At 40.1% G+C, this 576716-nt stretch overlaps 7 protein-coding genes and 2 long non-coding RNA genes across 33 annotated transcripts; all 9 read left to right on the top strand.

The window, feature by feature from the left end:
• The first annotated feature begins 139691 nt into the window (after positions 1-139691).
• On the top strand, positions 139692-214583 carry LOC135421329 (uncharacterized). Its single transcript, XR_010433964.1, has 3 exons — positions 139692-140076; positions 204144-204171; positions 214102-214583. It is a non-coding gene; the product is annotated as an uncharacterized LOC135421329 (long non-coding RNA).
• Positions 214584-237480: 22897 nt separating this feature from the next.
• On the top strand, positions 237481-432205 carry ARPP21 (cAMP regulated phosphoprotein 21). 25 transcript variants are annotated; one of them, XM_064669533.1, is made up of 22 exons: positions 237481-237662; positions 266846-266926; positions 328255-328423; positions 330063-330268; positions 331115-331150; positions 332062-332151; positions 336270-336414; positions 337652-337730; positions 339019-339078; positions 339990-340130; positions 355705-355813; positions 357595-357696; positions 364057-364094; positions 366115-366174; positions 368749-368981; positions 378412-378642; positions 382931-383100; positions 384638-384742; positions 387133-387396; positions 395023-395149; positions 430067-430218; positions 431373-432205. In XM_064669533.1, exons 4-22 carry the CDS (start codon positions 330101-330103, stop codon positions 431628-431630), a joined length of 2568 nt encoding a protein of 855 aa, XP_064525603.1. In that variant the 5' UTR covers positions 237481-237662; positions 266846-266926; positions 328255-328423; positions 330063-330100; the 3' UTR covers positions 431631-432205. The 25 variants fall into 25 exon arrangements, with proteins under 25 accessions (XP_064525603.1, XP_064525579.1, XP_064525543.1 ...); XM_064669509.1 differs by lacking the exon at positions 266846-266926 and adding an exon at positions 291250-291393; XM_064669473.1 differs by lacking the exon at positions 266846-266926.
• A 97256-nt stretch (positions 432206-529461) lies between these two features.
• LOC135421342 (uncharacterized) lies at positions 529462-533679 on the top strand. Its single transcript, XR_010433966.1, has 2 exons — positions 529462-529788; positions 531104-533679. It is a non-coding gene; the product is annotated as an uncharacterized LOC135421342 (long non-coding RNA).
• Positions 533680-535590: 1911 nt separating this feature from the next.
• Positions 535591-538300, top strand: LOC135421339 (inositol 1,4,5-trisphosphate receptor-interacting protein-like 1). The gene is made up of 2 exons (XM_064669695.1): positions 535591-535690; positions 536125-538300. Exon 2 carries the CDS (start codon positions 536128-536130, stop codon positions 537055-537057), a length of 930 nt encoding a protein of 309 aa, XP_064525765.1. The 5' UTR covers positions 535591-535690; positions 536125-536127; the 3' UTR covers positions 537058-538300.
• A 5893-nt stretch (positions 538301-544193) lies between these two features.
• Positions 544194-546295, top strand: LOC135421347 (inositol 1,4,5-trisphosphate receptor-interacting protein-like 1). Its single transcript, XM_064669712.1, has 2 exons — positions 544194-544269; positions 544704-546295. The coding sequence occupies exon 2, from the start codon at positions 544707-544709 to the stop codon at positions 545634-545636; it is 930 nt and encodes a 309-aa protein (XP_064525782.1). The 5' UTR covers positions 544194-544269; positions 544704-544706; the 3' UTR covers positions 545637-546295.
• Positions 546296-548488: 2193 nt separating this feature from the next.
• LOC135421354 (inositol 1,4,5-trisphosphate receptor-interacting protein-like 1) lies at positions 548489-551173 on the top strand. The gene is made up of 2 exons (XM_064669723.1): positions 548489-548564; positions 548998-551173. The coding sequence occupies exon 2, from the start codon at positions 549001-549003 to the stop codon at positions 549928-549930; it is 930 nt and encodes a 309-aa protein (XP_064525793.1). The 5' UTR covers positions 548489-548564; positions 548998-549000; the 3' UTR covers positions 549931-551173.
• Positions 551174-552785: 1612 nt separating this feature from the next.
• On the top strand, positions 552786-555471 carry LOC135421359 (inositol 1,4,5-trisphosphate receptor-interacting protein-like 1). Its single transcript, XM_064669738.1, has 2 exons — positions 552786-552861; positions 553296-555471. Exon 2 carries the CDS (start codon positions 553299-553301, stop codon positions 554226-554228), a length of 930 nt encoding a protein of 309 aa, XP_064525808.1. The 5' UTR covers positions 552786-552861; positions 553296-553298; the 3' UTR covers positions 554229-555471.
• Positions 555472-557083: 1612 nt separating this feature from the next.
• On the top strand, positions 557084-559770 carry LOC135421366 (inositol 1,4,5-trisphosphate receptor-interacting protein-like 1). The gene is made up of 2 exons (XM_064669749.1): positions 557084-557159; positions 557594-559770. The coding sequence occupies exon 2, from the start codon at positions 557597-557599 to the stop codon at positions 558524-558526; it is 930 nt and encodes a 309-aa protein (XP_064525819.1). The 5' UTR covers positions 557084-557159; positions 557594-557596; the 3' UTR covers positions 558527-559770.
• Positions 559771-561382: 1612 nt separating this feature from the next.
• LOC135421373 (inositol 1,4,5-trisphosphate receptor-interacting protein-like 1) lies at positions 561383-564020 on the top strand. Its single transcript, XM_064669759.1, has 2 exons — positions 561383-561458; positions 561893-564020. Exon 2 carries the CDS (start codon positions 561896-561898, stop codon positions 562823-562825), a length of 930 nt encoding a protein of 309 aa, XP_064525829.1. The 5' UTR covers positions 561383-561458; positions 561893-561895; the 3' UTR covers positions 562826-564020.
• The last annotated feature ends 12696 nt before the right edge of the window (positions 564021-576716 follow it).

Here is a 576716-nt window from a genome sequence, read left to right on the forward strand (position 1 = left end):
ATTCTGGGCAAAAAATAATGCAGCATGTTCATTAACTACCTCTGTTTTTTGTGCCTTGTTTGCAGAGCAGGGGCCAGGGAGAGGTGGGATTTTGGTTCATGCTGATCCAGTTGTACAAATCAAGTAGAAACTTTGACTAAAGATCTAAGCTCTATGCTTTTATTCCTTTGCTGCTTAAACCTTTAACATCAATAGAGGCTGTACCTGAGCACTGATGGTGGTTTACCCAGTCCTAAATACTACACTGTTCCTGTAAATGTGTTTTTAAGTGAGTTGAGTAGGTGGAACACATTTATTGGCATATAGTTTCGGAGTCTATGTTATTTTAATATATTGGAGATGAGTCTGGCTGCATAAGTGGTTATTGGAAGGACGGGAGGTCTTGAAAGATGCAGGCGTGTGTGAGGCTGATGTCTTCCTTCTTGGCTGTAAAGTGCCTGAGAATTTCTTCTGCCCGGTGGTTATTAGCATCTGCTGATCAGTCTCATTTGTGTTTGCTGGGCTTGCATCTCAGCTTTCTTTGCTGACTGGTGTATACAGCTGTTGGATTTATTTATGTATCAGCCTTGTCTAAGCAAATGTAGTCATACAAAGTTTATTTTGTCGGTACTAATTTTTTTGACAAAATTTTGCCTGTGTTAATAACGACTTTGAAAAAAAAAATAAATTGAATTTGAAACTTCCCAAATAAAAATTGATGAACTCCTGAAACACTAATTTTTAATTTTTTTTAAAATATATTGTTTTCTCTGCTGCTATAGGTATGGGAACATTATTTTACATGCTTTTGTGTCAAACAATTTAATAGAAAAAGTAAATTGAGATTCTCCAAATAGTACTAATTACAAATTGGCCCAGAGGATGTTGAAAATAATGGGATATCCATATACTGACATCAATAATAGTTACTACATCAATAATAGTTACAATACTTTATAATATAATTATACAGTACCACTTTTTTTTTGTGAAATAATGAGAATCCCTGCCAAATGTGGAAGAAATAACTAGAGGTTTTAAAAGTTCATTATGGTTTTCTGTTCAGAACTGTTACTTCATGCATTCACAGGAATGAAAACTTTTCTGTTTATTTTGAAATTTCACACAAAGCAGAAATTCAGAATTTCAGTCTGCTTTCATATTCTGATAGTTAAAACAACCTTTTATCAAACAGGAAAGCTATTCATATTCTGTTTATTCTTGTGTTTGGATTATTAGACTGCTTGATAACACAACCAAGGATTTGAAGGATCTTTTATTCCCACAGTATATATAGCTACCAGCTAGCACTGAAATTCTCTGACTGTATTGGTAGGGTGTTCATTCACTCTTTATTTTTTTGCCATTAGAGTTTAGACTGACTCAGGTATCTATCCACAACTGTGTTTAAAAATAAAAGAGAGATACTGAGGTGTGACTACCTGATAGAATTCAGGAACTGCACCTGGATTATAATTAAATAATAAAATAAAGATAAGTATTTACTAAATCTTGCAGAGAATCAAGAAAAACGCCAATCCATATCTCCCACAGCTCCCCTGCTTTTTAGTTGTTCACCTTATAAATTGTCTGTAGGGGCTGTGCAGTAAGTACCCATTTCTCCTAGCTTGTATGTTATGGTGGTTTTTTTAACTGCAGGCATTTACAATGTCACCAGCTCTGTAAGCTTGGTCAAGTAAAATATCTTGAATGCTCAAAGTCTGTATGCAGATTTGACTATTACTAGTCAGCTGCAATGATACACATCACATCAAATGAAAGGAATAATTCTGCAACTTTATCCCTCACCCTAAGGCCAAAGCCAAGTAGCCAAAGCTATCAAAGACCAGCATGCCAACTGTAATAATTTCATATATGGATTGGTAATACCAGTTATTCATCTTGATAATATTGATAATAAACTGGAATGTCAATTTATGGTATTGCAGACCTTGTTTATGAAATTCTACTCACCATTAAAATAAATAGGTACTGAGAGGAATTGATGAATGTCAGAAAGCTCAGATGAATTTGGAACACATTGTGATGATACAGTATCATCCAAACTATTTTACTAATCTTGTTACTCATCAACATGTCAGTCATGTTCACAATGGATACACATTTCTGTTGGCACTCCTGTCACCCCACTGCAGGTATTGAGAGTAAGAGATGGCTGTGTCACACAACCATAGCGTTATAGATAACTGTGTCAGCCTGAGCTGAGTAAGGACATGATACATGCAAAAAACCAAACTATTAAACTAGCTTTGGATTGCAACAGTTCCTATTGTTCTTTGTTTGCCCCTGCAGCAGAGTTGGGAATAAACAGAACTGGCCCAAGACAAAGTGTTGTAGCTTGGGATACTGAACATGGAAGCTGAGAAAAATAAGGTCTTGATAAAGCAGTACAGGATTCCCAATACCAGTGTCTAGGAACTGTGGTGTGCTTCAGGACCCAATGGGCTCTCTGGTAGAGTTTCTATCTCTTTACAGCTCTGAGAAAGTTTAAGGTCTTAAACTGTCTAGGCCCCTCTACTGTTGGACTAAACCAATCAATCATGTTCAGTCATGGGTATGAACTGATCTCAACTACTTAGTCTGTAATAATAAATTAATTAAATTAATGCCTGCTGTGTTTTGAGAGCTACTTCCTTTCCCTCTTCCCCTTCCCCTACAAGATATTTGCATTCCATTCTCTTGTGATGTCCTAAGATTTAGCCACTGGGAATCAAAGTAAATTAACATAACGCAGAGGAATGGAGTGCTGCAGTTTTAGAAAGAGTATCATACCATAGGAACTCAAAAGCACTCAAATTACAGCTCTCAAAAATGCCTTGAGTTTTTTCATAGCTTATCTGAACTTGACCCTTTTAATGAGACAATATTCCAGCAGTACTTTTTGTTGGGTCATGTTTCTTGTCCAGTCTCTCCTGCTAGTCCTTCTTGCAAATCTTTGCTTGTGATGTTGACTAATTTTCCTAGTCAGAACAAAATGTTGCTCTTAAACACAGGCTGAATTACTACTTAAAGTGAGAAACTTCAAAACTGCCACCATAGTTTTTTTTCCACCCATGTCCCTTTCAGATTCTTGTGCTACGTATTGCATGATGTGAGTCAGGGTCTGAGATGCAGTCAAAATTCCAGATTTGCAGCCTTGATGGCTGTCAGACTGACTTTTAATCAGGTGTCTGAAAAATAGGCAGCTGCCTGGAGTGCTGTGTAGCAGGAAATCCTTAGAGCTAGTGTTCAGTGCAAAGAGCAAAGTAGAACATATAATTTTATATAAATTCCACGCTCCCTTCCTGCCCTATGCAAAGGACACAGTACAGTCTCTCTTGTGTTGCTTAGTGTTCCTCCGTAGGATGCCTGACAACAGCCCTCTGCATCTTTACTGCCCAGCAGCTTGTTATGTCTTCTAAGAAGCTATGTGTGTGTGTATCACTAGGCATCACTTTGTGAAATTGCTTTCAGAACTGTCATCTAAAAGCTGAAGTTTTAAGTACTGCTTTTAACTGTTCTTATTTCACAGCTATAAATGCCTTCATGGAAACCAAAAGTTACTGTATTAAAAATAAATTTTCTTCCAAAGAAAGGGGAATTGAGATGCCATCTGTACTTCTTCTGGCTCCCATTCAGCTCCTTCAAATGAATGCCAAATTAACAGCAGCACTTCTTCCTCCCTGCTTCCTTCTCATCCCATAGTTCTCTTTCTGAGGTTCATCCAGATTCCTTGAGAAAGTAGGGAGTATCACCTCTGCAAAAACTTTAGTGGGAATTTTTAATTTATTTTGTGTTTATTCTCAGTGGCTGTTACAGCCCTGCTGTTGCTTTCCTGTGGTCTGACTTCCCTTCCCTACAGGGAGGTCACTGCTTATGTGGGAAGGTTGGACTGAACATTGTGTCAGTTTCTATCATGATGCTGCTTGCAGTTACAGGTCTTGGGCACCATTGCCCAAGGTTCATTGGCATCCCTGATATTGGTCCCCACATTTCCTTCATTTTCAGGATCTTCCCTCTTTGCCCTAGACCTTTCCCTGGGTCAGGATCTTCACCTTTCTGGACCATCTTCTGTTTTCCAAGACCACGCCTTCCTTTCAGGATGCCGTGTTTTGGCATGAGATTTTTTTTCTGGAAACCAAGCTCCCAGTTAGTGTAGTGTAAATAGAGTATGTGCAGAAGCACAGCAGAGGATCAGCCTCTTCATTTATGGGTAAATTTAATATTTCTTTATTAGCAACCCATACTGGTAGCAGCTAGAAAGTATCAGGCTTCTGCTTGAGAGTTCAGGTGTTCAGTTTTGAGCATTCACCCATGCACTTACACACAGTTTTCTGTGGGCTGTTTGCGTTCACAATTTCAACTCATTTTTTCAATGATTGCAGCTGTCTAACTCTCCGTGCCCTCTCAGATGCACTTCCATTCTTGGACTGGGCACCAAAAGGAACAGACCTTATTTTAAAGGTATATTTTTTAATGTTTAATAATTTTGGTTATGTATGTGAGTTTGGCATAGAACAGAAGAGGTTTTTGAGGTGGAGATGGAGTTGCCTGTGTAGCATGTATTATTTCTGCTGAGGTAGGCTGTCTTTGCTTTGAAGAGGAAATTTAGTTACAGTGTGTTTGTTTCACGAATCTAGTTATTGGAGCAGTGTTTTTCAAACTGCAGTTTGCAAGGCTGACACAAAGCTAGCTGCTAGTGCATAACATACAATCCTGGCTAGCTCAGATTGCTGCCTGTACCTATTTTATAACAATAGCATTAACTAAAACTCTTCTGAATACTTTAAAAATTCTCTGCTCTTCTCCCCTTTGAATAAAAACACTTTCCATTTTTTGCTAATTAATTTGGGGATAGGGTAGGGAAAATATTTTTATGTGACTGGGGAGGGCTGTTGATGCTTGTGCCACTGCTTAGGTGGGAGGCTATTTTTTTTCCCAGTCTTTTTTTTTTCTTTTGGAAAAGGCTAAATTGCTTCCAAGGAGAGTGGAGTAAAGCTTTGAATTCTCCTGTGGACTCTTATTTCGTAGCCAGATTCCTATGACAGAAAATGTGTTGCCCCAGCTCTCATGAAGCTTGGTCTGGGCTTTGTGATCAGCATTGTCCCACAGAAGCATGACTGTTTAGGAAATTTATAGATAGCAATTTGGTCTCCAGTGTAGCAGAGGCTCATCTGTTAATTGCTTTGAAGATTAAAGTCAAGACCTTGAACTGGCATCTGAAACTGACTTTAGAGATAAGCCCCAGCTGTGAACTTCCGTCATCTCCTTCCCAAAGCCTTTGGTATTTAGAGGATAATAGATAAGCAGGATATCGAGGACAGCATCTAACTGATGTTAAAGATTTGTATTATTGAGACCTAAATTGTTATGAGGGCAAAGCTAGTTCTCTCCAGTTCTGTTATCCAGGGACCTCTCCAGAGAAGATGTCAGCAAAGAAAAAATGCGTACACGTTAGGCTGGGTAGCCACAATGAAGTGACAAGTCACTCAAGTGTTGATAGCATCCACTACATAAATAACAGCCACTCCAGTTTGCTGATTGAATTGATATGAGGATTTTTCTTTTAAATTACAAATAATCTAAAGGAACATTTTCTAACATTTCCTCTTTCTCTCTCTTGATACTGCACCACTCTGTTCACTCCCCCCAACCTCCCCATCCCCAACCCAATTTGGATTGAGTTGAAATCCTTTGCCTACTGAGGTGAAACATTTTATTCTGTGGTTGTTTAACTGTTTTTCATAACCTCTTTTTTTCAAGGCAGCTTCATTTCAAAATGTTTGGGGTTTTTCCGTGTTAAAAATGTTGAAGATAAATGCTTCTGGCAGGTTAAACAATTTGTTTAGATATGTTTAGAAATAACTGCGTTCCCTGGTAGTTTTGGTTCCATCACTCAAAATGTCATTCTTCATCAAAAGCAGCAACCATTAGTCAAGTATGATGCAAGCAAATAGAGATGTTTTCTCAGAGATACTCTATTGTCAGCATATTAAAGGTTGTTTTGAATACAACGCTTGTTAAATGAGCCCCATGTATGGCATTTGTTTTTATGGTGTTGGAGAGCAGTGCCTAAGGAACAGTTGTTACACTTGGCCAACTAAAAGGGCAAAGTTGCAGACGCTTCATGCACTGCAGAGCTTATGGTGTGTTACCACAAGACCTTTTGAGGAAGATAGTGATAACAGATTTAATTATGAGTGGATACATTTCAGAAGAAAAGAACATAAACCATTAAACAGTGAGGGAGACGGAGGTGAGCAGTAAAGAATGAGCAAGTAATTGGTGAAATCTAAACCAGAAATGAATTAAGATGCTGCATGGTTGGTAGAGAGAGACTGAACAAATAATCATCAGTGAGAAGTCTGATGAAAACATAAGAAATATGTTTTTTAAAAAAAACCCAAACCAAATAATGAAAAAACAATCAGCCAAAAAACCCAACCAAACCAACCAAAACAAAATCAAAAACCCCAAGTCTATTTTGGCTATTTCTACTTCTATCTGGTTCCTCCCTAGATTTGTTTTCCTAGGATTGCCTTACTTCATTTTTCCTGTTAATGCTGGTGAGGTAGTCCAGTATGGGGTATGATTTGCCTGTATCATGGGCTTGGGTGATAGAATCTGTCCTCTTTGCACTGCCTGGCCTGCGACACCAAACAGTGGAGTTGTCCTTTATGGGGCTTTCCTACTTGATTTTATGTCAAGGGAGGTTGTAGATGGATGACTAATGTAACTAGCAGCATTGCCCATCTTGGAGAAGTGCAGGAGCCCAAGGGAAAACACTTCAGACAACCGCAGGTCCTTTCAATCTGTAGCCAAGAGCGAGGGTATTAAGGAGGTGTGGAAATAGGTGTGGGTCCTGAGTTCTGTTTCAGGAGGTTGTTAGGGCAGCTGGTGAGGGAAGAAAAGAGCATTTCCACCCTCTCATTTTATAGGAGGGAAAGAAATGGGGGAGTAAGAAAAAGAAAGGACTTGAGTTTCAGGGCTCTTGGTCAGCTGCTGGGGAGCTTTCTGAATATGATGCTGGGAAAGATAAGTGTTCCCCATTTGCTCAATGAGCAAAACCCTCTGTTCTTTCTCTCTTTTCCCTGTTCCCTGCCTCCTCATTCCCACTGTTTATTATGCTGTATAAAGTGGATATAGTTCTCTCTGCTACATCTTAGCCCTGCAGATGGTGATCTATTTTGAGAATCAAGATGGTGAAAAGAGGATCCTATGATTTTGGTTCAGTTTGCATGCCCTCTTACCAGCTCAGCTGGGGTTCTCCAACTCAGGGGGTTCTCCAAATCAGGAATGTGGCCTTCCTTTTTCTTTTTTTGTTAGTTTATTTGTGGGGGTGTAAATAATTTTTTTTTAATTTTTATTAGACATAAACATACTGATCCTATAGGTAGTGGCTATCCTATGACATATGAACCAAGCACAAATGGAATTCCTGTTTAACTTCAGGAAGCTGCAGATAACAATGGTTTTTATTTGTTTTCTTTGGAGCAAAGACTGGCTACCAAGTAGTTGTACAAATTGTTTGTGTGAAGAGGAATACAAGGCAACCTTATAGAGCATGGTATTGTTTCTTTGCTCAGTTTTTATCATAAGAGCATCTTAAAAGTTCAGCTTCAATAAACATTGCTCGCATGTAGCAGAGGTGCGTCAGTGGTCTTTCGCACAGGGATCTGTTATATATGTTAAAATTGTGTTTTCTGCAGAACTAATTGGCAATCTCTGATTTATTGACAAAAATAAGTCTCATCAGCTTTAGAGGAAGATGGACATGGGTAACTGCTGGTTTATGTCATGAACTAATGGCCCAATAAGAGAGATAGACTCAAGGATGTCTTAGTTACTGTGCTACTAGTGTTTATCTTAGTATTTATTTTAATACTAATTTATCTGGTTATTGAAAAGTAAAATGAGCTTTTTTTGCACACGTGAAGAAAATAATGTTTCCACCTGATCCCTTGCACAAAATGCGCCTGAAAAATCATATTTGTTTTTATCTCCATGCAAAATGAGACACTAGAGATCCTGAATTCTACAGTTAAAAATGGTACATAGCATACTGTTACAATAACCTCCACATAAGATCTCTAAAAGCAAGGCATCCTAAAGCAATTGCACTTAATATGGTAGCCTCACTGCATTCTAGATACACATGAATAAGGAAAATCTTTGTAGATGCTGTGACTAGTGTTCTACAATGAATACATAGGTATCATTAGCAAATTTGTTATAGAAGTCAGATGCTGAAGAAAATTTTCAAATATTTCAGAAAATGACAGCTTTAAGGAAACATAAGCAGCATAATGGGTTTTTTTTGAGGGGTGGGATGGGTGTCTGAGCTAAATTTGGACCATAGCAGTTTATGGATAGTACTAATTCAAGTGATACTTTTACAGAATCACTTCCCTTTCACCTTTGAAAGTTGCAGCTTCAAGCTTTAGTACATGTTGTCTTGTCATGATTTCTGTAGTGCAAAAGTAACTGTGAGAATGAGGAAAGTCTTACATTTCTCTTACGGGAAAAAACTTCGTGACTTCTTTTAATTAAAAGTGTTGTATTTCAAAAATTTAAATTGAATACTAGTTAATGATTGGGTAGGTGCTAAAAGGATTGACTGGAATCTGTTTTTCTATCATTGATCATCCATTGATCTATGAGGTACCCAAATCAAAAAATTCTTTCTACTTTGTGCAAAACCATGATGCCAGTTGAATTTTTCCCTGAGTACGGGCTGTGATCTTTTAACCACATACTGAGGATTCTTTTTTGGGCCAGGTCTTGGCTTGGTTTTGGCATCTGCAGTTCTCACTGACCTACAAGAGATCAGTAGGTAATACAGTAGCCTGTGTTTCAGCCTCTTGGAACAGAACACAGTTTAGTGAATATCCTTTGAAATCCCATTTGAAGGCAGCTGTTATTTAGAAGGCTTAAAATACTTGTTATAGATAGCTTGTGACATTCCCATCCATCTTGTCTGCCATCAAAATAAATTAAGAACTGTAAACAAAGCAGGAGCATTCAAAGATAATAACCCAATAATACTGTACTGATTTATTTCTTTTATTCCTTTCTGTCTTCAGGCTATAAAACTGAAATTTACTTAAAATTGCATACAACTTTAAAAATTAAATAAATTTTAACAGAAGAAAAATATTTCTGTTTTGGTAACAACAATGGCAACATATTTGTAGGGGAGGAAAATTTTATTCTTCACTGATTAGAGAGAACATCATGCTTATCCCAATCTGTATAAATTCTAGAGGTTAATTGTAGGTGTCAATTTTGCATTGATTCTGCCCTCCCCAGTGATGCTTGAAACTGTGATTCTAATGCTTATCTACAATCTTGGGCCAGTTTCTCCCAAGATAAATTTGTATAGATGCATTGATTATAGTAGTGTCATCAACAAAGAATGTAGGCCATTATGAATGATATGGCTAGGACACAGATTATCTATTAACAACTTAATAACAACTATATCCTAAATAATAAATTACTCATTATTTAATCAAAGCAAAGAAAAAGGATCATCTGTCTCTACTTGCTAGAAATTTGCAATGGGACAGTCACCTAAGTCAACACCCAACTTTCTCATGTTGGTAACCAAATGTTTGGGTGCTCTCCAAACATTGTTGGAAGTTTTTTGATCTGCATTGTTGAACTGGAAGATCTGAATCTTAAAACACTGTTTCTGTTTTTGGGTGTTGAGACTAAGCATTAAAATGAGAAGGTAAAAACGCGAATATCAAAGGCAAGAGAAGTTTGATGCTCTCAGATATCAAATAAGCTGTTGCTGGGTTAGAATTTGAGTGAGCTTTTGTCTGAAGGAGCAGATCAGATCTAACAAAGAGTTGCTTTAAGTAATTTCTGAGTTGGTGACATTAGGCTGTTTTGGAGGAGAGATGATGAGAATACTGATAATTGGTAGCTTGCCTAAAAATTGGACCATAGCAATTCATACTAGAAATTCTAGTGAACACTAATTTGCCAACTACCACCAGATGTTTAAAGATTTACCTATTATCTGTTACCTTTTCCTATAATGTTGATCCCTATTTAACGCTACTTCTTTAAGCAGTTGCTTTTGATAGCTCCTTAAGATATTTTAAAGTTTTGATTATCACTGATTTCAGGTGAAATTTTTTATTCTCTCTCTCCCCAGAAGTTAGACCTAGACTGTTTCACTCAGTAGTCAGAATGCCCTCTTTGAAAATCTACATTGTGCTATTTGCATAAAGGTGAAGAGTAGTTACGATGAACTGCCTTGTCAACATCCGTCCTAGTAGGTTCAGATTAATTTTTGAGGATGATTTTTAAATATAATTTAGGACCTTTCGTGAGAACAAGAAAAAGGCTCAAACTGAGTTTTCGCAGATCAAATCATGCAGCGCTCTGGCTACCTAACAAGGCAACCAGCTCTGGAGATGACAAGTCCTCAAGAGATCAGCAGTGTGGTGACTGTAGTACTTAAACATAAGCAGCATGACATAACCTGAGTGTACAGCTGCAGTGGGAGAGGAAGAGTTTCTCTTTTTTATAGCTTAGACTTTTCATGTCCCCATCCATTTGTTCAGTGCTTTGGGTGGGTTGATAAGTAAGGCTTTTCCTATGTTTCTTTCATTTTGGCTTGGAGAAAACTCCACGCCTTTGAAAGAACCTGAAAAGGACCAACTAGGTATCTGTGAGGAAAAGAGGCATTTTTTAACAAAACTCTTTGGAGATACCAACTGATTAAAGGGCGATTTGACAGATGAGAAGGGGACATAACTGAAACACTTTTTTTTTGCTGTGTGAATTGTCACAGTTCATCACGTGTAGCTGCCAAATTTCTCCTTAATTTAATGACCCAGTAAAATTAAGTTCTTGCTCAATGTTTCACTCAGCTCTGGGTTAGAGATCCTTGACATTCAGAGCTGTGATTGTCATTTACCCCCTAAATTGTAGCTGGTGCAGCATGCTTTACTTTGCCCTTTTTGAGGTTGGCTTTAATTTCCTGAATAATAAAGTTCTTCCACGAATGGAGACGTAATAATAAATCAAAAAATTGTCACAATATATCTGACTTTCTTGAACTTACTAAAGGCATTAATAAAGATGAAGAAGACTAAATGCAAATATAAAACTGAAATTACTATTCTCTTGCAATGTTAAAAAAGTAATTTGATTTTCCCTTTCAGACCATGAGGGAAATGACCATGGGAACAAACTGTCCAATAAATGTAGATGAGGAGGGAGTTACAGGAAGAGATCAAGGGAGTTGAGATTTGGTTGGTTTTTGGTTACTTTTGTTTGTTTGCTACCAGGGTTTGTTTGTTTTTTTTTCTTTGATAAACCTTTTGAACACAGTACTTAGAAGTATTTGGACTTCCTTCAGTTAGTTTTGTTATATATAATTTCATTTCCCCTTTCATGATGAAAAGAATAAAAGTCTTTCCATATTTACTTGCAATAAAGGCATACCATTTCCTGTCATCATCCTCTGTTTACAGGAGAGAACCTATGTGTGGCTTCTCAGCATGGCTTTGTTTACCATTGCAGTGTCTTCTTGGAGGTTCTGTGACATTTTAGTAAGAGTACAGTTGATTTGTGCTCCCTACTTCTTCCTTTTTTTGTTTGTTTTCTGTATGTATTGTAATTCTTTCCCAGTGCCCAAGCATATCAGCTTAAATCTTATCAAAAGAAAGTAAACTTGGGCTACTTCTCTCTTTTGATATGTTCAACATATGTTAAACATTCCCAGTTTTTTTAATATCTTTGTTCTTTAAATCAAGCATATTTAATTTATTCCCTGTTAGGCACTTTACCCTAATTGCCTGGAAAATTTGGCCTGATGTACATTTGGCTTGTGGTTGCCCTTCCTGAATCTCATCATGAATTCTATTCTGAAAATGAGAAGCCCTCAATCTTATCTATATTTCCATGAGAAGATTTCCTTTAATTTCTCAAATTCTGGGAATAATTCAACTTGTGTTTTATTCCCAGTCTCCTGTTGCGATCCGAAGGGGGGATGGGGCTGTGGCACAGCAAGGGTTCAGGAGACAAGGTAGGGTGCAAGTAGAATGTTTTATTGAAGCGTGCATGCGACCTTTTATCAGCTCAGGAGGGCAAAGGGCCAGAACATGGGGTGGAGCATGAGACAGACAAGCGGGGGAACAAATTAGGATAGGGACACAGCAAAAGGGGGAGGAGCGTAGGAGGAACCGGGGAAGGAAAGGGCGAATGGAGGCTGTCTCCTCTCTGCAGCTTCTCCGGCCAATCAACAGGGAAGGAGGGAAGTGAACAAGCCTGGACGTGCCCGGGAGATACAAATTCTGGGGAAACATACAATGTATATATACGTAATAACTGTAAAGTCTGCATCATAAAATCCTTTCAATCGCTGTACATATTTTTCCACTTCTAAAATCGTTCCCATTCTGATTCTTGGTCCTCGACAGTCTCCTACACCATTAATTAAATTACCTGTGAGAATATTGTGCTTTGGTTCTTGGGGGGATGGGGAAAATGAAGTTGGAATATCTGAGCTGTTTGTTTTTGGCTTTGTCTTTTTTTCTCAAATAACCACAGTCTGGAATCTGTCTTAAAACGTGTTTTCCAGAAAGCTTGTGAGTGTTTTTTAAGCCTCCATAAAATGACTTGTGATTTAGATGATAATAAAACATCCTGCTCTTATCAGAGATTAGATATTTATCTTCTTATTCTTTTTGGTTTGGATGTAAACTAATGTTGCCTACTTTAGTTTTCAAATTTCTAGGGACAGTCACAGACTGCATTCTAGCAGCCATGCAGTACAATGAATGTTATCCATATATGTATGTCACCATGTGACCATTTTGTCTAAATAACAGCCTACTCTTATACGTTGTTTTCTTTTCTCATATTTTTTAGCATTAAATAAAACCACCATTGGATTTAGTATCTGTTCATATTTGACCTGGATGAACTGTGAAGTTCTAGCTATCATCCTGAGCTTGTAAATTCTTTCCTGCATGTATAAAATTAGAAATTTGGAAGAGAGAGTTCTTACATAGTGACAACCAGGAACAGAGATAATGAGTCAAAGTAATGAGCAGAATTTTCAGTTCTGAAAAGGTCTGGACACAGAGGTTTGTGCAGCATTTACCCAAAATGTCAGCCCTATATATTGAACAGATTCTTCTTTTCACCTGGCCAGTGGAGCCAGCTGGACACAACAATGAGAGGACAGCAAGTAAGATGACGTGTGGCTCTTTTCAGCCTTCCTCATCTCTTCCTCCCCTTCTAGAATCCTGAAAACTAGAGAAGAGGCCTACCAGAAAAATGAAAGGCCACTCTGAAGAACTGTGAACTATGAAACATGTCCAGAGCTTCCTCTAGTTCTGTTTTTTCTACAAAATTTCCGATGCTGTTGTACCTCTTGAGATTGCATTTGAAGGCCCTTGCAAAAATGCTGCCATTTCCCAGCAAGCACAACAGTTTGTAGACTTCCCAGGATATGGGATTTGAAAGAGAGATAAAATGTTGAATCCAAAATACTGCTCTTACTGGAGCTGGAAATGTTGCTGATACGTCATTCAAACCTTTTATTTTCTATCATATAAGAAGAGTATTTCCTAAAAATGAATGACCAAGCTAACCTTGACACAGAATGCCTATTTAAAATTAATCTTTGGGATCTGATATAACTGTGTCCAGATGTTTCCTTCTTTTTCTAGTAAGTGTCTTTTTATAGTGGTATATAACATTCAAATTGACTTACGTTGAGCTGAGGGAAATTTTGAGCACTAATTGAAACAGTCTGAAAGCAAAATTGGATAATTCTCTGAGAAATTCAAAGCAGAAAGAGTTGTTAAATTATTAAATGGGGAAAATATAAAACTCTTTTTCTCTCTCGGAAATCTTGCTCTAACCTGAATTTTTTTAGTTTTGTAGATTTTTTTTTTTTCTGTAACCTTGCTTTAACAAGGAAGAAAGTTTCATTTTTAACTGAAAATGCTTAAATACTAACAATGCTTCACTGGCTTACAAAACTGGAAAAAAAATGCTGTTATAGAGGACTAATATTTTTCCTTTATTTTGTGTGTGTGTGTGTGAAGAAATATTTTGGTTTGGGGTGTGCATGTTTCCAGAACTGACACTTACTGGCTGGCAGAATATTTGATGGCTGTAGGTACAACCTTCAAATTATTATAAAAGTGACTTAAAATACAGGAATGGTGAACATAATTTGCAAATTGATCAGTGTTTCTTGTTTCTTTATGACTGTACAAAGACTGTGCAGTACATGATGCTTTTGAAATACAGTCCCTGTTTCCTGCCTTTATGTCCACAGAGCTCACAATCAGAGCCCGCACCTGAGTCTTCTCTGTGAATGTGTAGCATATCAGTTGTATCAGCTAAGAGCAACCTACATTATTCTACCAAAGCCAGGTACACCTCAGTTGTGCTTACTGACCTCTTGAGCAACCTCTTCTTAGGCTATGAAAAATTTGATCTGTTTTAGGAATATACAACCTTGGGAGGAGGGACGGGCTCTAAGGATGGAGATACTCTGGCTTTTGCAGCAGGTTATGCCAAGGAAAGGAAAGGCAGCTGTGTTAGCACTGGCTGCATGACATGTAGACAGAGCATAAGTATTGTCATGGTGATCCTGCTGTCCCTTACACAGTGCTCTCATTAAGTGCAATGAGGCTCATCTAAAAGTCTTAATAATCTTTCAATATATTATTAAATCCTAATTATTTATGAACAATGCTAGTGTATGCGAGGTCAACATAGCATGCAAGTGATTTAATTAGTGTATCATGTCCAGTTGTAATCACTTATATTGTTTTAATTAGAATTGTAATTGAGAATTGAGTATGTATGTTTTTTCTTGCAGCTGCAGTGCCTAAACCTATTTGTTGCTGCTGTAATTGCTCCTTGTCCTAAATCTTCTACTGTCCCCCATTTATTTATTTATTGTTAAATTAAGAATATTTGAAGGGGAAATACAGCTGTTGCACAAAACTTGTTCCGGTCTTACTAGATCACGTAATAATGTAACTGAATGATCATCAGAGATGACTGAAAGATCAAGTCTTACCTATAATCTTCATTCCTTCTCTGTCATGTTGGAGCTTTGGTCCCAATTAACCTATGCAAAACCACTGCAAAAGCAAGGAGATGCCTTTAGTGTCTTTCAGTCACTTTGTATGATTTTTCTGACACTCAGTGCATCATGTCACCATGTACTCTAAATACTAGCTGTGATCTTGTCAACTGCGTTAGCTGCAGTATCTTGGAGAGTTTTGCCATTCCTAAGTTGGCTCGAATGTTCTGAGAGAGAAACAGGAATGGAGAATAAAAATGCAATTTTTATTGGTCAGGTTGGCAAATGGCTTCAATCTGACTTGGAGTTTGCGTTTAACATTTGAGTGCATAAGAGCTAATAATAATTTCTGTTGCAGTGGAACATCTGTTAGTTAATCAGAACTTGAATTAATGGAGAACTGAAAGCAATTAGCTAAAGGTTACAAACTAATTAGTACAATAATATTATTAAGCTAGCCCTTCCATAGCTAAAATTGCAGCTATATTCTATAATTTAAAAAAACTTTATTTTGAGGGACCCCAAAATCTTGGTTTGGAGAATAAAATTAATCAATGGAAAACGTTTCTGCAGAGTTTGAGAATTTGTGTAGAATTGGTCTAGGAATATACTCCAAATTAAATTTGAATTAAAACTAAACAAAGCCCTTTTCATTTTGGATTTTAATCTTTTTTGGTCTCACATAAGGTCAAAGCTGGTTTGTTTCCATTCTTTGTACCACTCATATAGTGAAATCTCCTTGGAAACAAATGCAGCAGCTTTAATTGAACAAGGTTCATTATAACTGAAATAAGTTTGTTAATTTTGTTGTGAATAATGTTGAGGAAGATCAGCTTATTTCCTTGACTTCACAGGCTGTTACTGACATGTTTCTGCTTTCATTCATGTAGAAGGATGTTTTGAAAATTTTTTGCTATTTGAGAATATCGTGTGGCAACTGATTTCAAAAGGGGACAGTTTGTCTTGGTTTTTTGGAAGATGATCAGTATGTAGATACTGGTTGAAAATTCAGAAGCCTATTTGAGAGCTGAGGGATTTTGGCAGGTGGGTGGGAATGTGATGGGCTTGTTGACAAGCTTCTTCACAGTTATAAGGATCTTGCTCCCTCAAGGGCTGTGCTACCTGGAAATAAACCGTTCTCTCATAGATTGAACTAAAAAATTCAAATTTCTTGTGGATTTCTTTTTTTTTGGGTTGTGGTTGGAGTCTCTGTAGTCTAACAGAAAGTGAACTTGTGGCTTTCCCGCGGCTAGGTGACTCGTAATCTTTGTTGTGAGAATTCTCTAGTGGCGAACAAGTTGAGCTCACTCTTCAGTCTTCCCTTGGGCAAGGGCAGTAATAATGCTTCTCAATTATCTGCTTGCTTGTTTTCGAAAAGTGTGAAGAAACTCAATATCTTTGAGACAATTACTGCTTTATTAAAAATAAAGGGGTCCCACAGTCAGTGACAAAGGGAAGGAAGAGGCTGTGTATAGTACATGTGTCGCTTGATTGAATAAGCATGGTTTCCTTAAAAGCACACTAAAAGCCTCAGTGTTACATTGCCAATAAGAACTAATACAGCTCTTCCTTGAACTGCTGTATTAACATCCTGTATTGTTAGATTCATTGCTCTTGAGTTCAGTGCCGGTGGATGCATGTGGTTTAGTAAGGAATAAGCTCATCTTCTCCTAACAGGAGTTGCAAGGTCCCGGTAAAAGTCGACTTTTGGTTTTGTGTATTTAAAACAGATAAAGCATATTTTTAATGAATAAAAAATTTAATAATGATTTACAAGAGTTTTGAAATAGAAATACCCAGTGTTGTCTTTCAGCAGGTTTTGCTGTACATGTTGATTGTTTTTTTTTTTGTTGTTGTTTTGTTTTTAATTTTTCTTTTTTTGGAGAGACCTCTAAGAATACTTTCACACTGTTAAGGAAACACATGTAAGAAAATGGACAACTGTACTTCATGCACAGTGTTATATTTATTTCTTTTTCATCAAATTTCATTCCTTCATCTGTCTTCCTCCCAAACCGGTGGCCGTACGTGGCAGGCTTGTGCTAAGTGCAAATCTCTCATTGGTCACTTTGCAAGGTTATTTGATATAGACCATAGAACTGACTGGATTGTTTGATTAATCAGCTTTTGAAATATCTGAGAAGTCTCCATCCAGAACTTCTAAATAGCTTATTTAGTTTGTCTGAGAAAATAAAAAGCAAGCAAACTGAACAGAATAGTTTTGGCACCTCTGTAGAGAGTAATATGTTTTATTAATAGTCTCCCCTTTTTTTTGTTTGTTTGTTTGTTTGTTTGTTTGTTTTCCATGCAGGACTGTCCTGGTCTCATTTGTGCAGCAGTTACTACTGCATTAGTTCTTTCACTTCTAACAAAACTGTGTTACATCATTAGCATCCAAAGAGGACACACCCCCTTGAAAAGGGAGAAAAATCAGGATACTTTCATAAGCTTTCTTACAAAGTGAAACAGAAAGTCATTTGTGATGTAGCTTGTTGGACACTTGGAGGCATTTTCCCACCTTTTCAGCAAGAACCCTTTTTTTTTTCAGTGGACGTTGCTAATTCATTATTTAGGTGCAGGTAGAAGTTCTTCAAGATCAAGGCTGATGCACGCTGGTGTTAATGGCTTTGGTTACACCTCTCCTGTCACCAGGCATCCCACCCTGTGACATGGACCACCTCTTCAGCTGGACTTTGCCTTCCCTTTGTGGAGTGACAGAGCTGCTTGGTACTGGGAGCAGTCATTCTGGCATATATTGTACACACAAAAAGTAGTTCAAAGCAATTTTGAAATCAGTAGAAAATTGTTGCAGCATTACTGTTTAGAGCGCTTCATTACCCATGCAATGCTCACATGCGCACCGCGTTTTGCATTTTCTCACTGCCCCAGGCCCCCCATATGTGTTTGCTGCCTGCCTCACTGACACTTCATGTGAGTCAGCAGTCCGGGGGGGAAGGACAGGCATCACAGCCATTTTTCTTGCTCCTCTTCAGAAAAGAAGTCTGCTGCTGTGACACAGAGAATAAAGCTGCATTCCCCAGCCCTTTCTAAAATATACACATTGCACTCAGTGTGATATTTGCTTCTTATTGGCACTATTCAGTGTTTTGTTCCAGTGCCCTTCCAATTATTACTGTATATTAATTTTGATTAGACAGGAGGCTGCTTTGTGAGTCTTGACTTCCTGCCAGTACAATCAAGTGTGAGCCATGGGAATGAAAAGCAAATGTTGGTTTCAAAACCTTGTGAAAAATGTATTACTTATAATTCACAGTACATATATATAATTTTAAAAAGAATACATGTGTTTATTGGCAGACCAGGAATTGAGATAGGGCACGTATCCTACCCTGAAAGGGGGAAGAATATATGAAAATAGATAGAGTATCTGTAAAAACTATTTTGTTTATTTGTGTATTTTCAATACTCAACCTTTGTATCTTTTCAATTTTTAATCAGCTGTTCCTTTAATGTATCAACAACTACTTTATAAATTAGATGTGTAGAACCCACGTTAGGTAGAAAAAATAGGAATGGCATAGGTTCCTAAACACCGTATTGCAAAATATACTACAAAGAATTCAGTCAGGAATGCTTGTTCAGCCTAGTTCTGTTGTTTGTGCAATTGAGAATGGGTGAGCATAGTGTCATCCCTCTCCTGTTGCCCTTCTCCCTTGCCCCCAGTTTGATCTGTGAGTCTATGAATTCTGCAAATTTAACTCTCAGAGTTCACAAAAAGGGAATTGCAGTACTTGCACAGAGCTTTTGGGGGTGGAGTCTGGTCCGAAAAAGGACTTTTGAATTTTTTCCTTTCTTTTTTCTTGCTCTGCTTATTTTTCTGGCTGAATTAATTGTCCTTCTTAGTCCCCTTGCTCATTTCACTCCCTTCTTTGGCTGGTGACTACTGAGATGTCATCATACATTACTTACCGTTGAGAGGATAACTCCTATGGTCCTGCTGTACGTAGCTCAGTCAGCAGCAGGTGCTGAAGGAGCAAAGCATGTCAATATTTCCTGCATTTAACATCAAACACATTGACTCACATATGGTTGCTCCAAGGAGCATTATATGTAAGTATGCTTTCTTTATGTAGGTGTGCTAAACTGCTATCCCTAATGTACCTTCAGGCTGGCAATATAAATGTGATTGCAAGTAAGGAGTATGATAAAGAAATATGATGTATCTTATGAAATTAAGTACGTGCAAATTACAAAAGAGCAGATTTGTGGTTGGGGACTGAACAGCGGATTTGTATTAATCCATTCCTATGACAGGAAAATAACTTGTAATCATGGAATTACAGAACAGGTCATAAGGGGTGCACTCAAAGGGGGAAAAGGTTTAGTATGGACACCTCCTATTTGTTTACTCCTGATTTTACAGCTGCAATATTACTTTAACTTAGCATTTTGTATATAATTTAATTCCACTGGGGTTAGAACTTCATACACTTTTTTTTTTTTTTTTTTTCATTTTTCACTACTTAGTCATTCCCATTTTCTTGAAATCTTCCTTTAGAAGATGAGCTTGAGCTCTGAATTTTTGGTATTACAGCATGGGATCTCCAAGAGTTGAGCTACAGAAGTATCTAATTCTGCAGGGTGAGAAGGCTTGCAGGTTAGATGGGGGGTTGGCTATGTTTAATCATGGAAGAGCAGCTGAGATGTCTAGTTGCATTCTTCCATATGTTGCACGCATTTTAAGTACAGTGCTCTCCTCTCTAGATCTGCCAACACAGGCCTTGGCTTAGCAGATTCATGTAACTTTGTTGTTCTTTAACTTGCTAATGGAAAGAGGACCACTCAAATGAAAATGAAAAAATAATTTTTATTAGTCTGCCTCACTTGCCAAAACAAAAACCCAAAGGGGTGTCTCTGGCTAATGACTTCCACATTTTCAAGTTTTCTGCATTAGAACTTAACCAAACAACAAAAAACCCACCTTATATGAGACCTTGGGCTGACTGCTTAGAAGCTTCGTGTTTAGGAAAATTTAACACCTTTTGCAAAAAGGAAACATACTCCCCAAAAAACAACCAACCAAACAAAAAACCAACAAACTACCACCACCAAGAAGAAAAATCACCAAAAACAAAAGAACCAAAAAGCCTTCTGTATTAATCATGCAGCAAAGATTAGACTGTTGTGAAAAAAAGAAACTAGACTTTGGAACTTACAGTTTTTAGTTTTTAATTCTGTTACTGTGGGGCTGAGAAAAGCTTCTTTTGATTACTGAAGAAATCTGTAAATGTTTAGCTACCCTGGGGAGAAATCAAAGCATAGTGCATTGACATTTTTGTCCTCGAATTATTGTAGCTGATTCTTTGTACCATTGATGGACATGTAATTGAGATTTAACTATCTACTGAGCATGGTGGTGATAGTGCAGAGTACGAGGAAAGGGAAACAAGTGGAAATGTATGCAAATCTCTTCTCCATGAAGGTAAATTCACTATATGATTTTATTTTTCCTGGCTGGAATTTTACTTTGGTGTTTCTGTGTTTATACTGATGGAAAAGAATCAAATTTTATTTCCTATTTAATGGGGAGGATAGGTTATTTTTTTTTTAATAAAAAAAAAAGAACTCCCACTTTGTTTTTAAGCTACCATATAGCAATGGTATTTCCTACATGCAATCTGGAATAGGTTTTTTTTAATTGTCATTTCCACACTATCTCTTACAAAACTGCTGAAATCTTGAAATGGTCTTGCTTAGAAAATAACTCTGCCAGTTAATGTTGCAGTTGTAAAGTAAAAGATATATCAAGTCTGACATTTTTTGATATATTTTTTGAATTTTTTTACAAATTTTGAACAAAATTACATACTTTTCTCATACTTTCCCCCTCTTCCCATTCCCTCTTTTGATGCCTGCCTGGCTTCAGGAGGTTTGGCAGTCTGAATACTTATCCTCAGGGACACTTATTGCTATATAAATCATGTTGATGCTGTTGAAACAAAATGCCTCTGCTTTGATTATATTGCAAAACTACAGAAGACAGAAACAGAAGCCAGGTAATTCTCTGTGTTATGGATTGAGAGAAGGCAGCAAAAACTAGACACGGTTCATTTTTGTCTGTTTTCTATTTATTATGTTAATTTGCAAAGCAATAGAGGCTTTATTAGAATGATGTGCTTTTAGAAAGATTTTTAAAGGTCTATTTTAAGGAATTTTATTTATCTCGACTCTCCTCTGTTTCCTGAACAATGGGTGTCAGTGTTATCTCTGCCTAGATATACTGTCACGTGAAAGCTCCCATCTGTAGATCCCGCCCCATTTCAAAACCTACAAACGTATTTAGTCTCATCCTTTCACAGAACCAGGAAACATCAGCGCTCTGTCAACAGCCTGCTCTTGACTTTTGAAAGAGATCTATTTTACCACCATGGATAGTAGCAGTGGGTCTGATGTTAGATGTTTGCAGGTATATTGAACAAACTCTGCAGCACGTAAAATTTTCTTTTAATTTCCTCTAAGTAACAAGTAGCTGTGTAGAGGGAATAAGCAATTAAATGCCTGACTTTGTTGCTAATCCTTTGTTTTATTAGCAGTTGCCCAGGAGTAGCAAGGATTCCCTTTTTCCTACAAGCCCCCATGCCTTTTGCTAACTTGCTGACTTGTGGTCTTCTAATTTATAAGCAGGGTTTTCAAAAGTAAACACTTGACATACAGTTGGGAGCTGTTTGTTCAACTGTGTGTACGTTTTCCTACATGCAGAGACCCAGGAATTTAATGTGTGTATTTTTATATGCAACAGTATTGATCCCAGGACTTCCACAACTACCTGTTCAGCTTTGGCTGCAGGAATAAATCTCTCAGAAAATTAACAAGTAGGTAATAAATAAGTAAATAATTTACAATGTAGGTGGAGTGACAGATTATGGGCCTGACCTGCATTGTGCTCATTCACTGCACTTAGATTTTGTCTTCCTTGGGGCAAAACGCTGATTCTTCTTATCATTAAGTGATTGTCTTCTCTGCAAAACAAGCAACAAACCCAAAACCTGACTAAAATCTTTACACTAATAAGACAGATATTGTAATCCCACTGTAGCTTTCTGAGACCAAACCTAAGTAACCATTTGTTTCTTGGGGTTGACTAGTGGAAAGCTAACAGCATGTTTCTGGTTGTATTTCAATGGAAATTTTCAACTATATTTGTCTAAAACAGTTGAGGTAACCTAACAGAATGATAAATTCCTTTTGACCATTGACTGTGTTCACCGAGACCACATACTCTGGAAGAAAAAATATATTCTGAAGTTTTGTCAAGCACTAGGGAGGTACTGCTGGTGGTAACTGGTTTTTCAGATGTCTGCTGGCTTCAAGGTGCCCCTAGCAGGCTACACTTAGACTGAAACTCTGGTGAAGACCAACTTCTAAGATACCTCCTTCTCAATACCATGTCACAGTAACTGCTTTAAATGGATTTGCAGGAGCAAGTTCTGAATACTAACCCTTCAAAACAAAATTCAGTTTTCATCTAAGGATGCTGAACTGCTTCAAAACAATCTCAAATACTAAAATTAGATTTTCACTAAGTAAGAGTGCTCCATGGATGTTTCTTGCATTGACCTAAAGCTGCTTCAGATATTCCAGTGTGGCAATCTTTCTGAGACAGGCTGGTGTTTCATGCATTGCATAATCTAAGGTTACAACTTTCCCTCGTGTTTCTGCTGAAAGGTTAGAAGCTATGATGCTGTTCTTCTGTGCATATATAGTCCGTTGAGACTCCATTTCATCATGTCCCTAAAAGTAAAGAATATTTTAATCAGAATTGGTAACTGCTCAGCACAAGGGAGCATAAGTAAATCTTTAATGAAAATTACAAATGGTTTGCTTTACCAGTGGATATGAATTTTCTCACTGAAGGATTCACTGAAAGCTATTTGAAAACCTCTGATTAAATGAGAAAGGAAGACCTTTAGAACAATTTAAAATTAATTTAACAAACAGCCTAGAGCTTGATCTCATTTGACAGCCAGTCTCATCCAAAACACTGACCTTCTGACTTCCAGTCACAGTCTGTTTCTTTCTGCTGCCACCAACTCCCTTCCAGAAGGTGGATGCCTTTCTAAGAAGTGGTCTCAGACTAACCAGCTGGGATTCTGTTAAGCTTGAAATCTGCACCTAGCCATCAGCTCACTTCTCTGAAATTCGTATGTTGACTTTCTCTTCTGCTTCATTTAAGAGGTTTAGTTTTAATTCTTTCAGTGTCCTACACACCAGCATTTTCTCAGCATGCCTGTGTGCTATGCAAGTGAGAGAGTCACGCAGAAGCGCCTGAGATGGATTGAGCTGAAGTAGCAAAGTTCCTGTGGATCCATGTAGTGATCTGCCAGATTCCAAAGTGGTCCTGAAATAGGTATATCTGTGTTTTCATGTTGGTACCTTTAAGCAGTGCTTCTTTCCTTGCAAATTGCATTGTTTTAGGAACTAGAGGGGTCTGAACTAGCTCCAGTGTCCATGCTGTGATCTCAATTTGCATTTTAAGTGTGCTCTGTTGTCGGGATAAAACCTTCTGTTCATGGCAGAACTATGGGCTACTCCTCTCAATCATACTTTAAAAGGAATAGTGTTAAACTTAAGCCCTGATTTCTCATAAACTTCCACACTTGAATCTACAACTACCCATGACCATGCATGCAAACAGGTGTATGGGGAACATTTTTCAAGTCCCTTCTAAAAATCAGGATTTACTGGGGCAACACTGTGGCTGTGAACTATGGGACAGGCCAGGGATCAGGCTGTTCTTCTGTGGTGCTGTTGCTCTGGCTGCTGGGTGCATGAGGACCGATCTCATTTTTGGCTCTCAGAATACTTCAATGAAAAGTTTATCCTCAAAATGACAGCTCCCTAAAATATTAAAATCCTTGTATGTTCCCTGCTGTCCTCAGCTCACCCAGCCAGCTGGCAGAGAAGAGCTGAAGGAAAATTTTTAGAGACTCTTCCTCTTCAATAACGAAGGCTTTATGTAAGTGGATATTGGCACATATTCATGTATGAGAACATATACAAGGACTTGCTGAAAATACATTTGCGTATTAGTTGATAGAAGCTCTTGGGAGTTTAGGTTTGTTTTTCTGTCTCTATACGAATATTAGAAATATCATCTTTTCAGTACTACAGTTAGGTGTCTGTAAGGTTATCCTTTTGAGTGCTACCACACTTAGCTCTAAAAGATTCACTAATTTCATTTTTTAACAAAAGGCGATCGAAGCAAGGACTATAAATTGCTTAGAAAAGCAGCCAGATTTTTTTCTTTTTACGGATACTGAAAATGTTCAGGAAGTCTGTGTTATTCAGTATCATGCTCCACAGCTCTGACTACTTGTGAAAGTATTACACTGCTTGCAGTAGTGTGATTAGCATGCACACTTAAAATATTTCATAGATCTCAAGTCTTGTTTTCAAACTTTTATTAGATGCACAGGGTGCTTAATCTTATGGTTTTTCATGAGATGTGGATCCTTAAGTTAGTGATAGTACAACAAAATATGAACAAAAAAATGTTTATTTGGGAGTAGGAGGGATGAGGGGAATACAGAGCTGGGAATCCTAATCTGGAAAGGAGGAGTGAATTTGGGGAGGGAATTGGAAAGTGTCGGGCACTCCACGTGACACCTGCACTCGTGACTGCACAAGGTATGACAGGACACTGTAGAATATGCTGTGTAAGGACAGGACAGATGTGATGTAGAGAGAGATGAAATTGTTGCACTGAAGAAAAATATGGTGAAGTATATAATTAAATCTGAGATTAGGAAAGAGTGAAGAAAAAAATAAAATTGTTAAAAGTCCTCCAAGGCAGCACAGTAAATTCTGCTTTACACAATGGTTTAAAGGAATGGGGTTGCATTCAGAAATAGGAATTGAGAACAGATTTTTAAAAGTCTTGACCAGATTTCATGTAAGAAATTCAGAGAAGTTATCTAAGGATAGGGTGCCATGTTCACACTTACAGTTACTACAGATCACGGTTATTGAAAACAAGGAGGTATTTGGAATATGTGTATGTATAATATTTTTATTATTTATTCTTACAAATTTTAGTTTTACTTTGTGCCTCATATTGATTATACTGTCTATTGATAACACAATGGTGAGTTTTCTACTTTTTGAAGGATTCTGTGAGGAAACTTTTCCCTAGATGCATGTACATTATTTCACTGTTACTCTTGGTCTTTCTCCTGTCCGTGTGAAGAATATTCTCTTCCACATGGGTTAGAACCTTTCTTTCTATAAGTTTCAGTATCATTTCTTTGTCATACCTTCTGGCAAATTTAAAGAGGCAAATTGGATATAACAGAGATTGAGCTCTTTTTATAACCTCTTAAATAATTAAGTTCCCTCTACATCTGCACTGTCCATGAAAGCCTAATCCTCTCCCTCAATTAATGAACCTTATCATTTCCCAATGTGCCAAGTATTCCTTCAAGAATTTTTCCTCATAACAGTTTTGGCAATAGACTTGTAATCTTTTCTGAATTATGTTTTCATAGGTTATACCAAGTGAGTGTCTAATTAGTAAAATTTAAGATAGCACAGTGAGAGATTTGTTTGAATTTTTCTTTCCTTAGAAATGATGCACCCAGAAATATCTTTCCTTGTTTGCTTATTTTGAATCATGTAGAAAAAAATCAGTTTTAATTACAGACTTTATTTCAATGGCATAAAATAAATATGTTTAGCTGCTGACCATTGAAATGGTTATTGGATGTCAGGGACAAAAAATCAGTCAGATATTTTAGTAGGATCCACAGGAGACAACCTTCAATATATTTGAATTATGTATTTCAAATATTACTTTTTCACATGGGACATTATTGCAGCATGAATCTTTTTTATTAAAATATAAAATGTAGTCTTTATAAAAGCATAACAGTTTTTAAGACTTCAAAAATAGTGAGACTCCTTGAGTAGGTGACAGCATTTATAGCAAGGAAGGCAGACGTAATTCATGTATGAAAGCTAGCTGTGAAAACAGAGAGTTTTATCCAAGGTCTTATTATAAGTAAGGGGGACTTCTTTACAAGTCTTATAACATAGAAAGGAAAGTATTAAGCTGGAGAGAAGTCATTTATCAGGGCATGGCACATGCAATTCTGCTTTCCCCAAAGTACTTTCTGGTGAAAATGATCATGTGTCATTCCTTTCTAGGGGGTGCTAGAGAAAGAAGTCAGCAGAGTGCTCAACTTTTGCACTTGATTTAATATAAAATATGCCAAGGGTTTTACTAGTTCATTATTAAAAATTATCTTGGCTCTATTAGGTTTTCTTCTATTTTTCTGATTGAGTTGAGCATGGAAATAGCATTGATGGACATTTTATATTATCATTTTTCTTTGAGGATATGGGTGATATTTTGTGTGTGTCTGTTAGGCTTTCATCAGGCTTAATAGAGAACAAATAGTTCAGCTAGATTACTGTGACACTGAGATTTCCAGTGCAGTGAGGGGCTGTTCTGTCCCAAGATCCCAGGTATTTGCTGAATTTGGTCTTATACCATGCAGAAAACTCTGCAGTTCTGTTTCTGATAAACATAGGCTGTAGAAGGCAATTATCTAGTGGGAAGGCAAAATTGTCTTTGCAGTTGTAAAGAAATAAATAGGTGATAGACAATAAGTAATACCAAGGGAAAAAAATTACAAGGGTGAGCTGGAAAAGACATAGTGCTTTGCTTACAACAGCAATTTACAAATGGAGGCAGGGGACAGTGAGGAGGAAGGAACCTGTTTTCAAGATTTTCAATGAAGAGAAAGGAACCTGTCTTTGAATTCCTCAGAGCTGTGAGATAAAAAAAAGCATTTCAAGTCAAAAAAGAGGGCATTATGACTGGAAAAAGGTGAATGTTCCTCCCATCTTGAGCGAAGGCAAGAATGACAACAGTACAGTTGGCCTCACTTCTATGCCAGGAAATGTTATGTCCTTAGAGAAGCCACCTGTGGGTGCATGATGGACCAACTGACTGGGAACAGCTAGCATAGATGTAATAAGGGAAAACTATACTTGAATAACATGATTGCTTTCTGTCGGGATTGGACTGTCTCTGCAAACGAGACAAGAACAATGGAAGTTGTATACCATAGCCTTAGCAAGACTTTTGTCCTGCTTCCTCACAGTATTCTTGTAGACAAACTGAGGAGGCATGGGTTGTAAGTGTGGACTACAAGGAGGCTGAGAAACTGGCTGATTCATCAGCTCCAAAGTGGAGTGGTAGTGTTTCAAAGCCTAGCTGGTGGTCAGTTATGAGTAGCATTCCTGAAGAGCTGATACTGATACTGATATTTTCAGTAGCAGCCTGGGCATGAGCTAGAAGATGCTTCAACAGGTGAATTCAAGATGGGGATTGTGACCAACATAATCACAGGGCAGGGCTGCCCTTCAGAAACACCTTGACAGGGAACAGAAACAGGAGAACAGGAATCTTGTGAAGTTCAGCAAAGGTAAATGCATTTCTTCATGTGGGATGTGATAACTTCCCACAGCAGCACAGTGACTGACAAGCAGCATTGCAGAAAAGGACTGAGTCACGGTGAACATGAATCTACAGCACTTTTTTGCAAGGTGACAGGTAACTGTATGCTAGTCTTGGTGAAAGTGACTGATTTTTTTCCCTTTTGCCATTTTGTGTTGGTTGGACCTGGCTCTCTTGCCAAGTCCAAGCTGTCTCCTCCCCCCTCCCGCCCTCTCAAGCAAGGGAAAAAAAACGAACCACAGAAAATCCGAAGGAAGTCTGAACGAAAATGGGATTATATAAAAAATATATATTTACATATATTTACAATTATATACACAATTTAAATGTATTATACACACAGTAGGGAACTCCCGAGGGAAAAGAAAGGGAAAAAGGAGGGGGAAACAGGGATAAAAAACCTAAAAACAAATACCCTCCAAATAAACACCGCTAATAGAGAGCTAGTGAACCAACAAATAAAAAGAATGAATTAAATACTTCCCTGAATGAGACGGCAGAGCCGTGCGAAGCACTAACTAACTCCCCGTGCCTCCTGAAGGGACTGGAGACAACGGCAGGTCTGAGCAGGCAGGCCCTGGCCTATACAAGCAAAGACCGTCTGCGGAGAGACCTGTCGCCTTCAGCCACCGGAAGAGAGAAGAGAGCGAGCTCTCTCATCTCTGCCTTATTTATATGTTGTGTTACACTAAAGGATGATATGGAATACTTCCTTAGATTCCTGCCCCCTGTTGCTAAGGAAGGCCTAAAAAATCCAAAAGCCAACCCACTACACATTTACAAAATAGTATCTGGAGAATTGTCCAATTCTTCCCAGCCCAGTACAAGACAGGTGTTGATAAACTGATACAAGTTCAGTGAAGGATCACCCAGGTGACTAGTACTGGAATATATGAAGGAATGCTGAATGAGTTCAACTTGTTCAGTCAGGACAGAAGACTAAGGGAGATCTTATTGTTCTCTACAATTATCCAAATTTAGACTGAAGAGAAGGTGGAATCACTCTTTTGAGCAATGTGTGATGGAAGTCTAAGCCAGACATAACAATCACAAGTCTCAGTAGGAGAAACTGTGACTGGATTAAAAAGATAATAATTTGCCATTAGTTTGGCTAAGGACTGGAGCAGGGCTCAGAGAGATTGTGCAATCTTCATACTTGGAGTTTTGACAAAACTTGACTAGACAATGTCCTGAGCAACCCAGTCTAACCTTGAAGCTGGACTTGCTTTGAGCAGAAGGCCGAGTTGAATGTCTCTCAGATGTCTCCTCCAATCTAAAATTGTTCTGTGATTCTCTGAGTTGTTTTGTTATAGTACTTTCAGCAGTTACCAAAAAAAAGCCTGATTGTTGAGTTTGTCATGCCCATTTGCTGCACATATCACTCTGAATTCACCAGGAAAACAATATTAGATGCAGGTAATCACTTCAACATTCAATATGCATGGTGAACAGCTTATCATTATCAGTAACTGCATCATTAAATATGTAAAAGGCTTTGCTAATCACTGACCATTGTTAAAGATTCATATAGTCTAAATACTTTGCCAGAATTTTAACAACCTGCCTCTTCAATTAAAATAAATGCATCAGAGCACAGAGAGAATGATCAAATGCAGAAAAGTATGGTTGAAAAGGGACCTTCTTACTTGATTGAAAAAGTCATCTAATCAATGGGATCATTGAAGTAATGTGTAATCAAGTAGCAGGGAGTGTTCAACAGCTGACAGTTGTGAATAGAATTTAATTGTTCCTGGACCGACATCTTTTCTTGAGATCTAAGTGTTTCTTTAATAATGTTCTTTAACCACCTTGACTTATATTTCAGTGACACCATTGTAAGAACTCTGAATTACTACCAATCAGCCTAAGGAAAAATTTGCTGAAGCCTTCAGCAAGAAGAACTTCAATAGAGAAATCTTCAGGAAGAAAACAAGAGGTGGGTTTCATATGTGTATATAAAGTTACTCTTTTTCAGAGCTAGAAAAGCTTCTGAAGAACTAAAGGGTAGCACTTAAAGCTATCCAACCCAGAAATATGAGCTGAGGAAATACATTGATGAATATTTAGTCTTTGTGCTGGATCACTGCAGTATTTAAAAGCCCCATAAGGAAATTTTAATGGAGAGTATCTTCTGTTGAAACCCATTAAGTTTTGGTTCAGTGAAGGCCCTCTTGATAAATGCTGCTGCCCCTACTCAATGTCTCTGGTGCTACCTTTGTAGATAATTTTATGATATAATGGATTATATATTCATTTATGTCACACTGAATCTTTTTCTCAGACCAAACTCTCTGGAACCAATTCTACGGATGTTTTCCATAATGCTCCCCCTGACTTACATAGGACTTTTGGATCCACATTAAATATAGGATTGGTACCAAAGAGAGCTTATGTTCTTTCTCTAAAGCACTCTTTTCTGTAATTGTTAGAGGAGATAGCAGAAACACTACAGTTATATATGTTGGGCTAAGCAACAGAGGTTTGTTTTGATTTTGCTTTGTGGTTGTTGTATTTATAAGGTTCTCTGTTTTTCCAGCATTGAGGTAAGAAAAACTTAACAGTAGCATCAGTGGATGTTCAATCTATGAAGCCCTACTGATTGTCAGGTGTAAGCATTCTGATAGCTGTGAAATGAATGGATGCTGTGGTGCTGAGGAATGAAGGGTTTGGAACTGCAGGAGGTCTAGGACAAGGAGTGTGCTTTTTACTACTTTTTTGTTGAAAGTGGCAGATGTGGTCATGAGTGAAGATTACTATTATTGCAGTGTACCTACCCTGAAGTCTGTCACTATATACAGGAGGCATTTGTAAGGAAAGGATTGATGTGTACAATAGGTAAGGCTCTGAGAGAAAACCATATTATAAAAAGGAGTTAGCAAGCTTGTGCCTGTCTGCCTTTTTCAAAGTAGTTATCAGAGCTTCTAGAAGAGAGATTTTCAGATATGGACATGGAACTGGATATTAGGAGTGTGTACAGCTTGGCAATAGGAGATACCTCTTTGCCTCTGACAGACAAATTTCAGTGAGGTTTTAACTTTGTCATACCTTGTCTTTATTGTAAAATTATCTAGCAGATATTAACACTGTACTCACAGTTTCTTTGGTCAAAACGTTTCTCATCAATATTGGAAGTATGAGTGGACGTAGATAGATGGTTCAGTACTCATTTCTGATTTTGAAAAGTAAACTGCAGCAGTCTCAGTCTCTAGTGAGAAAGCTCTGAAAGGCAGAGAAGCTTCTCTTTTTATGTAAAAGAAGATATTGTTTTTTTGGCTATTGTGATTAGATTGTTATGGAAAAGCATCATAAAATATAATGAATCTTGTAAAATGCTAAAGCACTTTTAAAATGCCACCAAAAAGTTGTATCTATTTTTTTTCCACATTAAAAGTTATTAGTCTACAGTTTTACTTTGTTTGTGGAGTAAATTCCTCGGAACCTTATTTGTTACTTTCTATTAAATTCATCTAGACTCTTCCATAGCATAAACGACAGATGACCCAAAGGGGCCTGAACTTACTTTGACTGCTATTTTTACCCTGTCGTAGACTTTTTGAGTGAAGTTGTGTCGTGTACTGAGAATGAAATCTGTCAAACAGTTTAGAAAAATGTGGCTAATTTAGTAGTGTTAGATAAAACAACTCCTTTCGTTTTTTCCTCTGAGAGTAATAGCCTCTATTTTCAGCAGAATTGGCCTTTGGCAACTGTTGGTTACATGGGAAAGTATTTTTGGAAAAGGAAGGAAATAAAAAAAGATTAAACCATGGGGAATTGCAAAGGAGAGAGAATGCTGAAGAACAGAACTGCTAAGAAAGAAATAGTTTTATAGCAAGTACCTGGACTTTGTTATATCTTCCTTATATGGGTTCAAAATAGGTCAGACACAGAAATGCACACTTTATCTTACCATTGTGGTTTAACCCCAGCCGGCAACTAAGTACTATGCAGTCATTTGCTCGCTCCCCAGACCTGTCACCCCACCCTTCCTTGGGATGTGGAAGAGAATCAAAAAAACATAAAACCTGTGGATTCAGATAAGAATAGTTTTATAATTGAGGAAAAAAAAGTAAACTATAATAATAATAATGATTATTATTTTAATGAAAAGGAGAGGGAGTGAGATGAATAAAACCCAAGAAAAATGACGCATAATACACCCATCACCACGCACTGATGGGTGTCCAGCCTGTGCCACAGCAGAGATTGGCCCCTCTCAGCTAATTCTGCCCAGTTTATATGCTGAGCAGACATTTTACGCTATGGAATATCTTTCTGACTAATACAGGTCAGCTGTCCTGCCCGTGCTCACTCCAAGCTTCTTGTGTACCTGCTCACTGGCAGAGTATGACAAACTAAAAAGTCTTTGACTTAGGGTAAGCACTGCTCAGCAATGACTAAACCATCAATGTGTTATCATCATTATTCTCATCCTAAATCCAGCTACTAAGAAAAAAAGTTAACTCTATCCTAGACAAAACCACAACAGCATCCACCCCCTATTTCATACCATTTGTATCATGCCAGGTTCCAACTTTCTAGTACACAATCACCTTTCCTGTCCTTTGATATATATACACACAGATATCATTCCCTTATTCTATGGACCACCCCTATAAAAGTGCATTGAGTTCCTTTAGTCCATAACTTCATGCTCCATCTGTTATGAACATCGCTCAGGGCAGGAAAGGTGGTGCATAGTGTTGGGTTGTTACATGCTGAAGGCAGTTCTGATTCCATCACTGTTGTGCTTGTCAGTTTCATCACAGTTCATTCTTTATTAATGTGGTGATTGGAAAGGAATCGGGTTCAGATCCCCAAATCCGGAGTGGCAGAGACAGGTACCATGAGGTACCCAGTGCAATGATGGGCATATAGCCACCATAAGAGTGATAGAATATAGTATTATATAGGAACTAGTATAATATAATTTAATTATGGTCATTCTCAACCAAAGTCAAATCCCCTTGAGCCACACACCGGACTTCCCCATCGTCCCCCATTACCCACAAAATGCACCAAGGTCCTTGAGAAAAAACAACCCCACAGATGTGTTTACCTTTGCCTGATGCAGGAATAACCCAGAATATTTTACAGAGAGGGTTATCAGGCATTGGAACGGCCTACCCAGAGAGGTGGTGGATTCACCATCCCTGGAGGTTTTTAAAAAGAGATTGGACGTGGCCCTTAGTATCATGATGTAGTAATTGGAGTTGGATCAGGGGTTGGACTTGATGATCTTGGAGGTCTTTTCCAACCCAGTCTATTCTATGATTCTATGATTCTATGATTTTTATGTGCGCTACAGAAATTTTTCCCTTTCTACAGTATGTAAAAATCTTGATTGACTGGGGCCAGCCGGATTTGCAGATCCTCTAGTGTTGACTAACCAAGTGGCTTTTATTAAATGTGTATCCCAATGTGTCCCACCATCCATTGTTCTCAGTGTCAACTTTAACAGCCCATTGTATTATTAGCTCTTCCTGGAGGATGGTGCATGATAGGGGATGTGATACACCTACTCCATGCCATGTTCTTTGGCCCAGGTGTCTATCAAATTGTCTTAGAAATGAGTCCTATTGTCTTACTCAGTTTTTTTCTGGAGTATCACATTGCTGTAAGTCTTGGTTTTCAAGGTGCAGAATAATGTTCTGAGCAGTTGCATGGGGCACAGAATATATGTCCAGCCATCCAGTACCTGCTTCCACCATTGTAAGCACATGGCATATGGCCTTGGTAGGTTTGTAGGAGTGTGCTGTATTCAATCTGCCAGGCTGCCCCATATTTATGTTTCAGCCATCATCCTTTGTACCAGAGAGACTTTAACTGCTTGGCCTGCTTAATTGCAGCACATTTCACATTCCTGAATAACCTTTGTGATAGTGTCCATGGTCAAGTCCACCCCTTGGTCACGAGCCTATCTACAGATTGCATCTCTTTCTTGATGGCCCGAGGTGTCCTAAGCCCACCGAGCTAGGAATAATTCACTCTTGTGATCCACCTGAGCCACTACAATTTTATCAGCCTTATCTATCTGTTGGCTAACCTGATGTTCTTCAGTAGCCCAACTCTTGGTACACAAGCATCCATGTGATGTACCAGGTTCTCCACCCAGGGAGCAGTATAGTGCCACAATCATAGAATCACAGAGGTTGGAAAAGACCTGAGTCTTTTCTGAGTCCAACCTTTGACTGAACACCAGCATGTCAACGCGAGTATAACACTAAGTGCCATATTGAGCAGTTTCTTGAAAATTTCCAGGGATGATGAGTCCACTACTTCCCTAGGCAGCCTGTTCCAATGCCTGATCTGATCCCTGGATTAAAGGCACGTATGACAGGAAACTGATTAATCTTTTAACAGTAGGTGTTTCATTGTTAGGCTTCAGTATTGTGAGTGGAGATGCCTTGTAAACCCAAATTTAAGTATGCCATTGCAGGGTAATGACGTGAATCTTGTGTCGGTCATATCCTAATTGTGTTTTACTACACAGGTACATCTCAAAGATACTTTTACTGCTTTAGTTGGTACCATCTTCGTAAGTACATAGTGATGCTCATGGCAAAATCTGTCCAAATGTTAATTATGGTAATCTCCCAACCAAAAGTAAATCTGTTTCACTATTTTTTTTCTGTAAATTATAATAAAAAACATGTAGATTTGTCACTTAAGAACATGATTTAATGGCAGACTTGGCAGTGCAAGGTTTACAGTTGGACTCTGACCTTATGGGTCTTTTCCAACTTGAATGATTCTATGATTATATCATTTTAAAAAGGAAGGACCTGCATCTTTTTCCCCTTTTTATTTCCCCTTGACAGATATTCCAATCATAAAGCAGATGTCAGAGACTTAGGTAATGCAGGTTTGTTGCTGGTTTTTTCCACTCAACTTTGAAGTTCATCACAGTGCAGCCTTCATGTGGAACTTGAACAAAGAGGAAACATATTAGAAAACAAAGAAATAAAGAGAAAGGAACTAGTCTTTTCATTATTGTGGAGTATGCAACTAGGACTACAGTTATGAACTTCTGGCATAATTCATTTTTTGTATATGTTTCTTGATCTTCAAAAATACGGATAATCTGGTTTAATAAGATTAAACCTATTAATATTTGAACAGAATGTTAATGAAGAATTAAAGTGCTCTCTCAGTTCTACCAACATGAGTCCAAAATAACCCTCTTGATTTCTTAGAATATTTGTTCAATAATCCAGTAGTACAAAAAATTGAAGGTAAATTATGGTGCACTGCTTTTGAGCTGTTCAAAGTACTTTCTTGCAAGATTAGATTATTTTCTTATTATCTTCCTAAATAGTTATTAACTGCCCTTCAGTTTAAGCTAAAGTTTTTCCATGAACAATGAATAGATTGAACTTCCAGCCACAGTGGGCTTTCCTAGTTCCATACCCAGTAACTGTGACTGAATTTGGAAATTAGCCCAAGTCTGCAGAATGGCAATTTAGAGATGTATCTACTGAGATATTCTTTCTGTTTCCACGCAGAAAAAAGAATCTGAATTGCACACTACATGTAAAGCTGGTCTGGTGCCAGATAAGCTTGGATCCTTCAAAGTACTTTCATATTAGTATTAAATTGCCCTTAGGCTTTTATAAGAGTAATAAGGGTTTTCCACAAAAGAAACCCCAAAACAACGAAAAGCCATGGGGAGACCTCTTTTTCTGGGCTTTTGCTTTTCATTTTTCTTTTATTCATTATCAGGAGCAAGGCATCCTACTTCATTAGTCAATAGCACCTGAGTGTTTCCAAGTGTTGTAAGCTGCTCTGGAGTTCCACTGATTAGTTTCCTGCCATCTTGATTTACTGATAGGACTCAGGCCTTTTTCTTTAATGGTACACATTCTGCAAGGTTCAGTTATGGCATTGGTTGGAGTTGAAAAACTACAAGAGTGAGTTACAAGCAAATGACTTGGTAGTGTTGGGCCTGTTTTCAAAGTAAGAAAATGAACCTGCCTGGCAGGCCAGTGCTGACAGCTCTGAGAAACACGGGCTTTTTGCACATTCCCTGTTGGCTGACCTCTGTGTCAACTAAGGTTAACAATGTTAATGACTGACTTTCAGTCAGTATTGTAGAGTTTGGGAAATTTCTGTCTTACTCTACAAGTTGAGAATTATATGCCCTTACAAAAATAGTGTGCATTCACAGGTTATTCTATAGCATTTGCACAATTGGCCACTCATCTTCATTGTGGATCAAAAGTATTTTTACAATGTAAATATTGAATACATTATGGCAGTAAAGAATTCCATAGCTTAGGCAAACTAAAAAATGTGAACTGAATTTTTATTACAATGAGTGATTGCCAACTCTTGAAGTCAGACAAGATCATCATGACTTAGACCAGACTACTCTGTTTCATGATTAGAGGCAGAATTATTGTGACAGAGAAAAATGTTAAGTATCATTATTGCAGAGCTGGTTTTCAGTAAGAAATCCTAGTGTAGTGAAGTGAAGTGGTACCTGCATATGACATTCACTAAAAACTGCTGACAAAGTCACCTGCTGTTTCTAGCATTTTAAATAGATTCAAAATAAGTATAAATATGAATTGTAACATTTTTCCAATGTGTTCTACTATCTGCCATAATTATGTGATAGATGGAAATGCACTGATCTCTGACCCGGTCTCTGTGCTACTCCCTGAGCCAGATTTTGAAACTGGGTGATGGCAAAGTTTCTCTTGATTAGAAGAAGTAAATTTAATCCCCAAAATAGCCCATAAACTGGTTTTTGCAGCTTATTAGATATTGTCCTAGTAGTTAACTTCCCGGGGCTTTGCCTGAGGCTGAAGTGGTTTCTAACAATCCATCATTAACTTCTATGACAACCACAGGTAGGCTGTGATTGTCAGAATTAGTCATGACATAGAGTAGGCCTCCTACTGTCATTCTAAAAAATGCACTTACCATTCTAAATGGTGCAGTTACCAGATTCTGCACCATTGCACTGGGTACAAGAATGAATGTGAAACGAGTTTATTTTACATATTCTTGCAGGCAACTCTATGCTGTATTTGCTTGAGCACCTCCTTAATGTCTTAAATGTCTGCTACTGGAATAATCCATTCTTAAGTATCGATGTCACATTGTCTTGTGTGCATCACAAGTGCTCCGGCTTTTAACAACAGCCATGTGCAAATCCTTAGAAGAGAATCAGAATCTGCAAATAAACCCGATGAACTGGAAATAGTTGTAAGTATATTGTGAACTCTTAGAGCACTTATTGAGAAGAAAATACAGATATGCAACTTTAGCTTCTGGAAGTTAAAATCCATTTTTAAGCATGTACTTCTAATAATATATTTCCTATAAATTGTTCCAGATGCTAGTAACATATGCATTTATTGTGTTATGTGTTACAACCAGGACAGAGGGTTAGCATTACAGACCTGAGAACTTCCTTCTCTACTCTGGAATGAGTTAGTAAAAAAATGACAGTGCCCTCCCATTAGTATCTCCCGCAAATCCCAAACACAATTAATACATCTGGTAATCCAGATGTTTGGATACCAATAGATAACTACATCTCCAATGCAACAAATCATATCATGTCACATCAAAAAGATCTGATGTCAATTATTTGAATGGGAATCTTGCCTGAGAAAATGTCTTCATAACTCTATTTATGCTGTGAAATATACTATATTGTTAACTCTCTATTGTGTAGGAAGAAAACATGTACTTTTCTATACTGACTTCTTTATTAAATATGCACATTCACACATAATTTGAAGAAAAAGAATTTTAATTTCTTTGAATAAATGTTGATACTTAAACTTTTTATTAAAGTCGAGAATTTCCTTGGGGCAGAAAACTTACTAGTTCTGTTTCTACATGTAGTCATGATTGACAGGAAGATGATGCTTTTCTATTCAGCTGGGATGCAAAAACTTTGTAGTTACTCACTTGTTTGGGCCTGTCATGTATGCTAAATTGAAAATACCTGAATGATAAAGAAGCTCTGGTATGATAAACTGAAGAACAAAGCATGCATTTGAGGAAAAGAGAACACTTCAAGGGCAAACTGAAATACAATTTCAAGTGATGTGCAGCTGATGAAATTAACTGGAAATTTGGGAGAGCAAACAGATCAGAATGCTATACAGCACCATAACTCAGAATGGCTATTTCTGGGAAGACATGGTGAGTGAGTCCAGGTGTAAAGAGATGACCTTGAAGACAGCCAAAAATCCAACAGACATAATTTTCCTGTGTACGTAGCAAGTGCTGAAAAATCAACTGCTTATCCACTAGAATTTTTAGCTGCACTACTAACTGCAGTGCATGAAACTGTCAGTTGTGACTCACCTTAAACTTCAAAAAGCAACACAACAAAAATGTAAGGAATCAAAGGACTGAAAGAACTTTAAAATGTCATCAAACCAATCCCTTTGTCCCCAAAGACAATCAAGACAATTGGAAATCATTCCTGAACGAAGTTTATCTCATATTTTTTTCAAGCCCCAAACCTGTACAGCTAGAGATTCCTTAATAATTTAAGTAATCTGTAAAATATGCAACAATCCTCATCCTTACTGCTAAAAAGTCTTTTTTCTTTCCACCTTCCTCTTCACTGTAACTTAAATTCTCCACTTTATCTGAAGTTGGGACAAGGAGACCATTTTATTTTCATTCCTTTCAGCTGTACTTATTATATTATCCCTCTTCTCAGCCTTCTCTTGTTTAGATTATGTAACTACTCTTCCTTCCCCTTTTCTATATAGACCATATTTTGCAGACCTTTCACTTTCTCATTGATCTCTTCTGGACTTTGTCCAACTGGAACATGTAATACTCAGCCAAGATCGTACCAGCTTCACAATGAGCAAGAGGATTACTGTGTATGACTTGCCAGCAATAGTTTTATTTATGCATCTCAAGATAATATTTGTCCTTTTTTTTAAAGCACAACATTCTTGTTTATGCTAGCTTGTAATCCATAATCATTGACATCCTCTCTATTTCTTCTGCAAAACAGTTAATAAAACACTTTTCCTATGTTTGCAGGGTTCAGTTATTTTTGTAAGAAGTTGTCTTTATTGATTAGTGTCTTGTATTTTTAAATAACTTGTCCAGCTTTGCAGTATTTCTGAACTGCAACAACGGTTCAAACATGCTTAAATCACCTCTACACATTTGCATGTTTAATGAGCATACATCTTATTGCATCATACAAATATGATTAGTTGTAATCTTCAGTGGCATGGGAAGAAGATTAAGTATTTTGTGGAGTTTCATCTTGTTATACTTTCTGTTTTAATGCTGAGCCATTGATAAGTATTCAGAGCATGATTTTCTGTCAGATATATATATATTTATATATATATGGTTATAACAGTTTCTTTAACCTTTACTTTTTTTAGCCACATAATATAAAAATGGTATATGAGAAAGTGCCAGAAATCCTGCTAACAGCCAAATGATGTTTGCTAGTTCTTCCCATCTTTCCCTATATTCAGACATTTCTCTCTACATGTGCATATACAAGAAGATAGTATTATGCATTTATATAGCAATAGCATAAAATGGGGAAGGTGTTATTCCAAGCAGAGTTTTCTGATCAAAGGAGACTTCTGGAATTGTTTTGTTGGTGGCAAAAGGAGTTTTGATAGCGTATTAGGAAAGCTGGTTTATTTTTCCAAGAAGTAAGGTGAGTTAGATGAAGTTCTCATCATACTGCTGTATGAAAGGGACCAGCAATCAAATAAATACCAGCAGTGCCGTTTTATTTGGCTTTCTGTGTGTATTTGGAACTCCTGATTGAATAAAAGAATGAAAAGTTATGGATTACCTCTAGAAACAATAACCTTTCTCATAAGCACAGCTGAAGATACATAAATGACAAAAGAGCTAAAAGCTTTCCTTTTAAAATTTTTGAACAGTTTTTAACAAATATGAAGTTGTGCACAAAGAAAATGTCTGAGAGGTACAGTATGGTGAGTTAGAGATTGCTCACTTTTGCATCTTTCAAACAATAGAACAGCTTGAACCCTGCACATACTGACTCCATAGTGTCACAGGCTTCAAACAGCACTGGATAGATGTAGAATTGTAGAATCGTAAAATCCTTTAGGTTGGAAAGGATCTCTAAGATCATCAAGTCCCACAGTTAACCCAGACTGCCAAGTCCACCACTAAACCATATCCCTAATCACTACATCTATGGGACTTTGAAATACCTTCAAGGGTAGTGACTCAACCCCTTCTCTAGGCAACCTGTTCCAATGCTTGACAACCCTTTCCATGAAGACATTTTTCCTTATATCTAATCTAAACTTCTCCTGGTGCAACTTGGGACTATTTCATCTTGTCTTATCACTGGGAGGGAGATACCTGGGAGAAGAAACCGACACCCACCTGGCTACAACCCCTTTTCGGGTAGTTGTAGAGAGTGGTAGTGCTGCATGGTCACACGTGTGCAGCTTCTCAGAAGTGGCCCCAGGGTGGGGACATTTGACAATATTTGCTTTCTGTTCATGGCTGCTGACCCACTCAGGGGTTCCTTACTCTCTACAAGTGCATGTATTTACTATTTGTCTGCACCCTAAAGTCTGATCTTGGTCCAGGAGCCTCTACCAATCCCCCCTGAAAAGTCTATAAAATCTTTATAATATTGTTCTGAAATATACAGTGATGTTATTTGCAATAGAAAACTACAGTTATGAAATCAATGGATTTCATATTATCCATTTTCATTCAAGAAGTACTTAAGCAGGCACCAAATATTTATGATTTTTTTCTAGTCTAGTGCTTTTGGAGTCACAAATACTGCAATGATCTTTCAATTTGAATGTCATAGCAGGAAATTGCTTCAATGATCAATATTTATTTGGGAGAAATTGTTCCAAAAGAGCAAAATTACTTTCATAACTACTCTAAGCAAGATAAGAGTGCCCTTGCTTTTACGGTGTTATCTAATTGTAAAAATTAAATACAAGAATTATAAAACCTAAGCCTTTCTAGACGAAGAATATTGTTTTGCTACTGTTGGAAAGTGCTGTAGCAAAGGCGGTAACATCAGCTAAGTTCTCTGCCAGTAGCAGTGTTATGTAGGTAATATAAATAATGGATTATTATCTGGCTTCATGTCATATCCAGTTGGGTAAACCAGGTTTTTTATAAGGTAGATTTTACACAGAGATACATTTCTCTCTGTGCTGTGGACAGGAACAAAACTTGGTAGAAGTAACTTGGCTGTACTGAGTGATGGGTAGTAGTGTGATGGGAGGATTTTCCTGAGGTTGCATTGAGATGACATTGGACAAATCTGCTGCTGTTTCTTTCCATTAGCACTCTCTTTCTGAAGAGAAAGTTATCTGTGAGCACGTGGATTGTACGTTTAAAGGGTATGTGTGATTTTTCACTTTTTCTAGTCACGTGAGCTTGTCTCACAGATGTCATGTGGGCTTTACTTGTTTTAGATTTGATGTATAACAAACTGTAGGGAAATTCAGCATGGCACTTTGAGCTGTCTAATGTCATCCAGGAAAAAGTGAAGTTGTAGGATAGGATCATATCTCTGAAACAGGTAATATAGCTGAAGGGGTTACTGTGAGGTTAAACACTGCAATTAAACGCTAATGTTGAGAGAAGGAAGTGATTCTGTTTGCCTGTGGCTCTTGGAGACTCCACCTAAAATACCTGAGTGCAGAATCCCTCGTGTGAGTGTACCTAGTCTTTGTTATTATTGATTATAATTTGTTTTTTCATTTCAAGAAGTAAAATTTCTTTCCATGCTAGAGCAAAATCCAGTTTTGAGAACTCAACACTTCTTTCAAAGTAGAATTGAGTTTGAATTTCCCACTGCACAATTGGCTATGAAATTGCAGAGGGACTTCTATATGGTAGGAACCAGCCTTTACATGATGTTTAAAAGAAAGCTTTTTTTGCCTTTGATCTATGTCTGTATTCCCCTGACTCATCCACAAGGGGGACATAGTTCTAAACAAATACACATCGTGGTTGTTTTTGAATATGCACATTTCTAACCCTTCTTATTTTAAATGATTCACTTGGAATGCCTTGGGACAACGTCAAAACTGTGCAGTCACTAAGGAAACTCTTTGACAGGAATGCAGAAAAATGCACTGGGCTTGTATTTTTATCTTTGTTATTTTTATTTTGGTAATCTTTCTTTTTTGTTTAGAGATGGAGATGTAAGTCCTGGGGGAAAATACTTCACTCACCGGCGTGTCATCACTGGCTTCAGATTACTCACGTTTTGAAGAGAGCATTATGTTTTGTTGTTTTCTATAGAATTACTTTTGGCCTTCTTGAGTATGGATTGACATTTCTCCACTTGCTTCAGGGATAGCTGGAGCTATCTGGTAATTAATCTAGAGGATGTGGTAAAGAGCATTGCCCCCTTCCTATGTCTGTCTTCTTTCCTAATAATTAGTGCCGTGTGAAACAAAGATTTGAATTAGACAAAAACAATACATGGGTTTATATAACAACTTGGCTTGACTTTGGAACTCCAGAAATAGAGTTTTCAGTTTGTATTACAACTATGTTCTAGGGCTTCTAGAAAAATGAGATGTATGATTGAGGCTGAGTTCACTGCGGGGTCCAAGATTTTTTCTAAGCCTCTAGTGGTTAGAAAATACAATCCTACAATAAAAAATACAATCCTACATGCAAGCAGACCCTCCTGAAAAGGAGGGAAGGCAATCTAAGAATGAAATCTCATTTTATGACCAGTTTTGAGTGGACTCCTTCACTTCCTATTGTCTGGCTAAGGTGGAATTTTGGAAAGGGAATTTGGTATTTGGCTGAGCAGAGCTGCCCTGAGTACTGACTAAAGGAAGGAAACTCACTGTGGCCTCTTTCTTCAGTCACTAGCAAGCACTGACTTTTCTTACATGATATTAATACAAAATATCTTTTTTATGCTTTGTATTTAAAGCATAATTCTGCTTATAGAGATACCCAGTATCAGAAACAAAAAATAAGATATCATCTCTCTTTTTACTCAGCTGTAAATATTATATTGATGAACATTATTTTCCAGAATAAATTGTTGTGAGTTTACCTAAAATTACTCCCCAGTCCCACTCAGATGACTCATATCATCCACAGGAGACCAAATTAGATTGTCATAAATAATGTGCTTCACATTTATGTTTATTTTGCAGCATCTTATTTGAAATTGTTCTTGTGAATGAGTGACATTTTTCCTATGTACGTTTGAAGCTAGCTTTATTAGTTCATTTTCTACTTAAAAATCCCGAATGTCTAAATACTGATTTTTTTCCATCATCACAGCAGGAAAAAGATGGTTTTTAGAGATTTCCAGCCATGTGAGATTTTTGGAATCTTCTTGAAGTTCTGGAAGTACCAATTGTGTTTAAAATTGGCACCACTTTGGCAAAGGTTTGTTAAGCCTATTCCCAAAATCCCTATAGGTAAATATTTGTAGAGCCATGAGTATCTTTTTTAATCCTTTGTAATCTTTGCAGTTAAAAATCTTTTTCAGTAGCTAACCTAAGCCGTATCTGCTTGAAATTTAGCTAATCTTTTGTTGCCCTTTCTCCCCACTAGACAGGTGAATGTCTGGTTACCTTTCTCTTCAAAGCAACTCTTTACATGCTGTAGTCATATCTCTTTTCCTGTGATCCTCTTTGGTTTCTTTTTTTTCCTCACAGATATTTTATTTCATGTAGCTTCCCTCTGCTCTCTCATTTGGCTTCATTTTTCTCAAATCTGGACGCAACACTGCAACTGAAATCTCAACAGTACTGAACAGAATAAATAATTACCATCCTTATCCTGCATAGGGTATTTCTTTTAAGGCATCTCAAAGTGATAGCTGCTTTTATGTATCATCCTAGAAAAGAGTCAATGGTCTGTGTTCCTCTAATGCTTTAAATCCTTTTCTTCAGAATAGTTGTCTACCCTGGTTTCTCAGTTTTGCACTTGATTTAGCCTTAACAAATGCAGTACTTTGCATTTGTCCTTACAAATTTTTTTTCCTTGGTGACATTGGATTATCTTTTTCTTTCTTTCACTGTAATAGCAAACCATTCCAGCCTCCTGTCATCTGTATGTTTTGTGTGTGCCTTCTACTCCATGACCTCACTTCCATGAAAATAATTAATAGAACTGGGCTTCTGCAGGGTCTAAGATGAAACATTCTCCATGTTTGACACAGAACTGCTCACTGTGTGTTTTAATTTTGGCCCTTTATTACCAACCGTAAGTGTTCTGCAGCATAAAAAATTTCAAGCTGGCAACAAAAAATGTTCAGTTTATGTAATCTCTAACATCTAGTGCAATCTTTCAAGACAGTGTTGTGCATGAAAGTACATTTTATAGTCAAACAGGTTGACTTGATCAAAATCTCCATCATCAATGGGTTGTTTGCTTTGAAAAAGTGTCATTGGCAATCCAAAGACACTAAGTCAGCCTAGATATTCCTCAAGGGATTATGTGACTGCCACGTCTGTGTAAAATGACGATCTGCCTTATTCATATGCTTCTCCTATCCCATGTTCTAAAGAGATTTCCACCACTTCTGTTTTCTTAGCGCAATGCTGGAGCCAGTAACAACAAGAAGAAATTAAGAATAGCTGTGCTATTCTTATAAGTCATAAGTCCTGACAAATGTGTCCCTTTACTGAATCATGCTGTCTCCAAGAGTGGTCAGTAGCAGTGCTTCAGTAAAATCATAAGTACAAAAGCAAGCATACAGTAATGGTTGTTCCTCCTCATCTCTTTTCCCCAGGTAATCTCTCAGCTTCCAATGGTCTACAGCCTCAAGAGCTTTCCTAAGCAGAGACAATACTGTTTTATAGAAAACTATTCCTGCTTTTGTGCAGAGGATTTGACTGATTCATATCCACAATCTCACATTTGTCTGGATTAATCTTTGCTCATTTTGCTTCTGTGCTAGACTGATCAGAACAGAAGGGAGGATGCAGGAGTTTGACATTTTCAAAGTAGGCAGGATCAAAAATCTTCCCTCCCTGCGACTCTTTGCTCTATGGACTATATACTGCAGTCTCAAACTCTGCCTATTGATCTGACCTGGGTTGTTTAATCTGAGTACAAGGACAGCAATGTTGATGAGAATAATGTAAAATATTTGCCCTGTTTATGGCAGCTGCACCATTAATTACACTCCTTTTCATCAAAATATGTCTGAATACTGTCACTGTAAATCCTCATTCATTGTCAAATGATTTCCTTGTTACTGTTGCTGCTTTCCTCCCACCTTTTAGCAACAGCTGTAAAGGGAGTGGTTTTTTAATTGGATTAATTTTGGACACTACTTTGAACTTGTTTTTTTCTTGGTTCCAGACCTTTTTGTATAGCACATCATGCAATCTTGAACTATGCGAAGAATTTGTTTGTTTGGGGGGTGTGTGTTTTGGGTTTTTTGTTTTGGTTTTGGGTTTGGGTTTTTTTTTTTGTTTGGTTTGGTTTTCTATGCTTATTTATTCCCTGGGGAATTAGCAGTGAGACAGGGTGGCAAAGGCTTGTCTCTAGCTGCTTCCACCATTACAACCACATGGGCAGAGCTACATTCTTGCAGAGCTACCACCTAGTCAAAGGGAAGCAGACTGTTCTAGCACAGCTGTATGGCATCTCTGACTGATGTAGCCTAACTAAATCCTAAAATGTTGCAGGTATTGCTTTACTGGTGGAGATGAGGGCCTTGGTTTTGTTTTTTTTTCTTCCCTTGCTTTTTTTACCTGCAGGCTTGTAGATCAAAAACCTACCCTAGCAGAAGTTTATTTAAGGATCTGATATAAAACTCCCCATGATGACTACAAAATTACTTTCAGGTTATTGCATCTTATCACTTTTTTTTTTTCTTGTTAGTTTTCTGCTGGATTAACTAATTGAACAGGCCCACTGAGGGATCAAAGAAGTGTAGAGCCAGAACAAAAGGAAGGGAAGGAAAGTGTGACAGGGGAGAATGGGAGGGAGCTGCTTGCTCCTGTACCTGCTTTGGTAGCAGTAAAACTATGTGGGCTTTGCAATCTTGTCAAACTACACCCTAAAATATGCTGATTTACATGTTCGTTTTCCCAGTCACTGGAAATAACGATCTTCCAGGGAGTATTAAGCCACAGTGAACTTTAAGCCAATTTATTTCTGAATGGGAGCATTCCCATAGGTATATAACGTGCTTTAGTTTCTGCACACTAATTTCATGCCTTTAGATTCCTAACTTCTCAGCGCTCCCCCACGTAGATCTGTCCTAACTATGTTATTGTTTTCATTAATTTGAATTTAAAAATAAAGGCAAATCTGGAAAATGCAAATATAGGTAAAAAAGTGCTTGAAAAGTTTGTGACTCTTACACATCTTGTCTTCCCCAGCATCTAGGCACTGTGTCTAAACCGAACTCTTAACGCTTCAGTGTCAGATCTCTGCCATCACTCTTTTTTAGGCAGTTGTATGTTTCTGCTCAGCACAGATACACATTACAGCAACTACATAGGCTATTTTGACTTGGTGCCATGCACCCTCTTTTACAGTAGCATTCCAAGGCAAGTTAATCTTAGCATAACATGACAACAGCACTCCAAAGGCGGTGTGCTCACTGAAGGTGGGTATTGTGCTCCTACTCTGCTTCTCTGCAGTGCACTCGAGCGGAAGGGGGTTGGGGTGGGGGCAGTGGCAGTGGGTACTGAACCTTGGTGACAGCTTTGACAGCTGCAGAAGCAAGAAGCTTAGGCTTTGAGACAAAGCTCTGCATCCTGGCCATCTGGGAGGCAGCTCCTTTCCCTTGGCTCTGCCGGTGGGTGTTGCCACTCCGACTGCTAGGGCATGGTCTGCTGCCTGTGAGAGTGTGCAGGCTCTTCATCTGCTATTAGGTTGTGAGTATCTGCTTGCTACCATATGGCTGCATTGAAAAGAGAGTGAGAGGAGAATAAGCTGTAAAGCAACTGTAAAAATTCTGTTCAATGCTATTTCATGGTGAGAGGGCTGCTGGCTCACCCTCCTCTTCCCCCAAGTCATTAGAGTTACTGGTTTAAATAGATACACCTGCATCCGTTCAGCCCATATAATTTCCCCACTGAACTGCTCCAAGTAAAGACACCCTTTTCCACTTATATAATTCAGGATGCTCTTACCCTCTTCTATTGGGAACAGGAGGCTAAGAGTGGAATTGAGATGGGGTTCACTTTGATGGAGATGTTTTGGAAAAGTTGTCAAGCTTGCTGGATTATCTGGTGAGGAAGTGGGAGCTCTTCTGTCTTCTGCAAGAGACTAATTCCTTGACACAATAGCAGAGAATCATGTAGTTGAATCACCAGCAACAGAAAGAAGATATTTTGCCATATAATAATTGTCTATATGGCTGAAGAAGAACAAATGCTTTCCTGGCTCCCCATGGAAATAATAAAGAAAGGCAAGTTGAGGAGTCTAGCATAATTATTTAGTAATCTTAAATATTTATGAGCTACAGAATGTGCTACATGCAATTTAAGAGGGACTTGACAATTGCAGCATACATCATCTTGTTTCACAGGGGCTAAAAATACTTAATCTTACTCCTTTAAAATAAAAGCATTAATCCTAAATACATCTTAAGCTAAGAACGAAGCTGTAAACTTGAAAGGAAGGAAAAGAAGGGGTTTTTTATCATTGCAAAGGTGCAATTTGGGGAAAACACTGCAGGAATAAAAGTTTTGTTGGGAGAATTTTATGTGAGCTTTCTGGGAATGGTGGTAGGGGGTGTGTAATTCTTGATATTAAACAATTTTCCATTGGCTTCACCAAGATCTGGGGAATTTTGTTCTGTTTAGTAGGCCGGAAAAGAGATAGACTTTCCAACTTTGTTTTGGTGACAATAAAATCATTGCTGCAAATCCAAAGAAGCAGTTACAGTTGGATGACTCTTCCCATGCCATCACTTTACAGTACTCTGGAGCCACAAATCCATAACACAAAGTCTCTCCTCTCACTTTCCCTGGCTTTCACATGGGATTCTGTTCCATGTGTAATTTGCTGATGCATAGTCAGTAGTGGAAAAATTCACGTTGAAGTACAGATTCCATTGGTCATGGAATTCAGACATAGTAAACCTCAAGTTTTCTAGAACATATTGCTTTATTTTAGGCAGTAAAAGTGCTTGAACAGACTTTCTGAATTTGGGATGCCATAATTTCTGCTTGCATCTGAACTCCAAATTAGTAACAGTAGTAATAACAAAACCTTGGTTATGTGGTCTTACAGGTAGGTAGAATACTTTGTTCAGTTCATTTGGTGAGAGCAACACTGATGTGGAAGAGACCTATAAAGTGTTTATTTCTGATTTCCTCCCAATTTACACAGTAGACAAGTTTTTAAGCATGAATAGATTTGGTCTTATGTACTATTCCCTGTTTGCAACTGTCCATACAATCAGTATGCTTGCAAATGTTTCAGTAATGCTGAATTTGGCAGCCTACTTAAATTTTGGGTCTTAATTTTGGCAGTTGTCTTTATCTGTTTTGATAGTTCAAGAGTGGCCAAGTTTAGAGCTACCAGGCATTTGGGTTTCCTCAGACGTATCCTACTTTTCTGCCAGGATATTTTGTCTAGGAGGAATTTGAATGCCTTGGCATTAGGATAGGATGCATCTCCATGTGTGCACCCAGAGTAAATCCACTTGCTTTATGATACATGGGATTTCGTGTGCACATGCATATCAAAGGTACAGAGGCATGTCCAGGAAACCAAATGCTTAGAGACCAAAATTGCTGAACAGATGTGCATTTGCTGCCCAGTGCTACAGGACACGTGCACGCCGTGTGTGCAGCACGAGCGCTGAGGAGCTGCTTGGTACTAGAATTCCCTGTTTGACTACACATAGTCACCACATGCACTGATTTATGCTCAGAAATCCATGGTCATGTTCTGAAGACAGTCTCTGCATTGCATCAGCTATGACTTACACATATTGAACAATCTGTGCTGGAAATGATCAAGGAGAACACATGTCCTCCCTAGCATCTAAAATACTTGATATCTTTCATGCATAATGTCAAGTGTCGTGTGCTAATGCAGAAATGTAAGGGTTTTAATTTATTGTAATGAAAATATAGACAGTGTCCTATAAAGTGAAAGGCATCGATTTTGATCCAGTGTAAATCGTATAGGTAGGATGAACGTACTGAAGATTGAACATCTCAGAGCAGGGAGCCCAGGAAGTTGCTTGTGTTGCAGCTCACTTTTCGTTGCTGCAAAGCAGAGGGTTTCAAACAGGACACTTGCTTGAGCTTATGCCTGCTGCATGCCATTGTACATGCTCATGTCTTTCTGGTTCAGTGGCAGCAGCAATAGTGGAATCTGGAGCTTGCTGCAAAAAAAGAGAGACAAAAAAGACGAGAGAGAGGAAAGCGTGCTTTCCAATTAGATAATGGCAAATATCATACTTGTGCTTGTGGAAGGTCAGAAATGTAACAGCTGAAGGAGTCAAATAATAGACAAATTGATGATGGTAACTAAGAAAATATAAAAGGGACTCAGTCTCTCTCACACTGATAAAGCTGTTTGAGGTGCAGTAGATCAATTTAGCCATGGCTGTTGTTAGGAAATTGCGCTTGTTTGATGTTCCATAAGTAGATCATGCAGTTTCCTAGGAAACATCTTTTTCCACTTAAAATCTAATTTTCTTACATTGCTAGAACTGATGAGTCACCCTGCCTGACTTTTGCTTACTTCCCCTTACCTATTAAAATGTACTCACCAGGTGGAAATCCAGGGATTTATTAGACCTTATCACCTGGCTGTTTGATTAACTCTTCTTGTTCCTCCCTGTTATCAGACAGTGTGCTTGATACAACAAGACAAAGTCATAGGTTAGAAGACAATCAAAATTTGAAATAAATCTCTTAATGACATGTGCTTTCTAAACTCGGGAGAATTCCCATAATGTTTCTGTTATGACCTACTGTGAAATGGTCTGTGTTCCTTTGACAGTATCATGCCATCATATTTTCATTACCGTTTTGTTAAATATTACCTATTTCAGCTTATTTATAAATGAATTTAAATTTAGCAATGACAATTATACCCAGTTACTGCCAGAAAATAGATAGTTTTTCTTACATATTACAAACCGTGGTTAAAATCTAAAAGCCTCACTTCTTGGTTGTGATGCTGAATTTTAGGTTCATGTAATGAATGGTACTTATACTGAATGGAAAGTTGCCAGAGAAAGAGGCAAGGCTTATTCACGGCTGTGGTCAAAGGAACAGAGGTCAAAGGACAGGCTGGCAGCCTGAGTTTTCAGTGACTGGTGAAATTAACTCCAGTTGCCTGATAAAAAGGAAAATGTTATAATTTACAGTTACTGGTTGTTTGAGTTATATATAAAATCCTTGTAGTTTGCAGATGCCTAATGAGCCCCTGTGGCTACATCATTAATAAAAGGTTGGTCCAGCAGAATATAGCTTCCATAAAAGTTCTCTCTGGGCTAGAATTCTTATTCTTTTTCCATATGCAGTTGTGCCAGAATCACAGCAGTACTTCTGCTGCTTCCCAGTGTCTCTGATGCCTCAGTTGTCAGTACACTACTGATATGCCAAACACTAGATACTAATGCTGTGAAGCTTCAGCTGCTGACAAATGGCTTTCTGTTCAAAGGGCAGTATCTCTGCAAGAGTAAGGCTCAATGTGACTCTACATCCCAAGAAGAAGGACAGATAAAATAATTCCCCATCCTAACTTTATTTTAAAACTTATAAAACTTTTAAGATTTTGGTGTATTTATTCATCACTGGATTACCCACTTGTATCTTGTTGTATATCTATTTGTCTCTCCTAGCACATGGCCTGTTCAGCTGCAGCTGGTGAGTGGGTGGCCTTATCATATAAAGCTATGCAAAATGCTTACAAAATTTGGTAGGCTTTTCACTTGCATTGGCTTGCACTTGTTTTTGTTTATACTTCCTAAATATTAAAAGTAAGAAGGAATGACCATTGTTTTCAAACAGCAGTTTCAAACTATGGTTTGAAAGCAGTTTCTCTAAAGAGTCTTGTAGACTCTTAAAATGTTTGCCTTTTTCTTAATTAAAAGCTTTGATTTCTGATGATGAGTTCAATTAAAATAGACCTTTCAAGCTAAATTTCAAGCTGTTGATAGTTTTGAGGATATAAGGGACTAGAAGACTGAGTTTCAGCAGGGCATAGGCTACAGAACTTCACCTGACACAAATAGCAGCAAGGTTCAAGCCATAAACTTCTAGTTTGACTTCTGTGTTTGTACCTAAAAGACACATGCAATATCGACAGAAAGATATTATGTGACCTAGACTTCAGTGAGTGTAAGTTGTTTTGGTATAAAAAAATTGTATAGATTACACGTTTTCTTTGAAACTTGCAGACGTGAGAGATGACCTTCATTCACAGTCTGGACTCTTGCAAAATTTTGTGTGGAAATGTGTTGGTGGCTTTGATGATTTTTTTTTTTTTTAAATGAATTACTGGAAAGGAGAGACCAGAGAGGCAGGGGAATAATAAAAAGGACATGCTTTAATGTTGTCATTGTTAAATGAAATATTTGCCAAACATAAATATTCACCCAGGTTCTAGGACTCATCCTTGATGAGGCAAATACATTTAACCATATTCAAGCCACTGATTGCAGGCAGTTGCTGAGGTCATTTCCCATAAATTAGCTTTCAGCGCTGTTTTACAATAAACTTAGTATAACTTTCCCACTTTTCTGAACAAGAAAACAGGTCAGATCAAAACTCTGGCAACAGAATCCACTGCTCCCTCGAATGATGAAACTACTGGGAATTTAGAAGGAACTGGCTGCCACACTCCCCTTGTATTCTGTAAATGCATTTGTATCTTTTCATTCCTGTCTCTAGCCCTCTGTCTCCTCCTTGATGAATAATTCTGGTATACTACTGTGTGCTGCCTATGTGGCATCTGATTCAGGTGTCTGTTGCTTCAGGTTCTGGTTGCATCTGGGTACAACATAAAATGCCAGTCGGATGTCTTTTATCCCGCTCAGTGGCTCTTCATAGTCTAAAAGAGAAGGGAGTTAAATTATAGTTTTATTTACTTGTTGCTGGAAATACACTGAAGGGCTCAATAAAACATTCCTAGGAGAGAACAAAGGCTTTTTACTGACCTGTGGGTCACCAAAGTAATTCACAGTCAAATCCACTGATCCACTATAGAAGCTCAGTCCCCAGATCACAATTTGTTATCAAGAAGAAGAGAACAAAAAAGAGGCTAATTTAACTTGTGCAAAACTCAGCACTTCTTGGTTCTCCAGTTCATGTAACCTTTTTTCTTGTTTCGATTCACATGAGTTATCCTTGCATGCTAAGATCAAAATGAAACTGTTGATTTTCTCTTGGTGCCTAAGAGAAAAATAATTCTTCGTTTGCTTCATTTCTTATTAAATCATTTTATGAGCTTCACATTTAGTGTTGTAAGACATGCAAAAGCCCCCAGCTCTGCAGGTTTGAGGATATTCATGCAGTCGTTGACTGATAGCACACCTTGAATATGTGGGTGTAATTTATATGTATAGAACATCTAAATCCTGTTAAGCCAACACAGTCTATTGAGGAAAATTCTCACTGTTCATTCTTGTCTCTTTGTCTACCCTGTTGGCAGGAAATCATTTAACATAACACTAGTGTAGCTCATGCCCTCTCTGTATAATCTTTACCTATCTCACATTTGTGTAGGGAGAAGTGATTTTTGTCCAGAGATACTCTGAGATTCTTGAAGTAAAGCTAGACTTTGCTCTTATGTATGTGGTATTGGTCTTGGAGAAAAGTGGAACTATGCTCACTTTGCTAATGACATAATTATGGGATCTCTCTTACAGGAGTAGAAGGAAGATATTAGTTATCATAATGTGCATGAGCTTGGACTTCCATGCAAAATTTATAAAGAAGATGCAAATGGATTATTTCTACTCAATAGGGTAGGTCTAGGTGAATAATAGCATGCAAAAATACGCTCAATAAATATAATCTTTACAGTCATGGAAATGCTTGGGTGCTTTTTTTGATCTATGTGTGGAATTTTTTGGTTTTGTTTGGCATTGTTTTGTTTTGTGAGGTTTTTTGTGTGTGGTTTTTTGATTGGTTGGTTGTGGTTTTTTTACTTTTTTTTTTGTCAAGTCTTTTGCTGTAATGGTGATTTTAAGTATTTGAAAAACAGTTATTGAAATTTGATCTCTCGCTAGGGATAGTGACAAATCACATACTGTTATTTCTAATTCCTGACTATATTATCAGAATTCTTGTAATCAGTGAGATACCTTCATAATGCTACTGGGAATTTTAATCTAGCCTCTGGGATAACAGAAAAAACAGATATTTTTTAAAAAATTGTCAACCAGTTTGTCAGTCCTGAGTGGCCAGACCTTTCCTGAAGCATGCACATTGAACATTTTATTTCCTTTCTTATATATTGGTTGCACACAGAGTTTAAAATTTACCTTGTCATTGTATTTGCACAAAAACATTACATAAGCAAGTGTGGTCCTAATTGAGATAGATCTTTTTCTACCTTTTTAATTAGTTCTATAAAGGTCTTTAAAGGGGTTTACAAACTTAGATTATGCAGTGTCCCAGTTGCATAAAATCTATTGCTTGCCTTTTATTCATATGCATGCTTAAGAGTACTTGTCTTTGTGTGCACATGAGAATAGGTATTGATTCATTGACAGACCATGTTAAGCAAACAGAAACCCAAAGGAAATAAGTTTTCAAGCCTTTGTGACAAGTTCTGCTGTGTTTAGAGACTAAAGATTTGAGATGAAATGGAGGAACCTCAAAGAATTAGTGAGATATAAGTTTGAGCCAAGGTGAAAAAGTTCAGGTATTTTTCTAGATTTGTCCTGGAAGCAACTATTATGAGCCTGCATAACTGAATGACAAATTATCTAGTTTAAAATGGCTATGCTCTAAACTTTCTACTTTTGGGATAAAGCGACAATATAGATCAACATTAGTCTTCAAAATTTTGTGCTTTTTTCCCCCCACCTTTCTTCCTTCCCCAATAGATGTAAGGTAGGGTGAAATATGATTTCACAGGAACAACATGCACAGTCACCATACACAGATAATGTTACCATAATGGTACAATGAGGTTGGTATGTTAAAACAACTTTGAGAATTGGAAATTACCAAAATTGAGGATTTTCTAAATTGACTTACAGGACTGACTTTTTTAACCTAAATAATGCTATTTTAGTAGAGTCCTTCTTACTTAAGAGGTGGTTTTAAGCTGCTTAGAACAGCAATCAATTCTCTTCCCTCATTTTGTGTCCTATACCATCATACCAACAGCTACAAAAGTCATCAAGAGAAATAGGCTCTTCAGGCTGATAGCTCCAAAGCCTGGTACCAGAACAAAGGGGTGCAGTGTCAGGTAATCATTCCCTGTGTGAACAAGTACCCAAAAGAGGAATGAAGTACCCTCCGGTGTGTAGACATCTGCTGATGGCTTACAGTGGTGAGCCTCAGGGCTCTTTTCTGTGATCCAAGCCCAGGAGGAACACCTGCTGGGTTCTGCTCATTTTCTCTAGATAATAATTCCATTATCTCTTGTTCTTCTGGGTTGTCTGAATTGTTTTTATTTTTGATCACAGAATCATAAATTATTTGATTGGAAGGAATCCAAAAGATTGTCTAGTTCCAACCTCCTGCCATGGGCAAGGATACCTTCTTCCACACTAAACCAGTGGATGGTGATCAAAACTTCATACAACCTGACCCTGAACACTTCCAAGAATGGGACCTCCACAACTTCTCTGGGCAACCTATTCCAGTGCTGCACTACCATCACAGGAATGAATTTCTTCCTCATGTCTAATTTAAACTTACCTTCTTTCAGTTTAAAGTCTGTCACTACATACCCTTGTAAAAAGTCCCTCTCCAGCCTTCTTGTAGACACCCTATAGGTACTTACGTGATCTAGGGTCTCCACAAAGCTTTTGCTTCTCAAGACTGAACAAACCCAGCTCTCTCAACTGTCTTCATAGGAGAGGTGCTCCAGCCCTCTGATCATCTTTGCGGCCTTCTCTGGACTCACTTCTACAGAATCATGTCTGTCTCAGTTTGGGGACCAAAGAGCTGGATGCAGTACTCTGGGTGGAATCTCATGAGAATGGAGTAGAAGGTGAGAATCAACTCCTTTGACCTGCTGATAACACTTCCTTTGATATACCTTTGGATATGTTTGGCCTAGCTGTGTGCAGGGGACCCACTTTCAGCTCTTCAGTGGACAGTTTTCACTGCTTGATACCTTTCCTTCTAGTCTTGCGATGCTCCTACGAGTCTGGAGGTTTTGCTTCTGATCACCCATGTGGTGTTCCCCATGTCCTTTACCCACTTCCTGCTCCCAGTTCTCTCCACTCTTTCCTCTGGTAAGATGTGACCCTTCCTTGCTACTTCCACTTATCACACTAACCACGTTTCTGATTGCAACCTCCTTCCCTGCTCTCATTCAATGAGTTCTCTCAAGTATGATCACCACTTGTGTTTATGATAAATATTTATTCATCTACCACCTTACATGGCTGGGTCTCATTTTAGTGAACTTGGAGGTGATCAAAATAAAAGCCAAAACTTGAATGAATTATTACACAAAGCTATTTGCTGCTACTAACAAGCTGATTGTAATTTTTATTGTTTGGTTGGGTTTTTTTTTTGTTTGGTTGGTGGAGGTTTTTTTCCCCAGAGTGTTTCTCTGGCTGTATCACTTTCAGATCTAAATTTTATGTGGACACTACTCTTAGGGCCCCCAGTTGTCTTGTCAATAGTTTTGCCTCTCAGCCTAAGGTGAGATATCTAGCAAATGACCTTCCCCTAAGGGTCTTTTCATTTCTGTTGAAAAAGCTAGAGCTGGAATTAGAGTCAACGTAACTGTCAAGGCAATGCTGCACCCAAGTTAACAGTGACCTATTAGGTGATGGGCTTTAATGATATATTTTTTTCTATATTGCATTGCAGTGAATGGATAGTCTCTGCTACAATGTGTTGCAGAGTGTGGACTGTGAAAACTACTTATGTTCACCATTACCTAGCTTTAGGGTGAGTGCAGTAGCTATATACTGAATGTCCAGTATTAACAAATAATTTGTAGCACAGATGAATCACCAACAAAACATCACACATCTCAGGTGCTAACTGTGTGGTAGAGACAAATATAGTCAAAATCTCCAGGGCTTTCTTACTTCCCACCTGCCAACTTCAGAATGTAGAGACCTTATCACATACAGCATGACAATGTTTGTCTTTCCCCTGAGCTTCCTTCCGGGCATTGGGACTTTGGTCATCCTTTTGCTCAGGAGACTTTATAAGCTTGACACCTTCGTTGAAGGCAAAGTACATGGAAATGAGCTGCAGTGCAGTATGTGGTATGAAAATGATTTTAAATTCTGTCATTATCACAGTTTAGCATTGTGGTGGGAGCTTTCCGCTAATTACTCCCTAGAGGAGGTAAACTGCTGATACTAACTAGACTGTGGCCATCTACTAAACCCAAAGACCTTTTTTAATTCTGAAAATTAAATATTTATTGTTCACAGGAGCATTTAGTTAAAAATAAAAAAAAAAAGAAAGAGAGAGAAAGAAAAAAGTTTGTAGGGTTTAGTTCATCACCTCATGGATGTCGGTTGGCAGATATGGAATGTGCATTGCTTCAAGTGGCCAGATTCCCCGTTGGCAACAGCAATCAGAGATCTGACTCCAGAGATGTTGAGAGGGTTTCAGGAGCCAAGCAGCAGTCATTTAAATGCTCATCTATTCTATCTCTCTTTAAAGAGACTGTAATTTTTTAAACCTCAACTGCATAGGACATTTCATGCAAACTCCATAGACTTCAGAGCATTCAATTCTCTCTGAATGTCTTTGTGATAACTTAGGCCAGCATATTCTAGCCTTTATTTTAACATCTGCTTTCACATCTCTTCCTATACAATGATGAAACGTTTTCCTGACTTTTCTATAGTGCTCTGTTCACACCTTCCATTTCTCTATAATGCCCACATACTCTTTTTCTTTGTCTTCTGTAAATGGTAGTGCAATGAATAACTGTCTTAACAAGGTGCATGTACTTTCCAAGTGAGAGCTGTCCTGCTGTCATTAGTGCTTAGGCTAGCAGATGACATTCTAGGAGTGATGAGATCTTAGTATTACTCTTAATTTTGCTTCTAATTGGGTGTACAATTTTGGGCAAGTCTATTCTGCTGGCATCTATTTCCAGTGAAAGGGAAATTCTAATTGACAGGGGTAATTTGTGGATGAGGAATAACCTGGCATAGAGGGCAAGAAGGCCCAACTACAAGAAGGGGTTAAACTAGCTGGAAGCAAGGATGCCAGAGACAGAGCAGATTCTTTGCAAGGGTGGAAAGTGTCCCTTGATGATGAGAGAAGAAACAGCCTCAGCACTGTGTTGTGGCCATCCTGGATTGTGGACACTCAGGGACCACCTTTGAGCAGTAGAGCCAGGACTGGGCTGAGGTGCCCTATGCAATGGCTCTCAGGATTGGTGCTTGTGCAAGAATATATAAGAAATTTCCTTGTAATACATCTTTTCAGGCTCTACCTTAGAACTGCTTATTGTGGTAGGACACTGCCCAATGCATTGTTTTTATATATTTCTTTTATATTTAAGTACAAATGTGTTTTTAATTCACTTCAAGGGATACCATAAAAATTTCTTCACAATTTTCTGATGTCTGTCTCTTCCAAGTATGGTATTTCTTTTTCAGTAAGAAGGAGTCTCTTACCATATGATTTTGATGTGCTTTTATGCAAGGAAAATATGAACTTTTCTGGGGCTTAGTGTCAATGGTTCTGATGGTAAAGGACAACTGAGCAAAACAGACTGAAATAAACAAGATTCACAAGATGAACTCAGTTTTTTGCACATTAAAATAAACTCTCAGTTCAGTTGGCAACTTTTTTCTGAAATTCAAATGTTTCTGCAGATCTTTTTATGCAATATAACGCTTAGCAAGCCCTTGCACGGAGAACAGACTCGCCTCCTATCCCTGTAGACTTTGCCTATGCATCTGTTTTTGGTTTTAGCTTTGCTGTCTGAATAACAAGTCTTATGTAGATAAAACAGTTTTGTTCAAGTTTAGAAAGATTCCAGTTTGGGGATTAACACAAGTGTAGAAAGGGTCAAGCAAAATGAAATTCTCAGAGACTTTGAAGAACTTGTGCTAAAGGGAAGAGGTGCAATGAAAGTAGGGATATCAGCTTTGCCTCCACAAGAAAAGTCTATGATTTATGTAGCTATAGTTACCTTTTGCAAGCTGCAATCCTAAGAAAGATGAAGGTACAAATAATTTTTATGTTGTTAGGCTGTTTCTCAAATCTTTCCTTCAGGGTTTACCTCAAGGTAAGAGATATAGAAAGCACTTTGTATCAAGGCCTTTCTGTAAAAATATAATGTTGTCTTAACTAACCCTAGACTTACTTATTCTAACACTTCCAACAACCAGGGCTTGTGTGCTGGACTTAATAGGTCATTCTGGAAGTAGAGACAGGAAAGCTAAGCTTAATTGCTTCATTTGATTTTCATAAAGCTTGGTAATTTTCAGCGAGTGCCTTTATGCCAGCTCTCAAGCCAATTTTTAATTATTTAGCAAAACATTTAAGCACATGCTTTGATCCACCCCATTCATCAAAGCGCTTTAGAACCTGCTTATGTGCCACTTAAACAAATTGAAAGAGATGCTTAAGTGTCTGATGAATAGGGAATGTTTATTAAGTCAGGACCTTAAGAGGGAGCTGCTGGAATACAGTGATCAGAGATATAGGTACTAAAAAGTACTAAAAAGTGCCCACCTCTATCAACATTGCAAAGACCAGAGAGGAGAGTTGATTACATAGCAATGTAAACTTCCCCCTCCACCTCCCTTCCCCTGCTTTGGGCAGATTTCTCACACAGTCTTCAGATGGTTTTGCTCACAAATTGATTTTTATGTGTGTGTCTGTGTAATTTCAGTGTCACCAGCCTGGCATGCCTCACACTGCAGTCTTTTTCAGAAGCAATAAGCCATGCAGTCTGTTGTCGAAACAAGTCTCCATGGAGTTAATCGGCTTTGGTTTTTTGCTCTGAGCACTTGCTGTTTTTTTTTTTTTTCTTTTGCAGAGATATTGGAGCATTGGGTTAACTCTAGCAGAGCTATTGATTGACAAACTAACGTCATGAAGCTGTCTTACGAGCTATACTAAGGGAGTAGCTTAAATCTTTCTATGTCAAAGAGGTAAAAGACAAACAAGCTCAGTTGGGGTTAGAATAATTTTTAGATTAATCATAGTTTGGCTTTTCAGTGTTTAAACAGTAAATGATTTTAGGAATTCTGGCCCAGGAATTAGGCTGAGGGCATATCTCTGCTTTTGTGTTATGCTGTTAATTATTAACTCAGGCTTAATTTTTTTATGTTGCCCTGGAACACAATGTATGTTTTTATCAAGTCAGTGAGCTGGTTGCAGCAAGTTAAAATAAGCCAGGCTAAGGTGATATACTGAACTTACGTATGCACATTTTCTGTATACAATCCCTGTAGCCAAAGCATATCTCCAGAGAACAGCACAAACTGAAAACATTTATGCTTGTTGCTCTGTCTTTAGCATTTTCTCTTGTTCTTGGGATTTCCTTTGGAGAACCAGTGTTGTCTCTGCATGATGACTTTAGAGAAATGAAGAAACTTTATTAGTCAAAACTTCAACGAGAAAATTCATCTCACTAAGCAAGCCAAGAGGTCAATGGGATTTTGAACATATGTAGTGAATCACATAAGTGCAGGCAGGAGTTGTGGGGTATTTTATGGAGAGACGTGAATATTTTAAAGCACACTGGAGCGCCCATAGAGACTTGATGAAGAATTAATAATAAAACTTACTTTTGACAGCTTTGTTCACAGTAGGACCAAAATCCCTCAAAATCCAAAATAGGGGGAAAGAAAAGAGGAAAATTAAAAAGTATATTTCTAGGATAACAAAGAAGACCTGGCAGTCCATCAGTGGGATAACTACACCAGCTGACAGGCTGAGAGACTGCTCCACAATTCCCAACACACCTGTGTATGTGGAACCACCTGTCATAGGAGTGAAAAAAATATCCTCAATTACAGAACTGCAAACTCAGCAACACTTCTGCAAGAGATCGGAGGAGTAAAAAGGTCCTCATGTTACAGTTTTGTTGCCAGTAGGTTTTTCACCAAGGAAAAAAAACCCACAAACAACACACTCAGAAAGTAATTTTGTCATTTTTTACAGTATTGGGACTGCTAGAAAATATATTACCATAGTAATGAAAAATGTCCACACCTAAATTATTACATATAGTCTATGTATGTAAAGTTGAATATGTTGAGTTAGGTAGAAATATTCTCTCTTGTATACTGCTTTGCATCCAGCTCAGGATGATGAAGGGTGAGCTGCAGGGTGGAGGGAACACAAGACAGGGAAATCAAAGCTTGCAGAGGGACCTAGGAGGATTCATTCCATATCCTGTACCGTGGATGGCAAATGCCTCCTAGCTCGCACACTAATGCCACAGGTGTAATATGCCACAGAAGAGATCAAGGCCATGGTCAAGGGATTGAATCTGCAAGGAAAACCTACTGGGTAAAATTGTCAGACAATTTTAGGAAACTAAGGGTACCCCAATGGGTGTGAAAACAATCCTTATTCATAGAATCATGGAATGGTTTGTGTTGGAAGGGACCTTAAGACCATCAAGTTCCAACCTCTCATTTCGTGGGTAGGGATTATTGATGCAAGTAATCTGACCAGGGGGAAAATTTCTACATAAACTGATTTCTACCTATTTCTTGTACTTATGAATGCCACTGTTTGCCTAAAGGAATTTAGTGTGACTGGCAAGCCAGTTTATGCAGCCCAATGTTTTCTATCTAGCTGTGGCATGCTCCAGTGCTGCAGTGGGAAGTGAAATAAAACCAGCAGAAACTAGTTGTGGAAGGGGGGTGGTTCAGGCAATTGGTAGGAGGTTCAAGCATAATTGCTTGTAATAATGGTGCAAACAAAAGATGATTGAGTCTTCTCTCAGAGGCACTCAATTTATCAGCACACCAGGTTCCAAGGACTCAAATTAAAAGTTTAGTTTTTCATTGCTGGTATTTTGTAAACAGTCCCCACTATAAATTTAGAAATCTCACATCTTCAAATGGCATTGATCCCTTCTCCTGATGACTCTTAGTCATTTCATCACTCCCTGAATGATTGGAAGTTTCCTGTATTCATTTACCTCTAGCATAGTCTAGCTATTAGCCTTCAGTTTACACTGTGCTGTTGTCTTACCTCTTCAGTATATTATTAAGGAAATATTAAGGAAATATCATATAACATTTCAGGCTTTGGATAAACTTGATAATCAGCTCATGTAATTTCATATGAGATGTTTTATTTGATGGTTGTTCCAACAAGCATCTTCTTTACCTGCTCCAGTGTAAATTTACTTTTGTAACCATAGCTGTCCCTAGCAAATGTTCCCAAATAAGTCAATGTCCTAATTCACATACTGTTACTGTATGAAATGTTTCTGTTCTTAAAAGTACTTTGTTTTACAAAAATAACCTAAAACCACAGTAATTCTCTCACAGCTGTTTGCTGTATAAATGCTGGGCAATTCCTTGAAGCCTCCTACTACTGAGTCCAGTCCCAGATTTATATCTTGAAGTATTTATGTTCAGACTTTTGCATTGATTCATCTTTGAGTGGATGAATTTATACTTTGGGCTGTCCAGTCCTACTCCTCCACTCTTGGTCGTGTTGTGTGCTGGAAGGGAAAGGTCTTGTGATCTTGCTCCCTTCCTACTGATGTTTCACAGAAGGGACCTCTCCCATACCTCTGGATGCAAGACGTGGAACCTAGTATTGGAATGAGGAAGATACAGGAATGGGCCATGTTTTATTTATTGAAAGTACCTATCTGAGCTAACTTACACTACTTATGAACTCAAATATACTTTGATTCTATATCCAACAAGCACCCTGAAAAAATATAATTTGAAGAACCAGAATGCTTCATTGAAAAAAACCCCTTACATTTCTATTTTGATTTTAAATATATTTCTTTTGTTTTGAAAAGAGCAATGATTCCCTCAGTCAGACTCATAATGGGGTGATTTGAAAATTTTGACATAACCTCAACATTGCTCTCATTTTCACCATAAAACCATACATTTTTTCCTTTTGGGTAGTCTGTAACCAATCCCAGCCAGCAAGTGAAAAACAATGGTGTTTGTACAGCTTTAGTTGATATTAAACTGTTCCTATTTCTTGCAGTGATAGCTGTGTAGAAGGTTCACAGAAATCTCACCCCTTTTGCCATATGTTTCTTTTTGTAACTCATTCTTTGCTAAGTAGAAATAAATTTCATTCTTTCTTAGAAATTTCCTGATGGGCAGTTTTCCATGGAAACACAAACATTTGTCAGAAACTGTGGAACCACTGAACATAAAATGTCTCCTTCAACTCCTCTCCATTTTTAATCAACACCAGCCAGTGCAAAGGCTGCTTTCTGCATAAGCAACTTATGTTGCTGCACTTGCTGAATATTCTAGGATATTATACTTAATCAGAAAGTCTCGCTTGGAACTGCGATGTAAGCCATGACCAACTGCAAGCTTTTTCTCCTCATTATTTATTTATTTGTTTCTTTGCTGTTAAGGTGCAAAATGGAGAATATTCCTATATTTATAAATTCAAAACCTAAGTGTCTTGATAGTTATAAAGAACAAAAAGCACATGGTAAATATTTTTGTCTGGAACAAAGCAAATCTGGTTTCAGTTCTTGTCTGTAACACTGATTTCCAGTGTGACTTTGGTCAGCTCAGTAAATCATTCTGAGCTTAGTTCCAGTCAGCTGTAATGCCAAGAGAATAGTGTTTCTTTTCTTCCACCTGTTCAGTAATTTATTACAAAGTCTTTGAGGCAGGACCTGGTTTTTTTTCCTTGCCACTTTCTATGACACTTAGCCCAACTTTGTGGAAATCATTAATTCTTCAGTTCACAATCATCCTAAGATGATCCATTTGTATGTGGGTGAAACGAACAACTTTCCCCTCCAAGGTATTTTACTTCATTAAGATGGTAAAAAAGTAAATTTTGGTTGAATGAATTTCAAAGCATTTTTTTTTTCAAATTCAAATTTTATGTTCAAATAAACTGTAAGGAAATATAAACAATAGTTTAATTAAATATAGATATTAGTAAGCCTGAAAGATAAGTTTGAATTAAAATTAGAAGAAAGTTTTCAGAGTAGAGGGAGATTTTCAAGGTTGTTTTTTCTGGCGTGAATATCTAACTGAAACATTAGCATTATGGTTCTATAACAACATTTTTCAGGGGGTGGTTTTGGCTCTAAAATTTGATCCAGCTGTCTCCAGCATTGTAAGTTCCTGATTTTTGAAGGGAACTGGAGATGTTCTGTAGCAGAGATATTGACCTCACCTCTTTTTAAACTCAGCCCTTCCCTGTACAAATGTAATGAGTCTGACCTGCTGATGAGGTAAGGGAGTTCAGAAGCCATTTCTTCAGCCTTTTGGAAAATTGCCCTTAAATTTGCTAGTGATTTCCTGTGTGTATACATGTACATGTCCTGACATGGCTCAAAATCTGCAGTAACAAGGAAATATTGACTTCCACCGAGATGTCTGCTTCAATGAGCAAGTGTTTGTCAATAGATTGATGCAGTATTAGCAAGCATCTGACTCCCTGTTAGGGGAAAACTGCCTGCTGGTAGTGACTTCTCTCTGCAAACTATCAGGCATTTCACTGCAGAAATGTCTTTGGGGTAAAGTAAGGGAGCATACATGATTGTTGAATATCAGGAAGACTTCAATTATTTATAAGACTTTTTAAAAAATAAATAAGTTTTAGCATTTTCATTAATTTTGGTGGATTCTGTGCATGGTCAGTTTAGGATGTGTTGACTTTTAACCTATTAATATATCCCTTTAAGTCAGAAATGCCACAAGCTAGTTTGCACTGTTAATGCCAAAACTATTCAAGGGATGCAAAAGCTAGTATTGCAGTAGTAATGCCTCCTCCACTGGGCTACACAAATTGATGTTCAGTGAAAGACATGACCAAAACACTCAAAGAGTGAATATAAACTCCAATTAAAGTCAAGGGATGGCAGCTCCAGCTGCTCTGAATAAGTGTAATTCCATAAAAGAAAAAAAAGTTGGCATTGTGTCAGTTTATACTTGTTGACCCTACAGGCTTGGCTCAGTTAAAACCTGCAGTTAAAATATGGATGTGGATGCTTTCAGAGAATGACCCTGCAGCTTAGTTGGCAAATGCATAGATAGATAATACCCTGATACAGAAATACTTCTTGGACGTGCTTAAATCCTGTTACTCATGAAACTAACTGCACATTTACACCCATGGAAGTCAACCTCTATCTGGGCCCCCACATTCACTTTTGAGTATGGACCATGGTTTTATTTATCTTAGATTTTATTGCTGATTTCAGGGAGATGTGTTTCAAAATGTATTTTTTCTCTGGTGTTCCTAAGGAGTCTGTTATCTGTGCATGCGTATTCCTTGCTCTGAGATGGCATTTCATGGCCTTGTGTGACTCTTTCCAGTGCATCTGTTAATGGTTGCTGACGTGCTGCAGCCTCACACACTGCTAACGGAATTGTTCAGGGTTTCTGTGCAGAAACATGTTAGAGAGCAGTGCCTGGCTTCTGATGTGTCAAAAAAAACCAAACCACAAACCCTTCAGAAACAGTTCAGTGGTAAAATAACAAGTTAGAATTGTTTATCATCATCAACAGACTGAACTAACAGCTTTTGTCATAAGAAATGTTAAGATGGAATAAGAGTTTAGGGGAGGAAAAGCTTTTGTCATTGGGATTAAGTCTATGCATAGCAAGTGTGTTAAACAGCATTTGTCTTCACATGGTATGACATCCAGGTATGGGGAATATCTAAAAGACTTGTTAATTTCAGTGTTCTGGAGTCTTCAGGAATTGTTATGGTTGGAAGAGAATGCCGATCTTGCTAAAATACAGCACGATCTAAACTTCTTCAGGTTGTTTTAAAAGCAGGGCTCCAATGACATGCAGTCAGTAAAGATTTCTGTCTACCCACTGTAGAAACTGGGTGTGTTAGAGCATCAGTTCTGGAGAAATCTCAACTGGGTCATTGCATTTCTCAAGGCCTTCAGAGTTCTTCCTACCCTTTCATGGGGAAAATCCTCTTTCATTTGTGTATGGGATTTTTTAGGCTCATTTTTGGTCTGTTACATTATGTGGCTGTGTTTTCTTTTGGTATGGACAAATTTGTATAGCTGTGACATGTATAAATTATTTATTATGTGGGTACAGTATCAGAAAAAAAAAGTACCTGAGAAGAAAAAAATCTATTGCAATCCTGTGACTGCATCATTTATCTTTTGCTATTGACTCTAGCTTTTCCGGGATTTATTTCAAAATTTCCTATCCAACTTTCAGGACCAGCCAGTCTTGTAATATACATAATTAAAATTTACCTTCTAGGACTTATATACATATGTATATATCCTTTATTTAAAAGCTCCTGAAGTACAGCTGTACTGTTAGGCATGTGCTCCATAGAGTTTGCACGGTGGTATAGCACATGGCCTGTGGTTAGACTGATTTCACCATTTGTCAGCAGTGAAGCACACCACAACACAGTCAAATGCATGAGCTGTTCAGGAGATAACAGCCCAAATTCTTCCTTTCTGCTTCTTTCCCTGTGCCAGTGTGGGGCTTAAGCATGCCCACACTGTAGCTCCAGCAGAAGTTCTACACTGTGCTGTGGGATCCAGTTTGGCTCCCCTCTGTGAAGGGAGAGGCCTGTGGGAAGACTAGGAGAAGTGACTGGGGTTTTTCCATCTTCAGTTGAAGTACCCTCTGACTTTGCTGTGATGTATGGGCAGCATACATCACAAGAAGGATGGAAGGAACTTAAGGAGGAACTGAACTCCTGTTACCACCTTGGAGAAAATCCTGCCAGACCCTGTTTTTCTTTTTTCAAATTGAGCACACAATTTTTTGGTGTTTGTAGGTGGTTGGAGTTTTCTAAATTATATTTGAGGCCTTATTGTTCCAGGGGGAAGGGACTTGAACCTTGTAGATGGTTCTGATGGACAAAGGCCAAGTATATTTTCAACTCATCCATTTACCAAAATGCAAAGGAGGAAGGAAGCTTAGTGGTGCTTGAACAATGATTACTCTAGACTCAGAACCATAAATCTGTGATGTTGAACTGGTGCTGCCACTTCCTTCTAGCAATGGTTGTCAGATGAAGAGGAACTCTATTAATACTTTGTGTCCTAGTAGATGGAGGGTGTTTTTCTCTCCAGAATAAAAAGTTGGCAAGGCTTAATCTTGTTGAGTACTAAGTAGATGAATTTGCCCATGGAAAGCAGTAAAATGTTTTGCCGTACCCCCCCAACCTACTGGCATCCTCCAGTAACCTGTATAACTTCTGACAGATCCCCTGGTGAAACTTGTTTAACCTCTTAGTGGTTAAAGGGATGTGGATTTATTTGGGAACATATAAGCAGGTTTTAAAGTCAGCTGGCTTCAAAACAGAAATGTTGATGCTGGATGCAGGTTCCTATTAACTTCATGAACAAAAGAAATAACCAGTGTTCAAAAATTTGAGATGCCAAGTGAAACCGTTTGAAACCAGAATAAAAACAAAAACAGCACACATAATGAAATGAAGAGGAATTTGATACACTTCTGGAAAAACAAATCAATACAGTTGCGTCTTGTAGCAGAACATTTATGAAAATTTTTTCTGTTATTATTTTTTCCATGGGATGCCACAGCAATTGCTCTTTCCTTTCTTTAAAAATGAATCCAATAGGCCTCTTTCCTTGTGCCCCATAAAAGCCAAAAGAATGTCTTTGTTGCAAATCCTCTTTGTTACTGCCAGGCAAATTCTTTCTTTAAACTTTACTTAATAGAGCAACTATGATTCTTGCCATAAGCAGAGAAAAGTCCTCCAGGTATATTTTTTTGTGAATCAGTTAAAAGAGAAGCTGAGCCCTGTGGTTGGTCCTTGTCACCATGGGCCACATCCATCTGTGCTGAATGCATCCTCTGAATGAGCATACCCAGGTGTTCCAACTGCACACATGGAATGACTTCCAGACATAAATATCAGGAGCAAGTCAAATAAACAGAGTGAATTTTAAATATAACATGGGATGTCACTACATCTTTTTAGGGCAACAGCATATCCAGCAAAGTTAACAAGAACAAAGTTAAAGTGATTCTGCCAGATAATTTAAGAGCACGTTGGATTTACTTGAAGACTGTGTAGAGGATGACTCTGGATTTTGTATTTAGCTACATTTATGTTTTTTGAAACTTTGTCATCAAAGTCACAGATGCTCTTAATTTTGATGCTATGATGGGACAGAATAGCCAGCAGAGGGAGCAAAGGTTTTTTAGCAATGAACTGTTGACAAGAACTATGTGACCCTATAGAGGGATCAGGAAGGAAGCAAACTTTCTCTGTGCTACTTTCTCTCCCTCAGGAACGAAAGAAGAGGTGAGAGATAGAGAGTTTGCAGACTTAGAAAAGAAATAGAGTTGTGTGTTACTTTCAAACTTGAATTTAAATTTGTTACAAAAAAATTAGAAATCCAGCCCCATAAATAAAATCCTACCTCATTGGGATAAAAAAACAAAACCAAAACAACCAAGCAAAAACAACCAACCAAAACCAAGAACCAATTTTTTTCTATTGGTCCATGCTTTCAGTGCCAAAACCATTTTCATCCAATGGCTGTGGATCATTATGAAATTTATCCTGTGGTTTTGGCCACTGACACAAAGTTCTGTCACAGAGGGCTCTGTAATGACAATTTGCTATCTAAAAGGGCCAGTCATTGTCATTTCAGTATAATATAATTGGTAGGTCTCCATCAGTCACCCTGACCAATCCTAACACTTTGGGAAAAAAATTAAAAAAAGAGGAAGAAAATACTGAGTTTTTCTCCCCTACCTTTTTTTGGTTTTTTTCCCTTCCACTTGCAGTCCTCCTGGTATGCATGTAGATGATGATTGTCCCGTAAATTAAGAAGACAACAATTTCAGATCTGCTAGTCCCTGACCTAAGCCTGCCTCATCATCTCTGGAACAGCTGCAGATTTTTGTTCTGAGAGACTGACCAAACCTATTCAAGATTTCATTTGGTATGCTTACAAAGGGCTAGGCACACTCCTCCCCAGCACAGATAGCTGTGGAAGAGGGTAGAGGCAGAAACATCTCAAGGAAGAAGAAGGCCTGCTGACGTGAATCGGGATTTAATGAGCTGACCACCTGCTCTTGAAATCCTCATCTGCAAGATATTTGAGCCTATGAATTCAGATATGATACTTATAGGCTTTCAGCTAATCTTACTGTCTGACAGCACAGTCAAAAAGAATGTGACCTCAGGAATAGAGAAGATACCTAATGCATATCCTGGCAGAGCATGTTAATACAAATTTTAACATCAGCAGCGCCTGCTCAGCAGTCTGTAGGTTAGGAGGCACGTAATTTTACTTTGTAGCTCTAATATTTATTCTGTTTTGTGAATACCTAAGTTTTGGGGTTTAGGTTTACTTGAATCCTCAGTCTTAGCTGGTAATATGCAGTGTAAGGGAAAAGAGGTATCACAACAACAACATCTGCAGAATTGTGCATGCAAGTACAAGACTAGCTTTCACAAAGAAAGAGAAAGAGCCATCAGCAAGTTTTGACCTTTCTATATCTGTCTTCCTCTAAATCTACCAAAAGTGAATGGCTCTACATCCAAATTAACAGCATGGCACAGGGCCCCCCTCTGGCCTGTTATCAACACTACTTATGGTACCCTCATTCTATACACAATGTATTCTCAATTCAAATAACTTAAGAGAAGCTCTAGCCAAAATCATGTGGCTGTTGTACTTATGGAGCAATGCATCAATTAAACCTTGCTGAAGAAGATTCCTAGGCTTCCTTGTCCCAACAGGAGAGGTAATGCTTCATGCAGAGGGCTTCCCTGTAGCCTGCCACCCACTGTTTTCTGGGTAGAACCCATTGTTATGGAAAGGCTGACTCCATCTGCTTCTTTCTCCTCCTGAAAATGTTATTTTAAAAGTCACCTCCAGACACTTTCTATAACTTCAGACAATCCCAGTTACGTGCCCACGTAGTGATTTTCAGAGCCTCCCAGTCTGCTCTGTAGTCTAACGTTACACAGAAACCCCTCAAACTCCATTTTAGAAAGTGGTTAATTATTTTACCTTCGCTGCTATTTAAAAATCTCATAGCTCGGGGGATTGGACACATTCTTCTAGTCTACAGGCTAAATGCATTTTGGCAATTTTATACCTATGAGTTCTTGCACAAATGTACTTATTTTGATTAATTCTTTTAATTCCCTACTGTCCTTTCTTTCACTCCTTGGTATGTTTATAGGCAGCAATCATATCCCCCTCAACCTTTCTCTGACTAGACTAGGTTAGCCAAGTTTTTTAGTTTCCTTAAAAAAAGGGGTTCCTTGCTCCTCTGATTATGCTAGAAGATGTTCACTGCACCTGTTCTGGTAATAGATTCATCTTTCTAAGCATGGGTGATCAAAGAAGTGTGCAGTATTTCGGGTTTCATAGGTTTTCTGCCAATGATGTTCACCATTTCTCTTGGAAAGCTCTCTCATAATCATATCTCATGCATTTCCTTAAAACAATGCAAATAGTATTTTTATAATTTTTTTATTAGAAATTATCACTGGAACTGCTCCTACTGCATACAAACTTTTGGTGCAGAATGGTTGCTTCAGGCATATCCAGCTTCAGAATAAAACAAGTTTTGTTCAGCTAATGATTTCCCTACCATGCAGTCTGAGTGAAGACTTTCAGGGGAGTGAAATCAGGTAAATAAAAGCTATGTTACAGCACATGCGCACCAGGGAACTTAATTAAATTCTACATTTTTGATTGCTGTGTTTTGCAGACACAACATATTCCTTTCAGTATCATGTAAAATACTGTAGGCTGAGGTAGTGCTGTGCAAATGTTGGCATGCAGTTGGAACATTTGCTTTACTCATGAGTGATGAGCCTATTTACAAAATTAGGCAGTTTATCCACGTGGATGTCAGTGAGGTCTTTAACACTCACCATCATACATTTTAAACACCCCTCTCTGATGTATGTCACTCATTTTGTCGGTCCCACTTAAACGCTTTGGTACTGAAATCTCAATTTTACAGTGGCAGGTTTGCGGAAGACTAAACCCTAAACTTGTTGATGGTAGAGAAGAGAAGAGATCTTGTGTAGAGGGAAGAATAAACAGTTACTCTCATTGAAAAGGAAGGCTGTGTTTTCTGCAGATTTGTCTTTGCTTGTTTATTGTGCTCATTTTAAATGGAAGGTTGTTCATACTGCTCAAAGGCACCCAATTGTAAAAGAAGTCTTGTAACTGAACCTGGCAAGGGACACAAAGGATAACAGGAAGGGCTTCCGTAAGTATGTTAATTAAAAAGAAGAAAGTCAAACAGGGTGTAACCCATGGATAAACAATGCTGGAAAACTCATAGTATGAGGAGAAGGCTGAAGTAGTCAACAACTTTTTTGCCTCAGTCTTCAATGGCAATCTCTCTACCCACAGCTCTCAAGTGGATGGAGAGTAGGATGAGGACTGGGAGAGCCAAGTCCCTCCCCCTGTAAGTAAAGATCAGATTAATGACTACCTGAGGAACCCGCATGTTCATAACTCTATGGGACCTGATGAGATGTGTCCCAGAGTCCTGAGGGAACTGGCGGATAAAGTTGCCAAGCCATTCTCCATGATATTTGAAAAGTCAAGGCATTCAGGTGAAGTCCCAGGTGACTGGAAAAGGGGAAACGTTGTACCCATCTTTACAAAGGGTGTAATGGAGGACCCTGTGGACAACTGACCTGTCAGCCTCACCTCTGGGCCTAGGAATATCATGGAACAACTCCTCCTAGAAGCTGTACTACAGTTATAATTTATCTGGGCTTCTGTAAAGCCTTTAACATGGTCCTCCACAACATCCTTCATTAAATTGGAGAGAAATGGATTTGAGAAGTTGACTGCTGGGTGGATAAGAAAGTGGTTGGATGGTCAGAGGGTAGTGGTCAATATCTCAGAGTCCCGATGGACATCAGTGAAAAGTGGTGTTCCTCAGCAGTCCATACTGGAACCAGTGCTATTTAATATGTTCATTAATGATATAGACAAAGGGTTTGCATGTACCCCTAGCAAATTTGCAGATAACAACAAGCTGAGTGGTGTGGTTGATTCTCCTGAAGGATGGGATTCCATCCAGAGTGACCTAGACAGTAGTGGGCACATGGAAATCTCAAAAAACTTACTTAACCAGACCAAGTGCAAGGTACTGAACCTGGGTTGGGACAACCCCCAGTATCAATACAGGCTGGGGAATGGACTGATCCACAGCAGCCCTGCCGAGAAGAACTTTGGGGTGCTGGTGGATGAGAGGCTGGACATGAGCTAGCAATGTGCCCTTGCAGTCCAGAAAGCCAATTGTGTCCTGAGCTGCATCAAAAGAAGCATTGCCAGCATTGCTATCTGGAAAACTGCATCCAGCTTTTGGGTCCCCAGCACAGGAAGGACATTGGCCTGTTGGAGCAAGTCCAGGTTGTTTAGAGGAAAGGCTGAGAGAATTGTGTTTGCTCAGTATGGAAAATAGAAGGCTTAGGAGTCACCTAATTGCAGTCTTGCAGTACTTGAAGGGAGCCTACAAGAAAGATGGAGAGGGACTTTTTAAAAGACCATGTAGAGACAGGACAAAGGGGAAAGGATTCTAACTAAAAGAGGGTAGGTTTAACTTAGATATTAGGAGAAAATTCTTTACTGTGAGGATGGTGAGGACCTGAAACAGATTGCCCACAGAAGTTGTAGGTGCCCTGTCGCGGGGTATCTATCGTATTGGTTAGGTGTGGTTGATAGAAAAAGCAGACAGACACACACACACACAGAGTTGAGACAAGAGTTGTCTGCCATGCAAGCGCAGCAGCCTGCTTTATTGAGGCAGCTAACCCACATTTTCCCACACGCTTTCTGTAAACATAATTTTTACAAAACACCGGAGTATTAACACCTGCAATTGTGAACACAGCCAACATCCCCGTCCTTGCACATTACATCCTGCTTATCATCTTTCCAGTCAACTCCCGGCTTCTCAAGGCTGCTCTGTTTATGGGGATGGTTAATTAGCTTCTGCTCTCATGGGAACGGCCTTATATCATCCAATACATTATATTCATGAAGTTCCAGGAGCCCAGCGGGCCTGCCGCCTGCCCCCACAGTGCCCTATCCTTAGAAGTGTTCAAGGCCAGGCTGGATGGAGCTCTGAGCAATTTGGTCTGGTGGAAGGTGCCCCTGTCCATAGGAGGGGGGTTGGAAGTAGATCTTTAAGGTCCCTTTCAACCAAAACCATTCTGTGATTCTAAGTTAAATCTGATCATTAACGAAACCTAGAAGAGGCCTTTCAAACACCTTTTCAACTTTAAGACAAACATGGAGAAAAGGGAAGTCAAGCCCTCCTGTTCTCATTTCACATTGCTCATGTGCACCCTAATTCACAGCACAGCAGCCCTCAGGGTAAACTTCCCAACTTCTGCATGCTGGTTAAGCTCAGCTGATAGTGAAACAGTGGTGATTTATATGAGTTAAGGATGTGGCTTCTGGATTTCAGAGGAGCTATTGAAGAACACCAGGTCAAAAAGTGTTTATTGAAGGATTTTTTAATGCTTAAAGCTTATAAAGAGGAGGTTTTCGAGTTCCTTTCCTTGAGAGACTCAGTAAGCAGTGTGTGTCTTGACTTTAGCGTAAATGTGCAAAGATGACAGGTGAGTGTTTATCGATTCCATTTTACTATATATAACAGAGCAGTCATATTGGCAATACCAATCTATGAGTTTGGCTAACGTCATCTTGAGAGGAGAAAAATATTTTAATAGAAGTAAAGTATAACCTAAGCTTTATTAGAGATGTCAAGTCTATTGAAATGTGACACAAAAAATTTTTTGTGGTGTTACAGTATATCCACAATGCATGAAATAAAGACAAAAACAAAGTAAGGCTGTTTTTAGTCCTCTTTGTTTGTCGGATCAGCTAGAAAACTGACTCTTTTTCCAAGAAGAAAGGATACTAAAAGCACTAATATCTTCTTTTATCAAGCGTGTTTAAATTCAGGACATCCATTTGGATGAAATATATTTAAAATGGTGGCTAGTTATTTCTTTTCTTTGTTGTTGTGTATGGGTCTCTTTTTTCTGTTAGTCAAGAAAGCATACTTTTTTTTTTAACATATGTTTGCTTTCATGGGAATACAGAAAGCCTACTGGGTCTTGAGGCAAGGGGCTAGACTTTTAATTTGATTCACAGCTTTAACTGGAGCTAGTCATGAAGCTTAGGTCTGGACTGAGATCCCAAATGTCATGTTTACTTCCAGTAATTTTCCTCCAATTAATGTTTACAATGTTCTATATTTTATCAACCCCGGTGAGTAAAATGCAAAGAATGAGTTATATTTTTGCAGTCTTTTAACACTTTAGGATGTCTGTTCTGCATCTTATCACTGGAACAATTAAGAAGGATATTCTGGCAATATCTAGTTAACTTATCTGGAGTGTAAAATGATCTATTTAATTTCAGAGGAAGAAACTAGGCTTTATACCAGTAATCTTAAAATACATGTCTGCACTGCTGATCCCATGGCATGTTGCGATTGTGTGAGGTGGTTTAATTGGATATGTGGATCTGAGTTCACTGTTTACATGCGCACAGCTATTTGGAAAGGGAGCTTGTTAATGAAAGTAGAAGAGAAACTTTAAGGAAAAAGCACGTTTGGCATTTAACTAGCAAAAGATTTGCTTTCTTCATTAAAGTCATTATAACTGAGCTCAAGAATAGCAGATGCACCAGGGAATTACTTGAATTAAGTTAATAAAGTTGTACTTTATTATGTGTGAGGGGCCTGATTATTCCATTAGCAGTGCAATATAGCCTGAGTTCAGATCTGTGGATTAGAGCAAGCAGGTTATGAGGATGAAGCTGTGAAGCTCCTGACTGTGCTCCTCCTCACCTGGGTAAGAAGAAGGCTTTTCTGTTATGAAATACAACAAAATAAATTGGTGCTGCGCAGGCTAAACCAGTAATCAATAGAGTTTCGTCTTAGGAAATTTAGAGGAAAGCTGTTCAATTACTTGGTAGAAACTACATGCTTCTCAGCTGTCTGTGAACATGTCAGGCCTGGGGAATATACAGCAGGGGTTTGGGGTTACTGTGTGTTCTTTTCAGTGCAATTGGCTTTTGTTTATTTTCTTAGCTACTCAGTTCTTGAAGCGAGATGCAAAAAATAGTATTATCTATACAGATGCAGGCACAGCAGATGCTGGTAATAAGCTTTCAAGCATATTATCTGTAAGGTGAAATGCTAAAGAGTACTAGGTATTTGCAATGTGAATATCTTGTCTGGTAACACTTGGTAAATGGTTAGGTTACTGGTGCATGTTTTTTTTGATCTGGGAAATGCTCTTAAAATATTGCCAGTTTAGGTTAAAACTGATTTGATCAGTCTTGGAGCCTGGTAAACTTTAGTATCACACCACAGTGAAGAAGTTGCCTTAAGTGTTATTGAGTCTAAGTGATGGAACTGGAATCCTCCAAACCCGCTGCATGAAAAGTTTTGAGAATGGACATTTTAAATGGACTTCCATTAAGTGGGTTTTCCTGTTCAGTGACAACAGTAAAAGAGTCCAAAGACAGCCAAGTAGGATTACTAGGAATGCAGCAGAGAGTGAACTGTTTTGGGGTTTTTTTAAGAATCACAGAAAACATGAGAAGGCGACAGGCAGTAATGCACTTTGTGTATTGGCTCCTACTTCTGAATGTACCATAGTAACATCCTGATTTTAAACAAATGCTTCCACTGTCATTTGCCACTAAGAGTGGAACTTACTCTGAGCTGAGCAGATGAGAGCAGGCAGAGAACAGCTCTTGTCTGCTGTGCACTGAGCTGTGCTATTAGACATGTCCTGTTGGCGTTCCATCAGACTTACACTTCCTGAATTGCTTTTTGAAGCATGTGAGTTATACAGAGTCTTTCCAGCTATGTTCACATGATCAATAAAATCAAAGAAAATGTAATATTATTACTATTAGTATATTTTAACATAGCTACTTTTTTCCTAGAGAAGACAAAATCCACTTGCTACTATTCACTACAAAACTGTCATAGTACAAAACATTTTGCTCATAGTGAAGATGAGCATTTTGCCACAACATCGATCCTATGTTCACTACTGAATAGACAAAATGGTTTAGGCTGATGAGTTAAGGAGCCAGCTAAGAAGTTAGCTTATTGGGCAGATTATCTTTTCTAGAATACACCATTCTTTACCAAATATTCACATCTGTAGGCCAGTAAAGAGTTAATAATCAATTGCTACTTTATGAACCTATAATCACCTTATTAAATCAGCATTGAATGTGCAGTTAAGTGTACTCAGAGTATTTTAATTTAAATGTTACCATAAAATCTGCAAGTGGAATTAGTGTAGTGCTTTTGAGATTACATTAGCAGCAAAACAGGGGGTGGATAGTTGTTGTTAATTAAACCATACAGACAACATCCAGTGGAATCCTAACGGTGTGTAGGATGCATCTATTTGTTTAACATCTCGCAGTTTCAAGACTGTCTGCCCTCCAACTGCTTTTTTTTTTTTCCCTACCCTCTCTTCTACTACCAGTGGAAGTTTTTGGACTGATTTTGTTATACTGTAAGACTGATGAGATATTGAAGTGAACCTTCCAGTTTTCTCTGGAATGGGCTTGACAATACCTGGAGGGATGGAACAATATAATTTTACTATGAGTTTGTTTATTAAACTATTTAATGACATTTTTTTAATTCCATCTAACTGGTCTCTGAAGAAAGCATTTTATTTCCTCTAATGAAAATGTCCCTCTTATATTCATGGCCACACGAGTCATGGCATTCTGTATTTTTTGCACTTCCCTGCTTAGGTCAAATACCACAAGAAACCACCTTATTCCCTGGCTATTGTCTTTTCTTTTCCTCCTTTTTAACTGTCTACTCTCACAGTATGTGAAACTGAGAACACAATTTATGAGAGATTTTTTGTTTGAGGGGAATTTTTGTCAGACTCTGTGTCTAATCTGTGCTATATTTCCCTCTGCCTTTTGAAGGAACAAAACTTCTCCTCTCTGTGATTTCCTTCAGTGTTACACACCCCTTTTAGGCTTGTTTTCAATACCTGCTGAGCACTCAGAAAGGGATTAATGCTGCATACCTCTCATTTTTTAGCTGATATATTCCATTGCTTTGGTGAAAGGCTTTGAGTCCCTCAGACCTGCCTCCCTGGATGTTACCTCTGCTGACTGTCATGGGATCAGTGTCTCTGTGCTGGGTAGCCCTTTTGTTTTCTAAAAGGAAGCATCTCACCCAACAAACCTTTAATAATATCATAAACTCTGGTAGATGTAAGGTCATGAAGCTCTTGCATTTTGTGCATGTGATCCTTTACTGCTGTTACCTGGTCCTTGGTGTCCTCTCCTGCTCTCCAGTCCTGAAACTTCTTTAATACCTTGCTGAAACTCGCTTGTTGGTAGTTTCTGCTTTGACTTTTCTTCTTGTTGAGGAATAAATTTAGTGCAGGCAGCTCAGCGTGCAAACTGCAGATTGAGATCTGCATGGCAGTGGCCCCAGCAAGAAGATGTTGCCATCTCTTTGCACAACAAAGGGTACAGGGACCTGTGGCACCTATGGCCAGGTGACCAGACAGTCAGAGACACAGCAGGAGTTGGTGACTCAGAAGGAAGATTCCATACTTTGCATGCATAGACAGCTTGAGCTATCACCATGTTATTGAGCCATGAATAAATTGCTTTATGGATCCAGAGGTCTTAGACTTTGTGAAGGGGAACCTGGGATCCAAGTATCAGTAAGGAAGTGTGGTCTGACTGTGTGAGAGAGGAGTGTGTAGGGAGTCAAGTAGGGCAACCATCAGCTCACTGGAGCTTCCTGATAGGAAGGGACTTCAGTCTTAGAAATTAATGTTTCTGGTGGTGAGAGTGTGACTGCCTGAGTGCTTGCTGAATGATCAGACAATAAAGTTTCCTTAAGAGTCCTTATACGTGAATGCTTCGTCAAAAGGCTTATCATAGAATCATAGCATGGTTTGGGTTGCAAACGACATTAAAGGTCATCTAGTTCCAACCCTTCTGCCATGGGCAGGGACACTCTAACCCTGCTGCTACTTATTATCTGTCATGAATTTCTCCTTGTCCCTTAGGTCGTTTTTCCACAGATAGTTCCTCACCTATTTCTTGTACAAATATCCCTGGCAAACTAATCAGGACAGTACTTATTCCCCTTTATTACTTTCTGAAACACACAAATCTTCTTAAATAACAATATTTGCAAAAGACTTTTTTTAATGCTCTCATCCATTGTGGAGGGTTTAATTTAGACCCTCTACATTACTCAGCAATGTTTTCAGTTCTCTGTAAAGGGCCATGCACTTTCTAGGCACTAGAAGAATATGATACAGTAATGATGAGCATAAGACTATGCTTTGGCTGTTAAACAGGCCTTTTTACCCCCAGCTATACAAACCATGTGGCTATTCTTCATTTTCAAAAAAGCCAGTGAAGCGACTCTTCTAACGAAATCCATTGTATAGTGTGAAATGACCTTTCCTAAACACTTTTAAGACTACAGTACACTTTGAATCATTTGTTGCTTTACTTTAATCACAGTGATCCAATTTCAGGTCTTTTCCTTCTGCAAAATCAGGACTTTACAGCTCTGCTTGCTGAAGGTCATAGCCTGGAAACATGAAAGTTAAGTCAAGTCCCTGACCCCTGTGAAGTCAACAGGATCTCATACCTTATTTGATAATCCTTTCCATTCACCCTCTATGTGTAGAAGAGCATTTGTGTACAGGCCACAAGTAAGGATTTGCAGAATGGGGCCCTCCTTTTGTTTATAATTGAAAACCATTGTTGGAGAAACAATGATTCAATAACCTTTTTTTGAGGATGGCCTAATGTCTTTCTCCAGAGACCATGGTGAGCACAGTGGTAAATTGATTTTAGAAAGAGTACAACTTTTCTAACTCTTTATGCAAGACTGACTATAGTTGCAGGCTTCTACTTAATAGCTCTGGATAATGCAGGGCTTCAAGCATTGATGTGAAGTGTATGTATGTACAGCAGAGGCAGACTGCATTATCATCTTGTTTCTTCAGATTTTTCCTACTGCAAAAGAAAAAAATCAATATTAAGAGGAGTGAACAGACCATTTAAATGAAGAAATAACTGGTAGTTACTTGATTCCCTATTGTACACAGTGGCGACATATGTTGTTTGGAGGCTGTTACCCTTTTAACATCTCTTGAGGGAGTTTTTCTTTCCATTTTCACCTTTCTATTGGGCTGGCCAAAGAGGAAGCTGAACAACCATGGAAAGAACCTAGAAGCTCTAATCTGAGTGGGCAGATGGAAGAGCTTTCCTTCAACTCTGCATGAAAAATGAAGAAAATTTTTCCTTTCTTGAACTGACAGAACTGGCACACTGATTGAAACATACAGCACACTCACATATCCTTTGATCTCAAAATACAAAAAGCCCCTCGATGTACTTTGATGGAATAAGATTTGCTGGAGATGAAACTAGCAAGGATTGTAAAGGCCAACAAAAATTCTCCAGTAAGTCAGTACCAAAAGAAAAGTGAAGGAAAATGTGAGCCTGTTACTCAATGGACCAGGGTACATAATGAAAAAAGACAGGGAAACAGCCAAGAAGCTCAGTCCTTGGCTTGATTTTTTTTCCACTGGTAAGTTCTGTTCTCTGACCTTTAAGTTTCTTGTAGGGAAACCTTAAGTGAAGCCTTATCCACACTACAGGAAGGTAAAGTAAGGAGTGTTTAAACTAGCTGAGCGTAAACAAGTCCGTGGGACCAGACAAGATGCATGTGGGGAACTGACCAATGTCACTTTGAGGCCACCCTCTGATACCTTTGAAAGGCGATGGCAACTGAGAAGGGTTTTAAAAAAATTTAAAAAAGACAGGCCCCACACGTCTTCAAGAAGGGCATTATGCAGGAAAATAAAGGCCAGTGAGCTTTAGCTTACTTCTGTGATGGTCATGGAGCAAATCACTACTGGGAGCCAATTCCAGCTGTGTGAAAGGGAGTAAGGTGACTGGGGATGGCCAGAATGGATTTACAACTACAAATTATACATGACCAACCTGACAGCCTACTGTGACGAGGGAATGGCTCTGTAGATAAAATGAGATTCATGGATGCAGCATACCTTGATTTTAGAAGGTCTTTTAACATGGTCTGCTAATCTCCAAATAGCCAAACTGACGATATATAGAGTAAATAAACAGATAATACGGTGGGTGGAAAATTGGCAGGACTAACAGCAGCAGCGCAAAGTCCCAGCTGGCAGCTTGTTGCCAGTGGTGTACCTCAAAGATCAGAATTGAAGCCAATATTATATAATCTATCTGATGGTAGAGAGTGAACTCTCATCAAGCTGGTGGAGAATATCAGGTTGGTGGGAGCAGTCAGCATTTTGGCAGGGAGAGTTGCTATTCAGGGCAAAGTGGACAGGTTGGATGAAAGAGGTGACATTAATCCCATGAAGTTCAAGATAGGAAAATCCTACACCTGGGACAGAATAATCCCGTGCCACAGTAGAGGCAAAGAGCCAGCTGCAATAGGAAGGAAAAACTGGTTTCTGGTGGGTGAGCTGAACAAGAGCCAGCAGTGCATCTCTTGCAGCCACCAGGGCCTGGCACATACCAGGCTGTATTGGAAAGAGTGCAGCCAGAAGGTTTGGGGAAAGTGATTCCACTCAGTGCAGGTGCAAGTCAGGTACGGTAACAGAACTGGTATAAATCTCATCCATGAGGACTAGCTAAGTCAATTTGGATATCAACATAGATCAGTGCTGTTCAAAATCATAAGTTGTTAAACATAAACAATTTTTTGGGTGGTGGTTTTTTTTTTAATAGAGATTAATTTTACTTTACAATGACTCTTATGTTTCAGAGAAACACCAGATTGTTAATTGCAGGGTCATTCTCTTCCTTTCCATGCCAAAGCTGGATCTGCAGCGTGCAACATAAATTAGTCAACATTGTAAAAGCATAAACAGAAATGTTCTCTCCTGGTGATCATATGATAGTCATGATTGCTAAAGGATGGCAGAAAGACAACATTTTTAAGAACAGACTTATTTTAGATTGATATATATAGTTGGGAAAAACAGATGTACTTTCACATTCAGAAAGCGATCTGATCTGTTTATAGCTATCCCTAATTGAGATGCAAGTTATATTTACAGCTGGTGGGCTGGAATTCACTAAGGACAAACAAAAGAGATGCAATTGTCATCATCTTGGTAACAGGGGAGGCGGGTTGGGGGAGACAACGGTGTAAAGTCAGAAGAAAACCTGAAGAAGCTTAAAAAACTGTCCAATTTATCTGTCTCAGTCAACTGGTACAGCAAAATAGTTTCTCTCTCTTTACAAATCTGACTACTTCGAATAATTATAGAGAAGATGGGTCAGTTGCCAGCTGGCATTGAAAATGTTTTAACTCCATTAACTTTGTGAGGTTAAAGCAGCTCATGCCAGCTGGAGATCTTTTGACCACCACATATATTAAATGTGCCATTGATCAGGCTGGGCTTGCTCCTCTCATGTGGCAACTTCAGTTCAGGCAGAGAATGACTGACAAAGCAAGGAGGGTGAGGACATCCGTCATGTTTAGTGATTGCTATTAGAAGAAAAACACAACCTGTCAGGGAGGTAGGAAGAATGAATGGGTTCAACCCTGACAGGAATTGGTGGGCAGGTGATGGCATCTCTTTGCATTATGTGACTAACAGAGGTCATTTTTAATAGCTTGCAAATCAGCCCATAGCACTTTTCTCTGATATGCCAGGACAATGTGCAAGATACTGATATGTACTTTTCTCTCATTTAGAGTTGTCTAGAAAGCAAATTGACATGCTCTTTTTCTTCTTTTTTCTCCTTTCTTTTTCTCTGTAGGATACATGAGCCATTATATTTAAACTTTTGTAAATACTTGGTACTCAATAGTACATTTTCAACTCCTGGACTAAATTATGATTTGGAAGGTGTAAATTACAGGGGATTATACCACATTTTTTTCTAATAGCCTGCATTCAGTAACAATTTTGTTTGTGTTTTGAAAAAAATCTTCTGCAGCTGATATAGTCTGGTTCAATAAGTCCATTCAGAAGTACTTTCCACTTTGCAAGGGTAATTATCTTTATTAGTTCTGTAGCTTGATAGTGTTTCAGCAGAGCATTTGAGAGTGTCAAATTCTATTAAGCATAAACTAGCTCGCGAAGGAAATAAATTGGAACTGTGTGTAAATGGCGATACCTTAAGAGGTTTAAGTGAGTGTTCTGCTAGGTGGTTTTACCATTTAATAGAAAAAACAAACAAACAATCTAATTTTTATTTGTTTGAGGGGAGGAGGCTTTAAATCTTGGAATGACAACCTTCCCCTCTTAAGTAAATGTGGAAAATTTAGAGCTTCTACATGCAAACAACTGATCACTAAGATAACAGACTCTTACCAATTTTTAATCATCACCATTCAAAAGTATAATTTTGTTGGTATACTAAAGTTTGAGTCATGAAGCAATGCTACATAAACCACGATGTTTTTCTGAAATTTCTCTTTTTTTCCAAGAGCTGAACTGCAGAGATCGGGCAGGAAAAAAGCACAGCCCATATTTGCATGGCTTAGCAAAACAGTAAAAGATGCTTCTAACTTATCCTCTGTCATGTACTGTTTGTGAAAGCTGAAATAACTGTGGAATTTCTGTAGAACTACATCCACATCCACTAAGCAGGTCCCTGGGATGAATTTCGGGATGATTTGTCTCACCTGAGTTGCAAGAGTAACTGTGAGAAAACCAAGGGAAAGTGCTGAGACCCAGGGAAAGGATTTTGACAGTGGTAAACAGGAAAATTAAACTCTAGAGGAAGGCTGTGGTGTTGCAAAGTGTGTCCTGCTTGATTTCCCTAGACAGCTTGATTTTATTGCATGCCATTAGTGCTTGCATTCAGGACTGTGCACGTATTAATCATGCTGGAACTGCTGTCCTCAGCTCTCAGGAGTTTGACTTTCCTCTCTCCATAGAGCCTTTAGCATCTCCAACTTGCTCTTTCTCTCACTTTGTCACTGGTTGATATTTGCCTTGTGGTTAAAGGGGATGGATACGGAAAAGACAAAATCTTTGTAATAGTAGAAAGGACTCCTCAAGTATTATGAGCTGGAAGAGAGTTTTCTTTGCTTAATGTGCCACCTTTCCCACTGCTCCTCTTATGGAGTTCTTGTTCTGTTTTTGGGTATGCAGCAACAATGAGCACAGCGAGATGTCTGTGCTTTACACGCGTTACAGTCATAACCTGTCAGTGGCATGAACAGGTGCATTTGGTGCATGTGACAACCAACTAAAGCAGCTGCTGTATGTGCTGGTGGACCAGGCTGGCATTCAAAGGGACCTCATCAGGCTGCAGGAATGTGTTCTACACATCTACAAATGCAGAGTCCTGCAGTGGAGATGGAATAGCATCCTGCAGCAGCCCAGGCTGGGGGCTGATCAGCTGGCTGAAGAGCTCTGTCACAAATTAGCTGGGGATCTACTTTTGGTCCTGGTGGACCAAAAGTAGACTGTGAGCCAGCAGTGCATCCTGGCAGCAAGGAAAGGTAGATGCCTGCATGCCACACTGCTTCAGCATGGCTATAGCCAGCAGGTTGAAGTGTTAATTCATCTCTATTTAGTGCTTGTGAGACTGTCTCCAGAGCCTCATGTCCAATTCTGGGCTTCCCTCATCCTAAAAAAGACAGTGACAAACTGGTTTTCTAGGTACCTACATTTAAACAGCTGGACCAAATACATGGTGATGTTTCTCTGTGTGCTGAAAACAACTGCATTAATAATTGTTGAAGAAGCTTTTAAAGCTTGATTCTTGCTTTTGTTCTACAACCACTTTATTTTGCTGCAAATTAAGACTCATGACCACTTCTGAGAAGAGAAATGAGCTTGCAAAATGTGAAAGAATGTAGTGGAATATCACATGAGAGGAGGACCAGGAGGAAAACCCCAGAAGGAACTATTTCTGGCTTTAGCCTAGCACTAGTGCTATCTGCCTCAGAGTCAGGCCAAGTGAAACGGTGAGGGGACAAAAAGGCAGATGTTTTTTGGCCACCAGAGAAACCATAAAGAGTCACAGCTGGCACAAGCTCTTGCCCACACTGTGGGAGACAAAAAGACAGAAGGAGAGAAGCAGTTGGAAGAAGGAAGTCTGTCGAGGTTCACTGAAGTGTACATCGTTCGGCTCTATGGTTCATGTTGCCTGCTTTTCTCTGTGCACTATATGGTAGTTTCTTGGACCAACCAGAAACATTCGTGCAACCCTTTGTCTGATTTTATGTCTATTTTTAGCTTATTCTTGCTTGGCTAGGCTGTAGTCTGCCATCCTATTTCACTGGCTCTGGCTGTGTGAAGACTTTATTCCCTCCAGACTCTAGTGATTAACCTCCAGTTACTGCTGCATTCCGTTGGTGAAATTTGATTCAGTCAGGATGACCCTGACTGGAAAAGGCTATTATGCCACAGACTGGTAGGTCTGACAAGATTTCCTGTCCTCTAACATGCATAAGCGATAAGGTAGTCCAGTAGTACAAGGGAGCTGTGCTCTCCTTGACTGAGCACAGCTAGGACAGGACAGGACAAAAATAATGTCAGCATCCTTTGTCTCACCATTTCTTGTCCTTTATCATTTGCTGCCTCAGAAACCTCAGTCTGGTTTTCATTTCATACACTCCTTTAGTGCTGTCTGACTGTGGTGTTCTGGGTCCCATGGGGCTGGTAGAAAGGTTTCTGCCCAAGGATTCTTTAATCTATTTCCTTGTAGGAGGTTTGTGGAAATGTGTCCTAATCTGCTTTGGGCAAAAGCACCTGCACTAACCAAACTGGGAGATTTAAGTGTTTCGGGTAACCGACTAAAGGCTGAATTTGCCTGAAGCAGGCTAAACATCTTTAAAGCAGACATACCCCAATTTCTGTCAGATATCCCACGCTCTCTGGGAGAAGGTAACCTCCAACTGGAGCAAGTACTGCTCTGACAAGCCAGCCTGGGTGTGAAAGGGAACGTCTGCACATGAGCAAACAGATGCAATGTAGATCAGTTTTGAAAGAGAGAGTGTAAGTTCCACTGGTTTGACTGTTTCCATTTAAACGTGTAATGTTATGAAAAGCTATTCATATGTTAATGAAACTGATCCATAATGCCGTAAAGAAACACTTCCTTTACAATGCAATATTGATATTTTCATTTGTCTGATGGCAATTCTATTTTATGCTCCTTTAGACTATCCATTTTGAAAATCCTTTTTTTAATCACCTTATGCTCTTGCTTTATGTAAGCACTTAAAATTGTATCTTTCTTCAGGTATGTGAGCAGTCATAATGAATGTTAGTGGGATTACCATCTTAGTCTATATATTTCAAATCAACTTTTATTGTGCAAGTACAAAGGCTGATTCAGGCAAACCTGAATTTAGAACTTGTCTTCTCTCAGAAGTTAATCCAGGTTAATTGATGTAAATTGGATTAATTAAACCACATTAAAGTCATGCAAGGCCTTTCTCATTTTAGAAAAAAAAAAGGAAAAAAACTACCTTAATTCAGTTTTGTTTGATTCACTTCCAATTCAGGGAAACTATTCTGATCTAAACCCACTTTATATTCATATCAGGAACAGTTTTACACCAGTAGTTCAGTATAGACACTGGGTAGAGAGCCTTTATTTCTGTAGTTTTTATTTCACCTATGTGTTCTTGTGTGTAAGAGAGAGAGAGAATTCCCCGACTCTTGTTTTTTAGTACCTGGAGAGTTACCACATCAGCTTGTCTAGAATTAGATGAGGATCAGTTTGCTGGCTTTTTGAAGTTGAACTATTATGTCATTAACTACCATTTTATATCCTTATAGCTGAAGCTTTCTTGTTGGTACCAGCTTTAGAGGTTGAAAGTAAGGAATATCATAGCTTAGGAATTTAACTCTGGGTCAAAGTCAAAAATTTTTCTTGTCTGGCAATTGCTGAGTGTGTTCCTTTAGTCTGGACCCACTAAACATGGTAGAGTCCTCATGTTCCCACAATCCTTTCCCATGTATAACATCATGAAGAAAAACCCAGTTGTCCCAAATAAGACTGAATGCAGAAGGTAGTAGTGAAATGGGTAGCTTGCTGCAAATCTAATTTGATGCGTAAGTAACGCTGAATGTCAAGAACACTCTAAATATGTTGGGGGTGGTGTGGTGATTTCATGCCTAAGAGTTTGTGGAATGTTCATCACAAAAATGTTCTGAAAGTGCTAGAAAATGCTTTTGGGGAATAGCACAACTATTGTTTACCCTACCTTGGTATAATCCCATTTTTCTATGATTCATCAGTGTTGTTTTATTAGAAATAATTTCTTTAGATAATATAAGAAAAATCACATCTTCCAAATGACTTGATTTGTTTGTCCACCTCTTCATTTCTAATGGTGACAGTAGGAACTGATATAGAAATAGTGGTTCACTATGATTTTTGTAACAGAAGAGATTGTAAATATCAAAAGAAACTTTGGGACTTGTAAAAGTTTATCCTAAATTCTTGATCAGTTTGTGTGACAAGAAAGTTCAAAATAGTTTGAGTGGGAGCAAAATAAAAATCCAGAAGTAAAAAAATTCAGGGTTTAAGTACAAAATTTTCTTTGGTGTATGTTGTCCTGATTCAACAGCTATACTGCTGTAAGTAAATAAAAAAAAGAGGATTTGATAGTGCTTTCCATCTCATAGAGACTGGACTACTACACAATCTACAGACAATTAAGAGAATGGCTTTCTAACTTAAACCAGCATCAAAGTATGTGTTCAAATCCTCAGAAAGTAGAAGAAAGAAATTTTATTATGTGAAAATGTCAGTATTTAATAAAATTTTGGGTCTGTGGACAAGTTTGTCTTTCAGATTCTGTTTACATTCTTAAGTTTTTAAAAAGCTCAAACAATACTGAAATAAATGTTGCACAAAATCTTTAGGAATGTTTCATTTAACATTAACATTCAACGTCAAATTCAGTGTTCAACCTTGTGTGGTGAGTTACCATTCTGCCTCCTGAGAATGTTGTTTCCCATCTCAGGATGAAACTCCATTGCTAGACTACATTTCTTTTATCAGTGAAACACTTCATTGTCTTGGCTATAGCAAAGCAATCTGACCAGTGAATCTGGACTGTAGTTAAGGAAAGAACCTTGAGACTCTGTGACAGCTCATGTCAGTTTGCTTTGATATTTGAATATTTGATTCTTAAAATTAAAATATTTCAGTCAAAGGAAATATTTCCTGGAGAATATGGAAATGAAAAATTGTGAACCTTATTTATTTATTTATTTATTTATTTTTAATAGGAAATTTCTAGTTAAGCTTATGCTTACATATTTGCTTGAACAGAATGACCTTTTTGCATCAGGTTGTAAACCCTCTGCAATTCCCAAGAGTGGCATCATGAACATGATAGATATCTTTAAATGTCTCTGCTACATTGGAAATTACACAATTTTCTTGTCACCTGAGACAGGTAGAAACTTTAAGCTGTTGTATATTTCCCCTTTCCAGTGCTGCTTCTTGCTCTATTGGAGTGCTAACCTATTAGCCCTCTTATCTAGCCTCTTTTCCTTTGACTGGTGCCTTGATGAGTCTTGCAAATATCATATGCCTGGTCTAGATAGGTGTTATAAAGAAGCCCTACTCACCTCCTGATGTTACTCTGTTGGGGTCCAATAAGTGAAAGAAGGAGGTAACACTGCCTAAAATAATTGAAAGCAAATTCCTGTCGAATTTTTTTTTAACTGATTTTGAATGCAGGGTTTGGTGAGGGGGTTGAGGGGTTGGTTTTGCTCTCTCTATTTTTAGCAGCTTTTCAAAAAAAAGAAATATTAATGTCATGTCATGAAGAGCCTTGACAAATTCTCTCTGGAAAAAAAATAGAAAATAGGCAAAGAGCTTTGAGTATCAGAGTTCTCTGAAATGAAAGAGAGGAACAGACCACTAAGATGAGACAAATGCCCAACTATTGTGTATGTAAATATTAAGAGACACCCTTTCCTTTGACTAGTTTGCATATAAACATCATGGCTAAAAGCAGAAAAAGGAATGATTACTATCCTCATTTCACAGATAGAGAACTGGTTTATTATCAGCCATAATTGTACTAGACTTCACATCACAAAACAGTTAAAACCTTGAGCGGACTACTTAAAAACTGTTACAGAAGCAGCAAAGGATAGAAGCATTCAGAGAAGGCACTGATGAAATAAGTGGGGGTTTGTGATTTGGTTAGTTGGTTGGTTGGCTTTTTTTGTGGCTTTTTTTTTTTTAATTTCCTGAAAAGTTGCTATTTATGTGCTTATTAATGCAAATTGTCAAAAACTAATAGAAATGTGAGCCATCGAGGCACGTGTACTTGCTTATGAAAGCTATCTAAGTCCCAAATAAAAAGTTATCCCAGTTTTCTGGAGAAAACTGGCTGTAGTAATTGAGAAGGTACTTTTCACCCAGTCCTCTGCTGCAACAAGGCATTCAGAACATCTCTCAGATGGCTTTTGTTTTACTTTCCTTCTATGGTACCATTCAACTTGCTTTCTCAGTAATAGAGTTAATTGTCTTTTAACATTAAAAAAAATGCTGTAATAGGAACAATTTATAAAATCTGAGAGGAAAAAGATTGATCTTTTCACAGAATTTAGGAAATTATTGCTTTCAAAAGTGGATTATCAAACTTCTTTGATTGAGTGACAGTGGTTCATTGTATGGATGAATCCTTCTGAGCCTTGCAGTTGAAAAAGCTGTTCAGCAGTTAGAATAATCAGCCTCGATCAGAATTTTAAGCAGGTTTTTTTTCAGCTCAACATACAAGCAACCTACTTTTTAAATTTTTAGTGTGTTGCTCTATATAATGCTGTTATAATGCAAAAGGAAGGAAGTGAAGAGAGAGTTCTGTCTCCGTACTGTATTTGCCCTCTATGCGAAAGCAGCTGTAAGGCAATTTCTGTGAAAAATAGCTGTGGTGGTTTTTTAACTTTTTTGCAACATATTGGTTATATTAAAGGGCCAAATTAACTTATCTTATGATGGTTATGAAGATACAATGAGTCAAGAACCTGTATATTGTTATTTTATTATTTTAAAATGCAGTTTTAGATTAAGCTGATAATGAAGAAGGATGAATAATTAATGGATAGATCCTTCTTATGATGACAAAAAAACACCATTCTGAACATGAAGGTTACAGCTAGATTCCTTTTTAACTTTTACCATCCAACCGAGCTGTCCAATATAGGAGTAAAAGGGACCAGTCCCTTCAAACTAGGAGCCAAATTTGAAGTGAATCACCCATAAAAAAGAAAGTGTCCCACTGGTGCTTGTACCTATCTTTCTCAGCTGCAGTGTTGCTGTGCATAGGTTCTTCTTGTTTTAAAGTTTTTAATGAGATTATGCCAAAAAGTCTGAAATGTAGGCTCCAGCATCCTTGATACAGGCTAATTCCCTGATGATGCACCTTGCCTGTCCTCTATTGAAAAAAAGTTGCTTTAGCTTAACAAATGAAAGGTTGACTCAGAGTTGCTCATATTTCACAGAAAAAAAAATCACTTGGGGCCAGGGCTTCTGAAAATTTCATTAAATAATCAAGTATGTCCTAATCAAGTCCTAAAGTAATTATTTGCCCTGGACGTGGCCCTGCTGGGCTACTAGTGTTGCTCAGGGGGAATGGTCAGGGTCTCATGACAGTGTAAACTGTTTCTGTTGCTCATTTTACAAATCTACATTGCTATGACATGGGAGTGGTGCTGAGGGGGTGGGTTGAGGGGGATGGGGTGGGAGGAGAGAGAGAATTTTGGGGGATTTAGAGAAACTGTACCGCTCCATGGCTTCCCTCTCAAAATTTCTTACTTGTCACTATTTTATCACAGGAACAAAATATAGAGCTCTTAATAATGGTCTGTATTACTGATCTCCCCTTTGGGCAGGTTTTCATCCACATAGCTACCCAAAGAAAACATGTGCATGTCCTTGCACCATAAAGTCTAATGAAGGAATGTGTATGCTTATCCAATGTTTCTTTTCACTGCCTCTTCTGGATTACTCACGCTTTCTACTGTAGCAAGCATAATGCAGATATAATAAAAAGCTTAACCCAAACAGACAGAGAAATGAAAAATCAGGATTTCAGACAATATCTGTCCATTTCAAATATCATAATAATAAAAGCTCATTCCAATAGAATAAATATATTTAACCTCCAAAGAGCTACCAGTGCGTTACCTCCCTACCACTTATGAGAAAGACATGCAACTGGCTCATGAGTTATCTGTCTTTTATGCTCATGACAGAAAGATAATCACCCTCAGGGGTGATATATGCGAAATACTGCATAACTATGCCAAACTGGCAGCAGCTGCTCCATTCTTTATAGGACTACCATTTGCTCCCACCCACACCTTACAGTCTCTGGACAGCTACTGCTTTTCCTTCTGAAACCTATTTCACTGTATTTAAAACTGTCATTAAAAGTTCAGCTCCCTGAAGATTTCTGTAAACTGGGCCACTGTTTGTAAACATGGTGTTTCAAAATTAGTTCCTTAATTTCCCTGTGGTCTGCTAGAATGTAGGCTGAGTTTATTTTATTCCCCCACCAATGCACTGAATGGGATTGCATTACAAAACTAGCAGTAGCAAAGGGTCAAGTGAGAGGGGTACCAAATGGGGCCAAGTATGCCAAAGTCCCTTTGATTTCTGCCGCTGTCATTCCTGATGGGCAGTTCTGGGTCTCAGCCTAGAGCCCTAGGGGTTTGCTAGAAGGCTCCCTGAGGGTCTGTGTTTTCCTTTATATGTTGTTAAGCTGCATTAACCGTTGCCAAAGGTGTCATTTAATTTCTCTTTCAGTGTTTATTTTCTGGTAATCTGGGTTGGAGAATGGCACCCTCAGTCATCCTCTTGATTGTCTTAATTAGTAACTTTAAGGTTTTGAAGTGTGTGGCATGTTCTAGTAGAAACTAACCAGCAGTAATCCCACACAGAGCTGAGTATTTGCTTTTAGTTGCCTATTGTGAACAGGCACATGACTGTTTTGGTTTCTTTTTGACAGCTGACTTTTAAGAAAATGTAAGATTATAAATAGTAAAGGAAAGGTACAATGTAAGTGAGGTATAATTATGAGGTTGATTCCTTTCAGGCCATTCTTCAGATTAGCCTATCAATGTGCTACCTTCTCTTAATATATTGAACATATTCACTTATTTCTGGACAAAATCCAGCAAGATTTATCAATGTAGGAATGCATAGAAGTTTTTTAGTTTTACCTCTTTGTTTGTAAACCTAAAGGGTTAAAAAAGTGTTTTTCTGAATACTGATATTTATACGTTTTTAAAAATCCTGAATTTACAAGTAGCAGATGGGCACAATGGACAAGAAAGGAAACAGCTGGAGAGTGTATAGATTTCTAAATGGAAACCTCATCATGAAACTGCTGCAGAGGCACTTTTGAGCTTAGGTGGACTCTAGAAGGAGAGTGGGAAATTGTCTGTCACTCCAATAGCATGATATTCTTTCTCACTTTGAGAGAAGCTGCTCCTTCCTTACAAATACCTGGTAATCTGTGCTGGGAACCCAGAGGTAATCAAATATATGACAGACCATGTGCTAGCTGATAACAGGGTTTGTATTAATCATGTCAGCCTTGCAGGCTACCTGTCTGTGCTTGTGACAACTTTATATAACTTGCATTTTTGTTCTCTTCCTCATTTCCTGTACTTGCCCCACCACGTTGTAAGATATGTTACACTGAATGAGTCAAACTGCTTCACTTTTTTTGTAAGAGAAATTTTTCATTCTTATGATGACCTTTCTTGTCATCCTTCTTCATGCACGTTCCAGTTTGAATTGACTTCTTACATGTGCTTGGCCAGAGCTGTGTTTCACATGATGTTTCAGCAGAACCATAATTATTTCCTTAACTCCCAAGGAGTTGCCTTGTGTCAGGCATCTTACTTAAGATTGCATTTCTCACAGCAGCAATATGTTGGTAGCTTGTAGATCATCCTGAAATAAACTGCTATGTTTCTTTCTTTCATCTTCTTTTCACCTTCATAGGATGAACTCCAAAACCTTAGCTGAAATTATTGATATTTGTCCTGAAATCTGTGACTTTGCACTTAAAAGTAGCTATCCTCAATACATATCTATTTCTCAGTCATCCAGCTTTTCCAAGACAATGCCAGAGTCCTTACCATTTTGATATGTTTCTCAGCATTACATCATCCCTTGGATATTACTTACTATGGCTGAGTTCTTAATGAAAATGTGACATAGGGTTGACCAAAGACCCATTCTCCCTTACTGGTATTCTTGTCTTCTCTAGAAGCTATTTTTATAGGTGTTATAATATTTTTACTACTACCAATTTTCTCTAGTTTAACAATTTCCCATATGTCCTTGGAAGATGCTTTAATTAAGTCCAAATTAATGAGACCTATAGCATTTCCTTCATGTAAAAATCAGATTCATTAGCAAAAAAGAAAATAGTTCAATGCAGTCTAGACCCACATACACATTTCCTTTTTCACTTAGCATATATTTTGTTTTTGCCTTCAGAATTTATTTCAAAGTCTCTTCTATCTTTGTAGTCAGACTAATTGACCAAAACAACTTTTCCCTTATTAACTAAAAAATTCTAAATTTGTTGTTTAACATCTACTGTCACAAATTCAAAGAGATATAAAATACTTGCTGCATGATCTATAATCTAGGTTCTTAATTTCTGTGCAATTATCTGGTCTGTCCGATTTTAAGTGCATTACATATACATTTGACTGCATATGTTGTTTGAATAATTTTCACTCCTATAGAGTTTTCATTTTGCTTAATATTCCTTTTCTTGTCTTCTGATAGTTTTATATTGCTGTAGTCTTGTTTATCCCATTCCTTCTCCATTCACTTCAGCCAAAAAGATTACAAGTCAAACCTCTTCTATTCTTATCACCTCTCCTCTAAGCCTAACACTTTTCTTATCAGTCACACCAGGCTTGATTCCTAAAGGTCAGATATGCCATATAGTCAGGGAAATTATCCATCTGTCAAAAAGGGTCCTGTGCCTATGAATACTTTCTAGGGATTGGACATCTGAAATCTTTCTCCTAATGCCTCATGTTGATCTTGAGCCTCATGTAGATCTTCAGTGTCTTTTCCTATTTCATCCTCCTTTTCTAGGGATAAGTCGTAACTACTGTTAGAAGCTGTTTACTGTGAGTATGATTCTTGTAATACAAATGTGCCGTTGAGTGGAAGAGATTAGTACTTCAGTTTTTTTATTTCCTGTGAAATAAGTAGTCTGGGAATATAGGAGTACTTTCTCTAGAGATAGCTCTTTTATACTCAGAAAATAAGATTGCCACTGAATAGATTTCTTTCAGGTACTTCCCTAAGTATGCCTGAGCATATGCAGTACCAGAATCTGTAATAGTCAAGAGATAACATTTTTTTTTTGAGTCTGACAGACACACACAAACATAAAATTTTAAATTTTTAATATAATAATTGATAGATATAACCTTGCCTCAGTGATAGAAAAAACCCACAGTATTTTTTCAAGTTCCCCAAAAGTTATAGGCATTTACAATAAATGCATTATTTAGTAGGGAAATAGTTGAAAGTAGTGCTTTTCTTGGCTTTTGGAACTGCGTGGTCTATGATGTATTAGAAAGCTGGAGGGCAACTTACATTACAACAGCAGGATCTTGTGGCAGCTAGATAAATCAGAACAACTTATTCAACAAAGTGAGGAGAACCTTGAAATTAGTTCTCTTGCATAGCAAAGACTCAGCTTTACTTACTTTCTCTGGACAGAAAAATACAGAACAAAACACTTCTGATAGGAAAGGTATCTTCAGCTCTGTTATGTTTTATATTATCTTAAGGAGGATGGAATGGTCTTATAAGTGTACCTGTTTCTTCCTTATGACAGTAGGAGGATCCTGCCTGATTAACTTTAAGTAGCTCCCTAACTTTGGGATGGTCATGGGAGATATACTGTACCATGTAAATATCAGTGGAACATGACTTTTTTTCTTTTGTTTGTTTTTGTTTCTGAAAGATGGGTGCAGTAAAGTAAATTAAAATATTTCAGTGTAAAAGTGCCAAAAAGAGATGTGGCATTTGTTGAGGTTGCGGAACACAGTTGTTTGGTCACAAACAAAAGCCTACACAGGTGCAAGAGACAGTTGAGTCTTACATGAAAGAGGAGCATAAACATCACCTGGATCTACAAATTGTCATTTTGAAAATTTCTACAAAAATACTAGCTGTTCTAGCTTAGCATATCATCTCCCATGACTAGGGTTAAATTTAGGAAGAAACTTCCTTAAAATTTTCCAACAAAACTGGTCTCGATTTTCTGACCTATTGAATGTGTGTGATTCAGCTAGGCATCCTAGCAAACGCAGCTAGACCCCAATATCTTGACATTTACTGACCCTATGTCATGCCACTGAGTTCCTCAATGTGATGTCTCTTAAAGCAAATATGTTTCCCTGTTTTTACTGGAGTTCAATGTAGATCATCCTGTTCCACTTCAAAGAAAAATTCAGCCTGGATCTATTGCTATTATGAAACTCCTTGCTTCAGTGGCATTTAGAAAATAAAAGATGCTTTAAATAATAACTACTGAGATTCATTCTCATCTGATATAGCTGAGGCTTCCTAAGTGCAGTTATAGAGATTAGAATTCACAATTGCCTGTCACGTATTATTCCTTTTGCTGTATAAATTGTCAGCAAAGTTATCTATCTTCCAGTTCTTGAAGATACTATGCAATACTTTTAAAACTGGTTAGGGGGGCAGGGGGAGGAGAATGAGGTGATATTTGTTGGTAGTTAATAATTTCAGATAATGGCCCATTAAAGGCCTCATCTCCAGGAAAAGCTTTCTTTGTCTGGAGAAACCGGGGCACTCTCTGTCTAGGGATGTTGAACTGGTGTCATTTACGCTATAGTTACCAGCCCAGAGAAGTAAAATGACACTTAAATGACAATTAAAGCGCTTGAAATGATGAACTTCGAAACAAAAATTAAAACTTAAAATCCTTCTGAACAAAAATCCCCCCAAAAACAGGAGAAAGGTGCTTGGAAAGATTAAATGGCTAAAACTAAAGCAGATGTGAAAAAAACAGTAAGACGGAGAATTTGAGATTCATTTTAAGGTGGAGAGTCTGTGTATGGTGCAGATGAAAATAGGACTGGGATTCTTGGATCAACTAGCTTTAAATAAGCTACCAAAAGATCTGATATCAGTGTGGCTCCACAGCAATGCAGAGCAGATTGCAGATGATGTCAGTGTAGCTGCAGCAGTGTTGTATACATAACCATTTATATATTTTCCCAGTTTTTGAGTGGCTTCTGTAGCCCATGCCGGGCTCATTAATGTTGCAGCATGGGTAAAGCTGAGTTTGTGCTGTTAGCAGAGGAAAAGAAGGTTCTTAGCCACAGTAAAATTTCTCTGAGAAATTGTGGCTGTCGCCAGGGCTTTTCAGTTCTTATTACTTTATGACAGTTGGATGTCTGTTACTGTTCATTGGTAACTGTCAAGGGGTTCTTGAGCATTTGGGTTTTGGTTCCTTCTCCTCCCCAAGACAAAATGACAGAGCTGCTCAGCTGAAGAACCTTCATAAATCTATCCCTTCCTATTTAAGGTTTTAGTGGAGTTTGGGCTACCAGGGTCAAAGAAATGCCACCAAATGTGGATGTCCATCACCTCAGCACTCCTCTTGATTTTCAAAGGGCAAGAATATTTTCATGTCATGTTGTTCTACAATATTGTCCTTATTGGTTTTTTTGGGGGGAGGGGGTTAACTTCTAAAACATGCTAAAAATATGGTTAATATTTCAGACCTTTCTCTCTTGGATCTTGTTTGGTATCTCCCATCAAACACATAAAACGCTTCTACCCAAGCGGGGGCTCCTGGCTTCTGCAGTGTGTCAGCTGTGAAGAAATCAGCACAGGGCAAATGGCTTTCTTCACTGCCCAGGCAGGATTTAAGCCAGTACTGAGAGCAGCTGTCTTGCACGAGGTTCTGCCCTGCCTGCCAGTGCAACAACATGGTAAGGATGAGTTGCTCTTCACGGACTAAGGCAGCAAAAGAAATAAATCCTTTGTGTTGACCCTTGCTGTGCTTCTCAATACAACTAGAACCACTTAATCCATTACCAGAACATCACTCTAGATCTGAGCATTTCCTTTTTTAGTTTAATTCAGCGACATATATGACAAAACCACAGTTTTCCTAGCAAAAAATAATTTAGCTCTGACATGTTGCATTATTAAATTATTATTTTCTCCTCCCAGTTCCTATCAAATACATCAAACAAACTGTTCAGAACAGTTTGTTGGAGACAAGTGATTTCTAACAGGTTGGCGTCAATCACAAGCAGATCATGCAGATTATTCTGTCAGATGCTTGGCGGGATGTGTGCCGACGTCCATCAGAGATGATTCAAGTCCTCCGTGACACATTGCAGAGGTGGTGGAGTGGCAGTGAGTAGCACATGCAGGTACCATTGTTGGGATTCAAGGCTGCAGAAAGATAAATAAACATCTTTTTTTTTTTTCCTTTTTTTTTAGGGACCATGTGCCTGTCAGTTGTTTGTCTCTGCTTACTGTCCAACACTTGAGAAGATCCAGAGTCCACATTTCTCAGAAGTCAGGGCTGGACAGAGCTGAGATTTTGCTCATACTGATGATTCTCTCCCAAGAGGATTGTAACTAGGTGTCAGGGGACCATTTCTACAGATAGTAAAGATTTCTCTGAGAACATGGACTCCCAGTGGAAAAGCAGATCATTAAACTGATTTTTTTTTTTTTTCATACAGGAATGTCCTTACAGTTGCTTCTAAGGAGTTTCTTTTAGATAAAAGTAAGGAGATGGGAAAGTTTTGACTGAAAGGGATAGATGGGAAAGAAAGGAGAAGTCATAGGCATATACATAATAGTCTGCAAGCTTCTCTACATCATGCAAAGAACTATACTGTCACTGGGACAGGAGATTAGAAACACTTTCCTATGTTCCAGGCCAGAGCCAACAGCACTGGACTGTGGAATAATCAGTTCCCCTGGGTATAAATATTCAGTGTTTTCTACAGAGTCAAGACTGACAGAGATCAATCACAGAAGTGTCAACACCCTGGTTTGGGTTTGGTGATGGACTTTGAAGTAAAAACTTCCACTTAGTCACAAGAAAAACAGAGCTCAGGCATATGCCTACATTTTCCCCTGGTTTTCATGACAAACTATGTAAATTGTTTATGATTTCTCTGAGACATGATGAGAACACTTATTTTGTATTTTTTCTTAAATTTCAGTTGTCCTTTTATTTTAACTTTGTCTTGAAAGAGGAGTTTAGAGTTGGTTGTGATATAAGAAAGGAAGGTCACAGTGCAGGAAAAGTGGCAATGTATTGGTCTGCCTCTAGAGAACACTTTTCTTACATTCCAGTGCTTCTGAAATAGAAATTCACATGGAAACACTATGTTCATTTTCTTCTTGTTTTTATGAGAGTAAAAGAGCATACACTTGGGGTTGATTATGACAGTGCACAGTGAGATCAGGATCTTAGTTTTCTGATCAGACATCCATATGATGTAGTTTCTGTAGAAGAAATGTTTCACATAGGTCCAGCCTATCTTTATGGAACATCTTATAAGTTTCTTTTCACATGACTGGGAAGTAAAAATGTATTTTCTCTAAAAGAAACTGAATTTAAAAATAATGATAATATGTATTTGAATATGTAATAATAAATGATTTGAATTTAGAGCAAACTGGATGAACAGTTTATCAAAGAGGGGGCAGTACAGAACTTGTAGGGCTTATGAAGTCTATTTCTCACTCTTCTACACTATCTTCTCTCGTTCCCCATAGCCCCAAAATTATATTGTTACCTTCTGTGCTCATTTTTAATTGTTACTGCCTTCTAGATAGATACTAATGGCTTATAGACACCTGCCTGGGAGTTTTCTCAGACTGCTGTTAATGTAGCCAACATGTTTTTCAGACTGTCAGAACTAATCTTATTATGGAGTGACTCTTCACTTATATTTATAATTATTATGAAACCAAATTTTGCTTCCAGATATGTCCCTGAATTTGCATCCTTGAGGGCCCTTCTACCTAGGCATTAATTTTTCAGAGTCATTCCCAATCTTTCTTCCAACCCCTCACTTGTACTGGTGAGTCAGCAGGATTCACTTCCCTCTCCCAGGAAGATCAGCACTTGCTTAACACAGTGAGTTCACAGGCAAAACCAGCCATCTGTGTCATTATGGATTAACTTCAGAAACAGATTCACTTGTGTTGTACCATAAGTAATTTATTTTCAAGGACAGACTTTTTGTGTGAGCAGGGCACTATCTTCAGCTCCTGGTCACAAGCAGGCTGTGGACATCTTGCTGGGAGGTAGCAGTGACAGCACTGGCTGTGGGATACTGGACAACCATCTCTTCCATGGAGAGATTTAAAGTCTAATGTATGTTCTTTAATACATACAAAAATGGGAGTAGGGCAGAACTGAGCAATGAAGTGAGGGTTCTCTCCTATGTCCTGGAAAATGCTTGCAGTAAAGCCTATATTTTCTGACACTTACATGACTGTGAGTATTGATCCTGCAGTCTTTTTTATTCAAGAATCACTACAGTATGATTTAGCTTGAGCAAACTGTACAAGAGCTCTTTTCAGAGTGGAACTGTTATTACTTTGATGATTAAGTAACCTTTATTTTTTTGGCATTTCAGTCCAGCTAGTTAAGTCTCAAGATCCAATTAGCATTTGGTATTTGATAGCTGAAGAGACTATCAAGAACCTCTAAATTAAATATTTCAGAAACAAAATGTCCTGTCTGAGAATTAAATAAGAATTGTTAAAACAAAACAGTCTTTCTTCTATTTTTCACTATTTACATTCTTGTTTATTTATTAATGTTTAATGCACAGAATGAAAACTTAATGACCCCAGCATGTAGTGTTTCACTTTGTCCTGAACTGCTGTTTGTCTTTTTTTTTTTTTTTCTCTTTTATTTCTTGGGCAAAAGTGTACAGTCAAAAACTGTCCCCCATTTGCCATTGCCTTAAAGCTTTGGGACTGACTGAGCAATAATCCTTGGCAACAAACAGTTTTCTGTCTGACTTAATGTGTGTCACCATAGAGATGATGACCATTGCTCATATATTAGTAGGTACTTTGCTATCTCATGCAATTATTTTATAACAGTGCGAAGAAGTGTAGGTTAATCAATAGGATTCATGTCTTGTGATAAAGCTCATCACCCTCTTCTAATGTCATTTGAGAATTTTGCCTGCATCTGACTACTAAGCCAAAGTGGGTGGCTACTTGTGTACATTATACCTGTCATTTCATAGCAATTTTGTATTTTTAACAATTTAACACTGGTCCTCAGTCAGCAGATGAAAAACTACAGTGAGCTCAGGCTAGTCAAGTCTGAGGTTTTTGTTTAGGACCATTCTATGTTTTATTTCTCACATATAGTGAGAAAAAATCGATAATATTCCAGGTAACAGGAAGCACCTTTTGCATCAGCTTTACAAGAACAGACATGAACCAAAAAGTAGTTACTCATGTATCTCTAATTTTATCTTCATTTTTGGTGGTAGGGCTTAATTCTCTGTATTCAGGTTGTTGGACCATGGTCCTGTGGCTTGTTGCTTGATTAAAAGTGGTGAAAACAGTTTCCTTCTGATTCTATGACAAAGGGAATCTATTCTGTGCAGCTTAGCAGCAGAATCTGAATTATATAAGAGAAAGGGAAGGATGGCTGGTGTTTGTATCTTCATGCAGAAGAACAAATTATTCCTGTGAGACTGGTAACATGTACTAAAAATCCAAACATATTGGTTACTTTTTATACCAGTAGTATGTGGAAGTCCAACACGTGCCTAGGATTTGGTTATGCCATGCCAAATAAAAGCACAGGCACCCAGAAAAATCTATGGTGAGGGCAGTAGAAAATACAGCAATGCAGATGTGTGAAGTCCTCCAAATGACAAAGGAAGTCTGAGATAGAACTGAGAACTGAACATTGTTGTTCAAGCAAAATCTATTGCCATAAACTGAAGATGTTTCATCATTTCTAAGCACTGTCTGAAAAGAATGAGAAGTTAGTAAAACTGAAATAATAACCAGTCTGTCCAAGAAATACTGATACCAAAGTGTTGCTGTGCAGTTCAGACATCCCTGATAACCCATATTCCAAAAGATTTATTTTATAATGAGCTTTTGCAGCCTTTGGATCTATTCACTGGTGAAACAGAACAAAAACACCTCACTGTGTGATAAGGCTCAGGGAAGAAGTGTGGAACAAGTACAGTGAAAGACAGACTTCTTGCATTGTTTTCCTGACTGCTTGTCTGAAAGGGCTCCCCACACTCCTGGTACCTCCACGGTAACTGGTGGAGATGGGGCAAGGAGTATGTTGTGTATGAAGGAAAGAATATGAAGGTATTATATTCAGGTGTGGCTGTTGCTGAGAAGTCACATTGGTTACAGGATTTTACTTTCAGGGTCTCAACACCCATGGATAAAATGTCTCTTTTAACTGCATTGGATCCATCAGTTCAATACAATGGATTATGCCGTACTCCAGTGAGGAACATCTGGTAATGCCTTCTTCCCTATTCTAGTCATTCTATGCACAGCAAAGCTTTTCTCTTCAGCCTTCATCGGAGGCTGGTTTTGACCTTTTTTTTTGCCTAGGATGTCTTTTGAAAAATTGTTATACAGCTTGTTTGGTGATTTCAGTTTGCAAATAGCATGTTGATTTACATTACTTTTCTGCAAAAAAAAAGGGGCATAATTTTCCTGTTGAGAGAGTATATGAATGATAAGTTTTTGATAAGGCAGAAATGATAATGGGTGCTGGAGGAACAGAACCCAATCTTATTTGAGTTCAAACTCAGCATCCATCACTGTTGTGTCTGACTGCCCCTCAAAATTATAAGTGCAGCATCATCTCTTCCTTAAGGAGGGAATTGAGGTTGTTTGATGCTTTTTATTTTTCAGTGAAAATTTAATGAAAAGATTAGGTGAGAAAATGGACTTACACTTTTCTGGGGGTTTCTACACGATATTTTCTAGTGGTAAATTCCACTAAATTCCACTTTAACCATGTATCTTGTTTTTTCTCCTCACCCACATTGCCTTCTTGAGCTTGCATTCACTTCTATCACTTAAGTCAGTGCATCCAACTCCAGATGCAACTCAGCCACATATTTACAAGTAAAAAGGAGCTTTTTTTACCTCACCTTACTTTGGATACTATTAAAAGTAATTCCCCATTCCCTTGTGTTTCCAGTATCAACTCTCAAGAGATATAGGATAAGAAAATGATAACTTTTTAATGCCTCCTTGGCTTGAGAGAGGCTTTTCATATATATGTTTTTATAGACAGCTATGTGGCCACACAGAATTGTTCATTGTTGGCTATTGCTGATACCAGTCACAGCTTTCTCCTGCCTTTTCTGAAACAGTAAGACAATTTTTTATCATTGTGCAATTTATCTACCCAGTTGGCTAATATGTCGTGAAACCTAAGTAGTGTGCTTTTCTAATTTCCCTGCAGATACATGCATACATACCCCACCAACAGTTTTGGAGTGTTTTTTCAGCTTGATGAATACAGATAATTTGAACTTAGTCCAAGAAAATTATGAGAGAAGTACTAGTAACAACAGTACCTGCAAGCATAGCTGAAACAATGCCTGAACTTTTCTAGGTCACAGTTTTTGTTTTTGCTTCCACACTTCAGTCTGAGAAGCAAAAACATAAACCACAGAAAGAAAGGCTGGTACACAGGTGCAATAGTTGCTATTGAACTGAAAACACAGTGTGGTTTTTGTGGTAGTTGCCATAGCAACAAGATCATTTACAGAACATAATCCCATTAGGAGAAAACATTTTTAAACTGAGCTAATTGTACATGAGTTTATATTGCTTCACAACTTGTTTTAGGAAGATTTCATTTTTAGGATACTAATAAAAGACTGATTAAAAGCATTACACATTGTCCTAAATTGCCTACAGAAAGAGAGGAAATGGGAATTATGTAAATTATTGCAGGTATCCTTAGATTGAACCAGTATGATCAAGTAAATTAATTCATGTGCTCATTTTTGTATTAAAAGTCACAAGATAGCAGCTGAACCTATATTATATTATCAGCTTGGTCAAATTCTGGTCCTTCCAAACGCATTCCTCAAATGAGCCTTTGCCTTAGAGACTGTTCATTCCTTTAGATGTCTTCCTGTTTTAGAAATTCTGATAACATTTCCTCTGTGCTGACTTGTGCACTGAGAGATGTAAAAAGCCTGTTGATAATTGACAGAAAGCAAGCTAATGGATTGTAAAAAAGCCGAATGAATAAAACTAAGATTAAATGTTTCACCTGTGGGAAGGCAAAGTTGGATTTAGGAAAAAACCTGAAAGTAAAAAGGAGTGCTGAGATCTGCAGGTGCTATAAGGAACCAGGGATTTCCAGCTAAATAGTCTAAGAAGTCATGTTCAGAAGTCTGTCCTTTGTATTTTAGCCTTGCTCCAGAGAAATGTTGCTGCCACATACCTTTATAAAAGAAATAGAAATGTTGTCAATGGTTAAACAGCAGGATTATATCTATTGAATTATAACTGAGAGGAGTATTCTGCTTAGTAAAGCTTCTTCCCATCAGTCACATTTTCATTCAAGAAGTGATCTGAAAAATTCACTGGCAATGCAAGTCAGGGAGGTCAAGAGCTCAGAAAGTTCCAAAAGGGATTTGGATATCCATATAGCAGTTAAAAATACCTGGAGTTACACAATGTTGGTGATTATGCCTCTGTCTCTTCTCCCTTTCTATGCCATTCTGCTCCATATGCAGCTATCTTCCATTTAGGTCCTATTACACCTGAAGCAGATGAAATCAATGCTGTGGGAGGCATAGTGTGGTCTATAATGACACAAACTCTCATGCAATGCAGCAATCCTATAAATCATTTGAGCAACGAACTCCACAATTCTGGGGGCCAAACTAGGTCTTGGTGTGTGGGTGTACAGCTTATATAAGAATTCTCTGATTTCAATGGGATCTTCTCTAGTTTCCACAGATCCCTAGGAATTTATCTTTTAAAGACATAAGGAAGCTGAAAAATGCATTTGCCTGTAGTGTGGAAAGAGACAGAGAGCTCAGAGTCAAACCCATCTTGGTCAGGGACACATCAGGAACTGTTGTATGGAATTGAAATACCTGTAAGAAGAGACTGTGGAACAAATTGTTGTTGAAGTGAGTGGTGACCTAAAAGTGTAATGGAAGTCATGGATAAAGTAGTAAAATCATGACCTGTGGTATGTGGGCTCTTTTCTAAGAGCCTCTAAAACTGCTGGAGACCTGGAAGGTGGCAAATGTGATATCAGTCTTTTAAGAAATTTTAAGGACTTTTAGAGGGTTCCAGAAGAGACCATGAGAACTACAGGATATTAACTGTGAGAGAGAAATGTAAATCTGTCTATACTAGTCAAAAGAAAAGGAAACAGAATAGGAAACTAATAGAATTAAAAGATCCATGGCTCACTTTGGAGCCATGAACTTGTTTTTTTGTTTAAAATACAAATAATTTAAAAAAGATCCACCTCACAAACCGTCATGTCAACAGCCATGTGAACAGAGAGTTCCAGTTGGCAGACTCCACTTATAACATAATATTTAGATTTCCAAAATATTTTTGTGGGGACCATCACTACTGAAAAAAAAATAAGGAAATTAAGAAGCTGTGAAATAACAAAGAATGTTTTTCTATATATTGCCAAATGTAGGAAACAAAATAGGTGCAAATCACTACATTTTGAGGTAGAGAGGTTACCAATGATGTTCTGTAGGTAACTGTGCTATTGAGCATATAAATGACCCAGAAAAGGTACTGAACAATGTTATGATTAATTTTGCTAATTATACCAAAACAAACAAGGCAGCAAAAAAAGAAAGCTTATTGAGAAGAATTTTAGAAAAGCCTTATGAGGCTCTGTGCTAGATTAAAACAGCAGATGAAATTCAATGTAAGTGTAAAGTCCTGTGTGGAAGAAACGCTGTCCTAGCCTTATATATAAAATTACTTGTTCTGAGATGATCTTTAGAATTCGGAGTGAGATCTTAGTATTAGGTCTGTAGAGGTTAAAAAACTAAACAGTGAAAAAACAGAAATTAGAACCATTAAAGACTCAAAGCTGTAAGAATATTCAGGGAAATATTTACAAGCAAAGACAAGACATGAACCTGTTAGAGCAAGTCCAGAGAGGGGCTACCAAGATGATTAGAGGGATGGAACACCCCTCCTATGAGGAAAGGCTGAGCAAATTGGGATTATTCAGTCTGGAAAAGAGAAGGCTCCAGAGTAACCTAACTGCAGTCTTCCAGTACCTGAAGGGAGCCTACAAGAAGGATGGAGAGAGGCTCTTTACAAGAGCATGTAGTGACAGGACAAGGGGGAATGGCTTTATACTGAAAGAGAGTAGGTTTTTTATTAGATATTAGGAAGAAATTCTTTACTGTGAGAGTGGTAAGATACTGGAACAGATTGTCCAGAGAAGTTGTGGATGCCCCATCCCTGGCAGTGTTCAAAGCCAGGCTGGATGGGGCTTTGAACAACCTGATCTAGCAGAAGGTGTCCCTGTCCATGGCAGGGAGGTTGGAACTAAACGATCTTTAAGGTCCCTTCCAACTCAAACCTGTGTTTGATTCTATGTGCCCTATGCTTTGTAGTCTTTCTTGGGCATCTGTTTGTTGTTGGAGACAGAAAATGACTGAAGAAATGTCCTTGACCTGTTCCCTATAGCCATTATTAATCTAGATGCCCTTTTATCTTGATTTGAAAGTATATGCAAAGATGATATTTACAACGGTCTCATTAATCTCACGTTCCTCTTTAGAATATAAATCCTCTTATGAACAGTTTTCAACTTAGTGAAATAACTTTATGAAGTTTATTGTTCTTTTCTCTTTCCTTCTCACAAAATACCTAGTATACTAATAGGTGGCAGTACACCCACAAATAGCAAAGACAATATTTGTTGTACTGACGGCATTGAAATATTTGTCCTCTCTAAGTGGAAAGCATGAAAAATATAAATTAAGTCAGAAAAACTTTCTTTCTCCACAAGAATGTTAGAAAAGAGGGAGAATAGGTAAGAAATGTGTAATACATCTGAATTTGCAAAAGACTTCAATGAATATAAACAATATGAAGCAAAATTTTTTAAGCAGGCATTAAATGATACAGTATTAATAGAGCCTCAGTGTACTATTTAGAATGTTTTTATGTAGTCAATGTGACATAAACTATTGGGATGACAGGTGTCTTATTTTGTTGTGATCTACTAACGAGTTCCTCAAAAACTATAGTTTTTCTACTTAAAAATTATTTTTTTGCAGCTCAAGTTTACAAAAGAGTAACTAACTCTCTTCTACAAAAATTTTCTTGTTACTTAAAGAAAAAAATAAGTCATTTTTAGATAGCTGAAGTGTCCCACCTGATTGAAAGTGAGATGACAGGTCTATGGAAAGGAAGAAGTAGGAATCTGTAAGATCTTTTACTTTTAAAATTGTCTTACAATAAAACCAAGCAGGTTCACATGTAAACATGTGAAAGTAGCAAAAATAAAATGGTTTTATTGATCCAAAACATAGGAAAAACACTATTAAAAGTTTGGATACCTTCACTCTCCCTCTTCTTTGCAATCTTAAAAATTATCACACTTAAGCCTAACTCTGCTGCTAACCAATACGTATTCTTTTGGACCAAACCGAATGTTTTCATTTCATTGTTCAGTGTACATCATTAATCTTGTTCTTTAAGGTAAAACAATAAGTGACTCTCTCTCTCTCTCTCCTTTTTATTTCTGCTTTTCTAAATCAACTAAAATATCCAAACCTTAAGGGTAGATATTATGCTTTCAGCAGGAAAAATGCATTGCTTGCAAAACAGCTTTGATTCTTGTTTCCATGGGATTTTTTTACTCAGGTTTAACATTTCTGCCAAATCATATAATGCTGACCCATATGATACTCAATTGATTTTACTAAGTCATTTAAAAAAAACTTTAGACAAAATCATTTTAGTTTACAACCTTTCCAGATCATAATGTTCAGTTGTATTCTTGAAAACAGTAACATTTTTTACATAAATAAATCAAAACTCGGGATAGCAGGGTAGTATTAACCCGTGCACTCCATGTTGTTCAGCTCTTAAGAGGACATGTCAGTGAGAGGACGTGTCCATGTCAGGGCAATTTTTAAAGTCCGGTTGGGTCTGCTGTGTCACTATTTAAATCAGACACACAGTAACATACATGTGAGACTGTTGCCCACCTTCCTCAGAAAGTTATGAATTGATGGAGAGAGCCTGGATTTTGTATCCTCAAGTCATCTAACACCTAGATCAGTTTAGTTTACCTAGGGCATTAAACTGCCCAGGCACCAAAATATCCCTCAAGAGGCAGCATAATCTTGTGTGAATTTATTAAAACACTTCAATTTTAACCCTTAGAGCTGTTTTGGAGACTATTTTGTTTCTCCACCAGGCTTGAGTGAAAGTTTACCACTTCAAAGCATTAATGCTGTTTTTTCCCTGTTAAGGGTCTATTTTTTGATTCTTCTAATGACTGATGCTGATTTATCAGAATTTCATTAGGTTTTTTTTATCTGTAGGTAGTTTATGAATTTACAAAGGATCTGAATTTTCCCCACCAGGATTTTATATGGCTCAATAGTATCCTTCTAATGGAATGTATTGCCATTTTAAGTTGTATTGTTCACTATTCATCACAGTATCTCTGCTTTTTTAGGTAAAATACGATCTCTTCCTAAATTATCTGTGTCCTACTTGCAAGAGACTGAAATGGTTAATGACTTAAACCTTGTTAAGATCACCAAAAGATTTTTGTCCACTGTAGCAAATTGTACAAAGAAACAACTGCTCACTGAAGCCCAGCCCTCCCCTAATATGCCTACTAATTTGGACTGTGACAAGAACTTGAGATAAGATAAAGGTGGAACTATTGTCCTATTATCTCAGGACCAGAATATATCCACAAGTATGAGAGACTGGAATGCTAATGGCTCCCACATCATGGTGCAAGCTGATGATGTGCAAAGTAACCACCCAGGTGCTGAGGGCGTGCACACTTGCCACCTCGAGCTATCAGCGGGGTAAGACAAGGAGAGAAGCAAATCCTGAAAGGCAGGGTAGTGTTTCTTTGTTCTTACACACGTGAGTCAGCTGTGGTAACTCCCATCCAGGGAAGCACTGAACATTCACTTGAAGCCTCAAGATATTAATTTCTGCTGATGGGCATGATAGGCCATAACATACTCAACCTTGATATAACAGGGAGCTGTAGTGTCTCGGTGTCAAAGACTCATGAAATGTCCTGTGATCCAGTATGACATCATCCACTGTAAAACTCCCTACCCCAGGGGAGGTATTGAGGCCATGTCTACCCAGGTTAAGCATAATAAAAACCCATGGGCCTTTCTTAACCTCCCTCACCACACAGGCTTTTTTCCTCACCACCCCCGGGCTTCCCTTGACAGATCCACACTGCAACCATTACTTTGACAAGACTGGAACCCCCACCACCAAGAAGGCCACAAGAAGAGGACCGATGGGATACTGTCGGAATCCACAGTCGTGATATTTTTTCTACCTAATCTGTCTCTCTGTCACTCCCTTTGTCTCCCTCCCTCTCTTTTCCCTCCCATATCTTTCTATCTCTCTCTACCTCATTTTTACTGTTAAATAAAAATCCATACTATTGACTTTGCCATATGGTCTCATTTGCACCTTAATTTGGGCAGAAGTATCTCTCTAATAATTTTAAAGAACTTGATCATAACAGTACTAGAGCTGGGAAAAAAGTAGTTTACCTCATGATCCCTGGATTTTTTTTTTTGGCAAAAAACTTGAACCATATATTTTTCAGACTGTGAGATATTCTTTTATATGTTGTCCCCATGCATTTTCCCCTCAGCTTTCTTTTCTTTGATTCAGTTGAGACTGGTAGTAGAAGCCTCATAAACTCAAAAACTCCCTTATAACTTTTCCAGTCCGCTCTACATTTTGAAGCAAAAAGTAAATCTCAAAAGTGAGTGATCTGTAAATGTCCAAACCAAATCCAAGCCCCAAGTCTTATAAGTTTTCCCCATCAGTCTGCTATAGTATATTTTTTATTACATTTATTCAAGCAATTGTAAGTGTATAGCAACTCCGGTTAGGAAGTAGAAATAATTTTCTTATCTGTATTTGGCATTCCTGTTTGCTGCCTCTAAAAATCTACCTTTTGTTCTTTTTTAATGTGGCTTCTTCTCTATGCTGGATTATTTCAGAACTGTGTATCATGCAAAATGCTAGATCTGGATTCTGAGAGTAAATTACATTTTATTCTATTGCCTCCCATTTTGTCATGCTCACAGTGAGAAGAGCAGTCCACAAAAGTGCACAAAGGCTAAGTATGAAGTGACTGCTTGGGTGGTTTGCTTCATTTTGGCTGGGCAACTTCCTTGGAAAACAGCAAAATATACAAACACCACCATCAGGCCACATCTTTCAGAGGGTCCCTGCAAAAAAAACCCTCTTGCAAGCAAGTAGTGCAAGGGTGACGTTATGAAGGGCTGGAAAGGAAGAAACTCCCAGTTGTGAAGAGAGCTTGAAGTGAATAGGAATGTTTTGAAGTATCATCTGAATTTAAATGTGATACCTGTTCCAGTTTTGGATGTTTGTATATAGCCTGATCTAAAGACCAGGGGGAAGAAGGGTACTTAAACTCCAGCAGAGTTCAAATACAAGGATAATAATTTTTTCTGCTTTCTCATGAGTAGAGACAAAAAAAAAGGCCCCTTTTTTTTCACCACTATTCATTAATTTTCATACAAGAACACCTGCTTTGTGTTGATTCTGATGGATTCTGTTATGGTAGCCATCATGATAAACTGCTTTCCAGGGAAGAGAAGCCTACTAGGTAGGTACTACAATATTACAATTAAATAAAGCTTGTGGGATTAATTGTGTAACACTTTGCAGAGAGGAAAAAAGAAAAGCTAAATTTTGAGGCTACTCCTCACATATTCCACTCTAACAGCAAATGTCGCATCCCTTTTCTTGTGAGACACTAAACTGTCTCATTTATTCAAAAGACATCTCCAAGTTATTCCTTGCTGTTTCTAAAACAGTAGTTTTAAAGAAGATATAACTACTGAGTTCTAATATGACTTGCATTACTCCTGCCAAAGGCTGTGATAGGACCCCACCTACAACACTAATGTTTAGGATCCGATGAGACATAATTATCCAATCCCTGTATTGTAAATATGAAACCTCAGCTTCTTTCCTTCTTTTTCTTAAATTATTGAAACGACACAAATGATGGGAAAAAGTCTCTTCTTGTTGCTTTAAGTTTTAAAAGGCCTTCTCTGAGTCCCACATCTCCCTTATTAATGTTTTGAAAAATATAGAAGGAAATAAACTTGTCATTTGAAAGAGATAAAAAGACTCGAAACTGTAAACTGCATTTTACAGAACAAACATCACTCAACAGAACCCACTATATACAATAATAAGCTGTGATATAAAGATACCTGAAAAAATAATCAGTGATGTTCTCATCAAGGTCAAATCTGTCTGACTTTCTCCTTGTATTTTAACAAGGTTCTTGTGGGAGGAATTGGTAATGATTTTGAAAATTCTTAAGGAAGTGCATGTCACAACAGAGAATATCTACTCTAAAGGTACATGTGTTAAACATTGACACTTGTATATAGTTCAGTGAGTAAACTATTACAGTAACAGGACAAAGGTGTTTCGATCCAATAGGTCTTTTCGAAAAGTTCAGTAACCGCTCTTTTCAAGCACAATTTTTGGACTTTTCCGTGTTCAAAAGAAAAAGGTTTTGGAAATCTCCATCTAAGCAAATTTCTTTCTCTTCTGAGTGGTAACCATGTATTTTTCAAGTTGCCTTTAAGAGTCTCAGGCACAGCTGGTGAACTGTAATAACTATGTGGTTTCAATCCAAAGAGAGAAATAGGGAAACAAGTAACCTCTGTATCTAACGGTGTAACCTGAACACTGTAAATAATCAAGCTGGGGGTAAACCAGAAACCCAAATGTGCTTGCTTATGGCAATTTAAAGGAGAGGTTATGTGCCAAAGAGTAATGCACTGGGACTCAGGAGATTGTCAGACAGAATGAAGAATGCTGGGCAAAGGTATTCTTGGAAAAGAAATGAGAGTGTCATTTGAAGCAACATTGAAATAGTCCTCTTTTAGAATGAAAAGGAGCAACACTATGTGAAAACTCAGTTAATCAAACTGTCTATCACTAAATATAAGGCTTAGCTGCCTCTGATCTTTGCAATGTTTCCTCTGGAAATTTTCACTAAAGCTTCTGTTCAATAACGGCTGTGGAGGTTATATCTTCATTTCTTTTTGTTAAGAGAACCAAACCTTTATTCTAATTAAGTAGTCTTACTGGTGGCAGCTAACAAAACATCTGTAACCCTCTGGAAGGAAAACAAGGTGGAAAAGGAAAGGTCTTTGGTGTCTTGCCATAAGGAAGGAGCTTTCACATTTTTTGAAAGATGCTTGAGATCATTATGGTCTCTGAATTTTCCAAACACAGAAAAAAAAAAAGACACTAAATCAATTAACTTATTCAGTTTGTCTACTAATGTTGCTATATTAGTGTATGTTACCCTCAGATCTCATCTCCAGAGGTTGAGAGACTAAAACCAATTATTATTTTCTGATTATGCTGAGGAAATAGCATTCCATAATTTTATTTGTTTCTATATTTTCACCTGCTCATGCATTAGTGTCCAATATCAGAGAATGATCAAGAGAGAACTTTCATCTAACTGAGTATGGCTAGTCTATAAGTTTTGGCTGAAATCAAAACATGCTTCTGAATTTTTATTATTTTTATTTTAACATAGACAGGTTGGTCATAACAGAAAGGAAGAAAATAATATGCTTTTTAATATCCTACCAACAGAAACTGTAAGACTAGACAGTAAAGGAATGGCCAACTGTGTATATCTTTGGATACTCCAATTTTCAAGTGGTTCTGAGGAACTTTCACAATTAATTGGCATTTCTGTGGGTTTCTATGAGATCACATAGCTTTGTAAATGCCATTTTTGTTTGACCTCTTTGATAGTTGTGACAAAAATGTAACAAAACTGTTAAAGAAGAGATTGACACCACACATTAGCCAGTGTATAGAATGTAATTATTTCCTTTTTTCTCTTTCTTAGATGGTAAACAATGAACATAGAATATTTTTCAGACCTCATAAATAATGGTGTCTATTTTATAATGCTTGCTAGACATTCCTAATATGAAATGAATTTGTTAACCACTCCAGAAAATTTCTTGAAAACAACTTAGGACATATGATCCGAAAGTTTGATTCTCTTCTGAAAAGTGACAATACCAAAGTGTCACCTTTCAACTTACCAGATCCGCTCCATCAGAGTTTTATCTGCTGACTTCTGCAGGAAAAATATGTCTCTACTGCTTGTTTTACTCATGTTCATCCTCCAAAAGTGGCACATCTCCATGAAGAGATCTTGATTCTGCTCCTTTCTGTGTATCTTTATCATTAGAAGTGTTTTCTGAGTTTTAATTAAAAGGATACATCAGAGAGCCTCAAGAGACTGTATCCGACTCAGTGATGTTGTGCTGGGTCAATATATACATTGATGGTAGTGGAATTACTAAGATATGATAACAGACCTGATTAGTTCTGCACAAACATTGTTTACTGATGGTCATGTAGCAGAGAGGGAGGGTCTAGGCTGACTTTAAATACACAGTAATTTTTCTGGAATTGTTACTGGGAGAGGAAATGGGAAGCAAATAGCCCTTCTCTACAACAAACACATTTGATCTTAAACTTCAGAGGGACATTAACTTCTGAACTCCACGTTGCCATTTTTTACAGGACTGCTTTTCTTAGAATAATTCTTTGCATTCCCAAGCAGTGGAAAGGGAGCATATTCAAAGAAGGGCAACCAAAGTGGGTGAAGGGTCTAGAGCACAAGTCTGATGAGAAGCAGCTGTGGGAGCTGGGTTGTGCAATCAAAACAGGCAAACCAGGCTCAGCTCTCTGCAACTACTAGAAAGGTGGTTGTAGCCAGGGGGAGATCAGTGCCACAAGTAATAAGTGACAGGACAAAACAAAATGGCCTTTTGGCCAAGGGAAAGTTGTGCCAGGGGAGGTTCAAATTGAATACTGGGAAAAATTGCTTTATGGATGGGGTTGTCAGGTATTTGAACAGGCTGCCCAGGAAAGTGGTAGAGTCACCATCCCTGGAGGTATTTAAAAGATGTGCAGATGTGGCACTCGGGGACATGGTTTAGTGGTGACTTGGAAGTGCTGGTTTAACAATTAGACTCAGTGATCTTAAAGGTCTTTTCCAACATAAATGATTCTAAAATTCCATGGCATTGAGGTCATTTTAAAGTTTGTTGATTTGGGGGGTTTTTTTGGCTCTGTGTACCTGAGAAATGTTTAACAACCCTTTTGTTCAAATTTCTGTTCAGAATTTTGCCAGAATATTATTTTTAGCTTGCTAGTTAGACTGCTTTGTGTGTATGAGTCATATATACCACGCTGATGAGTACTTATATTTATTATTTCTGCAAACATGCATATTCCATGAAATGGACATTCTCTGTCACCTTCATTGATGTCTGAAGCTTTATGGAAAAAAAGGGTAGCTCTCAAAAAAACAGCTCTTTATTTAGGGTGGACATGAGGGGTTCAAAACAAAAGCTTTTTTTTCCTTAGATTCCAGTTGCACCAAATCCCTCGAGTTTTCTTACAGGATGTAACCGAAATTCTGTGATTTAGCATGGATTGATATTTAGATGCTTGCTCTCTATCCAAATATCCTGGCTTGAGCAGAATATAAATTTCTTACTAGGAAAAAATTAAAAACATTTAATCATAAAACCATTATTGTGATGCTCACATGTTTTTAAATTATGGTAATGAATATTGTATAAATATATAGACACAAAGAAAAGCTTGTAATGGGATTAAAATGAAGGAAAAAAAAAACAAACCAGTTCACCTCTTCCCCAAAGCCCTTCAACCTCCCAGGGTAGTATATTTGGATTTTTTAATAAATTAAACAAATAGCAATTACAGTGGAAGGTTCATAGGATTATACTTATGCCATGTTATTATTCAGTTGAATGTAATTTTAGAAATATTACAGGATTTTCATATTTTCTGCTTGTCTTGCCTTTATGAACTATTTAATTGAAAAGTGTTATCTAGTCACTGTTAGTAAAGTTTTCATTTAGAAGAGATCAATACACTTTTGTGGGTAGCTCTAGTCCACTCCCCTGGATGATCACTTATTTTAATGAGAGAAATAAACATAGTGGGAAAGCCTCTAAGAAGAACAGTTTCTCTCTGAAAATACTTTCCTACATTTGTATCATGCTTAATGTAGCAAAACTGAAAAGCCTTTCATAATTGCTGTGATATACAGCTTTTAATAGCCTTGTAAAAGAGAAAAAATAAAATTGAAACGGTAACTCTTGTGACTGAAAGTATAACAGAACAGCAGAGATGGGTGGAGGTGGAGAATCAGGTAAAGCCAGCTCAGTAACTCATAAAGCCAACATAATGTTGGGGAACAATGTGGGTGCGGCACCCACAAAAGAAGTTGTTGTAAATCCTGTTGCTTTAAATCCATTCATCTCTTGGAGGATTACATGCACTGGATGTGACATTTGAATAAAGGAATACTGTGTTATTCTTGGCTTAGCAGACTATTATAAGGCTCATTGCTTCAGGCTGTTGACCAGCTTGTTGATGACATTTTTGTCCACGCATTAGGGAAAGGTGAATCAATATTGTTTATGAACAGTTCTTTTGTTGCTGTGAGCCTCCCTTGCATATGGGATACGAACACAGGATCAGCTATGATGTTCCCAGCTCTGATATTGATTCTACACAAGAAACAGAAATATAAACAGCAGAAATTGTCTTCTGTCTCCTGCTATAAATAAACACAAATCATTTTTAAGGATCTCTTTTAGGTTTATTGGGAAGGATTTTATTCTTCATAATAAAAAAGTCCAACCATGGGCATTGCCACTGCCCTGGAAATGCTCAGTCATCAGAACCTTAAGATGTCTCTGTATTCTGCTTAGATGTTGTCTCTTCTCTTCCAAGAAATATTCTTCTCTTGTCTCCTAAAGGTTACACTCTGGATAATCTGGTCATATTTTCCCCCAGGAGCACGGAATTCATTTTACCATGGGATTAGTATTTAAACCTTAGGTGTTTTGCTAAAAAATGTCTATCTGGGTTTACTGTAGTCAGTGGAGGAGACCTTTCAATAAGCATTTGTAGAAGATGGATGTCTAAGGTACTGAAGATAAACGGTCCTCTTGAACATCCGTTCCCATTCACAACATAAGCGGTCCGGTCAGCTGGCTGTGTGTAGGGACTGACTAAAGAAAGATTAAGTCCATGCTATTTAATACTGTCTTCTGAGATAGCACACAGACCCAGCCAACATTCAAAGTGTAATTAATGGTAAAGCAAAACAAAAAAGTTCGCAACTTAACTATACACTTAAAAAAAATGTATGCCAAAATATACATATTGCATTGGCTCCGATATGTAAAGATAAACATATAATTATTTTCTCTTTCTTTTTTTTTCTTTCTTTTTCTTTCTTTCTTTATTTCTTCCTTTCTTCCTTTCTTTCTTTTTCTTTTTTTTTCCTTCCTTTCTTTCTTTCTTTCTTCCTTTCTTTCTTTCTTTTTACTTTTTCTTTCTTTCTTTCTCTTTTCTTTCTCTCTCTTTCTATCTCTTCCTTTCTCTCTTTCTCTCTCCTGACTTAATATTTAGAAGGAAATTAATCCAAAGGAAATCTGAAAAATTGGTTATATTATTTTTCTCTTTTTTAAATGCAGTGTTGTGTCTTCTACTATATTACCTGAAATGACACATATATTTAATATATATGATTTTAGTCTGAGGGAAGTAAAGGAATATGAGCCCCATTTCACAGCTGATAAAGTGTGACAGGCCAACTAATGCCTGAATTTAGGCTGCTTTCTCATTCTAATTTCACTATTTTTAGATGGTGACAAATAAACTTAGAGGGACTTCTAGTAGGGACTTGAGCTAATTTCCACAATATAACTTCAAACACCAGCTCCCCTCCCTTTTGTTTTTCTTCTATTTATTGTCTGGAAAAGTCTGCTGGCTCATCAGTCTTAGTTTAGAGAAAGCTAATTTTTTCCTTGGAAGGACTGTGATATCCTATTGGACACAGTAACAGCATTTACCTACATCTTGAATGTAACCTGAATAATCATCCAGTTTTGAGAAGAAAAGAGAATATAAATGACTATTTTCGAGAGATGAGGGACGGGGATGTTTTAAAAATTGTATTCTTTCTTCCTCCTGGTTTTTGTTTGGTTTTTTTTTTTTTTTTGGAGGGGGGGAAAAGTTTCCCTGTCTTTTTATTTCTGTCTCCATTTTTCTTCCTTGTGTCTTCTGTTTTCCCTGAAACATAGTACTTTAAGGGTTTGGACAATGTGTTGTTCCTTTGATTGTGTCTTCCTGTTTTGGTACCACCAAATAATTGTGCCAATATATAACTTTTAGTTTAATCCAGTAAGAAACTTAGTGTGCAGAGTATTCTGGTTGTGATTTTTCTCCCAGTTGACTCAGTAGTTTCGAGAGAAACTTTCTCATTTATAGCATCCCACCCTGCTTTTGACCTGACATTATCACAATGGCACACTTAACTAGTTTGAGATGTAGCGAGTCAGATAAAGCTTTGGTTGTCAGTGGAGAGCAGAATTCAGAGCTTAGTGGGGATGAACCATGCTCTGGGGACCCCTCTCTCCTTCTCCCTCCCTGTAGGAGGGATTCCATGCTTTGCTGCCATACCAAGTGTGAGACGTGATTAGTCTGGGCCAATGAGTCTCTAGCCAATTAATTAGATGCTAATGAAGGGTTAACTGCTGCAAAAGTATAGTTTAACAAGTAATTCAGGTGAAATTACCCTTTTTAATAACTTGTGGGGGTCAGCGAGGGGAAAGTACAGGGCATAAAACCACAGATACTGAGAATGCTTTGTTTTCATTCAGACCCCAAGTCAGCACTGGTCTTCCTAAATCTATCTCACTGACACAAGTAAGTGTATCCATTGTGCATGGGATTAATCATGCTTCTAACAACATGATCAGGTGTTTCCCAATAATTTCAGTAAAGCTTGAGTCAAGTTCTGAGTTTTCTTCTTCTTTTGGTAATTAAGAAGCCAAACTTGTTAAGCATTTAATCTGGTTTATCTTCTTCTTTTCTGTTACCCTAGGATTGATGTGGTAGAAAGGAGATGGTTATCTTGTACATCACAAATTGGATAATACCCATGGGTATGTAGAAGCAATCTTGGGACTTCTCAAGATTTTCTGCCAATTTCTGTTAAGATTTTGGATTTACCAGTGGAGTCATGGATCAGGACTGATGGGCAAGTTTCACTCTGCAGTGGTGGCTGGGAAAGAGAGAAGAATCCCCTTTTCCTCTTCATTTCTCAACATTCAGCCCTTGGTAGGCACCAACGGGGGACTTCCAGGAACCCCTAAAAGGTTTTAAATGTATCAGCTCCAGAGACTTTCAGCAAGATCTGCAATCCCCCAAAGACACTGCTAAAAATCTCTCCTGAGTTTCTTTGCTCCTACTGATAGTGGAAGGTTACTGATCTCTTTCGAGGCAGTCCTGTGGTCAGAAAGGTGCTTGCCTCCTCCCTCAGGGATGAATGTCTGTCAACAAGGTGGTTCATTGGCATTCTGCTGTGCAGATGGAAGAAATCTGCCTGTAGCAACACAGCAATGGCAAGGTCGGTGAAACAGAGGGGAGAAAGAAAAGAGTTTGCAAGGCTTTTACTCTCAGTGGGGGAAATTAAAGGTGGCTTGTGTTATAAAATATTAAACAGTGATTTAATCAGCAGTGAGATATGTAAGTGAGCTTAATTAGAAATACATATTATTCTTTGACTTTAAAGCACAAAATGAAAAATTAAAGCAATCTTAGAGGATATGTAATCAGCGAGGAATAATATGTTGGAAAATGAGCCTGATGTTGTAATTGGTGTATGCAATTAAAATTAATTAATTTTAGTTAGCATACATGCATGCAAATATGAAATCAACGAATTTCAGATATTAAACTCATAATTATAGTGATACTATTGCCAGCACTAGTGACAGAGGAATTGACTTTTCAGTGGTAAATACTTGTTCCTCAGATTCGAGGTCTGTTCTCTTTGCTATCGTGTCAAGTTGAAACATAATGATTAAAGCTATTTGATCAGTCATGATTAAAAAAATATTTAGATTCCCCCTCTTTTTGACTTGTGCTGCCTAGTTTCTCAGCTATGTCATTTATACTCACCTATGGAGTAACTGCAAGACATTTTTCGATCAAGTGCAATTTTTCGATCAAAGCAACTTTAAGTTCCCACCCACACACTCACCGGTTGATAGACTTCCCCCCCTCACAGATTGCTCTCCCTATCTCTTTGCTAATATAGTCTTGAGGAGATGTGCTGTAAGCCAACTCATGGAATGATCCAGCTTTGTGAAAAAAATCTACAGATTCTCTAAAAACTATTCACCAAACAAAGTAATTTGCTTTATTTCACCTACAAATAAAAACCTCAATGCCAACAAAAAAACAGACCAGTGTAAGGAAATTGTACAGAGTAGCAGCCCTCTTGGCTCTGGTAAAAATTTGCTCTAAGTCTTTGCAGTTCCTTTCTTTGGAGACTGACATATTGTTATAAAAGGTCCTGCTTTTCTGCAAATCATCCCAGGTAATGTAGGAATAATCTTATCACTGAATGATTATATTGCTACTAAAATGAATAAAAACTCTAAAATGACAGAAATACTCTAAAACTGCAGCTATTATTAAACATTAGATAGAGTACATAATGCTTTAACATTTTTTGATCCAGTTTACCCTAGCAATCATCACCACATTAATCCCCTTCAGATTATATATGCAATCCGAAACAGAAAGCAGATAGATCCCTGTTGGCTCAAAGTGTCATTAAAAGAGAAGTCTTTAAAATGGCTCTAAAGTAAACTTTCCTGTTCTCCCATGGTACAAATGTACCTATAAGGAGAATTCAAGGACATTCTCTAAGAAAGATGGAAAGATGTGCTGATGAGTGAAAAGGAGGGCAGAGCTCCCCTGCTTCAACCGTTGTGTACCTGGCACACTGAACTGCGCTGTGCCTTTGTTATTCATTTACTTCAATGTTCTTTCCTGTTCTGGCAGCAATCTAGTCACTGAAAAGGTGTTTCCTTATTAAAGCCTCCAGCTATTTAAAGCAACCATTTCTCACGTGGAGTATTTGTGAAGGCTAACCCAGGTTACAGGAGTAAGGTGCATGGAGAGGGTGCAGTAATCTCTGAGGGGCAATTAGGCAGGTACCATTGCCTGTACACCTTTGTGCTCAGCTCCTGTCAACTCAGTGAAGAGAGCTGCAGCTGCATTGACTTTGGCTTCCTGTGCCTATTTTAGGTACCTATAGATTTTTATTTCAACATCCTTTCCCCCTCATTTGCACGGTAGCCTATTAGTGTGCAACACTGTATGTTAAATGCAAATTAATGTATTGAAGGAATGATAATTAGGAGATGTAGGTAGTCTGTGCAGAAAGATCATGTTTGTGTAAAAGTGGAACCTGAGCAGAGTTATACAATCACCAGGAAAACAGCTGATTTGTCTAAGCATTACCACTTTTATCCGCTGCACGCAATAGCAACAGGAATCAAAGCAGCTAACTTTCCATCATCTCAGGACAAAGGTGCCTGTTTGATTCAGTTTCAAGGGCCGCATTCACAATCAGACCCCTGGAGATACTAAAAGGCAGGAACCAGAGAGATGCTTCAACAAAGTTCATAGGGAGGAAGCTGCCTGCGTGGAAAGAAAAAGACAGAGAAAGGAAATAAAAAAATGGGATGGGAATGATATGCTCTGAGGTCACAGAAAGGTCTAAAAGGGGAAGAAGATATTCAGAAAGACACTTAGAATCAAAATATGGTTGCTATTAAAACTAAACAGAGACATTACTTAGGTTTAATGAAGCTGAATTTAATCAAGAAGAAATTGAACAAACTGTTTGATGATTGCACATTGTAATGTAACAACACAGTGTGACAAAGCTTTGCAAAATGTTGCAAAGGCTGTCCCTGCCTCCCCAGGGATGGAGGTGAGCAGGCAACCTGTACAGTGGCCCAGCTCCTTTTGATGTCAGGAGGGGTCAAGTCTCCAGGGCCCTCTTTTCCTGGCAAGTGTGAATCTCAGGTGCTGGAACAGCAGGGGAGAGGACTGCCTTGGGCCACTGTGTAGCAGCCAACTAAAAGTGAGAAGAGTCAAACCAGGAGCAGCTGGGTGACTAAATCTCCTTTATTCTCTGGGCCACAGCTTTCTGAAAGGATATTCTGCATGTTTTCTCTGAGATGTACGCCTCGACCGCCCCACTCACATGTTGAATGTCAAGCGTGGTCATCCCAAATTCTTTGTAAAGAACTGAGCCTCTGTGCATGTGCTTGTGCTGCACAATCCCTGTTGGTCTCAGGGGTTTGGAGGAGCAGACATCTAACAGGCTGTGTGACATGCTGGCCACCCTGCTGTCACTTCTCGCACCAGAGTTGCCCTGAGCAAGTGCTTGAAAAGCAGTATACTTATAAAAATAAGTACACAGCCAGAGTTTTCTGGGGTCAAGCCTCTGAGTCTGGAGACTCCTTTGTTTCCCACTAATGATTCTGCAGCTTACTGTATTTATGCTTGCTTTAGCTGCTCCATTTCTAACAGTGTGGTTCCTGGCATGCTGATATAAGGCGTTGAAAAAACTACGCGCATCCATGGTATCCACTCATCCTACTTCCTGCAAGGTTGCAGGAGGGTTGGCACTCACCAATGCAAAGACAGAGCGATTTAAGGGCAGGGGCAATAATTCAACCATGCCGACACTGCGGATCTGGTGCTCTGCCTCTCTGGCTCTGGCTATCTGTCCAGTACTCCATGACAGCTGTGCTCAGCTCTGGCTGGCATGGCACTATGTTTGGCTTTGCCTTTTGCCAGAATAGTGCGTCTCAGAGAGAAACAAGAGTATCTGAGGAGACAATCTACTTGCACTGTATTTCTGTCACAGTAGCTTTTATTTATGCAAACAAGAATAGAGGCTGGTGAGACTCCACAATGTGTGACACAGTGGCCACGAAATTTGAATGAAAGGAAGAAAAGACAAAAGTTTAATTTACTCTTTTTATTTGGGCAACAGGCGTAAAGAAGTTACTGAGTTTGTTGTCTGTGTTGCTATACAGTCATTCTGATTTTCGAAATTTCACTTTCACATGGCAGAAGGTATGAGCACAGCTAGGTTACAGGTTTTGTTTTCTTTTTTTCTGACTGAGTAAGTGAAAACAAACAGACTGGATTCTGCTGCTTTAGGATGCAGATGTATTACTCTCATCAAATTTTACTATCAAGTCTGGAGGCAGAGTTTATGGCAGGCCATTATTCCAGTTTCATGGCCTGGGAACTTTTGCATGGCTCTTTAGGAAGGAATGCTTTTAAAGTCACCTTATTATGCCCCCTTTTCTGTCAACAACTGTTGTTGGTAGTTGCAGTAAAAACAAATTCTGATGTGTGAAAATAACATGCTATGTTTGCTTTTCAACATGGAGAGATTAAAGGAAATAATGTGATAATTATTAATTTTGCTCTTTTAAGTGAAGCTAAACATTTTTCATCTGTCCCTACTCTTCATTTTGCTGCAAAAGATGTTTTCTTTTTATCTTATGTTCACCTAACAGCTATATTTTGAGATTGGAAATTCCCATCCTGTTCCTCCAACCAAAGCATAAAATAAGCGCAAGAGACATAATCCTGAATCCATATTGAATACTGGAGGGAGGAAGTGATGGGTCACTCTGAAACAACTAACATCATAGTCCTTTACGAGAGCAGTACTAAAATTTGATCAAAAGAAATAAACTTTCCTTGTTATTTCCTGAGTCACCTGATCCCTCAGCCAATACCAAAGTTTTTGTCAGGTTTTGGAATTAAAGCTATGAACAGAAACTACTTTATTATTTGCATTACATTGTGTTTTGACTAGTCATTAATTAATTTAATCATCACTTTCTAATACTAGGAAAAAAGATTAAAGGCAGGGCATGGTAGCATCAGTTCAGTGGTATTATAGGAATCTAGCTGCTTTGCCTACTACAGAGATTTTTGGTCTCAGCCTTGTGCTTAGACCCTGTTGCCATAAGTGGAAGTGAGGCTTTGGAGACAATAGAAGATTGCTCCTGGAGCAAACGTGTCTTGCATGCAAAGAATGAGGTATTGGCAAAACAACACGAGGGAAGGTTACGTGGCTTATTGTACACTTATTCTTTGACTAAGTGAGGAAGCCAGATGAAATATGTAAATATAAGAAGGGTTTTGTGTCAGTCAGGAATTGAAACAGGCCAGTATTTGATCACACTGTATTGTTACTTCTCAGAACATGAAACAGATGTAATGACACTTTCCAAGCACATAGGCTGCCGGAAAAATAGGTTTCATTAAGTACTCTTAGATTTTCATTTTGACCCCAGGTAATGGTGTAGAACAATGTTGATCATGGATGTTGAAAAGCCAATCATAACATTTTCAAAAATCTGTTAGGTTAATGTGTTTAAATTCAAACTGAATGGATCATTTAATCTGATGCCTCCAGGAACAAAAAGAAAATGCCAAGTATTGTGTGACAAGCAAAAAAAACTTTAATTCTGAGAGTCTCCAACCTGCATTTACTTAAATCACTGGTGCTGAATTGCCTGTTGGAGAAGGCACTTCCTGAAAGTGATGAGAAGTAGAAGAGAGTTGGAGATGAAGGAACACAGGTGGAAGGTGTATTGTAAAAGAGGTAACTAAGGATTAGCAAGAGAATTGCATTCTTCTTACTGGCTGCCTTTTAGGCCATTTGTGGGCGGGTTAAATAGTCCTATGTCATATCTGTGCCAGGATCCTAAATATTTCAAGTAGTCCTGCTAATGCCACTATTGAGGAAAGGATGCATTTTTTCCTAATAGGTCTACATGCCTAACTTGGAATACTTTCCGGTCCATGCTGCTAGAGATTATGTATGCAACTTCCCCAGGGCAGGACCAATATGAGCCAGAGGGTTACTGGTGTATGAGGAGGTATTCCATCAGCTAAGTGCTTCCAGAGAACCAAGGCCTTTTCTCTGGGGGGGCACCTTCTCATCAGATGAGCTTTGGGGCTGAGAAGATCCTGACACTGTACACAGGACAGCACCTCAGGATGCTGCTGAATGCAGGCAGGTAACAGGAGAGACTCAAAGAACACCTGTAAGCATTTCAATTGGCACAGTGCATCTTAGATCAAAGCTGTAGACATGTAAGGTACATGTAGGGCATTTTCCACTGGTTAAAGCAGTTGCACAAACCAGGTCCTCAGCTGGGCATCTACAGACTGACCTGCCCTAACTTAACTTCACTGCAATCCTTCAGGCTGAAACTTCAAACTGACAATCTCAGACTTCACATACAAGGATCTTTAAAGCCTTGGATTGATTTAATATGCACAAAACATGACTTATACACCTGTGATGGTTTATTTAAAATCTATTATTATCAAACACAAAAGTGGCAACATATCCCTTTTTTTTCAGTTGCTTGTAATTTTATCAAACTTGGGCAAAAACTTTTATCAAACTTATCAAATTTGGGCAAAAATTTTCATGCATTGGTGTTTGCATTAGGCTGATGGCTTGATGATTTTGCTGGTGCTTTGTTTTCTGCTTTATGATATTTTAAGGAGATTTATATACCTCTTTTCAGTCTCAGGATTTAGCATTTCCATTTCTGCTTAAAGCTGATATTTTTTTTTCGACTGTTACTATTTTAGGCAAGAAGAATGGAAGAAAAGTCTTTCATTGTCATTTGAAGGTTAATTGGGGTGTTCTTTGGGACATTCATCTTGGGACAGCAATGCCCAGATAACAAAAGAAAAATGTTCTTCATCCAAGGAATCGACTTGGCAAAACAATGGCCTTTGATTGGGCTGAGAATTCAGTGCAATTTGCCTGCTTCCTTGAAACAAAGGGAGAAGCTTCCAACTGCAATGCAGATTCCTTCTGTGTTAGACCCACCTCAGAGATCACATGCAACTCTGCTCATACCCCTGTGCCCGTTTATCACCACGGATCTGATCACTGCCAGCAGTTGGGGTCTTTAATCTGATAAATCTGACAGGAGATTCTTATGCATACCATTAGGAAGGCAATATTCCATATGCTCTCTAATTGGTTTGAATTTATCCTATTATTTCAGCATTTAAATGTTGCTGAATGTAATTTAGATGTGTCAGGCTCATAAAGTGTAGGCTCTGGTGGGAGTTATTATTGAAAAAAGATGCATCCACCAAGGCTTTTTCTGGCTCTAGGCCCAAATCTTCAGCATTTTGTTTCCCTTACGTGTGGCTTTTGTCTGCTAGCTGTACTCCTACACCCATGCTGAAGTCATCTATGACATATTCTTTTTATCTCTTCCCCTTTAGTATATTTTTTCTCTCATCTCACAGAGTGTGTGTATAATTTGTTGATTTAAGAGAGCAATAGCTCATTCAGAATGTGGAACTGATGTAACGAGAGTAAACAAAACACACTTTTGTGAGGATGCTGGAAAATGTGAACATCATCCTCCGTATTAACAACTGCCTGGCTAATGTAAGGAAACCTGACATTCAATATCTTCTAATCTCTGTGTTATGGCCAGTGTTAGTATCTAGTTATTGAAACAAATGAAAGATGACCTCATTCTTCCCCTCATGGGAATGCATGATCAGTGGACACAGCAAATATTGAGAGCTTTTATTCTTTTATTTTTTTTAGTCCCATTTGATCACTAATGGGACAATTTGGAAGGCAACATAAAGGTCTGTGGCTGCATGGTTTGTGACCTATTTCTGTAAGTGTAGAAGGCTCCCTGAAGAACATATTGAGCATCAAGACAGAAAAGGTGTGAAAGCATACCAGTACCTTTAATGCATAGGCACTCACATGGCACGGTGGGAATTGAATGACTCAAACTTCAAGGAATTTGTTCTCATCATTCATCTCTGTAAGAAATGTTTTTATATGGTTGTCTTACAAATATTATTAAGCAGAATTTAGTCCACTGCTGCACTTTAAGGAGCAAAAATCTTTATACCCACACCACTTTATATAGTCTTCTCCTTTTATACCGTGCAGGCATTCTGTAATGGTTTATGGTCCTGCTTTGATGGTATCCCTAATCTCTCAAAGAGGAACCAGTTTCCCCACAGGCAGATGTCCTGATTTCAGAAGCTTTGTGCAGCTTCTTTAGGACATCATCACGCAGCAGGCTGGCAGTAAGGCCAACAATGCCGTTTAAGGACAAATAAGTAAGAAAAGGTTTATGGTTGGGGTATGACTTTTATTAGACTTGCACCAAAATAAAACAAATAAGCAAACACATGCCTGACAGCTTGTCTTGCTTATGTTGACCATCTGATTTGACTAGAAGACGCCTACAAGAGATGTAGACACCTACAAAACAGTGATCTCTCAGACACATGAATTATGACAAATAGGACTTGCAAGCATGTTTCAGGCCTCACACCTCATACACTTTTGTCACATTTTTCATTGAGTTAAACTTGTGATGTGGGGAGGAAAGAACTCTCTCTGGGTATTGAGAGGGAATATGTAACCTACTTTCTACCTTAACATACACTGTCTTGGTGTCACATTTACAAAGCAAACCACCAATACTACACTCCTTTTAAGTATTACTGAATATGCACTTTGGAGATGGCCCTGAATTTCTTTTCATCACTCTTGATGAAGCTTCTGGTCAAGTACACTAGGCTGAATTTCTTGAGGGTGAGGCAGATAGTGGTATTCTCCATTCTCCAAACTATCTGTCTGCAACAGTTATATATGCATATTGAGTCTGAAAGCCCTTGCTCTCTGGGCAAGGTGGGGCTAGCAAGTAGAAAGAATAGGTGCAAAGCGGGCTTCTTTTAATTAGCATTGTATATATTCATTCATCTAGAGTTAGGAAGCATATAGATCATGAAGTTATAATAATAAAAGCCTTTCTGTATATTTATTCTTTTCTTATTTGGTGCAATATGTAGCCTGTTCACCTCCTTTTCCGGGATGAATTAAGTAAATTCCTTGCTGGACCTTCTTTTTCTTTCTTTTCCCTTTCTCTTACAGCATGACTCACTGTTGTCAATTGATATTCTTGTTGGTAACTTACTCTCTTCTCTGGCTTGAGGCTCTATAACTGTTAAATAACTCATCCTGTGCTTAATAATAGAAAACCATTTTCATATCTAGGTAGACAGATTTTTCCAGACTGGTAACCCAGACAAACCCTTTGAAAAGAAATCTTTAATGCTCACCTGAGCTCTTTTATCATTGCTTGTTCACTCTTATTTGTAATTTGTTTCCAGAGGATTTAACTCTTCCTGTCCTTTAGTTTAATTTCAGCCACAGAGGTGGAACAGTATCACTAGGATTACCACTATATAATTTTCCACCCCAAGTTAGTGTACTTCCTGCAATGTGGGGAGAAGATTTCCTATCAGTCTCCAGTCTCTTGGAGACTTTCTACCAGTCTCCAGAATGTATAAATGTCTTTTGTTTATTTCGTTAATCATAGAATTCATATTCAGCCCTAAACCACATCCCCAGGTGCCACATCTTTTCTTTTTTTTCAGTACTGCCAGGGATGGCGATTCCACCACTTCCCTGGGAAACCTGTTCCAGTGCTTAACAACCCTTTCAGTGAAGAAATTTTTCCTTTTGAAGTTTGTATCACAGAACACCACCACCATCACTATTTGAACGCTGGATTTCTTTCACTGGTTTTCTTTCTTGTGGTTTACTTCGACTTCTAATCAGGTGAGGTTTTTTATTATTATTTTTACTTCTAAGAGTTGGATGCACTGGACAATGCTCACATGTCACCAACTTGATAAGTACTGTCAGTAATCACAAGGAGATAGATGCTGGAACAACTCATATTTTCTTCTCCCTGCATAAGGATTCATCCTAGTAGAGGCCTCTCTATGTGAGTATATGTGAGTAGGACATACAAACAACTGGTCCTGATGTGTGTGGGAAGTGAGTAGTAATACTGAGTGATTTGTAAGTAGTTATATATAGAATTTGAAAATCTATTTACCTGTGCGATATGCTGACTGCTGAAGAATGAAAGGAGTTTTAGCTTGGCCAAGGGGCATGGTGTATGCTGCAGTAAGTGTGAGCTGAATTTGACACAAGGAAATGACTGGAGAAACAGACAACTTCTCTCAATAGCAACAGGTTGATCATAATATTCCAGGCCCAGTAAGGAATTCATAAGTCACTAAGATAATTAGTGGCACTAAATGGGAGAAAAAGACATTTGGATTTACAAGGAACCACAACATATTTTTCAGTTTAAATTAATCACTGCTATTGTTTAAATGTCTCAGTGACATTGGGGAAAAAAATGAACTTTGTCTTTTGAATTTTAATAGCAATTACAAATCTCCATAATAACCATAAACAAAATATGCTATCTTGTCAATCAAACTGACTAATGAGATCAGCAAAAGGGTGTATAGCTGGGGAACAAAACCCACTTGACAGACAGGTGCCTACAAACTCTTTTGAGTATACAGGCAGCACAAAGAAAAATTAAAATATCTTCTAATTTTTTAGGGCAAGGATTGTACGAAATTGGGGTTTTTATTCATAGCAGGATGATGCAAGGGAAGCTTATCTTAAACACTGGAACGTAAGGGAGTTTTTCCCAAGGGCCTCCAGACAGATTTACCTCTTACATATTCCAAAGATGTATTTTTGCACACTAAATCCAGATTCACCCCTGGCAGAAGGGGTAGCCTCCTAAAGATCGCTTTCTTTCCCCATTAGCTTTTCCTGTGAGGTTCAATGGCAGTAAGATTTGTTGAAACATGGGTACAGAGGTGAAATACAAAGGACCATGTAATCTTCTTGAGTGTACTGGCATTCCCAATGCACTGCATGTGTAGCAAAATGCCTTTTCTAAATGTCCTGAAATGGCATTTGGAGCTCTGTGGTCCCACAAGTAGCTGCAAAGCTCTTAGGCAATACTGCATATTGCTGTGCTTGTATCTCTTTCCTGGTATGCTGTTAAACACAGTGAAGCTCACAATGCAGCACGGGAGAGAATTTAACCCAAATAGCAGCTTTATCTCTAAACAGTTTTAAATAAAAGAGGAGACTAAGTATTTGGATTTTGCTTGGTCCAAAAGCAAATAATTTGCACAATTACAGAATTTCCACAAGCAGGACAAATAAACTAGGAGCTGACTGAAGTTTTCCTTGAGATTATTCTAGTTTCCTAAAAACCAAAACCTACAAAAGGTGGCAAATCTGCTATGACTTCTAGGCTTGTAACAGGTGTGTCCTGCAGGGATTGAAAGGTTTAGCTATATGACATAGAGAAAAATCTAGAGTACTTGAGCCATGTGGTTCCAATAAAATACTGGGTTTTTTTCATGCAGCCAGCTGAAAGACCACAAAGTTAGAAACAAACATATGCGGATCATATGTACTGGACCAAATCTGTGAAATGTGTACCTCTGATTACAAGCAAAGAGGTGCACATGAAACACAATGTAACACTATAAGCAGAAAGATTGGATTTAATAATGGTTTGGGTGGTCTTGCCTCTCATATTGTGTACATGCTAGCAGCACATCCATTTGCCACAAATATTCAGTCTGCATACAAAATGTGTGTATAGTCCATCATCTGAATTGGAGCAATGAACAGAACTATGGAGGCGATATTCCCTTTGTTAGATAGCATTTGTGAAATTGCTCCTATTGTTCAATGCCAGGTTAAAAAGTGCAACTCAAATTTCAGTCTATTCGTATGTACAAAGAGAGCAACGAAACTACAACTGCAAGCAAAGCACAAAAAACATGACACCAAAGGTAATTATTCAGGGGTGCAGATTACCAAGAAATTCAGCAGACTCTCCATACTTCAGAAAAAGTTTCATTAAAGTTACAGACATTTATTAAATTTATACCATATTTTAACCATGAAGCATTGGACTTGATTACAGGAATTACTGGATGAAAATCAATGGGATGCAGGAGGTCAGAGAAATGGCTCTCAGTAGTCCCATCTAGTCTTAAAATGTCTGGGCCTAAGGATTTTCTACAGCTGTAGTGTGTGCAAACAGATGTAATGTTATTGATACTGCTTCCTGCATTCCTTTCTGCTGCTCATGAAAAAACATCTCCCTCAGTGAAGATTTCCCAATGCAGACAAATATGAGTTTATTTTCTGAATAAATGCAGATGCGACAGCTACTGTTCGATTCCCATTGAGAAGCTGCAGCCGCCCTCATTCTGCCTGAACTGAGGGCAGAGGGTCCAGCCCAGGGGCTTGCAAGATATCAGCCTGGTGCATGACTAGATTTGTAGCTTCATAGGAGCAGAATAGGGAATTACACAGAACTGGAGAAAAAATATATCTTCGGGAAGTTGTTTCATAGCATAGCTTGGTCTCCTGGGAAGCGTGGGTTGGGAAATGAGCGTTAGTCCTGAGGCAGATGAATTTATAGCCTGTCAAAGATAAAAGAAAGATGCAATATATAACAGTGTTGGGCTTGCTAATTATATAGCAGTGTGATTACTGAATCTCTCCCTTTAACCAGCCATTTGACATGTGTGTACGTACACTACCATACAAGTGCTTAATTTTGTATATATGCTGCTGTGGGGCAGAGTAAACACTGACCTGCATGTCCTTGGCTCACTCTTTTGCATTGCACACTTTTCACCTGAGGACACCTAAGGACATACTATGACACGCAACTTTGGAACATTATCCTGTAAGAGCTGAAATAAAAAGCATACCACGAGTGTGAAATTAATTACCGTGCTGAGGATAACACCAGACTTAATGCTGGCAAGCTAAACTAGGCCAAGGTGAGCTAGGGATGTGATCATGAAGGGTTCACGACTGCTGTTTTACTCAGCAGCAAAACTAATAAGAGTCAAACTGCTGACGCAACTGTCAGTATCCTATTTTCCTAACTGCACAGGAGGAGGATGAAATAGAGAATGAGATGGCTATAAAAGGACTGATGAATTAAATATGGTTCTGGATTGAAATGGGAGTTTTCCTTTCCTGCATGTGTAATTTTTGTTAACAATTTGATATTTCAAAACTGTCAGGGTTTTGATGAAGGAATGCACACTTATTAAGCAGATTTCAAGAGAGTATTTACTGTACTGAGGAAAACTTACTGTTTTGTTACCACCCCCGGGGTCATTTGGAGAACTGAGAGGTAGAGGATTTTGAAGGATTGTTTTGAAGGATTCAATTTCTTTTCTTTTAAAATAATTATTAAATGTATATATATATATGCGTTTATATAGGTTCCCCTTGTGTGCAATCTCTTACATTTCTGAATTGTAGTTCCAAATGATAAAACAGTATTTTTGGAAATAAGTGTTTTCCCTCAAGCTACTGTTTCTAGTTCTTGCCCAGCTCTAGATTTGCAGGATGTCTCTGGGTGAAAGTGAGAATTAGGAGTTGGGAGAAGAGCTTCTGAGAAGTAGGTTATCTAGGAAGGACCATATTGGACTAACTGAGGTGTGGACAAAGACTTCAGCAATAAGGATATTTTTGCATGATGATACAAGATGCCTGTAAACTCAATGAGATCTTAACTAAGTGAAGCCTTTCCTCTGAAGGGACAAAATGTTCCTCTACACTCCTCCCACTCTGTTTAGCAAAACAGTTCAGCTCCTCATTCAAACACTGGATTCAGGTTCCCATCTTTCATGTGTTCACCAACCACTTACAGAGTGGTTTCACTTCCCTACACAGTTGTCATTGCCTTCAGTGAGGGTATGTCCTTGCTTTGTGGTGTTGCTTCTTGTCCTGCACCAATATCACTTATTAAGGCATAAATATATAACTCTTGCCAGAGTAATAACCATAATAACTGATACTGTGAGCTGATTCCTAGAGAACTGTTTTGTTTCTGTTGGTCAGGAAAGGAGGATGGATTGATTACAGTGCATAACAATTTGCTATGTTGCAAAAAGAAATATGATGCAGTACTTCAAAATTGAATGTTTGCTTGGATTACTCCATCATGGAATTAGTTAATGCATAGATATAACATGCCTGGAATGGAAAATAACTGCATTATTGTTAGGAAATGCTTGTTTTTTAGTAGGTAGCTATATAAAAATAAAGCCCAACACAGAATATACTGTGGAACCTCTCTTAATCTAAACATTGCTCCTATCCTGTGAACAGCTCTATGTTGTCATCGGAAAAAATCAGTACATCCTTTTGCTTAAAGTTTGTGAACAAAGACAATACCTGTAGTTTGTGCTCCAGGATGCCCCATCCTTAGAAGGCCAAGTTGAATGGAGCTCCAAGCAGCCTGGTCTAGTGAAAGCGGTCCCTGCCCATGACTGAGGCGTTGGAACTAGATGATCTTAAATGTCCCTTTCACCCAAGCCATTTTATGATTCTATGATTCTATAATTCTATGAAATGCTAATATCTGCTCAGACTTCACTGAGTTTAGAGATGTATGCAGGTAAAGTGCTTGAAACATAAAACACTCAGTACTGGGCTCCCCTAACTGACACAAAAAATCTTAATGCTAGTTAGGCTAGCAATCATAAACTTAATGAAATTTACTTTGCCAAACCAATGCTGAAAGCATTATTTTAAAAAAGCATTGTTTTAAAGAAGTATATTTCTACTCAGCTGGGCCCATTCTTAATTATGTCGATTTGAAGAAATATATTCATTGTACAACACTTGATAACACAGATCTTATATTTCTATATAGGACTGCAAATTAATATAGCTATAGTAGCTTTTCATTTGCATGGATGATGACCAAGGAAAATGGCCATTGCCATGACATTTTAAAATAAGGTCCTTTAAAAAAAAAGAAATGAGGGGAAGAGTAAGAAAAAGAAATGCTGCTGCTCTGTTCGGAGAAATATTCCTTTGTGTCTAATGCATTTTCCCAGAACAATGCAGGATTGCTCTGAAGTTACCAGAGCTGGGCTCGTGGTTCTTGAAGAGTCCTCTACATTTGGCATGAATCCTCTCCTCTCATTCTTTTGCTTGGCAATGTTGGAATTTTTCTAACTCTATAAAACTTGAGCCAGGAATCTCTCCCCCTGCACCACCCCAGTTTTGTCTCTGTGCATCAAATTATCATTTCTTAAAAGGCACTGTGAAGCAAGAAAACATTTTCTTTAGAATGCCATTATATGTGGCATTACCAAGATAGAGTGTAGTGTAAGCTAAAGATTTAAAAGAAAAATTATCTCTAGGATTCATTCTGAGAAAGGGAGATATATAGTTTTGGAATTTTTATTTTTTAAAGAAATCTGAGTCTATACTTCTGACTGTAAAAGAAGTATGAAGTAAATATCTCTGGTTTTAGCCAAAACCTTTTTTTGGTGCAAATTGCACATATGGTGTCAAAGAAATATCAACCAAGTAACTGCTGCTTTCATCAAGTTACAGGGCAAAATCAAGAGGAAGGGAAGGAGGTGCAGAGGGAGGGTTTTTAGGCCATATAAGCAACAGAGTCAAGGGAGGTCCAAATTGTTTCAATGGAATTTATTTTCCACAAGCATAAGCATAGACAAATCATGCTTTCAGTATTACTATTAAACAGGACACTTTAATTTTTCTATGTAGTCATTTCTGTCGCTGTTTATTATGCTTGAATCCAGTGGTGTTTCACAAGGGAATAAGAAGATGTGTTCATCTTACACAATGTGATCTCAAACTCAGTGAGTGCTTTCCAAGCTGAGCACTTCAGCTTTGCCTAAATAAGCACAATTAGCATTAAAAAACCTCATAACCATAAAATTAACCATGATGAACAACTTGGTGCATATGACTAGATGGCTCCACGTTGCATTGTGTTGACACCTGTAACTTGCACCCAGAACGCACTTTCACAATGATGGCTTTGTCAGCAGACACTCACGAGGGTGGATATTTGCACCAACACTTGTGGCTTCTTCTCTGTCAAAGTTTGAGAATAAGCATTTCTTCATGTAGTGTGGAAGCGTGCAGTAAGCAGGGAGGAAAGAGATGAGGAGAATAGTTATCCATATATGGTTATATGTACATGGTTAAAGAAATAATACCATCCATGTTTTTAGCATTCATTCAGTGTGCATTGCAAGGTTTCTCACGAGCAGTTAAAAACTTACTTATCCATTAAAAGCAGTAAGTTTTATTTTTTGCAGTCAGCAGCAACAACAACAACTGAAAAACCTGCAGTACCAGTGTTTGTTTCCCCATGACTTGGCTTGCGTCACTGAAACACAGAGGGGCATATTTCAGCCAGAAAGACAAGCACTTGTAGAGAAGCAACCCTTTCCTGATGACATTGGCTACCTGAAAGCTGGCCAGCTTACGGGGTGAGCAGGAGGTCATGTTGGCTCCCTTCAGGCTGGCTGGGGACAGCTTGGCAGGGATTACCTGGCTGCAGTTATGCTGCCACTTCTGGCCTGAGTGACAATTTGGCAGGGCGCTCAGGTGCAAGAAGTAGAGCAGCAATCTGTTCCCTTCCCCAGCCCTCCTGCCCACAGCAACCTTATTTCTTCTCACTTGAGGCTGGTGCTCCCTCCCTTAATTTGTGTGTGTGAGTGCATGTGCGCCTTTCCCTGCGGTAGTGGCATTTGAAAGACACCAGCGTTCGCTCCATCTGGCTCCTGTATCTATACATATTCTCATGGCAGTGTGAATCCAGGATAGATTTCAACATAAAAAAATGGTGGTCACCACTTTTTCCTTCTGTTTCTTTCTCTGATGCGTATGGGTGGCACCGGGGTCACCGTGCTAGTTCCTTCCCTTGAGACATGTTTGCAAGGATGCGACAGCCCAGCAAAAATTGGTAAGAAGTCTGATCAAAATGTTCCCTGGTTAGACTTCCTGCACCCTTCCACTTCTAGCATCCTCCCAGCCTCTGACAGGGTGTTGAACCTAAAGTTACGTGGGTGCTCATTGCTGTCAGAAAATGCCAGTTTGCCAAAACTGAAACATTTTGCAGAAGTGCAGTTCAACCCTTCACTGGCAAGGTGTTTTAAGCTGCAGAGGGCAGTGAAAGAAGCTTGATGGGGCTGCAGAGAGAGAAAATGATGACAGACAAGAGGGGCTGGTGTCAGGAGATCACATTCCTTCACCTCGCAGTAGCCAGCATGAGATTTTTTTTCAGGCGTGGCAGTGTTTCCTTCAAATCCTTTGTCTGATTTTCAGTAAAATCTAGCATATATGCATTTGGACTGGGAGTAGTGGTGGTTAGGGGTGGGGGACAAGAGGAAGGGGGGGAGGAAGGTATGTGAAACAATGTCTGTTTTTTCACAAATATTTTTGAAAAGTGTCTGTTTTTCTTTTCATCACAGTAAAAAAATTCTGAAGACTTTCTGTATTTCACACCATTTTTTTCACATTGTTTCCCTGTGAGCTATCCTATATTCTAATACTAAATATGACCATTTACATAAGAGATATTGTGAAGAAAGATCTAGCGGTAAGCAGCTAAAACCCATGATGAATAATCAGAAACGAACATCATCAGTCAAACATTTGGAACTGGATATTTTTGGAGTACAGGTTTTGCCATTGATAATAATATAAGAAATGACTGAATGGTGCCCTATTCTTTGATTAGATGTTATGCTGAGATTACATTTTCTAATATAATTTTTATCATTGAAGAGCATTTGAATTAGGGCAGGGAGAGAAAATAATTTGGATTTCTTTGCCCTGAGACTATTACATTCCTACTACTGCTTGATTTCACTGTGATCCAAGCCCTTTGTGCTACACCATTTTCAGAATTAAATTATTCAGGAATGTGCCTGGATTAGACTGCAAAACTGCATTGTGTTACTCATTATGTAATTAATAATTGAAATTTCAGTCTTATTAATATTTTCTGAAATACATTGCAAAGTTAAAATATAATTAACACATTTCCAATCAGTCCTGTCTTCTTTTTTTGTGCACGTCATCAGGAGCATAGTGACACTTCCACTCTAATGACGTATCCAGGAAAAAAATAGGCTTCTAACATTCCAAAAGGACAGACTCTGTAGGTATTAAATAGCTAAGATAATTGGCTAGTGCCATTTTATAGGTTGCATTATGCAGAAGAATGTGCCTTTGAATGGGATTTGCAATCAGACAGAGAAGACGAATACTGAGAAAAAACCCATATAACCCAAAATCCTATGTATTAGAGGATAAAACCTTTTCAGGTCATCTAGGCCATCTGTGAGACTAAGATAGTTCTCTGCTGCACCTCTGTTAATGCCTTCCCTGCTATACCTTAAGTGTCCCAGTGAGGGACTTGTAATATTCTCCCAGGGAATTTATTTTACAACATAATAGACAGCTGGACTGATGTAGGAGATGTGTCCCAGGGGCAAGGGAATCAAGAGACATGCACAGGGACAGACAACTCCATTGGTTAAGAAAGTCACATGGTATCCGGGTATATAGGGAAGCGCCGAATTCAAATAAAGCCTCTTCGTTTACCACCTCAGAAGAGCGTACATCATTCTTTATCATATAAAGGACCCCCACGTTACAGACTTCTAATATACATACTAAATCTTCTGTCTTTTCTTCCATTCAGTGTACTAAAGAGGCCGCGGGGTCGCTCCCGCGGTTCTCGCGCGGCCGCGGGGTCGCTCCCGCGGTTCTCGCGCGGCCGCGGGGTCGCTCCCACGGTTCTCGCGCGGCCGCGGGGTCGCTCCCGCGGTTCTCGGCCGCCCCGGGGTCCCGCGTGGGGCCGCCCCGGGGTCCCGCGCGGGGCCACCCCGGGGTCCCGCGCGGGGCCGCACCCGGTCCCCTCCCCCCCCAGCGGGAAAGGAGAGAGGGAGCTTCGCCGGCGTGACCTTGTGCCCTCGTGAGAAAGGAGTGAGAGGAGAATTGAAGCCTCGGAATACACAGAGGTTTGCCGGTCTGGTTTGGGGAGGGGGGGGTAACAAGGAGGCTGTGGGGGTCCTCGGACTGGAGGGTGGTCAGGTAAGTAGTGCGTGGGAAGATATGAGGAAACACGGTGGGGGGAGGACAAGATCAGAGTGGATAATAGTTTCCTCTGGGGCTTGGAGATCTTGGTCGGGCTGGGGCCTAGAGAGGGCCTCGAGCCCTAGATGGGTACGGTGGCCAGAACAGTTTCGCTCGTTTGTTTGTTTTTGGTTCACCCGTGGCTACTGCCCAGGTTTGGTATGTCCTGGATTTATCTGTTACATCCTGTAAGTTTGGTCAGGACAAAGGGCTGATCCCGGGTGCTTCCCTGGGATTGAATATAGACAGATGGCAGAAAACTAGGTAGTGTAAGACTTGGCCTAATCGTTTTTAATAGTAAGAATGCAACCTGTATACCCCTATGTGGTTGCGAGCTACGCTGGCGATGGTACATGCCTTTGGTAGGGTCGCCCATGCCAGACAGGTCAAAACTATAGGGTCGGATACAATAAATCTGTGGGTAGGATGAGCTCATTAGCCTTCTGGCAGTCATCCTAGGAGAAGGACAACTCTAATCCCAAACCCGGGCAGATGGAACTCGCTTAGCCCTGTAAGGCCATCCATCTAAGAGAAGGTCACTCTAATCAAACCTACATCCTGAGGACCTCACTGCCACCGTCCAAGCTCGCTCGGCCCTGGCAGATGAACCTCAGGACTAAAGGGTGGGTTCAGTTCCACGCATACTGCATCTCACCTAAAAAATCCATTGCGCAGGCTTGAAGGCTTTACCCACATGCAAAAAGTCCTGTAGCGACGGGCGAGGGTCGAAACGGCAGGTGAAAGATGCACTGGGAGCCGCAGACTCAACCCTGCATGCAGGCGGTTCAGGATATTGGTCATTTGAGACTGACCGGAGATGACAGTCTCTTGAGGCAGCACCCTGAACGACCAAGCAGCCTTTCCAAGGACAGCACTGCTTGCTCCACTCGGAGAGGGGCCTAGAAAAGGTGGCCTAAACAAAGCTCATCTCCTCTTTCACCCGGTTGGTTAACCGCAGACCAACGGGCATCTTCCTCCAATGCGGTCGCACAAAGAAAAGTCAAAGGCACGCACCTGCCTCCAAAGGTGTACCTAAATTAACTCTAGCATGTTGGAACATCAGAACCATGTTCGATTCTGCAGATAGCGGACGTCCTGAGTGTCGGTCTGCCCTAATTGCCCATGAGCTGGCTCGTCTCAACATCGACATTGCCGCTCTCAGTGAAGTTCGCCTTCATGAAGAAGGCAGCCTCAGAGAACATGGTGCCGGTTACACACTCTTTTGGTCAGGCAAGCCCAGAACCGAAAAACACCTCTCAGGAGTCGGCTTCATGATCAAAAACTCTATTGTTCCTAAACTCGAAAATCTGCCGACAGGTCACTCTGACCGCATTATCTCCCTACGCCTTCCACTAAACAACAAGCAACATGTTGTCATCTTTAGTATATACGCCCCAACTCTCCAAGCTGACCCTGCTGAAAAAGATAAATTTTACACTGACCTGCGCCTCCTTACCCAAAAGGTCCCTGCAGACGATAAGATCATTATCCTTGGTGATTTCAACGCCAGAGTAGGCAAGAATTTTGAAGCTTGGAAAGGTGTATTAGGCAAGCATGGTGTTGGAAACTGCAATGATAATGGTCGACTTCTGCTAGAATTCTGTGCAGAGCAACAACTCACCATCACTAATACTATCTTTCAGCAGACAGATAGTCTGAAGACAACCTGGATGCACCCCCGTTCTAAGCACTGGCACCTCATCGATTATGTCCTGGTGCGACGGAGAGATGTCCGCGATGTCCACCATACCCGCGTGATGCCCAGCGCAGAATGCCAAACAGACCATCGGCTGGTGCGCTGTAAACTCAATTTCAAGATCAAAATCAAACCAAAAAGGGGCAGCATCCCAAGGAGAAAACTCCAAGTTAACAATCTCCAATCAGCCACAGTAAGAGACAGTTTCCAGGCAAACCTTCAAACTAAGCTCGATAACATTCCCAAAAATTCTGCAGATTCCTCTCCTGAAACAATCTGGCATCATATTAAAAACAGCATCCTGCAATCCTCCGAAGAATCCTTAGGGTTCTCCCTCAAGAAGAACAAGGATTGGTTTGACGAAAACAACCAAGAAATCCAAGACTTGTTGAGGAAGAAGAGAACCGCCCACCAAGCACACCTTGCACTGCCATCCTGTCACGCAAGAAAAGCAGCCTTTCGTCTCGCATGCAGCAAGCTCCAACAGAAACTCCGTGACATCCAGAACAAATGGTGGATTGATCTAGCTGAAAAAACTCAATTATGCGCAGATACAGGTGATCACAAAGGCTTCTATGAGGCCTTGAAAACAGCATACGGGCCTACATACCAGGTACAAAGCCCTCTACTCAGCGCTGATGGTCAAACACTTCTGACAGATAAAACCTCCATTCTGAATCGATGGTCTGAACACTTTCAGACTCTTTTCAGTACCAACCGCACAGTCCAAGACTCAGCAATTCAGTCCATCACACAACAACCAGTAAAGTATGAATTGGATACTGCCCCCACTTTAGGAGAAACCCTCAAGGCCATACAGCAGGTGAAAATTGGCAAGGCAGCTGGGATTGATGGAATTCCACCTGAAATCTGGAAACATGGGGGCCCTGCACTCCACACCAAATTCCATGAGTTCGTGGTGCGCTGTTGGGAACTCGGCGAACTACCATCTGACCTTCGTGATGCAGTCATCATCACCTTGTATAAGAAGAAAGGAATTAAATCTGACTGCTCAAACTATCGTGGTATTACTCTGCTCTCCATTGCTGGCAAAATCCTGGCAAGAATACTCTTGAACAGACTAATACCCACTATAGCAGAAGGTATCCTTCCTGAAAGTCAGTGTGGTTTCAGAGCCAACAGGAGCACCACAGACATGGTATTTGTCCTCAGACAACTGCAAGAGAAGTGTAGGGAACAGAACAAAGGTCTTTATGTAACCTTTGTCGACCTCACTAAGGCTTTTGACACTGTGAGCAGAAAAGGTCTGTGGCAGATTTTGGAACGTTTAGGTTGTCCCCCTAAATTCCTCAAAATGATCATCTCACTCCATGAGGATCAGCATGGCCAAGTCAGATATGGCAACACACTTTCTGAGCCCTTTTTAATTAAGAATGGTGTGAAACAAGGCTGCGTTCTCGCTCCTACCCTATTCACCGTCTTCTTTAGCATGATGCTCCAAAGGGCCACAGCAGACCTCAATGATCAGGACGGTATCTACATTCGATACCGTACTGATGGAAGTCTATTCAATCTAAGGCGACTGAAGGCCCACACTAAGACCTTAAACCATCTTGTCCGGGAGCTGCTTTATGCTGATGACGCCGCCCTTGTTGCCCACACAGAAGCAGCTCTGCAGCGTTTAACATCCTGCTTTGCAGATGCTGCTGAGCTCTTTGGGCTGGAAGTCAGCTTAAAGAAGACAGAGGTCCTCCATCAGCCTGCACCTCAGGATGTCCCCCATCATCCCCACATCACCATTGGTCAATCAGAGCTCAAATCAGTCCAACAGTTTAATTACCTCGGTAGCCTCATCTCCTCAGACGGTAAGATTGACGGAGAGATAGACAACAGATTAGCAAAGGCATATAGTGCTTTTGGAAAACTCCATAAAAGAGTATGGCGTAATAAACACTTGAAGAAAAGCACCAAGATCAGTGTTTACAAAGCCATAGTGTTGTCTACTCTCTTATATGGATCTGAATCATGGGTCATCTACCGCCACCACCTGCGTCTCTTAGAACGCTTCCATCAACGCTGCCTCCGTACAATTCTAAACATCCACTGGTCAGACTATGTCACCAACACATCTGTTCTAGAGCAAGCAGCTATCACAAGTATTGAGGCCATGCTGATGAGAACACAGCTGCGTTGGGCAGGTCATGTCTCCAGGATGAAGGACCACCGCCTCCCTAAGATCTTGCTTTACGGTGAACTTGCCACTGGCTGCCGCATGAGAGGAGCCCCGAAGAAAAGATACAAGGACTCCCTGAAACAACATCTCAGCCTTGGCCATATTGATCACCATAACTGGTCTACTCTGGCCTCAAATCGGGAGGCCTGGAGACACACCATCTATAATGCAGCTGATGCCTTTGAGAAAGCACGCAGGATCACCCTCGAGGAAAAAAGGCAACGCAGAAAGAACCGTGTATTGCAGAATACACCATCTAAGGAGTCTTTCTGCTGTGCCTTTTGCAATCGGATATGTCTGTCACGGATTGGCCTCATAAGTCACCAGCGCGCCTGTAGCAAATGTGGATAGAGCCTTCCCAAATCTTCGTTCGCGAAGCCCAGCCATGATGATGATGATGTACTAAAGAAATAGGGAGGTATGGTCCTGGAGATGTGAGTAATATTTGAAATGGTGGTCTTCCTGAGAAATGATTTATTTTCTCATTGGAATAGTGGACCAAAACATATAAAAATAAGTAATGTGTTCTTTCCATGTTCTTCTCTCTCAAAATTTGCTGATAGTCTCAGAATAGCGATGGTCTGGGAAAAAAGCCATGAGCAATAAAGAAAAAGAGACATCATCCGTATACCATAATTCCTAAAGATATTTGGTAGGGTTTTGTTGCTGCATATTGTTGAAGTTGGATGAAGTTTCAGGGAATAGGACTTCAGCTCCAGGTTTTGCCATAGGGGTTTTTTTTGTATGCTCTTTTGGAGACCTTGTTGGAATATGTAAGAAAGTTTAACATTCCCTCAAGAACAATCTTGCTTTTCTGTGCCATAAACTGAAAGGAAAACCTGCTAATTTCAAGTGTTCTGGGCCCAGAAAAAATATATTCATCATAAAAGTACTGCAGCTAGCTTAAAAAATAATTGGCAGTTAATTTGTTCCCTGCTTTTTGTCATCCTGGTGGAGTTCAGGCAGCTGAGGCCAGATCACAGGCAAGAAATTATCTGTGTGGCTTGACAATGGCAGTGCTGTTCTGATGGGGGCTATATGAGAAACCAAGCACGAATACCCTGTCTGGGGCTCACTTTTTACTAAATAAATTCCACGCAGAGTAGTTATGTGTCTGCCCTGGAAATAAAATGACAGTTGACCTAAGGTGTCAGAAATATGCTTTCAAATGGCTCAGAAACTGCTTTTATTCCTGTCTCACTTCAAATGCCACCTAAATGGCAAAGAAGGTCTATAACTAGATTCAGATAAACTCACTTTAGCAGTCTGAGTGTGCATCTTTCTAGTAACTGATGCCATCTTGTCCGATCAATATGCAGTAGAAGCCTTTTTCTTATTCAATTGCTCATTAGACAAGTCCCACTTTCTTTTACCAGCTCCTTGAGTTGTTTCGAGAATCTACTACATGACCTCTACTTTGGCACTCAACTGCACATGCACAGAGAAAGTAGGGATCTCCCAGACATTTTGAGCCCAGTCTTTCAGTCTTGTTACACAACATGTCACACACCTCATATCTCTCCATCTTATTCCTCATCTTGCTTTCCATAGAGCTTTCTTCTGGAAAACTCATCACCTGGGTACCATAACAATAAAACAAAAAACAACCTTGACCACTTTTAGATTAATCCATTCTTATTCACTTTTTCAGTTAAAAAGTCATCTTGTCTAGCAACATGCTTCAGGTTTCACCAGAATTATCATTCATCATGTCTCACCCTATCTGACATACTCGCTAAGGCTATGAGTTAAATGAGACATGCTTGATTCTATAAATAAGCAAGCTAAACATTGCATCTGATTACCCATTTTGTTTCATAGCTGACCACTTTAGGAAAGGAGGTTGGTAACAGGCATGGTCAGTTCCTTCATTTAGTGTATGGATGAGTGGGCAAAGGTCACCTGTGCTTCTCAATTTATTGCTTCTCATCAGATATGTGGTAAACGGGTATGATCAGTTACTGACCAGTTTCAGAGCAAAACCGGTCTTTTAAACTGATTGCATGTATGCTTTTCATCTGAGCTGTGAAGCAGAATGTCTTCTCTCTTGGTGTAGTTCGCAGCATACTCGTTATTGTGGTTTATGTGTCTCAGCTGGTGAGCAAGGTCTCAACTACTTTCATTTGCACAGGGGCTCTTCCATCTTCCACAGAAAAACTCTGATCTATCCCAGCTGCAGGTAATATTTCTTCTTATATTGTGCAATTTCTTTTGGACTAATTAAAGAAATATATTCATATATCCATACACTTATATGCCTGCATACATTCATATGTAGATGTATAAATTTTAATATGTATATATATAAAGGGTGTTAAGTGAATGTGGTATATGAGAGAAACACATCCTGGATCAGGAACTGGAATACTGTATTTGCTGTGTGCACTATTCTGAGTCTCCCTTGACTAGTCTGTCATATTTCTTTTTTTTTTTTTTCTGTGTGTGAATAAAAGCTTAGTTCTCCTGAATTTGATTGATATATGGAAATTTGACTCTTTTATCTGTAGAAGACATAATGTACAGACAGTAGCATAGCAAGGATCCTTCCAGGGCTTCTTGATTAGGTATGGCATTGGAGCTGTAAGAGGTTAGAATATAAGTTTGGCATTATGGATAAGAAATTCTTATTTCCTCCTCTGACTACTGAGCTTCTTGCAGCTACCTAGTCCTTAAAGAGAAAGGCAGTTTTCAAAGTTAATTCCTTGGTTTGTTATTACCAGCAAAACATACTGGAGACTAAATTGAGACACTTTTAGAGAATGTATGATGATAAGAAATGATAGCACATTGGGCACCCATTTGGGATTAGGATGCCTGACTGCACAGAGCCCAAAAGAAGAGCTCCTACATCTGTTTGTGCAGGTAGGAATGCTGTTTGATGAGGGCACAGGATGATGTTAGCGTCACAGAATTATTGAGTACAGCTTGAACATACTTGGCAGTATCCCATGACCTTCTCTCCTACTCCAAGTTCTCCCTGAGAGCGGAACTGTCTCTGGCCACAGGTTAATTTTTGTGGATGGCTCCTAAAGTTTCTGGATATAGAATATTAATGAAGATGGCTAAAGAAAAAAATAAAATAAATGAATAGTGAGCCCTGAATCACAGGCAGAAAGCTTCAATCTCCTTCCCTACTCCTATGTGGGCCATTTCACCAGGAGCCTGGGGGACTGCTTAAATCTCCTCTTAAATGGTAAAAATGTAAAGCTGATTTCCAATTGACTGGCATATTACGCAGTCACTCACACCAAGATAAAGCAGTTGGAAAGGTGTGGCATTCTGATTTTGTCCAATTTTCATTTGATTTCTACTGGTTTTAATGAAATTATCTAAGGTTTGTGACAGTGGAGAACTGGAAACCGTGTGTCTGACTATGCCCATCACTGCCTGCTACCGAGCACAGTAGGAACATTTTCAAAAATCACCATATCTAACTTTGTTTGCTGTGAATTAAGTTCAGCCAGCAGCAGCAGACTGTTTAGCAACTGGGAGGTGGACATGGAAGCAGGAATATTAAGAATAAACGTTGAAATTTAAAAGATGACCATAAACTACTGCATATTGTCACTAATTGCTTAGCTAAATAAAAATGTTAAAATACCAGAAATTTAAGTGATAAATACTGTTCTGGTGTGACTTAGTGTGCCAAGCTAACAGGAGGTGAGCAGAAGCAGTAAGTTTTTTGAGCTTCCACAGAACTGAAATCTCCAGAGATCACAAGTAGAAGAATATCTAGTTCTATATGTGCATCTATATGGATTTTAAAGTATCTGGAGGAGGCAACTGCAGTAGAAATGAGAGCTGCAAAAGCTGAAAGTCGTCACTTTGGTAGGCAAATGAGGGTTTTTTGTAGCTGTTGATGCTCTTGTTTATTTTATTCATTTATTTAAATGTCAACAACAACAAAGTTTTATTTAGTCTGTTCCTCTATTCTTTGCTGAGGCAAAACCACCAGCAAATTTTCAACATAGGAAGCAGTGGAGCTCTTGTAAAAAAGGCTATATGTTGCTATATGTATCCTCACAATACTCTGATAAAGATAGTCCAAGGAGATCAAATGACAGTTTTATAAAAATAGCTTCTGCCCTCCTTGAATTCCTATGCTAGATTCTGACACCCTTGTCATAAAGAGCCCAGCTGTAAACTCTGTGGTTGTTGATGAAAGAGTCTCTAAGATTTCTCAATATGAAGAGGAAAAGGACAGAAAAATACAGCCTTTATTTTGATCTTATCAGCTGTAAAAACCTGACCTTATTTTGTAGGATAAACTCCCTCTTTTCAGATCTAATCTTGTTTCCATGGTTAAATCAACCCTTTGTAGGGATTTATGAACATTCAGAAATTCCACAAAACCTGGGATTCAGAGAGTCAGGGAGGAGAATTAAAATCCTGGAAAGGCTGTGAATACATAGGCAAGTCACATAGATGGAAGGGAAATAAGTGTTTTATAGAGGATTTCTGTCTGTCTGGGTGCCACGTGGAATAATTTTCAGCAGATGCATTGGGCAATAAGAGAAGGAATGGTCTCTTTGGTTCAGTTTGAGCCCAAATCAGCAATTGTTGCTATTCTGATAGCAGCTAAGTGGTCTGTGGGAAATGATGTGGTCGTCTCACTCCACTCTTATGAATAGTTTTTCATTACATGAAAACACTAATGAGCTGAGCAAAGAAAAAAATGATGGGGGGGGGAGTTGTGGAAACTGAACTCCTTCCACCCTGCATTTCAGGGCTAATATGTACAGGCAGGGTCAGGAGGAGTATAGAAACTGAGTGGCCCAGTGCTACAGCTCTTGTGTGGGTAACAGGTATTGTTGCTGAGGGGACTGACAATTTTTACATCACACGATCATCAGGGTCATGGAATGATGGATGAGGATGGCAAACACTGCTTCAAGCTGATGGTATCTCTGGATCTGGATGTGACCAGCTCCGTGCAAGTCAGGATGGTGCTACCTTGACCACCTGGCCCTTGAGTCCCATACTGCTGCCCATGGCAGGCCAGCAAGCTGGCAGTGGGACATTAGTAGAGTGGGAGTAATGTGGAAGGACCAGGCATCTAAAAAAAGAGTGCAGCTGGGCAAAAACATGGGCAATAAATGCAAATATGGAGGAAGATTATGTGAACCATGATCCCTCTTTCACCTTGTGCTGGCAGCGAACTAACAGCGCTGGTGATTCTGTCAAGATTTTCAGATGCAACAGTGCTAAGGTCAGCTCTGGGGGCACCTTTCTCCCAGCTCATTATGGAGCTTTAGTCTCTTTTTTCAGCTCCTTGCACCTCTGAGAAGGGAGAAGTATGAAAGGTGCCTTGCAGCCGAGAACTGCAGTGCCTCCCAGGGGCAGCAGCAGCAGTGGCTGCTTCCACCTCTGCTCCCCCCATATGAAATATGCTGTGTGTGGTGCCAGTTTCCCTTTCTATAGGGACTCGTCTGTGTTGCTTACATCATATGCTGGATTTAGAAGAACTCCGGTGTTACCATGGCAACAGTTTCTGCTTAAGTATAGGTGAGAATGTAAGTTAATTTTAAATAAGGTGATATGAAGGAGGGGGTGAATAAAGCTCTCAAAGCATTTGAAGTCACACAGATCTATCTGTCTAATCAGTTTTGTAAGAAAGGTTCTAAAGCTAATTTCTCATCACTAAGGTTACATCCTCCTCATTTAAAAAAAAGAAAAGAAAAAGAAAAATAAAAAAGAAAAAGAAAAAAAAAAAAAAAGATGATCCGGGCATATTCCTTTGGACTGCCACCACTCACAGTGGTGGCACACCTGGGAAGCATCTCTGTCTCCTCTCCATGTTCCCCACGTACGCGTTGACAAATACTCTGCATGCAGTGGGGTCGGTAGATGAATATGACTTAGAAACAGCACATCTAGGTGGATGCTCTGAGGTTTCAGGGAGTGTGGGATTAATGCAGTTTTGCTGCTGCTGGTGGTTGTTGTTATGAGGAGAGGCCAATATGCTGTCCATCATTATGTGGCTTGAACTCTACACTCAGTGGTATCCTTAAAACATAAAGACAATACATAAAAATATACTTTATGTATAAATATCTGTATTTGTATTTGTATGTATATCTATTGTGATCTATTATTGGAAATTAAAAAAAATACAGTCACCAAAATCAAAATATTATTTTTATTGTAAAATTATCTGGAGGAAAAAAAAAAGAAATTTGTATTTGATAAAGCACCAGTATGTTGAGTGCTGCTCTCAAAAGCATTATAGGATTGCCCCTTTTTGCTTCCCACCAGCCCAGTTGGAGCACTATTTCTCTCTCAGCTCCATAAATGGCAATTATCATTATTGTGTGTGAGTGTCTAGTCCATTAAATAAATATCAAGGTAATGGCAAGAGATCCAGAAGCCCTCTTAAACATTCTCCTAGTTTGTTAATGCGCTGTGATCCACTTTTTTAAAGAGCTGCCTTCTTAATATACACAATTTACAGCTTAAGAGCGGGTAACTTCAGAAAAAATGAAGGGCATAGGGTGATGCACACCTGTTTGTGACAGTGGTCACACTTAAGCTCGGAGGCACGTTATCTCCTGAGTGACCTGACACCATCAGTGGGGGCTGACTCTTCTCTTCTTAGATCTGAGTAACAAGAGGATGCTATTTAGATTTTTTCATAAACAGTTGCCTAGTAACCAGTTTTTGTAAATCTTTTAGCAGCACCAGTAGTACAAGTACCTGTGCCAAGGTGTTTGTGCCTTCCACTTACTTGGAAGCGACAACTACACAAGCAGAAATAAGAGTGTTACTGCCTACTGGCTTATTCATGGCCCTGAATTTGCAAAGTAGTTAGACACAAGAGAGTGAGGTAAAATTATGATACTCATTAATAAACAGTGCAACCTTTTAAAACTTCCCTTTCTGTGCCCTGATTTTCAGCACTGCTTTTTCACTTCTTATCTTCATTTCATTTGTTTGTTTTGCCATGAGTCACTTCCCTGCTGTTGCTTAGCCCAAGAAAAAACATCTCTTTCCTGGAGTTTGAAAGAGCAAATTTCTAGCACATAAGCTCTACATAGTACGGAGGAGTTGTGTAACGTTATGGGTCACTTGTGAAGATGTTTCCAACTTTCTACTCTGAATTTCTTCAGTTGTATTTGGTGAACTGATTCATGGCTGCATTTGTGTTGGTGATGAGATCCTTAATCTGTATGCAGAAGGCTTAATTAATTAGAGTACCACGGGATGCCAAGCCAGTCACAGTCAAAATCACAAGATAAGAAAGGAGGTGACTGCAGACATAATGGTTATTAGATTTCTAAAACTTTCTGGATTACATGGAGCTTTCATGGAGCCCTGAGTGTGCAGCCTGAATCTGAATTGCTGGTCTGCAGGAGGCAGATAGCTTATTGCATGCCCTAAAAAGAGAGATGTTCCTCAGCATTGCATTGGTATGGTATGTCTTTAAGCAGGTATTTTGCCAGCCTAAGCAGTCAGACAACTGGAATATCAGAAATCTGAACAGAAAAAGGTTCTCTGTGTAGCTAATGTGTTAGAAAATAGGATCTAAAGGAAGGAAAGAAAGTAAAGCAGTGGTGGAATGATTCAAGTAGAGGCTCCAAACACAAAGACTGATGGGAATGGGTAGCTCTGAATGATATGCAGAAAGCAGTAACCATGATATGGTTTTCATGGAAATACAGGGAACTCTGTTATGTGGCACTGACAAAGTGAAGGATGTTGCTGACGCTGCCTGGGATGTGTTTCACCTAAGGACAATAAGAGGACACTTTGTGTAGTGTCCAGAATATTTCCTTCTGCTTATTATATTTCCTTAATTGGTACATCCGGATGCAGGGCTATAGCTACACCTCAACAGATATCCTTTTAATCAGCAAGAGAAGAGGAACTCATCCAAGTGTGATGGAGGCTATCTGAAATGGGCTGATCAGACAATGGGGAAGTTCCCTAAAGGAAGCAATTGGGAGTTTCTTCTTTGCCTGTGCCAAATATGTGGCAGGAGAGAAAGGCATCAGTGAGAGGTTTCAAAGGTGTGAGTGTGGATCTCTGGTGGCATCTGCCAGTTACTTACAACTGTTTGTCATAGGGGGACTAAGAAAACATGAATGACTGTAGACTAAAACTGTACCCAGTTGTCTACAGCTATAACAGAAAATCTGAGTCTACTGATAGCTGCTAGCATCTGCTGTATTTATTGCTAACCCCCAAAAAGACCCCAAGGGGACTTTTTATTACATTAATGATTGCTTACATTTAACAGTGCTTCCACTATTAGTCACCTCTGCCACTTCTTATATACAAAATCTACTACTAAAGGGCCTTAGGTAATTTCTCTCACTGTGTTGGAGTATATCTCTCTTCTAAGCAAAGGCTACATAGACGGAAAGAAGTCAAAGTCATTGATTTTTGATTGCTGTTACTGGTAAATCATGTAATAATACAACATAAACTGAAAGCATATCTTTCTCTCCAAAGATGGCCATCTCCGACCACAAAAAATTAATCTGCCTATGGATTGTATTTGAGAGAGTCTAAAATTAGTGGGAAAACCAAAGTGAACTTGATGGTCCCCAGCCCAGGAAAGGAACATAGACAAGAATGGCGTTTGGGAGAAACAAAGAGCAGCTGTCCTTAAGGGTGAGGGATGAATGTCTCGATTAGGAAAAAAATAGGAATTGAAACTGCCATCTTAAATACTTAGTGGAGAATAGAATGGTTTTGGAATGAAGACCTCATAGGAAAAGGCTTCAGCATTTTTTTTAAGATATATTTCTAGTGCAGGAAGCAATAAAAAAAAAAAAAAAGGAAATTAAAGAAGAACACTAAATCTTCTGAGCAGGCTAGCAGGAAGAGAGAGAAAAAATACCGCAGTTGAAGCTTTGTGCCTCTAATACGTTGTCCTGCTCATGGCAAAGGAAGAGAAGATTTCTTCTGTTAATGTATGTTTTGCTATTTGTTGGAATGAGTTACTCAAAACCATTGCCATAGTGTCAGACTATAAACAGTCTTTGGGGCATGTGGCACTTTTCCTCTGCAGTACCTTATTCCATGTGTAAGATTTTGGAAGGATACAGGAACTTATCAAATAATTTCCACATCACCTGTTTCATTACACTGTGAAGAGATGAAGAGCAGAGATCATCTTGAACCTGTAGGAAGTGTCTGTATGTTAAAACTAGTTGCAGAGTATGTAGCAAAACATCTACTGAAATATTAATGAATTGGGCAAGATATACTTTGCCAAGAAAGTAGATCAACAGGAGCATGTGAAGTTAGGAACTGCAGCTTTCATGAGCAGTATTGTCACCCTTGTGGATGTAAAGTAGAATATTGACCCAAACCAATGGATTTTGTTCTGGTAATTCTAAGGATGTAATGGTAAGAAAAATGTAGGTAAATTCTCATTTGGTGTTCAAAGCAGGACAGGACTAGTGTTTATGCCAAATTACACCATATAGGATTTTCATAACTGAAAGTCCACCTAGAGAAAATGTTTTCCCAAGAAAGAGATCTGTTTAATTTTATAATGCTATTTCATTTTATTCTTGCTGAGCAGTCACAGAGAATCCAGTTTCATCACAGCTTTGTGCTATGTATAAGTCTGATGCCTTAAAAACCCACTTTTATAGAGAGCTTCCCTACCCCTACCCAGGAACACTAATTTGTATCCAGGATTGGAAAGTACTTTTTCCTTTAATTCTTGAATGATAGCCTTCTAAGTGTATTATGCATTTCCTTTCCTGTGGAAGAAATTCATGTCGTACCAGAGAGGCAAAGCAGCTCTCAGACTATTGTAAAAGGTGGTTTGGGAATGGTGGCTGAAGTCTACCCTAGTGATGAGTCCCTGTTGCGTTGGACAGAATGGAATGCCTAGTTCACTGAATGTTCCTGCCCCTCTCAGCTCTAAGCCCATGAGGAAATTGATACATACTACACCAATACTAAGCTAATTTCCATGCATCAATGCAACACTCCCTTGCGCATTTTAGATGCACTTCTTATTAAAGAACCTGTTGCAAGGATGCATGTTGCCTAGGGGACTGCTGACAGAGTTTTAAAAGCCTGGAGTAATTGTAAGCCTCTCTTGCAATATTTCAGTCTGGAGCTCACCTTTCATGCTGATGAAGTTAGAAATTGTCTATGAATTGGCAGAAATTATTCACCAGCTTTAAGTAGGTTTATAATTCTTTCAGACAGAGAGATAAAAGTGCTTGTCCCACTGCATGAAGTCAGAGATCCTGCCTGCCTTGTTCTGTGTTGTTGAGCCATTCTTCTCAGCAGGGTTAATGGTGACTGATCTAGACTTGTTCTACTTTTGTGGAGGAATTGAGTTTCATTTTCTTCTCATTGACTTTCTAGATCATGCATCCCCTCCAAATCAACCTTTCCTTTTACAGTGTACTGCCAACCCCATTACTTCATGCCTTCGCTCTGTTTACTTCTCTAAATCCAAGGTGCAGGGAAAAGGTTTTGATTTTTTTGTGTGTTATTTCCTGGAGCAGTTCAAACTGTATTAATTGCACACTTACTCCCCATGACTCACCTTTAGTTTGCAGTGGTCTGTGAGAGATAGCATTGCTGCCAGTATCATTCTAGCTTTCCTTCAGTATTTGCTGCACACTACCTTATTCAGGCCCCTGAAGATACTTGTCTTTCCAACAGGCAACCTTTTATTTTATATTTTCTTTTGTCTGAGACCCTTCCTGGCTTCAAGGAATATACTTGTATGACCTGGAAAGCAAGAGTGGAGTTGAAGAATAGCTCACCAAATAGAGAGACTGGGAAGGCATTTATTCTCTCTCGCCGCTTGCTGACATTTGAGTCCTGCAGGACCGGGGGCAGGTGCCTTGGACAAGCTCAAATTACTGTCTGAATGATACGGTAGACTGGATACTAAATAAAGCTGGCTCCTTATGCCAGTGGCACCAGTCCTGCCACTCTATCTGCAACAACATACCAAAGTATCTAGTGAAGCAGGTCAGCTTTCTTTTCTCTTGGCCTGTTCCTTCCTTACCAGAGACCAAAAGCAGGGAGGACTTTAAATACCAAAGAACTGACAATAAAATAAAAACCTGAGTAAAAATGCATATGTTCTATTGGAAATTACAGCCATGGGTTGATCAAAGGCTGGCCTCAATGTGAAACCAAAATCAGAAAGTCCGGGTAAGCCTTCAGTGATTCCTTACTCCAGTGTGGTCCCAGCTGCTTTTCATATTCCACTCTGGCCTTTCCTGTCACCATCAGCAAGGATTGCTAGAATGTCAGAAAGAAGTGAAACCTACAGTGCTGCAAAGCCTGCCAAACCTCAGGCACATGGCACTGGGGTTTATGATGTGTGACATGTTTCAGTCGAGGAACTCGAAAACACAGTAAAAAAACCCACACACTGAAAACTGTGTTAAAGAAAATTGAAAAATGATGTGAGGGTCTCTTTCATGCAATAACATATCTGCAGTCTCATTCTAAGAATAAATGAGTGGTAACAGGTCATTTTTATATCCAAATGTATATGAATCCAGTGGTTTTGAACTTGCTTTTGTCTTTTCCCCTTTTAATTCCCAGAGAGAATGAATGTAAAAAGTGGTGAGAAGCTAAAGAAATTAAATTTCAGAAGTAGAGCTGGGTAAGGAGAGGCTTGAGAACAGGGTTTTTCCCTGATTTTGTTTTTCATGTGATTCATCAAATGAAATAGAAGTTGAGATGAAAATTTTGTTTGAAAATGGATAAATAGAACTATGCATTCCCAGAAAGCATCAAAACAAAAATGCCCTGAAAATCAACATGGCTGTGTTTTACATTTAGCTGTCCACAAACTAGCAAATCCTTCTAAAAATAAATAAATTAAATCACAGCTAGTTTTATGATTCCATGAGATTCTCAAACCTGCTGGGTGAATTATCCAGCTGTCGGGTTCATGTATGTGCTCCATCTGCATCAACATTTTGTGTTAGCATGGCACCTTGAGCACAATCCATAACCATTTTCCCTCTCTGGTGCTCTTGCTCCCCAGTTTCCATGGGAGGCGACTAAGACAGATGGATCAGAAGATGGCTAAGGCATGGCAACAGCCAGATCCCTGATGTGATCTGGAGCGCATCTAGACTGCAGTGTAAGAGATGTGACAGCAAGTTCCATACTTCAGTGCTTTTATTATCAGAAGCTGCAAATTTCAAATTATGGTGCTGAGCTGAACACTTAAAATAATGAGGCAACATAAATTTTGGCTGTAAATGAGCACTGTAGCTCAAGATATCCAATTGAAAGAGAAATATTTTTATGCCTTGAGATAGAAGGCAACAGAGCTGGAATGGCATGTCTTCTATACCCAGATGAGACATACATGTCTCCAATCCCCAGTCTCACAGACGGAAAAGCCCACACATACCTTTCTTTTGTCATCATGGGCAAGTAATGTTGGGGATCAGTAGGCTTAAAGTGTATAACTCAAGTTATAACTCAAGCGCTGTCACTCACTAAAGACCTTCCACATCAGAAATCCTCACAAATATCCCTTCAGTTGAGAACTGGGGATTTTTTTAACACAAGCCTAGGCTAAAGCTCTGCAGATCCTGACATATTTATACTCCCCCCCAAATTTGATCTTTTTGTGTGGTCATCTGGTTGCCTTGTGGTGCTCAAGATTTATGTCACATGTATCTGCCTTCACCTTGATCTACGCTAACTGATGTGTATTAACTCAGCAATGAAGACATATCTTTGGAGTTAAAAATTGTAGTGAGGAAAGATCAAACCAGACTACAGAATATACTAGGAGCTAAAACTAACCATTAAGTATTAATTCCAGATGCTTCTAGGTAAAGGCTAAAGATAAAAAGAAATAATGGCAGTTACACTTGTAAATGCGGGAAACTGTAAGAAGGGATGGCTGAGAATGCAGCCAGAGCACGTCTGCCACAGTCTCCACACTTGCTTTCTCTGTGATTTCTTTGCTGACCCTTGGGACATCAAACAGTTGAAATTTCTCCTTCAACTGCTCAGGAAGGCAAATCTGACTGCGGGTCACACCACACATTTCACTGACTAACACAGGTAATTTTAGAGGTAATTTTTTTTTTTTTAGATTCTCCCATGGAATCACCTAACTCCACATCATCAAGCCTCAACTTGTTAGTTAAGCTAAAAATAGTTTAAGATGTAATAGATGACAAAAAGGGGAAACAGAAGTGTCATGCATTTATTGTACAAACAAAATGAAAAATTAACTTCTATATCATATTATTTTTCCCACCTAAATTTTAGATTTTAGATGTCAGAGGGAAGCAAGGGCAAGAGATTAGAGGTTTTCATCAATGGCATTTGCTGTGTTTCCTTTGTTAATATTGAGTGGAATCCTGATCGTATAAAAGCTAATGAAAATTTTCCTCCTGACCTCAATGGAGCCAAGAATTCAGTTCTGAAAACCTGGTGATCTGTTACTCTTTGATTCAATTCTTTCATTGTCCTTGTTATTATTTCTAAATATAATCTGTGCATTATCACTTAGATCTATCAAATTCTGTTTTTCCTGTGGTCCTGATCCTGATGTCCCATATATCAATTTGCATGATATAACCCTCTCTAAAATAAAAATTTCCTTTTAGTTCCATGTTTTGCAACATTGAGACTGGCAACATCCGCTGTGCACATGGTACAACTTCTTGTCTTTTTTGCAAGATAGATGCTCCAGTAGGATCTTCCATGATGATTCAGCTCATTGTTCTGCACTGTTTAAAATACAGTGGGTATTTCAAAAAATGTTGTAGCTAGGAAGCTTTGTGACCTCACTTCTGAGCATTTCATATCAAATTTGTTTGACAGAACCAATTTGACACTGCATCCATTCTAGAGTGCATGGGAATGCAATTATATGCCAAACTTTCTGAAATCTTCAGGGACCTCGGGACAGTCAATATTTGACAGGCATTATACTGTTTGTCCTCCAGATTTTTATCTAGACAGGCAAATCAAGCATTTTCTCAGTTTTCTCTCTGTCAATTAAATGTATTTAGAAATTTTTTATGAGAATTTTTTTATGTAGCTTACTATTCAGAGAAAATCCATTTGAAGACATTTGTCCCTGATAATACAATATGAAATAAAGGATGCAAAAATTATCTTTTAAAAAGATACTGAACGTAACTTTTACAGCTCCCATATATATGACTGAGTTATTTCAGTGAATAAGTTCCATGTAGTATTAAAAGTCCATTATCCTTTTCAAAAATCAAACCTGTTGTTGGGAGAAAGTGTCAGGATATATTTTAAGTGGCTCATTTCACTTGCCTACTTGAAAAACCACAAAACTGTTACAGCAAATGGAGTGGTATTCTTTCCTTAAAAAACATGTTAGTCCTCCAGTCTCCAAAATTCCTTTAGCAAACAAACTCTTTACTTTCACACATTTTCCCAATTAACATTTCATATAAATGCTTGTACTTTCAGAAAACAGATTATTAATCATCCTATAATGGAAAAAGTATAAATGTAATTTCTAAATATATTTCCTATTTGATATAAAAATCCAAGAATTAATTATATATTGAATGATTTTAAACCCAGGGCCTGATAATTTCTCTTTTTTTTTATTGACATTTTATTACATCTCTCTGTCGTTATGCTATATAAAAGCTCTATATCTGAGGCTATATTCTGCTAGGCAGTACCACTCTTCATCCTCAGTGATCTTGTTCTCTAAGCAGGTTTGCCAAAGGACTTCAAGGCTAGAGGGTGGAGGCGGAGATTTCAAGCAACTTTTCTGGGCCTAAGAGTTGAATTCTAACTGATACAGTGCATACAGATAAGAGCTAACTTTCCCTTTGCTTGATTCCTCTACCTATTACTTTTGCAAGGGAATGGCTTACAGAACTGAGTGATATTGCAAATAATTAACACACTGGAATTGCAGTGTGACTCCTTTTTTTTTTTTGTGATTTACTAACTACGCATTTTCATATCAGTTTTGTCTAGAAAAAAGGATGTAGTACAGTCTAGAGACATGCTGAGTGATTTAGGTATCAGTTGCCCAAGCTTAGTTACTAATTTGTAACTGTAATGGCATTTGTAGCTATTCTTTATGCATCTGAGTGTTATCAGTAGACACTGTGGTGCCCTACTGGTCAAAGAACATTGAAATTTCAGGTAATAACAAGAAAATATTTTGTTGTTGTTTTATTTGCAATCTTCAGTATTTTTTAAGACCATTACAGCATGTAATCTTGTTTTTTGGTCAGTGGCAAAGGCACAGAAGCATATCTGTTAGCTCAGGCTACCCATCAAACCATCACTGTTTATGTTTGTTTCCTTCATCATACTCTGGTCCTTTCAAGTGCTGCACACCAACACGGCTACTCTGATTTCAAAGGAGTTATATGGAGCAGCAGTGAAGGAAGGCTTCACCTTATTCTCTATGCTTTCTTTCCCTTTCAGTTTATGGCTTTATTTCTTCTCTCAACTCTCTCAAGAGACAAGAAATCTACATCTGACAGATGGATGCCTTGTTTTCTTTTAATCTTTTTTAAAAATTCCCTTTCATAAGAGGTAAATTACGGTCGTGACACTTGTTTTGCATTGCTGGTTTTGAGCTAAAGAGACCTAATGTAAGTGGTAAGAGGCCATCTTCTGCCTACACACAATCAAAGTCAGCACAAATTCCTAAATTCAAATGTGGATTAGTGTGTTCAGACATACACTTGCTCTCACTGCAATCCATAAAATGTGTTGCTAGCTTCAGTAGGTCCTTTTTAGCGAAAGTGGTTCATTTCAGGGAGATGAGAATCTGGCCCTGATTATTTGATTGCTTCCTGTGCATTGCAGTTTACAGGGAGGCGTGTTATATCGCTTCAGCTTATAACAGAACCTGCACATCTCGCTTTGCTGACAAAGAAATGTCTCCACCTGCCATTTGAAATATGCTGATATTATGGGCTGTTGCAAACCCACTCCACAATTCGGTGTGATTGGCAGCCACTGCTCGGAGGCTGTGAGAATGGGGATACAAGAGGTCAAACAAATCCGTGTTAGTGGAAAGCTGGCACACTCCTTCTTCACTCAGGGAAGGAATTCCCTCCCTTTCCGGGCCTGGGAAGCGGGGAGTGCTACTGAGAAGCGAACAAACAGATGGAGCATTTTCTTAACCTCTGTACTGTTTCACCAGACTCATAAAAGACATTCACCCTTCTACTAAATGAGTGAATGAGAGTTGATTGATGACTCAGAAATGTATTTATTCAAACTTCTACTTAGTCGTAGCTACACAACAGCCTTCTGAACTCACAGGAAATCAAGCAATTCAGTTCCCTTCAGGTACAAAAGTGCAAGATGGCAAGAGACATGCAATATGCTTATCCTCTTTAAAAGTATTAGAAGAGCAGCCTCAAGGTTGAAGTTTCCTTATTGGTGGAGTCTACACTGATTTCCCTCTGGAATGATTTTTGCTTTTCTGTATGAGGGCATGCTGTGGCATGTATTCTCCAACTTGCTATGTCTGTTTTATTTGATTTCTTAATTATTATTTTTTTTTAAGCAAGCAGAGTCACTTTATCCCAACAGCTGTGTCTAAGTGGATTTGGGTTTTGTATCCAACCTGAAAGGAAGGCACAATTCTGCTCAGGTGTTTATTGGGAAAATGTGTATCAACTCACTGAACTGTTTATTTATTTGCTTTACATCAACAACATTCGGTCCTGTTACTTTTCTTGTATTAACTGTGACACGGACATTGATAGATCATTTTAGTTTAAATAGAAGCTTTGCTGTAAATACTGCTGAAATACAGCTGTTTATATGTTACACAGGGCTATGTCTTACACAGAAAATACTATAAACTCTTAGATGGGAAGTTGAGAGGTGTGCCTGTGTTCGTGTGTATGCATACATAGTATGCATTTCTGTTGCCAATTACAGCTGAAGTAAGCATCAGCTGGCATTTACTACTTTATTTCCTGTCATACAAATACCTTTTTTTAGATATATGAGAAATAGTTACAATGGTTTCATATAATTTGTATTTACAGAAATTTTTTTTATATGACTCACAATAGGATCCCACATTAAAAAAAAAAAGTACTTGTGATTTTGTAGTTCTGATAAGCATTTTAATATATGCAGATTGGAGTGGTGGATAGAAATTATTATTTGCAGTTTTTATAAAACAGCCCATCTGCCTTTACTTTGGAGGACACCCCAATGCAGCTGTAGAAGAACCAAAGAGCGGTCATTAGTGTTCTGTGCATTCTCTTTTGCTCACTGTTTCCTTTCTGGCAAGTATGTCTGTGGGTGTTGACTGCTATAATTTTGATTCAGCAGATTATTACAGATGTGTAGAAAGCTATTAATACTTTTTGATTTCATGTGCCTTGACAGCAGTGAGGTTGGATGGCTCACTCTCCTGTAGAGCTAAGTCTGCACCACCATATTTCTCACAGACCTACAAAATGGCACCTTCCTCACAAAGATCTGGCTTTGTTGCTAGTTGGCCCATGATAATCTTGCTACCTTTCTGTTTGCTGTGCAGTCCCAGAATAAATCATTGCTAAATCTATCAGCACCTCTGTAAACATTCTCCCCACATATCTCTTCATGCCAGTATGTGTGATCTCTGTAGGAAAGGATGTCTCTATTTTCTCTTAGCCAGCCAGTGGAGAAAGTCACTGTGAATTTTCCTTCTCTCCCTCTATCTCTTCCTCTGAGAGCTATGCTCATAATTTGATTTGCTTCATTGGTCTGGACTGTAACAGCACCCTCCCATCAAAAAAAGTCACAGGATTGAAACCTGAAATGTGTGAACATGGAAGTATTTTGTGTAAATGAAGTGTTAGTTCCAGGTTATTTATTCCCTTTAGTGCAATCAAATTCTCCTACAATAGGCTAGGAGGGGACTCGTGGTGTAGCTCATGTCACTGTAACACTAGTTCTGTGATACCCGCCCCTAAAGTCCTAGCATACAATTCAGTGCAGCACACCAAAAGTCAATGCAACACCTATGGATGACATTGCAGAGTGATCTCCTTGAAGCTAGTTTGTTCCAGCTTGGTGCTGAACCCATGAGAAAAAGTGGAGTCAAACTAATGGCTTAGAGAGCTAATACACAGTAACATTGGCTCATTTTGGTTTGTAGTGCTTATAATAATATTACCTACAGATTTGTTGCAGTACAAATGCTGTGTGTAAGCAGAGACTTTTTTCCTTCTCAGAGAAAAGACAAGGACAGTTCAACAAGTGATGTGTCATTTCAGATTGATAGAGAAAACATGATCCTATGAGTCAATAGGAGTTTTGTCATGGAATTTAGCAGGATGACGGCTTCAGCACGTGGCAGACCAGTGCTTGCCCAGTTATCTTTCGCCTGACAGGTGAATGAAACAGAATGAGAAGAGAAATCCAAGTACTTAAGAATGTTTGGCTTTTCCTGGCATAAGTTAGTTGATTGCTCAATTAGGTCAATGTCTTCGTCATTCCATTACTAAGTATAGGTTGTTATTCTTTGGTTAAATGAACTAGTTGCTCTTTAATGGGTTCTCATTAACAATTGGAGCTGGAAAGCTGCCCCGTGGAAAAGGATCTGGCATGTTGGTCGACAGCTGGCTGAACATGAGCCAACAATGTGCCCAGGTGGCCAAGAAGGTCAATGACATCCTAGCTTGTATCAGCAATAGTCTGGCAATCAGGACCAGGGCAGTGATCATCCCTCTGTACTCGTCACTGGTGGGGCCACTCCTTAAACACTGTGTTCAGTTTTGGGTCTCTGATTACAAAAAAGACACTGAGGTGCTGAAGCATCCAGAGAAGGGCAACAGAGCTGGTGAATGATCTGGAGCACAAGTTTGATGAGGAGTGGCTGCAGGAACTGAAGAAAATGAAGCTTGTGGGGGACCTTATCACTGTCTACAATTACCTGAAGTAAGGCTGTAGTGAGGTGGGGGTCAGCTTCTTCTACCAGGTGACAAGATAAGAGGAAACAGCCTCAAGTTGTGCCAGAGGAGTTTTAGATTGGATACTAGTAAAAAAATGTCTTCACCAAAAGCTTTGTCAATCATTGGAACAGGCTGTCCAGGGAAGTGGTTAAATCCCATACCTGATGGGATTTAAAAGACATCCAGATGTGGCACTTGGACGCATAGTTTAGTGATAGAGTTGGCAGTGTTAGGTTTGCAGTTGAACTCAATGATCTTAGAGGTCTTTTTCAACCTAAACCATCCCATGATTCTATGTGGGCTTGGTTATCCTTGTGGGTCCCTTACAACTTGGTATATTCTGTAATTCTCTGAAATCACTGTAGGCAGTCTATGTACCAACCTTATCTCTCAGTCTATCTATGAGTATTCAAGATCATCCACAGGTTTCAGTAGGAATGGCATCTTGGAATCCAGGATCTAAAAGCATTCCCAAGGTTCCTCTAAAACTCCTGAAGTACTGGGATCCCATAATGAACCTTTTCATCAGGCTGATCCCCTAATACTCAATAATTATACCCTCATCTGCTTCAGAGCGCTCCATTCAAACTGCTCGCTTCTTCACTAATTCTCTATTTCTCTTATTTCTTTTTTTTTTTTCAAAGTAAGAGGCAAATGAATGGGATAATCTTGTTGTAATCTTTGAGTGGAACATGAATATTTCTTAAATACAGCTCAGCACTTGTCAGCTGTTTCACTATACGGATTCTTCCTATTAGTTTCCATGATTTTAACTCCACTTTTCCCTCTTTGGACAAATGAATCTTTGGAAATACTATAAAAATATGGAGATCCTAAAACTCTATATTTTTTATTTTAAAAACATTTTCCACGGGGGAAATCTTTTTTGTGTTTTTATATGTCTGCCATATCCTGTCTGTCTTCTCTGTATGGGTACTATAGACACTGAGTTAATAAAAATTGTGTAGCACGGAATACATTTGGTGCCAAACTAATATCAGTAGTTTGAAGGTAAACTCCCCCACACTTTGAGATCATAGGTATTTGTTAACTTACTGTGCCATGGAGCCTGAGCACGCTGTGATACAGCCTGCTTATAGCTTCATGGAGTGTCCTCCTTTCAAGTTAAACTGACTTGTAGCTCCAGCTCTTTTAAGAGATGACGTCAGCCTCTAAACAGAGAGCCAAGTTGGCATCAGGCTGTAGGTGCATAACCAATCTGCTTTCCATATTGTTCTCTTGGCTTTCATACAGTCATGAATAATCTGTTTAAGACAGTGTGAAAACCTCAGCACAAGCAGGATGCACCCTAAAGTCACTTTTCACATTTGCATAGGCCTCAAGCCCAGGGAGGAATCTGTATATGTGAGAGGGAGGAAAGAGAGAGATCTCACAGAAAATAGTTCCATGATTTTATTTATTTATTTTATACTTCTTGAAACCATGACTGAAGACTGTGATTTTTCTACTGACATCTACATGCGATTTTTCCTGAGATGCAGGAAACAAATCTGTCAGCCTCCTGATGAGCATTACAGAGAGAAGGACACCCAGGATAATTTAATTAGACCCAGAGAAATAACCCAAACTGAAGGACATTTTCTGGCTGTCAGGAACTAAATTCATCTTTTAACAGGCAAAAGCACCACCGTGATTCAGACACTCCCCTGCTTTCTGATCAGCTCTGAATTGCTTTTCCTCTGTGATGCTTAGAGTTCATTGACCCTTACTAGAGATCTGCTCTAAGATCCTAAGCTCTGTTAGATCCATACTACACCTAAAGGAGTGAGAAAGAAAGTGACCTCGTGCTGTAGTCCTAAGTGCTATAGAGAATGATCCAGATCCAAATAATAATTTAGAGCAGCTTCAAGATGTCTAAATTACCCTGATCTGCATAAATCATTGAGGAACTGATGCAATAATAAATGATGAATAGCTGATTTTCATTTTCTATATAGTTCATAGCTCTGGAAGAAACTTTCATGCTGCTTTGGTGAGTTATGGATTGTTTGCAGATTTTTCTTTTGTTGTTTTGGGAGTTTTGCCTCTCAGAGGAGAGTTTAGTGCAGGGGGAAATGCACAGCAGTCTGTCTTGGACAGAGTTGAGTTGGAGGAAAGGAAAGACGGATGAAGGAATAAAAATGCACAAGTAGAAAGATGTATCTTCCTCCCTTATGACTGAACTGTTATTGTTGCAAGCCAGAAATGATGGCCTGTGACCTTGACAGTTTCATATTATGGCTTGATCCCGCACTGCGTTGCCCAAGCCTGGGCTTGGCTGAGCTCGGGAACACAAGGTCTGCTCTTACTTCTGCTAATGACTCCCACTGTGACCTTTGACAGACTTCTGCTCCATTTAAAGCAGGGCTGTTGTAGAAGGGACAAGGTGGCGTTTGCTACACTTACGTGATTCTTTCTCTACTGAAAGAAACAAGGCCTCTGCTTGCTCAGAGCTGAATTTGCTTAGTACATGAGTTGTGCAACTTGCCGACTCAGAATAATATAGTTACGATTATTAATAAGTATATGTAAATCTGTTCATTAAGCCTCTGTTTTTCAAAAACTAATGTATTAACTAACAAAAAATCATGTTCAATGTCCCATTACCTAAATAAGAATTCACCCTCCATCTGCTCAGAAACATACACCAGACAAGGCACTTAAGTTGTCAAACAATAATGGATCCAAACAATTACGATAGATGCAGGTTTATAAACTGCATTGGTTTATTACCAGTAGTAGAATACTATCAAATAAATGTTGTTAATTTGTGCTGGGAAAACCTGATACACAAAATGTTTCAGATACCGTTCTTCTCATTGTAAGCATCTTTCTGATCCCTGCTGCAATCGATTTAATTTTGTGTTATGTTGGTTCTGTAATATAAAAATTGAAGCTATCTGAATCCTATATTTTCAGGATTGCATTGATGGGACTGGAATTTAGAGATCTAATACCTGGGCGATTGAGATGAAAGTTTTAAAATGTTTGGTATAAATATAGTGTATGGAGAAAGTTAACCTGCACAGTATAAAAATAAATGGCACTCATAATGTAGTAGATGCTCAGTCTTCTATGTGTAGATTCAGAGTTTAATAGAATAGCTTTTGCTCTTTTATATGTGTAAGTTTAATTCAACGTGTTAAACTTGAATTTAGGAAAGCTAGGAGATAGCTTTGAAAGCGGATTTACTGTCAGATTTAGCAATGAACATTTTAAAAAAAATTTATTACATAACATGAAAGGAAGTGTCGGATCTAATTCACTGTTATTTTGTGAAGGAACTGAGCAGTGGTTGGAGAGGATGGAGTGAAATGCATGATAGGTCAAAGCTTACAGTATTTAGCACCATTTTTAAAGCTGGATGCCTTTTATACAGGGTAAAGGGGGGATATGTTTGGGAGGAAAGAGCCCAAAACTAAACTTCTGGTTTGCATCACTAGAGAAAAGAAAATAAGTTATGTTATTTATGTGAGAAATACTATTGGAAATGGAAATAAGAGCGGTTTTCATCTTTTCATATATGCTGTTTTTCAGATTATTTTCAGAGATGTATACTTTCAGTGACTATTAATGTTTATTTAGAGTAAGCAGAAATCTGTTGCATGTTGAATGTAGCATTTAGTAGCTGCAAGGTGACTCCTCAGCAGCTTGCAGGCATTGATGGACCATGGGTTTTAACTTCTTGAGTCAAAATTTTGAAAATGATTGCCATGTGTGAAATTAAGTCAGCAAAAGCTTACAAGCTTGTTGAATCACAGCACAAGCAACAGAAAAATGATCTCCTGTGAGTCTGATGTTTTGACAACAATTAATATCTATTAATATTCTACTGAAATGAGGGAAAAGAAAGGCTTTCTTTCTAAACAAATAAAGCCTAAGCTATACATTAACATCTGAATTAGATCTAGCTCACAGAGCAACCATAAATAAGAAACAAATTAATGTCCTCAAAATTTCATAATTTCTTCCCTCTTGAGAGTTACTACTACCTGTGATGCTGGTGATATTGTAGTTAATATGACACAAAGCAGTTTACCCCTATCTGTGCATACCAGTAATTTGTGGCCAGCACTGATGTATTTCTGAGTCTTACCCATTATATGGACCCATCAAAGAAATATACTGGGTGAGAAGTGAAGGAAATAAAGATGACAGAATTTAGATACAAGTACATGGGTACTTCCAGTAAGCATATGATTTAAATTTTTTAGGTTAAACTTTGGTTCATCAATAGTGAACTGACTAATTCATTCCTTAAACAGGATTATTGTGATTACTTTTAATATAATTTTTATAATAATATTAAAAGAATAAATTTCTATGAACAAAAAGGGAATATGGTAAACACTGGCGAAGATTCTTTATAATTTATTAATTCTGCATGGCTCATCTTATACATATGTGTTTACAATGTAAAAGATGTTGAGTACATCTGTTAAACATATTCAAAAATATAACTTCTATTCTCATGGGTATTTCAGAAGTAGATAAAAATGATTTTTCTTTGAAGAGTTTATTAATGAGTAAAGATTAAGGATACTTTTACCATGGCGATTTCTAGTTATTTATTAAATGGACTTGGATATGTCTAAGGCAGAGACCATATTTCAGGCTAAAAACTTCAGTACAGGACCTCTCCATATAAACAGAAAAGAGAAAAAAAGTAAAAATAGTTCTTTCTCATCTGTAAAGTGTCTTTCAAAAAGGTAGGTGAAGAAAAATTACTTTAAAATGCTGTTTTGAGTAAAGTCAAACTAAACTAACTACTGTTTATTTTAATGAAATTTTCTTTAAATATTTAGTAGTTTTGGAATTGTTCAGCTGCAATCATACTCTTTCCTCCAATTAGCCTTCATAACAAGGAGTTTTCCTCTCTTTGACCCAGCTTTGTTTGCTAACAACTTCAAATTTTAGATATAAAATTGCAGACTTAAAAATGAAGTCTCAAGGAATTCTGCCAGAAAAAAAAAATCTCATTATTTTAAATTGTGGTGGTGCTGAATAGAAACAAAAAAATGTAACCTTGTACGGGACAGGTCTTCCTTAAATACAGGTCTCAGGTTTTGAACACTCTGTAGAATGAAATCAAAAGTGTCTGGCTCATTTAGGTAAAAATGTCCCATGTGTATTTAATGGTAGGTAACTTTCTCCTGTCCTAATTCAGTAAACCAAACATACCCTGGTTTGCACCAAATGCAAATCTAACCTGATGATTTTAATGAATCTAGTTCATCTGTTTCTGGGCATCACCTGCCTACAACACATTTCACTACCTGGGCCAGTCACCACACAGATTTAGAGGTGATTTCATACCCACACCATTGAACTGCTGTGGTTTTGCCTCCATCTTAAAATGTTCTTGTGGTGTCGTTAGAAGTTAGCCAGGGAATTATTTTTCTTCTAAATTTGTGTAGTCATCTCCTTGCAGTGTAAGTGAAACAGAAAACATGTCTATTCTCATACAGAGGAATTTATTTTCATTGATTCTTTTCTTATCTTTGTATGAGAATATTTTATCCTACAGCTTAATTGATAGCTGACCTTTTCTCCATCTGCTCTAAACCAGGGAAGTACAGTGTTTCTCTTGTAATTACATTTCTGCCACAAGGTATTTTTCTTCTTTTAGGAGATCAAAACCACTATTGACAGCAGGATGTAGTCTTTTCAATATTTTAATCAAGAAGCCCACTATGTTTGCCTGATGCTTTAGCCTGCCAACAGGAGTTTAATAGTCTAGTGGAGCATTAACAGCAACTGATCATTGTTCAGAAGACCTAACTAGCCCCAGGTTATATCAACCTGACAGACAGAACATTAGCTGAGGGCAGCAACTCTTCATTAATTGTTTATGCAGATGACCCTCTGGTGGAAAGGTGGGCATTTTCTCATTTGCCTTGGGCAGTGTAAACCAGCCTGAAACAGCCACTGCAATTAGAGGATGTTAATGAGGAAGCAAAGAGAGAGAGGGTGGCATGGAGAGCACTACTGTGAGCACAGCAACACTAAGGGTTTATACTTGTTCCCACTGCAGCCAATGGTCAAATCCCTATTGATTTAAAGAGGGGAAGGAGTTGTACTCCTGGTTGAGATCCAGCATGACAGCTTCCCATATCTCATATAAGCTGCTGTGAGAGCGTGATGGAATGATGTTCTGTCTGGACATAGTGAATGACTGTTCTTTCTCTAATTAGTCTTGCTTCAGACATTTGGGTTGCTAAACATGCAAGGAGAAGTTGAACATTTCTCTGCTCTATAGTCAGAGTCTCAGAGAGCTGAGAACTGAGCATATCAGTTGGTTCATAGGCTGTGAGTTGTGAAGGTTGAGATGGTAATGGGTGGCTTTTTTCACCTGCTGGATGAGATGGCGTACACTATTGTACTTGAAATCCTCTAGTATCCGTAGTTGGAATGGCCAGACATCCTGAAGGGATGAATGGACTGAGGCATCTAAATCTCCCCATCATAGGATTCCTTCAAGGAAGAGTGAGGATTATCAGGAAGAAAGTAGATAGATGAAGAATAAAATCACCTTGGGAGCAGGATGACATCCCTGTTAGCAGAACAGAAAGTAGTGTAAAAACTGCCTTCTTTGTTGTGAAAAATGATTCCTTAATTGCTTTTGTTTCATTTTATAAGATCAGGAAAGCAAAGAGCTACTGTCTGTTTTGAACTGTCTTTTGGGTAAAGGTGACAACAAAGGTTAACTTTTGCTCTGTTAAGTAGTGCAAATCTAACAGTATTCCTTTCTGAAAGCACAATCCAATTTGCTTATGTCAGAGCACATTTTGGCACTGGAAAAATTGGTACCATGGAATTCTGAGAAGATGTTATCAAGAGGCAAATAACTGGTCAGCTTAAATTCATGGCAGGAAGAATCTAGAGAAGGAGAATGCTAACTATGTATTATTTATTTTTAATGTGTAGAGTAATAGAACTGTTCCAGATAACTTCAATTTTTTAATTCTTTTTTTCTGTTACTGAAAGATTTCAGCTTATAGCCACAGTTTCCTAAGAAAATCAAGGTCAACTCCCTGATGTGGTCTTGTCCCAATGCACATTGTACTATGTCCAGAAGGACCACCCATGAGAGAGATTTTTTGCCCTTGCAGTTTTTCCCTTCTATGCAGGACTTGGATCTGCAATGATCTTCATCAATTTATATAGAATCCAAATAGTCAGTCCTGAGCACTTGCATTCCTTCAGTGTGTCAGTTGTCTTGGGTCCCCACAGCACCTGAGTCTACGATCTGGAGGAGGAAACTTCATTTTAGCAATATAATGGGGATTTTACTATGGACAATTTGGTTGTGTTTGGATGAACTGACTTCTAAAATCAAAACTGGGAGTTGAAGTAGTTGCTAAACGTCACCTCTAGTAAATAGTTTGCTTTTCTCAGGAGCCTTTTTACTTATGCTCTGTCTGTAGATGATGAATACTTCCTTGGTCAGAGGGAAATCCATCTTGGCCTGTCCCCTGGCCCTGCCCTGTGCTCTCTGTCATTGCTACTGAAACCAGCTGGCATTCAATGGACAGAACACTGACAGGTAAAAAATAGTATTAAGAAAAAACATAGATAACCAGGAAGAGAGGTACTGAGCACTAGTTCTACAAAGGCTGAAATTGGAGCAAGACAAAGTACTTAATGGGTAAAAAAGGCCTTGCTGATGAGGATGTAATGTAGATAGCTCTTCTCATCCTTCAGAACAGGATGTGTTCCTGATACAAAATGTTTCTTCCCCATTTTCCCTCAAAAGTATCTATTTCTTTGATAAATTCTATTAATTAAAACCAAACATTTGTCTTACACCTGCCTAACAAGACTGGATATCTATGTTACTGAGGCTAGGATAAGACTTTCCTTTTGTTTGCTTTTTGTGATATCCGAAAAACAGCCTGAGAGGGAAGGATAATTCCCTGTGCATAATCCAGAAATACTGAAGTGAATCGTTCAGTGTGTTCAGATCATTCCCTCTGTCAGCACTCAGCTGGAAGCACAGCTAATCTGGCACAGAGTAGGCAAGGGGAGGTGGCTAATAATTGCCAAATAACCTGTATCTTCAGTAAACTACTGTCAGACGAGCAATGAGGAAGCACAGGAGAATGGTGACTCACCCATGTGTGTCTGAATCACAACGCCTCCTGGATCTGCTCTGCCAATGTCATTATAGTGCAGAGTTTTAGGGTTTTGTTTTTTCTAGAAGTTTTTCAAAGCTGTGTCTAGAATCATAGAACAGTTTGGGTTGGAAGGGACCTTATAGATCATCTAGTTTCAACCCCCCTGCCATGGGCAGGGACACCTTCCACTAGACCAGGTTGTTCAGTCTCATCCCACCTGGTCTTGAACACTGCCAGGGATGGGGATCCACAACTTCTCTGGGCAACCTGTTCCAGTGCCTCATCACCCTCATAACAAAGAATTTCTTCCTAATATCTAATATAAACGTACTCTCTTTCAGTTTAAAGTTATTGCCCGTTGTCTTATGTCCTGGTGAAAAGTCCCTCTCCAGTTTTCTTGTAGGCCCCCTTTAGGTCCTAGAAGGCTACTCTAAGGTCTCCCTGGAGTATTCTCTTCTCCAGGCTCTTCTCAACCCCAACTCCCTCATCCTGTTTCCATAGGAGAGGTGCTCCTGTCTTCTGATCATCTTTATGGCCGTCCTCTGAACTTGTACCAGCAGGTTCATGTCCTGCTTATGTTGGGGGCCCCAGAGCTGGATGCTGTACTCCAGGGAGTGTCTTATGAGAGCAGAGGTAGAGAACCTCTTGTTTTGATGCAGCCCAGGATACGATTAGCCTTCTGGGCTGCGAGTAGTATTGCTGAGATATCTCGAGCTTCTCATGCACCAGTACCTCCCAGTTCTCCTTAGGGCTGCTCTCCATCCATTCTCCACCTGTGTTTGTGCTTGGGACTGACCCAACACTAGCTCTAGTGCATTTTTGCCTCCTAATGCTTTCTTTCATCTACTTTACAAATGAGTGAGCTGTGTAAAGCAAGGTGAAGAGGTTTTTCCTTAACATGGCAATACAAATACAATTGATTTATATATGACTGCTCTATACTGTAGGCTGAGGTTAAGTGCAGTTGACTGCTTCAATTGAACATAAATGCAGGAATTAATACAAATAGACATCACAAATTAGACATATCTTAATCTCTAATTGTTATGGAAATGGTATATATGAGACCTATTCTCTGTCACAATGATGTCTAAACTGTGGCCCTTAGAAAGCTGGAAAATGGGCTCAGATTCACAGAACCAAAATTCCAGGTATGCTCTTGTGCCAAGTGTTTATTATTTCCTGTGTTTTAAAGACCTTGAATGAGGCAGTGGGAAATATTGCGCACAGCATACAAGTAGGCTGTAAGCCTATCGGACCTCAACTGTGGTTCTGGCTTTTTTTATTTTCTGGCGGTATTTCTAGCCCAAGCCCTTCTATTCAATGAATTACCCTGGTAGTTATAAAAAGCATCTGGATACAAGAACGTTTCTGCATATCTTTATTCAGTTACAGCAAAAAAAGGGAAAACTATAAATTCTGACAGTGAAACAGTTGAAATACTTGCAAAATTCTTACATTTTCTCTGTTTACACTGCTAACAGAATCATGTGTGGGTGGATAGGATATCTTTTGTTGGGTAGTGAGGTGTTATGGCCCATTTTGTTAGTGCTGACACATCCTTTGACCTTTTGCATGTCCCACCCCCTCCATCATCATTAGTTGTGTACTGGGACAGTGCACTTTCCTGTGACTGCCACATGACTCTATGGCAAATGAAATATGGATTTGAGGATACTAGGAGGGACTGTGTTGCAATCACTTCATACTTCAACTTTGAATCACAACACATAGATATTGAACTCTGTAACATATCTTGAAGACTTGGACAGAGTTAGGGTGAAGAGGAATGTGATTTTTCTTGTCCATGTTCTCAGTTCCCATAACCACAAGTTTTGCATAGGTCCCTCTTTTGGGGTGGGAGGGGTGATGGGATAGTGCCATGATGCTGACAAGGCAGGAATCTAGAACAAAACCCTGATCACCTGATTTCATTTCATGATGTCATTATAAATTCTTTATGTTTTTATTGTCTGGGCTAAGGCAACAGCTTCTGCTGTTGCTTCCTATGTGAGCTTGACTTACATGACTAAACAGGCTGTAAAGCTGGCAACTGTGAGAATAATCTTTCCATTAAACTGATGGTCCTTTATAACGTAGTCAGGTTTTTTTAATGGTAGATGGTATAGCAGTGCAATGGAAAGCAAATTATTTTTCTTCTTAGTTTAATCTTCTTAAGGAAAGCGGTAATCCTCTGCTAATTTCCTCCATCAGAGCAAGCATATGTCTCAATCACATTTGTAGCTGGAGCAGAACAGCACTCAGCACTCAAATTATGCTAATAACCATTTAGATTACTTCTTCTTTGGCATTTATTCATATTGGGGATCCACCAAATAAGTCTTTCCACTATATGAATTTATGTGTTTAATCCACATTACTTTCATTAATACCTTTGCAAGCTTTGGCATGCAACTGTCTGGCTCCCTGCCTTCTTGTCAGGTAAGTGTGAAGCAATGGTGTGGTTCTACCTCAGTGCCTCTGAATACTGAACCCTTGCTTCTTAGCCTTTCCTACTTCGACCCCTGTCAGATAGGTGTAAGAGGGACTGCCAAGTGTCACCTCAAGCAGGGAGCATGTCTAATTAAAAATGTTGTACAGGTAAAAGAGGTTCAAGTCATATGGTTATGGCATTCATGTTATGCCATCCAAATTGTTAAAATGATACTCAAGATGTACTATGCTATGTATATAAATGCATATAGAAAGCCAGAAGAAACCCTGTAAAACATGAGTTATAATCTGTGGTCTATGGTATTGATTCCCATGTATTCTGAATACTAGCATTGGACCATCATGCTCTCATACAATAAAAACTTCTACAATTTAATTTGTTCTGTGTCTATACTGAAAATTTATCTTTTCTGCCTGTTTTCTTATTGTATCAAAGTATGAACACTATTGCATGCAAGTATATATAATAAAATATGTTAAGAATGATTGAGGCTAAGTCAATAGGATTGTCACTCGTGTTGATACATCTTTTCCTTTCTTGTCACTTTTCCCCTCTGAGCAATTCTTGATGTATTTGTTGTGCTGCTGATAAGCACAGCTGAATAGTATCTCTGAGAGTGAAACTAAATACAAATTTCTCTGCAGCATCTCCTTAAGAATGTAGATGAATAGATATCAGTCATTTGTAATTATGTTCTTTGGATGAAAGATTTCCTTTTGCATCAAGGTGCACATGAATTCCTTAATTCATATATGATTGTAAAGAGCAGTTGTCATAATTCAGATATTTTATTTTTTAGACATTGATGGATATTGAAAGACCTGACCTGAGTGTTTTATGCAACTGTGTACACATTAGAAAGGGATGACTGGAATTCAGGGAGACTTTCCTTTACTCAGACTAGGCTTCCCATAGGTACACTGAAGCCAGTTACAAGATCTACGTGGAGTCAGAAGTTCCTCAGTGCAGATCTATGCTTAGAGCTAAATTAGGTCTATCTTTGTCCATGTTACTGCAGACCTTTAGCATTTATGCTTTACAAGAGAAATGGGGTATCTTCTTTAATCAGAAGCTGGAATTTAGCTCTGACCAGAGAAAAACATGCAATAATGATATATCACCACACAAGTTAATAAGAGAGTTTCCTGCGAAAGCAAGAAAAGAATAAATCTTTACAAATACATTTTTTTTACTTCTGTTTACTCTTTATTACCCTTTTTTTATCTTTGTTAGAATCTACAAGCTGAAATCCTAGGTGAATTCTGGACTTTTTCTTCATGCTTAGATTTGAAGTTAATTGAAACAGTTTAAAATAGTTGGGTCATTATTCTGCAAATAGCTTAGCCTTCTGTTTGCCACATATTATTCAAATTTGCCACAAAATTTTTAAAGTCAAATCTTCAGGAATATTAGGAAATATCTTCTTAACTATGCTATGACGAAAGCATTTGGTGTTAGTGTGGCTAAGCTGTGAAACCATTGTGTATTTCCTACCATTTGAGCAAATCTTCCTCTAAGACCCAAGATCAACAAAACATTTAAGCAGCTGCTTATGAGATGAAAACTCATCCCAAGGCAATTTTTTAAATACCACTTTTAATCATCTTCTCTGGGACTCTCCTTTACTGTTTCATTTAGGGTGCTTGAAAATGAAGGAAACAGAGAAAATTTTGTGGCACTGTTTTTCGCAGATGGAAAAAATCCCTTAGCAGAAGAACAACAATAGTTTTCAGCATCATTCCAGTACTGTTTTCCAGTACAGGTTTTAGATAAGTGGATGCTGAAATACAGAGATAATTTACAATACCAATTACTCTGTTAATTTCATTATTTTTTCCAAATCTGCCATTGAGCCAGACTACTAATAGTTTCATCAATGGTGTTCTCTGCCTCTCAGACACAAACCCAATTCTTCAAAAATTTGTTTTTACAATTGAGGAATTTGGATGAGGGGTGCATTGTCAGGACTCATTTACATTTCTTTAGTATTGATTTAGAGTGTTAGATATGCATCAGAAGTCATCTTTCTCTCTTACTTTCATAGTACATAAGGAAGGAATCACCTTCTTGCATTCTTGTGTGTTAACAAATCATATCCATTATATTTATTAATGTCATTATCAAGGTAACAACAGGTTTTGTCTAATGGGAGGAGCAGCGAGAGTTGACTCTTGTTTTTTTAAGATATACTGGCAAGAAGTAGCTAAGGAAGCAAATCAGAGAAATAGCTTATCTAAAATCACAAGTAACTGCCAGAATTCAGGTACCTGACTCATACATAGTGTCTTCTCAGGGCACCATTTATTTCAGACAGACTGTGTATTTGCATCTGCATATATACTCTATGCTAATGTGCAATCCTGTTCTTACAAATTGTTCTCTTTCTGAATATTATAAGGATTATCGCATCCTTAAGACGATGACTGAAATACCCAGTGATCTGTTAGGGGGTGCCAATTAAAGTTTTAATGCTGTAACAGCTGTTGTCTCCTTGTAAATGATTTCTCCTAATTTGGGGATTTTCTGTTAGCACATAAAATGCTTTGTTAATAAATGTGAAAGTCCCCAAGGAATTCTGTGCATTAAACTTTAATCATTGAAGAGTGCAGAGAAATAGCTGAAATAAAAATGACTGCAATATGCAACAACTTTTAATATGTGCCATATCTACTAAAGATATGATATAGCATCTATTTTGATTTGTTTGGGGTTTTTTCTTCTTCTGTAGTCATCAGCTCCCAAGTCCCTGAAACAAGTTAGCCAGGGTAGGTTATTTGGAAACTTAAAGTTCCTCCTAAAATCTCTTTCTAATAGGATATTCTGTTACCTTCCAGTACAGGTCTGCTAGGTTTGGCAAAACTACAGCTATTTACATAATCTGAAAATTATATCATATACTATTCAGCTGGTGTTGTTAGCAGTTTCCTTTCAAGTCTCCTTTTCCCATTTCCTTGAAATCCTCACATCAAGTTGAATTTGACACAGTGCTGGAAAATGCAGCCTAGGCGAGTGAGCAGCCTGTCAATGATATGAAATATCAAACAATCAGGATTACTGGGAGTAAAAAATTTCCATATTGTAATCTAAGAAAAATTGAAAAAGCCAAAATTCACCAATGATTCATATGAACAACTTTTTCTAAAAGTGCTTCCTAAAGTAGACATTTTACCAACTTCGGTATTGGCATGGGCTATAAAGGTATTGATGCAAATGATAATAATAATAACAACAGTAATAATAATAAAAACAATAATGATAATGACTGTTATTGTTACTTTTATTATTGTTATTATTTACAATATATACTACCATAATTATATAACCAAAACAACAACAACAGAAATAATAAGATATTAAAAGAAGTAAAGTAACCAGATGTAATAAACAACATCCTGCATATTCCAGATTGAGGTTTTCTACAGACAACACAGGACTTTTGTGGGGTTGATCACTGTTTTAGCAGACATCAGCCTCATCTGATAATATTGCTGTTTCCTTTGGGTCATACAAGCAAGGCTGGCAGCAATATTTTTATCCTCACAAGTTTGTTCACCTTATATTTCAGAGAAGTTAGCAGCACAGGCTGTTGCCCTAGATCATGCACCTCTGAGTTGCTGCCGAGGGAGCTCAGTATATTGCGTGTTCAGCAGTGGCTGTGGTGTGATTTTAATTTAGGGGAGTCAAACTGATGCATATTTTTTCCACTACAGTAGTCATTTGTATACTGCATCATCTCTGTCTCTACGCTAGTCACATACATTATGCATATTGTACATGCTGTCAAATCACTGCAAGGCCCAGGGGTAACCTCCCTCAGTTTCAATAGCACATTTAAAACTGTCCACAGCTGCATATGAGTGGTTTCTCTGTCAGGATCAGTGACTGAGTGGATCTCCATTTGCAGTCCCTGACAGCTTTGCCCCCAGCAGGGCACTTGGGAGGAGAAGCAGCCTGGGCTTCCCCAATCAGCCGTGGCCATCGCTATTTTCCCCTTCTGCTCCCTCAGCAGAAAGCAGCTAAACAGATCTACTGCTGTATTGCCCAAAGGTGTGGTAAGTGATTGTGCTGAGCTGGGCTGGAGCCAAACACTTTTGTCTTGTTACAGTGGAGGAGCTGCACTGGCAGAGGTCATTTAGAGCAGAGGCTTTCCACAGAAACACACTGGGAATGTCAACCTTTCAGAAGCACATTTTTGGCTTTGTGAAATTCAGTTACATGCAAGGATTCCAATTTTGCATCAGAAGCCCATGTTTAGGAGCATACTTTCTTGGAGGGGCTATGAGAGGAAAAAGAGGTGTCTCTCAGAGTGCAATGCCTTGCAAAGATAGACCAGTCCAAACTGAGTAGACTTTCATATTTTCTTAGCATGATATAGAGGGTATTTTTTTGGGCTGATCACTTCAGTTTGAGTACCAATCCTCCCTTATTTTTCAAATGATATTTAATTGCACTTTTCAAAAGCTCTTATTTTGAAAAAATAATAACTTTATTGATTTTTAAATAATAACTTTATGAAGTAGGATTCATTTGACTTCTTTTTCCATTGTTAGAACAAAAACAAGTCAGCTTAACAGCACAATTACGAGTTAATTATTTTAATAATTTTCACTTTCATTCTTATTTTTAATCTTGATTTCTTTTTCTGTGTTGAAGAACAGAAGAAAATCTAAACAATTAATTAATTCATTACTCTAAGCTCCTTGTTCTCTTACTTGTTCTTTCCACCCTCTCTTTTCAGATCATTAGAACTATGAGATAATCAGAGCAAGATTTAATTTGCTAGCTCCTTCCTTTCTTCCAGCTCCTCCAGTTTTTTCTCCTCCAAATCACATTTTTTTCTGCTCACTTTTATGCACACCTTCTTATCTATATTTAAGTTAAGACCAAGTAGAATAGGAAAAGGTGTAAAAAGACTCTTATCCATTACTAGTTTCTCAGTGGGTGAATTTCTGCAGTTCTTGCCAATTGAAATCAGTGGAGCTCTACTGAAATATTCTTGGGGATCTCCTGTCTCCATTAGAGTCATCAGAGACATTACTGTGCTTTGCCATTTGGATCTGCTGCGTAGACAATACCATGCCGTGTAGTACTGAGTGCAAGAAAATCTATGCCCCCTACAAGGTTCATAATTAGCAGCACTCCTTTTTCCTACCTGCTGTGGCTTTCACCCTCAACTTTCACTCCCTGGAAACAGGGAATTAAATCTGATGATGGAGAGGGAATTATCTGCTGCCTGCAGTTTTGCAGCGCAGGGGTATTCAGACACATCAGATTAAAACTTCTTTCCCAAGAGAGAGCAGTGGAGAATTATTGCTGGTGCTGTGCCAGACTGAGGGGTTCAAGAGGATCTGGAGTAGGAGAGGGTTGCTCTGATGAAGATCTTTCAGTGTAAATAAATCATACTGGTGATGATTGACAGAAGAAAGACCGAAGACTACACTTGCATTGCCTTTTGCAAGCAGACGTAGACATGCTCTGCCTGTGCTACAAGTGGACTAGAAGCTAATATATTTTATATTTCGATGTACTTTTGGTGGTTGCAAAGCTTACTGTAGTTACATATTTCTGTTTTATAAATAACTACAGTCAGGAGCTTGGAGTTGCTTGGGTAGAGCAAACTCATATCTGCCTCCACAGTGGAGACCTGAACATGATAGAGTCTTGAAGATACCTATTTGTCAGCATACCAGCAGTGTCATGGCTAGTGCATGAGCTCTTCTGATCCCCAGTGCAGTCATCTTGGTTTTGCCATGCACATCATAAATACGTACTGATGTATCTCGTCCACTCTTTTGATATGATATTGTCTACTGCTACTTGTACCTCAAGACCACTTGACAAAACACAGGTCATGATCTGTCTACCATCACAATTTCAGAAACTGTTTAACCTGGAACAAGCCACCGTTTCCACTAGAAGAAGATACTCTTTCCTCTCATGACAAATATTCATTCCTGGTTCTGTATTTTTCCCTCCCTACACCTGCAAGTTTATGCAGCAAATTGAGTTAGAGAAAAAATTCACACTAGAAACCATCCGCCAAAAATGGTTAAGTTGACTTCTTTTGTGTAGCAGCACAGAGACCATCTCAAAAGTATGCCTGAAAATATGGTTATAGTTTTTCTAACTAGGATAATTATTAAAGATCAAAAAACTCTCCTGTTTTCTTTTAGTCTGTGCTTTTTGACTGTGACCATTGAAAACACATCTTTCATGTAGTAAGTTATACTTCTTTAAGCTACTTAATATAAGTTGAAGTACCTAATGTCGCAGAAATTCTGAGTCCATTACAATAAAAGGGACTTTTAGCGTTAACTTCAACGAAGCTAGGATTTCACATGGAGTTTCAGTGTTAATGAAAAACAGACGAGAATAATAACTATAAATTCTGCTAGGAAATGGTGAAATCTGGAAATCCTACTCAGTATTTACTGTAATATATATTTTTTTTTGCTGATTATGATTTGCAAGATTTGACTTCAAAGAGAAGTATGTTAGCTTGCAGTGTTGTTCATATATATTCATGGTCTTACAAAACTGTCATTATACAATTCTATTTTTTTACACTCTCTAACTTCTTCTTCCCATCTTTTACATCTTTTCTCTTTGAGCCTATGCAAATATTTTTTTTCTCTTTCTCTCTTCCCTTTTTCTCTCTTCCTTAACCTCACCCTCTCCTTATTCTTCTCCCCTTCCCTCTTGTCCTTCTATTCAGAGAACATGCACACCTGTATGCTAAATCTGCTGCTATTTCCAATACCTGAATAACAGCATTAACTCTTGAGTTGTGTGCTTCTACGCAGTTCTAATGTGTTCTGTGAACAGCCACACCTATACAAATCACACTGTAAATCAAAATGTATTTTTTAAAGATTGGCTGATCAATATCTGCAAAGACTCAAAGACTGCAAAATGCTGAGCATCTCCTCCAAGTTGCTAACATTACATCCTATTTGTGTTGAAGAAGATACTCAGAACATCTCAAAGTCACCCAAAACTTCCTTCCAGTCTAATCAGGGTGATACACGAAATGGCACTCTTATAAACTACAGTAGATCTGTCACATTTAAATTATAACGCGTCTGTAGGTGCCTTTGTATTTTTTACTTTTAAAAATAGTCTTTGAACTTTTGAGTACTCTTTATATGAAATTAAAATGGCAGGTGATTTTTGGATATGTTTGACTTCAGTTTAAAAGTATAATAAGATGTATATTTTCTTCTACATTTCTGCTTTACATTTTTCCAACATACTTCGCTGGCATACTTCTGTTTCCCAATATGGCTTCACGGTGAGTAGACAGAGAGCAATAAACACTGTAAGAGGGCTGTGATTACTGTTTATGCAAGTTACATCCAAACAAAGATTGATTTTAAAGTGAGAAAGAGGCTGCTAAGTTAGAGAAGTATGACTTGACTTCTGAACCCCTGAGTGCTTCTTAGTGCTTTGTGTTAGATTTGAAAGCGAAAAAAAGCTATGAAATGGTGTTGATAGCATCATGGAGACAAGGGGTCAAGGGACTAGGGGTTTCACTTTGTGGGTGAGAAAGGGGACATAGGGACATTGGAATTTCATAGCCAGATTAAAATCATGGAAGGCAAGTCTTAGGATCAAAAACTTTTGTCCACTGCTTGGATAAATTAACAAATTTTTTTAGTGGTCTTCTAAAAAATGTTCTTTTTAGAGAGTCGAAGACGATGACTAAGGATGTTTTGGGTCTTGAATCAGAAAATTATGCACAATAATGCTGAAATTAAACTATTTCATCTGTGTCCTGTCAAATTAAACATAAGGTAATTACTTTTCATCTTTGAATCTTGACAAATTGGTATTTTTGTGGAAGAAAAAATACGTAGCATAATAAATCTCTTTCTAGAGTCTTTGAGCTTATTAAAATAAATGGATATCTAAATTTTGGATGGTTTCAAGCAAATTAAATCAATATTTGTTTCTGAAGTGCCAGTTATATTAGAGCTTAGATTTTCTACTAAAATTAGATTATAAGCCTAGATTTACTGCGGAAAAGAACATGGGTGTCCCAGTAGACACTAAATTAAACATGAACCAGCAATGTTGCATTGAAAAAAAAAAAAAAAAAAAGCAAGTGGTGTCCTGGGCTGCATTAGGAGTGTTGCCATCAGGTTGAGGGATATGATTCTTCCCCTCTATTCGGCACTGATAAGGTCACTCCTGGAATGCTGTGTCCAGTTTTAGACTCCCCAGTACAAGAGAGATATTTGCTGGACTGAAGTCCAGCAACGGGTCACAAAGATGTTTCAGTGTCTGGACCATCTGTCCTGTGAGGAAAGACTGAGAGAGATGGGCCTGTGCAGCCTGGAGAAGAGAAGGCTCAGAGGGACCTCATCAATGTGTATAGGTAACTGAAGGGGAGAGTGCACAGAGGTGGTGACCAGTGGTGACCAGTGACAGGACCAGAGGCGATGGGCACACACTGAAACACAGGTGGTTCCCTCTGAATATTAGGATACACATTTTTACTGAGGGTATCTTCATCTGATATTCAAAAGCCACCTGGACTTGGTCCTGAGCCACTAAAGTCTAGGTGACCTTGCTTAAGCAGAGCGTTGGACAAGGTGACTTTAAAAGTTCCCTCCAAACCCAATCATTCTGTGCTTTTGTATGGATTTCCTGTTGAGTTCAAATAATTGCATTGGACCTTTGCAAGTGAGAGGAGACTGTGGTCTAGTTAAGATATTCATATTCACTTACTCTTATCTGATGCCATGTTTATATTTGGAAGTTTTTGGAGAGAATTACCTAAAACTACAGACTCGCAGATGCTAAACTGAAACACTGTGTAATGTTAGAAATGCTAAGTTGTTCTGCCTTTGTTGCCCTTCTCTCAGTTTTTCAATAATTGTAATGTTGTTATTCTGTATTCTCTTGTTATATCCTATTTGCAGCTCAACTGTTAAAACTTAAAGGCCTATAATGGATCTTTTCTTTTTGCTGATGGGCAGTAGGAACTTTGAGGTGGTCCAACACATCACACTGCACTTGCAGTGGAGAAGCAGCACAGTCATATTTACTGTGAGTGCCACCAATTTTGGTTGAACCTTCTATCTGAATAGGAATGATGTTCTGGTCAAGGTTGAGGGCTTGTTGCATGTCTTCAGCAAGAAAAGGTCTGTTCTATCCTTTACTTCCTGCTTTTTGTGCCACTACAGACAAGTCATTTGGTTTCTGTTCTGCAGGTGACAAGTGAGGAGCATAAGTCTCCCTGCCCCACACGTGGGTCATGAGGATCATAATATGAGACCCTTAGTGATACATAGTGTATATATATATATATGCAATTTAATATTCTGTTTGTATCAAGGAAACCTCTCTGAACTGCAACTGAGATCAGAGTCCCATCCTACTGAACACAACAATCAAGGCAGTCAGTCCTTAGGAACTGAAGCCACGAATCCTGACTCTTAGTCTTAACTCCTGGCTATATTTTGCCTTGGCAAGATTAAAAAAATTGATAGGTTCTTTAACATAAACCAATTCCTCCTGGGATGCCTCTTAATGAAAATTTTTTCATATATATAACTGAAAGGGTCAACCAAACCAACCAGCCAGACAGATCTTCAGAGAAAGGATAGAAAATACATCTTTCTCCTCTCATTTGTATGCTTGCATTGCTTCACTGTAGTGATGCCACCTGGTTCCTTTTAGGTGAATAACAGTATTTTATTTGCAAAGGTTTTTCTTGAATATATTCCAGTTCAGAAAGAACATATTCTTATGCTTCTGGTAAAAAAATCCTCAAACCCAAGACTTTCGTATGGGGACAATCTGTCTGTCAATATGCATCAGATTTGTTGACCATAAAGTTGATTTAGTATTCTGCGCCCATATTTTCTCATGAGGCAGACTAATGAGAAAGGAAAATAGATAAGGGAAATGTCAAGGAGAATTGCAGTGAAAATTTAGATTGTTTTGCAGATAGGTAAATAGAAACAGGGTTAAAAAGCAGGAACTTTCATTCTGCCACAATTGCTTCTGCTGTACAATACCAGACACTTTGAAAAAAAAGAATTTGAGAACTAAAAAAGCCCTTCATTACAGAAGCCTGTCTGCCTGCATCAGATCTGTAGCTAAACATATTCTTACACTATGCCTGGCAGAAGAGGTAATCACAGACATGGCTTGTAGCAAATAAACATTATTATCAAGTATATTCTAGTTCACTCGTGATGGACATCTGTGAGAACTTGCACAGTTTTAAAAATCTATTGTTGAAGCAAAATTCTGTCTTGCTGAAACACTAACACTGTAGGAAATAGTGCTGTCTTCAGTGATGAAAAAAAGAAATGTTACAGGTGCAGGGTCCTGTATGATGACTGATGGTGTACAGCAAAGGAAAGAGACATAAACTGGGATGCAGGAGAACTGGTGTTTATCTTAAGCTCTCCTGCTGATCTAGTGACTGATCTCTACCAAGTCAGATGGCCTTTTTTCCTCTTTTTTGCTGTTTCCAAGTTGATGACAATGATACTGGCCTCCTTCAATAAAATACCTTGATATCTGCTTACTGAAGATATACTTTATGTGAAAGTCACGCATTTCAACAGCTCTGCAAGGCAGATGGTCAGCTCTTGCTGTATTTGAACCCTGTTCCCTCTGGCTTGAGCTTATAAAATTAGATAAAAGTAAGTGACAGTAGCAGATAACCAGTTGCCTTCCTCATGCATAGATACATAGATAATCTCAACCAGATGGGAACAAAGAGCAGATGTTCCCTAAACATATGTGCAAACAAAAAATTGCAAGTGTGAATGTTCATGAGCAATGAATAAAACAGGAGAAGTGAACAAAGTATCACTTCAGGATGCAAACAAGTATTTGTGAGGCCTGATCTGTAAATTTTTAGCTAGCTGTAGAAATGGCACATTCAAGAAAATGAAAAGACTTGAGGGTATTTATTTCTTTTCAACTATGAGACATAAAGACATTCATCTTAGTGTCTTCAGTCTTTTCTGAACGAGAAAGGGGTGTTGTGCCAGGGCATACATCTGTTTGCATTTAGGCTTCTCTCCACATGGTTGAATTTGTGACGTAGACAAAGACTTTGCTTTCATTTCCAGATTCTTTCTGTGCTTAAGCTTAGTTTTTCATGATTCAGTTTCAGTCACCTTACAGCCTTCCAGGACTTCTATTTTGTTGAAGTGAGCACTAAAATGACTTACTGAAAACTCAACTGTTCTACTACTGCTATATTCTCCTTCCTTCAGAAGATCTGGCTACATTTCACTCAAACTTTCTCTTACCCCAATTTTAAATTATTACATCATAATGCAATTAATTTCAGGGCAGATCTACAACATCCCACAGAATAAAATTAGGTTGAAGTCAAGCCTTTAATTGTAAAGATATTTTTCCACTGCCTGACAGGCAACTCATTAGCGATATTACAAATACAAGATAAATTGTTAAGCTTAGATTAAATATCTTAAATCACTACGTTACATCCTTTTGTAATTGAATGGGATGCAAAAACAACTGTGAGCTTTCCTAAGAGATAAAGAAAATATGATACAAATTAGATAATAAGGTTAAAAAAATAATTTTTCTGTAAGCACAGTTATATTTTCAGTGTTAAGATGTTGATCTTGATAATGCTTCTGGAATTTCTGAGATATTACTGTAGTTTTTTTCTAGATATGTAAAAGCATATAGGAAATATGTTGTTTTCTCTCAGTATATACATTTATAAAATGTCAGTTTATACACTTATGACTCTTGTTTTTTAAAAGCTTTTGGGGGCATGTGTGAGATGTTTTAAGATGCATGTAGTTCTTCACACCTCTTCATACTATTATAATTTCTCCATTTGGTTGTAGAAATCCCAGATACCACACCAGGAAGATTTACAAGTGATTTTCTTTGATGTGCTCTGACTTAAAATGTATTTCACCCTTGAGGAAATACCCATACGATGTATTTTGTACACCATCAGTAGCAAACTCATCTTAGTGAAAATTATTGTCTCTACTTAGAAATTTTCCCATTTATGTATGAAAACGGCTTCATAAGGTCAAAGACATGAGTTCTCTTTTTCACACTAACTTGCACAAAGCAAAGGTGAAAGCTGTAAAATATCTCCAAGCTTGCTCGGCACCTGATCAGCTCTAATTTACAAGGGTGTTCATACTGCTGCTATTGAATTAATATATTTGCACTAGCCTGCTTTAATTTAGATGTTTTCCAGATCAGTTAACTGGAAGAACTAAATAGGTGTTTAGCATTTAATAGATATGATTATTGTTTTTATTTAACTTATTGGTAAAGCTGGATAGGAAATGGTTGCCACAGCTTCTGAAGTTTTGGGGATTTAAGGAGAATGTTCCTATGCCACATGAGGAAAATATTATATATTCTCCTGGGTTTTTTCATGTCTGTGTGTGTGTCTGTGCACTCATGTAGTCCTTGTAAGAAAAGATGGTTGCAATATTCTTGCTGTGTAGCCTGCTGGTGAAGGTGCTTAATGAGAAATATAAGCCCAGAGCAAATAAGCTAAATTTAGGTAATTTTTATGTCTGCAATACTAAGTTCTGTGTGTTGGGTTTTTCTCCTGTCTGCTCAGGTTTGCACTGTACCTGAGGGTCTCTACCTGAGAAATTATTAGAAACAGTCTGCTGTGAACAGTTTGAATCTGTTCACAGAATCTGTGAACAGATTCAATTCTGTGAATCAGTGAATCACAGAGAAAACATTTGTTTGAAAAATTCCCAGTCTTTCTATTTAGTCATTCATTTTGATGTTTTCTACTTGTGTCCTCCCCTCCTTATCCTCTCTCTTTTTGGAGCATATTTTTCAAAGACTGTTGCTTTCAGATACATCTGTTGAAATTTTAACAACAGTACTTCTTCAAACATCTGGCACAACATCTGGACTTGGGAGTCCTGAGAATAGCACCCTCCCTCCTGTCCTCCTCATTCATACTTAAAAATCAGAACGAGTATGTAGGGGGTTTTCTGTTACCTCTATTAGTATATAATATAAGAGAGTCTCCACAGGAAAGGAGACCTCCTAGAGAAGATGAGTACACAGCTCTCAAAGGCATAAAGTGAAGTGGGCTTAGCAGGGCCTGGGATATTGGATGTTGCCTCTACCTCTTCAGCAGATCAGTTTTATGCCCTCTCTTGGCTTCCCTCTTGTTCTATCTTGTTCCAGCTGCTTTTTTCTGTCTCCACAATTGCAGTTGGCTCTTGTGTTCATATTCAGATGCCTTCAATTCCTTATAGTGGCTTCAAGCTTCTGTTTCTCTGTGTTTTCTTCCAGCTTCTCGTGCTGTGCAGGTACAGGATGGATAGGAAGGCCTAGGTTGCCAGATGTGTTCAAAGCATATTTTGTCCCAACAGACTTTTTTTTTCTGGCTGAGCTAAACTAGCTATGCTTTTTGTTTCCAGCTGCATCAGCTCTTCTGGCTAGGCAGGGTTTTGCATGGTGTGCTTTAATAAACTCACTGCAAGTTTCAGGCTGGTTCATCATATCTAATTTAGCTACCTTTGCAGTCATCACTCCTCAGTAGAGAGTGCCATGCTGTCCTAAACTGATGATGACTGCTTTTCCAATTTAAACATTCAAAACTACTTGGGCAGACCAAGCAAAATAAACATTTCTAAACAGCTTTATTGTTTAGATTATGTGTTCCAAATAAGATATGTGATTAGGTGAAAGAAAATCCAATATGTTTTCAAAATTTTTGTGGGTAAATTTAGAAATGGAGTATGAGTTTGGTGAGGAGGCAATGAACAGCACAAATAGAGCAAACTCCATTGCTTTCACATACTTGAGTGTTGACCCTTCAGGTTCAATGCACACTCTTCTTCCTAACCTAATCAAGCCATGAATCTCATGAAGCCAACAAATGTTACCAGGAGACACTTGTATACAGCTTGTGCGTTACCAGGTTGTACATCTTAATAGAGAATCACACTTTTTTTTGTGCATTTTTTTGCACTAATGTACATTGGTCATATCTTCAGAAAGGTATTTGGATGCTGAACACCCAGTAGAATCTTGATCATCTTAGTTTCATAGACCACCCTGCTGTAGAAGCTGAAGGCCATTCTGTCAGCTAGCTACCTTCAAACCACCCTTAAATCACATTAAGGCAAAGCTGGTAGAAGTTTGTATTTATTTAGTGGGTGGGGTTTTTTTGGTTATTGTTTGGGGGCTTTTTGTTTGTTGTTTTTTTTAAGAAGAACTCTAACATTTAATCCCACATTCAATTGACAAAACAGTAGATGTTTACAAGCTCTTCATCGAGATTTATTCTCAAGAACCTTTACTGCATTCATGGGAGGGGTACTTGATTTGGGGACACATGCTTGTTTCTGACCTTCTCATTGTTACCCCTTCTCCTTTGTTTGGAAAGGCTAAAGGCAAAGCAAGAGCAATCATGGTGTGCACTTAGCTAAACTATTAGCAAGCAGTACCTTACTGAAGGATAAAGCAGCCTTGTCTTCCTGTTGAAGAAACAGGCAAGTCCCAGTGAGGATCTTTTGCACACCCTGAATTTTTTTATTTCACATGAGTGTGGGAACTGACAGTCAGCTTCTGCGCTTATGTGCAAGGCTAACTCATGGTACCATGACACTGCCCATTTGAAAAATGTGATGATAAACAGTGTCACACATCCTCCATTACACATGAGATGGGCAAAATTAGGAAGTTCTCTATGCAGATCTTTAAAAAAAAAATATTTTGAAAACATCTCAGCTGTGGTGCCAACATAAAAACCTTGGTAGTAGTTAGGCACTGGTATCTTCTGGCCTCTGATTATTTCCGTGCTCGTTGCCCCCTTGTGCTTTCCCCATCTGGTTGACATCTGCTTGAAAATTGTTAGATTTAATGTTACTATTGAAGGGATGGCAGCATTTTCACCGTTGTTTTTTGCACAGTGTGTAGCCACAGAAGGGTTCTAGGTGCTAACCCAGAGATATGTAAGGACACATTTTTTCCTGACACTCCAGATCTAGACAAAGACCTCCATGTATTTTATCATATTCCAGGCCTCTCCTGCTGCTATCTACACTGGAATCAGTGATTTAAAGTTTAAAGATTCCAATGCTTTTTAGACAACTTGCCCCCGCCCCGCCCCCCAGATGCCCCATGTCCCATATTTTTTGAAACCACTTTGTCTCTTTCAGCAACTATGTCATCACTCGGTGGCGTTTTGGTGTGTAGGTTAAACACATTAACATAACATCTGCCATCAATAGCTGACACAACTTGTTGCCCTAGGATGGATTACAGTGTGTAGGGTTGGTATTTATCGCTGAATAAATAGGAGGAGGGAAGGGGATGAATGGAGAGAAAATTGTGAGCTGTCCAGCTCTAAAACCCAGAGGTTTTTAAATTAGTAGTTCTACTGTCTCTCTCTGTCTTCTAAAATGCCTACAGACAACAGCAGCGAAAAGAGTATATAGAGGCTTGTCATTGTTAATAACGTTGCATTAATGCATGTATTATGAAAACAGGTATACGAGTAAAGGAGCTGCCTTAGTTAACACAGCAGAAGTGTGATCAAATGCTGCTCTCTCTTGACCTCCTGTAGTCCCCTTACCGCTGTGCTTTAAATATCCAAGGACCTTTCTGTATTGCACATTGCACTTCATGAAGAAGTAAGCTTTGTATCGGTCTTTGTCAGGCCAAAAGCCACTGCTGGTACCAGGTCCTCTTTGTCAGCCCCACAAGGCTCGTCTTTCTCCTTCTTGGAAGGATCAGAGATGATCTGCAGTGTGTTGTTTATTCTTAGCAATGCCATGCCCACCTTCTCTGCCATCACTCTGTTTGGTGCCACCACATGCTGTAGTGTGGTAGCTTTGCCCTGGGGTTTGGGAGAAGGCTGGGACTATCTCCAGCTGAACACTGCCTGGGGCTGGGGCCAGTTCCTGCCTTGTGGCTCATGTGTTTGGTGGCTGTCAGTGGTATCAGCATGTGCACCTCACAGGTGCATACCTCAGTCATAGGTATAACCTTCATGATCTGTGTCACTGATGCAAGCCAGCTTGCTTCATGCCTCAAAGTATGCAATCCTCTTACCTAATACTCATTCCTAAGTAGTTCTGAGTAGGAAAAGTCATGGACTCCAAAGATGATTCTCCATATACTATTTTCAAGGTCTTTAAGATAAAATAGCAGGCAAAGTGTTGCTTGTTGCTGCTGTTGCTTTTTTAGCCATGTGTTCCTTTAATGCCCTCTAATAGTAATCAATAAGTGCTAGCTATTCCTGGAAGGGAAACAGCATGAAGAAATGGGTGAAAATACCACTGTTTGCTAGCACAAAATTGCTCATCTCTGGAACTGTAAACATGGATTGATTATTTCTCTTTTTGTTTAATGTGAGGCTACTTCAGGTTTTCTAGAAAATAGATTGTGTTTCCTTTCCTATTGGCTGCATACAGTGTGTGCTGGTCTTAAGCATCCTTAAGAAAAACTTATTTTGTTTAGTTTATTGTATCTACCTCATGGAGATGTAGTCACCATGTATGTATTACCAGTTAAAAGGAATACCTAGAGAAATCCCAGGTAACTTAGATATCCCCAAAATATATCTTAACATTTTTTCAATAATGTTCTTCTCAGATCATGTGATTCATAGGTTTAAAAGATATAAGTTGTCTAACAACAGAATAATAATAATAATAATAAAAAAAAATCAAATATTTTACTAAGAAAATCCCAGTATATGATAATCTCTGTTTCAGAGGGACCTGGTCCTAATGATGAGTCCATTAGAATCAGTAGAAATGACTAATGGGTTAGGTCCATATCAGAACAAAGCTGAACATGTGCTAAAACACTTTCCCAAACTAGAGCTGAAATCAGTCACCCTGCACTTTATCTGTGCTTTAGTCACTCACTGCCATCTTGTTGGAGGTTCTGCAAGTCTGAAGAGGAGAGGTTGAGGTGACTGTAAAAGATAAACAGCAGCAAAGAGCAGAAGGAGGTGACAAAGTGAGATGTCAGGTTGGGATGTCAGAAGTAGACTTTCACACACAGCTCTAAAGGGATCTTCAGGCAACTAAACTCAAGTCCATGGCTAAAAGCTTTGCTGAAATATTTTCAAGCCAAGTTAAGCCAGACTGAAGCACTTTCACACATGTTAATTTGGAGTGTAGGGAAGAGTCCTCTTATAAGGACTCCAATTCATGCAACACAGAAAAAGGCAAGTCAGTTTCCACATTATTATTCTATCTTTTTAAAGCTAGTATTGACAATACTGAGTCCCAGATTTTCAGCCATAAGGACTGCCCATGCTGAATTAGAGACCTTCTGTCTTAACAGTCCATGTATGGAACAAATCAGGTAGGAAACAATATGCACATGCTGTTGTTCCATGCTTCTGACAGAAACCAGAGAGTATGTCTTCAAAGTGCAATTAGCACAACATGTATATTGTGCCTTCTGTGGACCACCAAATATTGTATTTCATAAGAGTCAGACCAAACTTATATGCATGCATATATACTATTGTTGTCACAGTTAAAGTGTTCTCTCTCTGTCTGGATATGCTGATGAAATTTGAAGGTTTAGGCATTTTTAGTGCTAGTTTTATCAATGTTTTTTCTTTCAGTAGGATTATAGTTTGATGTTCATATAGCATTTTGTATTCAAATCTGTGGGGAACATCAGACCAGATAGTACCTTAAATTGTGTTTCCCTGGAGTATTTCAGTTTCTGTCTAATGTTGAATTTCATTTCATACAGAGAGCATAACATATATTAACAAGGCATAGCACTATATGGGTGAAAAATCAGTTCTTAGTTTAATTAGGAATTCCTCTGGACATTTAGAAGGCCTTTTAAAAGAGGCTATATCTTTTGGGGTCTTTGATGTCAAGTCCATTCTTTCATGCTATTTTCACCTACAGAGAGGAAATCATCTTGGTTCAAACATTGTAAGGGTATTAGAGGTATTTCCAGGGAAACATTTTGAGAAAGTCAGAGCTGTTGAAAAGAAATCTAAAGAAAATCAGTAACAAAACAGAAGAAAATGGTTCAAAAGGAACAGAGTCAAAAAATGAGAAAGGAGTAGGATAAAAGACAATTTGGAAGATGGCTGAAATACTTTGAAAGACTGAAGAGAAAACAAAAACCAAAAATATAGACGGGAAAATCGCAAAGCATCAGCAACAAAGAGAAATGAGAAAAAATTAAAAAGAAATAAAAATATTACAAGCAGAAAAGAGGAGAGAATGAAAGATGTGAGGGTAAGCATATGAATGGATTGATGGCAAAGGAAAAGATGAAAACAAGAAGTGAATGGATATGTAAATTTATTTGGAGAGAGATTATGTCCTTAACATTGTTGTGTGGGCATTATGTGAGTTTTGCTGACAACTTCAAAGTGAACAAGGTGATAAAAAATGGAAGACAGGTTCTCTACTGTGGACATCAAAGATGTGTGAATATTCATGAGCAGTTGAATCTGGGTGGTTCAGAACCGACAAAATCAGGTTTTGGAAATAGGCTTGTGGGATACTATCTGTGTCAAGTAGAAGACAGATATACTGTGACCAGTGCCATAGCCTGGTTTTTTTGTTTTGATGGAGAGACTACATGTATGCAGTGCTCTACTAATGAGTCAGTGCTTGTAGTCTTAGTTTGGCCTTTCTTTGATAAATTTTATAAAGGGAATGAGGTTCAAAATCAATATTGTTTTTGAGTTTTAGAAGATTTGTATTTCTTCAAAGAGGTATCTTAAGTTTAAGTAACCCAGGCCTTACCTAGACCCATTGAACCCTAAAAATTAGGATGGAAAGAGTCTTTGAAGACTGAGCTCAGTGTACTTAGCAGAAAATTTCCTAACCAGTGTTTCACAAATCATGTGAAAAACTTTACAGTATTTATTTTTAAACAGTTAATTGATATAAAAAACCCATGCTTGTCTGGTAAACAAGAACTGTTATCCCCTTCTAGAAAAGTCAAATTTGGGGTTCTGCTGGTTGGTCGTGGACAAAGGAAGCAAAAATTTTTATTTAAAAAAATGAAGAAAATCCATTTTCCCAAACCCACAAGGAATGGAATAGGGCATATTTCTTTGGCAACATCTTTTAGACATAATTCTGACCAGATGGTACACTTTCAAGGCTGTTCTTCAGAGCTGTACTCCTTTTTCAGTCCATTACCTTCACTTTATCTCTAGTTTGTGTTTTCCTGTGGCTTCTGCTGATCATGTAAGCACCTCTACTAAAAATAATTGACCTAGAACCCATTTGTATATATGCCTGGTATGTACATCTCTGTGGGCCAGAACCTCATGTTTTGGAAGCTCCATGGATATGTTTGTTCCTTTCCAAATGAAAGAACACTTGTTCTTTCAAAAGCAAATCATGACAGTACAGTGAAGATCACTGATATGCATTACTTGGTCATTTTGAAATGGATTCTCTACAAATATTTTTTACCAGTTTTCCAACAGCTTCCTTCTATTAAAAGAATAAGAAAGGAAAGACTGAGCTTTACACTGAAGTACACTGGACCAAGCACTGGTCTGCTGACAAGTAGCATCAGATCAAGAATCATGTTCTATGTGTCTCTAAGCATGTCTCTATGTGTCACTGAATCCTTTCATCCTTAGTTCACAAGATAAAAATGCAATAATTTTCTCCTGTTATTTACATTGGCCTTTTAAAGAGGTTACTCTTTTCTATAAATAGTTGGGCAAGGCAAACACTGGTATATCTTTGGTCATATTTTATCCATATCTAAAAGCATACTTATCACACACATTTCAAGGCCATTCTCTTTGTGTTACTATTATATAAAGTTACAGTAGTTTTCATTTTCTCAAAAAACGTTAGGACAGTGACAGATAAAGTTTGAAAATTACTGAAGTTGAGTGAAGCACAGAGAAGTTTGGGAACAGAGATGAGTCTCCTGAGAATATCTTATCTACCTGCAGTTTACTTAGGAACAGGCTCCCACACTAGCTAATCTCCTGCTTCAGACCTAGGTAGAAAAGCCACAAAACCAACCTGTCTCAAACATGTGGGGATTTCAGTTGTTCATACGGGTTGGGATTCGGTGGAAAAGTTTTGTTCATACAGGTTGGGATTCAGTGGAAAAGTTTAAATGCAATAGAATACTATAGAAGTAGTAAATCACTAGTGTAACTTAATTCAGTGTTCCTCCCTGTACCTGCCTTAAAATACGGTAAATATTTTTCCAGTTAGTGCATTTTAATTAATGTTGGGAATACTTGTTCTGTGAATGTGTACTTCATGGCCATCTAAACTGGAATGCTTTTATGCTTTTACTTCTGTTACAGAGTCACTGTTCTTGTTGAGAAATAGAAAAGAGCTCTATAATATATCTGTGCAAAGTACTTAGCTTGTATGGACTTCAAAATAGTTTTCTCTAAATCTCTACAGCTTTTTAAAAGCCTCCATTTGCTGTTGTACAAGCAAAGTAATTTTTTTTTCCTTAAGGAGACCTTAATAATTCGTCATACTTTTGAATAACAAGTGGTTGATCATGTACCTTAATTACAAGAGCAAACTGAAGGCACTAGAACTATTCATCAAAATAGATCATCACAGCTAGGCTTCGCAAACAAAGATTTGGAAAAGGCTCTATCCACATTTGTTACAAGCATGTTGGTGGCTAATAAGGCCAATATCAAAATAGATCACATACTAGTTAACCAATGAAAAAGTCAACAGACAGAAGAATAATACCACAGCAATGTTAGTAAACATGGGGGCAAAATTCTTAGCTGGTGTAAATCAGCATGGCCTCAATCTCTTTAGCTGGCTTGTGCCGGAAGATACCAGCTAAAGATCTGAAATTTTTAGGTGGTAAATGTGTGAAGAATTATGTGCACTAATATTCTTTTGGGAAATTAGGGGGTAATATTCATTGGTGTTGGATATTTAGATATTGCTTTTTATCTGTCCTTTCAGATAAAACAAAGAATCATGTTGCTCATATAGTGGGAGACTTTGGCTTTTTTCTGGAGAATGTGATTTGCAATTCTCATTTTCTAAGCCAGCTTGATATGCTTATGAACAGAGATTAAATGTCTGGGATCAGAAAGTTCAGTCATTAGGTGAAGTAAAGAGCTGTGATGCTGCAGATGAAGCATTTTGAGATCTAGATAAAACATTAAAGACCAAAGTTATTCTGTGTACAAGAAGAAACAGATTTCACACATGAGGACAATGATTTTCTTTTAGGAGAGGAGTGCAATAGCTGCTCTTAATGCAGTGCTGGCTCACAAAAACCAGAATGTTTTCTCTAAACACTACTCAGGTCTCTTTTTTTTTTTTTTTATTTTGGGGGATTTTGTTACTGATAATCTCTCCTGGTCTGCAGGTGCTTTCCAGATGTACAAAGTTCTCATCCCTCCAAATATCATCAATAAACAGGGGCCAGATGAAGGAAGCAACAACATGGATTTTCTATAGGAATCAATACATTTTGCTATAAAGACAGCAGGGCAGAAAAAGCATTTTGAAGCAGGAAAAAGAACAGAGGGCAGAGGCTGCTTCAAGACAAACCAGTAAAGGTCAGTTGATGCAGAGAGGGACTGCAGAAGAGTGCCACAAGGTGACTTTTCGGGGTTGTGATAGAAGGGCAAGAAAAGTTCAAAAATGGGGCAGAAAAGGGGCAATAGGAAGGGCAAATCTCCTGTTGAAGGGCAGTGTCCCTATGACTTTAAGTCCTTCAGTGCATTTGACTATAAGAGTACTATACCAGTACTTGCTATGAGAGCATTATTTGGAGGGGAAAAAAAAGGCTCAGTGACAGAAAATTATTAAATGTCAGATTTCTGGAAGCTGTGTTGCTTTGAGTCTGTTCCCCTGTGCTGTCATACTGGCTATAGTATAGTGTAAGGGCCCTGTAAAAAAAGGGCAGGGGAGAATCGCATGTAATATTTAAAGAAAGAAACACAAAAGAAAATCATCTTTACATGGAGAAATACAGAATGATGAAAAAGAATTACTTTATGGGTCATTCTAAGGGTTTGTTTGACCCAGGACTCTGTCCCTCATAATAATGTAGAGAATACTCCCTTCCCCAGCATATCTGCATGATAAAGCAGGATGCCTAGATGCCTTTTGTTTTCTTTTTTTTTTTTTTTTAGAGAAGACCTACACAAATGTAGCAACTTTGTAAGAGTTAAGAAGAGGGAAGACTGAGGGAAACAGGGTGAAGTACTTTCTATTCAGCAGTCAGATTCCATATGTATGATCCTGAGTTTAAGCAATGGACTTTGCAAAAGGTATACTTGGTGGCTCTGACCACTTTTTCTCAAGAGCTTCTGATTTCACTGCATGCCATAGTCAGTGACTAGCTTTCAATACCTAGTGGACAACGATTCATGTGATTTGCAGTCTACTAATAGATGACTTGTGAACATACAAAATAGGTGAAAATATAAATTTATTTATGGTGGAAATCATCTATGAAAGAACATGAAATTAAGGTAGCTTACCTTATTAACTCAGCAAAATCACTGACCACGTCTTAAAGATATTTCCTTTGGAGATCTCCTATATGACAAATTATTTTTATGTGTTTGCAAATGACTTTCAAATAGTTTCAAAAATTGTTCCTGAGTGGGTGTCGCATAATCACACAAATTTGAATAGAGGAGAACTAGCACTCATTTAATTATCCTCATCCCCTTGCTTTGTGTATCAGAAGACTAGGCTTTGTTTATACATCACTTTTTCTTTTGCATAAAGGGGAAATGTTTTAGATACTGGCAATAACTGATGTTTGTGTGAAGAATAGCCCCTATGGTGTTTTACTGTCTTGAAAGCTCATTTTGGTTGTAGTGCTTCTCCACTCCTGGAGTAGAAACAATACCCTGTGACTTCAACAATCAATCACACAGCATGAAAATGAGCAATCCTTCAAAGTAACAGTCCCATTTGCATAAACCATTCATTTGGTATATTTGAATATCCACCAAATTAATGAAAATCAAAAGGAATCCATGGATCATTTAAGAACAGGAAGGAGAGTTGAAACCATTGAACAGATGACTTGCTGAAAAAAAATGCATATGGCTCTGTCTTTCTAGAAGGAAAAAGAAGAGGCAGGTTAGAGCAAAAATTACCAGGAGATGAGATTATTCTTGCCCAACGCAACAAGGTTTCTTTCCATGTATTTCCTCTGCATCACCCTATTTTGTCCTATGCCTGTTTTTTTCCAGGCAGTTCAGGGAGGCATCGGGGGGAGGAGAAGGGAGCAGGATGGAAATCTGTGAACACCACTTTGTAACAACATGGGAGAAAAATAGTTAAAAACATGGGTTTAATTGATTTTGTGCAAGTGGAGAACCAGTGGTAAATATTTTCAAAAAATACTGGTTGCCGGAGATGCCTGCACTATTAATTCTTTTTTTAAGGTATGCTACATGTCTGGGAAATCAGTTACATGAGGGTCTCTTTAGAAACCCTCAAAATGGACAGTTTTGGAAGAAACTCAGAAAGATGCTTACTTGAATTTTTTCTTTTCCATTTCTCCTCCTAGTTGTAGAAGGTGCAGACAATCCTCTGTTGTGAGCCTATATCAAATTTCAAGATTGTAAATTCTTCCAGCTGTTACACCTAAAGGCAAAACATAAAATCAGTGAATAGCCTATCAGGAGGTAGTTTTCACTTCTCTGCTCCTGCTACTGCTCAGGCTTCCCATTTCTCAGGAATCTGTTTTTCAGAAAAGAAAAAATCGCAAAGAACATATGCATCATTCAAATGTGGATGCAATTTGTTTTATTAGGAAATTCTGTAATCCAGATGTAGGATGAATTCCATATATGATAGAAGACCAAATGTGTATCTCCATCAACATTTAAATTAAAGAAACATGTCTCTGTCTAGTTACTGATTGTTGCTATCTACAAGAAAAAGCTCCTCCCCTGTTCTTCATACTTTGGCAATATGGCATCAACACAGATTTCATGCATGCCAAAATAATTACCCAAATTCAAATATACATATTTATTGCTTTGATAAATCCCATAAGTAAGGAGAAAATCCAATGTACTTCGAATAAGTCAATCCCTGTCAGATATGGCTCTATGAGGCAGGCTGGTGGTCTATGTATGTGTACAGTTCTTCAGACAGGGCTCTTCCAAAATGTCAATATTTGACACTTTTCATTGCTTAGACCACAGGGTGATATATTCCTTCCAGACAACCCCCTTCTTGCAGAAAAGGAGCTGTTCAGAGTCTTCCAGAGAGACCTTTTAACTTAAGGTATGTGTCAACATCAACCTGACTGTTAAACAACCAACATCCAGCAGTCCCTTTGAAGACACTAAGCCTGACAGTTGACAAAATCTGGGGAACTGCCAGTTCTGCAGGGAATCCAGTTTTTGGGGAGATGGAAAGGGAGAACCTCACTCAGGAAGCAGCTTGATCCCTCCTAAAGCAATCTGATCCTTTTAGATCTTCAGGTCATCTTCATTGCTTCTGGGGTGCTTTTGGCAGTTATTGTGTTGGGTGTTTTTATTAAGGATTGGGGATGGAAATACAACATATCTACTTTCTATAGAGCTTATACTACAGGGTTTGGAGTATGGGCATAATATTAGTTGAATGAAATGACTCTGTCCCTTGGCATGCTCAGAGTAGGGGCCTTATATTCAGAGTTGGCACCAGTCTCCCTGGCTTGTGTGGTTACTATTCTTTTCTATACCTAAATCTATGCAAGGTAAGCCCCTGAAATCATGAACTGCTCTTTCAAAAAAAAAAAAAAAAAAGAATGTGAAAGTCACCTTTTCATATATTTCATGTATAATTTTAGCAATAGCCATCTGATGTAATGTCCAGTTCCAGCAACCAGAAAGGAGATGGCAAAAGATGTACCAATTCTGATTTTCAGCTTGGATAGTATAGACCACTTTTAGTTTCTGTGAAGGCAAACCAAAGGCCCAATAATCTGTCTGTTCCTTCTCTTTTCTTATTTCATTCACATTCAGAGAGCAAAACCTGTGTCATCCAAATACCAAATAATTACAATGGCTTTTTAGCGAAAGGTGTATGTTAAAATTAGTCCTCATGAAAATCAGATTGATAACATTTTAAAAGTAACACAGTCATATATAAAACAAGCTACTCATGGATATAAAGCAAGTGAGTTTCATGACTTAAGTTGCTAGAGGCATGGTTACTTGCATCTGGAGATTTTGTTGTTATACTTTTTATTTGTTAAACTAGATTGCAAATGAGCTATGTATTTGTATTTCTTTGCTGTTTGTTCTGAAAAAAAAAATCTGCTGAGATACCAGCTGTCTATCTGCATCTTATATTACTTTGTTTCTCATACCTGCATTTGTCATGGCTTATTGCATGCCTGACTACTACTTCCTGTTGATTTATTGTGTAGTTTTACACAATAAATTGTTGTTATATTCTTTGTTCTCCCATCTATTTCTCAGTCATCTCAAAGGATATGACTTCTAAGCAGTGCCTCTCTTAATGTTCATGTACTATGCCTCTTATAGCAGAAAGATAGCTTTGTCCACCTTCTGCAGATATGCAGGCATGTCCAAAGCTTTAGGTCACCATAAGTGAGCTGTCATTATCATGTACATTTCTTCTCCTTCTGAAGCAGAGTATTTCATCAGTACATCTTCTCCTGTCCTCCCAGAACTGACAAGAGTTTAAATCAACAAAGCACAAATAAGAACATATAGTAGAAATCAACATGAGAGCTGGAAGAGGAGTACCAGGAAAACAAATAAAGGTAAATGAGTCACCAGGGGAACAGCAGCTCCAGGAAAGATTCCAGCTACCTGAGGTCATACCCCCTTTGTCCTCACAAAGTCTCCCTCCCTACTGCAGAAGATCGGATTCACAGCTCTGCTTTTGTCTTATCTCCGCTAGCTTGATATAGTTGTCCATGGCCTCCTGACCTCCCTCATATTACTGATGCCTATCCAACAGACCTTAACTAATGCTGGTTTTCTTGCCTCTTTAAACTACAAACCCCCTTCTGCCTTTACCTTCTAGGAACCAGAACTTTACTGTCCAAATTTGTTTTCATTTCCTAATATATCCATCTGCTATGCTTCTTGTTTTTCCAGTTACCCCCCATTCCTCAGTGTCTTGTACTAGTTCTGAAGGTCAGGCAAATTCAGCCTCTAACTTTCCTATCAAACCTACCATTAGCTTTTAATGGCAATCCTTCAACACTTGTAACTCGCCTGATTTAACCTTATCGGATTCAATATTCACACTTAAAAAAAATAAAATGCTTCTGATTTTCAAGCTAACGCATTTTAGAGTAATGTACATAGTAAAATACATTGCTACATCGGCTATAGTCTTCAACTTTTAGCTCCCATATGCTCCTCACATTTTAAATCAAGTCCTAAAGATGCATGTTGCTGTGGGAAAGTTTGGTGTCTGTGTGAAAGTTCAAACCTGTACTGGTGATAAGGCTCTGTTGAATAGCACATAGAACCAAAGCATTGGGGCACCAGTGTCATCAAGAAAGGACTATCCTGTTCCTGTAAATCTAGAAAATAAATGGAGTCAGAATAATGTGAAGATTTTTTCAGAAATCCAGAATAATGTGAAGAATTTCAACCCATCTCCAGGTTGCTTTGAGATGGAGCCTGCTCCACACCATGCCTGCCCTTATTCCAACCTTCTGTCTCCTTCTTTTAACCACTTTGGTGCATTTCTCTGTATTCTTGGAAGCTGTACAGGCAATAAAAATCACACAGTTGTATTTGCTCTCTCCCTAGCTAGGTACTTATCCGAATCTTTTACAACCATCTGCTACCTTCTCAGCCATGTAACAGAGCAGAATATCAAAAAAAAAAAAAAAAAAAAAAAAAAAAAAAAAAAAAAAAAATTTCAGTTTTATCCTGAGCTCAATGAGTAGTTTTATAATCCATGATTTTTTTGGTTTAATACCATGAGAGCTGAAGTACTATCATGTAGACTTTGTTCCCCAATAAAAGTAGTAGTACTTCTAAATATTCATGGCATTGTTACACTGTTTATAAAATCCAAAGTTTTTAATTTAGAGCCCAGCTCAGTCATATATCATTTGTAGCCAAAGTATGAGTATTTAGCCAGAGTATTTTGAATCCAAAGTATGCAGAATGGATAGACTGAATTTTAAGCTCCTCTTCTCTTTCCTCCAATTCTTTCATTTGCACTATTTTGTTTTGATTTCTTAAATAGTTTGTGTTTTCGAGCAACCAATCAATACAATTCAACAAGATATAATAGGAAAGCAGTTCTTGACTGTTACTTTCCATTTTTCACATCTATAGTTAGATTCATCACAATAAAATCTCCAGGCTTGAATGAAAGGCCACTTAGGGCATAAGATAGGTACCTACTACTGAAAACATAAACCTGTTCCAGTTTAATCAAGAAAAGCAGTTGTTTGCTTCAATTAGACTACTGCAAGGAAAAAATTAGGCTTAGCCAAAACCAAAGAGAGAAATGTCATTATAGCTTTTTGGCATCCAAACTGTTACATATTCTTGCAACTCTACAGTCCAGATTCAGAGATGGGGATCTACTTTTGTTTCTCTTCTTGTATGCATTTCTTTTTTGTTTCCAAGAAGGTATGGTTACATTGGGTATTTGGTATAGGTGGACAACAGCTGTTGAATGTTGTTATATGAATATAGGCAACCATAGGAGCCCCATGATTGTTTTCCCTAGAACCAAAACAGCAAAGCAGTTATAAGCATCTAGGGGATAGGAATACACTTTTCATGTATTTTGGAGTTCATCTGTCTTCCTTCCAGTTTATTTTTTCCTAAATAGCCTGGAAGTGTGAGAAGTAAGGACTTCCCAAGAAGAAGAAAATGATGGAGCAAGCTGAGAAAGAGTATAACTGAAAGGTGTAATAATCTTGAGGTTTTATTCTCTATTTCACTTTGAGACACAACAGGCGCTCTACTTTCCAGCTATGTTTTTGTAGGTAGAGAAAGGTTAAGAACAGTGTTTTGAGGGGATGTGTGGTTGTGCTGTTATTTGTCCACTTGCCCAATTTTACATCAGTGTCACTTGAATGCCTTCATCTGAAACCAGGTGCTTAAATGAACAGAGCAAAGACTGTCCACTGTTCACTTGTCTAAATGGACAAAGGAGAAAAATGGCATAGGAAAAGATACCATAATCACATCCATATGACAGATAAAGAATTAAAGTATAGCAGTTGCTGAGTTGTGTTGACAAAAGGCCAACCGTGACCTCCAACAACTAAGAAGCAGCAGCCAAAAGAGACATCACATGTAGAACAAAACAGGGGTTAGCAGCTCATAACAGAACTGCTGACCAAGATTGAAATTCCTATAGCACTACCATGTTACAAACATCAAATAAGAGTGTAAAATCAGAAAACTGGGCCCCTGAAAAAGAGCAAAGAGAGGCTGGCTGTTAATTAGGAAGGGGATGAAGGTGGTAAAGGAGAAGAGCTTGGGAGGGAACAAAGGTGTAAAAAGAGAATAGAAGGGGTAGCAAGTCATGTGATCAGATCTGACTGGGATATAATTTTAAGAATTTTAGTGCTATGAATATTAGATATTTGTGATTAGTCAGGTTTTGATGCGATTGGTCACTTATCATTTGTTTCTGTGACAGCAACTGTGGCTATTCTGCAAATACTGACAAGTCTGCATTGTGTCAAATCATCAGTACTGCCTCAGCCTGCTTTTCACCTGGCGAAAATTTATTCCTGAATCCTCTAGGATCTTCTCAAAAAAAGGTTATGCTGTAGCATTTGGATCTCTGTATTATTTTTGAAGGCTTTTACTTTGTATAGGTCCGACTTTAGGAGTTGCAATGGTTTTTATACAGCAGAACAGTTCCAGAAATATTCTTCAGGGTGCCTTGTCCAGTTAGAGAGAGAATGATTCTTTCTGCTACCTCAGCTCCTTTTAGGCTTTCTGAGGTTTAGCATGCATTCTTGATGTTGAGTGTGACCTTTCTTTGACACAGACACTTTGTCTCCACTCTTTAAAGACGATTGCCCATTCTTTTGGAAGTGGCTGCTGTGCAGCACAAAAATGTCTAAAGTCCCTTTACAATCCATTAAGAGATTGGTTTATTTACTGTCTGCTATTGATTATTACTTAATCTTAGACCTCTTCGCTCAAGGAAAAGAAAATAATCTTTGTCGAGTTCCTGGTTTATTCTGTGGCCAGAGAGAAGAAAAAACTCTGCACCACTGATTTATAGTGAATGAGAGCCCTCAGACAGGACAGAAATGTCCTTTTAAGCAGTGGGGAAAGCCTCCCAAAGAACAGTCAGGTTTGCCAACTTTTCCATTCTTTTATACACTAATCCCCATGCTCCTACCCACTGCAGGGGCTCCTTCACATGGCTATGCTCTCTCTTGGTTCACTCTCATGTCCCCTGACCACCCATTGAGCAAGAAGCTGTAGGTATAGGGAACAAAGATGAGAGATGCATAGGCTGCTGAATCACTGAGTAGGTGAACTGCTGGGTGAAGATTGGCAGGTCACACAGAATAGATGATGGTGCAGCTCATGCTGAAGCCCCTTTCCCCCCAGGAAGAACTCATTTGGCTCTCTTCTCAGTCCAGGCAGACATCAATTTGTATGGAACTTTCAGAAACATAATTATTGTTAAGATTTCTGCTTCAAGTTAGCTAAGAGGTCCAAAGGTTCAGAAGAAGAGAATGGACAGATGAACAGACAGAGATTGCTGAAATCTTTGTTTCTTAAAAAACAGGCTTAAAAAAAAGAGAGTAGGGGGGAAACCAAAGTACAGATTTAATTACTGGTAATTTTCTTGTCCAAAATTAATTTCTGGTTGCACTTTTTATTTAATTATGGCAAAGAATTAGTGAAAGGAAATAATTTTCAATATTTAGTGTAGATTTTGTGCACAGTTTGTGATCAAGCCACATATTTTATGTCCTGAAAAAGATAAAACCAAATCTGAACAGTTTGATGCAGTGTTTTAACCTCATAAATATGAAAAACAAATCATTACTCATAATTATGAAGTACAATAAAGAATAACAAAGATTCTCATTTCTATAGTTGGGGTTTTGTTTTTCTTTGTTTTGTGCATTGTGGAGTTTTGTTTTTATTTTTTTTAGATAAGCAATGGTTCTAAAGGATTTTTAATTACATATTGTAATGTACACTAAGAAAGCTGGCAGCTCCCTTGCATCTAGCACCATCCCACATATAGCTGCAAAGTTTTAAAGGAGCTTTGCTCTCCTTCCCTTGTTTTTAAGAGTCAAATTTGGCAGAACTCTCTATCTGACATTTCTGGAGACTGAAATGCTTTATTTCCTGACAGAGGGGCCAATTCTCCCATCTCTTCTTACCTCCATGCCCCAGTTCTCTCCTGGGCAGATGGGAATCGCAGAAGTGCTTAGCACTGTCCCAGCTCTGCTCCCTCCCACGTCTAAGAAGGGTTGCTGGTGGTAAAGGCTGTAGCTGAACTGGACTGTCTTGAAAACCCCATGCCTTATCATCAGCCCTGCATGGAAGGAAGGAGTACAACTTTTCTAATCAGAAGCTCTAACAATATACTATATCAAAACCCATATGGGTAGAGCTCAGAATATTGACCTAATCCCAACTAAGGCTTTAACCTCTTCTGGTTTTATTTCAGTTTTATATCCCTGATGTCACAAGATTTTCCCAGTGGAAAGTAGAGGGAACTGGCCCTATGGCTTTCACTGTGGGACTGAGTGTGTTGATCAAGACATATGAGCACCAAAGATACCCATTTCCCCTGTAACCCACTTATTAGTATTGGATTTTCTTTCAGTATTGAATAATAACAAGCAAAAAGCCTCAAGATATTTGCCTAGGAGAATTCTTCCAACCCCCAAATGTGTTTTTCTCTGCAAGTTATTAAACTTAACTTTCAGCAAAAGATTGATCATGTTTCTTTTGGTCAGAATTTACATCCCCTCTCTATTATCTAGATGTACTGTACCTAGCAGGGTGCTGTGCTTGTGCAGCGTTGGCTAGAACCAGCAGGGCTGTTCTGATATAGCCAGTGAAACCTTCTGCGATGTCATGAATTAAGGGCATATCTGGGAGTCAGGGGCGTATTTACTGCGGTGGAACGAGGAGTTGAAGACAGCTCTTTCCAGTTGGTGTTTTCTGCTGGAGTACATGAACTCCAGATGATGTGCTAGAAAAGGAACCACCTGGCTGCTCAACCCATTCCCTTCTCCCCCTTTCCTCTCACCATTCACAGCACCTGTGCTTCCAGCTGTGCAAGTGAGAAATTGTGCCAGCCAGTCCAGCTAGAATTCTGCATAGGTCAGCATTACCTGTATTGTTATTATATTTCTCTCTCTCTCTTTTTTTTTTCTTTTTTTTAGGGGATGTGGAAAGGGAAGAAGGACTATTTTTTTGTGTACTTACTTTACAACTCCTCACTGTCCTTGCAGCAGAGAAATTTCCGAGACAAATTTCTAACCCAAATCATTTCACTCATTAGTTCAGCAAGACATTTTCATAGTTATCTCTTCTGCAATGGCACCATGAATTCTTGAATGTGCCTGAACTCTCCAAGCCCCTCGTGTTTAATGTGATTGTCCCCAGGCTGTGTCTGTGACCAAGCACTGATTTGGGATGTCCAGCCAGGTTGCAAGATCATAGGGAACTTGATACGGGAGGCAGCCCAAGTGCTTGACAAGTTAAAGCTGGTCCCAGAGGACAGTTGGAGTCATGTGTGCACAGCTGATCTTTTATGAGAAAGGAAGAGCTGGAGGACATTGTGCACCTATCCTAGACTTACAGTCAGGAAATCCTAGAGGAATATGAACACCTACTCTGTGAACCTGGCAGCCAGGTAAATCCCAGTCAAAGATGCTGTGCTATAGCTTATAGCTGATAGCTATAGTTTACACAAATATAGAGGTTAAAGACATGAAACTACTTGTTTCTGTTCTCCCTGTACTCAGCTTTATATTTGGGGTGCTACTTAATATCCATCTGTGCAGTTTATTCTTAGATAACTAATTCACGATGAGTACTGAGCAAGGAGGGAAGAGGGAAAATGTAAATATAGGTGGACTTGTGGACTACCTTAAGATACTTAAAATAACGGTATTGCTTAAGGTATCTTGCCTGGTACAGGTTGCCTTTTGTATCTATGCACTATTTGTGCATGGATGCCTCACAAACATAGAGACGTCTAGAACGATGGTAGATCCTTAAATCTAGACATGTGGATCCCACCGTGGAGGTTTGTATCTCTATTCTGGATCTCACTTCAGTGTTCTAAAGTAACTTACTGTGGGATTGGTGGGCAAGTCTGCATGTCTTGCAAGTCTGCACGGCTTGGACAGGGGCACCCTGTGCTGGGTCAGGAACTGGCTCAAGGGTCGGGCCCAGAGAGTGCTGGTGAACGAGGCTGCATCCAGTTGGCAGCCGGTCACCAGTGGTGTTCCCCAGGGGTCAGTGCTAGGTCCAGTCCTTTTTAACATCTTTATCGATGATTTAGATGAGGGGATTGAGTCCATCATCAGCAAATTTGCAGATGACACCAAGTTGGGAGGGAGTGTTGACCTGCCAGAAGGCAGGAGGGCTCTGCAGAGGGATCTGGATAGACTGGAGAGATGGGCTGACTCCAATGGAATGAAGTTCAACAAGGCCAAGTGCCGGGTCCTGCACTTTGGCCACAACAACCCCATGCAGCGCTACAGGCTGGGGACAGAGTGGCTGGAGAGCAGTCAGGCAGAAAGGGACCTGGGGGTCCTGATCGACAGGAGGCTGAACATGAGCCAGCAGTGTGCCCAGGTGGCCAAGAAGGCCAATGGCATCCTGGCCTGCATCAGGAACAGTGTGGCCAACAGGAGCAGGGAAGTGACCCTTCCCCTGTACTCTGCATTGGTGAGGCCACACCTTGAGTATTGTGTTCAGCTCTGGGCCCCTCAGTTCAGGAAGGATATTGAGGTGCTGGAGCGGGTCCAGAGAAGAGCAACAAGGCTGGTGAAGGGACTTGAGCACAAGTCCTATGAGGAGAGGCTGAGGGAGCTAGGGTTGTTTAGTCTGGAGAAGAGAAGGCTTAGAGGCGACCTCATCACTCTCTTCAACTACCTGAAGGGAGGTTATAGCCAGGCGGGGGTTGGTCTCTTCTCCCAGGCAACCAACAATAGGACAAGGGGACATGGGCTCAAACTCTGTCAGGGGAGGTTTAGGTTGGATGTTAGGAAGAAATTCTTTACAGAGAGGGTTATCAGGCATTGGAACGGCCTACCCAGAGAGGTGGTGGATTCACCATCCCTGGAGGTTTTTAAAAAGAGATTGGACGTGGCCCTTAGTGCCATGATATAGTAATTGGAGTTGGATCAGGGGTTGGACTTGATGATCTTGGAGGTCTTTTCCAACCCAATCTATTCTATGATTCTATGATTCTTTCTTGGATAGAGCCTTCAGTATTAGGTATTACTGTTGCTAATAAGGGCAGGATATCCCTTAAGTTCATCAGGTATACTCCAGAGAAGCCCCTTTTGCTGAACTGATGAAATTTCCCATTTAATAAAAATATCCAAATATTAATCAAAAAGCCCCCACCTGATTTAAATGTCCTGGACTACTACCTCCAGCAGATATTTGCTTCATGATCCCATTTACATCTCTAGTCAACTCTCCTCATTAAAGCTATTTCTGTCATAAGTTTCTCAGAAAAAAAAGGTGTTTGGGGTTTTTTGGCCCCATGGGGATCACTGACCCAAGAGGGTCTGCTGAGTTAGGAAGAGGAATTTCTAACAACCACCATGAGAAGTACAGTGACTAGGCAAGGAAAATTACTCAATGTGCTGGAGAAAGCAGAGTTCAAACAAATGTCGAAGTCTATAGAAAATTAGGGGACGTGATTAACTTTTCTGGATTTTTTTACTTATTCCATATGTGTCAGTGTGATTTATTCAAAATTTGTTTTCTCAAACAGTTTATTTAAGGGTTTGTGAATAACAATAAGTGAATTAGTGGGGTTTATTTAAGTGAATATTTGTAGTGCTGCTTTATTGTGTAGATACTGCTGCATCTAAGCATTACTTTTCAATTGAATTTTAGTATAAATTAGCTTATCTTCTTTCAAGTGGCTTTAAAGCTAATAATCCTAAAAGAATTAAGATTAGAAAGTACTGCTATCAGTGACAAAGCTCATTAATGGGTTTTTATCACTGCAAACTGGTGAACTATAGCCAGGGTGATTGGCATAAATGGAATATACCTATTTTTCAGCCAGGTATCCTTTACTCTACTTTACATTAATTACTTCAAGATTTTGTTCTGGTCAAATAAAATTTGGATGGCTTGTCCACTTCTTTTCTGAAAGGCCGAGCAAATGTCAGGTGTGCTGCTTTGAGAAGTCAAAAAGGGTAAATCTGCAGCAAGCAAGATAAGGGCAGATAGAGAAGGTAAATACAGAGACCAGAATAGTTGCCACTGATGATCATTTTCAGCTGGCTAAAGGGAGATTCAGGTAGTATATTCCCACAGAAAAAGGGACTTGGTTTTGTGGAAGGAAAAGATGCTCAGGTTGGAAATTATACTTGTATTTTACTAGTGGATCAGCTTAGGTTTGCTGTGGGAATACAGATTTTTTTCAAACTCTTTGTAAGAAGTATGTTACTATTTTAAAGATTTTGTAAAGTTCAGTGAAGGCTGGTCTGCTTCAGGCTTCTCTGCGAAAGCACCTAAACAAAACAGATGCTGTTTTGATTATGGACCTCAACAGTCCTTTCCAGAGGGACAGCCTTCTCTAGTAATTCCACATTCAGAAACTAAAGGGTAACACATCACCATGCTTTGAAACCCTTATTAAAATCCTTAAGAGCCCCTCTCAGAGGCCTATAAGCACTAACAAAAGACCCCTGACCTTAAGAAAAAGGAGTATTCATTCAAGTAAGAGATCTCTGGTCTGTCTCTGCTGGGAAATATTATTTCACAGCCCACGGACAGAAGCAGGTTCCTGGACTGCCCCCCTCCCCCCCCCCCGCCACCATGTTTTTCCCACCTGCTTTTGCTGAAATTGCCCCGCTATAGCTCAGCGGGCAGCAAACTTGAATCCATTAGCAGCCACTGTGTTGTCTTTCCTTATGTTATCCATCTTCACAAGGCAAGAAGATCTCATTTCTTTTGTCCAGTTAGTCGAAATGTCTGGTTGTTGATATCTACAACAGGATTGCATTCAAAAGGGAGCAAACCAAAGTGTCAAGATAACCTTTTCTTCCCTCCTCTGCCTCTCCAGTCTTGATTAGTTAAGATGACTGATGGTTCAGTCATCCTCCCTCATGGTTTTGTGCCCCACAGGGCATGCAGGAAGGGTGTTATGGGGTTTAGGCTTTGAAGGCATAAGAATAAATGATCATATACTACTGCTCTGTGGCAAAAAGTAGAAGGAACGAAAATTCAACAGTTTGAAAGACTGGTACAATACACTCACTTTTTCTTCCTTTTGACCCAGTATGAAATAAAGGAAAAATTAAGCTGTGTGAGGGGAAAGAAGAAATTCTGATAAAAGTCTTCTGAAGCAGCACAAACTTTACCTTTCTTCTTCTTCTTTTTATTTCCACATTTTATTTGGAAAAAAAAAGTTTTTGCAGGGATCAGGGCATAGCATCCTCACCCAATTCAGCCGGCTTTTACTTTGAATTCTTGTGGCATTTCTGATGGGGGTCTCTGTCTTCCCTGTCCTACACCTTGCTTACTGAGCAGATCCTACATCTGACAGGCAAATCAATTCTAAAACAACAGATTTCAGGTAGGTCTGATGCCATAATCTATGCATTTTTCAGCAATTCAAATGGAGTGAGCTCTTTTAACCATCCTGAAAGTTTGCTGCATTAGTACAGTACCTCAGTGAGCACTCAAGATGTGCAACTAAATGGAATGAAATAGGTACTTAAAGATTCATATAAAGTATTAACCATTTTTGTAACTTAATTCAGGGCATGATATATACAGCTGACATCCAAAGCCTTTCATAGCTGTTCTTTAATTTCGGTTTCAGTACTGAATATAGATCCAATTAGAAGGGAGCTGATACATGTTAAAAAGAATTAACAATACCCCTAATTTCCATGTTGAAGTAATGACTGCTATTATAGACTTCTTGCTTTTAATCAGATATTCTCAAAAATGACAGCAGATGTGGATTCATAATGCTCAGTTGATGCTACAAGTCACACTCTCTTACACTCCTCGTATTTAAAAAAAAAAGTTAAATCTTACAAGCATGTAACAAAAGCTTCTTCAATGTGCTACATATCTTTTATGGCACATTAATGTTTATCTAAGCAGCCAAGAAGCAGACCACAAACAGTGCATCGCTGACTGGGGAGGTTTGCAGTAGCAGACCCTGAGCAATAACTGTGTGAGACAAAAGTTGAGTCAGGCTTATTGTGAGCCTGTCTGATATGAGCCTCTCTGGGCTGTGTGGCACTGTCTTCAGATCACACCTGAGACTCTTGGTTCAAAGCATTTTGTCTTTCGTGATACTGAAAGGAATGTGGAATAACTCTCATAACTTAATGTCATGATGGTTTACCCAGTTTTATGTCACAATCTACAGTGACTATGGGGGAAAATGCCCCTGAGAATGGACTCTCAGTAAGTGGTAATGTACATCTTTCAGAAATATATGGTGAGCTAAACTGGATGAGAGCCCACCAGTGATACAGGATAGCTTTGCATCCTCTACTTGAGGCTTTGTGCTAGAAGTTGATCTGTCTTCAGGCTTGCTTTAATTTCTATGGCTTGTGCCAGTTTAAGAGAGAAGAAAGAAATTAGTGTAGATGCAATAAACAGGGAATAAATCTACTTTTACAGGTTTTCATCTCATCCATCTATCTTCAAGGTAAAATCTGAGTATGCTTCTTCTGATAATGTCTGTATGACTGTGCTTTACCTGTCCCTTTATATAACCATTAAGATTTGCAGGGAAGCCACACATATAATTGCATGTGCGCCTTTTTCATATGGGCAAAATCTAAGCTTGTGATGTGAGGTCTCTCCAGCTTGACTTACTTTTCTGACATTTTTGAATTGGTCTGTACATCAGCTTCAGTATTCATGGGAGCAGCTGGGATATGCAGCATCTTACGTAGAGACACTGGAGAATATTACATTTTCCAAAGCAATAAAACCAGAGAGTTTAACTGGGCAAATAAATCTATTTGGAGAAATTGAAAGTGTACTGGTTTGTTGTCACTGAAGAAAAATTCCCCAAACAGTCTCACCTTTTAATAAGCACTTGACTGATGTACAAGCTCCAAATGGAAGCTATTGGTAGTGTCTGGCTGCAACATCTGTAAAGCAATATGGGATAAATCTATCCAAATCTGTTTTGAAGGATTCCTTGCATGCAGTTGAGCTGCTAATCTAAGCATATATTAGTCACAGAATTTTAATCAAGTAGCTTGAATTAGAAAATTTCATCAGCAGGGACGCAGTCCTTAAATTGAAAGCGATACTGCGTGCTGCTGAATAGATGTACTTTTGTGTTCAAGTTGGGCTCCATCTACAAATAGTTTTTAGATGTGCTATGTTTATTCCAGTTATGAAGCATATGGGGTTTCTCTCTGGAACGTGCTTGCTTCCTCTAGGCAGTTGTGCCTTATAATTAAAGCTGCCTAGCCCAGTGTTAGTATTCTTCCTTCTTTCTCTTTCCGTGTTGTTGCAGAAGAAACTAAGACAAAGAAGTCTGTGTTTATTATCTGAGACAGTGGAGAAGTGGCCTGGCATGTGTCTGTCAAGAGCCAACCCTGAAACTACATGAAGCACAAGGGTAGTGGAGACGCATGGATATAGAGTCAGCAGAAAACAAAGTTGGGAAGTGGCAGCTGCATTCTGCAGTAGTGTTACGAAAGAAAGTATTAAACCTTTCTGTTTAGTAATACTAATGCATGATGTTACATGTCTGGTACTTAGCAGTGATGACAGAAGCAGCCCTGCAGCGTTTAGCATCCTGCTTTGCAGATGCTGCTGAGCTCTTTGGACTGGAAGTCAGCTTAAAGAAGACAGAGGTCCTCCATCAACCTGCACCTCAGGAAGTCCCCCATCATCCCCACATCACCATTGGCCAATCAGAGCTCAAATCAGTCCAACAGTTTAATTACCTCGGTAGCCTCATCTCCTCAGATGGTAAGATCGACGGAGAGATAGACAACAGATTAGCAAAGGCATATAGTGCTTTTGGAAAACTCCACAAAAGAGTATGGCGTAATAAACACTTGAAGAAAAGCACCAAGATCAGTGTTTACAAAGCCATAGTGTTGTCGACTCTCTTATATGGCTCCAAATCATGGGTCATCTACTGCCACCACCTGCGTCTCTTAGAACGCTTCCATCAACGCTGCCTCCGCACAATTCTAAACATCCACTGGTCAGACTATGTGACCAACACATCTGTTCTAGAGCAAGCAGCTATCACAAGTATTGAGGCCATGTTGATGAGAACACAGCTGCGTTGGGCAGGGCACGTCTCAAGGATGAAGGACCACCGCCTCCCTAAGATCTTGCTTTACGGTGAACTTGCCACTGGCTGCCACATGAGAGGAACCCCGAAGAGAAGATACAAGGACTCCCTGAAACAACATCTCAGCCTTGGCCATATTGATCACCATAACTGGTCCACTCTGGCCTCAAATCGGGAGGCCTGGAGACACACCATCTATAACGCAGCTGTCTCCTTTGAGAACACACGCAGGATCACCCTCGAGGAAAAAAGGCAACGCAGAAAGAACTGTGTCTTGCAGAATGCACCATCTAAGGAGTCTTTCTGCTGTGCCTTTTGCAATCGGATATGTCTGTCTCGTATTGGCCTCATAAGCCACCAGTGTGCCTGTAGCAAATGTGGATAGAGCCTTCCCAAATCTTCGTTCGCGAAGCCTAGCCATGATTTCTATATGTAATATGTTTGCTATACTAGACATATGTAATTTAATCATATGATTAGCTCAGTTGGTTAGAGCATGGTGCTAATAACACCAAGGTTGCAGGTTTGATCCCTGTATCAGCCATTCCCTTTAGAGTTGGACTTGGTGATCCTTGTGGGTCCCTTCCAACTCAGAATATTCCATGATTCTGTATCAGGGGTGGAAGATCTGGTCTTTAGTTCAAATATCTAGTGTTTCTCGAGATGTGTGAGGAGAGAGAAAATATTAAGCTAAGTATTTTTGATGTAAGGTTTGGGTTTTTTCCATACCAAGCAGTGTGAATGTGCTTGAAAGCAAAATTTCTGAGGGAAGATAAATACTTGATATGTGCTGATATGAGCCTGTAATGGAAACTCTTAATTCCTTAATATACGTCCTTCTTCTCTGTTCCTTATTACATGCTGCATTGTGCAAAGCATCAATTCAACTACATTTCAGTAAATTTCTACTTAACCATTTCTTAGGTGTTATGAATTCAAAAATTTGCTTTCTTTCCAGGAGATGTTCTCCAGTTCAAAACTGCTTCATTGTTACTTAAACTACTTGCCTAAAATATATTAAAATTAAATCTAGGTTTGTTTGTTCGTTTTTTTTTTTTTTTTCAAATTCTTTCAAGAAGAATGTTTGAGTATTAATATCTTTGGGGGTTATGTTTGGCTTTCTGGCAAATTCTTTTAATTTGTATTCTGCTATTAATTAAAAAACATGAAAACCAGTACTGTTTTGGAGATGTTTCTTAACGCTAAACAAATATTTGAAAAGAGTTAATAAATTATTAATTCATGCTTAAATGCGTGATAACTTAAACAATGGTTGCTGTTAAAGGTCTGTGTCTCAGGTCTTGCTTATAGCGTGATTTACAAATGTATATTTACATTGCTTGTCAGTGGTCTGTCCTTCCTGATATTGTGGCTGTAATGAGTAGGCAGGTCATCTACTACAGCTATACCAATTATTTAAAAACATGTCATCTGTGTAAGGAGAGACTCTTTAACTACCAAGTTTTAGTAATTGTTCCTGTTCAATACTGGATCTTCCATCCTCACCATAATAATATATTCAGTAACCCAAGTCTGTGGGAGAGAAAAAGAGTAGAAGATGAAAACTCCAAAACTACAGAAGAAAAAGCAGCCTTAAAATCTTAGCTTAGCCAGGAAGGCTGGGAAGACTGAGAAGCCTGGCTGTGGAACTACCAAAATTGGTCTATGCTTGGAAATTAAAAACTTCAATATCTGTTGTTGATCCATTTCATACCCAACCCTCTGGACCTTCCTTTCTTAGGCATGTCTGATAATGTTGGGCTATGATAGTCATTGCTGTGCATTCCTTTTTGTATTCACTGTCTCTCTTGAAATAGCACATCCAAAGTCTGAGGGGCAGAACCTGTGGCCATTATAGTCCTCACTATGGGTCCTTTCTCTGAGAAGACCCCAGTTCAAGAGCCCGCCTTCCCAGATGAGCCCAAGTGTTGTATCATCTGAAGCATCAGCAGATGCACAGTGTACATAGATAGAAGGATCATATTCAGCCTGCTCTCCAAATTCACTTTGCACAAACTCTTTACTTGAAAAAATCTGCAGAAGGAATTTTCTCCAAAAAAAACCCCCAACAAACCCAGATTTGGGGTGCATATAAGTAGTAGAAAAATGTAAATGCACAGACTTTAATAGTTGCATTGGAAACTAAAGTTTAGAAGCTCTAAGTGGCCATTGTGTGTAAACAAATACTGGGATTCAGGTTAACTTTAGGCATTTAACTTCAGGACTCATGTAAGAAGGCTCATTGACCTGACCTCCCTCCAAAGAAAGTGAACTGAGACAAAATTAGATGAGTCTGGACCTACCAGATCTATTCGGTCAATCTATGCTGACCTATTCAACTTGAAAATATCCTGATCGCTGGACTGTTAATATTTCTGAAATTGTTCTGCTGATAATGTTTTTTCTTCCTCATCAGCCATAGAGAAAAGCAAGACCTTTGTCAGAGAAGCTTTCTGATTATTTTCCTTCTTTTTTGTCCTCTGCTCAGCAAATAGAGTGGAGACTGTAGATGGTATTTTTTTTCAGAAGTGTGCTTTCAAAATGATGATACATGGTTTAATTTTACTATTATGCAAGTCTCATTGAATCCCAGGGAGATTAGTCAGGGTAGGGAACTGCAGGACAATAAATTCTTGCAGGATCAGGGGCTGTCTCTGTTCTTTAGTCTGAAGTGTTGTCACTACATTGTGTGTTACTGATGATTGGTCTGTCTCAAAAGTTTTTCTTTCTCCTACTTTTTGTGTATCATGCTTCTATGCAAGAACTATTGCTGTGCTTTTCTCTGTTAATGCATGGGAGTTTAGGACATTAAGTTCTGCTGTACTAAATGCTTTAACCAAGCAAATCTGTATTCTGATCATGGCTCACATTGGTCAATTAAGCCTTGCTGCTGGGCCCAAGCAAGCAGTTCAATTCAAACTTAGCAGGCTTTCCTGGGTATGTGGTTTCCTATGTGTTCTTTCATGGTTTCCCTGTCAGTGCTATGTTGCAAGTTCTCCTCCTCTACCTGCTGGGCTAACTATATCGTTCATGAATGACTGTCGTTGGCTTTCTTGGTCTTTGGCATGTATTGTTTATCTACACGTTGTGTCTTTCTCAATGAAGAAAGACATGATCAGATGGTTTCTAAAGAGGGTAAATATTGCAAATGCCAGTAGGCAATTGATATCAAATGATGATAATCAGCAGGCTGGGAGGTAAAAAGACTGATTTCTTTTGGGCACAGTGATATCACATATTACAGCAGTAATAAGATTTTGGGTTTTACAATGAATAATCTTAGTTTGAAATTCATGCCCTCTCTAAATCGGCTGTGTCTAGCTGCAGATTTACTGCATCAACTCAAATCATAGTAATAAGAATGCAGGTTCTTTGTTTATTTACTTGTACTTTTAAGGGGCGAAATACCTTAGGCAACAATTAGTTCAGAACTCTTGGATTTAGATGACTTTGTGGTTGGTTGGTTTGGGTTTTTCTTAGTAGATTAGTTTTGGAATATGCTTCCCATACTATTAGTGGTACTGTATCTATCGTATATATGGTACAATTATTGAAATGTCCTATAGATAAAACAGAATAATTTCACAGAGCCTGGAAAGCAGTAATTGTTTATGCAGACAAATTGCCAGCTAAGAAGAATTTCTTATGAGTATTTTCAATTTTTAATGTCATGTAAATTATTCCTACATGAACATAAACAGGAAAGCAGGCTATGATTTTCAGACCCTTTTGAGTAACATTTGTTCACATTTTTTTCATTCATTCTGCATTTTTATTGTACCACCAATAACTGTTTCCCTCCCTCTACCACCCTATTCATCCATTAATGACCTCATTGCGTTGCTGCGAAATACACTTATCGCTGGGATTCATTATTCTGTCATGGTAAGGCTATTTTTAGCCCAGACTCCAGCTGGCAACTGAGAAGAAACATAGGAAAGGAAATTGCCTCAGGTGCTATTAGTGCTATCTAGTTGCCTGTAGTGTCTACAGTTTAATGTGAAATGTCCTGGAGTGCATGGCTCCAAAATTAATTTTTTGTTATTCCTTTAGCCTAAGAAGCTAAAAAGCAATATTCCGGTCTGGGAGAAAAAATAAGATAAAATAAAAAATTGAAATGAATACATGTCTTTGAGGGAGAGCACTTCAAAGCTGATCAATGAGGGCAGCTAGAAAAGTATATAGCAGCCAGAGTTGTGATGAAGTTTTTTACTTTTGCATCGTTCACCTTGAGCCTTAGCTGTGCTGGGCAGAAGCTCACCTCATGTTGGCATCTCCACATGGCTGGCAGGTGCATATCTAGAAATTTGTGCTTGGGAGTGACAGATAAATATTACATTTTTGCTTTTGCGCAGTACACAAATTTGGGGGGTTTAAGGATTTACCTGAAAAAAAGACTCCTTTGGATGTTTGCCTGCTGGTTTCACTGAGTTGCTAGTAATTTTAATGTGGTGTCCTACGTGTGGAAAGGAATTTGGAGTAATTTTCCAACTTGTCTCTCTAGACGTAAGGTTTCAAACGGGACCATTTGCCACACTATTTTCCTGACAAAAGATTTCAAAAGATACTCTTTGAGTAGAAAACTTGAGAAGAAAGTGAAACTAGCTGCTCTGTGCCTAGCAGCCTTGCCTTGGAGAATGGGAGTTTAAGGCAACAGTCCAACTCACAATGCACAGATTTATGCATTAAAATTTACTGATTTTGATAGAGGAGCCAAATGAGTGTGAAACACAAACTACACTGGAGAGATCTCCCTTGGATTTAGGCAAATATTTTGGAGTGTGGACAATCTGTCATTGCTCCAGCAGGTAGCCTGGCTCACTACAGTCCAGGGTTTTTTTCTAATTCTATACATTGATAAAAAGTTTGATAAAATTGATTTTGAGACAAATTCAAGAAGTAGTTAATTTTCCCCACATCAATCTGTGATGTATAGTACCTCTGTAAAATACTCATTTAAAAAATCATTATTTTACTACAGTCGAAATACCCTTTATGAAAGCATGCATTAAATGGAAAATACATGCATTAGAAGCCTTTATAGTAAGATTGTGCATATCAAAAATAAGTCCTCTTTTAACACCAGTAGAGCTGAAGGGGTAACAACCCCATCCTGGTCGTCCTCAACACCAGACTGAGATGGTGAGAGGTCCTCTTGAAAACCCACAACACTGCAGTAAGCCTTCATGGAAATTAGCTGTTTGATTCCAGATGAAATTCGCCTCTAGATCTTTTTATTTAGCATAAACAGCTATTGTGCTTCTGTGATCCACATGATTAACTTGATAGATGCGGCTACAACCTGTCATGGGAGTGACGTGCCTCTGGGAAGAAAACTTTATACCAATATAATAAGATTTCAAGGCGTAGTGTTTAATAAAGGAGAAAGATAAGCTTTTACGAAATGCAACTTCATACTGCTGAAAGGCATGGCACCCAAGAAATTAAAAAGTATAGCTACTGTTGGGGGGGAAGGAAAAGGGAACAGCAAGTTGTTTCTGAAAATTTTGATAGCAATGGGGTCCAATTGTAATGGCCATTGCCAACACTTGTATGTTTAGTTGAGTTAAATAGAACTCCATGCTTGGCCTCAGGCATCGTTACTTCCAAATTACTCTAAAATGACTATAATATTCTCCATTATATCCTTAATTAAGCATCACAGGACAAAGAAGCTTTGCAAACAAAGAACATTTCTGTGTGAATTATTTTGAGGAGGGAATTGTTGTGCATGGCATCTTATCATTGTTCTGCTAAAGCACGATGGAAAAAAACCCTTTCATTATTTTTGTAATATGTTTAATCAAATTATGTGTTATGAACCTGTGACTGGATAATGGCTTGACAGTGACTTTTGAACACTAAGGCAATAAGGAAAATAACGAAGTTTAAGAAGATAAATATAAAGCAACCACTATATGTATAAACCTATTATCATTGTTCTAGGGATACTAAATAATTGGATTTAAACAATTGACAATAAGTATTGCTGAACAAACAGTCTGTTTCTGGATTTTAAAGCTACTAGAAATCTCATTTACCAGCAATTGAAGAGGGGCAAAAAAGAATCTTAAAATTTAGAGCATTTAAGAATCACAAAATATTAACTCAGAAAAGAAAACATGAATTAACATGCTGAATAGAAATATTCTGACTGGCTTGGAAAATAATCCTTTTTCTTCAGACACATCCCAATTAATATCTACAAAAATATGTTCATTTCCAAGTAGCTAAAATGCCACTATATTCTCTGTGCTCTTAGAAAGTTCTCCTACAAACGATACTAGCTGCACTTCTGCATCTACATGTATTTGGGTGGTGTCCATGGCAGTAACACCTAGACACACTAGCTGAGTTGGTTCCTTGGTGTGTAAGACAAGAGGCTAAACCCAAAAAGTGAGGCAGCTTGTGCTGAAGAGCTCATGGAATAATGGGACTAGAGAGGCAAGGGACTGAGAAACATATATGAATGCGAGAGAAAGTACAAAGGAAAAGAGGAAACAACAGCAGTTCCTGAACCTGGAATGGATGGAACTCATGTGAAAATGGAAAAAACTTCTCACTTTGTAACTGTGATCATGTGGTCCAAAGGACCCCTAACATAGGAGCTTTTAGGATATTTCTGAAATTACCCAGGAGCTAGCTAAAGAAATAGAGGCTGCTAAAAAACCACTGGAAATTCAGCAAACCCCACAGCAATTCCTATTTCATTTAGAGTTCAAATATTTTTTAGAAACTTAAATAGGAGGGAGAAAAACAGCTGCATAGTGCTTCAGGGATTATATGCTAGTCATTAAGAAAACATCCAATGGTCTTTGCTAATTCAGAGAAGAGATACATTATTGAAAAAATGTGACCAAAAAAAGCAATTGCAGTTAATAGACAGTTATGTTTAACTGTTAAATTTCAACTAGATGAGCAGAATATTACTGATCAAACCCCAACATTTTAGAGGAGTTTCTTTTTCTCAAGGAGTGTTAGAGCTGCTTTACACTATTTCTTTGGTTTAAAGCAGATGAATTGAGATATTTGAAGACTGTGTTTCAGTCTTCACTTGAGGTGAAGGCTGTGTGGCCTTGGGGCACAGCTGGCGAAAGGGGTTATGGGTGAGGGGTACCTGTATTCATCCCAGGCTGCAGAACAACTTTGGGGCTCTTCTAAGAGCTTATGTGAAAGGAAAAACTATCTGGTTTAATTAATGAAAACTGTGGAACAGTTTAAGCTATATGTATATATATTACAAAGTCCAGACTGTTTGCAAATACTGAGATGAAAGTAACAATACAAGAACAATTTTCACTGACTATAACTTCCTATTTTGATCCAAGAATTATACTAGAAACAGTCATAGCTCATTGATGCTTTTACAATAGCACCGTTGGATTTTTTCTGAAACTGTCTTAATTTTCACTAACTTTGATAAACCTATGGATACTCAAAAATATAGTTTCCTAGGTATTGAGTGACACTTGATGACAAGAAAAGAGGAAAGGTCTTATTGGTGTCTAAATAAGGGTCATAAAACCGTTATGCCTGCCACCCACAAGCAAAGTCCAAATCTGATCATAACATGATATATTGATGCCTAATTGTCAGCTGAGGGATGTAGCAACATAGGGATTAGAGGACATGGAGTAGGGAAAGGTGGAAATGGCAGTGTAGCCATGGAGCAGGAGACACGGAAGACAGGTTTGAACTGTTAAGCTAAGTATGGAGCAGCACTGCAAATGTATGGCACAAACCTGTAAGAAAATGAGCATTGTTAATTTCAACGTGTGTAGAATAACTTATTCTGCATCACATTTCTAGCGTTAGTAGCTGGCATCTTTATGACAAAGGAGGTCTTTCACACTGTGATGATCTCTAATTTATATTATGTTGGTTAGCTCTGACTGGACTTGTGTGTCATGTTTTGTTTTTTCTGTCCCAAAACAGAGGAAAATAACTCTTTCACTGTTTGCGAGCTTATTGCAGCATGAGCTTCCTGTGGTGCCTGCTAAAATGCATCCCAATTGAGTTTTCTCCATTGTTTGCTTAAAATGATTAGCAAGCAGGTTTAAGAATTAATATATTTGCTGGCATCACTGAGAAAAACGAATGCAACATGCAGTTCAAATAAACTCCTCTCTCATTTCAGTGACTGCTTTGTGCATGCATATTTTTTCCAAATATTTAGGGTGCTTAATGTAGCTATTGTGATTGTTTAATTTCATCACTTATCAGTTTGTATAGTATGTTAATGTTTCAGAAAACTAGTAACATCACAAAGAATAAATTTTTTTTCCTCCTCTATTTTTCATTTTCTTCCAGTTGATTGAAAAGCTCCTGTATGTGAATCTGCCTGGTTCTTCCTCATTGCAGCAAACATCAAATGAGTAAAACCATTGTCAGTTTTTCTTTGCTGGCATTTCCAGCATTTCCTTTCTTTCCCCTGTTCTGAATGATATCCTGCGATGTATTAACTGAATTTTTAATATCTAATTATTTCCTTTAAAAAGTTGTTCACAACAACCTGCTTTGATTTTGGAATTTATTTAGGCCATTATATTTGAGGACAGGCTAGGATTGAAGGGTCGTAATTGAGCAAAAGTCATGTTGCAAACAGATCTGCTCATTTCAAATAATTTTCAGTACACTTAGGTGTAATTTAGAAGTCTTCTCCCCTTAATAAACCCTCTGCTTTTTTTGGCTTTTTTATTTTGTCTTTTTTTATCTTACTATTGCGTTTCAAATTGCCTGAATTGAAATGGTGATGCAGCATTTACTGAAGGGGCGGAATTTTTGTTTTGGAGTTGTGGTGGTTTTTCGTAGTGACTGGGGGGGGGGGGTGGAGGTGCTACAGGGGTGGTTTCTATTAGAAGCTGCTAGAAGCTTCCCCTCTCTGGTGGAGCCAATGCCAGCCGGCTTCGGGACTTCCTGCTGCTGGCCAAGGCCAAGCCAATTAGAAGTAATAGTAACGCCTCTGTGATAACATATTTAAGAACAAAAGATTGTTGTGCAGAAGAAATTCCAGCCAGGGGAGAGTGGAGGGAGAACATGGGAATAACAAGGTAGAAACCAAGATCAGTGCAGAAGGAGGGGCAGGAGGTGCTCCAGGCGCGGGAGCTGTGGCCCCTGCAGCCCGTGGTGCAGACCATGGTGAAGCAGCTGTGCCCCTGCAGCCCATGGAGGACCATCGGGGTGCAGAGACCCACCTGCAGCCCATGGAGGAGCCCATGCTGGAGCAGGCAGATGCATGAAAAAAGCTGTGACCCCATGGGAGGCCCAGGATGGAGCAGGGTCCTGCTGGAGACCTGCGGCCTGTGGAGAGGGAAGCCCACGCTGGAGCAGGCTTTTTCCGGGTAGGACTTGCGGCCCCTGTGGGGGACCGATGTTGGTATAGCTCATCCATGAAGCACTGCACTCCACAGAGAAGTGACCTACGGGACAGCAGTTTGGGAAGAGCTGCCGTCAGAGGGATGGACTCACTCTGGAGAGGTCCATCAAGGACTGTCTCCCGCATGAGGGACCCCATGGGAGCAGGGAAGGATTCCTCTCTCTGAGCAGCGGCAGAAACAAAACTGACTGTAACCCCCATTCCTCATCCCCCTGCACTGCTGAGAGGGAGGAGGGAGAACATGGAAGGAAGGAGGGGTGGGGGGAAGGTGTTTTTAAGACTGTTTTATTTCTCACTCTTTGGCTTTTATATCTCACTCTTTGGCTTCAGTATTAAATATAAGTGTGATCCCCACTTTGAGTCTTGTTTTGCCTGTGAAGGTAATCAGTCACTGACCTCTCCCAGCGCTTATCTCTACTCATGAATTCTTAGCTGTTTTTTTTCTCTCCTCTGTCCAATTGCAAAGGGGAGTGAGAGAGTGGCTTTAGTGGGTACCTGGTATCTGGCCAGGAGAAACCCACTACAGGAGTTGATTTTTTTTTTAATTTAATCAAGATTATAATATTTGAAAGTACTACCAAAAAATGATTTGAAAAAATACCTACTCCCATAATATTAAATTTTGCAAATCTTTTTGATGAGCGAGGGTACTTATTGTTGTATGCGACTGTGGGATGAGGAGAACTGTCATATCAGTGCCTAATGTACTGAATAATGGGCCTTCTACAGAAAGTGCATTTGCTTTGTTCCTGTAGTGACAGATGCAAGGAATTAATTGCTCTTAGCAAGAAATGTTCATTGAAGATAAGGCCTGAAATGAACACTGACACACAACTGTGAAACGCCCTGAAACTGTTTCTTGGTGACAAATTACTGCTGAGGTATATAGACCCTTCCACAAAAGTGACACCTATTGAATTTATTAGACAGATTATACAGAGAGGACTGAATCATTTTTTGTCCTGTTTGTAGAGCTGACATTTACCAGCTTCTCCTAATGAATTGGATATAGGCTACTGAAAACAAAAGTCAGATGGTTATGAAATCTCTTGCGCTGCCTGCCATGGATCATGCAGCCACCGACAGTGTTTGTGCAGTAGCATTTTTTTTTGTGTGGAGGTGGACAGACCCTGAGTTTCAGGCTTAGGTAATTCATCTTTTCCTGGGAAACTGTGCAAGAGTTACAATCAGAGCTGTGAAGCCTCAGCGAATATAGTGAGGCATGCAAACAGTTTGCACATTGCACAAGCTAAGGCTGGATGTGCTGACTAGCTTGCCCCAAAGGAGGAACCTGAAGTGCTGAAAATCATGCAGTGGAGCTAGCATCAAAAATCAAATTTCCCAATGAAGGAGCCAATGCAGTCAGTGAGGTGTAAGCCCGCATTTCAAAGTCAGCTTTTTGTAGAGGAATATATGCTGCAGTAAATTTATTTTGTGGGTGTTTATCTTTGGAGACTTTTGTTAAAATGCTGTATTTGGTCACCAGTCAGCCTGAATGTGGGCTAATCTTAAATTCTGTCCCTTATTTACACATAGCCAGAGAAGATTTTACATGGCATTTCTTATCAGTACTTTGCAAAATAAATTAATATAATGAACTGCAGTTTACAGAGAGGGAAACCAAGATGCAGGAAAGTGATTGAGGTAATAATTTCCCCCACTCCCCAACTTGACAGAATCAGCAACAAAAGCAAATCTGTTGATCACAACCCTGTATTGCTTTCTACAGTCCAGTTTACACAGCTACGGGTAATTTTAGTGCTGTTACTTTGGGGTTTGAGTCCAGGTTGCTGTAGCATAGGGAGCAAAGGCTGTATCTCCTGTATCAGCAGGTCATCAGTCACTCAAGAATTTAGGAGCATGGCAGGCCATGTGGCTCAGTGTGCAAAGGCACCGGTTCACTGAGTTGGTATGTATTTAATTGTGTACTTAAAATGCAAGTGAACAAGCTTGTAATTAAAAGGCTTTGTTATAATTTGCAAAAGCAGAACCATAGGGAATTTCCCTGTTGCACCTCCATCCAAATTATTATCAACGATCTCTTACAAGGTAAACAGAGAAGTAATCCTTCCTCAAGGTATTCTGGAGGAGAGGAGAATGAAATGTCCTTCAGCAGCTTAGGATCAAAGCATCCATGAGACAGCTTCTCAAAAATAGTCCGTTGTACTGAACATTTACTGTAGGTGAGCGTTGCATGACATGGCTCATGGTAGTTGTTTCACAAGGGTTAAGTCAACCCTTGCCCAGAATGCTGTAGAAACCCAATGCACTGCTTTGATCCTGCTCTCCTCCCTGTTTTGCTGGATGACAATAAATGGCTGACTTTGTCCCAAGGGTAGGCATGGAGAGAGATACAGTGAAAAAAACATTATGAAGAAGTATTAAACAGTACTTTATTTCTTTGTACCTACCACAGACTTCTTAATGAGTTCTCCACAAATGTGTAAATGTAGAAAGCCTATCTGAGTAGCAGATTCCAGATCTGTTTAGTCTGATGTATGTGAAGACAACCCCAGGCTATCCTGTTTCTGTAGTAAAATGTTAAAAGGAATTCTCCATCGTGTTAGCCAAAAAACCCCAAAACCCACAACTCTCATCCCTGTTTTATTGTCCCCAATCCTTCCTCCTTTAACATAGGAATCAGCTAGACATTTGACTCTGCCAGTCATTTCTGTTTTTGCCTACTCTGAAATGTCATCTGCATCAGGGTGTGGCAGAAGCCTTTCTTCATTCAGCTTAAAAACCTTCTCAATACCAGATCCGTCTGCCTCAGAGGACCTACGGTGCTACAATGAGGCTGGCTGATGCAGTTTGTACCATTGCACTTGAGCAAGACTGTGCATGTACAATGAAATGTGAAAAAGAAAATTTCAGCCTAGCAACATCAGCCTTTAAGTGCTTTGAATCTTGGGAAAGACTGTTTTGATATTCTGCTCTATGTGTAATTTTAGTATTTTTTTCTCCCCAGTGATTTAAATTAATTTGAATCAAATCATTAGGCACCAGACTGGTACTGAACATAATGACTCATCCCTAAATTAATATTGTCTATCCTGAACAACTCCTGTCTAAATGACTGGAAGATTCATGTTCCTCACAAAGTCAGCTACATTCAAATGAGTTCTGCAACAGTTCGTTAGATAATGATGTAATTTATAAGTCTGGGTCAGCAAATGTTTTCCTACTTTGACTCAAAATGGACAGTGTGAGTAACTAAACAGGTGTTCTGTAAAAAAAAGAATAACAGGTAGAGCTTGATTTGGGACAAAACACAGCATACGGTACTGCAGATTTCCAGTTCCAAACTCACTTTTTCCTTGTATAGTGTGGCATTATATAATAAACCTGTCTGCCTTTCAGTAAATTCTGTCTTATAAATGATGTACTTGACACCAACACTTGAAAGGGGCAGTGCTAAAGGGATCTGTTAGTATGAAGAATAAATGCACATAATTAGTCTGAGTTCAGTGGTATGTGAAACCTCTGTATAACCGAAGTCAGTCATTCCAGATGTTTGCTATGTGTTGGACCTCTTGCCTCCCTACATCACTGTGCCATTTGTGTTGTATTTCAGTCACAAGAGGAGAGATTGGCAACAGCACAGCAAGAACCTCCCAGAAATGCTTGACTGTGGCTACAGAGCCCACATGCTAAATGGTCTGCAAGTTCTGCGAGCAAATCCTCCCGAAGGAGGATTTAAATAGTATAGCCTCAGTGAAACAAAGGGAGAATTATTATTAACTTGTTTTGCTTCATTTTAATTGTTTGGTGGTTGTTGAGTTTTGGTGGGGTTTTTTTTTAGTGATTATCAACTTTGGACAGTGACTATTTTTATGTATTGCCAAGCCTGCCAGTAAATGAACCTCTTTCCTGTACACCTGTGTTGACAGGGTATGGCATTTCAGATTTAAGTAATCTTGGCCTCCTTAGGGGAGAATCTGTCAGTTGTTCTCTGTAATGAATGATGGGTTTATGGTATGAGGCATTGCCTGTAGTATTAGCGGCAAAGAAAGCATGACTGTCCTAGATTGTATAGTGCTGGCTTCTAGTTATGGTAGCTGCAGTAATGAATGACTAAACGATATGGGTTGACAACTGCTCTGCTTTATAAAATATGGCACTATTTCTGCTTAATTTCTGTGTTTCCATGAACAGCAAGAACTTCCTATCTTCCTCCCACAAATAAGAGAGAAGAAATGGTGATGGAAAAAGAAATAACATAATTATTTCCTTCTCTCTTTCCTTTGCTGGCATAAGGCGATTACCTAGCTATTGAATCCTTGAGCAAAAGTCTCTTTCAAAGCAATCTTGTGGTGAATTTATATGACCAGCCTTGCTGGCATCAGTTACTTTTGTAACCTGAATATGCTGGATGCAGCACATTTATTACATTGTGTTGTTGAGTTCAGAGGAAGTGAAGGAATAATGCTAAAAATGAGTGACTGAGCTGACGGAAATGACATTTGAGATGGCAGTCTGGAGGGGTTTGGAATATTTCAAGTATAATGGATGTGAATTATACTGATATCAGCAGATTTGATATCTAGAAGCCAGTTTACTAAAACTCTTATCGAGTTGCGTCTCTGTAGCTTCTGGGTTGTTGGTGATCGCTCAGTCCCCAGGGCATCTAGGAATGGGCTTATGGACAGCTTTTCATCTGTCTGCTCTTCTCTAACTGCTCACCATCAGTCGTCCTATCTTGCTGCCACCTTTTTCAGGATATTGAAACACAGAAATTTCTTACCATACCAAGGCATAGTCCTGGGGCTATTAGTAACAGTTACTTTTATAATAGATGGAATCTAAAAGATCCTAAATCCTTCAAAAGTATTCAAAGCCATTTTTACACTTTTGATTCTACTTTTTCCTAAAATTTCTTCATTTCCTCCTCGTGTCTGGGCTAAAACGCTCTCTGGGATGGGTCTTGTGGTTTGGTTTTTTTCATAGATCAAATGTATTATAAAACTCAAAATTATCAAGCAAAAACTTAAAAGAACATTTTAAAATATGCAGTAAAAGGTTTCTCTGTGTATTAGGCTTAGGAAATGAGTAATTACTTTTTTTCCATTTCTTCTTTATTTAACAGGAATTTCCAAATTATATGTGGTTGGAGGAATTGTTAAGTATATCAGAATAAAGTCAATTATTACATTTTTAAACAAAACACTGGACTAATTCATTAGTGAAATATTTTATTTTGATTCTATTCAATTGTGTAATTTTCTCCTTTGGCAGATTTTCAAAGTTTTCAAAATATCGATTGTTCTGTAATTTTAGTCTCCACAGCTGTGGCATAGAGTTAATTTCCTTACAAGAGAAGCCAATCTGCATAATCAAGATCTGAAACAATGGCATGTTTTCTGCTTTTCCTGCTGAGTGTTTGCCTAAAGTAATTCTTGTCCTATCATAAACTACTTTCAGGAATATAGGGTATAATGCACAACACAGAAGTTTTACATAACAAATAATGCAGTGAATAATTTAATGTTCCTGCAAACTGATTGTATGCATAAATGTATGTACTTCTAGTGCCACAGGAAGAATAGTTTTTAGCCTTTCCATTTCCCAGAGCACTATTCTTTACACATACACTTCTCTTCTGCTTGAAAACCCATGCACCCTTAATTTCCCACAGATAACTTCCACTTTCCCAGAGATACAGAAAGAATTATATTTATCCAGATGCCCATATAAAGTCTCTCATAGAATATGTCAAAAAAATGACAGGTTAGAGAGCTGACAGGTGCGTACTTGCAGTGAGCCTCTGAGAGGTCTCAAACACCTCAGCTGCTGAAAGCAAAGTAGAAACTGGGCAAGAAAACAATTAAAAGAACTATTGTTGCACGTGTGAGTTTTTTGAGATAGACTTTTTATCTGCTATTTACCTCATGGTCAAAATTGAGATCTGTGCCTATGAGAGGCATTGAACTTAGGAACATTTGAAGACATCTCTTATGCCTTAAAAATAGATGACTAAGCTTCCTCTGGTCTATATGTCTGCCTAGTGTCACACACCTAATGACATCTGCAAGGATGATGGAAGTTACTCGGCTGTGTTCTCAACCACCACTTTGAACTACTTTCCTGTTTTCTCTTTAAATACCAGAGGTACTTAGTGGAAAAGGTATTTGGGTTTCTCTTTCAGGCTGAGATTTCCCTGGCAGTATTTAACAGAATATGTTTGCTGTAACCTGTGTCAGGGGGGCAGCTGCTCTGTGAGGGCCACGTGCCCATCACGCCTTTCAGTGCTGCCCTGGAATGGACAGTTCAGTCTGTGAGAACCTGGTAGCCAGGTGGGTCCTAGTTTTTTAAATAGTCATGAAAAGAGAGGTTCATCACAGGTACCCTTTAACCATGTTTTAAAGGACCTCTAAGACTCGTTCACCCTTAGCTGAATATCAGTATTAAAATTCTAGTTTAGAGAGTGTATTCATAGTGGACACAAAGAAAATATATGTGAGTATGTCTGTATATGCATACATATATTCCTATATGCAAGAAAGCTTTGACAGATGCGAGCAGTAGGTGTAGTAGACACTTGTAGCACATAGAAGAGAGAGCATTACAAGTTGTGATCTGCATTTTGATTCCACAACAAGCCACAGCAGTAAAACTGCCGTCTTCAAAGCTGTGGTTAGAGGAGCAAACTGCATCTAATTTGCACCACACATGGAAAACTGAATCTCCAAAGAAGAGGAGTGAAGAGCTGGTACTTATAAGAGAAAGTTACTGGCTCTTTCAGTGAAAAAAATAATTACTTGAAAAATATGAGTAATCTCTTCTCAAGAAATAGAAGTCTGAGGGAGCTTGCACACTGGTTACCTGAGCAGAAGGTGCTTGAAAACTGAATGAGAGCTCACACTGGTCTTTCAGAATGCAGTGCTATACTCTTCCCACACACAGTTTCCTCTTTGGATAGCAGAAGCTATTTGGATTTAGGAAGTGCTGAGCTTAACATTAAAATAGGTGTTTGTAAGCCTGAACACTTTACAGAATCAAAGTTCTATCTTTCCTACTGTACAGCTGGGGAAATTGAGTCACAAAGAGTATGCCCTTCTTAAGGTGTCATGGAGAGTCTGCGATAGAACCAAGAAAATTCAGGTCCTTCCTTTCATGATCTAGGGTCTATAGCGCAAGTCTGATGAGGAACGTCTGAGTGAGATGGGGCTGTTTAGCCTGGAGAAAAGAAGATTGAAGGGGGACCTTATTACTGTCTACTACTACCTGAAAGAAAACTGTAGTGAGATGAGCGTTGATCTGTTCTCCTAGATAATAAGTAACAGGATGAGAGGAAGTGGCCTGAAGTTGCTCCAGGGGAGCAGATATTAGGAAAATTTTCTTCGCTGAAAGGGTGGTAAGGCATTAGAACAGGCTGCCCAACAAAGTGGTGGAACTACCATCCCTGGAAGTGTTCAAAAGGTGTGTGGATGTGGCACTTGGGGATATGATTTAGTGCTAAACACAGTGGTGCTGGCTTTATGGTTGGACTCAGTGATCTTGGATGTCTTTTCCAACCTTCACGATCCTATGTTTAGATGAAGCTGTACACCCTGGATTGTTACTTCTTCCCAAAACACAAGTAGCTCAGAGTCACCCTGACACCCTGGCCCAGTTTCTTCCCTTTGTTGTTAATTGTTGAATTATTTTAATTAAGAAACAGATATGTTTTAATTTGTTTTTTTCTTTCACAAAGATTGAGATATACTTATTTAACTTAAGAAACCAAGCAAAGCAGCCTTCTAACTATTATTGCCTTTTTAAATAGGCATTAAATCCAAGGATCTCTTTTCAGTTTTTAACTGTGTGTATTTTCCTTAGTTTAACTTCACTACTTAATAACCTATTTACTTTTATGGAAGTTTAGTCCTTTGCTTGATGAAGGTATGAAGCTGTGCTGCTCCCTTTTCAACTTATTTTAATTTATTATTTTAATTATCCAAAATAATTGTTTTGCACATAGCAATACCATTTAGTTGGTTAATTTCTGTGCAGATTTTATAAAAATTTCTATGATAACTAAGACACAGAAGTGACTAGGCAAAACAGTGTTAGTTACAGATGATAAAAGCTGAAGTCTGTCTTCTTTCCAAGACTAATGTGGTTGGAGTACTACTCATTAATTTTAGATTTCTGATTAATTTAAATATTGAGTGTCATCATTTTATCTGTGTCTCATAAGAGCAAGGAGGGCACTGCTGTTCTCACTTTTTCAGTAAGAAATGCCATTTCATGAATTCGTGGCAGGATTCCTGTCTGCTGTGCCAGCTCTCTGACACAGGCACTGGAGTCACGTGACACAATCTTCGTCTTATCTGAAGACACCAATGTCTTCACTGAATGCCTGTATACCTCCTTGTCTTAAAATGTGGTTTCTTAGCTTGGTGTACGCATGAGAAAAGGTTAATTACATATGCAGGCATATTACATTAATACTTAAGGGTGGATTCTTGAAGCCTGTGTGTGCGACTGCAGGGGTGGAGAGGCACAGGCTCCTGCTGGTGTCACCAAGAAGTTTTGCCACTGGAAAAGGTCATGGGAAAAGGTGGTGAACAGTGGTGGCACCCATTGGGTCAACCACAAAAACTGAGTTTAGCTGTGATTCTTAAACCCATATTCATGAGTTTTAGATGCTAAATGGATTTGCTGCTGCACAGGGCATTGCTGATTTAAAAGAAGAGTAAGGCAAAGTTTTAGATGTATCTTGTCTAGCTAATGGTTTACAGTGAGGATTGTTTTTTGGCTTTTTGGTAGTGATGGGCTCCAGATGACTGTGGTGTTTTGCACATCTAAGAAGGAGAGTGCACCAGAGTTGGACACCTGCCCCGTCAGCCCTGGGGCAGGGTTTTATCTTCGAAGTATAACCTCGTAAACTGTGGAGAATCTTAGGCTATGGAGATGAATACAAAAACCTGTTAAATGAGCACTGTACAGTAGGTTGTGGTACCATGTTCTGATCCCTAAACATGAGTCCCTGCATGCAGGTCTCCAGCTCAGAAGCTCATTCCTTGTGAAAGAGCCTGTTCTAGGGCTCATCAAGTCACAGAACTTTCTCCTCCAGCTCTTCCTGGCCCTGCCAACACTGGCCATCCATGGCACCAGGAGGATGCAGCCTGAGAAGGAGACACCAAGCACTACGAGCCCTGCTTCCACTCCGTCCTTACCCCATACTCCAGGCCCAGCACCACTGGGCAGGGTCCACCAACTCCCTGAAGATGAGTATGGGACATGCCAGGGTGTTCTCCTCACCATCATCCACACAGGCCCTCTCCATTTTGCAACACTAGATTCTTTCCCTTTCGTCATTAGTTCTCTGGTCACCGTTTTTGCTTAACCTTTTCTCATAGAGCTTAGGGGTTGGTTAAGAGGGATTGAGACCCTAGAAGGGCCATAGTAATGGATCTGTGCAGATTGCCAACATAAAGCTTTTGGGTCTCATTAAAATCACAGCTAAATCACAGGTGTGCTTTCTGTGAGAGGATGAATTTTTTCTTTTGTGCTTTCCCTGCCTGTGACAAAGGATGCTCTACTCCTGCTTTTCAGTACCACTGTGGAATACTTTCCTTATTCATAGCATTCCCCCTGCCCCACTCCACACATCCCAGGAAGCGTCAGACCACCCCTATACAACTGCAGCTTCGAGTCATGCTGTTTCCCTCATCCTCCACTGCCTGCCTGCCTGTGAAGGCATCCTAACAACTCCCACAGCCTCCAAGTGCAGCTGGATGGGCAGAGCTACTGCTGGAGTTTGCTTTCAGCTCTTGGTCCTGAAGTGCTTGACAGATGTTTGGAGGATTTCTTGTCTCTGGACCAGCGCTTCATCTGTTCCAAGTTATTCAAAACACAAACAGTGGGTTGGCAGGAGTGAAATATGCTCAGAAGGGGGATGTCAAAACAGAAGTATATTTTTAAAAGACAAGTGTCAAAAAAAAAAAAAAAAGAAAAAGAAAAAAGGAAGGTGTTCATGCAGTTTATAGGAAGATGTACTTAAATAGTTGAGATTTTCTTCTTTAACCCCTTGGGCTCCAACCTGACGTGCTATTTCACTGCACCAATAACAGTTTTCTTGCTTTGAATTAAAAAGGGCATTTTGGGTCCTCAGTTCCTGATCTGCTGAGGAATGGATTGGCCGCATTTACAAGGTGTTTAGACTACCAGCTAGCAATATAATTTGGGACTTGACTGTCCTGTTAAGTGTACTATTGGAAAATTGTAGTAAGATCCTACAAATGTGATGAGTGGTACTGTTGAACAGAGGAGTGGAGAGGGCCTTTAGTGAGAAAGAAAATCATTCAAGAAAAAGAAAGAGAAGTAGGGGAGAGATAGGGAGGAGAAGATGGCAGGCTTGAATTTAGAGGAGAAGAGAGGCAGCTCTGCATCTTTCAATTCCTAGTCAGTATAGAAAGGTTTCAGGGCCCTGTAGCAGATACAGCTTGCCTGCAGCCTCCTTTGGCTGCATGTGCATAGTAAGGCACAGGTGGTAGCTGACAGCAAAATGAATCAGCACCAGACCCTCTGAAAAGGGTTGTGCTGCTTTGGTTGAGTTACTGCCAACAGGCTGTGTGTTAGTACAGGTAGAAAAGTATTCCTCTGAAAAAATAATCCTAATAAAATTTGAGAGAAAATATAGGAAACAAGTGTTTAAATAAGAAATGGAAACAAAGTCCAGAACCAGAAGATAAAAGTGAAATTATTTCAATTATGCTTTCTCTTTTTTTCTTTTTTTTTTTTTGACTATGATGATAATTTGAGCAAAAGAGAAAAAAAAGTAAAATAAAATAACATTCCCAGAATGCTGAAAGTTGTCATGTCATACAAAAATGTTATTTGGTCACCGTAAGGACATAATCCCATTATTGCTCTGTACTAATAAATCATCAAAATGATGCTTTGCTGGCTTTTACCAGTTGCAGAAATAATTTTTTCTTCAGCTATTGATGCTGTTCATGTGAGTATCATCCACATTGTTTTCTGTTCTGGATGTAATCCTTTTTCATCAGGACAGAGTCATGCAGTAACGTTACTTGATCTAATGATAATCTTTGATTTGCAAATTAATCTGTTGCTATGCTTTATTTTGAGAACACTTTTGGTGACAGTGGATTCTTGCTGTCTTATGTCTGCTCACTGTCATGACAATGTGCTTGGTAGGAACACTTTGGATTTTTTAGAAGCTTTCTGTTCTCACGGCATATCGTACTGACGCTCTGGCATTCTCCATTTTTGTTGACATCTGATGTGAAACTGAAAGCTCCAAATGTACATGCATGATGAATTTATGAACTCTGGTTTTGAGCTTGCAGCACTTTTATTATCTTTATAACAGTATGGACTGTGACTGAGTGCCTGTTCCTTTCTCTTTCCATGAGATGGATGGCTGTGCAACCAATTAAAAGTGATGGGACTGCTTTTCTTTTTATATTAGTGTAATTCAGCTGACTTCAGTCCATGTGAACTTGACTGATATTAATGTCAATGAAATACCAAGAAAAATCTGCCTGCTTTCCATGGATATTTTACATATTTCTTCTATAAAATCTTTTTTTTTTAAAATATGTTAATGTAAGCAGAATTTGTGAATTCTTATTCATGAAGAGAGCATGTAGCCAGGGAAAGTATTGCATTTTTTCTGAAATGAAAGTGGTGATATTTATCCATGTTAGATTCATAATGAATGCCAGTTTTGATCTGCTTATGTGCATTTGTGGGTGGACAATAACAAAAATTCATTCTTAAAGCATTAAAACACTTTGCAAACTATTGTAGCTGAGGGCAATGCTACACCTACCCATCTAGCACAAGAATCAGTGAGTGGGTGTGAAGAGGGAAAGGACAGAAAAGAAAACAACAACCTGCATGATCTGTATTTCAGAAAATTGAATCCAAACAATGATATGACTTTATTCTCACTAACTCCTGGGTTTAAGGTGTAATTGCTTTCTGTCATTGGAGGCATTTTGGCTTGATGCGTTGTAAATCTGATGGAGAGATGATCTGTGACTGGCTGCATTGCTTGTCTGCTGGGTGGTCCGAGAAACCTTCTGCTGCCTCTGGCTGTTCCTGCTTGTGCTGCTGGACAGTTTTTGAGGCAGATCCAGCAGGCTGAAGCCTTGATCTGAGGCCAAGTATGGAATGTGAACCCATAATGCTGGGCACAGACTTTTAATGCGGGAAGTTACAAGACATGTTGACTGTACAAGGATACTTAGAAGAGCCCAGGAACAGTGTGGCCAACAGGACCAGGGAAGTGATTCTGCCCCTGTACTCAGCACTAGTTAGGCCACACCTTGAGCACTGTTACCAGTTCTGGGCCCCTCAGTTTAGGAATGATGCTGAGGTGCTGGAGAGTGTCCAAAAAAGGGAAGGGGTTGGAGCCCAGGCCATGAGAGGAGCAGCCGAGGGAGCTGGGGCTGTCTAGCCTGGAGAAGAGAAGGCTCAGGGAAGACCTTATTGCTCACTACAACTGCCTGAAAGGAGGTTGGAGCAAGGTGGGGGTTGGTGTCTTCTCCCAGGCAACCAGCAGTAGGACAAGAGGGCACGATCTTAAGCTGTGCCAGAGGAGGTTTAGGTTAGACATTAGAAAGAAATTCTTTATGGAGAGAGTGATCAGACATTGGAATGGGCTGCCCAGGGAGGTGGTGGATGCACTGTCCCTGGAGGTATTTAAGAAGAGACTGGATGTGGCATTCAGTGTCATGGTCTAGTTGACCACGTGGTGTTGGATCATGGGCTGGACTCGATGATCTCTCAGGTCTTTTCCAACCTGGTTGATTCTGTGATTCTGTGAAAACCTCTGCTCTGCATGGAGCTGGAAACTGGGAGTGCTTTTAATTTCTTCCTTGGTGGCCAGCAGTAACCAGCTGAAATGTCACAGCTAACACTTAAAAAGCATTCTGATTTGGGTTTTTGTTTCCTCTTCATTCATCTTTCTTTTAGGAACACTTTATTTTAAATTGATTTTGTTATTAGTGGATCTGCTCAGAGGCAGTGCACCTGTTAAATATATTAAAAACCTGACTCCTGACTTTAGCTGGAACAAGTGACAGTGTTTTAAATTAAGCTGTCCTCTCTGCAACCATCCTTCTTTTCTTTATCTCCCCACCCAGACATAAATAACCAGGCAGCAGAAGGCAGGTAGTGTTATAAATTGTCAGGCTACACAATTGCCTCATGTTCTGCATTCTGTTCTCTTTTCCTACTATCATCCATTTTAAACTAAAAGTACATCCATTTATAGTTCTGCCATGAGAGGATGCCAAATAAATTGATATTGTAGTGTTTAAAAAGTATTAAAGAATACAAATATATATCAATACATTGATGATGCTCAGCAACCAAAACTGTAGTGCTTTATTACTGACATTTAAAGACTGAGGGGAGTAAAGTCCAATATGGGGAAGAGTGATTATCACTCATAGTGTCTAATTTAAAGTGCTGGTTTTGCTTGCCACTAGGCCCACGTTTCCCTTATACAGTAGGTGTTCCTCTAATAAAGAGTTCTTTCTTGTTACTTCTAAAACATCAGTATATCATCCATCCCAGGTCTTCCTGGTGGTTCTGCTAAACAGTTGCTGGCAGGAATTGTAATGAGATATGGTCCTCTTGCTTTCCTAAATGCTCAGCCAGAAATGCAGAGCACAGTGTCGGTCAGGTGGTCGAGGCAGCTGGCAGGGGCAGCAACATTGTCCAGCCCAACTATCTTGCTCTTAGGGGTTTTTTTCAAGACCTTTCAGACTGCCTGATTCTATTCCACTCCCCTGGTGCTTTGCTGCATTTCCAGAGGCACTGTAACAAGTGTAACCTGTTTTGCATTGCAGTTGCTTAAACACAGCTCCACTGTTGAGCAGTGTACATGAATTAGGTCTGAGGGCTGTAAGGTGAGTATGACCTCCCAGGGTCACTACCCCCCCATACTGCTCCAGGCTGCCACATGCACATAAAGAGGGTAGCCCCAGTTCCTCACATCAACCCTAAGTTTTGTCTATTTTTATTAAAACTTGTGAGGGTGTGCTTCAGTTAAACTCACAGACTTGAAAGAAAAAACCAGAAAATTATCTACCCCATCAGAAAACTTTTCAGACTGTCTGGCATGTTTTGTTTATGTCTCAATTAGTGTAAGAAGACAAAAAGGGTTTCAGGATGTGCTGTTGGCCCTAAAGACACAGCATTTTCCTGACACAGCAGATACACAGGTGAGCTAGTTGGTGCGGGGAGGAGATTTAAGGGGAGAAGGTGGGTGGAGTTTGTTTTGTTTCAGTTTTTTTTCTCTCCTTTAATCAGTAGCAGTTTCTAAAATGTCTAGTCATGCGTTAGGAAATAAAACCTTTTTATCTGTGCTGCCAGTTTCCTCACAGATTTGTCTGAATTTTTCCCATTTTGGGTAACCTTCAGTCATTATGCAGAACTCATATACTGTATCCTGCTATCAGTTTTAGAGCTGAACTCCCCTCCCATTGACACTGAAATTTAGATGGAGGGGGGTGGTTTGCATAAAAAGCAATGACACAATATGATCCATGATTTTGTTTTAACAAATCAGGCTGACGTGCCAGATGGGCTTCTACTGTTGAGAGCAGACAATGCAACACTTGTGTCTGATTTTTGGAACTCTGGGGATGGAGACCAAAAAGTGCTGTGATTGAAACTGCTCTAGCACTGGTCGACCTTCCTCTCCTTTTCACTCTTTTGAAAATCTTTAGAACTGAATTTTTGACAGTGAGTATAAAAAAAAATTAAAAAAAAAAAATTGGCATCTACCTACTTCAGCCGATCTTTCAGGATATTCTTTTGTGCAGTGTCGATCTCAAAAAATTATACAGAGCTGTTGAGAAAGACAGCTGTCATACACTGTTGCTGCTCTACAAACTAATAACATCTGAGGGAGAGCATGATCAGTTGGGCAGTAAGACACATTTCATGTTTCTCCTTTTTCTTGTGATTTCAGTGGTGAAATCACAGCCTTCAGAAGGGACTTTCACAGAAATAGTCACTAAGACAAACAGCTTCAGCAGGAGGATGACAATTAACTTTGTTATATTTGTGCTGCCAGCTTCCAGGAGAATACAGGACTATTTAAATAGATGCTCTGATTCCATGTAAGGAATCACTGGCCATGAGATATGAATACCAAAATGACAGCAATGATTTATTCCAGACTGGGGACTAATCAGGAGAATAATATGCTTTTGTCCAGTTTAGTGTTAGTCTTGCAAGTTAAGCTGACTAGTGACAGATATAGATGAGGGTAAGGCAATGATTTTTTATCCACTATAACAAATCAATCTAAAAAAAAACGTGACAGAATAAGCACCATGAGTAGGGGAAACCGATTTTTTTTTGAGAGATAAGGATGTCTTATTTTATCCAAAACTGGAGGCAGTCACGCAGTGGGAGATGATTGTGATAGATCAGAAACAGGGATTGGAATTAGTAATAATCTTTGTTTGCTCTGGTTATTGCTTGAAAGTAGGAAGCTTTCTAAGAGAGGAACTCAGTGGTAAAATGTGAGTTGGCCCCGGTAAGTGATGCTAAGGATGAAATTGGCAACAGAATAGGATGAGCCTCACATAATTTGGGGGTGGAAGGGGAGCTGTGAGTGAAATATAATTATGGCTTGCCTGGTTGGTAATGCTGCCTTGAAGTTGCTCTCCTCCCTGTATTGTGAAGACATTTTCAGTGCAGCTGGAAATGTTGTTGCTAACCAACACAGAAATGTGAACACTACAAATATAAAACCACTGGCATTTTTAAACAGAAAATATAAAGGCTCTTCATCTGGAGGATATTCATACTTGCTAATAGCTTCTGACAGTGATAAACTTGTGGGCAGCAGCATTTCACAAATGAGAGGTTAAAATTCTGCAGGATTCCTCCAAACATGGACTTGTTCATTTCATTGCAGATCTTCCTTTTCTGCTGGTTAGGAATGAGGACTAGAAAAAAGAAAATAAGTAGAAGTGGTTATATTTCAGGAAAATACATCTTTCTTATAAATAGTGGAATTGCTGTACTACCCATAATGATGCATCTAGTAAAAAATCTTTAATAAACTCCTGATGTCCTGCTTCATTTGTGCCAGACTGCAGTTCAAGATAGGCGTTGGAAATTTAAGTTGCCCTTCAGAGCTGGACCTCTAGTGGCTGTCATTTCACCTGCATTTCTGTCAAATGATCGTGATGTGCAGGCATCCACCTCTGCAATGGAACTGTCTTCTTGCTGCTCTGCTAATCTTCAGTGTCACCTCTCTCCTCATGACTTACCAAAACTCATTCCATGTTACCAAAAGAGGAGACTATTGTAGTATATGGATGTCTGAAGAGCTACTGGAGAGATGCATATTCTTTTTTTTAGTGTTTTCCACTCCACGCTCTTTTAAGGTTCCCCCAAATCATCTTTGAAAGCATTCAAACATGCTTTTCTGAGAGGTGAACAATTAAGTATGATTGAACTAGGTTTAGCTTGAAGTATTTTTTAGCTCTGTCTGAATAGCTTTTTTTGCACATGTTCCCTTGTGTCAAGAATACATATACGTAAAAGCAAAAAAATGAGAGATAAGGGTACTCAGATAAAGATGATACAATCTGCTTCCTACCAGGCATGTTTCCAGTTAATCTCTAATCGATAGAGTCTCATCCTTTGACACTTTGGCTTTGCTAGCAGCTTGTATTGGTCAGGTGTTGAGGCCAGAAGCTTGTAATGAACTCATGTATGCACTTGTGCACTCTGCTCACCTCTGCTCCCTCTTCCCTTCCACTTGTGCAATTCAACACACTTTTTCCTCCTTCTGGTAGGATTGCAGCACTCACTAAATCCAGGTCTAAACGACAATCTGGGATAGCATCATGATGCCTGTAGTTAAATCAAGCGGTCTTCCCCAAAATCTCTGCCACAGCAGCCTGCATGCCTATTTGCTGAGTGAGCTGCTTTGTGAGTGGGGCAATGCAGAGCAGGCAGGCTGGAGCACTCCTTGGGCTGCGGTGGGAAGGGGGGTGTGCATGGGAACATCCACTTAGACACCTGCAAGGGGGCTTCTGTGCCCTGATCTCTGCTCATCAGAACTTCTTAATTCTCTCTCTTGCTTCAGCTAGGCTCTTGCATCATTCAGGGGTATTTTTGGTACCTGCTGAATACCAAGCTGCCATCCGATTTTTTTTTTTTAATAATTTTTAATCTTTCTGTTTGGGGTAAAAACAAGCTGTGTTCAAGCACTACTTCATGTCTCTAAAAATAAAAGTTGGCTTTCTAAGTGCACAGCATATTCCCTCTCTTTCTGCCTTTCTGTCTCCCCCCCCCACTTCCCTCTCTCTGCTTCTTTCTGCCAGAGAGACTCAGAGGGGGTCATTCTTGGCAACTACTGAAGATGGATCTTAAGTGGTGCACAAGCACACACATAGCAATTTGGCACACAGCAGGGGCTGGGGGCGGGAGGCATTTTGGATTTGTCAGCTCATCGGCACAGCTAGGTTCTTGTCAAACAGCAGAAGTTGCACAAGTCTCTGGTGGCTGACATGCAATTGATGAAGCTGTGTTGGTTTGGAAAAACAAAGATGTGAGGCCACAGGATCATTTCCCCCCCATGCTGCATTGCAGTTGACAAATCTGGTCACAATCCAGTGTAACCTCCTCAACACCCATTCTCTTGCCTGTCTTGTGTGCCCCAAATTTTATGTCAATTTTGATATTTATTCTATGCCTGCATATCTTCATTTTCTTTTCTTTACATATCAGCAATTCTGTTAATTTGGATTCTGTGATATGAATGTCTAGGAAATTTTAGAGACCTTACTGTGGTCAGTGCAAGTTTATGCCCAGGGAAGATTTTGTCAAGCATAGGGACTTCCAAAAGGTGATACATGTACCATGGGAGTTACAAAGGCTGCTGCAAAGCAATACCCAGTACAGGGCTGAACCCAGAGCTGGCTTTGCCAGTATTGCTGCTGTCACTGACATGGTATTGATGGCCTATCAAGAAGTATATAAAAATTAAAAGTGTATTACGTTCCTAGTCTAGGAGCTGAACATACTGTGCATAGCATGACACAGACTTCCTTTGATGAGATGCCTTACACTTTCCTAAACTTCTTTTCTGAGTTAAATTTTTTTTCTCTTTATTTTTGCATGACTCAGAGATGCTCTATTTGTGCTTGCAAGCAAAAAGCAGTGGGGCTTTTTACATTTGTGCCGTTTGGGAGATGGGCTTTCATCTGCAGGTAAAAATATACACTGCAGTTTTGGATATGCTTATCTTCCTTCCATGACTCTGTCATTTGCTTCAATTCATGGTATTAGAATTTCTTTAAGATGTCTCCATAACAGGCCCACATAACCATGTAATTAGGTTCCTGCCTTGACCTCTGCTGTTGTAATGTTGAGTCCTAATGAAGGGAGTATGTGGATGCTGACAGATCCCTGGTTTTGTGTGTTCACAATCCTACCCCTAGTGCAATATTGCACTTTGCTATAGTGAGGGGCTGCTTCTCTGAGAGTAGATGCAGCAAAGTCCTGAGAAGTTATTTTAGAAACTATTAAGCCAATCTGTCACATAAGGCTTGGCCTGAAATTAATTTTGTGCTAAGCTGATGGTCAATCCACCCTTCCCCAGTGTGGTAGAGATGGCATAATTAGACTTCTGTAGGAATGTCTAGACTTCTTCTAGGATGTTCTGGAAATCTCACTTTGGAAGCAGTTCAGAGGAGCTCAGCCTTATCTCCCAAAACGCAGCCCCGAACATCACACACACCATTTTGCACACTGGATGGAGCACTTTGAGTATTGCTATTTTTCAGATGAACTGATACACTTAAGAAACTGAAGCAGAGCAAAAATGTAATGATTAGTATTCAAAGATGAGATTAGATCTATGTGCATCAAAACATTCAAATTTTTGTTTGGATAATTAAAGGGTGGCTGACAGAGTTCAAAAATAAGCCTCTGGTCTAGTGATTAGGGCATTTTGCCAAGCTAAAGTCCTGTTGTGGAAATATGTGAATATTCCTTTGTATATACAGACTGGCTGGAAACTTTCATATAGCTTTTGTCTTATAAAATTTATGCTACCTATTCTACTGAAATAGCAACAGTAATAAATTGCAGACATCTCCCTCAAAGTGCTTTGTAGCTGCAGCTGGATGGGTGGGGCCTTTTGTTGGGTTCGGTTCCCTTTAGACAGGGAAGGGAACATATTTTTTTCATATACCCTGTCACAGCTCTAACCACCAGGTGTTTTGGAAAAAAGGAAGGAAAAGAAAGAAGAGAGACATAATCTGTTTCTTTGATTGACCAAATCTTCACTGTAAAGTACAGTCCCAGCTGTTTAGTTCTGCTGTGACAAAGTACAGCCAAGTAAACTCAATACAGATATTTGGAACAGTTGTATTGAAAACTAGAGGCATCTCCACAACAAGATGAAGCCATGTGTGTCTTTTGAGCATCCAGCTCTTGTGGATCTGATCATATCTATTTTTGTCCTCTCATACCCTTGGGAGTATATTTCAAGGGGTTGGAGGGGCTGGACTAAAAAATTATTTTCTTTTCATTATTTTAATATTTTAATATTGATTCTTCTGATAGTAGTGCATAGCAAGCTAGGTCAACAACATCACAGGAGACCATACACTCGCTAGAAGATCTATGCTACTATAAAAAAAACCCAACACATATGTGAGAAAATGCAGTAGTAGGGTAAAATCTCTTGTGGGAATTGCATGCAGGCACATCCAGGTCCAACACTAGCCTCCTGCCAGAGCCTGAACAGCTTGTTTCATGTTCTAAGGGCTTGCACAATATTGAGTGATGATACCAGCTGTGCTCAGGTTCTTGAATTACAACTAGATGGTGGCCATCAGGGGACACACCGTGCCTGCAGGAGTGGTTGGCTTGCTGCTAGACCAAAAAGCAGAGGGTTGGAAGCTGAGGCTGAGAAAGAAATAAGTAATTTCCTGAATCAGATGTTTATTTTAACTGTCTTGGAGAATATGGCTTTGCATGCCAAAGTTTTGTTCTGATATGCTTATCTGCTAATGGTATATGCTGGTATATTGTCCCATATATAATAGAAGCTTAAAGCAGATAGTTAAATCCCAATATACTTGGAGGTGACATAGTCTCTTACCTGCAGTCAAACTTTGCAGCTAGATTTGGGTTTCATTTAGCTTGAATTATTTGTGATGAGAATTCTAGCTGAGGACACACATTTCCTGAAATAGATATACAACACATGCCTCAGCCACAAAGATCACTCGCTAAACTGATGTCTGGTCCTTTCCTCTTTTAAGGAAAGCTGTAATTTTCTTCCACAGTAAGCTTAATGCTTTTGACAGAAACCAAACAAAGCAAAAACCAATTTAAGTAATTTGTTTATGTAGGTGGCTGCACATGGTCACTTAACAGATTGTGTCACATGAAGACAAATCAGACTTCCCATGTTCCAGTTTGATATGTATTATAAGGACTGGAAGAAGTGGATCTGAATTCTCATTCCTTAAGAAAAATGCTCCTTTCTCTAGTGGGCTGGATTACATAGCTTTCATCACCTCACACCTTTCCTATGAAAGGCTGTAAAATACAAGGAAAATTTTCCAAATCTACCAGCAATGCTATTTGAAAGATTTAAATGTTATTTTTATTTTTTTTTTTTAAGATTTAGTTTAAAGATCGATGTTCTACTTAAATGGAAATATTTTTATACTGAAAGACTGGAATGATTAGTCAGGGAATGAGTAGAGATTATTTGGCTATTGCAGTCTGGCAAGCCCATCTTGATTTGGTCGTGTAAACAAACAATACATCTAGCAGGGAAGGAGAGAACCTGCCCAAATCTTGGCCTGATTTATATATTACTATCAAAAGAGAGACTTGGCTGTGGAAATTAATCAAGTTTCTTTTCCCCAAGGATCAAAGAGGTTACTCAGAGGATGCAAGGGGAATGTAGGGATTCAGCTGTGTCACATTTTCTCTCTAATTGAGCTGTCTAGGGAGCCTCCCACGTTTTGCAGAAACGGAAACATCCAGTTTCATTTTATCTTTCTCAGACTGCAGCAGCCAAGGTCATGCTACGTTTACTTTTGGTGTTTGTCCCTTTAATTCTCCTACGGTTTCACAAATCCTTCTCATGTATTTTTAAATTTTAGCATATAATCACATTTTTTTTAAAAGGCACCATCTGGTCCCTGACACGGTTTAAAATAACAACCCAGCCAGCACGCAACCAGCAGCAAGACTCTACACCTTTCACAACCAGTATGAGAGTTCCCCCACCTATTTTTCTCCACAGACACTGTCACCATCAGATTCCTCCTTCCAGGTCTTGCAGAAATTAGGGTCTTGCACCCCTGGCTTTCTATCTTTTTCATCTCAAACATAGTCATTTTACGGAAACAAAATAGATGCACCAGAGGAGGTTACAGCTAGGATTGTGGAAGATCTGCTGTAAACAGCTCAGTCAGAGAATTTGGACTTGGAGCTCACGTTTAGTGAGCTGCCCTTTGATGCTTATCACTTCTGCAGTGCATGACTTCATTGTGTCCCCCGGGTGCCTGGAGACCCTGCAATATCCACAGAGCAGAGGGAAGCATGCTCTGCAAAAATTCCTTTAAAAAAAAAAGTTGCCGCATTCTGCAGGTGTTTTATTTTAAGCAGGACATTAACATGCTATGCTATCATTCAGGTTATGCTGGGCAGGAAGGTTTTCTTGATTTTGATTTTTATGAGTCACTTATAGCACTAGTCTATTTTACCTTCTTGCTGCATGTAACAGCATTGTCTGTCATGATGCTTTCCCAGTAGCCACAAATCAAAGCATGCCACTAAGCAGTGTGATTGTGTGACTGTCACCCTCAGCACGGCTGAGGCTCGACCTGGCGTTTCTTTTCTAGCTGTTGGAGGACATGAGGTTATCGATGCAAAGGTAGCAGAGACAGTAAATACAAATACATCCTTTCCTATTTGCAGACAGCAATTTTGAATGGACCAAAACCACTGCTGGAGACAAAAGCAGGCTAATGTGATGAATGGGAAAGGACTGCGCAGGGCTCTGGGAGTTCTGTGTAGGTTATCTGTCTGGTGGGATATTAACTCTTTTTTTTTGCTTTCCTATTAACTAAAGGCCAAGCTGAACAATTATTTCCCTACAAACTGCTCTGCTCCTGGATCATGCTCCCGTCCCCGCTGCTCTCCCTTGGTGCTGGCAGCATGGGTGGTTAATATTAGCTGCACAGCTGATTGTCCTGGTTAGTGCCCTGCAACAGGTGCAGGACGGCCGCCGCACTGGAATCCCGCCCGGACCGATGCCGGCACTGGCACCAGCCTACCCATTATATCAGGAAGGGCCACGTTCCGTCGCCACGATGCCCCGACACCCTGGGCTGGCCCCAGCTGTCTGTGGGACGTGGAGCAGGGTGATAAGTGCCCAGGGAGGCTGCTGTGGAGAGAAGCAAACCGTGACTCCTCTGGAGTGGGAAGACGGGAGGCTCCTGGATGGGACTACTGCTGTGTGGATGCGGTAAGGAGGAGTTCTCGGCAGAGCCCGAGGCTCGTGGTTTTTTGTCATTGTTCTTAGAGGAGGGAAACACACATAGACAAATACTGAAAATCAAGTATCGGCACTGTGAAATGAGCAGACACAGGTTGCATTTGCTCATCATGTTGGCTGTAGTTTCTTTACAGCACAGTATTTGGGGGTTGCACTAGTTTCAATAGGCATTTTAATTTTAGAATGCTCCTGTGAAAGTTACTTTCAATTCCAGTGGTGATTAGATGGTGATGATATGTTTTAATAATAAACATGTGAGAGATATGGAGAAAGAAATCAAATATGCTGGCTGCACTTGTGGGGAGGGGAAGAAGTGCTGTTGTTCTGCTCTAAAATTATCTAATCTGGCTGCTCTGGGGTGATATCTAAGGTCTCCCATTTCCTTTTTTATTTTTCTTTTTTTTTTTCCTCCCCTTTTTTTCTTTTATTTTCTTAAACCATAATAGCATTTTTTGGTAAGAACAACAAAATATCTAGGTGGGATTTGCATAGTATAAATGTTGGAGAGAGGAAGAGGAAATCGAAAGACCTGTAATGTTTCACAGGATCACTTCTAGTGTCCTGTTGCCTTTATGTGACCCCTCTCCACTGACTGTGTGAAGAAAGGCAGGGCTGTCAGGCAGATCAGGAGGAGATCTGTGTGCTGCAGTGTGAACTCTGCTGAACAGTGTGTATGTCTACAGTGCCATGCTTGTGTGCATGCTCAAGGATGGAGAGAGGCAGGTTTGCTTAGGGAGTCGAGCAGGCTCTGCAATGTGGCACCCTCTGTGTGCTGGAAACCAGATACTGCTGCTGCTTCTAAATTAAGGAAAAAAGCAAAAATAAAAAAGAGGTTCATCTCTAAATTCAGTGATTTCTGCTCTGAATTGGCCCACAACCAAGGGCAGTGGGTCAGCCTGAAGTAGTGCTCCTGGAGAGTTAGATTGATGCAAGAGACTGAAATCAGTGCAATCTCTCCCTTGATTATGTTAGGCTTTGGATCAGCACAATCCTTACTATTTCTATTTCTATCTACGTGTAGCTGTGAAACAATTTTTGGGGGAGTTGTGGAATAAATAAGCTCTATCTGGGCCAAATAAATACAACAGGGAACTGACGAGAAAGATCAAACTACATAAGTGCCAGGTGTTTCTAAGCATAGTCTAGGTTTAAGTTCCTTCCAAGAGACTTTTTTGATTGAGGCCATTAAAATTTGGACATAGTCTTGACATGAAAGAAAGAAAATGCCTTTTCTCAGTGGTACTTGTGACTATTGCATGTGGGATTGTGCCTTAAAGCATGGCTCTTTGCTGCAGGAACCATTATGTCTTGGGGGATTGTGAGATCCTTCCTGGGCTAGTGCCTCTGCCTGAGGACATGGTGATACTGTAACACTATTACTGTCCTGCTGCTCCTGACCTCTCCACAGCCAGCACTGTGCTGGGGGCTTGACGTAGTTGTTTGGCAATGAGGACACTATGTAAACTATGATAATCCCTTACATCTCACAGTGCCTTGACTCATGCTTCCAGCCAAACTTTTCTCCAGCTCCCTCTCTGTTTTCCACCATCCGCCCACACTGTCTTCTATTCCTCTTATTTTGATACATGAAGCAGAATTTGCTGTACCTCAAACTAGTGCTTCAGCCATGCCTGAGCAGGAGCTCCCGCACAGGGATGGGCCAGCTGGTGTTTTGCTGGAGGGAGATGTGCCAAGGCAGAGGGAAGATACATGGCTATACCCCCTTGAAAATCATTTATTTGTGACTTTGAAAGGGTCTCTCTAAGGAACTCACAGAGAAGCCATTTGTAAATTTGATGCCAGTTTTTAAATGCGAAACGAAAGTGGATTTCACTGCCACTAAAATCGGTAGCTCCAAGTCCCTCAGGAGAGGTGCAGCAGTCTGTGTCCCTGGAGAGTCAGATGTGTCGCTTCGCAAAAGATCTTGTATCCAGGCAGGAAAGCACAAATGAACATGTGGATCTCCAGCAGTGCTGGGGACAGGAGAGCACATTATTGAAAATTTTATTTATTTATTAAACTGTTATGATAAAATGCTCAGAGTTACAAAAGTTTGAGAAGAATAAAATGTTTATCCCACTTTGTACACAAATCAGTGATCTTGAATAGAAGTTAGAGGGCATATCCAAATAAGTTTTAAAATTAACCTTTCATAACCAAGCAGGTCATGCAATCATCACTCAATCCACACACTTTTTATTTTTTTTTTAATTAAAATTATGTATACTTTTCATAGGAAAATGACATTATGGGTTTATGGGCTCTTGTATTACATTAGGTAGTACATAATACTCCTAAGTTACCCTCCCATCATTCTAATAATTTCTTGGACACTTTGTACGTCATTTCACTACAACATATAACAAGAAAATCCAGTTACATTTTTAAGTAATATGGAACTTCTGTTACTGTAAACACATTACCTCGTCAGAATTATTTTAATTTGCTGTTAAAGAAATAGAAGAATATACTCTAATGATGTATACATCTAGATAGCAAGGAATACAATCCCTTTTATTTTTTAAAAAATAACAAACATCTGCCTTTTCCTATGCCCTAGGAGTATATACACTTGTATGCAATTAAGACTATTATTTCTGTAACATACATAAACCTTGGCTAACTACTCATAAAATTGACCCTTTTATGATCCTGACAGCACTGCTGGTGAAGCTGATGATGGCCAAGCATTCAGTCAAGGTATCTCTTGGTCATTAACAATCTTTCTTCTTCTGGCACAGAAAATGTGATGATGGCCTGTTCCCTCCTCACCAAGGTCTAGGGACAAAGAGCAAGGGAGAAAGGCTGTTTGGCAGAGAGACCGGGAAGAGAAGACCAGGACAGATTTTCTAGCAGATGCTCTCCAGAGCAAAGGCAATATCCAGACAGATTTGTCTACAACTATATTTGTGTATTTTTTAGAAATTCTCACCTCCTAAAAATCAAAAGAGGGAATCAAAGTTACTGGAAACATAGAAAAAGAATGCATGAACAATCTTACTGGGTGCTGAAGAGGTACATCAGTGGAACTACACGACCCGCCCTTCAGGCAGGTCTGAGGAGGACACACCCACGTAGAGCTGAGTCTGTTGCTGTTGAGGTGCCTCCTGTTCTTGCCTCGCTTGTTATTGACAAACTTCACTGGCAAACTAGGGTAATGTTAACATGTTCTCACTATACATGATTACATTTAGACGTCTTTGTCTTGACTCTAGATCTGTTTCAGATCTATCTAATTATAGTTTTCCCTTGTAACTTTTCTGTCAAGTTCAGACAGAACTTGCTCCTCTGCTATGATGGCAACTTCACCTTTGCTTGCACTCTTACCTCTTGCCTTCAGCAATTAAGAAAGGCTAGGTAAAAATCAGTGTATCCCAGTCTTCAGGCTAAAAACATTCGTATGCGTGTGTGTGTAGGACAGGCTGGGAGGCAGGATAATTATTCAAAAGGAAGGAAACCTTCATCCATTTCTCCTTCAAGGAAGGAGGTGAGGTGTTCATAAAGCAGGTGGGTTGGATTCTATGTATTAAGACAATATACTAGGAAAGTATAAAGACAGTGCCTCATTGAACTCTCAGCAACACATTGACTGCTCCAGGCGGGTCAAGTGGTAATGGAAGAATGACGAAATGGAAAACAGCAGCAACCCAGGCCTCTGGAATTCACAATGGTGAATCCCCGTGCAGGGCAAAGGCCCAGAGCAGGAGCAGGGTAGGTGACTACTAGTGATGGATGATGTTGAGACCTCAGAGAGAAATGATATAATAAATGGTTGGTCTGACACAGTAGGAAATGTTTGCGTAGTGAAGTGACGGGTAATAAATAAGATTGTGTTGCTATAGATCCTCCAGGCAGTGCTGGAGCAAAAATACTTTCTGATATTCTTTCTCTAAGGAAAAAAGGTGGAGAGACAAGGACTCTCTTTGGTAATAGCCAGGCATGAAAACTATGTTTGCTGCATACAGTCAGTGTAATCTAAGGCTTGATACAGATCCAAGTCAAGTCCTGCTGCAGCTGTAGGTTCTCAGTTGTCATAGCTAAGGTTACAAAACAACTTCTCTTGCAGTTTGTCTAACGTCACTGTCTGGAGCAGAGGCCCCACTGCTAAATCCACTGGTTAAAACATTGTCTTTTCTTGCACTTGTTATCAGGGCTGCCACGATGATTGGAACAATCAGTTTGCCCCAGGATTGACTAATTATATGTGATACATGGTAATATATAGAGGGATACAGACTCAGCTTCTCCCCTGAAATTTCCAAGTGTTCATGTTTATCATTTACTATAAGTATTTTTCAAGAGGGGAGGGTTGTTGGGGTTTTTTTGGTGGATTGTTTATTTGGGTTTATGGTTTTTTGTTGTTTTGTGTGTAGGGTTTTTTTTTAGTTTGTTTTTTTTTTGTTGTTGTTGTTTGAGGTTTTTTATTGTTTTGTTTGTTTTATATGAATTTTCCTCTCTTGCTTATTTTTATTTTAATCGAATACCAGAAACAGACCTCTGTTGCTGCTGCTGCAATCATTAACTAGGGAAGCTCACCATGCTAGTTTTTGATAGGTAGATAAATGCCTGGATATAGCATTACAAATTAATAACTGCTTTGATTAAGAAACCTATTAATTGCTTTAGCAGTCTGGAAGGGATTACTCAAGAAGCAGGTTAGTATCTCTTGTTAAAAAAAAAAAAAGGGACTATGCTGGCTATATTTTTAACATTTTGAGCTGGTTTTGGAAGTCTTGCCTATAACCAGTCTTGCCCCTTAAACCAGTGAAACAAAGTCCTCTCCTTTCTATTTTTCTTATAAACACCTAAGGAATGTATAAGAAATGTCATACTGAATTTTTTTTTTCAGTATGTATCTGAGGGTTAGTGAGCAACAAGGGAATGAGAGTACTGAAATGGATCTCTTCCTAGCTGCAATGTTTAAGGTCTTGTACAGTGCATTTCAGAATAGAATATTTTCTGTGGGCAATTTTTGGTGGCTTTCTCCCCCTTGAGAATCCTCCTTCATGTAAATGCCAGCTATCCTGCTGTCCATGTTTAAAGGGCAACTATCCTGCAGGAAAAATAACCCCCCTAAAATTTCCCTTTTACACAATTGAGCTCTAGTTTCCAAAGATTATCCTGAAGAAACTGTGAGTTTTTGAGGGCCACTGGTAATTAGGATGGGGGATATTAGTGAATAAGGAAAGACCAGAAGAGCACCCCTTCCAGATGGGGTGCTGGTGTCTACAGTGGGACTGCTAGGACTGTTCAAGTGAGTGAGTGGTTATAAAATCAGCACATAAGTAAATGACATAGTATGTGTGTTTTTTCACACATTTGTAATTTTAGAAGCTTTGTCATTTCAATGTCCTCTTGTGCACCTAATTGCATATCTCCCATTTTTTCTCATCCATGATAAGGGTTTCTGGGACTTATAACTTGGAAGGGAGGTGGAATAGGCAAGGAGGACTATTTTGGAATAGGCAAATAGTGACTTATGATTTGACTTACAATATTAGGCAATGGCCCAACAGTTGCTATATAGACCTACTGAGTACTAGTGTTTAGAAAGTGAAATCTGCAAAACAAAACAAAGCTTTTTTTCCTGACCATACCCCTTAACTATGGTAACTCAATGTGACTGGATAGATTCTTGCTCTTTCCTGTGCTTGGCAGTACACTAAGCCAAACTAACTGGATTTTAGGATTACTTCAGTACAGCATTGGCACCACAGGATTATAGCACAGGACTTACCAGCCACTGGAGTATACAATATTAAATCCTGAAATGTAGTTTCCATAGTATTGCATTACGTTCTCTCCTCATCAACCCAATGTTCCCTAAACCCTGTATTTTCAATGAACAAATAATTGTTCTACTACAGATAACTCTAATAGGGTTAAACCTATTTGGTAAGAAAGACTGCATAGTTTTACATAGGAGAAAAATAGGGGGGGAGGAAATATGTGTGTGGGGAGTTGATAATTATATACAACACAGGTTGGTTCCAACATCATATTTATCTTAATTATTAGAATATGTTCAAGAGATAAAGTTTCCCTAGAAGATAGCTAAGTAATAACAGTGGTTTTCTCTGGTTTGCTATTGCTAGTTTTATTTGTAGATTTTATATGCTTTACAGAGTGGTTGTCAATATGGTTATCCCCACTTTGCAGATGAGGGATCCAATTTCTTGAAGATGAGAAAAAAAGTTGGAGGGTAGCACCAGGTCTGCTGCCGTCCATACTTTGGACTTTCCAAAGAACATTTTACTGCCATCCATAACACTGCTCCCCATTGCAGATCCAAACAGCACACACATATTTGGGGGTTGGATTTCAGCCCCACTGCTCTCCTTTTGCTCACAGTGCAGTAATGAACTGAAACAAAACATTATTCCAAGGGCTGTGTGGACTTTGCTAATGCCAATGAATAAGTAAAGCTTATTTGTCATGACAAGGTGATACTTGTATATTAAGCCAGATCTTAGGCTATTAAACAAGAAAATATTTCCTAATTCTCATTTCACATAGGAAACAAAATTACCGAGAAGGGAAAAAAAAATCAATATTTTCAAACTGGGAATGTATGTTTATCAGCTTTCTGAGAGAGACTGAAGGTAAAATACAAAGCCTCACATAACAATTAAGTTTGAGGAATTTTGCCTTGATATTAGAATCCTTTTGCCTTTTCACACTTGCAGACATTGGGAATATAAAAGCAGTGTCAAGCCAGTAAGGTGCAGAGGGGCAGGGAGCTGAACTGGTTATTACTATTGCAAATGTTTGTCAAGCCCTGAACAACATCCTGAATTCAAAGCCCCATTGGTTGTGAGAGAAGACAACATGTGGAGGGGCAAGAGCTGTTGCTTTGATTGGCACTGGTTGTTTGTGGTGGTGGTGTTGGCAGGAGACAATGTCAAGAGTTTAAGGCCCTCCTCTTGCCGAGATAAGTCAACAGATATGAACACCATCTCTGGCTTCAGCATGACCCAGGCAAATACAATCAGAGTCCCAATGTCCTTTGGTAAACCAGACCGTCAAAGGGTGGAAAGCATAGCTGAAATGATTTTTTAGAGAAGGCCGTATCTGAATAAGCTTATACTAGAAGTTTGTCAGGAAAGCTCAGGAGTCCTCTGTGGAGGTTTGAGCTGTATTTGGTTACAGGAGAGGGTAGGTCTTGGTGTGGACTCTCCTTCTCCTTTGCTAGCCTGGGAGATAAAGAAGGGCCATGAGAAATTTCAATATTTCAACCATGTGCTGTTAGAGCCTGAACTGAAATCACAGGATCATATAGCATATTTTGATTATCAATACTTCTATTACTATTTTTACTTTTGTAGCAGTATTTATATTGGGAGTCCATATGCTTCACAAACTGCAGAAGAGATTGGTATGCCTGTTTTACAGAATGGGGAAACAGCTTCCTTAGGCAGGCTGATCACCAAACCAGTTTTGGTCTGACTTCTCCTCATAAAACCTTTTTCTGCATTGCAAGGAGGCTTCAGCGAACATCACAGCTGAGATGAGAATGGTTTTGGGTAGCAGATTATGGGACAAAATCTTCCAGCCAGAGCTTTCATGAACAGCATTAGTCAGAGTAGACATCTTCATGTTTGGGCCTTGGAAAGGGTGATAAATCAGTCTTAAATGAGCAATTTTATTGATAAATACCTCAGTCTGTGATGTGCGAAAGGATCTGGTGCTTTTCAATGAGTGTAAACTGATCTGTGCCATAGTAGCTAGATGATTCACCAAAGGAAATATCAGAAAACTGAAAATGCCTCATGACAAATGGTCAAATGCAGCTCAGGGCTGATTCTATTGATATCCTGAGTATTCGTCTCCAGATCATTAACTATGGTCAGAGGTGTCTCTGCACTGCTCAGACTCAGAGCCACCAGCTCCACAGCTCATCCCAATTTTTCAGTCTGTTATTCAGAGTGAGGAGATGGGAGACTACCTATTCATCTAACTTGGGATCCTGGGGAACAGTAGGGACCAAATCCTCCTCTCCCTTCTACAGCTCCTTGCCTTCAGGCATTGAGAAGTTTAGGAGGGACTTCCTGAACAGTGTGGCATCCCAACAATCCTGTTTGTTAGCCATGACCCTCATGAATTTGTCTAGTCCCCATGTAGGCTTATTTTATACTTTATGGCCTCTGCAGCATCCTGTGGCAGTGAGTCATAACTTAATTACACCTTGTGTGAATAGGTTCAATGCTGCACTGGAACCAGCAATTAGTGCTTGCAGTGGTGATGCAAAGAGACCTTTTCTCTGTGAAATGTACTTTTCATCAGAGCTACCCCATGAGAGGAGCTGCCTGTTGAAGCTCGCAGGAAATAACAGTTTCAGGGGGAGAAGGGGCCACTGCCAGCCATCATGTTGACGATGAACCAGAGGAGATAGTTAGGTACTGTCAGCGTGGTGTCGCACACCTCTTGCTACCAGCCATTGGAACAATTAAAAAAACCCACATTGCTCACTGAACTCCAACTGCTTATTTGGTTCACTGTGGCCATGGAAACACCTGACCTATTTACACCTTCAGCAGAGTGACTGGTGGTTGGTGGAAGCGAGGTGGGAAAAGCGGAATGCTTTGAATTTGGACACTGGAGACTTTTAATTAAGACGGTGTGTGTGAATGACTGCCTGTGTGCTCTCAAGGGAGAGTTGGAGGAACGTGGCTCCAGCAGGCCAGGGGTTCCTGCACTAGTGCAGCTGCGCCATCGGGTGCTCCTTAAACAGATGTGATTTACCCAGAGCCTCTGCTTTGCATACATAAAATAACACTTTCTTACCCACCATTTCCAAAGGTCTTGTGGGAATTCATTCTCCTGTCACTTTGACAGCAAACTACTTCACACTCTCTCTGCAGCATTCATCCCTGAAAAGTTCCCTGTAGTTGGGAATCAGCTTGTTCTACCCAGGAAGGAACAGAGAGGAGACTCATTCTGCACAAGGCTTGTCTGTGCACCTTACAACACTCGTCTGCTCCTTGCCTATTTCTCAGTACAGCTGGAACGGTGGGAAAGAGCAACATAAAGTCATTTGGACGCATTAAATGGAGCAGGAGATTTCACTTAATTGCAGCTGGGGCATTTACTTAGGCTGCAGATTTCCGTGACAAGATAATGCCATGTAAGTTATCAGACCAGGGGCACAGAATGTATCAGGCTGAGCTTCCAGATTGTGCTCTTCTGAGGGCACATATTAATATAAATGGGCACATTAGGTTCTAGATAGCAGTTACCTGAAATTGACCCTAAAAGGAGATCTGTTGGAGAGGGGAAAATATTAAACTCTAGGTGTAAAGAAGACTTTTGCAGATACAACATAATCACAGTGCGCATTAAGAATGAAAGGAACTTCAAGACTTTAAAGATCTGTTGGGAAATCTTGAGGAAGAAAGGACGTTTGCATTTGATATTAGTGAGAGAGAGTCTTTAATATCCCCAAAGCATCTGATTAATAACCATGGCATCAGACCTCAGGAATGCAAATTTGGTAGCTCTTTAAGATGAAAGCTCCCCCTCCACACGCTTTTTTTTTTTTTTTTAATTTTTTTTTTCGTTGCACATTTCAAAACCATTCATGTTCTGGCAGGTAACAGTTTTTTATCCTGAAAGTAAGGGTTGACCAAGGAACAAACTGTGCAAATTCTGTTCTCAAACACCAAAATTAGAGAGAAAATACCATCTGTCTCCTCTCCAGCCTACTCTTCCTGGTTCCAATAATACCTCCTAGTGGAGAAACAGTCACGAAGCTACCAACACAGTGTACAGCAATGCACCATAATGCAATGGTTTGTGTTTGTGGGGGGACTGCTGCTTCTCCCCAGAAGAAGTAGGTGAAAGCCCTGTTCCCAGCTGGATGGGGAGGATGTTCACACTGCCTTGTGCTGCTGGGCCCCTGCCTGGGCTTGGTGGGACTCCTCTTCCACTGCAAAGGCTTTCAGGTGGCATTCCTGAGAGTTTTCTCCTCGACCTGCTACAGCAATCAAATTGATGGAGCTTTGACAGTAGCTGTGACTCATTTCAGGAAGAAATCCACTTGAGTCCTTGTTATCACTTCAGCATCATTTACATTTTTCCCTGTCAGGGTGAGTATTTTGTCCTGACAGGGCACAGACTGTTTCTTTTGCCCTGGGAAGACCATACAAACAGAATTCCTACCTGGAAGCTAGTGCCAGAAGCTCTTCAGCTGGCTGTCTTTTGTTTCTGATTTCTTTCGTTTCCTCCCTCCTTCTTGTCCTTAATGGCTGTCTGGCTTTTGTAGACTAGTTACACAACACCATTTTTTCCCTCTTCCAGCATCACTGAGCAAATTTCAAGGCTGTGGAGGAGAGAGAGGAGAGCCTGATGCACTGAGCCACCTTTGCCCATCCACTTGTGACTGGGGTATAATAGATACAGTTGATTTGAGACTGCCAAGAGTTTGCTGCCAAATTGAATTTTTCATAAACTGATTACTGCAAAGTGCTCTTGGCAAAGGAAAGTTAACACCTTTGTACCAAGCTCAGCTCAGCATAGCTCATAAGAGGGATACTGTAATAATAATTGTCTTCTGGATCCTTGGTCAGGATTTTGGATTTTCTGAGAAACTGTTTCCATCCCCATTCCCTCACCCATGAGTAAATCCATTTAAGGCTTTTTGCATAGCTGTTATTGGTGCAGACATAGGAGGACTCTGCTGGTGTAAAGTAGCCAACCTCCACTGATTGCAGTTCTCTGAGTTAGTTTAGCACCGAGGGGGTAATAGTATGATTCAGACATGGTTGATAAAGTTATGGTAATCTACCCTTAATAACTTAATCTTAACATTTTTCTCTAAAGAGAGCTATGTAGCCAGGGAAAGGGGCTAGTTGAACCACTCAAACAATTTATCTGACAATGTCTGCCTTGTGTTTTCTGCTTGCAAAATACTCTTCCAGAAAGTTTTTGGTTCATAAGGTGTTTATTCTTCATTTTGTGTCAGTGAGTTACAAAATAGGGAGGTAAATTTGGTTCCTCAAGTTGCAATGCTGTACTTGTTGCTTAATGACTGTCACCCTATAAGCAGAGGGAAACCACTTCCAAGGAAGCAGGATAACCTCCCACCTGCAGGTGAGAGTGCCTTTGCTTATTCAGACATGCTAAGTGGGCAGAGTTCCCCCAAATTTATTTAACTTCCATAAGCATTCAGGAAAAGAAAAACAGAAAACAGATTGTAGTTGAATTAAAGCTGCTATTTGAAATTAACTCAAAAAATACACACCAAGAGCATTATTTTGGACAGACTGCACCCCTTTAGTTTAGCTATGGGAGGGTGTTCTCACTCAGTCACTGTGGAGGACCTGGTTTGCAGTGGTGCCTTGATGTGAACTCCAGTCATATATTCCAGTGTGTGGGCAGGGATCCCACAGTGTGAACATATCTGCTTGGCATACCTGGCATAACAGATGCTGGGTGTAAGTGATGCTTTAAAATAATAATAAAAATCATAATTTCAAATCTCCACCCCTCAGATCACCTTTCTAGCAGGTGCTCCTAGCTTAAAATAAATAATACCTTAACAATAACAACAGGAAGAGAGCATGTTCTTATTTATTATTTTCTTTGCTTTGCTTTTCCTTCATATTTAACGTGGCAGCACTTCACACATGCTACTGACATAGATGCAACAGAAAGCCCTTACTACTCCAAAGAGAAGACATTTATGGAAGTGCCAAGGAGCAGACAACAAAGGCACTTGGCGCCACTGGATCCGTCACCAACATGCCCTTGTGTGGAATAATCTGTACAGTTTACTGGACACACGCAGACCATGTGGTTACAATTTAGGATGAAGCCATCTGTTTAGAAAATCTGAATGGTTTTGATCTTCACCAAAACAAAGAAAAAGAAGTAGGAGTAGTGGGGTTTTGATTCTCTTTGGCGGTGCAAAGAAGCAAGCTGTTTTGAAGTGTTCGAGCAGATCCTCTTCTGCTTGGAAGAGGGGTGACTGTGCTGGTTCATGAAGCAGGCAGGGGAACTGAGGTCACATTTATAAGAATTACAAACTCTCAGATTACAAAAGTTTAGAGTTAATTAAGGTAATGTTGATTTTTATAACTCAATTTTTTTCCACTATAATATTTTACAAATATTGCATCACTTGAATAATTTTGTGGAGCAAAAATCTACAAAAGCTAGGGGAGTGGGGAATGGGGAAACCTGCATGAGGTCAAGACAGAGATTCTTGTTTTCATTTTACTCCAGGAAACTTCTTTTTCTGCTCCCCACTAGCATCTATTTTGAAATGAAAAGTCATTTTGATTTGAAAAATGAACCTTTGCAATTAAAAGTGAATTTCATTCAGGCATTTTAAAGTGTGCTGAACGTTCACTGAAAATTACCTAAACCAATGCCAAAACCTCTCAAAAAATGCTTCATCTAGTGCCTTGATCCAGTGCGTGCCAGCTCTTCTCAGCAGAGACATTATCTATAGCAGTAGGAGTTCTGGTGTTAAAACAGAAAGGGCATATCACGAAAAACTGCCATTTCAGCCAGATAATTCGTAAATATTAAGGAAAATTGTTTGACATGATAAATGATATTGAAAATCACTATGTAGTAGGAGAAAAAAAGTCAGCTGTGAATGTGCTATAGTTAAGTGGCCAAAGAGTTTGATGATAAAAAAGTCATATATTTCTTGTTTTAGTAATAAAAACTATGTTTCATTCTGGTTCTAACATTTCAGACATTGAATAGTGTGCCAGTAAGGAAGAATTTTAAACAAAAAAGAAAGCCAAAGTAATTTTTTTCCTGTTTTTTCTTTTTTAATTAGTTATGGAGGTGAGGGAAAGACAAGCTGCAGTTGCAAAGTTCAACAGTTTCATTAAAAAATAAAATTAAAATTTTTCCTTTCTTCAAAAAATGTACTCCTAAAGAGCAGTATATGAAGCAGACCCACAATAATCAAGCCTTCTCTTGCTTCTTTGCAAAACCACTTGTATCTGCCATGTAGCTTTAGCGAGATGTGTCTGTCCATCTGCCTCTGTTTCTTTTGCTGAGTGCTGAGCCAGAAAGATTATGGCACATTTTGCTTTTTGTCACACCTCTTTGCTAACCCTTGCATGATTATATATATAGTAATTGCATTTCGATTCAGCCTCCAGAAACAGGGTGGTTTTTAAGACACCAATGTCAGGATCTGCCCTGCCTGGCACCTACACACCATGTAGTTCTTGCACTGAAGGAGAGGATAATGTCAAAGACTAAGATGCTCTTTCTCTTCATCCCCAAACCTCCTTGCAATGAGTGCATTGCCAGAGCAGAGGACACCTGGTTTGTGAGAGGGAGTGCAACTGCAGTGATCTCTGTAACCTGTTATTCATCCTCACTGCTTTGTCTCAGCCTTATCCCTGTCCCCCCACTATCTCCCGCAGGAATGGGGACATAGTGCCTGTCTGGAGTCAACCAAGCACAGATCAGGTGAAGCAGGTACCATGACCTTTAGGGTTTTCCCACTCTGCCCCCACTAGGTCTAGAAGAGAAGGCAGAGAGTGATTTGTTTCTTCAGGTTCATTCTAGTAGTCTCACCTTTGTTAACACAGATACCAGATTGGGAGGGGGAGAAGTTTCACATTTATTTCAGAGAAAAAAGCTGAAGTGTTGTTTTGATTCTGAACTGGGAGCTAAAACACTTGACTTTCTCAAGGCACAGAATTCTAAAAATTCACTTAACGTCCTATTTTACTGGCTTTTCAGCTCTGAATTTATTTTCTGTATTTTCCTCCGGTGTGTCAATAGCACACGGTGCCCGTGTTCATCTTTCATTTGGTCTTTTTTGCAATAGCTGAAATACTTATTTTAATTGATTCTTTTTTTAAAGCTTAAGAGCAGCTGCTACTCGGTGTTGACTAACACATCTTAACATTGCTTGTAGATTTCTTTGTCAAACTCTAGCTGAAAGTGTTTTTCACTTTTTGCTCGATCTTTTTTATAGATATCTATTTAGATACCACATGTGAGTGAATTTTACAAAAAATGAAGCAAACTCTCTATTTTAATTTGCATGACATTGTTCTGTTAGACCATATAATCCAGCATCAAACATTTATTTAGACACATGCCTTGCCTAGTTTCATTCAACTTGGAGGCATCAGGCAGAACCCTTGGCAATTTGTTTCCAGTGGAGAGATATTAATGTTTCTGTGTGATAAAGTGTTGTTTTCTTCAGTTTCATCTGTGGCATTGAGACTGTAAAGGCAACAAATGTTGATAAACAAGGCATTTGGAGAGCCAAACAGCCAATCCACACCACTGAAAGCAGAGTGACATGAATTAGAGGCAAAAGTCATCTTTTGATCCATTAATATATACTTTGTGTGCACATATAGGCTGCTGTACAGTGCAATCTCATTTACTTGCTGGCTATATGACAGATGTGGTGCCCTTGTCATCTCTGACCTGTGCTTATGGAAAATGAGCTTTTAAAGCCATGATCTTGTTTATATACTGCCCAGTTTACTTCCAGACAATATTGCATATATGTATGGTATCATCATCTGGTAAACAAATTGTATTTGCAGTTTGGTCAGCATCATTAGTTAATTAGGCCCTGGCTGTTTAGGCACCTGGAACAAGCAGTGGGAATTTAAATTCTTCTGATAAAAGGATTTATTTATAATGAGTCTCACCCCATAATGAGTTCCAGCCGGGGGAGACTGACCATTAGCAGATGACTCACCGCATTACCATAAAGATCAGAGTCACACATTCAATTTTATAAGGCTTACGTACACTCGGATAGAGCACAGATTCTAAAAAACAAATCTTTTGGCTCCAGTGTTTCAGTCGTGTTAAATTTGATACAGTCCTCCTATGCCTGAGAGTAAACAGGCAGGATACAGCAGACTATTTATTTTATTTTGGTTTTTTATTGCTCTTCCTCTCTACAGTTTCAAGAGGAAAAGAAGCTGAGTTTTTAATATTGTGAGAATGCTCAGCCCTTTTCAGCTGGGAGATGTCAGAGGCAGCTGCAGACCTAAATGAAAGGAGCTCATCTCTGAAAATTTGCTATGCTGTAATAAATGCAGGGTTCTGCTGGTGAGCTGCTGATGGCCCTTTAATGTCTTTAGCAGCACTCCAAGGCATTGCGGTTCCTCCCGCTCCCTTCCCCCTACCCCCCGCCCACCCAAGCTCAGGATTTCATCGTGTGAAGGCAAGAGTTCAGGAACAGCAAAGAATATAGTAACAAAAGCTACTGAAGATTTATAGCAGTCTCCATCATTTGACCTGACTCAAGAGGGCATGAGTGAGAACATGCATGGTGAGAGTCCCAGGTGAAGGAATGCTGGCTACAGTAAAAAAGAAGTATCAGGTGACCCAATGGTGATAAAACACATTTCCCTAAGGCAAGTAATGCTCTAGTAACCTCTAACCCTGCAAGTCAGTCCATGCCTGCATGTGAGACCAAGCAACAGCCACTGAAGTCAGAAGTGGTATCTGGAGGAAAGGACATCAGTGGTGAGAAGACTGCCCACAAAGCAGTCTCTACCTTATGGAAGAAGTTATCCTGGTAAAAAGCTCATTTTGTTTTATGAGTTTAGAGCCCTAACGTGAGCTTAGCCAGCACTCAGCTGGTAGGTGTAGTGCTATAAAGAAAAGAATCAGCAATAATCATTATAATGAAACTTCAGTTTTTCCATAACTTGAAATATTGCAGTAAAATACCACCAAAAAGCAAGTTGCTCTGACTGACATGATAAGTGTTAACACTGGGAAATCATTTTCTGTCTAAAATTTCCCTCACATATTTTATTTCAGATGATGCTTTTACATCAGTTTGATTTTTTTTTTTCAGACATAAATAGTCCCTTATATAAGACTTTAACTGTCCCTATTCTTCTAAAGTTGCACATTTGTTCTTCTTCTATTATAGGAAACCTGTTTATAGCTAGGATATGCCAAGAAAATAAAATGGTCCTTTTGCTCCTTTTTCCCAGCATGCTACCCAGCTGTCCCAAAATCTCATTGCTCTTTAATACTGAAGACTTCAAGGCAGAGGGAGATAAATAGAAAGAGACCAAAAGTACCTTTTTATGGGGCAGTTTGCTATTTGGCACGAGCCTCAGTCTGAATCAGTGTTTAATTGTATTTGCTGATCGTAGTTCTGGACATGCTATTTTAAACTACGTATTATCTATTAAAAAAGAAAAAGAGGATAAAATAGAGGGAAATTCATTAAGTTAAATGCAAGTAGAGACTTTGGAGTGCCAGTTTACCAAATATATACAAAATCCAGATGTAATTCATCCCTGATGTTGCAGCCACGATGAATTTATTCCAAGATCTATACAGAAACTCTTAATTCCCTGGTTTGACAAAGACCAGTGATCAGCCAGGTTATATTAGACATGCCAAGCATTAAGGCTGTGGTTACTTTTGGCCTGAAGTTCCCTCAGTGACCTCATTGCTGTCAAGTACTTTCTATGGTATTGGATGCATGAGCACCCAACATTCAGCCTAAAATACCATGAGCACCCAACATTCAGCCTAAAATACCATAGCCGTTAGCTAAAGGTGACAAGTTGGGGGGGGGGGGGCAGAGTTGTTTCTATTTGTTTCCGGGGTTTTTTGTACTCCCTTATCCTGTTATCCTGCAATGTGAAATTCCCCTACTCACCATCTTGTGAGAATGGGGTATATGTCCGTAAACTGGAAAGAGAGCTATTGAAAAAAAATACTTCTGCGATGTCTTTCTCTATATAGTTTATTTAAGGAGTAATGCAGCATTACTCAACCTAGATGGAAAGCTACCTGCGAACCTCAGCAGAGTGCAGAAGAGGCAGGTGTGGAGGCTGATGCTCCCACCTCCACGCTGCCTGGAGAGCAGGCACAACTCTCTCAAAAGTTTGGCAGGCGAAGTGCGGCTCCCAGCAGCCTGAAGTTTCTTACTGGAATGGTTCGTCCTGTCCTCTGTCGGGGGTCCCATGCAGGTGTATCACACTTGATCCAGCTCTCTGCGGCTAAAGCTGCAGTTTCCAGGTGCAGGCAACAAACTTTTTGGCTCCTCATGCTCCACCTTTCCCAGAGCAGCCTACAGAAGCTGTGGCAACACTGTCAAAAAATAATATCAGTTAAGGAAAAAAAAATACAATGGCTGACCCTTTTCATAGCTCATTTTCTTTTAGAATTAATGATTTTTGTAAAAAAATGTAGAAAATTCTCACACCGCACCACACCCCCCAAACCAACTCTGATAACCACTCGGAATATGGCACGGAGTTTGGCATGGTTGTGGAGAAGAAGGGGGGCAGAACATCAAACTCCATGTTGTGTGCCTGTGTTTACCAGGACAGCTTTCCCCTGTGAGAATGATTCCTGGGTTTGTTTTTTTATTTTCAAACTTAGACTTCAAAGGAAGTATGAGAAATACGATAGATCACGTATAAAATACTGAGGCGGAGTGTCGCTGGTTCAGGTCTTTAATCCTTAAATTGTGAAGAACGTAGTGAGTTTCATAAAACCTGGAGGATGCATCTGTGTTCCTCCGGCAGTGCAATAATAAAATCAGTGAAGGCTGATGCTCCTGCTTGGCTACATCGCTCACAATAAACATTTGAAAGGCTCTACAGTAAATGAGGCTGTCAAAGAAGGCCACTTTCCACAGATCATACTAAATTATGTCATGTGAAAAGTACTGCAGATTAGCGGCTCTTAGTTCGTTCAGCGCTTAATGGCTGATCTTGAATGGCAGGCAAGAGGAGGAAAGCTGGTGGTATTCAGCGATGTATTAGCTATGTAAATACAGGGGCACTGTCTTGAACCCAATTCTGCTGCTGTCTGACCCGAACCTTTCAAATGCAAGGGAGCTTCAGCCCGTCTCCGAAGAGGTTGGCAGGAAGTACTGGAGCAGACTCCTGGTGGCTGCGGCACTTTGTGCTACTCACTGCGCTCCCTCTCTGTGGAGGCAGGTTGAGCGTTTTCCTTTTCTCTTTTCTCATTGAAACCATTCAGAATACATACGAAAATGTATATCGTTCTTTGTGTATCAGCGCTACAAGCAGCATCAATGTCTCTTCACTTTTGGTGACTACCAGTAATCCATCCTTGCCTGCCCTGCCTGCCTTTACCCCCTCCCCACTCGGCCACCATCTCTCCTCGCAGCCTTGGTCAAATCAGCTCCTTCTGTCTGCAGCATGGCTGCTCCCAACGCTTGTTTCCATTTTTTATGTGGATCAGATGGATGAAAAGCTCAATAGAAAGGAATTACTAGCATTGGTAGAGTGAATTATTAGTATTTATAGTGCCTCTGGCAAACTCTGCCTTTTTAAAGGAAGTGCCAATAGTTAGTTATGGTGTTTTAATTAAAGAGAGCAATCTATAATTAACAAAGGGGTGCTGTATTTTATATCTGACTTTTATTATTTTTATTAATCAGCAGTATTTAACAAATGTTATATCTTCAGTTTCTTGTAATGCTCTTTTGCATATTTTTTCCCACTTCAAGACAGAAATATTTTTATCATGTTTTAGGACACAGTCAGCCTGACAGGGAGACTCTGTTTATGTCATATTGGAATTTGTGTCGGTGTTGCACAAGTTACTTCAGATGCTCTTCAGAGAATGTAAATTTAAGTTTTTGTGCTTTGAGGTTCAATGTTTTGCTTCCTCTATGGTATAAGTCACCTGCTGAACTTAAAGCATATAGGTTATATAGAAACTTAGTTTACTATCCAATTTCTTCTCCTCACATTAGTGGTCATTTCTATTAACTGAGTGTTTAGGCATCATTGTGCTATATTTAGATAAAAATAATTTGTGTAATTGCCTGTAGAAAAAATATTTTTAGTTGTTCTTTTTATTTCTAAAATTTAGTTTTGTGGTGAACTCAGATATTCAGCCAACTGTATATCCCAAGTGGCCAGTTTGAATGTGAAATATATTTTGTTCTAGTAAATGGTTGTTCTTCCTGCGGTTTTATCTTAGTCTGGATAGCTGAAATTGGTATTGAAACCTAGTAAAGACCCAGGGATGATATCTGAGCAACCTCAAAGAACTTGTATTTTCCTATATTTTGCTTTGGAGATGTATGCATTCAGGTGTAAGTGTCTAGGTCAGAATGACCATTTCCTACAAAATGTGTACAACTATTCATCTGATTGCGCGTTCTTTAGAGACACCAAGAAGCACAGGCTCGAGGATCATATGCTCCTTGCATAGGTTGCTTTGCCGCACAAGCCGGCAGAAAAGTTCCCGAACAGCTTCTCACTATTGGCATTAGCAGTTAACACCTTTCCTATATATGACAGGCCATGTGAAAGAGGTGTACAGCCACCTAAGCTCTCTGTGAAAAGCAGAGTAAAATGGTTCAGAGCTGTCAGTACTACAAGATATATATTCGTTCCTTGCTGTTATGTCCTGCACGCACCGTGCAACCTCTAAGCTGATAGCTCCCAGATCTTAATTTCCAGGCTAAGTCCCTTGAGACTTTTGCAGTCCTCACAGCTTTGGTGCCAGAGCCATTTTCCAAAGTGTAGCCTGATCGAGAGATTGTAACTGCAGATTTAGTCTGAATGTTAATGGATTTGGAATTGATGTAGGAGGGGAGGGGGAGGAAGATATTTTCTTTCCAAACAGAGATGCCTCTAGCCAGGTGAAATTGGTGTGATCCCACCAGGCTCCTGCTTAAAAGGCTCCTGCTGGGCCTGGCAGAAACAGTGACTCGACTTCCGCCTTGGAGAGAGGGGCACACGTACATGCACTGTGTATTTATCCAAGCCTTTAGCTTTTTTCCTCCTGTCTCTCCACCCTCTTCTGCCTTTCCTCCCTCCCACAACTCTACATCTAGTTGTAATTGCTATTGTTTGTTTTGAAATCATTTGGGAAACTTAAAAAAAAAAAAAGAAAGGTTAGCATATTGCTATTTTGTATCATCCTTTATTTCCTTATTTATATTTAAAGATATCTTTTCAAAGAGTAGCCAGGATTTAGGATGTCCAAACCGACTATAAGTTGAACCTTCTTAGACATCCTAGACACCTTCCCTCCTACTTGCCCTCCTACCTAGTGATTCAAAATAAGAGAGACTTTCCTTGAGGGGAGTGCTTACCTGTGCTTAATTAGAGATTTAACTATAGCCTTATACTCTTTCCCAAACAGGAGTCATCAAGTGAATCACAGCCTTGTGAAAATCCCTGGCAGGGAAACGTTAGTTCTGAGGCTTCCAGATGGTTAACCATGCCCTTGTTTTCAACTCTGCTGAATAGTGCACGAAAAGACTCACAGCTAGAAATACTATTTATTTATTTATTTTTGTTTTGGTTGCATTCCCATGCACACAGATTCATGATCCTCTTGAGAGAAAAGTTAGTGAATGTTGGCATTTGCTAAAAAGGAAATGCTTTCTTCTGTCAATGTGTGCATGAGATAATGCAGTTTTCTAGGGTATTGGAAAGAACGTCCTGAAGGTCCCTCTTACTTATTGTTGCTGAAAGAAAGAACTGAAAGGTAGAGGGAAGAGAGCAAAAGATAGAATTAAGAAGCTAATAACTGTAAAAGATCACTGCCCAGGATCTGTCTCTTTCTGCATTTGAATGATTTTTCTATGTAGACAGCTTTGCACGGCACTATTTTTAGAATCTCTTTAATAATTGAGCTGTAGTGATTGTGCTCAGCAGTAAGAACAGGCAGGGAAAATAGCTTCTCAAAGAAAGTGTGCACCAGGGTAATAATTTAAATCAAACCACATTAGAGTGTGCTCCCCGTTCTCCCCTCCCCCGGAGAGGTGAAATGCTGCAGAACACTGAGCACAGGGGGGAAGTGAAGATTGGTCAAGTTTACAGCATGTAATAAAATCCATCAAGAGAGTTTATGTTTTAGAGGTGGAGCACAGGAAGAGGTGATCTGGTCAGCTTTTAATGAATTGCTGTGACTAGGTGGTTTACGAGGGTAGCGCCTCAAGTTCCCACCATCAGCAGTGAATTAGGAGAGAGCAGTGTGCCTCTAACTTGCAAGGAGAGAATTGTCACAGAGGAAGAGCATTTGTCAAACCACACTGAAACAGGCACAAAGCAGTAATCCAGTGAAATGCAGGAAGCTCCAGTGGCACTGTCACTGTTTGATATGTTTGGGTCTTTTCTGGCTGCACAACCAAGTCCCTGGCAGTCACTGGCACAGAGCAGGGTGCCCACTCTGCTCCTATCAGCTGCCTTATACAGGCAGGTTTGCCCATTCCGACTGAAATGTATTGTCCCTAACATCTCTTCTTACAAGCAGCAAACTTGGAGCTCTCACAGGAAAATGACTGAGGTGTGGACAGTAAATCCAAGATTAATGAATCACTGTCTAACATCTCTTGAAAAAGCAGAGACAACAGCTTCTATGGCAATTTGTAGATTAATATCACAGCCTCTGATTTTTTTTTGTGAACTCTATCCATCCTAATACTGTTATTTAAAACACAATTTTGTAATGTTTTTGTTTTTCATTATATTGTGATAATGTTTTTATTAATGATACATCCAGGCCTGATGTTATGGTTACGTCCTCTTTAAGAATTTAAGGCATTAACTTTGCATGTCCATGTTGGTTGCCTTGTCTTAGATTAAAATGTTTCATTACTATACAGACAGAAAACATTTTAAAACCGAAAAAGCTTTGAGACAAAAAAGGATATTAAGTATTATGATTAGCACTAAGTAGTGACTGGCTTTAAAGATATAAAAATAGAAAAATTTCTGTTATCATCTCAGAGTGTAATACTACAACATGCCAATAATTAGAATCCTTTTCTGAATAAACTCATGGGAACTTGTAACGAATTCAGAATTTCAAAAAGGAAATTACAAGCTTCCAGCTTCTATTCTCTAGAATTTTCTTTTAACACAAAAAAATCTATCTCTTAAGAAAGCTGAAATTAAGACATTGAGAATTTCTTAACAACAGAAGAGTCTTAATGTTGACCTGGTCTGCTCAGGTGTCTGAAAACTGTGTTTAAGTTTGAAAATGCACAATGATCCACTGGGAGTGGGAGTAAGGCCTTTACAGATTATAACTGTAAAGAAGCTGAATTTGTGTCTTAGGAAGTTTGATTGTCCCATCAGCACATGAAAGATTCCCCTCAGCATTTCTTATTCAAAGCTTTTACAAATACTGGTTTATTATTTAATATTTCTACACAGATTCTTCTCTTGTGTCACCTTCTTCTCTCACTTCTGTAATAGTTTATATAGAATAATAATATTAACAGTGTGGTATGAGAGATATCCCTATGATAAGCTAGTGTCAAAGTTATTGACTTCTCTTCAAGTTTTGACAACTTGTCTGTCAGGGTAAAAAGACGCTTTTCAAAAGCAATTATAATAGCCTAAGTCATAAAGATCCACAAAAAATATTAGAAATATCATATAGGGCATTAGCCTTCTCTCCTGGTCTGACCTAATTTGGAAAAGATTCCCTTTGAAGTTCAAGAAGGGTATTACAATTAATTTACTTCTATGTGACTTTGTTAGTTGAGCTTTTATTTCCTTTTCTGAAAAAATATTGTGCTTTTTTCACTTTGCTTGTAGTAAGACTGATTTTTAAAGATATTTACTGGCAACTAAATTTAAGCTCAAATTGGACTTGTTCATGACTTGTATACCGACCTGGTTCCCAGAATACTTAGTTTAATCAGGGAGCTGTCAAGCAAAACAAAAAGTAAGGAAGTTTATGTTTCAGAATAAGTTGCTCTTTGGTAAACACATCCAAATTTTTAGCACTGAAGTGTGTATTGCCTGTCTGCAGGCAAACTTTTTTTAAAATTAAAATAAGAATGTCGCATCATAAATAATAAAAGAAATCCTAGCAGGCTTGTGGAAGGGACTGTGTCAAAAACTGGTAGTTTGAAGACCAGGCTGAGACTGTGGTCATTGGATCCAACTAGTGCAGGCTTGCCTGGGCTATCACAGGGTAGAAGAAGGCACAGAAGTAAGGCTGATGAGTACTTTCAGACAGACTATATATTTTCCAGATATCTCTAACTGGTGGCTTCAAGACTGTGATGTGACTGAGGGACTCTTTATTAAGCCCATGATCGGCACTTTTTCTCGTCATCACAAGAAGATTAGCTCGAGAAATCCAGAGTTCTGCACCTTAGTGGTTTCTGGAGGCTGGATGTGAGCAAGACGAGGTGTGGAAAATGCTTAGGACATGTCTGCTGCAGCCTAAAGGATCCACACAGAGAAAGCCCATGAGGGGTGTGGGCTATTCATGACAGATGTCCAAGGGGTCTAATCCCAGGGCTGAGCCCCATGACTGTTGACTGCAGACATGGTGGGACAGTACAGGGGAAAGGCAGAAGTACATGTGGCCAGTACTCTGATCTCCTTCCCGAGAAGAGTTGGGGGTTAGACTATAGCACACCCCATCCTTGCAAAATATGGATTAATTTCTATTTCTTTTAAATTTATTTAAAAGTATTCTATGCTTTCTAACAGCACCCGTACTAACTCAAAAATAGAAAGATTGAGCCTGAAGTGTTCATTATTACAGCAAATTCCTTAGACCCTGAAGAGCAGAATGGCTTTGCTTCGAATTTTGTATTTTATCCTCTGTTTGCTTGCCTCATCCCCAAAGTACCCAGTCTGTCCTCTCCGGTGCTCCCAGCAGGGAAGAAAGAGATGTGTTTGGGGCTAGCTGAGAGTATGTCATGCACAGCTGCTTGGCCACTGAACAACAGACAACTTTTACCTGTGTTTTCCTCAATAAGAGCAGTGGCTTGGGCTCTGCCTACCTGTCCTTATCTATGAAATTTGTAGGATCCTGAAAGCCTGAGAGCTCTGTCCCAGTGGCCAGGAGGAATTTATCAGTTTTGTGGAGAGTAAAGAGAAGAAAGGGAATGTCATTAGACAGCATGAAGGCAACACAATCACATTATCTGACTGGTCTCACAAGCATGCTGAAAGAGAAGTTTGGCCTTCAGTTTTAAAAGAAAATATTTTAGATTTGTTAATGTCATATATAACAGAATATTTATAGCACTATCTAAATGCTAAACAGAAGGAAATATCATTGCTAGTCAGTGGGGATTTATATGAATAAAAAAAGTTGAACATTTATTTGGAGACATCATTTGATAATAAAAAGTTACTGATGGAATAATGGAGGGATAGAGAGATATGAATAGGCAATAAAAAAATTAATTATATTGTTTTCCTTTCAGCCTCATATTTGATTTTATGCTTACTGAATGTTGGCTTCTATTTATTGGGGAGCTTAAGTGTTGGAGTTGTGTCTAAATATAAAATATATATTAAAAAACAGAAGCATGAATTCCTTGGAACAAAAAATTCATTGTTTATGGTTTACAGGTTGGCTGATATGCAAAGAATATGTGTAACATCTCTCTGCAGAAAGGTAGAAATATATATCATTATACTTGCAGGCATTCAGCAGAATGGCAATTTTCAACTTCACAGACTTTTCTAAAGCTCAGCTGCATGAGCCAATTGGACCCATGAAATTGAAAATGAGCTCAGGTTGGTTTGGAGGGATTAGAGCTACAAAGAGCATTCACAGAATGGTGAACCTGGCCTCTCTGAATTATCTGAATCCAACCTCAGAAACTCTAGTTGGAAACTTCATTTGATAGAATTTGCAGCGTGCTGAAGAGAGTCAAGTGGACCTGTGGTCCCAGAGATGGCTTTGTGGCTTAAATGTTGTGAGCTCTCCGCTCAAGCCTGACTTCTCTGAAGCTATTTAGTATTTGAGGGTATTTAGGTGGATTATATGTCAGCTGGAAAGCCCATGAGTCCTAACTGCTCGTGTAAGCTTGTAACTCTTCTTCTGTTCCTCTTAACCTTCTTGTTTTTTTTCCAAATTATGAGTGATGGGAATTAGTATTTAATTCAATAATTTTGCTTTCAGCGGAGGGAGAAAAGAAGTAATTTAAAATTTAATTTCTCCTAACTTTTTTAAAAGAGACAGAGCTAATAGTTAAATATCTGGGAAATCCTTCATGTTTCACCTTGTTAGCATCTCCAGTGTTCTCTGTGTAAATTCAAAGGCATCTTCCACCATACATTACTAAAATAACAACAAGAGTTCCTGCTTTTGCTATATCCCAATGCCCCAGCATGATGGAGATTAAAGTGAAGAAATATTTCCAGTAAGAACTATGGTGGCTGAAATACCTGTACTGGTGACAGAAATAAAAGCTACCTACTGTTGGGAAGGCACCTGTTTCCTTTTATTGCCTGTGACTTTCTCGTCTCTTCAGTGTTCAGCCATTAAGGTATAATGAACTTCTTAATGTGCATTTGTTTACAGAGACAACTGACAGAGGGATCATTTAATTTGGTCTTCAGTGTATTTTTTCAAAAGGGAAAGCCTACAACTCTTCCTACTGAGATCTTTTCTTTGTGGAGGTAGCAAAGGCTGCTGTTCTACAGAGAAAAAGCTTTTATAGATTTTAGGATTATTTGATGCACTGGTAAGTTTTTAAATTGTGACTGTCAGCAATTGTATCAAAGCAGAACTCTAGTCACAGATTCATTGCACCATCTGTGCATTAGATAAAAGATTTGTTCATTTAAGGATATGCTGAAAGGGAGAGAGATGAAGAAATTAAAGACTCCTATATTCACGGACACTAGACTGCAGTACAGTGAATGGTGTCTTTGTACATAGTTTTTTCACTAAGTCTTGTCATCACCAGTTTTATTTTTATAACAAAGATTAAGAATTAACAATAAAATATAGAAAAATCTTTGTCTCATGTAGCTAAATATCTTTCTGCAGAGGCTGATGTTTTGTTATTTGTTTGGGGATTTTTCCCCTCTGGAAGCATGAGAGAAGCTCCTGTTTTCATAATGGCACATTTCTGCCATTGTTTTAAATCAGATTGTCCTTAGCTAACATGCAATCATTATCCTTTATTAAGATACCCATTACAAAATGACAATTACTTTCTATGTCAATCTAGAGAGACTGAAATTACAGTTAGTCGGCTTTTTAGTAGTCTCATAGTGAAAAATAAACCCCTAGAAATGGAGAGTAATGGAAAGAAAATGACCATTTCAAACCAGCTAGGTAGACAAAGCAAAAGACATCTGAGTATTAATTGTAAGGAAATACAAAATCTCTCCATTGTTATGTTATCAAAATCCCTTGGGACAAGGCAACAGGTAATTGTGAGATGTTAAGTTTACTGAAAGATCCATTTCAAATTATATTTTCATTTAGAAACTAATTAACAAATTTACTTGTTAACACATGGAAATATCTATTACGTTCCGAAACATTAAGAGGCTGGACACTGTTCTTCATATGTGGCAATGAAGTTACATTTGGTTCGAAGAGAAAAAGTCAGTTCAAACTTACCAAGAGGACATACATATAATCTATACATATAAATACATATTTGCAGCGTATATATGGATATGCTGGTACTTTATATGTATTCATTCCTCTATTCTAAAATGTTTCCTTGAATTAAGAGTGTTTTATCGGACTACTAAGTAATTTAAGGCTTTGTAGTGCATTTGGGCAAGTATGTTTTTCTTACTAATTTATTTTCATTAGATACTCAGATATATAAATGCACTTAAAGCAAACTTAAATAGCTCTCAGGAAGCAAAAACTGCCTTGTGTTGAAGAAATTTTATGGTACCATTAAGGCTGACCCTAGATAACTGGTTAGGAAGGTTTTATGCTATCACTGCAGCATTCAATATAAAGTGCTAATCCAGCACTGTTACGGCTTCTGAAGTTAAATGGAGTTTCCTGATAGGTCTTTGCAGTTATTTTACAGTTGTTATTCATTGATAAGTAATGGTCAGATCTTGTATGCTTTATTATTGTTATTATAGGTACCTCAAGCAGGAACAAAAATAAGGGATTTAAGAGTACTTTAAACATCCAGTACTGGCATATTACAGTGCTAGTACCCTGTGAGTCAAATTTTCAAAAACATTTGACATTCAGGCTGAATTCTCAAATGAACCTAGATTTCAGTTCTGCGCTTCAGTCAGAGAGCAAAGAAAATCTTGCTCTGGTAGCTATTTTGGGGTGAAAAAACCAGTTAATTTGACTGGACCCAGCATGCCACCCTGGTGCAGTGACCAGCAGCATCCCCTTCCAGCCTGGGGAGGAAGGAGGAGCACACAGTCATGTGGCACAGAGGCTACTGACGTTTCCTCCTTCTGCTAAGATTACAAGCACCTGCTTACAACCCTCAAGGCTGAAGAGCAAGGCTGGATTCCTAAGTATTAAATATCATATTAAGTATTAAGATGCCATTACTTTCTAATTCAGCAAATTCAGGATGTTTGCAGAATATGAGGCTTTGGACCTAACTGGCTTTTTGAAACAAATATCTTTAGACAGTGCTTGAGACAGATCTGTGTATAAACATACGCAGATGCAGATCATGAATAAGGCAGAATGGAAGCAAGACTTGTAGAAAGACTTCTGCATACCTGCACTAGGTTGTTTACACACAAATTCATGGAATATAAAGGGTGAACATTTGTATCATCTTCATCTGATGACAAACAAAAAAAGGTAGCAGAAATCAAATTTCTAATATCTGCAACACCTTCTCTAGTACAACCCTCAGAGCACCAGCATAAAATGGTCACAGTATTTCTTCAGAAACTATATTTCTTGCACCATGTGGTAGGTAACTCTGATAGCTGAGACATGGCCACTGTCATCTACTCAGATACTGCTGTAGGTGGAGCAGGTAGAACAGCCAGACACTACCCTTTCAAAGACAACATCATCTAAATAAAACCCTCTCTTATTTCAGTTATTTATAGATCTGCCTAATCCTCTGCCATTCTCTGGATAGAAATGTTCCAAAGTGTATGTTTTGGGTGAAATTTCATTGAAATTTCATTCAGCCATCCAGCTGTTTTTAAGAATAAATGTAGGCTAAAGCTGTGTCTGTTTTTTTCTTATTAAAGCCAAGCAAGCAGAGGAACCATTCTAACAGACTTTCCTGAAAAGCCCCACTTCCCCCAAAACCTGAATCAGATCTTTGAAAATAGGTGTAGTTTTGGAGATGTGCATTTTTGTTCCTCCCATAAGCATCCATTAAAATTACATGTTTTGTAATTACTCCTCAGATATGTGCAGTAGAGATTTCTTTTAATTCTAGTAGCTAATTGTCCTCATGTTTTCACAACATTCTGTAAGCTAAATTCTCTAAATAATTTAGCTGTCCAAAGCTGTCCAAAGCTGTATAGTGAGTTTTAGCAGCCAGTCTTGGCAGCGCTGTGGATCTGTTAAGGAAATACCAATGGACTATTGATTTTCTGGCCCTTGTAGTGTTTTTTTTTTGGGGGGGGGGGGTGTCATAATATGCTGCACAGAGGTTTTGGCTCTCAATGTTAATATCTGAAACTATCTGACATGCACAGATCATATGTGCCATATTTCTCATGAGGGCCTTTTACAAGTCATGGCTTTCTCAAGAGCATGATATGTGTGTTTTATCAGCTCTTTAGCATGTGGTGCTACCTATAATATATTTAATTATCTGCACAGATTTGCAGTTGGTCTTAATTTTGTTGAAATGGTTCATCAGTCAAGTCGCTGACAAGCAAACAGCTGTGTTCACATCTCTTGGTACTTTGTTTGACCAATTTACTTTGATCCCTCTAACAAAGAAAAAGCCATTTTTATTCTGTTTTTTTTTTTCTCAGAAAAAAAAAAATTTGATATATACAGGCCTCTATCCTAACTAGAGCTCTGTCCTCCAGGCATATTTCAGATTATGAGAAAGGTGGGTCTTGGTCCCCATCTACTAAAGAAGGTGTCAGGGAACCTGGGTGGGACTCTCTGGATCACTAGCAGTGACAGAATGGGAGCCAGTGGGGGTTCAGTCTAGATGATGAGAAATCAGTCTGCAGGCAAAGCTGAAAAAGAGATTAGAATAAAAGGGAAAAGACCAGGAATAACTATAAAAATGGAATTGGTCTGTGTACTTTAAGGTGTGTCAGGATAAGCGCACTAGACTTGAGATTTGATGAAGATTAGGATACTAAGGAAGAGCAATGGATCTATAATAATTCTTGGGTTTGGCAGTTGTGATTAGCTATGCAGAGAGAATGATGATGGGACAGGGTGTCCAACTGGATGAGAAGGAAGTTAGGGCCACAATCAGGAGCTTTCAACACAGCATGACACTTGAATGCATGCAAATGTATTATTTCTAGAACCTGAAGATGTTCTTCAAGGACCTTGGATGCAAGCTTTGCTTTTTGAAACTTCTGTGGAGTTCTTCCTATCCCAGCAAAGTATGTGTTTAATTTCCTTTTAGTTTTGTTGCACCTTAGCAATGCTAACCTATTAGACCTCCACTAGGAAATTACAGAATTAGTTTTGCCTGTGTCACTTTAATTAGCCTCTCCCTGCTCTGCGTGTAAATAATTTACTCTTTGTAAAATAGACTTTAACTGCATGATGAAGTTTTTCCCCCTAGACCCATGCTTCTTCCATTGCAAAGAAAAGTTCTGATACAGCAACAAATGCAAACTGTGCAATTAAGGATGCTGCTTATCTATAGATCCCCTGCTTCACCTGTTATGAAATTAGGGATTGTACAGGGGAACTGCAAATGGAGGAACAAAATAATCATAGTGAAATGCTTTCCTGAAGGCTTTTTTTCCTTGCTCCTGCTGTGTTGTTCTGATACAATATTAAAACAAGAGAAAGGCAGAAAAGCTTTTACAAATCCCATTTGAATAGCTCAACAAACTGTTGCCTTAAAGCAGAAAATGTCCCCTTAATGGAGATATGGTCACTGACCATGTGAAAGTTACAGTACTGTGCCACTGGTTGCTTCTGTAATGGATCCAATGAGTCTTTTCTATATTACACTGAATAAGAGTCACAATGCTCACATGGTCACCTACTCCTTTCCAGCTGAAGGCATAGTAACTTCCATGTAAACTGCAGTAACTGGGAGGTAAGAGGCAGGAAGACTCAAATTCAACTGCAGCAACACCTCACTGAAACCAGTCTTTCAACTGGGAATGAAAAGTTTTAACAGAAATTTGAGGGTCTGATCTCTATGAGCATTTGAGATCTCAGCATCAAGTGAAATCTGCGAGAGATATGCTTTGGACATAAATGATGCCATTGAATGCTAGGTACATTTAAACTCTCTTTAGCCTATATTTTTTTCAAATCTGAGCCTCAGTTCCTGTAATGGAATTACATGGAATGTAGTGGAGTTAGTACCGCTTTTTAATCCCACAGACCTTTGAAAAGAAAAAGTAGTATTTCCAAAACTGCATGAATGCTTTAGTGGTATGTGCCAAAACGTCTATAAGTAAATTGTTATGTTCGGAGCAAGGAGTAAAGTATGAAGCTGAACCACTAGCACTGATGAGAAATTAAATACTGAACAGCTACTCACAAAGGAAGTACCATCCATCTGTGTTGTCGTATGGTTCAAGGAATCTGCAAAGCAGTAGAATGTGACCATGTGTTTAAAATCTCTTGACTAATGTGTTCTCATAAAGGGAGTAAATTGAAGTTGCACAGGCCAAGAAAGCAGGGGGTTAGGAGTAGCCTTGAGAGTGAGGTGATCAATAAAGTGGAGTTGAGCATGCTATATATAACACTATGAAGTTTAACACATGACTGTCATCAGGCAGAATGATCTGTAATTGCAGAAAAGTTTTCCATAAGAACAAGATTATTTCCCTGTAAGAATGACCATGATTTGCCTTGTTTATTGGTTTATCCTAATTGTGACTCTTCATGGAGAGTTTCTAACGTGTTACTTGTCAGCATCACTTGTTTTTTCTAAATGAAATTTACTGTTCTATCTGGAAAAGAAAAAGAAGTAGCACTAACTTACCCTTTCTTTTAAACACGAAGACTAGAACCTGCTCCATCTCTGCTGTAGGTTGCTTTGTAATAAACTGTTTTAATTACAAGTAATCTTGCTGTCCATGATAAAAGTGCATAATCATGCTGCACTGCAAGATGTGACTGATAACTCTGTCTCTTTCTTTCCTTGAGTTTTTCTTTCCCTGAGCTGCACTTTTGGCAAAAATATTATATGCTTGCATTTAGTCACTTGGATGTGCTGAGCATCCAAGAAATAGTTAAGTAGTTTATCCAGGGAATGGGTTTGTTCATGTGATTTTGGAGTTCAGTTTGTGGTGTAACACAAAGGAACATGCAGTATGTGGTGTTAAAGAAAAATTCATGATTTGAAATAAAAGCATAAAACGGAGCAGATGTGCAAAGTTCAGGTTCTCTGTTACCTCCTGTGTCAAGTCAGAGTTAAGGAGACAGTCTTGGAGGGTATGTTATTGGCTGGAGAGCATCACAAAAGATTAATAAATTTATGAAGTGCTTAAGCTTGTGTGCTAGTTTTGGCTGAGGTAGAATTAATATTCTTCAAAGTGGCTAGCAGGGGGGTATGTTTTGGATTTGCGCTGAACACAGGGTTGATAATGCAGAAATATTTTTGTTATTACTGAGCAGTGCTTACACAGAGCCAAGGCCTTTTCTGCTTTATGTACTGCCACTCTAGCAAGGAAGCTGGGGGGCACATGGGAAATTGGGAGCAGATATAGCCAGGACAGATGACCCAAACTGACCAAAAGGATATTCCAGACCATATGACATCATGCTTGGTATATAAAGGGGGCTCAAGAAGGAGGAAGAGTGGGATGTTTGGAGTGATGGTGTTTGTCTTCCCAAGTGATGCTCTTTGTCTTCACGTGATGGGCACCGGCTCTCCTGGTAATGCCTGAACATCTGCCTGCCCATGGGAAGCAATGAACTAATTCCTTGTTTTGCTCTGCTTGTGTGAATGGGTTTTGCTTCACTTATTAAACTTCCTCTATCTCAACCCATGAGTTTTTTGTCTTTTACCCTTCCAATTCTCTCCCTGATCCCACTGGTGTGGGAGTGAGCAAGCAGCTGTGTGGGGCTTGGCTGCTGATTGGGGTTTAACCATGACACCTTGTCACCCAGTCTAAGCTCAAAATCTTGTTTAGCTGCTTGGAACTACAAAGGGCCTTCTACTTTTATTAAACAACAGATAGCTTATTAGTTCTCAGAATGTTGGGTTCTTATAACCACATGTGTCCAGATTACTCAATTTATTGAGTAATCTAAAGTTTTTGGTTTTCCAAGGAAACAGTAATTCAAACACAATATAAATCAGCAAACAAAGTTATTCTGCATTTTCATCTGGAGCTTCTGAATCCTTTCTTCCTTTTACACATTTCTAATTTTTTTGTGGGAATGTGTCAGAACTTGATAAAAAGTCTAGGACAATTACAATTTTGTTTGTAATCTAGGGAGGCAAGCAAAGCAGGGGTTGATATATCAGGAGTGATAATAGCTTGTCCCTTTTAGAGAAACAATCTTGAGTAATATTGTCCTGCAAGTGAGACATAAGTTTGTTTTAATTCCCAGTCAGGATCATTTGAGTATTTTTTGCCACTGGGTCTAGTGATAAGCAGGAAAAAACCCCAGGTCAACAAGAAACAGCAGGCAGTATATAGGTATCACTGGTAAGCCAAAGCTGCTGTTAGGTGGTTCCCCCCCCCCCCCCAATAACTGTCTTTTCTTATGACACAGAAAGCCATCTTTGGTCATATGAAGAATGTTTGAGAAGCCAAGTCAAAGAAAAGCAGAGCCGGGATTTTACAATGCAATTTTTTGACAACTGAAAACACTTAGGAGGAAAAAGAGTTTCACGAGGACTATATATTAAAAAAAAAAAGTAAAATTAAATTGTTTTATTTTCTGTTAGCACCTCTTCTGAGAAACTATTTCTTTGCATAAGACCTGATAGAGCAGAAGGTCCATGTGTCTGACATGCTCTCTGATGGTCTGCTATTGCCTATAGTACAAATATTCATTAATATGGTTACATTTTATTTGTGTTTTTAAAGTTCATTGTAAACACAGGATTATAGAATATCTTGAGTTGGAAAGGACCCGTAAGGAGCACAGAGTCCAACTCCCTTCTTCTCAAAAGACTACCTAAAACTAAACTATATGACTAAGAGCGTCATCCAGATGCTCCTTGAACTCTGTAGTATACATTGACCTTGGGACTAAGGGAGAATGCATGCAAAAGATTTAAAGTGACTAGTTTACAAGATACACTGAACTTTCTTGATTTCTTTCTAGGGAATTTTCATATTTTAATGATATTAACAGTAGTAAAGTAAAAACAACCAAAAATCCCAACAGTTACTTTTCCATTCTAGTTAAATCTCTGAGCAATTTAGACAACAAGTCCTAGTTCCAGTTAATCTGAATTGTTTGACATCATAACAGGATCCAGCATTTATCACCAGGGGGTTGCATAGTTTCACAGCCAAGCCTAGATTGAATATGGTCTTTCAGCCATATGAGAGACTCCACAGTAATTGTAAACAGTGTTTTTTAACAGTGGGAATCATGTAATGCAAAGGATGTAAGCGTATTTGGATTTTCTGTTAAAGATCTTAAAAAATTGGCCTTTAGCAATGAGTCCTTACCACAACCTCAGGATAGTCTAGGAGCTCTCATTTCTCTGACTTCACAGCTGTAGAGGTTGCTGTCAACAGCAGCACACAAAATTTGGCTCATTCCCACTCATTTTGAATTGACCAACTCTTCTCAGTCAGCCCCAGATTAGGTATCTGTTTGGCCCTACTTAGGGCCAATAGCCTATATGGAACACAGCTTTGGCTTCCCTAGTAGTGTGAGATAGAGGGAGCAATTATGATCTATCTCTGAGTTTCTGTAAGCCTTCCTTGGAACTTGCAGATTGTATTTAGGCAGTAAACGGTGTTCTGCAATGATCGGGCCCATTCAGATACACAATTTATGTGAAACCACTTTTTACCCTTTATTTTGTCACAATTCAGATACACTGTAACTTATTTGGACGCTCTCTGACACTTGGCAGTGAAATTTATCTGTAGCAAGTTTGTTTTTTCTCCCCTCTTCTGCTGGAACTGAATTCGGGGAGGCTGTTCTGCTACAGAGCATCTTTAAGGCTTCCTGTCCACTGCTATCAATACTCCTTTCCCTTGGGGCTTACTCTTCTTGGCAAGACTGGTGAGCTACATCAAGTAACCTTTAGATCACCACTCAAAGCACACAGTTTGCTGTTTCTGTCTTTTTCATTGGGGTTTTGAAACCAGCATACATAATTCATGTAGCACTTTCTCACTGTTGTGCTACAATATGGCATGTAGTAATCAGTAAATAAAAAAAAAAAAAGAAAAACACACTGGAAATTAAGAGGCCATGGCGGGAAGTAAAAATATGTGGATATTCTTAGTAGGTAAATGAGAAATGAAATGCTGCAGTTGTATGCTCTTACTGTACTAGTACTGTAGTATTCTCTCTGCTTTATTTTTCCTGTGTATGATGCTTTAAGGGACACTTAAAACAATTAGGATTTTAATTGAAACTGGAAGAATTACGTAATGGAGTTGCAACCTTAAGTTAGTCACAACTGTAAAGATACATTCTTAAAAGTAAAAACAAGTAATTAAAAACACCCATATCACAGCCTAAAATGCTTTTCAGTTGCTCAGGGAGGCGAACCAGTTTTACAGTATTAATTAACATTTTAGGGCACACTATATCTAAATAGCAGGAGACTGTGTGTATGTGTGTGTGGGAGGTGTCATTTTACCACAGAAAGATAGAAATAAATAAAAAGCGGTCATTTTCTGAACAGATATATTTAACTCATGTGGTACAATGGAAAGGTGAAAAACGTGGTTTTTTACTATTAAATGAAGAATTTGGGTATTTTGGCAAATGGTATTAGAAAAGACTAGCTCTAAAACAGCTGAGGGAAAATGTGAGGTATACATGCATCTTGCTCTCTCCTTCTGTTGTTAACTGCCTCTCTGTCTCTGGCAACCAAGCTGTCCCTCCTCCACTTCATATGTATGGAAGATGTCAAGAAAAGTTGCCTGGCCCTTTCCCCCTCACTCCGCAGATACAAATGCATTGGGTCTTCTCCTTCAGAACAGGGAGTTCAGGATTCTCAGTGAAGCCTCCTCCCTCACACAGATCTTTATAGCTTTGTTCACTGCTGGTGTCTTTCATGCCTCACTCCATTGTATCCCAGCTGCATAGCCATGGCTGACAACCTCAGCCCCTCCGAGCTGTGATTCCTCTTTCCAGTGCCTCCCTCAGCATGTGGCACCTACATAATGGCAGGGTTCATACAACTGCTCCACTCTTCCTAGTTTCTTGTTTCATAAGTCTCTTCTGGATGCAACATCTGTTTTCTGAAAAGGTTGTGGATAGATGAAGAGGCATGGAAAAATACTACAGAATCTTTAAAATACTTGATTACCATTCAGTATACAGTTACCAGCTTGCCACATCTTGTATGCATCCTTTTGTGTATGTGTGTGCTTTTGAGTCCTAAACTTGTGTTTCACTGTGCCAGGATAATAATTTCCAAAAAAAATATTTTGTAGGTGTTCCTAATGGAGGGGGTTGATATTTTAGCATCTGGCCATTGTAATGACCCCACCTAGGCAAATAAAAGGAATTTGGCATGAACTGAAAAAAAGCTGTGATTAAGAAAACATCAGTAATAATGAGCAATTGAAAGCAGTGGATTGTAAAGACCAGGAAGGATATTTGTCTTGCTGGAAAAAGGAAAAAAATCATTCTAACTTTCCAAAGAGACTTTGGTAAAAAATAAAACTAAGTGGTGGACTAAAGTACTACATAAAATAGCTAGAGAGAAATCCTGATTTCAGCAAAAAAATTACACATTTTAGTATGTTATTTGTAAGATAATGGAGATGATTAGGACAGGTGTCTGATTTTATATTCTGTTTTAAATTAAGCAATTATTTGATATAATATTGAAACCAGGCAATAACAGAAATTGAAAGACACAACAGCAGTTTTTTGTGTAAGTCTATTCTTTGTGAATCTCTGTGACCAACTCTGTATTGATGCCTATGGTTTTGTTGTTAAGAAATCATCAATCAGGCATTATGATATAACAATGGATGTACTTCAGCCTTACATACTGACTACTGCAGGCCAAAATATTGACAGATTTATTTTCTCAGGTCATGTGTTATAGAAGTTAACTGACAGTTCAATAACTCAGCAGCCTCCTTGAATATAGCTTCTTTATATTATCTTGCTTTCATGAAGCAAAATGAAAAGGGGAAAAACCCAGCTGAGATGCACAGTTTCAGAGAGCTTTTCTGCATTTTTCAGGAAATATCCCAGTGAAGTGTGTTATAAAGTTACACAATTGAATATCTCACCAGATTATCAGTTCTTGGCTCTGCCATTGTTTATGTTAAATTTGGTTACAAAGTAAATTTTCCAGCTTCTCACAATTCTGAAAAAAAAAATAGTTTGAATTTAACTGAAAATGTATGCATACAGCTATCTACTATAGCTGCATTAGACAGCTGTGTACATCTCTGTGTTTGACACATTATGAAAAATCTAAGTTTCAAGTCAGATTGCATCTTTTTAGTCCAGAAATCTGAACACATTTTAATTCTGGAAATACAAGAAATGTATTTGACCAGAGATTGTTTGAAGCCAAAGCAGTTCATTTAAAAGATATGAAAAACTGTTATCAATATCTTTAACATTTCTGATGTGATGGAACTTTTATGACTGATGAAAGCTAAAGCTCTTGTAAAGTTTCACAAATGGTGAATTTTTTCTTTAAAAGATAAATAATAAAAGAGGAGGCTATCAAAAAGCAGGCCCAGAAATACTTCCCATCAGCATGACTCACGCTCCTAAATCTCATTCTATGTCTGATACATCAAGGTTTGCTACCCTACATAAGCCTGTAGCTTACTTTCTATTGAAAGAGGAAATAAGACTTTTAAAGCAGGAGATGGAAGACCAGACTTTTGTGACATGTATGACAAGACCTCCAGCTGATAGTGTTAGCAGAGATTTACTGAGAGTTTAGGAGGAGTGCTGCCCGCCTGTTAGCACCACTAAGTACAGTGTGTTTCATGTCTCAGAGACGACATTGCACAGTCATGTGTTGGAAGCACCAGCCCTGAACAGCAATCCCAGTTCTGTGCTTACTGTGCTCAGGGATCCACAGAACCAGGGCTTCTTTTTGGATGGAAAAGATAATGTCTTTCCCGCATTAGGTACTGTGCTATGCTGTGGTGCCAGAGGGTTGGGTAATGCTGGAATTATATGATTAAGCAAGAAAAGGAGGGGGAACTTCTACCTCATCCTTGTGTCTGTGTTTGCAGGTACATATACCCATGTATATATATATATATATATATATATATATACACATAAGCCTTTCAAAGTGCTCCTGTAAAAAAAGGTTGAAAATCAGAAAGTAAACCAAGATGAACTCCTTTATCTAAAACATAATGAGATTGTTTGAAATACTCTCATTCTGGAGCTCTGAACATCCCTTTAGGAGGCTGCAACCTTCAGACATATCTATAAGCACTCCACTGAGTTGCTAGTTGTGTTAGTAACTGCCTTTGGTGAAGAATATGTTTCAGTAAATCATAAAATGAATAAAATAAATGAGTATAGATTCATGCTAAGTTTTTTCCTAAACTGTTTTACATGTTTCTTCAGCCTTAAATGAAGGTTACATACACACAAGATTTTAAAGTCTCAGTTAGCAATACTTAGTTTTGATGAAACAATTGAAAGCTAGCAGAGTTTTCTCAATAACCCTCTCTGGAGGCAATCAGGTGCTTCACTAGAGCTCAGTCTTTGCTCTGAGTTCATTTTTCTTTCATCTTTTGTTTTACAGAATGAAAAAATTGAAAAATATTGAAAACTGTAATGTGAAAAAGTTACAAAATGAAGAACATTTAGCATACAACCAGATTATAGGAATGGGTGCTAGCTTTATGTTAAGAACGTCACTGATTTCTAATTTTCCGAAACAAACTGTTTTAAGAAAAGGCCATTTTGACTATTTCACTTACAATTATGTTTTGTATGAAGGTCAAACTCAAATCTTACTGCACTATCTGTTTCACCATATTTGATATTAATGCATATACATGGGTATATAGACAAAGAAAACATTGTTTCCAAATATTTAAGTTGAAATTAGGGTATATGCCCCATAACAAAATAGTAGGAGGTCTGTGAAGGAATTGAACAGCTGTTCTTGAAAAAGGAAATTGCATCTTGATCATCTGTTAGTCTTTATCACAGAAGAGAGAGGAAAAGGAAGTCAGAGGGCTTTGCTGGATTCATGGTATGATCCTCCACAGCTGAGCTACTGGTCACTAGGAGACTGTGAAGATCCCAGGGAGAGAATTTGAGCTTTTTTGTGTGGTTTGTGCACATTTTCTCTCTCTCTCTCTCTTTTTTTTTTTTTTTTTTGAAATATTTGAGAACCTTGTTTTGAAGTGGAATGTTGAAATCTTAGCATTTTTTCAAAAAATCTTTTTTGTTTACTAGCCAGCCCTTACAGGATTTTTGCATTAAGAGTAGTAAGATGGTAAAAGGGACATAAGCATGAAGGTCCATTATTATTACTCACGCCATGTACATTTGTGGCTAAAAAGATGTATTAGGAATGTGATGACTTAGGAGTCATTAGGAAGGTGCTTGTGAACAGTAAAGACAAGTGTTGACATGTTGTGACGTGGCTCATAAATACATTTTCACCTGGAGCAACCTGTATAGAACAGGTCACCTTATTTTAGAGAGGATACTGTGGGTTTAGATGGTTTTTCAGAAAAGAACTACAACAATGAATGAAGGCATAGGAAAGCTCTCATAGAAATAAGGACTCAGAGGTGACATAAAAAGATAAAAAGCACTGAATGGTGGAAAACAGGTAGATAAGGAACCTCTATTACAACACTGGTGGAATTTATAAATGAGGATGTTTAACATTAGAAAATAAATACTTTCTGCCATGACAGCTAAGTTGTATGGGGTATTGTTAGCAAAATTCATACACTTGCATCTTGGCCATTTGTATGGATAAGGAAAAATATCTCATGTTTTGTTCTAGGAAAGAGCTTAGAAAGAATTATTTCATTACTTCCTTTGTGCACTTCAGGATCAGAGATAGGATTCTAGTAGGATCAGATCTGCTACCCTGATTTCTACTTGTGCCTATGTATGCACATTTCACATTTCCCCTATAGGAAATATAAGTGCAGTAAAATTAAAAAAATTCCATCCCCCCACCCCTCCCCCACCCTAGCACAGTAAACCCCAGGAGACATCTTATTTTTGTAGGCTTTTATCTAGAGGGAGAAGAAATTTCTCAGGGAACCCACAGCTGGGTTTTGTCCTGGAGGGAAGCAGTTAATTCACTGCAGGATTAAGCCATCTTTTCTGCCAGCCCAGCAGAGAAGGGTCTCCTGGTTTTAGTGGTAGAAATGGAGTATGATTTCTTCTATTTCAAAATACCTTTGGACAGAAGAATTGAAAAAAAAGGAGATGAAAGTTCATGTCAGGCCCTTTGCAAAAATGAACAGTTGGGGGCGGGAACTTTATGGCAACTGATATCACATAATAACAACAAACACCTTCAGGAAGGCCTGAGATGCATGAAGAAAATATTCCATGTCTTCTCAATGAAAATGCATATTATTACATTCCATTAGTATTGTGACCTTCTCAGAACATTAGAAAGGGGAACGTGAGACATGTATGTTTACTTTTTCTGCATAATTACATGGAAAATGCTACGATTTTCCACAAGCTGCAACAACAAAACTTTTTTTTTTGATCTTTGGTACATTAGTTACATGGACTGTTTATATGGTATGCGTGAAATTCCAGCACATTGCTCTTTTTTGTTCTCAAATTGGTTTGTTTTCTCAGCAAAGCTTGGATTGACAACAGTGACTTGTCATTCATCTGAAAGTCCTTTCTAATTTCATGACAGATTTGTTTGCCTTTGATTAAATAATATTTTTAAACATACTTTCCCTTGGACTTCTGTAATTTTTCCAGCTGCCATTTCTTGTTTCACCAGTTTGCTGAGGCTATTTTTTATTGGAAATTAATTCTCTCAACACCTATCACATAGTTAAAAAGCAAAACAAATGAGAATCTAATTTACCTGAGTGAATAATCCTGAAAGAATACCTGCCAAATAATAGTTTAGTAGTACTTCAGAAAAACAGGTAAATGGATTTTATCTGTTCCTGGACTCCTATGTGCAGGACATCACTGGAAAAGCTGGAACTCAAAGCTTCTGATTCCATCAAAAATTGGGTCTTTTTGCAAAACAGACAGTTTTGCTATTGCAAAAATGATATCACCCTCTATTCTACCTGTTGGGTACTGACCTGAAAAAAAATTAGTTATGGTGCCTCCAAACAAACATTTTTATCTCACAGTTCACCTCCATGGACATAGTGTTTTACTGCTGGAATCGAGCAATTGTTTTGGCCTGTGATCCATTGCTTTTCTTTCCTTTATTTTCCCTTCCGGCTCTGGAGGAGGCCAGCAGTAACATCTGTTAGAGTTAAGATACACTGCAACGACTTTTCTGATATGAGAGCCCTGTAGCATATTGGCTATGCAGAAGCAAGGAGATAGGCTTTTCTGTCTACATGATCTATAACACTATGCTGCTAATTCAAGAAGAGTGAACTATTTTTGGAGGTTACCAAATGACTCAGAATAAAGAAGCAATTGTATAACAGATTCAAAACTGAACATTCAGATTATCTGTCCATTAAGAAACTGAAGGAAATCAACCTAATTTCAGTTCAGCTGGAGGGAGTAGGCTTCTTTAACAGCACCCCATGTTACTTTAAAGCATGTTCTTGAATATAAGACCTTTGCTATCATAAGTCACAGGTGCTTTAAAAACCAAACAATCCTTCCCCAATCTTCTGATTACAAATCTAAATTTTAGTGCAAGAGATTTAAGCCACTGTTTGATGTTGACTGCATTGCACCTAGAGTTTTAAATCACGTTATAAAATGCTTATTTTATTAAATGAGGAGTTTAATAGTATACTTGTATAGTTGACAGTCAAAACAAGATCAGTAGTGTTTTCACAGAGTAGGAAAAATGATAAAAATGATGATGACTGAGTATGTCCTAAGTGTCAGCTCTGTCAGGATCATGGGCTTAAGATATAAGTTTTAATATAATATTTCTCAAACCTTATTGACTGCCTCTACTTAAAATTCACAGGTTCCCCTCATAATGCTTCAGGAACACAGCAAGTGTCACTGCAAACTCAACATCTGGAAAGTTTTGCATTTTATTAATAAAAAAAAAAAGACTGCAGTATTTACTCTTAAAAACTGAGACAACCAAACAGCCTTAGTATTTCATCAGTTTTCTATGGCAGTTTATTAGGCGCACTGCATGAGGTTAAGATAGTTCAGAGCAGGAAACAGGCAATTTCAAAACTTAGCCACTGTTGTATAACACTCCTGTAAAGATGGGTGGTAAAAATTAGGCTCAGATGAAATCAGTGGCATGAATTTGCACTGGTTGAGTAGACAGGTAGAAATTTTCCTGCTGTGTTGGATTTTTCAGGTTAATATGGTAGAGCTCCTTACTGCTTCTGTTCTAGAATCTAGGTGTTAGAGAAAGCAAAGCTTGCAGGGCTGTGACAGTTATTAGAGCCGATTTCAGTGTGTGCTTCTCATGTTTGTGATACCTACATACGGAGAAAACTCTGCTCGTGAAGGGGAAACAAATTCAGTTCCACTGTGGCTCTTTTTTTCTATTTGGCTTTCCAACTCTAATGAATGAAAATTCATCTGGAGAAACACTAATTGGGTTTGACACCACAAACACGCAAGTAATGGGAGCAGGTTTCTCAGCTAGGCGATCTGATGATCTAACAAGCTGACTCAATGAGAATAGCTAGTTTAAGGTCTTGTGACATTATTCATTAGTTTTCTAACACTAATCTTTATAGTACACTTCACAATTTGATGTTGTGTCTCCTTCTCTAGCTGTAGGCTCTGTTCTTTTACACACAAGATAATGCTTCTTGCTAATTCATTGACAATGATCCGCAAAAAAATATCACTCCTCGGCACTTCACCCTCCTCACAGTATCTCTGAGGATGTTCGTTGCACATCGATGTTATTGTACCGTCAGTGGCAAGGTGACCAGATGAGTTGATCAAGAAGGTGTCAGTAAGTATTTATAAATGGATATCTGGGAAATTTGTCAATGCTGAAATTAGTTTTGTGCAAGAGAACTGGTCGAATATTATTGTATTTTCAGGAATGGTCAGACTGCAGGAGTGTAACTGTTGATTGCCCAGAGGAAGTATCAAAATCCTCTAATTATGGAGTTCTTTGTTCACACCAGTGCAGGAATTTGAAAAAGACAAGAGGGTGAGAATGTTTGTAGTTCCATGCTGTATACATGTCTGTGGCAAGAAAAGAATAATAGAACAAATGTATGTATCTGCAAATAATACTAGACATGTTTAAGCATCATCAGGATTGTATCTTGTCAGACTTTAAAATCACCTACAATTCTCCTTGTGATTATTCTTACTGCTTTTTGTGATAATTTTTATCAGTGTGAAAAATTCATCTTATTGAAATTAAGTATGCTGCTTTCATGTCAATCTAAAGTAAAACTAATTTGTTATCATATCATAACTGCATTTAACTGAAAGGGCAAATATTAGCTTCAGTTGCAGGGACGCAGGAGATGCAGAGAGAAAATGTACTGTGCCACTCCTTAGCTCATCACAAAATTGTAATTTGGAGGGAAAAGTATTTTCTATGTATAAATAAAAATCAACAAACGCAATGCATCTAACTATTTGTCTCAGCAGTTTCACAGATTTCTTCTTTTATAATGAATCATTACATGAATGTAAATATCGGTTGCCATCTTTCAAAAAGTAGAAAGTTTCAACCACTATGTTTGGTCACTCACTGTGAAAATAAACACTTTGAGTATCATAGGAAAAGCTGTTCATAAATGGAGCATTTCTCAGTTTAGAAATACTTTGTCCTATACTGTTTTATTTAGGCTGTACCTATAAATAGAAATCAGCTGCCAAGAAATGAGTTTACTGTGCTAAATCATACTGTTTTATTTTGCTACACAGCTAATCCTGTCAAGGCTAAAAAATAGTTAATAGGCAGTCTGTAAGATCTTATAAGATGACATTTGGAAATCCTGCAGCCATATTAGTCATTAGCCATGGCAATATTCTGCCATAAGGCAATGAGTCAGACGATTGATTAGAGAACCTCATCATGATATGCCCTCCGGCTTGAATACGGAGAGAGAGAAAGGAAAATGAGGAAGGAGACTGCATGGGACACAGGACAGGAACATGGAGGAATTGAAGGGCAAAGAAAGTCTGAAATAGTTCATTTTCTTGATGTAAAAGGTAATGCAGAAGAGATGAACAGCATAAATCATTAATCTTGAGGACCCACAAGGTATGCTACCTTCATGCTTTGTGAGTAAAGTCCTATATCATTGGGAAATCTATATTTTCTTAAGCTCTTGGCATGGCATCTTGCTTTGGACATGAGGCCGCTGTTGCCTACCTTCCTTAGAGGTGTTTGATAAAAGTCATGGGGGAGACTGGCACTGAAACATTGTCTGCTTTTTAATTCTGATGAACTTCTCAAATGGTTGTGTAGATATTTACGGCTTTACTAGCTATCATCAAGTTTGCTGAGGAGCATCAGCAAAACGAACAAGAGTGCACAGAAGCTGACAAAAGGCCTACAGGGGACACTGGACAAATGCTCACCCTTAAAAAAATTGCTAGGCCCTGCAATTAAAAGGAAAGAGCTCTGCTATTTAGGGGTTTGTGTTGCTTTTACTGGTGGCTGTACTATGACTCCCCTGCTACTGTTTTGCAAATTAGCACAACACTTTTGGCTGTAATGCTCAGATATGCAAGGCTAGGTACCTGCCCCAACCTTGCAGTCAAGCTTAAAAGCTGCCAGCTCCTGGTAGGAGAAAGGCAGTGCACAGGAAATTCAGTTTACTGTACAAAGTATTGTACAAACAGTAAAAATGATAGACACAGCTAAGTACAGCTAAGATTCTACTGCAGCATCTTTTTTTTTTCTTCAAAATTCACATCCCTTATGTATGTTATTCTCCATAGTAGGGTATGATGACTTAAGGTCCTTATTAGCAGTATTTCCAAATGTCTGTGTCTTGATGTGTCCAGAATCAAATTCATCTAGGTCCTCAAGTGCTGTGCAGTTTTATTAAAAATTGATGAGCTTTTTAATTTTACTCCTGTAGATTTAGTACCGTTTGTCCAATATACTTGTATGATAAATAGTCGGAGGCGCTTGTGCCTTTAATGCAGGGGAGTTGATAGTAACATGTTCTCCACGAAGGCACTGTCTCTTAGGGTGTTCACTGGCTTTCTTGGTTTGCAAGGCTCATCTCTTTTCTGAGGCATTTCAGGAAAGAGGTTCCCAGTTTTGTTTATGTTTCTAGAAAAGGTATTACAGTTATAAGACAGAGAAAAGCTGATTTGTTGATTTATTTGGCTTATTTTCTAAGTATTCTGACTTGTATGAAAATACTCTGCCTGTGATAAACACTTACTATAACTACTTTATAAATAAAAATGAATAATTTATTGTTTGTGCTTTTAAAAACTGTGTTAATCAATATGAAGCATTTCAAAAGAATACATACAGATGATATTATTGGCAAACAAGATTGCTGCCAAGATCAATGTGAAATTCCCATCATCTTCAATGAGCCTATTTTCAGACTGGGATGTAGGAGGTTACATTTTTGCAGACTGCCATGACAGAAGTTCATAATGATGAACAGTACTTTCCACAGAATTACAATAGCCAGAAGAAAGATAAGAAGCAGCTGTGAAGAATAAGCAAAGGCACCAGTAGACGGGTTAAATTTCTCAAAATTATCAATTCACTAAAAGATAGAATCAGAATCAGAGCCCCGATATTTGAAGTCAATACCTGGCTTCTGCTTAATGATGTTGCTTCACATGCAGCTTTCTCTGGTGACGTGTGGCTCATCTTTCATGGGCTGTGGAGATCTCATATAGCACTTAACAACAAAATCAATTCTAAGAACAAGCTTCAGCAGATCACTGTCCATCATCACTAATTAATTTTCATAGTGGCATCTCGCCTTTCTTTCTACCCTATCCCCAGGCTTCTGAAGCACTTCCCTTCTCTGTCACTTACTTCTGCAAATCATGAAGCTCTCCTTACTTAGGCACAAAAGACAGGATGGGAAGAAGGCTTCATCTCTCACATGCTTATATAAGCAGTGGATCACAGGGCCATGTAATAGAGTTACAGATTTGAAAGAAGACTTCTGTTTGCCATGCTTGTCTCACTTTCAAATTGTTTCATAAATCTTTTCTACTTCATAAGAAATCTTGGGGGCCCATGTATAACTCATCTTTGGGGGAATATGGTGATATAAACACATTTAATGATCTTAAACAGCTAGAATTTCATGATACAAATATTATAATAAACAAAAATATTGTTGAAAGCTACATAGCAGAGGGATAATGCCATATGTCTTTAAAACATATTTATATTAATTGTCATACTAATCAATTGATCCTGTGGGCTGTAAATTTATCACTAGTTTTGTCTGCACTAAGAATGGACCATAAAATTATCACTTGTGTCACTTAATAGGTACAATTAGGTGTCCTATTAGTCACAGTTACGACATTATTATGAACATTATCCCATTGTTTTATAATCTTTCTATAATTATTAGCTCAACTTTGTTATTATGTTTGTGTCTTACTCTGTGATGTCTCATTTCTTTTGTGTAAGTGCTATTACTAACAGTTAGTGCATGTAGAAGTCCCAGAACTACACCGTTTTCCTTAGAGTTTATTCCTGGGTAACATCGGAAAACTACGAAGGTGTCTAACCCAGAACATGGAAACAGTCATTAAGATTAGTAGCTACTGTGGTTCATTATTTTTTCATATGGTTCAATATATTTTCATATATTTTAAGGAAGATTATCTGCAATATAAACCATCAGCAAATAAAACAGAAGTGAAGGTTGTGGTCCAACATTTCAAGAGCATATAGGACATCTCTTATGCCATTCAAAGGACTTTTTTAGTGCATTCTGAAATTTCTTTATGGGCATGTAAAGGTTGACTGAGGACCATAAGCCTGACACTTTCTGCCCAAAATGTCAGGAGGCTTTGAATATAAAGTTACATATCCTATAGATATCTTAGTCCAGTGCTCTTGACCTCAGAGTCAGCAACAGAAGATGAACTGCAAGAGCCATGGAAAGCAGATGAATCTTGACAAAACTGGATTTTATGAGAACTCTATCTATTTGCGCAGAGCAGCTGTACAATGTCTGAGGACAAATAGTGAATCCCTGAACTACATGTTGATTAAAGCCAGAATAGCCAGAAGTTGTCTTTTTTTCCTGATTGCTAAGTAAAGGAACTTTATTAAAATCAGAAAAGTAATGTTATTCTGAGACCTACTCTCCTTCTGCATCTATGTCTTTCTTCCTCATCTGCCAAGAGCCTGCCTGCTCTCTAAAGCTTGGCTTCTAGCTATGGATTTAAAGAAATAATAGGAGTGTTTTATACTTTTTGCTTCATAATGTACTCCTAAAAATTTTTTGCAACATAACAGAATGCAAGACAACATTAAAGAGAATGGAAGGACTGATTTTTGATTAATCCAAGTTTGGTTTTTGTTTTTAAACTACAGAACATTCTCTGATGTTAGAGAGTTTCATAACTCAAATAAGTGATATTGCTGATGAGCAGCCTTGGAACGAGATCTTAAATGAAGACAGTAGGATGATCATATAGCCTACTCTGTGGACCTTGGATCAAGCCCTGAGAAAATTTCAAGTTATTTGCTGTGTAGGACCACACAGACCAAAGTATCGTTATCGTCCCTCAGAATTTTCACAAGGCTGAAACTACACTGTATCATTGTGTTGCACTGAACTTTCAGGGAATTATTTAATGTAATATGCCTCTGGGGTTTTCCGTGACACTGGAAACTGATTAGACATTTAAAGCATATGATATTAAAAAGAAAACTAACCACATTTGTTTTTTCTCACAACAAAGAAAATTTTCTTATCTGTTCCAGCAGCAGATCAGCAGTAGGAGTTCATACAAAGGCAACACAGAGGTAAATGGCTCTGGCAAATGAACCTTCATCTTTCTAGGTGTCCCATTCTCGGTTTAAAAGAATATGTCATTCATAGCTGGATATCCATCAATTCAGTCATGACAGGATGAGATTTTTGCCCCATTTGGGACTATATTCCTTGCATATATTTGCATTGATACTGACTCCTGCTTTACTAACGGGGGAGAGGCATAAAAAAGGAACTTCCTTGGAATAGCAGGAAATAAATTTTTTATACGCACAGGTTCCCCATTATCATAGGGTCAAGTTTACTAGCCAGCAAATGGGCTAAGAGTAGCCACACTTTTTAATTAACCCATTCTTCCTCCCTGTGACTGTCAGTACATTTACCTTCACCTGCAGGAATCCAGTTTCTGTTGGCAATATAGGCATTGAGACATGTACAGCTTGTGCAGGTTGCAGCCTGTATCAGTGCTTAGCGAGCTCTGAATTTCATTGATAGGCTGCTCAGTGCCCCCACAATGTCTTTCAAAGTCTTCTAGGATCTGGTTTATTGTATTACCTTTGTCAGTCTGAAGTGTAGTAATTTATATTTGTCACAATTGCCCTTCATCTGGTGTGGTGCTGGTGCAACCTTGGGCTTTTTTGTCTTGTCTTTTTTTATCAGTGGAGTCGAGTATTTTGAATAATTAAAACCACATAAATAGTTGATCTTGGTGACACAACATACCACACTAAATGTCTTATGTAAAAAACATGTATTTTTACTTCTACCATCTCATTTGCTTGAACTAGATTAAAAAAATTCTTGTAATGAAAAATTAAAGATGATAAGAATAGCCATTATTATCCTATTTACTACATGCGGCTAATAAGGGGATATTTAGCTTTCTCCTGAGGAATGCTTTGATTTATATTTGTTTTCAATTAAATTTGCATATGCCACTTTAAAGAGAAAGATACTTTATTTATCTCTCTATTTGCTTTCGCTGAAGAGGGAATAAAAGTTCCATACTTCTCCCCCTTTGCTGCATCACTGCAGGAGAGCCCTGTATTGTGCATCATAAAGAGATTGGGAAGCTGGGTAATTAATCATGGGCTTTTATGTAATAGAAAGTTTAAAATTCATTAGCTTTATATCAGAGCGAGTGTTATGAGGGAGAACATGTTGTGAATGAGAGGGAGAGCCTTATAATTACGGAAGTGTGTAAATAATAATGAAAGTCATTAGTGCCATTCAGTTTCTAAGAATGTCATAATGTAATTGGAGCATTAAAGTGAAATTTGCGATGACAAACATTAGCGATACAAAAGAGAGAAAATGTGGTTATCTTTAGTTTGACAGATAATGTCAGCTTTCTTGCAAGGCCCAGATGGTGCACAGGAAAATGTTATGAACAGCTTTATTTTAATATTTTTATGCTGTGATATTTGAGAATACGTCACAAACACAGAATGAGGTTTACATTTGTGAACCAATAGTGCCTTTCAGAGCACAGAGTCCAGTGCTGAGTGACCGAAGCAATATATAGGGAAAGTCTTGTCATTGATGCAAGATGGTTGTTGCAGTAAATGTGAGTTGCAGTGTGGCACGGTATTATGTGGCAGTGAAGTTTTCTGTCTGTCTCTCTCTCTGGATATGCATTTTGAATCTTTCTTTCCTTTAAAAAAAAAAAAAAAGAGAGGGGGAGGGAGAAAAGGAAGAAAATGATTTAACAATTATGCAGGAAATTATATGATGCTAAAATTGTACCATGTTCTGCTCTTTCAATGAAGGGACTTTCTACAGTTATTGCACATTGCAAAGGCTATAATTTTAGGGCGTGAAAAAATGTAGATTCCAAACAAAGGAAAATTTAAATATGTCTAGTGGATAAGGCAAGGCGAAACAAAAAGGAGGCAGCTGGAGAAAATTTGAGGGAACAGTATTATTTTAAGGGCAGTGACATAGAAATAACTATGCTTAAGACTCCAAGATCTGAGAGGTCCAAGACCTCAAAATACTGGAAGCTTAAGCATCTGTCTTTGTATTCTGTCTATGAACTACAGCATTGTGGGATTTCCTACTGCCCCCATCACTTCGTGTTGAATGAACCTAATTTTTACATAAGCAGTCATTTGTTCTTTACTGTCTCTTTTTTGCATTCCAGTAGCCAACATAAAAACTGATTCCAAAATGTTAAAGACGTAACACTGCAAATTGTTAAATTAATGCTAATTAAACTCTTATTTGGTTGAGAATTTTAAATAAAGTAACGTTTGTCCCAAATGAGTCAAAGCGAAGAGTGATAACCTCACTAAAAGTGAAGGTGATAACCTCAGTAGGATTTTAACCCATAGCTCCTCAAAAAAACCTCCAAGACTCCCAGTTGTATGACAAAGGCCACATTTTATCATCATTAACAGAACTTGAGAGGTTTTTCAAATAACTTAGCAGGAATTAGTCTCTGCTTGCTGTAGGGCTGCTGCTACTGTTGGGATCTTTGAGTAGGATGGTTCAAAGTAGAGTCACGCTGACTATGCTAAATTGAGGTTACATCTGTGCATTTTCTGGTCATTTTTACTGAGGATGAACAAAATTAATATGATTATTCATAAGCTGTAAAGAGAGGCTGCCTCCAGTAGTTTGTAAAGGGCAGGTTTTGGAAAAGTGATTTAGCACAGGTTGGAATTTTTGTTTGGTTTGATTTGTTTAGTTTTGTTGAGGGTTTTTTTCCCAGTTTGCTCCTGTTCTTTGGCACATCTGCACACTGTTTTGTACATAAAGCACAACATGGCCTTACAGGGGGCAACTACTTAATCTCACATGTACTGTGAGGGAACTGATCTGCCAGCAAATTATGTTACTCTCTTAGCTCTCTCTTTTGTGGAGGGTGTCCTCACCTCCTCTTGAATAAGGTTTGTGGCCAATGTTTGTTGTTTGTCGCTTCTCCAACTGGATGACTCAAAGAAAGTGGCCAGTGTGAGCCCCAGAGCATACTGCAGTGAAGTAGGGTGGGCAACAGGAAAGCAATACATCTAGGTTACACTGTGGCCAGGATCCTTTCTAGGGATTCTGATGTGAGAAGTTAAATACGATTCTTAAAAATTTTAAAGGAAAACTGAAAAATGGCATCTGGTTGAAGAGTGTCAACATAGTAGTGTAGTATCAAGTTACTTGTGAAAAATACCTTCAAGGTAGTTCTAGGCCTCATGAAAATGGGAGGCTTCTCTTGAACTCTTACATTCAAAAACATGCATTTCAGAGAAGACTAGATGTTCTAGAAGCAAAAGTTAAGAGGACAACATGTTCAGGGGAATTTCAAACAGAAAAGTTGGTAGTTAGTGAGTAGTCAGAGTTACAGGGGCTGATTGGCACAGTAAATCTTTCTTTTTCCACCTCCAAATCATTTTCCAACTTCAGTCTCTAAGTTTTCATATAGTATCCAATCTACAAGTGAGGTGTTAGTCTTCTCTAAAACATACTTGCTTTTGAGTGTTAAACCAAACCTACAACTGCAAAACATATTTTATTGCTATTCCTAATATTGATCTGGCAGGATTTCTTGAAAGTAAGTGGGGAATTCTCTCGAGATTGCTTTTTTCTTCTTTCCCCCACTATGTCATTTCCTCGATCCACTTGCTCACCCATGAAGTTCCCGAGTCCCTTGACTTCCCTTCTTCCAGGTGTAGGTCTAGTGATGTTTCAGCAGTGAGAGAGGCACCATGTACCTGTGTTGAAAGTCACATCTTATTGTGATAGCTGAAAATTGTCACCCAAGCTTGTCTTCTAGACAGGTGTGCTAGGAGGAAAGCTACGCTTTTATACTTTGCTTTAAACAAAGGGTTGCAATAAAGACTTTTCTTGATAAGATCTTGATGGGAAACTGTTTTGTGCTGGTGAACTTGTTTGTGATTCTTATGGCTCCTATGCCAAGGACTGTAACTACACTCCTGCAGATGCTGTGTTTGTCATATGTCTCCTTAGAGTCACTTATACTTCTGAGCCAAGCAGTTCCTGGGCTCTTAGGTGACCCTGAGCCATTGGATTATTAAAGCTCATAAATCCTATCGGAAGACTTCAGAATTTCCTCAGCCTGATTTCTTCCCTACAGTACTCTAATATGTGCAGGTAGTGCACATTCACCACAATGAATCACAGATCTCAAGATAACCAACTCACTGCATTCCCTACCTGGGACTCTCCCTCCTCCTCTTTTTCCCACCATTTTCTCTCTGGCTCATCCTAATACCACAGCTCACAACATTCTTGCTGACTCTCTCTTCTTACTGCTCTTTCTATTACTCACCACTTCATGTTTTGCATTTGTCCTACCGTAGACACCACACATACCTATTATAAAAAATACTGCTATGCTAAGTTTCTATATCAGAGATGTGTTTCTGTTCAGAGCAACAGATTGCTGCCCACTGCCTGCATCTCTCAACCTGTCACAGCTCTATCAGTGTTGTCAGCAATATAACTGAGTCAGAAGGATACCACGCTGAACCCTTTGTGTGGCCTCTGGATTACTTTGGAATATCCCTTTTGGAGCTGCCAGCCACCCTTCAGCCCATGAAAAAGTCTCTCACAGCCTCTCTAACACTGTGACATGAAAGTCCCCCAGTCCTCCTGCCTGTAAATATAAATTAAAGGCCACAATAGGAGAAACCATTTGCACAATTATAGCTGTCAAAGCCAGAGTTCAAATTCCTACTCCTCTTTTTCTGAAAATCAGAGCTGAGCAAGAGCTACAGTTTCTGTCTTAGGGGGGATCAGCCATCTTTTTTTTTTTTTTTTTTTTGTGGGGTGAGGAACTCCACACCGGAATATCCTTTTCAAGATACACAGATATGGCACATCAAACACTTTGGGATTTCTAAAAGAAACTAAGAGGGGATTTCAAGTGTCAAACACAAAGAAATGATGCTTTGCTTTCAGTGGAAAAAAAAGCTTCCTCAGCCCCTCTAGCAACAGATTATATTTTAAAGGGTTGTTCATTGATCTTTCTCCAAAGAGAGAGTCTGAGATTTAGGTACCTGATCTTAATCCTAATGAAATCCATTGCAAAATTCTTACTGAATTCATTGGAAAGAGCATAAAGCTTCGGTTTTTTATCAAATCTGAGCTACCAGTACATGCTTTATGCAAATTGCTTGGTTAATTTTCCATTACTTGAGATGTTGTAGCTGGAAAAATGTTTCAGCTCTTCCTGAGAAGTATGTAAAACTGGAGCAATTTGGCTATATTTACATATTGTAAAGTGCCACTTTAAATAGAAGCACAGTATTTTTAAGTCCATCTGCAAACCATGCATGATTAATTTGTTTGTAACATGTAGGACATAAAAAGGAAGAAAAAGTTTAAAAATAAATTAAAACCCCATAAAACTGATCTCTTTCACAGAAAATTATGATAAAAAACATCAACAGTTAGCTTATACTGTTTGGCCTCAAACTGAACCATTCCATAACTCCAAAACACAATAGACTTTATATGCTAGAGTTTTTTTCACTGAAAAATGACTAGAAGCAGCAGAAATCTGCAACCAGTCGTGCAAGCTTTTATTAATGTATTTAGTAACACTCTATGCCTTCTATCACAAGAATCTTCTGTGACTGCAGAACTGCAAGAAGCTCTGTATGTTTGTCTGACATTTCATACTTCCAATCAGACACTGGTTTTTGAAAGCCCATTAAGATTTTCTTGATTTCTAAGTGAAATTGAGATATCATAGTTAAAAAGTGTGCTCACAGTGAATAAGTAATATAATCTGTTGTCATGCCTTGAAAGTACCTTGAGCTGAAGTGTTTGGTGTTGTCTGTAGGAATTTTGTGTACATATAGCACACATATGCTTCACTGCTACACATGGTTCTATTGTGCAGGGGCACTTGGCAATACCAGAGTCCTAGAAAGCATGTGCTGCTGGTTAATTAATTAAATGCATTACTCAAGAAAGTATTTGTAGAACTAGGTCCTGTGTCTTTTTTTTTTTCCTGATTACCCTCAAAATTTGGCTACTTAAACAGAAAAAGGTGTCAGAGGTCTGAAGAGTTTGTCAAATTCTGCCTCTGCTTAAACACACAGCTTCTGCTGACTTTCATGAGGCTTAAGTGGACAGTTATCCCTGTGCATGCTTACAAATCAGGACAGGCAGCAGCAAATCATTGCTGTAGTTTGCCACCTCTTTAAAATTATGATTGTGCAATGATTGTGATGTTTCTTTTTTGCAAAGAAAAGTCCTGAAGGAGGGGATGTAGGCTGCATATTCTGTCAGGTTAGTATCTGAACAACAAAGTCTGAGCTGACTTCTTAACAAAGGGAGGCAATTTCACTTATTTGCACATGCTGTATTTGATGCTGCTCACTGTTCTGAGTTGAAATACTGCTTACATGATACTGGAGTGATACTGTTTGGTTATTTTCCCCCGATTATTTCCTTTGGTGTTGCTATAGCTGGCATCTTTTAACATTTGGTAGCTCGCCCCAAGCACATCCTGCCACATAGGAGAAGGTAGAGTGAACTGCCAGACTACAGCTTGGATTATTTTTATCTACTTACAGATCTGACAAGTAGGTTTGGCACTCCAGTATCTCAACGGTGGGACACAAGCTGTGGACACGTGGCTGTTGTACAGGTTCATTGCATCTAGTGACTCGAGCAAGGTTCTGAAACATTGACTACCCTCACCCCTTCTCCTCCTGTAGGTGAATTGCAAGCCGTTTGGTGAAGGCACCAACAAGTACTGCTTTTGTGTCCTGTTGCAGTGTGCATTCTCTTGCTTATCTGCTTGGAAGGGAAGGAATGATGTGCAGCAGCTAGGTGAGGTGCTGTGCATTTCAGTGCATGTTCAGAACAGATTTGATAGCCATTTTTGAAAATTAACTTTGGCCTACTGTGGAGATGGCTGAAACATCAAATGACAAAAAGCAAAGAGCTGGTCCTTGCCCTGTCACCAGCTGTAGCAGACTAGTGCCATTTATAGCCTTTCTGTTGGTCTTTTTGCTTTCAGATTGAACTTGTAGCACAGTGTGGCAATATGTTAAAGAATGAATTTAAAAGTAGATGGAGCCACACACGACCATCCCAGGAGGAAGCCACATCAGGAGGTGCATTAGCAGAACAGGTTTTGGTGTGCCTGGCTGAATGCCTCTGATCACTTGAGGCGTGCACCAAGAGCTGGCTAATGCACACCCTGTTGTGGTTCATCGCTCACTGTATTCTTCCAGTCTGATTTCATTCAGTGGTCCCCAGTAAAAGCAGGTGTTTGCTTCTGAGGGGAAAGAGGGATTCCAGGGGTGCCAGGATAATACCTACTAAAGCAAACATTTCCCTCCATCCTCCCCCAGCCTTCTGTATATTTGTCCATATTTACTGGTATGCAAGTTCTACTATGTTCATTAATCGTAGCAAGCTGTCTTTCATAACTAGGACTTTCTGAAAGCACATAATGAAAGGAGTGCATTTTTAACTGCGTATTTTAAATACGAATTGTCTGTCTGTGGGAGTTGGGTTATTTGTATTGCTGTAGACAGAAACGATCGCTATATTTCATAGGACCTTGCTGCTTTGTACTTATTGACTGTTTATTTTTCATCCATAGGATTACTAATTGCAGCTAGTAGCAGACACTTCTGTCTCCTTTCAGGTTATTGTAGTAGAGGGCATTGTACCAGATGCATGGTTATTCACAGACATGCATCTCCAGCAGCTGAATTGCTGGATCTGCTCTAAATGATCTATGGCAATTACATTTGGCATTGTACAGCTCTAATTTTACTGCATATTAATAGCCACCTACCAAAGAGGTAAATGCCCTTTTCTCGGCTGGGTGCGGAATGAATGCCTGGATGTATTCAATTGGGTAAAATGAGGCTCGGGTTTTAAATGGATAGCAGGGGTTTTATGTATTGGAAATGCATGTGCCGTTGAATTGCCTGTTTCCCTCTGTCTTGATGGTGTGCAGCAAGGCTCCAGGAGAAATATCATCAAGCGAGATCCTAGATAGAGTCATGCTGGGCAGGGGAGGGGGAAGGGGATCATGTGCCCCATTTTCAGTGGCTTATCTTCTACTACCCAAAATCTGCTGCAGTCTTTTTTTTTTTTTCCCCCTCCCCTTTCAGCAGCTCGGCTGATGAACGCGGAAGCTGTCAGGTTTCACAAGCAAAAATAATAATTAAAACCGCCCCCCCCAGACCTTCACTAAAGCTGTCCTCTGGAGTCAAGGGCCCATTTCCTTCCCTCTTTTTTTTTGTCTTGGGAGAGTGAGGTGGGGTGTTTGAGCGTGTGTTGGGGGCGACGGGGAGTGGGTGGGAGCAAATAACAAGGAATCGGAGGGGATTAACGAGCTTTCTCCTTATTAGCCCCGCTCGGGTGCTTTGTCTCTGCTCCTGGCTGGGGATGGGCTGACGGGGAGGGTTTGTCTGGTGGTGGCGGGGGGGAGAAGCAGTGTGACTGGAGGGGCCGGCGTGCGGGAAGCCACACGCACACGGGCGGGCAGACACTCAGACACACAGACAGAGCCACCCCACACACAGACAGACACGGAGCCCGGGCGGGCAGCTCCGGGCGCTGCGTGGGGCTCTGGGTGGGGTGAGGGCGGGGAGCGCCATGGCGGCGGGGCCGGCCGCTCCTGTGCGGCGGCCGAGGCAGCGCCAGCCGGGGCGGCGGCGCTGAGCGCAGCGAGCGCGGAGCCGGAGCGGAGCCGGAGCGCGGCGCTGCCTGCGGTCCGGGGCGCACCACGCTGCGTGGGCGGGGAGACAGAGAAAGGGAGAGGGAGAGACTCGCAGACAGACAGTACAGCCGGCGAGCGCGGCAGATAAAGGACGGAGGACAGGCAGAGAGGAGCGAGCCAGACGGGGATCCAGGCGGGCGCCGGGAGAGGACGGGCAGAGGCAGGCGGCGGCGGCGGATCGGGGCGAGGCAGGAGGCGGCCGGCGGGTCGGGCGGCGCCGCCGCGGCCACCGCGCCCGGGCAGCAGCGCGGCGCGGCGGCGGATCTCCTCCCGCGGCGGAGGCGGAGGAAGAGACCATGTCTTTCAGGAAGACACGCACTGTACTGTAACAGCAGCGTATCCGCAGCAAAAATAAACAAACCGGCCAACCAAAAATACCAAACAAACAAAAATAACCCGAGCCGCCAAGACGCTGGGGGCAGATCCCGTTTGCAGGCAAGGTAAAACAAACAAACAAACAAAAACAACAACAAAAAAAAAGGAACGAAAAAAACCCGAAAACAAACCCCAAAGAAGCCAAAGCAGAATCTGTCGACATTTGTGTGGCGTGATGTTCTTTGTTGTTGCGATTTTTTTTGTCTATTTTTTTCCTTTCAGCATGTTTTCTGTCATTTCGTTGGAGTCATTCGCCCCATCCCCCCCACCTTTCCCCGTGATCTTTTAATTTTTTGAGGTCAGGGAGGCTGGAGAATGTGGAGCGGAGGAAGAGGGAAACAGGAGCTGTGTATGCAGCCGGGGCTTGCCTTTATTGCGTGCGATGTGCAATTATTAATAGCGGCTGCAGGATTCCGGCTCTAAGATGCGGTATTTACCAGAGTGGGAGGGAAAAGAAAGGAAAAAAGGGTGTCGTTCATAGTCCGGCGGGGCAGGATGCTATCGGTGCTGGAGCCGGAGCCTTGCACGGGACTGCGGAGCGGCAGCATAGCGGTGGTGACAGCCAGGTAGGGCGGGGAGGGCTCGCTGCGGGTCTCGGCGTGGTCGCGGGGCCGTCTGCCCTGCGGAGGGCGGCGGCTTCCCAAAGTTTCGGCCGCCGGCCGGTCATCGCCAGAGGCGCTGCTGGCCGGAGCTGAGGCGGGTCGGGGTCCGGCGCGGAGGTGAGGTGGCCGCTGTCCGGGAACCTGGGTGGGGAGACGAGCGCCAGGGAGGGGATCTGCGGGGGGGAGGGGGGGAAGGGGAGAGCTCCGTTCTCTCAGCTGTCATTTTAGCTAAAACGGATCAAACTTAAAGGAAAAAATCTCAACTTTTACTCGCTGATTTGTGAACAGCATCCAGGGATCCCCTTTCAAAGCCGTGTTTGCTGGAGGGCAAGCCTGGGCTGCTTGGACTGGCATTGTTCTGAAGGGTGGCGATTTGAGGGCAACAGATTTACTTGGTGCTTCCTTAGCATCTCTTTTTGCATGCAGTGGAGGAGGGTCCCAGTTCGGGAGTTACATGCGTATTATTAGGTGTCCTGTTTTCACAAAAAGCAGTTCATGTTACTCCGCTTGGTGTATTCTGCCTACTTGTCTGTGCGTCTTAAACGATATCGCTTGTAACTCTAACCCAGACGTGCTCATCGAGCGCAGCCATTGCGCAGCCTTGTTTAATTGCTGTTATTTATTTTGCCTTCATTTACCGTGTCAGCCTGCGGGGGGGAACACGCTCAGATTTCGAGTGCATTTTTACGTGCTAGGTGTGTCTCTGCGCTTCCAGGTGTGTGCGGTTTCGCTTAAAACTCATCCCGCCGCCGTGTGACATCGCTGTAAATGTGCCGGGAGGGGAAACAAAGACATTAGAGAGCGACACAAGTGTCTGTGCATCATCTGTTTGACTTCTCTGCCGTTGCAATGCTGAGCCAGATGCATGCCCGGTGCGCCTTCTTCTAAATAGCATATGTACGTTTTAGGCAAGTACAAAGCAATTGAAGCTGAGGGTGATGGGGAGGGGAAAAAAAACCAAACAACCAACCCGTACTGTAAACTGACCTGCAACTTTTCAGTCGTATACTTTAACTGCACGCTGATTTCTGTTTTAGCAGTCTTCGTCACGGATCGAGGCAAGTTTGTGTGCACAATTGGGCTTGCAAATTGCTAATCTCGCACTGACTTTGCCTCTCAGTTCCCAGCTGGGCATGGTTACCTTGAAAGCTGTGGTATCAGCACTGTCAGAGCATGCTCCGGTGGGGAGATCGGGTGTGTTCTATTTTTAATACTATTTAATGAAGATGCTTCTCACTCTGCAATATATGAAGCATAATGGAAGAGCAGAGCGATGATTGGTTATGGATACTGGAAAAGGAAAAATGCAAAGGTAAAAACGGAAATCCCTCAAATATTTCTATTACATTAAAGAAAAGAAATGCAGCTTTACAGAAAGGTGATCGATTAGCTGATTTTAAATTGAACAGTTTTGTGGTGTCTAGGAGGATTTTTTAAAAAATGTTCTTCTAAAAAGTTGCATGAAGCAAACTGTAGGTAGGAGATTATTTCGTGCTGTTGATAAATCTGATTCTGTATGGGTATGCTTAAGTTGAAGAGGAATATTCCATTTTAATTCTTTTTCTTTTAAATATTGAAGTATCTTACAATGGAGGAGCGCTAAAGAACATCTGAAGTTGTTTTTTTTTCCTTCTGATAACCGGTTTTAATAATTAACTATTTTTATTCTTATTAGTAGCGTCCTGAAGCAGAAGTTTTGAGTTTTTATTCCTTGCAGTTAAAAGTTAATTCAGTTGCTATTAAAAATCATCGTTGCATGCAATGGTTACAGAATGCAAGTGGCTGTAAATCTCTTGCTCTTTATGTGCAAAGGAAAATACATATAGATAACTACGGTGTATGCCACTTGGCGAGATGCATGGAGATACTTTTGAAAACTGCCCTGTCTAGTTCAGTGTACTCAGAAATATGTTTGTTAGCTATTTGCAAGAATCCATACACTTAGAATCGTGTAGAGAAACACGCCTTGATTAAAGATGTCTTCTGTGAAACAACTGTATTTTTTCTGTGTTGCCTGCAGTTTTACAGGATGGTGGTCTAAGAAACAACTGAGTACCCCTCCTGCAAAATCCTTTTTCGAGCAATTATTTCTTTTCGCTGTATTCTAGTCCTTTTGAGTACCCTAGGGTTAAGTGTGCAAGTGAGGATTGCTTAGACAAGTGTTGCACCACATCGTACCCATGAAGGAAAAATTACATAAGGGTGGTAGAGGAAATGCAAAGAAATTTTAAACACAGGTGGAATTATAGGTATCAGGGAGAGAACAGCAGTGCAACAGTCACTTTGAAAGTACATTCTGTTGGAGTAAAACTGTGGGCCAGATCATATTTTCCTGATGGTGCTGCTTTTCCTTTGGGCTTTATGGGGGTTATTTGCATGATTACAGTAAACTGGACTTGGCCTGATAAATCACTGTTATTAAACAGAATTTCTGGGATTACATGAAAGAAACCTAAGAAGTTCTAAAATCTGCTGTGCAATTGCCTTCCTCCCAGGAAGTTAACAACTAACTTTAAACTTGGAATTAATAGCAGGGAAAAAGTGCACTAATTCTAGGATGGCTTACTTGTAGTCTCTCTTGTCTCCTGTAGGCATTGGTCTTGCTACAGTCAATGGGAGCTTTAAAATTTGTTCAGTGGTTTTATCAGTGCTAAAAACAGACACAGGGACAAATATTCAGCAGCTGTAAATTGATGTAGTTCCATTGGTTTTAAGAACAGTGTAGATTTACGCCAACTGATGATAACACCTCTCTGCTTACAGCAGAGATCTGTGACTTACATTGAGTGGTATTATCAATTTTGATGACATTAATTTCAGAGTAGGAAAATTAGTTTGGCAGATTGGCAAATCCTTGTTTATAGGGACTGCTCACAAATGAGCGGCTTGATCCAGTGAGTGCTCCCAGCCTAATTTCTTTGCTTAGTTTTAAAGACAATTTGTAGGGTACATGACTATTTAAAGGAAATGCGTTTTGTTAAGTAATGTCATTTCAAAAATATCATTAAAGATTGGCCAGTTGAAAAGTAATGTAACTACCATGCAATAAACTTGCAAAATCCAATGGTCCCCTGCTCATTCATTTATTAGATTTGAAGTGCTGTATTAATGTTCTCAGCAGGTAGTAAGCAAATGGTTCCCTTTTTCTTCTAGAAGATTGAAACATTCATCAAACAAGTAATAAATGGCAAAGACTCTGTATGTTCCAATGGAGAGTACTTGATTCTGGAGGCTTAAAGTATTGTGTATGAATACTTTTGTTTCTGAATGGTAACATGTATTTCTAGGACACATTCTATTTTGATGACAAACTGCAATCCAGGTAAGTTAGATTTTCCCCAATTAAGGCTGGGTAGATGGAATTGCAGATAAATTATGCAAACCATCTGAGGTCATGCATCTAGTTTTTGACAGTCATCAAGTGGGACCTGTTCCAGTCTCCAGCATTATAAGTGGGTCACCCCTGGATGATAAGTCTTCCTGATTAATTGCTGGTGTTTGCTTTGTTTTTTAATTTTTCCACTTTGTACATGCAATACTGACTTTCAGAAACATGTAGATGTAAATAAATTTACATGTTTGTTTGTAACTATTAAAATATTTTTTTTACGTAGTAATTTAATGGTACGCCTTTCTGGTACGCAAGGATTTAACTTCAGAAGAAGTGCAAATAATGACTCATATCTGGTTTGGTTTTGTGTTTTTTTATAAGTAAATTAAACATGCCTATAAATTCATGTAGACATACTGATTACTGTTCATGGACAGGATATATTTTTCTTGGTTCTGTCTTAAGAAAGAGACTTAAACCCAGATCGGTGGAACAGCCACTGTGGTTTGCATGAGTATGCTAGTGTGCACTTATACACGATTTATTAGAGAAATAAAAATGACACCACGCTATAGAACTACAATGCTTTCTGTTTTAATTAAAACTAATTTTTTAATAAATAACATGTATGATGGGTTCTTTACAAGTAAGTAGTTGTTTGTCACTGAAGGTCCAAACTGCTTAGTTATAGGACTTTGCTGTGGCTTAGATGTTTGAGGTAACTCCAGTTTTAGACTCCATGTTCTCTCATACAGTGGTTTTACAGTAGATAAATCGGATGATGCGTTGCCACTGACCCCAATGTAAGAGTGCTCCCTATAAGCTTTGATGTTCTTCCTTAGTTCACCTTCATTTGGAAGAATACGTAAATAATCTATATTAATGCTTAATGTGTGGCACACGCAATCCAAAGTTACGAATTGCATTAATTCCAGGGGAAGAATACTGGAGCTCTGTGTCACTTTAGGGAAAATGCCCCAAGCAAACACTTCCATAATGTCCTGCGACAGCTGCACTCTTCCACCTGTTTATATGTTGCTGATACTTGCTACTTCTTCCTTTTTCACTGTTGTTTCCAGGCTTTCTCGTAATCCAACTTAAGTACACTTCTTTATGGTTCCTTGGAAAAAGATATTGCGGAAAAGGTCTCCTTTCATTCAAATGTATAATTTTTTAGTCATAGGGTGGGATCTTTAAACCATGTTATATCATTCTGGAGTTCTAAATAGGTAATAAGCTGTTACATGAAAACGTTACATCACTTTTTTTTCTTCGCCTCCCCCTTACACTTACATTCCCTGTTACCAAGAGGAAAAAGTGAACTAAATACAGAGAGAAATAGAGAAACAAGGAGTAGACAAAATTGCATTTTACAGGAGTGAGTTCGTGATGACTGTTTAGATTAATTAGTTGCTGCTGTGGTAAACATGGTCAAAAGGAATACTAAGCAAGTTGTTTGGTTAATGCTGAAGAACATATAAAGTGTAAGAGAGTGATAATGTCATATATCATGACTAAGCTGAAATGCAGAAGGCATAGTTAGGCGGTGACAGCTGGGAATTTGAAATTTATGATTTGGATATCCAATGACTTTCTGAAGCAGGGGTTTAGAGTATTTTCTAGCTACTGGCAATGTATGGAGGCAGTAACCATGTAAGGCAGTTTTTAGGGCAGACATTCACATAGCAGATGCTGAAGTATGTAAGGTGAGAAGTACATTTTTATAAGTGAAAGAAAATGTTCACAGGGAAATTGGGACACTTATATGCTTCTTCATCAAGATCAGATGTCTGATCTTGATCTTTTAAGGCCAAGAGTCATAGTTAACAAAGAGTAGTACCATGAGAAAGTAAAGTCCTATAAAAGTGTTTTTGTAATTTAGTGCTTTGTACTATATTCATAATTTAGTCTTAGGCAATACTATGGTTTATTTATGAGCTGTTTATACAGTACCTGTGTTAACATTCTAGGAGCTTAGTTAATCTTCCAACTGATAAAACTACTTTTTTCCTAAATTGGATGCCTTCAATTCAAAGACAAGCTTAAATGGTCAGCTGGATGGTGTTAAAAAAACCTCAGCATTTAAAAAAAAAAAACAAAACAAACAACAAATACCCCCCCAACCTTTCCCCCATGGTTAAATACTCTGCTTTTTATTTCTTGAAATTTTTGTCTTCTGTTTGTAATCGATGCTAAAACATAAAAATCAAATATATATGAATCACCTACTTTCAAGCTTCTGTTTATCTCATTTTTTTACAGCCACAGAGTAGTGATTTTTACTGGATTCATAAAATCATCAGAACCAGTTTTATGTTCTAGGATTTGAATTCTATTATCAAAAGCATGCCTGAACAGCTAATAATTTCATCAGTAATGAATCGTGTTGCAGTATTTGTATTTTTATTGCCTCATGAGCTGAAGTTTTCCTGTGCCTTCAATACCAAAAGTATTTTGTAAATTTTCATTATTAAATATAAGAGCCAGATCGTGCTACTTTTCTTCACAAGGAATGCATGCATCTTGCTTTTGGTGACCTGAAGAGCTTCTCAGGATATAATGCTTTTTTTACTGTGAAGGAAGTTATCACAGTTTGTTCCTAAGTAAAGAGGGATGGCAAGGCTTCTCAGTAGAATGAAGCTAATGAAGATAAACTGTAGTGATTAGAACATTTTATGAATACAATGAAATTGTTATTAATTAGTGTGAAGTGTTTAACTATATATTGAATTAATTGGGAGTTTTACTGGGGAGCAAATATTAGTGGTGTTGATGCTCTCGTAAAATAGGTGCAGCATTATGTGCTTGTGAAGAATGTGCCAACTTTGTGCTTTTTGGGTGTTGGTGCCACTGAAGTTTATTTGGAATGATTTGCCCTCTGTTGCACAAAAGTAAATCATATATTGCGGTGGTTCAAACTATACCTTGAGATTTTTCCATTTTCGAGTGACTGTTCCATTTCTAAATACATTGCCATTGGCGTAACATTTAGAACAGTTTAAATGAGGTTGCTTAATGTGTTATAAAGTGTTTGTCATGGAGTCAGAAATGTTTATGGTGTCATAAAAGCTTTAAGAGAAACACATCAAATAAATTGGTCCACTCTAAAGGCTCACTACAGATTTTAATGTAAGCTCAGGAAATGTCTGATAGCTTTATAATTTGTGTGGTTTATGAGCTGTGAAATCTGAAGTGAGAAGGTCTGACTTTCATGCTTTCAGTTTTCATTCCTTTAGGAAAAAAATCAGTGTTTCTCCTACCAAACAAACAAAAAAAAACGAAAAAAGAAAAAAAAAAAGGAAAATTCTGAATGTGGATCTAAAAGGAAAGCATAATGAGTGACTTAGAGCATCTTAAGGTGCTGTATTTCATAACATGTACTATTGTGAGGAAATGCTAATGAAACTGTGTTTTATTCGGGTGTAATTTTTTGGGAAACTTTAACTCATAGACGTAAATTGGAAAACAAAACAAATTTACCAGCTTTATGTGTCTCAATATGCATTTCCACTGTGGTGTAGCAGTCTGTTCTGCAGCAGCAAAATGGAGTGAACTCTAATGACAAGAGCTAAGTCAAGCAGCATAAGAATCCTGTTAGATACAGAAGACAATGAATTATTACTGAGGCATAATGCAACTTTTGTTTAATCTGTGTACTAGTGAAGATTACTGTATTTGAAAGAAGTCCTTGAATGACCTGCTTCCTAAAGTAACCTTCTCAAAATCTGAGGCTGAGATAAGGTAGTGGTGGGGTAAGAGGCATAGTGGAGGATTGATTAGTGGCAGCAGTACTGCTTGTGATGTGAAATCAGGTTATGGGGCAACAGAAGTAGGAGGGCAGCAAAGGGAAGTAGGACTTTCAGGAGATATTCCCTGAAAATTAGGTAATTGAAATTTTGAATAACCAAGAGAAAATACATAGAGGTGTAGCCTCTTTTCAGTATCATTTGTTTTCTGATTAAAAAATATAAAATTCCTTATGCATGTGATGCGATCCCTATCTTTGCATTGAGGATCAGGGCAAAGTGGCTGCTCCTCTGCAATCACACTTAATCTCCTCAAATCTGAGGTTACAGGGGTTGTAAATGATCTGCATCTTCTGATTTTGCTGTTGCAGAATTGCTCCTCTCTGCCCCCTATCCGGCAGGAGAGAAAGGAAGATAAAATTGTTGCCAAAGTCAGAGGGCAGTTCCACAGTAGTATACACTGAGACTTCTTAGGCAGGGTTAGTTGGTGCAAGAAGCTGGTGGGTGAGTCTTGAGGAGGGACACAAGATCCTGGACTCTCTAGTACGTAGGCAGTTCTTCTATGAAAATAAATTGGTTTGTATCCTTGATAGTTCTTCTCTTGACATGCCAGTACCTCATAAATTAGTCAAGTATTTACTGAAATAGCATGATGTGCCCTCTGACTACATAAATCCACACCTTTCCATAAAGAGCCTTCTATTAATGGAGAAGGATTGGTAAAAAAGAGGAGATTGAGACACAAATATTGATGCAGCGTTTCAGCTGCCTGTGGTTGTGCTACCGGTAACCGTATAGCCATAGTTGTGGGGCTGTGGTTCTGCAGACACCCTGTCCACTCGTTCTTTCGTCGTGATGGTTTCCGCAATGCGGGAGGAAGATGCGGCAAGCACCTACCTCTTTCAAAGCCACATATTTCTTTGATGTGTTTGTTACTCCTCAGGGTTTTTTGGTTTGGTTTTTTTTTTTTTTTTTCAGGAAGTAGAACAGAGAACATAATTTGTACCCATGAAGGCTAATTACAATTTTTCCTCTACAGATCATTTCTTAGAGATCTGTGTGTTCAAAGAATTGCTGCTATTTTCTGCATTACAGTTGTGTTCAGTGTCCAGGCAGTGAGTGTCAAAATGTAGATTCTTTTGGCACCTATTCCTGTTTGTGTTTGTTTGATAACATAGACTTGTGTCATGTCTTTATTAATGTTGTCAGGCACTTCAAAGCCAACTGTATAATAAAACTGCATCAATATAAGAGCATGTCAGAAAACATGACAATAAAATATCAGCACTTCTTAACAAAACATTTTATTGATTAAACAGCACAATTTCAATATGTGGAAAAATGAAATCAGTTCTAATTAGAGAGCAACTGCAGTAACAACCAAGTCTTTGACTTGCCTATAAAATGACAGCAGACTGAGCAATTCCGTTGTGTATTATGAGCGAATTCTATGGCATGGGAATGTGTTTGCTAAGTGTGCATTGACTGTGATCATAACAAAGGAGGAGCGTAAGTGACCCACGTACTTCTGGTGCACAGATAAATGACATGTTCCAGGAGAATATTTATTACCTATGCTCAGTAGTTGGAATGAGGCTGACAGATGATGGTGTAGCATACCAGTGCTCCTCAGAACATCAGCTCTGTGTACAAGCAATTTCAATGTCTGTTCACTGTCAGACAGATTATTTTAATAAAAGGAATTCCAGGGCTCTGTTCTTGACCTTGGACAGTTTACTTTGGGGCCAGTAACTTGAGGTGCTGTTGTTATTAAGCATCATAAAATTGGAAAATGGAGATAATTTCAGGTAGCTTTGCAGCCTCTGCAGAGAAAATAAAAAATATGGAGGGGAGCAAATGTTAAATTCTTTTGGCAACACAAGAATGTGTGAAGTGAAGCACACTGAAGTTAGGAGATTTACTGCATCCTTAGGTGTAATATAAACAAGGATCTTCCTAAAAACTGGTCTGTAGTTTCCTGACTTAAAGTTTACTGAAAGTGCAGGAAGACAAATATTGGAGGAATTCACTGCAGTCCCAATATAAACTCTTTTCTTGTTTTGTTTCTTGATACATGCATTTCATGCAGTCCCTAATGTGGATGTCTCTGCCTCTTTTCTGGCTGTTTCCACACTTGCATCAGTTGTCTCTATTCTGCTCCTTACATCCTCCGACCATTCTTCATACTGGGTCTTTGCTTTTGTAAGTTGTACCCCTTAGGAAAATTTTACTTTGTTAAACTGACCCTTCTGACTTTTCTTGGTTTTTCATCATTCGCTCACATTCTCCAGCTTTTTTTTCTTGCCTTTGTCTAAATCAGTTACTTGCCTCTGTTTGAAAGGGTTGAAACCTTCGATTTATTGACTATATAGTACTGCAATTTTAAAAATGACCTAATTCTGTAGATTTTTGGACAGTTTATAATAAACATGTTATTTAAGCATACTATCATTATTCAAAATATGCCAGTTCCCAGATTTCTTGGACTTTGTTTTGGTATCTTTTAAGGAGGGAGTGCCAAAACTGCTCTGATTGCATCTGTGAAACAAAGGGTTTTGTGCTGAAATCTAGAAGACCTTGTGCTTTTGAACTTTTTCATATATACAGCTCATGTTAATGGATCTGGGTTCTTTTGGGACCTCCATCCAAGTTCAATAGCTCCGTATAATTGGGTGTATGTTTGATGCTTCTGGAAAACCCTAACCCTGTACTCTCCATCTATTTATGTAGATTTTTCTTTTTTTCTGGGATTAGTAATATTTTCAATATATTTAGCATTTGTCAGTTGCTTAGAAAATAAAGTGTACTGAAAATGACACAAACTAAATGCCTTTGACAGTGTGTTTGTTGTCAGAGACTTTTTATGTGTTGGCTCTCTGACCTTTCAGATGGACTGCTGTCTGTGGCGTGAGCAGCACAGCACCTAATGCATTATGTTGGGTGCAGTTTACTGTGTTACTGGACTGTACAATGAAAAGAGGGAAAAATGACTGGAGTTCTTATATGGAGAATTATTTTGTATTTCATGTCTGTACACTTGTTGAGTAAGCTTAGAAACCGCACCAGAAGCTGAAGGTTACATATTCTTCTCGTAACTTTGATTATAATGATTGCACGGCCACAGAGCCTGGTCAAAAGCAGAGGAGACTGATTGATTGTAAAGATAGTTACTGATGAAGGCATCTAGCTGTCCACATTTCAGGACCTATACTAGATAAATAATCCATTTTTGTGAAATGAATATATAGAAGCTCCTTCTAAAGACAGAAGTAAAGGAACTATTGGCTGAAATGTGTCCCTGATGTGTTTGAAGGAGCATGGTTTGCTACCATCACGTGAAAACTGAAATTTATTTTTTCCTGTGGTGGTGGTAGTTGTTTTGGTTTGCTTTGCTTTGGTTTTTTTTTTCCTCATTGCTGAGATGGCAGGAGAAGTGCCTGTATTCAGCTGCCAATTACGGATTTAATTCAGTTATTTGTTTTTCAGTAATCTGATTCCTATTCGTGCCTAGTTCACTAATTGCTCACTGTACTCTGTCAGTTTATTATGAAAGTAACATTCTAAATATTCTGAAACCTAATAAAGAAATGGTGGCAGTAGTCTGAACAGATGATGTATAGTAGTTATGAACTGATTTTTTGTTTCTTTTAATGGGTTAATTTCCAGGCTGGTGGACAGTCAGCTCAGTTAGCTCTCAAGCAGCATGCACTGAAGAAATTTCTTCCCATTTAAAGACAAAATTTTGTGTTGTGTGGAGTCATTCCATGTTTGAGAAGGATGTCATGTTAACAAGCTGTTTATTCCACAAATCATGGTGCCAGTGCTTTTCTCTATGTCCTTGGTAATAATTGAATTCTTGAGTTCAGTTGTTTGCTAAGGAGATGATTTGTGATTTTTAAAAGCATGGGTACAAATGTCTGTAGTACCACATAATTGGAATGCAGTGAGAAGGACTAGTTTTTTCACACAGCCTAGGTTTAAGTTGACTGAAGGAAAGCTCTTGCTTTTATTGACTTAATTCTCTAATCTTAATCCTTGCAAATAAAGGTATGAAAGTGTTAGTCCATATAACCCTATTGTTGCAAATCAGAGAAATATGCAGCAGGATTCTGCTTCTGTAGCGGGAAGCTGGTGTGGCTAGAAGATGCTTCCAAAATGTGCATCGACATATTTTGTGGTCTCTTAAATTCAAGATCCAACATTTGTTTTTTGGAATTTTTCCCAAATAACTCCATTGTTGGTCTGCTGCTTAACTGCCTTTCCGATGCAGTGGACAGAACAATTGGATTGCATGTGGAAGACAGAGAGGCATAACACTTGTTTTCATCTTTCTTCTGCACTTTAGACATTGAAACAGGTGAACTCCTGTTATATGGTAGGGGAAGCTGCTATAAAAGTAATATTATTTGTATTACAAAGTTACGTTCTTCAGCCCAGTAGAATGACTGTACGTGCAACATGCAGTCTTGAGCATCCCATCTTGTGCTCGCTAGTGTCAGCTAAATGAAGCGGAGCTTTATTGTTGAAAATTTATTTTTTTTTCTGGCATTCTGGTAAAAACAAGATGTGGGAAAAACCGACGAGTAAACTCCCAAGCTTAAAATGAGGATGACACTGGGCTGCTACTGATGCCTGGCTGTGCAGTGTGTGCATGCGGAAACAGTCTGCCAGTGGTCATGGGGTCATTGGAGACCTGTTCTTCTCAGCTCTGCACAGTCTACAGGTGATGGGCGTGATGGTCATAAAATGCCTGTTTACTTCAAGAAACCAAAGGAGACCCTTTTATAAATTGGCTTACTAGTCTGTCAAGAGAGGATGCATTCACTAAGTTACTAGTGGAAAAAGAGCACTGCTGCCTTTTAAAGTATTTTGTGCTACAGTCAGTGAAATACTATGACATGTTTGTTTTGGTTTTTTTGGTTTTTTTCAGGAAGGGACAGATTTTTCAAATGCCTGTCTGAGGTTATTTGGATAATTTGGTGTTATTCTTTTTCAGTGAAGACTTTTAAAAATATTTGTGTCTTTAAAAGAAGCCTTTCTGACAGCAGGAATAGCTACAAATTCAAGTGCTACAGATAGTATAAGTTGGCAAGTTGTATGCCATACTAATAACGTCACAAAAAACATCAGCTTTCCCAAAAAATACATTTTCCAATAGGAAAGGCAGATAAAGGGGTGTGTTTTCAGTGAGAAGGATGAAGTTTTTTCAAGAGGAGAATAGTCTACCATGAGATAGTAACTTGGAGAAAGATATGAGAGCAATAAGAATTCCCATTGTTCAAGTTTGTTTGTTTGGGGTTTTCTTGGGGGGGTTGTTTGCTTGTTTTGGTAGGTTTGTTTGGTTTTGTTTGGGTTTTGTTTTGTTTTGGGGGGGGGGGGGGTGTTTGATTGGTTGGTTGGGTTTTTTTCCCCTGAACATTATCCAACACTAAATTTCCCTTTCTCACGTTCAGCTTTAAGAAGTATGAATGTCCCTCTGGAAGGAGAACAGGCAGCCAGCCATGTCTCATCACTGTGCAACTTTGTAACAAAGATTAATTTGGGGAGGAAATAGAGGAAGAAAACAATACAAAAGGAATTGTTTTTAAACAAAAGATGCACTTTTGTCATCATTTGGACTACTCAAGCTATCCAACCTCTAACTGCGGTGACCCAAAGTACATCCGCACTGTTGGCAGCTGTAATACGTGGGAGGCAGTGAGGATAAAAACCATGGTACAAGTGAATGTTCCCAGCAAGGCTTTGTAAAGCACTGGGAGCGAATTCTAAGTTGGGTAATGAAAGCTGTCTTGAAGTGAAATTGAACTGATTGCCCTCACTGATTGCCTTGTTCAGCTTGCATTGATACTCCGTAGTGTGCTGTAATGGGTGTGCAGCTGATGTAGTCAAGCCTCAAGACACCCCAGAGAAATACTCCTCCTTGTAAGTGAAATATGAAGAGGTGGTTTGAGAAGTGTAGTCACTGCTAATCATGCCAGTTAGAAGAAATGTGAAGAATAGCAGTCCACTTTCAATACTGCATTTGTTGTAGATAACTAAAATGCCATCACTTTTCCATTTATATGCTGATATTATTACCTGTTTCCCCCCATCCTTATTGTCAGTTTTATGATGCAGGCTTGCATGATGCTTGTTTCTTAGTTCATTTCTCTTAGGAGGTGATGAATCTGAGCCATTATTATAAATGACTTGTAAGTGATATTTCAGTCTAATAAGATTTATAACAAAATGGATCCTGTAGACAGAGTTTTGCATAAATAAAAGCATTTATCTTGTTCTTTCACTTTCCTACCTACTATCTTGTAGTAGTAGTTTCTAAAACAGTTTTATTTAGAGGCTACAGTTAATTGTAATGTACTTCAAGAAGTTGGTCGTACAAAAGCAAAGAAGGTTTTTCCAGATTGTTATTACTGTTGTTAAGATGCTGAGGTTCTAGATTTCTCGTTATGTGCCCTGCATCTTCATGTATAGACAAAATAATGTTTTTAAATATCCTTCATTTTCATTAGTGGCTCATTTTCATATACACACATTCACTACCTGCCACAAAAGTGTCTGTTATAAAAGGGGCCCTGGAGAATGGAAGATGGTGGAGAATGCTGGACATGTACCTGGGAAAGGGGATGTTGGTTACCCATCTAGCTCTCGTTTTGACCAACTTCACTGCTCATTTAACCTCTGTATTCCTCAATGTCCTCATCTGAAAGGAAATACTTTTTAAACTCGCATTCCTCTGAATGTGGTTTGTTGGTTTTTTTTCCTTCTTAATTGGAGACCATGGCATTTTAAAGTCTGGCACAACAGGAGTATGCAATTTGACTCTGTTGGGCTTATATCGGCAGCTACAATCCAGTTATGATAACTGCATAAGTTAACTTAGTTACAATTATTATTTGGGTGCAGTCTGCAGCAAATATGAAGACACTTTTCTATGGCTGCAGTTATTGTCTGCTGTCAGTGTTGGGCATTACTGCCTTTATTTAGTGGTTCTTCTCCAGATAAATCGTGTGATAACATGTTTCGGTTTGAGCAGGTGATAACGCTGAAGCATTTGAACAGGCACGAGATAAATAGAATTTGAAAAATAAAGTCACAACCATGTTAAGATTAAGAGTTTTAGTCCCTGAGGCAAAGCTTGAAACAATTAATAGTTTTCTTTCAGCTGGTTCATTTTCTATTCTAAGTCTAGAAACATGTGCTTATGTATAGCACATATTCAGGGCTAGCCCTTGCCAGAATAGATTAAAAAAAACCCAAAACAAACAAAAACCCCACCATTGTTTGAACTGATGATATGTACAAGTAATAAGAACACATACAAAAATGCCAGGTTTAAGTGTTGCACACAGCTTTCACTGACATAGTCAGCTTTTTATTTTGCAGGTCAAAGTTTAATAGACAAAACATTTTGAGAGGGAAGCTTTTGAAAAAGTTGCAAAGTAGACATGACCTGTTTTGTCATAGACATGTGAATTCCCCTCTTGTGCCTTTTTTTTCACTTTGTATAGAATGCTTATAAAAGGTCATACCCTTTTAAGAAGCAAAAATAATTTCTAATCATCTATGATAAGTTCCATTCAATCTTTAAAAAACACTAGTTTTCCTGACACAGCCATGAATCTAAAATAGTCACTATTAAAAATGAATTCTTTATCTGTTTTATTGTTGGAATGAAAATATTTTTCTCAATAGCTTTTTCAGTGTATCAAGAAAATGTGTGATATAAAGATTGTGTAGGTATATAAGACTTTAATCGGCTTTTTCATCTGTGGTCTTTGTAACTTTTATCTTGAGACTCTTACTTTGCATTAGAAACTGTTATTTTTCACTTGACAGGATTTTTCAGGAGGCTGACATACAGAAGTGACTTAAAACCAGGTGTTGTCTGGTTTGCTGGGCTCTGTATGTATGAGAGGTCCTGGCTTTTGCCTTTAAGCTTCCACTTGCTTCTGCTATGGCATCACAGTTCCACTCTTGGATGTGGCCTGGACATCTCTGAAGTTTGTGGCTGAGACAGCCAGTTTTTCATGTCACTGAGTTGTACACGTAGCTATTGCTTAAATCAATGGCTTCTAGGTAAAAATTTCATTTTGCTCCATCTTACTAAAGCACTTACTTCTCCTATAACTGCTTCCTCCCATAAATTTCAGGCCTTTCTTACAATTTTTCTCAGTGCTGCTGTAGGTTCATTTTGAGGAGTAGCTGTGCAGCGACTACCCTCCGGTGTGCCAGAGTTCTCATCCTCCTATCCAAGGAGGTACAAGCTATTGATGAGTGGCTGGGACAAGTGTGCTAATTGTTTTTCCAATTTTGTTCTCAACGTAAAAGAAGGGTTTAATTTAAAACAGCAGTTGTCCTTTTTCTTTTCCAGCTGCCCTGGAGCATTGGGCTTCTCTGATCTCCAAGTTTTCTCGTACTATTGGAAAGTTTACGGTTTTCTTCTTGCTACAGCTAGCTCCAGCCAGTATTTCTCTCTTTGTTCTCAATAATGCCTTGATTCTCTGCCCTTGAGTCCCTTTGAATTTTCTGATATTTCTGATCATGAGATTACCCATTTCCCATGCCTCTGTGAACCAGGTAACATCCCTATGCCTATTTGGTCTTCCCTGCTCTTGTCTGTGCAAGAGCAGCTTTCCTGTTATACAGAGTTCTTTGTTAATTTCTTTTAATAGTGTCTTATGTTGAAAATGTGTAATGCATTTTAAATTTTGAAAAAAACCAGATGGCTAGTTAGATTTGGTGATAAAACAAGCCTTTGTTGCTACTAAAAAATCAATGTATTTAGCATTAATTTCTCTTTTAAAGGGAAGAATGCCTGATAAAACCTTTTATATCAACCGGTAGAGACAAAAGACAATATCTTTCCATTAAGGTGAAATATAGATTGAGCTACAGACTGTTGTCTTGGTTTTCTGATTGTTTGATGAGAACATATATCCATCGTCTGAGGAACTGAAAGTACACTTGCATTCAGTAAATTTATACTTGGAGTATGTCAGAAGCATAAATAGTCTTCCATAAGTGTTGCTATTTAGTCAGCATAAGTATTTCTTTAGGACTTCATGCTGTAAAAAAAATTGGGTCTGATGTGTTAAAACAGTTATGAGTTTTAGTGTTAAATTACATGTGTTTTTCAGTGGTTACAAGACATTGCTACCCCTTTGTCCCCAGTAGGATGATACGCAGCTGACATTAGGTTTCACAGAACCATGTGAAAATAGATACAACTGCAGTCATTTTTGTGACTTGTTTTGCCTTGGTTTACTCATACTCAGATTTCTTGTGTACATATTCACAAGTATGTATATGCAATGTTTAGCTGTACTTCCCTGTAATTAAATTTTTCTATTCACTGTGATCATGAGCTGTAAAATAGAGTGAAGAGAGAAGGAAAGCATAAAAGTGATTAGGTTAAATGTAACAAGGTAAACTAATGGCATTTCTGTTTCTTGAAAATTATGGATGCACACCAGTTCCACACGTGTAATGTTGGTGTTTACAAAAAAAAAAACAAACCACAACCAAATACCCCAAAGCCTCCAATATCAGTATTGGAATACCACTTTTCATTTAAAAAAGATGGGTCCCATCAGGTTCTTTTGTTTCTTTATTTTCTGAAGATATTCAAAGGCTCCAAATTGCCACATAAACGTTCAGTGATTTCACTAAACTGGCACAGTAAGAAAGGTCCACAAACATTTTGGGAGAGAAAAAGATCTGTAAGTTTTATGGTACGTCCTTGAGATCAGGCTTACCCAAGAGACATTCTGTAGATGAAAATTGACTCCCATCAGTTCCTAGAGAATCTCCTAAAGGACCAAGAAAACAAAAAATGTGGTAGTTGTAAGGTTTTTTACCATCCCCAGTTCACATCTGGAACCAATAATCTATAATATAGGGGCAAACCCAGAAACAATGAAAGAAAGCTCCAACCTGAGATACTCTCCTGGGAGGTAATTTTGAGTTTGGAACGTACTCAGAGAAGTGCTTGGCAGAGGAACTAAAGACCATTGAAAGAAGTTTTATGTTGTGTCTCTTGAAACAAAAATAAATTTAATGTACTTAAATTATTCCTTCAGACCTCAGGGTCTATATTACTATGTAATTCTTTTCTTTTTATTTATTTATTTATTTATTTATTTATTTATTTATTTATTTATTCCCTGTTGTGAATTGCCAGAGATTTCAACTAGGTATATGAAATTCGTTCTTGTACCGTACTGGTTCACATACTTGGACTGATATTTAGCATAATATGTCAACAAGCATTTTTCATAAGGGATTATAAAACTGAAGAAGTGGATGTAAAGGAAAATTATGCAGACATTTTTACTTTGAGAGAATTTGTAAAAGTTGCTAGAATGCTTTGTTATGTTTTGGTTAGTTTTGTCAGGTCGCTTGTGCAAACTCTTCAGTGTTTCTACTTAAATGAGAAGAGCTTTAGTTTCAGTGGAAGTATTTTTCAGAACAGAAGAAGGTAAGTGGATCTCGAGGCCCCTAATACGATGTGTATAATACATGGGTGGAATTACAGCCAGCAGCCACACAGGATGGTGGAGTGGGAGGATTGGAACAGTAGCTTTGGCAATCACAACTTCAGCTGGAATACTGTTAATTCTGCTGTGGCAAGGAGTTAGTGCAGTCTGATATTTGAATCAATTGTTACAAGATATTAAATGTTCCCATACTGAGAAAATTACTTTCATTGAAATTGAAACAGGTTTCTCCTATTGCATTTGAACCCTTGACAACCCAAAAAAAGTGTCTATCCAGAAGTTAAACATTTGAGATATCTTTCTTACAGTACAGAGGACAATGGAAAAGCATCTGATAATGAAGGGAAGGGAAAGAATATCCTCTAGAGGAGGTCTTCTAGCAGTGTGTGCACTACCAGTGGTATGCAAGACATTTTACAGTGCTCTATGAATGATGCTTGGACAGCCAAGTGTATTGTCATTCTCCAGGGATTAGCTTATGTTTTGATGCTAGTGGTGGTACCCACCAAAAATATTGGAACTGCCTCTCTTAATATCTCTGCTCTTAGACTTCATGCTTCCAAAGTTTTTATATTGAAAAGCCTTTTGAGGAGTAAAAAATTGTTACAAATTGTTTTAAAAGACTGATTCTAGTCTCCCTTATGAGATATCCATAAGAGTTATATTTTACAGTTGTGATTAGAGTTTAGACCAAGATCAAACTCTTCCCTTTTTAGTCCCACACACTGAAAAAAGGTCCTTTACATTGAACTGGCATGGGAGGGGCAGATGGAGAAATAGAGGCAGAGATCCACATTCATGCAGCTGAGCATGGGAGACATGCATCATCAGTGGGATTTTTCAAGAAGATAAGTCAGATTCTTCCTAACAGTCAGTGAGAAAGCATTTCCCAATGAAATTATGTTTTCAGATTGATACCTTTATTATGATATCGATGAACTTAAGTGTAGTTAATTGATTTGTGGAAAGTTACAGGAGTAAGAATACCTTCGTATTACTTGTTTTACTTTGTGTTTTCTTTCTTGGTTTGGTTTTTAAATACTGCAAAGTGTTCTTGCCAATACTCTTAGTTTGTATATCGTAAGATGAGAAGAATGTTTTTAGGCAGCCATATACATAGCAAATTAATGTGTCTCATTTGTGCATGTGCAACATACTGAAATGTCAAGATTCTTCATTTCTTAGGCTAGATATAAATATGTCTACATGCCAGAGATTTCAGAAAAGTAATAGTCTTGTCATGCTCCGATTGTAGCCAGAATGTGAGAGATGAAAGATTTTTGGGTAGATGACAAGATAGCCAAGAATTGGGCCAGTCCTGATGAATATGAACATTTCTTGTTGTGGCATTTTGATCTCAACAATTTCAAGCAGTGGATCATAGTTGCACACACTAGACAGAATATTTACAAGTGTTGGGCTTCTCCTTCACTGTTGGTTTTAAAGCCATCATTGAAAAGATCCATCACTGGCTTTCTCCTGCTATGGCTATTCTTTCTTTGATTTCAGAAAATAGGTGACAAGCCACTTGCAGTGAATGAAGCTTGATTCTGTAAGTGGTTTCGGGTAGATAGGTAAATATTTTGGGACTTGTTAGTTTTCTAGAAGTTTTATTAGTCAGAGAAAGTATGTTTGAGAGAGGTGATGTTTTTGGTAGACTAGTATGACTAGAACAAGTTTCACTCAGTTGACACTCCAACAAGTCCTGCCTCATTATTCCATTCTGAGTTGTCAAGCCACCAGTATGGATGCTGGAGGCTGCTTAGTCTGTCTCACGATTTATATCCTCTGTCAGTGCCTTAGTATTTTGATTTTGTAAGGTCTAAATGTTTCCCAGAAAGAAGGTTTCCAAGAAACAAGAAAGACCCTTTGCTGAACCTAGCAGTTAAAATTTAGGCAATTCTATCCGATAATGTCTTTAGGAGACTATTAATCTTCCAAATTCTAACCTTTGGTTGTATGACAAAAAAATGCAAGATTAGACATAAAGTAACATGTGAGCAATTACACTTGGCAGCCTTAGCACCTGTCTTTGGCCACAGTCATATACAAATGTAAAGAGCCTCAGATTTTTTATTGTTAGATATCCAGTTAGACTAGAGACAGGCTAAAACTTGTCTGGCTTTGAGATGGTAATGGTTCAGCTAAAGACTGGAAAAAGCCAGATGAAGGAAAAAATGAAAGAACAGTAAACTCCCTCTCTATTTCTTGTTCTTCAAATAAACTTATAAATGGAAATCAGGCATTTCTTAGCCTTTTGTGGCTTTGAAATTTGGAATTTCAGAAGCAGCAGTGTGTCTGGATACTTTTATAGGAGAAAACAGGCAACGGAAGACTTGTCCAGTGACTAGAATTTTTTGCTCTTTAATAATTGCTCTGAGTCTAAATGGATGGGAAACTCAGGGTTGGGGGATGAACTGCAAAACTTACATATAAAAATACAAAGCTCTTCAAACAAGAATGAGTTTGGTGGGATTGGGGCTGTTTACTTGGGGGGGATTTTTTTTTGTTTGTTTTTGGTTTGGTTTTTTTGGGTTTTTTTTTTTTTTTTGAGAATGGTCTCTGAAAGTAGAAGTCATAATGATTAGTATTCAGAGTTGTTGTAGTAGTACTTGAAAGGTTAGTCAAGTCCTGCTGATCTAAGAGTTGTACAGTTTCACAGGCTTTGTCTATATCGAGAAGATGAAATGGGTATGGGAGAGTAATAAACACACAAACTGAATAAATAACACGGAGCAGCAAATGTCATAAGAGGTACAAGATAATGCCTTTTTGTATGTCTTACAAAGATAAGTTAGGCCATAGACCTTTGCACTGAATTTGCCTGTCTTCAGAGTCCATTGTCATTTAGTATTATTTTTGGTATCATGTTGTTGTAGACTGAAGATTTTCCTTTTGACTAGAGAAGGTCTTGCTATGGCCTGTTAATGGAAAGTGTAAGGTCTTTAAGTTGTCCAAGAGACACGGGTCTTTTCTTTCCTGGCTGCATTCGGAACTGGGGACACAATAAAGGGGATCTAACGGTGTTGGTGTTAGTGCCCATTGCACTTTCCATAGCAGAGTAATAAATACCAGGGATAGCAGATTTGTCTGCATGGGGTTTTAAAAAGCATATTAGTGTAGTACTGCTTTTCCTAATACTTGGTGCTCTCAACTCTTTTTAAATACCAAAATCACCATGGACTTAAATAATTACAACACATAGAAATGATAATATTCCTCCTCCTTTTTCTTACTCTATTTCCTTGTATCTTTTCCTTTCTTTTCCTCCCTCATTTTTGAAACAAACAAGGAAATTAAGTACCAAAACTCCATTAGTGCAACATTGCAGTTGAGAGTGAAACTGTCAGGGTGGCTGCTTATGGTTCCCACAACGATCATAACTAGGCTAAATTGCATAAAACATAGAATATAGCAATACGGAATATTTTTTATAACACATTATGCATGCTGTGGGAGCCATCACTTTGAAAATCTTGACTTCTGTGTTTTTAAAATCTCTTTTGAAATGTAACATTAATGTATTTTTTTTCCTTTTGCATGCAAATTTTTTTCTCTGCCCACTGGTGATAAAAATCAGGTCATGAATGCCATCCTGGTATCCCTGTGAACACTGCATAGCAACCTCCTTCATTTAATGGAAACTGATACAAGAAGAAATGAATAACAGTATGTAGCGAAATGAAAAGACTAAAACAGTGAGCTCCATTATAGCCGTGTTGCATCTCAACGCATTCCAAATGATCTCTGATAAATGTTTTTAGATAAACAGATTGAAATATTACTTTCTTGGCTTACAGACACACGTAAAAGGATACTTAAATTACATTTCTGTTTGGCAGATGTGTAGCATCATGCCATTTTGCAATCTAGCAAGCCTTTGGTTCTTGCACTGCCATACAATTAACAGTTTCTGTGCCAAGGCTACACCATGTAGATACCAGGAATGTTATTAAAACCCTGAACTGAGCAGAAGTAAACTTGCAATGATTGCTGAAGCTGACCTCACCAAGCTGCTATGGCAGCATAGCAAGTCTTGCTCTGTTCACTTGTCTAGTGGTGGGACTCCTGAGCAGTAAGTCATCTCCTTTTAGTCTCATCCTTCTTTTATCATGTTGGATTTGATCTTAATGCTTGAATGTTTTAGCTGTCAGGCAAATGAAGACTTTCATATGTAATGTACAGAACCGGGAAGATTGATCGAGACTGGTGATGCAAGGGTCTGATTATTTCTGCTCAGTTGAAGAAGATAGTCTCATTGTCAGAGTCAGCATTACTGTAATTCTTCAGGTTTTCTACCATCCTCCTCCTCTTACGACTCCCATTTAAATTAAGAGGAGTTTTTATAGAGCAGCAGGATGATTTGTAATCAACAGCCCGGTATTACATTTACAATAATTTTTGGTTAATTTGCTATAATTGGAATTCAAGTGCAGAAATTTTGTTTAGTTGTATCTTATGATAAGAAACTGTAATTTTCATAAGGGTCTGTGATATTTTGGTGTCCAGGTGTCCTTGGAGGTTAATGAATGTTTAAGAGTCTTTATTCTATTTATTATTATTCTTTACTTTTTAGTCTGTATTCTGATTAGCAGAATGCTAATAGGAGTTTTACAGTTTTAGTAGATATTTGGTTTTGTCCCTAAACATACTTACTGCATACTCATATTGGCTGGTGAACTTGTTTCCTCTATTATGGTAGCTCCAAGCAGCTCCTGTCAAAATGTGGAGGATGCTGGATAAACACAGATTAAAAAGTATTTCCCTCATCAAACAGGATGCAACCGATTTTATTTGGTAATTCTAGTTAAAATGGCAAATTAGGCTTTAAAAGCAACTACAGCTTTGCATGGCTTCACAGGTATTAATCTTGAATGCTGATAATCTTGAATTGGTGCTGGAAGGTGTACTGTGAGACGGTAGATCTGACAGGCACAGCTTCAGGACTCCTTGTTTGTAGGTCAAGATGAGGTTTACTGTTAATAAACCCAAGTATTTTTATGGTCATATTCTAACAGGGAGGTCCTAAATTGTACATTTGTTTTCTGTGAGCTGGCTGTCTAACTCAACAGCGCTTTTAGGAGAAAAAGATTCAGAAGAGGGGTAGAAAGAAGAGAGAAGTATTACTGTTCCTTGGGGTTTTGTGCATTTAATTCTCTGATGCAAGAAGTATCCCTTAGATGTAACAATCATAGGCTTGAGGTGTGTTCAGATCTCCATGCATGCAGGATTTTCTGAAGGATCAGGGCTTTTCTGACACAATTCTCAACTTGAATCAAACCTGGCTTTTATAGGAGTTGCTGGTGGACCTGTGCTTGCTCCTTCCTAAATGATGGATATTTTCTAAAGATAAGTTACTATGCTATTTAAAGGACAACCTGTACAGTGCCCTTAAATTCTCTGACTCATGACAGCTATGGATCTAATTCCAGCACTGGACTTACTGCTAGATACTTTCTTTTTTTGAGGGCTTCAAATGATTTTACTAACTTTCTTTTCTGTTGGGCTTTTAGAAAATGAAAGTTGTGAGATTATTATGTGTATGTAGTACATGTGTATAAAAGCCAGTGTTTATCTGTAAGAGCTGTGAAGTATCACCTGTGTGGCATAGAAGCCATGGCAATAGGAAAAGGGAAAAAAGTTCAACCCAGTTAATCCTGATTGGCATAAAGCAACTCAGCAGACATTCTGGAAGTGTGAATGTTAAGGAGAAGAGAGAGAACATTTCTCAGAGATAGAACTATTTTAATTGAATTATTTTGGAAAATAAGTGAAATCTCTTAAGGCAGCTGAAGTTAGTATCAAATATATTTTGTTATAGAGTTAGTTTTTCAAGTCCTCTCTTAAGTTTGTTTTAAGATATTGCCATAACTTTTATACTGTCAGATGATTACTCATTTAGTCACAAAGATGTTTCTTATGGTAACAAAAGTTTTGGTATTTTTGGCTGGAATTTTTTCATTTCCATAACAGAGTGAAAATATTCGCTCAGTCGTATGGGTTTGTTTGAAAGTCATGCATAATTGAAAGTTAAGTAATTCTCTAGCAGAGTTGCTAGTATGTGGTTATTTACATGTACTTCTACTGGTATCTGCTAAAACTTGGAATATCTGTAAGCTTGCTTATACTCTGCACCTGTATATAACAACTCCCTGGGTGTTTTAACCACATTTTGAAACTGAGTATATCTACTAGGGATTTAGGGGAGGGGAGAGGGTGTTTGATTTTTTTTTTTAATTATTACTCATAAACTGAATTTCATAATTGTGTGATTTTGAATATTGTAGCACTTATAATAATGTTTGTGGAATAATAACTTTGCTTTATTCTTCTGTGTGAAACTGCAATTCTCTTTCCCTCTTCTCAGTGTTTCAAATTGTGCGGCAGATACAGGATTTTAATCTGTATTTGATCCAAAAGATTTGTTTTGTTGTAGAGTGTCATAAATTAAGCAAAGCATACACTAAGCTACTGCTTCTATTGTCATTTCTGGAAAGTTCTCAGGCATTTAATTTTTAATATCAGAAGAAAAAGGCATAAATTCTTGCCATTGCACTTTGACATGTTACAATGAAACATGCAAAGGATAAGGTCTTTTTTTGTTAGGAAGGGTCATTTGCAAGAAGGATCACAGTTCCTCAGAACTGGACTTACAGTGACAGAAGTGGTTATTGAGTTGCCGTTTCTCATAGTTGTTTCATGTTTCATCAGCCTTTGAAAATCTTGAAGGCATCAAGATAAATCCTGAGGCTCAAATAGCATAGTGTTACCTGTGAAGAAGTAATTAATGAGACTTTGTGTTTTACACAACACGATGGTTTCAGTTCTTGGAAGGGAAAGGTCAGCCTAGACTCAAAATATGGTTAAATAGGTGAAAAATACTTAATTCGCAGATGGACATCTTAAAATGTTTAGATGGAAAAAGAAAAGAGTCGCTGGACCACTGTGATATATACATAAGCAGCCAGTATGAAATTTTAGTTACAGAATTTAGGGCAACTGAATTTCCAAAGTACTCATTAAATTCTGAAATCTTAGAGGCATCTTCTTGAATTTTTATGAAAGCATTTTATTTTTCCAAAAACTTTTAAATGAAGGTCCTGTTTAACAGTTTCATTTAAGGGCCAGACTGGGACGCAAGTCTGGAAATACACCTTTACTTTAAAGAATCTCCAATATCTATCAATTTGTCATAGTCAGTAAAGTCCTACCACCCCCATTTTTCTTCTTCAGAATTCATACAATATATTCTCCTCTGCCATTTTGGTGTTGTGCTTGATAATCATATTTTTGTTTACTCTCTGATACTGAGCACATAAAAAAATGTGATGATGTGGCCATTCTGCAATGGAAATCAAAATGTATTGCAGGCTGTGGAGCTTTGGTCCCACACCTCTCCCCTGTATTTTAAGTCCCAGTATTTTTAGATCATTGATGTAGTTAGTGGTTTTTAGTGCCAAGTAAGACAGATTGTTTCACAGCAGGTAAACACAATTTTTGATATTATAGAAGTTTTCTTAAAATCATATTTGAACTTGTGGAGACTTCAGTCTGTATAACAAGATTTAAAGTACTCAAAACCTTACTTTTTTTTTTATTTGTTTTTTGAATGGCCTTTTGAATTAAATATATATATATATATTATTTTTTTTCTAGCTTAAATTTAATAGCACATTTCCTTGGAGACATTGGCTTGAATATTTGATTTCTTCCATGTATTCAGTGTTCTTTTATTAGTTCATGTATCATGAAGCTTTCAGGCTGGGTGTATGTGGAGTGGCCAATTACATTTTTGACAAAAGTGCTTAGCTCTTTCTCATAAATATGTCATAATTTCTTCTCTGAAAAACACAGTTAGACATTGAAACACTTTTTCTGCCTTTTCTTTTGTTCACAGTATCACAGGGAGCCTGGAATTGCCCACTGGAAAAGGCAAACATTATGTAGAAACCACAGGGTTTCTGGCAAGATCTTTTCAAGCCAAAGCTGTAAAGCTATGAACTGGCGTTGCCTGTTCTGTAAACCTGAGCTTCTGCCTTTTCTCTCTTGACTATTGTAACTGTATCTGAAGAGGATTTTTTCCTCTCTCTGGCCGTTAGGGTGGCAGTATAAATACCTGATTGGTATTTTATAGTTGAATGTTTTTGTTTGTTTCTTCAGGAATTGATTGCAATGTGTAGCATATTGCAATGATGCTGCTAAGGAGGAAATGTGATGTATATCAGTACACACCTTAGGATGGGTTTTAATATAGAGAGAGGATCTCTATTTCTGCAGATGGCAAGGGAATTGACAAAAGGTCAACCTTGATTTGTTTGTTATTTCTACAAGTGAGCAAAAGTTCAGTGCTTGGAGCATTGTGCAGAAATATGTAATGGTTTCATTAGCTTTTATAACATGCATTTAATCATTAGGCATTTTGACTTCTAACTTATAATTGGCATTTTTCTTAATTTTCTTTTGAAACCATGACAATATAGAGTGTTGAATAAAATCCATAGCATGCTTAAGGCTTCTATTTCTAATGTGTGGTATTTATTACTTAACTGCATTGCCTGAGACCAGACAAAATTGTAACCAACAAAATAGGATTAATGTATTTTCATAAAGTACAAATATGTGTATATTCAAATGTAAAGAGATATAGATCAAATAAATAAAATATACATTTTTATATAGATATTTATATCTGTTATATGCATTTATGGTTTCTCTGTAGTATTAGGACAGGAAGATAATGTTTCTACCTTCATTTTCTTTTTCTCTGGAAGGTCTTCAAACAGTGAGAAAAAGGGGTTGTGGATCCGATATGAAAATATAGTCCTTAGGAGAGACAAAATTAAAAATGGGGGATCTCCAGACTTGATTGAAAACTATGAAAATTTTGTCCATACATCATATAAGATTTTAGACAGAAGACCAGTGTATAGCAAAATAAGTGTACTTGATGAGACTTGTCTGTGTAAGCTGTTCTCACTGGATGTTGCTCTCGTAATTCTACTAATACACAAAAGAAGTCATCAACAAATAATTTATATTCCAATATATTTTCTGATAAATACAATCAAAGAAGTTTTAGGAATGTTCCATTGTTGATAAAGATAAATTAATAAAATGATATATTAAAAAGCATAAAATCATTTTGGACTGGAAACTCTCAAAGGCTGCATCTAGCCTTTATTGGCTTTAATAGAAGAGATTTGTTTGGAATATGAGCTTAGAAAACTTACTCTGCATTGAAACAAGCTTGATACAAATTGTCTTTGAATATGGAGAGTATAATTGCATTTTTTTCTAAGTGGCAAAGTGTGTGGGGGAAATGTCTCATACTGTATGATGGGGGGTTTTTGGTTTTGTTTTTTAACCTTAATAGCTTTTGGGTTTTTTTCTGGAATTAAGAATTTTCCTTTTGCTGCAGTCTAGTTTTGTTTCAGAAAATGGTATTAGGACAAACAGGAATAGCTACTATGTTTATTCCAGTAATCAAAATAGATTTTTGGAGGGAAATAATGTGGATTTTTTTTCTTCCAGTTCTTATTTGAAATCTCTTTGCTGTTTTGCAGTCAGTGTTTGTCTGCTAAGGCAATTCTAGTTGTTAAGCTCAGGTCTGTTTCATCAGCATAATACTGCTTTGCTCTTAGCAATTACTTTCTTTCAGGATTTACCAATTAAGCTAGTGCTAGTAAAAATGCACCTAATTTGTCAAGAAATGGCAGGATGAAATATAGGGGATATTATAAAAATTGGGAAAGAAAAAAATCAGGATAAGCATATGTGAGACTCAGTGATACTTGGACAGTTCCTGATGCTTTTTCATTCTGTTTATGCCTTCTGGTGATATTAGGAGAAGTGTAAAGTAATTGGTCATAAGTTATGGGCCATCTAATTTCTGATTGTTATGTATTTTAAAATACTGTGCTAGTAGTGTACTAAATTGTTTTCTTTCTTTTGTTTAGGGATGTTGTGGGGTTTTTTTCCTCCCTGGACTCAGCTGGTTTGTGTTTGCTTATTAGTGAATGAGGAAAGATGGCTTGTTTATTACCTGCAGTCTGGTTAGACTGAATTATTCAAAGGCATATATGTTCAAAATGCAAATGTGTGGTGCTTGGGTTTTCTAGTCAAGTCCTTAAGCTTTAGGAGGAACTGAGTAAAGAAATAAATTTATCTTGTAGTTCCTGTGTGTAAAGCAAAATAGACTTAATCCATAGTTACCTGAGAGAATAGAAATGGCAAAGACGAGGAATCAAAGGAAGAAAGAGTAGGGATAACTTGAATTAGAGAAACTAAAAATGTTTCAAGAACTTCTGCATTAAACTCAAATATGTGTGTATATTCTAGTCAAATTTAAATTAATGTAAACTATATATTCTCCCAGATTTCATTATGTGTAGCAGTTTATCATGAAATAACACATACTGTTTTAATTATCTCAGCCTATGCTGGATATCTGTAGCCCCATCAGTTCAGTCTGTGATGGCTCCTTGACCCTGCAGTAGCTCTGGTTGCCCTCAGTGCTGCTGAGAATCCTCTGTGGGGAACCCAGGCTCATTTGTGCTGTGCTGTTGATCAGTGTTTCATATAGAAACAATAGTATTGCTTCTGGGATGTCCTTGTGTTATTTACTGTCTTTAAACTGGCTTTAGTGTTTGTGGAAATGGAGCTCCTCTAGTGCATTTACCACTGCCTGTTGATAGGTGGAAGAACATCTGTGTCCAGAGTGCAGTCCTGGTGAAATGGAAGGAAACATTGAAGCAGACTGTCAGTGGTTAAAAAAATAGATTAGATGTAGATAGGAATGATAGCAGTGTAGACCTGTTTAGCTGGCAATTAAAAGGAATGGGCTTCTTTAAACCTAACAACAAATAATGAGGTGATGTAGTTATTATTTCCTACAGGAAGACAAAACTGTTGAGAAATTAGTAAAGCTAATTAATCCTAAGAACAGCTATTGGCACAACAAGAAAAATGCAGGAAGTAGTTGATCTGTAAAATGGGGTAATAGAGAATATGTCCTGGCAAGGCAGTGAGATTATTGAGCATCCTTACAGTAAGATTTCTGAAGCATTCTCCCTAGACCCCCTCTACTTGTAGAAGAAGGCTATCAGTCTCTTAAGAGGATTCTGTGATATAATTATCTTTGATAGCTGAGAAATAGATCTGATTATCTGGGAAGATGAGTTTCAGTCCCTCTTTCATTTGAATTGTGTATTTTCTGGTGTTGGCTATTGTTTTCATTACAGGATTTAAGGAAAATGACTCTTGTGTATTTCAAGGAGACTTGTGTACATTGAAAGGGCGGCTAGGAAGCTCTCTCTGCCTGTATTTGTAGTCACAAGTGCTGTGCTATTTTCCACCACCTAACAGTGAGACCAGTTAATTTAATGACTTTGATTTTAGGGAAATTTGTCAGGTTTTGTCGGGGAATGAGATGCAATTTGGCGTATGGGTTTGAAATGCATGAGGCGGTGTTGAAGGCTGGGCTAAAGCAAACAAGTCATTCCAGTGGTACTGATTTGTACATCTGATTAGCTTGTTAAAAGTTTGGGTGTTAGTCAGTTCCTGCTAAACTTGGGTGATTGACATTTATTAGCCAGATCATTCAAAGCCTCATATCTTTTCATGATAATCCTGGAAGACTTCAAATGATCATTGTGACAGATAAAAGAGCATTTTTTTTTTCAAGCCTTTTCTAAAGTATTAAAGCAAAGCAGACTCTCCCTAAAGGCCATCTATATTTATTTTCCTGGGTAAAGCTTCTAGCTTTGCAGAAAAACAATAAGCTGGAGGGAACATCATTATTACTTGGCTAAAGATGATGGCATTGACATGAGGTCATTTGATAGAGGATTAAAGTGGAAAAATATTGGTGGCAATCTGTTAAGAACAAGAGGATCCATTTGAAAGAAGGAATCGGGTGTAAACCACAAAAAGTTGATTTGCTTCTGGGTTTTTTCTTTGGTTGTTAAACTCTTCTCATTCTTGCTGTCATTTTTAAATACCGAGTTTCACGTGCAGACTGGGAGGAGAGCCAGTTCTATTCCAAAATAGATGCTTCAGCTGGGATGCTGCTCCATATCATCTAGTTGCCTTTTAAAAGACAACTGGTTGTTGCATAAGGTCTCAAATCTAGTCCAATATATTTCAATCTGCCCTGTTTTCATCAAATTTGACCACCATTGGCACTGATGATAGATTGCTGGTCTCCTTGAGCTTGGTCAATGGCCATTGTGCTGTTGCTTGTACGCAGATGCTCATGTTTCTGTAACTGTGGAAAAAAAAATATTGTCTGCTGACAGTCTCTGCTAAAGTGTCGTTATTGGATGAGTCTAAATGACTTTTTACTTGAAAATGTCTGTGGCGCGTAGGAGCAGAAAATATAGGCAATCACTCTATCTGGTTTTTTAGTGATGATGAAGAGGGGACAACATGAAGACAAAATTCTCTTAGATTTGCTTGATGGTAGAAACTAGAATATTTAAGTAAATGTCAAATAACTGGAAATTTATGCTCTAGGCCTTGAGAGTTTGTCAACGTTGAAAGTTGTGTCTCCTGATAATCTTACGATAATACCATAGTCTGTTTCCAGTGGTTTCCAGGAGTCTGATGAGTGAGTTAGCAATAATGAGTCAAACCTGTCTTGTATGAATGAGGTATATATCGCATAGTGGAAATCATGACTGACAGCTCTGCTTCCAGCTCATGGGGTCTTACCTGCAAACCATTCATGAAAGTGGAGAATCACTATGGGATGAGAAGGATCCCGGTGTGTGGATATGGCCAGCATCAGCCAGTTTTCAGTAACAGGATCCATTCAGGTTGAAATGGCTTTTACCTCTATGCTTAGCAGATTTGTTTGAAGAAAGACCCTTGGATTTCATTCTGTCAGGACTCAGTCCTGCCTGCTGCTACCTGCTCTCAGTGAAGATTATGCTCTTTGGCCTTAAAGCTTGCTCGTCTCCTCCCTGAGAGAGGACGTGTTGATCCTGGGAGCATAATGATCTTGAAATGCCTGCTTCAGCATGTGATACCTATGAGAACATCAAAACATTTATTATATAATACAGAAAAGGCTTGCTCACCTGTGGTGGGCTCTAATGGTTTTATCAGATGTCTCTCTTTAATGTCAGTTGATGGTCACCTCTCAGATGCTCATTGCATAGGACTTTCTAATGTCTTTGCTTGTTTTTCTGTTCTTTGCTTTTTCGACAGCTTTTTTTCTGAGTATAGTCTTTAAACTCTTGCATTAAATGAAATGTATTCCTTCCCACAGACTTTTCTTGGAATCTGCGTGGTATGTGTTGTATGAATGTATGTGACCATACACGCCTTCTTCCATCCCTTTCTCTTTGAGCTCTGACTGTATTTGCTCAAGCTCAGTAGTACTTTCAGCTTCTAAAATGAAAATCCTGTTGAAAAGAAATCAGTTTAAGAAAAAAAATCAGCATTTCCATCCCACAGTGTATGCTGAGCAACTGGTGCTTATATTTCCATTAAAGTGGACCTACAGATGACTTGGTGGGCCCCTGTGTTTTCTGTTGCATTGCCATGGGCAATACTCAGGTTGCTTAAGGAATTAGGGGCTGAAATTTTGCTTCAAGCTCTGTAGACCTCTTCTATGATCCCACCACCCCTATGAAATTTTGTTCGCTTGCAAATCAAGAAAGTAGTTTTTGCCTAGCAACAAGCGTTGTGGTTTCTACCTGAGGATCAAAAACAGAAGTGCATTTGTTCAGCCTTCTGCGTCACTTCGGCACTGAAGGTTTTGTCAGTCAAATCATCACTGACGTTTCTGTTGATGCGCAAGGAAAAGAATAATCCAGTGTGTTTTTCCATAACAATGCTGTCACTGCAGCACTGACAATAGTAAAAAGTGCATTCATCACCGAATAACCAGATATTCTGGAAACATAAATGTCTCATTTTTAAAGGCTATTTTTTGACTGATTCCTTTTTGCTATTTATACTTGCCCAGAAATATTTTATAGAAACCTGAGTCCCTTTAAAAACCCACCCAAACAACCAGAAGTGTATTTTACGTATTGTAGTATGTAAATGATTAGTCATCACTTGTAAATTGCCTAATGTAGGAGGAGGAAATCTATATTAAGGGAAGGTGGAGAGCTCGATTTAACTGCTATATGTCTCACTTCTTCTCTTCTTTTTATTTCCCAGAAGATAATAAGGAGGGATTTCTTTAAAAAATCATCCTAAGAGACTGTCATTGCAGGTTTGAGGGTGGCAGCTGCACGTTATAAGATTATTTTCCACTTGCTTATGTATTTTTTGGAAAATGTATGGATAGCTTTTGTTGTTTTAATTTAGGATTCTATGGTCTTCTTGTACATTGCCAATGAAAAATGATGTTGGCTTCAGAGACCTTAAATGTAACAATATGGGGAACTCATTTTATGAAGAAATATGTATTTGGTAAAGCATGATAAAATGATGTTGAGCATCTGTGGCACAAGACCAAGTCTTGGCAGATCTCTTTGCTTGCTGTATATGATACCTTTGCTTGGGTTGGTTTGTTGTTTGGTTTTGCTCTGTTTGTTTTATGAATAGTTAATTCACATTACATGGTCACACTGAATTTTTATTTTTTTGTGTGTGTGTCCTGATTTTGGTACAGATATCTGTCTGTTTGTTTTGGAGGGTTTTGATTGCAGTGGTCTATTCCCTGGCTGGCTGTTTTCCAGGCGAAACTTTAATGCACCCTACTTCCTTAGGATTTTTGGTTTGTGATTGGCTTTGATTGATTTTTCTTTTTTCACCCCTTTCTCTTTTGGTAGTGTGATGGAAGATGGTTATGAGGAAAGGATATTCAGTCAGTGGTTTATTCACTCTTTACTCTCTGAGCATTGTCTCCATGAAATACTTTTGCATGTGCTTGAGTGCTTGGGCATAGTTTTCCATGTTGTTCCTCCATTCCCATTGTGATCTTATGTTTGTAATAAGCAAAAATTTCAAAAAAAGTCCTGCAAGAAATACCAAAAAGCTAGCGGGAAGACTTATTTTTTGTGACTCTGTACAAATTATTAAGTGGTTTGAGAAAAAGAAATATTGTTATGTATATAAATTTGCAGGATGGCAGTGGTAATTTACAGAACTGCCTGCTGGTCTCCACTGTGCACTGGAGCTCAGAGAGAGAGCAGGACTTGATTTTTTTTTTTGAAAAGCTAAATTCCATTTCTGGCACATGAAATCCAGCTCTTTTCACATGGTGAGTTCCAGTGCACATGCTGTACAGCAATTGCAGTCATGCACAGTGTAAAACATACCGCAGAAAGAGGGAGTCTAACAACGTGAGATGATTTTCAGGTTTTTTGATTTTATTGTTGTCTATTTTTCTCCCCATCTCCCCTCCTCCCGAATAGAATGATTCGTGCTTCGTATTTGCTGTTTTTGTGTGCCTGCACTGATTGCTTCAACTGTGACTCACATGCAAGCCTTGAGAAGAGGTGCCTGTTGTATCAAGACAGTTCAGCACGTGGCCATGGCTTGTAAATCAGTCCGACTCATCCTAAAATGCTCGTTTTCTGTTAAATCAGCTATTCAGCTGGCAAACACAATCTTGATGAACAGCATAAATTGCATTGCTGAGGCAACTCTCTTTAGGTTTATTTTCCAAGCCATAACCTGGAGGTCTGCTTTTCCCATCTCGCACAGTGCCTCAAATGAAAGTTTTTCTGGTGGCTGTTGTTCAAAGAATAGGATTTTCTCCTTCTCCTCCTCCTCCCATTCTGGATCATTTCAGCTTTTATTTGGCTTATTAAATGAACATCTCTATTCACTACCCTGGTAAAGCAGGTCACTCTCTAAGAGTATCCACCTAGCTTCTTTTCCAATAGTGTTTGACTACTGAAATTTTAATTGGAGCAGAAGCCATAGTTGAAGAGTAGGAAAATCATTTTTCCTCATACTCTCATTGATTTCTGTTGAAGCAAACAGATGAGCTTATATATAAATATGTATATATGCCTTTTTTTTAATGAAAAGTGCTGGAATTCACTAAAAAAGGTTAAAATTGAAATGAGTAATCTTCAGCGCATAATGCAATTGTTAATTTTAGCTCCTTGCGTAGGAGCTGTTATGACTTGAACAGCCGGCTCTAGCCTTCATTAGAGAAGAAGCAGGCAGTTTTGAGACAGGTGGAGCTGGATCAAGCTGTGAAAGTGATTTGCTTGAAGCTGGTCATTAGTGTTAGAAAGCTGGTCCTATCTATTACATCCTTACGTTGTGCCATGATCATTACCGATGTTGTTATTTACTTTTCGTCTTTTCCAGGTTGACTATGGTGCATCAAGCTCTCTGAAGGACCAGAATGGAGATTGGCCCTCTGAACTGTTAATGGGGACATGGGACTCACGTTGTCGTTGATAATTTGTGTGGACTTAACCAGCAAAGAGCAACAGAAGACACGAGAAAGACAGTGGGAATTATAGCAGTTTTTCAGGTAAATGGCTTCTTCGTGCAGCTCATGTGACTAATTGTTTTTCTGAACACTGTGTAAGCATGTCAATGAGCTGCAAGTTCATGAAGAGTGTGCGCATTTCTTGATGAAAATCTTAACCAATTAAGGATTATTTAACAGCCCAGTTAAAGGTCTTGCCACACATCGTGTTCTGAATTTTCATTAAGTGGTTCAAGTTTCAGTTGTAACTGTAGAATAGCCAGTATCATCAGCCCTCTTGGGGAGAGTGGTGGAAGGAAGGTGAATAACTTGAAGCTTGACTTGTTGTACTGTGAGCTAATTTGTGAGTTTCAGATTCCAGTCAGTTTGTTTGTGAACCATGTGGCTTCATTTCTTGTGAATCCACAGTCCTTCTTTAACAGGGAGATTATATAGAAAATTTTATTTGCTTATAGTGTGAAAACAAAAGCAAAAACTGGAAAAAGTATGTCTTAGGTTTTTTTCATTTAAAACATAGCTTAAAAAAAAGTAAAGGTAAGTGATACCAGATCTGTTGAATGTTTAATTTCAAACTGTAAAAAAAACCATGGCAAAGTGTGATTTTGCTTAATAGCCGCTGTTTCATTGTTGAGAAATGGCAAGGTGTTGCAAAAGACCCTTTCTGAAATAACTCCGTTTTTCATCCACAGTTGTTTTTCCTGGAGATGCTTCTTAAGCCAAATGGACGGAGAAAGAAAAGTTAAATTATTCATGAGTCTGATTTGACAATTGATCAGTGGGAGAGGCTTCAAGAGAGAGGTGGGGGGGGAGAGAGAGAGAGAAAAAGAGAGAGAAAATAATACTAGGCTTTAACTTTGAAAAGCCTTTAAAGCTTCTGTACAACAACCTGTTGTGAGCTGAGAGTAAATGCAGTTCGGTTAAGATATCTTCATTAGAAGTACCTGCCAAGAGCTTCCTGTAGGATTTTCATAGTACTGGAAAATGATATGGAGTTTGGGAAGAGGATTAGGGTTTTAATAATGGAGCTGTTGGTTTGATCCCTGAAAATGTTGACCCTGGGAACTTTATAGCCAAATTTAGATTTCATATTTATCTTGAATGATTAGCTCTTAATTTATATATATATATATATATTTAAAGTGGTAATGAGCACCATGGCTTCTGCTATGCATAAAACTCCTGTTTGAGTGCTAAAAAGTGTTGTTGCTCACGCTTGGTTTTTATTTGTATTTGTTTGGCTATTATCTTTTATTAAAGAAAAAAAATGGAAAAAAGATTAGGGGAGGGGAGCACTGAAATGCCATACACCTACAAGTCTGAATGGGTCCTTCCTGCTTAGTGCCACTGAGCTCTGTAGCAGAGTGCCTCACTCTCCCTGCCTGCACCTTGGCAGTCCTGAGGCTGGGCTGGGTAGTCACAGCACCTTACCTTATCTGCTCTGCACAAAGACTGTTTAATTGGAGATCTGCTTGCTTAACCTGGCACAATTCTGCTGTTACCCAATATTATGGATTCAGTGTGTCTCTTCAGCTGGGATGTAGATAGTTTTGCACTCCTGAGCTGCACATTTTAGTTTTTTTTATAAAGGAAATGCAACTGGGAAATAAAAAAAAAATTCACCCCCTGTGGTTTTTTTTTTTGTGTGTGTGTGTGTTTGTGTCGTGATAACATGACCTTTCAGGTCACCAAATCTTGTTATTTTAATTTCTGTCTGGAAGAATGTCTGAGCAAGGTAAATTGAACCAGGAGACAGCAGAGGAAGCTGCAAAAGAGCAGGAGACTGCCATCTCCGAAGCCAATCCAGACAACTGTATTCTTAATAAATCTGAAAGCTCAGAAGTAGAGGAGAAGGAGGAGAAGCTCAGCGATTCCAAGACAGAGCTGCAGGTAACACAGGAATAGTGAATGGGCATGTTAAAATATCAATGGGATACCATTACTTTTCCGTTTCTGCGATTTCTTTCATTGCCTACGCTTCCCTTATTTTCTCTCTTATGATTTTGAGACAGTTTCTATTTTTGCTTTTAAAATTATTTATTTATTTGTTTTTATTTTGGGTTCTTTTTTTTTTTTTTGCTATAAAATGCTGTTATTTGTTATACTTTTTAGCTCTTTAGGCTGCTGTCCCTGTTATTACTTTTTCTGAGAAGTTTATTTCTAGACATCTGTGTTAAAACTTCATGAAATATTTGACTGTTTTACCTCGTTAGGATTTAGAAAACTACCTTAATCTCATGAATTTACAGGTAATACTAATGAATAACTACTTAATATGTGGTTTGGTTTGTAGGTGTTACTGCCAACAAAAAGTTGTTATGCAAAGCCTAAGAAGATAATTTGATAAGAAGCCTTTATCGGATGAGGGGGCTTTAATCCTTTTTGCTCAATCAAATATAAAAATAAAGGGGGACTCTACAATTTAAGAGGAATTTGGAGAGGGGGAGTATTTACTTAAGTATACCTTTTCTTACCTTGTTGTTATATCCAAAATTGCAGAACACTGTGCAGTGTATTTTTTCTTGTTTATACCTGTTCATAAAATGAATAATAATGAGCAGAGATGATTCTTGATTTTCCCTGCTTTCCAAACAGGGTTTGAGGAAGTTGCTTTTGCAGTCAGAAACTGATTTAAAATGTCATTTAGAAGTGATTGAGTTTATATGTTGGTAATGCTATTGTCATGCCCATTTTCCACTGAAGTGATAACTGCTTCTCTTTTTTTGCTATACCCAGAAACGAGGTGCAAATCAGCAGAAAAAGAGATCCAAGGTAAGGGTCTATCTCTGTTTGGAATTACATGCCACAACAGGATGAAGAATTTCAATTAAATGTCTGCCTGCAGTTGAAATGGTAGCCTTTCTTGTGTGGTGATTGGTTTTTTGTTTATGTTGTGGGGTTTTTTTCTACCCCTTACCCCGTATTCTTGTTGCACAAAGGCAGACAACTGCCTCTAAATATAATGTGTCAGACTACCCTTTATCCATCATACTTTTATGCTGCTGGGCTTGCTGTGTGCTTGTGTTAGGCAGCATGTGTGCTTCTGTGCACCACTGGAGAAGGAAAAGGTACATTCCTTTTGCTTTAGTAATTAATGTTTCTCTTAGAATTTTAAGTCCATTTTAATGGACTAATCTTGACAGAAGGAAGCAGAGATTGCTGAGTTCCCTAAGGGGGGGAGAAGGTGGGGGCGGGGATGGGAAGGAGCTTCTAGGAACAAATGAAACCCTAAAAACTTCTTTTAATTTTTCAAGTGCAGATCCATAACACCTGCACATTTTATTGTCCGTGTTCCTTGGATATAGTACTACTAGAAGAAAGGGAGGAACCCTCAAAAAAAAACAAAAACAAAAACAAAAACCCAAACCATATGACAAAAGGAACCTTTGAGTTTATGTTAAATTACCTTCAGTATTGGATTATCCATTCTTTGCAGTTACAATTTTTGGTGGAAGTGAGTGAACTGTAGTAGAAATGATTAAAAGGAAAAAAGAAACCTTTCACCTTCCCTGTGGCAAAGGGTCGCTGTTTAGAATCCTCTTCTATCCACATTGAAGGCAGATACATTTTTGCTGACGGGGTGCTTAGTTGTTATTTGGGATATTTAGGCAGATATTTGGGCAGATCATGTGACTTGGGGTCAGTAGTAGTGCTTTCTGTTTTGTTTTCTCTGTCTCATTCAGTCAGGAGCTAAAGGAAAACTTGTCCGGAGTCTTGCTGTGTGTGAGGAGTCATCCCCTCGTCAGGGAGCAGAAAATCTTCATGATAATCAGGTACATTTGCAATCGTTGCTGTTAGCTGCATGGTTGACCTCCATCTTCAGTTGCATGGTTGTGTTATTTAACTGGGCATTTAACAGTGTCTTTCTTGGGGGAAAAATTACATCCAACAGTGAACATGTTTTTATGGAGTTGTCTGGTTTAGCGTGAACTTTATTTTGAAATATTAGTTTTATACTATATCACAGGGTGTTGTTTGCTTTTTTTTCCAGACCCCCTGAAAATTTCAGCAAATGGAAAAGAATTCAAAAGTATTCAGATATTAAAATTTTTAAAAAATAGTAACAATCAAAAAGAATATTAATATGTTCTTGTCTCTAAGGCTATCTCTTTCGAGGCTGCACCAAATACAGTTATGAATATGCTCTGGTTTCTGGTTCCTCTAAGACTCCAGTTCATATCAGTGTGCCCATTCACATAAAATTCAAATGTCCTTTGCTTTCTAAAATACCTTGATAGAGCCAAGGATGCTTCCTACTGAGTGGCATTCATTTTCTAAACTCTTGATGTAAATTATCCTCTATCAAAAAGTGTGTATTTGAGTTTATCTGTACTGGTAGTGTTGTATTCCCAGCAGCTGGTAGAATTCTGTCCTCTGCACCCCTCACCTTGGACAATAACACTGGTGGCAGTCTTTGTAGACTAACTTCAAAAAGTACTGCAAAAAGCAAAAATTAAGCCTCAGTTACTCCTCTTTGCTTACCTAGTGAGAGCAAGGCTTAAAAAACCCCAACTAACCTAAACCGAAAATATCGTGAATACTGCCTATAATTTATGAGATGTTTATGTACAGTTGAGACTGGCTATCAAGAGAGCTTGAGCAAGTGGCTTCTTGTGAGCTTAGCACAAAAAAAAAAAAAAAAAAGACATTTAAGTGTACTTTCTCACTGTTTCCTCTATTGACTTGAAATGAAACAAATCTTTCTCTCCTCTTAGCTCATAAGTAAGGAGAGGTTTTTCTATTTTTTTAATTTTTTTGAAAGACCAAAAACCAAATTGTTTAACAGTGGGACATTTATATGTTCTACTGCTCTACAATGATGCTTATGCAGTAGATGAGCAGGTTATTTTATCAGTTGTTCTGTTGTAGGTAGGATGCTTTCTGCTTGACTTGCGTTACTCAAAATGCGTGGCTTTTGTTCTGATTTTATTTGTATTTTCTATTGTTTAATGGAGAATGAAAAGGAGAACAATATAAAGAGATTGTATTAAGCATTGCTGGTAGTTTATAATGTACTGCACAGGACCTGTACTAAATATCAGAGAGACTGGCAGGTGTTGAGGCAAAATCCCGATCCTTACACCAGGCAGAGGAGCAGTTCCTGTTACACACAGCCTCTGATCTTACCTGACTGACCAGCTGTGGCAAAGATTTCTTTGACTGTCTTAAAATATTTATGGGAGATGAAATGTCTCCCTTGACCCCAGCATCTGTTTCCTAAAGACACAATTGGCTTGGTGTAATTAATTTGATAGGAATTGCCCTTTTACTCTCACTGACCTTTTACTAATGAATGTGGCTCAGCTTTGCCATGGAAAGCTGGACCTGCAGGCTCCTCCTTGGGCTGGCTCAAGGATACAGGAAGTTTTATGCCAACCAAATTCCTTTGCTTTCACGTTAGAGGAGAAATAGCTTATTTTTTGGTTTGGAATTATTTTTTTAAAATTTTTAAAGTATTATTTTATCTTAATGGTTTACAAACCACAGGGAATTAATTACCAGAGAATGTACGGTACATTGCCAGAACTACTGAGTATGGATTGTACTGCAGACTTGATGTTTGTATTTATATTTGGATACTTGCCTTCATTTTCCTGTATAAGGAAAAAAATGTTTACCTGTATTACTTGATCTTGAATGCTTACCTGATGGTTCGCTGTGTCCTTACTTAAAAAAAATGTTGCCTTTAATGTTATACTATTGACCAAGAAGTGTATTATTGCAATTGGATTATTTATTTTGTTGTTCTCTATACTTGTATCAATGTATTTATTAACATTGTATTTTACTATTGAGAAAAATCAATAAAAAATCTAAGAAAATATACAGTAGCTTGCTTTCACGACTCTACAGCCCTTCTGTGTGTTTCTTCTAGTGTGGATACATCACTATTACATTACGTGTAAAACAGTATCTACTGTATCTTCATACGTGTGCTGTGTTCACATGATTGTAAAGTCCATCATTTTCATATGTGCATTTTTAAGAACCACTGTGAAGCTTAGGATTAATATCCTGGGAACAGCATGGCCAGTTACATTTTTCTCCTGTTGAAAAGCTAGCAGCACAAGTCGCTCTGCTTCTGGCAGTGCCTGGAATCAAAAGTTATCCTTTGGGGTCATTTAGCAGTGGTTGATCCAAACTTTGTTGTTTGAAGAGAAATTGAACTGCCATTTGAAGTGAAAGAAAGTAGGCATAGAGATAGTCTTCTGAGCACAACTGAGCAGCTTAGGGAACATTTTTCTATGAAGCCTTACCTCAAATGACCAGGAATCCCACTCCTTCCCTCTGTAGGCTCAATTTCTGGCTAATATTGTCAGCCAAAACTAACAGAAGTAGGGACTAAGGATGGTAGGTCAGGTTAAATTTTGGGTCCAGGGTTTTGTTTCTCTTTTACAATGCTTTTCATCTCAAGTCTTTTGTGCAACATTCAGACTTCACAAAAAGTCAATAATGATTCAGCTGAGAAGTTACCAATTTCTGTCTTACTGTGACATGTTTATGCTGATATCCCATTCTGTTAGGAGCTTGTCTTACATGTATTGTGATGGCTGATTTGTAGTTCTTTAAAGAATTCAGAAACGTAAAATTTGTAATAATTACTGGAAGCATTTTTTGAATTCATAATGGTCTGGTTGTTTAAAAAACCACCCCTTACTTTAATGTTTTCTGTTACTCTTTTGGTATGCTAGTATACTTTGAAAAATTGTGAAGGAGGGGAATTTACTAGCATTCAAGAAACTCCAATTTTCTCCAGTATTGGTGATATAGGTTTTTATTAACATAATGCCAAAAAATTATCAGGCATGCAGGACTCTCTTCTATTAAAGAAAACCACTTTACCAGGGAGTTTTGTGACAGCTTACTTCAAACGTGCTTTTTTTACGCTACTTAATCATATAGTATTACTTTAAGCACTTTTGTTTTTCTTTAAAAGAATAAAACACAGAAGTATGCTTCCTTCAATTTTGTCCAACCAGTTTAAGATTTCTTGAAATATGTAGATTGTGCCGTGGTAACTTCAAAAGAAAACAATTTGGGTTTTATTAAAACAAAGCTGGTATAAAGTAATATTGTAAGCAGGGAAAAACAAGTTCTTTAAGGAAAATCAGAAAATGCAAACCAGCTTGAATTCTGAGTTTTAATTAACTTTTAAAAGCTGAAGCATGCTTTCAAAGGGACTCATAGTCTCTGAAATACTGACTTTTTGAGGATAAAACTCATGATGCCTTAAAGAAGTTCACTTAGTATAACGTACTTGAAAGATGACAGTGCACATTTCACCTCTTTTGCTAAAGGCACATCTCCATATGTCTTTAAATGTAAAGTACCTGATTAGTTAGTATGTCCTCTTGTATACAACTGAGTATATAATTTGCTGGCACTCTTCAACTATCAGACCCAGAAGGCTCAGTCTAGCTGATACTGCACTTACATGTGCAAAACAGTTCATATGAAACTGCAGGTTTTCTAGAGAGGGGAAGAAGTGATATTTTTCAGATATCCATCCATTGATCATCACTTAACACGTGTAGTATTAAATTATAAAATTAATTAAGAAAGCCCATATAAAATGTATTTCATTGTTCTAATAACTCTTAAGTGAGTATTACTGAAGTGGAGCATAATATAGTGCCCTTAATATAGGTAGACTAACATTTTATAGTATTCAAATATTAGAGAAAAAATACCTACTTACTAGTAGAATTTGGCCTCTAAGATGTCGTTACTCTCCTGGCTAAAAAAACCCCATTTTTCAAATAGGAAAGAAATGTATCTGGCTTCAACTTTTCTAGCTACACATAGTTTAATGCCAATATCTGCAGGTTGGAAGCCATTGGAAGCTTACTGAATCTGGCCCATAATTTATCTATCTTTTTTCTCCCAACAGGAATCAATCCAACTACAGCTTTCCAGTTTTCCTAGCTTGCAAGAAGAAGATAAATATAATAAAGATGACTCCGAGAAAGAAAAAGAGAAGGATAAAAATAAAGATAAAAACAGTGAAAAAAACAAGATCAGAATGTTATCAAAAGGTGAACTTAAAAATATTTAAACTGTTGTGATTACTGTTGTAGAAAGGATCATATATTTTTATAAGTATGTATTTATTTATTTGTGTATAAATATATAAGTAGGAGTGTTTTCATATTGAGAAAATTCAGAACCTGAAATGTATGTGCATGAGAGCCTTTTTCATACAAACATCAGGCTTTGAGAGTGAAGAAACCTTCCAAACTGAGGTTTGATATTAGATGTTATTAGTTTTCATTAATGTAAAAGCAATCTTTTGAATACTTAACCCTATTGGTATAAACACATAAATATATAAATATATATGTGATTATATAGTAAGTGTAGGACACTAATATGGTTTTTTTCCACATTAATGATAATATATTGGCATGTAACTTGTGCAGTGTAGGCAGTAGAGAGTAATCCTCTTTACTATTGTTCCTCTCTCCTGGAGTATTTATCTTAAATGCTGTAAGGAAATCCATCCTTGGCATTCAACCTGCATTGCAGTTTACTATTATCACCTAATAAGACTTATTCAGGAAAGATCTTTTATCTAAATTTGGTATTGTTTTTTAAATCTTTTTATTAATCCATGGAATACAGTTGCAGTGTAATCTCTCAAAATAATCATTGCCTACCTGAGTGTGGATCTGCAGCTGGTGTGAATAGTCATTTGACTCCAATGGAGCTCTCACAGTTCACGCCAACATGACGATCTGTGTTTACTTTTGAGTCAGGAGATAATACTGAAACACTAATTCTGACTACTGTCACGCATCCCTATTACCTGCCCACTCCCAGGTGTCATTGGATTTCAATCTGTTAATGCAAATAAGAGTTCCCACTATCATGATTCCTCATTTACTGTGTACAACATTTATTAAAGGATACAAAGACACATCGATGAATAGAACTTTTTTTTCCTCATTTTAAAAATTTGTTTTGGTGGTTTAAAGGAAGAACTTGGCAGGATCTTGAATGGGGTTGAAGATTTTCCGTGTTTTTAAATAACCTGCAGTTTTTTTCAATGTTTAGTTTTGGTGCTGTGTTCTCGGTGGAGTGGTATAGAAGAACCATGAATGTCCACTTGATGCTTCAGAATGTAGATCCCTCTTGGCTGAACTCCAAATGAACACTTTCAGAGCATGTGCTTTCAGATTATTGCTGGAAAAAGGATTTTGATTTATAGCATAGCTTAATTGTAACTGTTGAAATTAAATAAATGAGTGGAGGGTGTTTGTTTTTATTTTTCAGATTGCAGTCAAGAGTATACAGATTCAACAGGCATAGATTTGCATGAGTTTCTCATTAACACATTAAAGAATAACCCCAGGTAGGTATTTCCTGTGTTAGAGCTGGTATTCTTGCAATTATAGGTGGCAGGTTTTGACTTCCCATAACTGTACACTGTGTTTTATTTGTTCTGGAGATGGTTATGAGGCAAAATGTACAGGAGGTAGGCTGTTAACTGAGAGAAATGCTATAAAAAGTCATCAACTTCTACTCCTTGATCTGGTCACCCATTGCTTAATTTCGCTTAACATCTGGTCTTTGTCCTTACCTTCTCGTATACAGCTCTATGTGGTGATTGCAATAATACATTATAACTATTACAGTTGGAGATTTCTATATGAGTATAAAATAGCTCTCCTTTAATTGTGCTGCACACAATTAAAATCCTGTGCACAGTGCCAAATTCTGCTCTCAGTATTCCCATAGTTGTCATTTGGAGCTACAAGCCCATCTCATCATTAAATTTACCTCTAAACATGTAAGGAAGGATCTGTAACATTTTTATACATTGTGATTTTTATTCTTCATTTCAATTGGATCTGTTAAATAGGTACCGTGTAATTCTGCAGTTATAGGAGAACTTGCATAACCTCTTGTATAGATGATGGAAGGTCCTTCAATTGCTTTATCTGTGCAAAATGAGAAAGTTCAGAAGAACTAAGGAGTGATGGGACTCTGTCAACCTTAGAAATGCGTGAAATACACTGGGGAAATTTTTGAATGTTTTTGGCAGGAGAGCATGGAAAAAAAGGAATATCTGGGACTTTCCAGTTGAAAACAGAGCATTTTGACTGAGAAATACTGTGGCATTGCCTCCTGGGAACCATAGTTCAAGGGCGTTGTTCTCTCTTGTACTCTCTAACTAGATTGGATATGTCCAGTCTTCTTGCAGCAAATCAATGCCCCATGGAAGATATGTCTCAGGCAAAATGTTGAAAATTTCTGTGGGTAGCAGCTCTTCTTGTGAAAGAGCTAGGTTAGCTGGAAATCTCATTTTCCATCAAAAAAGGGGTGAAAAAGGACCAAAACTATCCATAGCAGTCAGATCTTTCTCTGCAACACGTTGGTTGCAGCCTGTTGTGGCCGGAAGTGCTTTCAGACCATAGCTGAGCTCGGAGAAGAGCAGAACCTGTCGTGTATGTCTGCAAAGCTGCAGCAAAGCAGGCTGCAGTCTTTTCCACATGAGCCAGGGTAAAGCACGTTTCATTTTTAATCAAGATGACTGACAGCGCTTGCAAAATAGCCTTTCAAATGCTGATATATTAATTTTTCCTCTAAAATGTCTGTTGATAGTTGATGGTACAATTCCTTGCGTTTCTTTTTGACAGGGACAGAATGATACTCTTGAAAATGGAACAGGAAATTATTGATTTTATTAGTGACAACAAGTAAGTCGAGTTTCCACACTTGGTTATTAAGTCATGTGCTTGTGTTGCAATGTGAGCTGTGCGAGGGATTCGCTCGTATGGACCACAGTGCTCCTGAGGACTGTTACTGGCACGCTGCAAGAGCAGGCTTTTATTTCCTGACACGTGGTGGTATTGCTTAAAATATGGTAGATGTAAATGAAAACCTTTTGCTTTTCATTGTGTTGTAATTGCACTGGCTCCGCTCATTTAAATCCGAAAATATAATTAAAGCTTTTAGTGTAGAGAATAATCAAGGGTGTTATCTCTTGGCTCTTCCTTTGTGCTATATTATTCTAAGGCATTGGAAAATAAAACTGAACTTGGGTGGAGGGATTCTTGTTATCATTAGCTCTTTATAATAAAATGTTTCTGCAGCTTTAAAAATGGAGAGTCAGAATAGCCGCAGAGGAAGAAATTATGCTGACGGGAAATAAGCATTTTGTCAGTAATAGAGAAAAAAGGAATATTTGCCAAACAAGATCTTTCCAGAATCATCCTGCATCTGACCTCTGGGAGAAAAGCACAAAGCTGTTGCCAGTGTCTCAACAAATCTGTAGGTTTGGTTGAGCAGGGAGTGTGTATGTGGGGGGTGGGGGGGTCAGGAGATGAGTTCCTCCCAACACACAGAATACTCACTAGGTACCATGAAGCATGAGCTTTGTTTGTCTCAATGTAGCACATGGAAATGCACTTATAGAAATTTTAAAATTAATTCCTTTTTCTTTTTCCCTCCAGCCTTCCTATAGCAAACATTTATATGTAAATGTGCAATGGAGAAATTTTAAGTTAGATTTCTGTCCTCTGAATTATCAAATGTATTACTATTTTCATTTATTTATAGCTCAGAGGGAAATGTAATTATCAATGCTATTTGTTTTCTTTTTTCCTAGTAATCACTATAAAAAGTTCCCTCAGATGTCTTCGTATCAGAGGATGCTAGTGCACAGAGTGGCAGCTTACTTTGGAATGGATCACAATGTGGATCAGACTGGAAAATCTGTAATTATCAACAAGACCAGCAATACAAGAATGTAAGTATTGCTACTGTTGTGTAACACTGATGTGTTTTTCCTTGTTCCCTTTCACAGTACAAGAGCTGGTTTGTACCATGACTGCGTGGTGTAATTTTTTATATATATATTTTAATTTATTTTTTTAGCAAGAGTGAGTGCTGTTTATTGTTTTCTAGGGTGGAAGGGGAGGACAGGGCTTTCATTGTGAGGTTATATAAGGATATATAAGGAGAAATCAACCTAACTGGTCTATTGCAAGAAGTTTATCACAGTATCTTGGAGTATTACTTTTCCTGATTCCTTAGTACTGCCACTTTGCTATGAAAATAATCTCCTTTATATGTCACCTGATACCATAGAGCTATATTCCTAAATAACCCAAATGTATTTGGAAGACTACCTCTTCCCTTGTTCTGGCTCTGCCTGCTTCAAGAATCATTTTCTGTCCAGCCCAATTATTTAGGATATGGTTCCCCTCCACCAGCTGTCACCATTCATTCCCTTTTTTTCTTATCCCCTTCTGCTTCCACTATATTTTCTCTTCTAATCTCACTGTTTGACCACAGTGTTTTGGTGAAATTTAAATTCCTTCTGATGGTTCAAATGTATTGGAAAATTCCTGGCAGGTTAACCTTGTGCTGGCATGCATTATGTGCTCCTCCATGAACCTGTATAAAGCCAGCAAAAACTTTATACGAAGGTCCCTGGCTAATTCAGCAAAGGTGTGGTAATGTGTCCTTGCCCAATCAGCATCACTTTTTCTACCAAGTGCCTTATGTGTATTAAATGTAGCCTTCCTCTCACTCTCTACCGATAAACTACATCATGAAGAGGAAGTAGTTACAACTGAGTAATGAAGTTTTGGTATCTGGTATTGGAACAGGAAAGGCCAGCTTGAAAATTGTGTACTTCCTGTATTCAATTAGTAGGAGAAATGAAAATATTTATTTCATTTATATATCCAGTAGTTAGATGATTTATTTATATCCAGTTGTAGAGAGGATTTTTTTTAATGTTATTAGGTTGTCCTGTAGAAGGGTAGAGGGACTACCTAATTTTGCAAGATCAAAATCTGAGCCAAACACATTGGTATTTGCTATTTCACTAAGCCCTAAAAATCCTCCATATGTATGAAGTAAATTTAAGATCATGCACAATTTATTTTAGATCCTTTTCATGGGCTATCCTTGAGATACTTGGGATTCTGTAAAACAGCACTGGGGTATTAATGTTTTTAAAGATTCGATTTTCAGAAGTCAAGAGAATTACAGTAGTTCAATAAAACACTCAGGCTGAGAAGGCTTAGCCTCAGGGTCTGGTAATACCTGCCCTTGCACAAGTGCTATATTTGAATAAGAAAAAGCTGGATATGCAGCAAACTGGTGTTCAGTTTTGAGGTGTAAATAAGGAAAAATTTAGTCTCCTCTTAAACAAAACACATTCAGTCGTATTTGAATGCTTTTTAGGCATTCCTCTCTCTTTACAGTTCTCCCTTTTCAGTTCACATCTGTGTCACTGCTGTAGCGTACCAACTGCTACAGATCTTTCCTCACAGCATTGCCTTCTGCTGGTTGACTTGACAATAGAATACTATCACATTAATATCTGTAAATGCCTTGCTCTGTTGTGTGACCCATCGTCTCAGAGATAGGCAGCACTGGAGGTGCTGTTGGAAATGCTTGCACAGCGCTTCTGGAGAGGACACTGAAGCCTTCTTCAACAGTCAAAGCTTTATCCACGTGCTCTGGTGAAACTGTGGCTTCATACATGGTGGGAGTGAGCAAGCAAGCCTATTTGCCAGGCATGAACTGGCATCCTTGTGGGCAGGCTCACCGGGCCGGATGTTGCAGGGTATAACGGATCGAATGGCCCTTTCAGCTTCGGTCTTGCAAACTGGAGGTGAGGCCAGAAAAATTGGTTCTGATACCATTCCTGTCTAGATCTTCCAGAAATAAACACAGGGCTTTGCCCCTCTGTTGACTGTGAGTAACACAGCTGTTTTGTAAGCATCACAGAAGCTGCAGTTTTCTTCCCTCTTCAGTGATTTGGTGGTAGGTAACTGGATTATGTGAAGCTCATAATGCCTTGTGGTGCTTCCAGTGTGTTATTTACATTATTTGGATATTGCCATAAAATAAAGCTTTGTAGAAGTGGCTCTTTCTTTTCATAACTGGAGGAGATGGCATGTTTTTTTTTTTTTAAATGTCCCTGACTCTGACAGAAAATAGCTTGTTATTATCTAGCATGAATAAGGGCTGATGAGATTTTATTATCCGCAGCAAATATTGTGTAAGTTCCACATCTGAAAGAGTCTGATGTGATTTCATGTGTTCTGCATTTCACTACTCTCAGAGGAGACAGTTTTGTGTGGTTCAGAATCAACACCAAATACTGGGAATGTGTTGACTCTATTAATTACTACTTGGACAGTATCCAGAATACTGAAGAATCTGAAGAGTGTCTGAAACACTGTTCAGCGTGGTTATGCTGTGCTGTAAGCCTGAGCCTTGATAGCTTTATGTGAATTTATGGAGAGGCCTCACAGACAGATGTTCTGAAGATTTGCATTTTGGCAATAAATTATCTCTTTATGGCATGTGGTTTTTAAAGTACTTTAGCAGCATACTGTGGAGAGGGAAGAATGGTCCTGCATACTCAAGAATTCGTAAATTCTGTACTGTCTGTGACTTCTGTGGTCGTGTGCCTGTTTGAGAAGAACATATGACTCTGCAGAGTTGCCACGTGGGCTTGAATAAGCACCTTGTGGCATACTGCTTTGGCTGAGTGAGGGTTCGTGTCACATCTCTGCTTAGGCTTGTGGGTGATGGGTTCTTCCCTGGCTCCAGGCAGTGAGGTGCGTTTATTCTGTTCAGCAGAGACCTCCTGTGCTCACTGCCTGCAGGTGCTCAGAGGTACAAGTGTCAAAAGAGTTAATGGTTTTGGGATGAAAAGGCTGTTTGGAAAAATCTGGTACCAATGCTCCCTTAGAGGTGCTGTGGTACAATCTGTCATATGGGGGACTGGGGTGTGAATGGACCAGATGGGGGCTTTTCAGTCCTTTCATCAAGTGGCTGTCTTAGGGCAATGTGTATCCACTTTTATGTGCCTGTGCCTGTAAAGTACCTACTTTATGGAGGTTTGGGATTTGAGAAAGTGCTTATTGAAGAGGTTGCAGCTGGAAGGAGGGCTGTGACTTCTCTGGTCATTCTCTGTGCTGCTTTACAGAGAGGAGAAAAATGATGGTAAAAATTCATTAGGACTTAAGTCTCTGGGAGTGCAATACTGTAGCTTTCATGAACTCTCAATGAGATCTCTCTTAAAAATACAGTCAAACAATAATGGCAATTTAGCAGTTGCAAAAGTATTTATAATGAAGAGTTTAATCTAAAGTGCCTTTTTTTTGTTAATTTTATTGGAATGTGAACAAGTCATCCTGTCTTGAAGCTTTTTTTATGAAATGAAATTTTAAAAGACGGTGATGACCTCAACTACCAAAGTGGTTTTTGACCTTAATCAAGTTAAGTCTGTGTACTCTAGCACTTATTACAGGATAGTGGATCTTAAAAACAAATTATCTTTTCATATAATTTTTGAAATTTAAAGTAGGTTAAAAAAAAAAGAGAATGACTTAAAAAATATATATATATAATTTTTCATGGTCTCATGTCTTACGAAGTCCTGCCTAACTAAATTATCCCATTTTTGAAATCTTAATCTCAGCACCATACATGAAAAAAAATTGATCAGAAAATGGAGGAAATTTTGTTGTTGTTGTTTTGTTTTTATAGTCAAAGAACTCAAATACTACTTAAAATGAGATATCTGCTTTGTTCAGATGATGCTCTTGTGTCACTGTTCTGATGTATATCTGTCATCTGTATTTGCCTGTCATCTTTCTAAAGATATACAGAAATGTAAGGGGAACTTAAGACAGTGAAATATGATATAAAGAGAAGTTTGGAATTGAGGTGATGTGTTAGACAGGGCATCCCTATTTGGAGCCAAAAAATGTGTGTGTGCCACCTTCTATTCTGTATATTCCTCATAATTCCTATCAAACAACTGGAAGTACTTCATGTTTTTTTGCAGAACTGTTTATATTGTTAGATGTATCAGTTCAATCAGATTCATTCATTTTATTATCTATAGATAGGTGGAGAAATGTAGGGGAAGTGCATTTGGTGTACTTGGTAAATGAAAAGGATTTTCATTTGGTTGAGATCATCAGCCATGTGACAAGCAAGTCTGTACCACAGCCCACACATGCATTCATGTACTTTTTTATATAAGCGTGAGTGGCAGGGCTCATCAGAATGAGCAGGTGGGATGCTTATGATATATATGCTGTGTTTAGACATTTTCATATGTTCTGAGGGTGTAACATACCTATTATGAACTTTATACCAATTCTCACATCCTCGATTCTAATTTTTTTCCTCAAGAACATTGTGAGTTATAATCCTTGTGATACTTTGTTTTCTTCCTACTCTCTTAACATCATGTTGGCCCTGTTGGAAGGTGTTTTAGTGTCTTTGAGGTGCATAAAAAACTTCAGGCAATGCTAAGCTCTTATGTGTATTACAGGGGTTCCTTATGATCTAGAGATGAACTGTATCAGCAGAAGGAGACATAATGTACAGGTTGTACTTTGAATAACCTCCAAGGCCTTCTTGTTTGACACATAATCTGTATTATTCTGCCTCCTTTGTGTAAGGGTGGTTTGAATCACAAGCAAAGAAGAAAAGTTCTCTTTGGGTTTCTGTTGTGTATACACTGACTGATCTTGCTATAGATAACACCTATGCTAGTAGAGGTGCACTGTGACAATTTCACCAACTTAAGAATCTGAACTTTGGTACAGGATCCTACAAACATGTCAAATGGCATTCACTGAACGTGGCAATTTCAATGAGGAATAGTTTGTAGAATTTTTTTTTTACCCTAGGCCTGAAGTGCCAAGAAGACTTCCTTAAGATGCCAAATGTTACAGCCTTTGGAGCATGCAGAAAAGTATGCCTTTCCCCTTGACTGAATAAGGTATTCAGTGTAAATGACTTTAATTTCTTTAAGCGGTTGTTTGCTGATGGGAAAGATGGGACATTTTAGCTATAAGAGAGCAGTGACAAATATATACCTGAACACGAATATCTTTTTTGTAAAACCTCAGTCAAAGCAATTTAATATTTGCCAGAGCATTTGAAGAACAGTTTTGTTCCCTGCCCTGTTGTAAACCAGAATAGTTATCTGGCATATGGTTTGCTGCATGGTATTATTCCATCTGTGTTTAAGCACCTTATGCTATTCTTAATTATCGCATGTGTACACAGAGCAATGATCTCATGAGAGCAGAATTGCTTTTGTGAGCCACATGATGCATGAAAACTTACATGAACACCCTTATTTCTGGTTTTATTTTCATTAGACTCTTGCACTATTTTCTTCAAGGGACTATGGAGTCATCTCCATTCCTTCATTTCCTGTTGTATTTAACTCTTTCTCGTCTTCCCTACAGAATGGTTGCTCCTTGGCTATTAAGAAATAAACAGAAACTGGAAATATCCAGACTTTCACTCTGGTTTACAATTGCTGTTGCTCAGTTGGTGTTACAACATTGTCTGTTCCAAATGTGTAGAGAAATAAAAGGGTGCATAATAGATGTATGCAACTAAAATGGAGAAACTGTGTGACTGTAATTGACCAAGACGTTTTGTTCTGGTTTAAGATGAACTAATACATTATGCGACTAATAATTTAGTAAGAACATTAATAAAAGAATAATGTATAATAAAAACGATGAGTTTATGTAGCCACATTGTAATGTAACATTTAAGTAACAAATTATGTTTGTTTTCATGGATTTTATTTCTTGACTTTTTTCACACAAAAATAACTTCTTTATTTCAGTCTGGCATTAAATTAGGAACATGATTAGTTTTTCAGTGCAATAGCAATTATTTTTAGGTTTTAAGAACCCAGTGTCCTGATAGGCATGCTTATGTTTTAGCCTTTACTTCCTTTTTATCCTTTCTCACTGCACTCAGAACTGCAGCCCAGAGCTGAAGAAGGCTTTCACATCCGAGAAGTAGGAGAGAACTTCCCGAAAAATGCTTCAGAAAAGCATTAAAGGGAATTAGACATTTTCAGTTGAAGTTCAGGAAATGTCTGCCTCCAGCAGTGGCTGGAGCCTACTTTTTCTCTGCAATGCCTCAGCTTATTGTCACAGGAGAGAGCCACATGGAATAATTGCTTTTCTTTTATCCAGTCACATGGTGATTGGAGAAGTAATTCAGGGTGTACATGTGCTAATAACTGGTAGAAATTTTATTAATATCTTACTATTGTGCTACAAACATTTGTGTCAGACATAAAATTGCTACCTTTCCATAAATGCATTATTTGAGGTTGTGCACATTCATTATTTTGCTGCTTGATGCTCATCCTGCAGAGACTGAGCTTTTTTTTTTGTTCCAGTCTTTCTTTTTCTTTTTTTTTAATGCTTATTTTCTTAATTGTAATGATAGTTGAATTTGGACAGCCTTTTTTTCTCAGCAAGTATTATGCCATTTTAGTCATAAGACTGTTTTACATGAAAGATACAAAAGGAAAAACATAAATACTTGGTACACTTGAAGTTGAGCTGAATTTGACCCTTGAGCTGAATTTGACCCTTAAATACTGGCTTCATTCTTACTTCAGTGTAAGCTGTATACTGGACTCATAGAAATTACTTATTCTCTAAATGAGATGTTAGGGTTAATGAACCAGTTCTAATAGCTCCAATATTAAATTTTCATCTAATGTAATTTATTAAAATTAAATTGTTTATAATTAAGGTGGACATGTGCTTTTTACAGCTGTTCTATACTGTAATGAAATATTAGTTAAGCATTAATCAGAAGACATTTATGGTACTTTTTTTCTCTATTTCTTATCTTTTTAATCTTTGCAATCACACCACTTTATAGTGTAGGTTTTGTTAAACCTGGAAGGTTATTGTCACCTGCTGTGTGTGGGGAGATGAGAGGTTGCCCAGGAAGAGAACGCTTTGGAATAGCAAGTAGGTAATTTGGTTGAGGGAAGCTCTTTCTTGCATAAGTAATTAATCCTTGTGCTTGTTCAAGCTGTAGTAGGAAAGTGCTCATTAATCAAGATGCTATTTGGTCATTTATACTTTCAAATTACTGGAGAGGGATCTGGAAGCCTGAGATGGCTCCTGTGCTTTCCTCTGAGGTAACTGTACATCAGTAGTAGGTGAAGAAATGTATTTAAATCTGAGCATTTTAGAAATAAGGTGTCGATAGTTGAGCAAGTAAATTTTAGATGTGATCCAAACTGGTTTTATGATTGCCTTTTGCTCTTCTGTTGCATGCCTCATTTTTAATGTAGGAAATAGGACACATAGAAATATGAAAAGTATTACGAGTTTCGAGAAATCTTTGCCTTTGTCAGTTGTTTCTTGCTGTTTCCAGGGTAGCCTTGTGAGGCTGTTTCTGTCAGTTTATTAAAAACAGGACCTCCTTTTTAGGCCAGTGATTGTTCAGAGGATGACTTCTGATCCATGAGTCTTCCTGCTGGAGAGGGCAAAAATATTCATGAGTGTAAAGCAGAAGTCAGAACAAGAATTTGTTATGAAATTGATGTGCATACATGGGGCATTTCAAGAAATAATAGTTTTTTCATTAGCTCATTGGCTTTTAGTGAACCATCTTGCCTTCATCAGTAGACTTCAAATCTTAAATTTGCTTCCTTTTTCTCTCTCTGTTCCTTGTTAATTTTTGAACATCTGAAATAGAAAATTGTAATTTTAAATAGATCACAGCAGTTATGCAACACTGTAATTTTCAGCCACTTACAGAATATGCCCCATCCTTAAAATCAGATATTAATGAATTCCATAATAATCTATGCTACCACTTTTGAGCCTCTATTAGCTGGAAATAAATTGGCACTGTGCAAGATGTTCAGTCTTTTTAGGCACCCTGAATATCAAGAAATAAATCCAATTGAGGAGAGTAAGCAGGGTAAGCAGGTCCCTCAGTAAAGAAATAATCTTAGTTTGATCACAGGAGGACACTTTGAAGCTCCTAAAATGGTCCCTGCCTAAGAGAGGACATAATGTTTCTGCCCCATCTAGCAGAAGGGGTGGTATTTGCACGTGACTTGGCTTGTAGGCTTCTCCCCTGTTTTCAAAGCCCATCTTCTGGCCCCAAAATACTGGGCAAAATATTGAAGTTTGTACTCAAGCAGACACTCAAGGAGTCAAGAGGTACTATGTTTTTGCATCCAGATCTTCAAACAGGATGATTTTTTGGAATTAAGTTTTAGGAAAGCTTATGAGGGTCGTGAGTTTTGTAATGGTACCTCAACATTGAATCAGGTTCTTTAAGTACCGTATGGGTTGAAATCCTTCAGGAACTGGCCCTCTGCCCTCTGCTTGGTCCACACACAGAACAACTTGGCATGGAAAAGATTCAGCGTGCATCCTGTAGCCTTCAGCTTCACCGTGGATTTTTGTAATAAGAAACACTACTGGTGCCAGCCCCACTGAAGTCGGGGGCTGAAGTCAACCTCAGTTAGAGGGGGAGAATGCCTTGTGACTTTCCACATCCCTGTTTAATAATAAATGCAGAACACGTTTAGAGTCCAGCTGCTGCTCTGAAAAAAGTATTAAAGAATTATAGTCTTAAACAGGGGAAAATTTAGCATTTGGTATTTGAGGGGTTTTTCCCCCTGTGCCACAGAGAAGACAGCACCTTGAAGAACTGTCTTGTACTGGGTTGATTTTTTTTAAGGCTTTTAATGTGCTTTTACCATCATCTCAGAAGTTCTTAGTGACTCATATGATAAAAGCAGCAATCTGTTAATGAGGCATTTACCTTCAAATGCTTGCAATGCCATTTTGAGTGGTTTTAAGTATTAAGTTGTGATAATATAACTGCACTGTGCTTTAACAATTATCTGTATTTAAATTCCCACTCTAGCTTTTTGAAACTGTATTTTAGCATCCATCAGCCTTTAAATACACGAAACCTATTTGAAGGGTGTAATTTCAGGCTCTCATTCTTGAAAAACGTTGTTCTGAGAGAATTTAATCAAATAATTTAACCTGTAGGGCTGGAATTCTGCCTTTTTCATTAAGTTGGGGGCTTTTGACAATGATAATATTTGCTTCCAAGTTCTGTAAATTCTCAAACTCTCAGAATACATTCCTATGCCTCTATTATCAAAACAGACATTGGTAGTGCAAATAATAGAGTTTTGGCCCTAGAGGTAAAGCAAAGAGACAGTAATGCTTACATAGTTTTATTGGGGTAGTAATGCAGAGTCCTAGGAGAGCCTTCAACCTAAAACCAAAAAAAACCACACAGCAGGCAGATGTAGTAGGTATTCACAAACTAGCACAGCAAGAAAGGCAACCATACTGTGTCACAGCATGCCTTCAGAATAGAGGCTAACATGATGTTGGACTGAGCAGTCAGTTTAATTAAAGACAAGTGCAAATAACAGGAAAACAATGTTAAACCATCAGAACACCTGCATAAGAGTGCCCTAAATCTTCACAACTTCTCTGAATCCTGTCAGCAGCAGTGCTTCTCTCTGGCTTCCACCATCCCATTGCTCTCTTGATGGCATCCTTGTGTAAGATCATTTTTGTTGGTTATTCATTTTGTTTGCCAGATGATGATTCTGCGAGTACCCTGGGTGCTGTTTTTCCTGTCCTTAGCCCCATTACCCTACCTATTTTTGACTTTGTGTTGCCACTTATTCAGGAGAGGAATATTAACATGCTGTTCCCTGTTACGTGCCTTAAATGAACATTGGATCACAAATGCAAAGTTCAGTTTTTTTGGCTCCTGCATACCACAGCGATCTCCCCTTTTGAACTTGCATTCCTGTACTGTGTTCTTTCAGACAGCTGCTTGGCTGTTACCTGTGAGGCTTTTGCAGATGATATGCACTACGGCACTTGCTAGATTTTTTAGCTACATCAGGTGCTGTACTGCCAAACCCATCTTTTCCACACATGGTGAGGTTGTTGCTTCTTCTGAAAGACGTCTTGCAACAGCCTGTGTGCTGTGGTGCTGTCAGAAACATATGCCTCGTAATAAAGATTTATGTGCTGTGTATAAGTCAGCCCTGACAATACCAGACTGTTTGTGTGCTCTGCTAATGCAGTGACTGAGTCTGCAGAACTGTAACATTCAGAGCTCATGCTTGTCTCTTTCCATTTGTCCTTTTGGTGTGGTATCTGTGTTTCCTGATTTTTAGCCAGTAATTTTTAATAAGCTAATTAGCTTATTTTTAAATGAGTGCAGATTTTTTCCCCACAGTATTTCATTTCTTATCTCCTGTCCAAATAGAGGTCTATGAAACTGCATTAGTTGGCTTGGCAGACTCAAGGAAATGCCCTGTTCCTTCCTTAGTCATGTATCCTAATAGCTATTACCATTTTGCAATATGTTTTTAAAATCTGTAATTTAATTAAATAGGGGATACCTGGTTAAGGTAGTTAGGGTTTGTGGTTTTTTCCTTACTACTTACAAGAGTTGACTCAGAATCAAAAGCATTAAATGAGCATGTAATGGGGAATTCTCCTGAAAGAGTCCATGTAAAAAAATATGCCTGAGGCATGAACTCTGCTTTCTGTCATCCAGAGATAAATTGAGAAGAACTCAAGTGAATGGGAGTAGCTCACATTAAAATCACTGTAATGATAGTAGGAAAAAAAAATCACATAATGCTATCAAAAACCTTTTTTTTTTTACTTTTTGACACACAGAAATATTTTGCTGCTTATTCCATATTTCCCATTTCTGAAATATAGACTTCACTGTAAGCAATGAGTTCAAAAAAGTGCCTTTGGGGCCTTGCTTAAGTAGGGGCTGCAGATGACTTTTAAGGAACTATAAAATCAGAAGGGCAAATGGTAGTGGCCAACTTGCAAAAGAAAGAACAGACACAAAGACCACCTAAAAGGTAGTGATGGAGGTTTGTTCTGCTATGGATTTGTTACTATATATCTGACTCAGTGTTTCAAAAAATGACAGCATGGTTAAGGTTGGAAGGATCTCTGGAGGTTGACTTGTCCAACCCAGCCCTGCTCAAGCAGCACCACCTGGACCCAGTTGCCCAAGACGATATCTGGGACCATACCAAGGATAGAGACTCCACCACCTGTCTGGGCAACCTGTGCCAGTGCTTGGTCACCCTCACAATGAAATTATTCCAAGCACAGAAATAAGTTCCACCCATATCTTCAAATGATCTCTCAACACAAAAATGAGACTGAAAGTGTTGAAATGATCATTGGCTACCTGAGAAGGAGCACAGCCACGAGAAATGAGAAAATTGCTGTGAGATTTTACCTGGGTACTCTCCCCAGGTCTGGACCTGATATTGCACAGAAGTATGTAGAAATGTTCCTGAATCAGGAAAAAAACTGGATAGTAGAACTAATGATGCCTGTTACATATTGTGTCTGGTCATTGGGTAAACTGATCACTTGCCAGAAAGTGATCTCTTTTCACTGTGGAAGAAAACAGATTAGGAAAATGTTTCCAAAGATTTTTGGTGATGGGAGCAGACTTTGCAGAAGTTTGCAGGTACTCAGAGAGTTTTGGGAACCTTTTCATGGTGAAATGTTTGGGTGCTGCAGGACACCTACTGAAGTTGGCTCCCTGAAGAAGAGAGAAGGGGGGCCAGAAGGGGGGTAAGCAGCTGCCTGAGTATGCGTGCCCAAGAGCGCTAACTCTTGGGCTTTAACCTTTGTAGTGCCTGATGAAAAGCTTTACAGGGAAGAAAGAAATGTGCTGTGTGTTTTCTTCTGTACCACATTGCCAGAAAGATGACTAACTGAGGTACCTGGCAACTTTTAGGAAATATGAAATGAGTTCATCTGCGATTGTGGTTTTGTGAAGCTGCATTTTCAGGGCACAGATGTTTTGCTTCCACCCATACTATCAAGCAATAAAAATCTGGATGATCAAAAGGTTATATTAAATAAAACCAAAACAAAAAAAGAAACACCCCAGACTTTACGTCTTTTTAGCCTGTGTGCTTTCCCCCTCCCTTAATGTTGGTTTCTGAGCCTTTAAGATGTAACTGGGTCATGGTTTTTGGTTTCTCAGTAGAGTCCCCAAATTGCAAAAATCCTATTGACCTAAAAGTTTCTTCTGAAGTAGTAGGGCTTGAGATTCTCAAGTGATGCCCTGATTCCAGACATGGGGAATAAATGGAGTACTGAATGGGCTAAATGAAATCCTGTCATACAGGTAGGCAGCACTCCTTGTACACGTGCATTTGCATGCCCTTTTCCTTGCACATGGCTGTTACCAAGTACATGGAGGTGGCACGGTAAACCCACAAATTATAGTGGGGTTTTTTTGTTTGTTTGTTTGTGGTTTTGTTTGTTTGTTATTTGAAAGATCCCTAAATAGGGAAGAGTACTTGAGTTAGCTGTAAGGTCTTCAGAAGTTCTCAGTGTCTCTTCAAAAAGAGGAATCCCATTTTTTAAAATTAAGCTGAGGTTTAGTTAGGATTTGAAGATGTAACCTAGGTATCCAGTGTGGCAATAGTGAATAAGTTCCTGATTCTTTTTAATGGCTTTGTAACAGTAATTGTAAACCATGCTTTGACTACAGTAAATCTTAATGTATGCCAGTAAATAATCCTGATAAATTCGCTTCCTTACGTGCATGAACACAATTTTTTATATTGTACTGGCTGCTACTGGCAATATCAGCTAAAAAATCTCAGAAGAGTTAATAATTTAGGACTCACATGAGATGAATTCACTGTATTTGCTGTATTACTGTAATTATATACTCTGTAGCATATTGACACTACACTGCATCTTACTCAAAATTGCATATTAATTTCTTCATTTTTAAGCAGATTGACCTGCAAATTCATAAACTAATGTAACAGATTTCCCTGGAATAACCACAAGGTCTCTGCTTCCTTACAGAAAATGCATAATACTGTTACAGGGAACTGTAAAGCTGGGAATGTAGAGCTTGCACTGACTTCCTCTTCCATCAGGGGAGCAGACCCAAAGCTTTGCAGAGATATCTTTAAAATAGTCTACATTTCTTTTGACTAACGATTTTTAGTGTGTGAGGGAGGCCTGCAGGTTGGCGTGCCTGAAGAAATTTGTTGCTGTGGTACCCTATTTCTCACTTGACAGCCTTCCCTCTGCCTTTGCATCCTTATTAACTGAGCTGGTCATGCTCTTTGCAGCCTCACTGGTAACAGTGACCCAGAGCTGCAGTGACAACTGGGAGGAGAGGACCTTCTCATGGTGCTGATAATACCCCGGTGCTTCGTAGTGCTCTGCACATTCGCAGAGTCTCTCTGCCCAAGCAAATTTCTTTTCACAACCGAAGACTAATCACCTACTGGGCTTGGAGATTAATTTTATTAACAGGCACGTAATGAATCATTAGCTTTGACTTGTGGTTTGATCTCATGCTACTCCTATTCTCTTATGGCAAGTGGAAACATTTTATAATTAGCAAATGAAGTGAAAATGGGATTTAATAATGAATTATGAAGTATGAAAATCATGTTGTTGTTTAAATAAGTTAATAGTTGGAGGAGGCATTTTTTTCAAATTGTTTTTTCAAGCTTTTTTCTTTCTAGTTTTTGATTAATTTTTTTCTCAGCATTTTAAAATCTCATTTGTTTATTATGCTTGGTATATAGATTATTAGTTGTTCAGCAGATAATTTGCACCTCTAAATTTTACGTTGATAGTACAATTGCAAAAATTTTGTTTGTGCTTTAGGATGTAAAACCAGAAAATAACAATCCTCAGATAGTTCTGTCAAAGCAGAATATTTGAGTGAATGAATCTTCATTTCTGGCTGTGCAGGCATAGTGCTCATTAATGGGAGCAAAGGGAGAGCAACCCACCAAGCAATCCATTAGTGGGGCTTTTTAGCCTTTCTATAAGGAAACATAATGAATGGCCCATTAGGTTAGAAAATTATGCAGAGAGCCATGGTCCTCTGGGTTTTCCCAAAAGAAGGCTAGTAGGGCATCCAGAGAGTCTGCTGACTTGGGCCCTATATGTTAGTCCTAGCAGCTACGGATGGTGGACAGAGGTTTATTGAATTGTCAAACTATGTGGAAATGGGGACCGTATGTTTTGTCATTTTGTCACAAAAATGCAAATCGTGAGCAGAAGTGGGAATCCTCTAAATTAACAGAGAAAAAGAGGCGGGATAGCTGGTGTCTGTTAATATTGAATTTCTTACAGTTTATTACAAATGTTTTCTGCACATCTGACAATGATTTGATATGGACTGCAATTATGGCATGAATATGTGCTCTATTTTAATTTGAAATCCATAATGCTGTAACAACAAAGTAGTGGTTGATTTACACATTTGGTTTAATTTTCTGTAGTGAAATAAGATGAGGCTGAGGTTTTTGTTTTAAAGTTTGTAGAGGACTTCTATTTACAAAATCACTGACTTCTTTAAATTCTACCTTTTGATTTCTTTCCCATTGCTCCGTTAATGCCAGTGAAAGCTTGTTGTCCTGTTTGTGTAGGTCTCTAGACATGAGCTCTTCCTACCAGTACTGATGTTGGCAGCTCTTTCAGCATGTTGCATAAGGCTTGTGTTCCTTGATAGATGTATTATTGTTTTTAAAACAGTTTGTGCATTAGCAGCCCCTCAGTTGGGTGATAGTAGTGTATGAATCTTAGCTCAGTACGTGAGGCCATTGGTCACTCTATCAACGTTGGTTGAACAGAAAACATTACAGGTTTGGCTCTGGGAGTGGTGCAGGCCAGAATGTTATTTATTGACAGCTACGAGGCATTGGCAGTGACCAGCTCAGTTGCAAAAGTTGCTTCTTAAAATTCTCTTTCTGCACAGGGTGAGGGGATATATGATTCTGTTTTTTGTACAAGGTGAGAACATGGAACAGCATCATAACCACCTTACAAACCTGAAAATGTTGAGCTTTTAACCAGTGGGGCTTGGCTTTTAAAATAAATGAAAAAATGTCTGTATGAATTTAAATCAGTGAACTGATTGATACTCTTATGATTGTTCTGGAGAATTTTTCTCACATAATGCTGATGAGGTAAAGTTTAGTTTAAGCAAAACATCACCTGTCCCTCCCTTTACTGATTTTGCTTATTAGGAGTGAGGAAACTCTTGAGTGTTTTGTTTTTTAAAATTTCTACCATTTTTTTCCTTACTTATAAAGATGGACAGGCTTCACTAAGTGGCAGTGTTGCCGGAGGTCCAAGCTACTGAAGGAAGCAAATTAACATTCAGTATGGTAATTTGTTTTCCCTGTCCTTCAGTCACAGTGAGGAGAGTCTAAATATTTCAGTGACTGAGACTTTGGATTCCCATTCCTTGCTACACAACAACAACAAAAGCTATTTATAGCAATAACAGTTAGCAGCGATACAGCAGCCTCAGACAGCTATGGGCAGCATCTCATCATGACTGCAAATGTTAACTGCTTTTGCACTGAATGCCTCTGTGAAAACAAAGAGCACTGAGAAATAAAGATCAAAGCAAAACCAAAAGAAAGATTTTTTTATTGCTATGTTTTACTTTGCTGGCAGACCAGAGCAAAGGTTTTCTGAACATTTAAAAGATGAAAAAGGTGAAGAATCCCAGAAGCGATTTATCTTGAAGCGAGATAACTCTAGTATTGATAAAGAAGACAATCAGGTTGGTTCTCGGTTCGAGAGTTGCTGAAATTTGTTCTGTTTTTGAAGGTGGGCTGACTGATGTTATTGTTGTTCTTTTGTTGTTGCTCTCCTCCTCCCCTGCCCTCTCCCTGCCTCCTTTGGCATACGTACCACCATGGGTGGCATCAAGCCCCAGCGTGGCCGCTTCAGCCGCTTCAGTGTGGGGTTGCATGGGTGGTTTGCTTGGCGCAGGACTTGCTGCATGCCACGGGAGGGGGAATGCCGGTGGCTCTGGGCTGCGTGGAAGGCTGTGTGAGTCGCATTTCTCAATGTCTTGCCTAACTATGGCAGTTGTTACACTCCCTATAGCTCCCTCCTTCCATTGTACCCACTCAGAGTTGGATTTCAGTATGGACCAATGATAAACTGATGTAGCCCATAAAAGAGGAGAGGGAAAACAAACAAACAAAGAAACGAAAAGTCCCAAATAAACATGTGATGGTGAGGCTAGGTTGATTTTTTTTTTAAACCTTCCTAAATTATGTTTTGATCAAAAATAAATCAGGTTCATCTTTTACTTCCCTTACTCCTCCAGTGCCTTCACCACCTTTTACTGTCTATGTAACTTACTTGCTTGTGCATGTACTGTGGCAGACGTTCCCCCTCTGTGTTGCCTGTGCCATAACACTACCTTACCTTAGGTGAGCCTGATGAATAAGGGAGTGCCAGGGAAATGTGTGTGTTTGTGCTGCCTTTAAAAGCGGGTGTTGTGCTGTTTCAATCCAGTGCAAGCTGTGTATGTGGAATATATTAACAAAAAAATAATCTGAAAGGGTTCTGACATGATTTGCTTTTATGAGAAAATTATCACAGGTAAGAAGACAGCATATGCTTTCTTTGCTTAGGTTATATTTGTGGAGGGAACTACCAGTGAGTCTCTTGTTGCCACTTTCCTTCATGTTTTCAGTAAAGGACTGATTTTTCCCTTCCTTTTTTCCTTTTTGCACCTTCTTTTTCCTTGACTTCAGTTTACATAGCAGCCTTGCCAGCTGTGCTGCATCCAAGCTGGTTTTGAAAACAAACCCCAAGCAATTTCAGGGTGTGGTGAACATGGGGATCAGCCAAAGAAAAGCAGCATGACCGATCTGACCAAGTTATGGTGTGCAGGGGGAGAAGGAGCAGTACTCGAAACCCAATTGCCAATGAAGCATTTCCTGGCAGGGGGTCATTTTCTCTTCTTCCTACCATGGCACAGCCATTGCCCTCACTGTGGTTTACCAAGAGGCACAAATGGCCCTTCTTTACCCAGCAAAACTGAAGTAGAGGATTCCTTACAGTGTGGAAATGGCTGAAACTGTCATCCTCAATATCTGGGACTTCTCCTTGTACACACAGACTTTGTGGGTTTCTTCTAGGGTTTGCAGTTTAGCTCTTGCAGTCTAGTTACCCTCTTTTCTTCCTTGATTTTGTAGGTGGCACACCACTTCTTGCCCTCCTGCTCCTCACAGCTGGTAGGACAATGGCAGCTGAGAACAATGGCACTTAGACTTGGGGTGCGAACACTCGATTTTAGGATGGCAGGTCCCCAAAAGCTGTGCAGAAAGCCTCATTTTGGCCACCTGCTCTACAAATCCATATGCAGTATCTAACTGGAAATCCTCAAGTGCCCAGTCTCGCAGGGTGCTTCGTGCAGGAGTGACAGCTATCATTTTTGTGCTTCATTTGTTTAAGTGAACATTTATTATTCTCAGATGACAGTTACTTGATGGCAGTTTTTAACAGCTCAACTTATATAATCCTCCTGGTTTTCTTTCTGCTCAGCAAAACAGAATTCTTCCATTTAGAGATGACAGACGAAGTAAATCAATTGAAGAGAGAGAAGAGGAGTATCAGAGAGTGAGGGAGAGAATATTTGCACAAGATGTGAGTAGTTGTTTTAATTGCCTCTTTAGTGCCATACCTTCGCCCGGTAGTCAGACAGTCTTGCCCCCCTCCTACAACAACACTGCAGTTGGGCTTGCCTTGTGGAGCTGAAGGTGACAGGGAAAGCAGATTAGTGCAGAGGGCCCAAGAGGAATTTAAAAGGTGTGGAGATTGGCTTCTGGAGAATGAGGTGATGAGAGTTGCAGGGAGAAGGGTAGAGGAGGTATCAGGCCCAGCATGTTGTCTGGGGAGTGCTTATCCTGTTTCTTTGAATGTTCATTTTGTCTAGGTTTGCTTCTTGTTTCCTTCTCTTTTGCTAACCAAAGAGCAGTGATTTAAATGGACACTCCCAATAATTTCAAATAGCTGTGTTATTTTATATTTCATTTGAAATAAAGTGTCCTTTCACAAAGCCTCCTTATGGTTTTTGTTTCTTCAGACCAGTGCTATAGGCCAAGACACTGAGAACAAAGAAAAGGCAGAGTTTAAACATGAAGTTGCACTGTTTTTTTGAAATGACTGATTAAAGAGCTGTATTTCTGCCATCAGAAAATTGGTCATGCTGTTGATGATTATATTCTGAAAGGAATAAAATGAAACAGACGTCTTAATTCTTGCCCTTACAAAAAAATCAGAACTTGCAAAGCTAGGTAGTTTTCTAGAGGAAAACAATTAAATGTGAAACATCTGTGAGCAATACCTGATGTTCCTGAAAAAAAGAAGAAAATCATAATTTGCTATAATACTGTAATTTTTTTATCTCACATCTCAGTGGCAGTTCTGCCACTTAGAAATATGGAAATAAACCCAATTAAAGCTGTTTTTGAAAATCATATTTGGCAGTGTCCTTTTAAATTAAAACTGTTCATATGTTGCAGGGCAAATAGTATTTATTATTTGGATTTGGAATTGCACACATCCATGTTATTTTTCTTTAGCAGAATACGCTGTATATTTTTAAGGTGTGTGTTGTGTCACTTGTGTTAAGTAATTTTGCTTTTTAGTAAATAGCTAGCTACATCTGTTTTTAGCTTCACTTCTTATTTCTTGACCGAGACAATTCCAGTGAAAGCAGAGGCCCATCAGTTTATGTTTTGCTTTCAGCATGTGGATCTGTCAAAGTCTGTACATGGTATAGACTTACCAAGTTATTAAAAAGCTGCAAAAGCTTCTTTGCAACCTGTTTCTTCTATGAAATTTTGGGAGTTTGACATATTAAAAAGGAGCTTGTGCAAAACCAAAAAATCTTTGTGTTTTGAAGCAGAATTCAGATGAAACAAAATGTTAAAAAAATATGGACAGACATTGCCAAAATAGTGCTGTTTCTATCACAAGCAGCATCTAGAAATGCCAGGCCGAGAAACAGAGGTGTCTGGAAAAGTGTTGTGAAACGGCTCCACAATATGTCGCTGCTGTTGTCTTTAGATATTTGAGTTTTAAAAACAGGCAAGCAGTGAGCATTTTAATTGCCCACAGCAGTAGATTGTTGTGGTCCATTGGGTTAGCGTCTTCGAGTGGCAGGACCTAAGTAACGGTGTGGATTGTGGGAGGCATTTTAAATGGATTGGGAGTGAGCATTTTTAAAGATGAGCAATGTTAGATATCTCTCCCTCTCTCTCTCATATCCACTCATTTGCTCTCTCTCTCTGCAATTGCAGGTGTTAGTGAGCATCATAGTGCAGTTAATTTCAGCAAGCTGTACAATTAATATTATCAGGAATATATTTCTTAACTAAGCTTTTATGAGTGGTGCACTCCTTACAGATACAAGGTGTTTTTAGGATGATGCCTTACGGATACAAGGTGTTTTAGGGTGATGTCAGTGGTTGTGGTGGTGGACAATGTTTTTTTCCCCAATTTTAGTAAAGAGAGAAATGGCTTCCTATTGTAGATAGTCATTTACTGCACATATGACTTTGAAGTTTTAATGCCCTCTGCAGTCATTAATTAATCCAGTTCTCCCCAGGTTTATGTGAGGTAGATAGCTGAGCCTTGTCACCCTGTAAATTACAGACATAGTAAGAGAGTCAGGAAAGGATTAATCAAGTGGTATTTTTATTGCCTCTATGCCTTTTTCACTGCTGTAGTCAAGCCTTTATCAGTGCCTTGCTTATGAACCTTAGCAAATGGATTATAGACACTTCACTTTTAATTGGAGTATGCAATTATTAATTAAGAGAGCTTGCATGAAGTCTCCAAAGAGCAGCCATGAAGGTCTAGGTTACTGCTATAACTTGTTGCATCAGACACCCCCTTTCTAAACATGTTTGAGGTACCCAAAACTCTTTAGATAACATATCAGCCCAAGAGTGAGAACTTTGAACAAAATTTAGGAGGAAAAGGCAGTCTGGTTACAGGGGCAAAAAATTCTATGCATGTTTCAAATGCTGTGAAAAATGTCTTAACCTGGACCCCACATACCAACAAAGCTGACTTGTCCTTCCTTTGATCTTGCAGTACTCTCATGCACCAGCTCTCTTCATTTCCAAGTGGGAAGGTTTTAGCAAAATAAATATGTTCATGAGTAATGCCATCATTGTGATAGTCCTTATGATGATTAGTCTGATATTAGTCAGTTTAAATTATACTTTCTGGCAAGTTTTCCATCTACCCTGTTGGCTATCATAAATTTTGACAAGGAGAGCTGGAGGTTTTAATGAATCCTGTCATAGCAAGGAGTCATAGCAAGTGGCAGGGATTGAGAAGCATGTTACTGTGATACCTTAATAAAAGGATAGGTGAAGAAATAAATAGTTAATCAATTGTTCCAGCTCACTGAAATAAGAAATATAAAGTACACCTCAAATTTTTCAGGCTGCTAAGAGTAAGACAGAGCTACCTGAACTCTGTTATGCTCAAAGCTATTTTCAAGGTTACTTTTTAACTGCAAAGCCTACAACTTTTCTTTTTAAAACATGTTTTTATTGGAAACTTAGTTTTACAACAATTTATGAACTTTACAGCTAAGTGCACTGGAGCAGAGGACCTGGAGTATCTGGGTCTTGCAGGGAGATTTCTTGTCTGAACTGCTTTAGTTGCCTTTAGGAAGTTGTAAAGTAATTGTCCAAGAAAGACAAAGAACAACTTAAAGGAGTAAAAAAATTATGTCATGGTATTTCCATGTGTGTAGATTTAACAGAGAATCTCAAATGAGGGCATGAATGATACACGATGTTTGGCTTTTAAGCCTGCAGAAAATTGATTTTAAAGACTAGCAATCAAATTACATGGGGGAAATTTCATTCTTCAAGGTTAACGCAGTGTATAACCTCATGAGCCAGAATCATGCTAGGAACACTCAGTGTTCATAAATGTATTCTCTGGGAATCATTGTGTATTTACTGAAAAATGTAGATGTTTTCTTACTTACACAAATGGTAGAATTGCCCATGGTACACATGGAATTTATTAAAGGAAATACACCATGCTTTTTATTTTTTGTTGTTAATTGTAATGGCTATTTTTGACTAAGGAGTGTATTCTAAAGAACCAGATCCTTTAGGTAAAGTAAGTCATGATTCCTCTACTTAAGAAAACAGTGAGAATCTTTATCACAGAAAAAACCAAAAGAAATACTTGAAGAGGTGGCTTCAGCCTGCTCTATCCTTGTAGTGTGAAAAGATTAGGATGAAGAAGGCATAAAATTAATAAAAACAAATCAAAGGCACAGCTGGTTTTGGCTACCATAAACCTGTAGGTACTAAAACTCCTGTACTGCTGTACAGAGCCTTTTTTTATGGCTGCAGATCAAGTAATAAGTATTAGTTGGAAGCCTGAGATTTATCACATCTTGTTAACTGACAAGAAAATTATTACCTGATGGTATCCACTGCAGGATATTGCTGCATGTTAATAGTTATCTATGTTGGCTAATGTAATTAAAAACATGAGCAGCAACACCCCGTATACCTAATGCACTGGCAGAGCTGATGCACATTTTTCAGTTGAGACTTTAAAGGGTTCTTGGAAATTGGAAAAGTGAAATACTTATTTCATAAATGACAATTAGTCATACAGAGCACCCTAATGGAAATCTTGCATGCAGAGGTCTCCAAGGAGGCTAATTTGTAGGTAATCTTACATAACTTTTTTCTTTTGTAGGTTTGTTGTCAGTGTGTTTGATGGGTATACAAAAGCCAAGTGTTTTAAGGATTTTTTTTTTTACAACAGCTATGCTGTGTATTTCAGCTTTCCTGGTGCTTTAAACTGAGCATTATTGATGCTATAGATCTGGAAAGTGAGTCCTGACCTTGTAGTAACTCAATTGCTATCCAGATCTGCTTAGCCATCTGATTTTTAGCAGTAAGAATAACGTAATAAAAAAGTGCCTGTCTTCTCTGCTTCTCAGCCTCACACCTGTATACTGAAAAATAGTTTCCAGGGACTGTGTAGCCCTTTGCCAGCATCGTCAGCCAGGAAGACAAATGGAGTTATTATGGACTCTGTCTTTAAGTCTACAATGCAGTTGATAGCAGTTCCCATCAAGACACTGAAAAGGAAGCAGACCTTTCCATTTGCTTGATAAAATATAAATCCCAAATATTTATTCTGATTTACACTGCAGTCTCTTTAAAAACTTCAAAAAAATTAAATTAATCTAGACAGGCACATGCCCCTTTCCTTTTGTAACTTTGTGAGTACACAGACCAGTACTCTAAGCAAAGGTTTTTCTGTGAGAGTAGTTGTAATGCTACTTTGGAATCTGTCTGCAGTGAAGTCAATGCACAGATGCCCATCATGGCACCTCAAGATGAAGACATGTCCCCGCAGTTGGTGTTGTACAAGCCCATGGGTGATTTCACTATGCTTTTGTGGGTAGTTAGACTATGCTGAAATCTGCACAACCACATTCGTTAATGAAACCTGTTGAGTAAGGTACATAAAACAAGAGAAGATGCAATGTTGTAGTTGTACGAAGGATCCCAGTGATTTTAGATGAAACAGTTTTTGTCCTCTCTCAGCCTGGGGTGAAACTTTAGGTCTACTGTAGCTGGTGGATTTTGGTCCCTGGCGATGGAGAACTTGCTCCTGGTGCCCTGAGGCTTTGTGCTAAGGAGAGATGCACTTGCCACTGATGCAGCTGAGAGCCTTGCAAGTTTAGCAGGAGTGCAGGGTGGAAGCTTGCCTGGGAAGCCCACGGAGCTGTCAGATGTTCTCTAATGTGGATTCTGGGTGGGTGAATTACAGCTTTAATGAGAAATTGCGTTGCCGTCTCAGGGATGAATTCCTTGCTTTTGTAAATTGGCTGTGGTGCCAATGGAAAACTTTGTCCAGGCATCTGCTGGAGCACTAAGAATGAGCAGGGTGTTGCTTCTAGTGTTGGCCAGCACTCTTTTGAGTAGGTCTTTTAGCTCACCCTTGTCAAAACAAATATCCAAAATCTGTGCATATCCCATACCATTAAAATTTGACACAGCTAATGATGGCATTTCATTATTCTTTGAGCTGAATCCCACTGTTACAGAAGTAATGGGCATGATCTCTAATGCCCTCCTCCCTTTGCCTGCCTTTTGTTTAAATTCAGTGCAGGCACTGACTATTCTTTCTTCTATACCTCATCGAGATATAATCCAGTGACAGCTATGAGGCATTTTGTGTAGTGAACATGAAATAGGAGGGAAATGAAAAAATCAAAGAGGGAGAATTATTCATGGAAAATTGAGTACAGCTTCATTTCTCTGCATAAAAATTAAGTAATGCTAAAAGAATTATACACTTGCCCAAAGGATTTACTTATTCTGAGCCCTTCACCTTTTTTGGAATCTAAGTCTTCCAGCAGGGAACCTTTTTGTGATAGACTGTGATTGGTGTTAATATTATTATTAAGAAGGTTATTATCATTTTATATCTCAGCGTTCCCTCTCCAACTGTAAAATGCGAAATCACACACTATTTCTAAGAACTGCAGTAGCTCCTCTCCCTTTGAGGAACTTTTTCAATTTTGCATGTTTTCCTTCTATTTGTCCTTTCTATCTGCAGCTCCGTGCTATTCTGCAGTCTTACTTTGATGTGGTAGGGCAGACCAGTGGAACTTTATATTATGCAGGAAAAATGAGTTTTCCCTTCAACTTGCCAGTATTTTGCACATACTGCCTTCTTCAAATCCCACAACTGAGAAGTTTCAGTTTGTTTCCAAACTGAGACCCCTCTTTGGCAATGTGTTGTAATGCATGGAATTTATTTTACTGGCCTGACCTTATTCTTGACCTTTTCTCCCCTCTTGTCTTCTGCAAATGCAAATGATGCATGAATTGAAATCCCCTTAAGCCTGAGCAGAGGAGGTAATTCTAAAATCAAGAAGAAATTGGAACAGCAGAGCATATCTAGAACGTCTGATACAATGCCTTTTTTATTTTTCAGTCAGTTTGCTCCCAGGAAAACCTTTTTGTGGAAAACAGGTAAAAAAATAGCTTGTGTGTGTGTGTGTGTGTTAAATTTAGCTGTTTCTCTTATTATTTTATCTATCTATAGTTCTATAGTCATTTATCCTAATGTGAAGAATGTTGAGCAAATTTTTAATCCATATTGTCTGAAGTGGTTTTATGCTTTAAGAGGGAGTAAAAGAGATTGCCTTGAAATATGATATCTGAGCAGATAAGGTGTTACTATTGCTGCTTTCCTGAGGCTTTGCATTTCAGTTTAAAAAGCAGATTGTGGGAAAGAAGGGGAGCCCACCTAAGCTTTCATTTCAAATAACTATTCTGTCTCTGGGGTGCCTTTAGAATTTAACTTATTGATCTTTAAAAAGCACTCTAGCAGTGGCTGGATGATGGCATTTATGAAACATCGGACTTGTGTTTCTGTTGTTTAACCTACTCTCCTGTGGGGCTGAGCAGCAATGCTGACATTACTTGTTGCTTTTGAAGGCTCTCAAGTTCCCCAAGCAGAATCTGCTTTACTGCTGCAGTGTAGTAATGAGACGGTGATATCTGAGCCCGCTGTTACTTAGCATTACTGTGTGATAGTTCTTGTGAATGTTATTTTTATTATGTTAAATCCACTTAAAGGGAAGAATAAACTGTTTTTAAGAATCTATGAAGTGTTGACTCCATAACAGCCATAAGTTGCTTAACTGTGTTAAAAATCTTAAAAACTGTGCTGCCATAAGGATTTTAACCAAAACTGGGAATTTCACTGGTGAGTGTTTGGGCAGTGCTGGCCTGAGTCTGTCCTGTGAAGGTTTTAGAACTCTTTACCACTCCCTTGAAGAAGGGGAGACTGTCTGTCATAGTATTTTGTTCTCTGTCCATCCTTACACCTGTCAGATGTTCCCATAAAAATTGACTCCACAGTAATGGTACAAACCAGCTTTTCTGATGGACAGTTCTGTAAGTAGAATGAGGGAGGGCTCTCAGGAGATCATAGGCACTGTTAACTAACCACCTTATATTCTGAGAGCCAAGGATATTTTCTCAGCTGATTCTTCTGTGTTGTGACTATGGAGATATGTTTTATGAAAAAAAATAAAAATTGCAACAGAGGAACCCAAAAAGCAAAAAAACAGATGCTACCATAAACCTATTTTTCCCCTCTCAGGAAAGATTTGGACAGCAAACATGACACAGTTGTTCACATTTCCAGGTCAGCATGAAAAGCCCTCAGAGGCTGTGCTGCTGAGGGTAGGGTGGGTACCTATATGGGATAAACCATGAACTCCATAGCCAGGCCTCCCCTGTGCAGGAGAATGTGGCCAGTTTTGGTATTTACACGTGGTTTGCTGTGCTCAAACCCATGAGCTGACTGACCTGCTTTCTTGGTGTGAGAATGCATACCCAAGTGGAGACCAGTAAAAGGCCAGGTTGCAAATTGTACTGCCTGAACTGTTGCTGTCCTGAGGGAGGCTTCAACTGTGTTCCTCAGAACACTGCTTTTTCTTGCTTCATGCCCTACAACCTTTGATCAGGTGAAGCACTTGAACCTGTACTTGCTCCGCACACATGAGCAATCCTGTTGATTTGCTGTGTTGAAAGTTAGGTATGGGTTTAAGTGCTTTGCCTTTCTTTTTTGTCAGAGAACCTGAGCATTTCTCTGAGCTGCAGAGACTTCCAAGCGACTTAGCAAGTACTTAAAATCACATATGCAGTATTTTGCTGGCTTGCATTTTTATGTTCTTATTAAGTGATATTTTTATGAATTTTCCTTTGGATGTGGATATATGGTTCCTTGGCTTCTGAGAATTACCTTGCTTGCTAACAGGAAATGCTAAATGGCCTTCAGCCTCCCTGGCTGATGTTTCTTACGTTCAGTTGACTGTGCTCAGTTATGGGCGAGGGAGGAGGGGGAAATTTTAGCCTTGTTTTTTTAAACTGAATCTAACACAAGTTGGAAGATGTTTCTAGAAATCTAATATATGTTTTTCAGATCAGATAAATTTGAATTACCATGTTTGTTAGCATAATCTTTTTTTTCATTTTTCAGTAGGCTGTTGGAAGACAGTAGCATATGCAATGATACCCATAAGAAAAGACAGCTGTTTAGGTTTGTATGAATTTATTTAATATTCATTTCCCAGTAACTTTCACTTGTGATTCTATCTGTGTCCTTGCCAAGGGAAACCTTGACAGGTCTGGATATGTCATTTTTCTGGTTGGAAAGGAACATGGAGAATGCGTTCTATCTCACTCATCCCAGGCTCTTTGAATGCAAAGGTAACAAGAGGTCCCTTTCCTTTGGTTTTATGGATCACTGTCTCAGGAACCATAGGAGATTTCCAGGTGCCCAGCTGCTCAGACTGCCACAATTTGGAAGTGACTGTAACTGGTGGAATCTCATTTTTGCTGGAGTGTATACAACAGGCTCATTTCATAGAGTAGTGCCCAGACTGACCTTTTTTCCTTTCATTGGTTTATTAAAAGCTGAAATAATAGTACATTGAGGTGAAACTGATTGAAGTTCCATTAAGCAAAGCAGCTATATTTTGAAACTTTTTCTCTGTGAACTTTGTCTTCCCAGCTCCAATTCCTTCTGCCCAGAGAACATTCAGATGTATCCTATATCCCAAATAGCATCCCAAGCCACAGGATATCAATAAGAGTCAGTCCCTATTTTCATGGAGGACATTTTTACCATTTTGACACACTGGATCAGTAGAAGACCCAGTCTGGTTGTGGCAGTGTTCTTCTGTGGATCTTAGAAAGATTGTCTTCCCCCATCATGAGCTCTCACAGATTCAGTTCAGATCAACCAGAGCTGAGCATGCCAAGTTGCTTTAGACATCAGTCAGCTGCCACAAGTCTTAAGCAGAGCAGGCAGAGGAAATGTGTGCTTTCAGGAGCATGTCCTTCATCCACTAAGGGACAGGGAGAGCTCTGCAGAAATAGGGTGATCACTAGATGTCTTTATGCATTGGGGTTTTCATATGTAGGAGTGACAGCTTGTGTCACTTCAAACCTATATTTATATTTATTTATAATACATAAATTTTCACTATGAGAAGAAAAGGAATATTTGATGTACAGTTGCTAATCCTGCATGTTATCACAGCAGCCACAGAGGAGATGGAGAGATTGGACCAAATAAGGAACAGTGCTAGAGCATCTGCTTCTGCATCCCATGACCACAGGCAGCAGGCAAAAAAACATTTCTTCTTTCTTTGGGTTAGGCTTGATGATCTGAGAGTCAGGGAGCAGGCATGCAGGAGTAAGGAGGCATCTACACAGAGACACTCTTAATGAGTAATATATGTTTGGGTTTGGGAAACTAAAAGAAATTTTGTGTAACCAAAAACCACAGAATACAAAAGCATTCCGTTTCTCTTCCTCTTTTCCACTAGAATATAAATATAAGAGACTTGTTAATTTCTGAGCACAAGAGTACAAAAGAGTCTTTAAATAATATACTTTGGTATTTTTCTTTCCAATTAAATCCTAGGATGATTTATTTTCAAAATATTTTTTGTTTTTTTGTGTTGTTGCTTCTGTGCTTTTTCTCTTCATGACTTCCCACAGTCTGGATCTAGCAAAGGTCAACACGTTTATACTGCTGATCACATCTGTGAGAGGTTTGGTTCACAGGCAAGGAGTGCAACAGCCTGATCCTGCCTTTGACACGCTGTTCCTTCATGTCCCAAGTGACACAGCCCAGCAGGTTCTCCAAATAAAAAGCAGGAGCTATGTTCACAGGGACAAAGAGGACAAAAAAAAAAAAAATAGATACCGTCCCATCATTTTTGATTTGTAGAAAGAGCTTTGAGCCTGTAAGTTATCATACTGTAAAATAAGACAGAGGGGTGGAAAATGTCTTCTAAAAGACTTCCAAAGACAGTGTTACAAGCATCACTTGGAATAACAGTCATGGTGCACTAAGCTGTTATAGCATTCTGGTTTTGTCATTTTAGCAGTACAGTGTAAAAGCTCACCATAAATAAGCCAAATTCTCCTCCAAATTCTGGTCACAGTTTAGTGTGTTGTTACTCACATTATACTGGGTGCTCTGCAACTGTTCGAGGACAGACAGCCTCTGCCCAGAGATTCTCACAACTGTATGCAGAGGGGAAATAAACGAACTCATGCATCTCTCGGTGGAGCATTAGCAGTGAAGAATTTGGGGTCACATTGAGAGGACACATGTTTAGGGAAGCTTTGGATGACTTCACAAAACTGATAATGACTGGGAGCAAGGTGCAATAAAAATAAGGAGGATGGGTATGAAGACAAAGGTAGAGGGCAGGTGAAGTTGGTGAGAAAAACATCACAGGAGATGCACAGAAAAGTGAGAAGTAGTGAGGGCTTTGCTGAGGGAAGAGAACCCTCAACAGAAATGCTACATCAGTGCTGCCTGATAGTGCTATGTCAGCCACATCTGGTGAAGTGCTCTCAGGGAATGTGCAGAAGGGGAACGGTGGTAAGTGCTGTGCATATAAAAAAGGTATAGCGGTGTTTACATGCTGAAGACAGATGAGTATGGGGGTCAAATCCCCTGTTTCAAACATGATTTCATAAATGCAGAGTATTTCCTTTTTCTTTATTTAGGTCGCTGCAGGGTACCCAACGATAAACTCTGCTGTGACACGGTTTTATTTGTGTATAAGTCTTTCTTTCCTGATGTCTGTAGGGGTAATAGAGACAGCATCGGGAAGACATCTGGCAGTCGACAGAGCAGTACAGAGAATGAATTAAAGTGGACAGACCACCAGAGGCCATGGAGCAGCACAGACTCGGACAGCTCAAATCGAAATTTGAAGCCAGCCATAACAAAGACAGCCAGCTTTGGTGGGATAACCGTCCTGACAAGAGGAGATAGCTCATCAAGTAACAGAAGTACCGGCAAACTGTCTAAAACAGGTAGCTAGTACTGTATTGGGTTCACAGTGCTTCCTGTTATGTGATAATAAATGGCTGTATTGGTACTTGTCTGAGTACAGTATATCACAGAATGGTTTGGGTTGGAAGGGACCTTCAGACAGCATGTAGTCTCACCCCTATGGTTGAAGTAGGTGGTGAAATACATAAACAGCTGTATTTCCTGTACATGGGAGATGTGTATGTCCATCTATAGATGCTAGTATCTGGGTACCTGGTATTGACTTTTTAGGAACCAAGAAAAAAGCATGGTGCCCGAGGTTTGCAAATCATAGGAGAGGTAGGCTTTTCTTGGAGTACAATATGTGCACACCCTATTGGAACACCATCTGCACTTGTAGCAAGAAAAGGTGGCAATCCTTTCAGAGAAAACACAGATTTTAACTTTTTATTAATCTTAATATTTTTAAGTTGTGAATAGTTAAATGTCATATATTTGATGAGAAATCCAAGAATATTTTGTTGTCCTTGCTAAAATGCAGACCATGTGTATCTTGGAGAACAGCCTTGCCTTGCTGCTGGCAGATGGGGCTATGGTGGAAGCAGGCAGAAGTGGTGGATTCACAGAGGTCCCACAATCTCTCCATTTCTTTGTTTAGTTCCCATTAAATGAAAGCACCATTTAAGCAGACTATGAACCGGTGGGAATTCTGCATTTATTTGCATTAACTTTACGAGTACATTAACATATGAGTGAGTCACAGGGTCTGGATCTAAGTAATTTCAAGCTATGCCATTAAGCTACTCATTATACTTTAGTGTAAAAGTGCATAATAAATAATGAGCCTATCAGATGATTCCATCAGATTGGTTCATTTGATACATATAGTACAGGGCAAGTGGTAATCAATACTTAGCACTTAGTGCTCTTTCAGCTTGAGAGTGTTTTATGGACAGTACTTAATTTACACCCAGTTTATCAAACCTGAGTTGGTCAGATTTCACTCTGTGGTCCTACTGGCCACACTATTTCTGATACAAGCCAGGATGCCATTGGCCTTCTTAGCCACCTGGACACACTGCTGGCTCATATCCAACCGACTGTTGACCAACACCCTCAGGTCCTTTTCCACCAGGCAGCTTTCTGGCCACTCTTTCCCAAGCCTGTAGTACTGCCTGGGATTGTTGTGACCCAAGTGCAGGACCTGGCTCTTGGTCTCATTCAACCTCATAAAATTAGCCTCGACCCATTGATCCAGCCTGTCCAGGTTCCTCTGCAGAGCCTTTCTACCCTCTAGCACGTCAACACTCTCTCCCATCTTGGTGTCATCTGCAAGCTTCTTGAGAGTGCACTTGATCCCCTTGTCCAGATCACGGATAAAGATATTAAAAGGACTGGCCGCAATACTGAGCCCTGGGGAACAGCACTTGTGACCAGCTGCCAACTGGATGCAACTCCATTCTCCCCTACTCTGTACCTGGCCATCAGCCAGGGTGAAAAGTGCAACCATCCAGACCATGAGCAGCCAGTTTTTTCCCAGAGGGTGCTAAGGCATTAAAGGCTTTAGTAAAGTCCAGGTATACAACACCCATAGCCTTTCCCTCATCCACTAAGTGGGTCACCTTGTCATTGAAGGAGAATAAGTTGGTCAAGAAGGACTTGCCTTTCATAAACCCATATTGGTTGGGCCTGATCCCCTGGTTGTCCTGTACATGCCGTATAATGGCATCGAAGATGATCTGCTTCATAGGTTTTCTCACACCAAGGTTAGACTGACAGGCCTTTAGTTCCCCAGATCCTCCTTCAAGCCTTTCTTGTAGATGGGCATCACATTTGCTAACTTCCGCTCAACTGAGACATCTCCAGTGAGTCAGGACTCCTGATAAATCATGAAAAGTGGCTCAGTGAGCACTTCCACCCACTCCCTCAGAACCTTTGGGTGGATCTCATCTGACCTCATAGACTTGTGTGTGTCTAAGTGGTGTAGCAGATCACTAACTATTTCCCCTTGGATTATGGGGGCTTCGTTCTGCTCCCTGTCCCTGTCGTCCAGCTCTGGGGACCAGATACCCAGAAAACAGCTGCTCTGGATATTGAAGGCTGAGGCAAAGAAGGCATTAAGTACCTCAGCCTTTTCCTCAGCCTTTGTCACTTTGTTTCTCCCCAAATCCCATAAAGGATGGAGATTCTCTTTAGCCTTCCTTTTTTTGCTAATGTGTTTTCAAAAACATTGTTGTCTTTTACAGTAGTACCCAGATTAAATTCTAGTTGAGCTTTCGCCCTTCTGATTTTCTGCCTTCATAGTCTCACATTATCCTTGTAGCCCTCCTGATTAGCCTTCCCCTTGTTCAAAGGTCATAACTCTTTTTTTCCTGAGTTCCAGCCAAAACTCTCCGTTGAGCCAAGCTGGCTGTCTTCCATGCCGGCTTGTTGTTTGGCACAAGGTTACAGCCTGCTCCTGTGCCTTTAAGATTTTCTTCTTGCAGAATGTCCAGCCCTCCTGGACCCCTTTGCCCCTCAGGACTGCCTTCCAGGGGACTCTGTCAATCAGTTTCATAAAGAGGCCAAAATGTCCCTCTGTAAGTCCAAGGTAGTTGTTCTCTCCCCCCACCACTACCCTATTACTTCTCTGAGAGTTGAAAACTGTCTTTTTGTAGTTACTGTGCTCAAGATGGGCCCCAACAAGGCAACCGATGATCCCAAGAAGTGAGTCTGATCAGCATATTGGGCATTCTCTTCCCTTCAGAAGGGAGTCTAGTATGACCATGACCCATCCTTTTTAATTTATGGAAGCGTATTGGATGCAGAGCATAGTCTGAATTAACCTCCATCCAGAGGAACTGCCATCCTTGCTATTGTTTGATTCCACCTGCAGAGCCTCACATCTGTTATCCCAGGGCGCCTGGGACAGGGGGGTAATGACAGAGGGGACCTGCCTGCTGCACTGGGCGGGAACTTGTCACCATTGCCCCCTGTCCCTTCAGTCACTGTGTTCAGCCGAGCAGGTAGAGGACAGAATCCTTCATATCATGCATTCTGTCTCCCTATGGGAACTGCCCCAGGGAAGACAGTGTGCAATTCCAGTGTGTATGTAGTTTTGAAACTACATTCTTGTGTATTTTTTGTTTGAATATAGACTGAATAGACTATACAGTGGGGCTTGAAGTATGCAGCAGACCATGGTTTTACCTCCACATTTCTTTGACATCCATGAATCTTTCCATTGCACTAGAATTGAACTTAATGTGCATTGAATTAGGGAGGAGGCAGAGGTCCCTGCTATACTTTTTTTGTATCATTCACCTTCAGTAGAGTGCAGGTAAATGTATTTCTCTGCGGCATTGTGTTGCAGAGGTGAAGAGCATTTAAAATGATGTCAGGGAAATCCAGTTTGAAGGAGACCTCTAATTACAAGAATAATATTTTTAAGTAGCCATTTTAATGTTAAGCATAATAAAGGATGCACTTAGGAAATGTATTAAAGGAGAGACTTCTGAAGTATGCCAATACTTGTAAATGCATCTGCACTCTGTATGCACCAAACCCCAAATTGCTTTCAAATGAAAGCTCTTATAATACATTTTTAAAACATCAGTGATATTAAAATTTCATGTTCTCTTGTAAGTGCTTTGACTTTTTGTAAGGAAGGTGTTGTTTAAATTGGAAAGCTAGTTCAGGCACAGGAAGAGTAAAAAAGAAACAAAATAAAAAGAGATGGGGAAGAAGAGGAAGACTGCATGTCAAAACAAATGTATATCTTCAAAGCCAGGACACAAAGTCAAACAGTCAATCAGCCTGAGAAAAGTCATAGGAAATAATATCCAAATCACTATTTCTGTCCTTCTTTCTGATATGCTATTGAATGGCATTAAAGCAGAAAAGAATGACTGTTCCAAAAATATAGGGAAATGTGTCTTGAAACAGTGTTTTCACTTCACCAAAAAAATGCTGAGTGCATTCATACAGTAGCTGTCAACGCCTCTGCTATTTGCATTTGTTTTCTAAGGTGCATTAGGTACCAAGTGACACTTCATTGTGCATGTTTTTGCATTATATCTTCTGTGCTCTAGCCATAGGTAGCCCTGGTTTTCTGTAGCTCAGTGGACATTTAAATGTTGATCCTGTTTTTATTTTGAGTGATCTTGATTATTTTTTTTTGTTGTCTTTACTACAGTGGTTGAAATAGAATTTCAGAGCTGTTGCTACAAACATTACACACACCGCTCTGGTAGCGCCTGATAGGCACCAATTCTCTCTCAGTTCTTCTCTACAGAAAATACTAGTCTGTTCTCTGAAGGGGTTTATGATTCACAGTAATAAATTTAAAACATTTCTGTCTTGCATATAGTAGATATGAAAGTGGTATGAAGTCATTTGTTGGTCAAAATGTTCTTCGTTGTCTAAATAATAGAAATTATTTGTGGCCTCTTTAAATGTGAAAATTATTCTATATATGTGACAGTCATACAGAAGCATTGTTAAGCACTCTTCTTGAGCATAGAGTATTAAAAGTTTCAGAATTTTCAAAGAAGGGTCACAATTGCCTTTGAGAGTGTATACAGTGATGCAATATTAGTATTGAAGTCCTTCTGGATCACTTTTAATATTGTAATCAAAATTAAATGTTCTGCCCTTAACCTGAACTTCTGATAAATCAGTAATTAATGATACATAGTAAGCAAGCAGGAACTGAAGCACAGGAAGATGTTAGCTTCCCCCTAGGCAAGAGATGATAGAACATGCTGTTCTCTGCAGTAGAGTCCAGCAGTGTCAATTAGTCTTAGACTTTAATTGCATTCAGCTGCACAGGAATTAGAGCTTAGTATAGGAATTATGTTACTTCGTTTTTGCAAACTTCACAAAAGGGGCTGTTTGAAACCCATTACATGGTTATCTTAATGGTTCTGATGGTTATTTTCATGCACCTGTTGATTGTTTAGAGAACCTTGTTCTACTGAAAAGCACAGTTGTATTTTGCAAATAAAATTTTCTTCTCTGTTATTCTGAAGCGTAGTAGGTATGCAGAGATGTGTTAAACTATAGTTCAGTATTGAGTGGGGAGTTAATAACTTAACAAATTTCAATCAAGTTGTATTCCTACTGCTTAAGACATCATACAAAATGTTGGTTGGTTTAGATTTTCAGGAATATATTGGATTTTCCAGGGTTGACTAAGCATATAAAGTGGTAAGTGAAATAGTTGTCCATGCAGGGGGACAAAGATGTACCTATTCAGTCTGTAACACCAAAGAAGTGAAAATATAACACATCAACTACCATGTTACTGTCACTGACACATTGCCACAGGTCTTAACATAGATTATTGTGAGGGAAGACAAGATGTGCTTCAAAGAAATGTTCTCTATGTATCTACATACTTATTTAAATAATTGTTAAATAGGAGATGTAACTGTTGCACCTTTAGCTTCTCTTGATGTGTTTTCCATTCAGTGGAATGCACATCTGTTGGAGTGTATTTTTTTCCCCCTCATTTACAAAAAGCTGGCTTGGGATATTAGCTGTGTTGATACAGGTCTGTAGGGATCATTAACTTCCTTGGCAGGGCTCCAAGTAATTGGAGACACAGTCTAATCTCTCCTGTTAGGTGTTCATTGCTACTCCTATTGGGGAAAGACAATTATATGTAGGCATTTCAATGCATAAACCTTCCTGGGTTTGGTTTGTCTGGGTTTTTTTGGTCGTTTGGGGTTTTTGGGGGTTTTTTGTTTGGTTGGGTGGTTGGGTTTTTTTATATAAAGTGTCCTGTGTAATATATTTTTTCTCTCAGTTTTGGAACCAGATTTCTGCTTTTTTATCATCAGGCACTAGCCTGATGGATCTGGTAAGTCCAACAGAAAGTGTCAGAATACTGATGTATGTGTCAGACTTACTGATGATAAGTCACGAGCCAACTGCTTCCAGTCATAATCTTCCCACCAACTGATTGTGCTGAAACATCAGTTTTATTTTTAGAAGTACAGCTTGCAGAGAAATAATCATGTTCACATGAGCATGTACCATTATCATAAAAAAACCCCCAACAACTAAGTATGTGGGTGTACAGAGAAACACAAGTGAATTACAGAAATAGAAAATAAATATTTCTAATCCAAGTAACTATATCCAAGACAAAAATACTTCCAGCACTCTACTGTTCCTGAAAAAATTAACTGTCTGGACTAAGTAGTGGATAGATCTTGAGAGTCTAGTTGATAGGAAAGGAAAAAATTGCCTTGGACTTGGAAGGTGGGATGAGCAGAGATGTTCAAAGTGATCAGATACTGAATGCTGCCTGAAATAAAATAGAGCAACACATGTTGCATCACTCACTAGTGCTTAGAATATTGGTGCTGCCATATTGGTACTGCCATGGTCTCTCCCTCTGTAAACCCTCTTTTACTACTCTTTGAACTGCTGTATCTCTCAGAATACTTAAAAAATATATTAATGGAAAGTGATGAGAATGTGAAGGTTATTATTATGTCAACTGTGAAGCAGCAAGAAAATTATAGAATAATCTAGAAGAAGTATGCATCATTACATACTGAAAAAAAAGAGGTTGTATTGTGTAATGGGGACAAAAATCTCATTTAGACCAAGTTCCTTTCAAAAATCTTTAGCAAGACATCTCTTAATGTGAGTCTGAATAAAGTCAGATAGTTCATTTTTTTTCCCTTTTCTACAGTACTGAATTCATTATGTGGTGACTTCTTAGTCCAGATTTAGACAGCATGAAAACAGCTAATCAGAGCTACAAAGACAAGATTAAGTGGTGTTAATTTCCAGACATTAGTGTTGGAATTTACATTTACTTGTGTTGATAGATCTAGACTTAAGATGATAGGAAATAAGTTATGGTGATGGAAAAAAATAAAGTAGATCATTCTTGTACAGGATAAATGGGGGCAAAATTGATAAAGCAGTGATTTCTGGGATTTTTTTTTTTTCCAAACAGTCAGAAAATTCTTGATATGGTTTGTGACTTATTTTTTTTCAAAATCACTGAGTTGATCTACTGACATGGGAGAGTAGATCTCAGGTCTTTTATGGCAGACATTTCAAAGCTATCAGCTTGACCAGTATGAGGTGATAGCTTCAGAGGATTTTCCACTGTTTCTGCGTATCATTTGATGAGTACATCTGAATTCATTGCAGTCCTCTGGCTTTTATCATTCAGAAGCTGGTATAGATCAATCCGTGATTCTGGCATATAAATAGCTGAGAGGGGTGGAAAAAAAACCATATTGAATATCAGAGCTGCAGTCTTCTTTTATGCTAACAGCCTTTCTTTTGAATAGCACAAAAAGTGGGGAGAGTGAACTTGGGCTTGATTCTACTTACATGCTTAGAAATAATGGGAGGTTTATGAAATCTCATCACCACTACCATCTCCAGGTAGCTTTCTAACCTATTGAATTCAAAAAGTGAAGGAAAAGGGGAGAAAGTAAAGCAAGAACTCAAAGAACCAACATGAAGTGCATGTAGAAAGGCTAGGAAAATACAGGGAAGAACTTGGTAACTTATGTAGGAGGAAAATTAAATTCCAGCCATTGCTTTTACAATTTCAAGGAAGACACCAAATACCCAAATACTACTTGCAGCTTGATGAGGATGGCCTCCAGAAATAACTCTACAATTTGTAGAAACACCGAAATCTGAAATTAGCCAATAAATAAAACTATACCTACAGGAATAACATTTCTAAATTTCCAATCTCAGTCTATGAGGAGGGGGAAAATGTAGCAACTAATACAACTTTGAAGTGTATTTATAGAAATTAAAAATTTCGTCTGAAATCTCTGTAACTTTCTTGGTTATGTACTGGAGAAGCAGATTTAGAGTCCTGCTGATGGCAGTAGAAGAGTTCACAGAGGGGACGGATTGTATCTGTAGTAGCTTCTGTATGAATACAAAGTTTGAAGAAGATGGATAAAAAATGTGTCTTACACAGCAACCTACAGAAATCTGTGAAAAGACCCTCTGTTAAGTAGCAGGATGCTAGTATGATTTCTTCAGGAGAAACCTGCTTTGCTCTAATTTCTATAATATGAGGAAATAAATGAATTTCAATAGGGATTTGACTGAAAATTAATTTGAGGCTCTAAGCAGTCTACTGCAGGGACCACCTACAGTATCCCATACCTGAAAGTATGTAATTTGGCCTCGAAGAAGTTTGCTAAAACTGAAGTCTGAGTTCTGTCTTTGCTTTTAGTATATACCTGCAGGTGGGCACTATGAAGGTTAGATGAATAGACAGTGCACAGAAGTAAAATGAAAGAAGTTGCAATTAAAACATACTTTGCATTCATAACATCCTGCTTTCAGGAAGCCAGTCACCTGAGCCCTATGCTCTCAGAGATACTTGTCTTTTTTATGTGAAGCAAATTGAAATCTAATCAAGTAGTATCTCAGAAGTTTGGAAATTATATTTGGGTTTTAAAATACTATATCTCCATTCTTCCAGGCACAAATGTGGTTTAACACATTTGATTTTACAGAATCACAGAATATGCCCAGTTGGAAAGGACTCACAAGGATCATCGAGTCCAACTCCTGGCCCTGCACAGGACCATCCCCAGGAGTCACACCAGGTGCCTGAGAGTATCGTACAAATGCTTCTTGAACTCTCTCAGGTTTGGTGCTGTGACCACTGCCCTGGGCAGCCTCTTCCAGTGCCCAACCACCCTCTGGGTGAAGAACCTTCTTCTAATATCCAACGTAAACCTCCCCTCACACAACTTCAGGCCATTACCTCGGGTCCTGTCCCTGGTCACCACAGAGAAGAGATCAGTGCCTGCCCCTCCTCTTCCCCTCATGAGGAAGTTGTAGACTGCAATGATGTCTCCCCTCAGTCTCCTCTTCTCCAGGCTGAACAGACCAAGTGACCTCAGCTGCTCGTCATATGGCTTCCCCTCAGGGCCCTTCACCATCTTCGTTGCCCTCCTTTGGATGCTCTCTAATAATTCAATTTTAATAGGTTAGGTGCTGACAAATCAAAGTGGCAAAAATCTTAGGTGGCATCTTAGGCAGCTTTAAATTAATATGTGTGTTGCCCAACTACCTTGTTATTTGACTGATAACACAGTTGTTGTTTTTCTTACGGAAAATGTTTAGGGGTTTTTGTGTTATGATTTTTGGGGTTTTTTTAATTTATTTATGAACTCTGTGTTTAGTCTTTACACCTTATCAACTGATACTTTGGCATTATAAATACGTGCTGAGCATTTTGTGTTGTCTTTGGTAAGTCTATTTACTGGCTCGGAGGAAGCAGGTTTTGTGGGAGGAAAGCGGTTTTTTAAGTTGTAAAAATTACCACTGGATACTGGTCTCAGTAGGGAGCGAAAACCCTGCTCCTAGCAGGGCGTGGAGTGATGCATACCTTTGTGAAGGCTCTCCTCGTGTACATACCCTATTTGATGGGGACTGGGGTCCCTTGTAACCCCCTCTCCTGCTGTGATTGTGTCTCCCTGTTAGGCTCAGAGTCTTCCAGCAGTGCTGGCTCCTCAGGATCACTGTCACGAATACATCAGCCTCTCCAAAGTGCATCTCTTGTGCCTGGGGTAACAGTCAGCTCTACAGGCAGTGTGTCCTACCCTGAGAGCGCGATGAGTGGCCAGGTGGCCCCCAGCAACACCAGCTATATCATTCTTCCACTTGAAGCTGCAGGGATACCGCCTGGCAGTATCCTTCTCAACCCACACACAGGTCAGTATGATTCTCTCCTGCCTGATACTGCCCGTTGGTGCTTCTCATGTCAGCTGGGGAATTACCAAATTTCTTGTTTCTAGACATATTTTCCTGGGGGCATTTTATGAGGAAATATGCATACAAATGACATTTTGCAAGTTGTCTTCTTCAAATCTGCTGGCAAAGTTAGATTGGCTTTCTGAGGCTCTTGTGGCATAGCTGGTGGGAAGTGATACAAAACACACTTGCTTCATCCCAGACAGGATATTCATCATTCAGAAGTCCTGGCACTCCTTGACTGTGAATCTTCTGAGATACCATTAGCATCAATAAAGACAGATGCTTTTCTATATTGAGCATGCTGAGATACAGTGCAATCGAAATACATCGTCAAATGTCAGCAGAATTTCAAAAGGCTTAAAGACTGCATTTGAATTTGCACTTCAGAATTAATCTTGTTATGTGAGCTGCATGATTAGCAATTGTATTTAAATTGTGAGTTTTGTGATAAGACAAAGCTGTAACTGTTCAATTCCTGGTAGTTAGCAGCACCACAGCGCACAAACAAGGTGCTTGCAGGCACCCAAGTGCTGTGGATGCTTTGGAAACTGCTCAGTTTGAACTTGAGTGTTTGCTGAAAGTTTAAGGCAATTTCTTAACCGCCTTGGTCTAGATGAAGTCCAGGTTATATTACACTATTACTCCCCACAGTATTGTACTCTCAGTATTTAAAAGGTTCGGAGAGTTTGAGACTGTGATGTTTTTTCAGTGATTTGAACCATTTCAGTGACCATGACTAGCTGTGCTGTCAACCTTAGCTGAGTTATGCTAGGTTTAAAGCAACAAAGCCTATGGTGAAATATATCTTCCATTATATGAGAACTGAGGATTGAACTCAAAAATATTTTTTCGAAGTCCTTGATAGAGCATCCAGGAGCTTTTTCTTTGGGGATTTTTGCTTATTACTAGTATTTTATGTGTATTACATCGCTGTGTTTCAGTATTTCAGTGCAAATAACTAAAGCTTATTTGTGAGTCCACTACTATGAATACTTTGTTTCGGTCATAGTTTGGTCAAGAAAGTTGCAGCATTTAAGGAAAACACAGCCTTGGTAAACTATTGAGCCAATCTTTCTGCAGATACTTAGAGATAGTAGTATCTGGGGCTGATCAATGTATATCAGCATATTTAAAATCAGGGAGCATTTCTTGTTTAGATTGAAATGTGGGAAGTTCTTTCCGGAGAGGTGACTTAGTAACTTGCACAGACCTTTCACTTTTCTGAAGCCTTTACTATTTAAGTGTACTTTTTTCCAAGCTATTGCATTATTGACATGAGAGCCTGATACTGTTGGCAAGAAAAAAATCTGTCAATATGTTCATCTGCTCATTTCTGTTGTTCCCATAGTTTTCAGTTCTGTCTGCAACACTGAAATTTCTTGGTCGATACAGAAGACAGCATTTTGTGTGCTATGGGGTCCACTTCCATGCAAAACTCAGCAGGCCTAGACAGGAGTCATCCATAATTCAGGTGACAGGACTGAGAAACAAATGAAAGGAATTGCTGCTGCTTGGAGATTGTGCTTGTTCCTGGCCATGGTAAGGACAGAGACTGGAGGTCACCACACTTGAAAGCCGGAAGAGCAGTTTAAGAGGAACATCTTAAATTGACAAAATTGACATCCTGCGTCTGTTTTGTCAATTTAGCAATTTGCAGCAGCTAGTTCATATTTTTCCCTGGTACCTGGGGAGTCTTTTTTTCTGCTGTAGGTATAATACCTTTCAATACTGTCACTAGACTAGAGCACCTCATCTTCCTTCTGAGTGTGCCTCGTTGTCTGCAGAGACATCACTGGGAGCCCCATATGTGTTAAGGGAGCAAGTATTTTTACGTGTATCTGATTTCGTGTTTCTTTCAAACCCTCTGTTTTATTTCTGTGGCTCCCTTGTAAATATATACATAATAAAGAAAATGGAGGGAGAAGATTCTTTAAAAGCCTAAAATTCTTGTCTCACGCTTCTAGCTTCATCATGCTGCCTGTGCTGGAAGATGCTACACTTTAGCATCTACTGTATTTTTTACATGCAGCAAAATACATACTGCAAATTTATCACTCTTTGGGCTCAGAATCTTTGCATCTCATTAGGGTAACATTACAAAAGAAGCTCCATAGGGAGGAGATTTAGATTGCTAGATGCTGTGATCAACTATCAAAGTGATGGATGCTGTCAGAAACATAGATGAAGAGAAGACAGTTTAAAGAAAAGGAAAAAGGAGCTTTGTTTCCTGTAATGAATAGATTTTCTTTCCCTATGTAACACCATTGTTTAGCTCTTTCTTTTCCTCTTGCAGAGTGGCTACTTCCAGAATTTTTCTCTCTTTTGATCATAACGCTGTGTCCTTTAAAGATCTTTACTTCCTTTCACACTACATAGTCACTGACTGTGCAAGCCTCTAATGGCATCCACAGATGTTGTCAATATCTTCTTGCTCTGATTATACCTCTCTGCTCCTTCTCAGGTGTTGGCAGTCCACACTCTCTTTTCCATATCTGCAGTTTCTTTTACTTCCTCTCCTCTGCTTTACCGTTCTCCTTCCCCAGATAGACAAGGTTCTTACTTGCTTTGGCAAAGAACCATTTATGTGGCTGTGCTCTTTTGCACTCCATTTCACCTGCTTCTGTTTTACCCTTTAAAGGATTCCTTTTGACGCGTTCTGACTTAATCCCTTTGACAATTTAAGAGCATTTATGTTTCATTCTTACTCCTCTAAATGGCATCACAATCTTTGCCCTTCTATCAGGGCCACAGTTCATAACTTACAAATGTCTTCCCTGTTGCCATCTGATCTCTCCTTTTCATTTCTTATTTCAAGATTTCTTCATGAAAAGTCTTTTTCTTTTCATCTTTAAAGGAATTGCTGGGTTCTTTTCAATTATGTCATTGAAATGCTCTTTACTGCCTTCCCTTGAGTATCTGACACAGGCTTTGGGTGGCTGTTATCCCACTCAGTCTTCTAAAGTGCTTCTGGAGCCTTAGATTCCCAAATCTTGGTAGTCCATGCCATAGTCACCCAGTGTGTTCACAGCAAGATTCAGGAAAACAGTGGACGGAACTGTCTTGTGCTTCTCTTCCACTCAGTCATGACCTTTCTCGTCATGAGTGTGATGTCGAGTTGGTCCAGGAAGTGTTGATGCTCTAGAGAAAGAGAGAAAGTAAGGTTCTTTAGCCAGTACTCCTCAGGCATTTCTGACTGTGATTCATAAGAGGGGGAAACTGAAAGTCTGAGGAGTAGATAGAACAGGTAGAGATGCTTTGTAGTATACAAATCAGAAGTTCATTGTTTCACTCTAGCTCTAAGTCACCGAATTGCTCCAGATCTCCCTTTTCATCTCAGATATTCATACTTTGGTTACTGACTTTAATGGTTATGCTATCATCGCTAAAATTTTTCTCATGGAAACATTTGTAATTCCTTTGATTTACGGATTTATGATAGAAGTGAAAAGAGAACTGAGGTCATGGAAAACATTTTTCATACAGAAAAATACCATTTCTTTTTTGTTTGCAAGACAGTGATTTGGGTAAACTTTTTTTATTATTTCAAACAAACATTGGTTTTGCAAGGTTATTTCCCCCACCTAAAATATCTGAAGCGAAATGAGTTCAACAATTTAGTAGAGCTTTGGACAGAATTTTTCTTGTATATAAGAGATTTTTAAATATATCTTAAGTGTTGCTTCCTTGACTACTTGAGTGCTGGCTCCTCTAATTACATAGGGCAAAGCTCTCAAAAGTACATTACTGTGTTATTGGAATGTGTAAATAAATAAGTAACAGTGGGTGTTTGGTTTTCTTTTTGTTTCCTACAAACTATAGTATGTCAGAAGTAGTTGTGTACATTTGACTGCTATTGTGTCAGAGTAAAATGTAATATTCCCTATGTTAAGTGTTTGCTCCAAAGTTCAATTTTAATGTTAATTGATTTATCATTGAATGACTTCAAGTAACAAGAGCATATGAATCATAACCATGGTAACTTTCCAGCCATTCCTTGAAAAATCATCCTTCCGAAACAAATACCTGCTGTCTGTCTTGCCTGAAAAAAAAAAAAAAAAAGGAAAAAAATAAAAAAAAAAGATGGCTGATACTGTAATTACTGCAATGAGGCATTCAGTGTGATGAGCACTTTACTGTTGTAGCAGGTCAGCTAAAGAGTGATCAGTTAAAGCATGACTGTATCCTTTCATACAGGAAATGGTATATTCTTTAAAATGTTCAGCAAATGCAGAGTGTTTTGTTTCAGGTCAACCGTTTGTAAATCCTGATGGGACACCGGCAATATACAATCCTCCCAGTGGCCAGCAGACGATGAGGAGCCAGATGGTGGGACAGTCTCAGCAGCAGCCTTCATCCCAGCAGCCTCAGCAGGTTCAACAGCCACAGCAACAAATGGCAAGTCACCTTGTCACACAGGTAGGTGTGGTGGCCATTGGAAAAAAGAAGGAGCTCTCAGGGATATGAAGAATGACCTAAAGGGTAGGAGGTAGGAATGCAGCTAGACAAAAATATCAGGAAGTGCTTTTCAACATGGATGAAAGAGATAGAGAAGATTACTTTTTCAGTTTTATGTAAAGGATGATTTTATTTTCAAAAGTACTGTTAAGCGAGTTGGTGTATGTCTACATAAGGTTATTTTGCAAAATTCACCCATAAGTGGAAGCTGAAGCATTCATTCCCAAAGTAGTGCAGCCTGTAATTTTCTCCAAAGAGTGACCTTTCTCTGTCCCTTTTGACAGCAGTGGGTTTGAGTCAAAGAATCAAATACAATGAAGGGCTCTACAAACTCTTTCATGTCGTGTTGTATTGGGCCCAATCTATGGGTAACCCGCTCTCCAAGCACCTCTGCCCCAACTTGGTGGTTTTCTGCCTGCACCCCATGTTCTTGCCATTACCCTGCTCTGAGCTAGAAATTCTGGAGCTATAGCAGGAGAGGGGAAGAGCAGACTAATTTGAGCACAGTAGCATGGTGTGTCAGCTCTCTGGTCCCTGGACTGGCTGTGGCATGTGGCCAGGTGTAGCCAAGCATGGGCAGCAAGGTTTGGATCTGATTCAAACTTAATTTTGTGGATTGCATGTCTCTCTCCCCGAGCAGAGCAGGCAGAGGGAACCACTCAAGCAAGAATCCTATATTATGTTTAGTCACAGAGCAGCCAAGATCTACTGCAGTTCTTGTGCTGCTTTATAATTTGGCACAGTTTCATCTCAGGTTACCCAGAAATACAATGTTTAAATTCAGTGAAGTTGCTTTGATTTTACTGGATTTGGACTTACATGGTTATGGCTCTTATTTCTTGATCTGGTCCTCACAGTTTTAGAAGACGGGGGTAGTACCAAACGTGTGTATGAAGTTATATGAGAGATTAAAATGAAAGGAATACTAAAACTATTCCAAGGTAATAGTGCTGTGGAAAATTGTTTTTTCACTTAGATAAACATCTGCTCAAAGCTGATGGCCTGTCTGTTGGTAATTCACAGCCTGTTCTTCCTAATTTTTTAAAAACTCCTGTGTTCTGACAAAGCAGCTTTACAATCATTATTCCTTTGCCTATGACACACTCGGAGTTAAATCAGTCACTAACAGCAAAATTCAAATACATAGTTATACTGTGCTGCTCTTCCATTTTTATCTCTGTAAGTGAAATGTAGAATCATAATTTCGCTTTGGCTCACATTAGTAATAAGAAGATACAGCTTGGCTTTATTTAATCCAACATCCATCAAATATGTGAAAAGAGGCAGAAATATCTGTAATAAAGAATTGTTTGATATAAGGCTAAAATGAAATCTAAAATTGCAGTACCTGACCTGTTGTACTTGGGCTGGTGATGAGTCACCTGTATTTTCAGAGCTGTGATTGATACCTTTGTTCTCAATAACAAAGGTGGTGGTGGTGGTGGTTATCTCTCTCTAAATGGTTGAATTTATGTCTTTCACTGTGTTTATTTTGCAGCCTGTTCAGACAATGCAGCCATCTTCTCAGTCAGTCCAATATCCAGCAGTTTCTTATCCTCCCCAGCATCTCCTGCCAGTCTCTCCAACGCAGCAGTTTTCTGTGGTACTAAAGATTTTCTTTTTTCTTTCCTTGAAGCTGGGGATGTGAGCATGACTATGCCCAGGAGCCTCTGGGGAGCACTGCAAGGATGGGTGTCCCACATGAGAACCCTATCTGAATAAATACCCATTTGCCTTAATGCTTTTGGTACTGACAAGCATTTTGTAAGAACATTCCCACTGATTCTGGTTAGCTAACCTGAAGGATGTTGCTAGGAGCAGGGCACTCTACATGGTGAGCAGAGCCTCCAGAAAAATATTTTGTTGTGCCTGTGATAAGAGCTTATGTCTTGTCACTTAATGTTAAGGGATCTTAAATTGCTAACTCCAGTAGTTGAGATTCAGGTTATCTCTCTTCTATGTCCACAAAGACTGGAGAAGAGAACTCTAGAAATCATTATTTTTTATTTTATATTATTTTATCTGTATACTAAATCCCTTGCCTGGATTTATTCCCTGATGATACCAGAGCACTTGGGAAAGAGGGTAGCAGTGAACCAGCTGCAGAAGGTGTGGTACGCTGTACAGCATGACAACGCACCAATGGACATGTATAATTAAAATAAATAGAGTGCTCTTCTAGAGTCTGATTCTGGCTTGGTGCTTACAGGGCCAAGATTATACTGTTCTAAAATGAAGCTGACATTTTAAGAGGCAGTACAAAATTTTTTTCTGTTGTTTTTCTCTCTTGCTCTAGTAATCTTGTTTATGACTGGTTTTTTTTTTTTCCCAAGGTAGAGATGTCATGTAGTTAAAGTAAGAGATAGAAACAAAGCTGAGTGGATCCTTGCAGATAAAATAGTGTTATTAGTGCCTGGTAGATGAGTGGTACCATTTAAAGGACAATAAAAATTATTCCGTGCTGAACAAAAGTTACATATCTCACTGCTATTTCTCTTGAAAAGTGTGTTACAGGAATATCAGGTTGTTCTAGTGTGTGGTGGGTTTGTAGTCATAAGAAGGCTGATATTTTTATTGGCTAATTTAATAGTGCAACTTCACCTGAATTAATGTCTTCAATGTACATTACATTATACAAACACTGTATAAATTATCTTGTTTTGAAGCTCTTGTTCTGTATTGGGCAAATCCAAAGCCATTCCTGGCTCAATGAACTTTCTTGTAGAATCTGTTTGCAGTCATTTGCCATTCAGATAACAAATAATCTAGGTTTTTAAAGGAACACCTTCAGACAGACAACTTATGTGCCTGAATATGAATGTAGAATGATAGTAAAGTTAATAGCGTTACTTCCATATACCACCTGATGATCTGTCAGGAGTGTTTAAAGTGTTGATCCATGGTATCTGCTCTCAGAGTTGGGAGGGTGAGTCTCTGTGCAGTCTCTGTCAGTGCTTTCCACAAGCAACCTTTTTTTTCTTTTTTACATATTTTGAAGTTTCCTGACATTAAATGCTTTGTGCTGGATGGTTTTGGAGAATGAACACCACTAGGCTGCAAACAAAACTGGAGTCTCCTTTTAAAAGATAATATGAATGTTCTAAGCAAAACGCATTTTTATAATGCTTATTTCCTATCTTTAATCTGAATATTAGCATACAATAGAGTTTTATGTTGAGTATTTAAAAGTCTTATGATATGGGCGTAAACGAAGATGCCTAGAACCACATTTGTAAATCTTTGACCTTCACAGAATAAACTTGAGATCACTTAATAGTGTGACTCTTTTTGCAAGACTGAACAGATTCTGTCCAGAATGCCTGTGTTATTACCAGCATGTAATGAAACTTAGGTCCATTGACTTTATTTGATACGTTCATCCTACCATAGATTCTTTTTTCCCCCTCCAGTCAAATAAAGTACTTATTTCTTTCCAGTGCAGAATAAAAAGGCTTGAAATAGCAACATAAGGCTTAGCTTTTTTTTTATCTTCTCTGTGTTTACAACCTTGGATTTTCAAAACAGTCCAAAAAGTGAAAGGTCTGCACCTGAACTGAATTCCTCTTGGGATCAATTTGAAACACAGGTGAAATTACCAGCATGTGCTTGGCTGACAAATTCTGTGTTTGGGGATAGAGGTATTCTTAATGGTATTTTCATGCCCTTTGTATTGAAAATGTCTTCTTTTGAACACTGTAAAGTTCACTTGTCATTTTGGAAAAGAAGGTGAGGGGGGCAAGGTAAGAGCCAAAATTGGCTTTTGTGCCAAATAATGCCATTCACCTTGCAGTCTAGAAATATTTGTCAAAGCATTTATAGTGATTTTGATTTTAATTGCCTCCATTTTTGTAGACATCCTTGCAAAGTTTGGCATGGATTTGAGCTGAGCAATTCCTTTTCCCCTCATGCTCTGAACCTATTTTGTTTTGCTAATTTGTGTGTCTACTGCAGACGTCATGTCTACATCATTTTCTACTGCCTTTTGCCCTGCAGCGAGATGACATGACAGCACAGTTTAACCAGATGAGCTTAAGTCGTCAATCATCAGGAGACAACCCTGAATCGCCTTCTGGTCCTGTCTACCCATCGCCTCTCTTGCAGCAGCCTGCCCAGCAGACAAGTTACATTATGGCTTCCCCAAGTCAACAGCTTCCCCCGGGAAGCTTTACAGGTTCAGGTCCACCAGTATCCCAGCAAGTGCTGCAGCCGCCACCACCACCCCAAGGCTTTGTGCAACAACCGCCACCACCTGCTCAGGTAGGCAAAACCTTCCCTACCAGTTTAGCATGGAGCTCTTTGTAACATCAGAAAGAGAACATAAAAATTCGAGATTTCCCCCCCACACCCCGATAAGAGCTTAGCAGATTTTTAGGCAGCAGCAAACTTGCAAAGCATCTATCATTTCCTGGATTTCATTAATCCCTTCCTTATCCTCAAAACATTTTCTGAACATATGTTTGTACTCCAGGACACATCTGCACATGAATATGAAGGAGGAGGGTGAGTAAATATCCATGGTCCTTTTTCTCTGTATATATACCAAAAGAGCAACATGCACATCAGCCCAGGTAGTCATTAATCATATTTAATTGACTTGAACATGTGAGATGTCACAGATCAGTAATTTTAACTGTCTTCCTGAAGACTGATTATGTTTTACTGTTCACTACCAAACATCTCTGCTTGTCTCCTGGGTACCTTTACAGAATATTGAAAGTGATTACTGTCAAGAAGTAAAATGCACAGATGACTTTCTGGCCAATTTTCAAGGCATACACATTAAAAAGACAGATTTCTTTATCCAATTATAGATAACTTCGTTTAAACTCTATTTTAAATGGCATTAATAGTATTTCTTCTGTTTTCATTTTGTCCTTTGGAAGAAAATATATAAAAATGAACTACAAAACTTCACCATTTCTTTTAATGTAAATGTATTATAAACCCTGCTAGTTTGGGGGTTTTTTTTCTTTGTTTGTTTACTGCTGCTTACTGAAAATCTCCATTTGTGTTTGTTAATGGAATTCTGTATTGCCACAGGAATGAAGAATTTTCATTGTTACAATGTTTTAAGTGGCCTAAAGATCTAGTTAATTAGATCACTAATTATTAATAAAAGAAATCTGAGGACTACTGGATGCTGACATCCCATAGAGGACATACATAGTTTCTGTGGTTAGAAAATATCTGGCTGTTTTTTCTCAGAGAAGGCTTGCCAAGAACATGTTTTAAGGGGCTGAAGTTCAATATAATGTGATTTTTTTAAGAAATGAAAATATTACTAGAAAAGATATTTCATAGTTTGCCAAATGTAGTGGTGTTTTTTTTTAATTCAGGAAAGAAAAAATGAACTAAAGGGCAGAATTCCCTCGTGTATCTGTCTCTCCACCTAGATTGTGCTCCCTAAGTGAGTAAGTAGAGGCTGTCCAAGCTTCAGTCCTCATGTACAGCCCCCAGGTACTCTTAGTGTTTTCAAACATCGTTTAATCAAACCTCAAAACACTTCTAGTGAAGCAGATAAATGCGAGCACCTCCATTTTACGGGTTGTCTCTGCAGCAGGCAAAGTGATATGTTTCCCAGCTCTGCTGGCCGAGGTTTGCCAGAAATTGTGGGGGCTGCAGCATCGTGCTGCCTGCCACGATAGGGGACCCCAGACCGCCTCCTTACTCCTGTGGGTGAGACCAGGTGTGCGGCTCTCCCTGGGATCTCTGCTAGACCCCATCTCGGCTGACTTTGTATGGACTGCTTTGGCAGGTTTGCCCACAGCTCCCGCCTCCCTGTGGCTGAGCCTTGGTGTGTGAGCCTTGGATTTCACCCTTGCATGTGCCGCAGGGTGCAGGGTTTTTACTCAGTATGGTGTAGTGTTCCTTGAGGAAGCTGTTTTCCCTCATTAATACTTCCTTTGGCGCTACTGAGAGGCAGGTTAACTTCTTCAGTGATGAGGAGGTGCCTTTTCATGTACAGGCTGCAGTAGGACTGGTACAGTACTGGTGTGTCTAATGGCCACTGTGTCTCTGACTGTAACCCAAATACGGTACTTATGGGTACTTTCCTCCTGTGCAGTAACAAAGTGGAAAGTTACTGAGAGCAGAAAAATATCTTTGTAACAACTTCAGTTATTTTACTGGGGAATGATTTGTCCTTGGGGTATGTAGAAAGGTGAGAAATTCAGCACTGTCATCTTCCTCTGCATCTGCGAACACCATTTATCTCCAGCTTGTTGCTCTTCCAAACAGTCCTTGTCAGATACCTGTGGAAAAGGGGACGGCAGGGTTTAGTCCCTGCTGCCTATGTCCCTGTCCTGTGAAAGCACAGTGGCCCTGGTCTGCCAGTGGCAGAAGAAGGCAGCCACTCTGCATCCGCATGCACAGAGGGGAAATTCTGAATCGACATTTCAAATTTTAATTCATTCACTTCAGTCCTAGAATGTGGCACAGTGGTTTGGATACTAATTATAGCATACTAATGTATGGAAAATAGGGGATGCCTCTTATAAAAAGATGAATGAATCCTTGGGAAATAGTAGTTCTTCTGCCCTGAGAGCTCAGCTTTCTGTGCAGGTAGACTCCTTGTCTTGCCCGTGGCACAACTTCACTGTGGCAGTGGCTATTGTCAGTCTGAATCAGCTGTTGTTACTCTTTGGGGCTTAGATGCAATAGTAAGTCTGCTCTCAGACACCAAGGCAGGTGGTCTGAGGCAGGCTTAAAAAAAAAGGCGCAATGAAGATGGTAATGGAAGCAAAACATTACGTGATACATTAATCAATGCAATGCAATCAATGTAAAAGCACTTTTATATCTTAAATGTTGCTATTGAATTTATACCAGTGAAAAAGAGGCATGACTCTAATGACTAATTAGTTCCTGTAAATGCACTGCTGATAAGGCTGGCTGTGATGCTCTGTGTGCTGTTGGAAAATAGCAGTGAAAACTTGGGTGAAGGTCCTCTGAGTGCGATCATTTTCTTTGGCAGCTGAAACGAGGAGAAAGAAATGCTCTCCAAGTCTACAAACACAGTAGTACTGCATTTAAATTATTATCTAATCTGTTAAAGTTCAGTTAAATGTGACTCTGCAGCTACTCTCCAAGATTCTTTCTCCCAGTCTGTATCAATGTAGAGACAGACTGGATTTGAAATGACATGCCTAAGAAGAGGTGAGAGGACCCCTTATGTTTCTTTTGCTTCTTCTTTCATCACAACTATTCCCTAGCTTGACAACAGTCATGATTTAGTAACCTGAAAATAAGAATCTGTCTTTTTTCAACCAATAGAGAGAAAAACCAAAACAAATCACACCAAAAAACCAAAACCCTGGATTTGCTGAAAGGGACTTTTAGCAGCAAATGACTGTTTGCTTTATATCACGAATTTCAAACATACATCTTTACTTCCTCTATTTTCATTTTTCTTCTCTTTCTGGTGTTTCTTCTATAGTGCTTATGGGACCAGACACTTTAGCAAGGGTCCAATGGTGCTTGTCTTTGCCTCTGCAAATGAAGAAATGGAAAAAATGGGAGTATTGTGCCAATGGGAAATGATATCCTCCCTTAAAAGTTATTTTCACCTCTGTCTTATTCTTTGGCAAAATGACGTCCAAAAGTGAGATGGCATGAATTCTTGGAGAGGCCTGGAGAGGCCTCAACACATGTTGAGGGATTTTTCACCTGGATTAATTTTATGTCATCATTGATTTTAGCTGTCTCTTTGCAGAAACCCCTCCTGGAGAGTCTATAGCTACCCTAAGACAAAATCTTTATTCATAGCATGTCTTCTCTATGAAACTTGTTATGAAGAAAGTTGGGGAGTCACTGCAAATGAACAGGTCTTTCCTTGATGATCTCGGAAAATTATATTGGGGTACATCCTAGAGTTTTCATACACAAGCCATTATTCTTTGTTACTGTTATTGTAAGTATTGGCAGGGGGGAGGAGAGAAAAACCCTTGAAGAATGACGGATCCCAGTCAGTTAGATACTAGGAAGAAATGGTACCTCAAAGTGTCCATACATCACTGTGGTTTCTCTTGCCTTCTTCACTCCCATTTATGTAACTGTAGCTGTTGCATTAGCAATAATATCAGCATCATTAATCATCTGGATGAAGGTGTTAATCCAAGCCTTACTGGATATCAGCAATTTTAAGAGAAGGTGGAATACCTGTCTGATGACTGAATCAAGATGTAAGTCAGTAGGGAGGTAGTTTATGAAAGTAAAATTATCCTGAGAGGTTTCTGGAGTCCTGATCCTACCATGGGAAAATACACCAGTGAATTTCAGGGGTGCTGCTAGAGAGCAGTCCAGGAGACACCCAGCCTCATAATGGGTTTCAAACTGCATGTAGACAGAACAAAATGGAAAGCCAGTGCTGTATGGAGTCTCTGCATGTCATCTATAAACAAAGCACATTAGAAGCAGGAAAAAGTAATGTCTGTCCATGCCATTTCTTGAGTGTCTCTTAAGTGACGTGCCCAGTCCTGTTTAAACTTAAGTTAGTACTGAATGGGAGAGAAAAAGTAGAACTCGGTGGAATGATCAACCTACATACAAGGAAGGTATTCACCTTCAAAATAAGAAATCCAAGGTATTGGATATTTAACTCTTTCCATGATAATTATAAAAAAGGAGGGATTTTTCACAGTGTCAAGGATTAAGATCAAGAAACTATGCTTTTAAACTAAAGAAGGTAGCATTTACTTAGGTTATGTTCTTAGAAGGACTTTTTTTTTGTAATTTAATTTTATTTTTAGGATAACCATATATCTGTCTTGGCATGCTTGTTAATGCCATGGAAACTTTCTGATTCTGTAAACGAAGTACGTTTTGCAAGCAAAAGGTCCAAGGTTAGATTGTGCATTTCACGTGGGAAAGCAATTCGAATATAATTTGTCATGTCAGTAGCCCGCTACAGAAATGTAATTTTTTTTTTGTTGAAGAGCACATAAGTAAAGGTGTTAGTAACACTGATGTAATGAGAAACTAAAAAAATTCAAGAGGATCACAGTAGATGATGTAAGTGATACATGTTATCGCTGATCCCTCTAATTCCACTGTTCACTAAAGTAGAATCAGAAAGGACAAATAAGATGTTTCAACTACTGACACGGAGATGTACTCAAGATAAATCGAAATGGATCCTTCCAAGCCCCTCAAGCACAAAAGACCTATTTTAGACCATATCTATATTTTATACCAAACCCTTCTTTTAATGTCTAAGTTCTTTAAAAAAACAAAACCAAACCAAACAAAAAATCCCCCACAAGCAACAACAACAACAAAAACCCCAAACCAAAAAAAAAAAAAATCCACCCCACAATATAATGTATCAAAACCCAGACCTCTTCTTTGCAAGTCATGTGTGCATGATTACTGGCAAATCATCCATTAATCTTTATAAATGAAATAATTTTTTTTTACCCTTCTACTACTTACGTTTTTCATGCTGCTAGATTGCACTCTAATAAGCTTCTAAGTGGGTTATATAACAAATGTATTCCAATGAACTGAGAAAATGAAAGAAAGGGAGAAAGCCATTTGACTAACTCTGAGGTGTTATCTGTGGGGTAAAATATTTGTTTTTGCGCTCAGCATGTTCAGCTATAAACCCCACTTCACAACCTATGTTCTTCAATATTTTTAAGTTAATACCTACAGAATCATTCCCCAAGAGATAATTCTCATTGTTCTCAAATGCTCTTGTATTTTCAAATATCTGGGGGCTTGTCTGCACAAGGAAAGTGAGGAAGCTGAGGGTAAATCAAATAAATTTAAATCCTTTAAGTGAGATTAAGATACTGGCAGGAAAAGTGAGAGTATTTCCATGGGGGTTTAATATTCTTTAGTTTGTAGAATAGAAAATAAAGAATGTTTGAAAGAATGTCTGTTCCGTTCCCCTGCTCCAAGGAAGGATTAACTATTTGCATTGATTTGACTTAGAGTGAGTCTTCTCATTTCTTTCAAGTCTACTGTGGTAAAGTGTTGCTGAAAACAATCATCTCTCCACAAGATGAGTTTATCACACGAAACTCTCCTGATCCACAATTTTTACACTGCTATGATGTTTAAAAAATGATTTTGCACCTTAAATGTCTGGGTCCACTTTACTGTCCCTTGTGACTTTATTTTGCAGAGAAGCAAATTCATAATGGTGTTGTCCATTCTACAAAGGCATTTTGGTTTTGTTACTTTAGTCGCTAACAAAACAAATTACTTGAGTGCAGGCTGTAACCATTAGGTGTCGCTTGGTATTGTCTGGAGAGAGGATAGCTTACAACGTTTTCTGATCGAAACCTTGTTTTTCTCATACTTGTCTGAATCTGGTATTAGCAAAGTGAGGAAAAAAAAAATTCAATTGGTTGAAGAAAAAACTAACAGACCTTGAAGAAGGAATGGTTATTCAGCCACCTGACTGACAGCTGCTGTTGACTGTCAGTTGGTCTAGGGGGTTAACTTTACCAACACCACCAAGTTCAACTGGGTTAATCCTAATACTTTTCCTACCACAGTTACCCATTCAGTAGTCTTCTACTTGCCCAAGTAGCCATCCATAGCCTCTTCTTGCCTAGTCTTTTGTGTCTATGCCTTTTTTTCTCATCTGAGATTGTAAAATTTCCGAGGAAAATTTCTAATCTCTCTTATGAGAGGATGTAGGTACCTTTACTTTGCTAACACTTTATGGGTGATCAAGTTGAATGAGCTGTTTGAGGAAGATTTCTTCCATGCAAATAGAAGTGGCAAAAGTAGTTCTTGGTTTTGTATGAAAAAAATAAAAGCATTTGGTATGATTCTGTGCATATGTCTGAGTAGGATAAATGCTACACAAAAGTGAGAAAAAATTTGAATGACTTTATTAAGAAATGCTGACAGTTGTGGCAGAAGTTGCAAGAGAAGCAACGTTCTCCTGAGCCTGTGCCCCTCTGCAGTCTGTTCATACCGTACACTGCCAAACTCTGTCAGGTGCCCCCAGCATCCCTGGCAGCTGAAAATGAAAAATTTTGAGTGTTTTGAACTTGTGAGGGGTCAGTTGAGAACTTTTTAGCTCAAATGTCTCAGTAACAGTGATATAGCATGTATAGGAAAAATATTTAGCTTCAGTCACCCTCAAACTTGCGTGTTCGCCTATGTGATAAAATGATGTAGTACACGTTGCTCTTTAATGACAATAATAATAGAAAAAAGAAACCCATCTAGCAGAACTTGCTGACTTAATGCCTACCCTTAGCTCCCGCAAGAAAACAACTTTGTTTTTTGAACTGTAACTGTTTTCACACCAAGCACAAGAGAGGCTTGAGAGGGAAATGTTCATGTAAGGAAGGATGTAGCTGTTATCCAGACACATGAATTTAATGATTGTTTCCTACAGGTGTTTGGGGCACACACATTCCATCTTGGTCTCCATGTCGCTTCTAAATATGTTTACTCTAGGCCGTTCTTTGCTTCGAATGGACCATTTTCTCCACAGTTCATTTAATGGTTCAACATGCTGTCTGTATGTGTTATGTTGATACAGAAGGTATTGTTTGCATCCATTTTGCTGCAGCTTTTGATATTGTAGTGTGATAAAAAACTACTGTGGTATTTTTCCTTTGGTATATGCATGTAGCTTTTTATGAATTGTGTCTGATTTTTGTCTCTTTCAATTAAAACTCTGTTTTTTCCTGTTTCTTGAATTATCTGAAAAGAAATGTGGGCACTGATGCCCCTTTTCCTAGCAAAGCTGGAAGCAAGCAGTGATTCTTGATGAGAGACAATGCAAACCACTTCTCTTGATTCGTGTTACCACTAATATGCTTGACTCGAACTCTTGCTCCTCTTCCAGTTTTGTTTTATTTTATGAATCTTTGATCTTTAGAGTTTACAGTTAGTTGCTGTTCTCTTTCTTTGCAGATGCCAGTGTATTACTACCCATCTGGTCAGTACCCTACCTCAACAACTCAGCAGTACAGACCCATTGCCTCAGTTCAGTACAACGCACAGCGGAGTCAACAGATCCCACAGACTGCACAGCAAGCAGGTATGTACATCTGTTACTCATTTCTTCAGCTGCTTGCAGTGCCGTTGCTGGTGAAATCTGTTGGTTGTGTATTAATTGAACAGTGGAGAGGAAAGCTGGTCACTGTTCTGTTTGAAAATACGATGAAAATTACAAATTGGGAAACGTTTTGCTTGGACATACCAAGCAATGGAAGAGCAGAGGTTGCGTTCTCCACCCCTGCTGTCCTCCATGCAGTGCCGTGTCCTCAGTGTCCATGCTCCGTGTGATGGGGCAGAGAGAGGGAACGGGTGTGGGCAGTCACATTGCATGTTCAAGTCAACTGTTGTGGTAGCCCTTCATCGTGGAAACTCCTCAAACGTTTATATGACTCTACATAGCAGACAGGTCTTCAGTGATGCAGAAAGGGCCAGTTGTACTCCACCACCTTCTGCTCTCCCCGAGCGTGAGGAGCGGCAAGATTGTCTGTGTAGTTGGTGCCCATGGGGACCAGTTTCCCACGGCGACGTGCGGCTGGAACGGGGGCCGTTACACTGTAAGAGAGTGAGTAGCAGGTCTCACAGTGAACCGGTCTCTTTTCCTGCTGTGTCATGTCACTCCAGATGACTCCAGAGTAAGAGGGACATGGGGAGAACTGGGTTGGTGTGTGTCACAGGAGAGCAGGAACTGTGGTATTGAGGGAGTCGCTCTCACTTCAAGGTAATAAACAATTCCGGTGTTGGAGATTTTTTTGAAGTTGTTAAGTGTCTGTTTATTTACCTCCCCCTATAGAGTGTCCCAAACAATAACTCCAGGTGTATGGTGGGGGAGGTGAAAGGGAGGGTGTTGCTTTCCCAGTAGGACTTGCAATTACAGACGTGCCAGGTAGGACAAAGCATTCACTGTTTGATCTCAGTTTGGCAGAAACCCTTCTGAATGGCAAAGCAGATTCCCTGCAAAGGCATTGATGTGAAAGTCATTTAAGATGCAAGTCAAGAGCCCAGACATGAGATGTGAGCAGGTCATCCAGCCTGTCAACCTGTCTCCATAATGTGACTGCTGGCAATTTTGTTCCACTCTCTCAGGCACTCAGGGAGACAAAGACACAGCAAACACAGCTCTAACTAAGCAATTGATTACTTTTTTTTATGCTGTTCTGTGTTCTAATAAAATTGGTGACATTTTGGTTGGTGTCAGTGGTGGCTGACTGTGTCTGCTTTCATATCTTCATGTTATACATTCCTGAGAGAGAAGAGGGTGAAGTATTGCACAAAGGTCATCTGTCTCTTCTAGCTTCTCCTGCCTGACAGTCTGGTATCATATTTATTATCTCTGTATAGTGGGTCTGTGAACCTAAGTGCAAATCAACTTAGGTGACATTATCTGTATCTACTGTGTTGTTATGAAACCATATTTATCAGTTTAATGCTACATCCATAGCACAGTGGAGATTATGGTAAGTGCAGTCCACAAGAGATGGTCTGAAGCACATGAGTGATGTTCTGGAGAAGATCCAGCTGTTTGATCTTGAGGAAATCGTATTTTAAAGATATATGGTAGCACAGAAGCTCTTGTGTTTGAGTACAGACAATGCAGAGATGCAAATGCTAATTTTGTTTCAATGTTTACTGCATCGTTTTCCTTACATGTTTGGAAAACATGAGTCAAAGAGTTTGTGTAAAATCTCTAGTGCATCAGTCTTTTCCTGCAATTCGCTCTTTCAGCTGCCTACTCAGTTGGAAGCATTATTTTTATCTCATGTTTAAAAATGAAAACATTGTGACTACTGTTTAGACTCCCTGCCGTGGTGATGATAATAAGTGTTTAGCTATTCTCAGATCTTGAGACTTGGCTGAGAACAATTCCACAAACTGGTTCATCCCTTTGGCCTCAGATGCATCCTTTCCCGTAGTCATTGTCCGACCATGTGATATATGTGAGAGGATGAAGCTTGCAGTTTCCTAGAGATGGTGTAAGGAACGTTCAGATTTATGTTCAACTGCAGCCCTTGGAATTTGGAAAATGAATAGCTTTCCAATATGTCACAGGAGAATTAAAAGTATAGGAAAGCATACACTACAGATTTCTTGCAGGTGGTGCACTGTGAGCGCTGAGACACCAAAACCCCAAATGATTCAATGATAGTTTCAGATGGTTTCATGCCTGGTATCATCACTGCATCTGCTTTTCTTACCATCAGCCTCCTCACAAACATTCATTTTGTTCCTTATGTGCCTCAGCTCACCTGCAAACTCCTCATCTCTTTTGACTCCTCTTAGATGCCCAGTAGCTGCTTGCTGGGCAAGAGATGGTGTTTCACCACCACAGCAGATTGTCTGGTGGCACCTAAACGGCAAGGAGCTTCTGGCTCCTGCAGTAGACTGTTGACAGTAGGGCAAGTGAGCTGGGTTGCATCTCTCTTCTTTCAAGACATTGATTTTTAGAAACCTGAAGAAATGTCATATCTTTGAATATTTCATCTCTCCATCAAATGTGATAGAAATTAGAAGATGAACTCAAAACGGTATTCTGAGGGTTGTTTGAGGAAACCTAGCAGAGTAATCACACCAAAAAATCCTTTTAAATCTTTGTAGAGACTTGTATATGACCAGAAAATAGCAATCCACAAGCATCTCAGAGTGTAGTTTTCCTTCCCACACAGACTTAGCTTTAGATCAGCACGTGAGGAGCCAGGAATAACCAGGGACAGGAAAAAGAAGACATGAAGGACAATACTGCTGGTGAAATAGAGTTCAGGGCAGGAATATTGAGGATGGGAAGAGTGAACAGATGGAAAGGAGGCAGACGAAAAGATGATTTCTGAAATAGTTTCCCCAAAGACCTCACATCACTTGCTGCTGCTTCAGAGAGAGGACAGCTGTGGTACAGGCAGGCCCATGAGAGCCCCAGCTGGCTGCCTGTACCTGCCAGCTAGCTCATATTGACAGCATGAGGAAGGAAGCAGCTTCAGCCTGGCAGCTCAGAAAACATTTTACTAAAATAAAAAAAGTTTGCCTTCTTGGAAGAGCTTTTGGAAGCTTGCAAAGCAAACAGTTCAGATCTCACTTTCCCCACTTTGGGATGCAGAGGTCAAAGTTTGATCTAATGCCAGCAATTTGTTTTCATTTTTGTTAGAAAAGGTCTCTTCAGGAGTGAGGCAATATTGATGACTTTTACAGTGAACAGCTAAAGTAAAATGTCAGCACAGCATCTGTAGTGGCTGAGGGAGCCTTTACTCTCTCGTGGCTCTGGAAGCAGAGCAATATTGAGTCTAAATGGCTCCAGGGCAGAAAAAAAGATGAGCTCACCTAAAATTAGATTAGAGATCTGGCAACAATAAATCATTGGAGAGAAGGATGAAAACATTTTGTGTGTTTATTTACCTTTTCTATTTTTATTTTTATTTGCTTAAGTGCTGGCTTATATGAGAACCTAAGTGACCCATTTCTGGCAGAAGCCTAGTACAAACAGTGTCATCCATGAAGATTTTATGAAAACCTCTGCCATTTTTGAATTGTGTTCATTTCTCTTCAAGCCAAAATGTGGTATCTGACCATGTGGTGTCATTGTAAACAGATTTGTTTCACTCAGATACATGCCATGGTTGCTCTTCTTCATTACGCTTCTTCTGCACCATTCTTGTGTCCAGTCCTGCTCAATGGAAAGTTTTTAAAAATGTTGCCATTAAGTGGGGCCAGGGTTGAGCTGGTATCTGTCACACACCATGGCATGTGTAGGACATCGTAAGTGCACTCTTAAGGTGTGTTCAGGCAGGTATTCTCAAAAAGAGTATGCTCATTTTTCAAACATTTAGGTATGTTGCTGTTATTAATTTCTCCACTCTGTAAGAAGTGATACTTGAGATACTGTGAATTCCCCAGTTTTGTAACCTCAGAGAAGAGAATATTATTTCTGTATTTGCATGTAGCAGTATTCTGTAAATTGCACATCCTCAGTTTTTCATTTTTCAGTAATTATCTCCATATTGATAGTTTTGAAAGCTTTCAATCCTAGTTATTGTGTTTGAATAGAAAAACAGAGGTGTTTTGATGATAAATCCATAATTATTTTTATTTTATCATATAATAGAAATCAGCAATGTGTTATTTTATATCTGTGTCTCTATTTTCTTTCATTATAGCAAAAGCTGTGCACTTTGAGAATTTTTCATCTCTGCAGTGCTTCAGAAACATGAGCTGGATAAATACCTGAGTATTACCTTGGGATGTGCAACTGTTCTTACTGCGGTTCACAAATGAACAAGCTGCAACATATTACATGATTTTTTTCCTAGTTTAGTTCATTGTTGTAGGTTTGCATCATGTTCCAGGTAATTTCAGAGGGCAACAAAACTTTTAAGGATAAAATAGTATTTATATTATTAAAATAATATTTGTATTATTATTATCTTGTTTGGGCCTAGTTCTAAAAGACTGTTAGCTTGGTTTATCACACCGTTGTAAGGTAAAAGTCTGTGGTGTGTGTTTTGCATCAGCAATGAAGATCATCTTTTGAGGAGATTAAAGCTAAAATCTGTAGTACTCCTATAGTAAATCTTCCAGCCAAAAGTTTACACTGCAATATTTCCAGACAAAAATAAGATGCTATTTAGCATAATTGGTTGTTCTGTAATTCCTGTAATTAATTTAATGATTTTAGGATTTCTCATGCATTCAAGAATCAACAAATGTTGCCATTATAACCTGTTTTGGTGCCCAGATAGCATAAAAAGCTCAGACAGCATAGAAAATCTTTGCTTTTTCCTAAAAGCAATATAGTTGTTTTGTGTACAGTAGGCAAACAAAGTCCTTATGTGATGAAAGTATATATCTGAACACTGCCTGGGTGTAGAATCCTTTCTTAATCAGTATGCATGGATCTTCTCTAAGCAGAAAATGTTTGTCTTGAAGGAAGGGTAATATTTCTGATGGACTACTATATTATTAGCCTTTACAGCTTACAGTAAGATAAAAGAGGTAATTGTCTCTTTAATGCATCTCGGAAGCAAATTTTAAGTGAAGACAAAATGTACCTTAACAGAGTCCACAAATTTGTTTGGGTAGAAATCAAATTGACAATGAAATACTGAATTTTTGCTTAATTTAATCATTTCAGTGTCAGCATAATTCAAGAGTGTCATCTTCAAGTTTCTTTCATCCTCTTTGTCTTCTGAAAGCATTTATCACTATAAACTGATACTCACCAGAAAAAAAATGGGGGAAGGGAAATGTGCAGCACTAAAAAAAAAAATTGGTTTGTTATCATGGTCATTAGAGAACCTTATAAAGAAAGATTGCTGCTTTCTACCTTCATTAGCAACCTGACAGAAGCTCATGGTCCATGATAGATTTGTTTGCATAATTCTGTCTATAATTTCTCTTCTTCTATAAACATAAACAACTTCAATTTTTAAGTATCTAATTATCTGAAGACACTGTTTCTCTAACAGTAATTGCTTACTGTACTGTTGAAACAGATTTTTACAGAAGGTGTCCATCTGTGTTCAATGCTGTATTTTTTTCAGCAGATACTGCTCTCCTGGAAAGCATTACAAGGGTGATGCGTCTCATTTTTACAGTGTCTTGACAGGAATGGGAGGGACAGAGCCCTGCTGGTTTAGATACTTAGGTGTAGTGCTGTGTTCATTAATATTGATGTAAGGCTTTGAAATTTAAAAGAATTTTGAGAAATAGTAGGGCCGAATCAAGAAGGAGTTTGCAGCAACTGCAATAGGACTAAGTTCAAAATTGTGATCTAGAAGCAATCCACACCAATATTATTAGTTTCTGTTCAAGTATTTTTGTTTAAGTTGCTCAGAAACTTAAAGCTCTACCTACAAGCACACTTCCATTTAGACAGTGTCTCAGCCCGAGAGCATCTATAAGGCAGAACTCAGCACTTCTACCAGCTGCCTTAGAGACTTGTGATGGCTGTGCCATGAAGATGCCTGTAGCAAACCTAGGAGACTGCTCTTCAGATTTATTTTTTTTCCCTCTAAATCACATCTGGAGAAAAGAAGCCCTCTTTTTGTGTGCATATGTGTGTGTTTGGGGTTTTTTTTTCCCATTTAATTTTATGATTTGGTTCCAGCTTTAGGCAGATGCCTCAGCTGAGAGATTTTAAGTCATGTTTGTGAATTTCAGAGGAAATGCTCATTGGGATCTCTGCTGTTCAGGGATGTTCTCTGTCTTTCTTACAGTGCTTTCTTTAAAGGTGTAAAGGAGCTGAGAATTGTGTGTGGGGAAAAAAGGACATAAAGCAAGAAACTTGCTTAATTTTGGTTATATATTCTGTATTCTTTTTTTGCAAATTTGAGGTCTCACTTTTATAGTCTTTCACCATTGTATATAGTATATGTTTAAGATTAGCTCCAAGACCCATCCATCTCCTCAGTGTTACCTATTAGCTACCCACAGAGAGTTTGCTACCTGAAATTTTGCACTTTGTATTTCATTCCGCTACTGCTGGAGGAGGATTCTGTGACTGAATATTGGATTCAAGACTTTTTAAGAAGCTTGCTGGAAGACCCACGACAGAGCCTTAAAAGTTTTTGAATTTCTACTCTTAGAAACACTAAATCCTTTTGTCTCTCTGACATTTAGCAATAGTGCTGCAGCAGTACTGAACCAGCATACAGCTTTACAGAATATCTGTAATTTAAATTAATAGCAAAATTAATACTATCACACTCCCTGCAGCATACTTGATTCTGAAAATTAACAATCAAAATCACTTTTGTCAAAAAGCTTTGTTCTTCCTCAAATGACTTGTTTAATTATTCAGTTATAACACCAAGAGAGAGCAAATATTGAGGGAAGAGAACACTGGTAGGCTCAGAAGCCGTAAGACTCTTAAGACAGGCACTTATTTGTGGCTTTCTTTCAAGGCTTCTCAAGTTTTGTTCAACTTCTGTAATGCTAATTAAAATCTAAGCAATTTCTGACAGAATTCCAAGGGTTTCACAGTAAAATACAGATTTTTAAAATTTTAGTTTTGTTTTAGAGAATTAATATGTGTTAGTCTCATGTCAGTCAATGCACAGGAACAACAGAGAGAGAAAAAGATTTCTAACAGCATTGTGCAGTGGATAGAACTTCAAAATAGCCTCTGTAAAAATTGCGGAGGCCACACTAAAATGTAGGGAACACTAAGGTATTCAACAATGTCTACAAAGAATCTTTGTATTTCTGTCTTTTCTTTGCCAAAAAGAGTCCTACAGCATCTCTATTGCTAGTTCAAAGTTGGATCAATGTGTGGTGCTTCTGCTACTTGTGATGGAATTTTCCACCACTGAATAATTGAGAGGTTTATATTGTAATCCCAGAGAGCAAAGACAGATTTCATCTTTTCCTTTTTTTTTCTTTTCTTTTTTTTTTTTTTTCTTTTTTCTTCTTTTTTCTTTTCTGATACCGTCCTGCCATTGGTGGAAGTAGTGGAGCCCTATCATGGACAGAAATGCTAGAAGGCCTGTCTGGAGGGACAGAGGCCATCTCCATCTCTGTTTCAGACATGCTGTTCACAGTAGGTTTGTAGGCTTTGGGCCTCAGTTTTCTGTAACTTTTCTGCAAATGAAAGCATGCAGTGGGATGGAGAAGTGGAAAAGTGCAGGAGGGCTTTTGGGTCTCCGCTAATAATTGAAGAAATATTCCAAATGTACACCAGAGGTCTGTGCTGCAGGAAGGAGAAGAAGGAGGGAGCTTTTGCCTTGCAGTTGCTATTGATTGAGGATTTAAGAATCGAAGCACAATTTGCAGTTGTAAAACTCAGTAGAACAGGACACTTATTTAGTTTAGGATGCAGTAGAAGAAGTGTGTGTATGACCTGCTCTGTGTGTGAGCAGAACACACTGCTGGTGTTCTGCTGACCAGCCCTGGTATGTTAAAAAGTCAGCCTTTGTTACAGGCAGTTATTGTTTGCCTAAATTATCCACAAGAGCAGCATCCCCCTGCAATTGCAAGGATATTTTTATTTTGACTCACCATTATTAGTTACATAGAATGTATGAATTTACATAGCAAGTGAGCAATTATTTAAAGTTCTCATTTGTTTGTTTGCAAGTGAAATAAGGCTGATAGTATGTACGTGTGAATTAAGCAGCCCATGACTCTTCCCAAAGAAAGGAGCTGGTTACCTTAGCAACTGGCAAGGATACATGATACCTCTCCAAATAGTTCTTCACCTCCTCCTCAGGTCCTGCTCTCTGTTGCAGCTCTCTCATTATGCACCAGAGCAGATAGCATTCCTGCAGCATGAGCTAATTGTAATGCATGATGGCTGGTAGCTGTCATTGGTATTGAACAGAAAATAAAAAAAAAAAAATTGAATTTGCTGTCTGAGTGTCTGGTTCTAACAGCTTAATTATTTCTCTTATTACTAGTGATACATAGTCCCTGCTGAGGTTTCACTTCCAGTGGGTATCTCTGCCATTTGTCATTATGAATGATAAGGATAAACACAGGTTTTCTTATAGCAGATTCTGGTGAGGGTTCTTTCATGTCTGATAGGATGTAGACTGAGAAAGGAAAGAGGTGATTCTTTCCTCGGCCTTGGCTGCCAGTCTAAAGCCTTAGCTGTAAATGCAAGTCATTTTATGTTAATTCACTCCAGAACTGGCGAATAGACTTTCTGTTTCTGCTTCTGCTTATGTGTTGGTGGCAAGACATGACTATATTCTCATCAGGAATGTAATTTTCAGAATGAAGAGACAAACAAGCACACTACTCAATATGTTGAACTGAAGTTCCTTTTTACGTAGTGCCTTTTTTCTGGAAAGAGCTGCGATTAGAAGTACTTTAACACAGATTTTCATTCTGCATTTTTACATATTTAATTTATTTTTGTTTTCAGTGCAGTTCTCAGATCCTGATGTCTTGGTTAGAAATACAGTCTTATGACTACAAATAGTCTTTTGACTACCATCATGTAAACACTTAAGAACAAGGAAAGGAAAAGAGGCCAACATGTGCAATAATGATTTTTGTACCATACTCATACCAAGGAGCTACAGCTAGTCTTGAGGCCCTCTGTGCTAAGAACAGTGTGTATATATATATATGAAGAGATTTTCTTCTTCACTCCTGGGACAGAGCAGAGAGCTTGCATCCGAGGGCTAAAAGAATGTTAAGGCAGCCACCATAATGGCTATCCAATTCGGGGCTATTTTCCATCTCTAAAAATGTTCCTTGGACAGCTTAGGTAAATCAGAAAGGGAAGGAAAAAGCTTTTGCTGTGACAGCTATTTATTCATTCACACCTGTAAAAAGTTGGACACCCAAAGTTCCCACTAAGTGCTGAAAACAGTAAGCACCTTTTGGGACTGTACAGGCAGGATCCCTAAGTGTGTTTTTCTAAATATTACTGTTTGGATTAGTTTGTAATTTTGCAATTATTTGAATTTCTCATTGTCTTCAGTCTCGGTGTTCCATATATATGCTTATACAATGAAAACCCACATCCACCATAACAAATAAGTAGTGGGCTTTGCCTGTAAATCCTGTTTTTCTTGTGAATAATTTCCCTCTAAAGGACTTTAGCCCTGTGGAATCGCTTAAGGAAAAAAAAAGAAGCAATTTCTGAGCAAGCAAATATTTAGGCTATATATATGTATGTAACCTTGCTCTTTTTGTCAACCTGTGTTATCAAAACAATTTATTATGTGCCTCAGCACTGTCCTCAGGGCTTCCAAGTAGCATGCTGGTAAAACAGAACATCTTCAATAGCATCTGCTCAGCAATGCTGCATTTCCAGTTTGCTCTTTGTTAAAAGCTACCTTTCATCAGGTACCGAGTCTGCAGGAGTGCAAAAGACTGGATTTTTACAGGTCTTACAAAGGAGAATTGTACAAATTGAATTTTTAAGGTTACTTCATAGAATAAGAGGGGAAATGTATTAAATTATAACAAGCAGTGTAGTACTTCAAAATGATTGCTGGATTAATAGTTTGTATCAAATGGCAATTTTAATTCTGTCTCTATCGGAGAAATAGAAAACAATTAATCTTCTGTAGCACATTGTGAAAAATAGGGGCTTATACAGGATCTCAGTGAGTCTGTTCCTTCACTTAACCTTGAGCTGGGCAATAAATAGTTATAAATGCAGCTACATCACAAGGCAAAAGTAATTTGGTGAAATAGAATTATCATCTAATGGAGGAATTAGAAATCTGAATTAGGTTTCCTGATGTTCTTTGTTCCAGAAAAGTATGAATTTGCTTGTGATTTGTGCATAAAAGAGTGGACATGGGTTTTACAAAGTGGGTTTTATACCCAAGCTATCGCCAAATGATTTGTATTGCAGTGTTGACATAGGGAAATGCTCCTGTGCTCTCTCAGCTATAACTCACATAGAGCCTCTGATGGCAGGACTTGTTTTACAAAGGGGAGAAGGTGATGTCCAAGGTGCTTGGGTGTATTAATATCTCTTGAATAATTTCCAAAAGCTCCTCAGGGCACCATATCATCAATATTGCCTTCCATAGAATTTTCAGTGGTATACATCATATAAAGTTTCTGTTCCATTGTGGTGAGCTGCTGAGGAGACTAAAGATGCAGTCCAAGAGCTGCTTCATCCTGAGCTTCTCTCCTGCCCACACAGCTTCACGGGACCTCAGCCTTACCCCTCAGTGCCACACCACAGTTCCTTACAGCTCCCATGGATTCCTTACAGATCCCAAAGCAGTGTTGTTAACCTCGCTTCACCTTGGGGCTTTTCAGGCAACTCAGTGGAAACCGGTCAGTGAAAGGATCAATGAAACATATATGATATGGGTCATCAGTTCATGTCGTGGAGCAGTGCACAGGATGCTCTGATAAGGAGAGGTAAAGGATATGAGGGGGAAAAATAAAGCAGGAGAGAAAAGAGCTCTATTTTTCTACTCCAGAAACAGGCCTCAGCACTGGTCTATAAAAGTGGGAAACCATGAATTTGTTGTCAGGGTCCTGTTCAGGAAGAAAACATTCCTAAGTAAAATAAAGCAAATATTATTCTACTTTTCTTTGAATTGCTTATCTCTGTTTTCCAGAAATCTTGTCTTGCAATATAAGGAACAAGAAATTTGTGCCTAGGAAACATAGCTAGCAATGCTAGCTACAGACCTAGTGGGTTTATAGGAGATTGTTGAGTCTTCACACTGCTCCCACTAATTTCATTGACGTAACGTATATCTGCAGTGAACCATATTTATACTTCCATGGTGGAAACTTCACATTGATAAGGTCTCATCTGCTTTTATCCATTTTGTCTATGTGTTGATAGTGAGCTATGGAGTGTTTACAAACTAAACTGAAGAGATTTCTTTCTTTTATAAAATTTAAACAAATGTAATTTGTAATTGCCTACACACTCTTCATTTCTTCTGTGCAAGTTTGAGACTTAACCAAATGGCTACAAAGGCTGACGTGGTATGTTTCAATTTGACAGAGGATATGGAACTAACATGTACCTTCTTTCCCCTTTTTATCCCACTTTGATGTATTTACTTGTTCCATTATAAGGAAGAAAGTGAAGGTGCAGAGCTACTTATTTTTAATAAGATTTTTAGTTAGTTAGGCTATGTGTAGTCTTTTTAATCCTCATATCAGTTTTCTGACCAATTTGAAGCCTGGAGAAGGGCACAGTGAGTTCAGTTTCTGTCTACTCAATCTACTTGGTTCCAATTAATGCATTGCATGACTTTACAGTGGTGTTTGGAATGCATTAGGCAGCCATTTTTGCCATAAAATGGCCCATTGTGTATATAAGAATGATATGATTTATTAGAGAAACAGGTGTGGGCGCATGGAAATACAGTTTTCCTTAGAGAATTGTTTCTAATTGACTAGTAAAATGCTGTTTCCAAGTAGGCCATAATTAATCAGCAAGAACTCTTTTCCTGAGTTTCCTCCTGTAAGTGAAGAGACTTAGCACATCCATCAAAAGCAACTGAGAATATGAAGGGAAAAAAGCCTTAGTCTCCAGTTAGCAAAACAGTTGTATTTCTGTGAAGCAATCCCAGCAGGGCACTTTGCTGAGTGATAGCAATGTTGGCTTTGAAAAGAAATGCTGAATTTCTTATTTCTCCTAGGTTTCTTAAACTTTTAATACACTTCTGGTGGCTACTGCATGCCAGGAGGGTGACTTGGGTGGTTCAAAGTGAACGATGGCACACAAAATGGGCTGCTAAACCGAAACCATTCTCTGATATCCCTTTAAGTTGCCTCACACCTTTTCTTTCATTTTCTTTTCATTATGTTGTGGTGTGCAATACATCAGTACTTAGAAAGCTGTAACCATGCTGCCCTCACTAAGCACAAAAGTAAATGACAAAACCTTGTGTTGAATATCTGTTTTACAACATTGTTACAGTGCTTTCAAAAGCTTTTGGTTTGGAGATCTTTAATCTGGAGATGAAACAAGTGATAACCCAGTTTTTATACTGTAGTGTAGTATTTTCAAAATCTCAGTAAGTTTTGTTAACCAGAAATGTGATTTTAGTTGATTTTTGTCTGTATTGTGTTGGTGAGAGATCTATGACACTGAGAGGGAGGACTTCACAGTGCACATTATGCTGGTGATGGAGCAGGGGTGGATATTGGTGGATCTGCTGTGCAAGTGGTTGATTTTGGACTTTGCTTTAGTAGATGCGAGAATATGTTATTTATCTGTTTGTTCAGGAATTTGAGAATGAGATTTACTTTTTAAAAAAACTTCCAGCTATCTGTTGTTTAGTGCAAGGTCCATAGAGCTTGGTGGTTAGAGAAGGATATTTGCAGGGAAGGTGGGACATGGAATAGGGGGGAATGTTCGAGTGTCCATTCCAGGAATCAGCCCTCAGAAAACCACCTGTTTAATTTTCAAGTGTTGACTTCTTTTCAAAAAGTTGAAGACCTAGCTTGCTGGAGTGAAACACAGAAGTCCAACAGTTAGGTGTAGTATAGTTTCACAGTTGGTAAAATGAGCAAAAGCCATAATGTTCCAAATTGTTGTTCAATCAACAATCAGTCAAGCTTAGGTAAAGCTCATGTGTCATGTCTTTCCGGTGATTTTGAAACTAGGGATAACTTTAGATTAATTTTCCAGTGATGCCTATAAATTGCTTATAGGCATCCCTATAGCTTAGTCTTGATGCACAGTGAAGGTAGTAAAAGCACATTTTTAGGATTCAGTATATCAGCTGAATTTTTACCTTTGCTCAAAAAGTGTCTATCCAAGAATTTTCTGTTGCTTTTCAATGTCTAAAGAAGGACAGAATTAAGAAGAAGATACTGCATCTGTCTTTTTTAAACCTTGTTTCTCTAAACACCTGCAATTTCTACAACTCACTATATCTGTCACACTAGAAACAAAGCCTGTGGACTGCTGGTGTCCTTGGGAAGAATTTTGTTGGGCCCAGGAGCTGCCTTTTGTTGCATGAATACTGGGGACTTCCTAGTACCAGCAGCTGTCTTGTTTAAAAAGTACTTAAGGCTTTATTTTTTCTTGATTTTTTGAAGTTAAAAGGAGTCACCATATGATAGAAGGAAAGGTGAAATAGGCAAGACTTATTTAAATGGTTCCCCCAATTTAGCTACTTTCATGTGAAAACCAGCTGTGTCTTTTGACTTGCCCTGTTTTTCTCCTGCAGTGGAGCTGTGGGCCACTGAAGTGCACATCCTTACATTCGTTCCTTTTCAGGTAATCATGTCAGGGATATGAGCCCCATCTTTCACAGTAAGATTTCCTTACATATTTAAAATGCTTTCCTAAATAGGGACTTTTTTCACTGTATCTGAGGCAAGATCAAGGGCGGAACTGAGTGATACTGCTTCCTGAGGAACAGTGAATTCTGTCTGGATCTCAGCTGGCCAGCAGCTGATTTTTTAACACCTTCAATACCTCTGACTTGGGATGACCCCAAGACCAGATAAGTTTGTGTGGAGCATTTTTTCCAATTTATTTTTCAGTATGCCTTTTGTCCATATGTTTCTTTCCAAAGAAGAACATGCTTTATACAATTAACAAAAGCCCCACATGTGTGCCTTCTGTCTATGAGGAGAACGTGCCTAAGTAGGTACGTACTCCCCCATACAATTAAACAAGGAGGAAAGATAACTTGTGGCTTCAAGCACCAGTTCTCCCCAGGGCAGGAGGTTAACATTTGACAAGATGACTGCCCTTTTGAAGTGTCCCAGTAAAAGCAGATGCAGATTTCATTGAGGCTTAATCTTTTGAAATTTACTTTGCCTACTCAGCATACTTCTCACAGGATTTTTTCCACAGCTCACAAAGGATCCATCTGGAGAAAATTGCTAAGCAATGTTTACCAACCCATCTGTGCTCTTGAATGTCTAGACCTGTGTAAGGGCTGAGGTAAAATCTTTATAGGCTGTCATGCTGAAAACCATTTTGAAGTCCTCCTGTGGTTTGCAACATAGGAAATATGAGGATTAGAAATTCTGCATAGGCATTTTTCAAATTCGTTCAAATTCTTCAGCAATTTGTAGGGCAAATTCTGTTGCTGATTATTAGGGAATTAAATGCTGCATCTCATTTATATGGACCTAAGTCACTGGAATTAAGGTTGTAAGGACTACTTTTGCATTGCCTTTTCCTGATTTCTGAATATTTACCCATGCCACCCTGGTGCTCTCTGAGGCCATACAGACACAAATGCATCGTCTGTGTTCCCATTTTTGAAAGCTGAAAGTGTGACCCCTAAAGACAATGCAGCTGTAGCCAAGCAATGGCAAATTTCTCAGTTTTCAATGCTTGATTTTCATTTCAGGTATCTGCTGGTCTCTGTACAGATGTTTGTGTGTGGTTTGCTGCAGATTTATTTCTCAAGCTTTTTCTTGCAGCTTTAGAAATAACTGCAGTTCCCTGCTGAAGGGTCCTTCGGTAGTGAAACTGCTGTGATCACACTGTGGGAGAGAAGGGCTGGTGTGAAGGGAACCTTGGGGAGTATGAGACTTCTCTTTACTTTGGGCCTTAACCTGCTGGTGTGAACTGACATTTGGACAGGTGCATCTGCACAGACCATTCCTGCACCATCAGAATTCTTATTTGTGTACAGGGCTTGGGAGAGAATGGTGCTGCATGACTAAAGTGGATGTAGGTTTTCCATCCTGGCTAGTTCAGCCTTTGGTCTTGAAATGCAGATTATTATCTACTGAGTTAGAATTGTATTTTTATTTTGTCAGTATGTTAAAATAGAGCCTTAGCAAGGAGATACCAGTTGCCCTTGCTTGAGAAGTAATATTGATCCCAAGAAGAATAAGAAGTTTTTGTCTTCTTGTTACAAAAGATTGCAATTTTGACATAACAGAAACTGAAAAATTGAACATTAGGCAGAATTTTCCTTCCACTTGAAGGGCAGCATTGGAAAAAGATGCTTTAGAGTTACTAGGTGTAAAAGCAGGTGGTAAAATACTTTCAGCTTTTATACGATATTTACCATTTATGGCAGCTTTTCAGAACCACCGTCTTAGGCCTGGGAAACCTGCTACTGCTTTCCTTGTATACCTAAGGAACCTGACATGGAGCATTTCCAGTTTTCATCTTAACTTGTTTGTGTTGCTGTAGTTGGTAGAACCCATGAATAGAACCATGGCTGGGTATAGAAGGGAGGTGGTGGGGACTGTGTACCTCAGCAAGTTTCAGAGACCATGTCCTCTCCTTTCCTTTTGATGTTGTTTTCTGTTTAATCTTTCCTTGCAAAGAGAAACGTGAAATCATAAGTCCATCACACTGTGTTACAAGATACTGGGTTTTATTCTTTAATGAGATCTCAGAGGCCCAGGACACCATTCCTGTTCTCCCTTTGGAAGAAAAATGAACTGCAGCTGCAGCAGCTACTCTGGCTGCTGTGGCCAGAGAGGCTGGGAAGCTGTCAGAGGAGATGGAGAGGGAGCAATAGTTTTACAGTAAATTGAGCTCTTTAGACAAAATAACATCTGTGCCTACGTGGAAAAGTTAGCTTTCCAGGGAAGTGTCCTGAAAGATATTTCAAAGACTGCAACATAGAAATGGATGTTTGGGAAGAAGGTAGATTTGGAACCTATTTAAGAGTGAAATTTTTCAGGGGACCAAGGATATCTGGGTTAAGAGGTTGTGGTAGAAATATAAATTAGCATTTTCTGGTCACTTTTACTATGGTTACTGGAATGCTCTGGGGGTTATTTCGTTGCTTCAGGACAGCAAGCTGGAAGCAGGTGATGGGTAAGAGTAGGGTATTCTTGTTTCTTCTGTCATTGAAATAAAGACAGAGGCTGTGGCAATTACTGCTGCCTCCTACCCAATTCGAAGCAGAGAGGGGAGAATCTTCCCCTGCTCAGAGGTGAAGTTTGGCAGAATATTTCTGGTCTTTTGGTAAGGTAGAATTTGAGGGATGATGCAAATGTTCCTTTATTAAAGTGACGAATGTGAATCTGCAGGGTATAGACAAGAAAAAGAAAGGGGAGGAATTCCTTGTTACATTTTCGATATCCATGTTGTTGTTACCAAAGAAACAAAAATGCTCTCATTCTTCTCCTTTGCTTGAAGAAATCTATTTCTGCCTTGTATTTCTATTGTGTTGTAAAAAAAATCATAATTACAGTGTACTAAACTAATTCTTCTACACTGCATTAAACTTAAAATAATGTTGAATCCATATTTCCATTAGCTAGCAATGAAAAAACTATTAAGACTAAGGCTTAACACACAATCAATTCAATTCCTGCAAATGTTTCTACAGAAGTATGGTGCTGCAGAGCTGTAAATAAATGGAAGAAATAGCCTGAAATTTGCTGTAGTATCTGTACTACACCAAATTTCAATTCAAGAAAAAAATGTTCTTTCTTCTAATCATTATATTAGAACTAGAGAGGGGGCAGGTTCAAAAAGGTGCTGAGCTCTTTTTTCCTATATGCTTTGTGGAAATTAGGAAAAATAACTATTTAGTTTTGTCACTTTTGCGTTTTCTCCATGCCTCCATCTGTAGAGAAAGTGTTTAGCTCGCCTACTTTTAAAGAATCAATCTGTATATAGGTGTTTTATATCATTTCAGTTACGGTGTCACTGGGTCATTTTTCATCCAGAGACTGTAAATACAGAAACACAATTCTAGGACATTTACTGGCATGAACTTCAGAAATTACCAACTTTCTCTAAAAGTTAAACAAATTCGTTCTGTAAGTATGCAGTATGTTTGAGGTCCTTGGATTTTGCAGTAATGGATATCGTAGAAATGGGATAGATATTCATTATCACTTCCCAAGGAGTGTTTTGGATTAAATAAAGTTAAACATTCCCATCAGAAACAGCATCTTCATTAAACATGCTTTATCTTTTGGAGATAAGCTGACAACAGCATAATTGCTTACAAAGTTCTTTCAATCCATGGCAGGATGTAACTGTTTTGGCCTAGTCATTAATTTATCTTGTTGCTCTGAATTTAAGAGCTGTAAAGACACAAAGATGTGCTTACAAGCATATCAGAATAGGACGACTGTAATAATTGGAAGTAGATACAATTTTTTAACATTTCCCTGGTAGTATGAGAAGAGCCTGCCGTGGGCTCTCTATAGCACTGTCCACAGATGTGCTCTCTTCAAAGGGCACCCTCTGAAGTACAGGTTGACTGTGAAGTCAGCCTTGATCTATGCTAGTATGTCAGAGGGTAGAATTGAGACCAAAATAATTTTTCAGTGCTTTATGTTAGTAAAACCTTGCTGTGGGGTAAGACTTTGTCATCATGCTTTTTCTGTGTTCCTTTTCCAGTGCTACTCTGAGCCATGGGAAGAGCCTAGCTCTTTCTGTGAGATTGAACTGGTGTTATCAGTGAACAAGTGTGCCCAGTAACTTGCTTTCCTCTCAGAAGTGGTGATGCAGGTGCCAGCATGGCCATGTTGACCCCAATGTGGCCAAGTCCCCATCCCATTCTGAGTATTAGCACAGCTAAGCCACAGCAGCACTTGGGTCACTTTACCTGTGCTGTTGAAGCTGTGTAGTGGCAGGTGCAGGCAAGGTCTACGGTAAGTTGAGAGCCTGTAGGTCCACAGCCTGCAGTTTGCTTCAGTGCCTACAACCTGGAAGCAGGAGGCAGTTATTTTCCAGCTTGCAGCTAAGAGGCAGCATCTAAACTGTGATCTTCTGTGCCAAACTTTGTTCTGGAGCCAATTTGTAAATGCTTTGTATGTCAACTTTAGCGGGGAAGTCCCAACCACTCTCACTATCATAATGTTATCTTCCAAAAAGCCAACAAAAATATAGTTTTGATGTGTTTCTTTTGATGCTCAGATGCCGTCGCATGTGAGGTATTATCATGAAAACCATATTATCACAGTAGCTCAGGGCCTTTGGGCATCTGATTTTGCCAATTGCCTTCACTTCTTGCTGGTATGTAATTTATCACCAGCGTGGCCTACCCTGCTAATATGTGCCCTTTGTGGGCAGAGGCGAAGCTAATATACTTTCAAAGTGTATTTGAATTGCTTCCATAAATCACAGCTGTCACTGTGAGCAGTTTTATCACTTGCCCAGAACAATATGTTATGTTCATGCTTTATAGTCATGATACTATTCTGGACTTTTATTTGTGTAAATTGTAATACATCGTGACTTATTTTATCAAACAATTTTGAGCAGTCCCAATTTTCTTTTTCTGATTTTATTTTTACATGGAAACTTTGCCTTGCTCTGTAGAGAAGATAATTTTTATGGGATATATTTTATAGTTGTGATTATTATTTTTTATTATTAATTAGCTCTAAGAACACTTGCAGTTTGTTTTCTGTTAGTTAATTTTCATTCTTCTAAGGCGTTCATGCAGCTGAGGTAGCTTTGCTTTTTGTAGCTCTTTTCCTCTCCCACTCTGCTGTGTATCAGGAAGAGCAGCTACATGGCAATTCTAGGCTGTGGAGTTGGACATTGGGGAGGAGGAGCCTCCCTGCTTCATAGATTTTATTTATTATCTGGGCAGAATATCCACCAAACCAATCAATTGTGTGGATTTAAAATAAAAAGCTTTGTCAATCCAGAAGGAGTCCTTCCCCTGAATCATTGAAAAGAGCTGGGAGCATGAACAGTACTTACTCAGAGCTGTGATATGGTGCCCTGGCTCAGGCATGGGCTGGGGAGGGGGACAGTTGTGTCTCAGCAGCCAGAGTCACTCACTCGGGCAAGGACCAGCTGTGCTCACACTGCCTGCCCGCCCTGTCCCTGTCCCAGAGTTGCTGAGTGGGACTGCTTCCATCTGCCAGCTCAGCCTCCCCACCAGGCAGGGGCCTGGTAACATCACTGAAAGCTCTGCACAGACGCAGGCTCATCCATCATATTTTTCTTCTCCTGCCAGTGGTAGATCTGTTTATGAGTGTGATCTGTGACTGGTGTAGGACTTTGCTGCAACAAGAGACTCTCCTCAGTTCTTTCTCAGTGATGCTCTGACATTAAATGCACTGTTTCTAGTACAGCCAGTAAAATGTCTCCTTTTTATAGCCATGGCTAAAATACTGATGAATATTTATGAACCAATTTGCCATGGCTTCTCCCGTGATGGAAAAAAAAAGTGCTTTTTTTTTTTTTTTAAATTGAAGCTTAAGCTCATTCCAGAATATGAGAACAAGATCTATAAAGTAGTCAGTTTTATAATTAAAAAATTATTTATTTGCAGCAGATATATTTGCTAAAATGTGAAGATTGTGTTCTTTTGTTTTTCGGTTTGAAGAAGTTCTGCTAATTGTTTAAAATGGAACAGTATCTCTAATGTAAAGAAAGATTTAGGTGTAGATTGAGTGCCTTGTCATGAGTAGTCTAAAGGTATGACTTAGGTTTGTCCTTTTACAGAAGTTAGTGTTTATTCTCAAAGTTTGCACTCAGAATGAGCAGTAGTTGCTAAAGAACATTTTGCAGATGTGTTTGCAGATCCTGTGATTTTCTCTTTTCAAAAATTTTAGCTACACAGACATTTTCGGCAATTGGCTAGGCACATCAGCTACCACTTCAGAAATTCATGTCGTAAATTTTACATGAAGAGACGTTTTTGGCAGCTGCTTTGTGGTTTGACTTTCAGCTGCCCCAGAAAGGGTATATGCAATCAGTTACCCTATCCAGACTATGTAAGCAAGAAGCAAGTATTTTAGCCTAAGGATGACTTGAATGATAATACTGAATTAAATTCAATGATTGCATGTAGAGAAATACATATATATCCCTACCCACATGCATAGATCATTTCATAGGATAAGAGGAGCTAAGGATGGAAGATACTCCTGATTCTGTGAATAAACACACTAAGAAACCTGCGCTTCCCACAGAATACACCTCTCCCACCTCAGCTAAGCCTGGGGAGCTGGCAGTTGCCTTTTAGCAGGCATTGCAAAGCCTTTGCAAACCCTTCCAGTTTAATTTAAAAATGCCCATTCATGTTGGTTTGCTGACAAATCAGAGATTTGATGAATCAGAGACTGTAGTTAAGATTTTGCTCTGGCAAATGTCTCTTACTATGCCCTCTTCCTCACCTTCCTGCCAGTATTGACAGATTTCAGGCTCTGGGAATTTGGCCATACCGTTGCAGGCACTGGCAGAAAAAACCCCTTAACATCTTTTTAGATGTAAGTAGGGTTCTCCATTCAACTGAAAATTATGCAAAGCTCTGTGTGTAACTCTTAGCAAATCCAGCACTTAAAGGTCTCATGTTATTATAGATTATATTGAAGATCAGGTGTTTTTCCGTTGACTTTATCAGTTAAGTTTATAGCACTTCTCATCACTGCTGGACTTCACAATGTTTTATGAAGGTGTCACTCCTCAAAACCTTACTTTACAGGTGAGAAAACTAATAAGCAAAAAAATGTAATGCGTTCCGAGTGTACTGTGTCCCAGACAAGAAAAAAGCTATCAAAATTTATTATGTATGCAAGGAAAAAGTTCTGCTGCTGGCTTGCAAACTTACCTTGACCGCACAGCCAGGCTGATCTGCAGTATTTATGCTGAGTTGAAGACTCCGTATGTTTTTACTGTGCATTTTCCATACCTCTGAATGCTTAGCTGGCATCCATCAGGAATTCAGACTTCACAAATACTTTTGGCCATGAAGATTGTAAACACAGCTTTGCTGGGGTTGCAAAATATTAAGTGTGCCGTGTAACAGCAAACGCTCTGTGGCAGCTCCGCCCCAGTGATTTCTGAGAGCAGACATCGCCCTGGAGAGACCCACGGCAGACAAAGCACAAATATTCAGAAGACTTTCCCACATTTAAATTTGTGCTATGTTTTGGATTTTTTTTTGCTGTTGAAAGTAAAGTTTGCATCATTTACAGTTGCACAGTTGGAGATAGTTTTAGGGGAGATAAGGGGATCAGGACTGATCCTATGGGTTTTACAGAACAAGTCTGCATAACATGCTAGTGCTTGGCAGATCAGCCTTCTCAGCCTGTTGCCCTGGTCAAGTTAACCAGTGTACCCTTTTGCAGCAATAACACTGGACCAGCTATAGTGGTAGTTTTCCAGCTAATGTGCTGTGCAGTAAAATCTGGGGATGAGCAAGGGGATAGAGAGGTTTTCTTTCATGTAGCTGAATTAAACTATGCTCTGGCTAAACATTTTGACATCTGTTGACCATAGGCCTGATTCCAAGCTTCCTCAAGCCCACAGAAAATGGCATGAGTGAGGCAGGGGCTTGGGGGGCTGATGTCTGCCCATTTCCCGAGCACTGCTGTCAGCCTGTTGTCCAATTCGGCAGAGACTTGGGAATCAATGCGAAAAATAAGCAGTTTCTTCTCTTCATCCTCCCTCTCCCTTTTCTCTTTCTTCTGCTCTCTTTGGGCCAAGATTTCATGGCACAGTTGTACAGGAAAGCTTGCTGCTTGCTGCTGAGTGTAATTTCTGTTGCTTTCTTTTGTGAATCCTAAACGAATGTGTGACTCCAGGTGTTAACCCTCATGTTTTCAAAAGTGACACTAAACCCTTGTTAGAAAAGGCAAAGATGAAACTTTACATCCACAGTGCATTCCCGTTTTTTCTTTTTTTTTTTAATGTTCATATTTTTCTGCCCACCCAATACAAGAGTTGAAAATGCATTTCCCTGTGATATGGAGCTAAGCTGGCTTTTTTAGCTGCCTGATTTATCAAAAGGGTTTATAAAACTGTGTGAACAAGTTATTTTGCAGATTCCTTGGCCAATTAAAACAAAAACTCAAATTCCTGTGAAATGAGCCTCGTATCTCACACCTCCTGCATCCCCTGCACCGAGGGCAAACCTGATGAAACAAAAGCTTTGATTTTCCTGTGGATAGTAAATAAAATTTTCTTTTTTTTTTTTCTTTTTTTTTTTTTTTTTTTTGAGGGGTGGGAGTTAGAAATTGGTAATGTTCTGTTTGGAATGTCAGGAGGGAATGTTTTTACTTTTTCAGACATTTTTGCTTGTATTCATTTATTCCCTTCTTGGTAAGATGCACAGTTTGGCCACAGGGGAAGCTAACTGGGCACTGGGGCGACTGCATCTGTAGATTTTGCTGTTCACCTCCTTCCAAGGAAAAAGCTTTAGCTGGAAGATACAGCCCAGCTGTAGTGCAGTCATCAAATGTACTGCTTTTGTATCTCTGGCAGAATTGCAATTAGTGTTTACATTTCTGCAGTGATCTGGAATGGAGCGAATGCCTAGAACAAAGACTAATACAAAGTACTTGTAGGTACTCTACAGATCTTTTGCCTTGCACTTCGAGGGGTAAAGGGAAGGGAGGGTCTTAATGATTGCTTCAGCAAAGGCTTAATCCAATTTCTTTAAAGCATTTTTTAATTAAGAAAGACAAGAGATGTAAACTAGGGTCTACTGTACACTAGAAGGCTTGGCAAACACGACCGGGAGCACCCTGTGTCTGTGCCACAGAATCTAAGTAGGTTACACTCCTCCCTGATTGCATTTTGGTTTATTATTTGCCAGTATCTCCTGGTACATAGCCACTGCTTATTCTAACAACTCTTTCATATAGGTACATATATGTGCATTGCGCCATGCATGAATGCAGGCTCAGTCCTATCTTGCCACATTTTAACTCTTGTGAGTTAAGCAGCGGCTGTGCAGAAGGAGAGTTGAGAAATGAATTGGTTTCATATATTGTAGAACTGAATTTTATTGGAATAAATAATCAAATCTTCCACTGGAGATCCCCTCCTTCAAGGGGATGAGTTCCCTGGCCTCAGTATTCAAGCCTGGAAATCATTACTCTGAGATCAAGAAATTAGCTGATATGCTTAAAGTTAAGCAAATGCTCAAGGGCTCTGCTGTATAGCGGCCAGAGTAATCACTATGGTGCAGGCAAGTGCTTCTAATGTGATACAAAGCTGGTTAATGTTGATTCCTAACCCCAGTAGTCTTTGGATTGTATTCTGCATGGGTGCAGTTGGAAAAGATGAAGTTTTTGCAGTTGAACCCATATGGGCAGACATATGCTGCATCAAAGTCGTGATGGCTTCAGTGTCATTCTTGTGTCTGTTTGCATCTAGCTGGGGGATGTAGCCCATAACTTGTGGTGTCCTTATGTTATAGGTAAATAAACAAACACGAGTCCTGTTGCTCGGTGGTTTGATATCTATAGGTGTATGCAGAAGCAGTGGGGAGGATGAGTGGCATCAGGCAGTAGCACTGCCTTTGTGTCAGGCAGTACTTACAGGTGATGTTGTGTTTATGAAAACTCTTTGTTAGGCTGAACCACAAAACAAAGCCCATCTTGCAAGGATGAAAAGCAGGGATCGTTAGGTACATGGTGCTAGCAGTCATTTAACCCAACAGTAAATGGAACACAGTACAGTGAGCTGTGCATTACCAGCACACTGCAGCCTTCCTCCAACAGACAGGATGTGGACAGGAGCCTGTACATGGAGCTGCATGGAAACAGATATCATGGCAGAAGCAGTGAGAGCACAGGGACCATCATCTCTGTGACTGGGCTGGTGAGCAGCAGCCTCCCTGAGCAATCCCTGCTCAGAACAGGACTGTAAGCACTCAGCACACAGGTTTTCATGTATTTTCCATAAAAGTATTGCACAGTTCTGCTCCTTTTCTCTGGGCAAATTATTTTTCTTGGGTGCTTATTTTTCCATCTCCAGATGGAAATGCATATTCAGAAATGCATCATTTTCAGTGTAGCAACTGCAGCTATTCCTTGAAGTTTTCATGGTATCTGGCATGGGGGCTCACCTTGAGCTTGTGCTTGTAGATATTTCAGCAGTATCAAGAGCTGATACCAAGATATCAACCTGATATCAAGTGCAAAGTTATAGATAGATCAATGCACAGGCACTCAACAATTTGTATGCTCAGACCTACCATTATTTATTTGGGGTCAATCCAGAAAATCAAACTAGTAGAGCTGTACCTGCTAAATTCAGTGAATCCATGATTTACAGCTTGTATGGAAAATCGGATCCTGCTGGTTTTGTATTTGTTCTTTTTTTGACTCATAGTTTTGTTTTGCTGGCTAGGTGTCCCATTGCACAGTTCTTAGGAATTTGATAACAAAACCAAATTGATACTGCATATAATTGTTATGCTATGGCCAGGAACTACTTTTTATAACAGAATGCAAACACAGACACAGGTACATGTAGGCAGTATTGCACAGGGTACTGTTCATCTAATGAGCTTCGTTGACTTGACCATATGTGCCTCCAGACTGTTCTGTGTGCAAAGGCTTAACTCATCTCCTGCTTCCCTTTGCATTCAGCACAGAGCAGTTGTGCACAGTCAATTCATGTAGCCCCGCTGATGATCAGTAACTGGGACATTTATTGTTATCTTCTTGTATCTTGAGCCCTGTCACTCACACCTGCAGGTACTTTTGGCTGGAAATAATAGCCTAAAGTCTGCTGTTCTTGGAAAGGCCAGGCATGTTATTCTTAGTGGGGAAAATGGTCATATTGCCACCTAACTCAGGTGAAGAGATCATTCCGATGCAATCAGAAAGAAAAGTCTCTCTAGTGGACTATCTTGAGTTGATGTTACTTGAGTGTTTTCATTACTTATACGAACTCCCGTGGGTAGCCTTGTGCTGGACTACTGCATAATGCTGTCTGGAGCACTGGTATAGATACGTGTGTGTGTGTATGTATGCATACTGAGAGTTCAGTTAGCCAATTTTTTTAATAAGGGTTTGAATTTAAACCATAAAAATTTATATTTTTATATTTGAAGTTTGTACCCGAGCTACAGAAATTTACCATTTTGCATGAAAAATATTCCTATGTGGAAATGAATATGTTTGTAACAAATGTTGCACTTTGCAGTTCTTCAAAGTACATTTTTCTGGGTAGAGAGGTGAGAAAAGAGAAGGAGATTTTTGCAGTTTTCAGCCAAAACTATTGTTATTTTTTTTTCCTGAAAATAATAGTAGTAAAATAGTTTATACATGCATCATTTCTTCACAGTTTGCTGCAGATCTTAGCTTTCAGAAAAATTCTGTTTGTCTGCAAGAATGTATAGACACTTTGACTCTGAACTGAGCAGAATCTTGAATGTAATTTTATGTAGTCAAATGAGACCTCTATAATGTTTTGCTGGCAAGGGCATCCCTCTAGATACCACTTTTCAATGTGAAGCATGACGTATGACACACCATATGCCAAAGGACTCTTACTATCAACGCTAATGAGTTCTTACATCAGTGTTTTAGTTGCATATTAGCTATTCAAAAACCTCATGAAGAGGAATTGCAGCAGATTACATCAGTATAACAGTCTATGGCCATGGTAAGGACTATGACTAGATTTGCATCTGTTTTGGTCTTTAAGCAGTAAAGCCCTCTTAAGAGCAACCCACAAATTCTCCAAAATTATCTATTGTCCTGCCCATGGGTCTGTGTTAACTCTCCTTAACATCGTCAAGATTGGTGGGCAGGGGCTGAGAGCAGAAGGATTATACTTGACTGTTCCCTAGAGCTATTTGGGACCTCCCTGTTGTCATGAGAACCATGCACCAGCTTGCAATATTTGCCTTCAGCGGCTTAGCTCTGTCAGGTTGAGAAAGCTTCACCCCTCTCAGAATAATGTTTTCCAAGTCCTGTAGTACTCTCCCTGTGGGTACCTCAGCTGGCTTTGGGCATCTACAACACTCCAGTGTAAAGCTTTGCTCATTGTACTGGCCTAAGGAAGTGCCATGCCCCCAGAGCTATTGAGCTGGTTCATGTGGCTCCATGGATTAACTTAGTTCAAAAGCATAAAATACTTTCCTCCCCTCTCTCTCTCTTTTGCCTGTGTCATTTGCTGCTTGAGTGACTTTTTTTCTTTTTTTTTTTTGGTCTCCAATAAAATACAGCAGCCTCAGATTACCAAAACAGCTGCACATGCTCTGGGTTAATGCATTTAAGTCAGGCTCCAGGGTCTGGGCAAGTGCCAAGATCCTGGATCAGCTGCTTTACCGGAATTAGGCTGCTGTAATGGAGCCCTGCATTATTGTGTTGCAATTATTTTGGCTTGCAGCTGGCTGTTCACTCTATTTTTTTACTGAAGTGAGATAAAAGGATTTTGTCTTAAAAATAGAATTTTCTTTTCAGAATCTTACAGAAGCTTGGAGTTACATACCATGTCTGTAAGAGGTGCCCCTCTATTTATCTTCAGACTTATCTTCAAGGAGGAGAGCAAGTAATATTTGTCATAGTTTTAGAAGAGCAGGAACAATGCTAAAAGGTCTCAAAATACAAAAATACACAAAAGTGTATTGAAACAAGAATAAAATAAGTGCTTAAAGTATTATATAATTACATGGGTTTAGGTTCTCTGCAAGAACAGGTTTATTTTCAACATCAAGCCACTTACTAGTAGCAAGTTTTTCTTAAAGCTGTCCCTATAATTTGGAAATCCTTTGTGTAGAGAAATAAAAGAATGGATCCAGATTTTAAACTGAAGAGAAACATTTCTCCAGCCTTGAATCTCCTGTATTTGTATCCATTCAAGCTCTTTTTGATGTGTATTTATATATATTTCTCATCAAATAACAGCTCTCTCAGGTTCTCCAATTGATAGCAAAAAGTAAACTGAATGCAATCTTTTATCTTTGAACTGTTCAACTGTGCCCTTCTTCATGTTCTTGTTAATAATGCCAGGTCTCCCAGGAGCACTCTCACGCAATTTTATCGCATAAGCTTTTTGTTTGACCTTACCTGCTGTTCCCCTGGAACATAAGGGGTGGGTGGGGGAAGCCAAAATGCCAGCTTGCCTTAATTAAAATTTTAGTCTCAGAAGATGTTACAGTATGTGATTTCATTAGTTATATAATGAAAGTATTTAATCATACCTCTTACTTGTCTGGGCTTTTTTACTTAGTAGCGAGGTCACTGAGTTTTAAAATAACTCTTTTCAGATGTGGAAAGGTGACTGTGGGGTGGGTGTGCATCTTTAGGTGATCCATAAATTCATTGTATCCGTGATTTCACATATTTGCCCTAAAGGTAGTTGCTTGGATGATGAAGTAGAAGGCACCTAAGTGAGAGTTCAGCACTCTTTGCAAAATGTTTTTTCCCCATGGGACAATGAGCATGCATATAAGTGTTTTTTAAAAGATAATGCTATTCCTCACTTCCAGCAGTTAAAACTTGGCATCATAGAAAAAGGGTAAAAGAAAAGATAATGGATATTTCTGTGGCATATAAGAAGCTCTAAATCTTACATGTACTATGTGATGTTACTTTCATCATTTCTCATTGCCATAATCTAAATCACCACAATAGTGGGTTTTCTACCTCCCAGATGAACCCATTTGTTTAGTGGAGAGACACTATTCTCAAGGAAAAGTGTGCACAAAGCATCCTATCTTAGCTTTTGTAAAGAAATACCTTATTCTAGCTTATATAGGAAAAGCAGAGTTAAAAAAAAAAATATTTATGAGGCTGTGATCCTACACATCTTTTGAAGTGGGAGGGTTTATTTGCTAGGGGAGTTGTGTTATTCCCCTAATTTTTTTTCCCATTTTGTTAGCACCTGAGAAGTGCCCCCAGTTGGCAGCATTTTCTAAGTAGCACATGAAACCAGCTATGCTTGAGATGCTCTGTGCTTTGGGTTTCTTCCAGACCCTGGGGTTGCAAACCAAGTAAAACCAGGATTTCATATAGCTTTTTGAGGAAGAATAAAGCAAGAGGACAAGGAGGGGCAGTTCAGCTACGTAAGACAGATTGTGCTCTAACAGTTGAGCAGAACTTGCCACATGGGGGATTTCAGAGCTGTTATCTGCAAAAAAAAAAATTCTAGTGTATCAGAGTATTTTCAGCAGCAGTTTTTACCAAATACAACAAATAGATTGCTCTGAAATAATCCAAAATTGCAGGAAATTTTCCAGTTTTATTACTTCTTCTTCTGAAGCTAGATGAAGATATTTTTGCATTATTCCTTTTGTGGAATTTGTAGCTTTGTAAACCAGGGAGAGATAGAGGGTGAGGAAGATAGACAAACTGTCTTTTATCCAATATTTTTCTTCTTTCTTTTGTGATAATAAATCTTACTGGCTCATATCTCTGATGCGTATACATCTTGTTGAGTTTCTTCATGCAGCTGAATATGGCTCTTTCTCTGTGAGTTTTGACAACAAGTCTGGCTATTGATCTGTTACCAGGTTTGGAAGCATGAATGTGTTTTTAGCAAAGCTATGGACAATTTAGGGACTGGAAGCTATGACTGGCAGCAATTATGTTTCAAGACTCAAAGTTCAACATCCTGCAGTTTTATAACCCCAGCTCTGCAGAGAATTATTGGAGTCACTGTCATTGTAATCACTTTAGGAATATATTTACAGGGTTATGTGTTTTCAGTGAATGTAACTGGAGTGCCATTAGCTAACAGTTGTTTTGATCTTGCACAACTTGAATGAATCGATGTCATTAGTTTTAAATTTTGAAAACAAAACTAACGTAATACCCCATGGTTTCCCCTGCAAGCTCTACTGCTGGAGTGGGATGTGCTTTTACCTGAAATGAAAGAAGCCACACTGTGAGTCACTTCTATGAAAAGGCTTCTCTTGTTTTTTAATGGTCTGAACTTGCAGAGTGCTGTGGGGAAATGAGTCTGTGTGCTGCTGTGGTTTTTGACATGTGCTGTTTTATGTGCATTATAAGCTACCTCATACCTCCAAGTTTTCTGTTGCTTCTTAAGAGTCCTTTATTTCAGGCATAGGTAGTCTTGGGGTTTTTTTCCCTTTGTATGTATGTGAAAACTAAATAAAATAATTGCTTGGTCTTATGTTTTGAGGGGAAAGGGATGGATTTTTATCATTAAACTATTATGTATTTGTCCTTCTAGCTCAGATGGTATCCAGTTCATACCAATAAATTATCTGTGATGTCTTCAAGTAGAATATAAAGCTCGAATATCTTACTAAGTCAAGACGTGTATTGCAGAGAGAAAGCAGACAGAGTAGGAGTGGATTGATCAACTGCAGCAGATTTACTTTGCAGCATGCTTTGGATTTTAAATCCAAGCTTAAACTACAAAATTGTTTACGAAGTGTTTTGGATTCCAGCTGCACAAGGTGCAGTTTAAATCTCCAGACTCCAGAAAATAACACCAAGAGGGGGATGTTAATTAATGTGTCTTCTGTGGTAGTCTTCCAAACTGAAGATGCTTTGAGGTGAGGCTAAAATCAAAATCAGCTTAAACTTATAGATTACTTTTAAGTTTTTCATGAGACGTTATTCCGTCATTTGCAGTTAAATGGTCAACTGCATAATGAAAAATCCCCCAACATTTTCCTTAGGCAATTAATTGTGCACCCAATTCTAGTATGTAGCATCTGGACGTGAGAAGCAGGAGTGTGAGCAGAGTGTGAGCTCATTAGGTCTTCCAGGAAGAGGTGCACTTTCTGAGCTTGGAACATGTTTTTAGCTTTCTTCTCAGCCCTTATCAGTTTGGGGGAGTCTTCTGTAAAGGTAAGAGCCTTCTGTGTGCAGGAACTTTTGCTGCTAGACTGTTTTCAGGACATTGCAGGGTATTCCCTTGTGTTCGCGCCAAGAGGTGGTCCTTGTTCCCCTTGGCTTTTTCATGGGAGCTCAAGTTCAATATCTTCCCAGTGCTCCTGGCAGCTGCAGCAGAGGCTGAGCTGGTCTGTACTGGGGGAGGTGGGGGCAGGTAGGGAACCAGAAAGGCACTGCAGTAGTTGCAGAGCAGGCAGGAGCATGACCACATCTGTAGCATTTCATCCAGCTCAGTCACCTCTGCTTGAGGTTTCCCTTTTGACTTTCTTTTGGACTTTGCTTGTCTAAGCCACTGAACTGTGTTGCCAAGGTACCTGCATTTTAGGTGGCACTACACTGAGTGAAGTGGAAAGGAAGCAGATGAGCTCTGAAATCATGTTCCATCAAAACCACTGTGATTTTATGTACTTGTGTCGGATGTGCTTGGATGCAAGGACTCTGTTCAAGTGGTAAGAGTACAATAAGACTTGCAGTTCAGGGACTCAACACCAGACTGCTGCACTTCTCAAAGTGCTGATTACTCTTTACCAACAGTGCTGATACACGTGTTACAAAGCTGCCTTGCTAATACATGCTTCAAATCTAAAATGAGCAATGAAACAGTCCCTCCCAAAATGCATGTGCCATTCCTGAAGTATGTATGCTGAGGCCAGGAGAGCACCAAACATGCTTTAATTAGAGCTCTGAGTGACACTACTGGCAGAGGTGTAAGACCACTGCATTTTGTGGTTTGAGCTGCCGGGAAATTAAAACATTTGTGGGTCTTTCATGCAGTCTTTCTCCCCCAGAATGTTAAAGTTAGATGACTTTCAGCATGGTGATGCAGACTGTAAAGGTTCAGAGAATTACCTTGATGGTATGACAGCCTCTTCCATTTCAACTACAATCCAAGGCTCATCTTTCCTCTGAGGCATTCACTGAAATTCTGTGCACGATATGTTCCTCTGGTTGTTTAACAATGTCTCTCATGTTTGCCCTGATTTAAAAAATCCTCCTTTGTAGCAGAGATAACATAGAGCAGGATGATATAATTGCAGTAAAGAGGCCCTGGAGCTTGCAGTAATAGGATGGTTCATCTGATGTGTACTGCCATTAGGAAATAACCCACGTATGTATGTTCTCAGGGGACAGTAAAGAGGCTTTTAAGGATTACTCTGTATGTAGTATGAAAGCTAATGAGTAAAAGAGCAAGTGCAAATAAAACTATTGCTACATAAGCATGGTGCCACTTCCAGTTCTCACTTATTTCCTTACACCTCTGTAGCTCCAAAACATCCATCTCTGCCCAGTGATGTGTGGTTTTTCATGCACTGCAGTCGGTTTGAGACTTTTGCAGACTTTTGAGAATACTGTATTATTTTCATTTCACTGAAAAGTGAAAAGCAAGGCAGAGCTAAGTTGAGGATTGAAACTGCTGTGTGTGTACAAAATAAGTAATTTTGAGGGAATAGCATTCTCAAATGGTCTGTGCCCTAAAAAAAAAAAAAAAAAAAAAAAAGTAGATTTTGCTAGAATAATACAGTTTCACAAGCATTGGTGGAAGGTTGATACTAGCCTCAGTTCTCTGACCTTCATTCTTTGTCCTGGCCAGTGTGCAGAAACATACGAAGACATAACACGGTTAATACTGAAGGACTTGTTTCAAATGTTACATGTAGAATTTGGGCTGTGGTAGTAGGAGATCAGGAGCATCTAGTTTCTGATATTAACAACTTTTGTCCAAATGGATTGCCACATAGCATGACAATTGTTCCACTTGCATTTGTGCTGAAGTAGAAGCCATTTAGCAGAACAGGCATTGGCTTCTTTGTTTTGTCACAGCATTTTTTCTCTTGCTTATAGAGCTTGTTATAGATAAAAAAATAATTCACCTTTTAATACTCTGTACTCCCTCTGTACTGTTGGAATATATTTTTGTACCTTGTCAGATTTTTGTGTTCGATAGAATGTATGAACTTGGATTTTTCTTTTTATATTCAACATAATAAAGGATCAAGCTTTGCTATCAGGTAAAATGAAGTGGCCTTACCTGAGCTGTAGAACCTTGCAGAGAACATGGGATTTTGACTAAATGCTATACTAGGGTTGTGCAGCAAGGTCTGACATCCATAACTTCATTTCCAACGAGTACTGATGATAAAAAAGAAGTCCATGAATATTAAGTAAGGAAGAGATGACAGCCAGCATTGTTGCAGGAATACACACAGGCCAGTAACCTTAAACATCCCTGTTTCTACCCACAAGTCAAGGGAGTAAATAGACAAGAGTACCTCCTTCCGGACCAAAGAAGTGACTTATTTTCCCTTGAAGTCTAGGAGGATTCAGGATACAACCTCTTTGCTTCTATCTTATCAAATTGGAAGTATGTTAGAGTGCACGTGAGGTATTTTTCTCTTTGTGTTGATGCTTTTCTGTGTGGTCAGAGAATTGCAAAGGGCTCACAGAGGGAGTAGAAAAAAGGTCTCACTTTTAGGGGTGCAAGCAGTACTCTGCATGTGGGGACAGGGGTAAAGAGTGCCCATGCCCTATGCACAGGAGAAATTCCTAAAGTCCTTGAAGGGTAATAAGATTGTTAAAATAATAATCCATAGCCTAATAAACCTCAGGTCTTAAGCCTGTCTTCTTTTCGTATTCCTGCATCTAAAACGTGGTTATGTCGTGTACTAATCAGTGTTTGATAATGCAGAGGAGATTTTCAGGGTGGAGAGTGTTTGTGTGTGCATGTATCATTGGAACTAGATGATCTTTAAGGTCCCTTCCAGCCAAAGCCATTCTGTGTTTTTGTAAAACCCCTATGAGATCATGCCCACATTTTTGTCATAAGTGTAGCTCCTTCAACATTTCCATAAGTTTTTGTTTCAGTTTGATACTCATGTCTATATAGGGTAATACATTTGTCATATTTGGAGAATGTGAAACACAAAACTGAGGGGAAGAGAGAGCTGCGTATTCAAACATAGAGCAGAGCATTAGCAGTAGTCTGACTAAAGTAATGGTAATGCAATCATATTTATTAGACATACCGGAAGAGTTTTCTACTTGACCCGAGTGGTGTCTGTCTGTCTCTGCAGAGTACCAGTCCACCCCCCTGTGCTGGTGCATCACAATCCAATTCTCTGAGCCCAAATCCAGTGTTCAGTTATATTCCCCAAATGTGTCACTTGATCCCTGGTCCACCATCCGTCTGTCGCTCTTTACACATCTGGGACTTACTTTAACAACCGCAAGTGACGTGAGATGAATTATCTCTTGCTGCTTCTGCTGTCAGTTGACACCTCTCTATTAAACTTCCAGTCTTGCAAATACCAAAATAGTAGTGCTAAATTTTTTATTTCAGTCCTTTATCCCTCCCCCCTATAATTGGTATACTGGAGCAGAAGAGGACTTGCAATTTTATTATTGCTGTATAAGCCTTCTGTAAACTCAGTTACAGCACTTCTGATGTTGGTAATTTTTCTGACTAAAAAATATGCTGACACTGTGTTTGGGCATAGGAAAAGAGTAAATTTGAATGTATAATAATCTTGTGAATCTGGGAGGTGTTTGATGCTATATCCCAGCCAAGTTAGTCACTCATGGAATTTTTTTTTTTATTTACTCAGTTGACTGGAGACATTAATCTCATATCTGTAGAAAGGCATCTTTAATGCCAAAAACTTGATCATAAATACCCAACATTTCTCTGGCATAGAAAAGATTTTGAAGGAAAGCTATCAGTTGACAATAGAGCAGCAGAAACAGAGACATTGTTACTTTATTTTTCTTACATAATGAAGAAATGCCCAGATGATGATTTTCAATTCATGAAGTATATCGAATCATGTATCATATTCATGAATATAAATTGAGCAGACGTGACACGCATTTTTCATATAAAGATGACACAGAGTACTCCTTCTGGTAGTTCTTTGTCTGAAATATGCTTATTCTAAGAACATCACTGCAGAGTTAATAATGCACTGTGTAACTGCATGTTAAAAATCAGAGTGCTAAAGAAACATCTTAAAGAGAAATTATTCATAGATTTATAATACTTATGGCTTGCCACATTTTTCAAGGACAGGATCTTTCTGCATATTCCTTTCCTTTCCTGCTTTTTCTGCAAAATTCTTCATCTCTAAATATTCACCCAGCCAACCCACTTTCATCTGTCTAGGCTCATTCTCAGGCTAGATCATGTTGCTGCCAAGCAGCGCACCATTCGTGCTTCACCTCCCATTCACACTTCTGCCTCATTAGCAGCTTGGCCCTCCAGATCATCCAGTCTCTGCCCATTTCTCAGTTAGTTGTAGAGGAGTTGTCCCAGGAGAAAACCTGCAATATTGTGGTGACTTTGAACACAGAGTTAGTCACAGGTTGAAACAGAAGTATCAGTTTCTCATACTTGTGCAGGCACTTGTGTGTCAGCAGTGTTCCTACTGAAAAATGGTGAGGACACTCTCTAATTTATGATTTTCCTCCTTTGACAAATACGAAACTAGTAGGATGGAATATGACCCCTAGTATGCTCTAATAACATAAAAAAAAAACCTTGCAAATAGGAGCCAGTGTGTATACAGATGTTCTTCTTGATTAAAATAAAGCCTTCTCTGTTTACATCACACTAGGAAGCTGCATTACAAGAAAGATAAGAGGGTAAAATAAGAAATGTGACCTGAAAGAAACTGTCAGATTAGACTGACAGATGAAGGCCAAATACTGGTGTTCTTGAAGTTGATGGGATTTTTGCCTCTGAGAAAGTAGCCAAAAGACAGTAGCACCCTGTGTCTCTTTTAGGGTTTACAGTCCTGCACTGCAGTCAGGCATCCCTCAAGGAGGTCTCTGCCACAGGGTAAAAGAGCATAACAAAAGTGTGCTGCCAGTCCATGTTAGCCTGCCTGAGCTGTCAGCTCACAGCATTTGTTTATTGCACTTCAATTTTCCTGTCCAGTAATGCTTCTCTAGAAATGAGCTTTGACTAATTTTTGACTAATGCAGGGAGAAATGATGGGATCATTTCCTGTTCCTTAGAACAGTTGTAATTTTGCCCTTACAAGCAACAGGGTATTTGAAGACATCTTTCTTCTTCCAGGTTACCAGTCTGTCCTGCCAAACCAGCAGCAGGGTTTCCAGGGTCTCATGGGAATGCAGCAGCCGCCCCAAAGCCAGAACCTGATGAATAATCAACAGGGAAATCAGGTGCAAGGCATGATGGTGCAGTATCCAGCCATGTCGTCTTATCAGGTATTTAGGAACCCTAAGGAAAGACTGCTTTTCTTGGAGAGTGCTTAATTGAATTAAGTTTTTGTATCACACAATGGTCATATAGCTTCATTTGGACAGTGTGTGGCAGGAGGCCTCCTGATGAAGATGTCCTAAATCAAATCAGTTTCTTTGCTTCCTGTTTACATAGTCTTAGTATTCCTGATTTTAATTCTGAATTGGGAATACTTCAAATGAACTATTTATTACAGCTTGCAGTGAGAGTAAAATGTCACAAAAAATGAAGGAATTAGACTTCTTCCTGTGAAGAAAATTAATTAAATAAATATAAGAACATTGTGTATTTCTTCTTTTTTTTTTTTTGCCAGTACAGTACTGTTTCCTGTTTTGAAGTTAAAGGCTTTGCCTGATCAAGTTAAAAATTACTCATCTGTGGAGACTCCTGCCAAGGATCTCACCATGTCTTCTATAACAAGCTGTAGCCAGATGGATTATTGTTTATTGGGTTCTGGGGAGAGGGAAGGCAGTGTCTTGATTTTTACCAGGTCTGTAAGTTCCCAGACTTATTTCCCCACCTTATACCTAGTTTCTGTGAGATATGCCAAGAGCATGTGAGAGGTGGCCTGTGCTTACATTTCTTACTGGTTCCTCTGGAAAGTTAAGAAATTAAATGACATCTAACATTTTAATAGATTGCACTGATTGAGCAGCCATTCCACTTTTCCCTTGGCTTCTCTGAAAACACTACAGCAACCCAGATGGAAATGGGGAATTACTTGTGGGTAAAATTTTCCCCTTACATCTTCAGAATTACTGTACTGAAAATGTGTTTTAAAGGTTAATGATCAAGATAGGGGTTTAGACCTTTTAGATGGCCTAGATATACCAGGGTCGAGCCTTTCATTTGCATTGATCCCAGAAGTGCATATTCCACTAGGTCATAACAGAGACACTTTCCTGACCTAGGAGCAGAGGGAATTCTCTTAAACCCTTCTCTAACAAAAAAATCCTCGAGATGAGAACAGTTCTGAGCAGCACAAAATGACACATTTGGGCAGAACACATAGTATACTCAAATTCAGCTAGAAGGAACGTAGGGATACTGGGAAACTACTTCAATTTGCTTAGTAATTGCTATCTTCTTTTTTCCTACATCTTTCTGTATTCCTACCTAGGTGCCAATGACCCAGGGTTCTCAAGGATTGCCACAACAATCATATCAACAACCAATCATGCTACCTAATCAATCAGGTCAAGGAACACTTACAGCCACTGGAATGCCTGTCTACTGTAATGTCATACCTCCTGCCCCACAGAACAACCTACGGTTGATTGCCCCACACTGCCCCTCCAATAACGTTCCAGTTATTTCTGCCAGCTGCAGGACAAACTGTACGAGCATCAACAATGCAGGGTGGCAGGTCAAGTACTGACACTGTGGCTTAGAGTGGATATATGAGGATAGCGGTGCATTATTTGACAAATAAATCATGGCCTTCAAATGAAGAGGAACACAACAGGATAAACAGTTGAGGGCATAAGTACTGACCTATGCTCAAGTGATTTGCTGCTGGAAAAATCTGTAAAAAAAATAAAAGTAAAATAAATTTTGAAAAAAAAAAAATGTTTGCTGGTTAATGGTGCATATTTTTGTCATGTCTGCTAGGTATGCCTTTATAGCTTAGCTAGTGACATGAATTCATTGAGGTAAGATTTTTTCCTACCACTGAACACCACTGTGTAGATTGTAATATCCCCGATTCGGATTAGTTTTGTACTTTGTGTTGACTTTGTGAAGCTAAAAGTATTTAAAAATATGATAAAAATCACATTGTACCAAAGCTGTAATGGAAATGAAAAAAAAAAAAAAAGAAAACAAAAAGAGAATTACTGAATGGAAGGAATAATTTATATACACTATAGAGTTTTTTATGGATATATACTGTATTGTAGTGCTTAATCACAATAAAGCTATTTGACCTCATGGAAGAAGGTCATGTTTCTACCACCTGCTTGGTCTCCTCTGTTTCTGAGTGAACTTCCATTTGGTTCTGCATTGTCTTGTTTCAGGTGAAGCTAATGGGGGAATGGTGCTTAAAGGGCTTACAGGAGTTTGATGAGAAGACAACGTACCTGTGTCTCAGCATATATACCATAACAGCTAAGACCACTTAGAAATTGTAGCAGAGCCACACACGAAGTATTCAGTGAACGATGTACCACTTCATCTTAAACTGAGTTTGCACTTTTCCAATCCCTAGGACAACCAGTAATGTCACAAACACAATTCGTCACTGTTACAAGGTTCTACTATGTCATGCCTCTCCAAGAGGCCATACAACAGTTGTATATTAGAAGACATAGTTGTCTCATGATATCCCATCCCCTGGATGGAAGAACAGTTGCTACTGATGTAGCAACCACAGTAACCAGCAACGCTGCTGCATAGAAACTCTGCCCATTCATTGGTACTGCAGCTGTAAACCGTTTTGACACAAGATGGCCGAAAAATCTGGTCCATTGTGTTCGAGTACGTGGGGATGAACACTATGTTTGGGGGTTTGGCTTTTAAAACATAGTGATTTGCCAGAAATTTTTAGAACTTTTAATTCCAGTGGTGTTTCTCATTACTATGTCCATCTTCACTCAAATTCTCTTCTTGTTCTGATTAATTGGTTTTGAGCAATAATGCTCAAATGCAGCAATAAATGCTGCATTGAGTTCCTCATTTTGATTCCGTGATGACAACATCTGAGACAAAAATTTGTTTATCAGACAAAAGTTGGTGTTGTTTTTCACTTAAACTGCATTTTTGATAAATTTTGAACACTTTTACAATAGGTAGGAGTTGAACACTCCAGAATAAGGCATATGTGTTATGAAAAAACCCGAGATCCTTTTGTGTGTAAAAGCTGTATGCGTTATAATACAATTTTAGGTCCACCCAAGATTACAGCAGCCTACAAGGCCCTGGACCATTGTTAATCTGAATGTGAAAGAGCTTTTATTTTACATTTAAGATAGCTGACCTTTTCTTTACTTTCTACTTCAGCTGTGGAAACAAGACTGGAGGGGCTACTTCCCGTATTTAAAACAAACATTTTTCTTTTCTATACAATGAACAGATATCTTTCAGACTTCAGTCTTTTTTTACATGTGTGTCTTAAAGTGTGGAATCCAGTCCTGTGGGATCATAAGAAAGCCAAACACTGAATTTTATGTAGTGTAATCATGATTCATTTGCTGAGAGACAGTCAAGAGCATGAGCAGTTAAGTAAACACAATTCACTCTTCAATTAGAGGTGAAATGCCTTGGGAGAGTCTGCTGATTGATTTTTTTTTTCCTTTTTTTAAATCAAGATACTGCATTTGAATTTTGCCTGTGACCCTGAGCTCTCATTTCAGATGCTCTGCATTGTATGGCTTATTTCTTTTTAGTGTTTTATATACTACAGAGGTTTCTCTCCTAGCATTTCTATAATTACACTTAATTGGATTTTCTGCTGCAGAACAACTGACAGCTGAATGAATGGGTGTCCTTCTCTGTCAAGACTCCACAGTCCAGCAGGAAGGACCTACCTGCAGGTGACCTTGAGCAGGACAGATTTGTGTGTGCCCAGGCTGAACGAGAGGGGAGGGAGGAGGAATCTCTGTGCACCCAGTGTCTGGAGTGAAGAGATGCTTTGGTTGTCACTATATTTAAGTCCTATTTCTTCTCCGAAGCGCTGTTGTTATCTTACTAATCTTCCCACTTGTTAGGGAACAATGACTGAATTGCCTAGTAAAAAAAATTTGCCCTCAGCATCACAGATTGATGGCAAGCTGGGCTGTAGATGATCTCAATAGAGATGGGCAAGAGAGTCAAAAAGGAAGGCCTAGGAATCCTGCTTCTGTAAAGACAGAATTTCCTCATTACTTTATTCCACTTTTGGTCATGTCCCCTTAGCAAACAGCATATCCTATGCCTGACCATGGCCATGCTTTCCCACAGTTTACCTGTCTCTGCTAGTACAATGACCAGCTGGTATAAAACATGTACTTAGTTGTGGGAGCAGGGATCCTGCTGGCTGACTTCTCTCAGCCTTGTGACAGCAGCACCTACCTGAACATTAATGTACATTCCTGCTGAAATGAGACTTTATCTTCTTATGTAAAATTGAGCAGTTTCAGGAGGAGGTCACAGCCACCCACCCCAAAATGTCTTACATCCTCTGATTGTCTCACTCTCCAAAGAGTTTGAATCTCCTTAGGCATATGAGGAAACTGAAACTGTTCTCCCTCAGCTATGGAGAATGCCCTAATTATTACGGTATCATATACATGGGGGAGACATCTCACGTGGTGGTGCACATATTTGTTTTATGCTGGAAGAACTTGCATTTGAAGACAAGTAATTTTTTTTTCTGTATTAAGTGAAGCACAAAAATTATCCTCTAATTTTATGTTTTAATAATAAGATATTTTTAATATCTTATGATATTAATTAAACTTTTTGTTCATTAATAAAATTATTTTGAGCTGGATTGCTTAGGACCCTTCTGCTATTAAACCAGAGATGTTTCAGCATTGTCAGAAGAGGAAGAGGAGGAAAAAAGAAATGACCTGCAAATACACCTAACAAAAATAGGTAGGTGAAGCTCAACATTTTTTTCTCAGTCTTTTGAAATATTTATAGGTAATCTCCATAAGACGGATGCTGTTATATTCACCTGGCCAAATGTAGTTCAAGCAACTTATCAATTGGTCACCATGAGTTCAGAGTCCAGCTCCAGTGAAATTATTTACAGGACACACACTTCTTCTGTGGGGATGCTCTGTCACTGTGGGCTTATTTTTCGCTAGTCTTCCTTTGGAAATTGGCAGACTCAGGCATCTACTCTGTGGCACCCCTGTTGTGGTGCTAGAGACTCTTTGTTGCATTTTCCCTTTGCCTACTGCATCCTTTCCTGGTTAATTGTATATTGCTTTCTCCTTCTTTTTATATTCTAGAGCTGATGGAAAGCTCTCCCAAGGCCCCATACATATTTAATTTGCCACTTTTTTTTTTAAATTTATATTGCACTGAGAAACCAAAGAGACATATCCTGAATTAAGCTGACTGCATTAGATGACACTGATCATTTGGGCTGTCATTTGCAGAGGCTGTGCATCCTAACAGAAGCCAGATGCCATTTGCTCTTGCTTTGCCCTTTGTGCTGCCCAAAAAGTCAATGATTTTCTCCTAGAACTGTATTATCTTATGTTTCTGTTTAACTCTGTGTGAAAAACTTCCTGTACTGAAGGAAGACTGCATGAATTATCCCAGCAGCAAGGAATGGAAATGTGCAGGGAGGTTGTAGAATGCCCAGAGCATCTTGTTCTCCACCCCCTTAGCTGTAGCGTGGGGACCCTCCCTGACATGACCATTGAGTGCTTCAATATGATTGTTTCATTTGTGTTCCTAAAATGTGCATAGGTCAGTGTCTTTTCAGCCCCTCCATTTGTTAAGCTGCAGCCTGTGTTCCCCTTTGGGCTAATTATAGAGAAACCAGTTTCCCTCCCTTAATGTTCATTGGAGAGGCTCTGATGGAGGGTGCTGCCCAGACAGGGCTTGGAGTTTTGGAGTATTGTCTCTCAGAGCTCCTCTTGATAGGTAAGGGAGAGGGAAACTTGTTCCCTCAGTCTTCAGAATTATACAACTCATGCTTAGCCCAGAGACTGTGCTTCAGAAATACTCACAGCTTCCACACCTGCTTAGCTCATATTGTCTAAAATCACATTGCTGCTGTAGGGCATTACCATCTAGTCTTGGGCAGTGGCCAGCTTAGGGCAAACGTTGAGGCAGTCTCGACTGGTGTTTCAACTGCAATCCTACGAGCCTCAAGCAGATTGTAGCAAGGTGGGAGTCGGTAACAATTACAGGACAAGAGGAAATGGCCTCAATGCACCAGGGAGGGTTTAGATTGGATATCGGGAAAAATTTCTTCACTGAAAGGGTGGTCAGGCAATAGAATAGGCTGCCCAGGGAAGTGAGGAAGTCACCATGCTTAAAGTGTTCAAAAGATGTATGGATGTGGCACTTGGAGACATGGTTCAGTGATGAACACTTTGCCACTAGGTTAATGGTTGGACTCAGTGATCTTAGAGGTCTTTTCAAGCCTTAATGATTCTATGATTCATATCTGTGTAGCAGGGTATAGAAATGCCTTGAGCGTTTTGGATGAGAAGACTCACTGCATGCACATTGCCTGCACCTACCACAGTGCGGATGATGCAGCAGTTTGGGGGATGCCCACTTCCCAAAACAGGGCTAAAGATGGCCATTTCTAATTGAATTTCTGCCCATGGTTTGTTTTAAGAATCAGCTGTCTTCCTTGCTGGTTCCTTTCATTCTTCAGAAGAGTGGCTATAATGAGCCTTTGAGGCAGTGGACTAATGGTTAAATATTTAATGCCACACAGTGTTTCTGAGGATGGTTGGCCCTGCATTCAGTGATTGGCATGAACTATTGCTGTACTGCTTTGTTTTGCAGACCTTGGCTTACACACTGCTGAAAACACAACTTTCCAGTGCACATCAGAGGTGGGCATCAAACCCCACTCTTCTGGCTCCTTTTACAATATTCCACCAACTGTGGAAGGAGATGACTCCTCATTATCTCTCCTGATATAAGGACAAGGGGACATAAGAGAAATTTTGCCTGTTAAACCAGCAGTCTCCAAACAAAGGAAACATAAGAGGAGCTCTTTTTCCCCCATTGAATATATAGACAACCTGTGGCATTCCTTGCTGCAGGATGTAGGTGCCATTTCTGAAATAAGTGAACATGGTTAGGGAAGAATTTTGTACTGAAAGCTGCTAAATACAGCCAGACAGTGTTTAGTCCACAGAGGCAGAAAACAGCCTGAAGAAATGTCACCATATCATTCCCCCATCTATAAAGCCTTTCCCCAGAAACTGTTAGAGATAAATATTGGACTGGGAGTGAATATCTGACCTGATAAAATATGCAGTTCCATAAAGCAGTATTTGTTACCCAATACTTAATAAGCTAATAATAAATAATAATAAAAATTGTTGTTACCTGACAGAGTGAATCCTGTAACAAAACAAGACCTCTAAGGATCAGAAGGAGGAGGTGAGGCTAACCTTGGGTTAATTTTCTTCAGTTTGTTTAGTGTCAGATGCCCCTGACTGCATGAGTAACTATGACTGACCTTACACAGCTGCTTGTTCTGCTATTCAGAGTAGGATGTAATATCACATTGAGAATGAAATAAACCTTCCAGTGGGAAATGCTTCATGATCTTTTCATCATCTTTTGTTTCTTCTTTGTAGCATATAATTGTTCATTATTGTTGTAAAGGTTAATTAGGCACAAGCAATGCTTTTGTGCTGAGTGGTTTGCTTCACTTGATAATAATTGAATTTTTCTTTCAGGTGGCTTTTGGTATATAATCTCTCATTTCATGTCAAAAGTCCTGTCTTTGCCAAGCCTCAGGTGTAATTGCTGCTAAGAGTGAGTTTTACAGTAGTTTTTCATTGACTTGAGAGGGGTTAATTGATGTAGAAATGGCAGGAAAAAAAACTGCAAGAGAGGACCTAAGATTAGCTATCAAGCTGAATAATAACAGGTGTTCTGGGTAAACTTATGGGTGGGTTGTTGAAAAGCAGTGTTGAATTCTTCCTTTGTTTTCATTTGGAGAGATCAGCTGCAAATGTACACTTAATGGAGCACTATATCTCAGTTCATTCTTGTGTTTTTAAGGAATAGGTTTGGAAAAATAGGTCAAAAAATTTTGCCTTTTATGCTGCAGGTACAGTTTTACAAAAGGCATTTGTAAAAAGGAAATGTAAGATGAAGGTAGTATATAGCAAAGATATACACTCCCCAGTAGAGAAATTATATCCATTGAACTTTACTAAATATATCCCTAAAGAAATGTTTTAAAAAGGCCCCCTCAAAAGGTGCTATGTATCTTGAGATTAAAAGGAGGCTTCACAGATTCCAAGGCTACGTAGGTTTTTTTTAACCTTAAGGATAAATCATATGGGTGTGAATCAAAGCACTTGCCATAGCCAGATTTTGCTTGCAAATCTGTGCCAGATCATCTCCGCTATCAGGAAACACTGCTTTTATCTGCATGGAAAACAGATGTACATGAACTCCTTCCATAATTTTTTAATTTTTTTAGGCAGTGGCTTTTGAGTGTGATAGGAAGAACATGTGAATTGATAGTAGACAAGATTGAAAATTTTCCGCTTAGTTCCCATTAATTTTGATCTCACCAAGATCAAATCCTATGTCAGGTGGAGCTTGTAGGGGAAAAGGCATTCTGTTTATGTGAGTAAAAATTTTTGTGATTACGAAAAATGGATCGTTTGGATTTTTCTAAAGCTTTTCAAATGAAAAAAAGATTTTACAAAATTTCTCATAACTGTGCTCCTGTATGCCAAGCTAAGTGTTGCTGATTCATTGAGGGCATGATTTAGACATGGAACAAGATGTCAGGAGATGGGTGGTCACAGTACAATCCTTTTCTAATGCAAAGTTTCATGCAGTTATTTGCACAACAAATGTTCTTATTCTCCTGAGGAGAGAACAAATTGACATTGGGATTAAAACTTAGTGGGTAAGTCTGGACAAGTTCTGCCTTTGAGATAAAAACTTCTAAAATACATTAGAGAATATTTCCACAATGGGGAAAAAAAAAAAATTACTTTCAACTCTCAAACTGTGACACCCATTTTAAACACCAGGAGGTCAGACCTTAAAGCAAAGTGCAGCATGTTTGTAAGGTTCTTATAAATAACAGTTTAGAGCAATTCACACATACACTCTCAGTTAATCTCATTAACAGTAAGTAAAATGAAAGTACAATGGAGGCCAGCAAGCATCCAGAGTCTCCCTGACCCAAATTTTCAATGAGAGTCAAGTCTTGGCCACATTTAAGGTTGAATGAGGTCTCTTTCATGTGAAGCAAGCAGGAATGCATTTGCATGGAGCTCACATGTGGCACTTGAACGGAGCTCCTGTGTGCATTAAAGGCCACTCTTTCATTTTGTTTCATCTGTACAGATGAAACACTGAGACAGACAATGTGCTGTAATTCAGAACTGCTTCAGGCATCCACAGTTCTGCTTCCTACTGGGTGCGTGAGCCTGTTGGGCAACATATTCCCATGACTGTGGGCTACACACAGCTTGATGCTTCTTTTACTGGCATGGATATCAGAAAACCACGAGTCACGGGGCTTGCTGTCATCCTCCACAAGGCTGAAATTACCACGGTGTGTTTCAGAAACTACAAAGGGGTCCAAATGATATGGAAGACACTCGGGTAAATCTGGATGCATGGATAAATCTGGATCCTTCCTGCTGTTCCGGAGGTGGAGAGGGGGATAAAAAGGACTCTTTTAAGTATTTCTTGAACAGATTATGTCTTCCCAGTCCATTGGGACTTGAAGATTGTATGTGGTTGGCATGTGGTGGAAGAAGTTACTGCTGATGTGTGAATAAAGATGTTGCAGACATCAGACCTGTCACACAGCTTCAGAATGAGCTCTGGACATGAAGCATTCATACAGCACAGAAAAAATTTTGATCTGTAGTTCTGTTATTTATTCATGTGCTTCTATGCACCCCTGGACTAGGGCTGTATTTTTTGGGAAGCTGTTTTGTACTACAGCAGATGTTTGTGGTGCAGGGCTAGAAGTATTGCCCCTCTTTCCTTAAGAAATAATTGGGCTTTGGATCATTTTTTTTTTGGGGGGGGGGGTGGTGGGAAGGCTAGTTTTCTGAACAGATGTATGTATCTCTTTAGCACAAAATGTCTGTTAGTCAGAGTAACTAACATTATGTGTATAGGGAAACTGCATTTTTTTCAAACCACTCATCCAACACAGGACTCTGCTGGTATAACCCTCTTCTCATCTATAAAGCATGAGCTTTTTAAAAAACAGGGGGTGACGTTTAACTACAGTGGCTCTTTTAAAACATTTTTGTGCAAATACGTAAGTCCTTTTTTTTTTTAGATCTCACCATTTCTTCTGCATTCAAAAGCAGCAGAAATACCTGAGAGCAAGCTGCAGTGGCGGGGCCTTTTTACTCAGCTCTGTGCAAGGAGCTCTGTGGATGCTGTGAGACAGGTACCAGTGTTGGTAACAGAATTTTTACTGTATTTCTTCTCCCTTTTCCCTTTCTCTTTGTGCCGTCCAGTTTTGTTCCAGGTAAATAAGCTCATACTGCTGGCAGCCAGGCGTGAAGAGTCTCTGAAACATCTTACATGGGAAACAAATGGCTTGCAGATTCTGTGGGAGAGGTGTGATGGTAATTAGTTTTTGGGAGCACATGAGGAGGTACTGAGCAGTTTAAATGATGCTGTGTGCTTCAGGAATGTGTGTTGAGCCCCTGGAGCTTAGCGTGGCAAGATCTCTGAAGCTGTTGGCTAAAATGAGGAGCCTGCACTTGTGCTGGTTCGTGGAGACACATCAGCACCAGTGTGATGCCAATGTGGTTTGCAAATGAAGTCATACCATGGCTGCCTGTTCTCTGTGCATATTATGGACACTGTGGCAGTGGTCTTTGTACAGCAGAAGCATGAAAAAAACAGCTGTGGCCACACATAAGGTGCCAGAGAAGGAGTTGCTAGTACCAGCAATATATACAAGATCAGTAGAAAAAGGATGTCTAATGCTCTGGCACATTTGAGATCCAGAAGAGACATGAAACAGATGCTAATAACCACACTATGAGACTGGTTCTGTGGGAGAGAACCAATCTTTTGAGCTCACAACAGAAACACAGGCAGAAAAGGCACTATTTGAGATTCTCAACCTGTGCCAGCAAGAAAGAATATTCCCTTTTGCTGCTACTGCTTTAATTTAGAAAAAGAGCTATTATCCTTAGTTTTTCATGATAAAGACATATCCTTTATAGAGATTTGTGAGGATGCAATATTCCAGGGTGGCATGAATCACTCTGTGCAAGTCCCCATTCCTCTCTCTATTGACACTAGGGGAGCCAAGATAATTAGTGCAGCTTGACATCCAACTTCTATGCAGTGAGATGTGGGAAAAATGATATCCAGGGCACAGAAATCATCTAAGGTATGCCAGTGACAACTACTGGATTGCCAGTGCCCTGTGCCAACTATAATTAGAATACACTCTTCTACCACCAAGTGTAGGACAGCCTTTTTAAATGAATCAGTGCAGTGTGTGTCATGGGTAGTAGTCGGAGAAAAGGCCTGAAGGTCTGTGATGCTCTTTCACAGAATGACTTATTTATTTGGAATTAGTGACATCCTGAGATAAGGGAAGACCAAGGGGAAGCGCTGGCATGTGATCTTTGCTGCTGACAGATAATGGAGCAAAGACTTTCAATTCAGTGCACTGAGTCTCTGAGTCCCATAAAACCAAGGGTCACAGCTATTCTGTTTCTCAGCCTGTTACCCACTCTCTTTCTTCATAACAGTCATTTATCTGTGTCTTGCTTTTCAGCTGGACTGTTTCAGAGTGCAATGGTGGCTGTCAGCTTGTGAGAGAATTTGGGTCCTGCACCAACCTATGCAGGAGTTAAGACCCTGACAGCAGAGACCTACATTTTCAGTGGCTTTCAGATAGCAACAAATATCATCTGCCAGCACAACTGTCTCAACAGATGCACATTCCTGTCAGTCAGCTTTGGTTCCCATCCACATTTAGCTTGCAAATAGTGCCTAATGCTGATGGCCCCAGACATGCAGCTATGCGACCTTCTGGTCACTTGTGTGGACCAAGTCCTCCTGGCATCTGTGAATCTCAGAGTCACAATAAAGCAGGCATGCTGCTCAGTAATCTGTTCTGATGCTTAATCCGGCATTTGTTTCTTGCTTACTTATGGCCAAAGTGGCATTAAGAGCACCCTGTGTCAGTGGCACTGGAATCTGGAGCTGACCTTCAGCAGGCACTGGTTTTGCCTCCTCCCAGCCAGCACTCAAAACTGCTGGGCAAAGTCTAGCGCTGAATTGAGCAGATACAACCAGTATAAATATTGCACATGCTCAGCTTTTAGGAGAGGCAGTCACTCCAGGGAATGGACAGAACAACTTTGCCAGCACTATTTTTCCAGTCTCAGTCAGAGTAGACACATTCTCCCCAGAGATGCCTGCTCTCCTGCAAACTGGAGCAGTGTCCTGATGGGTTGGTGGCAAGGCAGGCCACCTGATAGTCTCCTGCACAGGCACACTGCTGGGCTCCAGTCATGCCTCTCTTTGCTTTTAAACATAAGCTTAGTCCACCGTTCAGAGAACACTAACTTTAGCTCCCCTGAGAAATATTGGACTGCAAGTTAGGGGTATAAGAGTAGCACTGGCAAACACTTGTGTTTAATGCACTAGATTCTTCTGTATAAGGTAGCAGCATTTTTTTTTCATCCTCGTCATTTCCATCACGATTCTACAGAAAGAGGTAAGACATGTATGGAAGTTGTTTTACACTGATATTAAGTCCTTCTGAAAACCTAGCCAATTAAAATTGTGTTGTGTTCCAGTTTTGTTATGTCTCTGCTGTCAGTGTACATGAGATAGTGGCAAACACCAAAAGCAACGTGGACAAGTGTAAATAATTAGCTAATTTAGCGGTGTACTTGAGTGCTTTTTATTTTTTCACTCATTTGTATTTTCTCCTTCTTCTGAGTGCTTTCACAGTTGTATATTTTTCTTAAAATGCTATTCATCATTGAACATCAACTAGAAGAGAAGAGTTATTTTTTCAAGCATGGACACCATCTCTGAATTTCTACCTGAATTTTATATATTTTAAATTCACAATTTCTAAACTTAGTTGAATTATTTTTTCTTTAAAACAATTGTCAAAGCTACAAAATGGTCTTGGAAACAGGATGTGGTATTAAAGGTATAAAAACAGCCATTGTATTGGAAAATATATTTTCCCCATAAAATAAGTTATCTTACATGCTGTTGGCATTCAAGATAGCTTTTGGATAAAACACACGAGATATTAATGTGATTCTAATTGGCACATCTCTTTGAAAGAGCATTCTGGTTGAATGTGTGCAGTAGATTTGTCCATTGCACAACACAGATGGACAGGAAAACTCCATCTCAGGGATTAAATTTGCTAAGTTCTTAAAATTCTCTGTTTTACACAAGGTAATACTAATGTAAGCCAGAGCCATGAACTTGCATCAAGGTGTCACTGGTTTGCACATCTGTGTCCATCTATTTGCACAGATTCAACTTCTAGTGCGTGCCAGTATCTAGAAATAGCAGTAGTGGCATCGATATACAGGAAAATGATGATAGTGTCAGATGTTGCTAATGTGGAGTTTCTTGACTGAAATATGCTTTTTCCTGTTCTCTTTTATAAAAAGACTTAAAATTTCTACCCTCTTTCAGTGGATGTGCTGATTCTATAGGAAACCCTCCCCAATACTACCAAACTCTTGATAATTTTCCCCAGATGTTTCATTGTATAGTCTCTGCATAAGGAGACTAGCCTCATCATTTCTTTGCAGATGGAACCACTTGGGTGAAGGGATTTGACCAAGATCATGGAGAAAGTTAGCAAGGCAGCAAAATAAAAACGCCAGAAAACAAAAAGAGTGCAAGAGTTCAAAACACAAACTTCTTCCATATAGCTGATGTTAAAACTAGGAGACATCAGCATGATAATGCTCAAGGCTGTAATGAATTCCTCATCCCCAGTGTTGCAAAGGAAGGTGCAGGATGAATCCCAGAGGTAGGATTCATGCCTTGCTTATTCAGAGCAGCTTAACTTCAAAGGCGAGGACTAAAACCTGTGTGGTTCCACCCCTGCCTGCTTGTACCGCACTTTCCTACTCAATTCTTTTTTTTCTCCTAAGAGCAGAAATAACAGGGTTGTTGATGTATTGGCAACTGGAGAAATCCAACTTGGGAAGATTATAGGATTATAGAACCTGACTTCTCAAGGTGTCAGAGGTGTGTATATAGATATATAGGTATATAGATATGTAGGGAGATATATATATATAGGTATATATATATGTAGGTATATATGTATATATATGTAGGTGTATATATATATATATATGTGCATATATATATATATACACACACACATATGTTGTCCAAAGTTGAAAGTATAGTAGGGCCTGAGAGAGCTGACAAATCTCAAAAAAGATGGACAGATCTGATTTTTTTTTTTTTAAAACTACCACAACTCTAGTGAAACAAATCAAATACAGCTTTAAAACTTCCCTGCTTGAACTTCTCCTCTTCCCCTTTCCTCTCCCTGGGGTTTCTGTTTTAGAGCTCTTGAACTGATTTGTTGAGACAGATCAAAGTATAAAGTATTTCTCAGCTGGTCTTATTTCTCTCACTGGATTGTAGTGGCAGGAGACAGGCAGCTCATTACAACTGGGAGAGTGCTCCTATGAAAGCAACTTCATTACAGCTGGTAAGAAAAATAAGATCCTGCTAAAGCTATAGTTCAGTCTCACCACCACGGAAATAAATTATTTTAGAATGAATAAATTATGTCACACTGCTTCTCATTAGGGTACAAGGCTGAATATTAACATAATGTTAAACACATCTGAACTGTACTGCTTCTGTCTGATGTTGTGAAGGCTTTGAAGTACATTTTGGGTTTGTCCAATTTAGAGCATGTTTCCCCTCTGCTTATTTATTTTCCTCCCTCTTCAACAGTGCTTCAGTGGACGGAGAGGATGGGGAGGAGGCTATGCACCTCAACAGCCTGTCAGCCTTCTCCAGATGCTGACTGTATTTTGTAAGGCACCAGAAAGTATTTGGTCTGAGTATCTTTTCAAGGTGCATGAACATGGTTATCTGAACCCAGTTGTGGCTCCATATTTTTTCCAATTGTGTATCATGTATAAATCCTGTAGTCCAGGCCTGTTGGTTGTGAGGTCCAGTTTGAGAGCAGCTCAGGGCAGGCAAGTTAGGAGGCTTCTTGTCAACGTAGACCATATATGTGAGCTGCTTTTTCATAAGCTCCTGTCAGTCAAGAGGGAGGACAAGCTTTCTGCCTTTGCTCTCTCCTCTTGTCCTTCTCCCAATACTATCACTTAGCAGTCCAAAAATGAGAAAAAAGCCTCATATTCCTTTACCCAATCAATGCCATGGTTTGCTCCCATCTATGTGGACTTTGTGGGTATGGCAAGGGAGAATGATGGCTCCATTCAGCAGCAGAGCTGGTTTGTGAAATTATCTCCAGAAAGGATTTTAATCTCAAAAAGAAGTTGAAAGAGGAGAATAAAAAGAGAAATGACCCAACTAAGACCATGGTTCAGTGGCAGTCATAGGAACAGATTTCAAGTCTCCTGACTCCTATGAAATCACAGGAATTCTGAATTCATGAAATTCTGAAATACATTTGAGAATGTATTCAGAACATTCTGAATGTTCTGAATGGTTTTACAGATAAGCTGAGACATAACATGCAGAAAGCAGAATGGAAGTACCATTAATTGGAAAGGGACTCTTCTCCTGAAAGTTTGTGCTTATGTTTCAGCTTAAATACATCATGATATATGTAATGGGCTCTTCTGCCCTCCTTTCCCTTCACAGAGGATAAAAGAGAGCCAGAGAAAGGGATGTCCCTGTAGGGAAACGTGTTATGTCAGTTGGTGATAACTTTTAGAGCAGAAGGACTGGTCATTTTGGACAAGTATGGCTAGAGCACAGAAGACATCCTGGGCAGCGGTACTAATGCAGGCTGAGGAGCTTATCTGGCCTAGATGGGCATGTGGCTCCATCTAAAGCCAGTGCAGCTGTTCCATCTACACAAATGTTAAACATTACTCAGGCTTTGCTGCAACTTCCCTCTCAGAGTAAGACAAGATGTGGGATGGAAGCAAGGTCAGATCCAGAGTTTGCTTGCTAAAGGAAAAGGTTGAGTATGGAAAAGAGACAGTAAAGGGATAAGGCGTTTCCAAAGCTGGGCTTGTTGCCCCTTGTATGGCTGCAGGGGAACGGGACAAGAAGAGCTGATGGATCCAAGTCCATGACTCAATAACTTTTTCTCTATATGCCCCAATGTTCATCTCAGCAGCACCAGCAGCAGCCTGGTTTCCTAGATTTGTGGTGTAGAAAAAGCAGATGGTCACTTATAGGATGGAAAATGAAACATGGCTTTCCCGCTTTACCTATAGTGTATGCTGAGATTTTAAGAAGTGTACCACTAATGGGGCAATTTTTGGCCAGGTTCTTGCAAGACATGGCAAAATAAGTCTGTGTTTTGTGAACCCAGATGTAGTGCACTCTGGAAAGAAAGGACTGACAAAGATGTGACATGAATGTACACTCCTGAGGAAGGGCTGGCAAACATCAGGTTCTCTCCCAAACCCCATCTCAGCAGGTCTACTGTGAAATTAAATTTCCTCAACAAGGCAAGGTTTGAAAAACATAAAGCACATGAAATGTCCTGGAGAGGCTGTATTTGAAAATTGCGTCCTCAATTTGCTGTTTAATAGCATGAGTGGGCTCATCAGGATTTCCTGTATGCTAATGTCACTCTTTGATAGCTCATTCATCTCACTTTTCCATGGTGCTCCCATATGGACAGATATGTTCAGTATCTCTGCGGGATCCATGACCAAATTCAGTGTCCTTGTGGGTATGTTTTAAGCATGTGGAATAGCTAAGCATCATGATGTGTCAGTGTTTTCTTGTGTAAAAACAAACCTAAGCTCAAAACCAGAGGAAATAGAGCCAAAAAGGGACCTCCCACATCAAGGAAACCTGTCCAAGGACTGTGTCAGCCTGTTGCTTTTATTCACGGATGACTATAAAACCACATAGACATTTTGCCCCCCTGTCCCTGTGTGTGTGGTTTGGAGGCATGCCCATCCAGTACTCTGAGACCTCCTGTTCTCCAAACATGTGGCAAGATTTTCTGAGGTGACTCACACAGAGAGATTTGAGCTGGTATTAAACACAGGTGGAGGAGCCCCTGTAGCAACAGGGATTGCTCAAAATCTCTCTTTTTCGACTGTTTCATAGCTGATGTTTCAGATACCTTGAGGAAACCATTTCATGTAACTGAGCTGGGAAGTTTGAGGCTTGAAAAGCTATGTCAGGAGCCTGTACTCACTTCATGTGGTTTTGTTTGTCCAAACCCACTTTTTTTTTGGTCTTTTCACAAGTCACAAACACTTTCCCAAGATGAGTTGCCCTGTATGCAGCACCCTGTTTTTTCCTGAGCATTTTCTGCTCTACAAACACTTCTACAGGATGCTGAGAAAGGGAACAAAGATTTAGCTAGCAGCAAATGGTCAGTGTCACTACACACTGGCACTCCAGTCTTACAGTAACACTTCAAAATAAGAGAGATGAACAAACTTCTTATTCTATTGTCATGCTTTTGCTCATGAACTAAAAGTTTGATCAGATATACCTCACAAACTCTAATAAGCACAGACGAAGTGCATCTTCCATTAATATTCCTAGGAGTTTTGCTATTTTTTCAAGGGGCTTAGCCTTGATACCCTCTGATTAAGTCTTGACTGTTGGACAGCGGCTGTGAATTATTTACAGCTATTGGTGGTGGAGATGGGGCAGCTGAGTATAATTGATCTTCCTGATTACTTGTATTCCTTCCCCTGGAAGGAAGTAAGAAGGTGGTCAGAGAAGAGTGCTGGGAGTCAGTACTGGTGAGTACTAATTCTAGTTGTTACTGTATTCTGTGGTTCTGGTATCTGAGAAGTTGTAACTGTTTTGGAATGGTTTCCATGTTGGTAAACAAATATAAGCTTTTCCTACTCTAATGAACAGAGGAAGTGCATCAAGAAACTCGTTAATATTGTGAAATGCTTTGACAGGGATAACTTGCATGCTGGGGAGACCGAACTGTGAGCAGTGGTAGTACAAAGTTCCTGTATATTAAAAAGCTCTTCCCTGCATCTTCCCAAAGTTGGGCCTCTGCCTTATCTTCTAGTTTCCCAGTTCTCCTATTACAGCCTTTATGAGACATCAATACAGAGGTCTAATTCTGCTGCTGTATAGCCTGACGCTCAGATCAACCCTCCTTCCTAAGTCCTTGAGCTGTCACACACAAGAAGATCTTGCCTCATACACACTCTACCTGCTTGCTCCCTTTTATTTTACCTCAGTCCAGCTGCTGGGTAGAGCAACCCACTGCAAAGGGTTACTGATGTCTGCACAGATGGTAAATACACTGCAGCTGCAGTGAGCTGGTGAACTTGGCAACACAGAAGTGTCTATGCAGGTAATTCTGAAGGATAGGTGCTACATAGGACTAATGACTGCATCATCAACAATATATGTGCTTAACATAAACAAGCAAGTTGTCATTTCTGGAAAAGTTCTCACTTTTAATGACTAGTAAAAAAGGTTATGCTCTCTTTTGTGAGCAATATTCACTGCTTACTTGCAGTCATCTGAAATTTCTTTCTGCTTGCCAGACATACATAGGATCTTGGGATTTTTGTTTGATTCCTTCTTGGGATTTTTGTTTGATTCCTTCTTTTTTTTTTTTTTTAAATGTGTAAGTGATGGGAATCCTAAGCTTTTCATTAAAGGGAATGGCCAAAGCAGAAACACAGTTTTCCCTTTTAAGCAGATATAGTTTTGGCTCTTCCTGTAATTTTTGCTTCCTGCTAGCAGAGACAAGATTAGCAAAGTATACAAAGAGAACACTAAAGCTGCTTTAAAAAAAAATAAAATCTAAATAAAACAAAAAAACCCAAAGCATAACAGTAGATACAGGATATTTTTTCCCAATCTTAGGCTCCTCCTAAAGTGTTTCCTAATGGGCTAATGTCAGAGACAACACTAAGTGCTGGATTGACTTTGCTCTGATTCAGTATAGACTGTTTTCTCCTTTGGTCTCTGAAGGGGCCAGGTTGTTGCTTAACTGGCAGTAAGATCTTTGTTCTAGGTGAGGTAATGTGATAGGAATCTTTATATGTTCCCTTTTTTGATAATATATAATTTTTAGAATTTATTAATGTTTTCTTCTCTGCCTGTAGGGCACCTATTGAAAAATATATGAAATATTTGAAAAATATGAAACTCCATTTCTGACTAGACCCTTTCGAAAATGTTTATTTACAGGTCCATGAATCTGAAAATTATTCTCCCAAAAATATAGAATATTAATTTAGATAAAATAACCATTTAGATAGTTAATAACTTTGCACATCCAGACCGATTAAGGTGGCAGCTGATAAAACAGGACTTGATTTATTTCAGACTTCATTGTATTTTTGCCCTGGGTAGCAAGCAAAAGTAATTTAGTCTAAATCATATTGCCTTTTTTTTTTCTAACTTTACTCCCAGATTTTATGTTCTACCCAAATCAATAAGAGGGAGAACTTCTGAAAAAGAGCTTGTTAAAACTGTGACCTTGCACTTCAATGCTATTCAGATGGGTTTAATAAGTCAAACAGTTGTTTCTCTGAGATGTTTTGACCCTGTGCAGACAACAAGCAGATGCAATACATACCAGGAGCAATCTGAGAAGTTGCCTTTATACAAATTTGTACTGGAAGAAACTAATATGCAGGATCTTTGTCATTTTGCAGACTTGTTTTAAAGCACTCAGATAGTCTGTCATAAACCTCTTCCTAAAGTAATATTGAACTTCTGCTGTTCAAAGGCCTCAAGTAAAAGATGTGTAGATGTGGCACTTAGGGATATGGTTTAGTGGTGGACTGGGTAGTGTTAGGTTAGTGGTTGAACTTAATGAATTTGAAGGCCTTTTCCAACCTAAATAGTGCTGTAAAGTAGAATCCAGTCAGAGATTTCCCAATACACTGTTCACTCATTCAAAAATACCAATTAATCAGAGGTTGAACTAAGACTTAGTTTGAGTTGGATCAATAAAACCTCAAAACAAACACCACACCCATCCTTCCGAAACCTGAACAGAGCCCTGTGAAAATGTGAGTAAAGAACACACTTTGAATTTTTTCTTCAGTACATTCGGCTTTCAGATACATTTGGCCTAAAATTTTCAAATTGTGGGTTATAATTAAGGAAGCTGAAATCACAATGTTGTACTTTGCTATTTTGAACTGAAAAGTTTGGTCTGGATCTTTTACGAGGAGGTGGTTGTTTTCTTGGGCCATTACTCATTTTATGGCTTTTTTAGTTTTTCTATTCGTGTTGAGCTTTTTATTTTATATAATTTAAATCAAAGAGGTTTTGTGGAGCAGAGACAAAATGCAGATCCTGTGTTTCCTTGAGTAAAGCAGAACTGTATTTCTGCCCAAGTAAGAGAGATAGCTATCTAGGACATCCAAGAGAGGATGTCCCAAAATGAAGGGCCTTGAGCTGGCTCTTTTCTAGCAATAAATTTCCCTCGAGCAAGCAAAGTAGTGACGATGAAGCAGGGACCAACATAGTCCAGAGGGGAGGGAAGAAAGAGTGGAAAAGGGGGAGTATGTAGCGGTGCAGGACATTATTGTATGCCAACCTTCTTTCTTAACAAGGAGACCTGCATCTGGGTGATGCAATTCAAGGACAAACTGTTCTGGTTGTGGTGATTTTTAGAAAAGTAGACTCATTTTAGTTGCTTTTCCTTCACAAGGCTACCTGGGGTCCTCCTTGTTGTACCTTTTCATGCCAGGTGAGAACTAGGGCTCCTTGTCATACATCTGTCATCCATGTTATGACCTTAGGTATTCTGTATAGCAGTCATAAAGCAGAAAATTATAGTCTTTTTCTTATCCAACTCTCTGCCTTATAGAAAATGAGTGTGTCTGTAATTGGGCATGAAGTATTTTAAATTGGGCCATCAACCAGACTGCATCTGTTGTTCTCCTCATTATTATTCATTACACATCACCACCACTAATGTTGTGTTTTCATTAATTTTTCTATTAACTTTTCCCCATCAGTGTGATTAAAGATTCATTTATCTGAAGCAGAATAAAACAACATGCCACCACCTCCCAAACCTGAGATCAAATCAAAATCATCCTGCATATGACATTATGAAAAAACTGAGTCAGCCTTATGAAAATGAGATATCTCTGAGAACAGATATGTTAGCAAAGGATTAGCTGTTCAAATGGTCAAGTCAAACAAGGTGTAATCAGGGCTAACTTTACAGCTCCTCCTCATTTCACTTCTCCCATCTGCAATTTCTCAACCCTTTAGATAGAAGTTTAACTTAGTACCAATTATCTTGTACCAATTATCTATGTATTTAATTTGGCCATGTAATTGGTAGACATTTCCAACTTGGATATTTTTTATATGCTCTGTGTTTAATAAAGCTGAAGGATTTTTTATTCCCCCTTGTTATGATCTTTTGAGAAATATGTGAGCTCTTCTACCTCCTGTCTTTTTCTGACTGCTTTAAGAAATGTTGCCTTTAAGTTTGAAAAGTACTTTTTCTAGCAGCTTGTAAAGAATAGGAACATGGTGGAAATACCAGTTAGAATGTCCTTAGGTGTGGTGTGTTCATTTGACTAGCAAATGCAAATTTAGGAACCCATTTCTGACTGTTGTTTCTTCAATATTACTCTGTTATATAATAAATGCAGGCATGAGTGTTTCCTCTATATAAGCCCTTTCCCCTCCCCTCCCCCATGTACCTGAATGATGTTTATATGCTTTTTCAAAATGTGGACATGTTAATTAAATGACTTGTTTCAACCTGTATGGAACATGGTGTGTGTGTGTGTGGGGGGGTTGTCCTTTGTTTTGAGACCTACGAGTGTTCAATACTTCTTCCAGGAAGCATGTGAGAATTGAGGCCATACCATAATGCATCAACCTGAAATGTCAATGTGGTGGGGAGAAGAAAATCTGTGTTCGGGCCATGGCTACGTAAGAAAGCCAAAAGGAAAAAGCTCAATACAACTCAAGGTTATATTGAATCGGGGAACTAGTGCACCTAGGGCTTGTGTAGCGCCTGTGCCCTAACTTTGAGCTTTGCTCCACCCATGACACCCATGTGTGTAATGGTAACTGACATATTTTCAGGAAAGAAAAAAAATCTAGCCAGAACTTATTGCAGATGTACTTCTGTTAGAGCTCCTTGTCTTTGAAGATTCCACTTCTGAAACCAGGAATTTTCAAAGGGTTCTGAATTCAATGGAGTTGCTTAAAGGACTCTAATGATAACCTGCTGCTACCAGTGAGGGACTGGCTAATAGCATCGTTCCATACCAATTTCCAGACATCTCAGTGCACAAACTGATCAGCAACTGATCAGTGAATGAGCCATGAGGTGTCCTTGATGCCTCTGAAACATCTGAATGGTGACTTCAGTCTCTGTAGGGACTGCCCTCCCTGGGAACAGGAACCTCCATCCAGGTCCTGTGGTTGATACCAGCTCATTTGAAACAACATTTTAGTAGCTCAACATCATGATCCTAGAGAACAATAAATTTAATTTACTGTAAGGCAAAATTGACAAAACTTAGATCTGCAGGCAGAAACCAGTGAGAAAAAAGGAGGCTTTATAGCAACAGATTCTGCAAGTTATTTTTAATTTCACCCATCTCTCTGGCTGGGATCCATGTTACTTGCAAAACTTCAGATATTGTTTTAAAGAATGTTTTCATTGACCATATTTGGAGAGAAGTTTTCTCCTTGGAGAGGCCTTCAGCTTTCAGAGTTTGTAATTTGTAAAGACAATATTTAATTAAGGTATCAAGAGGAGGTAAGTGAGGAAACTTCTTGTTTCTTGCACGTTTCTGTCCCCAGGTGTGCTTATTGTCCCTGCTTAATTTTGAAAGTAGAAACATGCTGTTGTTCTCTGGACATGGCTGTATAGGGCCATCTTCTGGTCAGGCAATAAATAAAACACTTTAATGGGTGTTAAATGCAGCCAGTCATGGCTAGGCAGTAACTTGACAGTAAATATGGTGTTATACAGATAAATAAATGAGACTAGTGCATGCTCCATGGTTCTATCTTAAGATGGGATTTGTTCAATGGTAGTCCACAGGTTCCATGGGAAAATTTTTTGAGAGATTCTTAGATCATATGGATATATTCTTTAAGTGAGGTCCAGGGTTGCACTTTTATACGTGCATTTTTCATTCCAATTTTTTGAGAAAAGCATGAGACACGTGCACTGAGAGTACTCAACTGAAACTTATTCGGTCTATTTGAGACAGTTAAGCACAGTAGACTTGGAGGAAAGATAATTTTATCTGAATTTACACTCTACTGCTAATGATGGAGGAGAATTGTCTGGAAAATTCTTAATTTCATCATAACTGAGTACTGGATTAAAAGCTACGTGGACTAGCTCTGGTCAGGTCGAAATGCCAGAGGATTGATTTTTTTATATATACATATTCAGTGTTTTAGTTGATCTGAAGCCTGTGGACTTTAAAGTGATGTACTATTAAACTGGAAAGAACAACAATTTAAGCCTGAATTGAAGGGATGAGATGCAAGCAAAATTGTTTACAGTTCCGAGGAAATGCCTAGCACCTGGATGATGAAATGAAATGAATCACAAATTTTAGGAGGAAATATTGCAATCAAGAGAGATATTGTTTCCCCTGGAGACAAGTCAGTTGGAGTTACCTGTATTGCTCTTCAGAGATGATGTCTTTTTAGTCTCTCTTGTTCTTTATGAGGAAAATGCACTGTCTAAAAGTGACATGTCCAACTATAACCTTTTTAACACGACTAATTGCCAGAAATTATGTGCTCTCTAAGCCCTGGCTGTACCATTTGTGTCTTATGGTTATTCTGACTATGTAAGTGCTATGTGGTACAAGATAGCTGAATCAGAATTTAATACACAGCCATGAAGGGAAGGAGTCCATCTCACAAACCAGTTGGCTGCAAGAGGCACATTGATGAGGAGTGTGGTGCAAGGTGAAGCCTGGAAGTTCACACTGACTAGAAATGATATTGTCTTCAAGTTAGAGGTTTGAATCCAGTATCCATTGTTGGTGTATATAGCTTTGATCATATTTATTGCTTTTCTGTATGGAGCTACAAATGTAAAAAAGTGTTGGTACCTGACTTACTGTAGTATTTTAACAGATAGTAAAATGCAACCTGGAAAATTCTGCATCTTTTATGTCCACAAACTCACGTCCACTCCTCCATGTTTATCCACCTCCCTTCTTAGGGCTTTAGCAATCCAAAACTAAACAATTCTGTAAGTGCATCATAAGCTATCTATTTTACAGCTCATAAAGAGGAACACAGAAAGAGTCATGAATTCACAAAGATTATTTTTGTATTTTCATCAATTGAAAGCAAATTGATGAAACAGTTTATCCAACTCATTAAGTGAACTGACCCCTGAAGGTTAATGTAGAGTTTCTGAAAGTGCCCAAGCGATTAAACGAAAGCAGTATCAGAATGACTACAGCATGTGTAACAATTTATTGCCTCTGTGCAGAGAGAACTGTGGCATGGAATTCAGTGGAATGACTTTTTGCCTCACTTCCTGAACAACAGAATAGCTTGTGCTCCAAATTATACTCCTGGTGTTAGTAAGCAGATTCTCCCACCTATTCTCCAAAAAGCCATAGGTCTGAAACCTGAGGAGTTATACTTATTACAGGGAAATATATTGTTCAGTGAACATGGAAAAAAAAGTTATCACGTGAAATAATCATGTCATTATAGAATGGTTTGGATTAGAAGGGACCTTAAAGATCATCTAGTCCCAACCCCTCTGCCACGTATAGCAATACCTTCCACTACACCAGGATGCTCAAAGTTCCATCCAAACTGAACACTGCCATGAACTGGACATCCACAACTTCTCTGGGCAACCTGTCCCAGTGCCTCACTACCCTCACAGTAAAGAATTTCTTCCTAATATCTAATCTAAACCTACTCTTAGTTTGAATCCATTCCCCTTGTCCTGCCACTGTAAAAAGTCTCTCTCCATCTTTCTTGTAGGCTCCCTTCAGTATTCTGAAAGGCTGCAATTAGGTCATTCCAAAATAATAATAATGATAATAGCTGTTAACTACATGTGGTTAACAGGTCAAAGGCAGTATATAATCAGTATTTCTCCTCCCAGATATATCAATTTTACAATGGTGTAATTTTACTATATGCCTAAACTTAAATGGTTTATCTGAATAAAATAAGTTAGCAAGCCAATGCCACTAATGAGATGTGCCATCCAGTAGATATTTCATGACATGCCTAATAAAAAAACTTCCTGTGCAGTAGATGTTTCATTTAACATGAAGTTGTCTCACTCATCTGACATAAGATAACAATAATCATCTGCCATTTATGTGCAAAGTCTATTGGTAGAGGTGTCCACTACCCACTTATTCTTCTAGCCCTGGTATCCCTAAAAGTACTTATAGGTCTTCCATATTGCAGAAAGGAAGAGCTAGGGAAAGTGTTAACTGTTCAGATGCAGCGCCTGCTTAAAAGGTTGCTGCCTCAATTCAGCAGAAAGCAGGGCGTGATGTGGGAGCATGAAGAATAGCATGTCTCCAGTTGTTTGAAGAATTTCTGCCATTAGGCGTATACCTGAGGTCTGAAGATAGGCTTTTTAAAGTGCACTTCATGTTGATCTCTGTTTCACTTAGGCTCATGTTCAATGCTGACAACAAGCTGTTCTGTAGTAGCTCTTGTTATTTTCCCAGACAGCACCCTTAGGACTGTATAAATGGCAGCCACAGGAAAAAGAAATATTGAGAATATCATTATTTTCTAAGTGAGTTTCTATTGTTGTTACAGAACTTGGAGAGTCAGGAGCACCGAGACTCATAAAAGTGTCTTTGATTATTAGTTCTTATGATTTCATCTTTTTTTTTTCTGTGTTGGAAATGAGCTGGGATCTTGAATGAAACATGCATTTAAGATGATGGTATTTCCTGGAGTTTATGCAACATATGCTACAACATGATGAATTGCCATAATACATTTATCTTGAGTGTTCATTATGTAGAAATACTTGCTTATTTCACATTAACATAGAGAAAATTAGAGGCAGTATAAAAATCTAATGCCTAAAAAAGAGAAAAAATCTTACAGAACTCAAAGTAAGGAAAAATGTTGAAGAAAGGCATTTTTTTTCCTTAAAACCACTGAAAAAACATGGTACCCTGTTTTTGTTTTTGTTTTTTTTTCTCCCAGATTTAGAGACATATTAACATTCTTTTGTGCAAAATCCAAATGTAAGAAGTGCTTGGTAATGCAGCTACCTGCTTATGTTTCCAAATGTCACAGCTATGGTTTAAGCTAGCTTGTGATGATGTATGTATTGGGCAATATTTCTGAAGACATCAGCATAACTGGCTTGAGAATTTAATTTTCTGTTTGCAAAGAATTTATGTAAGGCTTATAATGCTGAGCAAGCTACCAGCAAGCTCTGTTCCTGAAGACAGAGAGCTTTTTTTTTTTTATTTAATTTAAGTGCAGGGAGATAAAGTGAGTTCTAGGGAGTGAAGAAGCTGCCCTGTATGACAAGGGACTTGCCATGCTCGTGGGCACCTCAAACTGTCCATAACACCTCAAGATACCAAACATCTAGGCTCTGACTAAACATTCAGTGGGTAAACAGCATGAGTTATAACTGAGCTGCAACTTTCTGTACATGCACTCCTGGTCACCAGGAAATGTGAGGTAATTTACTATTGCCTAACTTGCAAAGGAAGAGCATATAGTTGTGTTACCTTGCTTGCCCTGAGGGCTAATAGCACTCAAGTAGCTTATCAGATCTTAGTAAGAAACAGGTTTTTCACTTCTTAAGAATTATCTGGGCCCTTTTTAATGCAAAGCAGGAAAAAATGTGCCTTGAGATTTTCCTGTCCTCCTCACAGGTCTTAGAGCACTTTGTTATCTGATCCTGCTTTTACAGGTTCATTGATGTCATACTTAAGGATGTAGTTAAATAATTATACAAACTCTTCCTGAGGCAAAATTAGAGATTTATCAGGTTTGACAGATGCTCTTAGGCTCTTTCTCCGCAAGGAGTTTTGGACAAGCAATTCTTTTGCTCCATGTTATTTCCATGTGAAATGAAGCTCTGTATGTACTGCTGTCACTCTCATGGGGCATTGCACAGAAAGACACCAAGATCCAGAGCGTGCTATTGCAGTCCAGTCATATGAACTGCCAGCTCATTTCTGTCATATAGATAAGTGACTGGACTCACAGTGAAGACTCTATTACTGGGTTATAACAAACCTGATACTTCACTAGTCTCAATCTCTTCTTGCATATTAAACTTCTTTAGAAAAATGTTGGCCTATCTGCATATTTATTTCTAGCATCATCTTGCTAATTATTCAGGCTTTCTCATTAAAATCCTGTCTGTAACTGAAAGAAGTCCTGAGGACAAATCTCTTGAGGGCTTGTTTTTGCAATGGAAAGCATTTTAGAGACTCTTGCCTTTGTACCAAAAGGGATGGATCTGAAACCAAAACTGGCATAAGTACTCTGCTATCAGGCAGTTAGGGCGCAGAAATAGTCTGCTGTGTTTCTGAAATGCATATATTTGTCTGCAGAGGAGCAATCAGGCTTGTGAGAGGATCTGGAGAGCTTCTGTGGTATGTCACAGACATATCTGTAAAGGTGCAATGCCCCATCAGAAGAACAAATAGCTAGACAAATGTTACATCTGAAGAAACATGATTTCTGCAATTTGGAGTGGTACTGGAAGTTATTTCCTCATAAATTTGGTGTAAAGTTGTAAAACTTAGTTACTATCTGTCACCATAGATTGTTGAACTGGCTGTTTTTCTTTAGGATGACTGTATAAAGAGTACTGATTGAGCAAGACCTTCTCAAACTCGAGGTTTACTTTTGGCCTATATATCTTAGGCTCCTGTGGTCCTTGCAATATATCCTCGCAAATAAAGTCTAAATGGTCAGCAGTTTGTTATTGCAGGAGGGATTCAGAACCAAGTCAGTAGAACCTTAGCTCCATGCTGTAAGTGTAATAGAGGTTTCAATGAGTCTCCTGTTGCAGCAAGGTACTCAGCACACTAAAAGCTATTGACATACAATATTGGTGAATAGTTTAATCATGATGACATATGAAAAGTGGACAACTGATTACAAATATCATTCCAAAGAAGGGTGATTGTTGTTTCTGTAGGTGTATAGAAGGTGTCCTGAGGTGCTCTGAGTGACTAGTCCACATGCTGTTAAGTACTCCATGTTTAAATGGACACCTAGGAGAGGTGACTTGTTTTTTTATTATTTCCCTTGGTCAAAAACATTATTTTGTTGTTTACTGCAGAGGAAATGGGTTGATAAGATATTGTAGAGGCTGAGCAGGAGTTGCATTTTACGATGGTGTCAGCTGAAGGTCAAGGCAATATATCTTCAGGAGTTCATTAGATAAAGTGTTTGGTAAAATGATGCTTCTTGAAGAAATTCCTCTAGCTGGGAATGGCCAGTTTATAGGAGACTGATACAGTGGATACATTTGGTTGTATATGTTTGAGAGGAGAAACTATACAACTGGAATTTGTCAGGAAAGGGAAAGTAGAACTACAGCATTAAAGAAAGGAGTGAGCCAGGCTCTGGCACCTGCTAGAGGTTTGTTCCTAGAAGAAGTCTCAAGGGTGCTAAGAAAATAATTGTAAAGCAAAAGCAAAGGCTGCAAAGTAAACTTTCTTGACAGACAAGTACAAACCTGGATATAGAAAATGGGTGTGGAAATATTGCTGTAGAATCTCAGACAGTTGTCCCACTTGGCTCAGGGTAATAAGGTGACTGCTGTTGGAATATCCATTTGAATGGCTACCCTCTTGACTTATTGTTCTTGAAGCTGTAGTATAAGCAGTAGATTGTGCCACTAATGAAGAGGCAGGGTGAAATGCTGCAAGGTGGTGCCAACTGGGCTTCAGGCTCAGTGTGGAGAAACGCTGTGGTGGCATTTCTACCTGAAAAACCTTGGGAGGATGTGATGTGCTAGACTAGAGGAAATACAGCTGAGTCAGCTCCCTTCCTTGCAGGGGATTTAGTGTGACTGGCAGTTCTTAGTGAGCATATCTGTAGCCCACTGCAGAAAAGCCACTCAAGTGATGACAGAAGGCTTTGTGTAGTCTTTTGCTGTCATCTTTGAGTGCCCGGCTTCTGCTTGACCTTGTGGTTCAGTGTAGTCCAGATGTTCCCTCATGTCCTTTAAGTGTTCTGCTGCAGTCTTGGTGGGTGGGAATCAGACTGTGCTGGGGTGCCAACTAATTTTTTTTTGAGTGGTTCTGCATGAAAAGCCTTTTCCTGCAGCTTATAAACAATATACTGAATCATTCCTCAGTTGAAAGCTGCAACTTTCGATTTGAAAAGAAACTGAATAAGAATTGGGTTCTGTGAAAGCCTTTTCCTTGTCTTGAATTTTTTTACCTTTTTTTTCTTTCAAGGTGCAAAATAGCATGTGGGCAGGTTAGATTACTTGTGTCTGTTTCTTTTCTCATTAGAAGATACAGGATCAGAGATCTGATCAGTAATTCTTCTTTGCCCTATTATCAACACTTGTTTTGCATTGACTGTGATTACAATATTAGGATTTCCCGCTACAGTCCAGAAAAAAATGAGCAGTTTGCTGCAAGCTCAGGAAAGCTGAGTTTTTTCTCTCCATGTTGACCTCAAGTCTAAACCCTTCTTGTAACTTTGTACTATGAAGAAAGCCAGGAGTTGTCTGGCTATTTCATCGCTCTGCTGTGCAATGACAGATAGTTAGCAGTTTTCTGTTTAAAGGGGCAACATCCTTCATACATTTTTTTGTTTGCTTTCAAAGACTGGGTCTCATCCATCTTCACCCTGATACACGAAGGTAGTAACTGAAGCTCAGCAAGCTACTAGTACAAGGGGAAAAAGGGCTGCCTCTTTCTTGGCTGTAATTGTCTGCAAAGTGGTATATGTCACTTCCAATTTTACACCAGCTGAAAATCTTTGGTGTTTTTTCTTGCAGTTATTCCCAGGGTGGGAATCCTTGTTCCTACATATTTATGTCTTGATTGGTAGTGGAAGAGGTTGGCTTGCTTTGTTGCTGGTGAGCAAATGAGGGTAGGAACACATTCATTACTAAACAAGACCCAACACCTTTCCTTACAGGCTTTCAGGCACCCTTCTGTGCTTCTTTTCTCCCCATGTTAAAATTTTTACACTTCACCACCTCATTATTTTGTTCATGTTTTGTTGTTGTTGGTTTTTTTTGTTTGTTTTGTTTTTTAACCTGGTGACTGATTTATTGACATTACTATCCAATAATCTCCAGGAGAAACAGTGTAGTGTACTTCAGCAGAAACAGTATTTAATATGTCAGTTTTTATTAAGCAAGACTGATTATGTAGTTGAATACTTGAGTAAAGAATTCCATGTAGCCCAGTGTACTTTCCTAGAAAGTGTACTAGTGCCCTAATGAATGGATTTAAAAGGCTAAAATGAATGTAAAAAATGGGAACAGCCTCTTGCTGTCAAGGAGGAAGAAGAGAACAATTCAACTTTGGCAGTACAGGGGGCTTCGTGCAAACAAATCTCCTTGGTTGCCTATAAAGTAAAACCTGTGCTCTGCATGAGCTTGTGTAAGGTTTGCACATAGGCTGGAATTGAAATTCCTACTAAAAGCAGCACCTAAGCAGGCATATAAAACAAGTGGGAGTAAGCAAGGACAGCATTCTTGGAAATAAAATAGAATGTTTAGTGGGATGACATAAAAAAAAACCCTAATAAAGTCACATAGTTTAGCTAAATCAGCTTCCAGTTTTGAATCAACAATTGGAAGAGTCTCTCAGTCTCCATCCACAAAAGTGGGAATCTAGGGAGACTAGACAGCCAGAAAAGTGATTTTTTTTCTTTTAAATTTTGATTGTTATTATTATTTCCCCCTTCTCCACACTGGGAAGAGTTACAAGAAGGTTAAAGTGGAATTACCCCATAATAATAAAAGCTCTAAAGGATATTTCCACTAGGAGCACACTAAAAAAAAAAAGGCATTTTTAATGGCAGGATACAACTATGGAATCAAACTAATGACTAATGTTTCTTCTTTGGCAGGCTCCATGCTTGCTGGATTTCTGCATCTCCATGGAAGCATACTGAGGTTCAGAAATGTCTTCATGCATTATTCACATGCATAGAGGTGTCTTTACCATGCTTCCTTATGCTATAGGATAAACACCAGCACAAAGCAGATCTACAGTCACATAGGGATCAGGAACTTTGGATGGAGAGGCCTAGAAGACCCAACTAATGTGTCTCTTTAAGCCACTGGATCACACCCTGTGTCAAATCAAAGCTCTCTTCTAATTTTCATAGCAAGGGTGGTATATTGTATTTATATGTAAAACAGTAAAGAAAAACATATGACACCCAAATTCTGTACCATCACTTTTGAGTTCATAGATCGTCAAAATGCAAGTCTTTAATCACTTTTTTCCTACTAAAGCTCTCTTCCAAAGTAGCCAGAGAGAGTCAGGATTCAGCATTTCCCTTTTTACGAAAAATAAGAGTGATAATCATCTTTCTGAGATCTCCTTGACTAAGAAACCACGCTCCTATTTCTGGGATGGATGGTAGTATCCAGTGTGTTTGTGTACAGTAATCAATGCTGAACCGGTGTTCTTTGCAGCACCACTTCTGGGAATCCCATGGCTGCTACAACAACAACTCTAACTGTTGAATCAGTCTCTTAGGTAATCAGACTCTCCCTTATATCATGTGCAGGGTTTCTTTTTAATTAGAAAAAAATGCTGTTTCTTACAAGCAAAAGGCTTCTGTCATTAGCAGCATGTGTCTGTCTGGGCATTCGGTCCCAGATTAATTTAGAAGCTGAAGCAGGAGCAGTCTCATGAGTGAATCGAGGTTTTTCCCCTGTCATCATGAAAGATCAGTACTGCTCTAAAACAGTTTCAGGAAGGTCCCGCTTTGAAATGGCCTTTAATACCAGTGATTTCTAATGGGATGCTGAAATATGACAGCAGGAATGTGTGCAATGAGTTTCAAAAGTCTGATGACAGTCTAACATTTATCTTTTGTGTTGCTAATCTCTTCTCTGCTGCCAGCAGATTAATTTTCAGTATGTTGAAATAGAAGCCCATTCACCCTTTGAGGTCCCAACGCTGTACAGCTGGAAGGTTCTGCCTGCTCTTTAACTTCTCTGAGTACCTTAAACTGAACATTACTATGTGGGTTTTTTGTCTTTTGTGCTGATTTTTCACCACTTTTGTTTCACTTGACGAATCACTATGGATCCACTTCAACTTGCCAACTCTCAATTTCCAGCTTCTTTTGATGTTTCCTGTTTACACTGGACCCTGTTTCTGTATGGGTCCACCTTTCTATGGCAAAATCTACGCCACCCTTCAGCTCTTGTCCTGTCCTGGCCACCAGCAGACACCCCCTAAGCAGCATTTTGTCCAGGACCAACTGCAGCTCCAAATATTACATCAGTGTACCTGAGAAATGTAACCGTTTGCTCTCTGCTGATTTGACCACATTTGAGCCTTCCTTCCTCTTGGGGAATTCAAATGGAAAGAGGTTAAATGTGGGATTGTACCCTGTCCTGCATAAAACTGACTTACAAACCTATGCTATACCATGATTAAAATGACAGTATTACTTGGCTGAGGAGACTAACAACAATGTGCTTTGCATGCAACTCCTATTCTTTGGCATGTTCTCCATTTAGATCTTTCCTGCAATATTGTCTTTGGATGTTCGGTTTCATTTGCATCACTTGGCAGAGATTAATGTCACTGCAGCTCTGAATAATTTCATTACCTACTACTGTGTATTGATGCTAATGAATTATGTTACTTCTGCACCAATATGTGTTATCATCCTTCTGTACAATTGAGACGCAATGTATCAGTACTTGAAAGATGTCCTGCCACTTCTTATGATTTGGACTGTATTTTATTTCCATGGTTTTAGATCTTAAGCTTTCCTTGATTTATATAGCTCATCTGATGGTGCATTGTGAAGTCCCTGAGTGACTGCCCAGAACTATTTCTTTCAGAAAAAATACAGATTATGAAACATTTAAAATATTATCCAGACTTCCCAATGTATTTCCATCAACTCAGTGGTGAAGAAATGCATTCATTCTCAGAAATGTTTTTTGGAATTATTCACTAGACATATTTGCAGTCATGTACTAGAGATAGTGTGCAAGTTTTTTATTATTTAAGGCATTTAGTATTTAAGGTACCATGAAGCCAATTGAATTAGCTAGTTTAAAGATCATTGGGGATCATCTAGATATTTAAAAACCTGAGAATTAACCAAGTTTTTTCACCTCAAGTATGACTTTGTTTTTCAATGTAGATGACCTTGTACTTTTGCTTGCTGTTTATTGTGGAATATTTTAACAGCTTTTTGCTTGTTCAGTAAAATGGAACTTAAGTGTCAGTTATCTGGCACCTTTTGTCATGTATGACCTCTCTTATACTGTGAACCAAATTCTGTTCATGGTCTGGCTTTTGCATTTACATTGGTATGAAGAAATGGAATTAATCAAGGGGCATATAAAATCATTTCTTCAGTCACACTGGTCTGTAACAAAAAGAATGTTACTTTTACTGGGGAAGTGGGAAGAATGGTGAATAAGTAACACTGCTGCTGTAATAACTGTCTTGTTTTGTTGTTGTTTAGTGTTCTTCAGAACTATATCATTTGAGCAATATTGCTAGTAAGAAGTCAATGTGCTCAAACAATTACCAAAATGGGGCAGTCCTGTAAGATTTGTTGTGTTCGTAGTCATAAATAGAGTGAAACAGTATCTCTAAAGGCAATAAAACATTGCTATGAAAAGCCTGGCTAATTATGTTTCTCTGCAATTTCAGTTGATAACACTACCTCAATAGGTATGAAACTTCAGAATGAGTAAAGTGATTTGGACAAGGGGTATGAAGTCAACCAAATTTACTAGGTTAGGGAGTCATGTAGGGACAGTATTAATCTTTGGTAAGGTCTCATATCACATGTAGTATCAGCCACTGTAGAAGGGGCTTACTTAGGTGAAATGTAAATGTTTTTGTTCAACTTGAAAAAATTTTTATTTAAAAAGGTGAACCAGGCAAATCAGTAGCTCAGCTATCAAGCTGCTATAAATTCATCTCTACCTGTGATCCTAGACTGTGTACTAGTAATAAAGTTTGATTTTTAGGACCGGTGATCTTTTAACTCTAGATGTTTGCAGTATACTTGAAGTGATAGGTTTCTTTCCACAACCAAAATAAATATTAAATACTGGGGCAGGGATCTGGGAGATAAGTTGTGAACTGTGTTTCTTAGCTGCCTGTTTCCTCCTAGCTGGGTCTGCAAAGGGCTTTTTCTAAGAACTTGGAATTTACAGCGTCAAACTTCCCTGCAAATTTTCAGTTTATAAAGATGCACATGCTAGTTTCTTACACATTCAGACTCACCTGAACTTACATGAGTACTGTATCCACATGTTATTTCTACCAGACCCTTTATCTCTGAGAAAGTATTGGGCAGCCTTACCTAAACTCCCGTAGTTCTTCAGAATTCTGCAAGTTATTTTTATTAAAGCCAATTTACTCCTAAGTACAGAGCTGGAAACAAAGTTACAAATTAAGTTAAAACTTCCAGAGTTAACCTGGAGAAGAGGAGGCTCAGGGGAGACCTCCTCACTCTCTACGACTACCTGAAAGGAGGTTGTAGCTAGGTGAGGGTTGGTCTCTTCTCCCAGGCAGCTGTCAGTAAGACAAGAGGGCAAGGTCTTAAGATGTGCCAGGGGAGGTTTAGGTTGGATATTAGGAAGAAATTCTTTACAGAGAGGGTAATCAGCCATTGGAATGGGCTACGCAGGGAAGTGGTGGATTTTCCATCCCTGGAGGTTTTTAAGATGAGACTGGACGTGGCACTTAGTGCCATGGTCTAGTAACTGCGGTGGTAGTGGATCAAGGGTTGGACTTGATGATCTCAGAGGTCCTTTCCAACCCAGGTGATTCTATGATACCTTTCAACATTATATTGTAATTAGCGTGTTATAGCCAGATTTCCAAGTTTGTTTCATGCCTCCCCTTTATGATTCTTGGACATATGGAAAGAATGAGGCATTGCTTCAAGAAATTTTAGCACCTTTCTAGATCTGTAAGCCTGCAGCATAAGGAAACCTCCACTAATGTCTTGATGACAGCAGCAATGCTGGTGCGGAAGCTATAGCTGAAACATAAATTACTAAAAGGAAAAATTCAGGGAATATTTAGTTCAACAAGTTTTCTTCCTTTTTCCCTTTTTCCCTTTTCCTTTCTTTCCATTGTCTGGATGATGCATATGCTTCTAGTTTAAGGTAACAGTATTCAAAGTTATTTAACAAGTTGTTTATCTGAGCATATTTTCTGCTACTGCATTTACATTGACATTTTCATGGTGAGCAAGAGGTCATGTACTGATTTAATTTCCTGATTACAGCACTCTAGCCAACACAATGTATTATGACTGTTTCAGCGTAATCTCCCTCTTGGCTGGACAGTTATGATACTTTATCCATGGACATTTCTAAAGATGAAACACACCAGGGAGTAGTAGATACCAAAAACATGAAGAGGGAAGTTCTAGCCAGTACTTTTTCCACCTGTAAGTAGTCACAAACATTAAACTTTGCAGAATTTCCTAGAAGTGTTGATAAATTTTATATACAGGGATAATGTATTTCGCAAAATAGCTGCATATTAAAACCTTAAAGCCGCAAGTCAGAACTTCACAGATGACCATATCAAATGAAAAGGATTTAAGGGTAAGTGTGGGATTTAATGCTAAGACTTGGAGCAGAACAAAGAACAGATAGTCTTAAAGAACTAACCAGAAGGGAAAGAGGGGATCGGAGGAAAGAGGGAACAGTTAGAAGAATGAGGACTTTTAACACTTTCATGTTCATAACTAGTAGTACATGTAAGATATGTCCTAGTGCAAAAACGCAGACGTATGTAATGTATAATTTACTCCAGCCACTTCCAGAATTTAATTTTGCTGCTTCATTTCAGCTCTGACGAGCATTTTTCTAGGTACATGGACATTCTTCTATCCATTCGTATCCTTCACCTCCAGTCATTATGGTCCCAAGTTCCTTTTTAAAAAGTTTTTTTCCAGTTGTCATTTTATCTCTGTCTCCTTAAATATCCATCCACACATCCATCTCACGTCCTCAAAAGACCTCTTTTCTCTCTGCTCTCCTCCCATTTTTCCACTTTCCATGTGGCTGCCTTTGGTGACAGAGCCATCTTTCATAGTTTCCATCTTTCCCTGCCATTTTTTTTTTACCTTGACTTTTGTTGCCATTTTTAGCACTGCACTTGCATCTATCCCTGATGTAGCAGCTGGATAGCCCCAGCAACACCAGCAAGATGTAGGTTTTCTTTCTTCCCTCTCCAGGAACAGCCTGGCTTCCTCACCTGATTTCACAGCATGACCCCATAAACAGTGGCATCAGCAGAGCTGAGGGGGTTAGGTGCAAAGGCTTGGACTTTGCAAGTCCCAATGTTGTTTTACACCTGGAATTTTTTCTCTCCCCTATCTCTGCCTTTCAGAGTCAGCCAACCTGTCTCACATGGAAGACATTACTGCAGGTTCTTCTGTTACTTTTAGTAGCAATAGAGTACAAACCCTCTTAAATAAAGGTTAGAAATGTCTAATCCTCTAGTTACCTTAATGATTCAGCCAGCCAGATGAGTGCAGCATTATCCCAGGCTAGGCTTTTAAAAACAGATTTTGATAGTGTGTTTGTATCTAGATATTCCATTATAATGATATTTTTTAACCACCTCTCTATTTTATATCCACATCTCTTTCCAACAGGAAGCTATTTCTGATACATACACCAAGAAGTTCTCTTAATATCATTTCCCTCATGTATATAATGATCCACTGTTCTTGTTTTCTCATTCCTTGTATTCATAGGTATAGAATCAAGTCTATTTTTTTCATGTTGCTGAAACTGAATCTGAACAGATAATGCTCAAAAAAGACCAGAGATACCACGCTGTCAACAAAACTTCTCCTTGACAGACAGTTACATTCAAGAGAGCATTCAAAGGAATCATACTGGAACTTCAGACACTAAAAGTAGAGCAAGGTATTTCCTATTTGAATTTGAAGTTTGCCTTTATTGCTATTGTCCTTAGAACAGAAAAAATCAAGCACGTAATGCTGAACCACTGAAAAGGGATAGGAATGAGAATCAACATCTGATGTCTCTGGAAGAAAGAAATTCAACGTAGTCCATGCACATTTAGAGATATTCCCTGAGAAAATAAAGCAGAGTCTGGCTAGGAGAAGAAAAAAAACAAGAGCACAACTAAGTGTAGTTATTTAAGTGCTGCAGCATTTTATTGATTTATGTAATCCTGACACTAAGTCATTCACTGCAGATTTCCTTAATCTTGCATTTAGGATTAAACTATGTGATAACTATTTCCAGTACAAAATTAGAAGTTCGCTAAATCTGTTCTACTGTACAGTTTGCTTGATGCTTTAGGAGATTTTAAAAAAACCAAAACAACAAACTCATGAGCTCACAGCTGTGAATATAACACCATTTTAACATGGTTGTCTTTCAGTAGTAAGTCTTTTTTAGAGATTGTTATGTTTTGTGGTCATCATAGATGGTCGAAGTACAGAAAATCTAATACGTTTATATTTATACCTCCTCCCTCTTCCACCTCCTCCATTTCATAGCAGACTATGTGGGAGCGCGATACAAGTTTTAAAGAATCATGCCGTTGTGTGAAGCCAGTAGAAAACCAGTGGAGATGCAGCTAGAAGGGTAAGCAGATACGATTGGAGCAGTATGCCTTGTCAGGTGATGACAAATGGAAGGTTTCATGGTGAAACAGCACAGGCTGAACTTGGCCATCTTGACTTCTCTGTATGCCTTCCTACTCTCCGAGGCCACGTGCAACCAACTTGCACCCAAAGCAAGCTTACTACTTTCCAACATCTCCACAGACTGAACACACATCCCAAATAATGTGGATTTTTGGAGAATGGCTCTTTGCTTCACAGAAAATTATGCTAGAAAGGGCCTCAAGATATCTTTTCTTCTAACATCTCCTTTGAAACTAGAGAAGGATAATGCACTGTAATTTAAACAAGTGACATCAATCTTTGGTAAAGCATGGCATCCTTTTTCCAGCTGTACCTCTTTCTGTGTATACAGAATTTTCTTATTTTTCCTCTTTTTTTTTTTTTCCTCTCGAAGACATCCTCTTCCTTCAACATCTTCCTGTGGGTATAATTTCGTTTCAGTATACACATACGTATTTATAGTAATAGCAATTTCCAGTGTGCTTTCTAGGTTTCAAATGATTATGAGATGGTGTCTATTTTCCAAGAGCAACAAGATGTTTGAGTACCTCAGGTACTGGGAGCTTTGGAAAGCTGTTTTTTTAGGTGCTTTTTATTTTTTTGGCAATGGTTGTACTATTCGTTCCACATGGCTTTGATAGGCACTAAGGGTGAATGTAAAGATGCTGTCCAAGGACTGTAATCACAGATTTAATGCCATCTGTGACAACCTACATACTTTAAAAATCTGCCACTTGACAAAAAACTTCTCTAGACCAGATGACAAATCTTTTTCATGATGTCCATGCTCAAGCACCCATTGCACTGTCTGGAGACTTGTGTCATGCACCTCTGGTATCCATGGATGTGTCAAGTCTGTGTTGGCCAGGTGACAAGTTCTCAGCAAGCTCTGGGCTTGTAGCACCTCCTCCAAGTTCACGGGACTATTTTCTCTCACTTTTTCCCTCCTTGCTTTACCAGGCATCTCACCACCAACATCCGGTACAGGTTTCCAAAACTGTCCTGTACTGATCTCCTGTAACAATTTCTGTGTGCTGGTACACTGGCTTGTGTCATCTGTGATCTGTGTAACACCATGAGAGACTAAAGAAAATAATGAACAAGATGCATGTTCCCAGCCCAGGCAGGAAGCCTGCTGCTGTCTCTTCCTTGTCCTTTTTTTTTCTTCCTTCTCCTTGTTTATCTGTTTATCTCCTTTCCACACTCTTGCAGCACTGCTGAATGACAGTGACATAGTTGTCCATACAAAAGGAAGAGTACCTGCACCACTTTCTCAATTTTCTTGGGGGGGATGGCTTTTAAGTGACCTGCCTCACAAGTTTCCTTGCCGTCCTCACTTTAATGAATCAACACTGTGATAGTTGCTGCATGTTATTTGTAATTAACCTGTTTGGTAGCATTGAATATTATAATTAATCTTAACAAAGGTTGCTCAAAGCATGTAGAAGAGTCCCTGTGGCAAGTAGCACAGAAAATCAACATAACTGTTGCATACTTAATATTAAAGAAACTTCGTTTTTGTAAAATGGATTTTCCAAACACACTTATAATTCCACAGTTAACAATAAACTGAAAGAATTTAAAATACAAACAAAAGGAAGGCAACCTACTGCACTTTGAAACAAATAGAATCAGAAGGTCATTTAACCTGCTGACAGGTGTGCTTAACAGAAGAGCTCTTCTGAGCTATTTAGCTATCTATTGGCCCTTGGCATCTGAGAAAAAGATTGAGCCGAACAGCCCCTAATGAGTGCGACTACATTGTTTGATATGATGCTAGGATGAGGCTGTGATTTGAGTTTACCAGCTGAAAGAGCACCACAAAACTGTTGCTGTTTATCTGGCCTGAGAGATAAACTTGACAGGTGAACTGAATATCATTAATATTTTTTGTCATCACTGTTACTGATCATCACTGATAGTGAGTTGTAGAGTAAATTTTATACTTGATTGGGTAAGTTTTCCTGACAGTTTTGCAAGGCCTGTAGCTGCAATGAGTAAAGCAGTGCTGGAAATGAGCCTTCTCTCTCTGAAGATTATCTTCTACTGGTTTGACTTGGTATCTCTGCCAGCAGGTTGTTTTTGTCTCTGATGTAACACAACTTTGACAGCTGAATCACTGAGCAGAGAATGCATCCCAAAACCAGCTGAGGTTTTCCTAGCAAAGGCGTGATAGAAGTGGTCATTTTCTTTTGTAAGAGTAAATATCTGCAATAGCATTTACTTCTTCAGTAGACTGAATCCTGGTTTCTTAAAGAGACATGTTGAACGCTCTGCTGATATCAAGTATTACATTTTTATAATCTGGATGTAGCTGTGATGTTGCAGCAGATACTTACAGAGTTCTGCTTAACTCCACCTGTGAGATGAAATACATTATTTGAATCCTAGAATCTTTCCTCCTGCCTCAGGAGTTTAAAATATGGGATTTGTCCTAGGTTAACATAATCAGAATGAAATACCTTGAATACCCTAATAATATTGTATCAGGAATATGTACACAGGCAGTAGGGCAATGCAGGGTTAGCCATTGGCTACTCCATGTTTATAAAGCAAGAACAAGCAGCTGCTTCCTCACAGTGAAAGAGTACTTGGTTTCCCTGTTTTTACTGCAACCATGTAGTTGTGTTAATCTCACTGCTGGGAGTGCAGGTAGGAAAGCACAGAGATCTGACCATGAAGGGGAATGTGCACCACACCAGGCAATGGCAGCAAAAGCCCTTCTCCTTCCTAGCTGTGAACATATGAGGCTAATGCAGATTCAGATCTGCCATGAATTGGGGTAACTATGGTAGTTTTAACGAGTGCTGTGTACAGCACTGTGAGCAGCAGTATTAATGGCCAGCAAATATCACCTATCTTGTTTTCATGTATGTATCTGTAGGAGTATATCACCAGAGGCAGACAGTGTGCTACAGCCCTTGTCCAAGCTGCAGAATTTTGTTAAATTGATTATTTGGGCACAGCAGCATTAAACCATCATTCATTGGCATCTTTCTCAGGTGCGCACAGTGGCAGATGTAGCTGAATTTTGCTCTGTGCAGCAATATATACATTCAAAGGGTTAGTGGGCAGATGCTTACCTGGTATAAATTGATGTGGCTTCATTAACTTCAGTGAGACCATGCTGATTTAGAGCCACAGAGGAGCTGGCTCTGTGAAGCAGTCAAATTTATAAATGACTGCATAATCTACTAGAAAGTCGAGTCAGGCCAACCTCTGTGCTATGACATTTCCTCTGAAACTCACTTTAATAAGGTAATATTTTCTTCCAGTTCCATAAATGCAAATCAGCTGAACCAGACTTCACATACTTTCTCATTTAATTAGAAACGCTTAGTTCAACTATACTGCAAATGCAGGTGAAAGTGAATGATTGTAACGATTTTTCATTTTAATTATCTTGATTAGTTTTTCCTTCTTTGCAATCTTATTATATTTCATTTCAGAAATGTCCTTTAATTTAAGGACAATTTAAGACAATAAATAAAATTTTATTTAGCAAGCTGGGGAAACTAGAGAATATGATGCAAAGAAGATTTAAGTCATTAAGCATTAATGTTACTGATATTCTTCCACTAATTATACACATTAAGTTGATTGTCTTAGCAGAAAAGTAGGCTTGGCTTCTCTTGTGGATCATCACATTTTATTTGAATATGCCACAAAAGGGGTAGAAATAGCAAAGCTTACCAACCTTAATGCTAAAATACTTCAGAGGAAATAACACTCAGTGACTTTCTCGTCATTAGATGTATTTAGGAGCTCCCATTTGTTTTTTAGCTAGAAAACTCCACATATATCCTTTCACACACTTTGAGAGGAAACAATATCTATTCCTTCATGGTTTCTTCATTTCTGACCAAAAAAAAAAAAAAAAGTTATATACAAAGGGAGGAAAAGGTCACCAAAATACATGCAATCTCCCTTTCCAGCCTCTAGAAAATCTTGCTATAAACAGAATTAATACTAAAAAACAAAAATCAACGAAAAAAAAACCCTGAAGGATATTAATGTGTGCACTGGGGATTTTGCTGCTATGTATTTTACAGGGGCACTAATGTACCTCTCTTTTCCCAGTAAATTCACACATTTTACATTTTCAAAGACAGCTGCAAGAACAGGGCATAGAAAAGAAGACTAAACCTAAAGTCAGCCTGCATCCAGGAGGAAAGTTAAGGGATGACTTGATCATGAACCTAGAAAGTCTCTAGCTACTAAAATGCTTGATGTATAGCACGCATGTGGAATTCAGATCTCTACATCTAAACCTGCACTCTTCTAAAACCTCCTCTTATCAGCTGTAGTGCCTGGAGATGCCTGCATTTCACAGACACTTTCCCTGTTCAGCTTCTAAGCTCTTCTCAGGACTGCAGATCAGAATTGTCTTTCTCTTGGCAAGGGAATGATGCTTAGCCTGTGTCTTGGCCTGACTAACATCCTCATCATCTGATCCCCCCCACATCTGTGCCCCAGAGATATCGTTGGCGAGAGCCATAAGAATGACCAATGAAAGTACCCAGCACTGGGCTCCATGTTAAATACAGGGATGTTTGTGTTAGCGTAACTTCCAACTAAGTTGTGCCCTTGCTTGGGGAGTGCAGGACTGAAGCTCACTGTGATTTAATTTCCTAGGACTGTGCTAGAACTACAAGTCTACCTGGTGGTGGGAACCACTTTCTACCCAGTTCATGAAATTGTGCCACTCTGCAGGAAATGATTCAAGAATTGAGAGGCCAGGGAGTGAGAAAACAAAACAAAATATAGGTCTCCATACATACCAGTGTCAGGCACATTTTTTGAAAATGAAAATGGTGTGGTGAATGTGAACTTTGTCTGTTCTCTGCTCTGAGGATGGTTTTAAACCCAAGTTTTCAGATTCCTATATGAGTGGTCTGTCAGTGAGCTGACAGTCATCACCACTCTTCCATATATTTTGGAAAAAGGCTGAATCTTCCATAGCTTCCACAGAAAAGACACTGACTTTTACCTTTAGGGGGATGAATCTCTCCTGGTATATGTGGGGTGACAGATCCTCAAAAGCCAGTGTTGGCTAATTCCCAACCAACAGAGATGCAGATGTGGCTCCTCAGAAATTTCCTCTTGACTGGTATTCTATTGTATACCAGAAGTGTGTATCATGTTGGGTCACAGGACTACCCCTACTTACTGTGTAGGGAAGCTAATGCATTTTTCTTCCAGTTATGGATTTCGCTCTGGGAAGGATTAAGTTTTGCAACCTTTTTGTGGTTTGACCCACAACAGGTTAAATAAGGAAAAGTTTTCTGAAAAATAGGCCAAAGACTGAAATCTGAAATTAGTCAATATCAGTAGCAAAAAATGTCACAACTGTTTCTGTGAGAACATGTAAAGACTGGAAGAATTTGGGATGCTGTAGCAGGGTGTCTGTGATAGAAGGTCTTTAAACTAATCACTGGGAGTCCTCTCAGGTGATCTTTTTGAGATGATAAGCTGTGGGTGACAAATTCTTGATGTCTGATAAACCCTCATATCAGACCTGCTATGGATGTGTTTATTGGTTTCTGCACAATTTTATGCAACCAAGCTTTTGAAATTGGGGATTCTGGCCCTCAATAGACAAAAGGGTGAATCAGAATTATATTCTCATGCAACGTTTTGTAAGGTCCTATTCATGTGATGTTGCTTATTGTGCCAGGGAAATACCTGAAATCAAATAACAAAGACTACATTCTACATGTTGAATATGTTTTCCATTCTTGCCCTGTAATGCTGGACTCTTTTAGGACTTCTGTCTTGTTGCCTGAATTGCAATACAAGGTCTGGATAATCTGGCAAAAAATTCAAAACTGTAGTCTAACTATGGCAGGTGCACATAGAGGCACTTGTCCCATTCTAACAACAAGGTATGTCTTGCTCTTAAGATCTCATCATTTTGAAAAATGCTTTTCATCGATTTTCTACTTTTATAAAACAAGGGAAAGTGAAAATTTGATAATAAATGAAACTTACACTTTGACACTCAATTTCCAAACAGTGAAAATTAAATTTGCTTTCTATATCAAATCTTTCAACCCTTCTGAGCACCCCATGCTCACAAAATCCTGCCAGAGGTTGACAAAATGGAGCCAATTTGAGAAAGAAGCTTGCCAGTCTTTTACCTTTTCTCCTACCTTACCTATCTGTGCAAGCTTCTGTTACTTGCTACTGCTGGAAACAATCCCAGGCTACCAGTCAGATTTTTCTTTGGTCTCTGTGAGACTATTTGTTTTCCCAGCTGTTGTTGGAACTAATGCACACAAGGTCATTCAATGTCTCAAATACCTGGCCTGTGTGATTGATAGGAAAGGTACATGGGACTAACCTGGCACTTAGTCTCTGCTGTTCGAATAATGATTTATTGAGTAAAATAAGTTCTCACAGTGACAATATTTTTGTGCTAGTAACCTATCAGTATTCGCTTCAACCCAAAACTCATAAGGCAGGTTTGAGTTGAGCTGTTAAGAATCCATGATGACAGGCAGTCTTCTGTTGTTTTTCCACAAAACTTCACACTTTCAAGCAGAAGAGTCTTGAGACCACAAAGTATAAATACAGTTGGAGAGGAAATAAGATCTCCAAGGGATAGCAACATAAAGAATGGTGAAAATGAGATAAACTAATGCACCCTAGTGTGAGCAGAAACTGTTCTCTACTAAAAATCAGTTTTCTCCTGTCTTAGAATAAGTCATCTCACAGAAATTAAATCCTCTAAGGAAAGGTTGACTTCCAGTACCATTGAAAGTAGTAGGAAATTTTTTAAGAAGTCCTTGTAGTGGACAGCATTGATCCACTTCGGAGCTCTGTGCATGCCTGGCCTTGCCCTTTAAGGAGATGGTCTGAAGGCATCTGTTGTAGGGATGGGTTAAATAAAGTCCTGAGCAGGAGGCAAATTTCCCTCAGAGGTGCTTTCTGGGCAGAGAGGAATTACCCTTGGGTGCGGGAGAGTTCTCTCCTTGGTCCTTAGGTGTTTGAAGAGCACTGATGCTTCACCTGTCTTAGGCTACTGGCTTCTTGGCCTGCATGCCATGTTGCTTTTGTCTTTGAATTGAAATAATGTGTATCTGAGAGAGCTTTTAAAAACCAAACTGGCTTTGGTTTCTGTGGAAGGATGAAGAGAACAGCTAACAGTCCTATTTAGAAACATTAATGACTGGCTTGTATAGTTTTAACTTCTGTGCTTGTCTTTCCATCCTAGTCCTCTCCCTTTAGACCTTTCTACTGCTGTCTTTTCCTTAGTCACCTCCTTTACAGCCTACATTGCCAGTGGAAGGGGACTGACAGCCCCATTTTTCTATGACACTTTTCACCCTTGTCTGATTTGTTCTTGTTTAGAACTAATTGCCCACTAAGAAGGCGAGAGCAGGGTTCAGGAGAAGAACATTTCTCACACAGATTCATTCACTGAGAGGTAGCTCTCTTTTCATTTTCGTATTTGACCTGGTTTTATATCATGAATTATTTCTGGAGCCATGAGGCAGCAGTTTCAGATGGTTACAGTCATGAAGAATCCCACTACACTAGGAGTTTTAACAGTAATTTATTTCATTTAAATATCTGCTATATTAATTTCTTAAGTGTACGTTTTAGCGCTTTGTACTCCTTGTAGTTCCCTAAAACCCTTCTTTTAGAGGTTATGATAAACCTAGGCTTTAGGTTCTTAAAAAAAAAGACCAAGAATAATTATGTGTCCTGGGTATGTTTTGTTCTATCTGTGCAAGGAAACTCTCTTCTGTATTTCCTGTGGGCTTTGGTCTGAGTTGGGCACCTCAGTCCAGCATTAACTTTTTACTGACTGGAAAGAAAATTTTACCTCCAGACACACATTTGCTTTCAGGAAGATCATATCTGACAGGTTGGATCCATCCAGTTATAAATATTAACAGCTGCCAAATGTCAGGTTTAGAGCTGTGCCGTGGAGTTGGCCAAGGCAGCAATTACTTGTATTTTAGATAGTGCTGCACATTGACTGTGGATACATTAGCTTTAGTGGAGATTATTTAGAGGCTCAGTGGCTTAAAAGCAGAAATCACTTACACTCATATTGGATATTATTACAGATTCAGGAGAGTTGGCCATAAAACCACTTAGCTTCCTGTAACAAAAGGACTCTTAGCCAAGCAACTAAAATGTTAGAGACAGCAAGCGCTCATTTTTGTGTCTGTAGCCTTTCACTCCAAGATTTTGCTGCTTCATACTGAGGTTCATTAGAGTGGAAATGGTTGAATTCAGAAAAGAAACACCAGCTAAATTGCTAGGGTGTAGAATTTCCTTTCAGATCATAATTATACGTGATCAACGGAGTGTGTAATTAGTAAGTTGGGTGAAGGATATTTCCAGAACAATCAGCAGCAATTTTCTTTCTGCTGTTCCTTTCTCTACTCTGAGGACCTTTTGTCTGCTTTGGTAGCTGTAGTTTTATTTTAAGCCCAGAAAACACAAATATAAAAACTTATGTCAGGTAAGAGTGACACAATAAATCATAATAAAATAAAAAAGCCTCGCAACAGGATATTTTGTCTTCAGTGTAGTTGGTCTTACTGATTTTCATTGTTTCTAGCCCTTGAACACAGAGGAAAACAGACAGGCTCATTTCAGGCCTCCCTTGACAAACCTGGGAGACTTTTGCTGGAGCCTGGATTTGCAGTTGCACAGCAAAAATGTGAGAAGCTGTCATCGTCTTCAAATATCATAGGAATGCCCAAGCTGTTTCTTGGTGCTATGAATAATTCATGGAATAATTCAATGAATCTGCCTAGCATGGCTAAAAATAGCTGTGTAAACTGAGTGCTTTTGACCTTAAGAAACAAAATCTCAAGTTTAAAATAAATAGAAGAAAAGCCATTGAAAAATCATATGGCAACAAAGATGTCAGTCTGTAAAGATATGTTTTGTATTGTATCTTGAAATGAAATGTCTCATCTTTTCCCTCTTAAAAAGAGGCTATCATAAATTTCACACAGCTGTTTGTTTAGAAAAATGAACATTTCCCATAATTTGGATGGGTTGAGGCCTTTGCCTATCTCTCTTTGTCCCTGCAGTTAGCAGGTACACTCTCAGGACATTGCTTTGCTGTGTCCCTGACAAAGTTGACCCCTCCTCCATTGCTGATCCTTTACCAGACCGAGTGCTGCAGGAACAATGGTTGTGAAAAGGTCAGGGACGGCATCCAGTGCAAATATCTCCACTGCAGCCTGAGCAGTTCCTGTGTACGATATCGTGGAGCAAAAGGCCCTTAGTGCTGCTGTCTGAGGTCAGCACTGTGGATCCATTCAACCTGTCCCCCTGCTTCTGACACCAACCACTGTGCATTATATGCAGGGCAACTCCAGTGATCCTTCTACTATCAGAGATGTCTTGCCTTCCACTCATACACTGAGGGGTTTTCCTCTTTCAGTTCCACCAGTTTTATTTTAAAAGCTATGGATGTGATTTTTTTTTTGTCCCCCAGACTGTTTTGGCACTCTTCATTGTATGTGACAAGGCCACAAATTAATTTGATATTTTGGTAATAATAATAATAGTACATCCTTAAGTTAAAGTTTAAGTCCTCCTATCTGATGACATCACTAGGTGGCCTTTCATGACCCCTCCTATTTTTTTTTTAATGTATGAATATCTTCCCTTGACATAAAGAACTGGGCCTCGATTTGATGTTGTGTTCAGTCAGTCTCAGAATAGCTGCTATAGAGTTTTGACAGACTATCTCAACAAGCTTTTGCAAAGCCTGCAGGTTGTGGAAGCTGAGTGCTGGGATACTCACTAATCTGGCTTGTGAGGTGCACAGAAGCAGACAGCCAGCTTGAAAAACTGCCCTGAACTTGCTATAGGAGGGCCAGATTCTGGTCTCCATAATTAAACAGTGCCACATCTTCAAATAGGTGGTTTTAAACTTTGTTTACAAGGGAAAATCTCAGCTTTAATTATCAAGTTGTTTATGTCCTCTAGATGAGAATACATTCCCTTCGAAATATTTTTCTCTATATATTAAATATAAGCATAATTTCTGGAAATAGTATTTTGCTGTTCTAATCAATGCTGTATGGTAATTCATGGTAGGAAGTAAGGTTGAACATGAAGAGTCTAGATTTTGCACTTCTGCATTGATACAATGGTCAAATTAAGCTTTATCAGTAGCTGATACGGGGAGCGGAAACAAAAAGATCCCATATCTGATTCTGCAGATATGTCAGACTACTTGTTTAGGCCCTTGTATGAATTACAGGAAAAACCTGGCACTCTCCTGCACCTATCTGTTCCACTCCCATCATAAACAGAGCACAGAGTTCTCAGATCAGCCCCTGGTTATGAACAACCATAATGATGATTGTCTTGAAATAGCAAGAAAGGAAGCATTTTGGGCATGGCTGCCATACTATGCTAACAGACTGTCCAGCTGCAAATGTGAGCACACTGTACTAGGTGAGCACCCCTTGTCTGGCAGAGATAGAATTTTTCTCTTCAAGCAATTAATAAAAATAAAATTCCATAACAAATGCATACTCTTTCCTTACAAAAACATTTCTTGGGCTTTCGCTGAAAACCTAGATTCAACAAAATCTGAAAGTGTAGACTTAACTGGGGGAAAAACCAGTGTAGTTACTTAGTTTCGACACAGGAAGTATTCAGCACACTTTTAAACTTCTGAAGAAAGCATGAATAAATTATAGTTTCTATTGGGATGGTAACTCTTTGGCGGGGGAAGATGGGGAGGGAAGATATAGATGTACTTTGTCACCGCTCTGGTCTTTGTACTCTGACACAAGGTTTTTGGGTGTGAAGCAAACAGGCAAGGAGAACTGCATGTTTAACCTATGGGACTTCCGAGGGAGAGACACTGAATACATTTTTAAATAAATGGTACTCTCATTATTTATTGATAACTAGCATGCTATCTGAAAATGAAAAGAGCTATGCCAGTTATTTCAACAAAATTTTGGCTGATTGCAAATACAATTCCTGTCCATTAAAAATATAGGACCTAATAATTTTGACCACTTCAAAGCTTTGCCCAAATGATCTGTTTACTCAGTGACTGGTACTGTTTCTAAATATAGATGTTTTGTTTTAATGTGGGGGTTTTTTTTCAATTTGCATTAGTAGTTAAAACTGCAAATTTGGGACATGGCTGATTCAGCAGCATAAATTATATATGTAGTAGCTACTGATCTCTTTATGCAACATGGGATCATAAGCTGTGTTTTTGTCTTCTGAGCTCATTGTGAGCCTCAGTCCCTCTGCCACTTTGAATCAAAATTTCTTCTTTTCCAAGGAGTGTTTTACCTGTTTCCCTTGAGCTAGAACTTGGGCACCTGACAGTGGCAGAGCTTGACTGCATTTGTGACTACTTTCTGGAGCTAGCAGGGATAATGTTAATGTTGCTGAAACCGAGACCAGAACTGTGTCACTTCATGTTTTCCTGAGTATCAGAGCTGGGGGGCTGTCTTGAACTAATGTAAAATTTTTTTTTTTACAGATCTACCATTCAGAGTCAGTCTTACTGGGACAGAAATTGCCACATGGGGACTTGAGCCACACAGATTCTCTGAAATATGGCCTATGCTTTGAGCAGGAGATGTTTGATTGTTCTGTCATGGCTCAGAAATGAAGTTCTTGAACAGAGTACCTGTGGGTGTGGCAGTATGGCATTAGTGCTAGGGACTCTGGAGGTGCGAGTTTTGTTCCTGATGTTGTCCTGGACTTACTCTGTAGCTTTGGATAAGGCAGATCATCTCCACAGCTGTGGGATACTTTACGTAACTAATATAAAGACTACCCTCTCAAATACAGCCTGCCCAACACAGCAACTTTGACGCACTGAAGATTTCACTCTGGCTTACTTTTACATTGGAGATGTGGGAATACACTCTGCCCTTCTGCATTTCATAGGGTTGTGCTTTCCTGCTCCCTGGCCCTAGGTGCATCTTATAAAGGACAGATAGCTTGATCTGCAGTGCAGGAGGCACTGACACTGGTGTCAGAGTGCCTCTAAACAGAGGGGCTGGAGGAGATCTGCCTGGATTTACTGCCCTTCCCCCCCCTTTTTTTTTTTTGCATCAACACCGGAAACAACTTCTAGCACATGACCTGATGTTGCTTTTGTCTGCAGATTAAGAAATTAAATGCTTGAGAGGCTTTCTTCAGGGTGCACTATGTGTCAAAGACTAAGTCATGAAGTGCTACCTCCTCCTTTCATAAAGCCTAAAGCCTTTCAGGATGCAGAATGTCCTTTCCCTTATTCAATCTTCTTGGCATTTTGAGTCCAATGCTTGGGTTCCCCATAGGGAACTGGATTCAAGACAGAGGTGATCAGCTAGAGCAATGTGGCGTTTCTGTTGTCCACAGCTGACTATTTGCCTGGTGCTCTGGGCAGTAGCATGGTCTCTCAGCCACGTAACATGCAGAGCCCTCTTAGTGGGCTCAAAGGCTAGAGGAAGGGGAGCAGAAAGAGCCTTTGTGTCCCATGGTGAAGGATTGCTACTGCATCAGTAGCAAACTCAAAGTTTGCTTAGAGGGCTGGTGTATTTTTTTAATGGCTTTTCTGTGAATGTATGCTTGTGTAAAAGTAGTTCTGCATTTCCACCTGAAAAAATTAATCATTTAAAAAGAGAGAAGTGGTATTTATTTAACTTCCTGGAGCCACCATTAGTCCTCTTGCCTCTTTTGCTTCTGGAAGGTAGTACATATAAAAATGTGTTGCTCTCTAGAAATAAAATTGCTGCTTCTTGTTGAGGGGAGAGCTGAGCACCTTCAGGTGTCATGCTGGAATTGCAGTGGGCAAGGACTGTGGACAGTATGGAGGATTGCCGCCCTCTGTTGTTGTAAGGAAAAATAAATGTCTGCAGCATGGATAGTACTGTTCTTTCTCTGTCCTTTCTTCGACTTCTTTTCTTTTGTGTTTTTTTTTTCTCCATTTTGATTTTTACATTCTCATGCAGTGGCTGGCCGCAGACTCGCAGATGACAGATGGCTGGTTTCATCTGGCCACCCGAGGGTCTCTGTTGCCAAGTAAATTCTTGTCACAAATGGTCAGCAGGGCAAGGCTGCTCATCTCTGCTGTCCTTGCCAAAGCATGGAGCAGAAAATCAGCCATGCAAATTTTTGTGCATTTTTTTTCCAGCAAGAGTGCATGCTGACGGAGCTCCAGATGGCCGAGGCACATGTCTTTTGGCTTGCAGGTACCTAAAGGGCAGCATTGCCACCTGCTCTGAGAAACACAGGTTGTCCCATAGAGTCTGGTTTGCAGAGGTGAACTTTTATGCAATGTATAGTATGAAAATGACCTTGGACATTCCTCTCTCAGTAACTGTTTTGTAGTAGTTATTTACTGGTCTCATTGTAGTTGGTGGCAGTTAATTTCTTTTTCTTTTCCCCTCCTGTAGCTTATTTGCAACAAGCTGTTCTGCAGTTTTAAGTCAGGAAGCCTTACCTGATCCTACTTTTGTTCTAAACACGAAGCCTTGCACTTCATCAGCATTAACTGATCCTGATGCTTTCCAGACAATGAAATAACGGCTGTTGGGGCTATTAGTAGAAACCTCCCTGGGCTGCTAGATGCAGAATTTATAGAGCCTGTCTTTAACCTTTTGGAAAACGGAGAAATGTCTCATTATCTAAAATGATAGTCTTGTACACTGGAGAGTTTAGCTATTTGAACTACTTAACCAACTCTACTTCTAAGATATATTTTTCATAGTTAAAAACCTGGAGCTGAAAGAATTGTTATTTCTGTAGGTGAGAACATTTTCACCACACTTACAGGATAGGGCTATACCCGAGTGTATTCCGATCTGTCATTCTAAGTGATCCATTCTCTCGCTCTGTTTCATACACTATCTCTTAATAGCAGCTCTTTCAAAATCTCACCTGCAGAAGAATAACTGTTATATAGTGTAGGTTTCACCTGAATTGAGTGATCTACCCAGGGAGAGGCATAGATAATCAGCAAGGGTACTGTTACAGGATTGATCTAAGGAGCACACTCACTTTGGGGAGTTTTGTGGACTGTCACTGGTGTTGTGCATGCTCTGAGGCATCAGTAGTCACAGAGATCAGGTCTGCATGCTGCTTGGCCAGCTTTTGTGCAAATAATCACAGTAGAGGATTAAACTAAAGGCATAAAGTGATTTACCCAAAATCTCTTAGGGATCACCTGGGATAGGAATTATAGCTCAAGCTGTTGAATCTTGGGTCAGTGTCTCAGACAAAAGATGGTCATTCCTTCAGGAACAGCAAAATACACTTCAGTACAATCAATATGGGAGAGGTGGGGTGAGCCCCTGGGACCGGACCCTGAGTCCTGTATGCTCTGGAGGCACTAGAAGAAAGACAGTTTGATTTCAAGTGCGGTGATGTGCTCAGTTTGACAGTGCCCTACTCTGCCTTGACATATGTGACAGACCTCTTTCTCCTGCAGCACACAGGTTGGCAATACAGTTCTGGGTACTGCTCTGGGAAATACTAATAAGCAATGCAACTGCAGCCCTTTTCTTTCCTACCTCTCTTGATTTATCCCTGACTTACCTTTGTATGTCCTCGCTTTCTTCAAAGAAAGACATCAAAAGCCAATGCCTCAACAGAAAGGAGTCCAGACAGACCTTGCTGCTATTCTAAACAGGCTTAATTTTATATATTCTTTTGCTTTATGTGATACAATGATTTTTGCTTTGAGGAAATTCTCATAAAACTGTTTGTTTTATTGTAGCACTCACTCTTAGAGAAAGTTGTCAGGAGCTGCAAAGACATTTTCCTTCTCCTTTAATCCACTATAAAGGCAGCCCTCAAAACTGATTTGCTTCCAGAGGCCTTGGGCAGTGGCATTTGAATGGAGACTAGCTCCCACTGCGGAGCCATTCTGCTAGCCTTGTAACATCTGAAATGACACAGGCAAAGGTAGGCAACACCTGTCAATGTCCTCCTTCACAGGCCTATAAGAATAGGTAATTGCTCATAAATTGCTGTTGTGGTGCTTTGATTTACTTTCTGAGAAGCTCCTAGCTGAGAAGACTGATACTTAAAATGAAAAGAAAGCAAGGAGAAATGTTACTTTATGCAGTGGAATACAATCAACCAATACTGCAGTTTTACAAGTGGGCGATCAAAGCTGCTGGGTTTTCATTAATTTTCAGAGGGCACCTACTTGACAAATACTCCTTACAAATCCACTAGCTTCATACTGTGTGCTGGGCATTTAAAGTAGATGACAGTGGGTTTTTACCTGCCCAGTCTATGAAATAGTCTTAGCTATTTTCAGTGTCAAAGTCTGAATGCATTGTGCAACATCAGAATTACACACCTCCTAGCTCTGCAGAGTTAAATTTTTATCATGCTAACTCATCTAATGTGAAATAGACCAACAACCACACTGAGTTTCACAAAAAAGTATAGAACAGACTCATTTTGCATCTCATATACATGCTCCCATGCTAGCTACAGAACTTTAGTATGAGTGTTGTAAAGGGTCAAAGCAGGATTTCAGCCCACATTACTCTCAGGAGCAGTTGAGAAGTCTACCTCTTGTCCAGTAAGCAGACTGTATCTTGAGATAGAGTTCCTCAAGAGGATATGAACTCCCAGCAGAGGGGTACTTAGTTTCCAGCATACAAGTGCAAGCAGTGCACCACTTGCCTCTCTTGAAAGATTTAAGATGCTCAGCATAAGTTATCTTGCCTTTGCCAGCAGGCTGATGGAGAGGTATAGAATGACTGGCATATCTCTCACTCCACTGGAATTTATGGACAAATACATTAAGCCTTTAGGGTCCTTTTTCTTTCTTCCAACCTCTATAGGACTCCAACTTCTCCCATTCATAAGTCAGCTGCCTTCTATTTGAATGCTGTGTTATACCGGTATAGGTTAAATGCAAATATAAAGACATCTGAGGAGGCTGTAAAAGGCAAATGATAAAGCTAGTTAGCACAGAAGTAGCAAAAGGGTTTACTCAACAGCTGTGAAACCTTTCACTGTGGTCTTGGAAGACAAGTATCTGCTGTGGTTTGTGCTCCTCTGTGGGTAGGTGTTAACTGGAGGAAAGCCTATGCTTGGTCCCACACAGTTAAAGACAATTGTATTTACTCTTACATTTTTTTTTTTTCACTAACCATACAAAAAATAAGCAGTGAGATACAGACACAAAATACCTATTTCTTTATTAATAGACTCTAATGAAATCCTATTTGTGTAAATATACCTCTGTCAATCTGTAGCAAATGTGGATGCTGTAGCAAATGTGGATAGAGCCTTCCCAAATCTTCGTTCGCGAAGCCTAGCCATGAACTGAACTGAACTGAACCTCTGTCAATATTTGAAACATATGTTTTGGTTGTTAGCTAATGCTCTGGAAGTATAGATGTCTTACAGGCACCAGAGCAGTGGGGAGTTTGTATGAATGGGAATGGGGTCACAGTTCCGTGCAAACCCCTGCACTACAAAGAATGATGAATCTGGTGGCTTCACAGTACAGCAATATGGGAAAGACTGAGTTTTCCTTCTCTCTTTGCATTTGCAGTATCACTTTACAAACCAAGAAACTGCCTTGTTCAAGAGGAAGAGTGCAGCTTTAAAATTTCTTGATGGGTTTGAAAGGGGTTATCTGAATCCTCTTGAGCCAATTCCATTGATGTTCCATTCTGTAATACACAGTTGAGTCCCTTTGTTCCTTTACTACAACCTCATTTTCCTATCAGTGTCTTGAATTCTGCATGCGGTTTAGCTTGCACCTTCCCACTCACGGAAGTAGACTGTCAATTAGCCTTGTCTGCAAATGCTTACTTTGTCTTCCCTGACAGAGCTGTGGATAGAGGATCCTTTCTGCCATCCTGAATGGGGAGAAGAAGAATTTATCCACTGGTCTCAGTGACAGGAAAAGTGCTCTCTTGCAGGTGAATTGGTAGGAGAATGAAATGATGCTGTCCTGCATGGCTTCTATGTCATTCTAGTTACTGATACAGCACAGGCTGCTTGATGGGCAGCAGAGCTGTTCCTGTTTGCTACTTTAAATCAGATTATTTCTGTTGCCTTCATCCTAATGTCACAGCTGATTTTCACCTTGCTTTTGCAGGATAGTATCACGGGTGATTGCAGTCTTCAAAGTAATGATTCACAAGAAATTGTGTAGTGTGCCTCTGCTGAAGGTACATCCTTTCAAAGATATATCTCCCATACATTTTTTTTTCCAGTTTGTGTTAGGGCATGCAGTGCAGCAGAAGATGGAATGAGAACATGTTTTTCTGTTGGAAGGAGCACAAGTATCGCACCCCAGTTTCCTAATTCTTTTTGCTTGACTGCAAGGGAAAACTTTATCATAAGATTAATGAGAAAAATGCTATTGACTTCATCTAAGTATCCAGTGGGATAACTGTGTCACTGGAGAGACTGGAAAAGTACCCAAGACTGGCCACATTATGGAGCAAAATCTTTAAAGCACTCTCCAAAATTGTGAACAAAGCCTGCACTGCAGTAAATAGGACAGATTTGTGTTCCAAACATATGACACTTTTTAGGAGGGGGGCTCAGAACATCCCACATCATCATTTCATACGATGCTTTAACAAATAAGAACATCTTTCTCTTAGCAGCTACTTGAATATTTTTCACTAATGTTCCATCCCAGCAGACAAAGGGGGTATTTAAATATGCACATGAGAGGGATTTAATTTTGTAGACATAAGCTTGAATTTTATTTTGTCTTTGCAGACTCTACAAGAACAGCTGTGGAGTGGGTTTTTCTTACTTATTATTAAAATTAGGATTTTGAGGACTTCTGTGTGCAGAACAGGAGATGGAGCTATTTCCTAGCATGAAACATTTTGCAGTTTAGTTAAGCACTGGCAATAGTTGTATGTCGCCCTTCATACAGTTCTTACATTGTCATGATTGCAGACCCCCTCTAATCCCTCTTTTTCAAAGCTCAGTGGTAGCTGTCAGCACATCAAGATGACTTTTTATTCGCAATCTGGGTTTGTGATTAATAGAATCAATAGCCAGCAATCCTTTGCTTATGTCAAAGTAAGCAGCCGGGGTAAGCAGCTCTCAGAGGTGTCAACTGCTTGTTTTGAGGTGAAAGAGGTTATTTGCAAGGCTCACAGTTGTGTGTCTGTTTCAGCCACCAGGCAAAACATGAATTACTCTTGAAATCTTTTCCTGTTTTGTTTCTAGTCTTCTCTTTCACAAGGTCATATATTTATTGTCAGGTATCTAAATTAAATTTAACTATTTTTTTGTTCAGTTTCCTAAGGAAATGAGGCTTTTGGAGTCATGTTACCTGTGTATGTGTCTGTCAGACTGTTGCAATTAAATTTTGAACCATTGGTCAATTCTAGTGGCATTTGGCAGAGGTCTTAAAAACAATTACAATCCTGCAAATGGCACAGAAGTTGAGAGATGGGTGATGGAGGGAAACCCTGTTTATCTTCTTATGGAGGAGAAGGAGTCAGCATTCATCTATTACCAAATGAGAAAATCCACTGAGAAATATGCATCTCTTAGAATACTGACTTCATTGGTTTTGCTGTTCCTGGAATGCTTTTTGTTTGTTTATTTTCACTCAAGCTGTATAAAAAACAAGTGAAGTAAATATATTTTATTTTTATACTAAGAGTTGTAAGGCTGTTCTGGGAGAATAAGCTGAAACAGAATCAATAGTAATTTTGGGGCTTTTGGGTTTTTTTGTTTGTTTGCTTGGAAGATGTGCCAAAGAAATAAATCATGCTCTCCACTTCCTGGTTCTGGCAGGAAATGGCAATAGAGTAGTATAAAGAGAGAATGTAATTTCCAGATTGCCTGAAAGCAGAAAAGCCCAAGAAGAAAGAGGATCTGTTAACATCCTATCCCCTCAATGTTATTCCTGGGACCAGATGCATAGACACTGAAATAATTTCTTAGGTTATCTTTCTCCCTTCTTCCAAAGCCCCTGTGGGCTTTACCTGATCTACGAACAAAAGAACAGCAATGTCTAGTGTGAGTTTATTTTTCTTTTCTTGCTGTCTTTGTGTTTTACTGCAGGGTACTCATTGTTCTTGTCAGACATGGAGATGTCTCTTGGCATTGCTACTGTCCTTTGTAAGTGCCATCCCAAGTCACGCCGCAAATAGCACGATACTGGTGCCTGCCCTGAGCGTGCTTTTTCTCAGTAAGGCAAAGACCTGTAGGTTTGAGGCATTTGAGATATGTCCAAAGGAAGTGCTACAGGTAGGCCAATTCCTCCATCTGCTAGAAAAAGATCAGCCTTGTTAGTCAAGGAAGGGTGCTACCTCCTCTCCCTGGGGAGCTGAGCTAGGATATAAGAAAGGAGGTACTGCATATGTGGCAGAATAGCAAGAAGAAAATGCCAAGCAGTTTGATGTAATTTGTTTTTCATTGTGAAATGTATTGTTTGTTTGCTCTTTTGTGCACTTTCCATGTGGTCATCTCATCTGTGAAGTTAGGAAATGTTCTGTTTCTTTGGATGTGTCTTTCCTCCTTGCCTATTAATGCAGAGGCATGCCCTAGCCCTTGATATTTCCCACAAGCTGCCTCACCCACCATTGTGTCTGTTCAGCACTATTCTCAAATCTGTTTTCTGCCATTAATTGATTCTGGCTACAATACTCCAAACACTTGACAAATGCAACAAGAGTAGTTCACATCTCATTTAACCTAATAAGAAGCAGTCTTTTCATATCCTATAAACTCCAGTGTCATTAAACTAAAGACCAGTCTACAAACATTACTGCAGGCTTTCTTATTCAATTTGTGGTGGGGACAAATGAGATATTTCAGTATGAAGTTTGGCACTATTCAGGCTTTGTCTAAAATAATGACATTATATAACTAGACCAATGCTTGTTTATCCTGAACCCAGATAACTACCTTTTCAAATGTTTGGTTCATATCCATTCAAAAAAGAATTTAACCAAAAATGCACCATAAAGAACAGCTAGAGGGAAAGGATAGTCCAGTAAAACATTGCTGGGCTTGAAAAAAATCTTTGTTTGGGTGGTAGTCCATATCATCATCATATTTTGGGAGGTCCTGTCACTGATTTCCTTATCTTGCTTATATATTATATATTTATACAGCAAATTTTCTTGTGGTTGGACTGTGTATAAATTGTCTGGTTTATAAAGGAACTGGTGTTACTTCCTGTTCTGTTTCCATGCTGTACTACCATGGTTCAGGTGAATTGCTGTGGAGTTGTCCTTGCTTACAGGAATTCATTGTTCAAATAGGGAGTGCACAGGTTGCTGATCCACCCTCGCATGTTACTGTGATGCAAGTCAGTGTGGCTGGACCTGAATCAGTTCCACACTCACCTTTGATGGAAATGTGGGGACGTTGTCCTGCCTCTATCACCGTCACCTGGGGCTCTCGACTCATTTCTATCCTGAGCAGACTGGTCTCACCACTACCAGCCTGGCTGTGTCAAGGCTTAGCTCAGGAGTGCAGTGCAAACTTACTGCCCAGGATCACTATTAGATACAGGTTCATGGCACTTCTAAGGCTGTATTTTCTCACAGATTGGTTAAATTTAGTGTATGAAATCCATGCAATTATGGATCTTGCATTACCATGAGTCTAGGAGTTGTTGTTTTGTTGGGTTTTTTATGTCCTGAGTTAATGAAGCATTAACTTGGGAAGCAATCCTCAATATGTGGGTAATTTTAAAAAAAGCCATCTGAAATCAGTTTGAGTAGCAGAACAAGCACAGTTTCAACATTATTCATTAGAATTAGTTCAGTTAACTGTGAAGAATATTTGAAGAGATGATGAATACATGTTTCCTTGTGAACTCAGTGGATATTACATAATAAGAGCAAACAGCAAAGAGAATATAAGCCTTACTTTTCTCCCAGAAAAGTATTCTCAGTCCTTGCTTCCACCAGCAAAGATGCTGACAAATGTACTTATACTTTGGAAACATTCACCAGGTACTTTGACATACTCTGACACATTAAATCCTCACAAGTGATATCATGTAGTATGAGATAGAGTAGGTACTTTCAGGATATTTTGGGGTCATTTGTTCTTATTTCCAGATTGCAGGGGGAAAGAGTATCCCTGCTAGCCAAAATAGCCAAGACCTTGTTGATCATCCATGTTACCAAGAGTGAAGGTCTCCAAGTTTCCTGCTCCATAAATCCAAGAAAATGTCTGGTTGAGAGCAGAGCTCTTCCTGCTGTTACTATACTGTGTAAGAGCAGATAGACATTAGAAACCATCTGAACTCATATAATAGGCACAGGAGAGAAGGAGATGGCAGGTGGTCACGTATTCTGGAAGCACAGGACAGAAAAGGCTACCAGGATGATTGTATTGTTGCTGGGGAAGGAAGTCATGAAAGGTGGAAGATGTGGAAACTATCAAATTTGGGCTGTACTGTGTGTACCTTAGCTGGTCCTCTTCTCGGTCAGATTTCTGTTTTGGCAAATACTTTGTTTCTCAAGAAACTGAACTTTATGACACAAGGATTAATGACAGACAGTGGTCTACTTCCGCTAAGACCTCATAAATAAGCCCAAATTGAGAGATCACATAACTCTGCAAGAGGCTGGCCATCTTCTCTGAAGTAAACTTTTTCCCCTGAATCTTAGAGTTGTCACTCTAAAGCATAAAAGCATAATGTTTTATTGGAGTTATGGTCCTAATGTGGACACAAGAGTACGAGTGAGGTGATGCAGATTTCTTCACCTCATGATCTCAGCCTAGTTTACCACAAAAGCTTAGTTCTGGTATGTTTTCTTCATTCCTTAAAGCAGAATAACCTTTCTCCCACTGTGATGGTAAATCTGCCGCATTGACAAACATGTAGCCTTTAATCAGTGACATTCCTACAGCTCTAAATTAAAATCAGTTTGAGTAATTTCTGACATCAAACTGACATTTAAAGTCTTGAACTCAAATGGGACAAAATATGAAAACTTCACAGAAATTTGTGACTGAAATGTTCAATTGCCCTGGCTGCTGGGTGACTGCGCCATCTTTCAAGTTTCAATGTAGCTCTAGCATATAGTAAATTTAACTTTCTTAACTTCTCATTAACACAGGTAGCAAGTCCCCTGCCATTAAACATTTTCAGCATGTGAAAGCACTGGCACAAAGTGATCAAATTACTTCTCTGTCTTCACTTTGACAGACTGAATAGATTAAGCTTCTTAATCACAAAGTAGCATTTTTGCAGTCCTCTTTTGCTCTCTTTTGTATTTCCACTGTCTTCTCCAGTGTGGACACCAAACTAAAATAATCTAGTACTGTGTACATAAGCCATACCATTTCCTTTATTGGTAGTGTGAGATAAAGATATCAGTAGAGGGTATTGGTTTTCAATTAGTAGTTTTGAGTCATGCTATTTAGGATAACTGTTCTGTTTAAAAAACAAGCTGTATACAAATTAAATTCGCTGAATGAATGTGTTCCTTAAAAAAGATCAGTACAAAGATACAGCAAAGGAGGAGGAACAACAAATGAATGAAACATGTTTAAATGCAAATTTCACTTCTAATAACAAAATTTGTAGCTATAAAAAGTTCAAATATGTTCCCTAGTGGCCTCTGAGAATGCTAGTAGTGCTGTGTGGGGTTTATTATTGGCTCCATATTCAAATAATGAATAAAAAGCAATGTTATTTTATTTAGGATCTGTAGATTCTGATTCTTAAAACAGTTGTTACTTAATCCTTATTTTGAAAACTTTTAATGTGAGTTGATGTTTCTCTTCTCGAAGAGAGATCAATAGAGGTTTTTACTGTATGCCTCCAACAAACTCATAGTTTATTAGAGTGTTTTTTACTATTTCATTGTATTTGCTAGACAACCTAGTGGAGTAGTATTTAGTTCTGCCAAGCAGTATATAAGCTTGACCTAATATCTATTTTCATGTCTTCTGATACATTTCAGATTATTTTTCCTAAAGTGTTACATTGAAGGAAGAGGCCACCGTTTGCTTCCAGTTGATACCTCCATGTTCAAATATGGCATACATCTTTAAGTCTCTGTCATTTGAATTGAACTACTTCCTCAGCACACTTCTGTACTACTTCCACCTACTCACAAATTAAATTAAGCTGTGCTTCCTCTTGTTATTAATTAAACTCCCTCTCCTTTTCAGATGAACTGTCTTTTGTGCTTATCATCATGTCTGTGTTTCTACTCCCTAAGTTTTTTGCAGTGTCTGTTTTATAATTACTGTCTCATTTGGTAGTAAGATAGCTGTTAGTATAGGTAGCACTATTCTCTGGCTGATAGTTATCTTTATGGCTTTTCCTGCTACCTGTCAGAGCCACAAATATTTCATTAGTTACTGGTTTCCTCACTTCCCACCTCCCCCCTGCCCCGCCCCTCCTCCCCCCCAGTTATATAGGAAATGTCAGTCACTCAGCAAATGAATGCTGCAGGAAATCCACAGTGCCTTCTCATATAATTCAGCATCTACATAATTTCTTCATCTACATCTAGCACCGTTAAAAAACCCCAACGAACACAATGTAGTGTTCTCAAGCCTGCTTTATTCTTGTGACTAGCCTGAGAGGGCTTTTCACTGAAGGAGCATTTACTGCCTGGTGCTATGATTTAGTCTGAGTGGCTTTGGCAGGGAGAGGCTTTGTGGCTCTGCAACTTCAAGGAAAAGTCCACAAAAAAGGCTCTGGGAGGAGGTATCTAAGTAGGGAGGGAGTCTTTTGAGGTTCTCTGTTGAGCAAAAAATGAACCCACCCAATATTTGAAAGATTTCTTTAGATATGGAGTCAATATGCCTTCAGGAAGCTGACTAGTTTTTCTCTATAATACAACAGCAGGTCAAAGACAGGTAACAGTAATCAGTTTTGAATTTAAAGGTCTTCATTCCAGTGTGGATGGTGGCGTGTAACTATTCTTCCCTTCTTTAGTAGGGGCTGTGTTTGAATATTGTAGCACATCATCCTTGCATGGGTGTCCTTCAAGGATGTGAGCTTGTTTTCCTCTAACACTTCAGAAAATCAGTTTAGTTTAAGTAAAACAGGAGACAATGCATTCATGAGCTGTGAGTGCATTTGAAATTATTTGTCTTCACCAGTGCAATACTCAGTAATTACCTTTTTCCCAATGCCAGCATTTGATTCACAATATTTCAAATTTCCGTTTCCCTTCCACCTCCCGCAAAACTCTTAGAGTTGATTCTCTGATGCCTAATAAGTGTGGGTGTGTCAGGGGCACATGTAGAGGTCTTTCCCACTGTAGATACATGAGTAGGATCTGTGACTTGCCAAGGACCACCTGTTTTCACTAAACAAGTTTAAGACTTCTACAGAGCATTCGTACTCCAGAGCTAGCTAAAACTGACATGTTAAACCATGTTTTCCACCCTTTTGTTACTTAACATTTGCTCTCTTGCTTTTGAAAGATGCTGGTAATGAAAGCAGACTGGTATGTTCACTGGGAGAGATACATGGATATAGGAGAGGAAGGAGCTGCACGTGAAAACTACTCACTCTTGATATTCAATTTAGTGATCTTTCCTCTTTCTCACTCAAGTGAGAATTTTAGGTATTAATAACCACAGTATGTACCTGGGACACAAAACACCATGATGTTACCCTGTCAAGCAGCAATTGCATGGTAGGGGAGGGAAGAGTCTCCTTCTTTGATCTCTGTCCAGCTCTCCTATCAAGTACTAGAGATGTAGTTGACTTCATACCTTTCTTGCTGTATGTGCAGACACAGCCCAAAGGGAAACACTGTAGGATTTGTGCTGAAAAAAACAATTTTGCAACACTTTCATGTTGTAAGATATGTTCCCTCATCTCCTTAGATTGAGCTACTGTTAACAAGGAGCTACTGTTACCAAACCTACCCCTAAATATATGTGAAGAAATAAGTCCTAACTGTTTTGGTAGTGAATGCAGCATTATGTCTTAAAGAACTAGCAGCGACACCAGACATATCTCTGTCACAATTATTCTAACTGGAATTATCCTAACAGCAGGTTGACTGCCTCAGTAAGTTGCTAATTAGTTCGTATTTATTTTTAAAGGACATCTTACTGTTGCTTTCTGTGTTTTCCCATGTTCTTAAGGCTTGAATGAAAATTTTAAGGCATATTCTATAAAAAGATCCTTAATTAGGTTACACTGTGCCAATTAATAGAGATTTGAAAGTAAATTCCCAGACTATTGCTTGCAGTGCTGTCCTCCTCACAATTGAGGGAGGCAATCATAATCGCACATTTGCATCATGTGGGTACCATGTAGCAGATGATATTTTGGGATTTTGAACAGCAGCTAATTTCCTTTTTGTGATTCCTGATATGCCTTTGCTCACAGCATGAGATTAAATCCATTTCCTTTGTCAGCTTCTTACAGCTACAGTGAACGTTTTCACCTGAGAGGTAATCCTTGCGCAGAAACAGCTGGTTTCTCTCAGAGCTTGTCATGAGACAAACCTGATCTCCAGACTGTCTTATAGGCTAATGATGTTCTGGGAAGTGGCATACTTCAGATCTTGCCAAGGATGTATAAAAGTGAGGGTCTGAGCAGGACTATGTATGTCACACAAAAATAATGAACCAAAAAATGCCCAGTGTTTCAGACAATGAGCAGATGCATCTCGGGTAGTGGAATTGCTTGAGTGTGTGCAAGTGCCATATAGAAAAATGAACAATGTCCACCGCACCTTGGCCAAAACAAAATGGAGTTCCCAAGCTTCAGTTTTATTGTTCAGAGGTTTTACTTCTCCTCTACTCCCTTCCCAACAGGGCAACTCTACCAGGGATTATTGGTATAGCTGTGGCATTGGTGTAGCCCAGATACTAGTGCTAGTTCTTGAAAATACAATTTTTAGCTGGATGGTAACTACTACTATTAAGGGAGATGATGGAACTATTACACAGAAATTAAAACATCTATGTCTGCATACACACACATAAGTATTGTTGTTACGGCTGTATTCCACAGTCAGTTGACATCACCTGGGGGTAAATGTTATTACTGTTTTGTAATAATATTGTTATTATTGTTACATATTGTTATATATTGTTATATATTGTTACAAAACAGTAATATATTCTGTTTTGTGCTAGTATTGGTCAGTCCTGTGACATTTATGGTAGAAAAAATATAATGGGTAACTGTGATATCACATGCTGTAGCTCATGTTTTGTTTAGGGGGGGTTTTTTTCCCTTCAAAAATAGTGCTGCTCCTTGGAATACCTTGGACAGGTTTTTGAGGAGAAAATATTCTTTGTGTTATTTCTTTCCTGCCTCTTTCCCTTCAGAAACACTCAAATAAAAGCCAGAGGCAGGACTGTGGAAAAAATAGCTGCTACTGAAAAAAACAGTGTGATTAGTGTGCTGGATGCTTTCCTGTTAGCGTGGAGTGAGAAACAAACTTGTTAGCAGAGCTCAGGCTGTCAGGCCAGCAGCTTGCTATCTATCCTGGGTATTCATAGGCAGAAGATGTGGATGCATGCTGCCTTCCAAAAAACAAGTGAACATCAGCTTCCGTTTATAGCTTTCAGGTTATAAATCTTCACTAAAACAAGAAAACTTGTCACTAAAACTAAGTAGTTCACATTATTTAACTGAACAAGCAAAATTTGTAATAACTAATAGTGAAATACTATCTATGTCAAAATCAACAAAGTAAGCAAATTAGTTTCAGTGCTTGATTAGTTATATCAGCATGCTAGTATGGCAGAATAATCAATCCTTGTTTACCATTGTGTATAAATCTCACTACGAAACCTTATTACAGTCAGTCAATCCTCTAACTGGAATCTAGAAAAGTATCCTCTTGGATCTTCAAAGGAGCTGGCATGATCTTATCAGGATCAGATATCTTAAACTATGTTACAGTCTTAGGAAAAAAATCCAATTTAAGATAATTATAAAAACATCAAAAAATATGCTGGCATAATAAAAACACTGGTTTAATGTTCATTCAGCTGTAAACTAAAAAAGCCATCAGAGTGTGATAAGTGTTAGCTATTCTGTGTACTAAAGACAATGTTCTTACAGATTTTGGAAAGCAAGGAAATTAAGGACAGTATATTTTTGAACAGTAAGACAGACAACTTTGAATCTTGATAGAGAATATTTCTCTATTAAACACAGCAAGATAAAACCAATAAGCATTAAAAAATGTTTGATTTTGTAGATTTGCGTGTTCCCTAAATATTTCCCTCACAGCAATCAGTTTGTTTGCAATTGTAAAATATGTTGTAATTTCCTTTTGCCTTTTTAAAAAATAATATGTAGATATTTAGTTTCTCGTGGTGTCTTGTATTCCTGGCAAATCAGGACTTTTATTTTTCCTTCTCAGATCCTTCCTTTAACATAGGAATTTAAAATAGAGTCTTGCATTGTCTAAAATTATGTATGTATGTTAAATAGTAGTTATGAAACACAGCTTTTACAGTTATCTGTTGGCTAATTCAAAAGGAGAAACCTTCAGTAAGAGTTTCAAATTCTTTTCCTGAGGGTATGACATGAAATAATAGATTAAATGGGGAGAACCTGCATATTACGTATTAGATGTTCCTTGCATTTTGGGGGAGGGTTCCTGTGAAATAAGTGCTCTTATATGATTATGCTATAACTGTACCTGTGAATTAGACCCAAGTTTGCTGATCAGTGTTTGCAAACACCTGGCAAATGTGTTGAGAACCAATTGGTCATGTATTGAACAGGTAGTGACAATCTGTACTGTATAACATATTTCTTCAGTGACATGAAGGTTTTATAACAGGTAAAGTTTTACCATTTCTCATAAGCAAGTAGAGTTTGTTGTACCTACATTTTATGCAGGCAAGAGCTGGCAGTGGTGTTGTTGTTGGTTTAGCGAGGCTTGTAGTCAGGATAGTCGTAATGAAGCCTGGGGTCTCCAAATTCATTGACAAGATATTTGATTCAACCTGTATTTACCTCTTTCCTCTGTCAGCAGTGCAATAATTTGTAATTTTGAAAATTTTTTTGTAAAATATGGAAGAGAAGAATTCTATTTTGAGGGCATTTTGCACAGACTTGCTTGAAAGTGTAATCTCAAGGAAGTTCTGGGCTGCTGAATTGCAGCAGCAAGCTGAATGAAAAAACACTTCTTCCTGTTTCCTCCAAAATACCATGTGTGAGAAATCATAGTGAGGGAAATATAGCTGCAACAAAATGTTACAATATTTTTGTCAAACATATTGCGTTTGTACTGCACGTATTCTCTAATTTTAAACTTATGGAAAGCGCCTGTGTGACAACATTATTTCCTGCTTAACATAAAGAATTTGGTAAAGAGTAGGTATTTTTTTTCTTGTATCTTACAGTTAGACTCACAAAGATATCAGAAATGACAGCTTAGATATCAGTCATGGGGTGTAACACATGTTCCTTAATTTCTAGTTTCTTAGAAAGACTGGAATTTATTAAATGTCTTAATTTAAAAGGAACCCCAAAAAGTTTCCATGTGAAACTAAGTTACTTGAAATAATCCTGAGGAATTGTTACACTTTGATCAGCTGGAGTGAAATTTTATTTGGATTTTGACTTCTAATCATATTCCATTACAGGAATATGCTGTCAGGTTTGGTTTTCCAGAAAGTTTTCCAGAAAGAAAATTTACTGATAATTTTGGAGGTTGTGGTTATAAATGGAGGACTTTTGATAGGAAATTTTTGATAATATCTAACCTTATTTTTTTACTCTCTTGATCCCAAATTCATGTTACTTCCAGCACATGGTGTTCTGCCCTGTCAAACTGATTGTATTGGTCCAGTGTGAAGAACAGTATTGAAAGTGTTGTGTTGTGACTGGATTTTTATAGGTATGAAGGACTGATCAGACCTTGTTCAGACCTGTTTCATTCAACATAGCTCTACCTTTCCACCATCACTAATGAGGTGTGTCTGCTTTTGAATTGCTAGTTGCACTGGTGTGGACTGGAACCAGACAGTCTGCAGTGACTAGTGAAAGGCCTGAAGGGAATGGCATGAAGTTGTATCAGGGGAGATTTAGTTTAGATATTAGGAAAAAGTTCTTCACCCAGAGGGTGGTTGGTTGCTAGAACAGACTCCCCAAGGCAGTGGTCACGGCACCAAGCCTGGCAGAGTTCAAGAAGTATTCGGATGATACTCTCAGGCACATGGTGTGACTCTTGGGGATGTCCTGTGCGGAGCCAGGCATTGGACTTTGTGGGTCCCTTCCAACACAGAATGGTATTTTAGTTCTCTCTTGAGTCACAGATAATAGCATCCTAAGCCAAACCGTTTAAAAATACTTCACACAGGAAGTAGGTATAAAGATTCCTCTTATAGAACTACCGCAAGCAAGCGTTGACCTTGCACAGTTCTGGTGTGCCCTTGTCTCAAAATGTGGTCCTAAAGGTGCAGTGTTTAACATGGGAGCCAACTCTAAGGGATACAATGCTTTCTACCTCTGCATTATTCTATTATGTTGTAATTTGGAGAAATGGAAAGAAATCATGTGACAATCAAATTATCAATACCTTTCAGAAAGTCTGGTGTTGCTGAATGTGTTTGCTGCCCCTTAATTTTCTAGAGAGATAACAGAGCTTCGTGGTAAAATTTTTTCCCCCTAATGATGCTAAGCACACGATATGCAGTGCTTTCTGTTAAAATTGTTTTTTTTTTCCCAGTATTTTTTTCCACTGTAATTTGTAATAATTTCTCTAGAAATACAGCATGGTACTGCTATATTGTCTCACCTGTCTTCAACTGTTTGTTCAAGAACAAACTATATTCATTATTTTTCAATATGTTTGTGAACTCTTGCTGTAGTCCTTCAAGTCTGTAATATCCTCTAAACCTTCCTTTGTACCTCAGAAGTTAACTGGAATATCTCTCATTCATTTAGTGATAGAAGAAGCAATATAAATTAAGATTACGCATAGTTTGAAGGTTACTTAGCCAGTGTCATTTTTCAGCTCAGACTTAGTTTTAACCCGAATAAGTTTCAACCTATAGTCTGTATAGTCTGATATATATATCACATTTATCTTCTCTGGGACTGAGGGTTTGTATTAAGTTAGAAATACATAGTTGGGCACAGGATACATGTAAAATCTGAACATGCTCAAACGGGTTCTTCTGTGACTTTGGAACCTAATTGAAATTGTCCATCTGAAGGGAGAAACTCTTGGTTGAACTGCTTATATTAGGTGCTTGCTCAAATACAGGAATTATTCTCTAATGTTCATGCATAGAAGGCAGAGCTGTTTTAATTAGGCCTCTCAAGTGTGCATATAGACAAACATGCTGTGTGCTCTTCCAATTATTCTAACCTTTATTGTGGTAAGAGAAGGAGCAACAAATCCAGGAAAACGTTTTAAAAAATTGAAGCTTGAGATATAAACTGAACTTATTACTTTCTTCGAGATCCTGACTATACTGCTCTAGCAGAGGCTGTATTTTTTTGGCCCTCCACTGTAGCCCCTGATAGATTTACAGAAACACATGCATCATCCGTGAAGTCATGCAAGTTTTCCTTGTCAAAACAAATCTCAGCAACAAATATTTATTTTGGACATAGCTTTAATAGGGAGAAGCAGATCCACCTTGTCAAGGAGGGAATTGGATTGTCAGTATTCAAAAATCGCTAAAAATGAGCTGCTGTGGGGTGTAGCCCCCCTCCATGTTGAGGTGGCTAAGCATTTCTTAGGACCAGGGTTATCAGTTTAATCAACTTTCAGCAATAATAGCCCGTACTGAAAGCTAAATGCCACTGATCTCTTTGAAAAAAGCCTAGACGTTTTTTTTTCCATAACAGTTGTTTTGTCTTTCACAGTGAAACATAATTAACATACATTTACATATTTCATGTAATCAGGACAAGTGGAGATGCGTGATAAAAGAGAGATATTATGGTTGGAGTGTACATCTTCATCTTGGTATAATGCAACTGTTTACAAAAAGCCAACTGCAAAAATTGGCAAAAATTGACAAAAAGCTTAACTGGTGCACCCTTTTCTATTCACTTCTACTTGAATCTGTAAGAGTACTATTTCATATCACAGTCCATCTAGAAACTTTGGAAAAATAGCAAATTCTTGCTGGGAAGACAAGTTCACACAAAGCATTGTCGACTCTGCCAGCCTTAGCAATGAAAATAATGCTTACTGATTTTCACTTTGTTCAGCTCTGTGGAACAGTTCAGACAAGAGACTGAGTTCCACTTAATGTCATGAAATATCATCTAAGCATTTAATAAATTTCAATTAGTCATTTAATTTTTAAATTTTGAAGAAAATGTGCTAGGACAAATGCTGTCCAGGATGTAACTAGAATACAACAGGATGGCGCAGTTGTAACTGACTTAGTTTACCTTCTGTGAACTATTTTACTACTGAGGATTATGAAAGGGAAAGAACATATTTGGTTTTCTCAAAGAGACTTTGAAAAAAACCCACATAAATAATCCAGGTGTCTAACTCTCTAACAGTTCTCAAATTGATGAACAGAACAATCTGGTTCAGAGACTTGAGATAAACACAAGGTTTCTAGTGAGGAGAACTCTTGTACTCCTTGGATGCTTGTCCATACAAAGGTGTTTTATTTGGCTATAAAAATATATGGGGCCAGAGGAAGACTCTGATAGCTAGGTTTTCTGTGCTTTGAAAGTGCACTATGAAAGGGACAAGAAGATAAACATGTTTTAACGCATTCTTTTGTATATATTTTATGTATATATGCATCATATATATCATGTATGAGTTTTATATATATGCATGTTTTTATATAAAATACATAGACAGACACATCTCAGAAAATGAAAACCAGTCAGCACAGTTCATAAAATCTCATTAGACTTGAGCAGCCTGTCCTGAAATCCATAACATACATCCTGATATCTGGTCTTGATGATGCAGGGGTAGATATCTTCGGTGGAGCAATAAATTAACTGCCACCACCCTTTTATTTTTATATTTGTAAGTACCGAACTCTGTCTTTTCTTTTGCTGCCAGCAGAAGCAATGTTCCATCTCCTCAGCTTTGGTGTCTGTGAGCAAGAGTCAGCCCCAGCACCTGCTACTTCCTGTCCAGATGATGTGGCTAGGGCTTGTTCCATGGGTAGGAGCATGCCAGGACCCTCCAAGCTCACTTTGTGAACACACGTCAGCAATCTGAGTCTGCTCTCCCAGTCCCCACACAGAAACAGCTCAGCTTGTTACCATTTCCAGCGTAGCTTCATCTGTTGCCTGGTTTACTGCAGCTATGAAGCAGTAATTTCCTTCTATTTCTGGGAGGGAGGCAAATAAAGGAGGCATCATTATAGCTTTAGAAGTCACCAGAAGTTATTCACATCAGCATTATGCTGTGTTTTTCTCTTCCCCGTTTATCTGTTTTTTAAAGCAGAATGCTTTTCAATGTAAGAAGAGCTTGTTTTCCAGTAACTTCCACTGTTTTCTAATAACTAAAAGCAAAGAGTTTAATAGCTCTTATGAATTCTCTCATGAACAGTGGAGTTATGGAGGTAGAATCCTACAGACAAAAGTCCTATATCCCAAAGCTCATTGAGCTGAGGTGTCAAACAAGAAGGTAGAAGCTCAGACTGAAGTTTTTCCCACGGTAAATACACATGACGGTGCCTTAAGGATTGTCTGCTGCCTCATGAGGTGCACCCTCACACTCCAACAATTTCCTTGATTGCAGCACTAAATTAACCCCTTTTCAATCTACCTATTTGTTTATATAAGAGATGGAAGAATTCAATAGGGTTGAGTCATTCTCCTTGCTCATGTTTTCTTGAATTTTTCAGTAGGTTCAAAAGTTGATAAGAAAGAGCAGACAGTGAAGTACAATTAAAAAAAAAAAAGGGAATATGAAAAAAACCCAAGTCTTACTGAGTCTTTCTCTGAACAAGTAGTTTTCTTATCCAGGGGTTAGCAGCTTTCATTTATGCTTGCTGTGCTTCATGTCAGAGGATGGGTAATGCAGTGTGGTAGCAGTGAGGGTAATTGAGAACAGCTACCACTAGTGGAAATGCTTGTAACAAAACCTTTCATTATATAAGCATGGCAGAAGTGTCCTTTAAAGAAGGCCTCAAAAATGTAAACTAGTAGAAAGATCAGAACTGGCCAAAACTACTCTACCCAATGACTGGAAACTGTGGCCCCAGTGAATCCAAAATATTTCATTGGGAGGGGTAGAGTGATCCCAAAATAAATCAGAGTTTTCTAACACAGGAAAAAAGTATGGTTTCCTTGTATTTGCTGGAATTATTTGTTTAAATAGGGTATTTAAAATGATTCTTACAAAAAATTGTCAATTAAAAAATCTTTTCCTTCAGCACAGTTCAGTGTCACTGAACCAGCATTTTCCAATGAAAAAGTAATTTATTGGAAAATGTCCAGTTTTGATCTTTATAATACTTTTCATCAGGCTAAGATGACACTCATTTAGAGAAGGGTGGTCCAGGGTTCTTTTTTATAAACACCTTTTGTCTTAAGTTGGCAATGCTGTCATGAAGGAAGAAGTTAGTGAGTAAATCTAGTAGTCTGAAATCCATTGAGGCAGAGATTGAAAAAATGTTCTCATATCCTTATTCTGTCCCTCTCCAATTCCTATTGTTTCCATGGGGAAGAGAATGCTTTTCTTCATACTCAGAGAGGTCTCTCTCATTTCATTGTTATAAAATAATAACTCTGCCTGTTTTGGTTTTAACTTTTTTTTTCAATTTGGGGCAGGGTTTTTTTTGTTTGGTTTGTGGGGTTTTTTACCCTCTTACTAGTTAGCCTCCCTTATGAGAAATATGTACACTCAGAACTGTGGCTTGAGGGATTGTTTTGATTCTTATCTACCATTAGTGGATTTTTTTCTTGAAAATAAAATTAAATGTTAAATGAAGGGAAAAAGGTAGGCCACATTTTGAATAGTTCTGAACTCTAATTGCAATCTGTGGTTCAGTTAATGTTTTGTTAGGGAAGAAAATAAATCCAGAAAACACTGACCAACAGGGAACAGCAGGTACTTATTAGAAGTGTTAAACTGAATGTTTATAATACCACTGTGCTTGGAAACCATGACAACAGTAGGGAGTGGCCATAAAGATAATTTTCTAATGTCTAAATACATTAATTAAAAACAGTACTCACCCCTTCTCTTCATCCTAATGGCAGATAACTCCCTTAAAATAACGCTTATGGCATATGGACGTGAAAGAGGAAAACGCCACAGAATAGCTGGTAAGAAAAGAAGTGTGAAGCTAAGGTGAGGCATTCAGCTTTTTTTCCCCAACATTTTAAGCTGAAGATAAAAAATATTTGAAAATTTTTGTTCATATGGGAGGTACACAAATCTCAACCAGTTGACTGTAGATTCAGTAGTCATTAAAATCTACTAATAGTTAATCTCAGGAATCGGTTTTTACTACTAACAGTAAATCTCAGGAAACTATCCTTTATTGAAAATTTTTTATTTTTAGAAAGAAGTTGTGTAAACATCTGTTGTGAATAAAAAGGAATTTATTCAGTTTTAGGATGAAGGGATAAACTAGATGGTCTGTGGAGTCCAGTGGCAGTTTTAGCTATGTGAAATCATGGAACAAGAGCTGCTAAGGATGTGCCTGTGCTGTGACTTTTGAATGTTAGCTTGGTATAGAGGAGAGCATTTGATCTCACAGCTGAATACAGAGAATAAGCTGGTGAATTCAGACTCTATATTGCTTCTAGTTATCTGTGCTTTCTGGTTCCAGTAACCTTTAGCTGTGTTGTGCATAGATGGTAATCTCACATGGAATATTTAACACTTCTAGATTTTCCTTCCCAGATCATCTAACAACTCTGGGAGGAGGTGGGTCTCCATTCCTAGCCTGGCCAGGTCTGTACCTTGTTATGCACCACAGGAAAACACAAGGGGCAGTGAAACACTGGACTTCCTCTTTTCCTTTGCACAGTAATTACCAGTTCCTGGACAGACACAGCTGCCTTAGCAGTGTAGGAAGGGAGAGCAAATAGGTGTAACCTGCATGTAATGTGGGTAGATGGTACTTCCTGAAGGAAGGGGGACATGAGGTCTTGATGGCTGGCTAAGTGTGAAGGCAGTTAAGTCTGCCTGAATTTCCCACGTAAGTGGAAGCTGATGAATGTGCTACTGACATCCAGAAATTAATTGCAATGGATAATGTGTAATTTGATCAAAGGTCTGAAAAGTAAATTCTTTGCCCACTGGGCAGCAACCAATTCAATTTCAAGATGCTCACATTGGCTAGAAAGGGACCTTCTCTGCTGAAGACAGCAGTGATTTCCTTGCTTCCCAAATCACATACTGATAGTTGCAACTTGCATGCAATTCACAGATGTAATGTTTCTTAAGTGTATCTGTCTCAAGTAGCCACTGAGGGAATAGAGTTGTACCAAATTTAGGTATATGTAGTAGATTATAAAGGGAGAAACAAGAAAATGGAAAAGTACTTGCTTAAAAAAATCTGTATCTTGGTTGTCATGTAAGCTGCCATATGGAGAGAGAGGGCTGGCTATTAAGGCTCTTTTTCCTATTGCTTCATGGCATAGGCCAGGAGGATAGTTACTAGGCAAAGTCATGAACAGCATTTATTGAACACGTAATCTGGACCTCCACCGTTGTCAGTGGAGCTCAGCAATAAACAAATAAGTGATTGTGAGGTAAAACTCACCTTAATATCAGATCTGACCAAAGTGTATGGCTCCAGTGGCACGAGTATTCAGCCAGTTTATTCTTTCTTAGACTCATTGTTATAAATAACTGATTACAAATGACAGACACCTTAACTAAAAAAAGATTAATTTATACATCTAAATATCTGTTTGGGTGTTTGTTCAGCTAATAATACCATGAATTACTGAAATGGGAGCATACAGTGAGTGTAAAAATTTACCAGCCTCTGCAGAATGCAGTGGCTCATTCTCTACTACACAGCATCTTCACTTCTGCAGCATTTCTATCTCAACTTTTGTGGCAAATCCTAAAGATTGTGTTTCGGACTTTTTCTCTGGTCATGATTCCAGAAGAAATCATCAATGATGCTGTAGATAAACTACAAGTCCGCCTTACATTTCTTTTGGTTTTGATTGCCCATTGAGTGGACACTTCCTAATCTTTTCTTGAATGCTAACTGTTGTTATTAAAGAAATCTGCTGATATTAAGGATATAAAAGGGGAATAGCTGTGCCTGTATTTGGTCCCTTTTTCTGTTATTTTTAGACTTACTCCCCCTCCCCACCTATATGAAAAAAACCCACATCTTTCTCGATGTGGGCAGGCCAACCTTCACCTGATGTAAAGCTGAATAGTTCTACTGATTTTGTGGCAGTTAACTATTTTGCAGTGTTTGAGAAGCCAGACTGGTAAAACACCACCTGAATTCTAGTGAGCTGTTAAACCTCTCTCTATACTTTTTAGACTCTTGTGATACTTTTTCTTCAAAAACAATGCATTATCTAGTTAATGTTAGATCTAGTTGAATGTACTGGCAGAACTCTTTCAGTAATAACTGTTTTTGCATACTCCCTTTTACCAGCTGCAATTTGAATGCCACTGTTACATGGTGAAAGAAAAAGGAGTGCAACCTCTTCAATGAAATTGAAGATCGTACTGTGATTCCAGGGGAAAAAATCAAACAGAAAAAGACATGAAATGTGTGCAGAACAAATAGATACATGGCAAAGTGCTAAATTATGATTAACACATAACTCTAATCAGAAGATATTAATTACTGTCAGCTGACTTTTAGGATACCTTGCTGGATAGTGTTTTCCAGAGAATGGAATCATTATGAAGCAAACTAACTTTCTCTGACTGGGTACAATTGATTATTCAGTAGCGGAAGTTTGTTTCACAGCTTCAACATAAAAATATTTTGTCCTATTTTGCTTTTAAAACCTGCAAGCTGACTCCATTACAGGGGAAGAGATGCCTTCAACAGAAAGTAGACTGCTCATTTGTGCACAAGGGGAGACAGTAAGCTTTGCTCCAGGGTCAGAGGCTATAGGTGAGAAACCTGGATGAAGGACAGGAGAGGAAGGGGGAATTTACTCCTCTGATTAAGTGAATACTGTGCAGCAAACCTCCTACTAAAAAGGCTAGGAATATAGCTTTTGTCTCAAAAATTGTTGACTCCCAAGTTTTACCTATTGGAGTTTAACTTGGAATTTGGAAGACGTTGTGGGGAGGACATTCATTACACTAATAGTCTGATCCTTGCTCCCTAGCTTCAGTCAGTATAAGGAAATTGGTCACTAGGTAAAGACTAATGGTCCCAGGTGTCTAGACATAAATGCAAGAGTATTGCAGAGCATAGTATCAATCACTGCCTGACCGCGTGGTAGTTCTTGGTTTTACACATTCCAAATAAATTATTTCTGTGTTTTCCACCAAGCAAAGTAACCTTTCTGTGTGTCTGTTAACTCCAGCAGTGACACTTCCACCATCTGAGACTTTCACTGCTGTGACTGAAGCCCTTTTGCAACAGGTGGCTTCTGTGAGCCAGTGGGTGCCCTGCTTGACTCCCTACACATACCATTCTCACTCTGTCAGACAATGTCTCCTTAGTGGTTTGATGCCAGGTTTCCCATAGCACAGCCTCAGATCTTGATTATTTCAAGAAATTTTATCTTGGTGCCACAACTGAATAACAGCTCGAGCTGATGCCTCTGAAGAGGGACTCTGAATTAAGGAAAACTTGGGCTTTTATACACTCACAGTATGCATACTAATGCCTGTGATCTTTCTCCTGAGTCACTGGCTCCTGCTGTGTCTCTGTGTGCCTGATCACCTGGCTGGTGCCACAGGTCTCCTTTGTTGTGCAAAGGATCTACACAAGTTCACATGCTCTTGCCTCAGGTTCCCACAACCTTGAGTTCAATCTGCAGCTGCACGCGGAGCTACCTGCACCAAATGTATTAAGTAACAAAAGCAATTTGGCAAAAGTGTGTCAAACACTTTAACTGAGCATCTGCCTAAGGTTCCTCAGACATGAACCTATTCCTTTGTCGGCTGAACAACACTGTCCCTTGTTAGACCACCCACCAGGGAGCTATAGTCACCTTGAGGGAGTCATAATCACCTTTTTTTTTTTCTGACATCCACCTAGGCCTACAGGGATGAGAACAGTGGGAAGAACTTTCCCACCACTCATTCAAAGGAAAAAATTGGGAGAACAGTGGTCTCTGTGTCTATCCTCACTCCAAGAAAAAAAGGCTTTGCTTAAGTGGATGTTGTTTCTTTCTCTTTTATAAGAGTCAGAGAAAGAGGGGAGGCTGTTGTTTGTTAATTCTTTTTCTCTGCCAAAGGATTGAATATCATGCTGGAGAATGGACCTTTTAATTGACACTTCTGACACAAAAGCTGTATCTCTACATCAACCTGCAGAGGCAGACAACATTTTAGAAGCCTATGTCAACAGGCTTTACTTTCATTCACTGCAGCTAAAGTGGCAGTGCCTCCCTTTTCCTATTTCAGTTTCTTTTGCACGATATATGTCAGTCAAGTGTAGTCCATTTTCACACCAGCTAAGCGTATTGATATGTTTCATTAGCTTAATTATACTGTTGTTAACCTTTCATGGATGTTTTGATGAGTTCATTTTGAAATACTTAGCTATCTGACAGAAAATATTGATGCAAGTGTTTCCCCAGGCTACTATCAAGGATTTCAAACACTGGGAGTTTTACTGGAAATCTGTGGCCTGCTAAAATATCTGCTATAAGATCCGTTGTCCTTGAGACAAAATATAATTCACCCAGATGTGTAGAAAGTTCATATTCACGAGAAAACTTTGCAGTGATTAGCATGATGATCTGGTTTGTAAATGCAATTCAAGGTAGATCCAACAGTGACAAAGCATGCATTTGAATAAAGAGTTTGTCTATGTAATCTCGTTTGCTCCAGAAGGTGGATGCCATTAGCTACAAAACTGTAACATTACCGGGTACTTCTGCAAATAATTATAAGTCATGTGGCAAAATAAGGAGAATCCTGAAGTCATAAGGAAAAGACCTAAGCAGCATATCAGCCTTTCTGATGATCTAGAGATAAACAGAGATTTGCAGACCATTTAACTCCTTCATGGTAGGGAACCTGTCTTCTAAACAAAGTCTCTGACCACACCTCTTATGCATTAAGGATCTCCTGCACAAATTCTTTTAATCATGGACAGAGAAACATAACTGAATATTCTAAAAAAGCCCTTCAGCCCTTATGGCTGAAAGAATAGGGGATGAAAATGGGGCTATATGACACCACTGGTCTATCCATGCTAGCAGAGCTGCAATGGTGTTTGTTGACAGATGTCTGGTAAAAAATGGATAGGTCCTGCAGGATGCCTTCATTTATGTTCCTACTTTTTTTTTCTGGACTGGGGCATTGCTTAACCTGCATGCTGGGGAGGCATCGCCTTCCACCTGGGCTCTCTCTCAGCACAGACACTTACAGCAGACGACCCATCCAGGCTGGGCAACAGGTAATTGGATTGGTAGAGAAAGAAGTCTCTGGTACTGTTGTAACTAGCCAGTATTAAACTTGACTAGATTTAGTGTTCAGTGTGCAGACTTACTAGAATTTGACTCTATTTCTTCTTTTATTAATTCTGCCTGGTCCTCAGTTGATATAAATCACTATTGTTCCTCTAAGGACAGCACACTACCACTGTTTTTCCCAGCTGGAAATTTGTCCCTGCCTGTCGAAACCAAAGATGCTGAAGAAATAAAATATTCATTGCAAGAACCCGGAAAATTCTTCTAATTTTCTTCTTCTGATCCTTGCTGTTTACTGGCTTTGGCTCCATAGTGGCTGGCACAATCACTTCAGAAAATGGGTGTGTGGAGAATTAAGAAACATCAATATTGTTTGGATGACTGTGAGGCAGGCCACTGCGTGGGTGTTTTCATAAAGGGTTATGTGCAAATGAGATGCATTGAAAGGGAGTTTCTAGCAGGAGGACAGGAAAACCAAAACAGTTGCTCAAATCCCTTCTAATAGCCAGGTTTATTATTGTAGGAGAGGATTCTACTCCCCAAGGGTGATGACAGGACTGTTTTGCCAGACAAAAGGATCAAAAGACACTGATCCGCTAGACCAGCTATCACAGTGAAACTGGAGAGAAACCAAGAAGCCTATTGCTGTTGGAATTGGAGTTTGCCCCCACAGCAATAATGAAGATTTTAAAAAGAAGACAAATTACAGCTATGAACATGCTCAGGCACTGTCACCTCAGGGGGCTTTCTGGAGTATTAACAAACCTCACTGTTTCGGAAAAGTGTTTCCTGTGTCATTGCATCCTGTCAGTGGTTTCAGAAGAGTTCCTGATGGTGCTAAGCAGTTAGGTTCACATGCTGACACAGCTGGTGTGGCAGGATTTGTCACTGGGGGAATCAGTGGCACAGAAAGGGTGGGGGCAGCAAGCACCAATGCCTAGGGGAGCCGTGCTCCTGGGCTCTGAGCTCTCAAGAAGGGCTGTTTCATCCAGAGCTCTGGCAGAGGCTAGATGCCGGTAGATGAGGGAAAAGCCAAATAAATATAACAAGGATGGTGTTGAAGAGTATGGAGGAAATCTTTCTTCTCTACCTGTCAGCAGTTTGTAGAATTAATACAAATAATACAGATCTTTTCCAAACCCATACATGGCTTTCATATATTTCTACTTCACAGCAATTGACTTTGGTTGCTGATGAGACAATACTGAAGGGTGCAGAGCTGCAGTCTGCTGAAACAACAGGGTGAATGCAGCAGGGAAGGAGGGGAAATTCATCCCCACACCTGGAGATGGCTATATTATCTACATCTTTCTTGACAGATGATTCTCAAATTCGCAGTCCAGCAACAAAGTATCAGCAATCATAAACTCCTTTTGTTGTTATACTTCCCTATTCTATTCTAGACATTTTTCTCGATATCTATGCTAAATATCTTTCTTTTTCTTCTTAAATTCCCTACTTTTTTTCCCACCTTTAATGAATGTAGGAAATATTTATCCTTTTCTGACTAGAGCTACATTTCAAATATTAGGGAATATTATCACATCTCTCCTAAATTATCTCTAAACTAAATAACCTGAATTCTTCAGCTATTCCTCATACAATATTTTTTCCAAGTGTCTAAAAATTCTGTTTAGCATCTTTCAGGCTCCCTTTAATTGAACTGTGTGCTTCCTGAATCATATTAACTGTATACCCTCTGAGGCCTTACTGGTAAAGAACTGCTTCATTTCGCAGACAATACTCCTGCTACATTCCCACATGGACTTTTTAAACAAATTTTAGTCCTACATTTACCTTGTGATTGACAATGATATCTTAGTTCCTATCTGCAATATCAATGCCACTCATGGCACCACCACTCTATTGTGCTTAAACAGCTGATTATCCCTGCCTATGTGCAGAGCTTTGTATTTCCCTTACTGAATTACAGTCCTCTTACCCCAGGCCAATTTTTCCATTTTCAAGATAGCTTTGAATTTTCTTCCTCTTCTGCAATATGCTTGCCACCTCTTTAACTTGCAGATTAAATGAGTACTTTTTGCTTATCCTTTCCAAATCATTGAGGTTAATCTGACAAGCCTTGGGCCTGAAGTAGGCCAGAATCCTCTTGACATAACTCACTAGTCTGAAAGTCAGTCATTGATGGTTACACGATTTTACCATCCATTTATACATCCGACTGGTTATTCTATCTATTAACTTTTCTATGGTAATTTCATAGGCATACAGAGCAAGCAGTAATATTTCATCTGAGTTCCCACGTGATAAAATTGAGCATTTGCAGTCTCCTCTTGCAGGACAGATTTTTCTCTTTGTTTCTGAATTTCTGATTGCCCTTCTCTGCTACTGCTCCACTGTAAATTCCCTTTTGTTTTTTTTTTTCTTGAATATTAATGACACTTGGTATGCCAGATGTCTCAGGATGCTGGCTAATTTTTCTCTCTTTCAGCTGAAAATACCTTTCCAGTTACATCAAGGAACTTATCTGTCATTTTCCACAGTAAATCCAATCACTGGCTTGTAGTCATCCTGTGATTGATAACAGCTTGTTCTCTTTCTTTATTTTTCTCTAAGGAATCATTTGTTTACTAAGCTGTAACGCTTCTTTCCTGGTCTTGGAAAGAGGGGTTAAAATAATTTACTTATGTGATTCAATTTTGACAGTAGCATCCCACAGAATGTATTGTATTGGTTTGCTGTGTGAGTAATGATCTGAATGTTCTCAGTCTATATTTTTACTGTGTACTCTTTCTTCAAGATGAAGATGCTGTAAGCATTGAAAAATAAAAACACACAGTTGAGTGATACATTGATATTTTACAAAAAGCCTTAAGAGATGATGGGAACAACTTTAAATGCTCAGGTGAAATCTTTAAACTTATTGTTGGAGGAGCAAACACATATGAAAGAACTTTTACATCCTGTAATTAAATTAAATATTACTTAGTTTAATAATGACAGTGTATTAGAAAGAAGTGACAGGCTGTTAGCATACATACCATGTTTGATGCTGTGACCTTGTTAAGGTATGATTTAAATTGCCCTACTGTTACTTTCTCTTTCCTTGAGTCACCTAAGCAAGTTAAATTTTTATTTATTGTTAGAGATGTTTAAAATTTACTGAACTTATTGGAAATGCCTTTGTATTTTGAAAGTTGTCATTCTTTTTCTTACCAAATAAATTTCCTAATATTTGATGATGTCTTCATGCCTTCTAATGGGATGTTTCTTTTGTCTTTAGTCTTTACATGTTTTACTTTTTTCTTATCTGTCCCAAGATATTTTTTTCTTCCTTCCTTTTCTCTATGCACTGTTATGTGTATGAGACCCAAAGTTCTGAGTTTGTTTTGTTTTTTAATAAACTCAGTTGGCAACCTAGATGATTAAAGATAGACAGATCCTCTTTCATGAAGGTCAGACAAGTTAGAGTGGGCAGCCTGTCTACTGAGTGCCAGGGAGCTGACCTGACTGTTGGTGTGAAGAACCCAGCTTAGGCTGCCTTTCTGTATTCTAGTAATGAGAAACCTCTCTGGCAGGAGGGTCAGCACCTCCATTGGCCAGCTAGATCTGTTGCTCCCTTCCTGTACACCAACCTGGGCAGGCTGTCAGGTTAGTCTCTAACTTTATCAAATGAACTCCTTTCATCCATGTTTTTTGAAGACGTGTTTGCGAGGCTGTGTTTTAGAGACCAGGTAAACATACCAGGCCTGCCATCAAAGACCTTTGATAAGGAACTATGTTTTCAAAGGATGACTCAGTCCAAGCTGCTCTGGCTGTATTGGTAGAGGAAGAAAGAGAGAGGTGTTTCCCTCCCCTGGGGTACAGAAAAGTAGCCCTCATCCTTCTCAGGCAAAGCACATTGGAGGAAGGTTCTGGTACCCAGAGGCAGAAAAGAAGAAGATGTCCTGAGGCATAAACCTTTGGGGAAATCCCTGGGATAGTGTATGTAACTCCAGAATTTGATCCCACCTGAATAGGTCAGCTATGAGACAGATTCTATGAAAGCTTTCTATGGCCTCTGAAACTCATCTCTGTCCTGTACTACTTTCAGTTATAGCACTAATTTGTTTTACACGGGCTGCTCACAGAACTGTACTGAGCTTTTTCTTCTGCCAACTTCATCGTCAGACCTCTTCCCTCATCAGGATGAACTACAATAAAGAAATGACAATTCTCCCCTATAGCCCAGTCTAGACTGTAGAGTAGTGTACTGTGACTGAAATTTGTCCAGCTGGAAAGTCAGGTCTTCTTCACAGACAGCAAGAAAAACTTTATGCAGTAAGGTATCATGGACACTGACTTCTGTGTGTAGTGGTTTTAGGTATTGGTACAGTCTCTCTGTAATTTTTTTTCAAGGCTTTTAGGTTTTTTTTGTCTTTCAGACATATTATAAAAAAACCTGGAAGGTCTCTATTTTTTTGAGGGTTGAATTTAATATTTCTTGGGCAAATTATTTTCTTCATTTTTTATTTTTCTTAATATTTTTTCTATGGGCAAATCATGTCTCAGTGCAACAAGTATCACCAGATTTTATTAATTACTTTCCTTTACAAGCTACCAGCAAACATCCAGCAGTCCTCCACAGACCCCAAATTCCACACTACTCAGTGAGGATGCAATGGATTGCAAACTATCTCCTATGATATGTGGCTATGATGATGTTTCTCAAAGAGAAGAGAAGCTTTTATTTTTATAGTTCTGTTACTAAAGTAATGGAATAGAGAGCACTGGCAAACATTTTTCTCTCCTGCAACATGTTTGAACAGATTAGTGAGGTTGCCATCTGAACAGCAGACATTTACATTTTGAGTGTAGTAGGTAATCAATATGACTTGTATTATTAAATGCCTTATATTTAGAAGAGGCACAACCTGGTCAACTAGGAATCAGGAAATCTGACTCTGCCATCAACTTTCTGTGTGATTTTGAGCCAGATCATTTAATTTCTCGGTATTTAAGCTTGTTCACATGTAAAAGAGAAATAACAAAGCTTTTGAGCCAGTGGATGAAATTTACAAATGAAACACTCACAGAAATAAAATTGTTTGACTAACTTTCTGGCATTTAAAGAGTTATAAACGGGGCAACATGAGGAAGATATGAATTCCATATATTTACATGAGATGATTCAAGTTAATTGGAAAAAAATGGTCTATTAACTGGAAATGATGCTTTCATAGTAATAATATTAGTTTTTTAGTGGATTAAATTGTAGGATTAATTTTAGCTGTTTAAGAATTAAATTACCTTTATCATTAAATAATGCTAATGATATAATTCAGGGCCCAGCCCTCCACGCCTTATTCATTGCCTTTTACAGATAGGTGCATGGGAGAACTGTTCTCTTTAATATGAAACATGGGCTTTTTCCCCCCAAGTTAGTACTGCATTGTAGATGTGAGTCATTTTTCTGCATGTCCCAGTACAGCTCTTCAAAAGTGCCTTGAGAAGGATTTCAAAGTGCTTCCAGAAAGACCAAAAGAATTAGAGGAAATATGGAGGGATTTAAGACTGTGGGTGGAGTTTGGAGAGAATGGGGCAGGGACTTTCAGTGGCAGATTCTGAGCAGATTGGAGATTTTGGCACCAAGAACAGCTCTACATATCCCACAGACTCTGAAATTATATTTATCCTGTTTCTTTCATTGAATTGAGGCAGATGCTATTCTAATTTTCTAGAAACTTTGTTTCAATATTTGTTGGATCTTATGTAAGAATTTTCCTAGAGCTCAAAATTTTCAATGATTTTCATCAGAATTTTCACCCAGATAATTTTTGGTATCCTATTCTGCAATAACTGCTTCAGTTTTACTTAACTTCCACCAGCACACAGGAAAGAGCTGTCATTTCATTTGACCTGCCTTCCTGGCCAGCCTTTGGCATAGTTCTTGTGACCTTTCCTCATCACAAGAAGCTGTAAACTCCAGGGAAGTAGCAGAGCAGTCAGAACAACAAAAGTAGTGCTGGATAGCACAATTTCCAAAACTAAATGTGGCTTCCCCAGGTACTACTTCATTTAAAAGTTATGAATCTATTTTGCCTGAGTACCTACAGTGGAATATTTAATTTTCTGTTAATTTTATGGTTCTTTTCTCCTAATAGCAAGGAGTAAATTCACCAAGAAAGTGTGGCAAGAATGAAGAAACTTTCATGGTTTTAGAAATTATGCTAATATACTTAGGTCTACATTTTACTTTGAGCTTGGAGTATATACAGATAAATCCTGCGGTTCCTGTTTAAACCTGGAAATTATCAGAATGTGTTTTATATCTATAAAATAAGAAATGTTCCAATAATTCTGTATCTTGGGAATTAATGACATGCTTTTTGTAATATACACTGAGGAACATCTTCTCACAGATACATAGTAGAGTACTGTAATTCCCATTTTTGCTAATCTTTACCAACACCAACAAGTTGGAAAATGAAAAAAAAAAAACAAACTAACCCAAAAACTCAAAAAACAAGGGGCTTCTGAATTCACATCAAATTGCCAAATAGTTGTCTGGGATTGAAGAGGAAGGATGAAAAGAACAAGCAAATTGGCATATGTTATTTTTCTGGAACTTTTAAAAAAAAAAGAGTCCTGAATTTTTCAGTTTGCAGGTTTCTATATATTATATAATTATAGAAACCATAATGGAGAACAGAGGTTTGCAAAAAGAGAAATACTTCCAAAATGCACTGGAGCTTTAAAAGAAGAGTAAACAAGTCTTTTTATCACTGGAAAGCAATGTATTTCAAAACTGTCAATAGGAAGTTGGTTGTAGTATGGACAATGGCTACATTTTTCTAGAACATTTCTACTGATGGACAGAATATAGGAAACTGAGGAAAAGGGGTACAGTGTGTGAGAGTTTATTTCTTGACTCACGTAAACCTCTGTGTGACATTTGCTCAGTGTACCCCAGTTGCAGACAAATTTAAGGAGTACAAAAGCTCATAGTGTACAGCTGCCTTTGTGTAACTTTCCAGAAAGACAGTAGTACCACCGAGAGAGCGACTGCTGTGTAGTAATTCCTCTTTGTGTAAGCAGTCATCAATGAGCTCGCATAATCTCCCTCCACCCCCGCTGTTCCTCCACTCAGCAGCGCTCTGCCAGTCACCCACACAGTGACTCACCCAGACAGCCCTTTCTACTATATACTTAAGGAAAGGTTAGGAACATTAAGCTGTTCCTTTCCTGTTCTCCCTCTCCCCACCCCCCTTCCTAAAAATCAATTCATACAATTTTTTGGCATAGCACTCCCCCAGTTTTCCCTTCATCTCCTTACAAAGATAGGTACTTTTGAAAGTTTTGCTTTGAAACAGTGAGATGGCTGGCATTGCTAGAATTACAGACCAACTATTTTTGCCTTATTTTTAACAAACTCATCCCTTAATGATCATGAGAATGTATATGGATGGCCACAGCCTCATGATTTTGTTATGAAGCTGCTATTTCCTTGTCTTAATTTTTAATGGAATGTGATAAAGAATGCAAGACTACACTAATGAAATGTGTATCCTCCGCTCTTCCTTGGTTACTTGGAGATAGATTTGTAGCAGTGGAAAATTGTCTTTATTTTTTTAGTATGTCCTGTATACAAATCCTAATTGGCAAATTCTTTTCCTTTTCTCCCCCAGAATCTCTCAATAGAAAAAGGATTCAAATAGCTTGCTCAGTCCTACAGAGTCTGCTGTTTTCAGTGCTCTTAGACAGTAAAAATTTAACATTGAACAAAGTGCCTGGTATCAAAGAAAGGTCATAGATGCGAGATAGTAATTTTTTCCCTCTAGGCAATCAGCTGTTCCTCTGTGGGTCTTACTCTAGGAGGACTTGAAGGTGGAATGAAGTGAGAATTAGCTGCTTTTTCCTGGTTGCCAGCTCTTTTTTTTGTTAATTTGTAAATCTATGCAATATCTTCTATGAAAATATTTCAGATGGATTTGTATGAATTTGCTTGTTTTGTTGTTGTGCTCTTATTTCTTGAGTATTAGTCTTGTGTATACTTACAAATGAAATATTACATGAAATTACAGGGTGGGCAGAGAGACAAAAAGGAGATTTGTGCAGAAGTAAGGATTGTCATCCACAAGTACAATAAACTTTTCTTAACAGTGAGAGGTATCTCCCAAGACTCCAGTGCTTATGTAAGTTCTCTTAAAAAGGGAGAAACAAAATGGAGATATAAATGAAGGGAAATTATTTTCAAAAAATGGCTCTTGATATCAAGTCCTGACCTGGCCTATCTTATTACTGCATAATAGATCTCTGAGTTATTCATAGGAGACACCTATATGTCCTTTGGTACACAGTCGTTTACAACAAAGCAAAATTCAATTCTGTTCTGAAGGAGCATTTGTGAAATGGAAGGAAATCAGATTCTTGAGCAGAAATAAGGTTTTACTCCAGGCATAGCCTGACCTAGACTACTTTACATATCTCTTCTCTTTGCAGTGACATTGCAGATCAGAGAATATATTCTGCACATATCTTTGTTTTCATTTGTTTTGATGAATATGTCTAAAAAATGTGCACAGATAAAATTCAAGCACATTATCTTCTTCTTAAAGAGGTAAAAATGAAGCAGTTGATTCTTAAGCTGTGTATAGAGCATGATCCCATGGATGTTCTGTGCTTGCAGGGACGGACAACATGTCTCTGGCTGTAGGAACTCTTCACAGCACAGACTGGCTGCTCAGCCCAGAGGGTCTCAGTAAGATTATGTATTTAAAGCCTTTATGGATCATCAGTGTGTGCTGTGTGGACAATATCCCCCTCCAATGGTGTTCAAGCTCAGAGACCTTCGCATTCTGCAGCTCTTGTAGCCTGGAGACCTGCCTCCTCTGCTCCAAGAATTCCCAGAATAGCTAAGCTTTCCCTTCTCCCTCTTATGGGGGTTTCAGGTCAATAGGGAGAGCTCTCTCCTCTTCACCCTCACTTCATGTTGTTCTCTGCTGCTTTCTCTACTTTGCTGTTTACATGATTATGATAAATGAAATATCAATCTCTGGCAAGCTTCTAAAGGAAAACAAGGCCTTACCCTTTATGTAGACAACTTTCTTTGCAAGTCCTATATACTTTAATATAGTACACTACTAGGAAAAATATAATAGCCCACCAGGATACATTTAATAACAGCAAATGTAGCAAAATAAGTCAGCATTTCTCCTCTAGGGACAACAGAAATTAAAACATTAGTTTGCATAAAAAAATAGCACAATTCACCAGGAACTTAATAGATTTTATCAATAGTTTTCATTAGTTAACATGGTCCAGTTGTACCCTGAGGTCAAGGAATGCTCCTAGATTCAGGCTCTGTGCATCTCTGTTTGCTGCCCATAGATCTTGCCCAGCCTACTTGCAGGAATGACCATCTGCTATCTTGTCTGATGAACACTGACTGCCAGGGCAGTGGAAACATGGGGTGGCCAAGCTGGGCACTTGAGAAGATGAGTACCTCTTCATGCATAGTCTGAATCGGAAGGCAGTCTGCTCTCAAACCCTATGTTTGGTAACAAGAAGCTGACAAGATTTATCTGAAGGTTGCAGTGTAGATATAACTATGTTGCACCAGCTGGGCCAACTTGCTGTTGGCTGGAACTGAAGATGCTATCATGCAAAGAGATAACCCCTTGCAGGGTGCCTGGTGGTAGAGGTTGAGGTCACCTGCATAATCTTCTACTCTGGGGGCAAAACGATGGGGTGATGTGTGCGCACACTTCTTAGTATTGGACACTGAGCAATAGGGGTTTGTCTGGAACGAGTATTTCTTTCTTTCTAAAAATCTATAGAAATGCATTACCTCAATTTTAAACTGGGTGATTAAAGTTCAGTTGTCATCACATAAATTTCTAAAATAATATTACTTATACACTAGAGGAAAATCTGCATGTTTGAACCAATCACATTTACTTGGCAGTTCTGGAACTCACAAGATGTGTATTTTCACCTGAGAATAACTCTTCAGGAGTTGAATCCCTGGTTGCTTCTCAACAGGCAAGCTTTTCTTCAGTGTTTTCTAAATGTATTCTATCTTTTTTTCAAACTAATCATTTAGCAGGGCCTGGATCTGCTCCCGCACATGATGGCAAGAACTCCAGTCTGTTGTGGTTGTTTTTCTAAACATCAGAGTGTGCTCATGAATTTGTGTATTGTAGAGCTACTATGGGAGTTAGTCTGAGCATCTTTGGACTTGGTGAGGTAAATATGTATATGCATATTTGAATAGAGCCCTCTGATCACATGGGAGATTTCAAATCCAAATGACAGCTGGGAGCTCAGCTCCCTACTATAGTTTAATGCAATCTGAATTCTTTATGGTCATGCAGGCCCTTGGAGAATCTCCTGACATTTCAGGAGGGAAATACTCTTTTTCTTCTAACCCTGGAGTTTCAGTCTGTCACACATGTATTCTAGTACTTTCCGCAGTATGTGGAAAGAAGGTAAGGCATTTCCCTTTCAGTTTCTATGCAACTTTGCTAGTTGTTACGTGCGTCCAGATGAATGCTAAAAAACAGTTAGCCATGCATGCTCCCTTCAATATGGTAGAATAAAGTAAAGCCAGACAAGTGAGAGAGAGATTTGCCACAGAGGGAAATACTTCTTTCTTTTATCAACCTTTTTTTGCTGTTTTTCCTCTCATTAATTTTCACCCTCCTTTCCTCCACCTCATTTTTGAGAAACATCTAGGGTAGGGCTTTTGTTCCCATAGTGCTAGCTTTTGCAACTCATAGCTACAAGACTGCATCTCTTCTGCTTTTTACTCTCTTCTGTGCTGTCTCTCCATGCAAACAGCAGACTGATGGCACCTTTTTTTGTTTCGGAAACTATCTCATTTCCCAGGGTTTAATCAGCTTTGCAGACTGTTCCTCCATTGCTGGTTCTGTTTTCATCAGTGTCAGAAGCCAAGGGAATCTTTTTTTTCCTTTCCTTGTTTTTTTGGTTTTTTTTGTTTTTTTTTTTCATCACCAACAAGGACCATTTGAGAGGCTTGAATGTGAAATAAACTGTTGCTGTTGTAGGTTTCTTAACGCTAAGGTCTAGGTGTTGACAAGGGAAGAAATCTTAAAAACTATCAAGTGGTAATAAAAACTTATACATTGACAAAGATAAATGCTATTATGAATCTGGATAAATGGGAGTTCTGTTAATTGAAATTAAATATTTTCACCTTGGAGGTAGATTAACGTCAGTCCTTTTTACTTTCCTGCAATGGATACGAGCTTTGACATTAAACTGGGAACCTCTTCCTGACTGCATGCAGCTGGCCCTTGTGCCTCTACAATTGAAAACTTACAGAAAAAAATTTGAAAGGATTAAATAGAGAAGCAGTAAGAATAATTTCTTGCTTGTATAACCACGAAGAATCCCATGAACTCAAGCTGCTTAGATTATCAAAAAAGATTAACAAGATACTGGTCAAAAATTTTTAGGCACCTGTACAGGATGACAATATTTGATATTATTTTAATCTCTCTTGCTTACTTATCCTTTTCAAAACCATGTTTAAATATTTTTAAGGGTATCGTTTGCATGTGAATAAGTCTTTCTGTATGACAATTGTTTTCACTCATAATAGCCTCTTTAACCGAACGGAAGTTTCTGTGGATTACTCCTTTGTTCTGAAATAGTCCATTTTTGATGAAAAACTGAAAACTAATTTTGGGTTTAGAACACTTAAACTGAACACCATTCTCTTTTCCAGCAGATGAAGGCAATAAATATTTAATTATTTTTGTCTTGTGTTTTTTGGGCATTTTTCGTACAATACACCAACTTCTGTTCAGTCTGAATTTTACCACAATCTCAAGTACATAATTAATGGAATTTGAAGGACTGTAATTTATAGACAGCTGTAGTAGCTGAGTTTAAAGTGTAGTGGTTAATTTGAGATTAGAATTAGCAGCCATCATGTGAAATGGCTGAGGCTAGCAAATGACTGTTCATACGTGTGGCTCTTGAGGTTTCTGCTTCTTCTTATGCTCTTATAATACAAAGAGATTTTCACACTGTTGCTGTAATTAGCTTCATCTTCTACTAGACTCATGATGTGTTCTCTCTCATTCTTCTAAAGCCTTAAAGTACATTAATTCCCACATCTACTGTGATTCAAGTCTTGTTCACCTGCATTTTTTAACTTTATCTCTCATTAAAAGAGCCCTCTAAGTTGCTTGTTTTTTTTTTTTCTGTTAGCACTCATACTTTTATTTTTACCTAAGAATCATTAATGACTCATCATTTCTCAATGCTAGCAACTCAATTTTGTGTGGCATTAATTTGCCTTGCAACAATCTGTTCTCTCTGCATACAGCTGGAATGCTCTGGCATCACTTACTAAGAGCATTAGTCTTCAAATCTTCAGCTGTTCTGATGGGTAATATTCTATTAGGTCCTCTTTTTCATTAAATTCCTTCCTTAGGTTTTTATTTACAGAAAAAGCAGCTTTCCCCTGCTTTTGACTACTACCCAGGAAGGTGCTGCTTTTAATTTAAAATGAAATTTTTTTACCTTAGTTATTTGCTTATGTCTTGACAAATGCTAATTTTTGTTTTCAGTTCAAGTGTCTATTCATTAACCAGTTAATTGTTTTCAATTAAAGTGTCTCTTCATTAACCAGTTATTTGTTGGCAGGAAGTAAAATATTCTGACACTGTTTTATTTTTCTGCAGTCAAAATTGTCTCCTGATGAATTTCTTGATCATTGATATATAAAATATCTCCACCATCACACCAGATGTCTCTGAGGTAGGACAAGGGGAGGACCACTGTCAGGACAAGCTTGTGTTTTGCCCCTTGGGCAGGAACTGCAGGGCATTATGCCCTACTACAGGATACACTGATATTTTAGTTTAAGTCCTGTGGAAATTATAAACCCCATTGTTCACTCCAGCTTTGCCTATCCGGGCAGGAAGCAAAGCCTTAGAAATTACCTCAGGTTTTAGGGTGCATTTACGTGCCCACATATTAGTTACTCCTCTGCTTTTGGGCTTGTGTTGAGCTACATATGTTGTGCTCTGTTGGAACTAGGTCCTTCTTCAACCAATGCCACACACTTCTTGATATTACCTTCCTGAAAAAAGTTACAGAATCTAATTTCAAGAGAGTAATTTTGTCTTGCTCTGGCCTATATTACAACCTGGGGATAATTTCAGCCTTTGTTAGCTTGATGCATTTTTCCAGCACCTAGATTTAGGTTCTGTGGCAGGAGCGAGGAATCCTATCTGAATAGTGAAATGTTCAACAATCAACAAGACAGCGCACTGTTAAGCACGTATATTTTCCTAAAAAGACCTTAATAAAAAGGAGTAATTAACACTCCTTGTCAGATCTACAAAATGTTTTTCCAAATGAAAATGCTACATAAGTCTTTGTAATTCTCTTTATAGCATATTTTCATTATCTAGTCTAATCATACACGAGACTTCTAATGTCAGGCAAACAAACACCACACTGGCATATATTCCAAGTTCCAAGAATTTTATTCTCCAACTTCTGATAATTCTTTTATACCAAAGAAATGTAAAGTTTACCCCTATATCTTCTACTGGTTCTGCTCCACTAGTTTGTTAAATATTTTAAAGAGGATTTTATAAGTTCTTACTTAATTTCTCATTAGTCATGATAGAAAATACAGAGCTGTTTTAGATGGAAATGTGAAACTTCCACTTTGTTTTCACTGCAAGATGTACAATGTAGATTAGCTTCCTTTTCAAATTATACATTTTGTGCTGGTTTGGGCTGGAGCGGGGTTAATTTTCTTCACAGTGGCTAGGAGGAGGATATGGTTTGGCTTTGTGCCGAACACAGGGTTGATAATATAGTGATATTTTTGTTATTGCTGAGCAGTGCTTACATAGAGCCAAGAACTTTTCTGGTTTTTGTACTGCCATGATGGCAAGGAAATTGGTGGTGCATGGGAGGCTGGGAGGAGACACAGCTGGGACAGGTGACACAAACTGACCAAAGGGATATTCCAGACCATATGGCATCCTGCTCACTATATAAAGTGGGGGGAAGAAGAAGGATCTTTGCAGTAATCATGTTTGTCTTCCCAAGTCATCATTACTCATGATGGGACCCTGCTCTCCTGGAGATAGCTGAACACCTGCCTGCCCATAGGAAGAAGTGAATGAATTCCTTGTTTTGCTTTGCTTGTGTGCATGGCTTTTGCTTTCCTTATTAAATTGCTTTTGTCTCAACCCATGAATTTTCTAGCTGTTATCTTTCTAATTCTCTCCCTGATCCTACTGGTGAGGGACTGAGCAAGTGGCTTCGTGGGATTTGTTTGCTGGCTGGGGTTAAACCATAACAACATTTTTTTTCACATAAATATTTTGGTTTTATTTTTAACCAACACAGTTGAAGGAAATTCCCATTCTTCCATAGTGAAATGGAAAACATGAATTAAAAAATTATAGCAGTCTGGAATAATTCTTCAAAATGTTGTATCCTATTGCTTTTTTTGAAGCTTGATCCTTTATACAGGTGTTAGTAGATTTTTACCAATATAGACCTTTTTTGATCCCGGTCTTTTACTGCTTGTTAAGGAATAACACTACTAGCTATCCACAGGTTTCATTTATTTGGAAAGCTTGGCTTCACACACACAGAATGTGATTAAAAAACTTTACATTCTCTCTGAAGGCAGAAAAGAGTACAGGTCAATATTTGAAATATTTTCTTGCTAAGAAGATTAAATTAATTTTTTCCTTGGGAAAAAAATGTTTTCTTCCACTTTAATGACTTGCGAGACAAGGACAGGATATGGGAGACATTTAACCAGGACATTCTCTCAGAGTAACACTGGAAAGCTAATGTGTAGGCTCTATGCCTGGACCTACTTTGCACACTTTAAAGAAAAAGGTGAAAATAATGGAAAACATCATCTGGAATCTGTGGGATTTCAACTTCTCTTGTACTTTGTTGTATTGAATACATTTTAAGTAAGTACTTTTAATTTTTTATCTGTGGCAGCTAATGAGAATGTCTCAAAGTAGCCTGAAAACTAAAGGTTTCCAGGATCTTATTTGGTCTCATAATGTTCATGCTTTGGGAAGTAATTACGTAGCTTTAGAATAGCAGCATAATGTAATCAGTGTGTGTCAGTATGATATCAACATATCAGAGATGTAATCTGCTTTCTTGTCTTTTTGCATTAACTCTGTGTGGATCATAAAGACCCTGGCAATTCAGTGTCTTTTTTTGTCCAGGTGATGACTGCTACAGGGTTCAATTAACATGAATGGGTTGAAAAAAATCCCACTTAGGCAAAGAACTGATGGGCTAAAAAAGCTGCTGAAAAGAACCTGTGTGTTGCAGTGGATGCCCAATGGGCAGGAGACAGCACTGTGCTCTCAACATGAATCAGGCAAACAATATGTTTGGCTGCATTAGGAGGAGCATGGGCATCAGAACAAGAGGAATTATCAACCCTGCCTTCTCAGTGATGGTGAGGCCACACAAGGATTACTGTGTCCTATTTTAATGTTCCTCGTTTCACGGTGGCTACTGAGAAACTGGAGTGGATCCAGCAGAGAGCTGCCAGAATAAAAGCACTGAGAGAGAGAGAATGAGTGAGGTAGTTGGTTTGATTTAGATTGGAAAAGAGCAGAGTAAGAAGCAGTCTCACAGCAGCCACAACTGCTGAAGGGGAGCCAAACAGCAGTGTAAGGTGGTGTAGTGTGAGACAAGACCTGCAAATTGGGAAGTTCAGAGTGGGTATTAGGGAAAGCTTTCTACTAAGAGTTTGGCACAATGTAGGAACCTGTTACTCAGAGGTAATGAAATCTCCATCCTTGCAGGATTTCATGAGTTGGCAGGGAAAAGCCACAGTTGAACTGGTTGGGTGTTGGTAGTAGTCCCACTTAAAGCAGGAGGGTGGACAAGATAGTTATCAGAGGTCCCCTCCAAACAACTTATCTGTTGTTTTGTGTTAGGCATTCATATTTCTGGTCAAACTCAATTTAAGTTGATACAAAATTCAATATTAGTTGATACAAATCCAAAGTTTTGCAAAACCAATTAAAAGTTTGATTGAAATGTTTTATTTATTTTTTTCGTAATGAATGGGGTCCTGATCCTGTGTTTAAGTAACAAACTTCTTGATGTGGACCTCTATAGGACCTCAAAATGGTGTATATAAGAGATTACAATTGTAGAATCAGAGTCTGGAGTCCACCTGGTAGAGAAAATATTGACAGGGACACTTCAAAATTATTGGTTTTTTCATATGAAGATGCCGATTTGTAGACTAAGAAACTTTCTTTGGAGAACATATTGGTTTAATTTAGATATTTAAAGAGATGGTGCCAGTTTGAGGGAGGAAGATAACTTTCTAAAGCAAGGCCTAGAACTTGATCCCTGAATAGGTGGAATGTGAAGCAGAAGAATGTCTGAAATCTCAATATATCTTATAGGAAATTAAATCAGAAAGTATTTGTCTTCCAGATACAAACCCGAAACATGTTCTAGACTTGGAGAAAATACAGTGGATGACTATGTAATTTTATTTACTAGAGGGATTTTTTTTTTGTTGGATCTATGCATCCACTTTTTTCAGTCAAAGAAGCCTGTTATGCATATTAATTATCTGTAATTAATTAATTTTGGAAATGTAATTATTCATTAAATGATAACCAAATTTAACTTGGACAGCTTATTAAGGATGTCAAGGAAATCAGATATGTGTTCTCCTATTGCTTGCTTTTTAAAGGGAAACCAATTGCTACTAAATTTATTTAGAATATTTATATAATTCTTCATTCAAGTTTTTATTGGTTCCATTATTTGCTTCTTGAGAAAAAGGTGAATTGCTCTACTAGAGTGAATCTACTTTAAATGTCTCTGTTTCAACCAGACTGGAAATATTTGTGGTTTTCACTTTTCTTTTTTCCAGTTTCTGGAAAACATTCAGCACAATGTTTTGAACTTTGATTGTATGGGTTTTGAAATTGTCTCTTTCCATTAAAATGTGTTGTGTCCATTATTTTCCTTATTTTAAAACATGTTCTTCACTATTTTCCTATTTCAAATGGATTCAATAAATGACTTTTTTCTCACTATATATCTGAATTGAGTAGCTGATTTAATCTTTTTCTTTTGTTTACACTAGTTATAATCAGATTAAAGATACAATTATATTTCCTACTGCTCATAGGTGACATGAAGCAAATCAGCAGAAGTGACAGAATTGTGTCAGATATTTTCTATTTGTTAACAATTAGAAATTGAAAACCAGTTCCCTCTGGCTTTTGAAAACCTGTTATTATAATTTCTTCTTTCACAATTTTATAGACCACTGTAGATTTGTATAATAACACTGATCTTTTACGTAGTTGTTAAAATTTTCAAATAGGAGTTGACACATATGACTGTGCTATCATGTGACCTTTATTCTTCATCTTTTTTCCGTGTCCTCATATGATCATGAAGAGCGGTTTGTTTCCTTAGTATTTCTAAGTTAACGGAATTTCAAGCCAGACAAAGTAAGAGATGAATGAGACCTATTATTGTTTCATTGACTTTGAAGCACTCTGCATTTCCATTCCTCTTCATGGAAAAGGTCACTTTAATCAGTAGTGAATACTTCAGAGTTGATAGCACAAAATAATCTTAATAGGTTATTTGAATAGCAATTTGGCTTAGATGAAATTTCCTTAATCAGAACACACACTTACAGCAGACTGCAACATACACTGGAGAGCTCCAAGAGGAGAGCCCTGCTTTCTAGTCTTGACAAGAACTGATTGACAGAACTAGGGTTGCTTCTTCCAGAGGAGGAATGATTAAAGAAACATGTGACAGAACTCCTTAAACACATACAAGGGTGTTGCAAAAGAGAAGAGAATACAGTATTCAGATGATCAAAGAGACGAGAAGTAAATTTCAGTAAGCAGAGTTCAGATTTGACAGTATGAAAAGATTCCTGGCATTCAAGATAGTCGGTTAAGCTCAGAGGTAACTTGCCTAGGGAGGCTACAGGAATTTCAATACTGAAGATGTTAAAAGCAGAGCCAGTGTCCAGCACAGCACGACCTGGGTTTAAAACAGAATATGATTCTTTTCTGAAGCAAGAGATTAATTAAATGTCCTTTTAAGGACTCTCCAAGCCCTGTTTTCCATGCTTCCTCTTGTTTTTAGACTTCAAACTTCCTCACGTCAGCATTTGTGAACCTAATTTAGTAAGAAGGCTGGAGGGAGGCTTCTGTTTATTTTTACATAACTCAGTTTCCAAATCAGTTTACTTTTCAAAAAGGGTCTGGAAGGGGTTTTTTTTCAACATTCAAAGCTACTCAGGCTTTCAGTCTCCTTGTTGCTCAGGTCTTGCCTGCCAACTTTGGGCTCCTAAATTGAACCTAAAATTTTTTATGCTTTTTGCCTCTTAAGTGAGATTAATCTCAATTTTAGCAACTAAAAACTAGTTATCTAGCCTAGCATGGTCATCCAGATGCCTGCTGTAGTCTATGGAGAGGGGACAGATGCCGCAAGAGGACTTACGCTATAACCAAGGTGTTATTTGTCAAGATGAGAATCACTTCTCAAGCAAAATATATGCTTCCATGTTTCCTGTGTTTCCTGTGCATGAAGTTCATTGAGCTCATGACTTTTAATTTAATTCAGAGAAAGCATACTGAAAAGTCACACAAGAATAATACAGAGTCTGCAATACTATTCACAGTGTCTGTATATGTCTCTACTTCTCCTGATTACATGAAATATGTAAATGTACAAATTTGACTTTTTCATAATTGTTACATTTTCATTCACTGTGAAATAAAATCAGGATCATCCAATTTTATATGGAATCGAATCACTGAAAGTTCTTTTGATAAGTATGAAAGATACTGAAAGATGTTCACCTCCCCTACCAGAACATACTTTGTTGGGACTAATGGAGCTTTCTAGACCTTTTTGAGTTGTGTTCTCTTTAAAATATTGACACTGATATCTCACACTCAACAAGAAGGATCTGTTTCTTATTAGAACTATTTCCAAAGCAACTTTTGTACATGGCAATAAACTCACCATTGGCTGTGAGAAAGCCTCTGTAGAGTACTATGATTGGATCCTTACAAGCAGTGAGAAGTTCAGCTTGTATCTCAAGCTGATTCCTTAAACTTTTTTCTGGAGTTGTTCCTCCCTCTATCAGTGCAAAAAAAGGAATTCAGTGCATGTTTTCATTTTTGAGAGGCATGCTGGAATTGCTCCTGCCTGCTGTCCAAGGCATCATTCCCATATTTGGACAGTCAAACACCAAATATAAGCAACCAAACCAAGAGTTACTCCCTTCTGATGGAGAACTTCTCTTAATTCTCAAAGAGGAGTTAAGTTCTGCAGTATTTCCAGATTTTACCTATATTTCTTCTTCAGTCCAAACTCACAGTGAAGTCAAAGGGGATTTAATGAATCGGTTCTTTTCCTGGGAGCAAAAAGTATCACTAGTTAATAAGATACAGTATATTAGAGTATTGCAGGAAAGCTCAAGGGATTTCCTCCTGACTAGAAGTTAGTAACAGTGAAGAAAAACTTTAACAAAAGTGGCATATACAGTGGAAGATAATAAATACACCTTAAAATCTATTGCCCTTGAACAGACAGATCTGAAATGCAGTATGGAAGTGTTTCTGTGCAGAAAGGCACCTTTGAAAAAACTATTTTAATACTGAACCAAGAGAAATCTTAGTGGAGAAAAATACTAAGATGGAGGGAAAACAGAATTTGATACATTTGTCTTCTTAAGCGTCATTCCATATATTACAAATAAACAAGTACAGAGAGCACATCTAAAAATCTCTCTGAAACAATCAACTGACAGTGAATAATATATGTCCTTCCTGTTCTTATCAAACAAATCTGATTTTATAGCCACCTAGCATCGAGTAATATCTTCTCATTGAAGTAAACCTATTATAGTACCAAAATAGTACCACAGGGATTCATACACTGAACTTACCTTCTTGTTCTCCATAGCTGTGGCTGCTCCTGGGCAAAACCAGCTTCTCTTGCAAATATCTTTCCAATTTTCTCTTTAAGCCTGTGGCTCCCTAGGGTGCGCCTCAGGCTCATTTGGGAGATAAGTTTGAATTTCTGTCTGTGACCAGGTTTTTTAGTGGTTGCTATTCTTTGGGATGTTGAGCAGCAGGTTTTTTGTACCCTAGGGAAGAACTAACTACTTGTATACACAGATGTTCTGATGGCTCCTGTGATATAAAAGGTATGGCTATATCTACTTCGCTGAAGGAAGGAGGACCACAGATAAATCCCTTGCCCCAAAATCACGTGAATTGACCGGATCATACACGCAGAATTTGAAGCTAGCTCTTTCTGTAATGTATTAGTTTTGGAAGGAGGTGGTTGGAGCAATTCAGGACTGAGCTGGTAAGCGAGCTAGCAGCAAAGTGGTGCAGACAATAAGGGGCCAGTTCTTCAGTGTGGTCCTTGGTCCTTTTCAGGATAGTTGTGGTCTGTGGTCTATGGCTATGTGCCATATGGTTATGATACTAAAAAAAAAAAAAAAAACAAACAGTGCTGTGTTTTGAGGTACAAACCATTGTTTTGTTGAACTGTATGAATGGCCCTGGTTGACTTCATCCTGGGTCAACGGGTACTTCTCCAAAAAGATCCAGTGCATTGGTTTTGGAAGTCACATGGTCTGGACACCATCCTTAATAAGCAGTAAGGATTATTGTGAAGGTTAAGAAAATTTTGTAGCATGGACCTGAGCCATTTCTTGCTTGTTGGCGTGAATCCCAAAGAACAGTCCAGAGAAAATTTACTTTGCTAGTAACGTAACACATAGCATACTAGCATGCCTCAAAGTCCATGAAGGTCCCTCTCCAGCAGAAGGCTCTGCCATGCCCAGCTGCTGGTTATTTCCATCTGCTGAGGTGGCACAACCCTGTTATCTTTGTTTGTGTTTAAGTGTTTGTGCTAGTACACTTCAGGCAAAACCACCTATTTAAACTGGGTAAACTAACCTTTCTGATTTTGTCAGCAGTGAATTAGAGAGCTAAAGAGGGGGCAGTAAACTGTCCCCTTCTTTATGATTTCAAATCTAAGCAATTTTTGCCCCAAACTCTTCCCTTATTATTTTTTTCTGCTCTGAGGTATCACTAGGCTATGAGTAGGCCAACACTGTAACTGTTTCCATAGTAACAAAGACTTCAAAAGCTGGAATGAGCTGGAGAATAAAAAAAAAAATCAAGTTGTAAACAAAATAAAAATGAGTGGCAAAGACACAATATCTGAAGTCTAAAGGTTTTGTGCCTCCTTTGCAATGACCTGGGCTAATGTGAGTGTGATGATATGAGTTCATCTCAAATTCACTAAAATACACTCTTCCTAGCAGTCCATATTAATAGCATTTGTATTCACTGACTCATTTCCTCTCCTCTGGCTCTGATTCTTTAGTGCTTAAACATACATGCTGGTCAGATCCTTAGCTGGAGATGCCAGCTTGGGTGTCATCCTTCCAGCTTTTAGGGCCACTAAAAGCAGTTTAATCCAAATGAGGGATCTACTGGACAAACTAGTGTTGCTCATTTCAAGGATACTGATTTATGCCAGCTAGAGACTATTTGCTCTGATCTCTAACTAGATGTATATTCCTGCATTGGTTAATTTGGGTTTTGTAGTTCGGGGGAATATCGGAGGAATGGTTATCAGGAAACATGCATTCTGTTTTTGAATCTGCTATTGGTATATAATATATATTTTATGTTGTATACGTGTTTGTGCCTTGACTTCCCTGCATGTACAAAGTAAAGTACATCTCCACTGTATCCTTTTTTTGGGATGAGGTTGTTTCAAGATGAACAGTGTTGGCAGTCTTTTCTCTTGTTTAAGTCTGCTTTGCATCAAAAATATATAGTTAGCTGCAATATGCCTGATGCCTAAATATTGTAACATTCTGCAGCAGACTTTTTTTAGTTCTGTGAACTCTCATACTTGTTTTGAAATATTTCAGAAGAAATACTTAGCATTTTGCCTAAACTTGGTGCTAGAAATATCTAAACTAAGAAGCATTCTGTCTACATAATACATATCAGAATGTTACAGCAAATGATTTTTGGCTGTGTAGAGTGTGATACTATCTAAAATAAATAGAGGTTCTTTAAAATACAATGCACTACATGTCGATGGCCAGTTGTGAAGATGAAAATGTTTTCTATTTGCAGCCCCAGAACTCCTTGGAGACTATCACAGCCCCACGCAAGGGAGTGGAAGTTCTTGTGCCAGGAATCCAGCCACATTTCAGAGCAAATGAACTGAAGATTTGGCCCACTGTTTCTGGTAATTGCTCCAGCAGTCAACCCATCAGTCAGCTTCAGAATCTGCAGGAACTCCCACATTTGAAAAGCTCATCGGACTCTGCAGCTGAGACCTCCCAGGCATATGCATTCATATCTCAGAGTTAAAATATAATTTGTTTTGGCTAAACAGCCTCTAAATCTTTCCTTCCTCCAGATGGAAGCATTTGTGCAATTAAGGATTTGGCAATGTTGGCGTAAGTAACGATGTCCCTTTTGGAATATTTTCAAAACAAATACACAGTAAATGCGGATAGAGTGATCCAAAGTAATTGTTTTTTTTTCAGGAAAGGGTTGTTTGTTTTCTGGTTTGATTTTGTTTTGCTTTATTTTCAGGGTCCATGCTCCTTTAACTTGTAAAAACACAGTCCTCTGTGATAGTTTCAGTCAAGCCTGGAATTGGGGTTGAAGAAGGATGCTCACGTTATTTGTCTTCTATATAGGGATGTTAAACTTTAGCAAAGAGAAAGATAACAAAAGAGTATGAAGTGAGAAACTTGTATCTAAATGTAACCTGGCTAATCCAGTTCTGCAGTGATCACCCAGCCAAGACCAGGAGATTGACTTGTCATGATAGATAAGCTGTATTTAGGCTAATGTACAGTGGGACTGCAACACAACTGATAATGGGCTTTTCTCACATCCCCAAAGGCTCTCATTTCATGCCCAGTGGTAAAAATGACAGCATAAGTGACCTGGAGACCTCCAAGTTAAAATACTCTATCAAAATATTTGTTACGAAGTCCTCAATCTAACTCTGTATTGATAAAACCTTAGCAAAGTTTACTAAAGATTTATCAGTATGAATCTGGTGTCAGGTTTTCACAGATGCAAAAGGAAAGACTAGTCAGATCATAGGTACCTCATGGATCTAATGAATACCAAAACAAGTAAAGTTGCTGACAGTAGATGTCTCACATATCTCAGCCCACACTACACAGAGCTAGTTATTTCCTATGCCTCTTAGAAAGAGAAAACTGTACAGTATCAAGCTCTTCTTTGTAATGGCTGTTGGCATGTTGCAACTTCCAAATGACTATTACTGTAATTTGCTTATTAGATTATTTTAAATGTATTCTGAGATGGGCTGTCTGGTTAGGATAAAGTTAGATGTCTTATAGACCAGAATCTACACTGGCCCTACATATATTTTGTAGGAAGTCAGGGAGGACCAAGATAAAACATAAACAGGAGGGAGACATTTGATAACCGAGTTTCACAGAACATTCAGCTTCACATGGTTTTAAATATTGGTGATCTTTCTTAGGAATGGTGATCACAGTCTCTTTATCAGGTATGCACAGGGTTTCTACAAAGAAAAGAAGTTTGGTGCTCCAGTTTTTTGTCCTTTGTCTGAATAGAGCCCAGAATCCTGATGTCCAATAGGGATTGTAAAGTTCATTTTTATTTCATACCACTAAATAATTCAGAGTGTTTTACAAAGCAGTGCTTTGGGAGTTTTATGTTTGTTTTTGTTTTGCCACTGATGATAATTTTTTTCACTTTCATCAGAACTCCATCACTTCACTGACTCTCGTGAGCCTCCATTAGATCTGAAGGCTTCCAACCCACCCTCCCAGAAATATGAAGTTTGGGGACTTGTAGGCAGCTGAGCCTACTTCCTCTGATTCTATAAACACTCAGACTTCAGTATGTTTAGTATTTTTGTTCCAGTTTTAAGGACTGTAGTTTTATCTTGCTTTAACATGAATTGGTTTTGAAGTTGCATGAGACTTCCATCTTTTAGGTTCAAAAAACACTGAATGGATTTTGTTTTGATTTTTGTTGGTCCAGAGTATTGAGCCCTGAGTGAATAGAGGAAAAGGAAGGGAAACAATAAAACAGCAATTGCCCTGTCTTTTGACCCAAAGAGTAAAATAAGATAGAAAGACAGTCTCAACCAAGTCTGCAAAGCTTTTCAGTCTTATTTTTCATCGTAATTAACTTATTATTAAAGTCTCATGAGCCTCATGAATTTTCTCTCACATAAAATGGAAAAAGGGTAAATGAGGCTTTGAAGTTTGTGAAGGAGACAGTATAACTGGAAAATTGCTTTGACCCATTTTTTTCCATTACCCCATAACAGCAATCACTTTTTGGCAAGCGTTGTTACCTGTATGTCTCTCTGTCAAGGGCAGGAATGCAGCTGTGCACATCCTTTCTAGTTACTTTCTTTTCGTGCCTGAGGGTTTTGTTTTGTGAGAGGAGAGCACTGAGGTGAACGTACTGCATGTCTGACATAAATCATAGTCTATTTGACACTGTGTATAATATTTGAAGTATAAAAGCCATTTTCAGGAAATAATGGCAGGTTCTGCATCTCTAGATAGTGAAAACAATTAACTTCATGCTTCAGAACTTATCATTAGCTGGATCTCATTTTAAAGGGCTAAATATTTTGAATATTTACAGAGTCTGATTTGCATATCAACCATTGACCTCAGTGTGTGCTTTGGGAAAAAAAAATTCCATTATGTCATCCTAGAGTGAAATAAAGAGTGCATCAAACCTTTAATACATTATGTAGCATGAGAAGTACTTTTCCTTGATAGTTAAAATCTCCATGCACTGCCTGAATGCCCGAGAGGATTGCATCGCTGTTAGCACACATGGACAGCTACACCACTGTAGCTCTTGGAAATAAACACATCACTTGATAGAACAAAGTGTGGCAAAAAAATATTTTTTCTTCCTGGCTGTACTGGAGAGTCTGTGACATTTTACAAAATTCCTATCATTATGATATTCTAGTGGATGCCCTGTCTGAGGTCCCCTCGTCACTGTATATCTGCAGGAAAGGCAGTGATAAAGTGAGATGAGATGTGCATCATGTTGCTTATGAGAAGATCCTGCAGTTCAACCTGGTTACACATTTTTCTGCATGGGGGCATCTATAAAGGAATAAAATTGTTCTCTTTTATTCTGTTTAGTGGGGGTTGCACAGCCAGAGAGACACTGCACCGTGGACCTTGTCAACACAGTCTCAGGAGATGATGCAGTGGGGCAGATCAGGTCCTGGCACTTCAGAGTTCTCCCTGCTGTCATCCTTCTAGAATATCTTCTGTGTTATCATTTGTGACTGCCTAATTTAAAAGACTTGTCTGTAGCATGACTATCTTCAAAATAAAGGATAGTTTATATTTCTCCAAATTATAGTGCACCCAGTGCTTGATCTCTCTTCCTTTAATGAGGTTCACGAGTACCTTAGCAGGGCTTCCCACCAAGTTGCCTGCCTCAATTCTGCTTTCTAGCATCAAGGGATTTTGTTTCGAACAGCTGCACCAAGAGAGCTTTTAATGGTGCTCTGCTTCCCTTGCTTTACTTTTTCCTGAATTCATGTCAGTACTACAACTCTGTCCTTAAACTTCTGTTGCCCCCACACACATTTCATAATCAGACTATAAACCTTATTATTTTCTTTCCTGTCTTTTTCTTCAATTAATTTTAACTTGTAAGGCAATAACAGGACTTGGGCAGTTGGAGCTCCTTCTTAAATGTCCTTGTGTCGTACTAACTAGCTGACATCTGTTTTGTAATCTGTAATTATTTTATTGCATTTTATTGTATTTCCAAGAAGATCATATTGTCACAATCAAATTGTGCCATCAGAGTTTTTTCTTTTCCAGCCTCTAGAATTGGGTACAATTGGGTCATGGATGTTTTGACCAGCAAGTCCTTGGGCAACGTTCAGGGAGGAGAAAGATTGATTTTTGTTCTTGTGAGTCTTGGTCCTGAACCTTTGTTGCCTTAGAGACACCTTTTTCAAAATGTCATCCAAGCTAGAAGGGCAAAAATGCAAACCTTGAGTTTTGTTCTGGGCTCATTTTTGTTATGATGTTTGGGTTATGCTCCTTTGAAGACTTTTTCTTTCTCAGTTCAACTCTTTGATGTTGGTTATTGCTCTTGGTCAGGGGTTTTGAGAGGTTCCTTCGTCTTTTATGTGCCCTTTAATGATTGCATATAGCATTTTTCTATTTGGGAAGCATAAAATGTTCAGGTTGATGTTGCATTTGTTATTCATAGTTTGTCTATGGAATGGAGCTGTGAAAGCAAAAAGCTGAGAATTAAAAAATAATTCTGTGTCCTTTCCTCTTCTTCCTTGGTCATTTGCTTTCTGAAATGATAAGCAACTTGGGGTCAAAAGGCACAGCATGTTCAAATAGAAGACTGAGTTTAAATAAAAAATTTGTACTATTTATAGCAGTAAGGAAATAAAAGTCTTACAGATAAAACTTGTCCCTCAGGAATCTGTCATGACTAAGGCTGCAAACTTCACACAAGCTTCTCAAATCATGCAGAAAATAAGATACTACCGGGGCTCAGATGTGATACACTGATCCAAATATTTTTGTAAGCTGTACTCCACAGTGAATGGGAAAATGCAGGATCAAATAATAAAAAAAAAAAGGTAACTTTTTTGTAGTTTTGCAGATCTGTTTTGATTTGAGGTAGTGCCTTTTGTCTGTCTTTGGCTTCACTGGAAGCTGGATGAACAAGTGTTTAGTAAAATTACAGATCCAGAGAATATGCTGAGTTGCAAGAGACCCACGAGGATCATCAAGTCTAACTCTTAACCCTGCAAAGAATCATTCCCAAGAGTCACAGCATTTGCCTGAGATTATTGTCCAAATGTTTCTTGAAGTCTGTCAGGCTTGATGCTGTGACCCCTGTCCTGAGGAGCCTGTTCCAGTGCCCAATCACCCTCTGGGTGAAGAACCTTTTCCTAATACCCAACAGAAGCCTTCCCTGACACAACGGGAGGCCATTCCTCAGGTTCTATCCCTGGTCACCACAGAGAAGAGATCAGCGTCTGCCCCCCCTCTTGCTCTCACAAGGAAGTTGTAGACTGCAGTGAGGTTTCCCCTCAGTCTCCTCCAGGCTGAATAGACCAAGTGCCCTCAGCTGCTCCTCATATGGCTTCCCCTCAAGGCCCTTCACCACCCTCATTGCCCTCCTTTGGATACTCTCTAGGAGCTCAATATCCTTCTTACCCTGCGGTGCCCAAACCTGCACACAATATTCCAGGGGAGGCTGCAGCAGTGCAGAGCAGAGCGGGACAATCCCCTGCTGCAGTGCAAATTGTCTGAGTGACCTTAAAACGCTCCTTTCACAACACGTCCCTCACCCTGCTGGCCATGCTTTGCCTGATGCCCCCCAGCCAATGCTTGGGCCTCCTGGCTGCCAGAGCACTGCTGACTCATATTCAGCTTGCCACTGAGCAGGACCCCCAGCTTTCCAGGATCTCATTCCCCAGCATGTTCCCTACATGCAGGTTTGCCCCATCCCAGGTGCAGAATCCAGCACTTTCCGTTGTTGAACTTCCTATGGTTGGTGATGGCTCAGTCCTCTAATGAGTCGAGGTCTATCAGCAGGGCCTGCCTGCCTCTGAGGGAGACAAGAGCTCCTTTCGGTTTTGTGTCACCTGCAAACTTGCTCAGTGTCCCTTCCAGTCCTGCGTCCAAGTCTTTTATGAAGATGTTAAAGAGCACAGGGCCTCAGAAGTAGCCCTGGGCAACCTGACTAGTGACAGGTCACCAGCGTGAAGTTCTCCTGCTCCCTAGTGCCATCTGAGCTTGACGTGTAAGCCAACTGCTCACCCACAGCAAGCTGTGTTTCTCCAGCTGTGTGCTGGAAACTTGGTCCTGAAGGATCACATGAGAAACAGTATCAAAAGCTTTATTGAAATCCCCAAAGATTTGACGGGAAGCCAAATGGCCGGAGCTGAGCTGGTGCTGTGGTGCCACTTGTCAGACTCAGGTGGAGGCACAGCAAGCAAGGCAATGTCCTCTGCAGAGGTTCTGAAGCTCTGCAACCCTGTCCTCATGGTGACAGGCTTTTCTTCCAAAGGCTGGCCATGGGACAGACTGGGACTGACCACTATGGCAAGAAGACACCCAGGGAGCTCCTGCCCCGTGGCTTTGGAATTGGGGTGATGATGCCCAGAAACAAACGCTGCTGAGAGGAGTGGTATTGAGGTTGGGGCTTGTTGATGCGTGATGTGTCTCTGGTGGCTGTGACATCACAGCGGACAGGTCACAATGGGAGCTGTCCCTAAGGAGCACAGCAGGCAGCCCCAGGGCAGTTGGACTTGGGCGATCAGTGAGTGCAGATGCAGGGGGAAGGCTGGGATGGATGGGGGAGGGGGAAGATGCCCGGGGGGGGTGGTTGTAACCCTGAGCCAAAGCTGAGTCCCTCCTGGCAGGGCCCAGTTGTGCCCCTGGGGCCTGGCACACAGGTGCTCAGGGCTCTCTGTGTTGGCAAGTGCCCAAAGAGCCTTTGGGGATGGGCCGGCTGCCCCCGGCTCCACGGGACGCTGTGGTGTGGTAGGGATGGGGCCTGGGGAGACTCTGCTCGGCTGTCTCTTGCCTTTTGCTGGGGCACAGCCCAGCCAGGGCCTGACAAGGAGGGTCCCAGCTGGGGCAGGATGGGCCCTGTGCCGTCTGCAGCCAGGGGCTGCGTTCTCTTCAAGCCTCGATCCCCGTGCTCCCTCCCACCCCGAGCCACTGGGGAAACTTGTCTCTCATCTCCTGCAGGCCATGGATTCAGCAACTGTGCTCCTCCTGGCTGTGCTGGCCATCCTGCCCAAGCGGACACAGGATCCCCAGAGCGATGCGGTCGCTGTGCAGTGGATGAAGAAACGGCAGATTTTTCTAGAGGACCAGATGACGGAGCTGTGGGAGGAAGTCGAGTGGAGGAGGGCCCTGGAAGATGTTCCACTCCTTTGGATCTTGCAGCACTGGCTCTTCTGGCTGGCTGCAGCGGCTGGGCTGGGCTGGCTGGCCTGGCAAAGGGAGGAGGCCTCTCGCCGGCGCCGTCAGCAAGAAGAGCTCAGCGCAGCAGCCGCTGCTGGCGGGCCTTTTGCAGCGCTCAGCCTGTCACCGCTGCAGGACCTGCCCTTCATGGGCCGGACCCTGAAGAAGCTGCTGCGGGACCTGCTGGAGGTGTGCCAGGTGCTCTCCCAGAACACCTTCATGCCAGAGCTGCACCTGGCCACTGGGCAGCAGGGCACCTGCATCGAGTCCTGGCACGAGCTGGGGGACTGCACCGTCTACCAGCTGCTGCTCTTCCTCAGGCCACCCCCCTGGCACTCTTTCCGGCTGCAGCTGCCCGACGCCATGGACGTGCCACACTCCATCCGTGTGCTGCTGGAGTGCTCGTGTTCCAGGACGGCGGGGAACATCTTCTGCTTTGTCCACCCCACCTACAACCATCAGCACTCGGCCGTCGTGCACACCCTCTGCACAGACTCCCACTTGGAGGTGCAGAAAGTCGCCGGCTGGCTGCCCAGACTGGTGGAATCAGCCTGGGAGCGTTTGCCTCAGTGGCACCACTGGCAGCTCCGGCTGCTGCCCTCCTCCCGCTCCTGCAGGCTCCTGCTCACCGGCCCCGGCCAGGTGCGGCTCTGCGCTGTGCTGCTCTTGGCACTGCAGCAGGGCCGCCCGGGCACCTTCCTGCTCCTGGAATAGGCAGGCGCAGCTTTCCCGGGGGCTGCTTTGGGCCGGGGCTGCGCGGCGACTTGGCAGCGCACCCAGTCGGCACGCCACAACAGACCCTTGTGCTGACTGGACTGAAGAGCAGCAGTCCCAGCTCTGTCCACTCCCAACTCCCCATGTGCCCTGGTGTGCCTTAAGCCCAGCTGCAAATGGAGCACCAGCAGCCACTCCCTCAACTGCCTTCCCTTCCCCGCCACCCTGGTGGAATGGGGACGAGAATCCAAATTCCAACTTTGTCAACAGAAGTTGACAAAGATTAACGTTAGGACTACCCTCTAGAATAGGTTTAGGATTAAGTTTAATAAGTAAGTTAAGTAAGTTTAGTTCCTAAGTATAATAAGAAGAATAATAACAATAATAACTAGTTTAATAATAGATCAGTTTAATAAGAATTTAGTTTTATAAAACTCTAAATGGAAGGTAGATAAGGTTAAGCCCCAGCTCCCCATGTCCCCAGTCCTGCTTTAATCCCAGCTGGAAATGAAGCCCCAGCAGCCACCCCCTCAAGCCCCTTCCCTTCCCCACCACCCTAGTTTCATAATAGCTTTCATTAGAACTTTAGTTAAGTTTAATAATTATAAGTGAAAAATAGATAAGTTTAGGACTAACAATTTAGTTGTAAAAAACTCAACCCCCAAACTTTTAGAAAGGTTTCCAGCAAAAAGCCAAGTAGAGTTCAGTAACTCTACTTGGAAAAAGCCCAGACAAGTGGTGCCCAATAGAGCGGCTCACCCACAGCTGAGCCATGCCACACCCCCCTTGCGGAACCCAGGTGGGCCCCCCTTCCAGCTCCCTCGCCCAGTTTCTAAGCTGGACATGACCTTGGGCGGTGTGCACCACAAAGACAGAACGCAACAGTGTGCCAAGGCCCAGGGGAAAGCACCTAGGAAAGGGAGAAACCTGGACTAGTGTGAGAGAAAGGTCCCGGTCCTTCTGGCTGGACCTTCAAGCGTTCAGCCAGCAGGGCATCGCCCACAAGGTGCCTCAGTCCTGAGGCACGTGGCGTCCTGCTGCTGTCAAAGGCCCTCTCAAGGCGGCTGCTCCAGCACTCCTGGGCAGCAGGACAAGCCGTCAGGCTCAGAACAGCCCGGGGAGCCTTGAGACCGAAGGCAGCAGCAGAGCAGCAACTGCACGGGGAACGTTCTCAGGTGCAGACACGGCGCAGCTGCTCGGGATCTACTGCGCCCAGAGCAGAAATAAAAGAAAGAGACGATCACACGCGACTGTCTGCGTGGTAATTCTACAAGGATCTCCCCGGCCCGCATAGCTTGGGAGGCAGGGATTGCCCACCCGCACTGGGGAGGGACAAACCGCTCTGGTGTGGCCGGAGCGCAAGGCCGAAACCCAAAGCCCACGTCCAGTGCTTTCCCTCTTGGAGAAGGCCTTGGGGGAAAGGCAGCAACTCGAGAAGCCCTTCTTGGCAGAGTGCAGCACAAGTCCTCCAAACACGCACGGGGCACCCACAGGATGGGCTCCTCTGCGCCCACTGTTCCCCTGTGCCCGTTGTTCCCACCCAGCTGCAGCACTGGCTTCACACACAGCCTGGGGAGAGCAGAGGGAGCTTTCATCTCCTCTGCCTTCCTGACTCTGCTCGCGCCGCACAAGGCACAGCAAAAGCATGCGCGGTGCCCAGGGAGCCAGTCCACCCGGACAGTGGCAGCAGCACTGCCCCACCCGCTTGCTGCCTTAGATGCTGTGCCCCGGTTGCTCAGAGGGAAGCATCCCAGCTCTGTCAAATTCAAGGGACTTGGATTCTGTTGCCAAAGCTTTGCTATCTGCAGAGGACCTTGGAGACACACAATCCCCAACCGGACTCAGGTCACGGCCTCTCTCCGCAAGCTCCCGGGTCTGTCTGGAGGCGCTGGCAATATTGTTCTCGCCAGGCTGATCCATGCAGAGTCTCTTGCCTGTGTCTCTCTGTGGGAGCTTGTTCTTGCTAAGCAAAACCAATCAGCAAAACCAGAAACTTCTCCTAAGCCCACCTCTGTGGCAGGCCTGGGAAAGCCACGATGTTTGTCTAGAAGCTCTACCGTCCACCCCGCCGGAGCAATTCAAAGCAAATCAGGTGGAGCAGACGAAGGCCTGCTGTAGGCCTGCTCTGTCCCGTCAGGACTTTCAGGGTCTGCAACTGAGCTCTTGAGGTGACAGGGAAACTTCCGCCTGGGAGCTCAAGCTAGAGCTGCACCTCCCATCTCCACAGCCCACAGTATCCCTGAGGCACTGTCTTCTGTCTTACACAAAGCCTTTCCTTCTTCAAGGCCGCTCGGCCTTAGGAATAAAGAGAACAGGCAAGTCCGAGTCTCTGCCCATTGGCGAGGTTTATTTGCTATTGCCGAGGCACACGCCAAACTTTAGCCTCCAGAAGACCAGACTCAAGCTAAGCCAAGCTTAGCGCCATCTCAAGGCTCCTTTCCAACTCACAGTCCCCTTCTGATTCTGCCAGTCAGGGAAATCTTTGGTCTGGGATGGTTGCAGCTCCTTGCTCACTTCCACAGCTGGGCTGGGCTGGGCTGAGCTGGGCTGGATGGGGGAATGGGCAAATGGCCAGGGGACTTTGTAAGCCAAAGCAAGAGATGGAAGCCCCGTGGGGCCAGGCGCAGTTCTGCCAGTGGGGCCGGCTCGGGGGGGCTCGGGGCTCTCTCTGGTGGCTCTGGGGCTTTGTCCGTTTGGCCAAGAGATCCCCCGGGATCTCCCGAGGAGGAGTTGGCACTGAGTGTGGAGAGGATGCCCAGAAGCCCCTGAGCGGGGGGGTGGGGATGAAGGGCGTGGCTCGTGGGCCGGCTGATGCGTCTCTGGTGGCTGTGACATCACAGCGGACAGGTCACAATGGGAGCTGTCCCTAAGGAGCACAGCAGGCAGCCCCAGGGCAGTTGGACTTGGGCGACCAGTGAGTGCAGATGCAGGGGGAAGACTGGGATGGATGGGGGAGGGGGAAGATGCCCGGGGGGGGTGGTTGTAACCCTGAGCCAAAGCTGAGTCCCTCCCGGCAGGGCCCAGTTGTGCCCCTGGGGCCTGGCACACAGGTGCTCAGGGCTCTCTGTGTTGGCAAGTGCCCAAAGAGCCTTTGGGGATGGACCGGCTGCCCCCGGCTCCACGGGACGCTGTGGTGTGGCGGGGATGGGGCCTGGGGAGACTCTGCTCGGCTGCCTCTTGCCTTTTGCCGGGGCACAGCCCAGCCAGGGCCTGACAAGGAGGGTCCCAGCTGGGGCAGGATGGGCCCTGTGCCGTCTGCAGCCAGGGGCTGTGTTCCCTTCAAGCCTCGATCCCCGTGCTCCCTCCCACCGCGAGCCGCTGGGGAAACTTGTCTCCCATCTCCTGCAGGCCATGGATTCAGCAACTGTGCTCCTCCTGGCTGTGCTGGCCATCCTGCCCAAGCGGACACAGGATCCCCAGAGCGATGCGGTCGCTGTGCAGTGGATGAAGAAACGGCAGATTTTTCTAGAGGACCAGATGACGGAGCTGTGGGAGGAAGTCGAGTGGAGGAGGGCCCTGGAAGATGTTCCACTCCTTTGGGTCTTGCAGCACTGGCTCTTCTGGCTGGCTGCAGCAGCTGGGCTGGGCTGGCTGGCCTGGCAAAGGGAGGAGGCCTCTCGCCGGCGCCGTCAGCAAGAAGAGCTCAGCGCAGCAGCCGCTGCTGGCGGGCCTTTTGCAGCGCTCAGCCTGTCACCGCTGCAGGACCTGCCCTTCATGGGCCGGACCCTGAAGAAGCTGCTGCGGGACCTGCTGGAGGTGTGCCAGGTGCTCTCCCAGAACACCTTCATGCCAGAGCTGCACCTGGCCACTGGGCAGCAGGGCACCTGCATCGAGTCCTGGCATGAGCTGGGGGACTGCACCGTCTACCAGCTGCTGCTCTTCCTCAGGCCACCCCCCTGGCACTCTTTCCGGCTGCAGCTGCCCGACGCCATGGACGTGCCACACTCCATCCGTGTGCTGCTGGAGTGCTCATGTTCCAGGACGGCGGGGAACATCTTCTGCTTTGTCCACCCCACCTACAACCATCAGCACTCGGCCGTCGTGCGCACCCTCTGCACAGACTCCCACTTGGAGGTGCAGAAAGTCGCCGGCTGGCTGCCCAGACTGGTGGAATCAGCCTGGGAGCGTTTGCCTCAGTGGCACCACTGGCAGCTCCGGCTGCTGCCCTCCTCCCGCTCCTGCAGGCTCCTGCTCACCGGCCCCGGCCAGGTGCGGCTCTGCGCTGTGCTGCTCTTGGCACTGCAGCAGGGCCGCCCGGGCACCTTCCTGCTCCTGGAATAGGCAGGCGCAGCTTTCCCGGGGGCTGCTTTGGGCCGGGGCTGCGCGGCGACTTGGCAGCGCACCCAGTCGGCACGCCACAACAGACCCTTGTGCTGACTGGACTGAAGAGCAGCAGTCCCAGCTCTGTCCACTCCCAACTCCCCATGTGCCCTGGTGTGCCTTAAGCCCAGCTGCAAATGGAGCACCAGCAGCCACTCCCTCAACTGCCTTCCCTTCCCCGCCACCCTGGTGGAATGGGGACGAGAATCCAAATTCCAACTTTGTCAACAGAAGTTGACAAAGATTAACGTTAGGACTACCCTCTAGAATAGGTTTAGGATTAAGTTTAATAAGTAAGTTAAGTAAGTTTAGTTCCTAAGTATAATAAGAAGAATAATAACAATAATAACTAGTTTAATAATAGATCAGTTTAATAAGAATTTAGTTTTATAAAACTCTAAATGGAAGGTAGATAAGGTTAAGCCCCAGCTCCCCATGTCCCCAGTCCTGCTTTAATCCCAGCTGGAAATGAAGCCCCAGCAGCCACCCCCTCAAGCCCCTTCCCTTCCCCACCACCCTAGTTTCATAATAGCTTTCATTAGAACTTTAGTTAAGTTTAATAATTATAAGTGAAAAATAGATAAGTTTAGGACTAACAATTTAGTTGTAAAAAACTCAACCCCCAAACTTTTAGAAAGGTTTCCAGCAAAAAGCCAAGTAGAGTTCAGTAACTCTACTTGGAAAAAGCCCAGACAAGTGGTGCCCAATAGAGCGGCTCACCCACAGCTGAGCCATGCCACACCCCCCTTGCGGAACCCAGGTGGGCCCCCCTTCCAGCTCCCTCGCCCAGTTTCTAAGCTGGACATGACCTTGGGCGGTGTGCACCACAAAGACAGAACGCAACAGTGTGCCAAGGCCCAGGGGAAAGCACCTAGGAAAGGGAGAAACCTGGACTAGTGTGAGAGAAAGGTCCCGGTCCTTCTGGCTGGACCTTCAAGCGTTCAGCCAGCAGGGCATCGCCCACAAGGTGCCTCAGTCCTGAGGCACGTGGCGTCCTGCTGCTGTCAAAGGCCCTCTCAAGGCGGCTGCTCCAGCACTCCTGGGCAGCAGGACAAGCCGTCAGGCTCAGAACAGCCCGGGGAGCCTTGAGACCGAAGGCAGCAGCAGAGCAGCAACTGCACGGGGAACGTTCTCAGGTGCAGACACGGCGCAGCTGCTCGGGATCTACTGCGCCCAGAGCAGAAATAAAAGAAAGAGACGATCACACGCGACTGTCTGCGTGGTAATTCTACAAGGATCCCCCCGGCCCGCATAGCTTGGGAGGCAGGGATTGCCCACCCGCACTGGGGAGGGACAAACCGCTCTGGTGTGGCCGGAGCGCAAGGCCGAAACCCAAAGCCCACGTCCAGTGCTTTCCCTCTTGGAGAAGGCCTTGGGGGTGGTGGAAGACACCTGAAAGGCAGCAACTCGAGAAGCCCTTCTTGGCAGAGTGCAGCACAAGTCCTCCAAACACGCACGGGGCACCCACAGGATGGGCTCCTCTGCGCCCACTGTTCCCCTGTGCCCGTTGTTCCCACCCAGCTGCAGCACTGGCTTCACACACAGCCTGGGGAGAGCAGAGGGAGCTTTCATCTCCTCTGCCTTCCTGACTCTGCTCGCGCCGCACAAGGCACAGCAAAAGCATGCGCGGTGCCCAGGGAGCCAGTCCACCCGGACAGTGGCAGCAGCACTGCCCCACCTGCTTGCTGCCTTAGATGCTGTGCCCCGGTTGCTCAGAGGGAAGCATCCCAGCTCTGTCAAATTCAAGGGACTTGGATTCTGTTGCCAAAGCTTTGCTATCTGCAGAGGACCTTGGAGACACACAATCCCCAACCGGACTCAGGTCACGGCCTCTCTCCGCAAGCTCCCGGGTCTGTCTGGAGGCGCTGGCAATATTGTTCTCGCCAGGCTGATCCATGCAGAGTCTCTTGCCTGTGTCTCTCTGTGGGAGCTTGTTCTTGCTAAGCAAAACCAATCAGCAAAACCAGAAACTTCTCCTAAGCCCACCTCTGTGGCAGGCCTGGGAAAGCCACGATGTTTGTCTAGAAGCTCTACCGTCCACCCCGCCGGAGCAATTCAAAGCAAATCAGGTGGAGCAGAGGAAGGCCTGCTGTAGGCCTGCTCTGTCCCGTCAGGACTTTCAGGGTCTGCAACTGAGCTCTTGAGGTGACAGGGAAACTTCCGCCTGGGAGCTCAAGCTAGAGCTGCACCTCCCATCTCCACAGCCCACAGTATCCCTGAGGCACTGTCTTCTGTCTTACGCAAAGCCTTTCCTTCTTCAAGGCCGCTCGGCCTTAGGAATAAAGAGAACAGGCAAGTCCGAGTCTCTGCCCATTGGCGAGGTTTATTTGCTATTGCCGAGGCACACGCCAAACTTTAGCCTCCAGAAGACCAGACTCAAGCTAAGCCAAGCTTAGCGCCATCTCAAGGCTCCTTTCCAACTCACAGTCCCCTTCTGATTCTGCCAGTCAGGGAAATCTTTGGTCTGGGATGGTTGCAGCTCCTTGCTCACTTCCACAGCTGGGCTGGGCTGGGCTGAGCTGGGCTGGATGGGGGAATGGGCAAATGGCCAGGGGACTTTGTAAGCCAAAGCAAGAGATGGAAGCCCCGTGGGGCCAGGCGCAGTTCTACCAGTGGGGCCGGCTCGGGGGGGCTCGGGGCTCTCTCTGGTGGCTCTGGGGCTTTGTCCGTTTGGCCAAGAGAACCCTCCGGGATCTCCCGAGGAGGAGTTGGCACTGAGTGTGGAGAGGATGCCCAGAAGCCCCTGAGCGGGGGGGTGGGGATGAAGGGCGTGGCTCGTGGGCCGGTTGATGCGTCTCTGGTGGCTGTGACATCACAGCGGACAGGTCACAATGGGAGCTGTCCCTAAGGAGCACAGCAGGCAGCCCCAGGGCAGTTGGACTTGGGCGATCAGTGAGTGCAGATGCAGGGGGAAGGCTGGGATGGATGGGGGAGGGGGAAGATGCCCGGGGGGGGTGGTTGTAACCCTGAGCCAAAGCTGAGTCCCTCCCGGCAGGGCCCAGTTGTGCCCCTGGAGCCTGGCACACAGGTGCTCAGGGCTCTCTGTGTTGGCAAGTGCCCAAAGAGCCTTTGGGGATGGGCCGGCTGCCCCCGGCTCCACGGGACGCTGTGGTGTGGCGGGGATGGGGCCTGGGGAGACTCTGCTCGGCTGCCTCTTGCCTTTTGCCGGGGCACAGCCCAGCCAGGGCCTGACAAGGAGGGTCCCAGCTGGGGCAGGATGGGCCCTGTGCCGTCTGCAGCCAGGGGCTGCGTTCCCTTCAAGCCTCGATCCCCGTGCTCCCTCCCACCCCGAGCCACTGGGGAAACTTGTCTCTCATCTCCTGCAGGCCATGGATTCAGCAACTGTGCTCCTCCTGGCTGTGCTGGCCATCCTGCCCAAGCGGACACAGGATCCCCAGAGCGATGCGGTCGCTGTGCAGTGGATGAAGAAACGGCAGATTTTTCTAGAGGACCAGATGACGGAGCTGTGGGAGGAAGTCGAGTGGAGGAGGGCCCTGGAAGATGTTCCACTCCTTTGGATCTTGCAGCACTGGCTCTTCTGGCTGGCTGCAGCGGCTGGGCTGGGCTGGCTGGCCTGGCAAAGGGAGGAGGCCTCTCGCCGGCGCCGTCAGCAAGAAGAGCTCAGCGCAGCAGCCGCTGCTGGCGGGCCTTTTGCAGCGCTCAGCCTGTCACCGCTGCAGGACCTGCCCTTCATGGGCCGGACCCTGAAGAAGCTGCTGCGGGACCTGCTGGAGGTGTGCCAGGTGCTCTCCCAGAACACCTTCATGCCAGAGCTGCACCTGGCCACTGGGCAGCAGGGCACCTGCATCGAGTCCTGGCACGAGCTGGGGGACTGCACCGTCTACCAGCTGCTGCTCTTCCTCAGGCCACCCCCCTGGCACTCTTTCCGGCTGCAGCTGCCCGACGCCATGGACGTGCCACACTCCATCCGTGTGCTGCTGGAGTGCTCGTGTTCCAGGACGGCGGGGAACATCTTCTGCTTTGTCCACCCCACCTACAACCATCAGCACTCGGCCGTCGTGCACACCCTCTGCACAGACTCCCACTTGGAGGTGCAGAAAGTCGCCGGCTGGCTGCCCAGACTGGTGGAATCAGCCTGGGAGCGTTTGCCTCAGTGGCACCACTGGCAGCTCCGGCTGCTGCCCTCCTCCCGCTCCTGCAGGCTCCTGCTCACCGGCCCCGGCCAGGTGCGGCTCTGCGCTGTGCTGCTCTTGGCACTGCAGCAGGGCCGCCCGGGCACCTTCCTGCTCCTGGAATAGGCAGGCGCAGCTTTCCCGGGGGCTGCTTTGGGCCGGGGCTGCGCGGCGACTTGGCAGCGCACCCAGTCGGCACGCCACAACAGACCCTTGTGCTGACTGGACTGAAGAGCAGCAGTCCCAGCTCTGTCCACTCCCAACTCCCCATGTGCCCTGGTGTGCCTTAAGCCCAGCTGCAAATGGAGCACCAGCAGCCACTCCCTCAACTGCCTTCCCTTCCCCGCCACCCTGGTGGAATGGGGACGAGAATCCAAATTCCAACTTTGTCAACAGAAGTTGACAAAGATTAACGTTAGGACTACCCTCTAGAATAGGTTTAGGATTAAGTTTAATAAGTAAGTTAAGTAAGTTTAGTTCCTAAGTATAATAAGAAGAATAATAACAATAATAACTAGTTTAATAATAGATCAGTTTAATAAGAATTTAGTTTTATAAAACTCTAAATGGAAGGTAGATAAGGTTAAGCCCCAGCTCCCCTTGTCCCCAGTCCTGCTTTAATCCCAGCTGGAAATGAAGCCCCAGCAGCCACCCCCTCAAGCCCCTTCCCTTCCCCACCACCCTAGTTTCATAATAGCTTTCATTAGAACTTTAGTTAAGTTTAATAATTATAAGTGAAAAATAGATAAGTTTAGGACTAACAATTTAGTTTTAAAAAACTCAACCCCAAACTTTTAGAAAGGTTTCCAGCAAAAAGCCAAGTAGAGTTCAGTAACTCTACTTGGAAAAAGCCCAGACAAGTGGTGCCCAATAGAGCGGCTCACCCACAGCTGAGCCATGCCACACCCCCCTTGCGGAACCCAGGTGGGCCCCCCTTCCAGCTCCCTCGCCCAGTTTCTAAGCTGGACATGACCTTGGGCGGTGTGCACCACAAAGACAGAACGCAACAGTGTGCCAAGGCCCAGGGGAAAGCACCTAGGAAAGGGAGAAACCTGGACTAGTGTGAGAGAAAGGTCCCGGTCCTTCTGGCTGGACCTTCAAGCGTTCAGCCAGCAGGGCATCGCCCACAAGGTGCCTCAGTCCTGAGGCACGTGGCGTCCTGCTGCTGTCAAAGGCCCTCTCAAGGCGGCTGCTCCAGCACTCCTGGGCAGCAGGACAAGCCGTCAGGCTCAGAACAGCCCGGGGAGCCTTGAGACCGAAGGCAGCAGCAGAGCAGCAACTGCACGGGGAACGTTCTCAGGTGCAGACACGGCGCAGCTGCTCGGGATCTACTGCGCCCAGAGCAGAAATAAAAGAAAGAGACGATCACACGCGACTGTCTGCGTGGTAATTCTACAAGGATCCCCCCGGCCCGCATAGCTTGGGAGGCAGGGATTGCCCACCCGCACTGGGGAGGGACAAACCGCTCTGGTGTGGCCGGAGCGCAAGGCCGAAACCCAAAGCCCACGTCCAGTGCTTTCCCTCTTGGAGAAGGCCTTGGGGGTGGTGGAAGACACCTGAAAGGCAGCAACTCGAGAAGCCTTCTTGGCAGAGTGCAGCACAAGTCCTCCAAACACGCACGGGGCACCCACAGGATGGGCTCCTCTGCGCCCACTGTTCCCCTGTGCCCGTTGTTCCCACCCAACTGCAGCACTGGCTTCACACACAGCCTGGGGAGAGCAGAGGGAGCTTTCATCTCCTCTGCCTTCCTGACTCTGCTCGCGCCGCACAAGGCACAGCAAAAGCATGCGCGGTGCCCAGGGAGCCAGTCCACCCGGACAGTGGCAGCAGCACTGCCCCACCTGCTTGCTGCCTTAGATGCTGTGCCCCGGTTGCTCAGAGGGAAGCATCCCAGCTCTGTCAAATTCAAGGGACTTGGATTCTGTTGCCAAAGCTTTGCTATCTGCAGAGGACCTTGGAGACACACAATCCCCAACCGGACTCAGGTCACGGCCTCTCTCCGCAAGCTCCCGGGTCTGTCTGGAGGCGCTGGCAATATTGTTCTCGCCAGGCTGATCCATGCAGAGTCTCTTGCCTGTGTCTCTCTGTGGGAGCTTGTTCTTGCTAAGCAAAACCAATCAGCAAAACCAGAAACTTCTCCTAAGCCCACCTCTGTGGCAGGCCTGGGAAAGCCACGATGTTTGTCTAGAAGCTCTACCGTCCACCCCGCCGGAGCAATTCAAAGCAAATCAGGTGGAGCAGACGAAGGCCTGCTGTAGGCCTGCTCTGTCCCGTCAGGACTTTCAGGGTCTGCAACTGAGCTCTTGAGGTGACAGGGAAACTTCCGCCTGGGAGCTCAAGCTAGAGCTGCACCTCCCATCTCCACAGCCCACAGTATCCCTGAGGCACTGTCTTCTGTCTTACGCAAAGCCTTTCCTTCTTCAAGGCCGCTCGGCCTTAGGAATAAAGAGAACAGGCAAGTCCGAGTCTCTGCCCATTGGCGAGGTTTATTTGCTATTGCCGAGGCACACGCCAAACTTTAGCCTCCAGAAGACCAGACTCAAGCTAAGCCAAGCTTAGCGCCATCTCAAGGCTCCTTTCCAACTCACAGTCCCCTTCTGATTCTGCCAGTCAGGGAAATCTTTGGTCTGGGATGGTTGCAGCTCCTTGCTCACTTCCACAGCTGGGCTGGGCTGGGCTGAGCTGGGCTGGATGGGGGAATGGGCAAATGGCCAGGGGACTTTGTAAGCCAAAGCAAGAGATGGAAGCCCCGTGGGGCCAGGTGCAGTTCTACCAGTGGGGCCGGCTCGGGGGGGCTCGGGGCTCTCTCTGGTGGCTCTGGGGCTTTGTCCGTTTGGCCAAGAGAACCCTCCGGGATCTCCCGAGGAGGAGTTGGCACTGAGTGTGGAGAGGATGCCCAGAAGCCCCTGAGCGGGGGGGTGGGGATGAAGGCGTGGCTCGTGGGCCGGTTGATGCGTCTCTGGTGGCTGTGACATCACAGCGGACAGGTCACAATGGGAGCTGTCCCTAAGGAGCACAGCAGGCAGCCCCAGGGCAGTTGGACTTGGGCGATCAGTGAGTGCAGATGCAGGGGGAAGGCTGGGATGGATGGGGGAGGGGGAAGATGCCCGGGGGGGGTGGTTGTAACCCTGAGCCAAAGCTGAGTCCCTCCCGGCAGGGCCCAGTTGTGCCCCTGGAGCCTGGCACACAGGTGCTCAGGGCTCTCTGTGTTGGCAAGTGCCCAAAGAGCCTTTGGGGATGGGCCGGCTGCCCCCGGCTCCACGGGACGCTGTGGTGTGGCGGGGATGGGGCCTGGGGAGACTCTGCTCGGCTGCCTCTTGCCTTTTGCTGGGGCACAGCCCAGCCAGGGCCTGACAAGGAGGGTCCCAGCTGGGGCAGGATGGGCCCTGTGCCGTCTGCAGCCAGGGGCTGCGTTCCCTTCAAGCCTCGATCCCCGTGCTCCCTCCCACCCGAGCCACTGGGGAAACTTGTCTCTCATCTCCTGCAGGCCATGGATTCAGCAACTGTGCTCCTCCTGGCTGTGCTGGCCATCCTGCCCAAGCGGACACAGGATCCCCAGAGCGATGCGGTCGCTGTGCAGTGGATGAAGAAACGGCAGATTTTTCTAGAGGACCAGATGACGGAGCTGTGGGAGGAAGTCGAGTGGAGGAGGGCCCTGGAAGATGTTCCACTCCTTTGGATCTTGCAGCACTGGCTCTTCTGGCTGGCTGCAGCGGCTGGGCTGGGCTGGCTGGCCTGGCAAAGGGAGGAGGCCTCTCGCCGGCGCCGTCAGCAAGAAGAGCTCAGCGCAGCAGCCGCTGCTGGCGGGCCTTTTGCAGCGCTCAGCCTGTCACCGCTGCAGGACCTGCCCTTCATGGGCCGGACCCTGAAGAAGCTGCTGCGGGACCTGCTGGAGGTGTGCCAGGTGCTCTCCCAGAACACCTTCATGCCAGAGCTGCACCTGGCCACTGGGCAGCAGGGCACCTGCATCGAGTCCTGGCACGAGCTGGGGGACTGCACCGTCTACCAGCTGCTGCTCTTCCTCAGGCCACCCCCCTGGCACTCTTTCCGGCTGCAGCTGCCCGACGCCATGGACGTGCCACACTCCATCCGTGTGCTGCTGGAGTGCTCGTGTTCCAGGACGGCGGGGAACATCTTCTGCTTTGTCCACCCCACCTACAACCATCAGCACTCGGCCGTCGTGCACACCCTCTGCACAGACTCCCACTTGGAGGTGCAGAAAGTCGCCGGCTGGCTGCCCAGACTGGTGGAATCAGCCTGGGAGCGTTTGCCTCAGTGGCACCACTGGCAGCTCCGGCTGCTGCCCTCCTCCCGCTCCTGCAGGCTCCTGCTCACCGGCCCCGGCCAGGTGCGGCTCTGCGCTGTGCTGCTCTTGGCACTGCAGCAGGGCCGCCCGGGCACCTTCCTGCTCCTGGAATAGGCAGGCGCAGCTTTCCCGGGGGCTGCTTTGGGCCGGGGCTGCGCGGCGACTTGGCAGCGCACCCAGTCGGCACGCCACAACAGACCCTTGTGCTGACTGGACTGAAGAGCAGCAGTCCCAGCTCTGTCCACTCCCAACTCCCCATGTGCCCTGGTGTGCCTTAAGCCCAGCTGCAAATGGAGCACCAGCAGCCACTCCCTCAACTGCCTTCCCTTCCCCGCCACCCTGGTGGAATGGGGACGAGAATCCAAATTCCAACTTTGTCAACAGAAGTTGACAAAGATTAACGTTAGGACTACCCTCTAGAATAGGTTTAGGATTAAGTTTAATAAGTAAGTTAAGTAAGTTTAGTTCCTAAGTATAATAAGAAGAATAATAACAATAATAACTAGTTTAATAATAGATCAGTTTAATAAGAATTTAGTTTTATAAAACTCTAAATGGAAGGTAGATAAGGTTAAGCCCCAGCTCCCCATGTCCCCAGTCCTGCTTTAATCCCAGCTGGAAATGAAGCCCCAGCAGCCACCCCCTCAAGCCCCTTCCCTTCCCCACCACCCTAGTTTCATAATAGCTTTCATTAGAACTTTAGTTAAGTTTAATAATTATAAGTGAAAAATAGATAAGTTTAGGACTAACAATTTAGTTGTAAAAAACTCAACCCCCAAACTTTTAGAAAGGTTTCCAGCAAAAAGCCAAGTAGAGTTCAGTAACTCTACTTGGAAAAAGCCCAGACAAGTGGTGCCCAATAGAGCGGCTCACCCACAGCTGAGCCATGCCACACCCCCCTTGCGGAACCCAGGTGGGCCCCCCTTCCAGCTCCCTCGCCCAGTTTCTAAGCTGGACATGACCTTGGGCGGTGTGCACCACAAAGACAGAACGCAACAGTGTGCCAAGGCCCAGGGGAAAGCACCTAGGAAAGGGAGAAACCTGGACTAGTGTGAGAGAAAGGTCCCGGTCCTTCTGGCTGGACCTTCAAGCGTTCAGCCAGCAGGGCATCGCCCACAAGGTGCCTCAGTCCTGAGGCACGTGGCGTCCTGCTGCTGTCAAAGGCCCTCTCAAGGCGGCTGCTCCAGCACTCCTGGGCAGCAGGACAAGCCGTCAGGCTCAGAACAGCCCGGGGAGCCTTGAGACCGAAGGCAGCAGCAGAGCAGCAACTGCACGGGGAACGTTCTCAGGTGCAGACACGGCGCAGCTGCTCGGGATCTACTGCGCCCAGAGCAGAAATAAAAGAAAGAGACGATCACACGCGACTGTCTGCGTGGTAATTCTACAAGGATCCCCCCGGCCCGCATAGCTTGGGAGGCAGGGATTGCCCACCCGCACTGGGGAGGGACAAACCGCTCTGGTGTGGCCGGAGCGCAAGGCCGAAACCCAAAGCCCACGTCCAGTGCTTTCCCTCTTGGAGAAGGCCTTGGGGGTGGTGGAAGACACCTGAAAGGCAGCAACTCGAGAAGCCCTTCTTGGCAGAGTGCAGCACAAGTCCTCCAAACACGCACGGGGCACCCACAGGATGGGCTCCTCTGCGCCCACTGTTCCCCTGTGCCCGTTGTTCCCACCCAGCTGCAGCACTGGCTTCACACCACAGCCTGGGGAGAGCAGAGGAGCTTTCATCTCCTCTGCCTTCCTGACTCTGCTCGCGCCGCACAAGGCACAGCAAAAGCATGCGCGGTGCCCAGGGAGCCAGTCCACCCGGACAGTGGCAGCAGCACTGCCCCACCTGCTTGCTGCCTTAGATGCTGTGCCCCGGTTGCTCAGAGGGAAGCATCCCAGCTCTGTCAAATTCAAGGGACTTGGATTCTGTTGCCAAAGCTTTGCTATCTGCAGAGGACCTTGGAGACACACAATCCCCAACCGGACTCAGGTCACGGCCTCTCTCCGCAAGCTCCCGGGTCTGTCTGGAGGCGCTGGCAATATTGTTCTCGCCAGGCTGATCCATGCAGAGTCTCTTGCCTGTGTCTCTCTGTGGGAGCTTGTTCTTGCTAAGCAAAACCAATCAGCAAAACCAGAAACTTCTCCTAAGCCCACCTCTGTGGCAGGCCTGGGAAAGCCACGATGTTTGTCTAGAAGCTCTACCGTCCACCCCGCCGGAGCAATTCAAAGCAAATCAGGTGGAGCAGAGGAAGGCCTGCTGTAGGCCTGCTCTGTCCCGTCAGGACTTTCAGGGTCTGCAACTGAGCTCTTGAGGTGACAGGGAAACTTCCGCCTGGGAGCTCAAGCTAGAGCTGCACCTCCCATCTCCACAGCCCACAGTATCCCTGAGGCACTGTCTTCTGTCTTACGCAAAGCCTTTCCTTCTTCAAGGCCGCTCGGCCTTAGGAATAAAGAGAACAGGCAAGTCCGAGTCTCTGCCCATTGGCGAGGTTTATTTGCTATTGCCGAGGCACACGCCAAACTTTAGCCTCCAGAAGACCAGACTCAAGCTAAGCCAAGCTTAGCGCCATCTCAAGGCTCCTTTCCAACTCACAGTCCCCTTCTGATTCTGCCAGTCAGGGAAATCTTTGGTCTGGGATGGCTGCAGCTCCTTGCTCACTTCCACAGCTGGGCTGGGCTGGGCTGAGCTGGGCTGGATGGGGGAATGGGCAAATGGCCAGGGGACTTTGTAAGCCAAAGCAAGAGATGGAAGCCCCGTGGGGCCAGGCGCAGTTCTACCAGTGGGGCCGGCTCGGGGGGGCTCGGGGCTCTCTCTGGTGGCTCTGGGGCTTTGTCCGTTTGGCCAAGAGAACCCTCCGGGATCTCCCGAGGAGGAGTTGGCACTGAGTGTGGAGAGGATGCCCAGAAGCCCCTGAGCGGGGGGGTGGGGATGAAGGGCGTGGCTCGTGGGCCGGTTGATGCGTCTCTGGTGGCTGTGACATCACAGCGGACAGGTCACAATGGGAGCTGTCCCTAAGGAGCACAGCAGGCAGCCCCAGGGCAGTTGGACTTGGGCGATCAGTGAGTGCAGATGCAGGGGGAAGGCTGGGATGGATGGGGGAGGGGGAAGATGCCCGGGGGGGGTGGTTGTAACCCTGAGCCAAAGCTGAGTCCCTCCCGGCAGGGCCCAGTTGTGCCCCTGGAGCCTGGCACACAGGTGCTCAGGGCTCTCTGTGTTGGCAAGTGCCCAAAGAGCCTTTGGGGATGGGCCGGCTGCCCCCAGCTCCACGGGACGCTGTGGTGTGGCGGGGATGGGGCCTGGGGAGACTCTGCTCGGCTGCCTCTTGCCTTTTGCCGGGGCACAGCCCAGCCAGGGCCTGACAAGGAGGGTCCCAGCTGGGGCAGGATGGGCCCTGTGCCGTCTGCAGCCAGGGGCTGCGTTCCCTTCAAGCCTCGATCCCCGTGCTCCCTCCCACCCCGAGCCACTGGGGAAACTTGTCTCTCATCTCCTGCAGGCCATGGATTCAGCAACTGTGCTCCTCCTGGCTGTGCTGGCCATCCTGCCCAAGCGGACACAGGATCCCCAGAGCGATGCGGTCGCTGTGCAGTGGATGAAGAAACGGCAGATTTTTCTAGAGGACCAGATGACGGAGCTGTGGGAGGAAGTCGAGTGGAGGAGGGCCCTGGAAGATGTTCCACTCCTTTGGATCTTGCAGCACTGGCTCTTCTGGCTGGCTGCAGCAGCTGGGCTGGGCTGGCTGGCCTGGCAAAGGGAGGAGGCCTCTCGCCGGCGCCGTCAGCAAGAAGAGCTCAGCGCAGCAGCCGCTGCTGGCGGGCCTTTTGCAGCGCTCAGCCTGTCACCGCTGCAGGACCTGCCCTTCATGGGCCGGACCCTGAAGAAGCTGCTGCGGGACCTGCTGGAGGTGTGCCAGGTGCTCTCCCAGAACACCTTCATGCCAGAGCTGCACCTGGCCACTGGGCAGCAGGGCACCTGCATCGAGTCCTGGCACGAGCTGGGGGACTGCACCGTCTACCAGCTGCTGCTCTTCCTCAGGCCACCCCCCTGGCACTCTTTCCGGCTGCAGCTGCCCGACGCCATGGACGTGCCACACTCCATCCGTGTGCTGCTGGAGTGCTCGTGTTCCAGGACGGCGGGGAACATCTTCTGCTTTGTCCACCCCACCTACAACCATCAGCACTCGGCCGTCGTGCGCACCCTCTGCACAGACTCCCACTTGGAGGTGCAGAAAGTCGCCGGCTGGCTGCCCAGACTGGTGGAATCAGCCTGGGAGCGTTTGCCTCAGTGGCACCACTGGCAGCTCCGGCTGCTGCCCTCCTCCCGCTCCTGCAGGCTCCTGCTCACCGGCCCCGGCCAGGTGCGGCTCTGCGCTGTGCTGCTCTTGGCACTGCAGCAGGGCCGCCCGGGCACCTTCCTGCTCCTGGAATAGGCAGGCGCAGCTTTCCCGGGGGCTGCTTTGGGCCGGGGCTGCGCGGCGACTTGGCAGCGCACCCAGTCGGCACGCCACAACAGACCCTTGTGCTGACTGGACTGAAGAGCAGCAGTCCCAGCTCTGTCCACTCCCAACTCCCCATGTGCCCTGGTGTGCCTTAAGCCCAGCTGCAAATGGAGCACCAGCAGCCACTCCCTCAACTGCCTTCCCTTCCCCGCCACCCTGGTGGAATGGGGACGAGAATCCAAATTCCAACTTTGTCAACAGAAGTTGACAAAGATTAACGTTAGGACTACCCTCTAGAATAGGTTTAGGATTAAGTTTAATAAGTAAGTTAAGTAAGTTTAGTTCCTAAGTATAATAAGAAGAATAATAACAATAATAACTAGTTTAATAATAGATCAGTTTAATAAGAATTTAGTTTTATAAAACTCTAAATGGAAGGTAGATAAGGTTAAGCCCCAGCTCCCCCTGTCCCCAGTCCTGCTTTAATCCCAGCTGGAAATGAAGCCCCAGCAGCCACCCCCTCAAGCCCCTTCCCTTCCCCACCACCCTAGTTTCATAATAGCTTTCATTAGAACTTTAGTTAAGTTTAATAATTATAAGTGAAAAATAGATAAGTTTAGGACTAACAATTTAGTTTTAAAAAACTCAACCCCCAAACTTTTAGAAAGGTTTCCAGCAAAAAGCCAAGTAGAGTTCAGTAACTCTACTTGGAAAAAGCCCAGACAAGTGGTGCCCAATAGAGCGGCTCACCCACAGCTGAGCCATGCCACACCCCCCTTGCGGAACCCAGGTGGGCCCCCCTTCCAGCTCCCTCGCCCAGTTTCTAAGCTGGACATGACCTTGGGCGGTGTGCACCACAAAGACAGAACGCAACAGTGTGCCAAGGCCCAGGGGAAAGCACCTAGGAAAGGGAGAAACCTGGACTAGTGTGAGAGAAAGGTCCCGGTCCTTCTGGCTGGACCTTCAAGCGTTCAGCCAGCAGGGCATCGCCCACAAGGTGCCTCAGTCCTGAGGCACGTGGCGTCCTGCTGCTGTCAAAGGCCCTCTCAAGGCGGCTGCTCCAGCACTCCTGGGCAGCAGGACAAGCCGTCAGGCTCAGAACAGCCCGGGGAGCCTTGAGACCGAAGGCAGCAGCAGAGCAGCAACTGCACGGGGAACGTTCTCAGGTGCAGACACGGCGCAGCTGCTCGGGATCTACTGCGCCCAGAGCAGAAATAAAAGAAAGAGACGATCACACGCGACTGTCTGCGTGGTAATTCTACAAGGATCCCCCCGGCCCGCATAGCTTGGGAGGCAGGGATTGCCCACCCGCACTGGGGAGGGACAAACCGCTCTGGTGTGGCCGGAGCGCAAGGCCGAAACCCAAAGCCCACGTCCAGTGCTTTCCCTCTTGGAGAAGGCCTTGGGGGTGGTGGAAGACACCTGAAAGGCAGCAACTCGAGAAGCCCTTCTTGGCAGAGTGCAGCACAAGTCCTCCAAACACGCACGGGGCACCCACAGGATGGGCTCCTCTGCGCCCACTGTTCCCCTGTGCCCGTTGTTCCCACCCAACTGCAGCACTGGCTTCACACACAGCCTGGGGAGAGCAGAGGGAGCTTTCATCTCCTCTGCCTTCCTGACTCTGCTCGCGCCGCACAAGGCACAGCAAAAGCATGCGCGGTGCCCAGGGAGCCAGTCCACCCGGACAGTGGCAGCAGCACTGCCCCACCTGCTTGCTGCCTTAGATGCTGTGCCCCGGTTGCTCAGAGGGAAGCATCCCAGCTCTGTCAAATTCAAGGGACTTGGATTCTGTTGCCAAAGCTTTGCTATCTGCAGAGGACCTTGGAGACACACAATCCCCAACCGGACTCAGGTCACGGCCTCTCTCCGCAAGCTCCCGGGTCTGTCTGGAGGCGCTGGCAATATTGTTCTCGCCAGGCTGATCCATGCAGAGTCTCTTGCCTGTGTCTCTCTGTGGGAGCTTGTTCTTGCTAAGCAAAACCAATCAGCAAAACCAGAAACTTCTCCTAAGCCCACCTCTGTGGCAGGCCTGGGAAAGCCACGATGTTTGTCTAGAAGCTCTACCGTCCACCCCGCCGGAGCAATTCAAAGCAAATCAGGTGGAGCAGACGAAGGCCTGCTGTAGGCCTGCTCTGTCCCGTCAGGACTTTCAGGGTCTGCAACTGAGCTCTTGAGGTGACAGGGAAACTTCCGCCTGGGAGCTCAAGCTAGAGCTGCACCTCCCATCTCCACAGCCCACAGTATCCCTGAGGCACTGTCTTCTGTCTTACGCAAAGCCTTTCCTTCTTCAAGGCCGCTCGGCCTTAGGAATAAAGAGAACAGGCAAGTCCGAGTCTCTGCCCATTGGCGAGGTTTATTTGCTATTGCCGAGGCACACGCCAAACTTTAGCCTCCAGAAGACCAGACTCAAGCTAAGCCAAGCTTAGCGCCATCTCAAGGCTCCTTTCCAACTCACAGTCCCCTTCTGATTCTGCCAGTCAGGGAAATCTTTGGTCTGGGATGGTTGCAGCTCCTTGCTCACTTCCACAGCTGGGCTGGGCTGGGCTGAGCTGGGCTGGATGGGGGAATGGACAAATGGCCAGGGGACTTTGTAAGCCAAAGCAAGAGATGGAAGCCCCGTGGGGCCAGGCGCAGTTCTACCAGTGGGGCCGGCTCGGGGGGGCTCGGGGCTCTCTCTGGTGGCTCTGGGGCTTTGTCCGTTTGGCCAAGAGAACCCTCCGGGATCTCCCGAGGAGGAGTTGGCACTGAGTGTGGAGAGGATGCCCAGAAGCCCCTGAGCGGGGGGGTGGGGATGAAGGGCGTGGCTCGTGGGCCGGTTGATGCGTCTCTGGTGGCTGTGACATCACAGCGGACAGGTCACAATGGGAGCTGTCCCTAAGGAGCACAGCAGGCAGCCCCAGGGCAGTTGGACTTGGGCGATCAGTGAGTGCAGATGCAGGGGGAAGGCTGGGATGGATGGGGGAGGGGGAAGATGCCCGGGGGGGGTGGTTGTAACCCTGAGCCAAAGCTGAGTCCCTCCCGGCAGGGCCCAGTTGTGCCCCTGGAGCCTGGCACACAGGTGCTCAGGGCTCTCTGTGTTGGCAAGTGCCCAAAGAGCCTTTGGGGATGGGCCGGCTGCCCCCGGCTCCACGGGACGCTGTGGTGTGGCGGGGATGGGGCCTGGGGAGACTCTGCTCGGCTGCCTCTTGCCTTTTGCCGGGGCACAGCCCAGCCAGGGCCTGACAAGGAGGGTCCCAGCTGGGGCAGGATGGGCCCTGTGCCGTCTGCAGCCAGGGGCTGCGTTCCCTTCAAGCCTCGATCCCCGTGCTCCCTCCCACCCCGAGCCACTGGGGAAACTTGTCTCTCATCTCCTGCAGGCCATGGATTCAGCAACTGTGCTCCTCCTGGCTGTGCTGGCCATCCTGCCCAAGCGGACACAGGATCCCCAGAGCGATGCGGTCGCTGTGCAGTGGATGAAGAAACGGCAGATTTTTCTAGAGGACCAGATGACGGAGCTGTGGGAGGAAGTCGAGTGGAGGAGGGCCCTGGAAGATGTTCCACTCCTTTGGATCTTGCAGCACTGGCTCTTCTGGCTGGCTGCAGCAGCTGGGCTGGGCTGGCTGGCCTGGCAAAGGGAGGAGGCCTCTCGCCGGCGCCGTCAGCAAGAAGAGCTCAGCGCAGCAGCCGCTGCTGGCGGGCCTTTTGCAGCGCTCAGCCTGTCACCGCTGCAGGACCTGCCCTTCATGGGCCGGACCCTGAAGAAGCTGCTGCGGGACCTGCTGGAGGTGTGCCAGGTGCTCTCCCAGAACACCTTCATGCCAGAGCTGCACCTGGCCACTGGGCAGCAGGGCACCTGCATCGAGTCCTGGCACGAGCTGGGGGACTGCACCGTCTACCAGCTGCTGCTCTTCCTCAGGCCACCCCCCTGGCACTCTTTCCGGCTGCAGCTGCCCGACGCCATGGACGTGCCACACTCCATCCGTGTGCTGCTGGAGTGCTCGTGTTCCAGGACGGCGGGGAACATCTTCTGCTTTGTCCACCCCACCTACAACCATCAGCACTCGGCCGTCGTGCGCACCCTCTGCACAGACTCCCACTTGGAGGTGCAGAAAGTCGCCGGCTGGCTGCCCAGACTGGTGGAATCAGCCTGGGAGCGTTTGCCTCAGTGGCACCACTGGCAGCTCCGGCTGCTGCCCTCCTCCCGCTCCTGCAGGCTCCTGCTCACCGGCCCCGGCCAGGTGCGGCTCTGCGCTGTGCTGCTCTTGGCACTGCAGCAGGGCCGCCCGGGCACCTTCCTGCTCCTGGAATAGGCAGGCGCAGCTTTCCCGGGGGCTGCTTTGGGCCGGGGCTGCGCGGCGACTTGGCAGCGCACCCAGTCGGCACGCCACAACAGACCCTTGTGCTGACTGGACTGAAGAGCAGCAGTCCCAGCTCTGTCCACTCCCAACTCCCCATGTGCCCTGGTGTGCCTTAAGCCCAGCTGCAAATGGAGCACCAGCAGCCACTCCCTCAACTGCCTTCCCTTCCCCGCCACCCTGGTGGAATGGGGACGAGAATCCAAATTCCAACTTTGTCAACAGAAGTTGACAAAGATTAACGTTAGGACTACCCTCTAGAATAGGTTTAGGATTAAGTTTAATAAGTAAGTTAAGTAAGTTTAGTTCCTAAGTATAATAAGAAGAATAATAACAATAATAACTAGTTTAATAATAGATCAGTTTAATAAGAATTTAGTTTTATAAAACTCTAAATGGAAGGTAGATAAGGTTAAGCCCCAGCTCCCCCTGTCCCCAGTCCTGCTTTAATCCCAGCTGGAAATGAAGCCCCAGCAGCCACCCCCTCAAGCCCCTTCCCTTCCCCACCACCCTAGTTTCATAATAGCTTTCATTAGAACTTTAGTTAAGTTTAATAATTATAAGTGAAAAATAGATAAGTTTAGGACTAACAATTTAGTTTTAAAAAACTCAACCCCCAAACTTTTAGAAAGGTTTCCAGCAAAAAGCCAAGTAGAGTTCAGTAACTCTACTTGGAAAAAGCCCAGACAAGTGGTGCCCAATAGAGCGGCTCACCCACAGCTGAGCCATGCCACACCCCCCTTGCGGAACCCAGGTGGGCCCCCCCTTCCAGCTCCCTCGCCCAGTTTCTAAGCTGGACATGACCTTGGGCGGTGTGCACCACAAAGACAGAACGCAACAGTGTGCCAAGGCCCAGGGGAAAGCACCTAGGAAAGGGAGAAACCTGGACTAGTGTGAGAGAAAGGTCCCGGTCCTTCTGGCTGGACCTTCAAGCGTTCAGCCAGCAGGGCATCGCCCACAAGGTGCCTCAGTCCTGAGGCACGTGGCGTCCTGCTGCTGTCAAAGGCCCTCTCAAGGCGGCTGCTCCAGCACTCCTGGGCAGCAGGACAAGCCGTCAGGCTCAGAACAGCCCGGGGAGCCTTGAGACCGAAGGCAGCAGCAGAGCAGCAACTGCACGGGGAACGTTCTCAGGTGCAGACACGGCGCAGCTGCTCGGGATCTACTGCGCCCAGAGCAGAAATAAAAGAAAGAGACGATCACACGCGACTGTCTGCGTGGTAATTCTACAAGGATCTCCCCGGCCCGCATAGCTTGGGAGGCAGGGATTGCCCACCCGCACTGGGGAGGGACAAACCGCTCTGGTGTGGCCGGAGCGCAAGGCCGAAACCCAAAGCCCACGTCCAGTGCTTTCCCTCTTGGAGAAGGCCTTGGGGGTGGTGGAAGACACCTGAAAGGCAGCAACTCGAGAAGCCCTTCTTGGCAGAGTGCAGCACAAGTCCTCCAAACACGCACGGGGCACCCACAGGATGGGCTCCTCTGCGCCCACTGTTCCCCTGTGCCCGTTGTTCCCACCCAACTGCAGCACTGGCTTCACACACAGCCTGGGGAGAGCAGAGGGAGCTTTCATCTCCTCTGCCTTCCTGACTCTGCTCGCGCCGCACAAGGCACAGCAAAAGCATGCGCGGTGCCCAGGGAGCCAGTCCACCCGGACAGTGGCAGCAGCACTGCCCCACCTGCTTGCTGCCTTAGATGCTGTGCCCCGGTTGCTCAGAGGGAAGCATCCCAGCTCTGTCAAATTCAAGGGACTTGGATTCTGTTGCCAAAGCTCTGCTATCTGCAGAGGACCTTGGAGACACACAATCCCCAACCGGACTCAGGTCACGGCCTCTCTCCGCAAGCTCCCGGGTCTGTCTGGAGGCGCTGGCAATATTGTTCTCGCCAGGCTGATCCATGCAGCGTCTCTTGCCTGTGTCTCTCTGTGGGAGCTTGTTCTTGCTAAGCAAAACCAATCAGCAAAACCAGAAACTTCTCCTAAGCCCACCTCTGTGGCAGGCCTGGGAAAGCCACGATGTTTGTCTAGAAGCTCTACCGTCCACCCCGCCGGAGCAATTCAAAGCAAATCAGGTGGAGCAGACGAAGGCCTGCTGTAGGCCTGCTCTGTCCCGTCAGGACTTTCAGGGTCTGCAACTGAGCTCTTGAGGTGACAGGGAAACTTCCGCCTGGGAGCTCAAGGTAGAGCTGCACCTCCCATCTCCACAGCCCACAGTATCCCTGAGGCACTGTCTTCTGTCTTACGCAAAGCCTTTCCTTCTTCAAGGCCGCTCGGCCTTAGGAATAAAGAGAACAGGCAAGTCCGAGTCTCTGCCCATTGGCGAGGTTTATTTGCTATTGCCGAGGCACACGCCAAACTTTAGCCTCCAGAAGACCAGACTCAAGCTAAGCCAAGCTTAGCGCCATCTCAAGGCTCCTTTCCAACTCACAGTCCCCTTCTGATTCTGCCAGTCAGGGAAATCTTTGGTCTGGGATGGTTGCAGCTCCTTGCTCACTTCCACAGCTGGGCTGGGCTGGGCTGAGCTGGGCTGGATGGGGGAATGGACAAATGGCCAGGGGACTTTGTAAGCCAAAGCAAGAGATGGAAGCCCCGTGGGGCCAGGCGCAGTTCTACCAGTGGGGCCGGCTCGGGGGGGCTCGGGGCTCTCTCTGGTGGCTCTGGGGCTTTGTCCGTTTGGCCAAGAGAACCCTCCGGGATCTCCCGAGGAGGAGTTGGCACTGAGTGTGGAGAGGATGCCCAGAAGCCCCTGAGCGGGGGGGTGGGGATGAAGGGCGTGGCTCGTGGGCCGGTTGATGCGTCTCTGGTGGCTGTGACATCACAGCGGACAGGTCACAATGGGAGCTGTCCCTAAGGAGCACAGCAGGCAGCCCCAGGGCAGTTGGACTTGGGCGATCAGTGAGTGCAGATGCAGGGGGAAGGCTGGGATGGATGGGGGAGGGGGAAGATGCCCGGGGGGGGTGGTTGTAACCCTGAGCCAAAGCTGAGTCCCTCCCGGCAGGGCCCAGTTGTGCCCCTGGAGCCTGGCACACAGGTGCTCAGGGCTCTCTGTGTTGGCAAGTGCCCAAAGAGCCTTTGGGGATGGGCCGGCTGCCCCCGGCTCCACGGGACGCTGTGGTGTGGCGGGGATGGGGCCTGGGGAGACTCTGCTCGGCTGCCTCTTGCCTTTTGCCGGGGCACAGCCCAGCCAGGGCCTGACAAGGAGGGTCCCAGCTGGGGCAGGATGGGCCCTGTGCCGTCTGCAGCCAGGGGCTGCGTTCCCTTCAAGCCTCGATCCCCGTGCTCCCTCCCACCCCGAGCCACTGGGGAAACTTGTCTCTCATCTCCTGCAGGCCATGGATTCAGCAACTGTGCTCCTCCTGGCTGTGCTGGCCATCCTGCCCAAGCGGACACAGGATCCCCAGAGCGATGCGGTCGCTGTGCAGTGGATGAAGAAACGGCAGATTTTTCTAGAGGACCAGATGACGGAGCTGTGGGAGGAAGTCGAGTGGAGGAGGGCCCTGGAAGATGTTCCACTCCTTTGGATCTTGCAGCACTGGCTCTTCTGGCTGGCTGCAGCAGCTGGGCTGGGCTGGCTGGCCTGGCAAAGGGAGGAGGCCTCTCGCCGGCGCCGTCAGCAAGAAGAGCTCAGCGCAGCAGCCGCTGCTGGCGGGCCTTTTGCAGCGCTCAGCCTGTCACCGCTGCAGGACCTGCCCTTCATGGGCCGGACCCTGAAGAAGCTGCTGCGGGACCTGCTGGAGGTGTGCCAGGTGCTCTCCCAGAACACCTTCATGCCAGAGCTGCACCTGGCCACTGGGCAGCAGGGCACCTGCATCGAGTCCTGGCACGAGCTGGGGGACTGCACCGTCTACCAGCTGCTGCTCTTCCTCAGGCCACCCCCCTGGCACTCTTTCCGGCTGCAGCTGCCCGACGCCATGGACGTGCCACACTCCATCCGTGTGCTGCTGGAGTGCTCGTGTTCCAGGACGGCGGGGAACATCTTCTGCTTTGTCCACCCCACCTACAACCATCAGCACTCGGCCGTCGTGCGCACCCTCTGCACAGACTCCCACTTGGAGGTGCAGAAAGTCGCCGGCTGGCTGCCCAGACTGGTGGAATCAGCCTGGGAGCGTTTGCCTCAGTGGCACCACTGGCAGCTCCGGCTGCTGCCCTCCTCCCGCTCCTGCAGGCTCCTGCTCACCGGCCCCGGCCAGGTGCGGCTCTGCGCTGTGCTGCTCTTGGCACTGCAGCAGGGCCGCCCGGGCACCTTCCTGCTCCTGGAATAGGCAGGCGCAGCTTTCCCGGGGGCTGCTTTGGGCCGGGGCTGCGCGGCGACTTGGCAGCGCACCCAGTCGGCACGCCACAACAGACCCTTGTGCTGACTGGACTGAAGAGCAGCAGTCCCAGCTCTGTCCACTCCCAACTCCCCATGTGCCCTGGTGTGCCTTAAGCCCAGCTGCAAATGGAGCACCAGCAGCCACTCCCTCAACTGCCTTCCCTTCCCCGCCACCCTGGTGGAATGGGGACGAGAATCCAAATTCCAACTTTGTCAACAGAAGTTGACAAAGATTAACGTTAGGACTACCCTCTAGAATAGGTTTAGGATTAAGTTTAATAAGTAAGTTAAGTAAGTTTAGTTCCTAAGTATAATAAGAAGAATAATAACAATAATAACTAGTTTAATAATAGATCAGTTTAATAAGAATTTAGTTTTATAAAACTCTAAATGGAAGGTAGATAAGGTTAAGCCCCAGCTCCCCCTGTCCCCAGTCCTGCTTTAATCCCAGCTGGAAATGAAGCCCCAGCAGCCACCCCCTCAAGCCCCTTCCCTTCCCCACCACCCTAGTTTCATAATAGCTTTCATTAGAACTTTAGTTAAGTTTAATAATTATAAGTGAAAAATAGATAAGTTTAGGACTAACAATTTAGTTTTAAAAAACTCAACCCCCAAACTTTTAGAAAGGTTTCCAGCAAAAAGCCAAGTAGAGTTCAGTAACTCTACTTGGAAAAAGCCCAGACAAGTGGTGCCCAATAGAGCGGCTCACCCACAGCTGAGCCATGCCACACCCCCCTTGCGGAACCCAGGTGGGCCCCCCCTTCCAGCTCCCTCGCCCAGTTTCTAAGCTGGACATGACCTTGGGCGGTGTGCACCACAAAGACAGAACGCAACAGTGTGCCAAGGCCCAGGGGAAAGCACCTAGGAAAGGGAGAAACCTGGACTAGTGTGAGAGAAAGGTCCCGGTCCTTCTGGCTGGACCTTCAAGCGTTCAGCCAGCAGGGCATCGCCCACAAGGTGCCTCAGTCCTGAGGCACGTGGCGTCCTGCTGCTGTCAAAGGCCCTCTCAAGGCGGCTGCTCCAGCACTCCTGGGCAGCAGGACAAGCCGTCAGGCTCAGAACAGCCCGGGGAGCCTTGAGACCGAAGGCAGCAGCAGAGCAGCAACTGCACGGGGAACGTTCTCAGGTGCAGACACGGCGCAGCTGCTCGGCATCTACTGCGCCCAGAGCAGAAATAAAAGAAAGAGACGATCACACGCGACTGTCTGCGTGGTAATTCTACAAGGATCTCCCCGGCCCGCATAGCTTGGGAGGCAGGGATTGCCCACCCGCACTGGGGAGGGACAAACCGCTCTGGTGTGGCCGGAGCGCAAGGCCGAAACCCAAAGCCCACGTCCAGTGCTTTCCCTCTTGGAGAAGGCCTTGGGGGTGGTGGAAGACACCTGAAAGGCAGCAACTCGAGAAGCCCTTCTTGGCAGAGTGCAGCACAAGTCCTCCAAACACGCACGGGGCACCCACAGGATGGGCTCCTCTGCGCCCACTGTTCCCCTGTGCCCGTTGTTCCCACCCAGCTGCAGCACTGGCTTCACACACAGCCTGGGGAGAGCAGAGGGAGCTTTCATCTCCTCTGCCTTCCTGACTCTGCTCGCGCCGCACAAGGCACAGCAAAAGCATGCGCGGTGCCCAGGGAGCCAGTCCACCCGGACAGTGGCAGCAGCACTGCCCCACCTGCTTGCTGCCTTAGATGCTGTGCCCCGGTTGCTCAGAGGGAAGCATCCCAGCTCTGTCAAATTCAAGGGACTTGGATTCTGTTGCCAAAGCTTTGCTATCTGCAGAGGACCTTGGAGACACACAATCCCCAACCGGACTCAGGTCACGGCCTCTCTCCGCAAGCTCCCGGGTCTGTCTGGAGGCGCTGGCAATATTGTTCTCGCCAGGCTGATCCATGCAGAGTCTCTTGCCTGTGTCTCTCTGTGGGAGCTTGTTCTTGCTAAGCAAAACCAATCAGCAAAACCAGAAACTTCTCCTAAGCCCACCTCTGTGGCAGGCCTGGGAAAGCCACGATGTTTGTCTAGAAGCTCTACCGTCCACCCCGCCGGAGCAATTCAAAGCAAATCAGGTGGAGCAGAGGAAGGCCTGCTGTAGGCCTGCTCTGTCCCGTCAGGACTTTCAGGGTCTGCAACTGAGCTCTTGAGGTGACAGGGAAACTTCCGCCTGGGAGCTCAAGCTAGAGCTGCACCTCCCATCTCCACAGCCCACAGTATCCCTGAGGCACTGTCTTCTGTCTTACGCAAAGCCTTTCCTTCTTCAAGGCCGCTCGGCCTTAGGAATAAAGAGAACAGGCAAGTCCGAGTCTCTGCCCATTGGCGAGGTTTATTTGCTATTGCCGAGGCACACGCCAAACTTTAGCCTCCAGAAGACCAGACTCAAGCTAAGCCAAGCTTAGCGCCATCTCAAGGCTCCTTTCCAACTCACAGTCCCCTTCTGATTCTGCCAGTCAGGGAAATCTTTGGTCTGGGATGGTTGCAGCTCCTTGCTCACTTCCACAGCTGGGCTGGGCTGGGCTGAGCTGGGCTGGATGGGGGAATGGGCAAATGGCCAGGGGACTTTGTAAGCCAAAGCAAGAGATGGAAGCCCCGTGGGGCCAGGCGCAGTTCTACCAGTGGGGCCGGCTCGGGGGGGCTCGGGGCTCTCTCTGGTGGCTCTGGGGCTTTGTCCGTTTGGCCAAGAGACCCCCCGGGATCTCCCGAGGAGGAGTTGGCACTGAGTGTGGAGAGGATGCCCAGAAGTCCCTGAGCGGGGGGGTGGGGATGAAGGGCGTGGCTCGTGGGCCGGTTGATGCGTCTCTGGTGGCTGTGACATCGCAGCGGACAGGTCACAATGGGAGCTGTCCCTAAGGAGCACAGCAGGCAGCCCCAGGGCAGTTGGACTTGGGCGATCAGTGAGTGCAGATGCAGGGGGAAGGCTGGGATGGATGGGGGAGGGGGAAGATGCCCGGGGGGGGTGGTTGTAACCCTGAGCCAAAGCTGAGTCCCTCCTGGCAGGGCCCAGTTGTGCCCCTGGAGCCTGGCACACAGGTGCTCAGGGCTCTCTGTGTTGGCAAGTGCCCAAAGAGCCTTTGGGGATGGGCCGGCTGCCCCTGGCTCCACGGGACGCTGTGGTGTGGCGGGGATGGGGCCTGGGGAGACTCTGCTCGGCTGTCTCTTGCCTTTTGCCGGGGCACAGCCCAGCCAGGGCCTGACAAGGAGGGTCCCGGCTGGGGCAGGATGGACCCTGTGCCGTCTGCAGCCAGGGGCTGCGTTCCCTTCAAGCCTCGATCCCCGTGCTCCCTCCCACCCCGAGCCACTGGGGAAACTTGTCTCTCATCTCCTGCAGGCCATGGATTCAGCAACTGTGCTCCTCCTGGCTGTGCTGGCCATCCTGCCCAAGCGGACACAGGATCCCCAGAGCGATGCGGTCGCTGTGCAGTGGATGAAGAAACGGCAGATTTTTCTAGAGGACCAGATGACGGAGCTGTGGGAAGAAGTCGAGTGGAGGAGGGCCCTGGAAGATGTTCCACTCCTTTGGATCTTGCAGCACTGGCTCTTCTGGCTGGCTGCAGCGGCTGGGCTGGGCTGGCTGGCCTGGCAAAGGGAGGAGGCCTCTCGCCGGCGCCGGGAGCAAGAAGAGCTCAGCGCAGCAGCCGCTGCTGGCGGGCCTTTTGCAGCGCTCAGCCTGTCACCGCTGCAGGACCTGCCCTTCATGGGCCGGACCCTGAAGAAGCTGCTGCGGGACCTGCTGGAGGTGTGCCAGGTGCTCTCCCAGAACACCTTCATGCCAGAGCTGCACCTGGCCACTGGGCAGCAGGGCACCTGCATCGAGTCCTGGCACGAGCTGGGGGACTGCACCGTCTACCAGCTGCTGCTCTTCCTCAGGCCACCCCCCTGGCACTCTTTCCGGCTGCAGCTGCCCGACGCCATGGACGTGCCACACTCCATCCGTGTGCTGCTGGAGTGCTCGTGTTCCAGGACGGCAGGGAACATCTTCTGCTTTGTCCACCCCACCTACAACCATCAGCACTCGGCCGTCGTGCACACCCTCTGCACAGACTCCCACTTGGAGGTGCAGAAAGTCGCCGGCTGGCTGCCCAGACTGGTGGAATCAGCCTGGGAGCGTTTGCCTCAGTGGCACCACTGGCAGCTCCGGCTGCTGCCCTCCTCCCGCTCCTGCAGGCTCCTGCTCACCGGCCCCGGCCAGGTGCGGCTCTGCACTGTGCTGCTCTTGGCACTGCAGCAGGGCCGCCCGGGCACCTTCCTGCTCCTGGAATAGGCAGGCACAGCTTTCCCGGGGGCTGTCTTAATCTGATGTAGTGTTAGATTAGGATAGGCCTAGATTAAGTATGGGGTTAGATTTTCCATTTTTTTGCTTTTCCAAGGGCTGTTTTAGGCTGGGGTCTAGTTAGGCTTAGTATGGCCTTAGAGTTTTAGGGGGTGGGATTTTAACTTAGTCTTTTCCCAAGTGGTCGTTTAATCTCAGGTAGAGTTAGGCTAAGGTAGGTAGTCATTATCGGATTAAGTATTCATCTTCTCAACATGGGGTTCTATTTTTCTACCTTTCTGCTTCAAACTTGAAAATAAAAAGAAAGATTGAGCAGAGCTTCTCCAGTGTCAAGGCCTTTTCTACTTCTCATACTGCAAGGCTGGGGCTGGGGCTGCCTGGGGAGTTCTCTCTCCTTTTTCTCTCTATCTCTCCCTCGCCTCTTTAATTCCTCTCTTCCCTTGTACCCTACCCCTTTTCCCAAAGCCCAGTGCTGTGTGCTTATACAGCAGCTCAGGCACTAACATACCACCGCCCATGCCAAGTATGGAATTTACTTCAAAAATACCTGGAGTTTTTGCGGACCTTGGGACTTTGGGCATTCCTCTGGGAATTCCTTTGGGCAGGCAGTTGCAACTCCATGGTCTTTAGGGTGCCTTCCAACACCAAGCAGTCTGTGACTCGGGCTTTTGCCTCCTGCCCCCAGCCTCCATTCACCCCTTTCTTTTCATCTACTTCCTGCAGCCTTGTGGGGGAAGAATGCAGGACACCCTTGATCTTTTGTTCTCTCAGGTGACTGCTACTGTCTCAGGGAGGCCAGGGTAGGGCTCCACCAGTGCATCTCCTCCTCCCTGACACTTTTGAACCTTTCTAGCTCCTCTCTCAGCTCCACCAGCAGGCTGAGCAGATCTCCCACCTGGCCACACCTCCACAGCTGCGGCCTCTGCTGCCGTCCAACACCAGCACCAGCACTCTGGCACTCCCTGCAGCCCGAAACCTGGGCAGCTGCAGGTTTGTGTAGCAGCTCCCACTGTGTTGCCAGAGCCTTTGTGATACGTGCAGGGATGTGTCTGTGGGCCGAGTGGATCCCGTGGCTGAGCTATGTGTGAGAGGGTGATGAGCCCTGAGGGCAGCCCTGGAGCTGGTGGGCTCCAAGAGCTGCTGGCTCCCCTGGAGCAGGGTACCCTTGGAGCTGCTGAGGGGGCAGAGCCGCCACTGAGGCGGAGCTGCGGCACCTCCTGCTCAGGGCTTGGGGGCAAGGACATCACCCAGAATCCCACAGAATGTGCTGAGTTGGAAGGGATCCCCAAGGATCCCCAAGTCCAAGCCCTAGCCCTGCCCAGGACCATCCCCAAGAGTCACAGCATGTGCCTGAGAGTATCATGCCAATCCTTCTTGAACTCTGGCAGCCTTGGTGCTGTGGCCACTTCCTGGAGTAGCCCCTTCCTCTTAGGTACTTTACCTTAGTACCTCTAAGGTAAAACATACTCAGGTATTCTTCCCAAGAATGCCAAAGCAGTGGAAGGATCACAAAAAGCTTTCTTTCAGGTGCAAGACCACTTATCAGGGATGCTGCATGCACTCGGCCACCAGAGGCAAAAGGTCATGCCCCGCCTTCTCCAAGGCTTTTTGTATTTTCTCTCTCTCCACCCCACCTGGCCCCAGGAAGCCTTGTACATGTCTGCAAACCTTATCTCTCGGCATACCAGGGAGATCCCTTGCTCACAGCTTCTCCCTGCAACTTACTCGGAAATGCAGAAGGAAGGGGAAAAAAACCATCCAACCCATTTGAGAAGGCATTTTACAGTCTTCTGAAGGGAAATCGAGTTCTAGCTTTCTGTCACAAATTCTTCTGAAACTGTACCTATGCCTACAGAACTAACCCCCCTCTGGGTGAAGAACCTTGCCAACCAAAGCCTTCCTTGACACAACTGGAGGCCATTCCTCAGGTTCTATCACTGGTCACCACAGAGAAGAGATCAGTGTCTGCCCCTCCTCTTGCTCTCACGAGGAGGCAATGAGGTCTCCCCTCAGTCTCCTCTTCTCCAGGTTTAACAGACCAAGTTATTTCTGATCTGTATTTATCAAACTCAATTAGTAATTCAAACTTCTACATTCATGCTTACATGTTTCTTATTTTACATTTATTAGGTCTGCTACATAAAGATGCTAATTATTCTTGCTGCTATTTACTTCTGCAACTTGTTGGGTTGTTAAAGCGGAGTTGTTAAAACTCCCAGAAAGATCAGGTCATGAGCTAGTAGCAGGACTGTACATCAGCCCCAAGCCCTTCAAGACTATCATGGTGTTCTGAATGTCTTCCACGAGCAGAATTGTATTTACAGTCTTATCTGAGGTTCAAGTTACAAGACTACAAATGTTTCTGTTCAGATGTCCCTAGGTTTGCATATGGATGTCATCTTCTCATTGCAGTGATTCAGTCTACTTCAGTGATATATAACCAGATGGAGGCTGTTGCATGGGGGAAGGGAATAGCCTCGTCCATACAAAAGCTGTCAAATGCCTCACCTCTGGGGAGCTATGTAAAGAGAGCTATGATCATTATTCTCCTGCTCTAATTCCTTTCTATTTTATTTCACTTCCTTCCCTCACTTTCTCACAAAATATTGTGAAGAGACAATGCTACAGCTATTGAATCCTTTTTGGTCATGTTAATGGCACCACTCTTTCCTCAGGTGACTCTGTATTAGAGTCATTAATCAAATGTCATGGCCTAAAAGCATATGGTCTCTGTTCATTGCCAGGAAACAATAATTGGCAGCAAGGTAGCAGTAGTACACTCTGGAGAGAAATATTTCTTAAGAGTGAAAATGCCGTTCTCCCACGATAAGAATCACCGGAGTGCATATGTGCAACTGTATATAGCCTCTCCTTACAGCAGCCATCCCATTTGTAATCCTCTTTTGGCTATAATGCTACAGCAGCTTGGATTGCAATGTACCATTTTTAGCACTTATCACAGAGCAGCAGACAGCTGGGCTTTTATGTTACAAAACAGCCACCACTACAGCAGTGGCTTAGATGACAGTGAGGGACTGTCCATAATGTATGATCTTGAGCAATTGTCTAGTAGCCAGAATAAAAATCAATCTGACTTCTCAAAAGATTAAATGCAGCTGAAAGGGCTGTTAAAATGGGTTATAACAAGTGAAGCATGCAGCAGAACCAGGAAAAGAGAACATACATTTGCTCTCAGGAAGGCTTAATTACCTGGGTTACAGACTACTACTAGGTTTTAGAGAACAACATCACAACTGAAGCTGAGGTAGTACTGCAGAATGGAGGGGTTAGGCTGGCTCTCTTTGAGAGTTATACTCTAGGTAGCTCCATCAACTTTATCTCAGGACAGATAATGACCACTTCACATAGTTCCATATTCAATAGTTGACCAGGGTGCCCTTTGCTGTTCCTCCACAAGTATTAGTAGCTTGGGTGAACAGTTTAATTTCCCACGTATATTTCAGGAATGACTGTTTGCATAAATATGTGGTTTGACTTATCAGAACTGATGCAAGTGTAAGCACTCTCCTTGAGGATGGCTTGCTTTATTTCTGTTCAGTGTTAGCCACTGGGTTAAACAGACTAAAAGAATTTGGATGATCACTGTTATTTTAAAAAAAAGTGAAATTGTTAGGGTCCAGAGTTCTCAAGCAATTCAAATAGGTGAGATTCAGTCTGAATCAGTCAAGGTGAATAATACAAATCTAAACTACAGATGAACTTCCCAAATCCAAAATTCTAGGTCAAGCAAATTATATAATCAAGTAAGTTTTACTAGTTCAGAGAGAAAGGATGGGGGATTGCATTTAGTTATTCCTGCTTTGGGCAGGTCTGAACCTTGAAGCACCATTGCTGAGGGAGTCACACATCTATCTAACAGAGAGCCTGATATTAGTGTGAGTAGGTCTCATTCACTTAAAAATATGATGGTTCAGATATTCTTCCCATGAAAACTGAATCTCAGAACCCTACAACTGTTCAGAAAATCAAAGTGCTGCTCTCCCCTCAGGCTAACCTCCAGATCAAATTTGCTCAAAGACTTCCTATTTCCTCTTGTAGCTAGTACAACTCGCAAGCACTGCCACTGGACTTGTGCAACTTGGCAGCAGTTGATCTATGTGGTGAGGAACAGCTCACCTGTGTTAATGCCAACTGTATGGGTTGTCCCTGGCTGGATGTCAGGTACTCACTACACCTGCTCTCTCACTCTCCTCTGCAACTGGACAGAGGAGAGAAAAAAAAACAGCAAAGGATTCATGGGTTGAGATAAGAGCTGGGAGAGGTCACTTACTTATCACCATCATGGGCAAAACAGACTCAAAGTGGGGGTATTAACTGAATTAAATAGGGTCAGAGCAAAAGAGTGAGAAGAAAATAATCTTAAAAAACACCTCCTCCCCACCCCTCCTTCCTTCCATGTTCTCCCTCCTCCCCCCCAGCAGTGCAGGGGGGCGGGGAATGGGGGTTACAGTCAGTTGTTGTTTCTGCCACTGCTCAGGGAGGAGTCCTTCCCTGCTCCCATGGGGTCCCTCCCACGGGAGACAGTCTTTGATAGACCTCTCCGGTGTGAGTCCATCCCACAGGCAACAGTTCTTCCCAAGCTGCTGTCCCATGGGTCACTCCTCCATGGGGTTCAGTCCATCACAAATGAGCTGTACTGGTGTGGGTCCCCCACAGGGGCTACAAGTCTTACTCAGGAAAAGCCTGCTCCAGTGTGGGCTTCTCTCTCCACGGGCTGCAGGTCTCCAGCAGGACCCTGCTCCATCCTGGGCCTCCTACGTGGTCACAGCCTCCTTCATGCATCCACCTGCTCCAGCATGGTTTCCTCCATGGGCTGCAGGTGGGTCTCTGCACCCTGATGGTCCTCCATGGGCCCAGCTCCAGTGCCTGGAGCACGTCCGCCCCCTCCTTCTGCACTGACCTTGGTGTCTACATTGTTGTTCCCATGTTCTCACTCCACACTTCCCTGGCTGGAATTTTCATCTGCTCAACAACCTTCTTTTCTTAAATATGTTAGAACAGAATCATTATCATTACTTCTAATTGGCTCAGCCTTGACCAGCAGCAGGAAGTTCGTCCTGGAGCTGGCTGGCATTGGCTCCACCAGACAGGGGAAAAGCTTCCAGCAGCTTCTAACAGAAACCACCCCTGTAGCTCCTCCCACTACCAAAACCTAGCCACAGAAACCCACTACACCAACCTGCTGCTACAGGGTCTTCGTTAACATACACAAAACAAGGGGCAGACTGCTAGGATGTGGATAAACTCATTTGACTTCTTGCAGAGAAACAGCACTGAGAATGGAGGAATGAAGGATTTATTACAGAAGCACAGTAGGAAGTAGGTTCTGTGAGAAGGGGAAAATTTTGGAGATAGCACAAGTTGGACAGTCTGAACTGAGGTGAAGCAAGTCACTATACAGGGGAATGAAGATTCCCAATAAACATGAGAAGTCTAGAATTTGCTTGAAGACACTGTGTGATAGACCAGCTATTTTCTGTTAAAAATTTGATACACTTCCTTGTGGAGGGGGATACAGAATGAATTGTCTAATTTAGTGAATGCCATTCTGGAACTCAGGTTGAATTTTTTACTATGTTGAGTTCAGCTTTGCTAAACTCAAAGTCCTGGAAGACGCTGTGGTACATTGAATATGATCTAGGATACAGGGTGGGAACTGGGGAAAAGATAAATTTAAGCTGAAAATTAGTGTAGATTTCTATAGGACGTAAGTCTGAAGTGTTGCACAGCTGCAGCTAAAGACAGCTGCAGAGGACCATGGTGAGAGGAATCTGTTCTCTGGAATCAAATTCCAATGGTACTTAGTTGAAAGCCCATTGCAGTGAACATGGGCCTTATCAATTTTAGTGTGCTTTGGATCAAGCTTTTAATCCTTGGTGTACCTCTCAAATCAGAATTTCTAATAGTTCTAAGTTGTGCTGAACTCAGAGTTTATATTTCATGCAGAGTAGATACTGTTTGTCAGTATTGCTTTTTTCATATGTAAATATGTCTCATTTGTAAGATGTTCATCTCTGGAAGCTTTACTCAGCTGTCTTCAAATGTAGGCATTTCCTCTACATTTTTCCACACATGTAACTAGAGAATGCATATATGGAGAGTGAGAAAGGGACACCTTAAAATGCATTTTTTCACTCTTATAAGGTAGCTGAATTCTTTACAGACCAACTTCACGCATAAGTATAAGTTCTGTTACCATATTAACACACTCTGTGTGGGATTTCTATTATTTCTTCTTTGGGTTTTTTTGTGTTGTTTCGCATATTGTTTTGTTGCATTTGGAGGATTAAGTCTGTACAATAAAAAAATATACCATGAGAAAAGAAAGAAAAGGGGAAAAAAATTCAGAGAATAACCAAAATAAGTTACATTTTTAAATAATCTTGTCTATGCTTTTTTCATCTGGAAAACTGAAGGAACCAAAAAGGGCCATTGCTCACCTGCACAACACCTCCTTAATTTTTTGGCTTAGGTTTCTCCCAGTCCTCCAACAGTCCTGCTCCAAGCCCCATTGAAATCAGCAGTAGTCCCCCACCAACCTCACAAGTTCATGTTTTGAGCCTGATAAACTTATAGCTGTATCAGAAGGCAGGACACCCAGTGATGGAGAGAAGACTTTTTTTTCTCAAAGGGCAAGGGAGACCTTAAGCCATTTGTAACAAACGTATTGGGTACCTGCACTGGTTCTCTTCTCCCTTGGAGCTGATCCATGCAGCAAAGTCTGCATGGATGCCAGCCCTCAGCTTCTAGTAACAACAGAGGAAGCACAGATATTTGGTCTGATGGGAGCACTTTGCTGACTTATCAACCAAAAGTGCTGCAGGTGGAAACTGCAATAGCAAAACACCTATCCACTTGTTTGTCTTTGGTCCAAGAGGAAGAAACAATTAGAATTAGAAACAGGTGATTCTAACCATATTTCTTCTTTCCACCATCACTAAAGCAACAATGATCTTGAGTGGGATTTTCCAGTGAGAAATATATATAAGGTATTGGAACAGTTTGCCCAGAGAAGTTGTGGATGCCCCAGTTCTGGCAGTGTTTAAGGCCAGGTTGGACAGGGCTCTGAGCAACCTGATCTAGTGGAAAGTGTCCCTGTCCATTGCAGGGGGATTGGAACTAGATGATCTTTAAAGTCCCTTCCAATCCAAACCATTCTATGATTCTATAACACACTGTGGTCTACCTGATCCACAGCCAATCCAGTGGTTTCAGGGAAAATTGTACTGTTGATATGCTCAAACAGCAGATCCAAGCAACACTTCATGACAACTGGATGCTGGAGGACAAGCAACCATACAGGGTGTAGACAGTAACCCTGGTACATTCTCCATGCACCTGTCTGATTCCACGTGCCCCAGGCATCTGCTCCTCAAAGGTACCTTAAAAACTGAGGGTTCTTCAGAGAACAGCAGATTTACACAGCTGGGACTTTTCAGGTTGCTGATCATAATGGAAAAATCTACATCATCACATACTATTCTCATAAAACATGAGGGAACTGGGAGAAACCTAGATGATCAGTCACATGTTTGGGGGAGTGGAAAGAGCAGGGATGGTAGCACTGGCTAAGATGGGTCCAAAGCCCTAGCTGTGGATGGTGTAGGACCAAGCAGCTAGATGGTGTTGTGTGAGGTGGTGCTTGGGAAGCTGCTGTCCAGTGTTCATTTATTTATCTCTGTTAACTGCAACTTCATCATCAAAAAGGACAAATCCAAAGTGCTTATCTCTGTGAGGGGAAAAAAGAGCCATAAAATGTCAGACTTGATTCATCACAGCCTTTTCATTCAGTGAATGAAAAGTGCCATACTGTTGTGTCTTTACAAAGCAATGGAACACATTTGTAACATAAACATGAAGAACTGGCTTATAACTCTCCAGTGCTTATAATCAGTAGCACATGAACTAGCATTGTGGGACTTCCATCCTGGGAAGCATACTAAATAAAAGTTGGGTTTGTGCCAGGGATCTTTGGCCAGAATTAAGCAGAGAAGAAACATGAGCATGGTCTTATATGTGTCCTTATCTCTCACTTTACTTGAGAATAGTCAAACAAAATCATGAACATCTAAACATCATGATTTCCCCCTGAGGTAGTATGTGGATAAGTCTTTGCTATACTCCGACATTCTCTCTATACTTCAGAACAATTATTATATAACAATATGCCTTATAAATTTATTTAGCAGTAGTAATTCTAATAGTAATACAGCTATTAGCAATAGTGATTATAGTCACGATACATCTCAAATAGATCATGAGTGACTTGGCTGACATATCAGTGGGCTGGAGCTGATCAATTGCTGGTATTTGCTTGCATCATGCTCACCACATGCTGCCTCCTTTAGAAGGTGGAGATGCCACAGTTGTTTATGCATACAGATGAAATCACTTACTAATAAACAGTCAGTATTATTGCCTGGGTTTGGGAACAAACCAGGCAGTCAACACGATTTCTCCCCCTGCACTTTTGCCCAGAGATCCAGGGCTAACCTGGCCAGGACTGTTCTTGAGCCACGCTTGAATCCAGATGTTTTGTGACCCAAACACAAGCCAAAGTACTGACCTGTTTCAGCATTAGCTAGAAGTTTCCAGGCCGTCTGTGCGCAGCCTGAGCCCGCACCAGCAGATGGGGTGGTTACAGAGCATTTACAGCCCACTCTGCAATATCTCATTATTCATGGAGTGTGTTTTCCCCTGCAGAGTTCTGAAGTTTATTTTTCAATATAAATCAGCTTTTTGTGGTTAATGATGTTATTGGCTATTGCCTGGCTTAATTCAGCAGTCACTGCTGATGCATGAATGTTTGAAGCAGTGTTTTTTCAGGGCAGTGTCCCAAGGGCTACATCCTAACAGTGTTTTGTGAAACAGCACAGAGGAGTGGCCCATAGCAATAGCAGCGAAAAAACCCTTAATTTCTGTTTGGTGAGCCAGGTAATGTTCCTAACAAGCTCCTCACCATTATTCCTGTTTGCAACAGGAATATGTACCAGACTTAAAACTTGAGTAGTATGGTTTTAGTGAGAAGGCATAGATTCTAGGTAAACTGTGGTAATAACATTTTCATATGCAAAGTAGTGCAGTCCTTTATTGTTTGCCCTTGCCGAAAAAGATGTAAGTACAGTGTGTTTTTTCGTCTCCAACATAGATCATAAATTAAGAATCTGGGGAGTTTTTTATATACACAATAAATCACGTATGACAATATGTTGTTGCAACTACACATTGTATCGTAAGTACCCTGTTATTTATTCTAACAGAAGGAAGTCCAAATAGACTGATTTTCTAAGGGTAGGCATTACTTATTCTCTTTGGAAAAAACGTAGTTCTTGAAGTTCAAACCTCTTGTAGGAAGAAATGTGCTTTCACTTTTACATTTGTTTCATGAGGAGAAGGGATAGTTTCTTCAGACTAGGTGATACTTCCAGTGTGAAAGTCAATAGGCAGAACAGTGGCCTGGGATACTGGAAATTAAAGTTCAAGTTCATTCTGGTTATCCATTGAGGACTTAGACCTGAAACTCCAATATCTTTTACCTATTCAGGGTAGAGGTTCTTAGGTCC

This window comes from Pseudopipra pipra, chromosome 1 (genome assembly GCF_036250125.1).
Source record: "Pseudopipra pipra isolate bDixPip1 chromosome 1, bDixPip1.hap1, whole genome shotgun sequence".
In the NCBI taxonomy this organism is placed as follows: domain Eukaryota; kingdom Metazoa; phylum Chordata; class Aves; order Passeriformes; family Pipridae; genus Pseudopipra; species Pseudopipra pipra.

Coding starts and splice junctions, on each gene's coding strand:
- LOC135421347 (XM_064669712.1), top strand. CDS start 544,707: ATGGATTCAGCAACTGTGCTCCTCCTGGCTGTGCTGGCCATCCTGCCC.
- LOC135421339 (XM_064669695.1), top strand. CDS start 536,128: ATGGATTCAGCAACTGTGCTCCTCCTGGCTGTGCTGGCCATCCTGCCC.
- LOC135421359 (XM_064669738.1), top strand. CDS start 553,299: ATGGATTCAGCAACTGTGCTCCTCCTGGCTGTGCTGGCCATCCTGCCC.
- ARPP21 (XM_064669533.1), top strand. CDS start 330,101: ATGTCTGAGCAAGGTAAATTGAACCAGGAGACAGCAGAGGAAGCTGCA. Junction 364,095..366,114: donor AACCTTTTTGTGGAAAACAG/GTAAAAAAATAG, acceptor TTCATTTTTCAG/TAGGCTGTTGGAAGACAGTA. Junction 383,101..384,637: donor CAAGTCACCTTGTCACACAG/GTAGGTGTGGTG, acceptor TTTATTTTGCAG/CCTGTTCAGACAATGCAGCC.
- LOC135421366 (XM_064669749.1), top strand. CDS start 557,597: ATGGATTCAGCAACTGTGCTCCTCCTGGCTGTGCTGGCCATCCTGCCC.
- LOC135421373 (XM_064669759.1), top strand. CDS start 561,896: ATGGATTCAGCAACTGTGCTCCTCCTGGCTGTGCTGGCCATCCTGCCC.
- LOC135421354 (XM_064669723.1), top strand. CDS start 549,001: ATGGATTCAGCAACTGTGCTCCTCCTGGCTGTGCTGGCCATCCTGCCC.